The sequence below is a fragment of the Ranitomeya variabilis genome, chromosome 2 (genome assembly GCF_051348905.1).
Source record: "Ranitomeya variabilis isolate aRanVar5 chromosome 2, aRanVar5.hap1, whole genome shotgun sequence".
Taxonomy (NCBI): domain Eukaryota; kingdom Metazoa; phylum Chordata; class Amphibia; order Anura; family Dendrobatidae; genus Ranitomeya; species Ranitomeya variabilis.
In genome coordinates, this window is record NC_135233.1 from 635,906,522 (window position 1) to 636,341,839 (window position 435,318).

The 435,318-nt window shown below is 44.6% G+C and overlaps 1 protein-coding gene and 1 long non-coding RNA gene across 2 annotated transcripts; one reads left to right on the plus strand and one right to left on the minus strand.

The window, feature by feature from the left end:
* Window positions 1–84,944: 84,944 nt before the first annotated feature.
* CAPN9 (calpain 9) lies at window positions 84,945–345,640 on the minus strand. Its single transcript, XM_077289096.1, has 20 exons — window positions 345,203–345,640; window positions 283,285–283,354; window positions 276,336–276,454; window positions 272,336–272,469; window positions 270,959–271,127; window positions 269,220–269,303; window positions 261,866–261,951; window positions 260,144–260,221; window positions 236,706–236,866; window positions 205,903–206,060; window positions 202,527–202,735; window positions 190,049–190,085; window positions 142,548–142,628; window positions 135,915–135,972; window positions 134,043–134,107; window positions 133,687–133,755; window positions 115,727–115,805; window positions 104,106–104,222; window positions 99,547–99,605; window positions 84,945–85,138 (listed from the first exon to the last, which is right to left on the minus strand). The coding sequence occupies exons 1-20, from the start codon at window positions 345,413–345,415 to the stop codon at window positions 85,112–85,114; spliced, it is 2,073 nt and encodes a 690-aa protein (XP_077145211.1). The 5' UTR covers window positions 345,416–345,640; the 3' UTR covers window positions 84,945–85,111.
* Window positions 345,641–345,733: 93 nt separating this feature from the next.
* Window positions 345,734–420,691, plus strand: LOC143807486 (uncharacterized). Its single transcript, XR_013221741.1, has 3 exons — window positions 345,734–345,845; window positions 345,962–346,025; window positions 420,574–420,691. It is a non-coding gene; the product is annotated as an uncharacterized LOC143807486 (long non-coding RNA).
* The last annotated feature ends 14,627 nt before the right edge of the window (window positions 420,692–435,318 follow it).

Below are 435,318 nucleotides of genomic sequence, written 5' to 3' on the forward strand. Positions count from 1 at the left end.
GCGGCCAAATTTTGCACATACACACTACTAACATTAGTAGTGTGGAATATGCAAAAAAATGGGGATATGAGATGGTTTACTGTATGTAACCATGTCTCATATCCTGTCGGGTTTGTGAAGGAGAAATGCAAAGCCGGCAATTGAATTACCGGCTTTTCACAGATATCGCGCTGAATGAAATATAAATACAGAATATATATATATGTGTCTCAATGACATATATATATATATATATACTGTATATATGTTTTCCCGAACATTTGAGCACATAAATCCATTAGATGTCGGTTTTGCAAGCTTGCGAGAAAATCTCGGCATATGGATGCCATACGGATGTCACACGGATGTCACACGGATCATTTGATGTGAGGAAATCGCATCCTCGCACTGCACACGGATCACTGTTTTTGAAACATTTGTGCTATTCTCGGCCGTGAAAAACGGACCGTTTTTTTATACGTTAAGTGTGTCCCCGGCCTAATTATGAATGGGTGTGGTCAGAGGCATGGCCTAAAATTTGCCGCAGCGCGAAGCGCACCGCAAACTTTGTCCCTCTTTCCCATCTTCAAAAGTTGGGAAGTATGCTATTATCACCATAAATGCTGTTATACACTGTATACAATGTACTATAGTGTACTGGTAATACAGTGATCCATGTGACATTGTACACAGGAGCTCTGTATATAGTGTCAGTGTACAGGTAATACAGTGATCACTGGTGATATTGTACACAGGACCGCTGTATATAGTATACAGTGTATAGTGTCATTGTACAGGTAACACTGTCTCACCAGTGACATCTCTAGATGAAGTCCTTCATCATTGCTTTTCATCTTCATCCACATTACTTAATTTTTTCCCAACTTCTAAACTACATCAGATGAAGAAAAAAAGGGACATAGTGTCTTTCTGCACAATAACAGGACCGCCTCCCACATTTAAAACAGTATGCTCAAAAAATAAAATAAATGCATCACTGCAGTAATAATATCCCTTAATTAGCCCTTATGGTAATATCATCCCCCATCCTGGCCCCCGTGTGTCTCATTCCTGGCTCCAGCCAAATGTTCTCCCATCCTGGCCCCATATGTTCTCCCATCCTGCCCTCATCAGTATCCATTCTGCCCCCATGTGATGTCCGATCCTGCCCCATCAGTCCCATGATTCTGCCCCATCTGTCCTGTGATTCTGCCCCATCTGCCCTGTGATCCTGCCCCATCTGTCCTGTGATCCTGCCCCATCTGTCTCCATTGTATCCATCTTGCCCATGATCCTGCATCATGTGTCTCCATTCTGCCCCATCTGTTTTCATCCTGCCCCACCTGTCTCCATCCTGGCCCATGATCCTGCACCATCTGTCTCCATCCTACCCCCTGTGTCTCCCATCCTGCCCCCTGTATCTCCATTCTTCCCTGTGTCTCCATACTTCCCCCTGTGTCTCCATTCTTCCCCGTGTCTCCATACTTCCCCCTGTGTCTCCATTTTTCCCCCTGTGTTTCATACTTCCCCTGTGTCTCCATACTTCCCCCTGTGTCTCCATTCTTACCCCTGTGTCTCCATTCTTCCCCCTGTGTCTCCATACTTCCCCCTGTGTCTCCATTTTTCCCCCTGCATCTCCATACTTCCCCTGTGTCTCCATACTTCCCCTGCGTCTCCATACTTCCCCGTGTCTCCATTCTTCCCGCTGTGTCTCCATACTTCCCCCCTGTGTCTCCATTCTGCCCCCTGTATCTCCATTCTGCCCCGTGTCTCTATATTTCCCCATGTCTCCATATTTCCCCGTGTCTCCATATTTCCCCGTGTCTCCATATTTCCCCATGTCTCCATATTTCCCCGTGTCTCCATATTTCCCCGTGTCTCCATTCTGCCCCCTGTATCTCCATTCTGCCCCGTTCTATATTTCCCCGTGTTTCTATATTTCCCCGTGTCTCCATATTTCCCCGTGTCTCCATACTTCCCCCTGTGTTTCCATACTTCCTCCTGTATCTCTTTTGTTCCCCGTGTCTCCCTTCCTGCCCCGTGTCTCCCATTCTGCCCCCTGTATCTCCATTTTGCCCCCTGTGTCTCCATATTTCCCCCTGTGTCTCCATTCTGCCTCCTATATCTCCATTCTGTCCTGTGTCTCCATATTTCCCCGTGTCTCTATATTTCCCCGTGTCTCCATACTACCCGCTGTATCTCCATTGTTACCCCCGTGTCTCCTATCCTGCCCCCATGTCTCCCATTCGGCCCCCTGTGTCTCCATATTTCCCCGTGTATCCATATTTCCCCATGTATCCATATTTCCCCTTCTGTCTCCATTCTGCCCCCTGTATCTCCATATTTCCCAGTGTCTCCATACTTTCCCTTGTATATCCATTGTTCCCCCATGTCTTCCATCCTGCCCCCTTGTCTCCCATTCTGCCTCCTGTGTCTCCATATTTCCTTGTGTCTCCATATTTCCCTGTGTCTCTATACTTCCCCCAGTGTCTCCATATTTCCCCTGTCTCCATTGTTCCCCCCATGTCTTCCATTCTGCCCCCTGTATCTCCATATTTCCCCGCGTCTCCATTCTGCCCCTGTATCTCCATTCTGCCCCTGTCTCTCCATATTTCCCCATGTCTCCATATTTCCCCGTGTCTCCATTCTGCCTCCTGTATCTCCATTCTGTCCCGTGTCTCCATATTTCCCCATGTCTCCATTCTGCCCCCTGTATCTCCATTCTGCCCTGTTTCCATATTTCCCTGTGTCTCTATATTTCCCCATGTCTCCATACTACCCGCTGTATCTCCATTGTTACCCCCGTGTCTCCCATTCGGCCCCCTGTGTCTCCATATTTTCCCTTCTGTCTCCATTCTGCCCCCTGTATCTCCATATTTCCCAGTGTCTCCATACTTCCCCTTGTATATCCATTGTTCCCCCGTGTCGTCCATCCTGCCCCCACATCTCCCATTCTGCCCCCTGTGTCTCCATATTTCCTCATGTCTCCATATTTCCCCGTGTCTCCATACTTCCCCATCTCCATTGTTCCCCCCTGTCTCCCATTCTGCCCCCTGTATCTCCATTCTGCCCCGTGTCTCCATATTTCCCCATGTCTCCATATTTCCCCGTTTCTCCATATTTCCCCGTGTCTCCATTCTGCCTCCTGTATCTCCATTCTGCCCCGTGTCTCCATATTTCCCTGTGTCTCCATATTTCCCCATGTCTCCACATTTCCATGTCTCTATATATCCCCATGTCTCCATACTACCCGCTGTATCTCCATTGTTACCCCGTGTCTCCCATCCTGCCCCCATGTCTCCCATTCGGCGCCGTGTCTCCATATTTCCCTGTGTATCCATATTTCCCCATGTCTCCATATTTACCCATCTGTCTCCATTCTGCCCCCTGTATCTCCATATTTCCCAGTGTCTCCATACTTTCCCTTGTATATCCATTGTTCCCCCATGTCTTCCATCCTGCCCCCTTGTCTCCCATTCTGCCTCCTGTGTCTCCATATTTCCTTGTGTCTCCATATTTCCCTGTGTCTCTATACTTCCCCCAGTGTCTCCATATTTCCCCTGTCTCCATTGTTCCCCCCATGTCTTCCATTCTGCCCCCTGTATCTCCATATTTCCCCGCGTCTCCATTCTGCCCCTGTATCTCCATTCTGCCCCCGTCTCTCCATATTTCCCCATGTCTCCATATTTCCCCGTGTCTCCATTCTGCCTCCTGTATCTCCATTCTGTCCCGTGTCTCCATATTTCCCCATGTCTCCATTCTGCCCCCTGTATCTCCATTCTGCCCCGTTTCCATATTTCCCTGTGTCTCTATATTTCCCCATGTCTCCATACTACCCGCTGTATCTCCATTGTTACCCCCGTGTCTCCCATTCGGCCCCCTGTGTCTCCATATTTTCCCTTCTGTCTCCATTCTGCCCCCTGTATCTCCATATTTCCCAGTGTCTCCATACTTCCCCTTGTATATCCATTGTTCCCCCGTGTCGTCCATCCTGCCCCCACATCTCCCATTCTGCCCCGTGTCTCCATATTTCCCCATGTCTCCATATTTCCCCGTTTCTCCATATTTCCCCGTGTCTCCATTCTGCCTCCTGTATCTCCATTCTGCCCCGTGTCTCCATATTTCCCTGTGTCTCCATATTTCCCCATGTCTCCACATTTCCATGTCTCTATATATCCCCATGTCTCCATACTACCCGCTGTATCTCCATTGTTACCCCGTGTCTCCCATCCTGCCCCCATGTCTCCCATTCGGCGCCGTGTCTCCATATTTCCCTGTGTATCCATATTTCCCCATGTCTCCATATTTACCCATCTGTCTCCATTCTGCCCCCTGTATCTCCATATTTCCCAGTGTCTCCATACTTTCCCTTGTATATCCATTGTTCCCCCATGTCTTCCATCCTGCCCCCTTGTCTCCCATTCTGCCTCCTGTGTCTCCATATTTCCTTGTGTCTCCATATTTCCCTGTGTCTCTATACTTCCCCCAGTGTCTCCATATTTCCCCTGTCTCCATTGTTCCCCCCATGTCTTCCATTCTGCCCCCTGTATCTCCATATTTCCCCGCGTCTCCATTCTGCCCCTGTATCTCCATTCTGCCCCCGTCTCTCCATATTTCCCCATGTCTCCATATTTCCCCGTGTCTCCATTCTGCCTCCTGTATCTCCATTCTGTCCCGTGTCTCCATATTTCCCCATGTCTCCATTCTGCCCCCTGTATCTCCATTCTGCCCCGTTTCCATATTTCCCTGTGTCTCTATATTTCCCCATGTCTCCATACTACCCGCTGTATCTCCATTGTTACCCCCGTGTCTCCCATTCGGCCCCCTGTGTCTCCATATTTTCCCTTCTGTCTCCATTCTGCCCCCTGTATCTCCATATTTCCCAGTGTCTCCATACTTCCCCTTGTATATCCATTGTTCCCCCGTGTCGTCCATCCTGCCCCCACATCTCCCATTCTGCCCCCTGTGTCTCCATATTTCCTCATGTCTCCATATTTCCCCGTGTCTCCATACTTTCCCATCTCCATTGTTCCCCCCTGTCTCCCATTCTGCCCCCTGTATCTCCATTCTGCCCCCTGTCTCCATATTTCCCCATGTCTCCATATTTCCCCGTTTCTCCATATTTCCCCGTGTCTCCATTCTGCCCCCTGTATCTCCATTCTGCCCCGTGTCTCCATATTTCCCTGTGTCTCCATATTTCCCCATGTCTCCATATTTCCGTGTCTCTATATATCCCCATGTCTCCATACTACCCGCTGTATCTCCATTGTTACCCCGTGTCTCCCATCCTGCCCCCATGTCTCCCATTCGGCGCCGTGTCTCCATATTTCCCTGTGTATCCATATTTCCCCATGTCTCCATATTTACCCATCTGTCTCCATTCTGCCCCCTGTATCTCCATATTTCCCAGTGTCTCCATACTTCCCCTTGTATATCTATTGTTCCCCCGTGTCTTCCATCCAGCCCCCATGTCCCCCATTCTGCCCCGTGTCTCCATATTTCCTCATGTCTCCATATTTCCCCGTGTCTCCATACTTCCCCCAGTATCTCCATACTTCCCCTGTCTCCATTGTTTCCCCCATGTCTCCCATTTTGCCCCCTGTATCTCCATTCTGCCCCGTGTCTCCATATTTCCCCGTGTCTCCATATTTCCCCATGTCTCCATATTTTGCCGTGTCTCCATATTTACCCGTGTCTCCATACTTCCAGTGTCTCCATACTTCCTCCTGTATCTCCATTGTTACCCCATCTCCCATCCTGCCCCCGTGTCTGCGATTCTGCACCTATGTCTCCATATTTCCCTGTGTCTCCATATTTCTTCATGTCTCCATATTTCCCCTTGTCTCCATACTTCCCCATGTCTCCATACATCCTCCTGTATCTCCATTGTTCCCCGTGTCTCCCATTCTGCCCCCTGTGTCTCTATTTCCTCGTGTCTCCATATTTCCCTGTGTCTCCATACTTCCCCCAGTGTCTCCATACTTCCCCCTGTCTCCATTGTTCCCCCCATGTTTCCCATTGTGCCCCCTGTATCTCCATTCTGCCCCGTGTCTCCATATTTCCCCGTGTCTCCATATTTCCCCATGTCTCCATACTTCCCCCGTCTCCATTGTTCCCCCATGTCTTCCATTCTGCCCCATGTATCTCCATTCTGCCCCCTGTGTCTCCATATTTCCCCGCGTCTCCATTCTGCCCCTGTATCTCCATTCTGCCCCCTGTGTCTCCATATTTCCCCGTGTCTCCATATTTTCCCTGTGTCTCCATTCTGCCTCCTGTATCTCCATTCTGCCCCGTGTCTCCATATTTCCCTGTGTCTCCATATTTTGCCGTGTCACCATATTTCCCCGTGTCTCCATACTTCCAGTGTCTCCATACTTCCTCCTGTATCTCCATTGTTACCCCATCTCCCATCATGCCCCCGTGTCTGTGATTCTGCACCTATGTCTCCATATTTCCCTGTGTCTCCATATTTCCCCTTGTCTCCATACTTCCCCATGTCTCCATACATCCTCCTGTATCTCCATTGTTCCCCGTGTCTCCCATTCTGCCCCCTGTGTCTCTATTTCCTCGTGTCTCCATATTTCCCCGTGTCTCCATACTTCCCCCAGTGTCTCCATACTTTCCCCTGTCTCCATTGTTCCCCCCATGTTTCCCATTGTGCCCCTTGTATCTCCATTCTGCCCCGTGTCTCCATATTTCTCCAGTCACCTTCCACTACAGCGGTACTGGAGGATGTCTCCCCGCCCTAATGGGGGATAGGAAACACAAAAGAGGTTAAATACGCTCCCCTTCCTGCAGCCTCCAGTGTTTTTCCTGTCCCCTATGGGGCATGAAGAGGTCCTGCTGTAGTGCTGCCGTGGCCGGCGATCGGAGCACACAGTCTTTGTTACTCTAGCCGGGCAGCCTGGGTCAGGCCCGATGCTCTCCTCCCTGTAGTGCTGCTCCCGTCTCCATACATTGGACTCGGGATCTTTTCTTCCCGCTCCTCCCGTGCCCCTTCTGGGGTAAAGCGGAGCAGTGATGTGCGGCCGGGGTCCCAGTGCGGCTCCCCGGCATCTTCCTCTCCTGTCTGGCACCGGAGTCTGTGTATGCAATGTAACAAAACACTCCGGGATCGCCTTTGCTGGGGTCAAAGGTCACGTGGTTTGTGCATTAAACTCTGAGGCGACAGCAGGTTTCCAGGTAGACTGACCTCAGGTCAGGTTTATTAAAGTGAAAGCAAATACAGAAAACAAATCATAAAAATAAATCCTTGCCTGTCCGGCACTTACTAAACAAACACGTTCCTATCTAACAACTGGGGGGGCTACTCCCACCCAGCAAACATAACACAGGTCATGAGGACAGCTCTTACTCACATATGTCTCACACAGACAGACATTCTGTGTGCCCCAGGCTGACACCTGAAACCTCCAGCTGGTCAGCCTTTATTCCTGCAGTTATTAACCCCTCGGTATCCTGAAGATACTGAGCGGCCTAATTCACATAGGACAAATACCTGGGCGAGATATGCCTGCCCCCGACTACCAGGCCGACATGACTCTTACATATCCTCCCCCCCTGCTCAGACCACTCCGGTCGAGCAAAGACACTCCTGAAACAGTGCACTCGGGACAGGGCATCAGCATTCCCCATCTGTACCCCGGGGCGGTGCTCCACCGTGAACGAGTAAGCCTGCAGGGCAAGGAACCACCGGGTTACCCGACTATTATGGTCCTTGTGGAGGTGCATCCATTTGAGAGGGGCATGGTCCGTGACCAGCCTAAACTTCCTACCTGCCAGGTAATATTTGAGGGAGTCGAGAGCCCATTTGATGGCTAGGCACTCTTTTTCAACCACGGCATACCTCTGCTCATGCACATTCAGTTTCCGACTGAGGTAGAGGACCGGGTGTTCGACTCCGTCCCTGACCTGGGAAAATACAGCTCCAATACCAGTATCAGAAGCATCCGTTTGCACCACAAACTCGCTGCTGAAATCAGGAGTCACTAGTACGGGCTGAGAGCACAAAGCCCGTTTCAGACTGTGGAAGGCCTCTTCAGCCGCTGAGGTCCATTTTACCATGACGGAATCCCTCCCTTTGGCAAGATCCGTCAAGGGGGTAGCCATGGCCGCAAAGTTGGGTATGAACCGGCGATAATAGCCGGCAATGCCCAAGAAAGCTTGAACTTGTTTCTTGTTCACTGGTTGCGGCCAGCCCTTAATTGCCTGTATTTTGTCGATCTGGGGTTTAACCACTCCTCTGCCAATCACGTAGCCCAAGTATCGGGCTTCTTCAAGGCCGATGTGACATTTCTTGGGATTCGCCGTTAAGCCTGCGTCTCTCAGGTCATCAATCACCGCCTGTACCTTCCGGAGGTGAGCTTCCCAGTCCACGCTGTAGATTATGATGTCGTCTAGGTAGGCAGAGGCGTACTGCCTGTGGGGCCTCAAGACTCGATCCATCAATCTCTGGAACGTTGCTGGGGCTCCGTGAAGTCCAAACGGCATGTAGATATACTGGAACAGCCCTTCTGGTGTAGCAAATGCCGTCTTCTCTCTGGCCGCCTCGGCCAGAGGGATTTGCCAGTACCCCTTTGTTAGATCCAGGGTCGTAATATATCGGCTTTACCCAGCCGGTCGATCAACTCATCGACCCGGGGCATAGGGTAGGCATCAAATTTAGAAACCGCATTCAGTTTCCTAAAGTCATTGCAAAATCGTATAGAGCCATCCGGCTTAGGTATCAACACGATTGGACTGGACCAGGCGCTGTGCGACTCTTCAATGACTCCTAAGTCCAACATTGCCTTCACCTCCCGGGAGACGGCTTCACGGCGTGCTTTCGGAATCCGGTATGGCTTCACATGAACTGTGACACCAGGCTCGGTGACAATCTCATGTTTCACTAGCCTAGTCTGGCCAGGTTTTTCCGAGAAAAACTGTTGGTTCTGTAACAAAAACTGCTTAACCTCAGATTTTTGTCGTTCAGAGAGAGTCTCGGCAATCGGCACCTCCGGTATGGTAGGTGAGCAAACCGGACGGGGCAGATCCGCTGTTAGGGCAGTGCGGTCTTTCCAGGGTTTTATCAGATTCACATGATAAATCTGTTCTGGTTTTCTCTTACCAGGCTGGTGCACTTTATAGTTCACTTCTCCAACTCGTTCCATGACCTCAAAGGGGCCCTGCCATTTTGCCAGAAATTTACTATCCACCGTAGGGATTAGGATCAACACCCTATCCCCGGGTGCAAACGTACGGACCTTGGCGCCTCTATCATAACTTTGCCTTTGGGCTCCCTGGGCCTGTAACATATGTTCCCTAACAAGGGGCATGACAGCAGCAATCCGGTCCTGCATTTGCGTTACATGGTCTATCACCGTTTTAAAGGGAGTGACTTGACCTTCCCAGGTTTCTTTTGCGACGTCCAACAGTCCACGGGGACGACGGGCATATAATAGCTCGAAAGGCGAGAATCCTGTGGAAGACTGGGGAACTTCCCTAATGGCAAACAGCAAATAGGGTAACAAGTAATCCCAGTTCTTCCCATCTCTGTCTATCGCCTTCCGGAGCATCTGTTTTAAGGTTTTATTGAACCGCTCAACCAGGCCATCTGTTTGAGGGTGATAGACAGACGTACGCCACTGGTCTATTTGTAAGAGCCTGCAGAGCTCCTTCATCACCCTTGACATAAAGGGAGTCCCCTGGTCTGTGAGTATCTGTTTTGGAATTCCCACCCGACTAAACACTTGTACCAACTCTTTGGCGATCGTTTTGGTAGCAGTGTTACGCAAGGGGATGGCTTCAGGATAACGAGTGGCATAGTCCATGATGACGAGGATATGTTGATGCCCACGTGCGGACCGGGGAAGGGACCCAACCAAATCCATCCCAATTCTCTCAAACGGGACCCCAATAATAGGGAGGGGTACCAAAGGGCTACGGAACCGAGGTTTAGGTGCCGAGATTTGGCACTCTGGACAGGACTCACAATAGTTACGCACATCATTGTGTATTCCGGGCCACACAAAACAATGCAATATCCTTTCTATGGTTTTTTGTACCCCCAGGTGTCCTCCCATTATATGTCCGTGGGCCAGGTCCAGTACCTTCCGCCGATAAGGTTTGGGTACCACTAACTGTTGCACAGTGTCTTACCCTTTTTTCTCTACCTGGTAAAGTAAATCATTCTCAAGAACCATGTACGGGTACGCTAGCCTAGTGTCAGGTTCCACGGGTACGCTATCTATCACTTTTACATTTTTCCTAGCCTGAGTCAGGGTAGGATCTTTCATTTGTTCGCTGTGGAAGTCATCCAACTGAACTCCCAAATCGGGTAGGCAGGGTGCTGGATGACTGTCTGCCTCTGCCTCTCGCTGAGTTTCCTCAGTTTCCTCAGTTTCCCCCGCCATAACTGAGAAGGGGAACTGAAGGTTAGAATCAATAACCTCCCCAGCAACATCTTCCTGTGGGGTCTCGTCTAGGAACTCGGGACCTCCAGATGGCATGGGGGAAGATTCACAGTTACAGCTACCGTGAAGGAGCAACTGATTCTCCCACAACTGCCAGAAATGAGGAAAATCCCTACCCAGGATTATATCATGTAACAATGCGGGAACGAGTCCCACTTTGTGTTGCACAGACCCATAGGGAGTGGAGATACACATGACCGCTGTAGGATATGAGTAGGTGTCACCATGCACACACGTTACAGAGAATTTATCAGACGGACCAGATGGAAGTGCCACCAGACTGGCCTTCACCAGAGTCACCACACTTCCAGAGTCTAGCAATGCCACAACATTTTTCCCATCTACAGACAATTCACGCAGGTGTTTCGCTGTATCATTTTGACCCGCATTCACACCCACTAGCCGTGTAACCAAAGACATGCGTTTCTTAGAGTCCGTAACGTCGCACTGCATGGGTTCAGTGGTGACAGGACAGTTCGCAGAAACATGGCCCTTCTCATGGCAACGGAAACACCTAACAGGCCCCCTATTGAAACCAGAGTCCGACACCCTTGATCTCGGGGTGCGAGCAGTCCAGTGTTCCTCCCCCAAAGTTTTTGGCAATTTTCCTTCCCCCGCAGTCCCTGGAACAGTCTTACCGGTTCCACGAGGAGGAGGCACAGTTCGGGTAGTAGCGGTATCATCAGGAAGTCCTTCCGCCACGGAATAACGCTCCACCAAGTCCACCAATTGATCCGCTGTCGCGGGATTTCCTTGGCTCACCCACTTTTTCAGTGCCGGTGGTAGTACTCTCAGGTACTTGTCCAGAACGATCCGCTGGATTATCTCCGGAGTTGTCAGTACCTCGGGTTGCAGCCATTTCTTTATCAAGTAGATCAGGTCGAACATCTGCGACCGCGGCGGTTTATCTGGCTGATAGGTCCACTGATGTACCCTCTGTGCACGGACAGCCGTCGTCACACCCAGCCAGGCCAGGACCTCAGCTTTCAGCCTCTCAAAGTCCTGAGCGACTTCCGGGTCCAAGTCATGGTAAGCTTTTTGGGCCTCACCGGAGAGAAACGGAGCAATTAGATCGGCCCATCGTTCCTTCGGCCACTTCTCTCTCAACGCTGTCCGCTCAAACGTTGTCAGGTACGCCTCGACGTCATCTTCTGCGGTCAGCTTTTGCCAGTACCGACTCACATGGATTCTCCTGGACTCTGCTTCCGGGTTAGCCTCAGGCATGCTCACCAAGCGCTGCGCCACCTGTTGGAGAAGCTGGCGGTCTGCAGTCGTCACGTCCATTAACTCCTTCAGCTGTGCGGCCATCAAGCGATTAGCTTCATGCTGTGCGGCAGTAGCCTGCTGCTGTACGGCAGTGGACTGTACCAGGGCTTTCACCACGTCTTCCATACTGTCGCCTGTGCCACGCGATGCCCGCATTCTCCACCACAATGTAACAAAACACTCCGGGATTGCCTTTGCTGGGGTCAAAGGTCACGTGGTTTGTGCATTAAACTCTGAGGCGACAGCAGGTTTCCAGGTAGACTGACCTCAGGTCAGGTTTATTAAAGTGAAAGCAAATACAGAAAACAAATCATAAAAATAAATCCTTGCCTGTCCGGCACTTACTAAACAAACACGTTCCTATCTAACAACTGGGGGGGCTACTCCCACCCAGCAAACATAACACAGGTCATGAGGACAGCTCTTACTCACATGTGTCTCACACAGACAGACATTCTGTGTGCCCCAGGCTGACACCTGAAACCTCCAGCTGGTCAGCCTTTATTCCTGCAGTTATTAACCCCTCGGTATCCTGAAGATACTGAGCGGCCTAATTCACATAGGACAAATACCTGGGCGAGATATACCTGCCCCCGACTACCAGGCCGACATGACTCTTACAGCGCCAACCGGAAGTGACGTTCCTGAACTTCCGGTTCACTTCTTGTGCGTTCCAGCTTGGAACGCACGCGCGTCCTGCACGCTGCTGCATTCGGCTGCCATGTGGGGCATAGCGGTTTCCTCCTACGCCTGGGACCTGGAGAGGAGGAGCACACAATCTGACGCAGTAACCTCGGTTATTTAACCCTGGTTAGGTCTCCTCCAGGTAAGGCCCCCTGTTGGTCTCTGTGGAATGCAGTTACTGACTATGGATGGTGATAGACCCGTCTCTGCATCTGCCGAGCCCTGTGTCCTCCCTCCTACTGTAAGTAGCGGGCTAAGGTCCTTCTCCCCCTTTATGCTTCTAGGGTGCAACACACTTAGTCCCCTTCTCTCTCTTTTCAGGGAGACAAGGCCTCTGCCCCTAAGAAGGACAAATCTTCCAAGAAATCGGAAGACCGTAAATGTGTATGTGCATCAAAGCTTCCTTCCTCATGCAAGAAGAAGCTTTGCCAGCCCTGCACTGATGAAGTATTGTGCTCCGAACAACCATCTTTGTTCGAAAGCATTAAATTCCTCATCAAACAAGAAGTTCTGTCCTCAGTATCGGCCCTTTCCCAGTCTCTGTCTGCCACCTCGCAGCCACCTCCTCCCAATGATTTGTGGGAGAATGAGGGCTCCACTTCTACCCCCAAAGAGAAAAATAAGAAATATTATTTTTCCTCTGAAGACATACGGGAGCTAATTAGTATGGTCAGGGGGACAATGGGCGTTGAAGAGGAGGAGGAGAAGCAGTCAGTGCAGGATGAGATGTTTGGTGGCCTAAAACCTAAAAAATTGAAGGGATTTCCGATACACGAAAATGTGCAGTCTCATTCTCCATGAATGGGAGTCCCCTGAGAAAGGGCTTAGTGTTCCATCTGAACTAAAAAAACGCTTCCCTCTGGATGGAGACGTCTCTCTGTGGGATACCTCGAAGGTAGACGTACAGGTCTCTAGAGTGTCAAAAAAGACAGGCCTCCCATTTGAGGACTCATCCCAACTCAGAGTCCCCATGGACGTTAAAATGGAAAGTCTACTAAGGAGATCTTGGGATACCTCCACGAACCTCCTTAGAACAAATATAGCGTCCACTTGTGTGGCTAGGTCTCTATTTCTTTGGCTCCGCACTCTAGAGGATCACCTTACCCAGGGAACATCTAGAAAAGTAATCCTGGATTCCCTTCTCCAGAGAGCTACGGGCTTCCTCGCCGCTGCTTCGGCAGAGTCAGTCAGAGTGGCTGCAAAGTCGGCAGTCCTTTCTAACTCAGCCAGAAGAGCTCTGTGGTTGAAATCCTGGAGTGGCGACATCACTTCTAAAACAAAGCTTTGTGCCATTCCTTTTCAAGGTCGCTATTTGTTTGGGCAGGCTCTTGATGATATATTAGACAAGGCCACAAACAAAAAGAAAGCGCTTCCTGAGCAGAGGAATCCAAAAAAAAAAATTTTTCGCCCCTCAACAGATCAGTCCTTTAAAAGGGAATTCAAGGGGAAAGGCAAGTCGGGCCGCTGGAGCTATCCAAAAGGGGGGAAGGGTAGGAATATCCTGGTTCCCCAGTCCCAGCAGACACCTGACAAGCAGTGACTACGCCCAGGGTGTCGTGGGACGGCTCTCGGACTTTATCAGCCAGTGGAGTTCCATCTCCTTGAACCGGTGGGTACTCGATACTATCCAGAATGGGTTAAAACTGGAATTCGAAAGCCCTCCCCCTTGCCGCCTAAGGATAACCCCATTACAGAGTCTCAACCCTCAGGATGCATTTCTTTCTGGACTACAAGAGTTACTCCAGGCAGGAGTGATTTCCCCAGTACCTCAACAGGAGATAGGCAGAGGACACTATTCTCGCCTATTTCTAATAAAAAAAACCTTCAGGGAAGCACCGAATAATCATCAACCCGAAACCCCTAAATCGGGTAATTACTTACAGAAGGCTCAAGATGGAATCAGTCAGGACTGCGATTCCCTTGATAGGTCAAGGCTGGGTGATGGCTACAGTGGATCTGAGGGACGTATATTATCACGTCCCAATCCATCCAAAATTCCGGAAGTGCCTAAGATTTTCAATATCTCAGAGCCAGCAGATAATACACTATCAGTTCAACTCCCTCCCCTTTGGAATCGCTTCGGCACCTCGGGTCTTCACAAAGATAATGACAGAGGCAGTAATATTCATAGGTCTTCAAGGAATTTGCATAGTACCCTATCTAGACGATCTGCTCATTGTCGCTCCTTCTGTCTCCCGTCTGAATGCGGACATAGCAAAGTCTCTAGAAATCCTGGAGTCTTTGGGATGGATCCCGAATCGGGAGAAATCAGACCTACTTCCTTCCAAAAGGAAAAAAACCTCTGGTACAGAGGTTAATGGAATTCAGAACCCTGAAAGCCCCACTCTGCGACACTCCATGTCCATTCTGGGGTCCCTAACATCCTGTATCCAGATGGTATCATGGGCCCAAGCCCACACGAGAGTCCTTCAGTCCCACGTTCTATCATCCTGGGACAGACAGCAGAGCTCTCTATCCAAGAGAGTTCACCTCCCCAATCATGTCAAAGCATCCCTAGCATGGTGGCTACGTCTCCGAAACCTCCAACAGGGGGTCAGCTGGGACCAGGTCCCACTAAAAATACTCACATCGGACGCCAGTCAAAGGGGATGGGGAGCCATAGTCGAGGGAACACACTTCCAGGGCACATGGTCTCCAGTCATCAGAGCAAGCTCTTCAAACTTCAGAGAGCTGAAGGCGGTCTAAGAGGCCTTAAAAGCTGCGTCCTCTCTTGTTCAGAGTCACCATGTCAGGATATACTCCAACAACATGACCACTGTAGCATACCTTCGTCATCAGGGAAGCGCGAAATTCAAAAAACTAAAATCCCTAACTTCGAAAAAAAATTTCTGGGCAGAGAGACACCTCCTCTCTATTTTGGCGGTCCACCTAAAAGGGTATGCCAATACCCAAGCAGACTTTCTCAGCAGAACGGATGTACCTCCGGGAGAATGGTGCCTAGATCAGGAAGTCTTCCTCTCCCTAGTATCCAGATGGGGGATCCCAGAAGTGGACCTATTTGCCAAGAGCCAGAATACCAAGCTACGGGCATATTTTTCTCTAAATATGACAGACAGAGTGCTGGGCATGGATGCTTTCTCACACCCCTGGGAATTCAACCTCGCCTATGCTTTTCCTCCAATCCCAATGCTGTCGAAAACTCTACAGAAGATCCGATCCGAACAGGTCACTACAATTCTGATCGCCCCCATGTGGCCGGGGAGGAGTTGGTACAGTGCCCTGTTAGACATGGCCCAGGAGGGACCAATATGTTTACCTCAGAAGAGCGACCTACTTCGTCAGGGGCCATTATTACATCCAAACCTACACAGGTTGAATCTTGCAGCATGGGTACTGAGGCCAAGATACTAAGAGCAAGAGGCCTCTCCTATGAAGTGATTCACACTCTTCAGAGAAGTAGGAAACCTATAACCAACGCTATTTATGCCAAAGTCTGGAAGAAATTCTCATCTTGGTGTCTGCCGAGCATTCCAGAACCATTCCATTGGAATATTGCCCAAATTCTAAACTTCCTGCAGAAAGGTCTAGATTTAGGGCTGAGGCCTAGTACCTTAAAGGTCCAGGTTTCAGCTCTTAGCTCATATTTTGACCAGAACCTAGCCAACCTCCGGTGGACAAAACGCTTCATAACATCAGCGAGTAGGATCTATCCCAGAGTTCATAACCGTGCTCCTCCTTGGGACCTAAACCTGGTCCTTAAAAGTCTAACTCAGGATCCATTCGAACCTTTATCAGAGGCTTCTTTAAAGGGAACCTGTCACCTGAATTTGGCGGGACCAGTTTTGGGTCATATAGCAATATTGCCTTACGCTGGCGTGTACTCTGGAGGACAGAGAATGAACTTCAATCCAATATTGCGGCCAGCATGCAGCCAGCAGGTAAGGAAAGGGTGAATCAAACACCCGAAAACCCCGCCCATATGACCCAAAACTGGTCCCGCCAAATTCAGGTGACAGGTTTCCTTTAAAGGTTCTTACCCTAAAAGCTGTCTTTTTAGTGGCTATTACCTCCGCCAGATGGATAGGAGAGCTACAAGCCCTATCCATGCAAGAACCCTATTTGAGGGTAACATCTGATAGTATAATCCTCCGTCTAGACCCTACCTTTTTACCTAAAGTAACATCAGATTTTCATAGAGGTCAGGATATAGAGCTGCCCTCATTCTGCCCAGATCCCTCTAACAGGAGGGAAGAGTCGTTCCACACTCTGGATGCAGTGTGGTTCTATATTACCTTTCACAAACAGAGAGTTGGAGGATTGATCGAAATCTCTTTATCCAACACTCACAAAGGTAGAAAGGCGACAAAAAGCACAATAGCCAATTGGATTGGAAACATTTTGAGAATGAGACAAATATCAATTTGTCCAAAGTCTACTGCTTTATTTTTTCTAATGGCAATTTGCATATACTCCTGAATGTCAGAGTGATCAGCTTAACAGCAATTACTGTACTTGCAAAGTCAATATTTGCCCAGAAAATGAACTTTAACCCCCAAAACACATTTCAACATCATTGCAGTCCTGCCTTAAAAGGAGCAGCTAACATCGTTTTAGTGATTGATCCATTAACACAGGTGTGGGTGTTGATGAGGACAGGGCTGGCGATCAATCAGTCATGATTAAGTAAGAATGACATCACTGGACACTTTAAAAGGAGGCTTTCTCTTGGTTATCTCTAAAGAAACACGTGCAGCCATCATTGCACTGCACAAAAATGGCCTAACAGGGAAGAGTATCGCAGCTACAAAGATTGCACCTCAGTCAACAATCTATCGCATCATCAAGAACTTCAAGGAGAGAGCTTCCATTGTTGTCAAAAAGGCTCCAGGGCGCCCAAGAAAGACCAGCAAGTGCCAGGACCGTATCTTAAAACTGTTTCAGCTGCGGGATCGGACTACCAGCAGTGCCGAGCTTGCTCAGGAATGGCAGCAGGCTGGTGTGAGTGCTTCTGCACGCACTGTGAGGCGGAGACACTTTAAGCAAGGCCTGGTTTCAAGGAGGGCAGCAAAGAAGCCACTTCTCTCCAGAAAAAACATCAGGGACCGACTGATATTCTGCAAAAGGTACAGGGAGTGGACTGCTGAGGACTGGGGCAAAGTCATTTTCTCTGATGAATCCCCTTTTCGATTGTTTGGGACATCTGGAAAACAGCTTATTCGGAGAAGAAGAGGTAAGCGCTACCACCAGTCTTGTCTCATGCCAACTGTAAAGCATCCTGAAACCATTCATGTGTGGGGTTGCTTCTCAGCCAGGGGAATCGGCTCACTCACAGTCTTGCCTAAAAACCCAGCCATGAATAAAGAATGGTACCAGAAGGTCCTCCAAGAGCAACTTCTCCCAACCGTCCAAGAGCAGTTTGGCGCCCAACAATGCCTTTTCCAGCATGATGGAGCACCTTGCCATAAAGCAAAGGTGATAACTAAATGGCTCATGGAACAAAACAGAGATTTTGGGTCCATGGCCTGGAAACTCCCCAGATCTTAATCCCATTGAGAACTTGTGGTCAATCATCAAGAGACGGGTGGACAAACAAAAACCAACAAATTCTGGCAAAATGCAAGCATTGATTATGCAAGAATGGACTGCTATCAGTCAGGATTTGGTCCAGAAGTTGATTGAGAGCATGCCAGAGAGAATTACAGAGGTCTTGAAGAAGAAGGGTCAACAATGCAAATATTGACTTGCTTCATTAACTCATTCTAACTGTCAATATAACCTATTGGTACTCATAATATGATTGCAATTATATTTCTGTATGTGATATAAACATCAGACAAACACTGATAAAAACCAGAGGGCAGCAGATCATGTGAAAATATAATTTTGGTGTCATTCTCAAAACTTTTGGCCATGACTGTATTTTCCTCGTGTCTCCATATTTCCCCGTGTCTCCATACTTCCCCCAGCGTCTCCATACTTCCCCCTGTCTCTATTGTTCCCCCCATGTCTTCCATTCTGCCCCCTGTGTCTCCATATTTCCCCGCGTCTCCATTCTGCCCCTGTATCTCCATTCTGCCCCGTGTCTCCATATTTACCCGTGTCTCCATTCTGCCTCCTGTATCTCCATTCTGCCCCGTGTCTCCATATTTCCCCATGTCTCTATATTTCCCCGTGTCTCCATACTACCCTCTGTATCTCCATTGTTATCCCCGTGTCTCCCATTCTGCCCCCATGTCTCCCATTCGGCCCCCTGTGTCTCCATATTTCCCCGTGTATCCATATTTCCCAATGTCTCCATATTTCCCCTTCTGTCTCCATTCTGCCCCCTGTATCTCCATATTTCCCCGTGTCTCCATATTTCGCCGTGTCTCCATACTTCCCCTGTGTCTCCATACTTCCTCCTGTATCTCCATTGTTACCCTGTCTCCCATCCTGCCCCCGTGTCTCCCATTCTGCCCCCTATGTCTCCATATTTCCCCATGTCTCCATATTTCTCCGTGTCTCCATAATTCCCCCTGTGTCTCCATACTTCCTCCTGTATCTCCATTGTTCTCCGTGTCTCCCATCCTGCCCCTATGTCTCCCATTCTGCCCCCTGTGTCTCCATATTTCCCCGTGTCTCCATATTTCCCCGTGTCTCAATACTTTCCCCTGTATCTCCATTGTTCCCTGTGTCTCCCATTCTGCCCCTTGTGTCTCCATATTTCCCCTTGTCTCCATATTTCCCCGTGTTTCCATATTTCCCCCTGTGTCTCCATACTTCCCCTGTGTCTCCATACTTCCCCATGTCTCCATACTTCCCCCTGTGTCTCCATACTTCCCCCTGTATGTCCATTGTTCCCAGGTGTCTCCCATCCTGCCCCCGCCTTGCCACTTTCATTAAAAATAAAAAAAATCTTTCTTCTTACCAGGTCGCTCTCCTGCAGCAAAGTTCCCTCAGTGCAGTCCAGGCGCGCAATCGCATGGGAAAGGCAATGACGTCGTACGCCGGCGACGTGCGCGCTGACGTCAGCTGCCAGCCTCCGATTGGCTGGCAGCTTTTAACTATTGCCTTGCAGGCCCTGGCTAGCACGGCAATAGAGTTTAGCTGAACCTGCGGTCGCAGGTTCAGTTACTGCACCGACAGAATCCTGCCGCTGGGGCCCGATGACCAGAAGAGAGAAATTCATGAACTGCTGGTTTTTGTTCATTCTGCCTCCCAAAAATCGGAATACAAAGCGATCAAAAATGTCATGTGTATGAAAATGACACCAATAAAAACGTCAACTCGTCCCGCAAAAAAACAAGACCTCACATGACTCTGGGGGCCAAACTATGGAAAAATTATAGCTCTCAAAATGTGGTGATGCAAAAACTATTTTTTTTCTATAAAAAGCGTCTTTTAGTGTGTGACAGCAGCCAAATATAAAAATCCGATATAAGATCTCTTTCACACGTCCTGATATTTCCGGTACAGGAGATGTCAGTGTTTGTGTTTGTAATACTTGTGGCATGCGTGTGCGGCATCAGTACCACACGGACAGACGCCAGGGTAAAAGTGTAAGGCTATGTGCACACGTTGCAGAATGGGGTGCAGAATTTTCTGCACAAAATCTGCATCTCCTGGCAGAATCCGCAGCTGCGGATTTGCCGCGGCTTTTATGCGGATTTGCCGCGGAAGTGATGCCAATTTTGTGCGGTTTTTCTGCAGTTTTCCCCACTGCGGATTTCTATTATGGAATGGTGCAGAAACGCTGCAGATCCACACAAAAGAAGTGACATGCACTTCTTTTAAATTCGCAGCATTTCCGCACCATGTGCACAGCTTTTTTTTTCCCTATTGATTTACATTTTACTGTAAATCACAGTGCGGATCTGCAGAGTTTCTGCGCGGAAAAATCCGCTGCGGATCCGCACTAAATCAGCATCATGTGCACATAGCCTTACAGTAAGCGCTGTTCTCCAGTGCCGGGTTCTGAACACGGCTGTCATCATTCTCCCCTGCTCTGCCAGCAATCGGCACGAGCGGGGGAGAATGATGAGTTATATTTAAGTTATAAAAGAGAGAGCAGGCAGCGGCTGATGGACTATTACTCCCATCAGCCTACCCCTGCTGCTGCTAATAACAGTGACAGCAGAAGCGGATGATGGGGGTATTCCTCAGCCGCCACCTGCGCTATAAATAAATGAAAACACTCACAGCTGGGGGCTGCAACCCTCAGCTTCAGCAAGGCTGGTTATCAAGAATAGAGGGGTCCCCATGCTGTTTTTGCAAATTATTTAAATAATTTAACAAAACGGTGTGGAGTTCCCCCATTTTTGTCAACCAGAACCAGCCTGGCTAAAGCTCATATCTGGGGCTGGTATTCTCAGGCTGGTAAGGGACCATGGATATTGACCCCCCAGCCTAAAAATAGCAGCCCGCAGCTGCCTAGAAAAGGCACATCTATTAGATGCGCCAATTCTAGCGCTTTGCCCGGCTCTTTCCACTTGCCCTGTAGCGGTGGCAATTGAGGTTCATATTTGTGGGGTTGATGTCACCTTTGTATTGTCAGGTGACATCAAGCCCCGAGGTTAGTACTGGAGAGGCGTCAATAAGATGCCCCCATTACTAACCCCATAGTCACATTGTATAAAAACACACACACACCAAGAATAAAGTCCTTTAATTGAAAAAATTACACAGACTCCTTTAATAATCTTAATTAAACCATACTTACATCCACACCTACTTCCACCGAAGCCCTCGTTCTCGTGTAATAAAACTAAAATTAAAAAACAACAATATACTATACCTGCTTGTTGTTCTGTCCCATGCTGTAATCCATGTCTGGGGAATAATTAGTTTTCAACCTGGACGGTGCTAAGATGCGATCGTCCATGCTGAGAACTACTGGTGAATGAGATGCTGCAAGCGCGGCGTCAGTGACTGGGGGTGACATCATAGAGGTTATCTCCGACCACTGAGACTCCGTTCCTGTTAAATATGCTCATTTCGTATATTTAATCAGGACGCTTTACCAGATACGATACTCTAAAGAAAATGTCATGTCAAATCATGATATTTCTCAAAAAAAAATGTAGTGGTTTATTGGATTGTCCACCAAAAAGCATCATTGCAGCAAAACATAAAATAGATGAAATAGTTACAAAGATATTGTCCTTTTGTCCATATCAAAGTTTGTTCCCCATCTTTCCTGAGATTCTGAATGGTAAATGGCGTTTGTCTCTGTCAGGCCTGTCCCACACGTCCAGATAATTCCGGTACCGGAAAAAATCGGTACCGGAGTTATCCGTGTCCGTGTGTCCATGAGCTCACGTAGGCCATCCGTGTGGCACATGTGCGGCAGCCGTGTGCCGCCTGGGTACCACACGGACCGTGCAGGAGAGACAGCGCTACAGTAAGCGCTGTCCCCCCAGCATGGTGCTGAAGCCGCCATTCATCCGTTCTCTCCAGCGCTCGCTGGGGAGAAGGGATGAAAAATCTTTTTTTTTGTTGTTGTTTTTTTGTGTTTAAAATAAACTTTCGGGCATCCTCCCCCCTCCCACCCCCTATGCGCCTGGCCGCCGGCATTAAAATACTCACCCGCCTCCCTCGACGCTTGCTCTCCGCCCCGCAGCTTCTCCTGTATGAGCGGTCACGTGGTGCCGCCCATTACAGTTAATGAATATGCGGCTCCACCTCCCATAGGGGTGGAGCCGCATATTCATTTCTGTAATAGGCGGCCCCACGTGACCGCATACAGTAGAAGCTGCGGCCAGGACAGGACACTGTGAGGGAGGCGGGTGAGTATTTTAATAACAGCGGGCGGGCGCACAGGGGGTGGGAGGGGGGTGGGGACATGGGTCTTTTATGTTAAACACGAGAAACACACAAAAAAAGGATTATTCATATCTTTTCTACAGCAAACGCTGCTGCAGAGAAGATATGAATGGCGGCTTCAGCACCATGTGGGGGGGACAGCACTTACTGTAGCGCTGTCTCCTGCACGGCACACTGACAGCACACGGAAAACATCCGTGTGCGGTACGTGTTTTACACGGACCCATTGACTTTAATGGGTCCGTGTAATACGTGCGCTCCCACGAACACTGACATGTCTCCGTGTTTGGCACACGGAGACACGGTCCGCAAAAAATTAATGACATCTGCACAGATGCATTGATTTCAATGTGTCTACGTGTGTCAGTGGCTCCTGTACGTGAGGAAACTGTCACCTTACGTACCGGAGCCACTGACGTGTGAAACTGGCCTCATGGAGTATGGTAGAAGTCATCATGGCTAACTCACATACCAGCTGTTCATTCCATTTGAAGTCTGTGTGGAGTCTGAAGTCCGTAGAGAGTGAAGGAGAAGCCCCCAAGTGACAGCCCCTAAGTGAAGTCCCCTCCATCCTATGAGCCGTGATTATATATGTTCCATAGAGCATGTGTTCTCTATATGATGTTAACTTTTACTCTGAGATAAATATACAGGAATGGCAAATGTAATGTCAGCCAAACCTTCCATGAGGCTCAGTACAGAATTGAGTGAAATAAGTCAATAATTAATAATTAACAGTTCCCAGCCTCAGTGGTCGGAGGTACACTGCCTTATTTATCTTGTAGCCTTATTTATAGCACAGACGGCGGCTGATTATTACCTCCATCAGCTGCTTCTGCTGTTACTGTTATTAGCAGCAGCAGGGGTAGGCTGATAGGAGTAATAGTCCCATCAGTCGCCGCCAGTTGTCTCTTTTATCACTTAAATGTAGCCCTTGTCATTCTCCCCCGCTTGTGCCGATCGCTGGCAGAGCAGGGGAGAATGATGAGAGCTGTGTTCAGCACCCGGCGCTGGGGAACAGTGCTTACTGTAACGCTTCTTCCCCGGCACCGATGCATGTCACATGGATGACATCCATGTGTGTTATGCGTATGCATGTGTGCATATTTCTGAGAATAGCCTTTAGCTACGAGTCTTGCTCAGTATCGATCAGCTGTGCCGTCTGCTTGGTATTTTAATTTAAAAACCAATTTACATTCTATAGCCTTTTTTTCTTTTGGTAGTTCTGTCAGTGTCCATGTCTTTGAATCATGCGTGGATTTTATTTCTGTTTCTGCAGCCTTTATCCATTTGTTGGCCTCTTCTTCTGAAAGTTGAGATATGTTTTACCAAGATGTAGGTTCATAAATTTTATTTGTACCTGTCTTGTATGAAAGATGTTGCGATGGTCTTCCTTTGTTTTCTCTTATTGAGCGTCTTGGTTCTGTGTCTGTATGGAGCTGTATCTCTTGACTTTCAGTTTTTTTGATTTTCATCGATTTCCACTTCTTTCTCATCAGATGTCCCTGCACTTATATCACTGTCGTTTCTCTCATGTTTTGTTTCCAGTGATGTCATTATGTCATCATTTAGATCTTCAATGAATGTTACACTGTTACTCACTGTGATTCTGTCTGTCTTGGGATCTAGGATTCTGTATCCTTTGCAATTGTCACTATATCCGACAAATATTCCTTCAATAGCTCTGTTTTGAAGTTTGGAGCGTTTTTCTTCTGGAATAAGCACAAAAACTTTGCAACCAAAAACTCTTAAATGATTCACATTTGGTTTCTTACCTTGCCACAGTTCATATGGTTTTTTTTTTCAGTTTTCTTGAAAAATGTCTATTTTGCAGATAAGTAGCTGTCATTGCTGCTTCACCCCAGTATTTGTCTGGTAGTTTGGAGTCTGTTAACATACGTTAGGAGTCGAGTTTCCTCTGCCGCACAGGGGGAATCTCGATCCGTCTCTGCTGCGGTCTCCCATTCTCCATTGGCCGCAGTGGAGCCTGCTCAGCGGAGACATCGGTCCCAGCGTCTCACTGAGTCTGATTCAGTGCAAAGGGTTTTTGCTGCCTCTCCAGGCCCTGCTATTGTACCCTGCACTGATCTACGGCGAACAGGCTTTTCTGGGACTAAGTCCTGCTTTGCACACACTGAGCATGCCCAGGGTAAGATCTCTCAGTGGAGATCAAGGGTCTCATGTTCAGGTACTGCAGCCAAATCTATTGGTCTTTCTAGGAAGGTCCTGTAGGTACGCAGGCTCAGTAGCAGTCTCTCATTGGTCCTCTTTTTTAAGGTCCTGTACGTGCTGCAGCTATTTAAGGCTCGCATGGCCGCACGGCCATGTGCTAGTATCTTCTAAAGTTACGTGCTTTGCGCCACTGTGGTCATATGCGTGAATGTGTTCAGGGACCCGGCTGAAATAAGCCCCTAGAATGCTGGCACCTCCGGCGAGGAGATTGTGTATGAGTGTATTCAGGGACCCGGCTGAAATAAGCCCCTAGAATGCTGGCACCTCCGGCGAGGAGTGTTCTGTGCATGCATGACCACTGACTGCTCTCTTCTGGGTAGTTAGCCTGTGTCTCTGTGAGAGTTAACAGGGCACAGCGCTTTGCTTTCTCGGCCGCTCTGTGAAGCTAACAGAGCTGGTTAATACCGCCATATTGTGCCGCCATTTACTTAGCGGCAGGATATTTACTGCACGGTGGATCCCAGGTTGCAAACGCACCAATCACATCAATAAATATATTCGGTGCGTTCCGCAACCCCTAACAGCATACATCTTATCACTTCAGTCAGAGTTCTGTTTTTCCTTTCTGCTACCCCGTTCTGTTCAGGTGTGTATGGAAGTCTTTTTGTGCTCTACTTCATTCTGTCTTAAGTAGTTTTCTATTTGGTGTTCTGTAAATTCACCTCCATTATCACTTCTGCTGATGATTGGCTTCCTCTGAAACTTATTTGACTTTCAACAGGAACAGAATAGCCAGTCTCAGGAGTGCAAAAGGAGAACACAGACACCAGTTAGGGTAAAGCCACAATGCGTTTCAACGGCGTACGCTGTCTTCTTCAGATGGATATTCCACCTGAAGAAGACGGTGTACGCCGTTGAAACACGTTGTGGTTTTACCCTAACTGTTGTCTGTGTTCTCCTTTTGTGCTCCTGAGACCGGCTATTCTGTTCCTGTTGTTTTTCTCCCCCGTTGTGGGGTATCCGGCTGGAGCTGCAGGGATCTGCGCACTTATTTCCTCGTCATTTGGACGGCCGCTAGCGCTCCTTCTACAAACCGCCATTTGTTGTTCTACACTTATTTGACTTTGTCACAGTCTTCTAATTTTCCAAAAACTTCACTTTTGTTTTTTATCAAGTATGTGACTGTGTATCTTGAGTAGTCATCAATGAAGGTCACCATATATCTATTACTTCCTGATGTGGTCACTTTCATGGGTCCACATTAGTGATGAGCGAATATACTCGTTACTCGAGATTTCTCAAGCATGCTCGGGGGTCCTCCGAGTATTTTTCAGTGCTTAGAGATTTAGTTTTTCTTGCCGCAGCTGAATGATTTACATCTGTTAGCCAGCATAAGTAAATGTGGGGATTCCCTAGCAACCAGGCAATCCCCACATGTACTTATGCTGGCTAACAGATGTAAATCATTCAGCTGCGGCAAGAAAAACTAAATCTCCGAGCACTAAAAAATACTCGGAGGACCCCCGAGCATGCTCGAGAAATCTTGAGAAATTAGTATATTCTCATCACTAGTCCACACACATCAATGTGTACCAAGTCAAGTGGTCTTGTGCTTTTATCTCTCACTCTCTTTAGATATAGATACTATTGTAGCTTTGGATTTTATACAACATTCAAATTTTACGGTAATTGAACAATCAGATATCAATAGGTCTTTTGTCAAATTCTTCTTTTGTAACACCATTATACTCTCAAGATGTCTATGTCCTAGATGTCTATGCCACATGTGAATACAATTCTTGTGATCATGTGTATATAACTTCATCTGTTCCTTTAATGTGTCTAGATGATATAATTGTTTACCTGCTTTTACATTAATTATTACCTTATCTTCCGCTAGGATTATACAATTAGCATCTTTGAATTTTACAGTAAGCCCTTTGGCTGTCGGACACTTTACGGATAACAATCTTCCTTCTAGTCCTGGAACACATAACACATCCTTTACTAGTAATTTTTAATTATGCCCAAATCTATCAGGACAGATTAGCATTCCTTGTCCAATACCTTCTGTGGTTATTTTACTCCCATATGCAAGATAAATTGCTTCCTTCTTATTTTCATCAAGTTCAGTAAAGAAGCTTTTATCACTAATCACGTGACTTGTTGCTCCTGAGTCAATAAACCAGCCTGACGATGACTCTTTATTAGTTACTTTAAATGTACTAATCCAGTGATCTCCATGTGGGTTAGAAATTGTGCTTTTTACTTTGTTTATTCTCCTTTTGGTGTAATTTCTGTTGTTCTGCTTTCCATATAGTACAGACTTTAAATGTCCCTTTTTCTTACATCTGAAACATTCTCTTGTCTCTGTATTATGGGGCTTCTTGTCTGTCGCTCTAAGAGCATTTTCACTATCCTTTTCAGTTGAATCGTTTGTTTGCTGTTTCCTTCTTTGATATTCATCTATAAGTCTGGTCTTTACAAACTCTAGTGTAATGTCTGCTTCAGGTCTTGTCTCTAGTGCATTTATCAGAGCAGTGTATGAATCTGGTAAACTGTACAATAATATTGCTGCTATATAGCTTTCCTTAATGACTTCACCGACTGATCTCAGCTGTGTTACCACCTCCATCATGGAGTTTATATGCTCCTGCATGTCTTTCCTTGCACTTAATCTCATCTTGAAAAGTTTTCTTAGCAGGAATAGTTTGTGATTTACAGTAAGCTGGATCTTTCATATAGCTTTCTCAATGCTTCCCACATTCTCTTTGCTGTATTCTCATTCCTTATGTGGATTAACTGATCATCCTCCACTAATAAGCTGATAGTAGCTCTTGCTTGTCTGTTTTACTTATCCCATGTCTGATTATTATCATTGGGTCTGTCTGTAGTGATTACCTTGCATAAATCATCTTTAGACAATAACATCACTTTGAACTTCCATAACTGATAGTTCTCATTGTTCAGCTTAGCCACAGTGAGTCTCAGCTCTGAACTGCTGCTCATCTTTAACTTATTTGTCTTACTTGTTTGGAGAGAATTGCTCTGAAGTATTCTTTTGCATTCACCAAGTCCTTTTTGTCTTCTATGGGCCCATAACCTGTTGCATAGTTTGGTCACAGAATAAACTTGTGAGAGTAGATTATATGGGGTAATTCAACTTTTATCTACAAAGAACATGAGGTACATACATCAGCCTCTTAATACAGCATAACAGGAAGTCTGAAGGACCTTTTACCAGAGAGAAAGTGAAACCAAAGTACAACAAGTATATGCACTACATTCAACTAAGCATATAACAGTAACAACATCACCATCTACTGTCAGAAAAGTGTAACCATCTACTGTCAGAAAAGTGTAAACTGTCATGAATCCCCAATGGCTAGGGATAGCACAGGACAAGCAAAGTATAACAAAATATCGGACGAGCTCTAGGGTGATGGAACCTGGGCTGACCGCTGCCCTACGCCTGACAAACGCAACTAGAGATAGCCAGGGAGCATGCCTACGTTGGTTCTAGACGCCACGCACCAGCCTAAGAGCTAACTAGTACTGCAGAGAAAACAAGACCTCACTTGCCTCCAGAGGAATTAACCCCAAAGGTATAGTTGCCCCCCACATGTATTGACGGTGAAATGAGAGGAAGGCACACACATAGAGATGATGTATATAGCTTTAGCAAATAGAGGCCCGCTAAAAACTAGAAAGCAGAATGATACAAAAGGGGACTGAGCGGTCAGCAAAAAACCCTAATCAAAAAAACCATCCTGAGATTACAAGAACCCATGTGCCAACTCATGGCACATGGGGAGAACCTCAGTCCACTAGAGCAACCAGCTAGCATAGAGACATTCTAAGCAAGCTGGACCAAAAACCAAACAACTGAAAATTAGCACTTAGCTTATCCTGAAAGATCTGGGAGCAGGTAGGCAGGAACCAAACAGAGCACATCTGAACACATTGATAGCCGGCAAGGGAAATGACAGAAAGGCCAGGTAAAATAGGAAACACCCAGCCTCTGATGGACAGGTGGAAACCAAAGGCCGCAACCCACCAAAGTCACCCAGTACCAGCAGTAACCACCAGAGGGAGCCCACCAACAGAATCCACAACAGTACCCCCCCCTTGAGGAGGGGTCACCGAACCCTCACGAGAACCCCCAGGGCGATCAGGGTGAGCTCTATGGAAGGCGCGGACCAAATCAGTCGCGTGAACATCGGAGGCGACCACCCAGGAATTATCCTCCTGACCATAACCCTTCCACTTAACCAAATACTGGAGTTTGCGTCTGGAAACACGAGAATCCAAGATCTTTTCAACAACATACTCCAATTCTCCCTCCACCAGCACCGGAGCAGGAGGCTCGACCGAAGGAACAACGGGCACCTCATACCTCCGCAACAACGACCGATGGAACACATTATGAATAGCAAACGATGCTGGGAGATCCAAACGAAAAGATACAGGGTTAAGAATCTCCGAGATCCTATAAGGACCGATGAACCGAGGCTTGAACTTAGGAGAAGAGACTTTCATAGGGACAAAACGAGAAGACAACCACACCAAGTCCCCAACAAGAAGTCGGGGACCCACGCGGCGACGGCGATTAGCAAACTGCTGAGTCTTCTCCTGAGATAACTTCAAATTGTCCACCACCTGATTCCAAATCTGATGTAGCCTGTCCACCACCACGTCTACTCCAGGACAATCCGAAGATTCCCCCTGACCAGAGGAAAAACGAGGATGAAACCCCGAATTACAAAAAAAAGGAGAGACCAACGTGGCAGAACTAGCCCGATTATTAAGAGCAAATTCAGCCAGTGGCAAAAAAGCAACCCAGTCATCCTGATCAGCAGAAACAAAACACCTCAAATAAGTTTCCAAGGTCTGATTAGTTCGCTCCATCTGGCCATTCGTCTGAGGATGGAATGCAGACGAGAAAGACAAATCAATGCCCATCTTGGCACAAAACGTCCGCCAAAATCTAGACACAAACTGGGATCCCCTGTCAGAAACGATATTCTCCGGAATCCCATGCAAACGAACCACGTTCTGAAAAAACAAAGGAATCAACTCAGAGGAGGAGGGTAACTTAGGCAAGGGCACCAAATGAACCATCTTAGAAAAGCGGTCACACACAACCCAGATAACGGACATTTTCTGTGAAACCGGGAGATCAGAAATAAAATCCATGGAAATGTGCGTCCAAGGCCTCTTCGGGATGGGCAAAGATAACAACAACCCACTAGCCCGTGAACAGCAAGGCTTAGCTCGAGCACACACTTCACAAGACTGCACAAAGGTACGCACATCCCTAGACAGGGAAGGCCACCAAAAAGACCTGGCCACCAAATCTCTTGTACCAAATATTCCAGGATGACCAGCCAACACAGAAGAATGGACCTCGGAGATGACTCTACTGGTCCAATCATCCGGAACAAACAGTCTTTCTGGTGGACATCGATCCGGTTTATCCACCTGAAACTCCTGCAATGCGCGTCGCAAATCTGGGGATACGGCGGACAATATTACCCCATCCCTAAGGATACCAGCAGGCCCAGTGTCTCCAGGAGAATCAGGCACAAAACTCCTGGAAAGAGCATCTGCCTTCACATTCTTTGAACCTGGCAGGTATGAAACCACGAAATTGAAACGAGAAAAAAATAATGACCAACGAGCCTGTCTAGGATTCAAACGCCTGGCAGACTCAAGGTAAATGAGATTCTTGTGATCAGTCAAGACCACCACGCGATGTTTAGCACCCTCAAGCCAATGACGCCACTCCTCAAATGCCCACTTCATGGCCAAAAGCTCCCGATTACCCACATCATAATTGCGCTCGGCGGGCGAGAATTTTCTAGAGAAGAAAGCACATGGCTTCGTCACCGAGCCATTAGAACTTCTCTGTGACAAAACCGCCCCCGCTCCAATCTCGGAAGCATCAACCTCCACCTGAAAAGGAAGTGACACATCTGGTTGACACAACACAGGAGCAGAAGAAAACCGGCGCTTAAGTTCCCGAAAGGCCTCCACGGCCGCAGGAGACCAATCAGCAACATCAGCACCCTTTTTAGTCAAATCAGTCAAAGGTTTAACAATACTGGAAAAATTAGCAATGAACCGACGATAAAAATTAGCAAACCCCAAGAACTTCTGAAGGCTCTTAACAGATGTAGGTTGTGTCCAGTCACAAATAGCCTGAACCTTAACGGGATCCATCTCAATAGTAGAAGGAGAAAAAATGTACCCCAAAAAAGAAATCTTCTGGACTCCGAAGAGACACTTTGAGCCCTTCACAAACAGAGAATTGGCCCGCAAAACCTGAAACACCTTCCTGACCTGTAGAACATGAGACTCCCAGTCATCAGAAAACACCAAAATTTCATCCAAATACACAATCATAAACTTATCCAGATATTCACGGAAAATATTGTGCATAAAGGACTGAAAGACTGACGGAGCATTGGAGAGTCCAAAAGGCATTACCAAATACTCAAAATGGCCCTCAGGCGTATTAAATGCGGTTTTCCACTCATCACCCTGTTTTATCCGCACCAGATTATACGCACCACGAAGATCTATTTTAGTGAACCACCTAGCCCCCTTAATGCGAGCAAACAAATCAGTAAATAATGGCAATGGATACTGGTATTTGACTGTAATCTTATTCAGAAGGCGATAATCTATACAAGGCCTCAGGGAACCATCTTTTTTTGCCACGAAAAAAAAACCTGCTCCCAGAGGGGACGAAGATGGACGAATATGTCCCTTTTCCAAGGACTCCTTAATATAATTCCGCATAGCAGTATGCTCTGGCAGTGACAGATTAAATAAACGACCCTTAGGGAACTTACTGCCAGGAATCAATTCTATAGCACAGTCACACTCTCTATGAGGAGGGAGCGAATTGAGCTTAAGCTCCTCAAAAACATCCTTATAATCTGACAAAAACGCAGGGATCTCCGAAGGAGTCGATGAAGCGATTAAAATCGGAGGTGCATCATCATGAACCCCCTGACATCCCCAGCTTAGCACAGACATTGTTTTCCAGTCCAGGACAGGATTATGAGTTTGTAACCATGGCAGACCAAGCACTAGTACATCATGTAAATTATACAGTACAAGGAAGCGAATCACCTCCTGATGAACGGGAGTCATGCGCATGGTCACTTGTGTCCAATACTGCGGTTTATTCATAGCCAATGGTGTAGAATCAATTCCCTTCAGAGGAATAGGAATTTCCAGAGGCTCTAGACTAAAACCGCAGCGTTTAGCAAATGACCAATCCATAAGACTCAGGGCAGCGCCTGAATCCACATAGGCATCGACGGAAATGGAAGACAGTGAAAAAATCAGAGTCACAGACAAAATGAACTTAGACTGCAGAGTATCAATGGCAAAAGATTTATCAACCCTTTTTGTGCGTTTAGAGCATGCTGATATAACATGAGCTGAATCACCACAATAAAAACACAAACCATTTTTCCGCCTATAATTTTGCCGTTCAATTCTGGACTGAATTCTATCACATTGCATAGTCTCAGGTGCCTGTTCAGAAGACACCGCCAACTGGTGCACGGGTTTCCGCTCCCGTAAACGCCGATCAATCTGAATGGCCATAGCCATAGACTCATTCAGACCTGTAGGCGCAGGGAACCCCACCATAATATCCTTAATGGCCTCAGAAAGACCATTTCTGAAGTTTGCAGCCAGGGCGCACTCATTCCACTGAGTAAGCACCGACCATTTCCGAAATTTCTGACAATATATTTCCGCTTCATCATGCCCCTGAGAGAGGGCTAATAAAGCCTTTTCAGCCTGAATCTCTAGGTTAGGTTCCTCATAGAGCAATCCCAATACCAGAAAAAACGCGTCCACACTGAGCAACGCAGGATCCCCTGGTGCCAATGCAAATGCCCAATTCTGAGGGTCGCCCCGTAGGAACGATATAACAATCTTGACCTGTTGAGCAGGGTCTCCAGAGGAGCGAGATTTAAAAGAGAGAAACAATTTACAATTGTTCCTGAAATTCAGGAAGGTAGATCTATCTCCAGAAAAAAACTCTGGAATAGGAATTCTAGGTTCAGACATGGGAGTGTGAACAACGAAATCCTGTATGTTTTGAACCTTTGCCGCGAGATTACTCAGGCTGGAAGCCAAACTCTGGACATCCATGATAAACAGCTAAGATCAGAGCCATTCAAGGGTTAAGAGGAGGTAAGAAGCAGCTAGACAGCAATTAAGGGCTAGGCAGCAAAACTCTGAAGGAAAAAAAAAAAAAAAAATTTTCCTTGAACACTTCTTTTCCTCCTGCTTCAGCCCAAACAATTAACACTTTGTGGGCCGGCTATACTGTCATGAATCCCCAATGGCTAGGGATAGCACAGGACAAGCAAAGTATAACAAAATATCGGACGAGCTCTAGGGTGATGGAACCTGGGCTGACCGCTGCCCTACGCCTGACAAACGCAACTAGAGATAGCCAGGGAGCGTGCCTACGTTGGTTCTAGACGCCACGCACCAGCCTAAGAGCTAACTAGTACTGCAGAGAAAACAAGACCTCACTTGCCTCCAGAGGAATTAACCCCAAAGGTATAGTTGCCCCCCACATGTATTGACGGTGAAATGAGAGGAAGGCACACACATAGAGATGATGTATATAGCTTTAGCAAATAGAGGCCCGCTAAAAACTAGAAAGCAGAATGATACAAAAGGGGACTGAGCGGTCAGCAAAAAACCCTAATCAAAAAAACCATCCTGAGATTACAAGAACCCATGTGCCAACTCATGGCACATGGGGAGAACCTCAGTCCACTAGAGCAACCAGCTAGCATAGAGACATTCTAAGCAAGCTGGACCAAAAACCAAACAACTGAAAATCAGCACTTAGCTTATCCTGAAAGATCTGGGAGCAGGTAGGCAGGAACCAAACAGAGCACATCTGAACACATTGATAGCCGGCAAGGGAAATGACAGAAAGGCCAGGTAAAATAGGAAACACCCAGCCTCTGATGGACAGGTGGAAACCAAAGGCCGCAACCCACCAAAGTCACCCAGTACCAGCAGTAACCACCAGAGGGAGCCCACCAACAGAATCCACAACAGTAAACGCCTCCTGCACACAAATAAGTCTGCATCTGTTGCATATCTGCCTACAGCAATATGATCACTGCACCCCTAGATGAATTCATTGAGAGGTGTAGTTTCGTAAAATGGGGTCACTTATGGGTGGGTTCTGCTCTTCTGGCACCTCCTGGGCTTTCCCAGTTGGTTATGGCACCGCAAACAATAGCAGTAAAATCTGCACTATAGTATGTCGCTCCTTGCCTTTGGAGGTTTGCACCATGCCTGAAAAATATTTCCCGATTACATGTAGGGTATTGGCGCACTCAGGAAAAAATGGTCCTCAGTTTGTTGTAAAAAAAAAATCCTATTAGCCCTTAAAAATATTGAAAACTAGGGGCTAAAACAACATTTTAGTGGTAAAAATGTAATTTATTCTTTCTTCACCGCTCAGTGGTATAAAACTCTGTGAGGCACGTGTGGTGTTAATATGGTCACTGAACCCCTAGATGAATTCTTTGGGGAGTGCAGTTTGTAAAATGAGTTCACCTATAGGGCACATTGGCACCTCAGGGGCTCTGCCAATGTGACATGACACCCTCAAACCATTCCCGCAAAAGCTGAACTCCTATATGTCGCCTCTTCCCATCTGAGCTTTGCACTGTGCCTCAAAAGTAGTATTCCCCACATATGGAGTATCGGTGTACTCAGGAGAAATTGCACAACAACCTTTGGGGTCCAATTTCTCCTGTTACCCTTGGGAAAATGAAAAATTGGGGGTGAAAGGATTACTTGTGTGCAAAAAACTATGATTTTTTTATTTTCACGGCTCTACGTTATAAACTTCTGTGAAGCAGTTTGGGGTTCAAAATGCTCACCACACATCTAGATAAGTTCCCTGGGGTAGCCAGTGGTATAATCCAACCAGTAATTTGTTATCAGCGTTTTGGATTAAAATTAACTTTTAATGTAAATTAACAAGATAAAAAGGTATCAGAACCAGTATTCACCACAAAGTGCAAGGTGCATAAGACATACAACACGTAAAAAATGTGGAGTGCATACAGCCAATTGGGGTACTCCTCATGTTCACCCCTTATATGCAAGAAAACTGACCCTTAAATCCACTCCTATACAGCATGTGGTATGTTCAATAGCTTTCCTTTATACAGTCAGATTTATATGGACAACCATACACCAGCTTGTATTGCCCTTACTTTGCCATTGTATGACCCTAAAAATCTGCTATACATTAGTCCTAATGGACATTTTAGTTATAGGAGAGGGTCCCATATATGACAAACAGATAGACCTGACAAATGTTGGTAAAGGATCTATGCTGTATGAATAATTTAGTGATGCTGCAATAGCTGTGATATGTGGAGTAGAGAAAATGCATCAGCATCCACTGACCTGGCTAGCCTAGCTAGACTTCATTAGTACCCCCCTGTACCTAATGCTTAGCTTATGGCATGCGGCAGCCTTCTCCCATCCCAACAGAAGCTTCTAGGCGCTACCTATTCAGCTATATGATCGCTACCTCGGATTAGATCAGATGAGAGTTTGTTCAGCTATCTTCGAGGAAGGAGGCGGAGCCACGATGTTGGTGCGAGAAGAGGATTCTCCACCGCGGAGAGCAGCAGGACTTCACTCTGGATCTTCAGTCACTGAAGATCCAGAGGTGAAGTGGTTCAGTCTTCACAGTGTCGTGGGGGGTGAGTATGATCTCTGTGTGTCTGTCTGTCTGTTTATCTTTCTTGCAGCTCCTGTCCTACACAGTACCATACTCTATATACAGGTCCACACTATATCCTGCATTACAGTGTGTCTGTGTATACTGTATGTATATAGTGTGGACCTTTTTACAGTATAGTGCTGTGTATACACTTTATACAGCCCCCCAGCCTCTATTCTATATACAGCCAGCACAGCAACAGCCTCTGATATATACAAGTAAACAGCCCCTGATATACAGGTAAACAGCCTCTGATATATACAGCAAATATTGAGATAGCTCTAAGGATATATCTAATTTTGATGGTAACAAACTGCAGTGGTGAGCGTTCCTTCTCAAAACTTAAATTAGTTGAAAACCGATTAAGGACATCCATGAAGCAGGAACGACTTGTAAATTTGGCTATCATGAGCATCGAGTCAGATATACTGCATGAATTGGACTTTAGTGACATCATTAGTGATTTTGCAGCACGAAAATCAAGGAAAGTGCCTGGATTGTAAAAAATGAATGCTTTTACCTGAATTACTCTGCGTAAATGATTTTTGTAAATAAACTTGCGTTCGTTTCATTTTGTGTCTTTGCATTACATATTGCAACACCTTGAAAAATCCCTTCAAAATGGGCCCCGGGCCACCCACCTCTTAAATCCGGCCCTGAGGGGCTCTCCAAACGCGACATGGCGTCCAATCTTAATTCCAGCCAATTTAGCATTGAAAAAGTCAAATGGCGCTCCTTCGCTTCTGAGCTCTGCCGTGCCCCCAAACAGTGGTTTACCCCACATATGGGGTATCAGTGTACTCAGAACAAATTGCACAATAACTTTTGGGGTCCAATTTCTCCTGTTACCCTTGGGAAAATAAAAAATTGAGGGCAAAAAGATGATTTTTGTGGAAAAAATATGATTTTTTATTTTTACCGCTCTACGTTATAAACTTCTGTGAAGCACTTGGGGGTTCAAATCCAAACTCCCAACTCCCGTCTCCAAGACTTCTCACATACTGTGCCAATTCTTTGGAATGCACTACCCAGGACAATTCAATTAATCCCCAATACCCACAGTTTTAACTTACCATAAAAACATATTTCTTCATATTGGCCTACCGCCTCAACATATTTATCTAACTCCCTGCTTTGCCCATATATTTTTTTTTTTCAAAACCACACCCTTCTCACATCATTAATACATTTAATAGCCCTCTGTGTCTGTACTCTTACCCATACTGGTTGGTTATCGATTCATGTAGCATTACATGAACACCCTATTTATAACATTGATGGCTGGACCGTACAATGCAAGCAATTGTTACTATCCACCTTTCGTGTCCCCCCTATTTTCTCATAGATTGTAAGCTTACGAGCAGTGCCCTTGAAATAGGGTGCAGGGTTGCGTATGTCACCACGGAACAGACAGACCAACTGCCGAGGGGGATTTATTAACAGGAGTAGATTCTCCTCGCAGGGAGTAAACAGGGGGTTAATAGAGGTAAAACAATAGTATACAGCTAAACGGAAACGAAAGGGTTAACAAGTGTTCTTGTAACTTATCAGTCCATGGAGATCCTGACTGGAGGGTCCTTTTACCAACATGGATACAGTCACCAGCAGGGCTTGAGATTCTGGTCTTTTCTGTGTCTCCTGGAAAGTCCGGGGTTAAGTCTCTGCAGCCTGTTCTTCTCAAAGTGGAACTGGAACCAGGAAATAGCACAGTCTTTCCTTCACTGCTGCAGGAGTCTCCGTAAGTCTGGCAGCTTCTCTGTAATAACGATGTCACACACACTGGACAGTTACTAATCTCACTCAGGGATCTTTGCTTGTCACTGCCGTCACCAGGGCTGCACTGAGTCACTGTCTTGCACTGTCAGGGGAAGAGTCTTCTCAGATTATGGAGGCTTCCAAGTCCCCACTCTCACCCCAGCCTTAGTGCCCTCACGGGGAGCACTCTGTCATGGGGAGCGCGGCGCTGCAGCCTGCTTTCTCTCTAGCATGCTGTCCCCTCTCTGGCGCGCTCCCTCTCCCGCACTTTTCTGACCACTCCCCTCTCTTTTCCCAGCAGTCACCACGTCCCCTCTGTCCAGGGCAGAAAGTCTTCCCCCCAACAACCCAGCTGTCTGACTAAGTGGTTCCAGGCAAGGAGCAGGGAAAGCAACCTCCTTACATTCCCCCTCTCTTAAAGCTCGCCATTCCACGGGCGAGGACTCTTCGTGCTTCTCTTTGTTCTTTGGAGGGGAGTCAGATACCTGCGATTCTCGCATCTCCTTCTGCCTTTCTTCTTGTACATACTCCCAGACTAAATGGTTTAGGAGCTGCTCATCAGTCAGGTTGAGATATGCTTTCTCTGTTTCATCAACACCTGCTGTCTTCTTCTTTTTCTTCTTCTTCTTCTTAGCTTTGCCGCTAGCAGATGTCTGCGTAGAGGATTCATCCTCCTCCTTGTCGTTATCGGAAACTTTAGGGACTTCTTGTTCAGGCTCCTCAGTTTGGGGGCTTAGTACAAGCAATTCTTCTCCATAGCTCCCCCTCTCTATGACAGGAGCATTCTCGTCAAAGCTTGAGTCAGATGAATTAAGACCATGCAGGCCGGACTCTTTGTCATCTGCGCCGGGCTCTGCGGACATCACTTCCCAGGGCTTCTCAACCACACGCCCTGTCTCACACAGCTGCTCCATTTCCCTTGTCTGATCAGGAACTGGTGAGCTGACAGCCAGCACATTCTTCACCTCAGGGGACGACATCAGTGGTTCCTCCTTCTCATCGGCTCGGACCTTGAAAACGAGTGTCGCAGGAACACTTGGCACTTTCTCTCCTTCAGGATCTCGTGCTGGGCAGGGTAGTAAAGCACTTTGGTGGTCCTCTCGAGTGAACGTCACTTTCTTCCTGCCGGACTGAGTCTCACCAACAAAACCTTCAGACCCAGGCTATAGATCCACCAGGTTCGCCTTTACGTGTTGGGACAGCGCAGTCATTTCACCAGAGATGCTTGACACCTTCTCCACCTCTCCTTGGCCTCCGACATTGTGGTACTGTCTTGTCCTAGGTGGAACTCTTCTCTTCCTGCCATACCATTCCCTCCAGGGGCGACGTTCCCTCCAGTTAGCAGGACCCTCAGAGGGGTGAGCGGATCTCTGCCACCGCTCTTCTCGGGTAGGGCAATTTCTGGACATGTGTCCCACCTTTCTGCACGTCCAGCACTCACATCTGCGTCTGTCTGGAGGGCGCTTCAGTTTGGATCGTCGACCTCGGCAGGGGACATCTCTCATCTGCGGTTGCTCTTCATCCCAGGATACGTAGTTACACTCTGGGGCCGCCACCGAAGCCTTCTTTATGTGGCGCACCTCTCCTATATCTCTTTCTGGTGGCTTCCGCACGTTACCTCGGGATATGCCGCTGGTCCCCAAAACAGCAGTAAGGGCTTTCCCCAGACTCTCAATCTCCTCCCAGATTCTTCTTATCTTCAGCTGGGAATCTCGGGTCCACATCGCCTCCTCTTCATTTTGACTGGGTGCTCCGCAGTTGTAGCATCTAGGCAGTCTTCTTCGCCGAGCGGCACTAGTCTCACTTTGGAGGGCGGTCTCTGCAGCACAACGTCAATTGACCCCACACCTATGCCGTCCTTCCGTATAATGGCAGTATGAAGCTCCTGCAGTGCATTCATATATTGCGTCACGGTCTCCTCCTCTCTTTGTACCCGGCGGAACAGTCGCATGCGCAGCTCCCCTACGTCAGTGGGGTCCCCATGCGTCTCCTCAAGTATACGTAATACTTTGTCCAGGGTATCTCTCGCCTGGGGGGGTCTGAGCATAACAGAGTCCCGTGCATCCCCCTCTAGGGCCATCACAGCTATTTCCGCCTGCAGAGCCAGTGTCATAGGATGCATCCGCATCATCCCTCGGATGCGCTCCGTCCAACCCCACAACATGACATTACTCCCTGAAAATCTTGGCAGGTTAGCTAACATAGCTCCCAGGGAGATGCTAGACCTGGGACCTCCCTCAACTGCTTGGTCTGCCCCTTCCGCGCTACCGTGTGACATCCTGCCGACTACGCCAAGTAAAATAGGTTGCAGGGTTGCGTATGTCACCACGGAACAGACAGACCAACCTCCGAGGGGGATTTATTAACAGGAGTAGATTCTCCTCGCAGGGAGTAAACAGGGGGCTATTAGAGGTAAAACAATAGTAAACAGCTAAACGGAAATGAAAGGGTTAACGAGTGTTCTTGTAACTTATCAGTCCATGGAGATCCTGACTGGAGGGTCCTTTTACCAACGTGGATACAGTCACCAGCAGGGCTTGAGATTCTGGTCTTTTCTGTGTCTCCTGGAAAGTCCGGGGTTAAGTCTCTGCAGCCTGTTCTTCTCAAAGTGGAACTGGAACCAGGAAATAGCACAGTCTTTCCTTCACTGCTGCAGGAGTCTCCGTAAGTCTGGCAGCTTCTCTGTAATAACGATGTCTCACACACTGGACAGTTACTAATCTCACTCAGGGATCTTTGCTTGTCACTGCCGTCACCAGGGCTGCACTGAGTCACTGTCTTGCACTGTCAGGGGAAGAGTCTTCTCAGATTATGGAGGCTTCCAAGTCCTCACTCTCACCCCAGCCTTAGTGCCCTCATGGGGAGCATTCTGTCATGGGGAGCGCGGCGCTGCAGCCTGCTTTCTCTCTAGCACGCTGTCCCCTCTCGGGCGCGCTCTCTCTCCCGCACTTTTCTGACCACTCCCCTCTCTTTTCCCAGCAGTCACCACGTCCCCTCTGTCCAGGGCAGAAAGTCTTCCCCCCAACAACCCAGCTGTCTGACTAAGTGGTTCCAGGCAAGGAGCAGGGAAAGCAACCTCCTTACATTACTCCTCTTGGTATCTGTTGATTTATGTGATTCATGTTATTCTGTAATGTTTTTTATTGTCTGTACAAGTCCCCTCTAAAATGTAAAGTGCTCTGGAATATGTTCCCGTTATAAAAAAAAAATTATTATTTATTATTAATCTTACAACAGAGATATAGGAACAGAACAGGATGTCAGAATAAAAAGTCTGTGATTGGAAACTGCATGTTATTCTCTAAGTTTTTCTAATTCATCAAATAGCAAGTTGTGTTGGCAAAAGCTTAAAACTATAACATTTATTTAGTGAGGCTCTTCAATACCACCTATAAAGGGAACCTGTCAGCAGGATTTTGCACAGTAACCTACAAACAATGTCAGGTAGGCGCCATTATACTGATGGAAATGATATCTCGGTTGATGAAATCCATATTGTAAGAGGCGTAGCTAGGTTTCAGTTTTTTTTTTGGGGGGTGAAACTTCTGAGTGGGCCCCTAACCAGGTAACCTTGATTACAACTGGATGACGCACCCTAATAGTGGATGTAGGAGAACCTCAGCAGATGACCGCGATGTTGCTAAAAGTAATCTCTATATAAAGACTAGCATTGATATTACCGCCACTCCACATAGGCAGACTCAATATTGCATATAATGCATTCCCCATAGGCAGACTCTATATTGTATAACGCACCCCCATAGGCAGACTATATAGTATAAAGCAACCCCCATAGGCAGACTCTGTATAGTATAAGGCTGCCCCCATAGGCAGACTATAGTATAAGGCAGCCCCATGGACAGACTCTATAATATAATGCAGCCCCCCATAGGCAGACTCTAGTATAAGGCAGCCCCCATAGGCAGACTGTATAGTATAAGGCTGCCCCCACAGGCAGACTCTATAGTATAAAGCAGCCCCATAGGCAGACTCTAGATTGATTCTCCCTGCTCTGTCGCAAAATGTAATTGTATCAGCACGCTGTGAACGCCGATATAGCTACAGTAGCGTAGCTCTGGGTGGGCCTCCTCAGAGCGTAGGGCCTGGGGCTACTGCCCCCTCTGCCCCCCATCTCCCGGTAGCTACGCTACTGCATATTGTGGTGGTTGTTCAATCTTTACTTGTAGCTTTTAGTTAATGATATGCCCGTGCCCCGGGGAGGCCTGTGGGGGGTCTTCATGTGGTGCTCTGCTTAGGTATTCATAATGCAGACTGCTGACAGTTCACTGATCCCTCACTCACCTGCCCCCTAGTTTACATAATGAATACCTGTACATACTGAATAAAAGAAACAAACTCTTCTGCAGGCTGGTGCCAGCCGTGGCACCTGCACGTCAGCATAATCACATGTACAGTGGGTACAGAAAGTATTCAGACCCCTTCACATTTTCCACTCTTTGTGTCATTGCAACCATTTAGTAAATTCAAAAAAGTTAATTTTTTCACATTAATGTATACTCTGCCCCCATCTTGACTGAAAAAAACAGAAATGTAGAAATAAAAAAGAAAAACTGAAATATCACATGGTCATAAGTATCAGACCCTTTGCTCAGACTCTAATATTTAAGTCACATACTGTCAATTTTCTTGTGATCCTTCTTGATATGGTTCTCCTTCATTGGAGTCCAGCTGTGTTTAATTAAACTGGTAGGACTTGATTTGGAAAGGCACATACCTGTCTATATACAGTACAGACCAAAAGTTTGGACACACCTTCTCATTCAAAGATTTTTCTGTATTTTCATGACTATGAAAATTGTACATTCACACTGAAGGCATCAAAACTATGAATTAACACATATGGAATTATATACTTAACAAAAAAGTGTGAAACAACTGAAAATATGTCTTATATTCTAGGTTCTTCAAAGTAGCCACCTTTTGCTTTGATGACTGCTTTGCACACTCTTGGCATTCTCTTGATGAGCTTCAAGAGGTAGTCACCGGGAATGGTTTTCACTTCACAGGTGTGCCCTGTCAAGTTTAATAAGTGGGATTTCATGCCTTATAAATGGGGTTGGGACCATCAGTTGTGTTGTGCAGAAGTCTGGTGGATACACGGCTGATAGTCCTACTGAATAAACTGTTAGAATTTGTATTATGGCAAGAAAAAAGAAGTTAAGTAAAGAAAAACGAGTGGCCATCATTACTTTAAGAAATGAAGGTCAGACTGTCCAAAAATTGGGAAATCTTTGAAAGTGTCCCCAAGTGCAGTGGCAAAAACCATCAAGCGCCACAAAGAAACTGGCTCACATGAGGACCGCCCCAGGAAAGGAAGACCAAGAGTCACCTCTGCTTCTGAGGATAAGTTTATCTGAGTCACCAGCCTCAGAAATCGCAGGTTAACAGCAGCTCAGATTAGAGACCAGGTCAATGCCACACAGAGTTATAGCAGTAGACACATCTCTACAACAACTGTTAGGAGGAGACTTTGTGCAGCAGGCCTTCATGGTAAAATAGCTGCTAGGAGACCACTGCTAAGGACAGGAAACAAGCAGAAGAGACTTGTTTGGGCTAAAGAACACAAGGAATGGACATTAGACCAGTGGAAATCTGTGCTTTGGTCTGATGAGTCATAATTTGAGATCTTTGGTTCCAACCACCGTGTCTTTGTGCGACGCAGAAAAGGTGAACAAATGGACTCTACATGCCTGGTTCCCACCGTGAAGCATGGAGGAGGAGGTGTGATGGTGTGGGGTTGCTTTGCTGGTGACACTTGGGGATTTATTCAAAATTGAAGGCATACTGAACCAGCATGGCTACCACAGCATCTTGCAGCGGCATGCTATTCCATCCGGTTTGTGTTTAGGTGGACCATCATTTATTTTTCAACAGGACAATGACCCCAAACACACCTCCAGGCAGTGTAAGAGCTATTTGACCAAGAAAGAGAGTGATGGGGTGCTACGCCAGATGACCTGGCCTCCACAGTCACCAGACCTGAACCCAATCGAGATGGTTTGGGGTGAGCTGGTCCGCAGAGTGAAGGCAAAAGAGCCAACAAATGCTAAGCATCTCTGGGAACTCCTTCAAGATTGTTGGAAGACCGTTTCCGGTGACTACCTCTTGAAGCTCATCAAGAGAATGCCAAGAGTGTGCAAAGCAGTCATCAAAGCAAAAGGTGGCTACTTTGAAGAACCTAGAATATAAGACATATTTTCAGTTGTTTCACACTTTTTTGTTAAGTATATAATTCCATATGTGTTAATTCATAGTTTTGATGCCTTCAGTGTGAAAGTACACTTTTCAAAGTCATGAAAATACAGACAAATCTTTGAATGAGAAGGTGTGTTCAAACTTTTGGTCTGTACTATAAGAGCTCACAGTGCATGTCAGACCAAAGGAGAATCATGAGGTCAAAGGAACTGGCCAAGGAGCTCAGAGACAGAATTGTGGCAAGGCACAGATCTGCCCAAGGTTACAACAGAATTTCTGCAGTAGTTCCTAAAAGCACAGTGGCATCCATAATCCTTAAATGGAAGATGTTTGGGACCACCAGAAGTCTTCCTAGACCTTGCCGTCTAGACAAACTTAGCAATCGTGGGAGAAGAGCCTCGGTGAGAGAGGTAAAGAAGAACCCCAAGATCACTGTGGCTGAGCTCCAGAGATGCAGTAGGGAGATGGCCCGACTGCAGTGACCCGACGGAAGCCTCTCCTCCATGCAAGACATATGAAAGCCCGCATAGAGTTTGCTAAAAAAACACATGAAGGACTCCCAGACTGAGAAATAAGATTCTCTGTTCTGATGTGACGAAGATAGATCATTTTGGTGATAATTCTAAGCGGTATGTGTGGCGAAAACCAGGCACTGCTCATCACCTGCCCAATACAATCCCAACAGTGAAACATGGTGGTGGCAGTATCATGCTATGGGGGTGTTTTTCAGCTGCAGAGAAATGCCAACTGGTTGTTATTGAAGGAAACATGAATGCGGTCAAGTACAGAGATATCCTGGATGAAAACCTTTTCCAGAGTGCTCTGGACCTCAGACTTGGCCAAAGGTTCACCTTCCAACAAGACAATGACCCTAAGCACACAGCTAAAATAGCAGTGGAGTGGCTTCAGAACAACTCTGTGACCATTCTTGACTGGCCCAGCCAGAGCCCTGACCTGAACCCCATTGAGCATCTCTGGTGAGACCTGAAAATGGCTGTCCACCAACGTTCACAATCCAACCTGACGGAACTGGAGAGGATCTGCAAGGAAGAATGGCAGAGGATCCGCAAATCCAGATGTGAAAAACTTTTTGCATCATTCCCAAGAAGTCTTATGGCTAGCTCAGAAGGGTGCCTCTACTCAATATTGAGCAAAGGGTCTGAATACTTATGACCTTGTGATATTTTAGCTTAGTCTTTTTTAATAAATTTGCAAAATTACTGCATTTCTGTTTTTTTCAGTCAAGATGGGGTGCAGAATGTACATTAGTGAGAAAAAAAGGAACTTTTTTTGACTTTACCAAATGGCTACAATGAAACAAAGAATGAAAAATTTAAAGGGGTATGAATACCCACTGTACTACTGTGCATTTTAACAGGTGACTATCATTTTTTGAGTGATATATTTATCTAGCAGCTGATCATACTATGATTGTATTCAAATATTTGATATTATTATAGCACATTCCAATTTGGACATGCACCTTATTAGGACTTAATGCTTGTGTCTGTAAACATGAAGAAGGAAAGTGCCCCAAAATGTACATCTTTACATAGAGATGTGTATATACCTATGTATAATTCCCTCACATGTGCTCAGTAGGCCCCTCCTCCACCTTGCTCATTCAGGATTGAGGGGATGTACCTTTGCCAGTGGACAATAGACTTGTGACCTCATCCCCACACACCTGGGGCTGAACACACCTCTTCTTGGCTGGATATAAAAGGGACAACACATGCTTGGAGGCCTTCTTTTGCTCTCCCTGCATCCTGGAATGATCATGGAACCCAGGGACGGACTGGGGCTCTAATTCAGTTCTGGCATTTGAAAGTACACAGACCCATGCTGTTCTTGCCCCACAGCACCAGATGGGGATATCTATTACTAATATTACCTTGCCTAGAGGAAATCAATATTCACTACTTTCATAATACCAATAATACAGCTATATAAGATTTATTCATATTAATAATACCGCAATAATAATATTGCAATATAACAGACAAATGCCAACAAACCATAACCAAATATTGGAAAACAAAAAAACGGAGTATAAAATTCCCACGGAACATAGTAGCAAATAAGAAGATTTATTGAGACAAAACACATGTAAATCAATTAATAAAACACTAATGTAGCACATACAGAGGGGAAATATGGAGGAGACATGAAGTTAAACTGGGTTAAGAAGGAAAAGCTAAGTACATCCTGAGTAAGCTAAATAGGAATGACAATCATTTAACCATGATGACCTAATGGCTTAGGAAAGCTGAAAACATATATAGGTGCAAAATAGCAGTACCGCATAATAGCTCCTAATCAAGTGGTCATTTATACGTGCTTACCCATAAATAAACGGATGGCTCCCCCAACTTGCCCAGTAGCCCCTTCAAGTTGGGGGAGCCATCCGTTTACTTAAGAATCGCTCAATCTATCATTAAAAAAAATGATTAACCTGATCGCTAAACGGCGTAGCGAGAAAAAAATTAAAAACGCCAGAATTACTTTTTTTGGCTGTCGCAACATTGCATTAAAATGCAATAACGGGCGATCAAAAGAACGTATCTGCACCGAAATGGGATCATTAAAAACGTCAGCTCGGCATGCAAAAAATAAGCCTTCATCCAACCCGAGATCACGAAAACTGAAGATGCTACGGGTGTCAGAACATTACGCAATTTTTTTTAGTTGCAAACCTTGTAATTTTTTTTCACCACTGAGATAAAACGTAACCTAGAAATGTTTGGAGTTTATGAACTCGTAATAACCTGGAGAATCATAATGGCGGGTCAGTTTTAGCATTTAGTGAACCTAGCAAAAAAGCCAAACAAAAACTAAGTGTGGGATTGCACTTTTTTTTTGCAATTTCACAGCACTTGGAATTTGTTTCCTGTTTTCTAGTACACGACATGGTAAAACCAATGATGTCGTTCAAAATTAAAACTTGGCCCGCAAAAAATAAGCCCTCACATGGCAATATTGACGGAAAAATAAAGTTATGGCTCTGGGAAGGAGAGGAGCGAAAAACGAAAATGCATAAGCAAAACAGCTCCAGGGGTTAAGGGTGCAGCAAAAACGTGTCTGTACAAGATTTTTGGCCAATGTTTCGGTCCTCAGATCTTGCTCACAGCCTACAAAATAGACATACATACACACACACGAAAAAACAGGATACATGTAGATTGTGAAAAAATTATTGAATAAAAAACATTAAAAATAAAACATAAATAATACATACTGCATATGAAAAAAGTTTATAAACGCATGAGAAGTATCAATAACAATGCAAATTAATAATAGTTATATATCAGTAAATACATGCAGTAAAAAAATAGAAGACAAGGAAAAGAAAATGGAAAAAAAAAGGGAATATGACCTGGAGATGGGAACAAATAAGATAAGGACTAAAATGAACATGGAATAGCAGTAAAGGTGAAGAGAAGAGTAATTTATAAGGCATATAAGGATTAAAGTAGGTGAGAAATTCAAGGGAATGGACTAGTTATAGAAAGTGAGGAAAAAAAGAGAAAAAATAAATAATAATTACCGTATATACTCGAGTATAAGCCCCTCTCGGCTTATACTCGAAAAAGTGCCCCTCTCGGCTTATACTCGAGTCATGGTCGGCAGTGGGGTCGGCGGGTGAGGGGGAGAGAGCAGTGTCGCATACTCACCTGGTCCCGGCGCTCCTAACGCTGTCCCAGCCTGTCCCATGGTCTCCCGCGGCTGCAGCTCTTCCTCTATTCAGCGGTCACGTGGTACCGCTCATTAAAGTAATGAATATGGACTCCACTCCCATAGGGGCGGAGCCGCATATTCATTACTGTAATCAGCGGTACCGGTGACCGCTCATTACAGTTAGAAGCTGCGGTACCATGGGATAGGCAGGGACAGCGTCAGGAGCGCCGGGACCAGGTGAGTATTTCATATTCACCTGTCTGCGTTCCATTCGCCGGGCGCCGCTCCGTCTTCCCGTCCTCTTGCTGTGACTGTGCAGGTCAGAGGGCGCAGTGACGTATTAGTGTGCGCGCCGCCCTCTGCCTGAACAGTCAGTGCGGAGAGACGGGACGCTGAGGAGCAGCGGGTAGCGACGAGAGGTGAGTATGTGAATTTTTTTTATTGCAGCAGCAGCATTACATGTGGCACGATGCTATATGGAGCGTCTATGGGGCCATAAAAAACTGCATGGAGCATTATATGGGGCCATAACTGCAAGGAGCATTATATGGGGCATTATATGGGGCCATAACTGTATGGAGCATTATATGGGGCATTATATGGGGCCATAACTGTATGGAGTATTATATGGGGCCATAACTGCAAGGAGCATTATATGGGGCATTATATGGGGCATAACTGTATGGAGCATTATATGGGGCCATAACTGTATGGAGCATTATATGGGGCCATAACTGCAAGGAGCATTATATGGGGCATTATATGGGGCCATAACTGTATGGAGCATTATATGGGGCCATAACTGTATGGAGCATTATATGGGGCCATAACTGTATGGAGCATTATATGGGGCATTATATGGGGCCATAACTGTATGGAGCATTATATGGGGCATTATATGGGGCCATAACTGCATGGAGCATTATATGGGGCATTATATGGGGCCATAACTGTATGGAGCATTATATGGGGCCATAACTGTATGGAGCATTATATGGGGCATTATATGGGGCCATAACTGTATGGAGCATTATATGGGGCCATAACTGTATGGAGCATTATATGGGGCAGTATATGGGGCCATAACTGTATGGAGCATTATATGGGGCCATAACTGTATGGAGCATTATATGGGGCATTATATGGGGCCATAACTGTATGGAACCATATATGGGGCATTATATGGGGCCATAACTGCATGGAGCATTATATGGAGCATCTATGGGGTCATAATTGCATGGAGCATTATATGGGGCATCTATGGGGCCATAACTGCATGGAGCATTATATGGGGCATCTATGGGGCCATAACTGCATGGAGCATTATATGGGGCATTATATGGGGCCATAACTGTACGGAGTATTATATGGGGCATCTATGGGGCCATAACTGCATGGAGCATTATATGGGGCCATAACTGCATGGAGCATTATATGGGCCATCTATGGGGCCATAACTGCATGGAGCATTATATGGGGCATCTATGGGGCCATAACTGCATGGAGCATTATATGGGGCATCTATGGGGCCATAACTGCATGGAGCATTATATGAGGCTCCTGATTCAATATGGATATTCAAAAACACTTAACCTACTGATGTCTCAATTAATTTTACTTTTATTGGTATCTATTTTTATTTTTGACATATACCGGTAGCTGCTGCATTTTCCACCCTAGGCTTATACTCGAGTCAATAAGTTTTCCCAGTTTTTTGTTGCAAAATTAGGGGGGACGGCTTATACTCGAGTATATACGGTATATAACAGGAGGGGTAAATAAAGGTAAGGATGAAAAAAAGAGAAGAATAAATGAAATATGTAATGCAGCAAACGATTATGATTGAAAATGAAGGCAAACAGGAGGGAGCCAGGAGAGAGGAGAAATGAGGACTGCAATGCAATGAATATAAATACTTTGAAAAAATTGTCTGCATGACAGATAACTGGGAAAGGAGCATGGGGAGTAGGTGTCACAAGCAATCACAGGTCAGGGGAGATAGTCGTCCATCTGCTGCTGCTAAAGATGCAGGAGGTTATGAACATAAGGATGAATGACCTCGGGGAGATCAAAACATCCAACACCGCGGAGACACCATCACGTGTTTCTCAACGCAGTGATCCAGAACACTGCCCCCATCCCTTATGGAAAATATGCAAATGCATGTTGAAAAGCCACGGAGACACCATCACGTGTTTCTCATTGCTTGCGTTGAGAAACAAGTGATGGTGTCTCCGTGGCTTTTCTACATGCATTTGCATATTTCCCATAAGGGATGGGGGCAGTGTTCTGGATCACTGCGTTGAGAAACAAGTGATGGTGTCTCCGCGGTGTTGGATGTTTTGATCTCCCCGAGGTCATTCATCCTTATGTTCATAGCCTTTTCACTAGGCACTGCTCCTAATAGCCAGTTTCCTACTCCACACTGATAAGGGGCAAATACCCCGAAACAGCTGTCTGTGGATGGATACCATGTTTTGGCATAGGTGGTTTTCCTTTATTGGACGCTGCCCTTCCCGTGGTTGTTCCTTCCCGGTGAAAGACCTGGCTATTCATTGCTTGCGTTGAGAAACACGTGATGGTGTCTCCGTGCCTTTTCTACATGCATTTGCATATTTCTCATAAGGGGTGGGGGCAGTGTTCTGGATCACTGCGTTGAGAAACACGTGATGGTGTCTCCGCGGTGTTGGATGTTTTGATCTCCCCGAGGTCATTCATCCTTATGTTCATAACCTCCTGCATCTTTAGCAGCAGCAGATGGACGACTATCTCCCCTGACCTGTGAGTGCTTGTGACACCTACTCTTTCGGTGGGTCATTTGGTTCTGTCTCTTTTTGGTTTTGCCATTGTAGAATTAAGCATTGCTTATATTGTTCCCAGGTGAGCGCAGCAATGCTGAGGCCCTCCTACCTGGCCCCCTCCGGCCCAATCCGTGGAGTGTCCCATTGGAAGATCACCCCCTCTGGGCTCACATCTAGCGGTTTCCCCATTGTTGTTGGTAACGGAGGCACCAGCTTCTCCATAGTGCCTGGGGTTATCACTACCAGCTCATAGGTGAGGACTCGGTCATTGTCGGGCTGGGGAGCGGTCACGGGAGCAGGATCGGTCAGGGGAGCAGGGACGCTTTCCATACCTGCGTCTGATGTGGTTCAACCGATGCCGATCTGTTCCGTTGACGAGGACACTGGAATCGGCTGCAGACCGCACTGCGGTTCCTCCAATGCGACCCTCTCGCTCGGCTCCGACTTCCGTGGCTTCACAGCTGCTGGCTCCGCGTTCAGGATAGGCTGGCTTGGCTCCACTGCCTGTAGCTCCGAGAGGTCCGGATCCTCCAGCTGCGGTGGGTTCGGGTCCATCTCCGGTGGACGAGGGCAGGCCGGGATCACTTCGCCATCGCTCTGGGACTCGCTGGTCGCCATCCCTGCTCCGGGATCTTCGGTGGCACGTGCACGTTGCTCCTCCATTTTCTGAGGGCGTAGCTTCTTCTTCCTCTCGTTCCCGCCATTGCAAATCAGGGGGCGGTTCTCCTCTGCTTCGGGGCAGGTCGTCATCTCGCAACAGTAGTCCGAGGGGGCGGCCGCTGCTTCTGGCACCATTTTGATAGTCTCCTCCCATGGCACACCCTTCTTCTTCTGCGCTCCCCGTGGCGCTGCAATGGCGGCGGTTTTGGCGGGAACTTTTGGCGGCAAGTGGCAATCCACAGTCTTTACAATAAATCACAGTTCAAGCACAATTCAGACACAGTTCCAAGGCACACATGACCTGATTCTTCAGGCTTAAGTAGATCCTGTTCGTGACGCCAAGTTGGAGCACCCCCAGACGCAGGCCCGCGGGGTACTCGATACCGGGCCTCTCAGTCTCGGTCCTGGGGTTGTCACGGTGGCTAGACCTGGTCCGTGACCCTGCTAAGGGGCGTCCAATGAAAGGTGATGGTGTGTGGTGCGAGGCGCGATGAATAACGAGGACACAGGGTTGCAGTCACTTTACCTCTTTACTGTAGGCTTCGGGATCCACAATCCAGAGTACTGCTAACAGGGCTGGCTGAGACCGGCCGGTCCGAAGGCACATCCAGAGTTCCCTTTGCAGGTGGAAATCAGTGCCTACCTTCTAGCGCCTGTGTGTTGTAGTACCTCCCTGCTGAGCACCACGGGATAGTCCTCACAACTATTGTGTCTGTTTCTGATGTTCTTTCTCACAACTCGTATCTGTTCTGATGTTCTTCTCCGTCCCCCAGATGATATGGCTAGGACACACCCGTATGATGGGTAGGCCTGGAGTTCTTCCGGGACCCTAGCGTCGCCCCTCTCCCACAATTGCCCCCTATGTTTGCTTAGGTGTTTTAGGTGAGACAGCCAACCTATAATCAACTGTCCTGCCGCTGTTTGAAGTAATGCTTGGAGCTCAATACTTCATCGGCGTTCCGGCCACCGGCTACGCGCCTCAGTAGGATGTTGCCGATCTCGGGGCATGACTCCTACTGGCTTTATCTCCTTTTTGCTGTGATCTCGTTTCTCACTTCACCACAATATATCTCGCTTCGTATCCTCTCAAGATGCCGCCGCATTCGAGTGCAGGCGCGGCTCCGTAACGATCTGTCCTGTTCGCTAGGTCACTGCCAGGGTCCCACCCCTGACAGAGACCGCCCTGAATCTTCTCCCGCAACACCCTCTGCCACAGGATGTTGCCTGGATCGAACCCAGTCAGCTTCTGTCTAACTTCCTATCCAGCCCCCAGTTTTACCAGATTGTGAGGAGTGGCCTAATACATAGAACCCTTTGCTCCCCCTGGTGGCTGAAGTGTGAAATGTAGTGTGTGACTGTGATACCTGGTCAGGTGAACTCCTTTTGTGCAATCAGATGTAACATCACTCCCCTTAGTGGCAGAGCAACATTACTGCAACAAACAGATCTCTGAGGCGCTGCATCTCCGTGGCTTTTCTACATGAAGATGCAGGAGGTGTCAGCAAGCCTGGTTTGAATAAACCGCTCATGCAGAAGAAGATGAAGTCATGCTGTGATTGCAGACCAGAAATGTGGAGAGAGAGTACACTTTGCAGGACGGAAGTGGGGCAGGGGGGAGGGGCGGAAGTGAATCACTAAAATAACACACACTGAGAAGAGGGGGATGTAGATAAGATGGAAGTGAGGCAAAAGAATAATGAAAAGGCAGGTATACAGGCTTTAGCACAGTGTGGGCGTCCCAATGACACTGGCACTGTTAACAACGCAGCTGACAATGCAGCCCACTACAGGCACCAGCCCTTCTGGCATTTGCCAGAAGTGCCCAATGCTCAGTCCGGCCCTGATGGAGCCACATGGTGGATAAATATAGTCTGTATCCACTTTTCTTACTAGGCCCTGTAACCTCTTAGGCCTTAGGATTAGTAACCTATAGATTGGGAGGGCTGATATTGTATGTGTGATTTGGGTAATCAGGCAGTTTATTGTGTGTTTTTATATTGTGGTGATATTGTTGTGATATTACTGGACATTGTGGGTTATTACTGTGTGATACTGTTGGGATATCACTAATACTCTAGTGATATTACTGTATTAGAGTTGTAGATCCGTATATTTGTATATATATATATATATATATATATATATATATATACTGTATATATTTATAGTCGCCAGCTTGGATATAAATATATATGTATGTTATAGACTGTAGACGTGTGTGTGTAATGAATACCCGTTATTGTTACACTGTTTTGTCTCAGTTAGTATAAGGATAAGATAACGGTGAGGCATATTGAGTGAATATTAATTATTAATAGCCAAGTTCGGCGATAATAGTTAATATCAGACCTCAATAGCGGTGTAAGGAGAGTTCCTCTTTTGGTAACTTTAAGTTTAGTAATTTGTGGAGAAAAACCCGTCGTTTTACAATGGCGAGCTACAGGCACACTGTTTAGATTTTGTTTAACATGTTTTGCTGTATGAATTTCTGGTTATTGTCTGTGAACTGATTAGGACGGAGGGACGTGTACAGATTACATTGATACAGGGTGAACTGTTGTGTAATTCTGTGCGTTCAGAGCACTGATAGTTCAGACGGGTGATGCAGATTTTCAATACAAGCTGTACATGGAACAAAATCAATGGCAGAAAACCCAGTCTTCTGATTTTTAATGTTTTTCTTTTTCCTCTGCTTGATATTCTTTGAGAGTTTGGGGAGATCTTTGCCAGTCCATTCTTCCAAAGAGTCATAGTCGTTCTCAAGGTAAAACTCCAGCTGGTCAGGAAAAGGCGTTCCAGAGATAAAAGGACCTTTTCAAGCAGCAGAGAAGGGACAAGGAGGACGACCAAGATGGCTTCAGGAAGAGTGAGTATGGACTTATCGACCCTTAAAAGATTAGCAAAGCACAGTAAATTTCATCCATTAACCCCCACAGTACCCAAATCTGCAGAATTGCTGTGGTCTGCCTTATTGGAACAAGCATGTGGGCATGACAGCATGTGCATAGAGAGACGGTCGGTCTTGAATAAATCAAGTAAACGACTACAAATGTTAGCCAAACTGATCTGTGTGTATGAGGAATCCCTGTGTAATGCAGATTCCCCAAATTTCCACTGCCAGTGTTGTGTGACTAATGTGCAGAGAGTGTGTGCCTTACAGACACAACTGGCAGAGAACAATCAGTATAATGTGGACAGAGAAAAGCAGATTGCCAGTCTTGAATCACAACTGCTGAAAATGAAAAATCATTGTGTTGATATGGATGCACAGCTTCTGGGGCTGAGATCAAAGCTGTGAAGGAAATGGCAGCAGCTAGTGATGCCATTATTAATCAGTGCAGTGTGGAGCAGGATAATAGTTCCCAACTGATTACTAGTCTGAAAAATATCATCAATGATTTTTTCAAATGTGGTGCCGGCCTTCTCTTTGTCTCTGAAAACAAGGTCAGATCCCCGACCAGTTGTGCCCTATGCAGGGCAAAAAGGGGGGGTGATGGAACAGGTGAGGGATCAAATATTTTATCAAATTTTGATCCAATAAAGAAATGTAATAACAGGTATGTGCTGTCCAAATTACAAAGAAAATGCAAGCGTAATATTGTTAAGAGTGCATCCTTAGTAATGGAAGAGTTTAAAAGTTCCAGACAGAAGAAAGTATGTTCTGTCCGGGCCCCTAAATCAGGCATGGCATGTGTTAGATTTTATGCCTGTGCTGGCTCCGGCCATACTGCCAGGTACTGGGGCCATAACTGTATGGAGCATTATATGGGGCCATAACTGTATGGAGCATTATATGGGGCAGTATATGGGGCCATAACTGTATGGAGCATTATATGGGGCCATAACTGTATGGAGCATTATATGGGGCATTATATGGGGCCATAACTGTATGGAACCATATATGGGGCATTATATGGGGCCATAACTGCATGGAGCATTATATGGAGCATCTATGGGGTCATAATTGCATGGAGCATTATATGGGGCATCTATGGGGCCATAACTGCATGGAGCATTATATGGGGCATCTATGGGGCCATAACTGCATGGAGCATTATATGGGGCATTATATGGGGCCATAACTGTATGGAGTATTATATGGGGCATCTATGGGGCCATAACTGCATGGAGCATTATATGGGGCCATAACTGCATGGAGCATTATATGGGCCATCTATGGGGCCATAACTGCATGGAGCATTATATGGGGCATCTATGGGGCCATAACTGCATGGAGCATTATATGGGGCATCTATGGGGCCATAACTGCATGGAGCATTATATGAGGCTCCTGATTCAATATGGATATTCAAAAACACTTAACCTACTGATGTCTCAATTAATTTTACTTTTATTGGTATCTATTTTTATTTTTGACATATACCGGTAGCTGCTGCATTTTCCACCCTAGGCTTATACTCGAGTCAATAAGTTTTCCCAGTTTTTTGTTGCAAAATTAGGGGGGACGGCTTATACTCGAGTATATACGGTATATAACAGGAGGGGTAAATAAAGGTAAGGATGAAAAAAAGAGAAGAATAAATGAAATATGTAATGCAGCAAACGATTATGATTGAAAATGAAGGCAAACAGGAGGGAGCCAGGAGAGAGGAGAAATGAGGACTGCAATGCAATGAATATAAATACTTTGAAAAAATTGTCTGCATGACAGATAACTGGGAAAGGAGCATGGGGAGTAGGTGTCACAAGCAATCACAGGTCAGGGGAGATAGTCGTCCATCTGCTGCTGCTAAAGATGCAGGAGGTTATGAACATAAGGATGAATGACCTCGGGGAGATCAAAACATCCAACACCGTGGAGACACCATCACGTGTTTCTCAACGCAGTGATCCAGAACACTGCCCCCATCCCTTATGGAAAATATGCAAATGCATGTTGAAAAGCCACGGAGACACCATCACGTGTTTCTCATTGCTTGCGTTGAGAAACAAGTGATGGTGTCTCCGTGGCTTTTCTACATGCATTTGCATATTTCCCATAAGGGATGGGGGCAGTGTTCTGGATCACTGCGTTGAGAAACAAGTGATGGTGTCTCCGCGGTGTTGGATGTTTTGATCTCCCCGAGGTCATTCATCCTTATGTTCATAGCCTTTTCACTAGGCACTGCTCCTAATAGCCAGTTTCCTACTCCACACTGATAAGGGGCAAATACCCCGAAACAGCTGTCTGTGGATGGATACCATGTTTTGGCATAGGTGGTTTTCCTTTATTGGACGCTGCCCTTCCCGTGGTTGTTCCTTCCCGGTGAAAGACCTGGCTATTCATTGCTTGCGTTGAGAAACACGTGATGGTGTCTCCGTGCCTTTTCTACATGCATTTGCATATTTCTCATAAGGGGTGGGGGCAGTGTTCTGGATCACTGCGTTGAGAAACACGTGATGGTGTCTCCGCGGTGTTGGATGTTTTGATCTCCCCGAGGTCATTCATCCTTATGTTCATAACCTCCTGCATCTTTAGCAGCAGCAGATGGACGACTATCTCCCCTGACCTGTGAGTGCTTGTGACACCTACTCTTTCGGTGGGTCATTTGGTTCTGTCTCTTTTTGGTTTTGCCATTGTAGAATTAAGCATTGCTTATATTGTTCCCAGGTGAGCGCAGCAATGCTGAGGCCCTCCTACCTGGCCCCCTCCGGCCCAATCCGTGGAGTGTCCCATTGGAAGATCACCCCCTCTGGGCTCACATCTAGCGGTTTCCCCATTGTTGTTGGTAACGGAGGCACCAGCTTCTCCATAGTGCCTGGGGTTATCACTACCAGCTCATAGGTGAGGACTCGGTCATTGTCGGGCTGGGGAGCGGTCACGGGAGCAGGATCGGTCAGGGGAGCAGGGACGCTTTCCATACCTGCGTCTGATGTGGTTCAACCGATGCCGATCTGTTCCGTTGACGAGGACACTGGAATCGGCTGCAGACCGCACTGCGGTTCCTCCAATGCGACCCTCTCGCTCGGCTCCGACTTCCGTGGCTTCACAGCTGCTGGCTCCGCGTTCAGGATAGGCTGGCTTGGCTCCACTGCCTGTAGCTCCGAGAGGTCCGGATCCTCCAGCTGCGGTGGGTTCGGGTCCATCTCCGGTGGACGAGGGCAGGCCGGGATCACTTCGCCATCGCTCTGGGACTCGCTGGTCGCCATCCCTGCTCCGGGATCTTCGGTGGCACGTGCACGTTGCTCCTCCATTTTCTGAGGGCGTAGCTTCTTCTTCCTCTCGTTCCCGCCATTGCAAATCAGGGGGCGGTTCTCCTCTGCTTCGGGGCAGGTCGTCATCTCGCAACAGTAGTCCGAGGGGGCGGCCGCTGCTTCTGGCACCATTTTGATAGTCTCCTCCCATGGCACACCCTTCTTCTTCTGCGCTCCCCGTGGCGCTGCAATGGCGGCGGTTTTGGCGGGAACTTTTGGCGGCAAGTGGCAATCCACAGTCTTTACAATAAATCACAGTTCAAGCACAATTCAGACACAGTTCCAAGGCACACATGACCTGATTCTTCAGGCTTAAGTAGATCCTGTTCGTGACGCCAAGTTGGAGCACCCCCAGACGCAGGCCCGCGGGGTACTCGATACCGGGCCTCTCAGTCTCGGTCCTGGGGTTGTCACGGTGGCTAGACCTGGTCCGTGACCCTGCTAAGGGGCGTCCAATGAAAGGTGATGGTGTGTGGTGCGAGGCGCGATGAATAACGAGGACACAGGGTTGCAGTCACTTTACCTCTTTACTGTAGGCTTCGGGATCCACAATCCAGAGTACTGCTAACAGGGCTGGCTGAGACCGGCCGGTCCGAAGGCACATCCAGAGTTCCCTTTGCAGGTGGAAATCAGTGCCTACCTTCTAGCGCCTGTGTGTTGTAGTACCTCCCTGCTGAGCACCACGGGATAGTCCTCACAACTATTGTGTCTGTTTCTGATGTTCTTTCTCACAACTCGTATCTGTTCTGATGTTCTTCTCCGTCCCCCAGATGATATGGCTAGGACGCACCCGTATGATGGGTAGGCCTGGAGTTCTTCCGGGACCCTAGCGTCGCCCCTCTCCCACAATTGCCCCCTATGTTTGCTTAGGTGTTTTAGGTGAGACAGCCAACCTATAATCAACTGTCCTGCCGCTGTTTGAAGTAATGCTTGGAGCTCAATACTTCATCGGCGTTCCGGCCACCGGCTACGCGCCTCAGTAGGATGTTGCCGATCTCGGGGCATGACTCCTACTGGCTTTATCTCCTTTTTGCTGTGATCTCGTTTCTCACTTCTCCACAATATATCTCGCTTCGTATCCTCTCAAGATGCCGCCGCATTCGAGTGCAGGCGCGGCTCCGTAACGATCTGTCCTGTTCGCTAGGTCACTGCCAGGGTCCCACCCCTGACAGAGACCGCCCTGAATCTTCTCCCGCAACACCCTCTGCCACAGGATGTTGCCTGGATCGAACCCAGTCAGCTTCTGTCTAACTTCCTATCCAGCCCCCAGTTTTACCAGATTGTGAGGAGTGGCCTAATACATAGAACCCTTTGCTCCCCCTGGTGGCTGAAGTGTGAAATGTAGTGTGTGACTGTGATACCTGGTCAGGTGAACTCCTTTTGTGCAATCAGATGTAACATCACTCCCCTTAGTGGCAGAGCAACATTACTGCAACAACCAGATCTCTGAGGCGCTGCATCTCCGTGGCTTTTCTACATGAAGATGCAGGAGGTGTCAGCAAGCCTGGTTTGAATAAACCGCTCATGCAGAAGAAGATGAAGTCATGCTGTGATTGCAGACCAGAAATGTGGAGAGAGAGTACACTTTGCAGGACGGAAGTGGGGCAGGGGGGAGGGGCGGAAGTGAATCACTAAAATAACACACACTGAGAAGAGGGGGATGTAGATAAGATGGAAGTGAGGCAAAAGAATAATGAAAAGGCAGGTATACAGGCTTTAGCACAGTGTGGGCGTCCCAATGACACTGGCACTGTTAACAACGCAGCTGACAATGCAGCCCACTACAGGCACCAGCCCTTCTGGCATTTGCCAGAAGTGCCCAATGCTCAGTCCGGCCCTGATGGAGCCACATGGTGGATAAATATAGTCTGTATCCACTTTTCTTACTAGGCCCTGTAACCTCTTAGGCCTTAGGATTAGTAACCTATAGATTGGGAGGGCTGATATTGTATGTGTGATTTGGGTAATCAGGCAGTTTATTGTGTGTTTTTATATTGTGGTGATATTGTTGTGATATTACTGGACATTGTGGGTTATTACTGTGTGATACTGTTGGGATATCACTAATACTCTAGTGATATTACTGTATTAGAGTTGTAGATCCGTATATTTGTATATATATATATATATATATATATATATATATATATACTGTATATATTTATAGTCGCCAGCTTGGATATAAATATATATGTATGTTATAGACTGTAGACGTGTGTGTGTAATGAATACCCGTTATTGTTACACTGTTTTGTCTCAGTTAGTATAAGGATAAGATAACGGTGAGGCATATTGAGTGAATATTAATTATTAATAGCCAAGTTCGGCGATAATAGTTAATATCAGACCTCAATAGCGGTGTAAGGAGAGTTCCTCTTTTGGTAACTTTAAGTTTAGTAATTTGTGGAGAAAAACCCGTCGTTTTACAATGGCGAGCTACAGGCACACTGTTTAGATTTTGTTTAACATGTTTTGCTGTATGAATTTCTGGTTATTGTCTGTGAACTGATTAGGACGGAGGGACGTGTACAGATTACATTGATACAGGGTGAACTGTTGTGTAATTCTGTGCGTTCAGAGCGCTGATAGTTCAGACGGGTGATGCAGATTTTCAATACAAGCTGTACATGGAACAAAATCAATGGCAGAAAACCCAGTCTTCTGATTTTTAATGTTTTTCTTTTTCCTCTGCTTGATATTCTTTGAGAGTTTGGGGTGATCTTTGCCAGTCCATTCTTCCAAAGAGTCATAGTCGTTCTCAAGGTAAAACTCCAGCTGGTCAGGAAAAGGCGTTCCAGAGATAAAAGGACCTTTTCAAGCAGCAGAGAAGGGACAAGGAGGACGACCAAGATGGCTTCAGGAAGAGTGAGTATGGACTTATCGACCCTTAAAAGATTAGCAAAGCACAGTAAATTTCATCCATTAACCCCCACAGTACCCAAATCTGCAGAATTGCTGTGGTCTGCCTTATTGGAACAAGCATGTGGGCATGACAGCATGTGCATAGAGAGACGGTCGGTCTTGAATAAATCAAGTAAACGACTACAAATGTTAGCCAAACTGATCTGTGTGTATGAGGAATCCCTGTGTAATGCAGATTCCCCAAATTTCCACTGCCAGTGTTGTGTGACTAATGTGCAGAGAGTGTGTGCCTTACAGACACAACTGGCAGAGAACAATCAGTATAATGTGGACAGAGAAAAGCAGATTGCCAGTCTTGAATCACAACTGCTGAAAATGAAAAATCATTGTGTTGATATGGATGCACAGCTTCTGGGGCTGAGATCAAAGCTGTGAAGGAAATGGCAGCAGCTAGTGATGCCATTATTAATCAGTGCAGTGTGGAGCAGGATAATAGTTCCCAACTGATTACTAGTCTGAAAAATATCATCAATGATTTTTTCAAATGTGGTGCCGGCCTTCTCTTTGTCTCTGAAAACAAGGTCAGATCCCCGACCAGTTGTGCCCTGTGCAGGGCAAAAAGGGGGGGTGATGGAACAGGTGAGGGATCAAATATTTTATCAAATTTTGATCCAATAAAGAAATGTAATAACAGGTATGTGCTGTCCAAATTACAAAGAAAATGCAAGCGTAATATTGTTAAGAGTGCATCCTTAGTAATGGAAGAGTTTAAAAGTTCCAGACAGAAGAAAGTATGTTCTGTCCGGGCCCCTAAATCAGGCATGGCATGTGTTAGATGTTATGCCTGTGCTGGCTCCGGCCATACTGCCAGGTACTGCAAATGGCCGGGTACAGTGATGGAGAGGAAATATAATTCTGTGAAATGTTTTACATGTGGTCACTTTGGACATATTGCAAGGAATTGTTATTGCACAAGTAATTGTGAGGGGCCTAGCAATATTGTCAAGGAGCACAGGCATTTAAAAAGACATAATGGCATTTTCTCTCAGTCTCTTGAGCCCCACCATGGGCAGACTCCTCAAAATGGCCGATTACAACCAGGGAGGCTAGTGAGACCTTGATGTAAATGCAGCTTATAAGAGTGTCTATCTGGCCTCTAGTCTTTCTGATTGTTTGTTTTAGTTCTTTTACCCTTCTTCAAATTGCTAAGTTTGCTCTTTTATAATTGAAATGTATTGTTAGACCAGTGAGGAGGCAGAAAGGCTTTATCTGAGGTTCATTGTGATTGCAATGATAACAGGATTTGTTAAGGCCCCGTCTCACATAGCGAGATCGCTAGCGAGATCGCTGCTGAGTCACTAGTTTTGTGACGCAACAGCGACCTCAGTAGCGATCTCGCTATGTGTGACACGTACCAGCGATCAGGCCCCTGCTGTGAGATCGCTGGTCGTGTCGGAATGGCCTGGACCTTTTTTTGGTCGTTGAGGTCCCGCTGACATCGCTGAATCGGTGTGTGTGACACCGATCCAGCGATGTCTTCACTGGTAACCAGGGTAAACATCGGGTTACTAAGCGCAGGGCCGCGCTTAGTAACCCGATGTTTACCCTGGTTACCAGCGTAAATGTAAAAAAAAACAAACAGTACATACTCACCATCTGATGTCCGTCAGGTCCCTTGCCGTCTGCTTCCTGCTCTGACTGAGTGCCGCCGTACAGTGAGAGCGCAGCACAGCAGTGACGTCACCGCTGCGCTCTGCTCTCACTGTACGGCGGCTCAGTCAGAGCAGGAAGCAGACAGCAAGGGACCTGACGGACACCGAAAGGCGAGTATGTACTGTTTGTTTTTTTTGGTAACCAGGGTAAACATCGGGTTACTAAGCGCGGCCCTGCGCTTAGTAACCCGATGTTTACCCTGGTTACCCGGGTGCTGCAGGGGGACTTCGGCATCGTTGAAGACAGTTTCAACGATGCCGAAGTCGTTCCCCTGATCGTTGGTCGCTGGAGAGAGCTGTCTGTGTGACAGCTCCCCAGCGACCACACAGCGACTTACCAACGATCACGGCCAGGTCGTATCGCTGGTCGTGATCGTTGGTAAATCGCTATGTGAGACGGGGCCTTTAGTTGTTGGTTGTTTGCTGTTCTCTATCAGACCCCCTGTGAAGTAAATGAGGTTTATTTACTGGTACTTGTATTTTTAGCTCCAGTTTTCAATAGAATTCATAATGATAAGAGTAACACAGATTGCAGGATAATAGAGTCACATCCATGGATGCTCTGATTTGTTGCTTGAACTAAGATAGGTAGGGAGGTGTGTGTTCACCTAGGCCTTGAAGTTCAGCTGTAAAATTGACTTTGCTTGTTTTACTGTGCATCTTAGATTGGATAAAGGTTGTTGTTACGTGAACTAAGACAGGCGAAGAAGCATGGACAGATAACGGACGTACACGATGTAGTGTCGTGTTATACTGTGTGCTAAAACCTTGATGTTTGGACGGAGAGCATGGTTTTGTTTAAGACCTGATGCAGGATACAACTAAAGTCAGTGTACCTTAGTTATATGTTTAGTTTTCCTAGGGCGTTTAGTAGCTGTGAGGGTTGTATGTCACTCTTTTGAATTGTGGAAAACTGGAAGGGGTGTCTCTATAGGAAACCGAAGCAATTGACTAGCATAGTAGTAAAGGAAAATTGCATTCTTTTTGTGGGGTTCAGGAGAGTTGAGGAGTTTAGCTAATTACTGGGCAGCTCTAGAAAGGTTAACAGGGGGTGGTCACCCTGAAGGAAAAGTATAAAGAGTGAGTGAGTTTGGTGGGACAGGGTAGCATCAAATAAGGATGTTTATTAACTGCACTGGAAAATCTCCCAGAGCGTATTGTTCCTTTTGTCCCATTTTAGGTGTCTATGTAGAAGAGCACCTATCACTCCAGAGAAGGTCTAGACCTTTGTCCAGATGCCCCTGAGAGACTCCAGAACACCCCTCTTACGTTTGGTGCCGAGCTGAAACATCTCCTCTCAGATTTCAGCCATGAGGAGGAGAATGTAATAAAACCCAACGCCACTTCGTCCTGTCATTTTCCTCCTGGTCATTATTTTATATATATTGGACTGTTATTATCTGCAGGAGGACCAAAAGACTGGACACCCAACTGCACGGAAGTCAGGCTGAGCACCATTAACTCAGCCAGTGAAGGGGGTTAAGGACATAAGAAAAATCCAGTCCTTTACCCCGAATCTAATATATATATATAGTATATAATAATGATGTTTTCTCCATTGTCGTGTTACTGTGTAGTAAATTCCATATGTCAAAAGAAAAGAGATTTATAAAACGGCACTGCTTTTGGGCTAGACCTCAACATGCACGGTTGTTACCCTCTTCGTTGGATTTCTGTTATACCGCACTTCTAGACTCCGGGTGCTCATCCAGAAAAGCAAGACATTCCATGTGCAAAAAAGAAAAGATTTAGATAGCACTCACCGGTCCTTAAAACTTCATGCTTTATTCAGATACTTAAAACATCATGGCTTGGAGAAAGGGTTAACAAGGTGTGCGGGCCAGTGCTGACAATGGCCGTTTTGCGCTGCACGGCGCTTCAATGGGTCAGTGTGTCAAAGGATCTGACAGACGTCAGCCATCGTCAGCACTGGCTCGCACATCTTGTTAACCCATTCTCCAAGCCATGATGTTTTAAGTATCTGAATAAAACATGAAGTTTTAAGAACCGGTGAGTGCTAAATTCCATATGTGTGCATATAGACACTTTAGGTGTAAGTGGAGGACTACCTGTACATGGACATACTCAGTAAGTGTGTTCATGTGACGGTGTCCATGCATTTACAGCCAGTATAGCTTAAGTCTCTATTTGCATTATGGAATATGTGTTTTGTGTGAATGGGGAAAAAGAGTAAGGTTCTCTAGGGACAGATCCCCTCAACTAAGGTATTTGCCACTTTAACCCTAGCAATGGTGAAGTTTTTAAGGGATGGATTGAATGTTGGTTAGAATTAGACGGTGTGATTTCCCGCAGTCAACTTAGGTATTGTGACATCACTCCCTACTTAACCCCTTCACCCCCAAGGGTGGTTTGCACGTTAATGACCGGGCCAATTTTTACAATTCTGACCACTGTCCCTTTATGAGGTTATAACTCTGGAACGCTTCAACGGATCTTGGCGATTCTGACATTGTTTTCTCGTGACATATTGTACTTCATGATAGTGGTAAAATTTCTTTGATATTACCTGCGTTTATTTGCAGAAAAAATGGAAATTTGGCGAAAATTTTGAAAATTTTGCAATTTTCCAACTTTGAATTTTTATGCCCTTAAATCACAGAGATATGTCATGCAAAATACTTAATAAGTAACATTTCCCACATGCCTACTTTACATCAGCACAATTTTGGAACCAAAATTTTTTTTTGTTAGGGAGTTATAAGGGTTAAAAGTTGACCAGCAATTTCTCATTTTTACAACACCATTTTTTTTTAGGGACCACATCTCATTTGAAGTCATTTTGAGGGGTCTATATGATAGAAAATACCCATGTGTGACAACATTCTAAAAACTGCACCCCTCAAGGTGCTCAAAACCATATTCAAGAAGTTTATTAACCCTTCTGGTGCTTCACAGGAATTTTTGGAATGTTTAAATAAAAATGAACATTTAACTTTTTTTCACAAAAAATTTACTTCAGCTCCAATTTGTTTTATTTTACCAAGGGTAAGAGGAGAAAATGGACCCCAAAATTTGTTGTACAATTTGTCCTGAGTACGCCGATACCCCATATGTGGGGGTAAACCACTGTTTGGGCGCATGACAGAGCTCGGAAGCGAAGGAGCGCCATTTGACTTTTCAATGCAAAATTGACTGGAATTGAGATGGGACGCCATGTTGCGTTTGGGGAGCCCCTGATGTGCCTAAACATTGAAACCCCCCACAAGTGACACGATTTTGGAAAGTAGACCCCCTAAGGAACTTATCTAGAGGTGTGGTGAGCACTTTGACCCACCAAGTACTTCACAGAAGTTTATAATGCAGAACCGTAAAAATAAAAAATCATATTTTTTCACAAAAATTATTTTTCGCCCCCAATTTTTTATTTTCCCAAGGGTAAGAGAAGAAATTGGACCCCAACAGTTGTTGCACAATTTGTCCTGAGTACACTGATACCCCATATGTGGCGATAAACCACTGTTTGGGCGCATGGGAGAGCTCGGAAGGGAAGTAGCACCGTTTGACTTTTCAATGCAAAATTGACAGGAATTGAGATGGGACGCCATGTTGCGTTTGGAGAGCCACTAATGTGCCTAAACATTGAAACCCCCCACAAGTGACACCATTTTGGAAAGTAGACCCCCTAAGGAACTTATCTAGATGTGTTTTGAGCGCTTTGACCCACCAAGGGCTTCACAGAAGTTAATAATGCAGAGCCATAAAAATAAAACAAAAATTTTTTCCCACAAAAATTATTTTTTTAGCCCCCAGTTTTGTATTTTCCCGAGGGTAGCAGGAGAAATTGGACCCCAAAATCTGTTGTCCAAGTTGTCCTGAATGCGATGATATACCATATGTGGGGAGAACCACTGTTTGGGCGCATGGGAGGGCTCGGAAAGGAAGGAGCGCCATTTGGAATGCAGACTTAGATGGAATGGTCTGCAGGCGTCACATTGCGTTTGCAGAGCCCCTAATGTACCTAAACAGTAGAAACCCCCCACAAGTGACACCATGTTGGAAAGTAGACCCCCTAAGGAACTTATCTAGATGTGTGATGAGCGCTTTGACCCACCAAGGGCTTCACAGAAGTTTATAATGCAGAGCCGTAAAAATAAAACAAAAATTTTTTCCCACAAAAATTATTTTTCAGCCCCCAGTTTTGTATTTTCCCGAGGGTAACAGGAGAAATTGGACCCCAAAAGTTGTTGTCCAATTTGTCCTGAGTGCGCTGATACCCCATATGTGGGGGGAAACCACCGTTTGGACGCATGGAAGGGCTCGGAAGTGAAGGAGCGCCATTTGGAATGCAGACTTAGATGGAATGGTCTGCAGGCGTCACATTGCGTTTGCAGAGCCCCTAATGTACCTAAACAGTAGAAACCCCCCACAAGTGACACCATGTTGGAAAGTAGACCCCCTAAGGAACTTATCTAGATGTGTGGTGAGCGCTTTGACCCACCAAGGGCTTCACAGAAGTTTATAATGCAGAGCCGTAAAAATAAAACAAAAATTTTTTCCCACAAAAATTATTTTTCAGCCCCCAGTTTTGTATTTTCCCGAGGGTAACAGGAGAAATTGGACCCCAAAAGTTGTTGTCCAATTTGTCCTGAGTGCGCTGATACCCCATATGTGGGGGGAAACCACCGTTTGGACGCATGGAAGGGCTCGGAAGTGAAGGAGCGCCATTTGGAATGCAGACTTAGATGGAATGGTCTGCAGGCGTCACATTGCGTTTGCAGAGCCCCTAATGTACCTAAACAGTAGAAACCCCCCACAAGTGACACCATGTTGGAAAGTAGACCCCCTAAGGAACTTATCTAGATGTGTGGTGAGCGCTTTGACCCACCAAGGGCTTCACAGAAGTTTATAATGCAGAGCCGTAAAAATAAAACAAAAATTTTTTCCCACAAAAATTATTTTTCAGCCCCCAGTTTTGTATTTTCCCGAGGGTAACAGGAGAAATTGGACCCCAAAAGTTGTTGTCCAATTTGTCCTGAGTGCGCTGATACCCCATATGTGGGGGGAACCACCGTTTGGATGCATGGGAGGGCTCGGAAGGGAAGGAGCGCCATTTGGAATGCAGACTTAGATGGAATGGTCTGCAGGCGTCACATTGCGTTTGCAGAGCCCCTAATGTACCTAAACAGTAGAAGCCCCGCACAAGTGACCCCATTTTGGAAACTAGACCCCCCAAGGAACTTATCTAGATGTGTTGTAAGAACTTTGAACCCCCAAGTGTTTCACTACAGTTTATAACGCAGAGCCGTGAAAATAAAAAATCCTTTTTTTTCCCACAAAAATTATTTTTTAGCCCCCAGTTTTGTATTTTCCTAGGGGTAACAGGAGAAATTGGACCCCAAAGGTTGTTGTTCTATTTGTCCTGAGTACGCTGATACCCCATATGTTGGGGTAAACCCCTGTTTGGGCACACGGGAGAGCTCGGAAGGGAAGGAGCACTGTTTTACTTTTTCAACGCAGAATTGGCTGGAATTGAGATCGGACGCCATGTCGCGTTTGGAGAGCCCCTGATGTGCCGAAACAGTGGAAACCCCCCAATTATAACTGAAACCCTAATCCAAACACACCCCTAACCCTAATCCCAACAGTAACCCTAACCACACCTCTAACCCTGACACACCCCTAACCCTAATCCCAACCCTATTCCCAACCGTAAATGTAATCTAAACCCTAACCGTAACTTTAGCCCCAACCCTAACCCTAACTTTAGCCCCAACCCTAACTGTAGCCTTAACCCTAGCCCCAACCCTAGCCCTAACCCTAGCCCTAATGGGAAAATGGAAATAAATACTTTTTTTTAATTTTTCCCTAACTAAGGGGGTGATGAAGGGGGGTTTGATTTACTTTTATAGCGGGTTTTTTAGCGGATTTTTATGATTGGCAGCCATCACACACTGAAAGACGCTTTTTATTGCAAAAAATATTTTTTGCGTTACCACATTTTGAGAGCTATAAATTTTCCATATTTTGGTCCACAGAGTCATGTGAGGTCTTGTTTTTTGCGGGACGAGTTGACGTTTTTATTGGTAACATTTTTGGGCACGTCACATTTTTTGATCGCTTTTTATTCCGATTTTTGTGAGGCAGAATGACCAAAAACCAGCTATTCATGAATTTCTTTTGGGGGAGGCGTTTATACCGTTCCGCGTTTGGTAAAATTGATAAAGCAGTTTTATTCTTCGGGTCAGTACGATTACAGCGATATCTCATTTATATTATTTTTTTTGTTTTGGCGCTTTTATACGATAAAAACTATTTTATGGAAAAAATAATTATTTTTGCATCGCTTTATTCTCAGGACTATAACTTTTTTATTTTTCTGCTGATGATGCTGTATGGCGGCTCGTTTTTTGCGGGACAAGATGACGCTTTCAGCGGTACCATGTTTATTTATATCTGTCTTTTTGATCGCGTGTTATTCCACTTTTTGTTCGGCGGTATGATAATAAAGCGTTGTTTTTTGCCTCGTTTTTTTTTTTTTTTTTCTTACGGTGTTTACTGAAGGGGTTAACGAGTGGGCCAGTTTTATAGGTCGGGTCGTTACGGACGCGGCGATACTAAATATGTGTACTTTTATTGTTTTTTTTTTTTATATTTAGGTAAAGAAATGTATTTATGGGAATAATATATATATTTTTTTTTCATTATTTTGGAATATTTTTTTTTATTTTTTTTTACACATTTGAAATTTTTTTTTTTACTTTTTTACTTTGCCCCAGGGGGGGACAATACAGATCGGTGATCTGCCAGTTTGCATAGCACTCTGACAGCTTACCGATCTGATTGAAGTGCAGGCTGCTTCACAGTGCCTGCTCTGAGCAGGCTTCTGTGAAGCCACCTCCCTCCCTGCAGGACCCGGATCCGCGGCCATCTTGGATCCGGGTCTGGAGCAGGCAGGGAGGGAGGTAAGACCCTCGCAGCAACGCGATCACATAGCGTTGCTGCGGGGGGCTCAGGGAAGCCCGCAGGGAGCCCTCTCCCTGCGAGATGCTTCCCTGCATCGCCGGCACATCGCGATCATGTTTGATCGCGGTGTGCCGGGGGTTAATGTGCCGGGGGCGGTCCGTGACCGCTCCTGGCACATAGTGCCGGATGTCAGCTGCGATATGCAGCTGACACCCGGCCGCGATCGGCCGCGCTCCCCCCGTGAGCGCGGCCGATCGGCTATGACGTACTATCCCGTCAAGGGTCAGATAGGCCCAGGTCACCTCGACGGGATAGTACGTCAAAGGTCACAGAGGGGTTAAGGAACTCTGACCTGCCTAATAAAGATCTGCGTATCTGTCCATGGAGGAACCTCATCAACAATCTTCATTCAAGATTACAGAAGAGCCTTATGGAAGTCGTGTGTGATGCATGTCTGATGAAAGTCGTTTCAAGTGCTTGAGTCCAGTCATTTCCAGTGTCTGAGTCCCTGAGGCAAAAAAAAAAAAACCTGTGACATCCAGCAGTCTCATCTTGCCAGACATACTCAAAATCCTGCTGAATCAAGCTATAGGAGAGTATTGTGAAGTCTGGTAGGGTGACGGGTGCACACAGGATGATGTTGACTGACCTATGGACTGTGAGGGTGAAGCCGTTCCAGAGTCACACTGGTCACAACTGGAGAAAGATGACATTAGGATAGGCCGACACCTGAAGACTGGTAGCAACATGACCACAGAGAAAAGACATAGCAAAAATACTTTGATAACAAAAGACTTTGATTTGACAATAAGACTTTGATTAAGATCCAAGAAAGAAGAAGAAGGTGTACTCTGTGGATAGAGATGTGGGTTATGGTGAACGGCAGGGAAGAGTTGATGGCAATGTGGATGATGTCTAGGTACCTAAGTGCAGAATTATACTTCATTCCATCCTGAATTGTCACAATTTATAGTTGGGGTTAAATAGGCAAATAAATCCCAGCACAACACTTCCCTCAAATGTCATTGTCGTGTTCTCGACAACAGGGGGATTGTAGAAGGAAAGTGCCCCAAAATGTACATCTTTACCTAGAGAAGTGTATACACCTATGTATAATTCCCTCACATGTGCTCAGTAGGCCCCCTCCTCCACCTTGCTCATTCAGGATTGAGGGGATGTACCTTTGCCAGTGGACAATAGACTTGTGACCTCATCCCCACACACCTGGGGCTGAACACACCTCTTCTTGGCTGGACATAAAAGGGACAACACATGTGCTTGGAGGCCCTCTTTTGCTTTGTCTGCATCCTGGAATGATCATGGAACCACATGGTGGATAAGTGTACTCTGTATCCCCTTTTCTTACTAGGCACTGTAACCACTTAGGCCTTAGGATTAGTAAGCTATAGATTGGGATGACTGATATTGTATGTGTGATTTGGGTAACCGGGCAGTTAATTGTGGTGATATTGTTGTGATATTACTGTACATTGTGGGTTATTACTGTGTAATACTGTTGGGATATCACTAATACTGTAGTGATATTACTGTATTAGAGTTGTAGATCTGTATATTTGTATATATATATATATATATTTATAGTCCCCAGCTTGGGTATAAATATATATGTATGTGTTAGGGGTCGAGTTCCCGCCACTGCACAGGGGGAATCTCGAGCCAGGTCTGCTGCAGTCTCCCATTCTGCATCAGCCGCAGTGAAGCCTGCTCAGTGGAGACGTCGATCCCAGCGTCTTGCTCAGCCTGATACAAAGCAAAGGGTTACTGCTGCCTTTCCAGGCTCTGCTTTTGTAGCCAGCACTGGTCAGCGGCGAGCAGGCTTTTCTGGGACTAAGTCCTGCTTTGCACACTCTGAGCATGCCCATGGGAGGACTTCTCATTGGAGGTCGGGGGTCACATGCTCAGGTCCTGTAGTAGCTCCAATTGGACCACTAGGAAGGTCCTTGTCTGCTGCAGCTATATAAGGTTCGCATGGCCGCACGGCTATGCACTAGTATCAACCTATATTATGAGCTTTGCTACTTGGTGGTCATGTCTGCATGTGGTCAGGTTGGCTGAAATAAGCCCCTAGAATACTGGCACCTCCGGTGAGGAGTTTTGTATGCTTGGATTCAGAAATGTAGCAATCCTTAACTTGTTAGATGGCACAATACTTTATGGACAAAGTCATATATCACATCTGACAAGTTACATGTGTACAGGATAAGAGCCAATACCAGTACAGCAAAACAGCATCAGAACCATTATTAGTATAGATATACACCATCAAAAACATCACCAGAACAGAAATACATCATAGGTTGTAAGCTTACAAGCATGTGCTACTCTGAAATGTCTTTATTGTTTGTACAAATCCCCTCTAAAATGTAAAGTGGGCTGAATATGTTGTCACTGTATAAATAAAAATAATAATTATTATTTCATCACTAGAAGCACCATCAATACAGGAATATATCACCAGAACCACCATCAGTACAGGATTACATTGTCAAAAGCACCATTAGTACAAAAATACATCACCAGAACAATTAAGAGTATATGAACACAGCAGTAGAATCAGCCTAAATACATAAATACAAGACTAGAACTACTATCAGTACAGGAATACTACACCAAAAATAGTACAGTGATCAACTGCAATATTATATCAGCTCCATATACAATTGTATTGCATAAACCTATAGCTCAGAGTATGTCCTTAACAATGGTAAATAAATACTGGGAGTTTTTTTTTATTAGCCACCATCAAACTGTGGACCATACATGAACTATAGTACTGATGAGATTTACTCAGTATCACAAATAAACATTTACATCTAAGTACCGTATATACTCGAGTATAAGCCGACCTGAGTATAAGCCGAGCCCCCTAATTTTGCCACAAAAAATTGGGAACACTTAATGACTCGGGTATAAGCCTAGGGTGGAAAATGCAGTAGCTACCGGTAAATGTCAAAAATAAAAATAGATACCAATAAAAGTAAAATTAATTGAGACATCAGTAGGTTAAGTGTTTTTGAATATCCATATTGAATCAGGAAACCCATATAATGCTCCATACAGTTCATGATGGGCCCCATAAGATGCTCTGTATTAAAATATGCTCCATATAATGCTGCACAAATGCTGATTATGGCCTCATAAGAGGCTCCATAGAGACATTTGCCCGGTATAATGCTGCACAAATGCTGATTATGGCCCCATAAGATGCTCCATAGACACATTTCCCTCATATAATGCTCCAGAAATGCTGATTATGGCCCCCATAAGATGCTCCATAGAGATATTTGCCCCATATAATGCTGCACATGGCCCCATAAGATGCTCCATAGAAATATTTGCCCCGTCTAATGCTGCACAAATGCTGCTTATGGCCCCATAAGATGCTCCATAGAGATATTTGCCCCATATAATGCTGCACATGGCCCCATAAGATGCTCCATAGAAATATTTGCCCCATATAATGCTGCACAAATGCTGATTATGGCCCCATAAGATGCTCCATAGACACATTTGCCCCGTATAATGCTCCACAAATGCTGATTATGGCCCCATAAGATGCCCCATAGAGATGTTTGCCCCATATAATGCTGCACATGGCCCCATAAGATGCTCCATAGAAATATTTGCCCTGTATAATGCTGCACAAATGCTGATTATGGCCCCACAAGATGCTCCATAGACTATTATGCCCCATATGCTGTTGCTGCGATTAAGAAAAAAAATCACATACTCACCCCTCGTCGCTCAGGCCCCCGACACTTGCTATATTCACCTGTCCCCCGTTCCACTGCCCGGCACAGCTGCGTCTTCCCTGTTCTCCGCACTGACTGTTCAGGCAGAGGGTGGCGCGCACACTAATCGCGTCATGACGCCCCCTGACCTGAGCGTCACTGCAGAGGACGCGGAAGACGGAGCGGCGCCGACAGTGGAACGGGGACAGGAGAATAACACGCCCTGCCCCCTTCATACTCACCTGCTCCTGGCGCGTTCCTGCACATCCCTAGTTGTCCGGGCGCCGGCAGCTTCTTCCTGTATTGAGCGGTCACATGGTACCGCTCATTACAATAATAAATATGCGGCTCCACCCCTATGGGTGTGGAGTCGGGTCCATATTCATTACTGTAATGAGCCGCACCATGTGACCGCTCAATACAGGAGGAAGCTGTCAGCGCCCGGAGAACGAGGGATGTGCAGGGACCGCGCCAGGAGCAGGTGAGTATTATTAGACAGCTGCCGCTCCCCCTCCCCTGCCGACCCCTGGGAATGATTCGAGTATAAGCCGAGAGGGGCAATTTCAGCCTAAAAAAATGGGCTGAAATTCTCGGCTTATACTCGAGTATATACGGTAACTTATAGGAGACTTCTTCTCTGATTGCCGAGTTCTGGTTAGGGCAGAAGCACACAATAGGGCAATATCACAAGAGAAATTATGGAGGGTGTGAGTAAAGATAGTGCTCATATAGTGTGATTGTGTAAGGACACAGCACCAATAAGAGCATTAGAATCTTCAGCTTCAGCCCCGTGGCTGGAGGAAAAATTCTTCTGGATAGCAATTCACATTAGTGGAGCGATCACGGTACCAGGGCTGCGCTTACGGAAATGAAGAATCATCAATGGTATAAATTAAAGTTTATTATTAACCAATGTGTTTTGGCACTGGACTGGCACTTTTTTCAAGGTGAAAAAAAAACAAATGTCAAATCTTCTCTGATTGGCATCCTCCTCTTTTTTACTCTTCTCCGTTTTATCGAAACATGATAACTTTTCATTTAAACAGGTTGCCTCCCTAGACTTCATTTTCTCCGGTCTTCTGCAAGACACCCCAATAGTGTACCATTAAAAATAACAGTGTTATTATAATATTCCTGAATAAAATTATCCTCCCTATGCTGTGTCCTTGAATAAACAGTTGTCCCATCACTGTGCTCCCAACGCAAACTATGAACTCCATGCTATTCATGTTACATGGCATCCACACTGTCCTTTTGCTATTAAATATCACATCCACACCATTCCCCCTTATGAACTATAACTGTCACTGTTTACTCTTCTGAATTATAGCTGCCAAACTCACTGCCCTTATTAGCGATAACTGCTACACGGTCTGCTCTTATTACCTATAACTGCCACATTGTCAGCCGGAATTACCTATACATTTGCTTCTCACAAAATTAGAATATCATCAAAAAGTTAATTTATTTCAGTTCTTCAATACAAAAAGTGAATTATTACATTACATGTAATGTAACACTATTACTCTATTACATAGAGTCATTACAAACAGAGCGATCAATTTCAAGTGTTTATTTCTGTTAATGTTGATTATGAAAATCAATGAAAACCCAAAAGTCATTATCTCAATAAATCAGAAAACTTAATAAAAAAAACACCTGCATAAGCTTTCTAAGCATTTAAAAAGGTCCCTTAGTCTGTTTCAGTAGGCTCCACAATCATGGGGACGACTGCTGACTTGACAGATGTCCAGAAGGCAGTTATTGACACACTCCAAATGGAAAGTAAATTGCATTTCATTTGGAAATCAAGGTCCCAAAGTCTGGAGGAAGAGTGCAGAGGCACACAATCCAAGCTATTTGAGGTCTAGTGTGAAGTTTCCACAATCAGTGATGGTTTGGGGAGCCATGTCATCTTCTGGTGTCAGCACAGCCGTCTACCAGGACTAGTGTTGAGCGATACCTTCCAATATGCAAAGGTATCAGTATCGGATTGGATCGGCCGATACCCAAAAAATATCGGATATCGCCGATACCCGATACCAATGCATATCAATGGGACACAAAATATCGGAATGGTTCCCAGGGTCTGAAGGAGAGGAAACTCTCCTTCAGGCCCTGGGATCCATATTCATGTATAAAATAAAGAATAAAAATAAAAAATATTGATATACTCACCCCTCGGACGGCCCCTGGCTCTCACCGGTCCAAGCGTCTGCCTCCGTTCATAAGAATGCAGAGTGAAGGACCTTCGATGACGTCGCGGCTTGTGATTGGTCGCATGACCGCCCATGTGACCGCTCACGCGACCAATCACAAGCCGCGACGTCATCGCAGGCCCTACACTCACTGCATTCTTAGGAACGGAGGCTGCCGGTTACATCGCTAAGGTCCAGGGTCCGCCGGAGGGGTGAGTATATCCATATTTTTTATTTTTATTCTTTATTTTTTACATAAATATGGATCCCAGGGCCTGAAGGAGAGTCTCCTCTCCTCCAGACCCTGGGAACCATACACTGGGAACTTCCGATTCCGATTTCCGATATCACAAAAATATCGGAACTCGGTATCGGAATTCCGATATAGCAAATATCGGCCGATACCTGATACTTGCGGTATCGGAATGCTCAACACTAACCAGGACATTTTAGAGCACTTCTTGCTTCCCTCTGCTAAAAAGCTTTTTGGAGATAGAAATTTCATTCTCCAGCAGGACTTGGCACCTGTCCACACTGCCAAAAGTACCAATACCTGGTTTAATATAAGGTTAGGCACCTGTCCACACTGCCAAAAGTACCAATACCTGGTTTAATATAAGGTTATATATTTTTCTATATATGATGGGCACGTATCCATCAGTTTAGACAAGACCCCTACTGTCTTTCAAAAGTCTGTGTTTCCTCTGGTGATTTGACTAATGAAACGCGTCAGAAGCAAACTTGGGGTTACAGTGTGATGGATCCTATGTGAAGTCCTCTGGTGGGGTAATATATGGACAGAATTGTGTGCCTGCCCCTCTCTAAATGGAAATTGGGATCCTATTAAGGTCAATGGCACATGATCTGGTGGAGCAACACTAGGTGAGATTGTTCCTTTTCTTATATATTGCATATTCATACCAGGGCGCTGATCTAACTGTTGTAAGGAAGAGACATTTGCTTAGAGCTTGCTCTTTGGATCGATCTAAGGGTTTGAACTACAAAATTGAGTGCAATTATACCCTGGTATATATATTTACATTATTCTTCACTGTGGCTAAGTGATGATTTTTATGTGTGTGTTTTGTGTGGTATGTGCACTGTATTGTCTTTGGTTTTCTATTTAAAGGGATCCATATATTTTATTAAAATGTATTAAGCGTTATATTTTAATCAGTACTTCTACCTTGCTTGTTCATATATAAGCTATCATTGGCGAAGAAAGAAGCAAGGGGAGTAACAAACTCCGAACAGCTGATACAATAAGACAGAGAACTCCAGGAGTCCCAATAAGCAGTTTAACCCTTGCGGAAACAGAGCAAAGAAAGCCAGAACTGCTAGTAAGATGGTGAATTCATTCTAACAACCGCAGGCATATGTATCACCAGACACTGCAATTTTCTGATCCCACTCTGTTGTGGTATCCCCATGACATGACCTCTCCATGCTGCCTGCTTTCCATACTTGGCCTCTCTTTACACTGTCACTTCACACTATTCCCAACACTGTCCAGTCTCTATACTTCCCCCTCTACATACTGTCCCAAGTGTTGCCCCTTCTCTATACTATGCCAATACTATCCCCCATACTGCCCGATCTCTACACTGTCCCCTTCTCATACTTTTTGCCTTTCTTCATACTGTTCCCTCCATTCCTTGACCTCACATTGTCCCTCCATGCTGCCCCCCGTATACTGCCAAGTTTCTATACTGTGCCCCTTTCAATTTTATCCAATGCTATCCCCTTATACTGTGCCCCCATACTGCCAGATCTCTATACTGTCCCTTTTCCGCTGCCCAGTCTCTAGATTGGGCTCTTTCACACTTTTCCCCCATACTGCCCTCACACTATTTCTCCCCCATAGTCTTCCCATCTCTTTGCCTCCATTCTAGCACTTACCTTATCTTCTCTTCCTCAGTCATGCAGGAGTGACATCAGTGTGAACAGGTGCCTTCATTACATTGCTGTATATTGCATTGACCCCAAAATTGCCATTGGTCTGCGCTTTAATTGTACTGAAAGACAAGCTCTCTAAGCTGTCAGTTTAAGAGCTGGCAGCCGTGTATGAGGGGGAATTGTTGCTTTTCTTATGTTGTGGTTTGTGGGGAGTTTTTAGGTTTCCAAAATGCCTTGTGGAGATTTCAGGCCATTTATTTGTGTATTGGTTAATTTTGAGAGTGGTGGTTAGGTCTAATGGAAAGCAGAAAGGCTATTAGAAAAAGGAGGCAGTAATATGATGGATGGAACAAGGAAGTACAGTACATCTTCAAATTGAGTGCTTCCCAAATTCCAATTTTTTGCATAGTTTGACAGACATTCAGATGTTTTGTTCCTGCACGTATGAGCAGATGATTTGGTGGTTCAGCCATTTAGACAGCTAATTAGAGATTGAATTTGATCTATTGTACTAATGGCTGGTATTTCTACTGTTTACAATGCCTGGTTGTACATAATCCGTAGAAACACTTGGAGACAGATTTGTTCAGTGGAAAAGTGTAGACAGCTGTAGACATTCCATATTTTTTCTATACGGATATATACTTGCCAGACAGGCCCATCTGTCTGACTAAAAGTACCCTAAAAATAAGTTTGGGAGTTTTTATTGCATACAGTACCATTCAAAAGTTTGGATACACCTGTTCATGAAATAGGTTTCCTTGTTTTTATTAGAATGTGTTCATTGTAGGTTCAGGCAGAAGGCAGCAAAACCACACAGGAGAACACATATGAAAGAAAAGAGTAAATAAATATATGTGAAACAAACCAGAAACGTTAAACTTTAGATTCCTCAAACTACCTCTTTTACACTAATCACAGCTTTACATGCCATTATATTTTTGTCTTCTAGCTACATCAGGTAGTCACCTGGAATGGCTTTCTAAAAGTCTTGAAGGAAATACTAGAAGTGCTGAGCATTTGCTCTCATTTGGTGGTCCAACGCATGTCAAACCATGGGGGGAAGATATAATCCGGTAACGATCACTACGCTTTTGCACTTTAACAACCGTGAGTAGTTGCTGCTAAGAAGATAAAAATGAGAGTGATGGATTATCCTTAATAATTTCTACAGCATCACCTGCCGTTTCCTTTGTTGGCCTTCATTAATATTTGTTCTGGTTTTGAGGCACTGGTTTTAATTGTCTGTATTTTTATGTGAATAAAGGTTATTTTTCAATGGCAAAACACTTCATGACTGAGTATGGTTTAATAATCTTCATGGTCAGTATGTTTATATATATTTTTGGGTGTTGCCTATCCTGAGTTTAAAGGAAATGGGCTGGTGCGTTGTGTTTATCATATTTTAAATTTTTGTGGAAATTCAAAAACTGAAAAGTGGGGCGTGCAATAGTATTTGGCCCCTTTAACTTAATACTTTGTTGTGCCACCTTTTGCTGCGATTACAGCTGCAAGTCGCTTGAGGTATGTCTCTATCAGTTTTGTATCCATCTTCCCATCAATTTTAACCATTTTCCCTGTCCCTGCTGAAAAAAAGCAAGCCCAAACCATGATGCTGCCACCACCATGTTTGACAGTGGGGATGGTGTGTTCAAGGTGATGAGCTGTGTTGCCTTTACACCAAACATATTGTTTGGCATTGTTGCCAAAAAGTTCGATTTTGGTTTCATCTGACCAGAGCATCTTCTTCAACATGTTTGGTGTGTCTCCCAGGTGGCTTGTTGCAAACTTTAAACAACACTTTTTATGGATATCTTTGAGAAATGGCTTTCTTCTTGCCACTCTTCCATAAAGGCCAGATTTGTGCAGTGTACTGCTGATTGTTGTCCTATGGATAGACTGTCCCACCTCAGCTGTAGATCTCTGCAGTTCATCCAGAGTGATCATGGGCCTCTTGGCTGCATCTCTGATCAGTCTTCTCCTTGTTTGAGATGAAAGTTTAGAGGGACGGCCTGGTCTTGGTATATTTGCAGCAGTATGATACTCCTTCCATTTCAATATGATCGCTTGCACAGTGCTCCTTGGGATGTTTAAAGTTTTGGAAATCATTTTGTATCCAAATCCGGCTTTAAACGTCTCCACAACAGTATCACGGACCTGCTTGTTGTGTTCCTTGGTCTTCATGATGCTCTCTGTGCTTCAAACAGAACCCTGAGACTATCACAGAGCAGGTGCATTTATACGGAGACTTTATTACACACAGATGGATTATATTTATCATCATTAGGCATTTAGGACAACATTGGATAATTCAGAGATCCACAATGAACTTCTGGAGTGAGTTTGCTGCACTGAAAGTAAAGGGGCCGAATAATATTGCATGCCCCACTTTCAGTTTTTGAATTTCCACAAAAATTTAAAATAACCAATAAATTTTGTTCAACTTCACAATTGTGTTCCACTTGTTGATTCTTCATCAAAAATTTACATTTGGTATCTTTATGTTTGAAGCATGATATGTGGGAAAAGGTTGAAAAGTTCCAGGGGGCCGAATACTTTCGCAAGGCAGTGTATCTGTCCCAGGCCTCCTGGGAGAGAGGGAGAGGACTGCTTAGGACGTTAACAGGAGCATAGTAAGGTCAGAGACTCAGGCCTATGTTTAAGAGTACCCCCGGGACAGGGATAGTTTGCGTCCCAGTTCAAAGGACAGTTTGAAGCCTCCCTTCCTTACCAAAAACAATCATAGCATGACATGTGCATCAATTATAAGCACTTATCTGAGGTGCTGTCAATTCGCACTTTTGGAGGGTGGTAATTCTGACAAACATATTCTCTGCAGAAATGATACTTCTTGGGCTTCCTTTCCAGGGTCAGTCCTCATGAGAGTACCAAATGTATAGGAATCAAAAAACTCTAATGTGTGTACATATAATCCCTTAAAACTTTACTTTTAATTCTATTAAACATAAAACCCAGACCCAATAAAAAAGGAGAAAATGATGCCAGAATATAAGTCACAAAATACAATAACCTATTATGGTCCTAGATATGCCTACTGCTCACACCTGCCTTACTGTGGGGGTTGGCACCCTAAGAAACGATTTTTTGGCGCCCCCACTCAACGTAGGCTATCCCTCTCTCCCCTGCAATATCCCTCTCAATGCAGGTGGGAAAACAATATAGAAAAAGAGCAGTAGTGAAAAATAAACAAATAAATAAATCAACCGTCATATGGACCTATATAGGTACCTCCATATAGTCAGCACAACGCAAATAATGCATAGATAATCCCCTATAGTATCCAAAAGCATTGCACTCAAATAGCAACTGTCATGGTCCTTTATCCATCAATAATACATAATGGATTTACTCAAATCAATAACCAACAAATGGCGATGAAAAGATACCTCTTAGTGGATAGTTAAAGTAACTTAACATACGTCAGTATCTCCCCCGCATAATGCATATCCAATTATTTGTAGTATCAAAAAGCCATGTACTCAGATAATTAATATCATAGTCCTCTACCCCTCAATCATACATGGTAGACTTAATCAGATCAATCACCAGGCAGTAGCAATAGAAAAAAGATCTCTTAGTAGATAGTTAGGGTGACTTAGCGTGTGCCGTTATCTCCCCGACGCGTTTCCCCGCTCTCACGGTTCATCAGGAGGAAGCGATATTCATGATGCCGGATGCTGAAGAGATGTAAGGCAAGATAACGGCACACGCCAAGTCACCCTATCTATCTATCTACTAAGAGATCTTTTTTCTATTGCTACTGTCTGGTGATTGATCTGATTAAGTCTACCATGTATGATTGAGGGGTAGAGGACTATGATATTAATTATCTGAGTACATGGCTTTTTGATACTACAAATAATTGGATATGCATTATGCGGGGGAGATACCGACGTATGTTAAGTTACTCTAACTATCCACTAAGAGGTATCTTTTCATCGCAATTTGTTGGTTATTGATTTGAGTAAATCCATTATGTATTATTGGTGGATAAAGGACCATGACAGTTGCTATTTGAGTGCAATGCTTTTGGATACTATAGGGGATTATCTATGCATTATTTGCGTTGTGCTGACTATATGGAGGTACCTATATAGGTCCATATCACGGTTGATTTATTTGTTTATTTTTCACTACTGCTCTTTTTCTATATTGTTTTCCCACCTGCATTGAGAGGGATATTGCAGGGGAGAGAGGGATAGCCTACGTTGAGTGGGGGTGCCAAAAAATCATTTCTTAGGGTGCCATCCCCCACAAGTAAGGCAGGTGTGAGCAGTAGGCATATCTAGGACCATAATAGGTTATTGTATTTTGTGACGTACAGCTAGGTCCATATATATTTGGACAGAGACAACATTTTTCTCATTTTGGTTATAGACATTACCACAATGAATTTTAAACAAAACAATTCAGATGCTGTTGAAGTTCAGACTTTCAGCTTTCATTTGAGGGTATCCACATTAAAATTGGATGAAGGGTTTAGGAGTTTCAGCTCCTTAACATGTGCCACCCTGTTTTTAAAGGGACCAAAAGTAATTGGACAGATTCAATAATTTTAAATAAAATGTTCATTTCTAGTACTTGGTTGAAAACCCTTTGTTGGCAATGACTGCCTGAAGTCTTGAACTCATGGACATCACCAGATGCTGTGTTTCCTCCTTTTTGATGCTCTGCCAGGCCTTCACTGCAGTGGTTTTCAGTTGCTGTTTGTTTGTGGGCCTTTCTGTCTGAAGTTTAGTCTTTAACAAGTGAAATGCATGCTCAATTGGGTTGAGATCAGGTGACTGACTTGGCCATTCAAGAATATTCCACTTCTTTGCTTTAATAGACTCCTGGGTTGCTTTGGCTTCATGTTTTGGGTCATTGTCCATCTGTAGTATGAAACGACGACCAATCAGTTTGGCTGCATTTGGCTGGATCTGAGCACACAGTATGGCTCTGAATACCTCAGAATTCATTTGGCTGCTTCTGTCCTGTGTCACATCATCAATAAACACTAGTGACCCAGTGCCACTGCCAGCCATGCATGCCCAAGCCATCACACTGCCTCCGCCGTGTTTTACAGATGATGTGGTATGCTTTGGATCATGAGCTGTACCAAGCCTTCGCCATACTTTTCTCTTTCCATCATTCTGGTAGAGGTTAATCTTGGTTTCATCTGTCCAAAGAATGTTCTTCCTGAACTGTGCTGGCTTTTTTAGATGATTTTTAGCAAAGTCCAGTCTAGCCTTTTTCTTCTTGATGCTTATGAGTGGCTTGCACCGTGCAGTGAACCCTCTGTATTTACTTTCATGCAGTCTTCTCTTTATGATAGATTTGGATATTGATACGCCGACCTCCGGGAGAGTGTTGGTCACTTGGTTGGCTGCTGTGAAGGGGTTTCGCTTCACCATGGAGATTATTCTGCGATCACCCACCACTGTTGTCTTCCGTGGGCGCCCAGGTCTTTTTGCATTGATGAGATCACCAGTACTTTCTTTCCTTCTCAGGATGTACCAAACTGTACATTTTGCCACTCCTAATATTGTAGCAATTTCTCGGATGGGTTTTTTCTCTGTTTTCACAGCTTAAGAATGGCTTGTTTCACCTTCATGGAGAGCACTTTTGACCGCATGTTTACTTCATAGGAAAACCTTCCAAATGCAAGCACCACACCTCAAATCAACTCCAGGCCTTTTATCTGCTTAGTTGAGAATGACATAATGAAGGGATTGCCCACACCTGTCCATGAAATAGCCTTGGAGTCAATTGTCCAATTACTTTTGGTCCCTTTAAAAAACAGGGTGGCACAGGTTAAGGAGCTGAAACTCCTAAACTCTTCATCCAATTTTAATATGGATACCCTCAAATGAAAGCTAAAAGTCTGAACTTCAACTGCATCTGAATTGTTTTGTTTAAAATTAAATTGTGGTAATGTCTATAAACAAAATGAGAAAAATGTTGTCTCTGTCCAAATATATATGGACCTAACTGTATATTCTGGCATCGTTTTCTCAGTCCTCATGTGAGGTAGGGATTAATCATTTTCATTACTGCACTTGTTCTAGCAAGTTTCTCAACAGAGTGACCTTCTTGTCTTAAAGTAATGTTGGCTGCTTCTCTTCATTTAGTTGAGTGGTTCTTGCCATATTCTGGCTTAGGACAGATGTGGAACAGGGCTCAGCATGGTATGGAACAGTGAACCAACACTGCGTTGGCAAAACACACCTGTGGTCTCAAACACTTTCTGAAGGCAGGGGATTCCACAATTGAACACTTGACATGCCTATTCATTGGAAGCTATTCCAGGTGATTAACTGATAGAGTTGCTGAAAGAATGCAAAGAGGGTATAAAGCTGTCATCAGGGTAAAGCAGAGTTACATTGAAAAATCTAAACTTACACACATATTCTGGTTTGTTTGACACATATTTCTTTACTTCTTGTTTCCATGGGTGTTGTTTCACTTTTTTGGTGGCTTTAGACTAAATCTACAGTCTACACGTTCAAAATAGAAAAAACATTATATGAACAGGTGTGTTCAAACTTTTGACTGGCATGGTACCTAAAAAAAAAAATGTGCAGTTTTGCTGAAAAGCGATATTGTCTATGTATTTTAATATAGTTAAACTCTCTCTATACCAACCATTACTGGCCAAAGGTGTATATGCAATAGTAGGCTGAGGTTATGTTGGCACATATTCTTAGCTTAGAGCAAAAAGATTAGATTTGATCCTTACGCCTCAGTCGGAGTTTAATTTTTGTGTATGAGATAAAATTGTTGTTTCATAAGTGTGCTGGGTCAGGTTTTTATCTATTTTGGTTTCTTTGTCCATTTTAACCATCAATGTTTTTTCTTGTACGTAAAAAAAAAGTATTTGTAGCTATAAATGTACTAATTACACAGTAAAAAAAAAACAGATCACCAACAGATTGGTAAGTTTGATCACCAAGTCTGACATATCTCCTTGTGAACATGCCCATAGACTATAGGTTTCTATTCTGTGAAAAACAAAAATAGAACACATAGGATAAAATTGGACATCTTATGTTGTTGCTCATTGCAACTTCCAAGTTGTATGGAGCAAAGTAGGCTAGCCCACAGGTATTCTGCACTACAGAGAATACTTCTAATAAAGACTATAATTAAAGCAAACCTGTCAGCAGGATTTTGCTCAGTAAACTACAGGCATTGTCAGGTTGGCGCTGTTATACGGATTAAAATGATACCTGGGGTAAAAGAAATACATCTTGTGGTTCTTGTGTAATCAGTGACAAAAGTTTTCAGTTAATGATATACCCATGATCCGATGCGGGACTGTAGGCCAGAGAAACCAAGGAAAGACCTGCCCATAGGCAGCCCTGAAGCACAAACAGTTTGTCTCTCTCTCTCTCTATGATGAGGAACATGTTTGTGCTTCGAGGCGGCCTGTTGGCAGATCTTTCCTTGGTTTATCTGGCCTAGAGCAGGAATAAAAGAGTTTATCTACAGTCGCACCCCGGAGCACGGGCATATCATTAACTGAAAACTTCTAACACCTATTACACAAGGACCACAAGACTGATTTCTTCACCCCAGGTATTAGTTTAACCCCTTACTGACCTCGGACGGGATAGTACGTCCGAGGTCAGCTCCCCTGCTTTGATGCAGGGCTCCGCGGTGAGCCCGCATCAAAGCCGGGACATGTCAGCTGTTTTGAACAGCTGACATGTGCCCGCAATAGCGGCGGGTGAAATCGCGATTCACTCGCCGCTATTAACTAGTTAAATGCCGCTGTCAAACGTAGACAGCGACATTTAACTACCGCATCCGGCCGGGCGGCCGGATATGAGCACATCGCCGACCCCCGTCACATGATCGGAGGTCGGCGATGCTTCAGAATAGTAACCATAGAGGTCCTTGAGACCTCTATGGTTACTGATCCCCGGCAACTGTGAGCGCCACCCTGTGGGCGGCGCTCACAGCACACCTGCAATTTTGCTGCATAGCAGCGAACATGAGATCGCTGCTATGTAGCAGAGGCGATCGGGTTGTGCCTGCTTCTAGCCTCCTATGGAGGCTATAGAAGCATGGCAAAAGTAAAAAAAAAAGTAAAAAAAAATGTGAAAAAAATAAAAAAAATATAAAAGTTTAAATCACCCCCCTTTCGCCCCATTCAAAATAAATCAATAAAAAAAAAAATCAAATCTACACATATTTGGTATCGCCGCATTCAGAATTGCCAGATCTATCAATAAAAAAAAAGCATTAACCTGATCGCTAAACGGCGTAGCGGGAAAAAAATTCGAAATGCCAGAATTACGTTTTTTTGGTCGCCGTGACATTGCATTAAAATGCAATAACGGGCGATCAAAAGAATGTATCTGCACCAAAATGCTATCATTAAAAACGCCAGCTCGGCACGCAAAAAATAAGCCCTCAACCGACCCCAGGTCATGAAAAATGGAGATGCTACGAGTATCGGAAAATGGCGCAATTTTTTTTTTTTTTAGCAAAGTTTGGAATTTTTAAAAAATAACCTAGTCATGTTAGGTGTCTATGAACTCGTAGTGACCTGGAGAATCATAATAGCAGGTCAGTTTTAGCATTTAGTGAACCTAGCAAAAAAGCCAAGCAAAAAACCAGTGTGGGATTGCACTTTTTTTGCAATTTCACCGCACTTGGAATTTTTTCCCCGTTTTCTAGTACACGACATGGAAAAACCAATGATGTCGTTCAAAAGTACAACTCGTCCCGCAAAAAATAAGCCCTCACATGGCCAAATTGACAGAAAAATAAAAAAAGTTATGGCTCTGGGAAGGAGGGGAGTGAAAAACGAACACGGAAAAATGAAAAATCCCAAGGTCATGAAGGGGTTAATCAGCATAACAGCAGCAACATGACAGTGTCTGTAGGTTACTCAGCAAAATCCTGGTGACAGGTTGACTTTAAAATAAAACACCAGACAGAGCATAATATGGCGGTACACGGAATCCAGCAACTGTGCAGCTTGGCAAGAGTAATAATTTTGAAGTATGCATAAAATCCTAAAGGATAGAGAGGAACCTGCATGGTATAATGACATTCAGTGTCATCATCTTACATTTTAATGACAACATCTTGAAAATGAGTATTGCAGACACATTTACTCTCTAAGAGATATATGTTTTTAGATTTACTGTAGAAATTCACAAAAAAATCAAATATAATTTCTTAATTTTATTGTTACAAAGAAAAGTAATTATAAGTGTTTAAAGAACCCTATGTCCTGCAAAATCAATACAATTTTAGACAAATACCAAAATGTCATTAGAAGTCAAAAATACAAAGATGTTTATTCCAATAATTGGCTGTTCTCCATGTTTCCTTTAGATGTTCATTGTAAGCGAGATAAACTAAAAAAAAAAAAATAAAAAATAAGAACATTATGATTTCCATCAGTACTGAAGAAAATAAATACATGCAAAGTACAATTTTCTAGATATTAATCCTTGTTCTAGAAAATAATGTGTTCAAGGATAAGTCTACATGAGCCTGAAATGCTGTGAATTGTTTAAGAGGATTTGCTCACTGAGAATTCAGATTTTGCTAAATCTCATCCACATGCAATAGAAACTGTCAGCTTGGATATTGATTTGCACTTTGGATTGTTATCACACATTTATTGCAGATTTTCTTCTTTGATTTCAATAAAGAAGGGAAAATCTACAAGCAAATTCTATTGTTGTGGATTTTGCTGCTGATTACCTTCAGCAAAATCTGACATGTAACCTTCCATAGAGATACAACTTGGAGAAAGCTTGGGAAAGCAGAAGTACATCTGTTAAGTGGGTGTTTGCCACCTTTACCATCCTTAAGACGTCTGATACGGTTAAAGGGTGTGAAAAAAACAATACCTTTATTTACCAGTAATAAGTACAACTTATTTCCTGTATTTTATAACTAACTTAATTGTAAAAATCCAGAAAAATTGGAGGCAGCACACCATTTTGTAGTGAAAAGGAGCTATTTAATCAACCCAGAAAGCGACGTTTCAGACCCAACAGGAACCTTTCTCAAGCAGTGAACATGTGAAAGTGCCAGGTACAGTAGCGTAGCTAACGGGGGGGGGGGGGGGGGGGAGCAGAGGGGGCCATCGCCCCGGGGCCCCGCGCTCTGAGGGAGCCCACCCGGAGCTACGCTATTGTAACTGCAGTACAGATACAGTTACATTCTGCGGCAGAGCAGGGAGAATCGGTCTCCCTGCTCTGCCGCTATGGGGCCTGTGATATATGTGATGCAGTAACCCCTGTAACAGGTAGGGGGCGCTGCATGATCTCGCCAGCATGCGCTTGGATACGTGATGGTATAGATAGAAAGTTTGGCAGGATTGTAAATGGCCAATATGTGTGTTGCAGAGGAGGTTACTCTGCACTGTCAATCTGATTGTAAGTTGGTCTGCTGGGACCTGTAGTCCCTCAAGAGTTTGTGTTATGTGTATAGTTCTCATGGGAGATTGGCAGGGCTAGTCATGAGAGATGGGAGGGTCAGACTAGCCACACACACACACTCCCACCCAGGGGAGTGGTTACCAGTATGTAACGTGACCAGGGTGTGGGTCAGTGTTCGTTGTGAGCTCCCTGTGTGTGGAGCTGAGAGGTGTCCGGTAGGTCCTGTGTGGTTCCTGTGTATGGACCTGACCGGTGAAGGTGCTGGATCGTCCTAGGAGTGACTAGGGTCCTGTGAGCACCTGGAACCGAGGAACCTGATGTATGGATGGTGCTGGATTGTCCTAGGAATGACTAGGGTCCTGCAAGCACCTGAGACGGTCGGTGCTGGATTGTCCTAGGAATGACTAGGGTCCTGCAAGCACCTGAGACCGTGAGACTTGGCTTCGGGTGGCCTGGGTATTGGACGTTCCCGGCTGGGGAAGGACGTCCTGAAGAGTACCCGGACTAGGCCACCAGGCGGGGTCCCGGCTACCTGGGTGTTGGGAGGTCCTGCGAGGTGGACCGGATCCCTGAATAGCACGAGGTGAGGACCGGGATCTGCGGAGCCAGGGACAGTTACTGTGTGGGGAAGCTGGAGTCCTTCGGTGAGGTCTGGACTGACTACTGTGTATTGACCAGGCAAGTTGGTGATCCCCGTTAGGCAGCTTACCCAGAAGAGGTTAACGGAGTCGGCAGGTGGAGCAGGAGCTCCCGTCAGGTACCAAAGAGACTGTTGGTGCCTGTTGTGTTTTATGTGATATAAGTAATGAACTTTGCATAACCCGGTTTATGGCATATTTAATAAACCGCCCGGACTGTTTTGTTAGAAAATTGTGCCTGGCTACATTAATCCCGCGCCAAGTGAGTGTCCCCCAATACACTCAGTAAGAGAAATCTTACATTGTCTTACATGTGGTGGAGAATTTTGGCAACGATCCAGGTGGCACACGTGGAGTTAATTGCTGTGGCAGAGCCACGAAGGTGACAAGCGTCTAGCTGTAACTCGGCGGGGTTACGAAGGTGACAAGCGTCTGCTGTGACTCGGCGGGGTCACGAAGGTGACAAGCAGCAGCGGTGGAGCCGTGCAGAGCCATGTGGAGAGTAGCCGCGGTTGCAGCGAGAGGTTCCGTAGCAGCCAGAGCTGCAGTGGCAGCAGCGGTGACTTGTGGTTTGCTGCCGGTTATGTGTGACTGCAGCGTGAGCTGTGGCAGTGCCAGCAGGTGCTGGTGAAGAGTCGGGAAAAAAAAAAAGGGACATTTTTTTTTCTGTTTGCAGACTCTTAAAGGGCCAGAGTCACATTAGTGTATTGTGTGAACTGGGGTCTGAGTACCGTGGGGAAGTCCACAGGGTGTATCCCAGGGAAGGAACTATCCCTAATTGTGAGCGGTGACCCAAACGGAGATGGTTGTCCAAAAGGGGGCGGAGTCCCAAAAAGGGGCGGTAACCCGAACAGGGGTAGTGGCCCAAGAAGGGATGGAATCCCGAAGGGGGGCTGAATCCCGAACAGGGGTGGTGTAAAAAAGCAGAGCACTTGTCCAAAAAGGGGGCGGAGCCAAAAAAGGGGTGGCAATGAGTGAGGAGCCACGTCTGTGTCCTTTTTGGCTGAATGGAGAGCGTGTGCAGGGGTTGTTAGACCCGGGGAGAGAAGCGTCTTTTCTGAGAACCCTGCCAGGAAGTTCTGTATCACCTGGGGACACTAAATGTCTTCAGGCAGCCACTCTCTCCGTTACTGCAGCTGATGTTTCCACATACCATGAGGTGGTTGTAGTATCGAGCTGGCCGTGTCCTGTGGTTATAGGACAAGATTTGGTGACACTGTGGGACTGGTGGAAAACGGGTGAAGTGTTTGTGGATGTTATGTGGAAGGGTGGTAGTATTAGTGAGAATGCGCCCCCTAGAGTTGACAGTCCTAAGGTGGGCGGGACCAAAGAAAATGATAAACGTGCCCAACTTACGGACATGCCACCTAAAGTGTGCCACAATGCGACTGGTAGTGGTCTGGTGGAAAAAATAAGTGGAGCTGACACCCAGACAGAGAGGGACTTGCGGGATCTTCGTACTCTGGGTGGTGACTATGACAGGTCATGGCCAGTAATAGGCGCTGGAGCGGAGTATGACCCTGTGCTAACACACGTACTGACACAGAGAAACGACAGGGCTCCACAGACTGAAGTCATGGTAGCGGGGGCAGCCATTCCAGAAGTTGTGACCTGTTTAGGAAGGGACGGCTGGTTCCTGGATGACAGATCGGGTGGTGGTGACTCCCAATCAGACGGTGACGAAAGAGGCAAAGGGGCTGAACCAGTTGCACCTTGTGAAGATTTGATGGGAGATACGGAAGACCTGGAGTGTGTGAAGTACTCTGAAGTCCCTGTGAATCAGGACGAAGCTAGGGTTGTCACTACTGAAGCCCTAGAGAGGGTTGAACCGGTTAGTGAAGAGATAGGAAGATCTCTGAAGAGGCAGAGTGTGGGTGAGCAAACTGGCCCATCTGAAATAGAGCTGATTAAAGAGACAGTGAAAGAACATGTCGAGCGAGAAAGGGTCCTGAGACAAGAGGCTGAGCACAGGGTGAATGAGCTGGAGAAGGAAGTCTCGGAGCTCAGAGGTCACCTGTTAACCTGGCAAGGTGTGAACAAAGCCTTAAGGGAAGATGTGAAAGGGCTCAGAGAAGCATTAAGTGGTCTTCTACAAGAGAAGAAGATGCTGGTCGAAGACTCACATCTGCTAATGCCCATCTTGACCAGGGGTCTGGAAGAGGGTAAAGCTGAAGAAGAGTGGGCGTTAAGAGCCGAACGAGATAGTCACCCGGTTGTGGCAGATGTCTTGTCGGAAAGGTCAATGGCAAAACAGGGGCCATCCGTTCCTGAAGAAAGTGAGAATCCACTCGTCAAGTGTGTGATAGATGTACCCGAAGAGGCGCAAGATGCATGTACCGGTGAGGGTGTGCATGAAGCCTTCAAAAGGCAGTAGAAGCGTGTAGTGTGCATTGGGCACTAGAGACGAAACAGTGGTGAGTGACTTAGGTGAGAGACCTGGTAGAAAAAATGTGGTGACTAAAGATTTGGTGACACAGACAGACTGTGACTTAAGGGCCAAAGCTCAAGGCCTACGTGTTGACCGCTGGGAGCGGGGTAAACCCAACATGGGTATGATTATGAGTGTTGTTCAAAACCGACTGAGACGGTCTTCTCGACTGGTAGGGCGAGGGAGTGTGTGTGACCTGTCTCGAGGTTTCTGGTGTTTGACAGGTGTTCAACCCTACAGGTGTGAACAGAGGGGGGGGATATGTGATATGTGTGATGCAGTAACCCCTGTAACAGGTAGGGGGCGCTGCATGATCTCCCCAGTATGCGCTTGGATACGTGATGGTATAGAGAGAAAGTTTGGCAGGATTGTAAATGGCCAATATGTGTGTTGCAGAGGAGGTTACTCTGCACTGTCAATCTGATTGTAAGTTGGTCTGCTGGGACCTGTAGTCCCTCAAGAGTTTGTGTTATGTGTATAGTTCTCATGGGAGATTGGCAGGGCTAGTCATGAGAGATGGGAGGGTCAGACTAGCCACACACACACACTCCCACCCAGGGGAGTGGTTACCAGTATGTAACGTGACCAGGGTGTGGGTCAGTGTTCGTTGTGAGCTCCCTGTGTGTGGAGCTGAGAGGTGTGTCCGGTAGGTCCTGTGTGGTTCCTGTGTATGGACCTGACCGGTGAAGGTGCTGGATCGTCCTAGGAATGACTAGGGTCCTGTGAGCACCTGGAACCGAGGAACCTGATGTATGGATGGTGCTGGATTGTCCTAGGAATGACTAGGGTCCTGCAAGCACCTGAGACGGTCGGTGCTGGATTGTCCTAGGAATGACTAGGGTCCTGCAAGCACCTGAGACCGTGAGACTTGGCTTCGGGTGGCCTGGGTATTGGACGTTCCCGGCTGGGGAAGGACGTCCTGAAGAGTGCCCGGACTAGGCCACCAGGCGGGGTCCCGGCTACCTGGGTGTTGGGAGGTCCTGCGAGGTGGACCGTATCCCTGAATAGCACGAGGTGAGGACCAGGATCTGCGGAGCCAGGGACAGTTACTGTGTGGGGAAGCTGGAGTCCTTCGGTGAGGTCTGGACTGACTACTGTGTATTGACCAGGCAAGTTGGTGATCCCCGTTAGGCAGCTTACCCAGAAGAGGTTAACGGAGTCGGCATGAGGAGCAGGTACCAAAGAGACTGTTGGTGCCTGTTGTGTTTTATGTGATATAAGTAATGAACTTTGCATAACCCGGTTTATGGCATATTCAATAAACCGCCCGGACTGTTTTGTTAGAAAATTGTGCCTGGCTACATTAATCCCGCGCCAAGTGAGTGTCCCCCAATACACTCAGTAAGAGAAATCTTACATTGTCTTACAGGCCCCTGAGAAGGCGGGGGGAGACCCGATGCCAGCAGTGGGCCCCCCCGCCGTCATCGCAAGGTCAGCTGTATCGGCATCTAGCCGATACAGCTGTTCGCGGTGATGAGGGAAGGAGTGCTGCGCTGCGCTCCTTCTCCCAACATCCCCCACATCGTCTGACCGTGGGCGCGATGATGTCACCACCCAGCGCCCGCTGTCAGGAGATGGGCGGGAGCAGGGAGCACCGCTGGAACAAGGAGGAAGAGAGGTGAGTATTTATTGTGCTTTTTTATGGGGGTGCTGTCTTATATACAGGATCTGCCTATGGGGGGGTGTACTGCCTTATATACAGGATCTGCCTATGGGGGTGCTGCCTTACATATAGGATCTGCCTGTGGGGGGTGCTGCCTTATATACAGGATCTGCCTATGGGGGGTGCTGCCTTATATACAGGATCTGCCTATGGGGGGTGTGCTGCCTTGCATACAGGATCTGCCTATGGGGAGCTGCCTTATATACAGGATCTGCCTATGGGGGGTGCTGCCTTATATACAGGTTCTGCCTATGGGGGTGTGTGCTGCCTTACATACAGGATCTGCCTATGGGGGGCTGCCTTATATACAGGATCTGCCTATGGGGGGTGCTGCCTTATACACAGGATCTGCCAATGGGGGGTGCTACCAGAATGGGGTTTCTCCACCAAACTGCCAGTTTCCTTCAACTGCTTATCCCACCGAGTAATGTTATTCCTATGTGGTAATGCTTCGTTATAAACGCACCAATATTCACGTAGCACTTTGGTCACAGATTCGAATTTAGCAAGCTACAGAACACACTGAACTTTCCTCTGTACCATCCACATCTCGACTGGCATGGAAAACCACACAGCTGGCATAAGCTTGTGGTTGTATGATGTCACAGACCTCGCAGTGTATTAATCAAAGTTCAGTTTATCAGTGGTTAATCTGACTGGGGGCTCAGCAACAGATTAAATGAATTTGTGTTGTTTGATTGGTTCTTGTTATCTCTCCTCATGAACAGGTCTGATATGATTGGGCCAGAGAAAGGGCGCCAAAATGTAAACTATAAATAGATCCTGCAGATAAAAAATACAGGTGACTGACAGCACTCACTCATTAGGGCGCTCGTTCCATATCCAGGGGAATCCTCCTGGGTAAAACGTCAATCTCTGCACAGAAGAACAGCGCTCCACCGGGTGTAATGGTCCAAAGAAATCTTTATTTAGCCATATAGTATAAGCAACGTTTCGACCATATGCTGGTCTTTTTCAAGCTTGAAAAAGACCAGCATTGTTATGACCCCAATGGCAGAGGGTCTCAGGAATAAATACCAAGTCTGCAAACACAAAAAACCAGCTCATAGGGCAGTGGTAACTGGGCTGACCATATATCTAATCCTAGCACCACAAATAGAAGTAGCCGGGGAACGTGCCTACGTTGGTTCTAGACGTCTCGCGCCAGCCGGAGAACTAACTAACCCTAGAAGGGAAAAGAAAGACCTTTCTTGCCTCCAGAGAAAAGACCCCAAAAGTTGGATACAAGCCCCCAACAAATAATAACGGTGAGGTAAGAGGAAACGACAAACATAAGAATGAGCTAGGTATTTAGCAAAGAGAGGCCCACTAGCTAATAGCAGAATATAGTAAGATGACTTATATGGTCAGCAAAAACCCTATTAAAATATCCACGCTGGATATTCAAGAACCCCCGAACCGTCTAACGGCCGGGGGGAGAACACCAGCCCCCTAGAGCTTCCAGCAAGGTCAGAAATCACATTTAGTACAAGCTGGACAAAAATAGTAGCAAAGCAAGTAACTCAAAAAACAAAGAAGCAAGACTTAGCTTAATTTTGCAAGAGCCAGGACCAGCAGACAGGAGCAACAGAAGGATCTGATTACAACGATGCCAGGCACTGGACTAAGGATCCAGGAAGTTAATATAGCGACACCCCTGGACTAACGACCCAGGTGAGTGCCAAACAGAAAAAAGACAATCCCAGAGTCATACCACTAGTGACCACAAGAGGGAGCCAAAAAGTCTAATTCACAACACAGCATATGGTTGAAACGTTGCTTATGCTATATGGCTAAATACAGATTTCTTTGGACCATTACACCCGGTGGAGCGCTGTTCTTCTGTGCAGAGATTGACTATAAATAGATCCTGTGACTGGTCAAAAGTGCACAATGACTTTATGGACACACTATATATACTGTACTTGTTGTGTGTGTGGCTATATATATTATATAATGTATAGCTTTGTTGCCATTAAAGGAGGGGGGCTCAGATATATTTCTTGCACACGGGCCCCAGCTGTCAGTGTCCGTCTCTGCAATATCCCAAAAGTGAATTGGCTCACAAAATTTGCCTCCATGTGCATAGGATGATACTCCCACAGTATCCCTAGCAAAAAATGATAACCTACATTCACGCCAACACAGTATGATGTTCCACAGTGCCCACAATGTAGTATAATGCTCCCACAGAGCTCCTAATACAGAATGATGCTTCCACAGTGCCCTTGACACAGTATGAGGCTCTGAGTGCCCCAATATAGTATAATGTGCCCCATCACAATATGATGACTCCACATGCATTACAAGACACGCACAGTCACCTACCCCCACAGAATGATGCCCCCACAGTTCCTTCACACACAAATTATGAGGCCCTCTTAACTGACCAAATAAAAAACAAAAAAACAAACCAGGCACCTAGCCATGGTCCCCCAGTGCTCCAATCTCTGCTATGTGCAGAATGAGCTCCACACAGTAAGAGCAATTTGGTGAGCTGAAACTCTGATGCACAGGCTAAATGGTGGAGCAGACAGCTGACGGCTTTTTGTTCCACCATTGGATTAAACTCTATCTGCATGCTATGGGAAGGGATACCATTGAAATAGAGACTCCAGGCAGGGAGGAAGTGATACCATTCAGCATGGAGTCCTCCCAACTCACAGGCTCCATATAAAACACTGCGTCTGCAGTTATTAACAGTACAACACTGTTTTACCCTTCGCCATGACAGCACCCACTGGAGAGATAGGGATCCGCCCCAAGGAACAGGAAACCTACAGAGACATAAAAGGGGGCGGTCCCCCTCTCCTCCTCCTCAGTTTAGGTTTCCTGTTCCCAGGGGACAGGATCTCTGGATTCTTCGAACTACAGGCATACCTGGGCTAGACGCATCCGCCTGTGCGGTGTCCGCGAGAACGGCAGGGGATGCAGTCCAGAAGCAGCGTCGGGGGAGATTCCGCTAGACGGCTCCCCCCTCGTCTGGTCGGCATATGGAACGCATGGTCCGGGAGGCTGCTCGGTTCCACAAGGCATTGCGGCAGATGTGCGGCCCTAAAAGGAGCTCCAAACGCGGACCGCCAGGTATGAGGTCCGAGTTCTGAGGCACAGCTGCAGCGGCAGCCGGCACACCGCTCCATAGCGCAGGCCGGACAAAGATGGCGGCCGCGCGTGCGTGGTAGCGGTGGGGAAAACATCCCCATACTGCCCCGGGGCCGGTGAGCACTTCCGGGTCACCCACACAGCGGTGAGGGAAAGCGCGGTTTCGCGCATGCGCAGTACACCGCTGTGGGGAAAGAAAGAGAAAAAAAAAAAAAAGAGACCGGATCTTGGCCTATAAAAAGGGGGAAGTTGCAAACGCACAGGCGATGCAACATGTCGTCCCCAGGCAAGACTGTGGACCCAGCAGGTGAGCCAGCCAGCAGAAGGTCCTCAGATGCCAGCCACAGGAGTGAGACCAAGGATTCAAGATCCAGAAAGTCGCAGCCTCCTATTTCGGTACCGTACAGCTTCACTGGGTGAGTGTGATTTCCCCTCTGCCTATAAAGCTGACACCCTTTTCCACAAATGTCTTCTTCTCCCAGGCCAAAAAGAGACAGAAATCTAAGCACAAGCAATGTGCGTTATGTGACGAGCCTCTCCCAGATTCCCACCCCAAAAAACTCTGCAATCAGTGTATGGCGGAAACAATGCAGAGTCCATCAATGTCGGTCACAGATATACGGGCCATAATTAGAGAGGAATTACAGGCCATCTCACAAGCCAGTACCCCCCCTAAAAAATCCGGGAAAGAAAAGGCTATATCCAGCTCTGAGTCTGAGGAGGAAGGCGTCATCCACTCAGACTCCTCGCAGGCGTCATCCTCTTCCTCAACACATTCCGACATTGAGGGTCGAGCTTGTTTTCCCCTTGATGGGGTGGACAACCTAGTAAAGTCCATCAGGAATACTATAGGTTGTGAGGATACAAAAGACGACCAAACTGCACAAGACATCATGTTTGCAGGGTTGGCGGAGAGGAAGAGAAGAGCATTCCCAGTAATTCCTGCGGTTAAGGCTCTGATAAAGAGGGAGTGGGAGAAACAGGACCAGAGAGGTTTTCTCCCGTCAGCCTCCAAAAGGAAGTACCCCTTTAATGATGAGGAGTTAATTTCATGGACTAAAATCCCTAAGGTGGACGCTGCAGTCGCCTCCACCTCAAAACAGTCAGCTCTACCAGTCGAGGATGCGGGCCTACTTTCTGATCCTCTAGATCGGAAGGCAGAATCGTCACTGAAACGATCATGGGAGGCTTCCACGGGCATATTTAAGCCATCAATTGCCAGCACGTGCACAGCTAGATCCATGCTTGTTTGGATTGATCAGCTGGATCAACAGATCGAACAGGGGGTCTCCAGACAAAAATTGCGGGATGCGATACCACTAATTAGAGGTGCAGCAGCATTCATGGCCGATGCTTCAGCTGACTCTCTTCGCCTTGCAGCAAGGTCAGCCGGTCTAATTAATAATGCCAGACGTGCGTTATGGATGAAGAGCTGGAAGGGGGATACGCAGTCAAAGGCTAAGATCTGCGCTATTCCGTGTGAGGGTGAGTTTTTGTTTGGGAAAGCATTAGACGAGATCCTCAAAAAAGCAAAAGAGAGGAAAAAAGCCTTCCCTGACCCCTCAATTCCTTTCTATAGGAAGACCTTTAGGAAGAGGCCGTTCGGGAAAAGAACACAAAATGAAAGATCGTCACGATGGGCCACAAGAGAGGGAAAACAGGGTGGCACTATGTTCAAAGGCCCCCCCTTCCGTAGAGACAACAAATTCTGAAACACCAGACACCCCAGTAGGGGGCAGGTTAAAATTTTTCTTTCCCCAATGGCGAAAAATCACGTCAAGTTCCTGGGTGCTAAATATTATTAAGGAAGGAATGAAAATAGAATTCCTCCAAATTCCCCATGATTCCTTTATTTTAACAGCCCTTTCCTCACCAGTGCAACAGAAGGCCCTTGAACTGGAAATTAGAAGTCTTATAGTTAAAAATGTTTTAGTTAGGGTGCCAAAGGGACAAGAGGGTAAAGGGTTCTACTCTCCGTTATTTTTAATCCCTAAACCCGATGGTTCATTTCGAACAATTATAAATCTTAAAAAACTCAATACGTTTATTAAAAATTATACGTTTAAAATGGAGTCTATTAGATCGGCCATTAAGCTCCTTTTTCCAAATTGTAGAATGGGCGGCATTGATTTAAAAGATGCCTACTACCATCTCCCTATCCATAGTAGGTATCAAAAATACTTAAGAGTGGCAGTAACTCTTGAGGGGGAGATTCATCATTTCCAGTATACAGCCATGCCCTTCGGTCTCTCCACGGCACCCAGGATCTTCACGAAGGTAATGTTAGAAGTAATGGCCTACCTTCGCCAGAGAGACACATTAATCATTCCCTACTTAGATGATTTTTTAGTTGTAGGAAATTCATCCCTTCAGTGTGCGGAACGATTAGCTGACACTGTCTCGTCCTTAGAAAGCCTGGGCTGGATCGTCAACTATAAAAAATCCAGACTCACCCCACTTTCTCTTCAGACATTTTTGGGATTTAGTCTAGATTCCACAAAGCAAAAATGTCTACTTCCCCAAGAAAAAATATCTCTTATAGAGGGTAAAGTTGTGGCGGCCATTCAAAAACCTCAAATGTCCCTAAGAGCAGGAATGTCCTTGCTAGGATCCCTCTCCTCCTGTACTCCAGCCGTTCAGTGGGCACAACTTCATACCCGAACATTACAACATCAGATACTTCGGGAACAGAGAAAATTTCTGGGGCACCTTGAATCGAAAATAACTTTATCCGAGAAAGTCTTATCCTCCTTAGAATGGTGGCTAAATAAAGACAACCTAGCGGGGGGTGTCCCTTGGGTAATATCACCATCCCACACGATAACTACGGACGCTAGTCCCCACGGGTGGGGCGCACACATGGGAGATAGATTCTGCCAGGGAACCTGGGATAAGAATGAGGATTTATATTCATCAAACCTGAAAGAATTGAATGCGGTAAACTATGCACTGCGTCAATTTCTCCCACAGCTACGAGGAAGCCACGTCAGAATCTGTTCAGACAACACTACGACAGTGGCGTATTTAAACAAACAAGGCGGCACAAGATCAGACGCTCTAATGTCTTCCGCAAACAGTACCTTAATCCTGGCCGAAAAGCATCTGTTGTCCCTCTCGGCAGTCCACATCAAAGGAGAGGACAATCAACAAGCGGACTTCCTAAGTCGACACACTCTTCATCAAGGAGAATGGTGTCTCAATCCTCACATTTTCCACAAGATAACATTGTTATGGGGCAGACCCCAAATAGACCTGTTCGCTACAAAACAAAACAAACAAGTCCACAAATTCGCATCTCGGTCCCGTGCAGATCACCCGGACATTCTAGATGCTCTTCAAACACCATGGCAATTCAAGCTGGCGTATGCTTTCCCTCCGATAATTCTGCTTCCACAAGTAATACGGAAAATCAGGGAAGAGCAGGCCAGGATAATACTAATAGCACCATTCTGGCCCAAGAGACCATGGTTCTCGTGCCTGCGGTCGATGTCGGTGACGGATCCTTGGGTCCTTCCCTCAATCCCAAACCTTCTCTCCCAGGGACCTTTCTTCCACCCTCAGGTGGACAGCCTCCACCTGACGGCCTGGAATTTGAAAGGCAGATATTAAATTCCAGGGGGTTTTCAAAGGGCCTAATTGATACACTCCTGCTTAGCAGGAAACCATCTACAACAAAAATTTACACCAAAGTATGGAAGAAGTTTCTTCAGTTCCATTCTAGTTCAAACCCCTCTGAAGTCCCAATAAAATCTATACTAGAATTTCTACAGAAAGGGAAAGAGTTAGGTCTGTCAGTTAACACACTAAAGGTCCAGGTGTCCGCTCTGGGTGCCCTCTATGGCCATAATATTGCTGGTAATAAATGGGTATCCCGCTTCATCACGGCCTGTGAACGAGTTACTCCTGTCCACATACCTAGAGTAGCTCCGTGGGATCTAAATCTAGTCTTAGACTCTCTAACAGAATCTCCGTTTGAGCCTATAGACACAGCATCTTTAAAACACTTGTCGTTAAAAACAGCCTTCTTAGTAGCCTTAACATCGGCTAGAAGAGTCAGCGACATTCAGGCCTTGTCGATAGATCAACCTTACCTTCTCACATTTCATGACAGACTAATCTTAAAACCGGACCCCCTATACCTTCCTAAGGTAGCAGGGAAGTTCCACAGGTCACAGGAGATACATCTTCCTACTTTCTTTAAAGACCCCTCTACTCCTGAAGAACAAAAATTCCATACTCTAGACGTCAGGAGAGTAGTTTTGCAATATATTGAGAAAACTAGTAGTTGGAGGCAGAGTAGGGCTCTGTTCATATCCTTCCAGGGCAAAAAGAAAGGATATGGAGTCACAAGAGCAACATTATCCAGGTGGATAAGAGACGCTATCCGGTTGGCCTATTCCATGAAAAATGAAGAACCTCCGGAGGGCATCAAAGCACATTCCACCAGAGCCATGGCTTCTTCCTGGGCCGAAAAAGGGAACGTGCCAATTGAAGATATATGTAAGGCTGCAACTTGGTTGGCTCCTTCCACTTTCTATAATCACTACAGGCTCGACCTGTCTTCCGACTCTGACCTACACTTTGGCAGGACTATCCTCAGCACGGTGGTCCCCCCCTAGGTGTTGGTCTCTGGAAATCTCTCCAGTGGGTGCTGTCATGGCGAAGGGTAAATAGCCGGATTACTTACGGTAATGCTCTTTTAATGAGTCCATGACAGCACCCAGTCACATCCCTCCCTAATAAAAGCCAATGTAATTACTTCTATGAAGTTTATATTCTGATGATACATTGTGATGATTGACTAACACTGGCGGTCCTCCGGGTACTCTGAAATTAAACTGAGGAGGAGAGGGGGACCGCCCCCTTTTATGTCTCTGTAGGTTTCCTGTTCCTTGGGGCGGATCCCTATCTCTCCAGTGGGTGCTGTCATGGACTCATTAAAAGAGCATTACCGTAAGTAATCCGGCTATTTCTGACCAAAGGGTCCAAGTCTGGTTGGAGACAGGAAGGGAATGCCCTGAAACCATGCACAGATGAGCAAAGGCCACGGGAAGATGGTCGTAAATTAACAATGTTTACAAAGTGTTTTACAGTTGTTGAAATTTGCAATGTTTCAATAATCGTCCAAGTTGGAAGATCTGTAAAGAAATCAATACGTTTTAAAGACTCCTTCATTTGTTGGTTGAGTTGTTGAGGAAATCGGTTACTCTGTCATATACGCGAGGGTCAGTTATCCACCCTTCTGCCTTCCTTACAACTGCAGTATCATCAGTAAGAGTTTTAGTTAAAATACATAACTGTACTGTGTAAACCTGACCTGGCCAGCCTGTCTTCCATATTAGACACTACATGCGATTATTGTGACTGCATTAGGATATTCGAACGTGCAGGGTTTCTGAGCTGGTCATTGAGGACCTCATGGTTTTACCATTAATTGACACGGCTTTACTAAGCTGTTTTCAGCTATGTGACAAGTACAGGTCAAGCACATAAAAACCATGGGTTTCAGTTCTTTTAAATTGAAATTCACTTTTGTCCTCACCTCAATGGGGTTCACAGTGATGGTGTCTGTTTTGCCTTTGTCTAATGCTTTGAATGTTCCTAAAAATAAAAAGATGAAAAATAATTATGGAAGTACGTTCTTAAGAGAGGGGAGTAAAAATGAATACAATTTGCATAATAATGTATGTGTACATCACATTAATGTTAATCATAATCTGTATTTTATAATTATTTCAGAGTTCTGAAACATCCAATTAATGTCACTGATTTTTGGTACATGTTGTAATGAAGAGAGGGACATGATTTTATTACCACTCTATATTCATATCCCTTCTGTGTCACAGGTGACGGTACATCTCACACCTAGTGGCATCACTTTGGGTCCATAAAAAGATGTACTTATAAACTAGGTATATTCATCTGATGATAATTCATCAATCCTTATAATAATGAAAAATAACCAAAACATCAGAAACATAAATAGACACAATTGCATTGATTACAATACACAAATCATTTATTTATACTTAATTGTTTTCTTTAAATTTCTTCTATAACATAACTGTCATCATTTTATATAATTTAACAACATATTTTAACCTTTTTATGTTGTATGGATATTATTCAGCTGCTAGATGACATTAGAGTTCCCTGGAACCTTTATTTTATTTAATAATAATGTTAAAGGGACTCTGTCACCTGAATTTGGAGGGAACAATTTTCAGCCATAGGGGCGGGGTTTTCGGGTGTTTGATTCACCCTTTCCTTACCCGCTGGCTGCATGCTGGCTGCAATATTGGATTGAAGTTCATTCTCTGTCCTCCGTAGTACATGCCTGCCAGTTTTGGTTAACAAATATTCACCTGATGAGTCTATGGTTATATGAAATTGCAGTCTGATTTTGCAATTCTGGATCTGATTTTCATTAGAATTTGGTCAATGTGACAGTTTTTACCACCAGTTTAATCAGTTATTTTTGTGTAAGAAAAAATATCTAAAAAAATCACAAAGCTTCTCACCCTACCTCACCTTGCAAGAAAAACAAACATTTCAGTGAGGCATAAGAATTAGACAGTTTTCATAAATTCACTGTTTATTTTTATTTAAGCTCATGACAATGTACTACTTTGAGCGTAAAGGGGTTTTCCAGGCTTGGAACAAAAGTCAGCAGTCACTTTATGTCACGATTCCCAGGTATTGAACATGCCAGTGGGTGGTTGCGTGACTGTATATATGTGATTTGCATACACACGATCATGTGCAAACTTGATGTGTTCGGCTATAGAAGAAGAATTGCAAGAAGGCGGTCAAATCTAGACAGTATGTGACCATAAGTATGCAAAAGGTATATATGCAGTCACATGATTTTCTGTATGCAGTGGGAATACAAGGGAATCATGACAGCCTCCAAACTGCACACTGTCACGATTTAGCAGTCTGTAGTCATATAAAATGTCTGCAGACTTTTGTGCCAAACTTGGATGTGACGACACAGTGCCAATCTGGTCACTGGTGTGGGGGTGAATTATTGTTGATTATGCCAGACGTACTGTTCCTTTGTTCAGTAAGTCAAAGGACATGAGTCATTATTTCATTGTTTCATATGAGTCTGTCTGATGACCTTGTTGTGTACTGTTTATTTGTTCAGTAGGTCAAGCAACATGAGCCATTGTTTCTTGTGTGTCTTTCCGTTTACTCTTGTACATTAATTTGTGGAATGCCTGCTGATTATGTAATGCATCAGCCCCTGCAGTGTATCCGTCTGCACAACCTGGAGGATAAATATGCAGGCTAATTGAACAATGTGGGGTTACCTCCCACCACCTTCCCACGATCTTCCCATGATCCTGTGGGAGAATGCCCTAAATGAGAACTGTGGAATATAAAAGGGGGCTGCCCCTGTCTCTTCTACAGGACATGAGCTGAGGAACCACAGCTGCAGCACTCCACTACAGGGGTTCCACTGTCCATCACTGAACCCACAAACACATTTGGAAAACTCAGGTTGGAACAATCTGGTCACCTGGCCACACATCTCACTGTGCTCAGTCAGCTTCCTAAGCTTGCCACTACTTCCTCTGTAAGTGCTCACCAAAAGCGGGGTGCTACTGGTTGGGGTAGTTGGGCCTGGATGCCTTGAAGTTGAAGAGGTTCTAATCCCCAGTGAACCAGCAGAATGGTGACACTTGGTTATTTGCACCATCTTGTGTACTTGATGGGAATGTACTATATGTTGTTGACGGTTAGTGATCCAATAAAGTATTACTGTGATGTGTTAACCTCACCCTGTGTTGTTTGTAGTATTCTGCCCACAGGGAAAGAGTACTGGAATTCAGTGGAATGAGCACTGAGCCATGTGGTCTTTCTAAAGATAGCCAGGCCAGAAAATGAGAACACCCACCGACCCTTGTGTCTCCACACTGGATAACCCCAATATTTCTACTATGCTGCAATATATATCACATAGTGGAACAAATGTAATTGTCACATTCCCAGACTATCCTCTAGCTTGGTTGCTCCAGACTTTATGCACTAGGCCAAACATGAAAATCTTGCGGCCAGATTGACTGAACGGGCCATGGGCCACATCGATTACAGAGCTGTTAACAGTGTTGGCATCTTCAGGATGCCGGAACTGTTAGTAGTTGTGCCTCCATGATCCAATCCATCACTTACTCTAGCAGGACGCAAACAACTTCTGTCTTTTGGCCATCTAGAAGCCAGCACCATCCAAGGAATGTCATTAGGTGCAATTATATCACTGCATCTTGCCACTCGCTGTGGGGTTACTATCATACTGTATAGAGTCTATGGTGATACCATCATACTGTATTGGGGGCCCATCATACTATATGTGGTGGGTGCTGTGTAGGGACCATCATCCTGAGTGGGGGTGGTCTGGGAGAGCCATTATACTGCATGTGGTGGGTTGCGGGAGACTATAAGAGGACCATTATACTGTGTGGGGGAGCTATGAGGGGACCATCATACTATGTGAGGAAGAATGTGAAGGAACCATCATATTAAGTGTGGGGAGCCATCATACTCTGTGTGGGCAGGATGTGGGGGACCATTATACTGTGTGGGGGTCTGTGGAGACCATCATACTGTGTGTGGGTCTGTGGAGACCATCTTCCTGTGTGAGGTTTGTGGGGCCATGTCACTGCATAGATGAAGGAATGTGGGAACAACATTCTATATAGGGGCATTTTTTCATGTAAAACACCCTATGGGACCCATGGAAGGGGTATCATAGTGGGTAAATTTACTAAAAGGCTTCAACAGGAGCAAAATAATGGTAAGTGCCGCAACACCTATTCCTGTCCATGTCTTAAAAGGGAATCTGTCAGTAGCATCAGCCCTCCTAAGCTGTTTATATGGGCATACAGGTTATAGAACGTTGATTAATATGATATCTGCTATCTGATGTTTTATTCCAGGGAAATCAACATCTTTCTTAATATGTAAATTAACTGTTAATGTGAATGTGCCATCATTCTTACAATAAAGAGGCACCAAGGGTAAACATTATAGCATGCACACTGAGTGATCATCATTATGGGGGAAGCACAGGAAGCCTTTTTTATCATTATTCTTATTATTATTATAAAAAGTACAGAGGTGTGTTTGTTTTATTATAACACGGTACAGGATCATTATTATTTTTAAAAGTCAAGGGAAATTATTATTAGGAGATACAGGGGGACATTATTGTTCTAGGCTGCTGTATAACTACTGCAAGGAGGGACAGGAATGAAGTTCAGAAACAGCGTTACTACTGTGCAGGGCACAGAGGGGACATTAGTACTGTCTAGGATATTGGTTATAGCACTATATATTTTGTGAAGAAGCGGGAGATTGTGAACAGGGTCCTAGAAAAACAGTAAGTCAAAGATGTCCCTGGATTACATTTTGAAGGGATGAGTTAGGAATGGAAAAAGAAGTCATGGCGGTCTGGGCCAAATGAAAAGGAAAAGAGAAAATGAATGAACAATCAGAGAGGCATCACTGGTGAGAATCTGCCCAGTACACTCATATATGGTCTGCAAAAGACTGGTGTAAAACTGACATTACCATTATATGGTCACTGTGTGGTGGTAATATCAGTTGTAGTACAGTAGCCTTAGTTTATGATAAGTACGCTGGCATTATCACTTCTGCTTATTCAGGTAATATTTGGTCATGGCCTATGTTGGTATGTGTCAGTTAAGCTACGGTCCCACAATGAGTATTTGGTGCGTTTCTAATGTTGCAGGCTTTCTGCAGCATTTCTGCACCTAATAGGTAACTTAGGTTACTTGCGTTTTTATCGCATTTTTTTACGCTGTAGTTTGGTCTCTTTTTGCAACGTCAGGTTTTGTATAAAGCTACGGTAGTTTGTTTTGGATACTTCATGGTATTTAGATTTGGAAAAACTTTGATAGTCATGTGTGGATTTCATACGTTTTTCCCTGCACATTTTACTCATACAATGCAAATCTATGGGGAAGATCTGCACATAATACTCAGAAATTGACATATCACGGATTTCATTTCAAATATGCACAAGTCAGTTATTGCAGTGTTAAAAATAAACATATTAAGCCATTTTGTACTTACTGAAAGCATTTTCCAGTCGGACTAAACAGTTCAAAAAATCGTCAAATTCGATTTGATAGTCGTCATCTGCGTACCTCAGGACAATCAGCTGCAGAACGATATTATTAAGTTGAATACCTAAATAAATCAAAGGAAACATTATAAAATATCAGTGTATTGTTTGTTGGCATTACCACATTTATATTGTTGCAGTAATAACATATTTGTAATAAAACTGGAAACGGTTTCACAAAATGCCCCAGAACCATGCTATCCGTTACGGTCAGACATATACTAACAAATACTGAACACACAGATCCTGGCACATTGAAATGGATGTGCCATGAGAGTGATATATAATGTAACATGGCTAAGGCCGGCGTCACACTAGAGAGTTTTACGGACATATGAGAGGCGCAAAAACAACACATTGCACACAGACCAATGATTCTCTATGGGGCAGCTCCTATCTGCCGTATATTTCGCAGCCGTATTTTACGGGCTGAGAAAATCGCAGCATGCTGCGTTTGTCAGCGTATTGCACAAAAAATCCGCCAATTAAAGTCTATGGGGGCGAGAAAAATACGGATTACACATGGACCATCAATGTGACCTGCGAGAAATACGCACCGGTGTTCTATAGAAAAGCCGGCAATTCAGTGCGGTGTACAGTAAAATCACACTGACAGGTTAGAATAGAATAGATAGAATAAATGTCCACACATTATATATATATATATATATATATATATATATATATATATATATATATATATATACTTATAGATTTATATTTAATACAGAGCTAGATAGCTTAAAAGCCGGTAATTCAATTGCTGGATTTGCCATCACCTTATCAAACCCGATACAGTAAACCATTTCATATCCCTTATTTTGTTTACATATTCCTCACTAATAATGTTAGAAGTGTCTGTGTGCAAAATTCAGGTGGATTAAGCATAAAACCCCATGTGTGTTTTTATTTCATTAAAATACTTTATTCATAATGTGTGTGTGTATTATTAACCCTTTACTACTATTGGATTAATAATGGATAGGTGTCTTATTGACATCGCTCCATTATTAACCAGGCTTAATGTCACCTTACATTAGCAAGGTGACATTAACCTTTTATTATCCCATATCCCACCACTATAGGGGAGTGGGAAGAAAGAGGCTAAGTGTCAGAATAGGCGCATCTTACAGATGCGCCTTTTCTGGGGTGGCTGGGGGCAGATGTTTTTAGCCGGGGGGGGGGCAATATCCATGGTCCCTCTCTAGGCTATTAATATCTGCCCTCAGTCACTGGCTTTCCCACTCTGGCAGAGAAAATTGCACGGGAGCCCACGCCAGTTTTTTCCGTGATTTAACCCTTTATTTTAGCACCTAGAGCCCCAAAATTTGGCACACAGACACTTCTAACATTAGTAGTGAGGAATATGTAAAAAAAAATAAGGATATGAAATGGTTTACTGTATGTAATCATGTCTCATATCATGTCGGGTTTGATAATGAGAAAGCAAAAGCCGGCAATTGAATTACCGGCTTTTAAGCTATCTAGCACTGTATTAAATATAAATATATATATATGTGTCTCACTGATATATATATATATATATATATATATATATATATATATATATATATATATATATATATATATATATATATATATATATAACACCAAAATAATATCCCTAATAAAGCCATGAAGGTACAACCATAATGACACACCAAAACAAAATACCCTCACATCAAGGCCAGATACTAGAAGTAAGTATATACTTTATTGATATAAAAACAACATATATAACATATAACATAGTTGGGGGTAGTGACCACCAGTGCAGAAGCAATGGTGGGTCACACACAGGAAACAACCTCAGTAGACACAAAGGTAAAGCAGCAGAGAGTAGTCATTAAAGAAGCATATATGACAACAAATATGTGACAGATGTATGGTAACTCCATCAACATACAGCATAGTAAATATATACACATGTGGAGTATAACACAATGCCCATACGTAGCATTAAACAGCTGAAATAGCTTAGCAGAAGTACTCACATACTACATAAATATAGCGTCTAAATATGGGTATAGTTACCAGGAGGAAGAACCCGGGGACCCACCACACCCGACGCGCGTTTCGCACCGAAATGCTTCGTCCGGGGTACACTGTATATATACTATATATATATATATATATATATATATATATATATATATATACATACATATATACACTGTATACATGTTTAGCCGGCGAGAAAATCTCGCTGTGCGGATGCCATACGGATTACATACGGAGGTTTATATGCGCAAAATATGCAGCCACACATTGCCTACGGATGACATACGGATCACTGTCTGTTCAGGGAACATTTCTGCGTATTTGGTCTGTAAAAAACAGACCGTATTTCCCTATGCTAAGTGTGACGCCGGCTTTATACCATGTCACGACACCTTGTGCTTCAAACATCTGTTGGTCATTGTCTTTCTTACCATGAGTCGCTATGGCATTTAAAGTAGCTAGGTGTCCTCCTCTTTAACAAAAGCAGCCTTTCAGTTTTTTACAGCAAATTTTTTGACCCACGATGAGTTTTTGGTGAGATTTGACTCTGCGTATTTCGCGGTGTCAAAAACTCAGTGTCCACAGTTCCAGCAAAGTCGATGGGATTTATAGAATCTTATTTCCACTGTGCTTCTTTCTACAGGGTCAAAAGAGACCTGCGGTCCACACTTCAAATCCACAAAGTCAATTTCTGTTGCGGGTACATGGAGTTTTTTCCATAGACTTGCATTAGATGTGGGAAATCTGCAGGTAAAAAATACACATGCGTTTCTGTGTCAAAAACACATTATAATCACATGTAATCTGCACGAGTCTGTCAGTAAAATTTTGTCAAAGCCAAATAACAGGAAATGTTAAACACAAAGCAGCTTTGTTTAAAACATGACAGACCAGCAAGAGACATAAAAACTGAGTCAAAAACGCAGTAAAAACCCCTGTAAGAAATGCACTCAAAAAGGCAATGTGCAAAACCCAAGTGACCTAATTTACATAATGGGTGCAGAAATGGTGCAAAAATTTGCAACATCTAAAACTCAGCAACAGCTCATCATGGGAACGTAGCCTTAGATTTCTATAAATCCCATCCACATTGCTGCGTTTTCGAAGCAGCAAAAATACACAGCATCAAAAACTCATCGTAGGCACACAGCCTAGGACTACAATCCCACGATGAGCTTTTGGTAAGTTTTTCATGTTTCAATTTCTTGCACCATTTGTGCACCTATTATATAAATTAGGTTACTTGTGTTTTTCATCACGTGTTTAAGTGCATTTGTTTACATGCTTATTTATTGCATTTTTTGAAGCGATTTTTTGTCTCGTGTCGGTGGGCAATGTTTTAAATAAAGCTGCTTTATTTTTTATAAAGTAGAAACAGAAGGTGCTCCAGCTCCAATAAAAGAGATTCTTTATTAATGGTTAAAATCCAGAAACAGTGATTATTTTATAAAATAATGAACCAATACAATGCTGAGTTCAGATCACTTATACCACAGATTTGCCAAATCTGTGGTATAAGTCATGTGATCTGAACTCAGCATTGTATTGGTTCATTATTTTATAAAATAATCACTGTTTCTTTGTTGAAGCATGCATTGATTAAGATCGGCAGCGATCGAAACGCGTTGCATGGGCTCTGTACCCCCACATTTGTACTACAGCAAGGATCTATTATGTCACTGGATTTTAACCATTAATAAAGAATCTCTTTTATTGGAGCTGGACCACCTTCTGTTTCTACTTTGTAATTATCCCTCGTCTGGATCCGAGACGAAGCTCCGTGCGCCTGCAAGGATCGGTGAGCTGGCCATGGCTTTTTAGCCATCATCTTATTTTATTTTTTATGCTTACCGATGTTTGGCTTCAACAAAACTTTTTTGATACAGTCATGTGCAGATTACGGTACATGCATTTCTGATGCAGTTCCACCAAAATAAACACTAAAAACGCATGTGCATATTTTACTAGCTTATTTTCCGCATCTAATGCAAGTCTATGGGAAAAACCTGAACGTAAAACTCTGTGCACCCCCAAGACAGATTGACATGTTGTGGATTTGAAACACGCACCGCAGGTCAGTTTATGCTGAGTGAAATAGAAGCACAGTGGGCATGAGCTGTCTATAAATCCCATCCACTTTGCCAGAACTGTAAGACGCTGGTTATAAAGTAGCGAAAATACACAGCATTAAAAGCTCGCCAAAAACTGACCACGGGAACATAGACTTACACAAGTTTTTAGCTACCAGATCTTGGTTTCCAGTATTTCCTTTTAGTGATGACCTACTATTGTGCCTACCCTCATGACCGGCCCCAGGTTTTCATGGGCCCCGGGTGAAAGAGTCACAGTGGGTCCCTTTAACACATACCACGATTCATGATGGACAGATAAGAAATGTAGGTATAGTACAATGCCAAAGATTTCACTTCTTACATTACATGAGTGACATATATTGTAAATTCTACAATAGCTCAGAAACTGGACAGTATAGTCTTCCATACAGTATTATAGGCACTGCATAAAGCTCCATTCAGTATATTATGGGTACTGTTATGGACCTGGTGGTTAGGAGCACCCGGAATGACCTGATGAGTAAACTTGAAATCGGGACTAGCTCTAGCTGGGGAAGTGGGAACTCTGCTGACCGCAAACCCTACTCCTATCACACACACTAGAAATAGCCGTGGAGCGTACCTAACTCTCCCTAGACGCCTCTTCACAGCCTAAGAGCTAACTACCCCTAAAGATAGAAATAGAAGCCTTACCTTGCCTCAGAGAGATTCCCCAAAGATAAAGGCAGCCCCCCACATATATTGACTGTGAGTTAAGAGGAAAGTCACAAACGCAGGAATGAAACAGATTTTAGCAAAGGAGGCCAGACTTCACTAAATAGTCAGAGGATAGAAAAGAGAGCTATGCGGTCAGCACAAAAAACTACAAAAAACCACACAGAGTATGCAAAAAGTCCCCCACACCGACTCACGGTGAGGAGGTGCCACTCTGCACCCCCAGAGCTTCCAGCTAGCAAGGGAATATCATGATAGCAGGCTGGACTAGAAATTAGCAGTACTAAGAAATATTTTCAAGAAGCAGTAACAACAATTGAACAAGCAAGGACTTGGACTTCTCTGAGGACCTGTCTACTCCAGCAGAAGCTAAGAGAGATCTGAACCAGTACTAAGACATTGACAGCTGGCAAGAAGTAACGATCTGAGTGGAGTTAAATAGGGAAGCCAGCATAGCAATAAACGAGAGCAGCTGATAAAGCCAACCTCAGTGACCAGCAGTTCCGCTCGAAGCCACCAGAGGGAGTCCAAGAGCAGAACTAACCAAAGTACCATTCATGACCACAGGAGGGAGTCCGAGAACGGAATTCACAACAGTACCCCCCCCCTTGAGGAGGGGTCACCGAACCCTCACCAGGGCCCCCAGGCCGATCAGGACGAGCCAAATGAAAGGCACGAACTAAATTGGCAGCATGGACATCGGAGGCAACAACCCAGGAATTATCCTCCTGACCATAGCCCTTCCACTTAACCAGGTACTGAAGCTTCCGTCTCGAAATACGAGAATCCAAAATTTTTTCCACCACATACTCAAACTCCCCCTCAACCAACACCGGAGCCGGAGGATCAACGGAGGGAACCATAGGCGCCACGTACCTCCGCAACAACGACCTATGGAACACATTATGGATGGCAAAAGAAGCTGGAAGGACCAAACGAAATGACACATGGTTGAGAATTTCAGAAATCTTATAAGGACCAATGAAACGAGGCTTAAACTTAGGAGAAGAAACCTTCATAGGAACAAAACGAGAAGACAACCAAACCAAATCCCCAACACGAAGTCGGGGACCAACACAACGACGGCGGTTAGCGAAACGTTGAGCCTTCTCCTGGGACAACGTCAGATTGTCCACTACGTGGGTCCAAATTTGCTGCAACCTGTCCACCACAGAATCCACACCAGGACAGTCAGAAGGCTCAACCTGCCCCGAAGAAAAACGAGAATGAAAACCAGAATTGCAGAAAAAAGGTGAAACCAAAGTAGCAGAACTAGCCCGATTATTAAGGGCGAACTCAGCCAATGGCAAGAAGGTCACCCAATCATCCTGATCAGCAGAAACAAAGCATCTCAGATAGGTTTCCAAAGTCTGGTTGGTTCGTTCGGTTTGGCCATTTGTTTGAGGATGGAAAGCCGAAGAAAAAGACAAATCAATGCCCATCTTAGCACAAAAGGACCGCCAAAACCTAGAGACAAACTGGGAACCTCTGTCCGACACAATGTTCTCCGGAATGCCATGCAAACGAACCACATGTTGAAAAAATAATGGCACCAAATCAGAGGAGGAAGGCAATTTAGGCAAGGGTACCAAATGGACCATCTTAGAAAAGCGATCACAAACCACCCAGATGACAGACATCCTTTGAGAGACAGGAAGATCTGAAATAAAATCCATGGACACATGCGTCCAAGGCCTTTTCGGGACTGGCAAGGGCAAAAGCAACCCACTGGCACGAGAACAGCAGGGCTTAGCCCGAGCACAAGTCTCACAGGACTGCACAAAAGAACGCACATCCCGTGACAAGGAAGGCCACCAAAAGGACCTAGCCACCAAATCTCTGGTACCAAAAATCCCAGGATGACCGGCCAACACTGAGCAATGAACCTCAGAAATAACTCTGCTAGTCCACCTATCAGGGACAAACAGTTTCTCCGCTGGGCAATGGTCAGGTCTATCAGCCTGAAACTCCTGCAGCACCCGCCGCAAATCAGGGGTGATGGCAGACAGAATTACCCCCTCTTTGAGAATACCAGCCGGCTCTGGGACTCCCGGAGAATCAGGCACAAAACTCCTAGAAAGGGCACCCGCCTTCACATTCTTAGAACCTGGAAGGTATGAGACCACAAAATCGAAACGGGAGAAAAACAGCGACCATCGAGCCTGTCTAGGATTCAACCGCTTGGCAGACTCGAGATAAATCAGATTTTTGTGATCCGTCAAGACCACCACGCGGTGCTTGGCTCCCTCAAGCCAATGTCGCCACTCCTCGAATGCCCACTTCATAGCCAGCAGCTCCCGATTGCCAACATCATAATTACGCTCAGCAGGCGAAAACTTTCTAGAAAAGAAGGCACATGGCTTCATCACAGAGCCATCAGAACTTCTTTGAGACAAAACAGCCCCTGCTCCAATCTCAGAAGCATCAACCTCAACCTGAAAAGGGAGCGAAACATCTGGCTGACGCAACACAGGGGCCGAAGAAAAACGACGTTTCAGCTCCTGAAAAGCCTCAACGGCCACAGAGGACCAATTCACCACATCAGCACCTTTCTTTGTCAAATCAGTCAAAGGTTTAACCACACTAGAAAAATTAGCGATGAAGCGATGGTAAAAATTAGCAAAGCCCAGGAATTTCTGGAGGCTCTTCACAGATGTAGGTTGAGTCCAATCATAAATGGCCTGAACTTTAACAGGATCCATCTCGATAGTAGAAGGGGAAAAAATGAAGCCCAAAAAGGAAACCTTCTGAACTCCGAAGAGACATTTAGACCCCTTCACAAACAAGGAATTAGCACGAAGGACCTGGAATACCATTCTGACCTGTTTCACATGAGACTCCCAATCATCCGAAAAGACCAAAATATCATCCAAATATACAATCATGAATCTATCCAGATACTTTCGGAAGATGTCATGCATAAAGGACTGAAACACAGATGGAGCATTTGAAAGCCCGAATGGCATTACCAGGTACTCAAAATGGCCCTCGGGCATATTAAATGCTGTTTTCCATTCATCGCCCTGTTTAATACGCACAAGGTTATACGCCCCTCGAAGATCTATCTTGGTGAACCAATTAGCCCCCTTAATCCGAGCAAACAAATCAGACAGCAGAGGCAAAGGGTACTGAAATTTGACCGTGATTTTATTGAGAAGGCGGTAATCTATACAGGGTCTCAGAGAACCATCCTTCTTGGCCACAAAAAAGAACCCTGCTCCCAACGGTGATGAAGACGGGCGAATATGCCCTTTCTCCAAGGACTCCTTTATATAACTCCGCATAGCGGCGTGCTCTGGCACAGATAAATTGAAAAGTCGGCCCTTAGGAAACTTACTACCAGGAATCAAATTTATAGCACAATCACAATCCCTATGAGGGGGTAGGACACTGGATTTGGGCTCATCAAATACATCCTGGTAATCCGACAGAAACTCAGGGACTTCAGAAGGAGTGGAAGAAGAAATTGACACCAACGGAACATCGCCATGTACCCCTTGGCAACCCCAACTAGACACAGACATTGATTTCCAGTCCAATACTGGATTATGAACCTGTAGTTATGGCAAACCTAACACGACCACATCATGCAATTTATGCAACAACAGAAAGCGAATATCTTCCTGATGTGCAGGAGCCATGCACATGGTCAACCGAGTCCAGTACTGAGGCTTATTCTTGGCCAACGGCGTGGCATCAATTCCCCTTAATGGAATAGGATACTGCAAAGGCTCCAAGAAAAAACCACAGCGCCTTGCAAACTCCAAGTCCATTAAATTCAGGGCAGCGCCTGAATCCACAAATGCCATAACCGAGTAGGATGACAAAGAGCAAATCAGAGTAACAGACAAAAGAAATTTAGGCTGTACAGTACCAATGGTGACAGACCTAGCGAACCGCTTAGTGCGCTTAGGACAATCAGAGATAGCATGAGTGGGGTCACCACAGTAAAAACACAGCCCATTCTGATGTCTGTGTTCTTGCCGTTCAGTTCTGGTCAAAGTTCTATCACATTGCATAAGCTCAGGCCTCTGCTCAGAGGACACTGCCAAATGGTGCACAATCTTGCGCTCGCGCAAACGCCGATCAATTTGAATGGCCAAGGACATTGATTCATTCAGACCAGCAGGCGTGGGGAACCCCACCATAACATCCTTAAGGGCTTCAGAAAGACCCTTTCTAAAAATTGCTGCCAGGGCACACTCATTCCATTGAGTAAGCACAGACCATTTTCTAAACTTCTGACAATATACCTCCGCTTCATCCTGACCCTGACACAAAGCCAGCAAGATTTTCTCTGCCTGATCCACTGAATTCGGTTCGTCATAAAGCAATCCAAGCGCCAGAAAAAACGCATCTACATTAAGCAGTGCAGGATCTCCTGGCGCAAGGGAGAATGCCCAGTCTTGCGGATCGCCACGCAATAAAGAAATAACAATTTTCACTTGCTGAATGGGGTCACCAGAGGAGCGGGGTTTCAAAGCAAGAAACAGTCTGCAATTATTTTTGAAATTCAGAAACTTAGATCTATCCCCAGAAAACAAATCAGGAATTGGAATTCTAGGCTCTAACATAGGATTCTGAACTACAAAATCTTGAATGCTTTGTACCCTTGCAGCGAGTTGATCAACACAAGAGGACAGACCTTGAATATCCATATCTACACCTGAGTCCTGAACCACCCAGAGGTTAAGGGGAACACAGAGACAAAACACACTGCAAAGAAAAAAAAATGGGTTCAGAACTTCTCTTATCCCTCTTTTGAGATGCATTAACACTTTGTGGGACAGCTGTACTGTTATGGACCTGGTGGTTAGGAGCACTCGGAATGACCTGATGAGTAAACTTGAAATCGGGACTAGCTCTGGGGAAGTGGGAACTCTGCTGACCGCAAACCCTACTCCTATCACACACACTAGAAATAGCCGTGGAGCGTACCTAACTCTCCCTAGACGCCTCTTCACAGCCTAAGAGCTAACTACCCCTAAATACAGAAATAGAAGCCTTACCTTGCCTCAGAGAGATTCCCCAAACGTAAAGGCAGCCCCCCACATATATTGACTGTGAGTTAAGAGGAAAGTCACAAACACAGGAATGAAACAGATTTTAGCAAAGGAGGCCAGACTTCACTAAATAGTCAGAGGATAGAAAAGAGAGCTATGCGGTCAGCACAAAAAACTACAAAAAACCACGCAGAGTATGCAAAAAGTCCCCCACACCGACTCACGGTGAGGAGGTGCCACTCTGCACCCCCAGAGCTTCCAGCTAGCAAGGGAATATCATGATAGCAGGCTGGACTAGAAATTAGCAGTACTAAGAAATATTTTCAAGAAGCAGTAACAACAATTGAACAAGCAAGGACTTAGCTTCTGCTGGAGTAGACAGGTCCTCAGAGAAGTCCAAGAGAGATCTGAACCAGTACTAAGACATTGACAGCTGGCAAGAAGTAACGATCTGAGTGGAGTTAAATAGGGAAGCCAGCATAGCAATAAACGAGAGCAGCTGATAAAGCCAACCTCAGTGACCAGCAGTTCCGCTCAAAGCCACCAGAGGGAGTCCAAGAGCAGAACTAACCAAAGTACCATTCATGACCACAGGAGGGAGTCCGAGAACGGAATTCACAACAGGGTACCACATAGTGCTCCATACATAATAATGTCCCATGTAATGCTCCATACAGTGTAATAGACCCCATATAATGCTCCATACAGAATAATGGACCCTATATAATGCGCCATAAAGTATAATGAGCCCCATATATTGTTCCATACAGTATAATGAGCCCCATATGTTGCTGCATTTATTATAATGGACCCCATATATTGCTCTATGCAGAATAATGAACCCTATCTATTACTCTATACAGAATTATGAGGTCCATATATAGCTCCTTACAGTATAGTGAGCTCCATATATTGGTCCATACAGAATAATGGACCCCATATATTGCTCCATACAGAATAATGGACTCCGTATATTGCTCCATACAGTATAATGGGCCCCATATATAGCTCCATTCAGTATAATGACCCCCATATAATGCTCCATAAATAATAAATAGCCCCATATATTGCTCCATACAGTACAATGAGCCCCCATAAATTCCTCGATACAGTATATTGGGCCAAATATATTGCTCCATACATAATGAGCCCAATATAGTATATGATGGGCCCATATATTGCTACAAATATAATGGGCCCCATACAATGCCCCAGTGTATAATGGGCCCTATATAATGCTTCAGTGTATGATGGCCCCCATATAATGCTACATACATAATGGGCCCCATATATTTCTCCAAACATTAAAAAAAATGAAATACTCATCTCTCCTCGCTGGTCGCTGCTCTCCTCCAGACTCCTCAGTGTCACTATCTTCCAGCTCTTTGCACTGTGACTGTTCAGAGCAGAGAGCATGCTATAGTGACATCATCGTGCCCTCTGACCTGAAACGTCACAGAGTCAGGAGACTTGGAAGATGCTGCTGTAGAGAATCAGGGAGAAGTAAGTATTGCAAGTACTGGGGCCCTAAGCAAGTGGGGGGGACCCACGCATGGGCACTGGGTTCCCTCAACGTCCTGATGTCCCCGATGGTGAGTGGGCCCCCTCACCTGCGCTAGGCCCCGGCACTTGCCCAGGTGCTGACGCCGGCCCTGCCTACCCTTATCACAGCCTGGCCAGATAACGCTGCTCCATTAGTCATTGCTGTATTTACTGCTGACAGTTACTACTTCACGTAATAATCTTTTTCTGTTGGAAAATGTGGAAGACTATTATTACCTGCAGCCTTCAGAGCTAGGCGAAGTTCATATGAAGACATGGTTCCTGATCTATCGGTGTCAAACTGCATAAATAGACTCTAAAACATAAAGGTTACCACAAGTTACTTTTACGTTTTTTTCAAGACAATTTGAGAAAATGAATTTGTCAGACTTTTAGTACTTTACTTATTTAAAGTATACTGTAGCTGAGTAAGTTTCGGAATATTTAGAGACCTGGTAAGCAAGGAAAGGGGAACTTTTATTCAATAAGATATCACACAGAGTTTTATACACGTATTTGTTGCTAATGCACAATAATTACTGGTACACAAAGCATCATTTATGTAACTTTCTCCCCCGTTAACAGACATTATTCTCCTAAATCGAGCTTGCCCGCACTAGATGGTATAGGTGGATAGGCAAACAAACCTACTGTACCACTCCACTCTGTTTTCGAAGTATTAAAGGTAACCTGCCATGTCAAGAAATGCTGTTTACCTGCAGATATTTCAAGAGGAGCACACAGTGGAATCAACCGTCATTATTTCATTAACCTCATTTTTAAGCTATTAAAAATATTGACATACTACAAAAAAATCATTAATAAATAACATGTACCATATGACTACATTCTATCAACATCATTCTTGAAATTACTTGTTAGGATGTTAAAATGGTTACAATTTTGTCAGAATTTTTTTCAATTAAATTTACAAATCCTATATTTTTAGATACCACTTCACTTTTCAGATGACTTTGAGGGGCCTATATGTCAGAAAGCCAGCAAACTAGAGCCCATTTTCGACTGTAGTCAGAAAGCTTGTGTACTCTTTAGGTGCTAATTACAGTAAACTCATAACTACAAATGAAAATGTATATTTAATTTTTACTAAAACAAATAAAATAAAAATTACAGTACATTTTGTCTCACCACAAAATTGATTCAGCCTCAAATTTCTCATTTTCACAGGCGTGACAAGTAAAATTGCACAATAGAATGCAGTGTCCATTTCTTCTGAGTATGATACTCCACATGTTCTTTCCGATACCCCACATATGGTTGGAAACTACTGTTTGGACATACAGCAGCGCTTGGAATGGAAGGAGCCCCATTTGACTTTTGGCGCATAATTTTTGCTAGAATAGATTGTGGATGTCATGTTGTATTTGGTGAGCCTTTGAGATGCCAAAACAGCAGAAACTTCTCAAAAGTTACCTCATTTTGAAAAATGCAAAACACATCGTCAAGGAATTTATCTACTGCTGTAGTAAGCATTTTGAGCCAATAGTTGATTCACAGAATTGTATAACATTTGGCTGTGGAAATGATAACATCATTTTTTACCACAAAATTTTTGTTTTAGTTCCAAATATCTCATTTTTACAATGCTAACATGATAAATTGGAAAAATCAATTTATTTGGCAATTACTCCTGAGTACACTGGTACCCAAGATCTGGTCAGAATCTACTGTTTGGACACAGGTTCAGAAGTGAACAAGAGATATTTTATTTTTGGAGTACAAATTTGGTTGGAATAAATTGCAGACAGCATGTTGCATTTTCGGAGTCCCCTTTGGAAACTATACATCTTAAAGAATTTATTTAGAAATCTGATGAACATCTTGAACCCACTGGTGCTTCACTGAATTTTATAATATTGGGCCGTTAAAATGAAATACGTTTTACACCAATGAAACTGATGCTTTAGCCCGAAATTTCTAATTTTTACAAGGGTAACAAGAGAAAATGAACATCAAAATTTGTTTTGAAATTTCTCCTAAGTACGCCAATAGTCCCTTAGTGGTCAGAAACAAATAATTGTTTCTAGAATAGATTGCTTATGCCATTTCACATTAACCCCTTCTCGAAATGCGCCATACATGTACGGGGCATGTCGGGTCTCCACTTTGATGTTGGCTCAGGTGTTGAGCCCACATCTTTTCTGGCACATGCCAGCTGATTTCAACAGCCGATATGTGCCCCTAAGAGCCACGGGAGGAATCCACCCGTGGCTGTTCACCTGTTAAATGCCACTGTCAATCTCTGACAGCAGCATTTAATATTCTCGCGCCTGAAGCGTGTCACTAATCCCACGGGTCGCTGATGGGTTGGCATGACAACCAGGGGTCTGTAGGACACCTCTGTAGTTGTTATTGCCAGATAGCTGTAAGTGCTGCCCAGTGGTTGGCGCTCATAGCAAGTGAGCAAATTTTTACAGTTTCTCTCTTCCTTAAAGTGGTACACACCTTATTCTTCAATCAGTGATATACACTTCTTTAATTTAGATATTTCACATATTTTTCTCCACAATCAGAGTGTTTGTCCGCATGGGAGCAGTAACTTCATGGGCACTGGCACTTTTTGAGACCTGCTGCTATTTTTTGGTCTTCTCATCCACTATATTAATTGTGGACCCTTTGCTTTACACCTGTGTATTTCAACTATCCATTAGGTGTTTGAATGTGATTTGTGTTACCTTTTTCTGTATTGTATAATATTTTTTGAATAAACTTTGTAATATTTTATGTTTGATCATTTTTGCTCTTTTTCCTTTGTGTGTTTTGACCAAATACAATGAAATACATTAGCGCTTTTTTGTGTACAAAATGTAATCCAAAAAATGGGAATTTAAAACATAACATTTAATTTAAATAGTCAAAATATTGGTGTTAAAGTAACAACACTCAAACAAACCACGCCTCACTAATAACCACAAGTGGGCAAGTGGGATTGTTACAGAAGCCAAAAAGGTGTTGTATTTACAAAGGTTAAAATCCGTCAACACTGGTCATAGGCAGGAGGGAAGTTTGTAGGACCTTGGCATTTATGGAAGGAAAAAACGCATCAGGAGGTGGTCATAATGATTAAGGCACCCTAATCTCCTCTCAGTATAGGATGATGGTATTGCACTTGTTGTTCCCATTCCTTGGATTTAAGGAGGAATGTTGTCTGATGCCTTAGTAAAGCCTGCTACTATTGGGTGAGATCACTCCTTTTGCAATCTCATCAAAAGTATATGTGGACATGTGGAACATGTTATGTGTTAATATAGGAGTTTTAAGATATGTTTCTGGCTCAATCATTCTACCCATTCATGCTTAAGAGTGTTGTCAGATTCTAATCTTTGTACATACAATACCTTTATGGCTCTGTAACATTCCCACTTACCCGCTTGTGGTTACTAGTGAGGCGTGGTGTTGTGAAATTGGATTTTGGGCTCCCCCGGTGGCCACTGGTGGAATTGATCTGGTGTGCATCATCCCCTCTGTTCACCTGTTCCCATCAGGATGTGGGAGTCGCTATTTAACCTTGCTCCTCTGTCACTTCCATGCCGGTCAACATTGTAATCAGAAGCCTTTCTGTGCATGTTCCTGCTGCTAGACAACTTCCAGCTAAGTTGGACTTTAGTCCTTGTTTGTTTTTGCATTTTGTTCCAGTTCACAGCTGTAGTTTCGTTTCTGTGTCTGGAAAGCTCTTGTGATCTGAAATTGCCACTCTGATGTTATGAGTTAATACTAGAGTCTTAAAGTAATTTCAGGATGGTGTTTTGATAGTGTTTTTAGCTGACCATGAAAGTGTCCTTTCTGTCTTCCTGCTATTTAGTAAGCGGACCTCAATTTTGCTAGACCTATTTTCATACTACGTTTGTCATTTCATCTAAAATCACCGCCAATATTTGTGGGGGCCTCTGTCTGCCTTTCGGGGAATTTTCTCTAGAGGTGAGCCAGGACTATATTTTCCTCTGCCAGGATTAGTTAGTCCTCCGGCCGGCGCTGGGCGTCTAGGGATAAAACGCAGGCTACGCTACCCGGCTACTGTTAGTGGTGCGGCAGGTTTAGTTCATGGTCAGTTTAGTTTCCATCCTTCCAAGAGCTAGTTCTTATGTTTGCTGGGGCTATGTTCTCTTGCCATTGAGAACCATAACAGTTTGACCGGCCCTAAAAGGGTTAAATTAATTAACAGAGAAAGGAGAGAAGAGAGAAGTCTGCTGAAGATTTTTTTTTTTTTTTTTTTCCCCTCAGTTCTGAGTGTGCTTGTAATTGAATCTCTTGCAAGTCTGCCTATGTTGCAGCCTTTCTCTCTCTCCTTCTAATCCTGGAATGGCTCTGTGTTCACCTGTTTAAAATGGATATTCAGAGTTTAGCTGCAGGTTTGAATAATCTTACCACGAAAGTTCAAAATTTACAAGATTTTGTTGTTCATGTTCCTATATCTGAACCTAGAATTCCTTTGCCTGAATTTTTCTCGGGGAATAGATCTTGCTTTCAAAATTTCAAAAATAATTGCAAGTTGTTTTTGTCCCTGAAATCTCGCTCTGCTGGAGATCCTGCTCAGCAGGTCAGGATTGTGATTTCCTTGCTCCGGGGCGACCCTCAGGATTGGGCTTTTGCATTGGCTCCAGGGGATCCTGCGTTGCTCAATGTGGATGCGTTTTTTCTGGCCTTGGGGTTGCTTTATGAGGAACCTCAGTTAGAACTTCAGGCGGAAAAGGCCTTGATGTCCCTATCTCAGGGGCAAGACGAAGCTGAAATATACTGCCAGAAATTCCGTAAATGGGCTGTGCTTACTCAGTGGAATGAGTGCGCCCTGGCGGCGAATTTCAGAGAGGGTCTCTCTGATGCCATTAAAGATGTTATGGTGGGGTTCCCTGTGCCTGCGGGTCTGAATGAGTCCATGACAATGGCTATCCAGATCGATAGGCGTCTGCGGGAGCGCAAACCTGTGCACCATTTGGCGGTGTCTACTGAGAAGACGCCAGAGAATATGCAATGTGATAGAATTCTGTCCAGAAGTGAACGGCAGAATTTTAGACGAAAAAATGGGTTGTGCTTCTATTGCGGTGATTCAACTCATGTTATATCAGCATGCTCTAAGCGTACTAAGAAGCTTGATAAGTCTGTTTCATTTGGCACTTTACAGTCTAAGTTTATTCTATCTGTGACCCTGATTTGTTCTTTATCATCTATTACCGCGGATGCCTATGTCGACTCTGGCGCCGCTTTGAGTCTTATGGATTGGTCCTTTGCCAAACGCTGTGGGTATGATTTGGAGCCTCTTGAAACTCCTATACCCCTGAAGGGGATTGACTCCACCCCATTGGCTAGCAATAAACCACAATACTGGACACAAGTAACTATGCGGATTAATCCGGATCACCAGGAGATTATTCGCTTTCTTGTGCTGTATAACCTACATGATGTGTTGGTGCTTGGATTGCCATGGCTGCAATCTCATAACCCAGTCCTTGACTGGAAAGCTATGTCTGTGTTAAGCTGGGGATGTAAGGGGACGCATGGGGACGTACCTGTGGTTTCCATTTCATCATCTATTCCCTCTGAGATTCCTGAATTCTTGACTGAATATCGTGACGTTTTTGAAGAACCTAAGCTTGGTTCATTACCTCCGCACCGGGAGTGCGATTGTGCCATAGATTTGATTCCGGGTAGTAAATACCCTAAGGGTCGTTTATTTAATCTGTCTGTGCCTGAACATGCTGCTATGCGAGAATATATAAAGGAGTCCTTGGAAAAGGGACATATTCGTCCTTCGTCATCTCCCTTAGGAGCCGGTTTTTTCTTTGTGGCTAAGAAAGATGGCTCTTTGAGGCCGTGCATTGATTATCGGCTTTTGAATAAGATCACGGTTAAATATCAATATCCGTTGCCACTGCTGACTGATTTGTTTGCTCGCATAAAGGGGGCCAAGTGGTTCTCTAAGATAGATCTCCGTGGGGCGTATAATTTGGTGCGAATTAAGCAGGGGGATGAGTGGAAAACCGCATTTAATACGCCCGAGGGCCACTTTGAGTATTTGGTGATGCCTTTTGGTCTTTCAGTCCTTTATGCATGACATTTTCCGTGATTATTTGGATAAATTTATGATTGTGTATCTGGATGATATTTTGATTTTTTCGGATGACTGGGACTCTCATGTCCAGCAGGTCAGGAGGGTCTTTCAGGTTTTGCGGTCTAATTCCTTGTGTGTGAAGGGTTCTAAGTGCGTTTTTGGGGTTCAAAAGATTTCCTTTTTGGGATATATTTTTTCCCCCTCTTCCATCGAGATGGATCCTGTCAAGGTTCAGGCTATTTGTGATTGGACGCAACCCTCTTCTCTTAAGAGTCTTCAGAAATTTTTGGGCTTTGCTAACTTTTATCGTCGATTTATTGCTGGTTTTTCTGATGTTGTTAGACCATTGACTGATTTGACTAAGAAGGGTGCTGATGTTGCTGATTGGTCCCCTGCTGCTGTGGAGGCCTTTCGGGAGCTTAAGCGCCGCTTTTCTTCCGCCCCTGTGCTGCGTCAGCCGGATGTTGCTCTTCCTTTTCAGGTTGAGGTCGACGCTTCTGAAATCGGAGCTGGGGCGGTTTTGTCGCAGAGAAGTTCCGATTGCTCCGTGATGAGACCTTGTGCTTTTTTCTCACGTAAATTTTCGCCCGCCGAGCGGAATTATGATGTTGGGAATCGGGAGCTTTTGGCCATGAAGTGGGCTTTTGAGGAGTGGCGTCATTGGCTTGAGGGGGCTAGACATCAGGTGGTGGTATTGACTGACCACAAAAATCTAATTTATCTTGAGTCTGCCAGACGCCTGAATCCTAGACAGGCGCGCTGGTCGTTGTTTTTCTCTCGGTTTAATTTTGTGGTGTCCTACCTGCCGGGTTCTAAGAATGTTAAGGCGGATGCCCTTTCTAGGAGTTTTGAGCCTGACTCCCCTGGTAATTCTGAACCTACAGGTATCCTTAAGGATGGAGTGATATTGTCTGCCGTTTCTCCAGACCTGCGGCGGGCCTTGCAGGAGTTTCAGGCGGATAGACCTGATCGTTGCCCACCTGGTAGACTGTTTGTTCCTGATGATTGGACCAGTAAAGTCATTTCTGAGGTTCATTCTTCTGCGTTGGCAGGTCATCCTGGAATCTTTGGTACCAGGGATTTGGTGGCAAGGTCCTTCTGGTGGCCTTCCCTGTCTCGAGATGTGCGAGGCTTCGTGCAGTCTTGTGACGTTTGTGCTCGGGCCAAGCCTTGTTGTTCTCGGGCTAGTGGATTGTTGTTGCCCTTGCCTATCCCGAAGAGGCCCTGGACGCACATCTCGATGGATTTTATTTCGGATCTTCCTGTTTCTCAGAAGATGTCTGTCATCTGGGTGGTGTGTGATCGTTTCTCTAAGATGGTCCATTTGGTTCCCCTGCCTAAGTTGCCTTCTTCTTCCGAGTTGGTTCCTCTGTTTTTTCAAAATGTGGTCCGTTTGCATGGTATTCCGGAGAATATCGTTTCTGACAGAGGTACCCAATTCGTGTCTAGATTTTGGCGAGCATTCTGTGCTAGGATGGGCATAGATTTGTCTTTCTCGTCTGCTTTCCATCCTCAGACTAATGGCCAGACCGAGCGGACGAATCAGACCTTGGAGACATATTTGAGGTGTTTTGTGTCTGCAGATCAGGATGATTGGGTTGCTTTTTTGCCTTTAGCGGAGTTTGCCCTCAATAATCGGGCCAGCTCTGCCACCTTGGTGTCTCCCTTTTTCTGTAATTCGGGGTTTCATCCTCGATTTTCTTCTGGTCAGGTGGAATCTTCGGATTGTCCTGGAGTGGATGCTGTGGTGGAGAGGTTGCATCAGATTTGGGGGCAGGTAGTGGACAATTTGAAGTTGTCCCAGGAGAAGACTCAGCTTTTTGCCAACCGCCGGCGTCGGGTTGGTCCTCGGCTTTGTGTTGGGGACTTGGTGTGGTTGTCTTCTCGTTTTGTCCCTATGAGGGTTTCTTCTCCCAAGTTTAAGCCTCGGTTCATCGGCCCGTACAAGATATTGGAGATTCTTAACCCTGTGTCCTTCCGTTTGGACCTCCCTGCATCTTTTTCTATTCATAATGTTTTTCATCGGTCATTATTGCGCAGGTATGAGGTACCGGTTGTGCCTTCCGTTGAGCCTCCTGCTCCGGTGTTGGTTGAGGGCAAGTTGGAGTACGTTGTGGAAAAAATCTTGGACTCCCGTGTTTCCAGACGGAAACTCCAGTATCTGGTCAAATGGAAGGGATACGGTCAGGAGGATAATTCTTGGGTGACTGCCTCTGATGTTCATGCCTCCGATTTGGTCCGTGCCTTTCATAGGGCTCATCCTGATCGCCCTGGTGGTTCTGGTGAGGGTTCGGTGCCCCCTCCTTGAGGGGGGGGTACTGTTGTGAAATTGGATTTTGGGCTCCCCCGGTGGCCACTGGTGGAATTGATCTGGTGTGCATCATCCCCTCTGTTCACCTGTTCCCATCAGGATGTGGGAGTCGCTATTTAACCTTGCTCCTCTGTCACTTCCATGCCGGTCAACATTGTAATCAGAAGCCTTTCTGTGCATGTTCCTGCTGCTAGACAACTTCCAGCTAAGTTGGACTTTAGTCCTTGTTTGTTTTTGCATTTTGTTCCAGTTCACAGCTGTAGTTTCGTTTCTGTGTCTGGAAAGCTCTTGTGATCTGAAATTGCCACTCTGATGTTATGAGTTAATACTAGAGTCTTAAAGTAATTTCAGGATGGTGTTTTGATAGTGTTTTTAGCTGACCATGAAAGTGTCCTTTCTGTCTTCCTGCTATTTAGTAAGCGGACCTCAATTTTGCTAGACCTATTTTCATACTACGTTTGTCATTTCATCTAAAATCACCGCCAATATTTGTGGGGGCCTCTGTCTGCCTTTCGGGGAATTTTCTCTAGAGGTGAGCCAGGACTATATTTTCCTCTGCCAGGATTAGTTAGTCCTCCGGCCGGCGCTGGGCGTCTAGGGATAAAACGCAGGCTACGCTACCCGGCTACTGTTAGTGGTGCGGCAGGTTTAGTTCATCGTCAGTTTAGTTTCCATCCTTCCAAGAGCTAGTTCTTATGTTTGCTGGGGCTATGTTCTCTTGCCATTGAGAACCATAACAGCGTGGTTTCTCTTTGTGTGTCTTTATTTTAATACCAATATTTTAACTAATTTACTTAAATGTTATGTTTTAAATCCCCATTTTTTGCTTTACCTATGATTAATTTCTTTGGGAAAGTGTCCTTTACCTTTTTCTTCTATTGAAAATTGATTCCACGATTCCTTTACAAAATTGAATCCAACTAATGAATATTTTATAATTACTTTTGGAACTACGATTATCTCTGAAATTCAGAAAAGGTACAGTACCAAATTTAAATATTTCAAGTACAACCTCTCTCAAAAGGAGAGAATTGCTATTATACATTTACAAGAAAGTCATAAAATCATTATTCGTTATGGAAGATAAAGAAGGAGGTATTGTAGTGATGAATACTAATTTCTATGATGCCGAAAGACTGCATCTTCTCCAGGATGCAAAAACAAATAGAAAATTGAATGTTGAGCCCAAAAATAAACACATAGAAGAGCAGTCTTTACTGTCCAGTAAAAGAAGTATAGGTATACATGATAAAAAAAAGAATATGAATGCATCCTGAATAAGATTCCACAAGTATTCATTTATTATAATATTCAAAAAATGCAAAAAAATCCAGGACAACTTGCTGGCAGATCAAATAATATATGCATTTGATAGCTTCATTGCCACTCTTTCTAGACATACAGATATATTTCACAAACTCTACGCTACTCAATTATTAAAGTAGAAAAAGGATGCAATGTAGAATCCAAAGTCAATTTTTATTATTGAATGTATTCAATTTATTTTTAAAACAATTATTTTCTATATGACTAAGATTTTTTTCTACAAACATGGGGTACAGATATGTTCACCAGGTTTACCCCCAGCTATGCTAACTTATATGTTGGTACTTGGGAACACTCCACCATATGGGTGGAGGGCGAACTTTGTTTCTGTCTGGTTTAATGTCACAGATTTATAGCTCATATCCTTCTTGTTTACAGTACATGAATTCCAAGAATCAATATTGCAATTTTTAAAGGATATCAATGTTATTAGTTTTTGTGTAGAGTTCACTCTCACATAAAATAGGACAAGTGTAAATTTTCTCGATCTTACTATTTTTGTGGACCACTAAGAGCTTCTTAAAGAGTGTGACTGTTAGAATCTGTTTTGTTTTTGACCATCCGCCATCTTGTTGTGGTTTCTGGCTGCTGGTCTTTTTTCCCGGTTCTGGGTTGTCTTATGTCAGGTCATTGTGTCACCCTTTATTACCCAGCACCTGAATCTAAGTCCTTGCTGGACAACAGTGTTAATTCGCTAGAGTTCTGGCTAGGTGCTTTGATAGCTTTATGTGTTTGATATTGTGCAGTTCTGCTATCCTTAGTTTCTGTTTTTGTTTGGTTTCTGCAGCCTTCTCTGTATTTTCTATTAGGAGGTGACCTGTTTTTATACTCAGTCCTTAGATCTTTTAGGGATCTCCTTCCCCCTATCTATAGGTGCTCGCTTGAGAATAACCTAGGATCGTCGGTGGGTCTATTCGCAAGAAATGGGTCACCCACTCCATCGTAGGGTATCAGCCTAGTCTCAGTGCAGGGCCAGTTTTCCCCCTTCTATTCTAGTTCTGTGTTGCAGTTCGGTAACAGTGACAAAAACAATGACAAGATGCTGGAGGGGAGAAATGTTTCACTGAGTTTAATGGCTTCAGTGATGTTGAACCCAGGAATTTTTCCTTCAGCACATTAAGTGTTGCAAGGGGTTAACAGTGGAGTTGAGCGAACTTTTCAAAATTCAGTTCCGATTATGATCAGCAGCAAATTTTCTTTTTGCAATATTCGCCGAACACAGCCAAACATCATTGGAGTCAATGGGTGTAGAAATGAACAAATATGTTTAAAACCGATCATCAAACATAAATTCAGCATGAATAGAGCACTAATATGGTATGAATATGGCAAATTCAGATTCGGTGAATGATTCCAAACATATTCGCTCAATTCTAGTTAACAGCCAAGTTTTATAAGGGCTGGGTTTTTTTGCAGAAAACTATAGAGCGGGTGAGAGGTTGTCCACCTTATCTGCACTCCAGGGTGTGGTCTGGGGCTTAAATAGCTGGCCTTCAGGTTACCTTGCCCAGACATCCTGGGTTTACCTTGGTTAAAAATGTACAATCCTTTGCTGGACTGGTCATCTAGTACAATAAAGTCCTGGGGTCAGGGGTGTTATGGTAATTGTTGTAATGTTCATATTGCTGCTGTTGTGAAGAAGGAGCTACCTAAAGACATTCAGGATTTCTGGAGGGTATTTTCGGAAGTTGAGTCGCAAGCTTTACCACCCCATAGAGATTACGACTGCGCTATTGAGTTCGTCACTGTTGCCACACTTCCTAAGAGTCGTTTATTTAATCTGACGATTCCCGAGAGGGAGGCCTTAAAGGAATACCTACAGACTAGTTTGGCTGCAGGTCATATAAGACCCTCTAAGTCCCTGTGGCTGTAGGATTCTTTTGTCAAAAAGAAGGATGGGGGCCTTAGGCCGTGTCTGGATTTTCGGGAGATTAATAAGATCACTGTGCGAATCCTTACCCATTGCCGCTAATTCATTTGTTTAACAAACTAACTGGAGCAAAGTGGTTCTCTAAGATTGACCTTCGTGGGGCATATAATTTGCTGCGGGTGAAGGGGGCGATGAATGGAAGACAGCCTTTAATATCCCGGAAGGTCATTTTGAGTGTCTGGTGATGCCTTTTGGCCTTACCAATGCGCCTGCGTTTTTTCAAAATTTCATTAATGACATTCTGAGGTCGTTGATCGGTAAGAGTGTTATTGTTTATTTGGATGATATTTAGATCTATTCATCTGATCTGGAGTTGCATTGGCAGAGAGTCCGCAAAGTTCTACAGATTTTGAGCGAAAACTCTCTCTTTGCTAAATTGAAGAAGTGCGAGTTTGCAGTACAGAAAATGAGTTTTTTGGGGTACCTTATCTCCAGTGATGGGTTTGAGATGGATCTGGTGAAGGTTCAGGCAGTGCTGGAGTGGCCTGGGCCTGAATGTTTGAAGTCGGTTCAGAGATTTTTAGGGTTTGCTAATTATTACGGAAAATTCATAAATAATTTTTCTGTGATCGCTAAACCTATAACTGATCTCACCAAGAAGGGTTCTAATACTGTAAAATGGTCCTCTGAGGCTGTTAAGGCTTTTGAGCATCTCAAGGAGAGGTTTAGCCCTGCTCCTGTTTTGATCCAGACAGTTGAGACCAAGCCATTTCTTGTACAGTAGAGGTTGATGCCTCTTCAGTAGGGGTGGGGGCAGTTCTGTCTCAGCAAGGAGAGGATGGGGTGCATCCCTGTGCTTTCTTTTCTAAAACATTTTTGGAGACTGAGCTCAACTATGATGTTGGGAACAGAGAGTTGCTGGCTATTAAACTCGCATTTGAGCATTGGCGACATTTTTTGGAGACGACAAGACATCCGATACAGGTTTTTACTGATCATAAGAATCTGATATATGTGGATGCTGCTAAACGTTTGAATGCCCGTCAAGCTAGGTGGGCACTGTTTTTTGCCCCGTTTCATTTCTCTGTAACATATATCCCTGGGACAAAGAATGTTAAAGCGGATGCTTTGTCTCATAGTTTCTCTCCAGCAGTTAACACTGAGAAGGAGGAATGCATTTTGCAGAAAGGGGTGGTGGTGGCAGCATTGGGTTCTGAGTTGGAGAGTAGCATCCTAGAGGCCCAGAATGCTGCACCAACTAACACTCCGTATGGTAAATTATTTGTGCCTAGAACCTTGTGGAGAGCTTTGTTTGCTGAATGTCATGAGTCGCAGTTGGCTGGTCATCCAGGGATTTCAGAAACTAGAAAGTCGATCGGTCGAAGTTTCTGGTGGCCAGGGTGGCAAAGAGAAATCATCAAGTGGGTGTGTCAGTGTACTGTGTACGCTAGGTCGAAGGCCTCATATGCCCCGGCGGCAGGGTTGCTGTGTCCTTTGGAGGTTCCTAGTTCGCTATGGTCACATCTTGCAATGGATTTTATCACCGATCTGCTGGTCTCTGAGGGTTTTTCTGTCATATGGGTTGTTGTGGACCGATTTAGTAAGATGTGTCATCTGGTCCCATTCAATAAATTACCTTGCACCAAGTCTCTAGCTAAGGCATTTGTGAAAGAGATTGTCAGGCTCCATGGGATTCCCACGGACATTGTTTCCGATAGAGGACCACAGTTTGTGGCTCGCTTTTGGCGTGCTTTTTGTGACAGATTAAAGGTTCATTTGTCATTTTCGTCAGGTTATCATCCGGAGTTCAATGGACAGACCGAAAGGAAGAACCAGGACGTTGAGCAGTTTTTGAGATGTTTTGTAGCAGACAATCAGGAGATGTGGTCGGAATATCTACCACTAGCTGAGTTTGTAGAAATAAACAAATATGTTTAAAACCGATCATCAAACATAAATTCAGCATGAATAGAGCACTAATATGGCAAATTCAGATTCAGTGACTGATTCCGAACATATTCACTCAATTCTAGTTAACAGCCAAGTTTTATAAGGACTGGGTTTTTTTGTGGAAAACTATAGAGTGGATGAGAGGTTGTCCACCTTATCTGCACTCCAGGGTGTGGTCTGGGGCTTAAATAGCTGGCCTTCAGAGGCAGTCAGGGTTCAGTGTCTAGAGAGGAACACTCCAGAGAAGTGGTTGTGCTGGAACCAACCTGAACCACGTGTGTTCTGCTAACTGTGAGTAGGAGGAACCCCACTACCCGAAGGACTGTGCTTTGTGATACCATTTTGTTTTGTTTTCCTGTTTTGCCCAGAAGGCCATGTTTGCTTTACTTCACCTTGGTTTATGTTGTCTATAATAAACCAAAGGAAGTTCTTAAAGAGACAGTGTTCCCATGTTTACCTTTGTGTAAAGCTGAGTGAGCTGATCTTCCACAGATGGTATTAGAAGGGCAGGCAGCGTTCCCAGCGAACATGTGTGATGGCTACAATAGGTAATGCATGTCCTGGGTGAAGACTGCCACAAGCCAGCATACGTCAGGCAAAATGGATGACCTGTGATGCATCAGCAGTTACAGCAGCAACAGATGGCGCAACAGGAGACAAGTAAGCTGCTTATACAACAAATGCAACATCAGAGCCAGCAGCAGATTGACTTTCTCACAGAGGCTGTTCATGGAAGGCCAGCAACCCCTCCCCCAAGTCCAGGTGAGAACACATATGCATTTTTGACTGTGTTTGACCCGGTAACAGAGTGTGGAAAACTTCCGCCAGAGCAGTGGACGGAGGTGCAGAACACAAAGGGTTTACCACTGGGCATATTATGGTGACAATCTTTCTCTATCCCAAATGTTTGATTTACTGCATCGTGTAATAAACCAAAAGGAAGTTCTTAAAGAGACAGTGTTCCTGTGTCCACCTTCATGTACAGCTGAGTGAGCCGATCTACCACAACAGTTATATCTTTACTTCAAGTTGTCACCTTCCAGTATGTCTGGAATATCTCCAAGGGTCAATTCACCATGGCACATTGCAATTGCACACATGTGATGGACTACATTACGGAGGCTCATTTTTTGAAAAAAAAAAAAAACATCTTGGATGTGACCCTTCCAGTTTAAGTAGAACATTAGAGGAATTAGATCATATCCTCATCAGAATCCAATGAACAAAACTCAGAAACAACACATACTTCCAGAGTTTATATAAAGTTGGGCCAGATATCTACCATTACTAAATATAACTTTCAGATCAATTATTTTAAGCATATCATTGGAAAATAATGGCCAATTCTTAAACAAGATAAGATTATCAGGAAATACCAACCCTTTCACCCTAAATTTGTATTCAGAAAAGTAAAATCATTAGGTAACTTACCACCAGTATAGGTACCTTCACATTAAGCGACGCTGCAGCGATACAGACAACGATGCCGATCGCTGCAGCGTCGCTGTTTGGTCGCTGGAGAGCTGTCACACAGACCGCTCTCCAGCGACCAACGATGCCGAGGTCCCCGGGTAACCATCGGGTTGCTAAGCGCAGGGCCGCGCTTAGTAACCCGATGTTTACCCTGGTTACCAGTGTAAAATGTAAAAAAAACAAACACTACATACTCACCTTCGCGTCCCCCGGCGTCCGCTTCCTGCACTGACTGTGAGCGCCGGCCCTAACAGCAGAGCGGTGACGTCACCGCTGTGCTGTACTTTCACTTTACGGCCGGCGCTCAGTCAGTGCAGGAAGTTATAGAGGTAAAATTATGTTCTCCTCATCAGCATCTATTCCTCTTTTAATGCATCCCATTATTTTATTTGCCTTTGTAGCAGCTGCCTGACACTGGCCACTGAATATGAGTTTGTCATCCACCCATACACCCAGGTTTTTTTCATTGACGGTTTTGCCCAGAGTTTTAGAATTAAGCACATAGTTATACATCTTATTACAATGTGCTCACATCTCGCACAGCAGTGTGCACCAGACAGAAAAGCTAAATAAAAATAAATACAAAGTATTAATAAAATACAGACAGCAATTCAGTAATTCCTCCCTTGGAAACTCCCTGAATCCAAAGTCAATGAATCACAAGTCACACACTTACCGCCGTTCGCACTTACACTCAGGTTACACTTCCTGCCGCCTCCAACTCAAAAATATTTCACGGATCCGTACATTCCTAAACCAAGAATCTGCAAAAACCCTAGTCCATGCCCTCATCATCTCCCGACTCGACTACTGTAACCTCCTGCTCTGTGGCCTCCCCTCTAACACTCTTGCACCCCTCCAATCTATTCTAAACTCTGCTGCCTGACTAATCCACCTGTCCCCCCGCTATTCCCCGGCCTCTCCCCTCTGTCAATCCCTTCACTGGCTCCCCATTACCCAGAGACTCCAGTACAAAAGCCTAACCATGACATACAAAGCCATCCACACCCTGTCTCCTCCATACATCTGTGACCTCGTCTCCCGGTACTTTCCTGCACGCAACCTCCGATCCTCACAAGATCTCCTTCTCTACTCCCCTCTTGTCTCCTCTTCCCACAATCGTATACAAGATTTCTCTCGTGCATCCCCCCTACTCTGGAACTCTCTACCACAACATATCAGACTCTCGCCTACCATCGAAACCTTCAAAAAGAACCTGAAGACCCACCTCTTCCGACAAGCCTACAACCTGCAGTAACCACCAATCGACCAAACCGCTGCACGACCAGCTCTATCCTCACCTACTGTATCCTCACCCATCCCTTGTAGATTGTGAGCCCTCGCGGGCAGGGTCCTCTCTCCTCCTGTACTAGTTATGACTTGTATTGTTCAAGATTATTGTACTTGTTTTTATTATGTACACCCCTCCTCACATGTAAAGCGCCATGGAAAAAATGGCGCTATAATATTATATAATAATAATAATAATATAATAATAGTTACACTGCAGATGAAGTGCGACTGCAGACTTTTGAATCCCCACAGCGTATGCACTGTGCGCTGCAAGGATTTTCAGGTTTCTGAGCCGGGACTACGGGGTATGTATGAACTATACATACTGCCAGCCAGTGGCCTCACCCGTGTCTGTGGATGGATACCATGCTTGGCATAGGTGGTTTTCCTGTATTGGATGTTTCCTTTACTGGATGCTGCCCTTCCCGTGGTTGTTCCTTCCCGGGGAAAGGTCTGGCTATTCACTGCTTGCGTTGAGAAACACGTGATGGTGTCTCCGCAGCTATCCTACATGCATTTGCATATTTTCCATAAGGGATGGGGGCAGTGTTCTGGAACACTGCGTTGAGAAACACGTGATGGTGTCTCCGCGGTGTTGGATGTTTTGGTCTCCCCAAGGCCAATCATCTGTTCCTTCACAGCCTTTTACTAGGCACTGCTCCTAATAGCCAGATTCCTACTCCACACTGATGAGGGGCAAACACCCCGAAACAGCTGTCTGTGGATGGATACCATGCTTGGCATAGGTGGTTTTCCTGTATTGGATGTTTCCTTTACTGGATGCTGCCCTTCCCGTGGTTGTTCCTTCCCGGGGAAAGGTCTGGCTATTCACTGCTTGCGTTGAGAAACACGTGATGGTGTCTCCGCAGCTATCCTACATGCATTTGCATATTTCCCATAAGGGATGGGGGCAGTGTTCTGGATCACTGTGTTGAGAAACACGTGATGGTGTGTCCGCGGTGTTGGATGTTTTAGTCTCCCCGAGGCCAATCATCTGTTCCTTCACTAGATGGCACCGTCATTAGTCAGTGACCTGTCTCGCTCTATATAAATGTATGGAACAAGGCGACACCCACTAGATTTCACTGTCTCTAGTCAGTGACCAGCCTTGCTCTATATAAATGTATGGAGTGAGAGCATGCCCACTAGAGGGCACCATCACTAGTCAGGAACCGGCCTCTCTCAATACAAGTGTATGCAGCGAGGCCGCGCCCACTAGATTGCACCGTCACTAGTCAGGGACCGGCCTCGCTCAATACAAGTGTAAGGAGCGAGGCCGCGCCCACTAGATGGCACCGTCATTAGTCAGTGACCTGTCTCGCTCTATTTAAATGTATGGAACAAGGCCACACCCACCAGATTTTACCGTCTCTAGTCAGTGACCGGCCTTGCTCTATATAAATGTATGGAGTGAGAGCACGCCCACTAGATGGCACCGTCACTAGTCAGGAACCGGCCTCTCTCAATTCAAGTGTATGCAGCAAGGCCGCGCCCACTAGATTGCACTGTCACTAGTCAGGGACCGGCCTCGCTCAATACAAGTGTAAGGAGTGAGGCCGCGCCCACTAGATGGGCTCAGTCACACAGTGACTGCAGACTTATGGATTTGGACTGGACAACCCCTTTAAGTTACTTAGAAGACTATTCCTGTCTCAGACATTGGTAGAATGTCCACAGAATAGTTGCGCATCCATCTAATAAATGCAAGTCTAACTAAAGAGCAGGGCCAAATCTCATGTTGCTGCAAATCTAGTGACTGCGTGACTGCACGACTCCGGATTTACTTTTATGGGATCTTCATCTTTCAGATAATTATTTTTTGCATCATATATTTCTGAAATCGGAAAATCCCTATAAATCAAGCAGCTATATTTGTTTGGGCCCTAAAACACCTGATGCAAACTCACAATCCAGCTTTTCAGCTTGTCCCAAAAGATTTTGAAATCTTCAAATCCAAGTGTTCCATTTCCTCTGCTCTAGTGTATTGTTTGTTAAGGTTCAATAGGAAGTTTAGCTTTATACTCAATAACAATGTTTTGCAACGTAAAAATGGTTTGTTTCTTTATCAATCTATCAGATTTAACCTTTCATTCTCAAAGATCCTTTAGATAATGAAAACAGCAAGCTGGTTTGTTACACAATTCTCCATTACACGCCTCGATTTTAAAGTTTAGCCAGAAGAGAGATGACAGCAGATTTAATGAAGAATTATATGAGACATTTAGAGAAAGAATACTTACGATAAAATAACTATAAAGGATACATCCATAAGAGAAATTATGTTGTGACATGACAGAAGGCTGATCTCTTTAAATTTGATATTCTTTGCTGTAAAAAAACACACAAGTAAAATTGAACACACACATGTAATAGGTCAGGGGTATATAAAAGTGAAGTGACATAAAAACAGAATAGTTTAACTCCTTACAGCCGCAGGGAGTGTTGGTGTTTCTGACCAAGTCCAATATTTTCAAATCTTACCTGAGTCACTGTGTGTGGTAATAACTTTGAAATTCCTCCACATATCCCAGGAAATCTATATAGCTTTGTGCCGTGTTAGCCAGTAGATAGTACATGAAGACTCACAAATCCACATATCCCGGTGATTCTAATATTTATTTTTTGTGACAAATTATGCTTTATTTTCCGGGAATTAAAGGGGTGGTCAGAAGGCAAATAATCTTTCCCTATTTATTTAGTCCCATAATACTTACTTGAAAAATACCTTACCATTTCTGTAATACGCTATCTAACTACTTTAATATCTTTTTAATCTACTTCCTGTCTGAAGACTATCCATTCTCACATTCTCATATCCCCAGTATATACTGGCAGGTACGGACTGGGGCTGAAATTCAGTCCTGGCATTTGAAATCACACAGGCCCATGTTGTCCTCGTCCCCAAGCACCAGATGGGATATATTGCTAATATTACCCTGGATGGAGGAAAGGAAGCTTTTCTACAAGACCAATATTTCTAATGATTCCCGTGGCTGCTGGGCTAAGTGACAGAGTCAGCGACTTTGTGCTCCATCATAACTCTTAACAGTATTGTATCTTGAGAACACCGATTCTGTTAACAACATAGCAGACAAGGCAGCCCATGACTAGACAGGCCCTTCTGGCATTTGCTGGAATTGCCAGATGGCCAGTCCGGCCCTGCCTACTGGGATACTCAAAGCATCATCAGAGCATCGGTCATTGTCACAGCCCTTACCCCCTCCCTCAAATTAAACATCATCAGTGACGCTCATTTCAGGGCCTTTGCTGTCCCTGTGCGCTACTTGAGTGTCTCCTCCTTTGTGCAGTGTCTCCTCCAGCGCCCTGTGCGATCAGTGCGGCTTCTGATCTGCTGTGACATCACCTGCAGGGGTAGCGCTAATCTTCCTGCACGCTGGGTATAGCGACACCACTCTGCTGCCGGCTTATTAGCAATTAAGTCTAGCATATGAAATAAATATTGTTTTATGCTAACTAAACCACTAAATTCAAAACTATAAGTATGATTTTTATAACAGATAAGACACCTCCATACCTGTATACATGGTTTAGTTAGTACTTTGGGACATACAAAATCCCTTTACCACTGACACATGACCTGTTAAATATTGGTTATGGCAGGATCTATTAGAAAATAATTAGATTATAGAAAATTCACGCCCACTGAAGAAATGTGCTCGAAACGCACGTTGGGGTAGAGGGAAGTCCTAAATGATGGAATCGATTTGTCTGTATTTTTCTAATGTTTTTATGTATTCTTACTATACTAGAAAAAATGTTCTTGAAATGTACTATGATACCACCCGTAAAGGAAGTAGTTTCACGTCATCTTTCACCTGGACACCTAGAAGCACAAAACACAAAACGGACATCGTCCTGGACTTCCTGCAAATCCCCCCTGCATACAGCGTGAATAACCTGTGATTTGGAATAGGTCTTAAACAAGGATATGGTGAATGACACATTTCATTTGCGCACTCAGACAAACACTAGTTGTGTTAACAGCCCTATATCCTGGGGCAAACTTTTAGATTGGGGGGAATATATGAAATAGCTCTGGCAATGCTACCCACTTGCCTGTGCTATGAACCTACCAAAGTATTTTGAATTTAACAAGTAACATGTTAGAACTTACTTCTTCTCAGAACTGAATTCAAAACATGCTGCAGTTCTTGTGGACTGACTTCCATGTCCTGTAATTAAAAAAAATTAAATTATAATTTGAATATCCCCCAAAAAATGCATTTAAGCTTGAATATACTTTTCTCTAAAGCAATAAATTGTCCATCTTGAGTTACATGAGGAGATGTTTACAGCTTAGCATTGCAAATAGTGTAGTAGTTTTTGGTGATTTGTTTTAATGGCAGAGCAAAAAAAATGCAGCATCTTACAGTCCCAGCAAAGTGGATGGGATTTATAGAAATCACACGCCAACTGAACTTTATATTTACTCAGCATAAACGGACCAGCTGAGTTTAGTGCGTGGATTTTCCACATAGACTTGCATTAGATATAGAAACTCCACAGGTAAAAATACAAATTCATTGTTAGTGTGTTTCCACTGCAGGAATGTACTAAAAACGCATCTAATCCACTCATAACGGTATCATCAAAGTTTTGTCAAAGCCAAATACTAGAAAATGTAAAAGAAAGCAGCTTTATTGAAACATGACATTACCAAAAAGAGAAAAAAAAACAAACAAAAGAATAACCCAGTGTCAAAAAGTAATAAAAATGCATGCAAAAAATGCACTTAAAAACACAATGAATAAAAATGGAAGTAACCTAGTAACCTAATTTACCTACACAAATGTTGCAGAACAAAAACTCCCCAAGTACTGATGAAGGAAACGTAGCTTATTTTCAGGTGGTTATAAGTTGGCACAATAAATGGAGTACCTGGGATACTTTTACTAAGCAAAACTCTTTAGAATGGTTTCCTAAAATAATCCCTGAAATGACTATCTGAATATGGCCTAAGGGTGTGTTCACACTAAAACCTCGATCAAATTTATTATGATGCCAGTTTGGCATAAAATACTTTGAAAAGTTAAAATTTTTTGCACAACACCAAGTTCTGCGCAAGTCAAGTACACATTATAGTCTATAGTGCTGTTCACATGCCCGTGTGTCCGTGCACACCACACAGAGACACATCCGTTTTTTCTGGCACCATGGATGACAAGGGCCAATACAAATCCAAAAAATAGGTTAAACCGCACCCTATGTCCCTTACAGCCTTCCTAGGCCTGTGGACGCAAGTCCTTGCCAGGGGGTCAGCCCAGCTAAAAAGTCCAATCCATAATGTAAAAAAGAGGACAGCGCCACAACGGTCAGTGATGAGAAAAAACTTACAGCTTTAATCTGCCAACTGCGGCGACGTTTCGGTATAAACCTTTATCAAGCACAGTGTGACACATGTTCCAACCACCATTATATATCCCAAGCACCACCCCTCATTAGAACAAAACACCAATAGGAGTATAGTACTACAATGACACAATACATCAATACATCAAAATACATATAAATATACAAAAAATACTTGTACAAATACATAAACATTGACAATACAGCATCAGAAAAAGGCATACTAGTCCTGATCTCTAAAATTCAACGAACTCACCCACAAAAGTGCAAAAAAGATCGCCCTCAAACAGATGTAAACAAACGACATTCCTCCAATAGAACTATAGCATTCCCCGTAGTCAAGATACAAACCACCCCCCCAGGATGATGTCATAACGGCCGTAGTCCAATCAGATACTCCTCCACAAATCATGTGATCATGGTGATAGAAAAGATTGCTGCACAGATCCAGTCCATACATGGGAGAAGTCTCCATTGCGCATAGCAGGATTAGTATCCAGGATATCGATCAGCTCCCAAACAAAATAACAGTAGTCCAATGCAAAATAACAGTAGTCCAATGCAAAATAACAGTAGTCCAATGCAAAATAACAGTAGTCCAATGGGATCCTTGTTTACATCAGTGTGGTCACAGGGGTAAGATGAATCCCTGCGCATGTTCAGTTAGTTCACAGCAAGCATACCCACTATATATGCCACAGGCAGCGTCCATAACGATCCAGATAAATAGCGATATCCTGCAGACTCATCATATTCCGATAGCGTTCACCTATGCAGGAAAATGGGGGCAGCAGTCCATATGTGGCAGTTGTAGGTATGCTGCAGCTTGTCCATAGTGCACATTATCCCGGCCATATATAAATATATCAAATTCAGAACTAACAGTCTATGAAAATAAAAGTAAAACATCTCTACATTATTAGACTCAAATACTGTCACCCAGGCCTGATTCAGAACACACCCTCAATGACAATATATCAAAGACCGCCCACAAGTGTACCTCCCCCATTGGAATCTACTTCAAAACATCAACATCATATATAGAAAAAAACTTTAAGCTGATAACCTTTAATAGTGCAACAAACATGATCTATCATGATAGCCGCACCGATATGTGCAAATAGCCCTCCTGGGGAGGAAATAAAAAGTCAGTAAACAAAAAATGCTTAACATTAAGGGAATCATTCATCATTAATATCCCCACACATAAAAATAGCTAGTTCAATGGGACAAACCCTCAATATTCTACCAGGGATTCCCAGCTAGTCTCCCATGCTGGTACTTGCCTAGCCTCAAGCTGCTTAGCATTTACAATCTGGCGAGGGCAGGCACATTCAGCCTAAAGTGGCCATATATACCATAAAGAAAATAAAAAAAGAAGAAAGAAAAACAGGAAAACAATAATGGTTAAAAACATTATACCAGAAGATTATTGTCAGAAATATTTAGCAGATACTAAAGGCAACAGCTCTGTTGGTACTCCAAATTTAACCCCCTAGGTGACAGGGTGTCGAGCTCAAAAATCCATCTTAATTCCCTCTTTTTTAAAAGGGCAACACGATCTCCCCCACGTCGCATCACTGGTACATCATCAATCACCCTGTACCTTAGTTGATTGACCGAATGTCCCTTATCGTGAAAGTGTCTCGGTACGGGCAGATCCAATAATTTGGTCCTAATCGTACTTTTGTGTTTGCTGATTCTTGCCTTGACCTCCATAGTGGTCTCCCCCACATAGAAGAGACCACACGGACAGGTCAAGACATACACCACAAAACTGCTCTTACATGTATACCGCCTCCTAATGTCGTATTTTTTACCAGTATAGGGGTGACAGAATGAAGCCCCCTTGAGCATGTTACCACAGCAAGCACATCCCAAACATGGAAAATTGCCAAGGCTCGGCTGACTCAATGTCATTTGTAAATCCCGCTGTTTATATTTCTGGTATGGGATGGGGATAGAGTTGAGTTGGAATCTTTTCTTGTCTATCTGAATAACATCCATCCTGGTCTTGGTTTTACGATGGAATGTTCTCAGGATAGGATCCAGTTTCTGGATACCTGTGTCTACAAACTTGGTGGTTGCTTACATACTGATTTGTATGTGAAAGAAACGGATAGAAACAATCTTCTCTACTTTTCCAGTGAACATCCACGCAGGATGGTTGAGTCCCTGCCTTGGAGTCAGCTGTTGAGAGTGAGGAGGATTGTTTCCTGTGAAACTTCTGTTGATGATAGACTGGAAGATATGTGCCATAAATTTCTAACAAGGGGTTATCCCAGGGGTGACCTTGTAAAATATAAACAGCGGGCCTTGGATACCAGACGCGAGGATCTTTTGGTCCCAAAGGATAGGGTAGAGACTAACAAAAGAATTCCATTTGTGAGTACATATAATGGTATGAGTTCAAAGGTCTCGGGTATCATACGTAAATATTGGTCTTTGCTGAATAAGGGTCACTCCAATGTTGTTGAGTTTCAGGCACCTCCCTTATTCTCATACAGAAGGAACAAAAATTTAAGGGATGAATTGGTCCTTTCGGATATTGGAAGTTCTAAAAGGGATTTACAAATGACATTGAGTCAGCCGAGCCTTGGCAATTTTCCATGTTTGGGATGTGCTTGCTGTGGTAACATGCTCAAGGGGGCTTCATTCTGTCACCCCTATACTGGTAAAAAATACGACATTAGGAGGCGGTATACATGTAAGAGCAGTTTTGTGGTGTATGTCTTGACCTGTCCGTGTGGTCTCTTCTATGTGGGGGAGACCACTATGGAGGTCAAGGCAAGAATCAGCAAACACAAAAGTACGATTAGGACCAAATTATTGGATCTGCCCGTACCGAGACACTTTCACGATAAGGGACATTCGGTCAATCAACTAAGGTACAGGGTGATTGATGATGTACCAGTGATGCGACGTGGGGGAGATCGTGTTGCCCTTTTAAAAAAGAGGGAATTAAGATGGATTTTTGAGCTCGACACCCTGTCACCTAGGGGGTTAAATTTGGAGTACCAACAGAGCTGTTGCCTTTAGTATCTGCTAAATATTTCTGACAGTAATCTTCTGGTATAATGTTTTTAACCATTATTGTTTTCCTATTTTTCTTTCTTCTTTCTTTATTTTCTTTATGGTATATATGGCCACTTTAGGCTGAATGTGCCTGCCCTCGCCAGATTGTAAATGCTAAGCAGCTTGAGGCTAGGCAAGTACCAGCATGGGAGACTAGCTGGGAATCCCTGGTAGAATATTGAGGGTTTGTCCCATTGAACTAGCTATTTTTATGTGTGGGGATATTAATGATGAATGATTCCCTTAATGTTAAGCATTTTTTGTTTACTGACTTTTTATTTCCTCCCCAGGAGGGCTATTTGCACATATCGGTGCGGCTATCATGATAGATCTCTTCGGTCCTTCATGTTTGTTGCACTATTAAAGGTTATCAGCTTAAAGTTTTTTTCTATATATGATGTTGATGTTTTGAAGTAGATTCCAATGGGGGAGGTACACTTGTGGGCGGTCTTTGATATATTGTCATTGAGGGTGTGTTCTGAATCAGGCCTGGGTGACAGTATTTGAGTCTAATAATGTAGAGATGTTTTACTTTTATTTTCATAGACTGTTAGTTCTGAATTTGATATATTTATATATGGCCGGGATAATGTGCACTATGGACAAGCTGCAGCATACCTACAACTGCCACATATGGACTGCTGCCCCCATTTTCCTGCATAGGTGAACGCTATCGGAATATGATGAGTCTGCAGGATATCGCTACTTATCTGGATCGTTATGGACGCTGCCTGTGGCATATATAGTGGGTATGCTTGCTGTGAACTAACTGAACATGCGCAGGGATTCATCTTACCCCTGTGACCAGCTGATCGATATCCTGGATACTAATCCTGCTATGCGCAATGGAGACTTCTCCCATGTATGGACTGGATCTGTGCAGCAATCTTTTCTATCACCATGATCACATGATTTGTGGAGGAGTATTTGATTGGACTACGGCCGTTATGACATCATCCTGGGGGGGTGGTTTGTATCTTGACTACGGGGAATGCTATAGTTCTATTGGAGGAATGTCGTTTGTTTACATCTGTTTGAGGGCGATCTTTTTTGCATTTTTGTAGGTTAGTTCGTTGGATTTTTAGAGATCAGGACTAGTATGCCTTTTTCTGATGCTGTATTGTCAATGTTTATGTATTTGTACAAGTATTTTTTGTATATTTATATGTATTTTGATGTATTGATGTATTGTGTCATTGTAGTACTATACTCCTATTGGTGTTTTGTTCTAATGAGGGGTGGTGCTTGGGATATATAATGGTGGTTGGAACATGTGTCACACTGTGCTTGATAAAGGTTTATACCGAAATGTCGCCGCAGTTGGCAGATTAAAGCTGTAAGTTTTTTCTCATCACTGACCGTTGTGGCGCTGTCCTCTTTTTTACATTATGGAAGGGCCAATACAAGTCTATGGGTCCATGTGGGTGCACACAGATGGCATGTACATGTTTAACATTACAAAGTATAGGAGGGTTTGGAACTGATTTTTCTTAAGCCATACCGGAAAAACCATATGGCACACTAATAGCACATGGATGGCACACTGATGGGAAACACTCATGAGACTGCTGACATTTTTTTTCGATTCTGGTTTTATACGGACATGTGAATGGGGGCCTAAGAGATGAAAGCTGTCAATTCAGGAGAATGACAGCAGATGGAAACGGCAAACTTGTTCATGCTAACTAATTGAAGCAACTTAAGAATGTAAGAAAATCTCTTTAATGAATTGAAGGCCTGAGTCTTATTGATGAGTTTTTTAGGAGTGGAATCAGAGCTGGAACTCTTAAGTTTTTGAGGAGGATTTGTAGAATGTATGAACAGACCATTCGATGGATTTTGAGGAAATCCTGGCAAAAAGATCTTGTTTGTCCCTATTAGAGTGAAAATGTGAAATGTTTTTGCTGTTTTAGGCCACACTTTTTTAGAAGGCTGCCACCCACTGGAACATGTTTCCTAACCTGGGGAAGAAGTTTGTCATACTGATGAGCATTGTGTGGGGCAGTTCAAATCTGAATCATTTGCAGCAATGACATTTCCAGACTGAATGCTTGGCCAGTATTGAGGAAACATTTTTTACAAATGTGCCCCGATATGTTTAATGTGTGTGGTGCTGTAATGTGTTTTTTAGAGCTTTGTCGCTTGCTTTATGTAATATTGCATCACATTTTATAGGATATATTTCTCATCTTTATTGGTAGCTAGTGTGACTTGGATTGTGACGGTGTTTGTCTGCAGATGAGGCACATATCACATGTTATGGTTTTTATGGCCATTTTAAAATGCTCACCATTATTCTTTATTAGAGGACGACTATACTTACGTCTCCAGCAATTTGCTGAAACAAGCTGCGGAACTGCTTTTCTTCTTCTGTCTCTTTATGTGGAGGATTTGGTTTTGGAGGCTGCGAATAATAACATATAAATGGCACAGTTTCATTACACAGCTATTATAGATTTTATAGGCCAAAAGACACAGCTTCATCACACAAGTCTGCTTATTCTGCCGTGAGAGCAATGATAAAGGAAACTCGCTGATTCTTGCTTCCTGAACAATAGGCAGCGTAAATCAAAGACCGACTCCAGCATTATAAACATCTCTGTTTTGCAATCACAATGCTGTTTAGAAAAAATACATGGTCCAGGATGATGAGGCTCACCTGACATGTCTCTCCTTACACTCACCCACAGGTCACCTGAGTCCGATCATACTGGACTTTGCAACTGTGTCAACCTGTGTTTTTTGTCACTTTTTCTTTTGGTGGCATAAAATCCTATTTCTTGTGGTCAAATACTGCCCTCTTCTGGCAAATGATTATATTCCAGGGTCTCGCCCATCCCCTTTATCTGAGTTCCTGCAGACCTGCCCTCTTGTCATATGATCACGGGACGCTGATGGGTTGGCATGACAACACGGGGTCTGTGGTTGTCATAGCTGATGTGCTATGAGTACCACCCAGTGGCCGTCGTTCATAGCGCATGCTCATTTTTGTTACACAGAGCAGGGCTGAAGCGCTGTAATGTAAGAAAAGCAATCAGATGATCGCAGCTTCAAGTCTCCTATGGAGACTACTGAAGCATGTAAAAAACAGAAAAAAAAAGCTTTAAAAAATAAAAAGGTATTAAACAATATAAAAAAGTTTAAATCACCCCTCTTTTTCCCATTTAAAATAATAGAATACAAAAAAATACACACATTTGGTATTGAGAAATGCCTGATTAAAGTATAAAAATGATTAATCTGATTGGTAATAAAAACATTTTTAAAAAATCCAGAAATACTTTTTTTGGTTGCCGCAACATTGCAATAAAATGCAATAACAGGCGATCAAAAAATTGCATCTACTCCAAATTGATATCAATAAAAATGTCAGCTCGGCGCAAAACATAAGCCCTGACCAGTCCCAGATAACAAAATGTGGAGATGCTACAGGTCTCAGAAACCGGCGTTTTTTATTTATTTATTTTACAAACTTTGAAATTTTTTTTCATCACTTAAATAAAAAAAGAACCTAGACATGTTTGTTGTCTGTGAACTCGTAATGACCTGGGTGATCATAATGGTAGGTCAGTTTTAGCACTTTTTGTGGCATTTTCACCGCACTTGGAATTTTTTCCAATTTTCCAGTAGATTATATGGTTAAACCAATGGTGTCTTTCAAAAGTACATCTTGTCCCGCAAAAAACAAGCTCTTACAGGGCCATATTGACGGAAAAATAAAAAAAAGATGGCTCTAGGAAGAAGAGGAGCGAAAAACGGGAAAACAGAAAAGGGCCCAGGGGTGAAATGATTAAATGACTACAATACCAAGACAGGTTATCAAACTTGGGAATATTAAGTTTGGAAAAACAAAGGCTACGTGACCACGATCAGGAAGAGCAGCGGTTTTGATGTAGCGCATCTGCACTGTATCCAAAACGCTGCGTTCTATATTACAAGCACAGTGGGTGGGATTTATTGACTGTGCGTCTATTTACCGTTGCGTAAACTTCTCCACTGTGCTGGTTTACAAGCTGCAGCATGTTAATTTCTGCAGCTACAGAAATTTCCACAATACAATATCAATAGATGCATTAAATACTCATAGTTCAAGGGCATGTGTACTTCCCGACCGCATAATAAGCAACCACTGGAAAACTAGATTGCCCGGGATGCGGGAAGGTTAGCAACCTGGGTGTACTTATCACCTCTGTGGGTAGGACACAGTTTTTTCTACCAGCCATAATTCACATGAGTGGAATTAAGGTGGACGTGTCTTCATTTTTGGACAGTGGTGCAGGGTTTAATTTGATCGACTCTAGGTTCGTTCAGGTCCAAAGTCTTATCCCACATGCTCTGTCCAGACCCAAACCCATAATTGCCATCGACTCCACCCCCTTGAGACAGGGGCACTTTACTCAAGTCATCCGAGACTTGCGACTTCAGGTTAATATGGCGCCCCAGGGTCCTGGTCGTCACAGTGGTATTGCTTTCCTCCCAGGGAGAGTGATGCTATGTTTGGAGGCAAGGAAGGATAACTGCATCCAGGTACTACAAACATACAACACTTCACACTCCAGGCCACCAGGGGGAGCTTCTGATCCTATTTACTAGGTGACATCCCATATATATATATATAACTGGTAGTCTGTAGGGAAAGTGAGTTCAGTTCCTGTCAGAGAAACATAGAGGAAGGAAACAGAAAGATGTGCTAGAGAGAGAGATTGCCAGAAGGGAGCTTGTCGTAGCACATCAGCTGAGGTGAAGCTGGTACGATAGGAGAATAGCTGAGCAGACGTGGGGGTCTGCAGCTCCTGGCAGCAAGAGGAAACTGAGAAGGAAAAAACATCAGCTCAGAAAAGTTCCAGACAGTAGTCTGAGGAGGACAGAGGGTCAACGGAGCTGTGCATGCCCACAGAGCTGCAGCTCATAGAAAGAGACATTGAAGGCTGAATTGTTTGCAGCGAGCATGCAGGAGAGGAAGCACAGGAGAGGATATCAGAAGGGGACCAGCCCCGAGCAGGATGCCTCCTTCTGAGGCGCAGTGACCGGTAGCCGGAACACCGAGGTTGTAAGGACCTCTATGACTTACATCAGAGACCGGCAGGACAGCTGAACTCTACGTTACCTGTCCGACCTAACACCCAGGAGGCACGGTGACAACCTTAGAGACTGGGGCGTGCTAGAGTCCCTATAAACCGCCTCAAGTCACCAGTCATACGAGTATGTCCTATCCATTCTGGGGACAGAGAGAGATAACATCTGTGAGGACCTTATGAGAAGCTTAGCAGTAAGAGACTACACCACCACGGCACTAGAGGGAAGGCTTTTATTTTCCACCTGGACAAGGGGACTCTGGACTTGCCTCTAAACCGGCAGGACTCTGCCTGCCCTGTGATCTGGTGCTCTGGACTGTGGATGCTGAAGTCTTCAGTAAAGGTAAAGAGACTGCAACCCTGTGTCCTCTTTCTTCTCTGCGCCACTCACCATTCACCATCTATTCTCCGGGAAGCCCTGGGGATACACTTTACCTGTGGGAAGGTATACCATCTAGCTGCCATAACATCACCCCAGCGGACCCCTTAAAGCAGCGTCGGTCACTCTGACCGAATACCACAGGTGGCATCAAGAACATAAACTTTATCCCTTTAAAGACCTTTCCCTTTTACACGGACGTCCCAGGGCCACGGATCGGGTCAGCCACCGTGACATCCCCATTTGAGACAACCGGACCCGGTTCCGGGTACCCCCTTGCCCTGACGGGGCACTCCATTAACACTGAGGTGTTGGACTGTTATGTGCTAGAGGGTCTGCCCTCATCTGTGGTACTGGAACTTCCTTGGCTCGCTCTGCACAATCCTGTAGTAGATTAGAAGACTCAGGAAGTAGTAAAATGAACTGTGTATTGTCAAGGACACTGCTTGGGTACCCGGTTGGCTAGGGTGGATACCCAGTCTGTGCCTACTTACCTGACGGATTTTGGGGATGTGTTCTCAGAGCAGGGGTGCCTAGAACTCCCTCCCCATCATACTTATGATTGTGCCATTAATTTCGTTCCTGGTGCCAAGCTGCCCAAGAGCAGACTCCATAATATCTCGGGTCCAGAGAGACAGGCCATGATGGACTACATCGTGGAAACCCTTGCAAGGGTCATATCAGACCATCCTCATCCCCCATTACTGCGGGGTACTTTTTGTAAAGAAAAAAGATGGGGGTTATGCCCTCGTGAACTCAATACGATCACTGTCAGTGATCCTTATCGGCTCCCTCTCATTCCAGACCTGTTTAATCAAATTGTAGGGGCAAAATGGTTCTCTAAGATGGACCTCAGTGAGGCATATAATCTCATCTGCATTAAAGAGGGGATGAGTGGAAAACAGCGTTCAATTCACCTGAGAGACATGGCGATGCCATTTGGATTGACAAATGCGCCCGCCGTCTTTCAACACTTTATAAATTACATATTTAGTCACCTGGTAGGCATATTCATGGTTATCTATCTGGATGACATACTAATTTATTCACCTGACCTTGAGTCACGCTAGGTACATGTCAGGCAGATCTTACATATACTCCGAGACAATAAATTATATGTCAAACCCATATGTCTGTTGTCTTCCACCGGTTTTCACATGGATCCAGCATAAGTTCGGGCGGTATTGTATTGGGATCGTCTGTAGGATTTGAAGAAGTTACAAAGGTTTTTAGGTTTCGCCAACCATTACCGTAAGTTCATAAAGAACTTTTCGGTAGTAGCCAAACCTCTTACGGATATGACCAGGAAGGGGACGGACTTTTCCAAGTGGTCCAGTCCTGCCAGGGAGGCATTTGATACATTGAAAAGGTTTTTGCTTCTGTGCCAATTCTTATACAGTCTGACGTTTCTCAGCCTTTTATCGTTGAGGTCAATGCAAGTGAGGTGGGAGTGGGGGCTGTATTGTATTGCACAGTGCATCTCCTGTTATGATCCGGTGACTTTGGAGCCGCATGAACTTTCTCTGGAGTAGGTGGAAACTGTACTGACCGCAAAACCTGAACTAACACCGCAACTAGAAGTAGCCGTGGGGTGTGCCTAACAAACCCTAGACACCTCAACACAGCCGGAGGACTAAATACCCCTATAGATGGAAATAGGAATACTACCTTGCCTCAGAGCAGAACCCCAAAGGATAGGCAGCCCCCCACGAATATTGACTGTGAGTAGGAGAGGAAAGACACACGCAGGCAGAAAACAGGATTCAGCAAAAGAGGCCACTCTAGCTAAATAGGGAAAGATAGGACAGAATACTAAGCGGTCAGTATTAAAACCCTTCCAAAAATATCCACAGCAGATAATACAAAAAGTTCCACAATCTAACTAAAGACATGGAATGTATATCTGCCACTCCAGAGAATCCAACAAGACTAAGAAAATACTGACACAATCTAAGCTGGACAAAAAAAACCCACTGAATAGCACTGAATTATTAAGCACACAGCATGTGTGCCACAGAAACCAAAACCAGACACTTATCTTTGCTGATTTGGCAGAAGGCAGGAGGAACCAAACCAGGACCAAAACCTCCCAACAACCATGGACAACTGGCAAGGACTAATGAATCCTGCACGCCTAAATACCCCAGTCAGAACTGCAATCAGCAGATACACCTGAGCAGGACTGCAACTGTTGTGAAATTGGATTCTGGGCTCCCCCGGTGGCCACTTGTGGAATTGAACTTGTGTGCATCATCCCCTCTGTTCACCTGCTCCTATCAGGATGTGGGAGTCGCTATATAACCTTGCTCCTCTGTCAGTTTCTTGCCGGTCAACAATGTAATCAGAAGCCTTCTGTGCTTGTTCCTGCTACTAGACAACTCCCAGCTAAGTTGGACTTTTGTCCTTGTGTGTTTTTGCATTTTGTTCCTGTTCACAGCTGCTGTTTCGTTACTGTGTCTGGAAAGCTCTTGTGATCGGAAATTGCCACTCTGGTGTTATGAGTTAATGCTAGAGTCTTAAAGGAATTTCTGGATGGTGTTTTGTTAGGGTTTTCTGCTGACCATGAAAGTGTCCTTTCTGTCTTCCTGCTATCTAGAAAGCGGACCTCGATTTTGCTAAACCTATTTTCATACTACGTTTGTCATTTCATCTAAAATCACCGCCAATATATGTGGGGCCTCTGTCTGCCTTTTGGGAAAATTTCTCTAGAGGTGAGCCAGGACTGTCTTTTCCTCTGCTAGGATTAGGTAGTTCTCCGGCTGGCGCTGGGCATCTAGGGTTAAAAAACGTAGGCATGCTACCCGGCCACTTCTAGTTGTGCGGCAGGTTTAGTTCATGGTCAGTATAGTTTCCATCTTCCAAGAGCTAGTTCTCATATATGCTGGGCTATGTTCTCTCGCCATTGAGAATCATGACAGTTTGACCGGCCCAAAAAAGGGTTAAATTACTGGCTGAGAAAGGAGAGAAAAAAGAAGTCTGCTACAATTTTTTTTTTTTTTTTTTTTTTTCCTCTAGTTCTGAGTGTGCTCTTAATTGAATCACTTGCTAGTCTGCCTATACTGCAGCCTTCCTCTCTTTCTCTCCTTCTAATCCTTGAATGGCTCTGTGTTCACCTGTTTCAAATGGATCTTCAGAGTGTAGCTACAGGTTTGAATAATCTCGCCACAAAGGTACAAAATTTGCAAGATTTTGTTGTTCATGCACCTATGTCTGAGCCTAGAATTCCTTTGCCTGAATTCTTCTCGGGGAATAGATCTCACTTTCAAAATTTTAAAAATAATTGCAAATTGTTTTTGTCCCTGAAGTCTCGCTCTGCCGGAGACCCTGCACAGCAGGTCAGGATTGTAAGTTCCTTGCTCCAGGGCGACCCTCAAGACTGGGCTTTTGCATTGGCACCAGGGGATCCTGCGTTGCTCAATGTGGATGCGTTTTTTCTGGCCTTGGGGTTGCTTTATGAGGAACCTCATTTAGAGCTTCAGGCGGAAAAGGCCTTGATGTCCTTGTCTCAGGGGCAAGATGAAGCTGAAATATACTGCCAAAAATTCCGCAAATGGTCTATGCTTACTCAGTGGAATGAGTGCGCCCTGGCGGCGATTTTCAGAGAAGGTCTCTCTGATGCCATTAAGGATGTTATGGTGGGGTTCCCTGTGCCTGCGAGTCTGAATGAGTCCATGACGATGGCTATTCAGATCGATAGGCGTCTGCGGGAGCGCAAACCTGTGCACCATTTGGCGGTGTCTACTGAGAAAACGCCAGAAAATATGCAATGTGATAGAATTCTTTCCAGAAGCGAGCGGCAGAATTTTAGACGAAAAAATGGGTTGTGCTTCTATTGTGGTGATTCAACTCATGTTATATCAGCATGCTTTAAGCGTACTAAGAAGCCTGACAAGTCTGTTTCAATTAGCACTTTACAGTCTAAGTTTATTCTATCTGTGACCCTGATTTGTTCTTTGTCATCTATTACCGCGGACGCCTATGTCGACTCTGGCGCTGCTTTGAGTCTTATGGATTGGTCCTTTGCCAAACGCTGTGGGTATGATTTGGAGCCACTGGAGGCTCCGATACCTCTGAAAGGGATTGACTCCACCCCATTGGCTAGTAATAAACCACAATACTGGACACAAGTGACTATGCGTGTTAATCCGGATCACCAGGAGGTTATTCGCTTTCTGGTGCTGTATAATCTACATGATGTTTTGGTGCTGGGATTGCCATGGCTGCAATCTCATAACCCAGTCCTCGACTGGAGAGCTATGTCTGTGTTAAGCTGGGGATGTAAAGGAACTCATGGGGACGTACCTTTGGTTTCCATTTCATCATCTATTCCCTCTGAGATTCCTGAATTCTTGTCTGACTTTCGTGACGTTTTTGAAGAACCCAAGGTTGGTTCACTACCTCCGCACCGGGAGTGCGATTGTGCCATAGACTTGATTCCGGGTAGTAAATACCCTAAGGGTCGTTTATTTAATCTGTCTGTGCCTGAACACGCTGCTATGCGAGAATATATAAAGGAGTCCTTGGAAAAGGGACATATTCGTCCTTCGTCATCTCCCTTAGGAGCCGGTTTTTTCTTTGTGTCTAAGAAAGACGGCTCTTTGAGGCCGTGTATTGATTATCGACTTTTGAATAAAATCACGGTTAAATATCAATATCCGTTACCACTGCTTACTGATTTGTTTGCTCGTATAAAGGGGGCCAAGTGGTTCTCTAAGATTGATCTCCGTGGTGCGTATAATTTGGTGCGAATCAAGCAGGGGGATGAGTGGAAAACCGCATTTAATACGCCCGAGGGCCATTTTGAGTATTTGGTGATGCCTTTTGGTCTTTCTAATGCCCCTTCAGTCTTCCAGTCCTTTATGCATGACATTTTCCGCGATTATTTGGATAAATTTGTGATTGTGTATCTGGATGATATTCTGATTTTTTCGGATGACTGGGACTCTCATGTCCAGCAGGTCAGGAGGGTTTTTCAGGTTTTGCGGTCTAATTCCTTGTGTGTGAAGGGTTCTAAGTGTGTTTTTGGGGTTCAAAAGATTTCTTTCTTGGGATACATTTTTTCCCCCTCTTCCATCGAGATGGATCCTGTCAAGGTTCAGGCTATTGGTGATTGGACGCAACCCTCTTCTCTTAAGAGTCTTCAGAAATTTTTGGGCTTTGCTAACTTTTATCGTCGATTTATTGCTGGTTTTTCTGATGTTGTAAAACCATTGACTGATTTGACTAAGAAGGGTGCTGATGTTGCTGATTGGTCCCCTGATGCTGTGGAGGCCTTTCGGGAGCTCAAGCGCCGCTTTTCTTCCGCCCCAGTGTTGCGTCAGCCTGATGTTGCTCTTCCTTTTCAGGTTGAGGTCGACGCTTCTGAAATCGGAGCTGGGGCGGTGTTGTCGCAGAGAAGTTCCGACTGCTCCGTGATGAGACCTTGTGCTTTTTTTTCCCGTAAATTTTCGCCCGCCGAGCGGAATTATGATATTGGGAATCGGGAGCTTTTGGCCATGAAGTGGGCTTTTGAGGAGTGGCGTCACTGGCTTGAGGGGGCCAGACATCAGGTGGTGGTATTGACTGACCACAAAAATTTAATTTACCTTGAGTCTGCCAGGCGCCTGAATCCTAGACAGGCGCGCTGGTCGTTGTTTTTCTCTCGGTTTAATTTTGTGGTGTCGTACCTACCGGGTTCTAAGAATGTTAAGGCGGATGCCCTTTCTAGGAGTTTTGAGCCTGACTCCCCTGGTAATTCTGAGCCCACAGGTATCCTTAAAGATGGAGTGATATTGTCTGCCGTTTCTCCAGACCTGCGGCGGGCCTTGCAGGAGTTTCAGGCGGATAGACCTGATCGTTGCCCACCTGGTAGACTGTTTGTTCCTGATGATTGGACCAGTAGAGTCATCTCTGAGGTTCATTCTTCTGCGTTGGCAGGTCATCCTGGAATCTTTGGTACCAGGGATTTGGTGGCAAGGTCCTTCTGGTGGCCTTCCCTGTCACGAGATGTGCGAGGCTTTGTGCAGTCTTGTGACGTTTGTGCTCGGGCCAAGCCTTGTTGTTCTCGGGCTAGTGGATTGTTGTTGCCCTTGACTATCCCGAAGAGGCCTTGGACGCACATCTCGATGGATTTTATTTCGGATCTGCCTGTTTCTCAGAAGATGTCTGTCATCTGGGTGGTGTGTGACCGTTTCTCTAAGATGGTCCATCTGGTTCCCTTGCCTAAGTTGCCTTCTTCTTCCGAGTTGGTTCCTCTGTTTTTTCAAAATGTTGTTCGTTTGCATGGTATTCCTGAGAATATCGTTTCTGACAGAGGGACCCAATTCGTGTCTAGATTTTGGCGGGCATTCTGTGCTAGGATGGGCATAGATTTGTCTTTTTCGTCTGCTTTCCATCCTCAGACTAATGGCCAGACCGAGCGGACTAATCAGACCTTGGAGACATATTTGAGGTGTTTTGTGTCTGCGGATCAGGATGATTGGGTTGCTTTTTTGCCTTTGGCGGAGTTCGCCCTCAATAATCGGGCCAGCTCTGCCACCTTGGTGTCCCCGTTTTTCTGTAATTTGGGGTTTCATCCTCGATTTTCCTCCGGTCAAGTGGAATCTTCGGATTGTCCTGGAGTGGATGCTGTGGTGGAGAGGTTGCATCAGATTTGGGGGCAGGTGGTGGACAATTTGAAGTTGTCCCAGGAGAAGACTCAGCTTTTTGCCAACCGCCGTCGTCGTGTTGGTCCTCGGCTTTGTGTTGGGGACTTGGTGTGGTTGTCTTCTCGTTTTGTCCCTATGAGGGTTTCTTCTCCTAAGTTTAAGCCTCGGTTCATCGGCCCGTACAAGATATTGGAGATTCTTAACCCTGTGTCCTTCCGTTTGGACCTCCCTGCATCCTTTTCGATTCATAATGTTTTTCATCGGTCATTGTTGCGCAGGTATGAGGTACCGGTTGTGCCTTCCGTTGAGCCTCCTGCTCCGGTGTTGGTTGAGGGTGAGTTGGAGTACGTTGTGGAAAAGATCTTAGACTCTCGTGTTTCCAGACGGAGACTCCAGTATCTGGTCAAATGGAAGGGATACGGTCAGGAGGATAATTCTTGGGTCACTGCCTCTGATGTTCATGCCTCCGATCTTGTCCGTGCCTTTCATAGGGCTCATCCTGATCGCCCTGGTGGTTCTGGTGAGGGTTCGGTGCCCCCTCCTTGAGGGGGGGGTACTGTTGTGAAATTGGATTCTGGGCTCCCCCGGTGGCCACTTGTGGAATTGAACTTGTGTGCATCATCCCCTCTGTTCACCTGCTCCTATCAGGATGTGGGAGTCGCTATATAACCTTGCTCCTCTGTCAGTTTCTTGCCGGTCAACAATGTAATCAGAAGCCTTCTGTGCTTGTTCCTGCTACTAGACAACTCCCAGCTAAGTTGGACTTTTGTCCTTGTGTGTTTTTGCATTTTGTTCCTGTTCACAGCTGCTGTTTCGTTACTGTGTCTGGAAAGCTCTTGTGATCGGAAATTGCCACTCTGGTGTTATGAGTTAATGCTAGAGTCTTAAAGGAATTTCTGGATGGTGTTTTGTTAGGGTTTTCTGCTGACCATGAAAGTGTCCTTTCTGTCTTCCTGCTATCTAGAAAGCGGACCTCGATTTTGCTAAACCTATTTTCATACTACGTTTGTCATTTCATCTAAAATCACCGCCAATATATGTGGGGCCTCTGTCTGCCTTTTGGGAAAATTTCTCTAGAGGTGAGCCAGGACTGTCTTTTCCTCTGCTAGGATTAGGTAGTTCTCCGGCTGGCGCTGGGCATCTAGGGTTAAAAAACGTAGGCATGCTACCCGGCCACTTCTAGTTGTGCGGCAGGTTTAGTTCATGGTCAGTATAGTTTCCATCTTCCAAGAGCTAGTTCTCATATATGCTGGGCTATGTTCTCTCGCCATTGAGAATCATGACATGCAACCCAGGGACAACTGCATTACCACCTACAACCACCGGAGGGAGGCCAAAAGCAGAATTCACAACAGTACCCCCCCCTTGAGGAGGGGTCACCGAACCCTCACCAGAGCCCCCAGGCTGATCAGGACGAGCCAGATGAAAAGCATGAACCAAATCAGCAGCATGGACATCAGAGGCAAAAACTCAAGAATTATCCTCCTAGCCATAACCCTTCCATTTGACAAGATACTGAAGCCTCCGCCTCGAAAAACGAGAATCCAAAATCTTCTCAACCACATACTTCAACTCCCCATCAACCAACACAGGGGCCGGAGGATCAACAGAGGGAACAACGGGTACCACATATTTCCGCAATAAAGATCTATGGAAGACATTATGGACAGCAAAAGAGGCCGGAAGCGCCAATCGAAAAGACACCGGATTAATAATCCCAGAAATCCTATAAGGACCAATAAACCGAGGCTTAAACTTAGGAGAAGAAACCTTCATAGGAACATGACGGGAAGTGTTATGACCCCAGTGGACAGGGTCTCAGAGGAACGTGTAAGTCTGCAAGATACAAAAATCCAGCTCATAGGGCTGTGGTAACTGGGTTGACCAAATAGCTACTCCTAACGCCAACACTAGAAGTAGCCGGGGATCATGCCTATGGTGATCGCTAGATGACTCGCGCCAGCCGGAGAATCTAACTACCCCTAGGAGAAGAAAACAAAAACCTCTCTTGCCTCCAGAGAAAGGGACCCCAAAGCAAGATACAAGCCCCCCACAAATAATAACGGTGAGGTAAGAGGAAATGACAAACACAGAAATGAACCAGGTACAGCAAAGAGAGGCCAGCTTACTAATAGCAGAATATAGCAAGATAACTTATCTGGTCAACAAAAACCCTATAAAAATCCACGCTGGAGATTCAAGAACCCCCGAACCGTCTAACGGTCCGGGGGGAGAACACCAGCCCCCTAGAGCTTCCAGCAAAGGTCAGGATACAGATAGGAACAAGCTGGACAAAAATACCAAACAAAACAAAAGCAAAAAGCAAGGAAGCAGACTTAGCTTGAAAAACAGGAACCAGGATCAGAGGACAAGAGCACAACAGATTAGCTCTGATTTCAACGATGCCAGGCAATGAACTGAAGGTCCAGGGAGCTTATATAGCAACGCCCCTGAACTAACGGCCCAGGTGAGGATATAGGAAAAGACAGACGCTCCAGAGTCAAATCACTAATGACCACTAGAGGGAGCAAAAAGCAAAATCACAACAGTACCCCCCCCCTTAGTGAGGGGTCACCGAACCCTCACCACGACCACCAGGGCGATCAGGATGAGCGGCGTGAAAGGCACGAACTAAATCGGCCGCATGAACATCAGAGGCGACCACCCAGGAATTATCTTCCTGACCATAGCCCTTCCACTTGACCAGGTACTGAAGCCTCCGCCTGGAGAGATGAGAATCCAAGATCTTCTCCACCACGTACTCCAACTCGCCCTCAACCAACACCGGAGCAGGAGGCTCAGCAGAAGGAACCACAGGCACAACGTACCGCCGCAACAAGGACCTATGAAACACGTTGTGGATAGCAAACGACACAGGAAGATCCAGGCGAAAGGATACAGGATTAAGAATTTCCAATATCTTGTAAGGACCAATAAAACGAGGTTTAAATTTGGGAGAGGAAACCTTCATAGGAACAAAGCGGGAAGAAAGCCACACCAAATCCCCAACACGTAGTCGGGGACCCACACCGCGGCGGCGGTTGGCAAAGCGCTGAGCCCTCTCCTGTGACAACTTCAAGTTGTCCACCACAAGATTCCAGATCCGCTGCAACCTATCCACCACAGAATCCACCCCAGGGCAGTCAGAAGGTTCCACATGACCCGAAGAAAAACGAGGGTGGAAACCAGAGTTGCAGAAAAACGGCGAAACCAAGGTGGCGGAACTAGCCCGATTATTAAGGGCAAACTCAGCTAACGGCAAGAAGGTCACCCAATCGTCCTGATCAGCAGAGACAAAACACCTCAAATAAGCCTCCAAAGTCTGATTAGTTCGCTCCGTCTGTCCATTAGTCTGAGGATGGAAAGCAGACGAAAACGACAAGTCAATGCCCATCCTACTACAAAAGGATCGCCAGAATCTGGAAACGAACTGGGATCCTCTGTCTGACACAATATTCTCAGGGATGCCGTGCAAACGAACCACGTTCTGGAAAAACACAGGAACCAGATCGGAAGAGGAAGGCAGTTTAGGCAAAGGAACCAAATGGACCATCTTGGAGAAGCGATCACATATCACCCAGATAACAGACATGCCCTGAGACACCGGAAGATCAGAAATGAAATCCATGGAGATATATGTCCAAGGTCTCTTAGGGACAGGCAAGGGCAAGAGCAACCCGCTGGCACGAGAACAGCAAGGCTTAGCTCGAGCACAAGTCCCACAGGACTGTACAAATGACCGCACATCCCTAGACAAGGAAGGCCACCAAAAGGATCTGGCCACCAGATCTCTGGTGCCAAAAATTCCTGGGTGACCTGCCAACACCGAGGAATGAACCTCGGAAATGACTCTGCTGGTCCACTTATCAGGCACAAACAGTCTGTCAGGTGGACAAGAATCAGGCCTATCAGCCTGAAATCTCTGCAACACACGTCGCAGATCTGGAGAAATAGCTGACAAGATAATACCATCCTTAAGAATACCAACAGGTTCAGCGACTCCAGGAGCATCAGGCACAAAGCTCCTGGAAAGAGCATCGGCCTTCACATTCTTTGAACCTGGTAAATACGAGACAACAAAGTCAAAACGGAGAAAAACAATGACCAGCGGGCCTGTCTAGGATTCAGGCGTTTAGCAGACACGAGATACATCAGATTTTTGTGATCAGTCAAGACCACCACACGATGCTTAGCACCCTCGAGCCAATGACGCCACTCCTCAAATGCCCATTTCATGGCCAACAACTCCCGATTACCCACATCATAATTTCGCTCCGCAGGCGAAAACTTCCTAGAGAAAAAGGCGCAAGGTCTCATAACAGAGCAACCAGGGCCTCTCTGCGACAAAACGGCCCCTGCTCCAATCTCTGAAGCATCCACCTCAACTTGAAAGGGAAGCGAGACATCAGGCTGGCACAAAACAGGCGCCGAAGTAAACCGACGTTTCAACTCCTGGAAAGCCTCCACGGCAGCAGGAGCCCAATTAACCACATCGGAGCCCTTCTTGGTCATATCCGTCAAAGGTTTCACAATGCTAGAAAAGTTAGCGATAAAACGACGGTAGAAGTTAGCGAAACCCAAGAACTTCTGAAGACTCTTAACTGACGAGGGCTGAGTCCAATCAAGAATAGCTCGGACCTTGACTGGGTCCATCTCCACAGCAGAAGGGGTAAAAATGAACCCCAAAAAGGGAACCTTCTGTACACCAAAAAGACACTTTGAGCCCTTGACAAACAAAGAATTTTCACGCAAAATTTTAAAGACCATCCTGACCTGCTCCACATGCGAGTCCCAATTATCAGAAAAAAACAGAATATCATCCAGATAAACGATCAGAAATTTATCCAGATAGTTCCGGAAAATGTCATGCATAAAGGACTGAAAAACTGAAGGGGCATTAGAGAGCCCAAAAGGCATCACCAAGTACTCAAAATGACCTTCGGGCGTATTGAATGCGGTTTTCCATTCATCCCCTTGCTTAATGCGCACAAGGTTGTACGCACCACGAAGGTCTATCTTGGTAAACCACTTGGCACCTTTAATCCGGGCAAACAAGTCAGACAACAGCGGCAAAGGATACTGAAATTTGACAGTGATCTTATTTAAAAGCCGATAGTCAATACAAGGCCTCAAAGATCCGTCCTTTTTAGCCACAAAAAAGAATCCCGCACCAAGAGGGGAAGAAGACGGACGGATGTGTCCTTTCTCCAGAGACTCCTTGATATATGAACGCATAGCGGTATGTTCAGGTATCGACAGATTAAACAGTCTTCCCTTAGGAAATTTACTGCCTGGAATCAAATCTATTGCACAGTCACATTCCCTATGAGGAGGCAATGCACTGGACCTGGACTCGCTAAAGACATCCTGATAATCAGACAAGTACTCCGGAACTTCCGAAGGCGTAGAAGAAGCAATAGACACAGGCAGGGAATCCTCATGAATACCACGACAGCCCCAACTAGACACTGACATAGCCTTCCAGTCAAGGACTGGATTATGGGTCTGTAACCATGGCAGCCCCAAAACAACCAAATCATGCATTTTATGTAGAACGAGAAAACGTATCACCTCGCGGTGTTCAGGAGTCATGCACATGGTAACCTGTGTCCAATACTGCGGCTTATTTTCTGCCAATGGCGTAGCATCAATACCCCTAAGAGGGATAGGATTTTCTAATGGTTCAAGAATAAAACCACAGCGCTTAGCAAATGAGAGATCCATAAGACTCAGGGCAGCACCTGAATCTACAAACGCCATGACAGGATAAGATGACAGTGAGCAAATCAAAGTTACAGACAGAATAAACTTAGGATGCAAATTACCAACGGTGACAGGACTAACAACCTTAGATATACGTTTAGAGCATGCTGAGATAACATGTGTAGAATCACCACAATAGTAGCACAAGCCATTCCGGCGTCTATGAATTTTCCTCTCATTTCTAGTCAGGATTCTATCACATTGCATCAAATCAGGTGTCCGTTCAGACAACACCATGAGGGAATTTGTGGTTTTTCTATCACATTGCATCACATCAGGTGTCTGTTCAGACAACAACATGAGGGAATTTGCGGTTTTGCGCTCCCGCAACCGCCGGTCAATTTGAATAGCCAGGGACATGGTATCATTCAGACCTGTGGGAATGGGAAAACCCACCATAACATTCTTAATGGCCTCAGAAAGGCCATTTCTAAAATTAGCGGCCAGTGCACACTCGTTCCAATGTGTCAGCACGGACCATTTCCGAAATTTTTGGCAATACACCTCAGCCTCGTCCTGGCCCTGAGACATAGCCAGCAAGGCTTTCTCTGCCTGAATCTCAAGATTGGGTTCCTCATAAAGTAAACCGAGCGCCAGAAAAAACGCATCAATATCAGCCAATGCCGGATCTCCTGGCGACAACGAAAAAGCCCAATCCTGAGGGTCACCCCGTAAGAATGAAATAACAATTTTTACTTGTTGAGCAGAGTCTCCAGACGAACAAGGTTTCAGGGACAAAAATAATTTACAATTATTCCTGAAATTCCTAAACTTAAATCGGTCTCCTGAAAACAGTTCAGGAATCGGAATCTTGGGTTCAGACCTAGGATTTCTGGTAACATAATCTTGTATACCCTGCACACGAGCGGCAAGCTGGTCCACACTTGTAATCAAGGTCTGGACATTCATGTCTGCAGCAAGCTTAAGCCACTCTGAGGTAAAGGGGAAAAGAAAAAAAAAAAAAAATGAGAGAGGGAAAAAAAAACTCAAAATTTTCTTTCTTATAATCCCACTTCTGCAATGCATTAAACATTTAATACCGGCCTGGCATACTGTTATGACCCCAGTGGACAGGGTCTCAGAGGAACGTGTAAGTCTGCAAGATACAAAAATCCAGCTCATAGGGCTGTGGTAACTGGGTTGACCAAATAGCTACTCCTAACGCCAACACTAGAAGTAGCCGGGGATCATGCCTACGGTGATCGCTAGATGACTTGCGCCAGCCGGAGAATCTAACTACCCCTAGGAGAAGAAAACAAAGACCTCTCTTGCCTCCAGAGAAAGGGACCCCAAAGCAAGATACAAGCCCCCCACAAATAATAACGGTGAGGTAAGAGGAAATGACAAACACAGAAATGAACCAGGTACAGCAAAGAGAGGCCAGCTTACTAATAGCAGAATATAGCAAGATAACTTATCTGGTCAACAAAAACCCTATAAAAATCCACGCTGGAGATTCAAGAACCCCCGAACCGTCTAACGGTCCGGGGGGAGAACACCAGCCCCCTAGAGCTTCCAGCAAAGGTCAGGATACAGATAGGAACAAGCTGGACAAAAATACCAAACAAAACAAAAGCAAAAAGCAAGGAAGCAGACTTAGCTTGAAAAACAGGAACCAGGATCAGAGGACAAGAGCACAACAGATTAGCTCTGATTTCAACAATGCCAGGCAATGAACTGAAGGTCCAGGGAGCTTATATAGCAACGCCCCTGAACTAACGGCCCAGGTGAGGATATAGGAAAAGACAGACGCTCCAGAGTCAAATCACTAATGACCACTAGAGGGAGCAAAAAGCAAAATCACAACAGGGAAGACAACCAGACCAGATCCCCAACCTGAAGCCGGGAACCAACACACTGACGACGGTTAGCAAAACATTGAGCCTCCCCCTGAGACAGTACCAAATTGTCCACCACATGAGCCAAAATCTGATGCAACCTGTCAACCACCGAATACACACCAGGACAGTCAGAAGGCTCAACCTGCCCAGAAGAAAAACGAGGATGAAAACCAAAATTACAAAAAAAGCGAAACCAAAGTAGCCGAACTAGCTCGATTATTAAGGGGAAACTCGGCCAATGGCAAAAAGGCCACCCAATCTTCCTGATCAGCAGACACAAAGCATCTCAAATAAGTCTCCAAGGTCTGATTAGTTCGCTCGGTTTGGCCATTTGTCTGAAGATGAAATGCAGAGGAAAAAGATAAATCAATGCCCAGCCTAGCACAAAAGGCCCGCCAAAACCTAGAAACAAACTTGGAACCTCTGTCAGACACAATATTCTCCGGAATACCATGCAAACGAACCACATGCTGAAAAAACAACGAAACTAAATCTGAAGAGGAAGGCAATTTAGGCAAAGGCACCAAATGAACCATCTTAGAAAACCGGTCACAAACAACCCAGATAACCGACATCCTCTGGGAAACCGGAAGATCAGAAATAAAATCCATAGAAATATGCGTCCAGGGCCTCTCAGGGACCGGCAATGGCAAAAGCAACCCACTAGCATGGGAACAACAAGGCTTGGCCCGTGCACAAGTCCCACAGGACTGCACAAAAGAACGCACATCACGTGATAAAGAAGGCCACCAAAAGGACCTACCAACCAAGACTCTGGTACCAAAAATACCAGGATGACCAGCCAACACAGAACAGTGAACCTCAGAAATCACTGTACTAATCCATCTGTCAGGAACAAACAGTTTCCCCACTGGACAACGATCAGGTCTGTCAGCCTGAAATTCCTGAAGAACCCGTCGTAAATCAGGGGAAATAGCAGAAAGAATCACCCCTTCTTTCAGAATGCCGACCGGTTCAAGGACCTCAGGAGAATCAGGCAAAAAACTCCTAGAAAGGGCATCAGCCTTAATATTCTTGGAACCCGGAAGATACGAGACCACAAAATCAAAACGGGAAAAAAACAAGGACCATCAAGCCTGTCTAGGATTCAGCCACTTGGCAGACTCGAGGTAAATCAAATTCTTATGATCGGTCAAGACCACAATACGGTGCTTAGCTCCCTCAAGCCAATGTCGCCACTCCTCAAATGCCCACTTCATAGCCAACAACTCCCGATTGCCGACATCATAATTGCGTTCAGCAGGTGAAAATTTACGGGAAAAGAATGCACACGGTTTCGTCAAGGAACCAACATGATTCCTCTGGGACAAAACAGCCCCTGCGCCAATCTCAGAAGCGTCAATCTCAAACTGAAACGGAAGGGAAACATCCGGTTGGCGCAACACCGGAGCAGAAGTAAATCGACGTTTAAGCTCCTGAAAGGCAGAAACAGCCGCAGAGGACCAATTCGCCACATCAGCGCCTTTTTTTGTCAAATTGGTCAAGGGTTTAACCACGCTGGAAAAGTTAACAATGAAACGGCGATAAAAATTTGCAAAACCCAAAAATTTCTGAAGGCTCTTTACGGACGTGGGTTGAATCCAATCATGAATGGCCTGAATCTTAACCGCATCCATCTCAATAGATGAAGGAGAAAAAATAAAACCCAAAAAAGAAACCTTCTGCACCCCAAAGAGACACTTAGACTCCTTCACAAACAAAGCATTGTCACGAAGGATCTGAAATACCATCCTGACCTGTTCCACATGAGACTCCCAATCATCAGAAAAAATCAAAATATCGTCCAAATATACAAACAAGAATTTATCAATATAAGTCCGGAAGATATCATGCATGAAAGATTGAAAAACAGATGGAGCATTAGTGAGCCCGAACGGCATCACAAGGTATTCAAAATGGCCTTCGGGCGTATTGAACGCAGTTTTCCATTCATCACCCTGCTTAATACGAACAAGATTATACGCCCCCCGAAGGTCAATCTTCGTAAACCAACTAGCCCCCTTAATCCTAGCAAACAAATCGGAAAGCAAAGGTAAAGGGTATTGAAACTTGACCGTGATCTTATTCAAGAGGCGATAATCAATACAGGGTCTCAAGGAGCCATCCTTCTTAGCAACAAAAAAAAATCCCGCTCCCATCGGTGAAGAAGTTGGCCGAATATGCCCTTTCTCCAAAGACTCCTTAACATAACTCCGCATAGTGGTATGTTCCGGCACAGACAGGTTGAAGAGTCGGCCCTTAGGAAACTTACAGCCTGGAATCAAATCAATAGCACAATCACAGTCCCTGTGTGGTGGAAGAGAACTGGACTTGGGCTCATTGAATACATCCTGAAAATCAGACAAAAACTCTGGAATTTCGGAAGAGGAAGAAGAGGAGATGGACTTCCAATCCAACACAGGATTATGTACCTGCAACCACGGAAAACCCAACACGATAGCATCATGTAAATTATGCAATACCAGAAATCGACAATCTTCCTGATGGGCTGGCGCCATGCGCATGGTCACCTGTGTCCAAAACTGGGGCTTATTTTTAGCCAAAGGTGTAGCATCAATGCCCCTTAAAGGAATAAGGTTCTGCAAGGGCTGCAAGGGGAAACCACAACACCTGGCAAACTCAAGGTCCATTAAATTCAAAGCGGCGCCTGAATCCACAAACGCCAAGACAGAAAATGATGACAATGAGCAGATCAGGGACACCGATAACAGAAATTTAGGTTGTACAGTACTGATGGTAAATGAACTAGCGATCCTCTTTGTCCGTTTAGGGCAGACTGAAATGACATGAGAAGCGTCGCCACAATAATAACACAACCTATTCTGATGTCTGAGTCCTTGTCGTTCTGTCCTAGACAGAATCCTATCACACTGCATTGGCTCAGGACTCTGCTCTGAGGACAACGCCACAGCGCGCACAGTTCTGCGCTCCCGCAAGCGCCGATCAATCTGAATGGCCAAAGACATAGAATCACTCAGACCGACGGGCGTGGGAAACCCCACCATAACATCTTTAACGGATTCAGAAAGACCCTTTCTGAAAATTGCAGGCAAAGCATCATCATTCCATTTAGTCAACACAGACCATTTTCTAAATTTCTGACAATACAATTCTGCCGCCTCTTGACCCGGAGATAGGGCCAACAAGGTCTTCTCCGCTTGATCCACAGAATTATGTTCATCATATAATAGTCCTAAAGCCTGAAAAAAGGAATCTACATTAAGCAAAGCCGGATTCCCAGATTCCAGGGAAAATGCCCAATCCTGTGGATCACCACGCAGCAGGGAAATGACAATTTTAACCTGCTGAATAGAATCCCCAGAGGATAGAGGTCTCAAAGCAAAAAAACAGTTTACAGTTGTTTTTAAAACTCAAAAATTTGGACCTGTCACCAAAAAACAAATCAGGAGTAGGAATCTTCGGCTCTAAAACAGGAGTCTGAACAATATAATCAGAAATTCCCTGTACCCTAGCAGCAAGCTGGTCTACACGAGAAGCTAATTCCTGAACATCCATGCTAACACAAGACTCCTTAGCCACCCAGAGAAAAAGAGGGAAGAAAAGGCAAAGCAAACTGCAGAAAAAAAAATGACTCAACACCTTTCTTCCCTTCTTCTGAGATGCATTTAACTCATAGTGGGCCAGTTGTACTGTTATGATCCGGTGACTTTGGAGCCGCATGAACTTTCTCTGGAGTAGGTGGAAACTGTACTGACCGCAAAACCTGAACTAACACCGCAACTAGAAGTAGCCGTGGGGTGTGCCTAACAAACCCTAGACACCTCGACACAGCCGGAGGACTAAATACCCCTATAGATGGAAATAGGAATACTACCTTGCCTCAGAGCAGAACCCCAAAGGATAGGCAGCTGTTGTGAATTCCGTTCTCGAACTCCCTCCTGTGGTCATGAATGGTACTTCGGTGAGTTCTGTCCGTGGACTCCCTCTGGTGGCTGTGAGTGGAGCTGCTGGTTCTGAGATTCCTTCTCCAGCTGCCCTCGTTTGGGTCTAGGCTGATTCTCTATTTAACTCCACTCAGATCGTTACTCCATGCCAGCTGTCAATGTTCTAGTACTGGTTCAGATCTCTCCTGGATCTTTCTGAGGACCTGTCTACTCCAGCACAAGCTAAGTTCCTGCTTGTTCATTTGTTACATATGGTTTTTCTTGCTAAGTTCTAGTCCAGCTTGCTATCATGAAACTACCTGGCTAGCTGGAAGCTCTGGGGGTGCAGAGTGGCACCACCGCATCGTGAGTCGGTGCGGGGGTATTTTTTGCACACTCTGCATGGTTTTTGTATCTTTTTGTGTTGACCGCAAAGATCCCTTTTCTATCCTCAATCTGTTTAGTTAGACTGGCCTCTCTTTGCTAAAACCTATTTCATCCTGTGTTTGTGATTTCCTCTTATCTCACAGTCAATACTTGTGGGGGGGCTGCTTTTACCTTTGGGGAAATTTCTCTGAGGCAAGTAAGGCTTTGTTTCCCTTCATTAGGGGTAGTTAGCTCTTAGGCTGTGAAGAGGCATCTAGGCAGAGTCAGGCACGCTCCACGGCTATTTCTAGTTGTGTTGATAGGAGTAGGGTTTGCGGTCAGCAGAGTTCCCATTTCCCCAGAGCTCGTCCTGATTCCGTGTTTAACTATCAGGTCATTCCTGGTGCACCTAACCACCAGGTCCATAACAGTACAGCTGGCCATCAAAGTGTTAATGCATCTCAATAGAGGGAAAAGAGAAGTTCTGAGACCATTTTTTTTTCTCTGCAGTGTGTTTTGCCTTTCTTTTCCCCTTAAACTCTGGGTGGTTCAGAATTTAGGTGTGGATATGGATATTCAAGGTTTGTCCTCTAGTGTAGATCAACTCGCTGCAAGGGTACAAGACATTCAAGATTATGTAGTTCAGAATCCTATGTTGGAGCCTAGAATTCCAATTCCTGATTTGTTTTCTGGGGATAGATCTAAATTTCAGAATTTCAAAAACAATTGTAAACTGTTTCTTGCTCTGAAACCCCGCTCTTCTGGTGACCCTATTCAGCAAGTAAGAATCATTATTTCTTTGTTGTGTGGCGACCCTCAAGACTGGGCATTCGCCCTGGCGCCAGGTGATCCTGCATTGCGTAATGTAGATGCGTTTTTTCTGGCGCTGGGTTTGCTTTATGATGAACCGAATTCTGTGGATCAGGCAGAGAAAATTTTGCTGGCTTTGTGTCAGGGTCAGGATGAAGCGGAGGTATATTGCCAGAAGTTCAGAAAGTGGTCTGTGCTTACTCAGTGGAATGAGTGTGCCCTGGCAGCAATTTTCAGAAAGGGTCTTTCTGAAGCCCTTAAGGATGTTATGGTGGGGTTCCCCACGCCTGCTGGTCTGAATGAATCAATGTCCTTGGCCATACAGATCGATCGGCGCTTACGTGAGCGCAAAACTGTGCACCATTTGGCGGTATCCTCTGAGCAGAGGCCTGAGCCTATGCAATGTGATAGGACTTTGACCAGAGCTGAACGGCAAGAACATAGACATCAGAAGGGGCTGTGTTTTTACTGTGGTGACTCCACTCATGCTATCTCTGATTGTCCAAAGCGCGCTAAGCGGTTCGCTAGGTCCGTCACCATGGGTACTGTACAGCCTAAATTTCTTCTGTCCGTTACTCTGATTTGCTCTTTGTCATCCTATTCTGTTATGGCATTTGTGGATTCAGGCGCTGCCCTGAATTTGATGGACTTGGAGTTTGCCAGGCGCTGTGGTTTTTTCTTGGAGCCCTTGCAGCATCCCATTCCTTTGAGGGGAATTGATGCTACGCCTTTGGCCAAGAATAAGCCTCAGTACTGGACCCAGTTGACTATGTGCATGGCTCCTGCGCATCAGGAGGATATTCGCTTTTTGGTGTTGCATAATCTGCATGATGTGGTCGTGTTGGGTTTGCCATGGCTGCAGGTCCATAATCCAGTATTGGATTGGAAATCAATGTCGGTGTCCAGTTTGGGGTGTCAAGGGGTACATGGGGATGTTTCATTATTGTCAATTTCTTCCTCCACTCCTTCTGAAGTCCCTGAGTTTTTGTCGGATTACCGGGATGTATTTGATGAGCCCAAGTCTAGTACCCTACCTCCTCATAGGGATTGTGATTGTGCTATTAATTTGATTCCTGGTAGCAAGTTCCCTAAGGGACGACTTTTCAATTTGTGCCAGAACACGCCGCTATGCGGAGTTATATAAAGGAGTCCCTGGACAAAGGGCATATTCGCCCGTCGTCGTCACCATTGGGAGCAGGGTTCTTTTTTGTGGCCAAGAAGGATGGTTCTCTGAGACCTTGTATAGATTACCGCCTTCTTAATAAAATCACGGTCAAATTTCAGTACCCTTTGCCTCTACTGTCTGATTTATTTGCTCAGATTAAGGGGGCTAGTTGGTTCACCAAGATAGACCTTCGAGGGGCGTAAAATCTCGTGCGTATTAAACAGGGCGATGAATGGAAAACAGCATTTAATACGCCCGAGGGCCATTTTGAGTACCTGGTGATGCCATTCGGCCTTTCTAATGCTCCCTCTGTGTTTCAGTTCTTTATGCATGACATCTTCCGAAAGTATCTGGATAGATTCATGATCGTATATTTGGATGATATTTTGGTCTTTTCGGATGATTGGGAGTCCCATGTGAAGCAGGTCAGAATGGTGTTCCAGGTCCTTCGTGCTAGTTCCTTGTTTGTGAAGGGATCTAAGTGTCTCTTTGGAGTTCAGAAGGTTTCCTTTTTGGGCTTCATTTTTTCCCCTTCTACTATCGAGATGGATCCTGTTAAAGTCCAAGCTATTTATGATTGGACTCGGCCTACATCTGTGAAGAGCCTTCAGAAATTTCTGGGCTTTGCCAATTTTTACCGTCGATTCATCGCTAATTTTTCTAGTGTTGTTAAACCATTGACTGATTTGACCAAGAAGGATGCTGATGTGGTGAATTGGTCCTCTGCGGCCATTGAGGCTTTTCAGGAGTTGAAACGTCGTTTCTCTTTGGCTCCTGTGTTGTGTCAGCCAGATGTTTCGCTCCCTTTTCAGGTCGAGGTTGATGCTTCTGAAATTGGAGCAGGGGCTGTTTTGTCTCAGAGAAGTTCTGATTGCTCTGTAATGAAGCCATGCGCTTTCTTTTCAAGAAAGTTTTCGCCTGCTGAGCGTAATTATGATGTTGGCAGTCGGGAGTTGTTGGCTATGAAGTGGGCATTCGAGGAGTGGCGACATTGGCTTGAAGGAGCCAAGCATCGCGTGGTGGTCTTGACAGATCACAAGAATCTGACTTATCTCGAGTCTGCCAAGCGGTTGAATCCTAGACAGGCTCGTTGGTCGCTGTTTTTCTCCCGTTTCAATTTTGTGGTTTCGTACCTTCCGGGTTCTAAGAATGTGAAGGCTGATGCCCTTTCAAGGAGTTTTGTGCCTGATTCTCCTGGGGTTCCTGAGCCGGCTGGTATTCTCAGAGAGGGGGTAGTTCTGTCTGCCATCTCCCCTGATTTGCGGCGGGTGCTGCAGGAGTTTCAGGCTGATAGACCTGACCGTTGTCCAGCGGAGAAACTGTTTGTCCCTGATAGATGGACTAATAGAGTTATCTCTGAGGTTCATTGTTCGGTGTTGGCTGGTCATCCTGGGATTTTTGGTACCAGAGATTTGGTGGCTAGGTCCTTTTGGTGGCCTTCCTTGTCACGGGATGTGCGTTCTTTTGTGCAGTCTTGTGGGACTTGTGCTCGGGCTAAGCCCTGCTGTTCTCGTGCCAGTGGGTTACTTTTGCCCTTGCCGGTCCCGAAAAGGCCTTGGACGCATGTTTCCATGGATTTTATTTCAGATCTTCCTGTTTCTCAAAGGATGTCGGTCATCTGGGTGGTTTGCGATCGCTTCTCTAAAATGGTCCCTTTGGTACCCTTGCCTAAATTGCCTTCTTCCTCTGATTTGGTTCCATTATTTTTCCAACATGTGGTTCGTTTGCATGGCATTCCGGAGAACATCGTGTCTGACAGAGGTTCCCAGTTTGTTTCAAGGTTTTGGCGGTCCTTTTGTGCTAAGATGGGCATTGATTTGTCTTTTTCTTCGGCTTTCCATCCTCAGACAAATGGCCAAACCGAACGAACCAATCAGACTTTGGAAACTTATCTGAGATGCTTTGTTTCTTAAGATCAGGATGATTGGGTGACCTTCTTGCCATTAGCTGAGTTCGCCCTTAATAATCGGGCCAGTTCAGCTACTTTGGTTTCGCCTTTTTTTTGTAATTTTGGTTTTCATCCTCGTTTTTCTTCAGGGCAGGTTGAGCCTTCGGACTGTCCTGGTGTGGATTCTGTGGTGGACAGGTTGCAACAAATTTGGACTCATGTGGTGGACAATTTGACCTTGTCCCAAGAGAAGGCTCAACGTTTCGCTAACCGCCATCGCCGTGTTGGTCCCCGACTTCGTGTTGGGGATTTGGTTTGGTTATCATCTCGTTATGTTCCTATGAAGGTTTCTTCTCCTAAGTTTAAGCCTCGTTTCATTGGTCCTTATAAGATTTCTGAAATTCTTAATCCTGTATCATTTCGTTTGGCCCTTCCTGCTTCTTTTGCCATCCATAATGTGTTCCCTAGGTCGTTGCTGCAGAGATATGTGGCGCCTATGGTTCCCTCTGTTGATCCTCCTGCTCCGGTGTTGGTCGAGGGGGAGTTGGAGTATGTGGTGGAGAAGATTTTGGATTCTCGTATTTCGAGACGAAAACTTCAGTACTTGGTCAAATGGAAGGGCTATGGTCAGGAGGATAATTCCTGGGTTGTTGCCTCTGATGTCCATGCTGCCGATTTAGTTCGTGCCTTTCATTTGGCTGGTCCTGATCGGCCTGGGGGCTCTGGTGAGGGTTCGGTGACCCCTCCTCAAGGGGGGGGTACTGTTGTGAATTCCGTTCTCGAACTCCCTCCTGTGGTCATGAATGGTACTTCGGTGAGTTCTGTCCGTGGACTCCCTCTGGTGGCTGTGAGTGGAGCTGCTGGTTCTGATATTCCTTCTCCAGCTGCCCTCGTTTGGGTCTAGGCTGATTCTCTATTTAACTCCACTCAGATCGTTACTCCATGCCAGCTGTCAATGTTCTAGTACTGGTTCAGATCTCTCCTGGATCTTTCTGAGGACCTGTCTACTCCAGCACAAGCTAAGTTCCTGCTTGTTCATTTGTTACATATGGTTTTTCTTGCTAAGTTCTAGTCCAGCTTGCTATCATGAAACTACCTGGCTAGCTGGAAGCTCTGGGGGTGCAGAGTGGCACCACCGCATCGTGAGTCGGTGCGGGGGTATTTTTTGCACACTCTGCGTGGTTTTTGTATCTTTTTGTGTTGACCGCAAAGATCCCTTTTCTATCCTCAATCTGTTTAGTTAGACTGGCCTCTCTTTGCTAAAACCTATTTCTGCTTTTACCTTTGGGGAAATTTCTCTGAGGCAAGTAAGGCTTTGTTTCCCTTCTTTAGGGGTAGTTAGCTCTTAGGCTGTGAAGAGGCGTCTAGGCAGAGTCAGGCACGCTCCACGGCTGTTTCTAGTTGTGTTGATAGGAGTAGGGTTTGCGGTCAGCAGAGTTCCCATTTCCCCAGAGCTCGTCCTGATTCCGTGTTTAACTATCAGGTCATTCCTGGTGCACCTAACCACCAGGTCCATAACAGGCAGCCCCCCACGAATATTGACTGTGAGTAGGAAAGGAAAGACACACGCAGGCAGAAAACAGGATTCAGCAAAAGAGGCCACTCTAGCTAAATAGGGAAAGATAGGACAGAATACTAAGCGGTCAGTATTAAAACCCTTCCAAAAATATCCACAGCAGATAATACAAAAAGTTCCACAATCTAACTAAAGACATGGAATGTATATCTGCCACTCCAGAGAATCCAACAAGACTGAGAAAATGCTGACACAATCTAAGCTGGACAAAAAAAAACACTGAATAGCACAGAATTATTAAGCACACAGCATGTGTGCCACAGAAACCAAAACCAGACACTTATCTTTGCTGATTTGGCAGAAGGCAGAAGGAACCAAACCAGGACCAAAACCTCCCAACAACCATGGACAACTGGCAAGGACTAATGAATCCTGCACGCCTAAATACCCCAGTCAGAACTGCAATCAGCAGATACACCTGACCAGGACTGCAACTCAGGGAAAACTGCATTACCACCTACAACCACCGGAGGGAGCCCAAAAGCAGAATTCACAACAGTCTCCTGGTAATTGGCAACCACCTGCTAATTTTTCTAAAAAACGGTCACCGGCTGAGAAAAATTGTGACATTGGCAACAGGGAACTCTTAGCAATCAAATGGGCTTTTGTAGAGTGGTGTCATTTTTTGGTACGGAGCGGTTCAACCAGTTATGGTAATCACGGATCATAAGACTATGGTATACTTGGAATCGGCAAAACGTCTAACACATCGACAGGCAAGATGGGCATTGTTCTTTACCAGGTTTAACTTTTCTGTCACATATAGGCCAGGGAACAAAAACATTAAGGCAGATGCCTTATCCCATTGCTTTCCTGGGGGAGGAAATAAGTGTGAACTTGTACCTATTTTTCAAAAAGGGGTGGTAATGGCGTCTATATGCTCCGATCTGGAAAGACAGGGTGTTGATGCTCAGGGGGACGCCCCTGCTGCCTGTCCACTTGGTAAACTGTTTGTTCCTGTTAATTTCCGTCTTAAAATCCTTAGTGAACATCATGATTTAGTGTTGGCCAGACAGCCTGGTAATAAAGCCACCACTCATCTGCTTACTCTGTGTTTTTGGTGGCCAGGTGCTCATCAGGATGTTTGGGAGTATGTAGCCTCCTGCAGTGTCTGTGCGCATGCTAAGACTTCTCACACTCGTCCGTTGGGGGCTCTCCAACCATTGGAGATTCCCAGCAGACCTTGAACTCTCTTGTCAGTTGATTTTATCACGAATCTACCCATGTCGGTGTAGAATACTGTAATTCTTGTGGTGGCAAAAAGATTCAGTAAAATGTCTCCTTTTATCGCTTTACCAGCTTTACCGAACGCCAAATTCTTGGCGCAAGTTTTCATTAGGGAAATAATTAGATTACATGGGATCCCGACCAATATTGTTTCTGATTGGGGGGTGCAGTTTGTCTCCAAGTTTTGGAGGGCATTTTGCACTCATCTGGGGATCAATTTGTCATTTTTTTCCGCTTTTCACCCGCAGTCTAATTGGCAGATGGAACAGGTTAACCAGAATCTAGTATCTCAGTTGTTTTGTATCTGAAAATCAGAATGACTGGATTATCTATTTACAGTTAGCCAAATTCGCTGTAAATAATCATTGTCAGGAATTGACCGGTAAGTCCCCATATTTCAGGGCATATGTGTTCTTTCCTCAGTTTAGTTCATTTAATGGATTACCGGAGGAAGAACAGTTTTCATCTTCCATTTCTACAATATGGCAGGGGATTACAAATAATTTGAGAAAGCTGGGATCCAAATATGAGTGTGTGGCTGATCGGAGGCGTTTGGTGGGTCCAGACCTGTGTGTTTGCAACTTGGTGTGGCTGTCCTCTAGGAACATTAAGCTGAAGGTTCCGTCTTGGAAACTGGGTCCAAGGTTTATTGGTCCTTATAAGATTGCAGCCATCATCAATCCTGTAGCATTTCGTCTTGCTTTACCGCCTACCTTTAGGATCCATAATGTATTTAATCGTTGTCATGTTATTGTTGATGGAAACCTGGCATTTCAGATTGCGAAGATCTTGGATTCTCATCTTGTTCGTCGGTCGCTTCAGTATCTGGTACATTGAAGGGGTTACAGTCCTGAGAAGAGGATGTGGTCCGGGCTTTTCACGTTTTCACCCCAATAGGCCTGGTCCTGAGATTACAGAGGTCCCTCGTAAAAGAGGGGGAGTATGGATCCAGACGACCGCAGCATCTGATTTCTCCTACTCCGGTGCTGAAAATAAGCACTTCACTTTCATTTTAAATGTTTTTATTTCTTCTGGCAGAACAGGGGTTAATCAGCCATGCTGAAAATCCCTATGCTCACAGCTGAGCTCGGATAGCCACTCCTTTTGCTTTTATAATCTGGGATCTAATACACATCCTTGTCAGAGCTAGCGTTATTGCTGCATGGCTAATGGAGGGAGAGGAGTTCTTATGAGGAGAGTTGGAGGAGTTATTAGTGTTGCTTTGTTTGTATGTGTGGTAATTCCTTATCCTGTTCTATTTTGGTTTGTTTCCCTACCTTCACACCATTCCTCTGTTATATGGTAGTGAATATTTTCTACACCTGATGTTTTTTGTTAACTCTTATTTGTGTTGCCTTGTTTGTCCAGTTGGTGTACTACGGCGCACAGTAGCGCCCCTCTTCTCTGGGTGGGCAGGAAGAGAACAGACGGAGGGGTAACTCAGGAGATAAGGCAAGGGTGGATGTTATGGTTCTCAATGGCAAGAGAACATAGCCCCAGCAAACATAAGAACTAGCTCTTGGAAGGATGGAAACTAAACTGACCATGAACTAAACCTGCCGCACAACTAACAGTAGCCGGGTAGCGTAGCCTGCGTTTTATCCCTAGACGCCCAGCGCCGGCCGGAGGACTAACTAATCCTGGCAGAGGAAAATATAGTCCTGGCTCACCTCTAGAGAAATTTCCCCGAAAGGCAGACAGAGGCCCCCACAAATATTGGCGGTGATTTTAGATGAAATGACAAACGTAGTATGAAAATAGGTTTAGCAAAATTGAGGTCCGCTTACTAGATAGCAGGAAGACAGAAAGGGCACTTTCATGGTCAGCTGAAAACCCTATCAAAACACCATCCTGAAATTACTTTAAGACTCTAGTATTAACTCATAACATCAGAGTGGCAATTTCAGATCACAAGAGCTTTCCAGACACAGAAACAAAACTACAGCTGTGAACTGGAACAAAATGCAAAAACAAACAAAGACTAAAGTCCAACTTAACTGGGAGTTGTCTAGCAGCAGGAACATGCACAGAAAGGCTTCTGATTACAATGTTGACCGGCATGGAAGTGACAGAGGAGCAAGGCTAAATAGCGACTCCCACATCCTGATGGAAACAGGTGAACAGAGAGGATGATGCACACCAGTTCAATTCCACCAGTGGCCACAGGGGGAGCCCAAAATCCAATTTCACAACAGTACCCCCCCCTCAAGGAGGGGTCACCGAACCCTCACCAGAACCACCAGGGCGATCAGGACGAGCCCTATGAAAGGCACGGACCAAATCGGAGGCATGAACATCAGAGGCAGTCACCCAAGAATTATCCTCCTGACCGTATCCCTTCCATTTGACCAGATACTGGAGTCTCCGTCTGGAAACACGGGAGTCCAAGATTTTTTCCACAACGTACTCCAACTCGCCCTCAACCAACACCGGAGCAGGAGGCTCAACGGAAGGCACAACCGGTACCTCATACCTGCGCAATAATGACCGATGAAAAACATTATGAATAGAAAAAGATGCAGGGAGGTCCAAACGGAAGGACACAGGGTTAAGAATCTCCAATATCTTGTACGGGCCGATGAACCGAGGCTTAAACTTGGGAGAAGAAACCCTCATAGGGACAAAACGAGAAGACAACCACACCAAGTCCCCAACACAAAGCCGAGGACCAACCCGACGCCGGCGGTTGGCAAAAAGCTGAGTCTTCTCCTGGGACAACTTCAAATTGTCCACTACCTGCCCCCAAATCTGATGCAACCTCTCCACCACAGCATCCACTCCAGGACAATCCGAAGATTCCACCTGACCAGAAGAAAATCGAGGATGAAACCCCGAATTACAGAAAAAGGGAGACACCAAGGTGGCAGAGCTGGCCCGATTATTGAGGGCAAACTCCGCTAAAGGCAAAAAAGCAACCCAATCATCCTGATCTGCAGACACAAAACACCTCAAATATGTCTCCAAGGTCTGATTCGTCCGCTCGGTCTGGCCATTTGTCTGAGGATGGAAAGCAGACGAGAAAGACAAATCTATGCCCATCCTAGCACAGAATGCTCGCCAAAATCTAGACACGAATTGGGTACCTCTGTCAGAAACGATATTCTCCGGAATACCATGCAAACGGACCACATTTTGAAAAAACAGAGGAACCAACTCGGAAGAAGAAGGCAACTTAGGCAGGGGAACCAAATGGACCATCTTAGAGAAACGATCACACACCACCCAGATGACAGACATCTTCTGAGAAACAGGAAGATCCGAAATAAAATCCATCGAGATGTGCGTCCAGGGCCTCTTCGGGATAGGCAAGGGCAACAACAATCCACTAGCCCGAGAACAACAAGGCTTGGCCCGAGCGCAAACGTCACAAGACTGCACGAAGCCTCGCACATCTCGAGACAGGGAAGGCCACCAGAAGGACCTTGCCACCAAATCCCTGGTACCAAAGATTCCAGGATGACCTGCCAACGCAGAAGAATGAACCTCAGAAATGACTTTACTGGTCTAATCATCAGGAACAAACAGTCTACCAGGTGGGCAACGATCAGGTCTATCCGCCTGAAACTCCTGCAAGGCCCGCCGCAGGTCTGGAGAAACGGCAGACAATATCACTCCATCCTTAAGGATACCTGTAGGTTCAGAATTACCAGGGGAGTCAGGCTCAAAACTCCTAGAAAGGGCATCCGCCTTAACATTCTTAGAACCCGGCAGGTAGGACACCACAAAATTAAACCGAGAGAAAAACAACGACCAGCGCGCCTGTCTAGGATTCAGGCGTCTGGCGGACTCAAGATAAATTAGATTTTTGTGGTCAGTCAATACCACCACCTGATGTCTAGCCCCCTCAAGCCAATGACGCCACTCCTCAAAAGCCCACTTCATGGCCAAAAGCTCCCGATTCCCAACATCACAATTCCGCTCGGCGGGCGAAAATTTACGCGAGAAAAAAGCACAAGGTCTCATCACGGAGCAATCGGAACTTCTCTGCGACAAAACCGCCCCAGCTCCGATTTCAGAAGCGTCGACCTCAACCTGAAAAGGAAGAGCAACATCAGGCTGACGCAACACAGGGGCGGAAGAAAAGCGGCGCTTAAGCTCCCGAAAGGCCTCCACAGCAGCAGGGGACCAATCAGCAACATCAGCACCCTTCTTAGTCAAATCAGTCAATGGCTTAACAACATCAGAAAAACCAGCAATAAATCGACGATAAAAGTTAGCAAAGCCCAAAAATTTCTGAAGACTCTTAAGAGAAGAGGGTTGCGTCCAATCACAAATAGCCTGAACCTTGACAGGATCCATCTCGATGGAAGAGGGGGAAAAAATATATCCCAAAAAGGAAATCTTTTGAACCCCAAAAACACACTTAGAACCCTTCACACACAAGGAATTAGACCGCAAAACCTGAAAAACCCTCCTGACCTGCTGGACATGAGAGTCCCAGTCATCCGAAAAAATCAAAATATCATCCAGATACACAATCATAAATTTATCCAAATAATCACGGAAAATGTCATGCATAAAGGACTGAAAGACTGAAGGGGCATTTGAAAGACCAAAAGGCATCACCAAATACTCAAAGTGGCCCTCGGGCGTATTAAATGCGGTTTTCCACTCATCCCCCTGCTTAATTCGCACCAAATTATACGCCCCACGGAGATCTATCTTAGAGAACCACTTGGCCCCCTTTATGCGAGCAAACAAATCAGTCAGCAGTGGCAACGGATATTGATATTTAACCGTGATTTTATTCAAAAGCCGATAATCAATGCACGGCCTCAAAGAGCCATCTTTCTTAGCCACAAAGAAAAAACCGGCTCCTAAGGGAGATGACGAAGGACGAATATGTCCCCTTTCCAAGGACTCCTTTATATATTCTCGCATAGCAGCATGCTCAGGCACAGACAGATTAAATAAACGACCCTTAGGGTATTTACTACCCGGAATCAAATCTATGGCACAATCGCACTCCCGGTGCGGAGGTAATGAACCAAGCTTAGGTTCTTCAAAAACGTCACGATATTCAGTCAAGAATTCAGGAATCTCAGAGGGAATAGATGATGAAATGGAAACCACAGGTACGTCCCCATGCGTCCCCTTACATCCCCAGCTTAACACAGACATAGCTTTCCAGTCAAGGACTGGGTTATGAGATTGCAGCCATGGCAATCCAAGCACCAACACATCATGTAGGTTATACAGCACAAGAAAGCGAATAATCTCCTGGTGATCCGGATTAATCCGCATAGTTACTTGTGTCCAGTATTGTGGTTTATTGCTAGCCAATGGGGTGGAGTCAATCCCCTTCAGGGGTATAGGAGTTTCAAGAGGCTCCAAATCATACCCACAGCGTTTGGCAAAGGACCAATCCATAAGACTCAAAGCGGCGCCAGAGTCGACATAGGCATCCGCGGTAATAGATGATAAAGAACAAATCAGGGTCACAGAAAGAATAAACTTAGACTGTAAAGTGCCAATTGAAACAGACTTATCAAGCTTCTTAGTACGCTTAGAGCATGCTGATATAACATGAGTTGAATCACCGCAATAGAAGCACAACCCATTTTTTCGTCTAAAATTCTGCCGTTCACTTCTGGACAGAATTCTATCACATTGCATATTCTCTGGCGTCTTCTCAGTAGATACCGCCAAATGGTGCACAGGTTTGCGCTCCCGCAGACGCCTATCGATCTGGATAGCCATTGTCATGGACTCATTCAGACCCGCAGGCACAGGGAACCCCACCATAACATCCTTAATGGCATCAGAGAGACCCTCTCTGAAATTCGCCGCCAGGGCGCACTCATTCCACTGAGTAAGCACAGCCCATTTACGGAATTTCTGGCAGTATACTTCAGCTTCGTCTTGCCCCTGAGATAGGGACATCAAGGCCTTTTCCGCCTGAAGTTCTAACTGAGGTTCCTCATAAAGCAACCCCAAGGCCAGAAAAAACGCATCCACATTGAGCAACGCAGGATCCCCTGGAGCCAATGCAAAAGCCCAATCCTGAGGGTCGCCCCGGAGCAAGGAAATCACAATCCTGACCTGCTGAGCAGGATCTCCAGCAGAGCGAGATTTCAGGGACAAAAACAACTTGCAATTATTTTTGAAATTTTGAAAACAAGATCTATTCCCCGAGAAAAATTCAGGCAAAGGAATTCTAGGTTCAGATATAGGAACATGAACAACAAAATCTTGTAAATTTTGAACTTTCGTGGTGAGATTATTCAAACCTGCAGCTAAACTCTGAATATCCATTTTAAACAGGTGAACACAGAGCCATTCCAGGATTAGAAGGAGAGAGGGAGAGAAAGGCTGCAATATAGGCAGACTTGCAAGAGATTCAATTACAAGCACACTCAGAACTGAGGAAAAAAAAAAAAAAAAAATCTTCAGCAGACTTCTCTTTTCTCTCCTTTCTCTGTTAATTAATTTAACCCTTTTGTGGCCGGTCAAACTGTTATGGTTCTCAATGGCAAGAGAACATAGCCCCAGCAAACATAAGAACTAGCTCTTGGAAGGATGGAAACTAAACTGACCATGAACTAAACCTGCCGCACAACTAACAGTAGCCGGGTAGCGTAGCCTGCGTTTTATCCCTAGACGCCCAGCGCCGGCCGGAGGACTAACTAATCCTGGCAGAGGAAAATATAGTCCTGGCTCACCTCTAGAGAAATTTCCCCGAAAGGCAGACAGAGGCCCCCACAAATATTGGCGGTGATTTTAGATGAAATGACAAACGTAGTATGAAAATAGGTTTAGCAAAATTGAGGTCCGCTTACTAGATAGCAGGAAGACAGAAAGGGCACTTTCATGGTCAGCTGAAAACCCTATCAAAACACCATCCTGAAATTACTTTAAGACTCTAGTATTAACTCATAACATCAGAGTGGCAATTTAGGAAAGGAGCCCTTGGTCCCAGGTCACCTGACAGCTGTGCCATGACACAGACACCATGAAAAGTGGCATCAATTGACCCACAGTAGAAATTTGCAAAAGGCACAGTAGCAATCAGCCATGGGCCATACATGAGGTATCAGGGTCTGAGTCAGCATTTACAGCTTTGAATTGAAGTTTCAATTAAGACCTAGTGGCTAAGGGAGCGGTGTAAGCTTTCCTTGCTAGGAACCCTGATACCACATGCAACAGCTCCAATTTATTTTTCCAGTCAATTCAGATGGCACACACATCAGTTTCATACAGTACTAATTATTGTCACCAAAAGAGTCTAAATAGTATAATAGGCTTCTAACACACTTTCTACTCCACCATATGGAGACCCAACTTGGGAGTCTCCACATTTCAAAATATTGTTTGTAACATCAGCAGCAACAGCAGGCACAGGAGACATGACAAAGGTGTCACAGACTGCAATTATGCAAAATCAAAGCATGACACTAAAAACGACACTGTCACCTAGTCTGCCCACTGTGTCTGTGACTGGGGTACAAAAGTAGATCCATGACTTGTTTATTTTGATGAATGTTAGACAGTCTACTGTAAAATTTCAGGGGACAGCCAGATGCGCCTATCCGTCAAGACCCACAAGCAGCGGTGACAAAACCTCAAATGCATGACAGGCAAGCTCAGGCCACTCCATTTTTGAAGACCAAAATGCGAAAGGGTCCAACCTCCCCGATGGCATTTATTTTCTGCTTCAAATACTCCTGCACCATCCTCTCGAGTTGTTCACAACATGTCCGACTTGTACTCTTTTCTGCTGGTGCATTGGCTGGTCTAAAAAAATGAGTGAAACGACTCACAGAAATCGCTTATGCCACTTACACTGCTGCTGCTGCTAATGTTTTTGTGATGACGCCTTGATTTCCCCGGGGTTGGATGTCTGGGACTGCAATGCACACTGTATGCGTCATTGCTGTCTTGGGGAAAACCACTCTTAAGATTGTCTACAAGCATGTTTTAATACTCCAGCATGAGGTGTCCCTTTCCAGGGGGGTAAGCATCTGGCAAAATTTACTCTTGTACTGTGGATCTAACAGAATGGTAACTCAGTAGTCAGCACTAGTTTTAACCCTAAGAGTACAGGCATCACATTGAAGATAGTGCATCAAGAAGGCGCTCATGTGTCGGGTGCATCATTGAGGAACAAGTCCTTGTTGTGTTGGTGGCACGGTAATGTGACACTCCAGCAATCTGGTTGCCACAGTGGTATTGTCTGCCTCCCGGGAGGGTGATGCCATGCCTGGAAGCGAAAAGGAATTCTCTTAGCAGGTAACACTAGCATACAACACTTTCCTGACTCCAGGCCAGAAGGGGGAGCTCTAGACCTGGTTTCAGGGTAGCTTCCCTATAAGTTCTGGTCTGGAGGAGGAGTTAGTGGTCAGTCTGTGTGAGACAGTGGAGGGAGAGGAGGGATGTGAGGAGAGGGAAACTAGGAGTGGAGCTGCGATTGAGTTCAGGATTAAGCGCAAGGAACCAGACACCGGGCTCCGAGGTTGTGTGGGAACTGTATGCCCCACAGCAGAAACCGGAGGGTAGGTATTCTAGTCACAACTGACACCCGAAGGCACAGCAGCAGATTAGAGCCTGGAGTAACCTAACCACGAGAAAAGGACACATGTAAAAAGGCTCAAGCTGCCTGCCATGTGGGTAGAGTTCCACCTAAAGTACAGATTGAGCGAGAAACTTGAGGAAAGCTAATGCATCAAGAACCTAGAATTCAGAGCAAAAAGGAAGGCTTCCAACCCCACCTGGCTAGGGGGATTCCGAACCGCTTCCAGGCTGCCCGGATTTCAAGATCACCTGTAATCTGTGTTCCTGAACTTCACCTGTAAAAGGTAAAGCGATTGCAACCCTGTGTCTTCCAATTATTTCCTGCACCTCAACATCTACAACCCCTCTTAGACTGTCCTGGTAGCCCTGGGGCCTCTGCTCCACCTGTGGGGAGCCAAACCAACTAAGCTGCAGTACCATTAGCCCCAGCGGATCCCTTTAAGCAGCGTCGGCCATCCCTGGCCGAGTACCACAGGTGGCCCTCCAGTAATGCTCAACATTGCTTCCTTTTCCCCTCCCACCAACCATAGACAACAGAGAGGGGATCATTATCTTCTTCATCTCCTGACTGTTGTGCGTCCATCACCTCTTCCTCCTCGTCCTCCTCTATTTGTTCCTCGGCTCCTGCACCTTCACTAAACAGTTTGTATGGTACCATGAGCCCCCTTCTATCACTGTAATCCACCCTCCCATGGCACCCACCTGTGCGATGACAGTCCGGAAATTTGAGATATTATTATCCATTTTGCATCCTCCTCTACTTCCACATCTTCCTCTGGGACCACCACCTCCTCACGCAGTCCATTCAAAGTATACTCCAGCTTGTAGATGACCAGAATAACGATGCTGATGATGGCATCGTCAGCACTAACCATCTTAGCCATCTTAGTAGACATTTCAAAACTTTGCAGAAGGGTGCAGAGGTCCTTCCTCTGTGCCCACTGTGCAAGTGTGATTTGCACCACGTCCATACTGTGTTGGCCCACGTTATAAAAAATTACAACTGCACAAGGGCTTTTTGCTGCTGCTGCATCGCACATCAAACGGTTAACCGTTAGGCCGAAAGACTTCTGTAGCAGAAAACGTCGATGACCTGCGGGGTGCTAAAGTCAGAAGTGAGCACACAGTGACCATGCTTTCTACAGCAGTGCATCCAGGCCAGGATAGTGACAGAGAAATTGCTGTACCACCAGGTTGAGGATGTGAGCCATGCAAGGCATGTGAGTAAGGTTGCCCTGGTGTAACGCTTTCACCAGGTTTGCACAGTTATCACACATGGCTTTCCCTGGCTCCTGGTTCAGTGGAGACAGCCATTGCTCTAACTCAGCCTAGATAGCACTCCACAACTTTTGAGCTGTGCGTTTGCGATCTCTAAGGCATATTAATTTTAACACTGCCTGATTGAGGTAAGCCATGTATGGATTTGGGGGGATTCTATCTGCACTGTTGGAACATGTATTTGATTATGGGAGAGGTTGAGGGCACAGGTGGAAGCCCTAGAGGAGGTGGAGGAGCCAGAAAGAGGAAGTGTTATATAGACAGGTTTGTCCCGCAAGCCTTGGGAATTCAAAGACTTATGGAGCAGCCCCTTGACCGCTGGCCCCCACAGCCATCAGTGTCAGCCAGTGCTCAATCAGTGAGATGTAATGTCCCTGCTCATGTTTGCTCATCCAGGTGTCAGTGGTGAAATGCACCCTGGCAGACATAGATTTTTTCAGTGAACACATGATGTTGTCTGTGACATGCAATCAAAGCTTTCTTAGAGAAGTGTTGTGAATCCGCTTTTGGGCTCCCCTGGTGGTTGCTGGTGGTACTGGTGACTTGTGTGTCTTTTCTGTCTCAGTTCACCTGCTCCCATCAGTGTTTGGGAGTTTCCTATTTAGCCTTGCTCTCCAGTCATTTCCTTGCCGGTCATCATTGTAACCAGAGCCTTCGGTTGCATGTTCCTGCTACTAGTCTGCTGATCAGCTAAGTGGACTTTGTCCTTTTGTTTTGTATCTTTTGTCCAGTTTGCAGTTTTGTTATTCTCTGTAGCTGGAAGCTCTTGTGGGCTGAAATTGCCACTCCTGTGTCATGAGTTGACACAGGAGTCTTAAAGTAATTTCAGGATGGTTTTTTGATAGGGTTTTCAGTTGACCGTGAAGTCCTCTTTTGTATCCTTCTGCTATCTAGTAAGTGGACCTCTCTTTGCTAAATCTACCTTCATACTGTGTATGTCTTTTCCTCTAAACTCACCGTCATTACATGTGGGGGGCTGCTATCATCTTTTGGGGTATTTCCCTAGAGGTAAGCCAGGTCTGTTCCTTCCTCTACCAGGGGTAGTTAGTCCTCCGGCTGGCGCGTGGCATCTAGGGTTAATCAGGTATGCTCCCTGGCTACTATTAGTTGTGTGGTAGATTTAGCTCACGGTCAGCTCGATATTCCATCACCCAGAGCTCGTCCGTTATCTCTGTGTTTTGATGTTTCCCTGCCATTGGGAATCATGACAGTATGACCGGCCCGTGTTAAAGTTACTGGCAGAAGAAAGGAGAGAAAAAGAAGTCTGTAGAGTTTTTTTTTTTTTCCTATGTTTTCTCCATAGTTGGATCAGTTGTATTTCAGCTCTAATTACAGCCTTTGCCTTTCTCTCCTTCTAATCCTTGAATGGCTCTGATCTCACCTGTTTAAAGATGGATCCTCAGAGCTTGGCTGCAGGTTTAAATAATCTTGCTACTAAGGTTCAAAATTTACAAGAATTTGTTATACATACTCCGATGTCTGAACCTAAGATTCCTACACCAGAGGTGTTTTCCGGAGATAGATCTCGGTTTCTGAATTTCAAATATAATTGTAAATTATTCCTTTCTCTCAGACCTCACTCCTCTGGAGATCCTGTCCAGCAGGTTAAGATTGTGATTTCTTTGCTGCGAGGTGACCCTCAAAACTGGGCATTTTCATTGACACCAGGGGATCCTGCGTTGCTCAATGTGGATGCCTTTTTTCTGGCTTTAGGCTTGCTTTATGAGGAACCTAATTTGGAGATTCAAGCTGAAAAAGCTTTGATAGCCCTATCTCAAGGGCAAGATGAAGCTGAGATATACTGCCAGAAATTTCGTAAATGGTCTGTGCTTACTCAGTGGAATGAGTGCGCCCTAGCGGCAAATTTCAGAGAGGGCCTCTCTGATGCCGTTAAGGATGTTATGGTCGGGTTCCCTGCGCCTACAGGTCTGAATGAGTCCATGACAATGGCTATTCAGATTGATCGGCGTTTGCGGGAGCGCAAGCCTGTGCACCATTTGGCGGTATCTTCTGAAAAGTCGCCAGAGAATATGCAATGTGACAGAACTCTGTCCAGAAGCGAGCGGCAGAATTACAGGCGTAAAAATGGGTTATGTTTCTATTGTGGTGATTCTGCTCATGTTATATCGGCATGCTCTAAACGCACAAAGAAGGCTGACAAGTCTATTTGCACTTTACAGTCTAAATTTATTCTGTCTGTAACCTTGATTTGTTCATTATCAGTTATTACTGTGGATGCCTATGTGGACTCTGGCGCCGCCCTGAGTCTTATGGATTGGTCCTTTGCCAGGCGCTGTGGGTTTGATTTAGAGCCACTGGAAGTCCCTATACCTCTGAAGGGTATTGATTCTACCCCTTTGGCTAGTAATAAACCACAATTCTGGACGCAAGTGACTATGCGTATGACTCCAGACCATCAGGAGGTGATTCGCTTCCTTGTGTTGTACAATTTACATGATGTTTTAGTGCTTGGATTACCATGGTTACAATCTCATAACCCAGTCCTTGACTGGAAAACAATGTCTGTGATAAGCTGGGGATGTCGGGGGGCTCATGGGGATGTACCTTTGGTTTCCATTTCGTCATCTACTCCCTCTGAGATTCCAGCATTTTTGTCTGATTATCGTGATGTTTTTGAAGAGCCTAAGATTGGTTCTCTCCCTCCCCACAGAGATTGTGATTGCGCCATAGATCTGATTCCTGGCAGTAAATTTCCAAAGGGTCGTTTGTTTAATTTATCTGTGCCTGAACATGCTGCTATGCGAGAGTATATTAAGGAGTCCTTGGAAAAGGGACATATTCGTCCTTCTTCATCTCCTTTAGGAGCTGTTTTTTTCTTTGTGTCTAAGAAGGATGGCTCTCTGAGGCCTTGTATTGATTATCGACTCCTGAATAAAATTACAGTCAAATATCAGTATCCGTTGCCTTTGTTGACTGATTTGTTTGCTCGCATAAGAGGGGCTAAGTGGTTCTCTAAGATTGATCTTCGTGGGGCGTATAATTTGGTGCGAATTAAGCAGGGGGATGAGTGGAAAACCGCATTTAATATGCCTGAGGGCCATTTTGAGTATTTAGTAATGCCTTTCGGCCTTTCAAATGCACCTTCGGTCTTTCAGTCCTTTATGCATGATATTTTCCGTGAATATTTGGATAAATTTATGATTGTGTATTTGGACGATATTTTGATTTTTTCTGATGACTGGGAGTCTCATGTTCAACAGGTCAGGAGGGTTTTTCAGGTTTTGCGGACTAGTTCTTTGTGTGTAAAGGGTTCAAAGTGTGTTTTTGGGGTTCAAAAGATTTCTTTTTTGGGGTACATTTTTTCCCCTTCTTCTGTTGAGATGGACCCTGTTAAGGTTCGGGCTATTTGTGACTGGACGCAGCCTACTTCTCTTAAGAGTCTTCAGAAATTCTTGGGCTTTGCTAATTTCTATCGTCGATTTATAACTGGGTTTTCTGGCGTTGCTAAACCTTTGACTGATTTGACTAGAAAGGGTGCTGATGTTGCCGATTGGTCCCCTGCTGCTGTGGAGGCCTTTCGGGAGCTTAAGCGCCGCTTTTCGTCTGCTCCTGTGTTGCGCCAGCCTGATGTTTCTCTTCCCTTTCAGGTTGAGGTCGATGCTTCCGAGATCGGAGCAGGGGCGGTTTTGTCGCAGAAAAGTTCCGATTGCTCAGTGATGAGACCTTGTGCGTTCTTTTCTCGTAAATTTTCGGCCGCCGAGCGAAACTATGATGTTGGTAATCGGGAGCTTTTGGCCATGAAGTGGGCGTTTGAGGAGTGGCGTCATTGGCTTGAGGGTGCCAGACATCAGGTGGTGGTTTTGACTGATCACAAGAATCTGATTTATCTGGAGTCTGCCAGGCGCCTGAATCCTAGACAGGCACGCTGGTCGTTGTTTTTTTCTCGGTTTAATTTTGTGGTCTCATACTTACCGGGTTCTAAAAATGTGAAGGCAGATGCTCTTTCTAGGAGTTTTGAGCCTGACTCTCCTGGGGATTCTGAACCTGCTGGTATCCTTAAGGATGGGGTGGTTTTGTCTGCTGTCTCCCCAGACTTGCGACGTGCTTTGCAAGAATTTCAGGCAGATAGACCTGATCGTTGTCCACCTGGTAGACTGTTTGTTCCTGATGATTGGACCAGTAGAGTCATCTCGGAAGTTCATTCTTCTACTCTGGCAGGTCATCCTGGAATTTTTGGTACTAGAGATTTGGTGGCTAGGTCCTTCTGGTGGCCTTCCCTGTCTCGAGATGTGCGTGTTTTTGTGCAGTCTTGTGATGTTTGTGCTCGGGCCAAGCCTTGTTGTTCTAGGGCTAGTGGGTTATTGTTGCCCTTGCCTATTCCGAAGAGGCCTTGGACGCACATCTCTATGGACTTTATTTCTGATCTCCCTGTTTCTCAGAAGATGTCTGTCATCTGGGTGGTGTGTGACCGTTTTTCTAAAATGGTCCATTTGGTGCCATTGCCTAAGTTGCCTTCCTCATCTGAATTGGTCCCTCTGTTTTTTCAAAATGTGGTTCGCCTGCATGGGATTCCGGAAAACATCGTTTCTGACAGGGGAACCCAGTTCGTGTCTAGATTTTGGCGGACATTCTGTTCCAGGTTGGGAATTGATTTGTCTTTTTCGTCTGCATTCCATCCTCAGACTAATGGCCAGACGGAGCGAGCTAATCAAACTTTGGAGACTTATTTGAGGTGTTTTGTGTCTGCGGATCAGGATGACTGGGTTGCCTTTTTGCCGTTGGCAGAGTTTGCTCTTAATAATCGGGCTAGTTCTGCCACTTTGGTTTCCCCTTTCTTTTGCAATTCAGGGTTTCACCCTCGTTTTTCATCTGGTCAGGTGGAATCTTCGGATTGTCCGGGAGTTGATGCTGTGGTGGATCGGTTGCATCGGATTTGGGGACAAGTGGTGGACAATTTGAAGTTGTCCCAGGAGAGGACTCAGCAGTTTGCTAATCGCCGGCGTCGTGTTGGTCCTCGCCTTCGTGTTGGGGACTTGGTGTGGTTGTCTTCCCGTTTTGTCCCTATGAGGGTTTCTTCTCCTAAGTTTAAGCCCCGGTTCATCGGTCCTTATAGGATTTTGGAGATTCTTAACCCTGTGTCCTTTCGCTTGGACCTCCCGGCATCTTTCGCTATCCATAATGTATTCCATCGGTCGTTGTTGCGGAGGTATGAGGTACCGGTGGTTCCTTCTACTGAACCTCCTGCTCCTGTGCTGGTAGGGGGTGAATTGGAGTACGTTGTGGAGAAGATCCTGGACTCCCGTATTTCCAGACGGAGACTTCAGTATCTGGTTAAATGGAAGGGCTATGGTCAAGAATATAATTCTTGGGTAACTGCCTCTGATGTTCATGCCTCGGATTTAGTTCGTGCCTTTCATAGGGCTCATCCAGATCGTCCTGGTGGTTCTCGTGAGGGTTCGGTGCCTCCTCCTTAAGGGGGGGGTACTGTTGTGAATCCGCTTTTGGGCTCCCCTGGTGGTTGCTGGTGGTACTGGTGACTTGTGTGTCTTTTCTGTCTCAGTTCACCTGCTCCCATCAGTGTTTGGGAGTTTCCTATTTAGCCTTGCTCTCCAGTCATTTCCTTGCCGGTCATCATTGTAACCAGAGCCTTCGGTTGCATGTTCCTGCTACTAGTCTGCTGATCAGCTAAGTGGACTTTGTCCTTTTGTTTTGTATCTTTTGTCCAGTTTGCAGTTTTGTTATTCTCTGTAGCTGGAAGCTCTTGTGGGCTGAAATTGCCACTCCTGTGTCATGAGTTGACACAGGAGTCTTAAAGTAATTTCAGGATGGTTTTTTGATAGGGTTTTCAGTTGACTGTGAAGTCCTCTTTTGTATCCTTCTGCTATCTAGTAAGTGGACCTCTCTTTGCTAAATCTACCTTCATACTGTGTATGTCTTTTCCTCTAAACTCACCGTCATTACATGTGGGGGGCTGCTATCATCTTTTGGGGTATTTCCCTAGAGGTAAGCCAGGTCTGTTCCTTCCTCTACCAGGGGTAGTTAGTCCTCCGGCTGGCGCGTGGCATCTAGGGTTAATCAGGTATGCTCCCTGGCTACTATTAGTTGTGTGGTAGATTTAGCTCACGGTCAGCTCGAGATTCCATCACCCAGAGCTCGTCCGTTATCTTTGTGTTTTGATGTTTCCCTGCCATTGGGAATCATGACAGAGAAGTAATGGAAAATGGGCATCTGGTACTGGGGGACTGCAATGGCCATCAACTTTAGGAAACTATCTGTATCCACCAGGCGGTAAGGCAGCATTTCCGTGGCCAACAGATTGGAGATGCTTGAGTTCAAGCTCTTAGTTTTGGCAAGTGTAGGAGAAAGCATTCTTTTACGTGACAAGTGCAGGACCAAGGATTGGCTGCTGTGCTGAAAGAGGGTGGAGTGGGCAGTAGGGTGAACAGGACAAACTGTTAGACTGTGATTGAGGTGCAGGCAGAGATGTTATGGTGGATTGAGAAAGATGTGTTGTGCTAGGTGACACAAAAAAAACAGTCATGTCCACTTTCTTAACAGCTCATGGGCTGTCACTCACCCTTACTGTAGGGGGTAAACTAGAGGATTTTCTGCGGCTGGAGATCTGTGAGAGAACACTTGGCATGGTGACGGAAGAAGAAGCAGATGTGGTTGATGGGCCGGTCATTGGCGAGGCCCATTAGTCGGCATTTTAGCACAGTGAGATTCCCAGACTAAAGCATGTTGATCGCACATGTGGAGGTTCATGCATATAGTTGTCAAATTATTGCAATTATTGCCTCTACTGAGCTTTTTCTTGGAAATTTGGCAGATAATTGCACACTCGCGACCGATGCTGGCCACAGCCAGAGTTGTGGCTGAGGATGCAGTGAGGATGCAGTGCTTGTCGTGGTTGCATTAATTCGTGTCTGTGCAGGAAGCCACAGCATAGCCTCATCTTCCTCCTCCTCCACCTCCTCTGCTGAGCTACTCAGATGCATACCTCTGGGTTCACACCAAGTGGGATCTACAACCTCTTTATCATCCGCTCTTTTCTCACATTCTCACTCAGAGTCACCCTCTTTCTCTTCCGCCCTTGAAATCACAGTACAGTCCGTGTGCGCCGAGTCTCATCAGGATCACCTCCACCCCCAGGGGTTTATGTCTGGTAACGAGGGTCTGGATTCTGCTCTGACCCTACTTCGTCCTACCCCGGATCCTACGTGAAAAGATTTTGGGCATCAGTGCAGATGCTTTCCTCCTCTGAATTCTGTTAATCTTTGGAGCAGACTTCTGATGCCTATGTAATAGAATGTGTGAACAGCTCTGCAGAATGGACTATCTGTGGTTCCCCAGAGTCAGTTGGGTGTTTGGAAATTTGTGACATGGGGGAAACATGGATGATTGGGGTGCTACCTCTGAGGATTGCGCTATGTGTGATGTTAAGGTGGAAGAAGAGGAGGATAGGCCCCTTGATGCATCACTTGCCATCCATTGGAGCAAATGCTCTTTCTGTCCTTCATCTACAAGGTGTAGTACTGCTGTGCGGCTGCCATAAAAAGGAAGTCAAATAGTCCATCCAGTTACAGATGCTGTCAGTAGTCTTTAGATAGGACGAGACTGTGTTTGCTCAGTTGAGCTTTTATTAACACCTAACCCATATACACATTGAACACCAAGCCTATTCCCCCTTCCACCACTTCACTTTGTTCTCACTCTTGTTGTACATACTCTTTCCCTCTTGTAATCTGCCATTTCACATCCTTATGCTCACAGCTGTCAGTCACCTGTCACTAAGGGTACCGTTACACAAAACGATTTACCAACGATCACGACCAGCGATACGACCTGGCCGTGATTGTTGGTAAGTCGTTGTGTGGTCGCTGGGGAGCTGTCACACAGACAGCTCTCCAGCGACCAACGATGCCAAAGTCCCCGGGTAACCAGGGTAAACATCGGGTTACTAAGCGCAGGGCCGCGCTTAGTAACCCGATGTTTACCCTGGTTACCATCGTAAATGTAAAAAAAACAAAAAACGTACATACTCACATTCCGGTGTCCGTCAGGTCCCTAGCCGTCTGTTTCCCGCACTGACTGACTGCCAGCCGGAAAGTAAAAGCACAGCACAGCGGCCATGCGCTTAGTAACCCGATGTTTACCGTGGTTACAAGCGAACGCATCGCTGGATCGGTGTCACACACACCGATCCAGCGATGACAGCGGGAGATCCAGCGACGAAATAAAGTTCCAAACGATCTGCTACGACGTACGATTCTCAGCAGGGTCCCTGATCGCTGCTGCATGTCAGACACAGCGATATCGTATGGATAACGCTGGAACGTCACGGATCGTACCGTCGTAGCGACAAAAGTGCCACTGTGAGACGGTACCCTAAATGAACAATCACTATTTATTTTCTTAGATAGTGTGCTTGAATAACACCATTATACCTAACGATTTTTAAGAAGAAATGTGGCCTTCTGATTTCTCACTGCAACACAGTTTTATCACAAACAATTTGGCTTAGCTAATTGGGCTTCTTTCCTGAACCCCAATATTAGGCCTAACAATTTTTAAGTGGAAATGTAGCCTCTCAATTGATCACAGCAACACAGTTTTATCCCAAACTATTTAGATTAGCAAATACGGCCTCCTGTCCGAACCCCTATATTAGGCCTAACTATTTTTAAGTGGAAATGTGGCCTTCTTATTTCTCACTCCAACACAGTTTTTGCCCAAACAATTTCAGTTAGCATATGGGGCCTCCTGAGACTGCAACACAGTTTAAAAACAATCTAGTTAGATGCTGGAAGATCTATTTCACACAGGACAGCATCCTGTCTAGGTAGCTGACAAGTTCATTTTCAGCACCAGCACCAGCAGGAGCGCCTTCTCTGCACTGTGACACTGAAAAGATGGCGCCAGTAAAACAAAATGTCCACTTCTTATATGGCCAGAGACATGTGATTTCGACAGCCAATCACAGTACACCTTGTGTCATGACGTTGTGCATGATTTCTGTGTCATGATTTTCTACCGGAATGAACACATATTAAGTTATTAAAGAAAAAAAAAATCACCGGTCATAGAGGGAAGCTGCCAGTCCAAGCAATGTGGTCCGATCTTGGTCTGATTTATACAGACATATGACTTTGCCCTAACTATCTAGAGTTAATGTAAAAGGGCACTATAAAAAGTGAAGCCGCAAACTTTGTGACAACAGTAGTTCAATGTAATGTTTTCTGGTGATAAATTCACTTTACACACTGTAGGATCAAAATAATATTGATAATAAAAACTAATAATGAATTCAGCAACAGGTGCTTCTCCTGTAGGTGGATTCACCTTTAGCAACTAATACAAATGTTAATACATCTTTAGGTTTTACATTTATTGAAGACGATGTCGTCATATAACAAACATATACATAATATAACATAATATTAGAACACTTACATCGGGAATATCCACATTTATGTCTCCTTCAATCTCTCTGTAAAAGATAAAAGATTTTGGTTTATACTGTGAAATTATAAGTTATTCCTTCTTTATGAAGCTACTCTTGAGTCTCTGTTGACAATTGTCTGGTTTGTCAGCAAGACTAGCCCAGTTGTAGCACTATTCCTAGTGAAAATGACAATAAGGATGTTTCAGGGCGCTTCTTTCAGAGGATCCTTAACCCAATTTGGAATAAGAGGGTTATAGTCAAAATGACAGAAACCTTTGGGATCTGTCATACAAGGCACAAAGCTTATGAACAAAAGCCACAACATATGTCAATAGTCTAAGATGCGAACAATATAATTACATAGCAACAGAATGCTGAAAGTCAGTCATTTGCAGAGTCCTTTGCACTGCTCTTGCACCAGCTAATGCAACATAAATCCCACTCACTCAGCGTGCATGCGCCGATTTAGGCCGGTTTCACGCGTCCATTTATTACCGGTACCAGAAAAAAATGGTACTGGAGATATTTGTGTCCGTGTGTCAGTGTGTAATACGTGCGGCACACGTGTGGCAACCATGTTCCGCCCGTGTGCAGCATCAGTACCACACGGATGACAGTGTGGGAAGAAGCACTACAGTAAGCGCTGTACCCCGGCGGCAGGTGCTGAAGACGGTTCTCATCATTCTCCCCTGCTCTGCTGGCGATCGGCGCAAGCAGAGGAGAACGATGAGAGTTATATTAAAGTTCGAACGACAGCAGGTGGGGGCTTTTGGGACTCTTACTCCCATGTTCCGACACCTGCTGCCGCTAATAACAGTGACAGTAGGTGCAAATTGATAACCAACCTTGCAGAAGCTGACTGCTGAGGGTTGCAGCCCCCAGCTGTGAGTTTTGTCTGGTTGGTTCAAGAAAATAGGGGGGAACCCAAGTCTGGTTTTTCATTCATTTATTTTCTTAGATCACACCCAGCGGCTGTGGAACACCCCGATCATCCGCACCTACTGTCACTGTTAATAGCGGCAGCAGGTGTCGGATGATGGGAGTAAGAGTCCCAAAAGCCCCCACCTGCTGTTGTTCGGAGTTTAATATAATGCTCATCATTCTCCTCTGCTCACTGACAGAGCAGGAGAGAATGATGACAGCCAGCTTCAGCACCTGCCACCTCCCCCGGTGGCCGTCCGTGTGGTACTGATGCAGCACACGGGTGGCACGTGGTTGCCACACATGGACACGGATATCTTCTGCACCATTTTTTTCCGGTACCAGAAATAAACAGACGTGTGAAACCGGCCTAGATTGAAACCCCGATGTAGGTGTTCAGAGTAGAGCGCCAGATAAATGTTATCCAAAATCTTATGTAAAATGTTCCTATTAAAAGTTCCAACTCAATTCACAAAAAAAGCAAGTCACCACTCAAGTCCGTCATCTGTTAATGCAAATTATTATTATTACTAGATGGCAGCCCGATTCTAAAGAATCGGGAGTCTAGAATCCATATATACTTTATTTATTCAAATGTAAGAATAATACAATTAATAAATAATAGTAAGAAAGAACAAAAAATGGCTGCACTCACCAGCTCTTGACAATTCTTGTTATTTAAGGTACAGTTACACAGGATCCATGAACATGCTTATGAGGGGAGTGATGAAAGACATCAGACAACAACTTTGCGTGTTGTGGCAAATGCCACAACAACGGTTCTTTGCTTAAGAACAATAATGTAAATAATAAATAATATGTATCAATAACTATGTATATTGGTATGTTCTATGACATTTTAAAATATTTCATTATTATGTGGAAAAGCTCTTAGTACCCATACTGGCGCATACTTGTGTGCCCATCAGGTATTTTCACAGTAAAATTTTCACAGGTGGGGCCCCTCGTCCTCCGATTTGGTGGGCGGGGACCCTCAGCCTCCAATTTGGTGGGCGGGGACCCTCGGCCTCCGATTTGGTGGGCGGGGACCCTCGGCCTCCGATTTGGTGGGTGGGGACCCTCGGCCTCCGATTTGGTGGGCGGGGCCCCTCGGCCTCCGATGTGGTGGGCGGGGCCCCTCGGCCTCTGCTTTGGTGGGCGGGGCCGGGCCCCTCGGCCTCCGCTTTGGTGGGCGGGGCCGCTCGGCCTTCGATTTGGTGGGCGGGGACCCTCGGCCTCTGATTTGGTGGGCGGGGACCCTCGGCCTCCGATTTGGTGGGCGGGGACCCTCGGCCTCCGATTTGGTGGGCGGGGACCCTCGGCCTCCGATTTGGTGGTCGGGGACCCTCGGCCTCCGATGTGGTGGGCGGGGCCCCTCGGCCTCCGATTTGGTGGGCGGGGACCCTCGGCCTCCGATTTGGTGGGCGGGGACCCTCGGCCTCTGATTTGGTGGGCGGGGACCCTCGGCCTCCGATTTGGTAGGCGGGGCCCCTCGGCCTCCGATTTGGTGGGCGGGGACCCTCGGCTTCCAAGTTGGTAGGCGGGGACCCTCGGCCTCCGATTTGGTGGGCGGGGCCCCTCGGCCTCCGATTTGGTGTGTGCTCTGCCTGGGGCCACTGTGCTCTGCCTGGGGCCCCATATGCTGCCTGGGGCCCCTGTGCTCTACCTGGGGCCCCATATGCTGCCTGGGGCCCTTGTGCTCTGCCTGGGGCCCCTGTGCTCTGCCTGGGGACCCATGTTCTGCCTGGGGCCCCTGTGCTCTGCCTGGGGCCACTGTGCTCTGCCTGGGGCCCCATGTTCTGCCTGGGGCCACTGTGCTCTGCCTGGGGCCCCATAAGCTGCCTGGGGCCCCTGTGCTCTGCCTGGGGCCCCTGTGCTCTGCCTGGGACCACTGTGCTCTGCCTGGGGCCCCATATGCTGCCTGGGGCCCCTGTGCTCTGCCTGGGGCCACTGTGCTCTGCCTGGGGCCCCATATGCTGCATGGGGCCCCTGTGCTCTGCCTGGGGCCCCATATGCTGCCTGGGGCCCCTGTGCTCTGCCTGGGGCCCCATGTTCTGCCTGGGGCCCCTGTGCTCTGCCTGGGGCCACTGTGCTCTGCCTGGGGCCCCATATGCTGCCTGGGGCCCCTGTGCTCTGCCTGGGGTCCCATATGCTGCCTGGGGCCCCTGTGCTCTGCCTGGGGCCCCTGTGCTCTGCCTGGGGCCCCATATTCTGCCTGGGGCCCCTGTGCTCTGCCTGGGGCCCCATATTCTGCCTGGGGCCCCTGTGCTCGGCCTGGGGCCACTGTGCTCTGCCTGGGGCCCCATATGCTGCCTGGGGCCCCTGTGCTCTGCCTGGGGCCCCATATGCTGCCTGGGGCCCCTGTGCTCTGCCTGGGGCCACTGTGCTGTGCCTGGGGCCCCATATGCTGCCTGGGGCCCCTGTGCTCTGCCTGGGTGTAGGACACTGGTGACGTCACTTATCTCGGGACAATACCTCCGGACATTAGCTCCGGACATTAACTCCGGACAAAGCCACGGAAGTTGGCACAAATTGCAGGAAGTAGTATTCTAGGCAATTATGTATTAGATTATTATTATTATTATTTATTGTTATAGCGCCATTTATTCCATGGCGCTTTACATGTGAGGAGGGGTATCTAATATATAATTGCCTAGAATACTACTTCCTGCAATTTGTGCCAACTTCCGTGGCTTTGTCCGGAGCTAATGTCCGGAGCTAATGTCCGGAGCTAATGTCCGGAGCTAATGTCCGGAGATAAGTGACGTCACCAGTGTCCTACACCCAGGCAGAGCACAGGGGCACCAGGCAGCATATGGGGCCCCAGGCAGAGCACAGTGGCCCCAGGCAGAGCACAGGGGCCCCAGGCAGCATATGGGGCCCCAGGCAGAGCACAGTGGTCCCAGGCAGAGCACAGGGGCCCCAGGCAGCCTATGGGGCCCCAGGCAGAGCACAGTGGCCCCAGGCAGAGCACAGGGGCCCCAGGCAGCATATGGGGCCCCAGGCAGAGCACAGGGGCCCCAGGCAGCATATGGGGCCCCAGGCAGAGCACAGTGGCCCCAGGCAGAGCACAGGGGCCCCAGGCAGAACATGGGGCCCCAGGCAGAGCACAGGGGCCCCAGGCAGAGCACAGGGGCCCCAGGCAGCATATGGGGCCCCAGGCAGCGCACAGGGGCCCCAGGCAGAACACAGGGGCCCCAGGCAGCATATGGGGCCCCAGGCAGAGCACAGTGGCCCCAGGCAGAGCACAGGGGCCCCAGGCAGAACATGGGGCCCCAGGCAGAGCACAGGGGCCCCAGGCAGAGCACAGGGGCCCCAGGCAGCATATGGGGCCCCAGGCAGAGCACAGGGGCCCCAGGTAGCATATGGGGCCCCAGGCAGAGCACAGTGGCCCCAGGCAGCATATGGGGCCCCAGGCAGAGCACAGTGGCCCCAGGCAGAGCACAGGGGCCCCAGGCAGCATATGGGGCCCCAGGCAGAGCACAGTGGTCCCAGGCAGAGCACAGGGGCCCCAGGCAGCTTATGGGGCCCCAGGCAGAGCACAGTGGCCCCAGGCAGAGCACAGGGGCCCCAGGCAGAACATGGGGCCCCAGGCAGAGCACAGGGGCCCCAGGCAGAGCACAGGGGCCCCAGGCAGAGCACAGGGGCCCCAGGCAGCATATGGGGCCCCAGGCAGAGCACAGGGGCCCCAGGCAGCATATGGGGCCCCAGGCAGAACACAGGGGCCCCAGGCAGCATATGGGGCCCCAGGCAGAGCACAGTGGCCCCAGGCAGCATATGGGGCCCCAGGCAGAACACAGGGGCCCCAGGCAGCATATGGGGCCCCAGGCAGAGCACAGTGGCCCCAGGCAGAGCATACACCAAATCGGAGGCCGAGGGGCCCCGCCAACCAAATCGGAGGCCGAGGGGCCCCGCCAACCAAATCGGAGGCCGAGGAGCCCTGCCCACCAAATCGAAGGCCAAGCGGCCCCGCCCACCAAAGCGGAGGCCGAGGGGCCCCACCCACCAAATCGGAGGATAAGGGGCCCCGCCAACCAAATCGGAGGCCGAGGGGCCCCGCCAACCAAATCGGAGGCCGAGGAGCCCCGCCCAACAAATCGAAGGCCGAGCGGCCCCGCCCACCAAAGCGGAGGCCGAGGGGCCCGGCCCCCCCCCACCAAAGCGGAGGCCGAGGGGCCCCGACCACCACATCGGAGGCCGAGGGGCCCCACCCACCACATCGGAGGCCGAGGAGCCCCGCCCACCAAATCGAAGGCCGAGCGGCCCCGCCCACCAAAGCGGAGGCAGAGGGACCCCGCCCACCAAATCGGAGGCCGTGGGGCCCCGCCAACCAAATCGGAGGCCGAGGGTCCCCGCCCACCAAATTATTCTTACATTTGAATAAATAAAGTATATATGGATTCTAGACTCCCGATTCTTTAGAATCGGGCTGCCATCTAGTACATAATAAAAACAAGTACAATATTCTTAAACAATACAAGTCACGACTAGTGTTGAGCGATACCGTCCGATACTTGAAAGTATCGGTATCGGAAAGTATCGGCCGATACCGGCAAAGTATCGGATCTAATCCGATACCGATACCCGATACCAATACAAGTCAATGGGACTCAAGTATCGGACGGTATTCCTGATGGTTCCCAGGGTCTGAAGGAGAGGAAACTCTCCTTCAGGCCCTGGGAACCATATTAATGTGTAAAATAAAGAATTAAAATAAAAAATATTGCTATACTCACCTCACCGAGGGAACCGGCAGCGTTGTTTGCTTAAAATGCGCGCTTTTCCTTCCTTCCGTGACGTCACGGCTTCTGATTGGACGCGTCCCGCCCATGTGGCCGCGACGCGACCAATCACAGCAAGCCGTGACGTAATTTTCAGGTCCTTCTAGGCATTCAGTATTTTAAAATTACGTTCCGGCTTTGTGATTGGTCGCGTCGCGGTCACATGGGCGACGCGACCAATCACAAGCCGTGACGTCACGGGAGGCAGGAGACGCGCGCATTTTAAAATGCGTGCGTGTCCAGCCTCCCGTGACGTCGTGGCTTGTGATTGGTCGCGTCGCCCATGTGGCCGCGACGCAACCAATCACAGCAAGCCGTGACGTAATTTCAGGTCCTTCAGGATTTTAAAATTACGTTCTGGCTTGTGATTGGTCGCGTCGCGGTCACATGGGCGACGCGACCAATCACAAGCTGTGACGTCACGGGAGGCTGGACACGCACGCATTTTAAAATGCGCGCGTCTCCTGCCTCCCGTGACGTCATGGCTTGTGATTGGTCGCGTCGCCCATGTGACCGCGACGCGACCAATCACAAAGCCGGGACGTAATTTTAAAATACTGAATGCCTAGAAGGACCTGAAAATTACGTCACGGCTTGCTGTGATTGGTCGCGTCGCGGCCACATGGGCGGCACGTGACCAATCAGAAGCCGTGACGTCACGGAAGGAAGGAAAAGCGCGCATTTTAAGCAAACAACGCTGCCGGTTCCCTCGGTGAGGTCCAGGCTGCGTCGAAGAGGTGAGTATAGCAATATTTTTTATTTTAATTCTTTCTTTTACACATTAATGTTGTTTCGATACCGATACCCGATACCACAAAAGTATCGGATCTCGGTATCGGAATTCCGATACAGCAAATATCGGCCGATACCCGATACTTGCGGTATCGGAATGCTCAACACTAGTCACGACTGGTACAGGAGGAGAGAGGACCCTGCCCGCGAAGGCTCACAATCTACAAGGGATGGGTGAGGATACAGTAGGTGAGGATAGAGCTGGTCATGCAGCGGTTTGGTTGATCGGTGGTTACTGCAGGTTGTAGGCTATATATGGCAAATATATGGGTTTCCATGTTACTGGTAGTACAAAGGCTCTGGAACAGCAAAATGACCTTGCCCACCCCCAAAAAATCTGTAAATTCTGCACTGCTAAATGCAAATGCCCCTCTTTCTTCTGAGCCCCAGTGTGCTTAAACCACATTTAGAGTCCACATGTTTGGCATTTGTGTAACGGTGAGAGCAAGCCTAATTTATGGGTGCATGTCTCTAGAGGCAGGAGCTGGACATAATGTACTGGTCACTACAACATACTTGGGACTACAACATACTGGGGACTACAGTGTACTAGTCACTATAACGTACTAGTCATTACAACTTGCAATTTTCACTCGGCAACAACCACTGCTGCTTGTTTCTAGAAAACACTCATATAGTCACAGTCGTCACTACACCTGCAGATAAATTCCCAAAGGGGTATAATTTCCAAAATGGGGTCACTTGAAGGGGTATTCTGCTGCTCTAGCACTTAGGGGCTCTGTATATGAAGTTCGCCAACTATTCTAGGAAAATTTGCTCTCCAGGAGGAAAATAGCACTCCGTCCCTCCCGAGTCTTACCGTGTGGCTAAGCAAAACTGTTCATTGTACATTGTTTGACAAAATTTGGTGCCATTTTTACCCATTTCCGAGTGTGAAAATGTAAAATCTGTGGCTAAAACAATTTTAGTGGTAAAATTTTAGTTATTCTTTCTTTATCGTCCAATGGTATAAAACTTTGTGACCTACCTGTGGTGTCAATAAGATCACTGCACCCCTATAGGAGTTCATTGTCATGTGTTGTTTGTAATATGAGGTATCTTATGGGGGGGTTCTTCTACATTAGGGGCTCTGTCAATGTGACATGGCATCGCTAAACCAGTTCAGCAAAATCTGAATGCTAATATGGTGCTCCTTCCCTTCTGGACTTTCCCCTGTGCCTCCCAAAGTAGTTTTCAACCACATATGGGGTATCAGCATACTCAGGAGGAATTGCACAACAAATTTTAATTCCATTGTCTTCTGCTATCCTTATGAAAATGCGAAAAGTTGGAGCTAATACAACATTGTTTGGGGGAAAAATATATATTTTTTCATTTTCACAGATCAACGATGTAAAATTCTGTGAAGAACCTATGAGTTCAAGGTGCTCACCACACATCTAGATAAGTTCCCTGAGGGGTCTAGTTTCCAAAATGTTGGCACTTTTGGGGGGTTTTCACTGTTTAGATGCATCAGGTGCTCTCCAAATGTTAAATGGCATCCACTAATTATTCCAGCAAATTTTGCATTCTAAAAGTCAAAAGGCTCTCCTTTCCTTCCAAGCCCTGCTGTGCACCTAAACAGTAGTTTTCCTAAACATATTTGGTATCGGAGTACTCAGAAGAAATTGCACAACAAATTGTATGATGCAATTTCCCCTGTTACCTTTATGAAAATGCAAAATTTAGGGCTAAAACACAATTTTTGTGGAAAAACTGTGGTTATTATTGTTGTTTTGGGTTTTTTTTTCGTGGCTCAACATTATAAACTTCTGTGAAGCACCTGGGGGTTCAAAGTGCTCAGCACACATCCAGATGAGTTTCCTGATGAGTCTACTTTCCAAAATGGTGTAACTTGTGGGCAGTTTTCAGTGTGTAGGCATATCAGGGGCTCTCCAAACGAGACATGGCATTCGCTAATGATTCCAGCAAATTTTATATTCAAAATGTCCAATGGCGCTTCTTTCCTTCCAAATAGGCTTGTGGGGTAAAGGGTTTAAATCAAGGACCCTGAAGGTAGTATTTTCTGAAACACTGCCTGTACCACATGCCACACCAGAGAGGCAGTGAGGGATTAGAGAGGTGAATAAGTGGCTCAGGAATTGGTGTAGGAAGGAGGGTTTTGGGTAGAGGTTCTAAAGCTCTAGCAAAAATTAAGAGACCACTGCAAAATGTTCAGTTTGTCTGATTTTTCTCTTTATAGGTATATTTTTGAGTAAAATGTAAATTGTTCTTTTATTATATAAACTTCTGACAACATGTCTCTGTCTTTCCAAGCAATACATTTTGTATGTTTTTTCTGAAAAAGAAAATGATCAAAAAAAAAAACTGTGCTTTCAGACCTCAAATAATGCAAAGAAAACAAGTCCATAATCATTTAGAACCAGCAATACTAATGTTTTAACTCATGAAAATTTCAGAAATCAATATTTTGGGGAATATCCATTATTTTTAATCACAGCTTTCATGCGTCTTGGTATGCTTTCCACCAGTCTTTCACACTGCTTCTGGCACAAAAATGTAAGCAGTTCTTCTTTGGTTCATGACTTGTGACTATCCATCATCCTCTTGATTACATTCCAGAGGTTCTCAATTGGGTTCTGGAGATTGGGCTGCCCATGACAGGGTTTTGATGTGGTGGTCTCTTAATTTTTGCCAGACTGTATGCTAGGGATGGGTTGCACCTCAATGTGGAGGGTGCAGCTGTTCTGGGAGAAAAAAATACCTAGAAGGTTGGAGGAGTGTTTAATCTAAGTACTGGGTAGGAGAGCAAATACTGTACAGGAGGGAAAGATAGTGTATATAGTGACCTGGGTATAAGTGATGAAATTGGGAGAGGCATGGGGGAGGGGTTAGGACAGTCAATACAGCAAGCAGGAATACAGGTACAGAAAAATACATAAAGTGCATATACATTAATGGCAGAAGCCTCACCAACAACATAGAGGAATTAGAATTAATATTGTTGGAAGAAAAATATGACATGGTGGGGATAACAGACATGGGTTGATGAGATCTATGACTGGACTGTTAATTTACAGGGCTACAGTCTGTTCAGAAATGACCGTACCAATAAGTGTGGGGAAGGGGTTTGTTTATATGTAAAATCATCTCTATAACTCATCCTACTCTATAATATATGTGATGCTAATCAACTCTGAAATGTAAAGTCTCTGTGGTTGGAGATAAGAGGAGGGAGAGAAAATATTAAAATATTGATATGGGTTTGTTATAGTCTCCAAGTTTAATGGAACTGGCAGAAAATATCCTAAAGCAAAAAGACAAGGCAGTGAATCAGGGAGTATTAATTATTATGAGGGACTTCAAGTACCGTGATACAAAGTGGGGAGCGGAAACATGCAGGTGCAGCAAAAGAAACAATGAGAGACAATTACCTTTCACAACCGGTTCAGGATCCAACTAGATGGGGGGCACTTCTAGCCCTCTTAGCCAGTAGGCCGGATAACATATCAAATATACAAGTTGAGAGAGTCACTTGAGTAACAGTGATCACAAAATAATAAGTTTTCATATGTATCCTTTAATTAGACATTTAGTAAAGGGGCTACATGCAAGAAGAGATGATCTCAGTGCCTTAAACAGGGACAATTTCCTGAGAAATAAAAGTGCGTAAAGTAAATGGGGCACTTTCATAAGCATCCTGAATAGGACCTGTGGACAACATATACCCTATGGGAATAAGCAAGGTAGAAATAGGAGGAACACTATGGTTTAATAGAGCTGTAAAAGTCGCAATAAATGACAAAAAGAAAGCGTTTAGAGAATAGGAAATTTTTCCTATTGGTTCATTTTGATCATTGTGATAGACCCTATCACAGTGACCAAAATAAGAAAAATCATAAATTAAACCCCCCTTTATCACCCCCTTAGTTAGGTAAAAATAATAAAATTAAAAAGGTATTTATTTCCATTTTTCCATTAGGGTTGGAGCGAGGGTTAGAGTTAAGGCTAGAGTTAGGGTTCGGCTAGGGTTAGAGTTGGACTAGGGTTAGGGTTGGGTCTAGAGCTAGGGTTACGTTTGGGTTAAGGTTAGGGTTGAGGTTAGTGTTGTGGTGAGGGTTATGGTTGTCGTTAAGGTTGGGATTACAGTTAGGGTTGGGATTAGGGTTAGGGGTGTGTTGGGGTTAGTGTTAGAGTTAGAATTGGGGGTTCCACTGTTTAGGTACATCAGGGGGCCCACTACTGATTCTAGCCAATGTTGCGTTCAAAAAGTCAAATGGTGCTCCCTCCCTTTCTGAGCTCTGCCATGCGCCCAAACAGTGGCTTTTCCCCACACACAGGGTATCGGCGTACTCAGGAGAAATTGCACAACAAATTTTGTGGTCCATTTTCTCCTGATACCCTCGCTCCAACCCTAATGGAAAAATGGAAATAAATACCTTTTTAATTTTATTATTTTTACCTAACTAAGGGGGTGATAAAGGGGGGTTTAATTTATGATTTTTCTTATTTTGGTCACTGTGATAGGGTCTATCACAATGATCAAAATGAACCAATAGGAAAAATTTCCTATTGTTGCTGGCCGGCAGATCTCGGCGGGCGCACTACGAATGCGCCTGCCATTTTCTTCACTGAAGAAAATGCCGATGGCTGGGAGACAGGACCGGAGGATGCAGGAGGGTCCAGGGACACCAGATGTACCGGGGTGGCTTGGGGACCCCATTTCTCTCTACCCTTATGTGCTAGATCATATCAGAGGAGAGAGAAATTAAATGGGTTTAAAAGTGGCACTGAGGAATAAGTACCCTTAACTGCCACTGTTAAAAGCGCATCGGCGGTCGTTATAGGGTTAATGTTGATAAATGACAGGCACAACGCCTATGAAGGCATGAAGAAAAACAGCTACTGCTGCTCTGGCAGGAGACATTCGATCCAGTTGGATGAACACGTGGATGGGCGATGGATTAAATAAATTCTTCAGAAATGATGATGAGAAAAAATGTTTTTTTTTTCATGAAAAACAAGCAAACATATGTGACATTTATTCACTTGATAAAGAAGCCGGTACAGCGTTGAAACATGCTATGAATAAAAAAACTTGCTCTCATCATCATTTCTAAAGAATCCATTTACTCCAGCAGCTCACCTTATGTGTTCATCCAACTGGATCCAGGTTACGCACATGGGCAGAGGAAATGAAATGTATAATTATGGCCATAATTGTAGAACACTGGGTAAAACTGTCACTGAAAAAGATTTAGCTGTATGGGTGGATGGCAAACTCTACTTTATTGACCAGCGTCAGGCATCTTCTGCAGATGCATTAAAAGAGGCATACATGTTCATGGCGAGAACATAGTTTTGCCTCTGTACAACTCACTAGAATGGCCACACAAGGAATACTCTGCAATTTTGGTCTCCGGTGTATAAGAAGGACAAAGCTGAACTAGAGCGGGAGTAGAGCAACGAAGGTTATTAAGGGAATGAATGGACTACAATACCAACATAGGTTATTACACTTGGGGGTATTCAGTTTGGAAAAACGAAGGCTCAGAGGTGATCTTATTTCAATGTACAAATATATGAGGGGACAGTACATAGATCGTTGTAATGATTTTTTTACACCTAGGCTTGCAACGGGTACAAGGGCATCCTTTATGTCTAGAAGAAAGAAAATTTGATCATAATCACAGACACAGATTCTTTACTGTAAGAGCAGTGAGACTACGGAAATCTTTGCCTCATAATGATGACTACATCACTTCTAAAATGCAAGAAGACCCTGGATGCCTTTCTTGAAAAATATATTATTACAGGTTATGGGCACTGGATTCTGTGATGGGCGTTGATCCAGGGAACTTGTCTGATTGCCGTATGTGGAACTGGGAAGGAATTTTTCCCCTAATAAGAAGCCATTAATGTCTGCTCTATGGGGTTTTTGCCTTCCTCTAGATCAACATATTAGGCTATAGGTTGAACTCAATGGATTTACTTTAACCTTAAATGCGATGAAACTATATAGCTTTCTTACTTGATGTCGGCTTTCTTTTCTGAAAATACTCTCAGACAAAAGTCAGCTTCTTGGTGAGGTTCAAATGTGGTCGGTACGATCATGTAATCCCCGGGGGGGAGCTTGAATCTTTGCGACACTTCTCTCAAATTAATGTAAGTTTTGCTTCGCGCTTTAGATGGATTGAATTTGAAAAAATCTTTTGTCATTTGAGAGTCAGCTCCAGGACACTGCAAACATAAGACATATTAGTATTAGCAAAAGAGCAGAAGTATATTCCTAAAACATGGCTACTATTTTCCTTGCTGAAGAAGTCAACTGATACAACTTAAGCCGCGTGATGAAGAAATTTATGTTTTTAGCCATATAGATTTATACAGTCTTTAGGAAATGAATGCTGTAATTTTAAAATAATGTATACGTTTCACATTGTTTCAGAATCTCTGCTTGCTGTCATTTAAAGGGAATGGGTCAGCAGGTTTTTGCTATGTAATCTGAGGACAGCAGGTGTTAGGGGTTAAAACACATTTCAAGGATGTGTCACATGTCAGGATCTGTGCTGTTAATTACTTACACTTAATGTATTTCCACTTGGTGATTAGCAGTACTCTCAGATGAGTTGGCAAAAACCTGCTGACAGACACCCTTTAATAAAGCCTTACACCATTTCCTTTGAATAGATAAAAATTATGTACTATTCATACAATGGACACCTGGGAGTAAGCTTGTAACAAGATATGAGCGGTTCTGACAAGATTCTAATTGGCCAAATCATGCTGGTTTTATCGGGAAATTCAATTCACATTGGATTCATTTTCCGTGAATTGAATGTCGTTTATTATACTCTGGAGTGTGGAGAGACCCCAAGGCATTATAATAAATAAGGTGTATAAAATAAAAAAACAAAACACAAAAAAATCTAACAACAGTATTGACAGCACAGTGGCTCAGTGGTTAGCACTGTTGCTTTGTAGCTCTGGGGGCGTGGGTTTAAAGCCCTCAATAACATCTGCAAGGAGTTTTGTACGTTCTCCGAGTGATTTTGTGGGTTTTCTCCCACACTCCAAAGCCACACTGATAGGGAATTTAGATTGTGAGACCTGACAGTGCTGAAAATGTATGCCCAGGTCTTAGAACAAATGCACTGCAGGGTGCAGCCAGCCCATATAGCAAGATGTTGGCAACACAGGTGCAAAATACTAAATGAACAGCCACTCACCACATACCCATTCATGGAGGGGGTGACTGCTTACTATTCATTTGCACAATAGAGGCCCATATAGGGTACTGTTCATATGTAGATAATGCATAATGTCTGGTTCTCAGCCTATTAGTCACGCCCCTACTATTCGATTAGGTGGGTTGGCCAGCACTCTCTCAATGCATCCCAATGTGAACACACCCGTACACAAGACCAAATGTGTTGGGCTTGACTGCACCCTGAAAAATATAGTGCACAAAATACATATAAAAAGTGAGGTATTGGTCCGTGTGGTATCCTGATGAAGGAGCCTTGCTGCTCTGAAATGCGTTGAATAAAGCCACTCTTTCATTGAATTACCTATTTTTGGATTTTCTATCTATTAAGCGGTGCAAAGAAGAATCTACCCTTTCATCCCATTTTTTTCACTTTGGTTGTTCACGAGGAGACTGGTGGATCGGCAGCAGCTTACGTTTCTATGAGCCTATGTAAGGGCTCGATCTGGTGAGTAAATTTGAATAGAATTTATATCCTCACACCCAGATAAGACACTATTGCGCTTTTATTTTCTTCCAGTTTTTTACTGAGGTAATCATTTACGACATATCCTTTTCATATTATACAGCTGCTTCTCGTAAAGTTAGAATATCATCAAAAAGTTAATTTATTTCAGTTCTTCAATACAAAAAGTATTATATAGAGTCATTACAAACAGAGTGATTGGTTTTAAATGTTTATTTTTGTTTATGTTGATGATTATGGCATACAGCCAATGTAAACTCAAAAGTCATTATCTCTGTAAATTAGAATAATTAACAAAAGACACCTGCAATGGCTTCCTAAGCATTTAAAAAGGTCCCTCAGTCTGTTTCACTAGGCTAAACAATCATGGGGAAGACTGCTGACTTCACAAATGTCCAGAAAGCAGTCATTGACACACTCCACAAGGAGGGGTAAGCCACAAAAGGTCATTGCTAAAGAAGCTGGCTGTGCACAGCATGCTGTATCCAAGCATATTAATGGAAAGTTGAGTGGAAGATAAATTTTGTGGTAGAAAAAGGTGCACAAGCAACCTGGATAACTGCAGCCTTGAAAGGATTGTTAAGAAAAGGCCATTCAAAAATTTTGGGGAGATTCACAAGGAGTGGACTGCTGCTGGAGTCATTGCTTCAAGAGCCACCACACACAGACATATCCAGGACATGGGCTACAAGTATCGCATTCCTTGTGCCAAGCCACTCATGACCAATAGACAACGCCAGAAGCTTCTTACCTGGGCCAAGGAGAAAAATAACTGGACTGTTGCTCAGTAGTAAAGGTTGTATTCAGATAAAAGTAAATTTTGCATTTAATTTGGAAATCAAGATCCCAGAGTCTGGAGGAAGAGTGGAGAGGCACACAATCCAAGCTGCTTGAGGTCTAGTGTGAAGTTTCCACAATCAGTGATGATTTGGGGAACCATGTCATCTGCTGGTGTAGGTCCACTGTGTTTATCAAGACCAAAGTCAGCACAGTCGTCTACCAGGAAATTTTAGAGCACTTCATGCTTCCCTCTGCCAAAAAGCTTTTTGAAGATGGAAATTTCATTCTCTAACAGGACTTGGCACCTGCCCACACTGCCAAAAGTACCAATACCTGGTTTAAAAACAGCAGTATCACTGTGCTTGATTGGCCAGCAAACTCGCCTCACCTTAACTCCATAGAGAATCTATGGGGTATTGTCAAGAGGGAGATGAGAGACACCAGACCCAACAATGCAGACAAGCTGAAGGCTGCTATCAAAGCAACCTGGGCTCCCATAACACCTCAGCAGTGCCACAGGCTGGTCGCCTCCATGCCACGGCACATTCATACAGTAATTGATGCAAAAGGAGTCCCGACCAAGTTTTGAGTGCATTTACTAAACATACATTTCAGTAGACCAACATTTTGGATTTTAAAATCATTTTTCAAGCTGTTGTTATAAAGTATTCTAATTTACTGAGATAATGACTTTTGGGTTTTCATTGGCTGTATGCCATAATCAACATTAACTGAAATGCACACTTGAAATACATCACTCGGTTTGCAATGACTCTATATAATATATGAGTTTCACTTTTTGCATTGAAGAACTGAAATAAATTAACTTTTTGATGATATTCTAATTTAGTGAGAACCACCTGTATTTAAAACAAGTAATACATGAATACTAACCTGGTAAATTGCGTATCCTATTGTCAACATATCAGCTCCAATTTTTTTTAACTTGCGTCTATCTTTTTGCAGCAAAGCAGCAATAAAGGTGCATTCATTTTGGCCATCATCCTTTTCTGTAAGGCTCAGCTTTATCTGTGGATTTGTCCAGAAAGTGTCTTGTGGGGGGTAAAAAATGAACATTTATTTATCAAAAATAAATCGAAATATTCATCTTAGGGCTCACTTACACTTTAGTAATTGTTGTACCAGTGCTTTCAGTGTTTTTCACTAAGAGCAAACTGACACATACACATATTTTAGGGGCTATTCACATGGAAATTATTTTTTTCTGGCCAGTGATTTGCATAATGCCAAGTTTACACTATCAGTATTTGGTCAGTTTTTTTTTACCTCAGTATTTCTATGCCAAAACCAGGAGTGTGAGGTCACACTAAGGGCTCATATCCATCTGCGAGAAAAAAAAAAACGGTCTGATTTCCGGACCGAACAAACGGATGAGTGCAATGCGAGTGTCATATGAGTGTCATGCGATTTCTGTTTTCCACGGAACATCCATATGACATGCGTATGCAATCAGTATGCAATGCGATTTTAACATGAAGTTTTACATACAGCAGCTCTCTGTATGTAAAAGCTCATGTTAAAATCACATTGTAAAATACAATTGTACACATTGTTTTAAAACCAAATAATCTTCACACATACCGTATATACTCGAGTATAAGCCGACCCAAGTATGAGCTGAACCCCCTAATTTTGCCACAAAAAACTGGGAAAACGTAATGACTCGAGTATAAGCCTAGGGTGGAAAATGCAGCAGCTACTGGTAAATTTCAAAAATAAAAATAGGTACCAATAAAAGTAAAATTAATTGAGACATCAGTAGGTTAAGTGTTTTTGAATATCCATATTGAATCAGGAGCCCCATATAATGCTCCATACAGTTCATGATGGGCCCCATAAGATGCTCCACATTAAAATATGCCCCATATAATGCTGCACAAATGTTAATAATGGCCCCATAAGATGCTCCATACAGACTTTTGCCCCATATAATGCTGCACAAATGCTGATTATGGCCCCATAAGATGCTCCATACAGACATTTGCCCCATATAATGCTGCACATGGCCCCATAGAGATATTTGCCCCATATAACGCTGCACATGGCCCCATAAGATGCTCCATACAGACATTTGCCCCATATAATGCTGCTGCGATTAAAAAAAAAAAAAAAAAAAATGACTTACTCACCTCTCAGGCCCCCGGCACTTGCTATAGTCACCGGTCCGCACTCAACTGACGGCCGCCGCTGTGTCTTCCCCATCCTCTGCACTGACTGTAAAGGCAGAGGGCGGCGCGCACACTAATTGCATCACCACGCCCTCTGATCTGAGCGTCAATACAGAGGAAGGGGAAGACACAGCGGCAGCCGTCGGTGGAACGGGGAGCAGGTGAATATCGTTGACTTACATTGGCGAGTCTCATCTGAGATATTAAGCCATACACAGCATGCTGCAATTTTTTTCTCAGTACGATTTCAGCTGATGAGATGTAACTCATTGAATAACATTGGTCCAAGTGCAATCCGATTTTTTTATTGGATTGCACTCGTCCGTATTTCTCGCAAGTGAATATGAGCCCTAACAGAAACATGTCACCACTTCTGCATTTATCTCACACTCTTGGTTTTGGCTCACAGATACTGATGTGAAAAACTGACCAAATACTCAACATGTGAACATGGCCTAAGACAGGGTACAAATGAAAAAATTTACGGATTTATTTCAGAAAAAATATAATCTGTATGCAATTAGTATCTCATCCGCATATCTGTCTTTTACATCCATATGACATTCTTTTGACATCCATTTTACACATTAATAATCTAAAATATATAGTTAGAGGTCAAACACAGTTTTCTATGTTAAAGCTGCTTTCCAAAGTTAAGGCTACATTACCACGATGAGTATTCTGTGCGTTTTGATGTTGCAGATTTTCTGCAGCATTTCTGAAGCTATTAGGTGAATTAGATTACTTATGGTTTTTTCCCCTTTGCATTTTGAGGGCATTTTTTTCACGTTTTTGAAGCAGAGGCTTTCGTCATTTTTTAGGGAAGTCATGTTTCAACTGCCGAAGCTTGTTTTTACTTTCCTGACTAGGCCAAATTTTAAAATTCTGACCACTGTCACTTTACGTGGTAATACCTCTGGAACGCTCCAATGGATCCCACTGATTCGGAGATTATTTTTTTGTGACACATTATATTTCACATTAGTGGGAAATGTCGATATAATTTGCACTTATTTCTGAAAAAGTTGGAAATTTGATGATTTTCAAAAATTCGCAATTTTCAAACTGAATTTTTATGCCCTTAAAAGAGATAGTTATACTACTAAGAATAATTTCTAAATAACATTTTCCATGTGTCTACTTCACATCAGCATCACTTCACATTTTTCACATAAAAGTTTCAACACACAGACTGATGGCCTATATCCCCCCCCGAGGAAGCCCACAGCATGAGACGTGCGTTGGGGCTAAGGTGTACATTCTCAACAATCACTCCCCATGGGCAAGCACTATCTTCGGCACTTTATACTTGTGCAGGCCCCTTTTTGAATGGTCTGTGTGCAAACAATGGATGGAGTATCTGGGAGCAATATGTGGGACACCATTACATATGAAACCAGCCACTTGCTGACATGTATCCCTATTTGCTAGGTTGTACAGTTTTTGCCCCACTCCCTACCACCCATATTGCAACATACTTAAAGGACACAGAGTGTCATAAAATCTACCTAAGGCCATGTGCACACGTTCAGTATTTTTCGCGTTTTTTCGCTATAAAAACGTGATAAAAACGCTAACATATGCCTCCCATTATTTTCAGTGTATTCCGCATTTTTTGTGCAAATGTAGCCTTTTTTTCCGCGAAAAAATCGCATTGCGGAAAAAAAAGCAACATGTTCATTAAAATGCGGAATTGCAGGGGATTCCGCACACCTAGGAGTCCATTGATCTGCTTACTTCCCGAACAGGGCTGTGCACACCATGCGGGAAGTAAGCAGATTATGTGCGGTTGGTACCCAGGGTGGAGGAGAGGAGACTCTCCTCCACGGACTGGGCACCATATAATTGGTCAAAAAAAAAGAATTAAAATAAAAAATAGTCCTATACTCACCTTCGATGTCTTCCCGCCTCTTCACTGCACGCTGCCGCTTCGGTTCCTGTAGCTGGTGTGCGGTGAAGAACCTGCAATGACGTCACGGTCCTGTGATTGGTCGAGACCGGTCATGTGACCGCTCACGTGACCGCGACGTCATGGAAGGTCCTGCGCGCACACACCAGCTATACTGAACGGACGCCGGTGAGGAGATCAGCTGTCTGCGGGTGAGTATAAGCATTTTTTTTATTTTTTTATTATTTTTAAACATTCTATCTTTTACTATAGATGCGGCATAAGCAGCATCTATAGTAAAAAGTTGGTCACACTTGTCAAACGCTATGTTTGACAAGTGTGACCAACCTGTCAGTCAGTTTTTCAAGCGATGCTACAGATCGCTTGGAAAACTTTAGCATTCTGCAAGCTAATTACGCTTGCAGAATGCTAAAAAAACGTGAAAAAAACGGAAAAAAAACGCAAAAAAAAAAATGCGGATTTCTTGCAGAAAATTTCCGGTTTTCTTCAGGAAATTTCTGCAAGAAATCCGGACGTGTGCACATACCCTAAATCTTAATTATTGGTTATATAGTGTGCCATACTAAATTGCTGGGGTCGCCCACCCTTGTCATTTGCCATTACTCAGCTTATATATATTTTTTGTTAAATCATGGTATTAATCTGTAATAATACAATTTTGTATTTTTAATATATTTTTGATCTCTTGCTCTCATTAATATTATGGTGCATCATACTCCAGGGTTTTTGTAGGATTTGTATTTTTTTCCAAAACTGCACTTTTTTGCTCCCGCCGTGTACTAACCTCCCTAAATCTGACAACTCCCTCTCTGTGGGTGGCACCATAGTAATGCCTAAGCAGCAGGCGTGCTGTCTGGGTGTTATATTTGACACCAATCTTTCCTTCACCCCCATACACAGTACAATCTCTTGCCCGCTGTTGCTGCTTACACCTAAAGAACATCTCTAGAATCCGCCCTTTTCTCATCATGGAAACAACAAAAACCCTCACTGTCAGCCTGATCCACTCCCGCCTGGACTACTGCAATGCTCTATTAATTGGCCTCCCCCTCACTCGACTTTCCCCTCTCCAGTCCACTCTTAATGCAGCAGTCAGGGTCGTCCATCTGGCTAATTTGTACTCAGATGCGTCTGCTCTTTGCCAGTCATTGCACTGGCTGCCCAATCACTATAAGATCCAATTCAAACTGCTTGTTCTGAACCACAAAAGCTCTCCACAGTGCAGCACCCCAATACATCTCCTTCTTTATTAATGTTTACTGGCCTACCCGCTCGTTATGCTCTGCAAGCGACTTTTGACTAACCTCTGCACTAATCCGTACCTCCCACTTCCGGCTCCAAGACTTCTCCCATGTTGCATCAATCCTCAATCGGAATGCTCTACCCCAAGATATTAGGACTATCCACAACTTGTTTTAGGTGCTACCTCAAAACACATTTGTTCAGAGTGTCCTATCATGTTCCCTTATCAAAGTCATTTTATGTGTAAGTGTGTGTGTAGCCCATTCACTATCTGAGAATAACTCTCCATCAAACTCCACCATACCCAAAAGCACCACAAATACTGGCTGGCGACCAGCTCATGTGGCCTTTATCTGTCCCCCACTCCCTCAAGATGGATGGACCATCATTGTAAATACACACCTGTACTTTGTCACCCTCACCTCATTGTAGATTGTAAGCTCTCACGAGCAGGGTATTCTTATTTTGCTTTAATTACTGTATTACTGTTAACGTTGTTACTTATGACTGTTGTGTATGAAACTGTTAAAATGTAAAACACTGTGGAATAGGTTGGCGCTATATAAATAAAGATTATTATTATTATTCTAAGTCTCTGTATATCACTGCATCCAAGACAAAAGTGGGGCTCGTCACTGAATATGATAGACCTTCATTCCAGCTTCCATGGCAGTTTGTCTCTGCACTATTTTAGCCTTTGGGATCATTTGCCTGAGGACAAAGGAAAACTTAGTTGGATGTCTAGCTCGAAGCCCAATGCCATCTAAACACCTTCTGATGGTTTGTGTAGACACTCTTTTATAACTTAGAGATGGTAAGCTTTGTTCAATTTCACTAACAGTATAGGATGGATTAATGCTGGAACCAGTGGAATGGACATTTTTCCCAGTTGTCCCAAGAGCTGTTTTTCATATTACTTGTGCTACTGTGAGCAGCCTACATGGTTTAAACATGCAACAATGGCCTGTATCAACTCTGAACTTGACCTCTATTAAGCACATGTGGAACATCATTGGTGAACAATTACACAGGGAGCTGCCAGCAGCAGATCTTGATTTGCATGCCCAAGTGCAATCGACGTTGTTGATTGTGGCGCCCCTAGAGGTATTTGCCACAAAAATAGTTATTGACACCAAATACAAATATTAAAATAGCAAGACTGCACTACCATCTCCGGCCAGAAGGGGGAGCTCCAGAGACTCCACTTGATCTATTCTGGTCTGAGAAAAGGACTGGCAGTTGGGTTGAGGAGCTGAAAGTGAGAGGTCGTATAACTGAACTCCTAACAGCCCTATGACGGATTATAGGCCTGTAATATCCATAGTAGGAAAAGAGGAATAGAGAAAAAGGACATTGTGAGAACCGGATAGCAATAACCTCTACCCAGAATAGGCGCAGAGATGGATACCGGATCCGTGGCTATATTCATTATACATAATACAGCAACCGGAAGGAAGTGAGGTGATATCAGCTTCACTAGGGTAAGACGCAGCAACAGACACAGAGTTCAGCGGTACTCCCAGAGGGGGTAAGCTGACAAAAAAGGACTCGGGTTGTCCGTCGGACCAGAGCACAGAAGGGACAGATTGGGTCGGCAGCCAGTTCACATACAGCAGCAGGGCCATACAGAAACTGCGCATAATAAGAGGTGGAAATCCTGACAGGGTCAAAGTAATTCAGAGTTCTTAAACAGACTCCGGTGACAGTATTGGTTGCAAATCCCTTTTTTGTTGAAGCAAACTGGTTAAACGTTTCAGCGCCTCAGTCTTTCATTTGGACAATAGCCATCGATCCAGGATCGGGTTCATCACAGCTGAGAGGACCTGCTGCTGATCAAGTAAGTGTCTGTTCCTTCATGATATCCCTTACATTGTGCATCGCCTGAGGCCACAGCACCGGGTCAAGCCACTAGTGACATCCCCCTCAAGAGACGGACCTCATTGATCTGGTGCTGGGTACCTCGGTCTCCCGGGCATCACAACTGGCGTCACGAACAGGATTGGGCCAGCCCGTACACCGGGTATTGTGTGCCGTAATTGCAGTCTGAAACTGTGAAAATTTGGATGAAAAATCTTGGAAATTGACTTTGTTAAAGAAAATCCCGTTCCCCATTGAAAACTATTGAAAGTGACTTTTCTCCATTGGTTATAATGGGGTAAAAATGGCCACCATCCCCTGATGTAATCATCTCATAACCGTTAGGCACAAAACTGTTAATCGAGCTACGTCATTACCCAAGCCCCAGTCTAACTGAAAAACTTCAAAATCCACCATCACAGAGCGTGCGGCAGTTAGAGGCAGCAGGGGGCGTGTCATTGTCATCCTGCTGCATAGAGGAACGAATCTACATTATCTAGACGGAAGCTGGGACCGGAGGGGCCTGGATTAACTAAGGGGGTACAGTATGTCGCAACACGGAGACGCCGCAGCACCCGGCGACGCTAATGCAGCTGAAAGACAGAGTGTCAATAGAGAGCCTGGCAGCGCAAGGAGTGGCGCCCATCATGCCGGTGTTGATTACATATACCCCGGGTGGCCCGTGGCTTCCAATGTACGAAGGTGAACCTAATACCCTTGATGGTTTCAGGGAACAGATGCTGGCTCATTTTGATATGTTCCCCGTGGGTGAAGCTCAGCGTGTTAGTCTCCTGATGATGCAGTTAAGTGGCCATGCTAAGCGAGAAGTCACGGCATGGGCAACTGATCTAAAAGGTACTGTTAAACGCATATTTGCTGGATTAAAAGCTACATTTGAAACCACTACCAGCAGCAAAGCTAAAGTACGATTCTTTAATTGCAAATAAAAAGCTAATGAGGGTGTGAGAGATTTTGCCTTAAACCTGCAGGAAGCCCTTAAATCACTTACACTGGCTGAACCCATTTTTAACACAGGAGCCGATAAACTGCTAAGAGATCAATTTATTGAGGGACTCTACACCCCTTCTCACCGGGGGCATGTGAGCATGCTTGTTTTTAAGAACCCTGAATTGACATTTGCCCAATTAAAGGAGAGCGCTATACGTCTCCAGCTGGCAGAGGCACCTCGGGATCAGGATCTCACACAACCCACGGCAGATGCACTTCAGCAACGGGGAATGCCAGTGACATTAGCTACGTCCGGTGCCAGTGCTAAGTCCCTGGGGCCCATTACTAATGAAGCCCTTCAGCAAAAGCTTGACTCTTTAACTGATGTTGTTGCTTCAATGGCTAAAACCATGCAGGAGATGAGAGAACCCAAGATGGAGTTGGCAAACCGTAGAGAGGATGTTCCATGGATGAGGTCCCGGAGATACCCGACATGGAGAGGACGACCCCGTGACCGCTACCAACCGGATGGACAGCCCATTTGCCGCCGTTGCCAGCAGCCAGGCCACTTTGCATGAAATTGTGATTTAAACGGGAATCCCCTGGGAATGCGGGCCGCTTTGCAGGAATAAATTTTCAAGGCCCAACACCCTGGCATGACAGGTACATCGGAGGACGACCCATCATCCCTATCGTGCGGGACGGAATTCCCCTCAACGCTTTGCTGGATACAGGTTACCAGATTTCATCTATACCATATATCCTTTATAAGAGGTACTGGGCTGAGGTAGATATTGATAAAGGGCCCTCTGATGTTGAACTAGATATATGGGCCAGTAATGGTAAGTTGGTACCAAAACTAGGATTCAGGGAGATGACCATAAAGATTGGTAGAGCAGAATTGAAGAAACAGGGTATAATTGTCGTTGATGTTGACCGACAGAACTGTGAACCAACTGTATTGATAGGAATGAATGTGTTAGAGAACTGCTTTTCCGAAGTTATTTCTGTCTTACAACAAATTGCTGAAACTGCCCGATCCTGCCAGCAGAGAGTTCTCCAGAGGGAAATAAAAGTATTAATGTTAAGGCAACAGATAGAAGTTGCAGGTGGAGAAATCGGCAGTGTGAGGGTGAGTGATCCAACGTCTATTGTAATCCCACCAAAAACAGAAATGCTGGTATGGTGTAGAGCAGCCATTGGTACTAAAGGATGAGACTATCAAGCCTTAATAGAACCAGCGTACACCGACAGCAGGCCCACTATACTCACGGCACGAGGGGTGGTCGAGGTACACCGGGGACAGGTGCCGGTACGACTTTTGAACTGTGGAGAGGAAGAGGTCACTTTGCCAAGGTACACTACAGTGGCAAAGTTATATACTGTTGACAACAATGCCATCACAACCGTTGAGCCCTTAGAATCGACCTGTCAGGTGGAAAATAACGGCTCAGATGGAGGATCGGAGGATTGGTGCCAACAGCTAGACGTGGGTGTAGATTCAACACCTACCCATCAAAGACAAGGGGTGTATAGATTAGTGACGGAATATGAACAGGTCTTCAGTAAACACCCATTGGACTTCGGACGGATAGAAGGGGTGGAACATACAATCCCCACCGGTGACCATCCCCCGATAAAAGAAAGATATAGACCCATACCGCCCGCTCACTATCAATGCGCGAAGGACATGCTGAGAGAGATGAAACAGGCTGGGGTAATAAGAGATAGTTGTAGCCCTTGGGCGGCCCCTCTGGTGATTGTCTAAAAAAAAAGGCCGGAACCATGAGAATGTGCGTAGACTACCAGCGGATTAATAACATCACCCATAAAGACGCCTATCCCTTGCCTAGGATAGAAGAGTCCTTGACTGCTTTGAAATCTGCTAATTATTTTTCCACCTTAGATTTAACAAGCGGGTATTGGCAAGTCCCTGTGGCTGAGAGAGATAAAGAAAAAACGGCATTCACCACACCAATGGGTCTAAGCGAATTTAATCGCATGCCGTTCGGACTCTGCAATGCATCCGGTACTTTCCAGCGACTGATGGAATGTTGCCTCGGACACAAGAACTTCGAGACCGTCCTCCTGTACCTAGATGATGTGATCGTCTACTCAAAGACTTACGAACAGCACTTAACAGACCTGGCAGAAGTGTTCGAAGCCTTATCCAAGTATGGTATGAAAATCAAACCATCCAAATGTCACCTTCTCAAGCCAAAGGAACAATACTTGGGGCACATCGTGAATTCGGAGGGAGTAGCACCGGATCCCGAGAAAATAACTGCCATAAGGGATTGGCCAAGACCTACCAACGCAAAAGAAGTGAGGCAATTCTTGGGATTAGTGGGTTACTATCATAGATTTATAAAAGGATTTACCAAATTGGCAGCACCCTTGCAAGATGCTTTGATAGGGCAGACGAAGAAACCTTCTAACCAAAACCCTCCTTTTCAGTGGAACGACGAAAGAGAAGACTCCTTTGAACAACTAAAGAAGGCACTAACCGGAGAAGAAGTTCTGGCGTACCCGGATTACCATCAACCTTTCATCCTCTACACCGATGCCAGTAATGTGGGATTGGGAGCGGTGCTGTCACAAAAGCAAGAAGGTCGGGAGAAAATCATTGCCTTTGCAAGTAGAAAACTCCGGCCTACTGAAAGAAATTCTGAAAATTATAGCTCCTTCAAATTGGAGCTACTGGCAGTAGTTTGGGCTGTGACTGAACGTTTCAAACACTATTTGACCGGTGCAGAATTTATTGTCTATACTGACAACAATCCGTTGACCCACCTAGACATGGCTAAATTAGGTGCGTTAGAACAGCGATGGATAGCCCGGTTATCTAATTACAACTTCGTGATCAAGTATCGAGCAGGTCGCAAGAATGGAAATGCCGATGCCCTATCCCGGATGCCACACTTGAGAGATGTAGAAGAAGAAACGGGGGAGCTTGAAGAAATTGAACTACCAGCCTTTCATCAGCCCAAGGTAAAACATCGTCAGTCAAATACCTATCAGAAACAACAAGAAGTGAATTTTAATCCGTTAGCACACCATAGATTGGCTGACACCCAAGATAGCAATCCGGCTGTGAAGATAGTGAAGGAACTATTGACTGAGCAAAGTGCATATCCCGATGAGGATGCCCCAGAAGAGACGCATCAACTCTGGAAAGAGAGAGGCAAAATGTTCCTGTATCAAGGGAAACTCTGTAGAAGATACACCAATCCGAAAACACATGAATTGGTTTGGGAGATTATCGTGCCTAAACAAGATGTGAGGATGGTCCTCAAAGCTTACCACAATGGTGCTGGTCACTTTGGTTGGAAAAAGCTAGAAGTACTTCTGAGAGAAAGATTTTATTGGGTCGGGATGAGAAAATCAATCGAACAGTGGTGTAGAAACTGTCGCCCGTGCAACCTCAGAAGGAACGATCAAAAGAGCCAAAGGGCACCACTGCAGCCCATAATCACCAAACAACTACTTGAACTGGTAGCCATGGACCACGTGAAGTTGACACCGAGCCGGTCCGGTTACGTCTATGCCTTGACCATCGTGGATCATTATTCGTGCTTCTTGGTAGTAGTACCTGTAAAAGATCTGACTGCAAAAACAGCAGCCAAAGCGTTCCAAACATACTTTTGTAGACCACATGGATTTCCGGAACAGGTTCTCACTGACCAGGGTTTCAGCTTTTGAATCAGAGATCTTCAGAGAATTCTGTAATATGTATGGTTGCAAAAAGATCCGGACGACGGCCTATCATCCGCAAACAAACGGCTTATGTGAGAAGATGAACCATATTGTGATAGACCTACTAAAGACCTTACCTGAAACGGAAAAGAATCAATGGCCAGAGAAATTGCCTGACTTGGTGGATCTGTATAATCATGACCCGGTGAGCTCTACCAACTGCACCCCAGCTTATCTTATGCGTGCAAGACCCGGCCAATTGCCAATCGATCTAGAAATGGGAATTCTGAAACCAGACGCAGAAGTTCAAGACTCCAATTGGGATGTCGTATGGCAAAAGCAGTATCGCCAAGTGCAAGAGAGTGTGGAAAGAAGCCTCCAGCAAACCAGAGAAAGACAAGAGCGAACTTTCAACCAGAATGCTCTAGCAACTCCATTAAGACCGGGTGACCAAGTACTCAAGAGGAATCGTCGAACCAATAAACTGGATAATCAATGGGAAGCCGTACCCTACACAGTTTTACCAACAAGAATGGATAATCCTAAAATGTGTCTCATTAGCAAAAACGGAGGTTTAACATCTGTACTAGTGTCAAGAGACAATCTTAAATTATGTCCGGAAACGTTGAAAGAGCCAGAAGTTGTCCAGCCAGAATCAGAAGTTATTCAACCTATACAGGTTCAACCAGTAAAGGAAAAAGAGGAGGAAATGTATCACACCTGTATAGGGGACTTTCCCAAAACCCTACTAACATACCATGGTGCAGTAGTGGTTCCCATGGTGGCCTTTTATCCAACACCGAATCCAATATTAGAGGTCCCAAGACAGGAAGAGGCTGACCCCATACTACAAGAGGTTCCAGGTCAGGAAGAACAGATTCCTGATCAGAGTGATCCCATTCATGGTGGACTTGCCAACCCCATAGTGGTGGAATTATCTTTAGCAGAGAGGGCAGATACTATATCCGCAGTAGACAGTAGTACACCACATAAAGAGACACCGCTATTACGTAGATCCCAGCGTAGTACCCAGGGTCAATTACCGGCCAGGTATGCGGATTACCAACTACAAGACTATAGTCATTGTTATCGTTCTGTAATGTTTAAGCCCAGTACCTACAGAGATTTACCTGTATGAACTTCTTGCATATTCTTGAACTTTTTATCAGCCCGGAAACACTAAATCAAAGCTCCGGAAAGACTGCTTTGTGAACTTTGCTTCCTAGTACCTTCAAGGATAGAACTGTATTAATGGACGCTATTTGAAGTGACTTTTTACAGAATTCCATTTTTTTTTGTTTCTTTGAGTGGTTTTTGTAACTTTTCATTTTTAAGACTCTGTACATATCAATTGTTATTTCAAAATGTTATCGTCCCACAGTCCCGGAGTACTGTTCTTAACTAAGGGGGAATGTGGCGCCCCTAGGGGTATTTGCCACAAAAATAGTTATTGACACCAAATACAAATATTAAAATAGCAAGACTGCACTACCATCTCCGGCCAGAAGGGGGAGCTCCAGAGACTCCCCTTGATCTATTCTGGTCTGAGAAAAGGACTGGCAGTTGGGTTGAGGAGCTGAAAGTGAGAGGTCGTATAACTGAACTCCTAACAGCCCTATGACGGATTATAGGCCCGTAATATCCATAGTAGGAAAAGAGGAATAGAGAAAAAGGACATTGTGTGAACCGGATAGCAATAACCTCTACCCAGAATAGGCGCAGAGACGGATACCGGATCCGTGGCTATATTCATTATACATAATACAGCAACCGGAAGGAAGTGAGGTGATATCAGCTTCACTAGGGTAAGACGCAGCAACAGACACAGAGTTCAGCGGTACTCCCAGAGGGGGTAAGCCGACAAAAAAGGACTCGGGTTGTCCGTCGGAGCAGAGCACAGAAGAGACAGATTGGGTCGGCAGCCAGTTCACATACAGTAACAGGGCCATACAGAAACTGCGCATAATAAGAGGTGGAAATCCTGACAGGGTCAAAGTAATTGAGAGTTCTTAAACAGACTCCGGTGACAGTATTGGTTGCAAATCCCTTTTTTGTTGAAGTAAACTGGTTAAACGTTTCAGCGCCTCAGTCTCTCATTTGGACAATAGCCATCGATCCAGGATCGGGGTCATCACAGCTGAGAGGACCTGCTGCTGATCAAGTAAGTGTCTGTTCCTTCATGATATCCCTTACATTGTGCATCGCCTGAGGCCACAGCACCGGGTCAAGCCACTAGTGACATCCCCCTCAAGAGACGGACCTCATTGATCTGGTGCTGGGTACCTCGGTCTCCCGGGCGTCACATGATCATTCCTCAGACAACAATTAATAATCTCATTGATAGCAGCCAAGGTAATGGAGTTTAATTCTGCATGTGGTGCTCATACTTGATACTGAATAACAGAGATATTTTGAAAATGTTATTTCCATTTTTTTTATAATGTTTATATGATTAATGGGAGTCTGTTGGCTAATTAATTCCACCCAAAGGACTCTCAGTATTAAACAGAGCCTTGCTAAATGATCGTTCAGGGGTTTTAGAGAAAGATTTGAAGATCTTAAGACTAGTAGTTTTTAGTTTGAACAAATGAGACTAGTCCTGTGCTGCCAGCTTCTATCCACACTTTTCTAATTGATTCATAGGTGTCTCCCATATGTGCAGATAGGGAGAGACCTGCCAACTATGTGGAGCAGGGATATATACAAAGAGAGACAGAATATGAATCTATGATCTGAACTATCAATCTTCAAAAACGCCGAGAGGCAGTGGTGGGGTGCGCTTCTGAAGAAAGTGGACCAAATAAAAGTTATGTTAAATAATATTAATTTGGTAAAGATGATAGGAATCCTTATTTCTTCTTATCTAATAGTTACTAACGTCAGCATCCTTGTTAACTATGGTCTCTCCAGATATATCAGGAAACTATTTTAGTTTGCGTTTGAATGAGTATATGAAAGTAAGCATCATTCAAAATGGAAACCCTTCCCTTCATCAAAATTTATTACATTAGTTCATTAGTGCGCACGTTTAACAATTGAAAGAGACACTATTGTTGCCGTAAGTGGAGATGGAAAGAAATTTTGTTCCCCAATGTGGAGCTTACTGTTTGCCACATGCCCAGATGCATGTTAGGGCAAGTTAGGTTAGGGTACGGGTTGAACTAGATGGACTTAGTCTTCCTTCAACATTAATAACGATGCTACTATGTATTTGCTAATGTTATTATTACACCTACTACATACTTGGATAGGATCTTGGAGATGAGAATACTCCTTTAATGGGGCTGGTTTACTTACTGTGAAAATGCATGACAGATTGGCTGCATAATCTTTTTTAATACTTTAAACTCAATCTTTTCCCACCTAGACTGATTGGCAAACCTCTCAGTGCCCTTCCTTCTTATTGCTGAGATCTTACACTTCCCCTAATGGCTAAGTCTATGCCAGTCTACTGATGCATAGCTATGTTCACATTGAGGGTTTTTTAGGTGGATTTTGTAGCATGTTTTGCTCTCAAGTCCACATGGAGAAAAAAAACATTTAAATAATGTACTCTTCAAATAAACTTCCTAATCATTTCTATGGAAAAACACATGTACAGCGCTTACAGATCTGTTTTGCCAAGTGATTTTTTTCCTTATTTAGGAAAAAGAAACATGTCCATTTTTTATTCATTTTGCCTGAAAAAGAAATTCCAGAATTTGACTTGTAAATCAACTGGAACAGGAAAAATTGCCAAAATTCACAAACCATGCATAAAAAGAAGCCTACATGAAAACCTATAACAAAAAAGCCATCATTTTCTAAAGCTTTTTAGTTTTAATGTAGATCAAAAAATTTCATGTGAACATACCCTAAATATGACTTTGTTAGCATTAACATTATGTTAGAACATTCTCTTGGAGCAGGCAGCAGTATGGTAAAATGGTGACAATTTATGCAATAAAGTTACAAGTATATAATTGTCTAGAATAACAATGTAAACCCTGCTACTACATTATAATAAAGAAATAATCTAGGAAATATGTTCATTTATGACCATAATATCAATATATATAAAATAAATAAATTTTTATTGAAAATTTATTAAGAGAATTTGAAACACACAGTTAAGCCATTTTATAAAAAATGGCATCACACTCCAACACGGAGGATAAATATAATAAGATATATAAGCATGAAACTAAATGAATATTAACCCCTTAGCCCCCAAGGGTGGTTTGCACGTTAATGACCGGGCCAATTTTTAAAATTCTGACCACTGTCCTTTTATGAGGTTATTACTCTGGAACCAGGGCCGGCTCCAGGTTTTCATGGGCCCTGGGCGAAAGAGTCCCGGTGGGCCCCTTTAACACATACCACAATTCATAATGCACCGATACGGCAGAGAAATATAGGTATAGTACATTGCCAAAGATTTCACTTACTTCTTACAATACATGAGTGATATCTATTGTACATTCTACATTAGCTCAGAAACCAGACAGTATAGTCCTCTATACAGAATAATGAGCCCCATATATTGCTCCAAACAGAATAATGAGCCCAATATTATGCTCCATACAGAATAATGAGCCTCATATAATGCTCCATACAGTATAATGGGCACCACAGAGTGCTCCATACAGAATGAGCCGCATATATTGCTCCATACGGAATTGACCCCATATAATGCTCCATACAGTATAGTGAGCCACATATAATTCTCCATACAGTATATGATGGGCCCCATCTATTGCTCCATATACTGTATAATGGGCCTCATATAATGCTCCATACAGTATATGATTGGCCCCATACAGTATACTGGGCCTCATATGATGCTCCATACAGAATGGGCCCCATATGATACTCCATACAGAATGGGCCCCATATAATGCTCCTTACAGAATGGGCCCCATATAATACTCCTTACAGAATAGGCCTCATATAATGCTCCTTACAGAATGGGCCCCATATAATACTCCTTACAGAATGGGCCTCATATAATGCTCCATACAGTATATGATTGGCCCCATGCAGTATACGGAGTCCCATATATTGCTCCATACAGAATGGGCCCCATATGATGCTCCATACAGAATGGGCCCCATATAATGCTCCATACAGAATGGGTCCCATATAATGCTCCAAAAATAATTGGCCCCATAAGATGCTCCATGTATAATGGGCCCCATATAATGCTCCATATATAATTGGCCATATACAGTTAGGTCCATATGTATTTGGACAGAGACAACATTTTTCTAATTTTGGTTACAGACATTACCACAATGAATTTTAAACAAAACAATTCAGATGCAGTTGAAGTTCAGACTTTCAGCTTTCATTTGAGGGTATCCACATTAAAATTGGATGAAGGGTTTAGGAGTTTCAGCTCCTTAACATGTGCCACCCTGTTTTTAAAGGGACCAAAAGTAATTGGACAGATTCAATAATTTTAAATAAAATGTTCATTTTTAGTACTTGGTTGAAAACCCTTTGTTGGCAATGACTTCCTGAAGTCTTGAACTCATGGACATCACCAGACGCTGTGTTTCCTCCTTTTTGATGCTACTCCAGGTCTTCACTGCGGTGGTTTTCAGTTGCTGTTTGTTTGTGGGCCTTTCTGTCTGAAGTTTAGCCTTTAACAAGTGAAATGCATGCTCAATTGGGCTGAGATCAGGTGACTGACTTGGCCATTCAAGAATATTCCACTTCTTTGCTTTAATAAACTCCTGGGTTGCTTTGGCTTTATGTTTTGGGTCATTGTCCATCTGTAGTATGAAACGACGACCAATCAGTTTGGCGGCATTTGGCTGGATCTGAGCACACAGTATGGCTCTGAATACCTCAGAATTCATTCGGCTGCTTCTGTCCTGTGTCACATCATCAATAAACACTAGTGACCCAGTGCCACTGGCAGCCATGCATGCCCAAGCCATCACACTGCCTCCGCCATGTCTTACAGATAATGTGGTATGCTTTGGTTCATGAGCTGTACCACGCCTTCGCCATACTTTTCTCTTTCCATCATTCTGGTAGAGGTTGATCTTGGTTTCATCTGTCCAAAGAATGTTCTTCCAGAACTGTGCTGGCTTTTTTAGATGTTTTTTAGCAAAGTCCAGTCTAGCCTTTTTATTCTTGATGCTTATGAGTGGCTTGCACCGTGCAGTGAACCCTCTGTAGTTACTTTCATGCAGTCTTCTCTTTATGGTAGATTTGGATATTGATACGCCGACCTCCTGGAGAGTGTTCTTCACTTGGTTGGCTGTTGTGAAGGGGTTTCTCTTCACCATGGAGATTATTCTGCGATCATCCACCACTGTTGTCTTCCGTGGGCGCCCAGGTCTTTTTGCATTGATGAGTTCACCAGTGCTTTCTTTCTTTCTCAGGATTTACCAAACTGTAGATTTTGCCACTCCTAATATTGTAGCAATTTCTCGGATGGGTTTTTTCTGTTTTCGCAGCTTAAGGATGGCTTGTTTCACCTACATGGAGAGCTCCTTTGACCGCATGTTTACTTCACAGCAAAACCTTCCAAATGCAAACACCACACTTCAAATCAACTCCAGGCCTTTTATCTGCTTAATTGAGAATTACATATTGAAGGGATTGCCCACACCTGTCCATGAAATAGCCTTGGAGTCAATTGTCCAATTACTTTTGGTCCCTTTAAAAACAGGGTGGCACATGTTAAGGAGCTGAAACTCCTAAACCCTTCATCCAATTTTAATGTGGATACCCTCAAATGAAAGCTGAAAGTCTAAACTTCAACTGCATCTGAATTGTTTTGTTTAAAATTCATTGTGGTAATGTCTATAACTAAAATTAGAAAAATGTTGTCTCTGTCCAAATATATATGGACCTAACTGTAAAATGCTCCATATATAATTAGTCCCATAAGATGCTTCATATATTATTGGCCCCATATACTGCTCCATATGTAATTGTCCACATATACTGCTCCATATTGAATTGGCCCCATAAGATGCTCCATATTAAATTGGCCCCTTATAATGCTCCCTATAGAATTGGCCCCATAAGATGCATTATATGGGGCTAATTCTATATGGTGCTCCATATATGGGCCCCTTCTGATGGTCCCCATATATTGCTCCAAATATTTAAAAAAAATGAAATACTCACCTCTCATTGCTTGATGCTGCTCTGCTCTGAACTCCTCACCGTCGGCGTCTTCCTGCTCTCTGTGCTGCGACTGCTCAGGCAGAGGGCATGCACTAGTGACGTCATCGCGCACTCTGACTAAAACGTCACAGTCAGAGGATGGAAGACGCTGCAGCGCTGGAACCGGGAGAGGTAAGTATCGCAAGTGCCAGGGCCCGAAGCACGTGGGGGTCCACTCGCGGGGGCCGGCACTATAGCGCACCAGTGTCCCTGATGGTGAGTGGGCCCCCTGCCTGCTCAGGGCCCCGGCACTTGCCCGGGTGCTGACGCCGGCCCTGTCTGGAACGCTTCAACAGATCCTGATGATTCTGACACTGTTTTCTCATGACATATTGTACTTCATGATAGTGGTAACATTTCTTTGATATTACAAGCGTAATTTTGTAATTTTCCAACTTTGAATTTTTATGCCCTTAAATCACAGAGATGTGTCACACAAAATTCTTAATAAGCAACATTTCCACATGTCTACTTTACACCAGCACAATTTTGGAACCAAAATTTTTTTTTTTTTGTTAGGGAGTAGTGATGAGCGAGCACTAAAATGGTCGGGTGCTCATTGCTCGGGTCGAGCAGATTGGTATACTCGGGTACTCGGCCAGAACAATGAGCCCAATGTAAATCTATTGGAGACCTGAGTATTTTTACCACGATCCCCCCGGGGGTCCTTTTAAGGTCTAAAAACGCCTGAAAATCATGGAAACACTGCTCAAATGACACAGGAACATCATGGGGACACACTAAAATGAAACCAAAAAAGATTTGGCTGGGAAATATTTTAAGGTACAAACTTTGCAGGTTAATGACTTGCCTGTGAGGCCAAACAATTTACCCCAGACCGAAAATTTCCTCCCCCACTTAGGCTTAGTTCAGACACAGTGTTTTTGAAGCGTTTTTCAACTTTAACATTACTTTCAACCACTACAAATGCATTCACTGGGAAATATAATTGTAACATGTAACAACCCTAGCTGGCCATGTGGTGTTTTACACATAAGCAGACCCATCTTGTTTCATTTATGAAGGAGGGACTCTTAAAGTCAGAGAGCTTATTTTTACTGGTGCATCAGGCGGCATTAAACTTCTTAAAGGGCCATTATTAAACAGTGGGTCTCCTAAACTGTTGTAGCCTATGCTGTGAGTGGATGGGCTGCCAAGAATTACGATGCACCACAATACCCCTTTCATATGTTCAGGAGGGCCTCCTGAAAAAATGTTGCATTGAATGCAAGGCCTGCCCTGCTACCAATTCTTATGCACCCCAATAAGCCTTTGAACCCACATACTGGATGGGCCCATGAAAATCCACTTCAAAATATGCATTTTATACTCCCATACTCCTTTGTTTTACACATTGGCAGCAAGGTCAGCCCTGCTGCATAGTCATATGCACCCCATTACATCTTGGAACCCACATACTGGATGGGCACATGAAAATCCACTCGTATTTTATAATGGTATGATGGTTCCCTCTTTGCAGAATTATTTACAGAAGAATTTGGCATTTTATTTGCCATGTTTTTAACAATAAGGTTCAGATAGGCTTTAAATAAGGCTAATACATGCAATACAATGCAATTTTATTGCAAACTACAAAATTCAAGGATTAGTATGATTGAATAGTGTGAGTGCGTACACTTTTGTATATGTTAACATGCAAAGGTTAAAAAGTACATATAATGATTAAATACATATAGTGATTAGTGTTGAGCATTCCGATACTGCAAATATCGGGTATCGGCCGATGTTCGCTGTATCGGAATTCCGATACCGAGTTCCGATATTTTTGTGATATCGGAAATCGGAATCAGAAGTTCCTATAAGTTCCCAGGCGTGTGAGGTGCGTATGGTTCCCAGGGTCTGGAGGAGAGGAGACTCTCCTTCAGGCCCTGGGATCCATATTCATGTAAAAAATAAAGAATAAAAATAAAAAATATGGATATACTCACCCCTCCGACAGATCCTGGACCTCAGCGGTGCAACCGGCAGCCTCCATTCCTAAGAATGCAGTGAGTGCAGGACCCGCGATGACGTTGCGGCTTTTGATTGGTCGCGTGAGCGGTCACATGAGCGGTCACGTGACCAATCACAAGCCGTGACGTCATCGAAGGTCCTTCACTCTGCATTCTTAGGAACAGAGGCAGACGCTTGCAGCGGCGACAGCCAGGGCTCGTCCGAGGGTGAGTATATCCATATTTTTTATTTTTATCCTTTATTTTTTTACATGAATATGGATCCCAGGGCCTGAAGGAGAGTTTCCTCTCCTTCAGACCCTGGGAACCATCCAGGATCACTTCCGATATTTGTGTCCCATTGACTTGTATTGGTATCAAGTATCGGTATCGGCGATATCCGATATTTTTTGGATATCGGCCGATCCAATCCGATACTTTCAAATATCGGAAGGTATCGCTCAACACTAATAGTGATTACGTATATATAAAGTCCATAACAAACAAGAAAAAAGCTGAATGGCACTAAGAAACAGGTGAGTACTCACTGTTTGAGCAGTCTTAGCAGAGTCCAGTAGGATGAGCTGAGTCGACAACCCCACCAAACGGTAATCCACTGGAATAAGGCATGCTTGCTTGAAAAAACATGAGTGGAAATCCAAACAGGAAGAAAATAGCAGCACCACACAAGTCTTCCAGTAAAAAAAACTTTTGTCCTTTATTTTAACAACGTGCTGTGGACATGGTTACAGAGGGCAGGATAATTGCAAGACGAACTGGTTAGGTTAATGGACTATGGCCATTTCGCGTGGTATACGCTTCAACGGGTCCAGATCTGGCGCAACATAAAGTTAGCCATGCGTGCCAGACTGCTAACAGGCAAGACTTCTGTGTCCTCACCAACAGGACGGCTGACCATGCTGTCCTCCTCCTCATCCTCCCTGTCCTCAGGCCATCCATGCTGAACAGAAGGTATGACAGCTGTGCTTGTAGTACCGTCTATAGTGCATGAAAGTAGCTCCTGTTCTTCTTCCTCCTCCTCCTCATTGCCTACCAATCCACGTTGAGAAGACATGAGGCTGGGCTGAGTGTAATCCCCTTATAGTTCCTTGCTCCATGTCCTCGTGCTCTGCCTGCAATACATCCTCTTTAATTGTGTGCAGAGAGGTTTTCAGAATGCTGAGAAGCAGAATGGTGATGCTAATTACAGCTTCATCGCTGCTCACCATCTTGGTGCAGTCCTCAAAGTTTTGGAGGATGGTACATATGTCTGACATCCATGTCCACTCCTGAGGTCTTATGTGTGGAGTCTGAACTGAATATCGACGGCCTTGTTGATGTTGGTAGTCAAAAACTGCCCTCTTCTGCTCACAAATCCTTTCCAACATAGGCAGCGTAGAGTTTCAGAGCATGGGGACAGCACACGCCAGTCGGTGAGCTGCAAACACTGCTGAAGCACAGCGTGGTCGGCTGAAGCTGTAGCTGACTTTCTAAAATGGGCAGACAGACGGCGTACTTTCACTAGCAGATCCAGCAGCTCCGGGTAGCTTTTCAGAAAACGTTGAACTACGAGGTTAAGCACATGGGCCAAGCAACGTACGTGTGTGAGTTCACCTTGGTTATGGCCATTGTCACACACGACCATGCCTGGCTGTAGGTTCATCGGTGTCATCCAAATATCTGACTGCTCTTTCAGCGCTGTCCATGACTATTCTGCATTGTGCGGTTTGTCACCTATGCAGATTAGCTTCAGCACAGCCTGTTGCCGCTTGGCTGAGGCAGTGCTGCAGTGCTTCCAGCTTCTGACTGATGTGTTGATTTCAGAGATGGAGGATGAAGAGGAGGAGGTGCAGGAGCTGTAGACTGTGGGGGAAACCTTGATTGACGTAGGGCAGCAATCTTCGGCGTGGGGAGGATGTGTTCCATCGCAAGGTCTGACTGGGTCCCGACTTCCACTATGTTAACCCAGTGTGCCATCAGTGAGATGTACCGTCCCTGCCCACAAGCACTTGTCCACGTATCCGTGGTTAGGTGGACTTTCCCTGTAACAGCATTGCTGAGGGCACGGGTAATGTTGTGGGACACATGCTGGTTCTGCCGGTACGGTACACCAGAAGAAATAGTGTCGACTGGGGACCGAGTACCTTGGGACGGCCTCCGTCATCAGGTTGCAGAAAGCTTCTGTCTCAACGAGCCTAAAAGGCAACATTTTGAGTGCAAGAAGAAGAGAAATGTTAGAATTTAGGACTGTGGCCTGTGGGGCATTGGCTGGGTATTTACGCTTGTGTTCCCAAGACTGGGGTATAGACAACTGAAGGCTGTGCTGGGATAAAGATGTGAACGGGCTTGATGATGGTGCTGCTTAACTGTGGGCAACAACAGGTGCAGGGCTAGAGGCATCTTCACATGCATGGTGGACTGGGGATTGGCTTCACCTTCTACGCAAAACAGTGGAAGAAGCAGTGGTGTCACCTGCAGGCAGTGTTCCTGGAGCCTGGGCCCACAAAGTCGGGTGTTTTGCTGCCATGTACCTGATCATGCTGGTGGTGGTCAGGCTGGTTGTTTTGCTACCCCTTCTGATGTGGGCTTGGCAGGTGCTGTTTGAGGTTATCGACAGAGTCTTTAAAAAATAACCAGACTTGGGAAATCTAACAGTTGGAATGGCAACTTCACTGATGTTGGTGTTACGGGGAACAGATGCAAGCCTTCTGTCTGTGGCCACCACACTGCTTCTTCCTGCATGTTGGGGGCATATGCCTCCTTCCCCATTTGTGCTGCTGTCCTCGTTATGCATGTCCTCCTGCCAGGTTGGGTCAGTCACTATGTCATCCACCACCTCGTCTTCCACATACAAACCCTGCTCCTCCTCCTGACTTTCTGGCAATTGTGTCTCATCATCGTCCACCTCTTGTGACACTTTCCCACCATCGCCTTCCTGTGATCGGGGCTGGTCAAAGCTTTGGGCAGCTCTACATGCAATCTCATCTGTCCCCACTTCAAGTTGACTGGCCAATAGCTCTGAATCTTGAAATGGAAAATTGAACAGCTCTTCAGAGTGTCCAAGTGTGGGGTCAGTTGTCTCAGGGCACTCGGTGGGAGGAAGGAGGATCGGGGTGAGGAATATCTGGGCCACACTCACGGCTACTCAGACTTGACCGTGTGGAAGACATGATGGTGGTCGTTAAGTGACTGGAAGCATTATCCGCTATCCAACCAACAACAGTTTCACACTGCTGTGGCTTCAATAGTGGTGTGCTGTGGTCCCCTAGAAACTGGGACAGGAAGGTCGAGCGAGAAGATGTGGGTCTTTGTTGTGGCCCACTTGCACCTTGGCCACGGCCTCATCCTCTGCATGCACCATCAGCATCACATCCAGTTCCCCACCCCTTGCCTTGCCCATTTTAAATGGACTACTGCACTATTTCAAAAGCTCAACACAAATGTATTTATTTGGAGCTAAATTATATCTGATCAGTATGCCTGCAAAGCCACGATTTTTCAAACACAAACACCAAGCCTCAGCCTGACATAGCCTGTATTACATTTTTTGAGGCTTTTTGCTGAATTTAAAACCCCCCAAAAAAAGAGTGGCACAAGGCTAGCACACAGAACTATTCTACGTATGCCTGCTGAAATACGATTTTTCTAAACCAGAACTCAGCCTGACATAACAGACCATATTAACTTTTTTTTAGTGTTTTGTATAATTTAAAAAAAAAAAAGAAGAAAAAAAGAACAAGGCTAGCAGACAGAACAATGAAATTTATGCCTGTCAAGCTACGATTTTTCAACCACAGATACAACAGGCCTCAGTCTGACACAATAGACTGTCTTAAATGTTTGGGGGGTGTTTTCTTAAATGCAAAATAGTGCTGTGTATATCTAGAGTAAGAGACAGCAAAAACAATGGAAAACAGACCTAAAATGCCCAAACTTGGAGCACGCAGATATATGAGGGCTGTCACGGAAATAACACACTGTCAAATATGTGTCCTGTATTTTTTTAAATGCAAAATAGTGCTGTATATAACTAGAGTAAGAGACAGCAAAAACAGTGGAAAACCGGCCTAAAAGGAGCATGCAGATTTATGAGGCCTTTTTTGTTTTTTGGAGAGCTTAAAACCAAAAAAAAAAAAAAAAAAAAAGAGTGGCACAAGGCTACCACACAGAACTATGCTACAGGGGAAATTTGATTTTTCAAAAACAGATACACCAGGATTCAGTCTGACTTTACAGACTGTATTTATGTGTTTTTTTTCTTTTTGGTTAATGTAAACAAAAAAAAAATGACCAATGCTAGCAGACGGAACTATGAAACTTATGCCTGTCAAGCTACGATTTTTCCACCACAGATACAACAGGCGCTACAGTCTGACATAACAGACTGTCTTAATTTTTTGGGGGGTTTTGTAGAATTTTTTTTAATGCAAAATAGTGCTGTATATAAGTAGAGTCACAGACAGGAAAAAAATGGACTGATGGCCTAAAATGGCCAAACTTGGAGCACGCAGATATATGAGGCCTGTCACGGAAATATTACAGGCCAAATATGTGGCCTGTATTTTTTTGGGGGGGTTCTGCAAAATAGTACTGTATATAAGTAGAGTCACAGACAGCAAAAACAGTGGAAAACCAGCCTAAAATGCCCAAACTTGGAAAACGACGATATATGAGGCCTTTTTTGTTTTTTGGCACAAGGCTACCACACAGAACTATGCTACTGCGGAAATACAATTAAAAAAAAAAAACACAAGGACTCAGCCTGACATAACAGACTCTATTAATTTTTTGGGGGAGAGCTTTTGGGTGAATTTATTATAAAAAAAACATAAAAAAAATTGTAGAACAAGGCTAGCACACACAACTATGCTACGTATGCCTGACAAACTATGATTTTTCTACAGATGCGCCAGGACTCAGTCTGACATAACAGACTGTATTTTTTTTTCTGGGGTGAATTTTTGGAAGAAAAAAAAAAATGAAAACTGCAACTAGGTATATAGTAAATAAGCAGCAGCAGACAGTTATGGAGCTTTGGGAGGGATGCAGTGAGAGCTATGGACGCACATACAGTGCCTGCAGGTCTTGCAATGATATGGATATGCTGTGCGCTGCCTACCTAGTGCTGCAACCTTGGGACCCAAGAATTAGCCCTAAAAAGGACTGTTGGTTTCTCAGGAGTTGTGGAATTGACAGTTGCAGACCTACACTAACCATTAAAAGCACGATTATGACCCTATCTCTGCAGCAGCTGTCTCTACTCTCGCTGGTTCCGGAGATGTATGACGCAAGAAGGGCGGCGTCGGGTCTCTTATACTTGGGATGATGCTGTGCGGCCAAGCCATTCACTGCACGACCACAACAAAGATGGCTGCGAGCATAGTGATTCTCGGGCGAGTAACGAGTAGAGGCGAGCACGTTCGCTCATCACTATTAGGGACTTATAAGGGTTAAAAGTTGACCAGCAATTTCTCATTTTTACAACACTTTTTTTTAGGGACCACATCGCATTGGAAGTCGCTTTGAGGGGTCTGTATGATAGAAAATACCCAATGTGTGACACCATTCTAAAAACTGCACCCCTCAAGGTGCTGAAAACCACAATCAAGAAGTTTATTAACCCTTCAGGTGTTTCACAGGAATTTTTGGAATGTTTAAAAAAAAAAAGAAAAAAAATGAACATTTAACTTTTTTCACAAAAAACTTACTTCAGCTCCAATTTGTTTTATTTTACCAAGGGTAACAGGAGAAATTGGACTCCAAAAGTTGTTGTACAATTTGTCCTGAGTACGCTGTGGGGGTAAACCACTGTTTGGGCGCATGGCAGAGTTCGGAAGGGATGGGGCGCCGTTTGACTTTTCAATGCAAAATTGACTGGAATTGAAATAAGAAGCCATGTCGCGTTTGGGGAGCCCCTGATGTGCCTAAACATTGAAACCCCCAGAAGTGACACCATTTTGGAAAGCAGACCCCCTAAGGAACTTATCTAGATGTGTGGTGAGCATTTTGTCCCACCAAATGCTTCACAGAAGTTTATAATGCAGAGCCGTAAAAATAAAAAATCATATTTTTCACAAAATGATCTTTTCGCCCCCCCAATTTTTTCCCCCAAAGGTAACAGATGAAATTGGACCCCAAAAGTTGTTGTGAAATTTGTCCTGAGAACGCTGATACCCCATATGTGGGGGTAAACCACTGTTTGGGCACATGGCAGAGCTAGGAAGGGAAGGAGCGCAATTTGACTTTTCATTGCAAAATTGACTGGAATTGAGAGAGGACGCCATGTCGCGTTTGGAGAGCCCCTGATGTGCCTAAACAGTAGAAACCCCCCACAAGTGACCCCATATTGAAAACTACACCCCCCAGGGAACTTATCTAGATGTGTTGTGAGAACTTTGAACTCCCAAGTGTTTCACTACAGTTTAGAACGCAGAACCATGAAAATAAAAAATATATTTTTTTCCCACAAAAATTATATTTTAGCCCCCAAATGTTTATTTTCCCAATGGTAGCAAGAGAAATTGGACCCCAAAAGTTGTTGTCCAATTTGTCCTGAGTATGCTGATACCCCATATGTTGGCGTAAACCCCTGTTTGGGCGCACGGGAGAGCTTGGAAGGGAAGGAGCACTGTTTTACTTTTTCAGCGCAGAATTGGCTGGAATTGAGATCGAACGCAATGTCGCATATGGAGAGCCCCTGATGTGCCTAAACAGTGGAAACCCCCAAATTCTAACTGAAACCCTAACCCAAACACACCCCTAACCCTAATCCCAACCGTAAATGTAATCCAAACCTTAACCCTAACTTTAGCCCCAACACTAACTTTAGCCCCAACCCTAACTGTAGCCCTAACCCTAACCCTAATGGGAAAATGGAAATAAATATTTATTTTTTTCCCTAACTAAGGGGGTGATGAAGGGGTTTGATTTACTATTAATAGCGGGGGTTTTAGCGGATTTTTATGATTGGCAGCTGTCACTCACTAAAAGACGCTTTTTATTGGAAAAAATTGTTTTTGCATCTCCACATTTTGAGAGCTATAATTTTTCCATATTTTGGTCCACAGAGTCATGTGAGGTCTTGTTTTTTGCGTGACAAGTTAACATTTTTATTGGTACCATTTTTGGGCACGTGACATTTTTTGATCGCTTTTTATTCTGATTTTCGTGAGGCAGAATGACCAAAAACCAGCTATTCATATATTTCTTTTGGGGGGGCGTTTATACCGTTCCACTTTTGGTAAAATTCATAAAGCAGTTTTATTCTTTGGGTCAGTTCGATCACAGCGATACCTCATTTATAAAATATTTTTATGTTTTGGCGCTTTTATAAGATAAAAACTATTTTATATAAAAAATAATTATTTTTGCATCGCTTTATTCTGAGGACTATAACTTTTTTATTTGTTTGCTGATGACACTGTATGGTGGCTCGTTTTTTTGCGGGACAAGATGACGTTTTCAGCGGTACCATGTTTATTTATATCTGTCTTTTTGATCGCGTGTTATTCCATTTTTTGTTCGGCGGTATGATAATAAAGCGTTTTTTTATGGTGTTCACTGAAGGGGTTAACTAGCGGGACAGTTTTATAGGTCGGGTCGTTACGGACGCGGTGATACTAAATATGTGTATTTTTATTGTTTTTTTTATTTAGATAAAGAAATGTATTTATTGGAACAATATTTTTTTTTCTTTATGTAGGATGGGGAGGGGGGATATGAATATATAGTGTCAGATCGCTGATCTGAGCACTGTGTCAGATCAGCGATCTGACAGGCAGTGCTGCAGGCTTGCTGGCGCCTGTTCTCAGCAGACGCTTGCAAGCCACCTCCCTGCAGGGCCCGGAAGGAGCCCCGCAGCCATTTTGGATCCAGGGCCTGCAGGGAGGAGACGCTTGGAACAACGCAACCATATTGCACGCAGGGAGCTCCCTATGCCGCCGGAACGCTGCGATCATGTTTGATCGCAGTGTTCCGAGGGTGATTGTGCTGGGAGCAGTCCGTGACCACTCCTGGCAAAAAGTGCCGGATGTCAGCTGACACCCGGCAGCAATTGGCCGTGCTCCCCTCCTGAGTGCGGCTGATCGCCCATGACATACTATCCCATCCCTGGGAATTAAGTCCCAGGTCACCTCGACGGGATAGTACGTCATATGGCAGAAAGGGGTTAATATGGTAATAAAAAATGTCAGAATGCATATATAAAGTAACAATTTACTGATAGTGGAGATGACAGCCAAGTCCCTGACGCGCGTTTCAGCGCTAATGCCTTCTTCTGATATTTTTCATTGCCATGTCACAGTATGTTATTAAGGATTGTTAGACTGACTTCTTATCTTGTCCAGACTTAACTATTGTGACATTTACATTGCCTCTTTGGACTATTTTACTTTGTCTCTCTAATGCTGCATATTGAAATTCATTTAGTGTCATTTTTATATATCTTGTTATATTTACCCTCTGTGTTGGAGTGTGATGCCATTTTATATGATGGCTTAACTGTGTTTCTCATGTTCACTTAATACATTTTCAATAAAGATGTATTTCTTTTATATATATACAGTACAGACCAAAAGTTTGGACACACCATCTCATTTAAAGATTTTTCTGTATTTTCATGACTATGAAAATTGTACATTCACACTGAAGGCAACAAAACTATGAATTAACACATGTGGAATTATATACTTAACAAAAAAGTGTGAAATAACTGAAAGTTATGTCTTATATTCTAGGTTCTTCAAAGTAGCCACCTTTTGCTTTGATGACTGCATTGCACACTCTTGGCATTCTCTTGATGAGCTTCAAGAGGTAGTCACAGGGAATGGTCTTCCAACAATCTTGAAGGAGATCCCAGAGATGCTTAGCACTTGTTGGCCCTTTTGCCTTCACTCTGCAGTTCACCTCACCCCAAACCATCTCGATTGGGTCCAGGTCTGGTGACTGTGGAGGCCAGGTCATCTGACGTAGCACCCCATCACTCTCCTTCTTGGTCAAATAACCTTACACAGCCTGGAGGAGTGTTTGGGGTCATTGTCCTGTTAAAAAATAAATGATGGTCCAACTAAACGCAAATCGGATGGAATAGCATGCCGCTGCAAGATGTTGAGGTAGCCATGCTGGTTCAGTATGCCTTCAATTTTGAATAAATCCCCAACAGTGTCACCAGCAAAGCACCCCAACACCATCACACCTCCTCCTCCATGCTTCACGGTGGGAACCAGGCATATAGAGTCCGTCTGTTCACCTTTCCTGCGCCCCACGAAGACACGGTGGTTGGAACCAAAGATCTCAAATTTGGATTCATCAGACCATAGCACAGGTTTCCACTGGTCTAATGTCCATTCCTTGTGTTCTTTAGCCCAAACAAGTCTCTTCTGCTTGTTGCCTGTCCTTAGCAGTGGCTTCCTAGCAGCTATTTTACCATGAAGGCGTGCTACACAAAGTCTCCTCTTAACAGTTGTTGTAGAGATGTGTCTGCTGCTAGAACTCTGTGTGGCATTGACCTGGTCTCTAATCTGAGCTGCTGTTAACCTGCGATTTCTGAGGTTGGTGACTCAGACAAACTTATCCTCAGAAGCAGAGGTGACTTTTGGTCTTCCTTTCCTGGGGCGGTCCTCATGTGAGCCAGTTTCTTTGGAGCGCTTGATGGTTTTTGCCACTGCACTTGGGGACACTTTCAAAGTTTGCCCAATTTTTCGGACTGACTGACCTTCATTTCTTAAAGTAATGATGGCCACTCGTTTTTCTTTACTTAGCTGCTTTTTTCTTGCCATAATACAAATTCTAACAGTCTATTCAGTAGGGCTATCAGCTGTGTATCTACCAGTCTTCTGCACAACACAACTGATGGCACCAACCCCATTTATAAGGCAAGAAATCCCACTTATTAAACCTGACAGGGCACTCCTGTGAAGTGAAAACCATTCCCGGTGACTACCTCTTGAAGCTCATCAAGAGAATAGCAAGAGTGTGCAAAGCAGTCATCAAAGCAAAAGGTGACTACTTTGAAGAACCTAGAATATAATACATAATTTCAGTTGTTTCACACTTTTTGGTTAAGTATATATTTCCACATGTGTTAATTTATAGTTTTGATGCCTTCAGTGTGAATGTACAATTTTCATAGTCATGAAAATACAGAAAAATCTTTAAATGAGAAGGTGTGTCCAAACTTTTGGTCTGTGCTATATATATATATATATATATATATATATATATATATATATATATATATATATATATATATATATATATATATTTATTATGATCAAACTTGCACATATTTCCGATATGATTTCCTAAGTAATTCCGGTGCATTACCAGATCTACCAAGTCCTACTGGCTAAGTACTCATGAGTCTAATTATTACATATATCATTTTTACTCACTGACTCTTCATGTACTTATACAAATTACCTATATTTGGTTGATTGTACATTGTAATAACCAGCAGTATTATAGATAAAAGGGCTTTCTGGGATTTTACAAAACTTGGCCAAGAGGAAGGATAATTATGCAATAAATAACTACTGGTATTACTTAGCCACAGCATTCTCCACTGGTAGTTTTGTGTGTCTCACACTATTGCAGGCACTCACTTGGCTCAGTTGTGATGCTTGCATGTGTGGTATGTGAATTCTGAGGCCAGTAAATAGTTGCAGTAGCCACGTACACGGGTTATTACTCAACAAACTAATAATATGCATTTTTTTAGAATGACAACTTGTGAAATACCTAGAAAGTTTCGGCATCCGCCAGCAGTAGATCCCCGAACCCAGCTTCCTTGGTGAACTGTCACTTCCCACTTATGTTCTGTGTCATCATCTAGAGCATCAGGTGTAAGGTTACAAATTTCAACTTTATCAAAGTATCTCTTGAAGTCCTCAAATTTCATCCTATATATAAGTAAAAAATGTTAGGGGATCAAAGTGTTTAGCAAATTGAAGTATACATTAAACAAGCATACTGGTCAGGATGGAGAGCATGGAGGTCATGATGGGGGTCATTATTACAGGATGGGGCACATTATTAAAGAAAGGGACCAGGATGGGGGGACAATATTACTTGATGGGGAGTAGTAGAGAAGAGGTATGATTCGTCAAACTCAATTTGACAAGTGGACCCGCCCCTATCAAAGTGTATCAAAGTGTGTAACCCCTCCCCTCCCTGTCAGCCAGCTGTCCCTCCGTCTGGTTGGTTTTCTCTTTTGATACAGTTTGATATTGTTATCACAGTATTTGATACAGTGATTATTATCACAGTATTTGATTGTTTTTATATTACATTTTCATATTATATGTAGCTGCTGTGAGCTTGCCGCTGTAATCAGGCCAGTGTGTTTTATTACCAATGAGCACATATAGTGCAAAATTGTGTTTTATAACACACTGCCAGTTATATAATTATATCCTATTAGATTTTCATATTATATGTAGTTGTTTGTGAGCCTGCTTTTGTAATATGTATTTTAGAACCAGTGTTTCTGCCGGCAGTCCATAATGCTCAGCATATGGTCATCTCATTTACACAGAGTCGTTGTCTATACCTTACTTAACTACACACAGATGTGTCTCTGCAAGACATACATTCACAAACTCATTTACTAGTTGTCTATTCCCACCGACGAAGCAAAAACAGAAAAAGATATTCTCATTTTACACAAACAGATGTGTCTCTGCAAGACATACACTCACCGGCCACTTTATTAGGTACACCATGCTAGTAACGGGTTGGACCCCTTTTGCCTTCAGAACTGCCTCAATTCTTCGTGGCATAGATTCAACAAGGTGCTGGAAGCATTCCTCAGAGATTTTGGTCCATATTGACATGATGGCATCACACAGTTGCCGCAGATTTGTCGGCTGCACATCCCAAAGATGCTCCATACAAGGCAGGATGGATCCATGCTTTCATGTTGTTTACGCCAAATTCTGACCCTACCATCCGAATGTCGCAGCAGAAATTGAGACTCATCAGACCAAGCAACGTTTTTCCAATCTTCTACTGTCCAATTTCGATGAGCTTGTACAAATTGTAGCCTCAGTTTCCTGTTCTTAGCTGAAAGGAGTGGTACCCGGTGTGGTCTTCTGCTGCTGTAGCCCATCTGCCTCAAAGTTCGACGCACTGTGCGTTCAGAGATGCTCTTAGGCCTACCTTGGTTGTAACGGGTGGCGATTTGAGTCACTGTTGCCTTTCTATCAGCTCGAACTAGTCTGCCCATTCTCCTCTGACCTCTGGCATCAACAAGGCATTTCCACCCACAGAACTGCCGCTCACTGGATTTTTTTTCTTTTTCGGACCATTCTCTGTAAACCCTAGAGATGGTTGTGCGTGAAAATCCCAGTAGATCAGCAGTTTCTGAAATACTCAGACCAGCCCTTCTGGCACCAACAACCATGCCACATTCAAAGGCACTCAAATCACCTTTCTTCCCCATACTGATGCTCGGTTTGAACTGCAGGAGATTGTCTTGACCATGTCTACATGCCTAAATGCACTGAGTTGCCGCCATGTGATTGGCTGATTAGAAATTAAGTGTTAACAAGAAGTTGGACAGGTGTACCTAATAAAGTGGCCAGTGAGTGTACATTCACATGTTATTCAACACCATCAGAATTTCTGCTGTCACCAAACAGATCCATACAAACAGAAAGGGCAATACACAAATACACAACCGTGACCGAAGCAACAAAAAACAGATGCATTATGTAAACACAGAGTGGCTTAAAATATTTATTGTCACATACCACAACTACAGGAAAAACACATTATAAGATAGCTTTAACTAATTGCTAGCAGATGCTAGCTAACAATGGGGGCTATGTCCTGGTCAGACATTTAGATCAACGAAGGTGGCTAAGGCAAGTACAGTTTTGATTAAATTGGTAATTTCTGACAGAACAATGGGTTAAACTTGAAAATTTTGATGACACAAAATCTGATACGATTCTATCATTACTCTGCAAGTCAGAAGTGAAATACTGTAAAAGCTTCTTGAATGGTAACCCGCACACTAAATGGTGTAATACATATATGCAATAATGGCCGCATACACTGCTATACAAATCCTGGATTTGCGCGTTTTGATAACAATAAGATTCACAATTCTTGTTCAGGAATGTCACAAATTCACGTGGAAAGATCATATTGGCCGGGCAAAACCCGTAACTATCAAAAAATATGCCCGTCTTATCATCGCAGAGTACGATCAATACCCAGTGGCGTCCAGCTTGATTTGCCGGGTCTGTATTCACGATATATGCCGCTGGTCTCTGAGTCACTCTTTCTTCCGGAAGCAAATCACACGGAAACACACCGGCGAATATGCGCGCTGTATAATTATCGGCCCTCAATACCGCTGTAAGCTGCAGACTGTCCATCGTTACTTAATTAAAATCGTACAAGATCTCTCACCTATTATTAATTTCCAGAATGGTGTGGTTGACTGCAAAAACAATCATATTTATCGTGTGGGGTGTCGCTAGCGCAACGCGGACTTCGGCACGTAGGTTACCTGTTTTAATGAGCGAGAAATGGCCTCCAGGCTCTTGATCAGGCGATAAATCAAAAGCAAATAGAGTGAACCCAGCCATAAACTCTTCACGATCTATCGCCATGGCACAATCAGCCTTCTGCTTGCCAGATATATGGGCAAGCGCCATATACTCTCTGATGGCTAAATCAACATTAAAATTAGGATTATAAGGTCTCGCGGGTATCTGTTGGCCGTCCAGATATAAAGCCGCGTGGCTAACGTGGTAGTGGTGGAATTGTAAGGGGTTTTTCGAGTAAGAACCGCTGAATACCTCATTATCTACAAACCCCAATATAACAGTTTTTGGTATCTGGCCTAGGAAGAGGTTCTCGTGGTTCATGATCCATGTCCCTGCGGCGATGCTGTACACTTTCATGCATGTTCGGTCAATAGCGTACTTGGCGGTTGCGGATAGGAGGGCCTGGCTGTGACCGATTCGGACAGCCGGAGATACCTGCACTCTTTTCACATAGAGAGCCGCTTGCGAGATTTGCACCTTCAGCGGCTCGGCTTCTGCGGACATGAGGCAGAAAGCATCCTTATTTCTTGTTAACTTAACCTTAAGGTCAAGTCCATTCAATATTAACTTTGGTTGATTAAATATATCCCCAAAAATGGGCCTTAAGAGGTCGATGGGCTTTGAGTGGGAAGCTGCATTGGCTCTTTTGATAAACCCTGCATTTGCGCCATCCAAGCTCCGGTCATTATGATGGCCCGCAGTGTCTTTATAGAACAAACCGGCTGTAAATTGTGATGACAGCGTCTGCGAGCTGTAATTTAAAAGGGTCTCTATGTAGGCTCTATAGCTGTAGAGATTGTCCAATTGTGAGATAAGTCGATCTCCCAGAGTAATATCGACCTGGTTAAACAGAGTGGCTAGAGGGTAGTTTATGAGCACCACGCGCGCACCATCGGCGATAGCCGTATTATCTTGCTTGACGATGCGACAATTTATGTACAGCAGCGTGTTCAGATTATAATAACAATCGCCGCTCCCAGATATGAAAAATTCCAACGGCCCATTGTCTGACAGCGCCGCAACCGCTTGTACTTCTACAAATAGAGATTTCTCTATACTTGTTTGTGTCGGCGGTATGTCAAAAATATCCAGTTCAGATTTTGTGCACTCTACAGAAGCGTCATGCAGGAAAGCCATGATAACTGATTAGAAGATGTCGTCCACAGAGCGTCTTACTCGTTTCTGACGGGTACATCTCTTGGTTGTAGCTTTATTCATGAGCATCGGTGGTAAAGGCGGACAAGTGCGTATCTTTGTTTTTTGTGCTTTTTTAGAGACATAAATTATCCCAGAACCATCTTGCTGAGGTTGTGTATTTATCCTATTCATAAGGGCCGTTGAGGCGGTGGTGACAGCGTCAGATGCAATGTTTCTGACAGCCGTCGTCAAGTGTGGTTTTACTAATTCTAAGCCTTTTCTGAAAAGGGGTACGGCGCGGCGAAATAAGCCTTTAAATATTTCGGCCAGGCCAGAACCATACATGTACTCACTCCCGCTGAACCCCTATAGCCCGTTCCCCGACTGGGCAGTATAGTAGCAGGCATAAACAGCGGGATCTCCATACACTCTTTGAGACACCATTTTATCGTGTCAATACTGTCGCGGTCTAAAATGTAATCACACAATACTTTTTCCGTACTTGAATTTAACCGGTGTGCCCTGGTCTGATAAGATAGAGATTGTCACAGAATCAAAATGCTGCTTGCATAAGGGCACATAATCGGGTCTTGTGTACTGAAGGGTGATAATCTCACCGCTCTTGCCGGTTACCTGAGCGGTTCTCAGAAGTTGGACATAGCTGTCCCCCACAAGCTGATGCTGTATTATGTCTGAGTACACAAACAATGTATAAAATCCATCTTTTATATCTGCATAAATCTTCTTCCATTCAACCGGGTTATGATCTACAGAAGCCTCGCTGTATGGTTGGAGGCCTAAAATGTGCGCCAATTTGTGACCGGGGGCAAAATGTATTGACAGCGAATCTGATAGGGTGACGCTCCTCTTCACATCATCATAACGCAACTTAAAACCCTCACTGGATATCTTCAAAATATCATTTCTCACATTAATCACGCGTGAGGGCCGCGATTGTTGAATAGAACCCCGACTTTAGCACATCGCCACGTTTTCCTATATAGAAATTCCCATCATTCTATTCAAATGTGTACCATGTATGCGGATATTGAATTTCCGTTAGCGCAACTTCGTACGGGCATCCAAGATGAACCGGCTTAGATAATTTATTGGTATACTCTGCAATTCTATTGTCCGGAAAAATATTGGTAGACGCGTTTGTAGCGAGTGTGATAAAAAACGAACCAGCTTCCATGGTTATATATCTGTCAACTCCGAAGCCGGGATCCAACTATTGAATTTTTCGGGGTACCTCAGCCATTTGACAAAGCACTGACTCACACCCCCGACACGTTTTTTTCTCAAAATCTTTTCTACTCTGTAGACACGGTTCTCATCCATAGGTATTTTTTGCAGCTCATCCTTATAAAATTACCCCTCTACAGCGTCGCCGGCTATATCACTAATTTTATAAAGAGGTTTATGAAATTTATTGGAGACGGTGGTAATTAAAAAAATCTCTTCACTGTACGTTTTCTCATAGCCCTTACAGAATGTCCCCTTATAGCGGGAAATTCTGACATGATTACCAACTTTTAAAGACGGTTTAATCGGTTTATTAGTAATAGTAGAACTGTAAATATTGCGCCAGATTTGCATCGCGTTTTTCTCTGTCACAGCAGCGGGACTACAACGTATGGTAGAATGATAAGTATGATTGTAGCTATGCACCAAATCCGGTAAAATATCAATGTACCTAAAGGTGTTATGCTTCGTAAGATAGCGCCACATTCGAGTTTTTAATGTGCGATTAAAGCGCTCTACCATAGCGGCCTTAACGTCATTGTTGGTAAAAGAAGTGGTGAATATTATGCACATTACATAGTAGCTTGAGTGATGAATTTATAAATTCTTTGCCGCGATCCGTCTGCAATTTCCTCGGTATGCGCTTATCATTTTTAAATATTAATTTGAATGATCTGGCTACACTCTCACTGGTCTTGTTTGATAAGGCCACGCACCATGCGTATCTCGATAGAGTATCAATCACCATCAGTATGTATTTGACATTATCATTTTCCCTTGAATAGTCAATTAAACTTACGAGATCCGCCTGCCACTGCGCATCAATGTCCGAGACGTAAATTTTATTTGTCAAAAAGCGTTTTCTAGCAGGTTTGTGTAGCGTGTATGTGTCTTGTTTATTCAACCAGTCACTCACATCAGATTTCTTTATTCCGCGGTCTCTTGTCTCTCTAAATAATTTGTCAATTCCACAGAATGATCCGGGGGCCTTAGGTGTAAAATATTGTTTCTCTAATATTTCCTGATACGAATTAGACGTCATGATTGAATAAAATGATTGTGTGTCGATAATCAACAACCGCCTGCTTCTTTCAGAAATTCAACTGTATAAAATTTCAAGTTTTAATCCGGCTATATCATGATTGAGTTAATATAAGCAATAATTGTCTGTATGGGTGTGTTCTGGGTGTTAACAGAAGGCGTATGGAGGGGCGTAACTGGGCGTGTTTCTGGGTGTTAACAGAAGGGTTGTTTTCTGACAGTCAGAATAAATTCAGCTGTCTGTACCACTGCAGTACAACACACACAGCCCCCAAAGGCAGGCCAGACTAATCTCAGAGCTATTCTAAATGTAAGTATATACAGAGCGCCGCATTATTCTATTTTGCCTTATTATTCACAAATGCTTAATTATATTTAACTATGCATCTCTAAAACCATAACTAAAATTGTTATTTGGTTTAATAATTTAGTATTATATTGATGGTTAGCTGCATTATTTGTTTTAATAATTTAACCGTATATTTATTATGACATAATTTGTGTAATACAGTAGTTAATAGCGGTTAATACATCCTAACTAGCGTATTCAGCGCTTGAGGTATTTAACAGTGTATAGACTTATTACATATGTTTTGCATGACAGACATATTTATACAGTAGGTACAAATTTAGTTGCGCTGTATAATATAGTTTACTGTATAACCCGTATTTATGGTGTAAAATTAATATAGAAAGACTTATCCTTGTTACCTATGTTTTGCTTAGTATAAACATATTTATACAGTAGGCGCAAATTTGGTTGCGCTGTATAATATAGTTTATTGTATAACCCGTATTTATGGCTTAAAATTAATATAGAAAGACTTATCCGTATTACATATGTTTTGCTTAGTATAACCATATTTATGCAGTAGGCGCAAATTTATTTGTTGAGGTATATAAAATGAGTTTGTCTGTGGTGTAAAATTAATATAGATAGCACAAAAAATTTACAACAGTTAATTTATTTTAGATGGAATCCCAAAATTTTTCGGCTTTTTCCGACCTAGTTGAGGATTCGCTATTAGGTATGTTTCAAGCTTTATATAAATGCATCAGTTAGTGTGCCATTCTAAGTAAGGGCTGTTTTGTATATTATTTTTATATTGTTTTATTCTTTCTTGTTTAAGATTAACTTATGAGGGACATCCATGATGATTTTTTAAACGCCTTCAGCTTGCCTGCTCTGGAGTGTGAAACACCTGGAGCTGAGTATAGTAACACTAATGAAGCTGACACAGCGGTATGGGATTTGGCGCAAGAAATCATAGGTGCGTTGTGTGTCTGTGTGTGTGTGTGTGTATATGTGTGTATATATCTTTTAAGTATTTAGACGTGTAAATATATGTTAATTCTTTACAGATGTCGACCTGATTCCAGAGCCAATTACCTTGGAACACAATCAGATGACCGCTGAAGACCTGTTGTACCAGACCCCCACACCGAGAAACAGCCCTGTTTCTAGAGTCCCCAAAAACCCGCGAGGGACTGCGAGCAAGAAAGGAAAAGGTAGCAATCGTATGAAAACGTGTTTTTGCACAAACGCTCTGAGAAAATCCCACTCACCTCTACTAAGCCCTATATCTTTATTTATAGCTTGTAAAGTGAAGCCTAGGAGAATTGTATTCGCAAAAGAGAATATACCACTGCTAATGGAGAACCTCACAGAAGCTCCCGAAGCCGCCACGGCAATCGTCCACCCCACATCGCAAGCCCATAAGTGTATATTTTGATATACATGCATAGCCTCTGTACAATCAATGATACACATGCTTCTCCAATGAGTTCCTGGTCTCGCACATATCTGGCACATGTATAATCTTTCCACAAGCTGAGCGCAGAGACACGCGGCGGTCTCGCACATATCTGACACATGTATAATCTTTCCTGCAGCTAAGCGCAGAGACACGCGGCGGTCTCGCACATATCTGACACATGTATAATCTTTCCTGCAGCTAAACGCAAAGTCATGAGAAAAACACCTCCAGCACCTCTACAGCCGCTACAACTCTCCGAGAATGGCGCGTCACCAGTGTGGTCTGCAATACAGTCGTCTAATGGACCTGTTAGAACAGCCCCGGTATCACCAATCTGTGTGGTGCACGGCCTGGGAAACCTTGTGTCGGCGGACCAGCGTGAAATACTCCATTCAAGTAGTGACCAGCCATCGACCAGCCGTTTGAATGACCCAGCGCTACTATATCCAGAAGTGGTAGAGGCACCCCGAAAACATAAGCGAAAAACAAAGCATATTACAGAGCCAGCAAGCACATCCAGTGCCGTGGGTGCCACAGCCACGATGACTGGTGAAGAGCTTGATCGCGCGATTGATCAGCTCACTGATGGTAAGCAATCAGCCGTAGAACCGCTCATTATACGTATGGCCCACACTATGCAGCCGCCAGCAGCATATCTAACTGTACCTGCTAATTCCTCTGGTGCCGGCCCCTCAGGAGCCTTTAATTTGGGTGGCATATCTCATGTCTGTGTATCTAACCCTGTTAATGTTAAGAAACGGTTAAATAGGTCGCTACCAAGGGATGTTAAGGTGTGTAAAAAGCCAAGGATTCAAGCGGCATCTACAAATCTGCTGCATGAATCCATCGGCTGGGGCCCCGCTGAAATGCCTGTGTTTCAGGAACAGTTCAGCCGCTACTTACGCTACAAACTCTGGGTCCCCAAAATAATGTTTTTTTGTGATACTTTTGAAAAATTATTATCAACACTAACCCCAACACATGCTAATAAGGCCGAACTATATGCACTCCAGAATCTGCAGCTGGATGGTGAGACAACATCTGCAGATAGCCCATTATGACTGCATAGGGTCGGCTACGGCATGCATAAACCACCTAAACCAACACTACCCAGGTATAATAGGGCTAGATTTATAAAGAGGGCTCTAAAATTGTTGGTCAGCACTAAACACGCGCTATGCGCTAGGAGGCGTCGTGGTGGCATGTGTCCTACAATAGCTCTACAGATGCCACAGTTGTCGCCACAAGAGTCAGACCACCATTCACATAGCCATGATAACTCTGCAAATGTCCTGCATGCATCTACACAAAATTCACAAGCCTCAGACGCTGACTTTGTCGCTGGTGGTGATGTGTTGTACTCCGATCATACAGTATTTTTACAACGCATCTATCATCATCAAAGGGCTCTCCGCAATTTCAACGGTCATATACATACAAATCATTATAGAGTTGTTGTTCAGTCATGTACACATGACTTTCTACAGTTCTTTAGGAGCGGTAAATTTTCAGATCATACATTTATTGCCCACAATGGTGGTAGATACGACTCATACTTTATTGTTAAGGAACGGATTTCTGAAAAACTACAGGTAAAGTTGATAACCCAAGGTGGCCGCCTCTTGTGTGTGACACTACCCGATTTGTCTATAAGGTTCATAGACTCTCTAAATTTTATCCTCATGAAACTCAGTAAATTACCACAGGCCATGGGGTTTTCAGGAGGCAAAGGACATTTTCCACACTTTTTTAATACCAGAGAAAACCAAAATTATGTAGGCCCCATACCTGATGTAAAATATTATGGGGTGGAGTACATGTCACCTGGTGAGAAGTCAGAGTTCCTGGAGTGGTATGAGGCCCAGGTAAATACAACTTTTTACTTCAAGGCTGAGTTAAAATCTTATAGCAAACAAGATGTTGAAATTCTGAGACACGCCTGCGAGATCTATAGAGAGCGTATTATGCAAATGACACCGAAAAATGTAAAAAAATACTGTAAGCGTCAAAAGCAAACGATTGTAGTGAGCAGATGTGTTAATCCTTTTCAGCTCATCACCCTGGCCTCGGTGTGTATGGCAATGTACAGGTTTAAATTTCTTCCAAAAAAGACCATCGCCATTTTGCCAGGTGATAATTATCACAAGGCAAAAAAGCGCTACTCGTCACCCGCTATACAATGGCTCATGTATGTAGCCCACTCCGAGAACATCGACATCCGACACGCTTTGAGAGGCGGTGAAAAACAAGTTGGGAAATATTTTCTAGATGGCTATGCCTATGTTAGCGGTCAACACATAGCCTTTGAATTTCAGGGGTGTTTTTACCACGGATGTCCCGTGTGCTATAATGAAAATGACACGAATAAGGTCACAAACACGTCCTAAGGCCAATTATATTACACCTTTCTATCTAAAAAGCGCTACTTACAGGGCTGCGGGTACACAATAAGAGTGATGTGGGAGCATGAGAGGAATGAAATGGTTGAAAATGATTCTAACCTTCAAACATTTCTCCACCAGATGGAATTTCCCCTTCCTTTAGACCCCCGTGATGCGCTTTATGGCGGCCGAACTAACGCCATTAAGCTCTATCACCAGCTGGAAGATGGGGAGACTTTACATTACTACGATTTCACCAGTCTGTACCCCTTTGTAAACAAAACTAAAACATACCCTGTAGGCCATCCAGACATCATCTATGACAATTTTGGATTCATTAAAAAATACTTTGGCATTGCTAATGTCAAGGTCTACCCGCTGAGAGATTTATTTTTTCCAGTTCTACCGGTAAAACTCAGCAAAAAATTAATGTTTCCCCTTTGCTACACATGCGCTGTAAATTCCCAGGCAGATATTTGTGCTCATAGTGATGAAGAACGTGCACTGACAGGCACCTGGTGCACTATAGAGCTCGAGATGGTGATAGAAAAAGGGTATCGGATCGCGCACATCTATGAAATATGGCATTTTCCTAAAACCACTGATGATCTGTTTGCTCCCTATATTAAATTACATCTTAGGGAAAAGCAGGAAGCCTCTGGTTACCCTAGCTGGTGCACTGATGAAGACAAGAAAAGGCAGTACATTGACTCCTTTCTTGAAAAAGAAGGTGTCCAATTACGGCCTGAAAATATAGCTGTCAATCCTGCTAAGAGACAGATCTCCAAGCTTTTCTTAAATTCTTTATGGGGTAAGTTTGCTCAGAGATCTAATCTATCATGTACCAGCATTGTCAGGGACCCAGATGAGCTTTTTAAGTATTTGTTCCTGCCTTACTATGACATCTCGATGTTACATTTCCTTGATGATGACACCGCAACCATTAACTGGAAATATGCAAAAGGCCACCACACCGTCAACAAAAACACAAACATTTTTATAGCGTGTTTTACAACAGCGTATGCCCGGCTCTATTCGCTGCTGGACCGGCTGCAGGAGAGGTGCCTTTATCAAGACACAGATTCTGTTATTTTTGTACAGAGAGATGGTGAGTGGCAGCCGCCTTTAGGCGATTACCTGGGGGAACTGACCAGTGAAATACCCGATGGTACACACATCACAGATATGTATCCGCGGGGCCCAAAACTTACGGATACAAACTCAACACCGGTAAAACTGTCTTAAAAGTTAAGGGGATAACACTAAATGTCGGTAACTCTCAATCTATTAATTTCAACAGTCTAAAAGATCTAGTTCTGGACTACCCGCGCAATTCTGACACAGATACACAGAAACGTATCGTCGTACAGCAGCCGTCCATTGTGAGAAATAAAAAGTACTGGGAGATTGAAACAAGGCCATTACGCAAAACACAAAAGTGCGTTTACACAAAGCAGTGACTAATTGACGATTTCACTACCTTGCCTTTTGGGTATTAGTCGAGTATTGTGATGGATACACGCCTGCAACACGCATTCTCATGCATTCTAGCAGGCCCGTCTAATTCTGGAAAGAGCTATTTGGTAAAACAACTGCTATATAATATTGAAACTAATTTTTCTCAGAAACCTGATAATATTGTTTGGTTTTATTCGTGTTGGCAAAAACTATATGATGAAATCTCTCTCTCTTTTCCCCACGCCAGATTTGTGGAGGGTCTGCCGAATACGTTCGTAGATGACAAATTATTCCCGCCGGAGAAGGTGAATTTGGCTATTGTTGATGATCTCATGGAGAGTGCTAGTGAAAATTGTGAGATAGAAAAAGCCTTTACCAAGTATGTGCACCACAGAAATCTCAGCATTTTCTACCTGGTACAAAACATATTTTGTCAGGGTAAGAAAAGCCGCACGATAAATTTAAACACAAAATACATGGTGCTTTTTAATAACCCCCGAGATAAATTACAAATTTTAACTCTAGCTCGCCAGATGTATCCCGGAAAAACACGTTTTTTCCTAGAAGCTTTTGAGGATGCCACGCAGGAGCCTTATGGGTATTTGCTTGTAGATTTGAGAGCTAATACCCCTGAGGATCTTCGCTTAAGGACCGGATTGTTTCCACCAGCGTTGCCTGCAGTCTATGTTCAAAATAAAAACACTTCTAAAAAGTGAATTTTACCCGGTATCAGACATTCTACGCTGTGTGCATTGTGATTTAAAGATGTCTGAGAGACTCCGCCGTAACTGGGCTCTCTTAAAAACTCTGGTGAAAGCAACCCCCGCTGTCAGAAAGTCTATTTTGCACAATGCAAGCAACGATTTAATTACAGCCATAGGCGAGATAGCTTTAAACATCTTAAAAGGCAGGATTCCGCTGAAAGAGCGTCAAAAAGGCATATTAACCCCTTCACCCCCAAGGGTGGTTTGCACGTTAATGACCGGGCCAATTTTTACAATTCTGACCACTGTCCCTTTATGAGGTTATAACTCTGGAATGCTTCAACGGATCTTGGCGATTCTGACATTGTTTTCTCGTGACATATTGTACTTCATGATAGTGGTAAAATTTCTTTGATATTACCTGCGTTTATTTGCAAAAAAAATGGAAATTTGGTGAAAATTTTGAAAATTTTGCAATTTTCCAACTTTGAATTTTTATGCCCTTAAATCACAGAGATATGTCACACAAAATACTTAATAAATAACATTTCTCACATGTCTACTTTACATCAGCACAATTTTGGAACCAAAATTTTTTTTTGTTAGGGAGTTATAAGGGTTAAAAGTTGACCAGTAATTTCTCATTTTTACAACACCATTTTTTTTTAGGGACCACATCTCATTTGAAGTCATTTTGAGGGGTCTATATGATAGAAAATACCCAAGTGTGACACCATTCTAAAAACTGCACCCCTCAAGGTGCTCAAAACCATATTCAAGAAGTTTATTAACCCTTCTGGTGCTTCACAGGAATTTTTGGAATGTTTAAATAAAAATGAACATTTAACTTTTTTTCACAAAAAATTTACTTCAGCTCCAATTTGTTTTATTTTACCAAGGGTAACAGGAGAAAATGGACCCCAAAAGTTGTTGTACAATTTGTCCTGAGTACGCCGATACCCCATATGTGGGGGTAAACCACTGTTTGGGCGCATGACAGAGCTCGGAAGCGAAGGAGCGCCATTTGACTTTTCAATACAAAATTGACTGGAATTGAGATGGGACGCCATGTTGCGTTTGGGGAGCCCCTGATGTGCCTAAACATTGAAACCCCTCACAAGTGACACCATTTTGGAAAGTAGACCCCCTAAGGAACTTATCTAGAGGTGTGGTGAGCACTTTGACCCACCAAGTGCTTCACAGAAGTTTATAATGCAGAACCGTAAAAATAAAAAATCATATTTTTTCACAAAAATTATTTTTCGCCCCCAATTTTTTATTTTCCCAAGGGTAAGAGAAGAAATTGGACCCCAAAAGTTGTTGTACAATTTGTCCTGAGTACGCTGATACCCCATATGTGGGGATAAACCACTGTTTGGGCGCATGGGAGACCTCGGAAGGGAAGGAGCGCCGTTTGACTTTTCAATGCAAAATTGACAGGAATTGAGATGGGACGTCATGTTGCGTTTGGAGAGCCCCTGATGTGCGTAAACATTGAAACCCCCCACAAGTGACACCATTTTGGAAAGTAGACTCCCTAAGGAACTTATCTAGAGGTGTGGTGAGCACTTTGACCCACCAAGTGCTTCACAGAAGTTTATAATGCAGAACCGTAAAAATAAAAAATCATATTTTTTCACAAAAATTATTTTTCGCCCCCAATTTTTTATTTTCCCAAGGGTAAGAGAAGAAATTGGACCCCAAAAGTTGTTGTACAATTTGTCCTGAGTACGCTGATACCCCATATGTGGGGATAAACCACTGTTTGGGCGCATGGGAGACCTCGGAAGGGAAGGAGCGCCGTTTGACTTTTCAATGCAAAATTGACAGGAATTGAGATGGGACGTCATGTTGCATTTGGAGAGCCCCTGATGTGCGTAAACATTGAAACCCCCCACAAGTGACACCATTTTGGAAAGTAGACCCCCTAAGGAACTTATCTAGAGGTGTGGTGAGCACTTTGACCCACCAAGTGCTTCACAGAAGTTTATAATGCAGAGCCGTAAAAATAAAACAAAAATTTTTTCCCACAAAAATTATTTTTTTAGCCCCCAGTTTTGTATTTTCCCGAGGGTAGCAGGAGAAATTGGACCCCAAAATTTGTTGTACAATTTGTCCTGAGTGCGCTGATACCCCATATGTGGGGGGAACCACCGTTTGGACGCATGGAAGGGCTCGGAAGTGAAGGAGCGCCATTTGGAATGCAGACTTTGATGGAATGGTCTGCAGGCGTCACATTGCGTTTGCAGAGCCCCTAATGTACCTAAACAGTAGAAACCCCCCACAAGTGACACCATGTTGGAAAGTAGACCCCCTAAGGAACTTATCTAGATGTGTGGTGAGTGCTTTGACCCACCAAGGGCTTCACAGAAGTTTATAATGCAGAGCCGTAAAAACAAAACAAAAATTTTTTCCCACAAAAATTATTTTTCAGCCCCCAGTTTTGTATTTTCCCGAGGGTAACAGGAGAAATTGGACCCCAAAAGTTGTTGTCCAATTTGTCCTGAGTGCGCTGATACCCCATATGTGGGGGGAACCACCGTTTGGATGCATGGGAGGGCTCGGAAGGGAAGGAGCGCCATTTGGAATGCAGACTTAGATGGAATGGTCTGCAGGCATCACATTGCGTTTGCAGAGCCCCTAATGTACCTAAACAGTAGAAGCCCCGCACAAGTGACCCCATTTTGAAAACTAGACCCCCCAAGGAACTTATCTAGAGCCGTGAAAATAAAAAATCCTTTTTTTTCCCACAAAAATTATTTTTTAGCCCCCAGTTTTGTATTTTCCCAGGGGTAACAGGAGAAATTGGACCCCAAAGGTTGTTGTCCTATTTGTCCTGAGTACGCTGATACCCCATATGTTAGGGTAAACCCCTGTTTGGGCACACGGGAGAGCTCAGAAGGGAAGGAGCACTGTTTTACTTTTTCAACGCAGAATTGGCTGGAATTGAGATCGGACGCCATGTCGCGTTTGGAGAGCCCCTGATGTGCCGAAACAGTGGAAACCCCCCAATTATAACTGAAACCCTAATCCAAACACACCCCTAACCCTAATCCCAACAGTAACCCTAACCATACCTCTAACCCTGACACACCCCTAACCCTAATCCCAACCCTATTCCCAACCGTAAATGTAATCTAAACCCTAACCGTAACTTTATTCCCAACCCTAACCCTAACTTTAGCCCCAACCCTAACTGTAGCCTTAACCCTAGCCCCAACCCTAGCCCTAACCCTAACGGGAAAATGGAAATAAATACATTTTTTTTATTTTTCCCTAACTAAGGGGGTGATGAAGGGGGGTTTGATTTACTTTTATAGCGAGTTTTTTAGCGGATTTTTATGATTGGCAGCCGTCACACACTGAAAGACGCTTTTTATTGCAAAAAATATTTTTTGCGTTACCACATTTTGAGAGCTATAAATTTTCCATATTTTGGTCCACAGAGTCATGTGAGGTCTTGTTTTTTGCGGGACGAGTTGACGTTTTTATTGGTAACTTTTTGGGCACGTCACATTTATTGATCGCTTTTTATTCCGATTTTTGTGAGGCAGAATGACCAAAAACCAGCTATTCATGAATTTCTTTTGGGAGAGGCGTTTATACTGTTCCGCGTTTGGTAAAATTGATAAAGCAGTTTTATTCTTCGGGTCAGTACGATTACAGCGATACCTCATTTATATTATTTTTTTATGTTTTGGCGCTTTTATACGATAAAAACTATTTTATGGAAAAAATAATTATTTTTGCATCGCTTTATTCTCAGGACTAACTTTTTTATTTTTTTGCTGATCATGCTGTATGGCAGCTCGTTATTTGCGGGACAAGATGATGCTTTCAGCGGTATCATGGTTATTTATATCTGTCTTTTTGATCGCGTGTTATTCCACTTTTTGTTCGGCGGTATGATAATAAAGCGTTGTTTTTTGCCTCGTTTTTTTTTTTTTTTCTTACGGTGTTTACTGAAGGGGTTAACTAGTGGGCCAGTTTTATAGGTCGGGTCGTTACGGACGCGGCGATACTAAATATGTGTACTTTTATTGTTTTTTTTATTTAGATAAAGAAATGTATTTATGGGAATAATATATATATTTTTTTTCATTATTTTGGAATATTTTTTTTAATTCTTTTTTACACATTTGGAAAAAATTTTTTTTACTTTTTTACTTTGCCCCGGGGGGACAATACAGATCGGTGATCTGCCAGTTTGCACAGCACTCTGACAGATCACCGATCTGAGAGAAGTGCAGGCTGCTTCACAGTGCCTGCTCTGAGCAGGCTTCTGTGAAGCCACCTCCCTCCCTGCAGGACCCGGATCCGCGGCCATCTTGGATCCGGGTCTAGAGCAGGCAGGGAGGGAGGTAAGACCCTCGCAGCAACGCGATCACATCGCGTTGCTGCGGGGGGCTCAGGGAAGCCCGCAGGGAGCCCCCTCCCTGCGCGATGCTTCCCTGCACCGCCGGCACATCGCGATCATGTTTGATCGCGGTGTGCCGGGGGTTAATGTGCCGGGAGCGGTCCGTGACCGCTCCTGGCACATAGTGCCGGATGTCAGCTGCGATAGGCAGCTGTCACCCGGCCGCGATCGGCCGCGCTCCCCCCGTGAGCGCCGCCGATCTCGCTGGACGTACTATCCCGTCGGTGGTCATACGGGCCCACCCCACCTCAACGGGATAGTACGTCCGATGTCAGAAAGGGGTTAAAGAAGAGGCGTAAAGCTATAAGAACCCTGAGCGACAGATCTCAGCCCATAAAGAAAAAGAAGCGGCTACTAAAGCAGGCCAGCGGATTTATCAGCCCTCTTTTAGCTTTTGCAATTCCAATAATAACAAGCCTGCTCGCAGGAAAATAATGGAGCATACAGAGAAAATGTATCTAGTGCCCAAACAGGAGCTAGACAAACTAAGGCCCTGTTCTACAGATAACATACGCGACAGTGTTATTCGGCAGCTTGATGGTGAAATTAGCGCCATTTTACATGACATTCCCGATGATGTGAAAATTAAAATGTATAGCACCGTGCTACAGCGCTACTTGGTATATACGCGACACAGCTCAAAAGAAGTAACGGCTTTAAATCTCGTTAGCACTCCTGATCCTGATCAGCAACAATTGTCAAATACCGACTCTGATAAAAATCAAGAGGTTGCTGAAATTGTCAGCCATATAAACCAAAGATATAAAAAGAATGCTGAATTTTTACTAAACAGGTTACTGCAGAATAAAAATGTTACAGCCTGGAATAATAAAGCTGAATTTATTTTCAAAGGATCCGTAATACCCTGGTCTAACTTACTGGATTTGGTACGTAGTACAACGCAGAGTCATGCTCTGACCGGCAGAAATTTACCTCCGGGTTGGGATTCATTTATGCAGGCTATGGCCGAGCTAAATATACCGTCTACAGTTGTGGGTAACCCCACTACTAGGAAGCTTTAAGATGGATTAAAATTTTCCAGCAGTGAGACACGCTGTATCTACACCACAGAAGCTAGCCCCAACGCCACGTACAATTCAATCTTTACATTCCCCGTCATTAGGTACCACACGCGGAACTCTGCTACCTAAAAAAAGGCCTCTACCGATGCTACAAACCATGTGGCTCACGATGTAAAGAATGTACTGGATAAATGTTGTACTTGGCTTGTAACACTATATTATTTATTTTGTAAGAAGTGTAATGATATATGTTCATTGTATTTGTGATACTATTTATTTATTTTGTTAAGAAGTGTGTTGATGCATGATCATTGTACTATTTAATGTTTGCTTTTTTATATTCTGTAAGAATTTTATATTATTGAAATGTCTTTGAGATGTATTTATTTTACAACAATAAAATCTTTTAAACTTTTACAATATCGTGTCTTTGGTTTTTATAATCGTATAAAACACACCGCTTCATACTTGCGGGTGTTGTAATATGGCCATATACATAATGTGCCCATATAATGACCCTGGTGTTATAAACCACGTGTAAAATGAGAATCCTAGGATATAAAATTATATAATTGGCACGGTGTGTTATAAAACACAATTTTGCACTATATGTGCTCATTGGTAATAAAACACACTGGTCTGATTACAGCGGCAAGCTCACAGTAGCTACATATAATATGAAAATCTAATATAAAAACAATCAAATACTGTGATAATAATCACTGTATCAAATACTGTGATAACAATATCAAACTGTATCAAAAGGGAAAACCAACCAGACGGAGGGACAGCTGGCTGAGAGGGAGGGGAGGGGTTACACACTTTGATACACTTTGATAGGGGCGGGTCCACCTGTCAAATTGAGTTTGACGAATCATACCTCTTCTCTTCTACTATGGGGTTAAGAAGGGGAGTCATTATTAAAGTATGGGGGTCCATTATTACAAGATGGGTGCCAGAATTACTGTTTGGTGTCCAGAAAGAGAAACATACATTATTAGTTTTTAGCAGAAATTAAGGGACATAATTTTTGCATAGTGCCAACTGAGCGACATTATTACTGTTTAGGGCCATTTGGGTACAATGTTACTGTATGGAGCCAATTGGACATTATTACTTTGAGGAGGTCAGAATAGTGGACACTATTTTTACACAATGGTGGACATTAATAATATATCCCTTTGTGACCTACATATTATTAATTATTAATTTATGGAGCCCAATATGTGATGTTCCAACTATATCGGGTATAAAAGGTGGATGTTACTATTGGAATGCTGTAGAAATGGTGTACGTTAATACTGTTCTGTTGCCACTGCAAAGATATTACAACTGTATAAGTGCACAAAAAAGAATTTGAGTATTGTATGGAGGCTATAAAAGGAGACATATGCATTAATATTGTATGGGAGCCACAAAGGGGCACATTTCTACTGTCATGGGGCCACTAAGGATGACATTACTAGCATGGGGACTAAAAGGGATGTATTGCTAATATGCAGGGCACCGCAGCAGTGCTATTGCACTTTTCTTTTTCATTTTGCACAATATAGCAGTGTGGGAAAAAGCGTGGAGGGTGCTGTAGAAGTGATCAGTCATATACAGTGCCTTGCTAAAGTATTCGGCCCCCTGGAACTTTACAACCTTTTCCCACATATCATGCTTCAAACATAAAGATACCAAATGTACATTTTTGGTGAAGAATCAAGAACAAGTGGAACACAATTGTGAAGTTGAATGAAATTTATTGGTTATTTTACATTTTTGTGGAAATTCAAAAACTGTAAAGTGGGGTGTGCAATATTATTCGGCCCCTTTACTTTCAGTGCAGCAAACTCACTCCAGAAGTTCATTGTGGATCTCTGAATGATCCAATGTTATCCTAAATGCCTAATGATGATAAATATAATCCCACCTGTGTGTAATCAAGTCTCCGTATAAATGTACCTGCTCTGTGATAGTCTCAAGGTTCTGTTTGAAGCACAGAGAGCATCATGAACACCAAGGAACACAACAGGCAGGTCTGTGCTACTGATTTGGATACAAAACGATTTCCAAAACTTTAAACATCTCAAGGAGCACTGTGCAAGCGATCATATTGAAATGGAAGGAGTATCATACCACTGCAAATCTACCAAGACCCGGCCGTCCCTCTAAACTTTCATCTCAAACAAGGAGTAGTCTGATGAGAGATGCAGCCAAGAGGCCCATGATCACTATGGATGAACTGCAGAGATTTACAGCTGAGGTGGGACAGTCTGTCCATAGGACAACAATCAGTTGTATACTGCACAAATCTGGCCTTTATGGAAGAGTGGCAAGAAGACAGCCATTTCTCAAAGATATCCATAAAAAGGGTTGTTTAAAATTTGCAACAAGCCACCTGGGAGACACACGAAACATGTGGAAGAAGGTGCTCTGGTCTGATGAAACCAAAATCAAACTTTTTAGCAACAATGCCAAACGATTTGTTTGGCGTAAAGGCAACACAGCTCATCACCCTGAACACATCATCCCCACTGTCAAACATGGTGGTGGCAGCATCATGGTTTGGGCCTGCTTTTCTTCAGCAGGGACAGGGAAGATGGTTAAAATTGATGGGAAGATGAATGCAGCCAATTACAGGACTATTCTTGAAGAAAACCTGTTGGAATCTGCAAAAGACCTGAGACTGGGACAGAGATTTGTCTTCCAACAAGACAATGATCCCAAACATAAAGCAAAATCTACAATGGAATGGTTCACAAATAAACATATCCAGGTGTTAGAATGGCCAAGTCAAAGTCCACAACTCAATCCAATCAAGAATCTGTGGAAAGAGCTGAAAACTGCTGTTTACAATCAATCTCCACCAAACCTCACTGAGCTCGAGCTGTTTCCCAAGGAAGAAAGCGCAAGAATTTCAGTCTCTCGATGTACAAAACTGATAGAGACATACCCCAAGCGACTTGCAGCTGTAATCACAGCAAAAGATGGTGCAACAAAGTATTAAGTTAAAGGGGCCGAATAATATTGCACGCCCCACTTTTCAATTTTTGAATTTCCCAAAAAATTTAAAATAATCAATAAATCTCATTCAACTTCACAATTGTGTTCCACTTGTTGTTGATTTTTCACCAAAAATTTACATTTGGTATCATTATGTTTGAAGCATGGTATGTGGGAAAAGGTTGAAAAGTTCCAGGGGCTGAATAGTTTCACAAAGGCACTGTATTTATGTGTGTTACTTTCTGCAGAGACAAGTCCTGGCTGGAAGAATTCATGGCAGTCTGCACAAGATGAAGAAGAAAAGCGAAAATGAATGACGTCATTTGGATGTATCAATGGATTTACCAGCACTATGTACATTTATGCGATCTACAGTACATACAGTAGCTCCAGTGGTTAATTTCACTGGTGGCAATATTAGTGTTAGTACTGTGAATTTGACAATGTTCAGTATAATAGTATTCAATTACTATGTGGTAATATGTGGTCCGGTAATTGTGTGGAGGTATTTATCACTATTATGTGATATTATTGGTATATTAGTCTTGGTATAGTGGATTTTTTTCAGTAACAGTTGGTTATACTCAGACACTATGTGGCCAATATGCTGGTGGGGAGCCAGTACCAAATTTTGTACCATGGGCCAAAGGACTTTAGTTACACCACTGTATTTATCAATAACCATTTGTCATTGATAAATAGTATTGATTTTTTTTTTTTTTCAGACACCTTTAGGATAAGATCACATATGGCGTTTAAGCAGCGTTTTTTGTGTGTGTTTTTTGAGGGTGGAAAAGAAACTGTGTTTAATATTATCAGCTTACTTTTCCCTTACTGACTTTGATCACGGCAGGGTTTTTCAAAATCTGCATTATGTCCATTTTTTTGCAATGCTATATACACTCTGAAAGTAATGAGAAACTGCAAAAACAATATAAAAATGTGACTTTTTTTGTGCAAAAAACTAACATGTTTAATTTGCCAGAAAAATGTAGAAAAAAAGCAAAAAAAAAAAAAATGCAGCAAAAGCATGGCAAATAGCTGTGCTTTATATGCATATTTTTTTTACTGCCAATAGTGAAGGTATTGGCTGCAGTCAAAAACACTGCCAAAATGTGTGATCACACCCTTAGACTGGATTCACACAGTGAAGCATAATTATCAACACTGTCAAACACTGGCTGATTTCAAGACAGGCAGACTTAAAATACCCCTAAAGTATCACTATGACTCATGTTGTTTGAGAAATTTGGTGCATGTTTAGACTGTACGATCTATGTTTATACTTTGTATTAATTGGCTTATTGGGGGGCACAATGTCATATTTTAGAACCTGAAGACCTACCTCTTCCGACAAGCCAACAACCTGCAGTAATCACCGATCGACCAAGCCTCTGCACGACCAGCTCTATCCTCACCTACAGTATCCTCACCCAACCCTTGTAGATTGTGATCCCTCATGGGCAGGGTCCTCTCTCCTCCTGTACCAGTCGTGACTTGTATTGTTTGAGATTACTTTACTCTTTTTTTTTTTATATGTATACCCCTTTTACACATGTAAAGTGCCATGGAACAAATGGCGCTATAATAATAAATAATAATAATAATAACTTTAGAGCTTAAAGAAGTTGTCCACTACTTGGATAACCCCTTCTCATACCCAACACTTGGCCCCGATAAGATAAAAAAAGCTTATACTCTTCTCCCCTGTCAATGCCATTCCAGCAGTGTTGTAAAGTGCACTCCCAGTGCTTTCGTGCAGTTGTAATGACACATGAGCCTGGCACCCAATTCAGCATTGGCATCACTGGCTTTCCCTTCCAAGAAATCACACATCCAGAGGAAATCAGGGCTGCAGTTGCGGCTCACTTCCTCTGGATGTTCGATTTGTCCAAAGGTGGTGCCAGTGATGCCAGCACTGATTGGGTGCTAGGCTAATGTGTCATTACAACTGCTTGAAAGCCCTGGAATGTGAGAACTGACACCGCTGAAACGGCGCCGGCACGGGAGATGAGTATAAGTTTTTTTATCTTATCGGCACCAAACATTTAGATTAAGAAGGAGTTGTCCTCTTTAATTTCATCAGGCATGTGGAACTTTAGCTCTTGTTTTTATTTTTATTGACATTTTACAGCAATTAAACATAATAAAAACATTATCTTTATGCCATTTTAAAGATACATCATAGCATTTCCATAACTCCATAATGATACCTAATTTTTCAAATTCAGCTATTCGCCACTTGAACAGCCATTAATATTGACTTACAGTTTAGTTAGTTTTGTACTGTATTTTAGACTCCTAGTCTGTGATCAAGAAACCAGCTGACATTTTACATTTTGCTTTAGATATGAATGGAGACAAAATAATATCCTATTACTCAAAATCTATTAGTTGCAGTTACAGAGCAAGTCTTGGATATAAAGAAGAATTCAGTGAAGATGGGGTCAATGAATAAAATTGATGTACCAGAATTCACCGTCATCCAAAGATGTTTGACAAAGGCGTTTTCTTTCTGCTGGGTCAACAGAGTTCCATTCAGAAGAGCTGTAAGAAAGTTATGAAAGGTAAAATTTCCAATATTCTGTACTCAGTTATTTAAGAAACAGCTGTAACATGAAAGATCGAAGGGAAAAGTAGGTAAATGCTAGTGTTTCCTTCTAGCCTTCAACCCATCAATCACTGGTGAGAGAGGTAGGAGATTGCTTTCCTCATGACATTGAACTCATAATGGAGTCCAATGTATATCTTGATAAATGGCACAATATTTTTGTAGAGCAGACTTGTTCCCATACTATTCCTACATAGAGCAGCATTGTATGGTGATTTTTCTTAAATCCTCCATGACATATAGAGCACATTTACAGTGCAAGTATTATGTAGTTCCACAGGAAGAGTAACATCCAGGAATGAAGATTGAGCTCTTTTGTCCCTCATATGCCACAGTCAATAGCAAAATCAGTGTCTAAGCAGTTAAACAGAGGGATAGGAGAAAGATGTTTTTCCGTACATTAAAAGTACTTTAATAAACTATGAAAAATGCCACTCGTATGAAAAAAGTCATAACAGTAAGTTGGGGATAAAACTGAAGTGGTGGATAGTGGAATACATCGAGGGTATGCAATTATCGCTGGGGATCACAGTCTTTCCTGTGGTAGTTCAGCTCACTAAGCAGTACATAGAGCTAGAAAAGAGGAACACTGTCTTTTTAAATCTTCTGTTGGTTTATTATACAGACGGCATAAACCAACATGAAGAGAAAAATAAACTCAGCCCTTTGGGCAAAACAGGAACGCAAAAAAACAAAATGGTGTAACACAGTCCATACATTTGCGGGGAGCTGCCCTCTCAGGAGCAATGCAGGTTCAGGTTTCCTCCTCAGGACACAAACTGGAGATGCTCTTTCCAGTCCTACTGTACAACTACTGCCTCTGGAGGCCAGCTACTTAAGCCACAGACCACACTCTGGGGTGGAGATAAGGTGGGCATCCTCCCACCAGCTCTATGAATATCCACATAAAACTGAGCCTATTATGGAAAGTAGCTGTTAACCCCTCACCACACTTAGTGCTGGGGGAAAATCTCTGAGTTTTATATACGCCATTAAGCACAGTGAAACATATCTTCCCTCCAGCACTTTATCAGTGACTTTGTCACATTCCCTACACATACATCCCACAGCCAGTTGCTCTGGAGAATAACTGCAGCACTGATCCATTTACGTTAATAGGATGGCATATTTTGCCTATATAGGCAAGTAACCAGGAAAATTGTTGTGAAGGTGTAAAAAGTGCATGGGCCATAACTTTCAAATCAGCAAGTTAGTCTCAGAATTAGTGTGGGCACACTCTCATTACTAATAAAATAAGAGATATGCCAGGGAATAACAAGATGGGAATTCCTTTTTAGTAAGTTAATGCTCTATCTCTGCTTCTTTAACTATGCACAAGATTATTGGGTACAGCCAGACTGTGCAATTGGAATGTGGTGGCAGAACGCCACTCACCTGCTGTAGGCCAATGACTGCACAATACAAAATAGTGTAGCAATTGAACATTATACAATCTAACCACACTCTCAGAATGTGAGCAGCAGATTGATGGGAAGCGAATGTTGTTAATTTTTATTGACACTAGAATAGAATAATAAAGTGCTAAACTAAAAACAACCAGTGAGAAAGTTCCTACTCACTTGTCACTCCATGGTCCATTCCATTCAACTTGCCCCCAAGGGTTCCTCACTCTAATCAGCTGTATCATTTGTCCTCTATAATTCACCTATAGTATATGAGTAATAAATTAATGCACTGAAAAGAAAAACATCAACTACTTGATTACATAAAGCGGAAAAAGGCAGATTTTTTTTTTTAATGATGACAGCTATATAACTACATGTAAGTAAAGGATAATTAGGGTTCTTAGTTTTATTTTTTAATAAATATTATAGCAAAACAAAAGTTGTTGGACAAATGAAGTCAAAGTAAAACCATGGACTGAAGATGATTTAGAGAAGTTGTCCGGATTGGTGGGTGTCTGACACCCAGAACCTCCACCGATCAGCTATTAAAATTTACAGCAGCGGCTGGACATGAATGTGGCACCCCAGGAATTCTGGTACCACAGTGGTACTGCCTTCCTCTTGGGGAGGATGGTGCCATGCCTAGAAACGGGGAGGATCCCTTTGGCAGGCCAAAAGGGGGGAGCTCTAAACCTGGTTTTAGGGGAGCTTCCCTAGATAGATATACATTCTGGTCTGGAGGAGGAGTTAGGTAGTCTGTAGCAGACAAGGAACAGTGAAGGAGCACAGGAAAAGTCAGGAGCTGGAGGAGAACTGTGACTGGGCTTGTTATGATCCGGTGGTAGGATCACCAAACTGACTTGATAGGTAAACCTGAATATTAGGACAAGCTCCGGGGATGTGGGAACTATACCGACCGCAATCCTGATCCTATCCACACACACTAAAGGCAGCCGTGGAGCGTTACCTAAAAACCTAGACGCCTCTTCACAGCCTGAGAAACTAGCTACCCCTAGAGAGAAAGCAAAGCCTCACTTGCCTCAGAGAAATAACCCCAAAGTTTAGACAGCCCCCCACAAATAATAATGGTGAGTTAAGGGGAAAATACAAACGTAGGAATGAAAAACAGGTTTAAGCAAATGAGGCCCGCTAACGCTAAATAGACAGAAGATAGCAAGGAATCTGTGCGGTCGGTACAAAAACTATCAAAAACTATCCACGCAGAAAGTACAAGAACCCCCACACCGACAAAGTAGCAGAACTAGCCCGATTATTGAGGGCGAACTCAGCCAATGGCAAAAAAGTCACACAATCATCCTGATCAGCAGAAACAAAACATCTCAGATAAGTCTCCAAGGTCTGATTAGTTCGTTCGGTTTGGCCATTCGTCTGAGGATGGAAGGCCGATGAAAAAGATAGTTCAATACCCATCTTAGCACAAAAGGACCGCCAAAATCTGGACACAAACTGGGATCCTCTGTCAGACACAATGTTCTCAGGAATACCATGCAAATGAACCACATTCTGAAAAAACAGTGGAACCAAATCGGAGGAGGAAGGCAGCTTAGGCCCCAAATGGACCATTTTAGAAAAACGATCACAAACCACCCAGATAACAGGCATCCTCTGAGAGACTGGAAGATCCAAAATAAAATCCATGGAAATATGCGTCCAGGGCCTCTTCGGGACAGGCAAAGGCAAAAGCAATCCACTGGCATGAGAACAGCAAGGCTTGGCCCGAGCACAAATCCCACAGGACTGCACAAAGGAACGCACATCCCGCGACAAGGAAGGCCACCAAAAGGACCTAGCCACCAAATCCCTGGTACCAAAAATCCCAGGATGACCCGCCAACACCGAAGAATGAACCTCGGAAATGACTCTACTGGTCCATCTATCCGGGACAAACAGTCTCTCAGGTGGACAACGGTCAGGTCTATTGGCCTGAAATTCCTGCAGCACCCGTCGCAAATCAGGGGAGATGGCAGACAAAATCACCCCCTCTCTGAGGATACCAGCCGGTTCAGAAACTCCCGGAGAGTCAGGCACAAAGCTCCTAGAAAGGGCATCAGCCTTCACGTTCTTCGAACCCGGAAGGTATGAAACCACGAAATTAAAACAGGAGAAAAGCAGCGACCATCGAGCCTGTCTAGGATTTAGCCGTTTAGCAGACTCAAGATAAGTCAAATTCTTGTGATCCGTCAAGACCACCACACAATGTTTGGCTCCCTCAAGCCAATGTCACCACTCCTCAAATGCCCACTTCATTGCCAACAACTCCCGATTACCGACATCATAATTCCGCTCGGCAGGCGAAAACTTTCTTGAAAAGAAAGCACATGGCCTCATCACAGAGCCATCAGAGCTTCTCTGTGACAAAACCGCCCCTGCTCCAATCTCAGAAGCATCAACCTCGACCTGGAAGGGAAGAGAGACATCCGGCTGACACAAGACAGGAGCCGAAGAAAACCGTTGTTTCAGCTCCTGTAAGGCCTCCACGGCCGCAGGAGACCAATTCGTCACATCAGAACCCTTCTTGATCAAATCCGTCAAAGGCTTAACCACACCAGAAAAATTAGTGATGAAGCGACGGTAAAAGTTAGCAAAACCCAAGAACTTCTGAAGACTCTTTACCGATGTAGGTTGAGTCCAGTCATAAATAGCCTGGACCTTGACTGGATCCATCTCAATGGTAGAAGGAGAAAAAATAAAGCCCAAAAAGGAAACCTTCTGGACTCCGAAAAGACACTTAGAGCCCTTCACAAACAAGGCATTGGCTCGCAGTGCCTGAAATACCATCCAGACCTGCTTCACATGAGATTCCCAATCATCAGAAAAGACCAAAATATCATCCAGGTACACAATCATAAATCTATCCAGATACTCTCGGAAGATGTCGTGCATGAAGGACTGGAACACAGAAGGGGCATTAGAAAGCCCAAAAGGCATCACCAAGTACTCAAAATGGCCTTCGGGCGTATTAAATGCTGTTTTCCATTCATCGCCCTGCTTTATACGCACAAGATTATACGCTCCACGAAGATTTATCTTGGTGAACCAACTGGCCCCCCTAATCCGAGCAAACAGATCGGACAACAGTGGCAAAGGAAACTGAAATTTGACCGTGATGTTATTTAGAAGGCGATAATCTATACAGAGTCTCAGAGAACCATCCTTCTTGGCCACAAAAAAGAACCCCGCACCCAAAGGGGATGAGGACGGGCGAATATGCCCCTTCTCCAAAGACTCCTTTATATAACTCCGCATAGCGGCATGTTCTGGTACAGATAAATTAAAAAGTCGTCCCTTAGGGAACTTACTACCAGGAATCAAATTTATAGCGCAATCACAATCCCTATGAGGAGGTAGGGCACTGGATTTGGGCTCATCAAATACATCCTGGTAGTCCGACAAAAATTCAGGAACTTCAGAAGGAGTAGAAGAAGCAATTGACACCAAAGGAGCATCGCCATGAATCCCCTGGCAACCTCAACTTGACACAGACATTGCTTTCCAATCCAGGACTGGATTATGAGCCTGCAGCCATGGCAGACCCAACACGACAACATCATGCAAATTATGTAACACAAGAAAGCGAATCACCTCCTGATGTGCAGGAGTCATGCACATGGTCACTTGAGCCCAGTACTGAGGTTTATTCTTGGCCAATGGCGTGGCATCAATTCCCTTTAGTGGAATAGGGAATTGCAAAGGCTCCAAGATAAAACCACAGTGCCTGGCAAAGGACAAATCCATCAAATTCAGGGCAGCACCTGAATCCACAAAAGCCATAACTGAGTAGGATGACAGAGAGCAAATCAAAGTAACAGACAAAATGAATTTAGGCTGTACAGTACCAATGGTGACAGACTTAGCGAAGTTTTTTGTGCGCTTAGAACAATCTGAGATAACATGAGCAGAATCACCACAGTAAAAGCACAACCCATTCTGACATCTGTGATTTTGCCGTTCGATTCTGGTCAGAATCCTGTCACATTGCATAGACTCAGGCTTCTGCTCAGAAAATACCGCCAGATGGTGCACAGGTTTGCACTCCCGCAAACACCGATCAATCTGAATGGCCAAAGACATTGACTCATTCAGACCCGCAGGCGTGGGGAACCCCACCATAACATCCTTAAGGGCTTCAGAAAGACCCTTTCTGAAAATCGCTGCCAGGGCACACTCATTCCATTGAGTGAGCACAGACCATTTCCTAAACTTCTGACAGTAAACCTCTGCTTCATCCTGACCCTGGGAGAGAGCCAGCAAAACCCTTTCTGCTTGGTCTACCTGATTTGGTTCCTCATAAAGCACTCCAAGCGCCAGAAAAAACGCATCCACATTTAGCAATGCAGGATCTCCTGGCGCCAGAGAGAATGCCCAATCTTGAGGGTCACCACGCAACAAAGAAACAATAATTTTGGACAGGATCACCAGAGGAACGAGGTCTCAGAGAAAGGAATAATTTGCAATTATTTTTAAAGTTCAAAAACCTAGATCTGTCTCCGGAGAACAGCTCTGGAATAGGTATCTTAGGCTCTGACATAGGACTGTGGATTACATAATCCTGAATGCCTTGTACCCTTGCAGTGAGATGATCCACACTAGAAGACAGACTCTGAATGTCCATAGCTGCAGCTGAATTCTGAACCACCCAGAGATTAAGGGGAGGAGAGAGGCTAGACACACTGCAGAGGAAAAAAAAAAATGAACTCAGGATTTCTCTTATCCCTCTTTTGCGATGCATTAACTCTTTGCTGGCCTGCTGTACTGTTATGATCCGGTGGTAGGATCACCAAACTGACCTGATAGGTAAACCTGAATATTAGGACAAGCTCCGGGGATGTGGGAACTATACCGACCGCAATCCTGATCCTATCCACACACACTAAAGGCAGCTGTGGAGCGTTACCTAAAAACCTAGACGCCTCTTCACAGCCTGAGAAACTAGCTACCCCTAGAGAGAAAGCAAAACCTCACTTGCCTCAGAGAAATAACCCCAAAGTTTAGACAGCCCCCCACAAATAATAACGGTGAGTTAAGGGGAAAATACAAACGTAGGAATGAAAAACAGGTTTAAGCAAATGAGGCCCGCTACGCTAAATAGACAGAAGATAGCAAGGAATCTGTGTGGTCGGTACAAAAACTATCAAAAACTATCCACGCAGAAAGTACAAGAACCCCCACACTGACTCACGATGTGAGGGGCGCACTCTGCACCCCAGAGCTACCAGCAAGCGAAAAATCACATATAAGCAAGCTGGACTGAACTCATCATATACTGAGAAACATTTTCAAGGAAACAATGAGCAAAAGAACTAGCAAGACTTAGCTTCTCCAGCAGGAGACAGGTCACAAGGGAAATCCAGGAGAGGTCAGAACCAGTACTGAATACAACGACAGCAGGCAACAAGTAAAGGTCCAGGTGAAGTTAAATAGGGACCAGCATAGCAGGAAATGAGGAGCTGAGCCCTGCTACAGACCCACAGTATCGCTAAAGGCCACCAGAGGGAGCCCAGACGGAATTCACAACATGGGCTCCCTCCAAGCTGAAGCTCAAAAACCGGGCACCGGGAGCCCGAGGCCGTGTGTCCCATAGCAGAACTGGAGGGCAGGAAATTGAAAGTGACTTGCCCACATTACACCCTGAGGTACAGCAACATCCAGAGCCTGGAGTCACCGTGGATAGAGACCCCAATGAAATGGCTCACATTGCCTACCATGCAGGAACTGTCCCAGGACAAAGAGTAAGGGAAGACCTTGAAGGAAGCCATAGGCAGCAAGGGATTATTATTCAGCGCATAGTGGAAGTCTCCCAATCTAACCTGGCAAAGGGAATTCTACTCATTCTCAGGCTTCCTGGACTCCACCGTCACCTGTTGCTAGTACTCTGGACTGTGGCTGTCTTTCATCAGTAAACTAGGTAAAGAGACTGTAATCCTGTTTCCTCCCCCTCCGTTTATTTTCTGGCACCACACCATCCTTGCCAACCACACTGGGAGCCCTGGGGACCCAGCTTCACCTGTGGGAAGCCATACCATTCCTGCTGCCATAACATCACCCCAGGGGACCCCCTTAAGCAGTGTCAGTCACCCCTGACCGAGTACCACAAGTGGCGTCACAAACTTTTATTATTTCACAAACCCCTTTAAAGACCGTCCCTTTTACTTGGGTGCCCAGGGCCATGGACTGGGTCACCGCTGCCATGACACATCCCTTTAAGTACCGGACCCAGTACCGAGCACCCCACGGCCCTGGCACGCGTTCCATAAAGACACTGAAGGAAGTTGCAATGCACTGCTCCATTCAATGTATAATGTCTGCTGCTTGGTACTACTGAACAGTTTAACACTAGTGATGAGCAAGCGTGATGATGAGCATGCTCGAGTAACATGTTGGAGTCCTCGTGGCTGCATGATTTGCCTAATAAACAGGCAATCCCTCCGTGTGTGGCAGCTGTCTAACAGTCACGTATCAGGCAGCCACGAGGACTCCAACATATTACTTGAGCACATCTGAGATATGTGGATACCACCCAAGCATGCTCGGATTACAAGATATCCAAGCACGCTCGCTCATCATTACCCACTGAACGGAGCTGCAAAATGCAGCTCTGTTCAATATATACACATCCGTCCAGCATCAGAGCTTATCCATGGGGCTGCCAGGAATCAGATTCCCACAATCTGAAATCAAGGACCTATCCTGAGGACTGTACTACTCCTGTAATGAAAACAAAGCAAATGGCCGGAAGCACTTGATCTATGGTGCAGATTTTTGTAGACTCTCAGGGCCCAATACAGCAAAGTGTTTCTGCCAGAATAAAAACACATTACATAGCAAAATTTAGGGCCTTTTTTTTGTATTTTCACGCCTGCTTCAAACAGTTCTTGAGAGGGGGTTGTATAGGGGCATGGCTACTCCCGCCTGTCAGATCTTTTGAAAGTGGTGGCACGCCACTAATAAGATGCATTGAATTCACTAAGTGGTGAGCGCCTCTTAATGAATTTGATGAATCTTATTCCTACACATGCATCTATAAAAGTGTATGAAACACTAGTCTTAGCGAATCACGAAATTTATCTGTTTCTACTGGGGCAAGAACATAGTAGCATCAGTAGTGGTTGAAATCCAAGCCAAAATTAAAATAATTTCCGTACTTTAATCTTCCATATCTTCTGAATAAATTATAACATTAAAACAATCACAAATGAAATCCGTTATTTTACATTACTAGAGTGAAGAACAGACACAAAAGGTCTGATATGATCTCTCCAGGCAGATCTACCTCCATGGCTGCGCCTCTCGTAATATTTCATTCAGCACAAGAAATAATTATAAAGTGATCTTCATCCTTAACAATACAAAATTATTCAGAGCAATATAAAACAGATGAAGACCCAACACTTAGAATATCACTCTACCTACAAGCTGTAGCCAGTGAATGTGTGTACAGCTATAAGGATAAAATAATTTAATATAACATAAGCTACGATATTAGCAAATAAGATTGAAAGCAGCGTACCGTATCCATTCCAGTTATGGAGTAGGCATGACCTTTCACAAGTCCCTGAGGAGTTTTAGCTTCTGTTTCAGCAGAACTTGTAGTCTGTAAGACATTTTCAACATTACACCACTACTTAACAAGAACAGGGAAGCATGCATTGTGCTAGAGACCTTGGGAGAAACACAGGAGACCTTGTTACATTAAACGGGTTGTCTGTGACGTAGACATAAAAGTAGGCTAAGAGTTGGAAAAAAAATTAAATAACTTCCACTTGCCTACTCAACCCCCTGCCCAGGTGATTTTTCCTGGTGTGGAAGTGATAATAGCATGTCTACCATTCCCCCTCCTTGCAGACAATACCTGGAGATTTGTACATGCGGCACATGGGCACTAAGGCCAGTGATTGTTAGCAGTATTCGAGGGAAATAATGGCTATGATGGTGGGACTGTAACGGACTTCTGGAGCGGCGGAGGATTGAGTTAGGCAATGGTTAGGATATTACTTTATATATTTCTCTGTAAAGATGACCGGCCATCTCTTCTGATTTTCATGCTTTAGTAAATTGATATAACAAATATGGGGCATGTATTCTTAATACATAGTTTTGTTTCTTTGTTTTTCTCCTAGAAATGTATGAAATAAATGGGCAATTTGGGCATTTTGTGAAAAATAGGTATGTCCCTGCTGGACTGATTGGACAATTGTAGTGCAGTGGGGTTGGTGCAGTTTGACAGACAGGCAGGGACCACAGAAAATTCAATATAATTGAGTCTTTATTTTCAGAACTCACACTTATGTCTGTCCTCCAGATCGCAGCCGGGTTTCCATAAACACAGTCCAATTGTCATTGACATCTCTGTGCCTTTTGGTTGTGTCAGCTGCCTGGAAGTCCCTGGCTCTGTGTTAGCTCTACACAGTCCTGGGGTTGCACAGAGACAACTGCTCTGCAACTTGGAAACTCCAACACTGACGCACCCAAACCAAAACTGACAGATTTAAATAGAATCATGGCCATAGAGCCACTTCCAAAACCCGGAGTGGAGAGAGGGATTTGCCCTACTACCAAACCTGCAAATCCCTCTAAAAATAAAAGCCCTTAACGGCTTTTCCTAAGAATCTGACTGGGTCACTACTTGGACCCAATCCACTCTTTCTTTTATTTTGCCTTGTGACTCACATGCATCCTGCTGTGAACATAAGGCACTCCAGTGTGTTTAATAGGACTCTGTCCGCATCCTGGGGGACACATTGACCATCACATATGATCCCCCTCACTGCCTTGCAACAATGTATAGAAAAATTCTCATCAATTAGTTGCCATTGATGTTTCCAGGAGGAATAACCAAGGACTCATACAATGATCAGTTCTAGAATGGTTTTTATGTTTTCATGTTTAAATATCCACTTAATGTTAGGAGAGGTGACGGGTCTATAACTGGAGGTGAGCAAATAGATTGCAGGACCTTGGTTCAGAATTGGCTCACTGAATTGATTCACTCACCTCGTGGTGACAGTAGCTTGTGGCCTGTGGATGGGAGCCCTGCGAACCGCCTCCTAGTTGTTGGAAATCTGGCACCTCTTTTGAATGATAGTCCTTGCGGAATGTCATGCATGCCTCAATCAGAAGAGGTGCCAGGGATTCAGGCATATAGGATGCGGTTTGCAGAGCTCACGTTCAGCAGCCAGGTTACTACTAACCGATTAGCTCATTTCTAATATTTTTGTATAAAAATGATTTGATGAAAAATCTACTTACATCAATGGAGCAACCTAACATTGATCCTCTTTTCAGAGCTTTATCCATTATTTCAAAAAAGTTTTTGGGTGCATTTTTGTTTTCATAAGCTTCGGAAACTCCCCCAGTGAAATCTTCCATGGCTTCTATGGTACTGCCACCTTTTAGTGCTTCATAACTACCATTGAGCCTAGAACAAAACATAGATTACACGCAGTGGGCAATCACGCTTGTGCCAGTTGTTAGATTTTAAAGTAGAAAGAAATGAAAAGTGGATAATGGTTTTAGGGATATTTTAGATTCTAAATCCTGCTGAGAAAATAAATATCATGATGCCAGTTTTCTAGCATATATAATTTTTGCAAACAATTTCTGCTTGTGGCAATGTATTAGAGTCTGTTCATATTATGTTCAACAATATGTTAAAGGGGTATTCTAAAGTTTTCTCTAGAGCAGATCACAGCTCTGCAGTCTCTTACTTCCTGGATGCTCAAGTGGCTGGTGCTTTTTCTTGAGTGAAGGTTCTGGTGAGCGGTTTTGTCCTACTACAACATATTAACTGTCTGTCATAGTTCTGAAGTCTACAACTGTTATCAGTATATTTGATTATAGATAGAGCAGGACATTTGAACAAGCTCACAACTCAGGAAAGTGAGAGCCATGATTAGAAGAACTGCGTAGGAGCTGAGTAGGAGGGAGGAAGGGAGGGTGAGCACCTAACTGCTGGATAGAAATCAATGGGCTGGACGGAGCTGACTGGAATGTTAGGAGTTAACTGTTCTCATAAAATATAACTACTGCACACACTCAGCCAGGTTCTTTTGGTCTATCTCCTTGGAATTAAGCTATACGCTATGTAAGAGTTAGGCTGCCGTCACACTATCAGGATTTCGTCAGCATTTTACATCAGTATTTGTAAGCCAAAACCAGGAGTGGAACAAATAGAGGAAAAGTATAACAGAAACATATGCACCACTTCTGTATTTATCACCCACTCCTGGTTTTGGCTTACAAATACTGATGTAAGATACTGACCAAATACTGATAGTGTGACGGCAGCCTAAAACTTCGCAACAGGAGAATAAAAGATAGAAAAAACAAGTCAGTTACAAACTTGCTTAATTTCATGCGGTCTAACAAACAAAATTAATGTGATACCATGAGAATACCCCTTCAAAGATGTGCTATCACATTTCACTCCAGAAAAGTGCAGCTGAGTAGCTATAAAATTCAAGTGTATGCTAAAAGACAGATTTTCTTCGGTACCATTAGAGATTGCAGACCTATAGATAATTTAACAGACGCAATGTAAACAGAAACTTACAGGTTTTAGGTCATTAAAAAATATACATTTTTATTGTTGAAATTCATAGGATTTTCGGCAAGATTTGAACTCACTTTGCGTAAGCTTTTTCCAGTAGTGCACTCCAGAACTCATTGAGATCAGCGGAGTGAAGAAATACCAGACGATTTTTAAAGGTAGGTAGTCGATCATCAATAACAACATCAATCCACTCATTATGTTGCCAAAACTATAAGAAAAGACGCAAATGTAATTATGATAATATGTAAATGCCACCGATCTTTGAACTAGAAATATAGAGATAGGAAAAGAAGGCAAATGATATCATTGAAAAACATGACAAATGCCTATCCTCTCACTGACCATGCATTTTAACAAATTTTGTGCATCCTGCAATTGACCGTTACTTAAAGCACTATGGCCACGATTCAACAAAACTTTTATACCAAATAAGTGGCGACAAAAGCTTCAAAAAGTTGCAATTTTTTTAGCCAAAATTTTTTAACTTTTTTGTTTTTACACCAGTTTTTTCCATCTCAGCCAAAAAAACTCTTTATTTTTAAACAAAGAAAACGATTGATTAGAATTTTATGTTTTTTATATTTTAAAAAACTTTTTTACTTTACTTTACACTGTATTTTCTAGTCCACACAGGGAACTTAATCCTTCAGTCACTTGATCGGTTGTACCATACTTGGCAATACTTCAATATTGCAGTCAATATATAGTGAAAACTATGGTCCCTTATGAAACCCTGCACATGGCTGTGCTTCACAGGAAGCCCAAGATGGCGGCTCTTCAACAGGCCTGTGGCTGCAATGGAAATCTTCAACACCATTACAGTTCCAATATAGTATATGAGATTTATAGAAATTTCATGCCCACTGTAGTTTATTTTTTTTTAACACAGCAGGCAATGACAGAGATGATAATTTTGTAATCAGCAACATATCAATTTTTGTTGCCTTAAATATGCATTTTATTTGCAGATTTTCCCAAGAGACTTGAATGAGATGAAGAAGATCTGCAGATAAAGAAGCACATGCATTTGAAAATGTTTTTCACAGAGGAAATGCACTAAAGTTATTTACAGATTACATTAGTTTTTATCCAAAAAGTTTTGTCATAGCCAAGTAAGATCAAGTTTCCAAAAAACAATTACATTCAATATATGACATAGGAGACAAAAACCGCATGCATAAAGTGCACTAAAACATGCAAATATGAAAAAACACCAGTAAGCTAAGTTAGCTAATTGGATCAGAAATTCTGTAGAAAATCTGCAGCATCTAAAGCTCAGAAATGCAAGAAATGCTCATTGTGAAAATGTAGCCGAACACAGCAGTGTTTGCAGTGTGCTCTGGTCCTTGGCCTGCCCAGTACACTCACACTCAGTATATAATGTTATATCATGAAGCTGGGGGGGTTACACAGAACAGACAGGGCACTTCTGGGTCCTAAGCAGAAAAAAAGCATAAGGAGAGTCTCAGAATGGATTCATAGACTGGCACTTACTGCCATTTTTAACCATTTGGTGCTTGGTAGCTAAAAACACACAAACTGCATTTTGCTTCTAGACTTTTTTCTGCGTTTTTATTCGCCGATGAGGTTCTTCAAAATGTAGTATGCTAAACTATAAATTAACATAAAGTGATATTTCTAGAAAAAAATGCATGGAATAAATGCCACTAAAAACTTGTCATTTAACAAAAACAAAACCTCCATGTGTGAAACCATCCATTTTGTAGAAAAAGATGAATGCAGAGCAAGTTGTGAATGAGCCTTAACATACCAAAAGATATACCAAAATGATTCCTCCTTTTCAGAACATTTAGCCAAATCTCATCTAAAAATTGTCAGTATTTGAGAAGAGATTAGAAGCACAAGAGAAAAAGGATTGTATATGATTTATCACATCTTTTCTTTATAATACACTAGCTGATGAGCCCGGCGTTGCCCGGACATAGTAACTAATTGTGATTAGTTATAGCACCTCACTTCTCTCATTTTCCCCCTCACATCTCACATTTTCCCCTTCACTCCTCTCATTTCCCCCCCTAACACCTGTCATTTTGACCTCACACCTGCCCTCAGTATATACCTGTATGTCATCTCCTCCTGTATATAGTATATACCGGTGTATCATCTCCCCTTTTTATAGTATAGACCTGTGTGTCATCTCCTCCTGTATATAGTATACACCTGTGTGACATCTCCTCCTGTATATACACTGCTCAAAAAAGTAAAGGGAACACTCAAGTAACACATCCTAGATATGAATGAATTAAATGTTCTCATTGAATACTTTATTCTGTACAAAGTTGAATGTGCAGACAACAAAATCACACAAAAATCATCAATGGAAATCACATTTATTAACCAATGGAGGTCTGGATTTGGAATCCCACTCAAAATCAAAGTGGAAAATCCAATTACAGGCTGATCAATCTTCAATAGAAATGCCTCAAGACAAGGAAAGGATGCTCAGTAGTGTGTGAGTGGCCTCCATGTGCCTATATGACCTCCCAACAATGTGCGGGCATGCTCCTGATGAGGTGGCGGATGGTCTCCTGAGGGATCTCCTCCCAGACCTAGACTAAAGCATCTGCCAACTCCTGGACAATCTGTGGGGCAATGTGACGTTGGTGGATGGTGCGAGACACGATGTCCCAGATGTGTTCAATCGGATTCAGGTCTCAGGATCAGACAGGCCAGTCCACAGCTTCAATGCCTTCATCTTGCAGGAACTGCTGACACACCCCAGCCACATGAGGTCTGGCATTGTCCTACATTAGGAGGAACTAAGGGCCAACCGCACCAGCATATGTTCTCACAAGGGGTCTAAGGATCTCGTCTCGGTTCCTATTGGCAGTCAGGCTACCACTGGTGAGCACATGGAGGGCCCTGTAGCCCTCCAAAGAAATGCCACCCCACACCATTACTGACCCACTGCCAAAGCGGTCATGCTGAAGGATGTTGCAGGCAGCAGATCTCTCTCCACGGCGTCTCCAGACTCTGTCACATCTGTCACATGTGCTCAGTGTGAACTTGCTTTCATCTTTGAAGAGCACAGGGTGCCAGTGGCGAATTTGCCAACTCTGGTGTTCTGTGGCAAATGCCAAGCGTCCTGCGGCAAATGCCAAGCGTCCTGCATGGTGTTGGGCTGTGAGCACAACCCCATCTGTGGACGTTGGGCACTCAGACCATCCTCATGGAGCCGGTTTCTAATCGTTTGTGCAGACACATGCACATTTGTGGCCTGCTGGAGGTCATTTTGCAGGGCTCTGGCAGTGCTCCTCCTGTTCCTCATTGCACAAAGGCTGAGGTAGCAGTCCTGCTGCTGGGTTGTTGCCCTCCTCCGGCCCTTCCACATCTCCTGGTGTACTGGCCTTTCTCCTGGTGGCGTCACCAGCCTCTGGACACTACGCTGACAGACACAGCAAACCTTCTTGCCACAGCTCGCATCGATGTGCCATCCTGGATGAGCTGCACTTCCTGAGCCACTTGTGTGGGTTGTAGAGTCCGTCTCATGCTACCACGAGTGTGAAAGCACAACCAACATTCAAAAGTGTCGTGCTTTGATAAGCCAGCAGGTGTTTGTTTGACCCAATAAGCGTTCCTGTGTCTCTACCTCTGAAAGCAGCCGAGTGAGTCAACTTACCAAAACATAAAAACAAGGCCAAGTACACAGGGCTATCCTTGTTAACATAGCAAAACAATTGATGTGAAGCATATGTGGTCCTTTAGCTTGGTTCGATCATGCGCTCATCATGCCTAGCTTTTTTTTCTCATACCGAAGTAGCTTTTTTTCCTTTCTGTGTGGTGAAGTTGTACTATAAAATATGTATTACTAGCATGTCCAATACTACTGATAAAATTATTAACATTTTGATGACTTAATACTTCTTACATATAAAAAGATAATCTATGCTTTATCATGTGCTTCTTTAAAATACAAACTAAAGAAAATTGTAATTTATATTAAGTGATATATATCCTTTTACCAGCATAATAATACTAACAAGAAAATATACTACTACTACTACTACTACTACTAATAATAATAATAATGTAATCTAATGTATGCAATGTTACCTGAAAATGAAAAATGCCAGCATAGCCAGTGCCGAAAGACTGATCAGGTGGAACCACTCTGTGCAGCACCTTCTCATTGAGAGTAAGAGAAGCAATAGCAGCCAGAAACCAGCAGTCGCCTATAAAACAAAAACAGGTTCTGAGAATTTTTTTGTCAACTATATATATTATATATATATTGTAAATCACTAAAGCTCACCAACTCTTACGTGCACCCATCCTTCTTTTCAGTATGTGTGTCATCTATATTTTACGGGTCTCACACGTACCCAATATAACCTATGGTGCCGCTCACATGACCATGTTTTTACAGAGACCGTGTGTCCGTGCAAACTTCAATTTTTACCCTTACAATGTCCCTTCTATATGCTGCCACTCTTCCACATTGTAGCTTCACACTCTCCCTTATTTTTTACACTGCACCCCATACTGTGTCTTCACACTATCCTTCCTTCTGTATACTTCCTCCCCTTGCTGTGTCCATTCACTTTCCCTCCTTCTGTATAATGCTCCCACTTGTCTTCTAACTCTCCTGTTGTATACTATTCCCTCATACTCTGTCCTTACAATTTCCCTTTCTGCAATCACTCTGTATAATGCCCCCTCCATATTGTTTATTCACACAATATCCATCCTTCTATACACTGCCACATACTACACCCACACACTGACCCTCCTCCTGTATACTATCCTCCATAGTATACTCACACCATACATCCTTCTTTATATTGTCCCCTGTCAATACTGTGCTGTCTGATTATCAATTCTTCTGTACACTGTCACCACATACTGCCTCACACTATCTCTCCTTCTGTATTCTGGACCTCCGTCCCCATACATACACGCACCCACACACTGTGCTCTCACATTTTTCTTAGCATCTATACCCCACATTTCAATTCTACAGGAAAATTGCCATAAATCTTTGACTCCATTAGGGAACACGTAATTTCTCCCTTACCTTCGCCACCTGCGCTGCACTGTAGCGACATTAGCAGTGTGACCAGGTGACCTCATCTCGCTAAAGCACGATCAGCAGTGTGCACTCTACTGCAAGTCGGGGTTTGCTAGTTTGTATGGCAGAGAGTATGTGGGATAAAAAAATCTGACGCTGTCACTGCACACCAAAACTTTTAGTGCCTTGTAGCAAATACACCCTTAGTCTTTAGTCACATTTACTTGTAGAGGTGACAAGGTTTCCTATTATTAGTACAGTTATAGCAGAAGTGGTCGAAGACCATTCAGTAGACACTACCCTACACAGGAGATGGTCTAAAACCACTCCCCCAGAAAACATTTAGTCTCTGCAATTGGTCTGAAACCACTTAGCCTACTAGCACATGCCTTGAGGATTTGTAGTGCACCCACAGACAATTACAGACCACAATCTTTCAGTTTTAATGCATAGTTCATCAAACACGGCTCACTATCTAAACTTATACAGCCCAAGGATGCTCGATGTTGCGCTCCATGGCCAGATCTACTACATCACTATAGGGGAAAATAAATATATCTATTCTTTATACATTCTATATGTAAAAAAAATAAAGACATTGAGGTACAGTGCTGTGCAAAAGTTTCACGCAGGTGTGGAAAAAACATGGCATCAGTAAAAATACTATAAAAAATAAAAGTGTTTGCATTTTGTTAATTGATAAACATAAACTAAGTGAATGAACATAAAAGAAATAAATATCAAGTCAATATTTGGTGTGGCCACCCTTTTCCTTCAAAACAGTAACAAAGTATCATTTCCTCTAGATATACAGTGGTGGAAAAAAGTGTTTGCCCCCTTCCTGATTTCCTATTCTGTTGCATGTTTGCCATACTTAAATGTTTCAGATCCCCAAATAAATGTAAATATTAGACAAAGATAACACAAGTAAACACAAAATGGAGTGTGAAATGACGGTCTTTATTAGTAAGGAAAAAAGAAATTCAAACTTACAGGGTCCGGTGTGAAAAAGGATTGCAACCCCCCCCCCCCCCCCCTCCTTTAAAACATAAATTAACTGTGGTTTTTCACATCTTTGAGAATAATATTCAGACAGCCCAATGTGGTGGTGAATGCACAAGTTATGGGTACCGGAGTCCCATATGTAGGCCTGATTACTGCCACACCTGTTCTCAATCAAGAAATCACTTAACTGGGACCTGCCTGACAAAGTGAAGCAGACCAAAAGATCCTCAAAAGCCAGACATCATGCCGCCATCCAAAGAAATTCTGGAACAAATGAGATACAAAGTAATTGAGATCCATCAGTCTGGAAAAGGTTATAAAGCCATTTATAAAGCTTTGGAACTCCAGCAAACCACAGTGAGAGCCATTATCCACAAATGGCAAAAACATGGAACAGTGGTGAACCTTCCCAGGAGTGGCTGGCTGACATAAATTATCTCAAGAGCGCAGTGATGACTCATCCAAGAGGTCATAAAAGACCCTACAGCAACAGTCAAAGAACTGCAGGCCTCACTTACCACAGTTAAGGTCAGTGTTCATGACTCCACCATATGAAAGAGACTGGGCAAAAATGGCCTGCATTGCAGAGTTCCAAAACGAAAACCACTGCTGAGCAATAAGAACATAAAGTCTTGTTTCAGTTTTACAAGAAAACATCTTGATGTTTGTGAGAATAGTCTGTGGACTGACGAGACAAAAGTTTAACTTTTTGAAAGGTGTATGTCCTATTACATCTAGCGTAGAAGTAACACGGCATTTCAGACAAGGAACATCATACCAACAGTAAAATATGTTGGTAATAGTGTGATGGTCTGGGGCTGTGAAAACACTTATGGAGTCAAACCCATCACTACATCTGTAGATAAATTCCTAAAAGAGTATATTTTCCAAAATAGGGTCACTTGAAGGGGAACTCTGCACTTCTAGAAATTAGGGGTTATATATATGAAGTCCGAATACAATTCTAGGAAAATCTGTGCTCCAGGAGGCAAATAGCGCTCCGTCCCTCCCGAGTCTCGCTCTGTGGCTAAGCAGTACTGTACAGCTACATACAGGGTATCTCTCCATTCAGCAGAAATTGTGGGACAAATTTTCGTGTCACTTTTTACCCATTTCCCAGTGTGAAAATGTAAAATCTGGGGCTAAAACAAAATTTTGGTGGTAAAAATGTAATTATTTTTTCTTCACAGCCCAGTGGTATAAAATTCTGTGACACACCTGTGTTGTAAATATGATCTCTGCACACCTAGGTGTCACTTAGAGGTCACTTAAGGGGTGGGTTCTGCTACCTCAGGGGCTCTACCATTATGACATGGCACCCTCAAATCAGTCCAGCAAAATCTTCTAAGCTTTTCACTGAGCCTCAAAAGTAGTTTTAGACCACATATGGGGTATCAGTGTACTCAAGAGAAATTGAAAAACTAATTTTGTGGCCTGTTTTCTCCTGTAATCCCTGTGAAAATAAAAAAATTTTAGGCTAAAAAATATTTTTGAGGGATCATGTGATTTTTTATTTTCACGGCTCAACGCTATAAACTTTTGTGAAGCACCTGGTGTATCAAGGTGCTCACCATACATCTGGACATCTAGATAAGTTCCTTGAGGAGTCTAGATTCCAAAATGGGGTCACATGTGGGGGATTTCCACTCCTATGGCACATCAGGGGCTCTCCAAAATGCAACATGGCGCCCTCTAATGATTCCAACAAATTTTGCATTCAAAAAGTCAAATGGCGCCCCTTCCCTTCCGCACTCTGCTATGCGCCCAAACAATAGTTTTCTGCCACATATGGGGTATTGGTGTTCTCAGGAGAAATTGCAAAACAATTTTTGGGGTCCATTTTCTTATGTTACACTTGTGAAAATAAAAAAAAATGGATCTAAAGTAAAATTTGTATGAAAAAAAATTAAATGTTAATTTTTTCCTTTCACATTCCACTAATTCCTATGAAGCACCTGAAGGGTTAATAAGATTCTTGAATGTGATTTTGAGCACCTTAATGGCTGCAGATTTTAGAATGGTGTCACTTTTGGGTATTTCCTGTCACATAGGCCCCTCAAAGTAACTTCAAATGTGATGTGGTCCCTTAAAAAATGGTATGTAAATTTTGTTGGAAAAATTAGAAATCGCTGATCAACTTTTAACCCTTATAACTTCGTAAGAAAAAAAATCTGTTTCAAAAATTGTGCTGATGTAAAGTAGACAAGTGGGAAATGTTATCTATTAACTATATTACATGACAAAACTCTCTGATTCAAGGGTCTAACAGTTAAAAGTTTGAAAATTGACAAATTTCTGATATTTTCACAAATAAACGCAACTCCTATCAAACAAATTTTACCAGTGTCATGAAGTACAATATGTCACAAGAAAACAGTCTCAGAATCACTAGGATCCATTGAAGCTTTCCAGAGTTATAACCACATAAAGTGACACTGGTCAGAATTGAAAAAAATGGCCTGGTCAGGAAATTGAAAACAGGCTTGGGGATGAAGGGGTTAATATACGGATATTCAAATTTAAAGGATGGCAATGTGCAATGTAGTGTATTTTTCGGACTATAAGACTCCAAAAATTGAGGAAAATGGGGGTGAGTCTTATAGTCCGGGTGTATCTGCTGTGGATGGATTGTCAAATTTAAAGGATGACAATGTGCAATGTAGCGTATTTTTTGGACTATAAGACTCCAAAAATTTGGAAGAAAATGGGGGTGCGTCTTATAGTCCAGATGTATCAGTGGGTCATAAGTGTCAGGAGCCAGCTGCTGTGGCTAACCCTGTGCCCACTGCTAAAGAGAAATGAATATTCACTGCTCCCCATGCCTATAGTCAGCACAGAAGCCCGCACCAAGAGGTAGGAGGGACTATGGGCCTGCGGAGCAATGAATATTCATTTCTTATTTCTCTTTAATAGCGGCACAGTGTTAGCAGCAGCCCCCGGCTTGTACAGCTGCTGGGCTATAAAGTGTGACGTCTATTAAAGATCAATGAATATTCATTGCTCTCCACAGTTCTTCATGCCTACGGGAGTGGAGAACAGTGAACATTCCTTCCCTTTAGTAGCGGACACACATGATCGCCAGGCAGCTGCAGGAAGCTACTAACACTGTGCCTGCTATTAAAGAAGATGAATATTCACTGGCCCACAAGCCTAGTGTCCCAGGTATGGGGACCAATAACCATTCCGGCAGCTGTCCTCTGCTTGTAAGCAGCGCATGAGTCACTGCCCTGTGCTGCTTACAAACATAAATCAGCTGCTGGCATCAGAACAGGATGCTTCAAGGGAGCGCAGGGAAGGTAAGTAGTATGGTTTGTTTTTTTCTGATGGGGGCCATGCATACCAGGATGGGTATGAGGGGGCCAGGCATATCATGATGGGGATGGGGACCATGTTTATCAGGATAGGGATGAGGGGACCATGCCTAGCAAGATAAGGATGAGGGGGCTGTGCCTAACCAGGATAGGGATGAGGGGACCATGCAAACCAGGATGGGGATGAGGGGACCATGCATACCAGGATGGAGATGAAAGGACCATGCATACCAGGATGGGGATGAGGGGACCATTTAGAACTGGATTGGGGACATATACTGTGGAGCGGCCCCCAGACGCAGGGCAGCGGGGTACTCCGTACCGGGTCTCTCGGTTCTAGGAATGTCACGGTGGCCTGACCCGGTCTGTGGCCCTGCTAAGGGGCGCCCAATAAAAGGTGTAGGTGATGGTGTTGGTAGCAGTAAATGACGAGGACACAGGGATGCAGTCTCTTTACCTCTTTACTGAAGGCTTCGGCATCCACAATCCAGAGCACTGCTAACAGGGCTGGCTGAGACCGGCCGGTCCAAAGGCACATCCAGAGTTCCCTTTGCAGGTGGAAATCAGTAGCCTTCCTACTAGCGCCTGGGTCTTGTAGTACCTCCCTGCTGAGCACCACAGGATAGTCCTCACAACTGTCATGTATGTTTTTGTTCTCTCTCTCCGTCCCCCAGATGGTTTGGATAGGACGCACCCGTATGACGGGGTAGGCCTGGAGTTATTTTATAGGGACCCTAGAGACGCCCCTCTCCCACAATTGCCTCTGTTGTCTTCATTAGGTGTAAAAGGTGAGACAGCCAACCTAAAGTTAACTGCCCTGCCGTAGTTCAAAGTAATGCATAGAGCCTATTACTTCCTCGGCATTCCGGCCGCGGGCTACGCGCCTCAGAAGGATGTTGCTGATCTTCGAGCACGACTCCTTCTGGTTTTATCTCCTTTGTGCTGTGATCTCGTTTCTCACTTCTCCACAATATACCTCGCTTCGTGTCCTTTCTTAGGATGCCGCTGCAAAGAGGTGCAGGCGCGGCTCCGTAACGATCTGTCCTTTTGCTAGGCCACTGTCAGGATCCCACCCCTGACAGGGACCCCCCTGAATCTTCCCAAGTAACGCTCTCCTCTCACTAGATGTTACCTGGGCAAAACCCAGTCAGCTTCTCCCTAACTTCCTATCCAACCCCCAGTTTTACCAGAGTGTGAGGAGTGGCCTAATACATAGAACCTTTTGCTCCCCCTGGTGGCCGGAGTGTGAAGTGTAATGTGTGACTGTGATACCTGGTCAGGTGACCTCTTTTAGTGCAATCAGACGTACCATCACTCCCCTTAGCAGCAGAGCGACGTTACTGCAACGATCAGGACTCTGGAGCGCTGCAACTGTATATACCAGGATGGGGGATATTAGTACAGAATTGACCACATTTTTTGCTTAATTTTTTTTTATATTTTCCTCCTCTAAAAGTTTGGTCCATCTTATGGTCCAGTGCGTCTTATAGTCCTGAGACATAAAAGTACACAAAGAATGGGAGACGTTTATTAGCATCCTGGATAGGACCTGTGCACAATATATACCCTATAGAAATAAACAAACATACTAGAAATAGGAGGAAACTAATATGGCTAAATAGAGCTGTAAGGGGCGCAATAAGTGACAAAAAGAAAGCTTTTAGAGAATTAAACTTACCAAGGTCTCCTTGACAGACATCTGTTCTTGAAGCGTCACCTAAAATAAACTCAGGATCTTTAACAATTTCCTGGAAAACAAGAAAAAAAAAAACTGTCAAAATATTTTAAATACGGTCTGTGGCTTTATGCTCTCTTTGGATAAAGGACTTAATATTACTAATGTAATGTATTAAGAATGAAAGGTTTTGCTGAAAAAAAATAGAAAAATAAAACTTTGACAACTAACCTTTGCCAGAAAAAATAGTTGGCAATGTATACACATTTAAAATCAATACTTAATCATCACATTAAACTTATATACAGGGAGCACACATCACTGTAGCCTTGCAGCTCTGGGGTTATGGGTTAAAATCCACCAAGGACAACATCTACAAGGAGTTTGTATGTTCTCCCCATGGATACTTCAGTTTCCTCCCACACGCCAAAGACCTAACTATTGGTAATTTAGATTGTGAGCCCCAATGGCCACAGTGATAACATTATCTGCAAAGCGCTGTGAAATGGGATGGAGCTACATTAGTAAGCATAATAAAGTTTATATGTCATTGTTTACATACACAGATCAGCCAAGACAGTAAAAGCAAATGGAACAATTATGAGAGTCCCTCTTGTTTCTCAAAAATAGCTCTAATATCTTTTGAGGCATTAACTCAACAAGAATTCTGAAGTTATAATATGGTATCTAGAATGAAGATATTAGGAACTAATCCATTAACCCCTTAAGAACAGGGGTATTTCCATTTTTACGTGTCCATTTTTTACTCCTCTTCTTCCCATGGCCATAACTTTTTTTTTTTTTTAGAAAAATAAAAAACACTGAATAATATCCCTTACAGCAATGTTCCCCAAGTCCGGTCCTCAAGAGCCACCAACAGGTCATGTTTTCAGTATTTCCTTATTATTGCACAGGTGATAATTCCATCACCTGCACAGGCAATAATTCCATCACCTGTGCAATACTAAGGAAATCCTGAAAACATGACCTGTTGGTGGCTCTTGAGGACCGGAGTTGGGAAACACTGCCTTACAGGGTCATGAAGGAACCCATATGAAAAATACCAAAAAAACACCTTCACACTAAGACCAAAAAGTAATGAAAATATAAATTTTATTAAGACAAACATACAAAAACATAAAACCAGGGCAGTAACCACCAGTGCAGCAGCAACAGTGGGACACACACAGGAACAACCTCAATGTAAAGGTATATACAGCAGTAACAAAAAAGTGATATCCAGCTTAGTATAACATGAGTATAGTTAAGGTGCAAAAAATGCATATGGAGCAAATAACAAAGCAAATTAAATACTAGTGTAGATCATAGCATATACATGTCTATACAAATCTCCACAGCGCACCTATAAAAACAATGAAGTAAGCTAAGCCATATATAGATACTGCAAAGAAAAAGTTTAGATATAGTTACCAGGAGGAAGAACCCGGGGACCCACCACACCCGACGCGCGTTTCGCACTGAAATGCTTCGTCCAGGGGTGGACGAAGCATTTTTTTTTTCTGTCAATATGGCCATATGAGGGCTTGTTTTTTGCGAGACGAGTTGTACTTTTCAATGGCACCAATTGTTTTTGAAATTTTTTTTACCATGTTGACTAAATGTAAAAACTGACATGCCATTATGAATCTCCATATTATGAGTTCACAGACACAAACATGTCTAGGCTCTTTTTTATTTAACCCCTTAACGACCGCAGATATGCCTTTTAATGGCAGCAATTAAGGGTACTTACTGTATGCAGTGCTGCTTTTTTACGGTGCTGAGAAATAAGTGTATAGCGCCCCCTGAGTGAGAATTTCTCCAGTGTTTTGGCTACCGAGGGTAGCCGAGACCCCAGAGAACATGATTTGGGTCGGTTTTTACCGGGGCGGGGTTAATGACACGCTTCCTGCTCGTGCATGTTAAATGCCACAGTCAGAGTTTGACAGCGGCATTTAACATGTTAACAGCCACGGGTAGATCGTGATTCCACCCGTGGCTGTTAGGGGCACATGACAGGTGATCAGATCAGCTGTCATGTGCCAGAAAAGGTGCGGGTTCCACTGATAAGGGGAGGCATCCAATGTCAGATATATCAGTCATTGGACGTTAAGGGGTTAAAGAGAATCTGTCACCAATATTTTTCTACCTCATCTGACAGGAGCATGATATGAGAGCAGAGACCCTGATTCCAGTAATGTATCACTTACTGGGCTGTCATTTGTTAAAACCACTTTTTATCTGTCATGATTTTTATGCCATGATTTTCAACTTTGTATTAATAGTTATTGATTATAAAATCAGTTAATACAAAATTAAATGTAACACTTTATTATTAGTTTTTATTTATTCATTCTTACTTTAGCCACCGAGGGCTGCCATTTTCATTTGGGGGTATGCAAGAGTCTGAGCAGGATAGTTACATACCTCACTTATGGCAGCCCCTTGGCATAAGAGCGTGCAGTCAGATGGTGACAGCGTCTCTTGTATTGAGACTGCACCTCCTGCCTGTAGCTGGGACCTGGGCACTGACCCTGGGATGTCCAGATCACAGCCATGGGAGGAGATCGCAGCCATAATTGTGGATCCTGCAGTGTATGCTTTGAGCTGCACTTTTCCCTAACATTGCATGCATTTTTAAGTCAGTGCATGTCATGACAGGAGCCTGCACAGGGAGGAAGTGCCGCCTGGAAGGTAAGTAGAAGCTTTTTTAAAATTTTTCCTTTGCATTGAATATATAGAGGCCATATACCAGGATGGGGCATATACCAGAATAGGTAATGCGTGATCTCACTCTATTCACTTCTATGGGAGCAGTGGTGTAATGGGTTACTCCGCTCTGACAAATGCTATTATACCAAGATTATCAATGCTCTCTACTTCACCTGTCAATGTAGTCATCAACTGGTTGATCAAGAGAAATGCGAAAAATGCGATGCCATAGGTTTAGATTTAAAAAAAAAAAAATCAAGTTCAAGCTATTATTTCTACACTGAAGAGAAATATAAAAGCACAACACTTTTGTTCCCATTTTTCATGAGCTGAACTCAAAGATCTAAGACTTTTTCTATGCACACAAAAGGCCTTTTTCTCTCAAACATCGTTCACAAATTTGACTAAATCTGTGTTAGTGAGACCTTCTCCTTTGTAGAGATAATTCATCCACCTCACAGAAGTGGCATATCAAGATGCTGATTAGACAGCGTGATTATTGCACAGGTGTGCTGTAACGATTCCACCCCTCAGTGTATTTTAGGACACAGTGATTGACAGCTCAGTATTCCAGTCTAGTGCTGGGCATGTTGAGTGGTCTGTGTTTTGATTGACAGCTCGACAACCCAGTCTGAGACTGGAAGGTGCTGAGATCTCATCTGATGCTCCCTGTTCCCTTGATTCCTCAGCTATCTAACTGGGCTTGCAGTCCCAGATCCCCTCACAGTCCCAGATCCCCTCACAGTAGATTTTTTTGTTTTCTAAGTTATGATAAAATGTTTAGACTACTGGGCATTGCTTGGAGGCCTAGACGATTAGCCCGTTACCCATAAACTGCAATATACACTGCTCAAAAAAATAAAGGGAACACTTAAACAGAATATAACTTCAAGTAAATCAAACTTCTGTGAAATCAAACTGTCCACTTAGGAAGCAACACTGTTTGACTATCAATTTCACATGCTGTTGTGCAAATGGAATAGACAACAGATGGAAATTATTGGCAATTATCAAGACACACTCAATAAAGGAGTGGTTCTGCAGGTGGGGACCACAGACCACATCTCAGTACCAATGCTTTCTGGCTGGCAAGAAGGTTTGCTATGTCTGTTAGCGTAGTGTCCAGAGGCTGGAGGCGCTACCAGGAGACAGGAGGCCAGTACACCAGGAGACATGGAGGGGGCCATAGGAGGGCAACAACCCAGCAGCAGGACCGCTGCCAGAGCCCTGCAAAATGACCTCCAGCAGGCCACAAATGTGCATGTGTCTGCACAAACGGTTAGAAACCAACTCCATGAGGATGGTCCGAGTGCCTGACTTCCACAGATGGGGGTTGTGCTCACAGCCCAACACCATGCAGGATGCTTGGCATTTGCTACTGAACACCAGGATTGGCAAATTTGCCACTGGCATCCTGTACTCTTCACAGATGAAAGCAGGTTCACACTGAGCACATGTGACTGACGTGACTAAGTCTGGAGATGCCATGGAGAGTGATCTGCTGCCTGCAATATCCTTCAGCATGACCAGTTTGGTAGTGGGTTAATAATGGCGTGGGGTGGCAGTTATTTGGAGGGCCACACAGCCCTCCATGTGCTTGCCAGAGGTAGCCTGACTGCCATTAGGTCCCGAGATGAGATCCTCAGACCCCTTGTGAGACCATATGCTGGTATGGTTGGCCCTGGGTTCCTTCTAATGCAGGACAATGCCAGACCTCATGTGGCTGGAGTGTGTTAGCAGTTCCTGCAAGATGAAGGCATTGAAGCTATGGACTGGCCCGCCCGTTCCCCAGACCTGAATCTAATTGAACACATCTGGAACTTCATGTCTCACACCATCCACCAACGTCACGTTGCACCACAGACTGTCCAGGAGTTGGCGGATGCTTCAGTCCAGGTCTGGGAGGAGATCCCTCAGACGAACTGCCGCCTCATCAGGAGCATGCCCAGGCATTGTAGGGAGGTCATACAGGCACGTGGAGGCCACACAAACTACTGAGCATCATTTCCTTGTCTTGAGGCATTTCCACTGTAGTTGGATCAGCCTGTAACTTCATTTTCCACTTTGATTTTGAGCATCATTCCAACTCCAGACCTCCATGGGATATTAATTGTGATTTATGTTGATGATTTTTAGGTTTTATTGTTCTCAACACATTCCACTATGTAATGAATAAAGATTTACAACTGGAATATTTCATTCAGTGATATCTAGAATGTGGGATTTTAGTGTTCCCTTTATTATTTTGAGCAGTGTATATTTGCATAGGCGTTGGAGCTGAGTTTCTATATTATGGAGATTATGCAACAGAGTTAAGGTGTTACTTTCATTTTCCAGAGAGGATATTTCTAGTATGATTGGTAAGCATCTGACATTTGGAACTATCCCAATATGTAGTACGTGAAACAATAATATTCGCAAATACCTCCAATTAGAAATGTAGTATAGTTCTTCTGATTCGCTATGTCCTTACTCCATGAGCAGGGCATTGCAGTAGCTCAGGTATCCATGGTTACAACCACTCATATAGTGACAGTTAGTTAGTTGTTAGTGGTTGAAAGCATGGATATGCAAGTTACTGCAATATTCTACACATGGGGTAAGTGACATAGTGAATTAGAAGAACTGTAATAGATTTCTAATTGGAAGAATTTTCTAATATTATTATTACACGTACAACATACTGGGATAGTCTCTTGGAGATGGGAATACCCCTATAAATAGCCAAAGTAATTATTTAGTGTTGGTTTGCCAGCAATGTTTTTCCTACACAAAGCCACTTTTGTCCATTAGTAGTGTTGAGCGATACCTTCCGATATTTGAAAGTATCGGTATCGGATTGGATCGGCCGATATCCAAAAAATATCGGATATCGCCGATACCAATACCCGATATCAATACAAGTCAATGGGACACAAATATCAGAAGTGATCCTGGATGGTTCCCAGGGTCTGAAGGAGAGGAAACTCTCCCTTCAGGCCCTGGGATCCATATTCATGTAAAAAATAAAGAATAAAAATAAAAAATATGGATATACTCACCCACGGACGAGCCCTGGCTGTCACCGCTGCAAGCGTCTGCCTCCGTTCCTAAGAATGCAGAGTGAAGGACCTTCGATGACGTCGCGGTCACGTGAGCGGTCACGCGACCAATCACAAGCCACGACGTCATCGCAGGTCCTACACTCACTGCATTCTTAGGAACGGAGGGTGCCGGTTGCACCGCTGAGGTCCAGGGTCCGTCGGAGGGGTGAGTATATCCATATTTTTTATTTTTATTCTTTATTTTTTACATGAATATGGATCCCAGGGCCTGAAGGAGAGTCTACTCTCCTCCAGACCCTGGGAACCATACGCACACGCCTGGGAACTTATAGGAACTTCCGATTCCGATATCACAAAAATATCGGAACTCGGTATCGGAATTCCGATACAGCGAATATCGGCCGATACCCGATATTTGCAGTATCGGAATGCTCAACACTATCCATTAGTCAATGTTCTTTAAAAACTGGGGTGTGGTGAATGCAGCAGTAATTTAACATTTTAACTAGTTTTTCCGAATAGCTTAGGTTCCCAGAGGGGAGACCTCCATTGACCATAAAGTAGTGGTATAATCTAATCTAATGACATGCCATGAGAGGATGAGACTAACCCTTATAAAATGATTTTTGTTGGCTTTAGCTGATACTAGAGATCGGGTTGCAACAAAAATGCATACGTAAATATGGCTTAAAACCTTAGGAAATGAGTGGAGATGTCTTCATTTTTAAACATGTCTCAAAAATATTTCAAAAGATCACACTTGGATGAATTTTACTGTTTAGCTATATCTAGGTTTGCTTTAGAAAGTGACTTGACAGTGTTTAGGCTTTGGGTGTGTTAGACTTTACGCTCCTGTAATTTTGTTTGCTTTTATGATCTACTTTGGGTGGAGATGTGCCTTGAAAGTAAACATGTAGAGAATCCCATGCATCTAAAAAATGGTGAAATGGAATGTTTAGCATTTTATAGACAGTTGCTACCTTAACAAGGATTTGTTCTACAACAACATGACTGACAGATTTTAACCCCTTCATGACCAGGGGTATTTTCGTTTTTTTTTTATTTTTTCATTTTTCGCTCCCCTCCTTCCCAGAGCCATAACTTTTTTATTTTTCCATCAAAATGGCCATGTAAGGGCTTATTTTTTGTGGGACGTGCTGTACTTATGAACGACATCATTGGTTTTAGCATGTCATGTACTAGAAAACGGAAATAAAATTCCAAGTGTGGTGAAATTGCAAAAAAAGTGCAATCCCACACTTGTTTTTTGTTTGGTGAATCGCGATTTCACCCGCCGCTATTGCAGGCACATGTCAGCTGTTCAAAACAGTTGACATGCCCCGGCTTTGATGTGGGCTCACCGCCGGAGCCTGCATCAAAGCAGGGGATCTGACCTCGAACGTACTATCCCATCTGAGGTCAGAATGGGGTTAAAGTAAAGGCTATGGGATCACTGCTTTACAACATATAGAAATGACAAGGAATTAGGAATTAAAATACTGATTGAAAAACTTAGTTCTTACTTAGTATGACAGATATAGAGAATGTATGGAGCCTTTTGCTACAACAGTGCAATAAAAAAAATTGCAGTAATGTCAAGCAAGAAAGTCAAAGAAATTTCAAATTTCCTACTATATTCTTGAGACTCTCACATATCTACCTTAGGACAATAAAGTAGCACCTGCATCCAATAGATTGTGCCTGGCTCCAGTGTGTCTTTCCAGGATCCTGGCAGGATTTACTGTCCTTGTAATTTTTTAACTGGTGAATGAAGCAAAACTGAGAGACCATGAATCCCTCCGTGGTATTGTCTACCATTAGCAGGTCGCTCACCAAGGGGCAACAGACTTCAGAGGCTGATATTCTCATGTCTGGGGTGAAACAGACTAAGGAAGGTCTAACCATAGCAGAGCTGAACTGGGAGGAAGCTGAGGAACCATGTGGTACGGTTCGACCTGGGTACGTGCTGTGTGACAGAAAGGGAAGTTCAGGGACAGAGGAGGAAATGTGCAATGTGAAACCTGTTGTAAATGCTGTGAAGAATATGATGTGCTGCATAAAAGAAAATAGTAAAGTTGTTCATTTGAAAGTTGAAATGGACTGTATCTCAATCTGTGCAAAACCATCTAAAGGAAGCCTACAGCCGAGCAGAGGAGACCCTGATGGCGCAGAAAGTGGAGTCACAGGTATGCTGAGTAATGGACATTATTTTCATGTGATGGGAGGCAAGGGCACCAGTGCTTTGGTGTCTTCGGCTGTGACTACGGCCCTGGCTCTCCCTCACACTCCGACCAATGATTTTCTACTGGGTTCAGGTTTGGAGACTGGCTAAACCACTCCAGGACTTTGGAATGCTTCATATGGAGACATTGTCATACTTGAAAATTCAGCGATGTCCCATCTTTAATGTTGTGTAAGATGGCTGCCGGACAAGTACTTAAGGGGAGATATGTACAACCATAAAAAGAGAAAAGCGTATGCAAAAGAACAAATGGGATCACCACAACAATATCAAAATACAAAAACAGCTTCTATTGAGAACACCACACAGAAACTTTAAAAACAATTTAAAAAGCCCCCCCCCCCACACACACATGGGTAGAGAGGTCACGGGTCTACAATAATTGGTTAAATGCCAGAAAGAAGTACACTGACAAACCGACCATAATTTATAATGTGATCACATATCAATTTCCCTTTAACCAGGTATATACAGGTTGTTAATTCACAAAGGTATAACCATAATGCAAAACAATGGTATAAATGTCCATGAAAAACAGAATCCTGATAGAATAGTATAACCTCATATATTTAATATGCCCGACAGAGTCAGTCTGTTCAACCCAATCAGTATTTCAAATCAATGTTTATAGGTGAACATCAGAAAATTAACTAACATGCCAATTATAATGCACAATACGAACACATCACGATTTTCCTTTGTCAGATATAAGCATGCTGTTATTTTATAATGGTATACCCATAGCATTTTTAACAATGGTGTACATGCCCACCAGAAAACACAGTATATTACCCAACAGAGGCTGTCACGGTTAAGCGAGCGGTTAAGAATTGGCTGGCAACAAATTTTCAACAGGATTTCCACCTTCAATATGAGCGATCTTACCCAGCCCAACTGGACAATAACCCCTCACATATCGGCAAACTGGGAAAAAATGATAACTCTGGCCGGCTGAAGTCAGTGTACCAGACCCACGCGTATCGACGCAAAAAACGTCTTCCTCAGGGTCAAAAAGATACCAAACTGGTGTGTTCCCAGTGTTTAAATAAGCTGAAAATTTTTTAATTCACCTACCAGGTGTGAGCAGCAATGGCGACACATCAATAACAGTCCGGCGTGTTGAGATATCCACTGCGCATGCGCGAAAACATGTAGTGTCCGAAAAGAACCCAGTCCTACACAGCGCCTGCGCAAATGGCGGTATTCCACTAGAAACATTTAAGGATCAGACTGTATGACCACTATACCTATAAGCTGACGGCGCAAAAATCTGCCACTGTCTATTGCGGTTCAATTCCTTGTTTACAGGTAAGGCGCATGATATAACCGGGTTGTCATGGCAACAACCATGAACCAACTTGACGCATGCACAGATACAAACGGCGCAAACGGCGATATTCCACTGGAAACACTTAAGAATCCAACTGTATGACCACTATACCTATAGGCTGACAGCGCATAAAACTGCCACTGTCTATTGCAGTTAAAATACTCATTTATACATAAAGCGCATAGTATAACCGGGTTGGCATGGCAACACCCTTGAACCAACTCTACGCATGCGCAGATGCAAGAGTAAAGGTACCCAGCCACAGCAGCTTTATGCCCCCGGATACTACATACAGAGCTAGCGGCCATAATAAGGAAGCCGATATCATGCAGCGCAAACGCCAATGGCGGTGAGTCGGTGACTAATAGACGGATGCTTCACAGATAATGTTTCAACAATAACACACTTAAACGGGTATCAACGCATATATTTGTTTGTTTACTTAAAGGGAACCTGTCACCTGAATTTGGCGGGACAGGTTTGCGGTCATATGGGCGGGGTTTTCGGGTGTTTGATTCACCCTTTCCTTACCCGCTGGCTGCATACTGGCCGCAATATTGGATTGAAGTTCATGCTGTGTCCTCCGTAGCACATGCCTGCGCAAGGGAAGATTGCCTTGCGCAGGCATGTACTACGGAGGTCAAAGCATGAACTTCAATCCAATATTGCGGCCAGTATGCAGCCAGCGGGTAAGGAAAGGGTGAATCAAACACCCGAAAACCCCGCCTATATGACCGCAAACCTGTCCCGCCAAATTCAGGTGACAGGTTCCCTTTAATGTTATTTATAATATGCGAATTAACCCCTTAACGACCGCCGATACGCCTTTTAACGGCGGCCGCTAAGGGTACTTAAACCACAGCGCCGTTAGTTAACGGCGCTGTGGAAAAAGTGAATAGCGCCCCCCAGAGTCGGATTTTCTCTGTGGTCTCGGTTGCCGAGGGTAGCAGAGACCCCAGAGAACATGATTCGGGGGGTTTGTACCGACCCCCGAGTTGCGATCGCCGGTAATTAACCGTTTACCGGCGATCGCAACAAAAAAAAAACGCGACTTGCCATTTAATTTCTCTGTTCTCCGATGTGATTGCACATCGGAGGACAGAGAAATGTGGTCACCGATAGCCCCCGATAGCCCCCCAATACTCACCTACCTCCCCCGGTGCTCCTCGTGGCTCCCGATGGGCGCCGCCATCTTTTTCCGGGGAAATAATGGCGGGCGCACTGCGCCCGGCACCCGGATGTTCTTTGGGGTCTCGGCTGCCGGGGGTAGCCGAGACCCCAAAGAACATGATCGGGGTCGGTTTTTACCGACCCCTATTTTGCGATCGCCGGTAATTAACTGTTTACCGGCGACCGCAAAAAAAAAAAAAAAGCGATGTCATTCTCTGTCCTCTGATGTGATCGCACATCAGAGGACAGAGAAATAGGGGGATTCGGGGACCCTGTTATACTTACCGGTGTCCCTGGGTCCTCCTGCTTCTTCTGCTGGCCGCCGACCTCTTGCTCCGGTAAGAAAATGGCGGGCGCTGTTATGATCCTTAGTGGTTGAGGATCACAAATTACTCCAGCTAAGTAACAAACATAGGACAAGCTCTAGGGAGGTGGAAAACTGGACTGACTGCAAATCTGAACCTATCCAAACACACTAGAAGTAGCCGGTGAACGTGCCTAAAAATCCTAGACATCTCGAGCCAGCCTGAGGAACTAACTACCCCTAGAGAGAAAGAAAGACCTCTCTTGCCTCCAGAGAAATAATCCCCAAAGATATAGAAGCCCCCAACAAATAATAACGGTGAGGTAAGAGGAAGGCACATACACAGGGGTGAAAGCAGATTCAGCAAATGAGGCCCACTAATACTAGATAGCAGAAAATAGAAAAGGGAATCTATGCGGTCAGTAAAAAACCCTTACAAAATATCCACTCTGAGATTTCAAGAACCCCCACACCAACTAACGGTGTGGGGGGAGAAACTCAGTCCCCTAGAGCAACCAGCAAGCGAGGAAATCACATTTTAGCGAGCTGGACTATAAACATAATGAACGCTGATAATCAAAAAATGATCAAACAAAAACTTAGCTTGTCTTGGAGAGACTGGGAGCAAGGTAGACACAAGGAATCTGAAGAGCACTGAATACATTGATAGCAGGCAAGGAACTGAGTATCCAGGTGGGCTAAATAGGAAACCAACCAGGATAACGAACCAGCTGATGCTGCAACCTGCAGAAAGACAACACTACACAGTACCGCTTGTGACCACTAGAGGGAGCCCAAAAATAGAGTTCACAACAGTACCCCCCCCTTGAGGAGGGGTCACCGAACCCTCATCAAGACCCCCAGGGTGATCAGGATGAGCCACGTGGAAGGCACGAACCAAATCGGCCGCATGAACATCAGAGGCGACAACCCAGGAATTATTCTCCTGACCATAGCCCTTCCACTTAACCAAATACTGAAGCCTCCGTCTAGAGATACGAGAATCCAAAATCTTCTCCACCACGTACTCCAATTCGCCCTCGACCAGCACCGGAGCAGGAGGCTCAACAGAAGGAACCACAGGTACCACATACCTCCGCAACAAAGACCTATGGAACACATTATGAATGGCAAACAATGCTGGGAGATCCAAACGAAAAGACACCGGGTTAAGGATTTCCAAGATCTTATAAGGACCGATGAAGCGAGGCTTGAATTTAGGAGAGGAGACCTTCATAGGAACATACCGAGAAGACAGCCACACCAAATCCCCAACACGAAGTCGGGGACCCACACCGCGGCGGCGGTTGGCAAAGCGCTGAGCCTTCTCCTGTGACAACCTCAAATTGTCCACCACATGGTTCCAAATCTGCTGCAACCTATCCAAAACAGAATCCACCCCAGGACAGTCAGATGGCTCAACCTGACCCGAGGAAAAACGAGGGTGGAAACCAGAATTGCAGAAAAAAGGCGAAACCAAAGTAGCAGAACTAGCCCGATTATTAAGGGCAAACTCGGCCAAAGGCAAAAAAGTCACCCAATCATCCTGATCAGCAGAAACAAAACATCTCAAATAAGTTTCCAACGTCTGATTAGTTCGCTCGGTTTGGCCATTAGTCTGAGGATGGAAGGCCGATGAAAAAGACAAATCAATGCCCATCTTAGCACAAAAAGTCCGCCAAAACCTGGACACAAACTGGGATCCTCTATCAGACACAATATTTTCAGGAATGCCGTGCAAGCGAACCACATTCTGAAAAAATAGAGGAACCAAATCGGAGGAAGAAGGCAACTTAGGCAAGGGCACCATCTTGGAAAAACGATCACACACCACCCAGATGACAGACATTTTCTGAGATACTGGAAGATCCAAAATAAAATCCATGGAAATGCGCGTCCAAGGCCTTTTCGGAACAGGCAAAGGCAAAAGCAAACCGCTGGCACGAGAACAGCAAGGCTTAGCCTGAGCACAAATCCCACAAGACTGCACAAAGGAACGCACATCCCGCGACAAGGAAGGCCACCAGAAGGACCTAGCCACCAAATCTCTGGTACCAAAAATCCCAGGATGACCCGTCAACACCGAAGAATGAACCTCGGAAATAACTCTGCTGGTCCATCTATCCGGGACAAACAGTCTCTCTGGTGGACAACGGTCAGGTCTATCCGCCTGAAATATCTGCAGCACCCGTCGCAAATCTGGTGAAATGGCAGACAAAATCACTCCCTCTCTGAGAATACCAGCCGGCTCAGAAACTCCCAGAGAGTCAGGCACAAAACTCCTAGAAAGTGCATCAGCTTTCACGTTCTTCGAACCAGGCAGGTATGAGACCACGAAGTTGAAACGGGAGAAAAACAATGACCAACGAGCCTGTCTAGGATTCAGGCGCTTGGCAGATTCAAGGTAAATCAGATTTTTGTGATCAGTCAAGACCACCGCACGATGTTTAGCTCCTTCGAGCCAATGTCGCCACTCCTCAAATGCCCACTTCATAGCCAACAACTCCCGATTACCAACATCATAATTCCGCTCGGCAGGCGAAAACTTTCTTGAAAAGAAAGCACATGGCTTCATCACAGAGCCCTCAGAGCTTCTCTGCGACAAAACAGCCCCTGCTCCAATCTCAGAAGCATCAACCTCGACCTGGAAGGGGAGAGAGACATCTGGCTGACATAAGACTGGAGCTGAAGAAAACCGGTGCTTCAGCTCCCGAAAGGCCTCCACGGCCGCAGGAGACCAATTAGTCACATCAGAACCCTTCTTGGTCAAATCCGTCAAAGGTTTAACCACGCTAGAAAAATTAGCGATGAAACGACGGTAAAAATTAGCAAAACCCAAGAACTTCTGAAGACTCTTAACAGACGTGGGCTGAGTCCAGTCATGAATAGCCTGGACCTTGACTGGGTCCATCTCCACAGCAGAAGGAGAAAAAATAAAACCCAAAAAGGAGACCTTCTGTACTCCGAAGAGGCATTTTGAGCCCTTCACAAATAAAGCATTAGCACGCAGGACCTGAAACACCATCCTGACCTGCTTCACATGGGACTCCCAATGATCAGAAAAGACCAAAATGTCATCCAGATAAACAATCATAAATTTATCCAGATATTCTCGGAAGATGTCATGCATGAAGGACTGAAACACAGAAGGAGCATTAGAGAGTCCAAAAGGCATCACTAAGTACTCAAAATGGCCTTCGGGCGTATTAAATGCTGTTTTCCATTCATCTCCCTGCTTAATGCGCACAAGGTTATACGCACCACGGAGATCTATCTTGGTGAACCAACTGGCACCCTTAATCCGAGCAAACAAATCAGACAATAGTGGCAAAGGATACTGAAATTTGACTGTGATTTTATTCAGAAGACGATAATCTATACAAGGTCTCAAAGAACCGTCCTTCTTGGCCACAAAAAAAAAATCCTGCACCAAGAGGGGAAGAGGATGGGCGAATATGTCCCTTCTCCAAAGACTCCTTTATATAACTCCGCATCGCGGCATGCTCTGGTATAGACAGATTAAAAAGTCGTCCCTTAGGGAATTTACTACCAGGAATTAAATTTATAGCACAGTCACAATCCCTATGAGGGGGCAGGGCACTGGACCTGGGCTCATCAAATACATCCTGGTAGTCAGACAAAAACTCAGGGACCTCAGAAGGAGTGGAAGAAGCAATAGACACCAACGGAGTATCGCCATGAATTCCCTGACAACCCCAACTTGACACAGACATAGCTTTCCAATCTAAAACTGGATTATGAGGTTGCAGCCATGGCAGACCCAAAACGACAACATCATGCAAATTATGCAGAACAAGAAAGCGAATCACCTCCTGATGTATGGGAGTCATGCACATGGTCATTTGCGTCCAATACTGAGGCTTATTCTCAGCCAATGGCGTAGCATCAATTCCCCTCAGAGGAATAGGAAATTCCAAAGGCTCCAGGACAAAACCACAGCGCCTGGCAAACGACAAATCCATCAGATTCAGGGCAGCACCCGAATCCACAAAAGCCATAACCGGGTAGGACGACAAAGAACAAATCAAAGTAACAGACAAAATAAATTTAGGCTGTATAGTACCAATGGTGACAGGTTTAGCGATTTTTTTTAAGCGTTTAGAGCATGCTGAGATAACATGAGTAGAATCACCACAGTAAAAGCACAACCCATTTTGACGTCTATGACTTTGTCGCTCAATTCTGGTCAGAGTTCGGTCACATTGCATAGACTCAGGTCTCTGTTCAGAAAATACCGCCAAAGGATGAGCAGATTTGCGCTCCCGCAAACGCCGATCAACCTGAATGGCTAAAGCCTTAGAATCACTCAGACTTGTAGGGGTGGGAAACCCCACCATAACATTCTTAATGGCTTCAGAAAGACCTTCTCTGAAATTTGCAGCCAGGGCACACTCATTCCATTGAGTAAGCACCGACCATTTCTGAAATTTTTGACAATACACCTCTGCTTCATCCTGGCCTTGAGAGATAGCCAGCAACGCTTTTTCTGCCTGATTCTCAAGATTAGGCTCCTCATAAAGCAGTCCAAGAGCCAGAAAAAATGCATCTACATTAAGCAATGCAGGATCTCCTGGCGCCAGAGAGAAGGCCCAATCTTGAGGGTCGCCACGCAACAAGGAGATAACAATTTTAACTTGCTGAGCGGAATCACCAGAGGAACGAGGTCTCAGAGATAGAAATAACTTACAATTATTCTTAAAATTCAAGAACCTAGATCTATCTCCAGAAAACAACTCAGGAATGGGTATCTTTGGTTCTGACATAGGGCTATGAATAACAAAATCCTAAATACTTTGCACCCGTGCAGTAAGATGATCCACACTAGAAGTCAGAGTCTGAACATTCATGTCTGCAGCTGAGCTCAAAACCACCCAGAGTTCAAGGGGATGAAAGAAGCTAAACAGACTGCAGCAAAGGAAAAGCGGGAGGAAAAAAAAAATGTACTCAGGTCTTCTTTTTATCCCACTTCTGCGATGCATTAAACACTTTTTGGCCTGCTATACTGTTATGATCCTTAGTGGTTGAGGATCACAAATTACTCCAGCTAAGTAACAAACATAGGACAAGCTCTAGGGAGGTGGCAAACTGGACTGACCGCAAATCTGAACCTATCCAAACACACTAGAAGTAGCCGGTGAACGTGCCTAAAAATCCTAGACGTCTCGAGCCAGCCTGAGGAACTAACTACCCCTAGAGAGAAAGAAAGACCTCTCTTGCCTCCAGAGAAATAATCCCCAAAGATATAGAAGCCCCCAACAAATAATAACGGTGAGGTAAGAGGAAGGCACATACACAGGGGTGAAAGCAGATTCAGCAAATGAGGCCCACTAATACTAGATAGCAGAAAATAGAAAAGGGAATCTATGAGGTCAGTAAAAAACCCTTACAAAATATCCACTCTGAGATTTCAAGAACCCCCACACCAACTAACGGTGTGGGGGGAGAAACTCAGTCCCCTAGAGCAACCAGCAAGCGAGGAAATCACATTTTAGCGAGCTGGACTAAAAACATAATGAACGCTGATAATCAAAAAATGATCAAACAAAAACTTAGCTTGTCTTGGAGAGACTGGGAGCAAGGTAGACACAAGGAATCTGAAGAGCACTGAATACATTGATAGCAGGCAAGGAACTGAGTATCCAGGTGGGCTAAATAGGAAACCAACCAGGATAACGAACCAGCTGATGCTGCAACCTGCAGAAAGACAACACTACACAGTACCGCTTGTGACCACTAGAGGGAGCCCAAAAATAGAGTTCACAACAGGGCGCATGCGCAGTACGCCCGCCATGATCTGCCGGCCGGCAGAAGAAAATTCTTCCTCTTTTTTTATTTTGGTCACTGTGAGATCCTATCACAGTGATCAAAATAAAAAAAATAGTAAATAACCCCCCCCCTTTATCAGCCCCTTAGTAAGAAAAAAATAATAAAATAAAAAAAAATGTATGAATTTCTATTTTCCAAATAGGGTTAGGGTTAGGGGTAGGGTTAGGGTTAGGGTTAGGGGTAGGGGTAGGGTTAGGGTTAGGGGTAGGGTTAGGATATGTGCACACATAGAATGGTTCTCTGTGGATTTTTCCGCAGCGGATTTGATAAATCCGCAGGACCAAATGCTGCGTTTTTCCTGCGGATTTATCGCGGATGTACCGCGGTTTTTGTGCGGATTCCACTGCGGTTTTACACCTGCGGTTTTCTATTATGGAGCAGGTGTAAAACCGCTGCGGAATCAGCAGAAAGAATTGACATGCTGCGGAATGTAAACCGCTGCATTTCCGTGTGGTTTTTTCCACAGCATGGGCACAGCGTTTTATGTTTCCCATAGGTTTACATTGTACTGTAAACTCATGGTGAAACTGCTGCGGACCCACAGCTGCGGAAACGCTGTGGATCCGCAGCAAAATCCGCAACATGTGCACATAGCCTTAGGGTTAGGGTTAGGGCTTGGGTTAGGGTTAGAGCTAGGATTAGGGTTAGAGCTATGGTTAGGGCTAGGGTTGGGGCTAAAGTTAGGGTTAGGGTTGGGGCTAGGTTTAGGGCTAAAGTTAGGGTTTGGGCTAAAGTTAGGGTTAGAGTTGGGATTAGGATTTGGATTAGGGTTGGCATTAGGGTTACATTTGGGATTAGGGTTAGGTTTGGGATTAGGGTTAAGGCTAGGGTTGGGATTAAGGATAGGGGTGTATTGGGATTAGGGTTAGGTTTTGAGGTTAGGGTTGAGATTAGGATTAGGGGGGTGTTGGGTTTAGGGTTTTGATTAGGGTTATGGTTAGCTTTGGGATTAGGGTTGTGATTAGGATTATGGATCGGGATTAGGGTTAGGGGTGTGTTGGGGTTAGGGTTGGAGTTAGAATTGGGGGGTTTCCACTGTTTAGGTACATCAGGGGGTCTCTAAACGCCACAGCCAATTTTGTGCTCAAAAAGTAAAATGGTGCTCCCTACCTTCTGAGCTCTGCCGTGCGCCCAAACAGTGGTTTACCCCCACATATGGGGCATCAGCGTACTCGGGATAAATTGGACAACAACTTTTGGGGTCCAATTTCTCCTGATACCCTTGTGAAAATAAAAACTTGGGGGCTAAAAAATCTTTTTTTGTGGAAAAAAAAAATATTTTTTATTTTCACGACTCTGCATTATAAACTTCTGTGAAGCACTTGGGCATTCAAAGTTCTCACAACACATCTAGATAAGTTCCTTCGGGGGTCTAGTTTCCAAAATGAGGTCACTTGTGGGGGGTTTCTACTGTTTAGGTACATCGGGGGCTCTGCAAACGCAACATAATGCCTGCAGACCATTCTATCAAAGTCTGCATTCCAAAACGGCACCCCTTCCCTTCCGAGCTCAGCCATGCGCCCAAACAGTGGTCCCCCCCACACATGGGGTATCAGTGTACTCAGGACAAATTGTACAACAACTTTTGGGGTCCAATTTCTCTTGTTACCCTTGTGAAAATAAAAATTGGGGGGCTAAAAAAATCTTTTTTGTGAAAAAAATATTTTTTTTTGTTTTCACGACTCTGCATTATAAACTTCTGTGAAGCACTTGGGCATTCAAAGTTCTCACAACACATCTAGATAAGTTCCTTCGGGGGTCTAGTTTCCAAAATGAGGTCACTTGTGGGGGGTTTCTACTGTTTAGGTACATCGGGGGCTCTGCAAACGCAACATAATGCCTGCAGACCATTCTATCAAAGTCTGCATTCCAAAACGGCACTCCTTCCCTTCCGAGCTCAGCCATGCGCCCAAACAGTGGTCCCTCCCACACATGGGGTATCAGTGTACTCAGGACAAATTGTACAACAACTTTTGGGGTCCAATTTCTCTTGTTACCCTTGTGAAAATAAAAATTGGGGGGCTAAAAAAATCTTTTTTGTGAAAAAAATATTTTTTTTTGTTTTCACGACTCTGCATTATAAACTTCTGTGAAGCACTTGGGCATTCAAAGTTCTCACAACACATCTAGATAAGTTCCTTCGGGGGTCTAGTTTCCAAAATGAGGTCACTTGTGGGGGGTTTCTACTGTTTAGGTACATCGGGGGCTCTGCAAACGCAACATAATGCCTGCAGACCATTCTATCAAAGTCTGCATTCCAAAACGGCGCTCCTTCCCTTCCAAGCTCTGCCATGCGCCCAAACAGTGGTTTATCCCCCACATATGGGGTATCAGCCTACTCAGCATAAATTGCACAATAAATTTTGGGGTCCAATTTCTCCTGTTACCCTTGTGAAAGTAAAAATTTGGGGGTGAAAAGATCATTTTTGTGGAAAAATCATGATTTTTTTTATTTTCATGGCTCTACATTATAAACTTCTGTGAAGCAGTTGGGGGTTCCTAGTGCTCACCACTAGGGTTGAGCGAAACGGGTCGGCAATTTTCAGAAGTCGCCGACTTTTGGCAAAGTCGGGTTTCATGAAACCCGATCCGACCCCTGTGTGGGGTCGGCCATGAAGTCGGCGATCTTCTGAATCTGGAATCGGAATTCCGATACCGATTCCCGATATGTTTAAGATATCGGGAATTGGTATCGGAATTCAGATTTAAGTGTAAAATAAAGAATTAAAATAAAAAATATCGCTATACTTACACTCTGATGCGCCCTGGTACTAAGCGGGAACCTTCCTTCCTTAGAATCAGCCTTCCAGGACCTTGCGGTGACGTCGCGGGGACGTCGCGGCTTGTGATTGGTCGCGCGAGCGGTCACATGGGCGGCCGCGCGACCAATCACAAGCCGCGACGTCACCGTGACGTCACCGAAGGTCCTGGAAGGGCTGATTCTTAGGAAGGAAGGCTGCGGGAAAGAAGCAGGGCATGTCCGAGGGTGAGTATATACCTATTAGGTATATACTCACCCTCGGACGCGCCCTGCTTCTTTCCGGCAGCCTTCCTTCCTAAGAATCAGCCCTTCCAGGACCTTCGGTGACGTCACGGTGACGTCGCGGCTTGTGATTGGTCGCGCGAGCGGTCACAATCCGCGACGTCCCCGCGACGTCACCGCAAGATCCTGGAAGGCTGATTCTAAGGAAGGAAGGTTCCCGCTTAGTACCAGGGCCCGTCAGAGGGTAAGTATAGCGATATTTTTTATTTTAATTCTTTATTTTACACTTAAATATGGATCCCAGGGCCTGAAGGAGAGTTTCCGCTCCTTCAGACCCTGGGAACCATTGGAAACCCAATGCACTGCATTGGGTTTCGAGTTTCGGCCGACCCCCGACTTTTTTATAGGATCGGCCGATTTCAATCGACCCGACTTTTGAAAAAGTCGGGTTTCGTGAAACCCGACCCGATCCTATAAAAGTAAAGGTCGCTCAACCCTACTCACCACACATCTAGATAAGCTCTTTGGGGGGTCTAGTTTCCAAAATGGAGTCACTTGTGGGGGGTTTCTACTGTTTAGGTACATCAGGATCTCTGCAAATGCAACATGACACCTGCAGACCATCCCATCAAAGTCTGCATTCCAAGCGGAGCTCCTTCCCTTCCGAGCCCTGATGGGTGCCCAAACAGTGCCCTCCCCCCACATATGGGGTATCAGCGTACTCAGGACAAACTGGTCAACAGATTTTGTGGTCCAATGTCTCCTGTTACCCTTGATAAAATAAAAAATTGCAGGCTAAAAAATCATTTTTGAGTGAAAAAAAAGGATTTTTTATTTTCACGGCTCTACGTTATAAACTTCTGTGAAGCACTTGGGGGCTCAAAGTGCTCATCACACATCTAGTTAAGTTCCTTAAGGGGTCTAGTTTCCAAAATGGTGTCACTTGTGGGGGGTTTCCACTGTTTAGGCACATCAGGGGCTCTCCAAACGTGACATGGCATCCGATCTCAATTCCAGCCAATTCTGCATTGAAAAAGTCAAACGGCGCTCCTTCTCTTCCAAGCTCTGCGGTGCGCCCAAACAGAGGTTTACCCCCACATATGGGGTATCAGCGTATTCAGGAGAAATTTCACAACAAAATGTATTGTTAAATTTCTGTTTTTACACTTGTGAAAATAAAAAAATATGGTTCTGAATTAAAGTGTTTGCAAAAAAAGTTAAATGTTCATTTTTTCCTTCCACATTGTTTGAGTTCCTGTGAAGCACGTAAAGGGTTAATAAACTTCTTGAATGTGGTTTTAAGTACTTTGAGGGGTGCAGTTTTTAGAATGGTGTCACACTTGGTTATTTTCTATCATATAGACCCCTCAAAATGACTTCAAATGTGATGTGGTCCCTAAAAAAAAAATGGTGTTGTAAAAATGAGAAATTGCTGGTCAAATTTTAACCCTTATAACTCCCTAACCAAAAAAAATTTTGTTTCCAAAATTGTGCTGATGTAAAGTAGACATATCTGAAATGTTATTTATTAACTATTTTGTGTGACATATCTCTCTGATTTAAGGGCATAAAAATACAAAATTTGAAAACTGCAAAATTTTAAAAATGTTCACCATATTTCCATTTTTTTCATAAATAATCGCAAGTAATATCGAAGAAATGTTACCACTAGCATGAAGTACAACATGTCACGAAAAAACAATCTCAGAATCAGCAGGATCCGTTAAAGCGTTCCAGAGTTATAACCTCATAAAGTGACAGTGGTCAGAATTGTAAAAATTGGTTCGGTCATTAAGTACCAAATTGGCTCTGTCACTAAGGGGTTAATCTTGTTTATAAACTACAAAAGAAGCACACAGGTAATCTCAATACCCAACCCTACTGCATTAAGCGTATGTTGTAAAGACAAAAGTATCACCACCCCAATGCAACAGTCTAGAGGAGAAAAAAAAAAAAAAAAGGAATACAGAGCATATGGACCCTAATACTATGATCCTAAGGAATACGACAGGCATAAGCCTGCAGACGTGTAGTCAAACACCTTCATTAAATAAAGCGCAAATATAGTTCCAATAGCACATTACGCGCACTCAATTCCACATTATAAAGATAACAGCATGAATATATATTTAAAAAAAAACAAAAAAAAACACAACATAATTTACCAAATAATATATTTGATAATAATATATGCATATACATAATAGCATAATTCTGTTCTGTTGCTTGGAGGGTCCATATTCTTGATTCTCTCTACTGTCCAAACGATGTGTAAGAAACAGATGGCGAAACCTAAAGAAACGGGTCTGTAATGGACAAAGGGACATAAATGTAACCGTAAGTCACTGCAACAGGCACTTTGGTATATAACTGTACTCATGACCATCCACAAATTAAACATAGGACAAAGTCACTATAGTTTTTTGTAGAAACCTGTATACAGTAACTCCTCATTTAGGCCCCCCGGTGTTAGGCTTTTAAGATCATAAATCCAACGGGATTCCTTTCTTAATAGTTCATCAGTTAGTTTCCCCCATCTAATACTGGGGGTAACTCCTTCCAATCCCATAACTCGGAGGGTCCTCATGCTGCCATTATGTTGTTCCAAAAAATGGGTAAAATTGAGTTTTGGTAAGGGGAGATATGTGTCATCGCGGCTATTAGCTGCAGTGATGTGAGCTCGGAGGTATGCTCCAGCACATATAGTGTTGAGAGGATTGTTTTGAGCCGCTCCAGGGCCGGGTTTTACTAGCGGTCATAAGAGATGGGTGGGAATGACCATTCACATATCCCACCCCATGGGCATGTTTTGGTGAATAAAATGGAGGCCAATTGCCTCATTCATTGTCTGTGGCTGGAGGTGTGGAGACCTCCATTGTTTGTGCTATAAAAGACACTGACCTGTGCGGGTGGACCCGCTGTGCTACAAGGACTGTGTACCTTTTTTCCCTGTTTGTTACTTTGTGCCAGAAAGGCTGTTCATTTGTTTTTTTTCTAACTGGAGCAGTTTATGCCTTTTGAATAAACTTGCTTGGACACTTCAGTGATTCCGCTTCATGTGCCTACCTCAACAACAGCTGAGTGAGTACAGATCCCTACAGTTGTTATTGAGGGAAGGAGGTTGTTGGCCAAAATCTCACAATTCCCTTTAATATGGTGCAGTCGTCCTGTCCCCTTTGCAAAAAAGCACCCCCAAGTATAATGTTTCCCCCACCATGCTTCACGGTTGGGATGCTGTTCTTGGTATTGTACTCATCCTTCTTCCTCCAAACACTACCAGTGGAGCCGATACCAAAAAGTTCTATTTTGGTCTTATCTGACCACATGACCTATCCAATGCCTCCTCTGGATCGTCTACATGGTCATTGGGGAACTTCAAATGGACCTGGACATGTGCTAGCGTAAGCAGGGGGACGTTGTGTAACCCTGCAGGATTTGGTCATTAGTCTTTTAGGATCTCTGTGTGTCCACAACATGTCCTTTTAATGCATCAAGAATAAATGTGAAGTTTTATCTTACCAGGCTTGGGAACACTTTCTACATTTATTGCCATTGCATGCCTAGAGGCTCCGTGCGAGGGGCGTACTTCCCTGAGGAGGCTGAAAATTGTGAACTGACTCTCCCACTCCCCTGTTATGATCTGGTGGCCTAGGAGCAGCATGGACAAGCTCTGGAGTAGGTGGCCTCTATACTGACCGCAGACCCTGAACTTAACACCGCAACTATAAGTAGCCGTGGGATGTTCCTGTCACTCCCTCGACACCTCGTCACAGCCGGAGGACTAATTACCCCTAAAGAAAGAAACAGGAAAACTATCTTGCCTCAGAGAAAATCCCCAAAGGAAAGACAGCCCCCCACAAATATTGACTGTGAGAGGAGAGGGAAACTACAAATGCAGACTGAAAACAGAATTTATCAAAGGAGGCCACGCTACCTAGAAAGAAAAGTCAGGACAGAGTACTGTGCGGTCAGTATTAAAATACTACAAAAATCCACCACAGAGAATACAAAAATCTCCACACCTAACTAAAGGCATGGAGGGTAACTCTGCAACTCCAGAGCTTCCAGCTTGGCTGAATAAATCCTTACACAGACAAAGCTGGACAAGAAAAAACATAGCAATTCACTGAACTATAAAGTCCACCACATGTGGACTGCAAAAACAAAGCCAGGACTTATCTTTGATGATTTGGACAATCCAGCAGGAGAAACCAAGCAGAGATGTGAATCCTCCAGAAAAACAATGGACAACTGGCACTCACTAAAGGGTGAAGCCAGACTAAATAGCCCCGTCCAAAGTGGAAGCACCTGATGACTGCTGTGAAGGACAAACAGCAGCACTACCACTTATAACCACCGGAGGGAGCCCAAGAGCAGAACCCACAGCAGAATTCACAACAGTGCCCCCCCCCTTGAGGAGTGGTCACCGAACCCTCACCAGAGCCCCCAGGCCCATCCGGACGAGCCAAATGGAAGGCACGAACCAAATCGTCAGCATGAACATCGGAGGCAACAACCCAAGAATTATCCTCCTGGCCATAACCCTTCCACTTGACAAGATACTGAAGCCTCCGTCTTGAAAAACGAGAATCCAAGATCTTCTCCACAACATATTCCAACTCCCCATCAATCAACACCGGGGCAGGAGGATCAACAGAGGGAACCATGGGCACCACATATTTCCGCAACAAAGATCTATGAAAAACATTATGGATGGAAAAAGAGGCTGGAAGGGCCAAACGAAAAGACACTGGATTGATAATCTCAGAAATCCTATAAGGACCAATAAACCGAGGCTTGAACTTTGGGGAAGAAACCTTCATAGGAACATGACGAGAAGACAACCAGACCAAATCCCCAACCCGAAGCCGGGAACCCACACGCCGACGACGGTTGGCAAAACGCTGAGCCTCCTCCTGAGACAACCACAAATTGTCCACAACATGAGCCCAAATCTGCTGCAACCTGTCAACCACAGAGTCCACCCCAGGACAATCAGAAGACTCAACCTGCCCTGAAGAAAAACGAGGATGAAACCCAGAATTACAAAAGAATGGTGAAACCAAGGTAGCCGAACTAGCCCGATTATTAAGGGCAAACTCGGCCAATGGCAAGAAAGCCACCCAATCATCCTGATCGGCAGACACAAAGCATCTCAAATAAGTTTCCAAAGTCTGGTTAGTTCGCTCGGTTTGGCCGTTTGTCTGAGGATGAAATGCGGAAGAAAAAGACAAATCAATGCCCAGCTTAGCACAGGACCGCCAAAACCTAGAAACAAACTGGGAACCTCTATCGGACACAATATTCTCCGGAATGCCATGCAAACGAACCACATGCTGAAAAAACAACGGAACCAACTCAGAAGAGGAAGGCAATTTAGGCAAAGGTACCAAATGAACCATCTTAGAAAACCGGTCACAGACCACCCAGATAACAGACATCCTCTGGGAAACAGGAAGATCCGAAATAAAATCCATAGAAATATGCGTCCAAGGCCTCTCAGGGACCGGCAAAGGCAAAAGCAACCCACTGGCGTGGGAGCAGCAAGGTTTGGCCCGCGCACAAGTCCCACAGGACTGCACAAAAGAACGCACATCCCGTGACAAAGAAGGCCACCAAAAGGACCTACTAACCAAATCTCTGGTACCAAAAATCCCAGGATGGCCAGCCAACACAGAACAGTGAACCTCAGAAATCACTTTACTAGTCCATCTGTCAGGAACAAACAGTTTCCCCGCTGGACAGCGATCAGATTTATCAGCCTGAAACTCCTGAAGAACCCGTCGCAAATCAGGGGAGATGGCAGAAAGAATCACCCCCTCCTTCAGAATAGCAACCGGCTCAAGAATCCCAGGGGAATCAGGCAAAAAACTCCTAGAGAGGGCATCAGCCTTAACATTCTTAGAACCCGGAAGATACGAGACAACAAAATCAAAACGGGAGAAAAACAGGGACCATCGGGCCTGTCTAGGATTCAGCCGTTTGGCAGACTCGAGGTAAATCAGATTCTTATGATCGGTCAAGACCACAATACGGTGCTTGGCCCCCTCAAGCCAATGTCGCCACTCCTCAAATGCCCACTTCATAGCCAACAACTCACGATTAGTGTTGAGCATTCCGATACTGCAAGTATCGGGTATCGGCCGATACTTGCTGTATCGGAATTTCCGATACCGAGATCCGATACTTTTGTGGTATCGGGTATCGGGTATCGCAACAACATTAATGTAATAATGTGTAAAAAAGAGAATTAAAATAAAAAATATCGCTATACTCACCTGTCCGACGCAGCCGGGACCTCAGCGAGGGAACCGGCAGCGTTGTTTGTTTAAATTTCGCGCTTTTACTTGGTTACGTGAAGTCCCGGCTTGTGATTGGTCAGGGCGGCCATGTTGCCGGGACGCGGACCAATCACAGCAAGCCGTGACGAAATTACGTCACGGCTTGCTGTGATTGGTCCGCGTCCCGGCAACATGGCCGCCATTAACCAATCACAAGCCGTGACGTCACGGGAGGCTGGACATGCGCGTATTTTGAAAAGCGCGCGTGTCCAGCCTCCAGTGACGTCCCGGCAACATGGCCGCCATTAACCAATCACAAGCCGGGACGTCACTGGAGGCTGGACATGCGCGCTTTTCAAAATACGCGCATGTCCAGCCTCCCGTGACGTCACGGCTTGTGATTGGTTAATGGCGGCCATGTTGCCGGGACGCGGACCAATCACAGCAAGCCGTGACGCAATTTCGTCACGGCTTGCTGTGATTGGTCTGCGTCCCGGCAACATGGCCGCCCTGACCAATCACAAGCCGGGACCTCACGTAACCAAGTTAAAGCGCGAATTTTAAACAAACAACGCTGCCGGTTCCCTCGCTGAGGTCCCGGCTGCGTCGGACAGGTGAGTATAGCGATATTTTTTATTTTAATTCTTTCTTTTACACATTAATATGGTTCCCAGGGCCTGAAGGAGAGTTTCCTCTCCTTCAGACCCTGGGAACCATCAGGAATACCGTCCGATACCTGAGTCCCATTGACTTGTATTGGTATCGGGTATCGGTATCGGATTGGATCCGATACTTTGCCGGTATCGGACGATACTTTCCGATACCGATACTTTCAAGTATCGGACGGTATCGCTCAACACTACTCACGATTGCCGACATCATAATTGCGTTCCGCAGGCGAAAACATTCGAGAAAAGAAGGCACACGGTTTCATCAAGGAACCATCAGAATTCCTCTGAGACAAAACGGCCCCTGCCCCAATCTCAGAAGCGTCAACCTCAACCTGAAAAGGAAGAGAAACATCCGGCTGACGCAACACAGGGGCAGAAGTAAATCGGCGCTTAAGCTCCTGAAAGGCAGAAACAGCCTCAGAGGACCAATTAGCTACATCAGCACCTTTCTTCGTCAAATCGGTCAGGGGTTTAACCACACTGGAGAAGTAGGCAATGAAACGGTGATAAAAATTAGCAAAGCCCAAAAATTTCTGAAGGCTCTTCACGGATGTGGGCTGGATCCAATCATGAATGGCCTGAACCTTAACCGGATCCATTTCTATAGATGATGGAGAAAAAATGAAGCCCAAAAAAGAAACCTTCTGTATTCCAAAAAAGGCACTTAGACCCCTTCACAAACAAGGCATTATCACGAAGGACCTGAAATACCATCCTGACTTGTTTCACATGAGACTCCCAATCATCTGAAAAAATCAAAATATCATCCAAAATATACAATCATGAATTTATCAAGATAATTCCGAAAAATATCATGCATGAAGGACTGAAACACAGATGGGGCATTAGAGAGTCCGAATGGCATCACAAGATATTTAAAATGGCCCTCGGGTGTATTAAACGCAGTTTTCCATTTGTCACCCTGCTTAATACGAACAAGATTATATGCCCCTCGAAGGTCAATCTTAGTAAACCAACTAGCCCCCTTAATCCTGGCAAACAAATCAGAAAGCAAAGGCAAAGGGTATTGGAATTTGACCGTGATCTTATTCAAGAGGCGATAATCAATACAGGGTCTCAAGGAGCCATCCTTCTTGGCAACAAAAAAAAAACCTGCTCCCAATGGAGAAGAAGATGGCCGAATATGCCCCTTCTCCAAAGACTCCTTTACATAGCTCTGCATGGCGGCATGTTCAGGCACAGACAGGTTGAAAAGTCGGCCCTTCGGAAACTTAGAGCCCGGAATCAAGTCAATAGCACAATCACAGTCCCTATGCGGTGGAAGGGCACTGGACTTGGGCTCATCGAAAACATCCTGGAAATCTGACAGAAACTCAGGAATTTCAGAAGAGGGGGAGGAGGAAATTGACATCAGAGGAACGTCATCATGAACCCCCTGACAACCCCAACTAGTCACAGACATAGATTTCCAATCCAACACCGGATTATGTACCTGTAACCATGGAAACCCCAGCACAATAGCATCATGCAAATTATGCAACACCAGGAAACGACAATCTTCCTGATGGGCTGGCGCCATGCACATGATTAACTGTGTCCAAAACTGAGGTTTATTTTTAGCCAATGGTGTAGCATCAATACCCCTCAAAGGGATAGGACTCCGCAAAGGCTGTAAGGGAAAACCACAACGTCTGGCAAATTCTAAGTCCATCAAATTTAAAGCGGCGCCTGAATCCACAAATGCCATGACAGAGAATGACGATAATGAGCAGATCAGGGTCACAGATAACAGAAATTTAGGTTGTACAGTACTGATGGTAACGGAATTAGCGATTCTCTTGGCACGCTTAGGGCAATCAGAAATAACATGAGCAGAATCGCCGCAGTAAAAACACAACCTATTCTGACGTCTGAATCTTTGGCGTTCAGCTCTAGACACAATCCTATCACACTGCATTGGCTCAGGACTCCGCTCGGAAGACAACGCCATAGTGTGCACAACTCTGCGCTCATGCAAACGCCGATCAACTTGAATGGCCAGAGACATAGAATCACTCAGACCTGCAGGCGTGGGGAAGCCCACCATAACATCTTTAACAGATTCAGAAAGACCCTTTCTGAAAATTGCTGCCAAAGCATCCTCATTCCACTTAGTAAGCACAGACCATTTTCTAAATTTCTGGCAATATGATTCTGCCGCTTCTTGACCCTGACGCAGGGCCAACAAGGTTTTCTCAGCATGATCCACAGAATTAGGTTCATCATACAATAACCCAAGCGCCTGAAAAAAGGTGTCTACGTTAAGCAATGCCGGATTCCCAGATTCCAGGGAAAATGCCCAATCCTGCGGGTCGCCACGCAACAGAGAAATGGCAATTTTTACCTGCTGGATGGGATCACCAGAGGAACGGGGCTTCAGAGCAAAAAACAGTTTACAGTTATTTTTAAAGCTCAAAAATTTGGACCTGTCCCCAAAAAACAGATCGGGTTTAGGAATTCTAGGCTCTAAAACAGGAGTCTGCACGATATAATCAGAAATACCCTGTACTCTAGCAGCAAGTTGATCCACCCGAGAAGCAAGTCCCTGAACATCCATGTCAGCGCCTAACTCTTGAGCCACCCAGAGGTGAAGAGGGAAAAAAACACAACAGAGTACAGAAAAAAAAATGGCTCAGCACTTTCTTTCCCTTCTTTTGAGATGCGGTTAACTCAGTGTTGGCCAGTTGTACTGTTATGATCTGGTTGCCTAGGAGCAGCATGGACGAGTTCTGGGGTAGGTGGCCTCTATACTGACCGCAGACCCTGAACTTAACACCGCAACTATAAGTAGCCATGGGATGTTCCTGTCACTCCCTCGACACCTCGTCACAGCCGGAGGACTAATTACCCCTAAAGAAAGAAACAGGAAAACTATCTTGCCTCAGAGAAAATCCCCAAAGGAAAGACAGCCCCCCACAAATATTGACTGTGAGAGGAGAGGGAAATTACAAATGCAGACTGAAAACAGAATTTAGCAAAGGAGGCCACGCTACCTAGAAAGAAAAGACAGGACAGAGTACTGTGCGGTCAGTATTAAAATACTACAAAAATCCACCGCAGAGAATACAAAAATCTCCACACCTAACTAAAGGCATGGAGGGTAACTCTGCAACTCCAGAGCTTCCAGCTTGGCTGAATAAATCCTTACACAGACAAAGCTGGACAAGAAAAAACATAGCAATTCACTGAACTATAAAGTCCACCGCATGTGGACTGCAAAAACAAAGCCAGGACTTATCTTTGATGATTTGGACAATCCAGCAGGAGAAACCAAGCAGAGATGTGAATCCTCCAGAAAAACAATGGACAACTGGCACTCACTAAAGGGTGAAGCCAGACTAAAAAGCCCCGTCCAAAGTGGAAGCACCTGATGACTGCTGTGAAGGACAAACAGCAGCACTACCACTTATAACCACCGGAGGGAGCCCAAGAGCAGAATCCACAACAGAATTCACAACACTCCCCCTTCCTTTGTAGGATTTTAATCCTTAATGGCACAGTGTGTTACTAATGGTAATGTTTGAGACTATGGATCCAGGTCTCTTCAGGTCATTGACCAGGTCCTCCCATGTAGTCCTGGGCTGATTCCTGACCTTTCTCAGAATTATCCTTACCCCAAGAGGCGAGATCTTGCATGGATCCCCAGACTGAGAAAACATGACAGTCATCTTGTATTCCTTCCATTTTCTAATAATTGTGCCAACAGTTGTTGCCTTCTCACTAGTGATGAGCGAGTGTACTCATTGCTCGGGTTTTCCCTAGCACGCTCGGGTGATCTCCGAGTATTTGTTAGTGTTCGGAAATTACGTTTTCATCGCCTCAGCTGAAATATTTACAGCTACTACCCAGTAGTACATGTGGGGGGGTTGCCTGGTTGCTAGGGAATCCTCACATGTAATCAAGCTGTCTAATAGCTGTAAATCATTCAGCTGCGGCAATGAAAACGTAATCTCAGAACACTAACAAATACTCGGAGGTCACCTGAGCGTGCTAGGGAAAACCCGAGCAATGAGTACACTCGCTCATCACTACTTCTCACCAAGCTGCTTGCCTATTGCCTGTAGCCCTTCCCAGCCTTGTGCAAGTCTATAATTTTATCCCTGGTGTCCTTAGACAGCTCTTTGGTCTTGGCCATGGTGGAGAGGTTGGAGTGTGATTGATTGAGTGCTTGGTCAGGTGTATATTATACAGGTAATGAGTGCAGAGCAGGAGGGCTTCTTAAAGAAAAGATAATGGGTCCATGAGAGCCACAATTCTTGCTGGTTGGTAGGTGATCAAAAATACTTATATCATGCAATAAAAGCCAATTTAATTATTTAAAAATTATACAATGTGCATAGACCCCACTCCTTAATACCGTGTATTGCCCTCTCTAACATCAATGACAGATTGAAGTCTTTTGTTGTAGTTGTGGATGAGTTTTTTTTTCTCAGATGGTAAAGGAGACTGAGATGGCCACTCCAGAACCTTCACTTTGTTGGGCTGTAGCCAATGACAGGTCGACTTGGCCTTGTGTTTTGGATCATTGTCATGTTGGAATGTCCAAGTATGTCCCATGTGCAGCTTGCGGGCTGATGAGTGCAAATTTGCCTCCAGTACCAGCATTTGCTGATAACGTGCTGCATTAATCTTTCCTTCAATTTTGACCAAGTTTCCTGTGCCTTTGTAGCTCACATAATCCCAAAACCGTAAGCGATCCACATCCATGCTTTACAGTAGGAATGGTGTTCCTTTCATTATAGGCTTTGTTGACCTTTCTCCAAATGTAACAAATAGTAATAATTTTATTTATATAGCGCCAACATATTCCGCAGCGCTTTACAAATTATAGAGGGGGTTTGTACAGACAATAGACATTACAGCATAACAGAAATCACAGTTCAAAATAGATACCAAGAGGAGTGAGGGCCCTGCTCGCAAGCTTACAATCTATGAGGAAAAGGGGAGACACGAGAGGTGGAGGTGGATGCTAACAATTGCTTTCGTTGTTCGGACCAGCCATAGTGTAAGGATTTGGTGTTCATGTAAAGCTGCACGAACCAGTTAACAGCCTAAATATGTAGCAGTACAGACAACGAGGGCTATTAACTGCATGAAGTGTATGAGAGCATGATGTGAGGAACCTGATTATGTTTTTTTTTTTTTAATGGGCCACACAGAGATAGCTAGGTTAATGTGTTGAGGTGGTAGGCCAGTCTGAACAAATGCGTTTTTAGGCCACGCTTAAAACTGTGGGGATTGGGGATTAATCATATTAACCTGGGTAGTGCATTCCAAAGAATTGGCGAAGCACGTGAAAAGTCTTGGAGATGGGAGTGGGAGGTTCCGATTATTGAGGATGCTAACCTGAGGTCATTTGCAGAGCGGAGGGCACGGTAGGTTGGTAGACTGAGACCAGGGAGGAGATGTAGGGTGGTGCAGAGCCATGGAGTGCTTTGTGGATGAGGGTAATAGTTTTGTACTGGATTCTGGAGTGGATGGGTAGCCAGTGTAATGACTGGCACAAGGTAGAGGCATCAGTGTAACGGTTGGTGAGGAATATTATCCTGGCAGCAGCATTCAGGACAGATTGGAGCGGGGAGAGTTTGGTAAGAAGGAGGCCAATTAAGAGAGAGTTACAATAGTCAAGACAAGAATGAATGCGTGAAACATTAAGAGTTTTTCCAGTGTCAAAAGTAAAAAAAAAGGGCGAACATTTATGGTTGTGGCCAAAAAGTTCAGTTTCGGTCTCATCACTCCAAGTTACCTTGTTCCAGAAGTTTTGAGGCTTGTCTCTGTGCTGTTTTGCATATTGTAGGCAAGATACTTTGCTGCATTTGCTTTCTACTGGTGTCTCGACCCTGCAACCCATTTTTCTTCAAGTGCCTCCTTATTTTGCATCTTGAAACAGCCACACCGCTAGTTTTCAGAGAGTCCTGTATTTCAGCTGATGTTATTTGTGGATTTTTCTTTGCATCCCGAACAATTTTCCTGGCAGTTGTGGACGACATTTTTTGTTGGTCTACCCTGATGGTGGTTTTGTCTTTACAGATCCCCTGATTTTCCATTTGTTAATCACAGTTTGAACGCTGCTGACTGGCATTATCAATTCCTTGGATATCTTTTTGTATCCCTTTCCTGTTTTATACAGTTCAAATACCTTTTCCCGTAGATCCGTTGACAATTCTTTTGCTTTCCCCATGACTCACAATTCAGAAATGTCAGTGGCTGGATGACTGTAATATGTAATATATAATGTAATATGTGGGCACACTATGGTTTCAGATGCAGGAATTAAGTGTATTCACAAGTGGTATCTCTAATTTTTATTAAAGAAGTTGTCCACTTCTAGGAGAACTTCTTCTCATACCCCTTGCTTGGCACCGATAACATAATAAAGCTTATACTCACCTCCTGTGATGGCCCCAAAACCATGGTGTTGGCTCTCGCTCTCCCTGGGGCCCTTGTGCACCCAATCAGCATTGGCATCAATGTCTCCACCTTCGAACATGAAGAGGAAGCCAGGGATCATCTGCAGCCCGGACTTCCTCTTCATGTTCGATTTGTCCAAAGGTGGAGACAGTGACACCAGTGCTGATTGGGCGCCGGCATCACGTGTCACAACACTGTACAATAGCCCCAGGGAGAGCGAGTGCCAACACTGTGGGAACGGCGCTGGCACGAGAAGTGAATACAAGCTTTATTATTTTATGGGGGCCAAACATTTTGAATAAGAAGGGGTTGTCCTAGTAGTGAAGAACCCTTTTAATGTTGTAGTTTTACCACAATAAATGACACTATCGATAGGGAATGTATAACTGGTGATGTATAACTGGTGAAGAAAGGTTTAACTTGATGGACCTGGGTCTTTATTAAACCTATATAGCTATGCAACTACTGTAAATTTATTCTGCATAAATCACAACAAAACAGCACTAAAAGTGGCTCATAAAAATATAGCCTAATTAAAAATTGCTAAAAAAAAAGGGTGTTTTTTTTTTTTTTTAAAATAAACGTATCTTTTGCTAAATATTAATGAAAGAGTTGGACATTTTTCGAAAAGGCTACGATCACAAGTAGTTTTTGATGGAATCTTTTTAAGCCAAAAAAGAATTGATCCAATAAGTAGGGGGGCAGTAGTAGTCTTGCAGCACTGTGCTACTCTGTTTACATCCTACCAAAGAAAACATCTGCAAGCAGTTCCCCCCCATGATTGCTTGGCTTAATTCTGGGTTCTCTGGTTTCCTCCCACACTCCAAAAGACATAATGATAGGGAATTTAGATTGTAAGTCCCCATTTTCTTTTCTTTTTGGATCGACTCCTGGGTTTGGCTTAAAAAAAATAGCAGTAGGAACTACATGTTTGATTCCAGTGTAAAATATTTAACTAGCATACTCATCTTAATACAGTATATGTATGAAAATTGTTTTAAAGCTATTTCAGACAAATATCTGTACATACATGGATCTCAGCCATAAACCGAGTCATACCAGAGAGATAAAACAGGTCAAACAAGACTTGTTGACAGTGTCACCACCTGCTAGGCAAATATTTCTGGTCATCTGATAAATGACAGACTTTCTGCAAATCTCCTCTGTCTGGTTTCTCTGAGAGTCAACATTAGCTTTCGGGCATATTTTAGTATTAACAATGTAGTACAACCCTTCATTCAAGTATTGGTGGATAGTATTCTAGAAGAAAAAGAAGAATTACTGGAAGCGCTCCATTAAAAAGGTCACATAAAAAACATTCTGCACAATATGGCTCGTGCGCCCCCATTTATGGCTCTCTCTCCAGTATATACACTGGCTCTATAATATCTATAGGTAACTAATTACCTTGTTAGTTCTATTATGGCGCTATATGCACTTTGTCTTTCTGCGGGACATGATACTATATTGTGTAGTACATTTCTTGTGTGACCTTTTGATGGCTGGTTTGGTTCACCTGCATATAATTGAACACGTGTCACTACCTTGTGTCTACTATGTACTTTATCTAATCTGTACATATATGATATGCATACTATCTATATTAGACGACTACATTATATGAAAATCTTGTCTTAATACCTTAGAGTGTATACAGGCCCACAGTGACCTGACATCAACTGAATTATGTTACTAGAGGTTCTTGACCATACAGCTCTGGCAAAAATTAAGAGACCACTGCAAAATGTTCAGTTTGTATGATTTTTCTCTTTATAGGTACATTTTTTGAGTAAAATATAAATATTTATTTTATTCTATAAACTAGTGACAACATGTCTCCGAATTTCCAAGCAATAACTTTTGTATTTTTTTCTGAAAAGGAGAAATTGTCAAAATTACAAAAAAGCCCAGTGCTTTCAGACCTCAAATAATTCAATGAAAACAAGTTCATAACCATTTAGAAAAAAACAATACTAGTGTTTTAACTCAGGAAGAGTTCAGAAATCAATATTTTGCGGAATAACCATGATTTTTGATCACAGCTTTCATGCGTCTTGGCATGCTTTCCTCCAGTCTTTCACACTGCTCCTGGCGCAAAAATTTAAGCAGTTCTTCTTTCTTTGATGGCTTGTGACTATCCATCATCCTCTTGATTACATTCCAGAGGTTTTCAATGGAATTCAGGTCTGGAGATTGGGCTGCCTGTAACATCCCTGCCAGCATCGCTACATGGCTTCCCTTCTCCCCTCTTACTCACCACTCCGAGCAATGCTGTGAGTTCTGTCCTCTGCTGGCTCCATGCTCTGTTTAAGAAGAAATTGGCGCGCACTCGTTATACTATGGGAGCGAGGTGCAGGTGTAAAGGACTGTAAAAGTCCCAATACAGTAGGAGATATAGAATACACCGCACACTCTAGGCATATATGATGCAATGGTAGTGTAAATTTATTAAGGACATAAACAAGGAGTAATAAATGTTGAAAGCGATCAGAAGCAAATGACGTTTTGGCTCGGCCAGAGCCTTAATCATACAATCGCTAGAATAAAACAAAAAAATAAAATCCAATAAATACAACATAACATATAAATTGCAAAAATAAAGCAAATGGAGGAGAATAGTCCCAGAGAAAAAAATCAAGATAAGCATTTAGGACAACAAAGTGAATCAAAGAAAATATATACAATGATACTGTATGACATAATATAACACATAAATTACTGCAAACACCAGTTTTATCCCTAAGAGGGGAAAAGATACTTAGAGAAGTAGAGAGGCTTAGTAAGCTAGACCATATGGTTACACTGCAGCAGAGTGAAAAAAAAGGGTATTTTACCTTGGTGCAGATTGAGGAAGGGATAGGAAAGAATCCTGGGGTAACTTGGAGCAAACTGAAAGAAACGGTAACTGTCATTAAACCGATAAAAGAGTAGATACAACTATCGGTGTTGCAGAAAGGATTATCTTTCTGCCCAACACCCCACTGGGACCCATTCCAACTGGAGAAGGACTTGCACCGCTTCTACAGGACGATCAGACTTAAAACCCACTTCGGTATTTCGCCCGTTATTACGACAACAACGGGACCCTCCACTAATACTGATGTTGTTTCAGAGTTATCTATTTCTTCTTTGGGGCTTTGCAATACTAGTACCTTCTCACCTCCTCATTCTTATCACGCTACGGAGACCTTTATTTCTCTTGTGGATCGCGACATAAAATCTCTGTCACATCAACAGAAATTAGGATTTTTCCCAACACATACTAATCTGTCAATAGAGGAGAAGCAAGCACTTACATCACTTCGGTCCAACAATACCATTACAGTCAAACCGGCCGACAAAGGGGGTACTACTGTTGTAATGGACCGGATAAAATATCGTGGCGAGGTCTTAAGACAACTCTCGGACACCAACACCTACAGGATTATTCCCAGGGATCCATTCCCACCTCAATAATCACTAAAAAAATCAAGGACCTCATTAATCTGTACCTAGATAGTGGAACTATTGACAGCAAAACAGCTACCTTCTTACAGAATCCTCACCCTGTTACTCCTGTTTTTTATGGTTTACCCAAGATCCATAAATCCCTCCATAATCCTCCAGGAAGGCCAATTGTGGCTTCCATGGATTCACCTCTTTCTATCTTTCTCGAAAAAGTCTTGACACCTCTGACCAAAACTACCAGGTCCTTTATACTGGACACTAGCCAATTCTTAGAGACAATTAAACAGATCCATCAAGTACCTACCCATAGTCTCCTCGTTACATTTGATGTTAATAGCTTATACACATCAATTACCCATGAGAAAGGCATTCTTGCCACCAAGAACCTTCTGGAACAGTCCGATATGCCCCAGACTGCCATCTCTTTTTGTCTTGACCTCCTGAGAGTTGTCCTCTATGAGAATTTTTTCCTTTATGAGGACACGTTTTATGTCCAAGCGTGCGGGACCTCGATGGGCTCAAATGTAGCCCCGGCCTACGCAAACGCATACATAAAACGCATTCGAGATACAGTATGTCTATAACAATGAGCTCCTCACACAATATGCTACTAATTATTGCCGGTACATAGATGATATTTTCCTTTTCTGGACCGGGACGCTGAGTACATTGGAATTATTTTTTTCCACACTTAATTCAATTTTTCAGGAGCTACAGTTCACCATCCACTACAATGAGACACAAATTGCTTTTCTAGACACGACGGTGTTGAAGGATACTAATGGATACCTCACAACTGACCTCTACACAAAACCCACAGATTGCAATAGCCTATTGCTTTATTCCAGCTGCCATCCCAACACCACAAAGAACAGCTTACCCCGTTCTCAATTCAAGAGGGTTTCCCATATTGTTGCAAACCCAGAAATACGTCAAAACAGACTACAATCTATGGCACAGAAATTTAAAGACAGGGACCATCCCTCTCCCCTTTAAGAACAGGAGCTAGTAAAGTCCTTGAATCCACCTGCTACCCCGGTCTCGCGTCAGCCACTTGAAAGGATTCCATTTGTTCACAAACATCATCCGTTCATGACTAAGGTATATGTAGCGCCCCCACCGCCGCAGGGCCGAGGGGTACCCGGTACCGGGCCTCTGAGTCTCTGCTCTGGGGTTGTCACGGTGGCTAGGCCCGGTCCGTGACCCTGCCGAGGGGCGCACAGTGAATGATAGATGTGGATAGTGGTGGTGGTGCGGTGCAGTAAATAACGAGGACACCAGGTTGCAGCCTCTTTACCTCTTTACTGAAGATCTCTAGGTCCTCAGTCCGGAATCCGGATAACCAGGCTGCGCAAGTCCGGCCGGTCCAATGGCACCTCCAGGGTTCTCTTTACAGGTGGAAATCTGTGCCTTCCTTCTAGCGCTATGTGTTGCGGTCCTTCCCTGCTGTGCTTACGGAAAGTCCCCACAACTGTTGTGTCTGTTTCTTAAGTTCCCTCACAACACGATTAGTTGATGTTCTGCTAATCTTCCGTCCCTCCCTGTTGTTACGGTTAGGACGGCACCCGTTTGACGGGTAGGCTCGGAGCTCTTCCGGGACCCTAGAGTTGCCCCTCTCCACAAGTTGCCCCCCAAGACTGCATAGGTGATTTAGGTGAGACAGCCCGCCTAAGACTGACTGTCCTGCCGTAGGTTCGAAGTATTGCCTGAAGCTGTATATAGAAATACTTCCTTCGGCGTTCCGGCCACCGGTTGTTTGCGCCTCAGTAGGATGTTGCCTCGGTCTTACAGCACGACCCCTACTGGTATTCTCCTTCTTGCTTTGATCTCGTTTCTCACTCAGCACAATCTATCTCGCTTCTAATCCTTCCTTGGGCACCGCCGCTATACTGTGCAGGCACGGTCCCGTTACGTTCGCTCAGGTTGCCAAGCCTCTGTCAGGATCCCACCCCTGACAGGGACCCTACCGAATCTTCCCCTGCAACACCCTCTGCCACAAGGTGTTGCCTGGTTCCAACCCAGTCAGCTTTCTGTCTAACTTCCTGCCTGACCCCCAGTTTTACCAGTGTGTGGAGAGTGGCCTAGTAAATAGAACCCTTAGCTCCCCCTGGAGGCCCGGCGGTGAAATGTATTGGTGTCTGTGATACCTGATCAGATGAACCCCTTCAGTGCCATCAGACGTACCATAGCTCCCCTTAGTGGCGGAGCCACAGTACTGCAACGACCAGGACTCTGGGGCGCTGCATATATTCCGTCATCAAGAAACATTGGCCACTCTTGGGTAGGGCCTATCCAGAGATTGCATCCTTTAGAGTACCTGCACTCATGAGCACCAGGAGACCCCCTAACATTAAAGACCGGGTGGTCAGAGCCGACATAGGCAGTACACGCATAGGACCCAGCCAAAGATTTCTCGGCTCACCCCGTCACGGCACTTTTCCGTGTCTTAATTGTGCCGCATTGTCCAACGTAATTAAGTCAGATAATGTCACTCACCCTAGGACTGGGAAATCCTTTCCCATCCGCAATTTTTACACATGTGAAACAAACTTTGCAATATATGTAATCAAGTGTCCTTGTGGTCTCCTCTATGTGGGGGAGACCACCCAACACGTCAGAGATCGGATAGCAAGCCACAAATTGATTATATGTTGTGGGAAGACGTGGCTTCCTCTTCCTGACCATTTCTCTAGGGCAAGACACTCCGTAGAACAACTAAAATTTCAGGTCATTGAACAGGTGCCTCGCCCTAGACGGGGGGGGGGGGGGGTAATCACATTAGGCACCTCAAGTCGAGGGAAACATACTGGATCTATACTCTGGATACCCTCTTTCCCAGAGGGCTTAATAGGGAAATTGACTGGTTATTGTAGAGCATGCATTAATTATTATTCTTTTTGTCCCCCTTGCTTTCCAGACACGCTGAGTACCCTGGTGAGTGCTACCTTACATCCAGTTACCCCTCCCACCTATTACAGCATGTAAATCCCCTGTATTATACCAGACAACGTTCTCATTTTATCCTCCCTATTATTACCAAGTGACCGCTCTCTTAGGGTCCAGTATTCATTTACACTTCTCATTCTAGAAACTAGCATCAGGTCCCCCTACAAATTCTCATTTTATTTCTATGTGCTCGGTTCTGTTCCAGCTACTTGCTTCATCAGCCTCCCTCTCCCCGGTCACATACACATTACATGGCGCTAGCTTTAGTCCTCCTATCGCAGCGTCAGCCAGGATATTACATCATGTCACCCTGGTAACTAGGGACGCACACAGACGCTGGCCGCGCAAGCGCAGACACCGCTCCCAAAACTCAAAGCGTCACTTCCAGGTTGGAGGTGGCGTTTCCGGTCTGACGAGCATCAGCGTGCATATAACTCCCCACATTACCTGTCACGCTACACTGGCACAGCAGGGCGCGGGAGCGCCGCTCATCCAGCAGCTTAAGCAGGTATTTATGCCTTCATATGGGCCCGTACGAGACACATTAGCAGACAAGGTCTAATTATTCCTCTGGCGTTAACTCACGTCCCACTTATTTACAGACCCCACACCAGGGAGTATTTACAGCTTCTTATAGTGACATCACACCATAACGGAGGTACATTTTATGTCACTTACCCTTTCTATGTATCTACTCTTTTATCGGTTTAATGACAGTTACCGTTTCTTTCAGTTTGCTCCAAGTTACCCCAGGATTCTTTCCTATCCCTTCCTCAATCTGCACCAAGGTAAAATACCCTTTTTTTTCACTCTGCTGGAGTGTAACCATATGGTCTAGCTTACTAAGCCTCTCTACTTCTCTAAGTATCTTTTCCCCTCTTAGGGATAAAACTGGTGTTTGCAGTAATTTATGTGTTATATTATGTCATACAGTATCATTGTATATATTTTCTTTGATTCACTTTGTTGTCCTAAATGCTTATCTTGATTTTTTTCTCTGGGACTATTCTCCTCCATTTGCTTTATTTTTGCAATTTATATGTTATGTTGTATTTATTGGATTTTATTTTTTTGTTTTATTCTAGCGATTGTATGATTAAGGCTCTGGCAGAGCCGAAACGTCATTTGCTTCTGGTCGCTTTCAACATTTATTACTCCTTGTTTATGTCCTTAATAAATTTACACTACCATTGCATCATATATGCCTACAGTGTGCGGTGTATTCTATATCTCCGGCTCCATGCTCTGGGCCTCATGTCCTTGCTTGATGCATACTTCCTGACTGTATGCTTAGGGTGGCGGCCCCGGCACTTCCTGTTTCTTATACAGACTGTGTGCACCTTCCTAAAGTTTCTCCTGCCAATTGCCAAGAGGCATCAGGTACTTAAGATATTCCCACCCTTAGGGGGATGCCTGAGCAACTAACTTCCTCAGTTAGTGTCTTGCTGCTGAGGTGCCAGGTCCTGTTTTGCTTTTCCCAGAGGGGCTTTGTACCCTTGCCTGTTCGTGTGTCGCTTGTTCCAGCCACCCAGGGGGCTTTGAGCCTGGCCTGAGTCCTTGTTTCTGTGCTTTGTCCCATTCCTAACCCTGTCTGAACTTAGTCCTATACCTGTGTCCATTTGTATCTCTGTCTGTAGCCTTTCCTATTCCACTGTGTGTTTCCTTGTGTTCACTCCTTCTGGTCTTTGCTCTGCCTCCTGCGGTTCTGGTCTTTACTCCGCCTCTTGCAGTTCTGGTCTTTGCTCCGCCTCCTGCGGTTCTGGTCTTTGCTCCGCCTCCTGAGGTTCTGCTCCACGCCCGTGTCATCTCTTGCAGCTCTGTCCTGCTCTCCGCATCGTGTGGCTTTGCTCTGCTCCCACTCTGCGCCCTGTGTGTCCTTGTCCCTCCTGTCTAGTTCTCTGATCCTTTATGCCTCTAGTCTGAACTGGTCTCTTCCTGTTCCCTTATCCCACACGTACCTGCCTATGTTCCCATCCTACCCAAACCAGTTCCAGTCCTGCTAGCCGTGCCCGCCTGCCTAGAGTGCCAGCCGTGCCCACCTGCCTGCCAGAGTGCCAGCCATGCCTGCCTGCTAGAGTGCCAGGCATGCCCGCTAGAGTGCCAGGCATGCCCGCCTGCCTTCCAGAGTGCCATCCGTGCCCGCCAGAGTACCAGTTATGCTCGTCCATACCTGCTTCCACCTGTTAATAGTGTTCAGTCCCTCAGAGGGATCAGATGCCACAGTCAGACACCGTTCTGGAGTCATACCTGGCAGCTACCAGCCGCACAAGCCTGACCTCACCATCAAAGGCTCTAGTGAACACCAAGTTAGCTGCTTAGTCATGCCCCTTCCAGGGTAGTCTGTTTGTGGCACAGCGGGGCCACAATCCCCTCGCTCATGCCACCCAGTTAGGGCATGATCATGACACTGCCTTTGACAGAGATTTGATGTGGTCTCTTAATTTTTGCCAGAGCTGTACAGTCATGGACAAAAATTTTGAGAATGAGACAAATATTAATTTTTCCAAAGTCTACTGCTTCATTTTTTCTAATGGCAATTTGCATATACTCCTGAATGTCAGAGTGATCATCTTAACAGCAATTACTGTACTTGCAAAGTCAATATTTGCCCAGAAAATGAACTTTAACCCCCAAAACACATTTCAACATCATTGCAGTCCTGCCTTAAAAGGAGCAGCTAACATCGTTTTAGTGATTGATCCATTAACACAGGTGTGGGTGTTGATGAGGACAGGGCTGGCGATCAATCAGTCATGATTAAGTAAGAATGACATCACTGGACACTTTAAAAGGAGGCTGGTGCTTGGTATCATTGTTTCTCTTCAGTTAACCATGGTTATCTCTAAAGAAACATGTGCAGCCATCATTGCACTGCAAAAAAATGGCCTAACAGGGAAGATTATCGCAGCTACAAAGATTGCACCTCAGTCAACAATCTATCGCATCATCAAGAACTTCAAGGAGAGAGCTTCCATTGTTGTCAAAAAGGCTCCAGGGCGTCCAAGAAAGACCAGCAAGCGCCAGGACCGTATCTTAAAACTGTTTCAGCTGCGGGATCGGACTACCAGCAGTGTCGAGCTTGCTCAGGTATGGCAGCAGGCTGGTGTGAGTGCTTCTGCATGCACTGTGAGGCGGAGACTCTTTGAGCAAGGCCTGGTTTCAAGGAGGGCAGCAAAGAAGCCACTTCTCTCCAGAAAAAACATCAGGGACCGACTGATATTCTGCAAATGGTACAGGGAGTGGACTGCTGAGGACTGGGGCAAAGTCATTTTCTCGGATGAATCCCCTTTTCGATTGTTTGGGACATCTGGAAAACAACTTATTCGGAGAAGAAGAGGTGAGCGCTACCACCAGTCTTGTCTCATGCCAACTGTAAAGCATCCTGAAACCATTCATGTGTGGGGTTGCTTCTCAGCCAACGGAATTGGCTCACTCACAGTCTTGCCTAAAAACACAGCCATGAATAAAGAATGGTACCAGAAGGTCCTCCAAGAGCAACTTCTCCCAACCGTCGAAGAGCAGTTTTGCGCCCAACAATGCCTTTTCCAGCATGATGGAGCACCTTGCCATAAAGCAAAGGTGATAACTAAATGGCTCATGGAACAAAACAGAGATTTTGGGTCCATGGCCTGGAAACTCCCCAGATCTTAATCCCATTGAGAACTTGTGGTCAATCATCAAGAGACGGGTGGACAAACAAAAACCAACAAATTCTGGCAAAATGCAAGCATTGATTATGCAAGAATGGACTGCTATCAGTCAGGATTTGGTCCAGAAGTTGATTGAGAGCATGCCAGGGAGAATTGCAGAGGTCTTGAAGAAGAAGGGTCAACGATGCAAATATTGACTTGCTGCATTAACTCATTCTAACTGTCAATATAACCTATTGGTACTCATAATATGATTGGAATTATATTTCTGTATGTGATATAAACATCAGACAAACACTAATAAAAACCAGAGGGCAGCAGATCATGTGAAAATATAATTTTGGTGTCATTCTCAAAACTTTTGGCCATGACTGTATATATTTACAGAGCTGTATATATTTAATTTGATAATTCTGGTCTATAAGCCAAAGTTAAAAATTCCTAATAGCTATATATATTAGAACTACTGGGTGAGTATCCTTTGGGGGACCAATGGTCTCTTTAGTTCTCTTTTAAACAGACTTTTCACTATACATATAAATGGTTATTATTATTTCATAAAGTGTTTATTATGCTATTTCGCCTATTCCCTTTATGGTATTCTCCATTTCATTACATTTGTAGTTTTCATAATACTGTTACTATGAGACAAACATTTCTTTTTGGTCACATACTGTATGTGACTGCAGACTTGTGAATCCTAACAGCGCGCACACTACGCACTGAGAGGATTGGCCAATGTCAGTGTCGGAAATGGGAGTCACAGGAATGCAGCTATGTAATATGCATATTTCCAGCCAGAACCTGACTAGACTGTTTGACACACCTAATACAAGGGCATTTTGCGGGGCAGAAACAGTCTAGTCTGTTTCTGGTTGGAAGTATGCATATCACATACATGCGCACTATATGAGGATTCACAAGGCTGCACGTAGAGTGACTGCAAAATTCTCATTTTAGATCGAACAACCTCTTAAACATAGCTAATGTACTACAGAAAAAAAAAAAATACAGAAAAATCTTTAAATGAGAAGGTGTCTCCAAACTTTTGGTCTGTACTGTATGTTAAGGTACATCCTTTCCAGGGTAATGACTTGTATATAAGGGAAAATTATTAACCCCAAACAAAAATGTTCATCCACCACTTGGGCTATGTTCACACGCAGCGTTTTTGATGCGTTTTTCAACTTTAGCATTGATTTCAACCAATACAAATGCATTCATTGGGTAATGTCATTCTAACATTTAACAACCCTAGCTGGCCATGTGGTGTGTGACACATAAGCAGACACATCTTGTTTCATTTATGAAGGAGAGACTCTTAAAGTCACAGAGTATTTTTGGAGGGGCATCAGGCGACATTAATCTTCTTAAAGAGCCATTAAACAGTGGGTCTCCAATACTGTTTTTGCCTATGCAGTGAGTGGCTGAGCTGCCAAAAATTAGGACACACCTCAATACCCCTTTCTTGAGACGTACAGGAGGGCCTCCTGAAAAATTGTTACATTGAATGCAAGGCCTGTCCTGTTACATGCACCCCAATAACCCTTTCAGCAGACGTACTTGAGGGTATCATAACAAAATTGTTCCCATTAGAACAAAGTGTCTCCCATACTGTTTGCTTATGCATTGAATGCAAGGCCTGCCCTGCACCAAAGTTACATGCACCCCAATAACTGTTTCAGCAGACGTACTTGCCTCATGACAAAATTGTTCCCATTAGAAGAAAGTCTCTCTCTCAGACTGTTTGCTTATGCACTGAATGCAAGGCCTGGCCTGCTCCAATGTTACATGCACCCCAATAACCTTTTGAAACCACGTACTGGATGGCTACATGAAACAAAAATTTCCATTATTATTTTTTTTTTTATTACCATAAAGTTTGTCCATGAAGTGAATGCAAGACCTGCCCCTAATTTGCACGCACCACAACCCCCCTTGGAAGAAACGAGGATGAGTATTTCATAAAAAAACTTTCACATTACAAAGGAGCGGTTCACCTATACTTGGAATGCCCATACACTAAGTGTATGGGATGACAAACATTTCCCCCACATATATCAACATAGTGTGTAAATTTTTTTTTTTTAGTCGCATTATAAACACCTTGGAAAACAGTAACGTGGTTTCCGACACAGTTGCTGCTGGGAAGGTGCAGGTTTTTATTAAAAATATGCCTGACGAATTGTTGGATGAATTGATCAAGAAAAGGGGCATGGTGACGGCTATGGCAGATATGACATGTAGGATACAGCCTACAATGATTAGTTGTTTAGCCGGCCCACCACCAATTATCCGAATGTGTTTCATGGCCGTCAGAAGATCGGTGTAACAGATGTGCATGTGAAGCTCGGCATAAAAAATGCACGTAAAAAATATGTTGCCAAAGACTCACTTGTCCGTATAAAGGGCAAAGTGCAACATCTTAGTGAGATTAGAGAAAGCAGATCAGTGTTGGAGGAAAACCAAAGTGATGGATGCTCATGAAAAACTAAGTTTAAAGAGGAGTGCACCATCCGTAACTATCAACACACCCATGGCACAAGGTTCTTCATCTTCACCCATACATATTACCAATAATATCCAAATGTCACAGCCGAAAATTATTTGTTCAAGTGTAACGAACAGTGTTAAAGGAATGCCACTAAATGTAGATAACCAAGAACCTGGGAAACACCAGATATGCTCTTTACAAGATATGGACAATGATGGTATTGATGATGATTTTGAACTTTACCACATCCTCACCAAGAAGATGAAGATCACAGCTGCAAACAATGTTCAAAAAAGGCCGTGAATGTCTGGAAATTCATTTTCTCTTGGGCAAACTTTCCCTCTTACTAAAGTGGTACCAAATGATGCATACACAGCTCTCATGTCTACTCAGCCCGAGATGGTTGAAAGACGATGCATTCCGTTTTGTCCATGTACACTTTTTGAAAGTGAGCAGAAAAGAAGAATGAAATAGTGGGAAGACGTGTGATTTGGGTCAGCAAGGAGGTGATGTCGGGTACAGATAGGTAGATCTTTGTGTCATCAGCGTACTGATGATATTACAAACCGTGCCATTACATGAGCTGTCTCAGGATGAAGGTGTAGAAGGAGAAGAGTAGGGGTCCTAGAACTTAGCCTTGGGGAACACCAAAAGACAGGGGTCGAGGTGAGGAGGTGGTGTGGGAGATGAAGACACTGAATGTCCCCATAACAGTCTGGTTGTTTTTTAAAGACTCTGCTGATAACCCCAAAAAGGACATTTGCACCACTGGCCATGTCCGCATCAGCACGGGTAGCAACACTACAAGCATAACCACCACCAGCATGATCAGGCACATGGCAGGAAAGCACCCGACTTTGTTGGCCCAACACTAGGCTCCATGAACAGTGTCTGCGGGTGATACCACTGCTTCTTCCGCTGTTGTGCGTGGAAGCCAATCCCCTGTCTATGGTGCATGCAAAGATGCCTCCTGCCCTGAATCTGTAGTTGCACACAAACTCAACTAGCACCATCAAGAAGCTCGTCCACGTCCTTGTCCCAGTGCAGCGTTCAGTTGTCCATATCCCAGTCCTTGGAACACAAGCGGAAATATGCAGCCAATGCCACACAGGGCACGGTACTAAATTCACACATTTCTCATCTGCTTGTGCTCGAAATCTTGCATTTTAGGCTCGTGTGAGACGGAAGCTTTCCGCAACCTGATGGCAACAACCGTCACAAGGTACTCAGTGCCCAGCCACCACAATTTCTCCTGGCCTGCCTGCACGGCATTACACAAGTGAGCATGTGTCCCACAACAGTACCCGGGCCCTCAAAAATGCCGTTACTGGGAAAGTGCACCTAACCATGGATATGTGGACAAGTGCTTGTGGGCAGGTACAGTACATCTCGCTGACGGCACAGTGAGTTAGCGTAGAGGAAGCCATGACCCAGTCAGATATTGCGAGACCATGTCACAGATGTATGGAGGAGACAGGTTGTGGAATGCTTTGCATGTCATAGTTAGGGTTTAGAACTGTGGGCAACAAGAAGGCAGTGAACGGACTGGCAGAGAGGAGAGGCTGGGGAATAATGGAGGGACAGTTGGATTACTCAGGCAGCTGAGTTTAGGAGAGATTGGAGTGGTGCAAGAGTGCTAGAGGGGAGGCCAAAGAGTAGAAGGTTGTAATAGTTGAGCCGGGAGATGATGAGGGCATGCACAAACGTTTTTACATTTTCTTGGAATGTACGGACCTGGAAAATGTTTTAGAGTTGTACTGAGCAGGAGGAGGCAAGGGCTTGGATATGCAACTTGAAAGAGAGGGCAGAGTCGAGGATCACCTCGAGGCCCCGAACATGCGGGACTATTTGTCCCGGTGTGCCATCCCAGCAATACACAGGCCTACAACATTACCCATGCCCTTCACAATGCTGTTACTGGGAAAGTCCACCTAACCACAGACACTTGGACAAGTGGGTTAACATAGTGGAAGCCGGGACCCAGTATGACCTTGGGATGGTGCACATCCTCCCAACCCCGAGTATTGTGGGCCCTACATCAATCTGGGTTGCCCCCACAGTCTACAGCTCCTGCACCTCCTCCTCCTCTTGAGCCTCCATCTCGGAAAGTAGCACATCAGTCACAAGATGGAAGCACTGCAGCACTGCCTCATCCAAGCGGCAACAGGTTGTGCTGAAGCTAATATGCTTAGGTGACAAACCACACAATGCTGAAGACTTGTGGACAGCTCTGAAAGAGCAGTCAGATCTGTGGCAGACACCACTGAACCTACAGCCAGGTATGGTCGTGTGTGACAATGGCTGGAACCTGGTGGCTGCTCTGAGGCGAGCTCACACACGTGCCATGCCTGGCTCATGTGCTTAACTTCATTGTTCAACGATTTATGAAAAGCGACATGGAGCTGCCGGATCTGCTAGGGAAAGTACGACACTCTGTGTACCCATTTTAGAAAGTCAGCCAGAGCTTCATCCGCCCTTGCCATGCTTCAGGAGCGTTTGCAGCTTCTGGTTCACCAATTGGTTTGTGATGTGATGATGGAACTCTATACTGCAGATGTTGGAAAGGATTTGTGAGCAGAAAAGGGCAGTTGATGACTACCATCATCAACAAGGCCATCGGTATTCAGTTCTGACTTTACACATAGCATCTCTGTAGTAGACATGGATGTCAGACATATGTACCATCCTCCAAAACTTTGAGTAATCCACCAAGATGGTGAGCGGCAATGATGCCACAATTAACGTCTTCATCCTGCTTCTCTGTGTTCTAATGATAATATTTTTATATTTTTTTATATAGCGCCAACATATTTACAGTTTAACAGTTTCAAACACAACAGTCCTAAGTAACAACGATAACAATAATGCAATAATTAAACCAAAATAAAATGACCCTGCTCGTGACAGCTTACAATCTACACTAAGTAACAATGATAAGAATTAAAAAAAGAAAAGATCCTGCTCCTGACAACTTACAATCTACAATAATGTTGGGGGTGATAAAAACTACAGGGGTGTATTTACAATGATGTATTTACAATGATAGTACTGAGGTTAGTCGAAAGTTGTGGAGGCCTGAGGACAAGGAGGAGGAGGAGAGCATGGTCACTCATCCTCTTGGTGAGGACACAGAAGTATTGACTGTTAACAGTCTTGCACACATGGCTGAGTTTATGTTTCGCTGCCTTTCCGTCACCCTTGCGTTCTCAACATTTTGGGTGATAGCCAATACTGATTGGTGACACTTCTAGACCCACGCTACAAGGAGAATTTTATATCTCTTATTCCAGAGGGTAGACAGGTGTACTAAAATGTTGGAGGACCAGAGGGCTCTTCTTCTGGATTTAAAAAATTTCCATGTGAAAACGCTGTCAGCAGAGGTCAGAGACACAGTTTGTTGGCAAAGCAAGGAGTACAGGTGAGAGGGACACAACTCCAATCCAACAGAGGCAGTGGAACACTGGCAAAGTTCTCAGAGTTTTCTCAGACCCTCCCATCGCCCTGGCCCTGAGGTGCGGGGGACTCTCACAAGGAGGGCAAAGTTTGGGAAGATGATGAGGAAGTACCTTGCTGACCATACCAACATCCTCTGTCATTCCTCTGTGCCTTATAATTATTGGTTAGCAAAGCTGAACACGTGGCATGAACTGGCTCTCTCCACTGCACACGTGCGCTGTACTCACGGTCATGGAGTCACGGCGCCTCGCTCTCTGGCAGTCACTGGGCACACGGTGCCTTGCTCTCTGGCAGTACCGCTTTTAGTGGTGGAGCCAATGGGAACAGCCCTTTGTGGCGCCAGTGCTCTAAGGATGGAGCATGCTGCTCAGCCTCCTATGCGATGCTTGTCCACACCAAAAATATCTGCTTTCATACCCGCTTTCTCTTAAGCAGGCCCCCCTGCTTCTAGATCACCGGGTCAGAGCTTCAGGTGCATAGTGCACTGCCCCCCTTGCTGCTCACACGCTGACAGCTGGGGACTCACTTCTGCTTTACCTGTTTTTTCCCCTCAGCATCCGGCTAGGTTCCTGACTAAACATGCCCCCTCTTCCTGGGTAATGGGGCCTGTCCGTTCCCCTATTCCTTCCCCTGAGAAACAGAGGACGCAGCCTTGACAATTCCGGACCCGGCGCAGCACAGGTACCCACAGCCCGGTCATCCTGAGTTCGTACATATCTAGCCTATCAGTTCTTTAATGCAAGCATCATAGAAGACATGTTCTAATTTTCAAGAGCAAATTGTACATTACATCCAGAACAGCTTCACTTTGAAGGACTTTGTGGCTCATATCAATCCACAAGATGACACTCGTCTCATACTTCAAAATTTTGGTGGTAAATCATTTCCCCACAGATAGGTTGTATATGTTCTGACTTCTGTAACATCATTTGGGTGATAATTATTCATACCTATTTTTTTTCCAATATATTCATCATCTTCTTCAAGGCTTCGGAATATAATGTTGTAAAAGTGAAAGCAAGTTGGTGAAGTGTGTGTTAACTGAAATGTGTAAGTAATTGTCATTTTTACTATTTCTCCATTGGGTGTGCGGCTAACCACCTCATTGATCATATTTTGTTTCTTTGGCAAGAAAATAACAGCTCCATCAATACCACGTGCTTTTCCTATTAATTCATCATGCTGGTAAAGTAGAGGTGAGATTACGGATCTACATAACATCTGTGGACTGTAGTTAACATGTCACTGTGACAAGACCCACTGGGGTCTAGCTACCAATTTGTTTATAGTTTGTACACAGATGAACAGAGTTGCAAGAAAAAAAAGATTTTGATTCAATAACATGTTGGATGGATTGTCTAGTGGAAACACCCATATAGTAGAAGTCACATCTACGACCACCACGCTCTCCAATTGACACCTCCTGAAATACAGCCAAAATGTAAAAATCTCTAGCTTCTGTTCTAGAAACTGCAGGGGCTCCTTTTTTTATGTTCTCGTCCAACAAGTTCAGAATTAGTAGGTTATGGATTGTCAAAATCTGGCCCAGGAAGACAAGGCTTCAGTAGTTGCGAGTCCTGGCCCCGTGCTCTTTCATGTGCTCTTCCTCTGGCTCTTCCAGTCATGATTTAATCTAGAAGATTTCGCCTTCATAATCCAGAGACAGACTACAACACCGCCCAAGCATTCACCCTCTGTTCCTCAGACTTTCTATCTGCGCAGGGACTGCCTCTAGGCAGAAGATAAAGATGGTAGTAGTTGGTGCATTTAAGACACAGTCCTGATGCAGCCATAACAACTTGAAGCAGAAGTATTTTTACCAAGTTACCACACTGTAAAATATGCGGCCTGTGTTTTTATTTTGTCCCAAAAATAGTGTATAGAAATAGGGGTACAGACAGCAAATACAGTGGAATGTAGCCCTGAAATGACACAATTTGTAGGCCACAGATACATCTGGCGTTTGACGGAGCTACCAGACATTTCAATATATATTTTTAAAATTTTTACCCCAAAATAGTATACAGAACTAGGGTAACAGACAGCAAATACAGTGGAATGTAGACGCCTGAATTGCCTCAATTTGTAGGCCACAAATAGCTCAGCCATCTGACAGCAATACCAGACTGTTCAATATGTGGCCTGTGTTTTTTTATTTCTTTCCCTAAAATAGTTTTTTGAGCTATGGTAACACACATCAAAAAAAGTGAATGGAAGCCTCAAAGGCACACTTTGTAGCCCACAGATAGATGAGGCGTGTCACAGACATACCTGACTGCTCAATATGTGGCTGGTATTTTTTTTATTTTATACCCAAAAATAGTATACAGAACTAGGGTAAGAGACAGCAAATACAGTGGAATGTAGGCCTGAATTGCCACAATTTGTAGGCAACAATTAGATCAGGCGTCTGACAGCGATACCAGACTGTTCAATACGTGGCCTGTGTTTTTTTATTTTTTACCCCAAAATAGTGTACAGACCTACGGTAGCAGACAGCCCAAAAAGTGGAATGTAGGCCTGAAAAGCAACTATTTGGAGAGCACAGATAGACCAGGAGTCTCATGGAGATACCAGACTGTTCAATACGTGGCCTGTATTTTTTATCCCAAAATAGTGTATAGGCCTAGGGTAGCAGACAGGCCAAAAAGTGCAATGTAGGCCTGAAAAGCAACTATTTGTTGAGCACAGATAGATCTGGTGTCTGACGGAGAAATAACACTGTTAAATATGTGGCCTGGATTTTTTTGGGCCCACCAAAATTGTGTCTATAAGTAGGCTATGACACTAAAAATAAAAAAAATGTTGTAGCACGAAAATTGTAAAATATTTAGCACAATGATATGCGATGCTTGTGGCGTAGAAAACACGTGATAACTATAAGAACTGTAGCTAAATATATTTTGGTCAGCAAAATGGTGTCCAAAAATGTTGTAAGACACTCCAAAAAATACTAGAGTCCCAAAAAAAAAAAAGGCCCGAATTTTCTGCACACTCACATCTGATGCCTGGTACAAAAAGGTCATTGTAAATTTCACGCTGTTGCATTAAAATGACCTGGCTGTAGACTGCAGTGTGACCAAGCTACTAAATGTAGAAAAAAAAAGGGGGCTCAGAATTGCTTAGTAATAAAATTAGCAGGATTCAGGTGCAAAAAAATTAATCCTAGCCACAGATACCTGCAGCTAAGGTGTATATAAAATAGGAAGCAGCAGACAGTAATGGACTCTCTTGATGTATGCAGTGAGATGTATATACTCACATACAGTGCCTGCATGTCTTGCACTGATGTGGATATGCGCACAGACTCCCCTGCCTACCTAGCGCTGCAATCTCAGGACCCCCGAATTAGTCCTAAAAAGGACTGTTGGTTTATCAGAATTTGTTGATTCTGTGATGGTAGACCCACACTAACTAATAAAAGAACGTATCTGACCCTATCTCGGCAGCAGCTCTCCCTACTCTAGCCGAGTCCGGAGCTGAATGCGCCGAGCAGGGCGGCATCAGGTCTGTTATAGACCTGATGACGCTGTGTGGCCAGCCAATCACTGTAATACCACAACTGAAATATCACATGGTCATAAGTATTCAGACCCTGAGGGTCATTTCAAGAGTCTGGTCATGCCTTTCGGTCTCACCAACGAACCTGCGGCATGTCAGCATTTCATCAATAATATTTTCCATCATTTGGTGGGTAGGTTTGTGGTGGTCTATCTAGATGATATTTTAGTTTACTCTCCTAATTTGAAGACACATAGGGAACATGTTAAACAGGTGCTGCAAATATTAAGAGATAAATTATTTGCTAGAAAAATGTGTTTTCGCCATCCAGGAGCTGCAGTTTTTGGGGTATCTGTTGTCATCTTCAGGTTTTCGGATGGATCCGGAGAAGATCTGTGCTGTCCTTGATTGGAAACATCCAGGGAACTTGAAGGCCCTACGTTTTTTGAGCGTTACTAATTTTTACCGGAAATTCATCCGGAATTATTCAGTAATTGTGAAATCCCTTACTGACATGAGAAGGAAGGGGTTAGACTTTTACAAATGGTCAGACGATGCACTGCGGGCTTTTTCCTCCCTTAAGAGCTGTTTTGCCATGGCTCCTATACTTAGTCAACCCGGTGTTTCCCAGTCCTTTGTTGTGGAGGTTGATGTGTTGGAGGTGTGGGTTGGGGCTGTGTTGTCTCAGGGTCCATTCCCTGGCATCTGTGTGCATTCTTTTCTAAAAAAAATTATTTGACTGAAAGAAATTATGACATGGGTAATAGGGAGCTTTTGGCAATCAAATTGGCATTTGAAGAATGGTGACATTGGTTGGAGGGGGCTGTCCATCCTATTACTGTTATCACTGACCATTAGAACTTGTCATATCTTCAATCGGCTAAACATCTCAACCATACCATGGTTTTGGTAGATGTAGATAGGTTCAGTAAAACGGTTTATTTCGCTGCAATACCAGTACATTTGAATGTTAGGACTCTTGCTCGGGTGTTTATAAATGAGATCGTGAAGCTTCATGGGGTCCCCTCAGATGTGGTGTCAGAGCGGGGGACCCAGTTTGTTTCCAAGTTCTGGAGGGCATTCTTTTCTCGACTGGGGGTGAAGCTGTTCTTTCACTCTGCCTTCCATCCCCAGTCGAATGGACAGACCGAGCGCGTTAACTAGAATTTGGAGACCTACCTCAGGTGTTATGTCTCCAAAAATCAGGAGGATTGGGCATCCTACTTACCGCTGGCAGAATTTGCTATCAATAGTAACCGTCAAGAAACTACCAACAGGTCACCAGTCTTTAGTGCATACGGTTACTATCCACAGTTTGGTACCTTCAGGAGCTCTGGAAGATGAACGTTTTGCTTTGTCGCTCTCTTCAGTGTGTCAGGGGGTTCTGAGTAATTTGAAGATTATGGGGAGACAGGTATAAACGTACGGCTGACAGAAAACGCTTGCCAGGTCCGGACCTGAGTGTGAATGACTTTCTGTGGTTGTCTACCAGGAATATCAGGTTGAAGGTTGCTTCATGGAAGATTTATTGGTCCCTATGAAATAACCGCCGTAAATAATCCAGCAGCGATTCGTCTTGAGCTACCTCAGGCTCTTATGATCCACAATGTCTTCCGTAGGTCTTTGCTCAAGAAATATGCAGAACCTCTTGAGCCCTCACCCCTAACACTGCCCCCAATGATGGAAATGTATAGTTTTAGATTTCAAGGATTGTAGATTCTCGCCTCCAAAGTAGTTCCCTGCAATGCTTGGTGCACTGGAAGGGTTATGGCCCAGAGGTAAGGATGTGGGTCTTGGCATCAGAGGTGAATGCCCCCAGGCTGGTTTGTTCATTTCACACCTCTTGTTCCTGTAAGCCTGGTCTTGAGTGTCCTGAAGCCACTTGTAGAAAGGGGTGTACTGTCCGGGTGTGTCAGAGGCTGCAGACAGTTGCACTGCATCTGACTGCAGAAGGTCTCTGCGGTTGGCTTTACAGACACCTTACTAATCTTTCTGACTCTTGGATCCAAGAGTGCTAATAGAGACTGTTGATCTGTGCCCAACATTGCTCCAGGAGATAAAAGTATGGCTTTCCCTTTCCACAAAAAAACATCTGATTGAAGGTTTATTGCAAAAAATGGCACCCAAGTTCATTGGCCCATTCCAAACTATTGAGCATGTCAACCCGGTTACCTTCCATCTGAAACTACCATACCTCCCACTCTGAGAATCCCTAATGCCTTTCATGTCTCTCATCTATGCTCTCTGGTCTTCAATAGGTTCACTCCTACAGTCAAGACTGTCCCTGCTCCCGCACCTGATTCCAACACAGAGTATGAGATCATTCAGATTTTAGACTGTAAGAAGGTTTGCTGTAAACTCCTCTAATTGATCAACTGGAAGGGATTCAGTCCAGAAGAGAGATACTGGGTGCCAATAAGGGCTTAAAGCTTTAACCCATTATCTACCAATGTCCTTTTTTTGGGACGCCTAGTCTTTAGCTTCTAGCAACTAAGATTTTACAATTTTTATAATTAGGTCTAATTTTGTGTGTTGTGTTTGTATGATGATGATGATGATGATGATGATGATGATGAATGAAGGACAGTGATGTACCGTAACTGGTCCTTAAAGCAAGTTGTGCTTGTTGCAGGTGTGAAAAAAAAATTCTGGCACTGTTCCACGTCCCTGAGGGCAGAAGCCCTGTAATGCTGTGAGGGACTGCTCTGTGTCCCGTGGGCAGGAGCCCAGAAGTCAGTGTGGTGAGAATGAACCGCAGTTAAAGAATTGTGTTGAACCGTTTTCCCCCTCCTAGTTTTGCTGGATTGCAGGACTCAGACCTCAGGAAGAGATGGTGCCCTATAGACTGCTGGTGAACTGTGTGTGGCTGCTCTGGAGACTGTGATAAAATCTATGAAATGTCCTTGCTTAACCTGAATTTTGTTTGCAGGAGTTAAACTGAGCAGTACACATGTTTTAAAGGGACCATGGTCCGGAAATAGGAGGGGGGGGGGGGAAGATATGCAGAATGACCTGATGAGTGAGCCGGGTCAGAAGAGAATGGACTGGATACTCCTAGACAGTTGGAGCTGTGGAAATTTGGCCATGTGGGCCATGAAGAATAGTGTGGACATTCAAGTCAGTTAAGGACTGGTCAGTGGACCTGGAGAGTCTTATGGAGAACTGTCTGCCTGGGTCTCAGGAAGTGGAGACCAGGGTCAAATCGACCCATATTGATGTCTGGACAACCCGACGGTCATGCCGGGTTACGCCAAGGTTGTGCTCATGTGATGGTGAGCTGGTGTGAAAAGAACTGAACAGTTTGCTCTGCGCGGTACCAGTTCTGACCAAAGACAGGTCAAACGTAGTGGAGTGGAACAATGGACTCTAATGGGAAGAGTAATATTTGTTATGGTTTAAACATGTTTTAATAGACTGCGTTTACATGTTTTTGCAGTTCATGTGTACCAGTGCAGCGTGGTCGGGGACGACCATGGTTTTAGGAAGGAGGTATGCAAGGGGGTGTGCAGGTGGTTGGTTTGGGCCCTGCATTCCTGTACATGCCTACCTAATAAAACCGGGTACATTTAGTGTTTACAGTGTGACCTGTGTAATATATGATAGCTGACACTGTATAATATAATAATGTCTGACACTGTTCTGATATTTGTGTGTAAGGGACAAAAATAGGGACAGTCAGTGGCAGTAAGCATTGGTAAAGGTTATGGCAGTGCAGTTGCGGGTTAGATACACTTTGCAGATGGCCCGATGTGATGCCATTTGAGCATCTGCCCAGGCATATATAAGGCTCACCAAGACACATACCTGTGTCTTGGTATTAAGACTTTAGTGTTGCTAGAATATGAGTTAGTTTGTACACTTTGACCTGCTCAGCTGCTGCCTGTAGCCTCCTGCACATCTCTCGACTGTCTGTGGTTTTCAGCATCCCATCTGCCTGCAGTCATTGGAACGTCTTCCTCCTACCTGTGGTTCCCAGGAACCCACCTGCTTGCGGTCTAATGGACATCTCCTGCCTGTCTGTTGTTTCCAGCATCCACCTGCCAGCCTGCGGCCTCCTGGATTTATTCCACCTGCCTGTGGTTTCCAGGAATCCGCATGTTTGCCTGCAATTTCCTGAACAGTTCCAACCTAACTGTGGTTTTCAGCATTCTGGCTGCCTGTCAGCAGTTCTCTGGATATCTAACTACAGTTTCCAGTCCCTCAGCGGTCCGTGTCCCGCATGTCTCATCTATCTGCTGCATGCCCATGTTCCCACCCGGTACCTTGGGCTTGGAGGATCCACCTCACCTGGTGAGTCCGACACCATCTCGGATCCCCTTGTGATGCATACTCTCAATCCTCACATTCATTTTAATGGCAGTTTTCCGAAGCAAGTAGTATGGTCTAGAGATGAGCAAATATGATCGGGTCAGGGCTTATTCGGCAAGCTATAGTACTTACCGAATAAGCTGCAGAGGGATCCCTGGATTGCTGTGGGTGATCTTCTGTTTGGCTCCGCAACTACAACAAACAGGCTCTCCATGCATGTGTCGTGACTGTCACACAGCCGCAACACATGTAGCTGCCCAGCCGAACAGCTGATCAGCCAGAGAGATCCAAGAAGCCGGGTTCCCTCTGCAGCTTATTCGGTAAGCACTGTAGCTTGCCGAATAAGCCCTGACCTGATCAAATTCTCTCATCTCTAGTCTGGTCTCCTTCCCCTGGAACAAAATACACAGACTGCAGTTCATGCTGCATCTTTCTTCATACCATTTGTAGCTGTCATGAAGCTACAGCATAGCGTACCTCAATTATGAGTGCTACAAACCTCAACATGCAAACTATCTATGCCATATGTGTTTCTTAAAGACACAGCGCAAAACCATTAGTATTATTGAACTGAACCACAGACTCCCCATCATAAGGAGGAACATTTCTCCTTTGGGGGACTGCAAAGCAGTCATTTTATGGCAATAAAGAGACTTACAGGCTATGCAATGCTCCTCTGAAGAGGCTATTTACATATTGCTCCTCAGTGACACACTGGGCTGTGTATATTTAGTCACATTATATACTTAATGGATTTGACTTTACTCATGTAGTGAGCAAATCTGTTGCAGCATCCAAACAATTAATGGCAATAATAAAAACTGACATTACAGTGATTACTTAACAGGACATAATACTACTTATATAGCACATTGTTGGTAGTATACAGCAAAATACAACATAACCTAAAATAACCCATCACATTGCATACACAAGGAATAAGTGGACCTGTGCATGTTCGGGTCCAACAGAACTTTAAAAAAAAAAAAAAGTTCAGTATGGGTGCTAGAATGTTACTCGAACAAGACCCTATTCAAATGAATGGGGGGCCCGAACATCCGGCGGTTCCCACGCTGTCATCTGTGTGACAGTGTGGGAATCACTGGTTCTGATATGTGGTAACCTTACATGTTACCGCCAGTCACAGCACTGTGGTTCCCGCTGTGTCACACAGATGACAGTCTGTGAGCCAGCAGCTGTGACCAGCAGTGAAAAGGTTATGGCTGTTCAGGCATCGGCTGATGAGTACAACTCATCAGCATACACTTGGTCTCACTGATAGCAGCGAGAGCAGGCATACGCTGATGAGAATATTCACCAGCTGGCACCTGTCCATAGTAATAAATATGGCAGTGAGAAAATTAGTGAAGTGTGTGTCTATTTTGCTAATAAATTGAATATAAGAAAAAAATGGCATGGGGTCCTCCTTAATTTTACTAACCAGCTGAGGGAAAGCGGACAGCTGGGGACTAGTGCTATTATTCTGGGAAGGGGCCAATATCCATAAAGTTTCCTAGCCTATTAATATGAGGTCACAGCTGTCTGCGTAGCCGTTACTGGTTATTAAAATAGGGGGACCCCCAATAAAATCATCATGTGGGGTTCCCCTATGTTCAATAACCAGCAAAGGCTAAATAGACAGCTATGGGCAGATTATTAACAGGCTGAGAAGGGGCCGCCTCCTAGACTAATAACATCAGTCCTCACCCACCCCAGAAAATGTGCCTTCATTAGATGCGCCAATTCTGGGACTTAGACTCGGCTCTTCCCACTTGGCCTGGTGCGTTGGAAGTGGGGTTATAGTTTTGAGGTTGATGTCAGCTGTTTTATGTCCGCTGACAACAAGCCCAGGGGTTAGTAATGGAGAGGCGTCTGTCAGACATCCCCATAACTAACCCCGTAGTGAAAAATAATAAAGACACACACAGAAAAGAGTACATAAATTGAACAAAACACTCCCTGTTAAATCCCCTCTTTCACCCATTTATTAACATAAAAATAAAAAATCAAGGTAAGAATCATCGGTCTGCCGATAATCCATAATGCTGATGTACCATGATGATCCCCAACTGTGCTACATCTGGTTGCATTGCTGAGCGGTTAAATCAGTAATGTTACTGCTCACCAAGACAACCAGATCGCACTAAGCTGAGCATGAGAATGCAGCTGTGTGTGACCAGCGGTAACCTTAAAGATGTCACCGCAGGTGTGCTCTCTCGATCAGTTCAATGTGAGCTGGTTGCCGGGTTGAGTGGCAACACTTGTTACCGCTCAACAATGCAACCAGATGTAGCAGAGTTGGTGCTCATCGTGGTACATCAGCATTATGGTTTATCTGCAAACAGGTGAGTATATATTTGATTTATTTTTAACATTAATAAATGGGTAAACAAATAGTTATTGTGGGAGTGTTTTGTTCAATTAAATGTGCGTGTGTGTGTGTGTGTCTTTCTTAATTTTAAATACGGGGCTATTTTATAGACGCCTCTCCATTACTAACCCCTAGGCTTGATAACAGACATAAAACCTCAAAACTATTACCCCACTTGCCAACACACCAGGGCAAGTGGGAAGAGCTGGGAAAAGCACCAGGATCTAATGGATGTGCCTTTTCTGAGGGCTGCTATTATAAGGCTGGGGAGGGCCAATATCCATGTCCCTTCCCAGTTTGAGAATACTAGCCCCCAGGTGTCTGCTTTACTTTGGATGGTTATCAAAAATGGGGTGGATCCCACACCATTTTTAAAAATTATTTAAATACGTTTAAAAAACGGAGTAAGACCCATCTATTTTTGCTAACCAGTCAAGATAAAGCTGCAGCCCGCAGCTATTAGCTTTACCTGTGCTAGTTATCAAGAATAGTGGAGACCCCATGTCATGATTTTTTATATATACACATGTATTCAAGGTGTCTAGCAGCAGCATATCATGCAGCTGCGTCAACATAAACAAAATCTCCAAGCACGCTGAAATACTCGGAGACCACCCGAGCATGCTCAGAGAAACTCTAGTAACGAGTACTCTCACTCATCACTACTTTTAACCCTTGTAATTTCCGAACAAAAAAAAATTGTTTATAAAATTGTGCTGATATAAAGTAGACATGTGGTAAATGTTATTTATTAAGTATTTTGTGTGACATAACTCTTTGAGTTAAAGGGATAAAAATTCAAAGTTTGAAAACTGCAAAATTTTCTAAATTGTCATCATACTTCCATTTTTTTCATAAGTAAACGTATGTAATATAGAAGAAATTTTACCACTAACATGAAGTACAATATATCACGAAAAAATCTCAGAATCAATGGGATCCGTTGAAGCGTTCCAGAGTTATAATCTTCTAAAGTGAGAGTGGTCAGAATGATAAAAATTGGCTTGATCAATAAGCAGCAAATTGGCTCTGTCACTAAGGGGTTAAAGCTACATCCCTACGATCAGGAATAGCAACATTTTTGAAGCAGAGTATTTTCGCTGTGTTCTAATTGCCACACTTGTTTGTCAGTACACGCGGATTGACTGGCGTCTAAACTCAGAAATTGACATGCTGCGGCTCATAAACCCGTGCCGTGGGTGAGTTTACAGCGATAAATAGAAGCACATCAAGCATGAAATCTCTATAAATCCCATCCACTGTGCTTCTAATGTAGAAAGCAGCATTATGGATTAAGTGCAAATGTGCTGAGTCCAAAACGCTGCTATTCCTGATCGTGCTGGCTTACTAAATAAAAATGTACACTGTCATCCATATAAAGATTTCTACTCATGAAAATGGGTGTATCTGATCGTTTTTACTGTTCTCATGAGAAGCCTTAATGCTGAACAAAGGTTATGATGAAAAAATGTTTTATGGTTTCACATATGTCTTGCATTAGTGGCCTAACACCTTGCATTGTTCATGCTTGTATGGTGGAAGCAAAGCTGAAAGTTGGGATTCTGAAAAATGCAGCAAGAAAAGCAGCAAAACCTGCTTTTTGTCTGCGGCTTTTTTTTTTTTTTTTTTACTGCCAAGAGATTAGATTTCAGCTGCTGAAAAAGCAATGTGCGAACATAGACATGGGTGCAGAAATTTCTGCATTTCTTGGCAGGAAAAATGCAGAGTTTAATATGCGCGTTTTGGTGCGGATTTTTCCACGCTAGTATGAGTGAAATCTGAAGCAAAAATGCTGAAAGAATTGACAAGCTGCAGATTTCTGTCTACACCAAACCTGCAATCACAAATAAGCAACATGTGCATGAGAAGTCAGGATTCTCATTCACTTTGCTGGCATCAGGAAACTTTTCAGGTTTTGTGACAGATCTGTACCAAAAAAAGCGACAAGTCTGTGACAAATCTACGACAAATCTGCAACAATGGTAGGATAGGAAAAACATTGATGCCTTAGAACAGTTTGGAACTTTAATGGGCAGTACAGTGGCTCAGTGATTAGAACTGTTTTTTGCAGTGCTGGCATTTCAGAGCTCCATTTTTGGGACCGGTGGGGGACCTGCTATAATGTGTTTGTAGTATATTATGTATAATCCTTGGATGCTGATTATAAAATATATTATCCTGAATGTGGTACCGCTTACTAATTAATATGTATGTGCTACCATTTACTACTGTAGTGTCAGGATTATTAAGATTAAGGCGACACAAGATGGTTACATGGCTCCAAGTCGTTTTAATGGGGTGGGAGACAATATTTGTAGTTGTAGTAAATTCAACAATAGAAACATACAAAGTAAAGGTCCCCCATAAAGTTTAGACTAACACTGGCCAGACCCACCAATATTTGTTCCCTCAGAAAAGCTGTCATCAGAAAAGTCTCGGTAGAGTGAGCCCTCCTGTGTATGGGAGAGTCGTTTGACAAAGCTGATATTAATCAATCGAAAGTTATCTAATGTGTATGGGAAACTTAAAATCCTTGATCCCCATGGTGGAAACCATTAGTTACCTAATTAATATACGCTTGAAATGAAGAGATTAGATTGCAGCACTGAACATAATGTGATCAAGACCACGAGGAAACCTTTTTACAAATATTCTTATTGGAAACAATGATAAAACCAATGATTAGCAGCTTGTGGCAATACCAAATTACCGGTACATAATATACATTTTTACACACTATTTCCGTTTCTCACCTTAGGCCGTTTCCATACAAATGGGATATTGGGTTTCTGACTGTAGAACAGAGAGGAATCGTTTGCTTTGAAGTCTTCATCTTCAAACAGAATCCCTTTCCTATTACACTCCTGTCGGAGCTCCTCATAAGTTTTTCCAGATGAGTGAATACATTTAGCTGTATTGGGAAGACTAGGTTCTTTGTCTCTTGGGTCTTGATAGATGTATGGCATTCTTAAAGCTGATAATTGGTGTCAAATTGGCACAGTTTACAGAATGTAATAACTGAGCAGTGACGAACAAATGAAACAGATCACACAGCCGCACGCATACAGGTATTGCACACTGACAGCTCACAGGCAGTGAAGTAGAGTGGACAACCTGAATTATTCACTGAAGGGTGAATAAAACAAACATTCAAGAAATGTTTGCTCCTCCTTACTCTCCACCTGTTAGACAAGGGAAAAGGTGCCTTCTGCCAAAGATAAGGCTCTGCAGGAAACACCCAGTTGTACCAGCAGGGTAAACTTTCACTTTTTTCATTCACAGGATGAAAATTGTATTAGAGGACACACAAGTTTTCTTCAAGGAATAAAAGCAGCTTACTATTTCGAACTGCCCTGTGAAATATTGCCAGTAAAGGACGGAGCCTTCTCTAACAAAGTAAGTAGTTTGGACAACAATCACCTGAAATTATGTGTCCCCCCCCCCCAATAAAATGCAATTCAATTATTTACAAATCATACAATGTGATTTTCTGGTTTTTTTTTTATTTTTAGATTCTGTCTCTCAAAGTTGAAGTGTACCTACGATAAAAATTACAGACCTCTCCATTCTTTGTAGGTAGGAAAATTGGCAAAGTGGGACTGTATCAAATACTTATTTTCCCCTCTATATAATGTTCTTGCACGGAGGGCTTTTCTGGTGCAAACACTGAGGGTATGTGCACACGTTGCAGATTTGCTGCGGATCCGCAGCATTTTTTGAGGTGCAGAAATGCTGCAGATCCGCAATTGATTTACAGTACAATGTAAATCAATGAAAAAAAAAAAAGCTGTGCACACTTTGCGGAAAATCTGCTGTGGTTTAAGGCTATGTGCACACGTTGCGGATTCGGCTTAGGAATTTCTGGTGCGTATTCTGTCTCTCCTGGCAGAAAACGCACCTGCGGTTTTTTGTGCGGTTCCGCAGCGGTTTTTTTGTGTGTTTTTGCTGCGGTTTTCTTGCGGATTTGCTGCGTTTTTTACCCCTCTATAATGGAATGGGTACAAAAACGCTGCAGATTCACAAAAAAGAAGTGACATGCTACTTCTTTTAAACCACAGCGTTTCCGCAGTGGATTTTCCACGAAGTGTGCAAAGCATTTTTTTTTCTCATTGATTTACATTGTACTGTAAATCAATTGCGGATCTGCAGCATTTCTGCATTGCAAAAAACGCTGCGGATCCGCAGAGAATCTGCAACGTGTGCACATAGCCTAAAAGAAATAGCATGTCAATTATTTTTTGTGAATCTGCAGCGTTTTTGTATCCACTCCATTATGGAAAACCGCAGGGGTAAAAACCGCAGCAAATCCGCAAGAAAACCGCAGCAAAAACGCACAAAAAAACGCTGCGGAACCGCACAAAAAACCGCAGGTGCGTTTTCTGCCAGGAGAGACAGAATCCGAACCAGAAATTCCTAAGCCTAATCCGCAATAAGTGCACATAGCCTGAATGTGTTCACATACCTTAACGGGAAAATATTGCATCATAAAATACAGATTTTACCTATAAATTAAGAGAAGAAAATCAACTTAGGAAGAGAAAGAAGCGGAATTGTCTGATAAGATATATTACATACCGGTAGTTCCTTATCTTCATGTGTACTAATAATGTATGAAACAAAAGTGAAAATAACGGTTACTCTTTAACCCCTTTCCGACATCTGGCATGAATGAATGCCCATGTTGGACTCCCTCCCTTTGATGTGGGCTCTGGAGGTGAGCCCACATCTTTTCAGGCACATGTCAGCTGTTTTGAACAGCTGACATGTGCCCGTAACAGCTGCAGGTGGAATCATGAACCACCCGCGGCTGTTCACCCATTAAATGGCACTGTCAAACTCTGACAGCGGCACTTAGGGCTTGTTTCCATTTGCGAGAATCACATCCGTATCTCGCATGTGGATACCAAGCTGTGGCGCCGGCACTTTGGAGCGGAGCATGCGGCCGCATAGGAACACATGGAGCTGCACGCTCCGCTCCAAAGTGCCGGCGCCAAAGCTTGGTTTCCACATGCGAGACACGGACGTGTTTCTCGCAAGTGGAAACAAGCCCTTAACTCACGCTTCTGGCAAGCGCGCCAGAAATACCGACCCTGTCACATGGTCGTGGGTTACCAATGGGTTGGCATGACAACCAGAGGTCTCAAGCAGACCTCTATGGTTGTCACTGTCGGATTGGCGCTCATAGCAAGTGAGTAATTCTGCTACATACAGGCGATCTGATCATCGCCTGTATGTAGCAGAGCTGATTATGGCAGCTTCTAGTCTCCCATGGAGACTATTGAAACATGCAAAAAGTAAAAAAAAAATGTTTTAAAAAATATATAAAAGTTCAAATCACCCCCTTTTGCCCCATTCAAAATAAAACAATAAAAAATAAAACATACACATATTTGGTATCGCCGCGTTCAAAATCGCCCGATCTATCAATATAAAAAAAGAATTAACCCAGTCGCTAAATGGCGTAACGAGAAAAAAACTTAAAGAGCCAGAATTACCTTTTTATTGCTTCCCGCAACATTGAATTAAAATGCAATAATGGCGATCAAAAGATCGTATCTGCACTAAAATGGCATTATTCAAAACGTCAGCTTGGCACACAAAAAATAATTCCTCACCCATCCCGAGATCACGAATAATGGAGACACTACAGGTATCTTTGGATTTTTTTTTCACCACTTAAATAAAAAAGAACCTAGACATTAGGGTTGAGCAAAACAGATCGGCACTTTTCAAAAGTCGCCGACTTTTAGCAAAGTCGGGTTTCGTGAAACCCGACCCGATCCCACTCTGGGATCGGGTCGGCGATACACGATCTGTAATCCAAAGTCGGGTTTCGTATATATATATATATATCATGGAGAGACATATATATATATATATATATATATATATATATATATATATATATATATATATATATATATATATATATATATATATTTACTTCAGCGCGATAATGTTGAAAAGCCGGTAATTCAATTGCCGGCTTTTCATTTCTCCTGCCTAAACCCGACATGATATGAGACATGGTTTACATACAGTAAACCATCTCATATCCCCCTTTTTTTTGCATATTCCACACTACTAATGTTAGTAGTGTGTATGTGCAAAATTTCGGCGCTGTAGCTATTAAATTTAAGGGTTAAATCGCGGAAAAAATTGGCGTGGGCTCCCGCGCAATTTTCTCCGCCAGAGCGGTAAAGCCAGTGACTGAGGGCAGATATTAATAGCCAGGAGAGGGTCTATGGTTATTGGCCCCCCCCGTGGCTAAAAACATCTGCCCCCAGCCACCCCAGAAAAGGCACATCTGGAAGATGCGCCTATTCTGGCACTTGGCCACTCTCTTCCCACTCCCGTGTAGTGGTGGGATATGGGGTAATGAAGGGTTAATGCCACCTTGCTATTGTAAGGTGACATTAAGCCAGATTAATAATGGAGAGAGGTCAATTATGACACCTATCCATTATTAATCCAATTGTTTGAAAGGGTTAAAAAACACACACGCACATGATTAAAAAGTATTTTAATGAAATAAACACACCGGTTGTTTTAATATTTTATTGCTCTCTCAATCCATTTGAAGAAACTCGCTTGGAAAAATAATAAACCCACAATATACATACCCTCTGATGAACTGTCACGTTCCACGAAGTAAATCCATCTGAAGGGGTTAAAATATTTTACAGGCAGGAGCCCTGCTAATGCAGCTGTGCTCATGCAGCTGTGCTCGTGCCTGTAAGCCCCGGCGAATGAAGGAAATGTAGGTCAATGACCTGTAGTTACCTTCAGTCGTGGTGATGCGCCCCCTGGTGGATGTCCTCATGAACTGCTGCCTGGGAACTTTTTCCCACGCTCCAGGTCATATGAGGACATCCACCAGGGGGCGCATCACCGCGACTGAAGGTAACTATAGGTCATTGACCTACATTTCCTTCATTCGCCAGGGCTTACAGGCACGAGCACAGCTGCATACTTTTGTGGTATCGGGAATCGGTATCGGGATTAATATCAATGTGTAAAAGAAAGAATTAAAATAAAAAATAGGGATATACTCACCTCTCCGGCGGCCCCTGGACTTTACCGCCGTAACCGGGAGCCGTTGTACCTAAAAATGCACGCTTGAAGGGCCTTAGATGACGTCACGGCGCGCTGATTGGTCCGTAGCGGTCGCGTGACCGCTACGCGACCAATCACAAAGCAGTGACGTCACTTAAGGTCTTTCAAGCGCTTTAAAGACCTTAGGTGACGTCACTGCTTTGTGATTGGTCGCGTAGTGGTCACGCGACCGCTACGCGACCAATCAGAAGCTGCGGACGTCTTCTAAGGTATTTCAAGCGCTTGAAAGACCTTAGGTGACGTCACTGCTTTGTGATTGGTCGCGTAGCGGTCACGCGACCGCTACGGACCAATCAGAGTGCCGTGACGTCATCTAAGGCCCTTCAAGCGCGCATTCTTAGGTACAACGGCTCCCGGTTACGGCGGTAAAGTCCAGGCTGCGTCGGACAGGTGAGTATATCCCTATTTTTTATTTTAATTCTTTCTTTTACACATTGATATGGATCCCAGGGCCTGAAGGAGAGTTTCCTCTCCGTCAGACCCTGGGAACCATACAGGATACCGTCCGATACTTGGTGTCCCATTGACTTGTATTGGTATCGGTATCGGATTAGATCCGATACTTTGCCGGTATCGGCCGATACTTTCCGATACCGATACTTTCAAGTATCGGACGGTATCGCTCAACACTATTAAGGATAGTAACACAGGTAGTTGAGGGAAAGTAAATGCAGGCCTACCGGCTTGGGAGCCCTAATGCAACAGGTAACACACATGAAGGAGACCAAACTTGAAGTCCAAACATTTCCAAAAATTAAGAACAAGTGGCATCAATTAAACCACTGTAGAAATAGTATAATAAGTGTGAGGCAGTGACCGGTGTCACATGTAGGGGTCGCTGTGTGTTCCCCCCAGGATGCACATGGAGGCGTATTGAGGCCATGATAGTGCATTGCAGTCACAGGCGTAGCTGTGGTTGCAATGTAGACTAAAGTGAGTATAGGTCTTGGACATGCTGGTTGTCCAAGGCAGATTTAGGGAAAACCTGCTCTGGAATTTTGTGTTTTGAAACAGACTGCAGATGTAGTGGTGCAGTCCCTTTCATTCCGGGCCGGGTTTTTCCAGGTGGCTGAAGGCCACAGGTTGCTAGTTAAAAACCCTGCAGTATAGTGTTTGGGTGTGTCAGGTTCAGTGTCAGTGTCAGTCTAGTGTTTGGAGGAGTACAGAGCAGAAGGCACTGCAGAGCTATACCTGTGTGAGACAACAAAGGCCTGTGGAGCCAAACAAGGCAGCTGAGAAGCCTGGCACCCGAAGCATACACAGTGGTGCAGTCATCCACGGTAACTGGTCAGAGGCGGACTAGCATTTTTAGTGACTGTAAACTGGAGGATATGGTTAACGGCTTTGATCCGGAGGATATCGTGTACTGTGTAATGCTGTGAGTAGAACATTAACACGGTGGTGCAGTCGCCCATGGAAACTGGTCTCAGGAGATGGACTGGCATGTTTAGTGACTGTAATCCAGAAGATATGTGCTCGGCTGCGATCCGGAGGATATCATGTGCTGTGTTTTTTTGAGTTGAACATTAAAGAGACGTTTTGCTTTGGACTTTGCTGGGTCACTGCCTCATCAATGCACAGGGTGCTACCGCTGCACTACATGGGGCTTTGACACACTTTCCACTACAGGCAATCTACCAGATGGAGACCCAACTTGGTGTCACCACATTTAAAAAATCGTTAGCAACATCAGCAGCAGTAGCCACAGCAGGCACATAAGCCACAACAAAGGTGTCACAGAAAGCAAAAACTCGGATTCAATGCGGCACACTAAAAACTACACCATAGCCTCGTTTGAGGTCTATTACTTGTTCATCTTGATGGAAGTTAGACGGGCTAACCTACGAAGGGAGGCGCTTATGCGTTAGGACACCAGCAGCAGCGCTGAAGCTAAGTTATGAGAGAACGGGCATGACAAAACCTCCAAACCGTGACAGACAAGCTCATGCCACTCTTCCATTTTTGAAGACCAAAATGGTCCAAACCACCCAATGATGGCATTGATATTGAGCTTGAGATACTCTTGCACCATCCTCATCAGTTGTTCACTCTGTGTGAGACTTTTACTCTGTTCTGCTGGTGCATGGGCAGGTCTACAAAATGTGTGAAATTGCTTCTGCCATTAACACTACTGCTGCTACTAATATTTTTGCATGGATGACTCAACATTCCTGGGGTTGGAAGTCTAGAACTGTGCTGCACACTGTGTGACTCACTTCTGCCTTAGGGAAAACCGCTCTTAAGATTGTCTACAAGTGTGTTTTGATACTCATGCATATGTCTGTCACGGTTCACACCAATTTGTCATGAACCGTGGTTGATTGGTTGCCCTGGTTCTTGCTGAAAAGGATTTATCTATATCCCACTTCCCAGTTCTGGTTTGGAACTTGCAGCTCTCTGGCACCCCCTTTACCCTCAGGTCAGACAGGGTACTGCACCTAGGATAATTAGTCACCAGAAAGGCTGCCTTACTTTGTTCTGGCTAATGAGCACACTGCAGCGAGCATGATATAACTACTCCCACTCAGGCGGGAACAATAATTATCAACACCGTCCGTCGCTGCAAAGCCTCCCAAACACACAGGACAAATCCGCTGCTACCAGCTCTGATTTCTTAATTAATAGCGGGTCCGGAGCCAATCCAGATTAGTAGCGTAATTCACTTCAGAGGATGTGACAGTACGTTATAGAGCAAGGAGAAACAAAACTAGTAATTTTATATATTTTACTGCAAAAAGGTAGGCAGTGTTTACAGAAGTATAAAAAGATATTATGAAAGTAGACGCGTATCGTATGTACAGTACAATTACAAATAAAATGGGATTAAAGTTGAAATACACTTGCAGTTCGTTCATATCATTTCATCTCGTGGCAGACCATGTGCTGTGGGGGATGAGCGAACATCAAAATGCGCTACAGATCTGTCTCGCAGTCAGACCTAAGACAAAAGACTAGTGAAGACTGATGTCCCACTCACTTATTTCCGTGCCTAAAACCAAGGCACTCCCCCTGTGGTGACCTTACTCAGAGGCTGAATAATCCCCTTTCTTAGAGTTATGACAAGCCATTTCTATACATTTCTATTCGACTCTATAACTCGCTGTATGAACCTCTTAGAAGAATGACACAATGCTCATGATGCTCACCACATCATGGGCTTTCTTTTAAGTATAAACACAGCGTAGATATATGACCCGCTTATGGAGAAATCCATTTGTTGCATTTCGTGGGTTTAGATCCTAGCGATTTCAGTGAGTTATAGATCTCTCGGTGGACATTCGGAATATGTAACCCTTATATCTCTAGCCCTGATCGGTGCCATTATACATCACTTTTCAAAAACAAAAGAGTCCCATGCCATTGACAGTTGCTGTACCAGTTATGGCTGGTATCCAGCTGGAGGGAGGATGAGGGGTTTAGGGAGAAGACTGGCTCTCATATTGCAAAGCCATAAAAATTCCTCAGCGATTTCAGTGAGTGTTGCTGGCACTCTGGTCTCACATTACGGCTATATAGCAGGGGGGAGGGAGGGAGAGTGGCTTAGAATTCCTTCCTTGTGCTGGCAGGCAGAGGTAACTGCAGCTGAGAGCTCTGTATGTGTAATTGAAGTAATCAGAACTTTTTCCTACTTCCTGACAGTGTCACTTTCCAGGGGGGAAGTATCTGGGAAAATCTACTCCTATGGAGGATCTAACAGGCATCATGTTGCAGATAGGGCAGCAAGAAGGTGCTCATGTGTCATGCGCTTACAAGTCCATCGTGTGTTGGTGGTAAGTGTTATGATCCGGTGACCTTGGAGCCGCATGAGACTTTCTCAGGAGTAGGTGGAACCTGTACTGACCGCAAATCCTAAACTTTCACCGCAACTAGAAGTAGCCGTGGGGTGTACCTAACACATCCTAGACACCTCGACACAGCCGGAGGACTAAATACCCCTATAGATGGAAATGGGAATTCTATCTTGCCTCAGAGCAGAACCCCAAAGGATAGGCAGCCCCCCACAAATATTGACTGTGAGTATTAGAGGAAAGACACACGCAGGCAGAAATCAGGATTTAGCAAAAGAGGCCACGCTAGCTAAATAGGAAAGGATAGGACAGAATACTAAGCGGTCAGTATTAAAACCCTAAAAATATCCACAGCAGATAATACAAAAATTCCACCATCTAACTAAAGACATGGAACGTATATCTGCATCTCCTGAGAATCTAACTTGACTGAAATAACCAAACACAGTCTAAGCTGGACAAGAAAAAACATTGAATAGTACTGAATTGTAAAGCACACAGCATGTGTGCTGTAGAAACAAAACCAGACACTTATCTTTGCTGATTTGGAAGCAGGGCAGGAGGAACCAGACAGAGATGCAAAACCTCCAAGAACAATGGACAACTGGCAAGGGCTAAAGAATCCTGCACACCTAAATATCCCAGTCAGAGCTGCAATCAGCAGGGACACCTGCCCAGGATTGCAACCCAGGGACAACTGCATTACTACCAACAACCACCGGAGGGAACCTGTTGTGAATTTGGATTCTGGGCTCCCCCGGTGGCTACTGGTGGAATTGAACTGGTGTCTTCATCTTCTCTGTTCACCTGTTCCCATCAAGATGTGGGAGTCGCTATATAACCTTGCTGCTCTGTTAGTTGCTTGCCGGTCAACAATGTTATCAGAAGCCTCTCTGTGCTTGTTCCTGCTCCTAGACAACTACTAGATAAGTTGGACTCTTGTCCATGTTTGTTTTTGCATTTTTGTTCCAGTTCACAGCTGTAGTTTCGTTACTGTGTCTGGAAAGCTCTTGTGAACAGGAATTGCCACTCTGGTGTTATGAGTTAATGCCAGAGTTTTAAAGTAATTTCTGGATGGTGTTTTGATAGGGTTTTCAGCTGGCCATGAAAGTGTCCTTTCTGTCTTCTGCTATGTAGTAAGTGGACCTCAAATTTGCTAAACCTATTTTCATACTACGTTTGTTATTTCATCTTGATTCACCGCCAATACATGTGGGGGGCCTCTGTCTCCTTTCGGGGTATTTCTCTAGAGGTGAGCTAGGACTAATATTTTCCTCTGCTAGCTTTATTTAGTCCTCCGGCTGGTGCTGGGCATCTAGAATCAACGTAGGCATGCTACCCGGCCACTGCTAGTTGTGCGTTAGGTTTAGTTCATGGTCAGCTCAGTTTCCATCTTCCAAGAGCTAGTTCCTATATATGCTGATGCTATGATCTCTTGCCATTGAGATCATGACAGTTTGACCGGCCCATAAAGGGTTAAAATCCTTGGCTGAGAAAGGAGAGAAATAAGTAGTCTGCTGAAATTTTTTTTTTTTTTTTTTCTCTCCTCTTTGAATGGCTCTGTATTCACCTGTTTGTAATGGATCTTCAGAGTGTAACTGCAGGTTTGAATAATCTCGCCACGAAGGTGCAAAGTTTGCAAGATTTTGTTTGTCATGCACCTGTATCTGAGCCGAGAATTCCTTTGCCGGAATTTTTCTCGGGGAATAGATCTGGGTTTCAGAATTTTCGAAATAATTGCAAATTATTTTTGTCCCTGAAATCTCGCTCTGCCGGAGATCCTGCACAGCAGGTCAGGATTGTGATTTCCTTGCTCCGGGGCGACCCTCAAGACTGGGCTTTTTCATTGACACCAGGGGATCCTGCGTTGCTCAATGTGGATGCGTTTTTTCTGGCCTTGGGGTTGCTTTATGACGAACCTCATTTGGAGCTTCAGGCAGAAAAAACTTTGATGTCCCTATCTCAGGGGCAAGATGAAGCGGAAATTTACTGCCAAAGATTCCGTAAATGGTCTGTGCTTACTCAGTGGAATGAGTGCGCCCTGGCGGCGACTTTCAGAGAGGGTCTCTCTGATGCCATTAAGGATGTTATGGTGGGGTTCCCTGTGCCTGCGGGTCTGAATGAGTCCATGACAATGGCTATTCAGATCGATAGGCGTTTGCGGGAGCGCAAACCAGTGCACCATCTGGCGGTGTCCACTGAGAAATCGCCAGAGAGTATGCAGTGTGATAGAATTCTGTCCCGAAGCGAGCGGCAGAATTTTAGACGGAAAAATGGGTTGTGTTTCTATTGTGGTGATTCTACTCATGTTATATCAGCATGCTCTAAGCGCACTAAAAAGCTTGGTAAATCTGTTTCCATTTGCACCTTACCGTCTAAGTTTATTCTATCTGTGACCCTGATTTGCTCTTTGTCATCTATTACCACGGACGCCTATGTCGACTCTGGCGCCGCTTTGAGTCTTATGGATTGGTCCTTTGCCAAACGCTGTGGGTATGATTTAGAGCCTTTGGAGACTCCTATTCCTCTGAAGGGGATTGACTCCACCCCATTGGCTAATAATAAACCACAATACTGGACACAAGTAACTATGCGTATTAATCCGGATCACCAGGAGATTATTCGCTTTCTGGTGCTGTATAATCTACATGATGATTTGGTGCTAGGATTGCCTTGGCTGCAATCTCACAACCCAGTCCTCGACTGGAAAGCTATGTCTGTGTTGAGCTGGGGATGTAAGGGGGCTCATGGGGATGTACCTGTGGTTTCCATTTCATCATCTATTCCCTCTGAAATTCCTGAGTTCCTGTCTGACTATCGTGACGTCTTTGAAGAATCCAAGCTTGGTTCGTTACCTCCGCACCGAGAGTGCGATTGTGCCATAGATTTAATCCCGGGTAGTAAATACCCAAAGGGTCGTTTATTTAATCTGTCTGTGCCTGAACATGCTGCTATGCGTGAATATATAAAGGAGTCCTTGGAAAAGGGACATATTCGTCCATCGTCATCTCCCTTAGGAGCCGGTTTTTTCTTTGTGTCAAAAAAAGACGGCTCTTTGAGACCATGTATTGATTATCGGCTTTTGAATAAAATCACTGTTAAATATCAATACCCATTGCCGTTGCTGACTGATTTGTTTGCTCGCATAAAGGGGGCCAAGTGGTTCTCTAAGATTGACCTTCGTGGGGCGTATAATTTGGTGCGAATCAGGCAGGGGGATGAGTGGAAAACCGCATTTAATACGCCCGAGGGCCACTTTGAGTATTTAGTGATGCCTTTTGGTCTTTCAAATGCTCCGTCAGTTTTCCAGTCCTTTATGCATGATATTTTTCGCGATTATTTGGATAAATTTATGATTGTGTATCTGGATGATATTCTGATTTTTTCGGATGACTGGGACTCTCATGTCCAGCAAGTCAGGAGGGTTTTTCAGGTTTTGCGGTCTAATTCTTTGTGTGTGAAGGGTTCTAAGTGTGTTTTTGGGGTACAGAGGATTTCCTTTTTGGGATATATTTTTTCCCCCTCTTCCATTGAAATGGATCCTGTCAAGGTTCAAGCTATTTGTGATTGGACGCAGCCCTCTTCTCTTAAGAGTCTTCAGAAATTTTTGGGCTTTGCTAACTTTTATCGTCGATTTATTGCTGGTTTTTCGGATATTGCTAAGCCATTGACCGATTTGACTAAGAAGGGTGCTGATGTTGCTGATTGGTCCCCTGATGCTGTGGAGGCCTTTCGGGAGCTTAAGCGCCGTTTTTCCTCTGCCCCTGTGTTGCGTCAGCCTGATGTTGCTCTACCTTTTCAGGTTGAGGTCGACGCTTCTGAGATCGGAGCTGGGGCAGTGTTGTCGCAGAAAAGTTCTGACTGCTCCGTGATGAGGCCTTGTGCCTTCTTTTCCCGTAAATTTTCGCCCGCTGAGCGGAATTATGATGTTGGGAATCGGGAGCTTTTGGCCATGAAGTGGGCTTTTGAGGAGTGGCGCCATTGGCTTGAGGGGGCCAGACATCAGGTGGTGGTATTGACTGACCACAAAAATTTGATTTATCTTGAGACCGCCAGGCGCCTGAATCCTAGACAGGCGCGCTGGTCATTATTTTTCTCTCGGTTTAATTTTGTGGTGTCATACCTACCGGGTTCTAAGAATGTTAAGGCGGATGCCCTTTCTAGGAGTTTTGAGCCTGACTCGCCTGGTAACTCTGAGCCCACAGGTATCCTTAAGGATGGAGTGGTATTGTCAGCCGTTTCTCCAGACCTGCGGCGGGCCTTGCAGGAGTTTCAGGCGGATAGACCTGATCGTTGCCCACCTGATAAACTGTTTGTTCCTGATGATTGGACCAGTAGAGTCATCTCTGAGGTTCATTCTTCTGCGTTGGCAGGTCATCCTGGCATTTTTGGTACCAGGGATTTGGTGGCAAGGTCCTTCTGGTGGCCTTCCCTGTCACGAGATGTGCGAGGCTTTGTGCAGTCTTGTGACGTTTGTGCTCGGGCCAAGCCTTGTTGTTCTCGGGCTAGTGGATTGTTGTTGCCCTTGCCTATTCCTAAGAGGCCTTGGACGCACATCTCGATGGATTTTATTTCAGATCTGCCTGTTTCTCAGAAGATGTCTGTCATCTGGGTGGTGTGTGACCGTTTCTCTAAGATGGTCCATTTGGTTCCTCTGCCCAAGTTGCCTTCTTCTTCCGAGTTGGTTCCTCTGTTTTTTCAAAATGTTGTTCGTTTGCATGGTATTCCTGAGAATATCGTTTCTGACAGAGGGACCCAGTTCGTGTCTAGATTTTGGCGGGCATTCTGTGCTAGGATGGGCATAGATTTGTCTTTTTCGTCCGCTTTCCATCCTCAGACGAATGGCCAGACCGAGCGGATTAATCAGACCCTGGAGACATATCTGAGGTGTTTTGTGTCTGCTGACCAGGATGATTGGGTTGCTTTTTTGCCATTGGCGGAGTTCGCTCTCAATAATCGGGCCAGCTCTGCCACTTTGGTGTCCCCGTTTTTCTGTAATTCGGGGTTTCATCCTCGATTTTCCTCTGGTCAGGTGGAATCTTCGGATTGTCCTGGAGTGGATGCTGTGGTGGAGAGATTGCATCAGATCTGGGGGCAGGTGGTGGACAATTTGAGGTTGTCCCAGGAGAAGACTCAGCTTTTTGCTAACCGCCGTCGTCGTGTTGGTCCTCGTCTTCGTGTTGGGGACTTGGTGTGGTTGTCTTCTCGTTTTGTCCCTATGAGGGTCTCTTCTCCTAAGTTTAAGCCTCGGTTCATCGGCCCGTATAAGATATTGGAGATTCTTAACCCTGTTTCCTTCCGTTTGGACCTCCCTGCATCCTTTTCTATTCATAACGTTTTTCATCGGTCATTATTGCGCAGGTATGAGGTACCGGTTGTGCCTTCCGTTGAGCCTCCTGCTCCGGTGTTGGTTGAGGGTGAGTTGGAGTACGTTGTGGAGAAAATCTTAGACTCTCGTGTTTCCAGACGGAGACTCCAGTATCTGGTCAAGTGGAAGGGATACGGCCAGGAGGATAATTCTTGGGTGAATGCATCTGATGTTCATGCCTCTGATCTGGTTCGTGCCTTTCATAGGGCCCATCCTGATCGCCCTGGTGGATCTGGTGAGGGTTCGGTGCCCCCTCCTTGAGGGGGGGGGTACTGTTGTGAATTTGGATTCTGGGCTCCCCCGGTGGCTACTGGTGGAATTGAACTGGTGTCTTCATCTTCTCTGTTCACCTGTTCCCATCAAGATGTGGGAGTCGCTATATAACCTTGCTGCTCTGTTAGTTGCTTGCCGGTCAACAATGTTATCAGAAGCCTCTCTGTGCTTGTTCCTGCTCCTAGACAACTACTAGATAAGTTGGACTCTTGTCCATGTTTGTTTTTGCATTTTTGTTCCAGTTCACAGCTGTAGTTTCGTTACTGTGTCTGGAAAGCTCTTGTGAACAGGAATTGCCACTCTGGTGTTATGAGTTAATGCCAGAGTTTTAAAGTAATTTCTGGATGGTGTTTTGATAGGGTTTTCAGCTGGCCATGAAAGTGTCCTTTCTGTCTTCTGCTATGTAGTAAGTGGACCTCAAATTTGCTAAACCTATTTTCATACTACGTTTGTTATTTCATCTTGATTCACCGCCAATACATGTGGGGGGCCTCTGTCTCCTTTCGGGGTATTTCTCTAGAGGTGAGCTAGGACTAATATTTTCCTCTGCTAGCTTTATTTAGTCCTCCGGCTGGTGCTGGGCATCTAGAATCAACGTAGGCATGCTACCCGGCCACTGCTAGTTGTGCGTTAGGTTTAGTTCATGGTCAGCTCAGTTTCCATCTTCCAAGAGCTAGTTCCTATATATGCTGATGCTATGATCTCTTGCCATTGAGATCATGACAGGAACCCAAGAGCAGAATTCACAACAGTACCCCCCCCCCTTGAAGAGGGGTCACCGAACCCTCACCAGAGCCCCCAGGCCGATCAGGACGAGCCAGATGAAAGGCACGGACCAAATCAGCACCATGGACATCAGAGGCAAAAACCCAAGAATTATCCTCCTGGCCATAACCCTTCCATTTAACAAGGTACTGAAGCCTCGCCTCGAAAAGCGAGAATCCCAAATCTTCTCAACCACATACTCCAACTCCCCATCAACCAACACAGGGGCCGGAGGATCAACAGAAGGAACAACGGGCACCACATATTTCCGCAATAAAGATCTATGGAAGACATTATGGATGGCAAAAGAAGCCGGAAGGGCCAATCGAAAAGACACCGGATTAATAATCTCAGAAATCCTATAAGGACCAATAAAGCGAGGCTTAAACTTAGGGGAAGAAACCTTCATAGGAACATGACGGGAAGACAACCAGACCAGATCCCCAACCCGAAGCCGGGAACCAACACACCGACGACGGTTAGCAAAACGTTGAGCCTCCTCCTGAGACAATACCAAATTGTCCACCACATGAGCCCAAATCTGCTGCAGCCTGTCAACCACAGAATCCACACCAGGACAGTCAGAAGGCTCAACCTGCCCCGAAGAAAAACGAGGATGAAAACCAAAATTACAAAAGAAGGGCGAAACCAAGGTAGCCGAACTAGCCCGATTATTAAGGGCAAACTCGGCCAATGGCAAGAAAGCCACCCAATCATCCTGATCAGCAGACACAAAGCATCTCAGATAAGTTTCCAAAGTCTGATTAGTTCGCTCGGTCTGGCCATTTGTCTGAGGATGAAATGCGGAAGAAAAAGACAAATCAATGTCCAGCTTAGCACAAAAGGCCCGCCAAAACCGAGAAACAAACTGGGAACCTCTGTCGGACACAATATTCTCCGGAATACCATGCAAACGAACCACATGCTGAAAAAACAACGGAACCAAATCAGAAGAGGAAGGCAATTTAGGTAAAGGCACCAAATGGACCATCTTAGAGAACCGGTCACAAACAACCCAGATGACAGACATCTTCTGTTAAACCGGAAGATCAGAAATAAAATCCATAGAAATATGCGTCCAAGGCCTCTCAGGGACAGGCAAAGGCAAAAGCAACCCACTAGCATGGGAACAACAAGGCTTGGCCCGCGCACAAGTCCCACAGGACTGCACAAAAGAACGCACATCACATGACAAAGAAGGCCACCATAAGGACCTACCAACCAAATCTCTGGTACCAAAAATACCAGGATGGCCAGCCAACACAGAACAATGAACCTCAGAAATCACTCTACTAGTCCATCTATCAGGAACAAACAGTTTCCCCACTGGACAGCGGTCAGGGTTTGTCAGCCTGAAATTCCTGAAGAACCCGTCGTAAATGAGGGGAAATGGCAGAAAGGACCACCCCTTCTTTCAGAATGCCGACCGGTTCAAGGACCTCAGGAGAATCAGGCAAAAAACTCCTAGAAAGGGCATCAGCCTTAACATTCTTAGAACCCGGAAGATACGAGACCACGAAATCAAAACGGGAAAAAAACAAGGACCATCGAGCCTGTCTAGGATTCAGCCGCCTGGCAGACTCGAGGTAAATCAGATTTTTATGATCGGTCAAGACCACAATACGGTGCTTAGCTCCCTCGAGCCAATGTCGCCACTCCTCAAACGCCCACTTCATTAGCCAACAACTCCCGATTGCCGACATCATAATTGCGTTCAGCAGGCAAAAACTTACGGGAAAAGAAGGCACACGGTTTCATCAGGGAACCAACAGGATCCCTCTGAGACAAAACGGCCCCTGCCCCAATCTCAGAAGCGTCAACCTCAACCTGAAACGGAAGAGAAACATCTGGTTGACGCAACACCGGGGCAGAAGTAAATCGGCGTTTAAGCTCCTGAAAGGCAAAGACAGCTGCAGAGGACCAATTCGTCACATCAGCGCCTTTCTTCGTCAAATCGGGCAAGGGTTTAACCACACTGGAGAAGTTAGCAATGAAACGACGATAAAAATTAGCAAAGCCCAAAAATTTCTGAAGGCTCTTCACAGATGTGGGTTGAATCCAATCATGAATGGCCTGAACCTTAACCGGATCCATCTCTAGAGATGAGGGAGAAAAAATAAAGCCCAAAAAAGAAACCTTCTGCACTCCAAAGAGACACTTAGACCCCTTCACAAACAAAGCATTATCACGAAGGATCTGAAATACCATCCTGACCTGTTTCACATGAGACTCCCAATCATCGGAAAAAATTAAGATGTCATCCAAATATACAATCATGAATTTATCAAGATAAGTCCGGAAGATATCGTGCATGAAGGACTGAAAAACAGATGGAGCATTAGAGAGCCCGAATGGCATCACAAGGTATTCAAAATGGCCTTCGGGCATATTAAACGCAGTTTTCCATTCATCACCCTGCTTAATACGAACAAGATTATATGCCCCCCGAAGGTCAATCTTAGTAAACCAACTAGCCCCCCTTAATCCTAGCAAACAAATCGGAAAGCAGAGGTAAAGGGTATTGAAACTTGACCGTGATCTTATTCAAGAGGCGATAATCAATACAGGGTCTCAAGGAGCCATCCTTCTTAGCAACAAAAAAAAACCTGCTCCCAACGGTGAAGGATGGCCAAATATGTCCTTTCTCCAAAGACTCCTTAACATAACTCCGCATGGCGGTATGTTCAGGCACAGACAGGTTAAAAAGTCGGCCCTTAGGAAACTTACAGCCTGGAATCAAGTCAATCTCACAATCACAGTCCCTATGCGGCGGAAGGGAACTGGACTTGGGCTCATCAAATACATCCTGAAAATCAGACAAAAACTCTGGAATTTCAGAAGTGGAAGAAGAGGAGATTGACATCAAAGGAACATCATTATGAACCCCCTGACATCCCCAACTAGTCACAGACATAGACTTCCAATCCAACACAGGATTATGTGCCTGCAACCACGGAAAACTCAGCACGATAGCATCATGTAAATTATGCAACACCAGAAATCGACAATCTTCCTGATCGGCTGGCGCCATGCACATGGTCACCTGCGTCCAGAACTGGGGCTTATTTTTAGCCAAAGGTGTAGCATCAATGCCCCTTAAAGGAATAGGGTTCTGCAAAGACTGCAAGGGAAAACCACAACGCCTGGCAAACTCAAAGTCCATTAAGTTCAAGGCGGTGCCTGAATCCACAAACGCCATGACAGAAAATGATGATAATGAGCAGATCAAGGACACAGATAATAAAAATTTAGGTTGTACAGTACTGATGGTAATTGAACTAGCGATCCTCTTTGTACGCCTAGGACAGACTAAAATGACATGAGAAGCATCGCCACAATAAAAACACAACCTATTCTGACATCTGAATCCCTGTTGTTCCGTTCTAGACAGAATCCTATCACACTGCATTGACTCAGGCATCTGCTCTGAGGACAACTTCTCTGCTGAGCACCACGGAATAGTCCTCACAACTGTTGTGTCTCTTTCTGATGTTCTTTCCCAACTTAAATCTGTTCTGATGTTCTTCTCCGTCCCCCAGATGATATGGCTAGGACGCACCCGTATGACGGGTAGGCCTGGAGTTCTTCCGGGACCCTAGTGACGCCCCTCTCCCACAGTTGCCCCCTATGTCTGCTTAGGTGATTTAGGTGAGACAGCCAACCTATAATTAACTGTCCTGCCGTTGGTTTGAAGTAATGCTTGGAGCCCAATACTTCCTCGGCGTTCCGGCCACCGGCTATGCGCCTCAGTAGGATGTTGCCTCGATCTTACAGCACGACTCCTACTGGTGTTATCTCCTTTTTGCTATGATCTCGTTTCTCACTCTTCACAATAAACCTCGCTTCTTGTCCTTTCTTGAGATACCGCCATGATGTAGTGTAGGCGCGGTTCCTTAACGTTCTGTCTTGTTCGCTAGGCCTCTGTCAGGATCCCACCCCTGACAGGGACCCCCCTGAATCTTCCCCCGCAACACCCTCTGCCACAGGATGTTGCCTGGTTCCAGCCCAGTCAGCTTCTGTCTAACTTTCTGTCCAACCCCCAGTTTTACCAGATTGCGAGGAGTGGCCTAATACATAGTGTCCTTTGCTCCCCCTGGAGGCCAGACTGTGAAGTGTATTGGTGTCTGTGATACCTGGTCAGGTGAACTCCTTAAGTGCCATCAGACGTACCATCACTCCCCTTAGCGGCGGAGCGTCAGTACTGCAACGACCAGGACTCTGGGGCGCTGCACTCCCCCCCGGTTCAATCCAGTACTCCCGGACTGGGAAGAAAACAACAATACATGTCAGCAAAAAGACATACAAATTTTGAAATGCAATAAACAAGTAATAAGTAATAATAACAGTGCTTCCCTTTATGGGAGGTGAGGACTCTTAAACGTTACAAACAAAACATGGTTAAATATTTTAAATAACATACTATAAATAACTTCTATTACCCAGCCGGGTATTCTACTAAGTGCAAATTCTGAACAATAATTTAACTTTGCCTCTAAGGACGTATAAGCTGGATCCACTAAAGGCTTACTATAAAACTCCTAAAATATAAATTAACTTTTCTTCATTTTTCTCTTCTAAGTGCAACATTTTCTACTTACTCTCTGATTGGTCTTATGCAGGACCGCCTGTCTATCTGCCCAGGCCTACTGCCTCTTTTCTTAGTACAGGATCACTGAGCCATCTCTCTATGGCTTCTAGGAGGACTCACCCACTAACCCCTACAGGTTCACTTCCTGTCCTCAATCTCTAGCAACATTATCAAACATTTTCTATAACTAACTAGCTGGCTACATATAACTTGCTATGTAAAACATTATTACTGTTCACTTTCTTTTAAGGCAACATTGTACATTAAGTGCAACTGGTGAACTTCCCCTTTAAGAGGGAACCAAGTCTCTCTGAGGTAGTGCAACTGCTCAAGTTGCAAGTCCGTGTAAGGCAGGAACTCCTGTACTGTTTCCAGGAACAGTTTCTTCGCAAATAGTTCTTTTTCTTGTAAAACCAGTAGGGGGCACCCTTAATAGGGTGCGAACTATTTACATTTCAGTTTGTGAACCATTCACCATCCATGATTCGGCAGTCTTTTCAAAATAGGGGGTGTAAAAGGAGCAAAAAGGAAAACAAAAGCAAAAATAAAAAGCAATAGGGATCCCGGGTAAACAAAGGGATCCCTTTAAGAACAACCCTGGTCGGGTACTAGCAGCAAAAAGCAAGGAAATAAACAGTTAACTATTTACATACTCGCGGTTCCGAGGTTTATCCTCACAGAAGTTTACACTGCATCAATTGATGACGGACACTCGCCGGCCGGGAAGGCTGCGGTCCTCTGTCCTCGGCGGATGCAGAATCAGTATCATTGGTTGGTCTCCCAGGCGCAGTCAGATCACCTGGTGTCTGGATTCGAATGTCAGCTGTGGTTGCAAGTTCATTAGCGGCGATAATACACACCGTGGCGACAGTAGTGGCGTTGGTCAAATCCGGGTTAGTCGTAGTCGGGACAACAGGTGGCGCTACTGTCGGCTCGCATCGTTGGACGTCTCGAGCGCACCACCCCTGCGCACTCCGGTGGCGAGTGTAGGTCACCTGGTCCCCTTTACATGGTAGCTGATTGTCATATCAATTGCGGGACGGGGTTTTCACATTGTAGCTGGTAAAGAAGATTTCAGTCGGCAGTCCCGGTTCCTGTATAGAGCCCCAACCCCGCTTCGGGTGAAAGGCCAGTACAGTCCCCTGCCTTACCGAGTTTCTCTTATTGTGTTCAGTCCTTGGTTTCTGTACTCTTGGTGGGTCATTTGGTTCTGTCCCTTTTTGGTTTTGCCATTGTTGAATTAAGCATTGCTTATACTGTTCCCAGGTGAGCGCAGCAATGCTGAGGCCCTCCTGCCTGGCCCCATCCGGCCCGATCCGTGGGGTATCCCACTGGAAGCGAATGTAAAGTAAGCTGCGGAGACACCATCACGTGTTTCTCAACGCAAGCAATGAATAGCCAGGCCTTTCTCCGGGAAGGAACAACCACGGGAAGGGCAGCATCCAATAAAGGAGAATATCCAATAAAGGAAGACCACCTATGCCAAGCATGGTATCCATCCACAAACAGCTGTTTCGGGGTTTTTGCCCCTCATCAGTGTGGAGTAGGAAACTGGCTATTAGGAGCAGTGCCTGGTGAAAGGCTATGAAGGAACAGATGAATGACCTCGGGGAGACCAAAACATCCAACACTGCGGAGACACCATCACGTGTTTCTCAACGCAGTGATCCAGAACACTGCCCCCATCCCTTATGGGAAATATGCAAACGCATGTAAAGTAAGCTGTGGAGGCACCATCACGTGTTTCTCAACGCAAGCAATGAATAGCCAGGCCTTTCTCCGGGAAGGAACAACCACGGGAAGGGCAGCATCCAATAAAGGAAGACCACCTATGCCAAGCATGGTATCCATCCACAAACAGCTGTTTCGGGGTTTTTGCCCCTCATCAGTGTGGAGTACGTGCCTCAGTAGGATGTTGCCTCGGTCTTACGGCACGACTCCTACTGGTGTTATTTCCTTTTTGCTATGATCTCGTTTCTCACTCTTCACAATAAACGTCGCTTCTTGTCCTTTCTTGAGATACCGCCGCGATGTAGTGCAGGCGCGGTTCCTTAACGTTCTGGAGGATCCCACCCCTGACGGGGACCCCCCTGAATCTTCCCCTGCAACACCCTCTGCCACAGGATGTTGCCTGGTTCCAACCCAGTCAGCTTCTGTCTAACTTTCTATCCAACCCCCAGTTTTACCAGATTGTGAGGAGTGGCCTAATACATAGTGCCCTTTGCTCCCCCTGGAGGCCAGACTGTGAAGTGTATTGGTGTCTGTGATACCTGGTCAGGTGAACTCCTTAAGTGCCATCAGACGTACCATCACTCCCCTTAGCGGTGGAGCGTCAGTACTGCAACGACCAGGACTCTGGGGCGCTGCAGATCCACAGCCTTCTCTTCCGCCGCTGCCGCAGGATGCGCAGTCTTTCTTCCTCCTTGTCTCGAACAATGACTGCCAACCGATTAACCTCAAAAGTGAAACCCGCACATATCTTCACAATATTCGCCAGCACCCCTTCCATCTTTGCCACTTTCTCTACAACCTTTCAAAGATGTGGTGTAAATACACAGTATATATAGTTTTCCAGTAGTTTCCAGTAGCCAATGACATTGAGATCCTCCCTTTTTAAAAAACGGATCCGTCAAAAAACGGTTACAACGGATGGAAAAATGGTCGCAACAGTTCTAACGGATTCGTTTTTGTGATGGATCAGTGTAACTGATCCGTCACAAAAATGGATCCGTTAGAACCGTTTTCTCAACAATTTTGACGGATCCGTCGATCCGTCACGATGTCGGAGCTAACTGACGCCAAACAACTGAAGTGTGAAAGAAGCCTAAGCCAAAAGACCTCTGCAGTGATGCAAGTCAATAACCCGCGGGGTGTGAAAGATGGAAGTGAGCACACATCGGCCGTTTTTTCTGCAGCAGCACACCCAGGCCAGGATGGTGGTGGATAAATTGCTGTACCACCAGGTTGAGAATGTCAGCCATGAAAGGCATGTGTATGAGATTGCCCCAACGTGGGGCCGCCACCAGGTTAGCACCATTATTGCACACAGCCTTCCCTGGCTCCAGGTTTAGTGGAAACGGCCATTACTCAAACTCGGCCTGGATAGCTTTCCACAACTCTTGAGATGTGTGACTGTGATCTCCAAGGCATATTAATTTAACCCCTTTGCGACCATGGGTTTCTCTGTTTTTTAGTTTCTGTTTTTTGCTCCCCTTCTTCCCAGAGCCATAACGTTCTTATTTTTCTGTCAATATGGCCAAGTGAGAGCTTGTCTTTTTAAGTGTGACGAATTCTACTTTTGAATGACACCATTGGTTTTGCCATATAGTGTACTGGAAAACAGGAAAAAAATTGTGCGGTGACTAGTGTTGAGCGATACCGTCCGATACTTGAAAGTATCGGTATTGGATAGTATCGGCCGATACCCGAAAAGTATCGGATATCGCCGATACCGATACCCGATACCAATACAAGTCAATGGCACACCAAGTATTGGAAGGTATCCTGTATGGTTCCCAGGGTCTGAAGGAGAGGAAACTCTCCTTCAGGCCCTGGGATCCATATTAATGTGTAAAATAAAGAATAAAAATAAAAAATATTGATATACTCACCTCTCGAACGCAGCCTGGACCTTACCGATGTAACCGGCAGCTTCCGTTCCTAAGAATGAGCTCTTGAAAGACCTTAGATGACGTCGCGGCTTGTGATTGGTCGCGTGAGCACAAGTTCAAATCAGCTGACATGTGCTGGAAAAGTTTGCTGCGGGCTCCGGCGATGAGTCTACAGCAAACAGGGGTAGGGGCCACCTTGGACATATCCGTCCAAGGTGGTAAAGGGGTTAAACACTGCCTGATTGTGATGAGCCCTTGCTGCACAGTATGGAGGCGGGGGATTATCTCTGCACTTCTGGAATCTGTTTAATTAAGGGAGAGGCTGAGGCCACAGGTGGAGGCCCTAGAGAAGGTGGAGGAGGCAGAAGCAGTGGAGGAGGTGTTAGATACAGAGCTTTGTCCCGCAAACCTTGGGGATTCCAAGACTTGTTGAGCAACCCCTTCCCCACCTGCCCCCCAGAGCCAAAAGAATCATCCAGTGCCCAGCCAGCGAGATGTAATGTCCCTGGCCATGCTTGCTAGTCTACTTTCAGTGGTGAAATGCACCCTGTCAGACATTTTTCAAGGAACGAGTGATGCTGTCTGCTACATGGTGGTACAGTGCAGGTATAAGCTTTCTTAGAAAAGTAATGGCAATTGGGCAACTGGTACTGGGGGACTGCAACGGGCATCAGCTTTCAGAAATCATCTGTATCCACCAGGCAGAAAGGCAGCATTTCCATGGCCAACAGATTAGAAATGACGAAGTTCAAGCTCCTAGCTTTGGCATGTGTGGGAGGAAACAATCTATTATGTAACCACAATTGTGGGACCGAGGGCTTGCTGCTTTGATGGGAGATGGTGGAGTAGGGTGAACAGGAGAAACTGCTGAACTGTGAGTAAGGTGCAGGCAGAGATCTTATGATGGATTGAGAAAGATGGGGTGTACTCAGAAACAGCACTTCCACTTTTGCAGCTGCTGACAGGCTCTCACTCACCCTGACTGTAGAGGGTAAAAAAGTGGAGGTTCTATGGCCGTAGGCCTGTGTGAGAATACTTGCCATAGTGACAGAGGAGGAAAAGCAACAGATGCAGTTGATGGGGCGGCCATTGGTTGGCGAGGTCTGCTAGGCCGCATTTTAGCACAGTGAGATTCCCAGACTAATGCATATTGAACGCGAATGTGATGATTCATGCATGTAGTAGTCAAATTATTGGAAATTCTGCCTATACTGAGTAATTTTTACAAATTTGGCAAATATCTTGAATTGGGTGATCCTTTGCAGTCTCAAAAAAGGGGCGTTCTACCAACAGCTAAGTGTCCTGTTTTGGGGACAACATCTTTAGCTTTCTTGGCTGTTTTATGTATCAATCATTCTTTTGGTCCACTGTATTATGTCTAAACGTATATGCTGACTACCTGTTAAATATCGTCTATTGGCACCTTGTTGCCGTTTTCTTATGCAAGTGCCGTTTTTGATATTATGTATGTATCTTTACATGTAATTATTATGAGGGCTATTATTTAATATTTGTCAAGCTAGCGTGGGCAGACACAGTCCTTTATCTGGACCCAACCAGGTCATTTAAACTATATATCTATCATCCTTCGATTTTCCCACTATTTTTTTGCACACCAGCCTATCTATGTGTATGTGGTTGTGCGGGGGACTAATATTTAATATATTTTTTAGCCAGATTGGCCATACATTTATAGTATGCTCTGTCCTTAGTGGGGACTAACAAGATGGAGGATTGATAGTTTTTTCCTCCTAGTGTGCACCTCATCATTTTCTCTACTCCTGCTTTCTTCACTACTTTTATCTGCTCATTGTTTTCTCACCTTTAGCTGGCTAGATATTTATTAGGGCCAGCAGGTTACAGCCGCCGCGGAGTGGGGGCGCCAAATAATCTATCAGGGTGCCAACCTCCACTGCCAGGCAGGGATAGTAGGAGAGTGCAGGGTCATTTACTAGGTTAGGTGCACCTAGGAGTAGCTTTTTTGAGTCATCTTTTTACAATTTTTCCTTTTTTCTGTTTCACACTGGGAAGTGGTATTTTTATAATATATTCTAATAAAGATTTAAGACTTTTAAGGGGAATTTATGTTACATGGTTTTTGGATTTCCCTTGTGTTTTAAAAACTGTTTTTTATGATTTACTAGTCTCAAAAAAGGCCCAGGCTAGGCAACCCTTGCCACCCCTGGAAAATGCAGTCCTGAGAATTCTGATGGTCAAAGCCAGAGTTGTGACTGAGGATGCAGTGCTTGTTGTGGTTGCATCACTTCGTGTCTGTGAGGGAACCCAAAACTTAACCTTGTTGTCTTCCTCCTCCACTTCATCGGCTGAGCTACTCACCTGCTTAGCTCTGGATGAACACCAAGTGAGATCTACAACCTCATCATGATCCTCTCTGTTCTCTCACTCCTTGCCCTGAGAGTCACCCTCCTCCTCTTCCTGCCCTGAAAGAACAGTACAGTCCTCATGCGCCTCAGGTATCTGAGTCTCTTTAGGATCACCTTCACCCTCTGGGGGTTAACATTTGGTAATGAGGGTCTGGATTCTACTTGGACCCTACTTTGTCCGGTCCTAGACCCAAATGAAAAAAAAAATTGAACATTGGTGCAGATGCTTTCATCCTCTTGAGTCTGTGAATCTTTGGAGCAGACCTCTGATGCTCATAGAATAGAATGTGTAAACAGTTCTGCAGGCTCGCCCATCTGTGATTCCCCACAGTCAGTTGGGTGGTTGGAGAGTTATGACATTGGGGGAACAAGGGTAATTGGGGTGCCACCTATGAGGACTGTATTGCGTGTGATGTTAAGATGGAGGAAGACGAGAAGCCACTTGATGCAGTGCTTGCCATCAACTGGACTCATGCAATTTCTGACCCTCAACTACAAAGCGTACCGCTGTGCGGCTGCCAAAGAAAGGGAGTCGAGTAGCCCATTCAGAAGCAGAAGTTATCAGTTGGTTTGGATAGGATGAGCCGGTGTTTGTTTAGCAGAGCTTTGAATAACATTACCACCTGCTCCACGTACACCTTGAACACTAAGTCTAATCCCCCTTTCACCATGACCTCGCTTTTTCCCACTCATGTTGTATGTACCTTTCCCCTCTTTTAACCAGCTGTTTCACAACCCTAGGCCAGACCTGTCAGTCAGCTGTCACTAAATTAAAAATCAGTATTTATGTGATGAGAAAGTGTGGCTGGATCACAAAATTAGCACAAAGAATTTAGATGCTGAAATGTAGACTGCTGGCTGGACCACACAATTAGCACAAAGGATTTAGATGCTGAAATGTGGACTGGTGTCTGGAATACACAATTAGCACAAAGGATTTAGATGCCAAAATTTGGATTGGTGTTTGGACCACACAATTAGCACAAAAAATTTAGATGCTGAAATGTGGATCGGTGTCTGGAACACACAATTAGCACAAAGGAATTTGATGCTGAAATGTGGACTGGTGTCTGGAACTCACAATTAGCTCAAAGGATTTAGATGGTGGAAGGTCGATTTGACACAAGATCCTATCTATGTAAACTAGATAACAATAAACCATTTAGCTACAGTATCTGACTACTTGCAGGAGCTTCTTTACGCTGTTACACTCACAAAATGGTGGTGAAGCCACATGTCCACTTTTAGTATGGAGAGGGAGGGACAAGTGACTTCAGAAGCCAATGACACAAACTCTTGTGTCTGGACATTGTGGATGGTTTCTGCTCCCTGATTGGCTGCCGGAATCTTCACACGTTAAGTTAATAAAAAAAGAGTAACAGTCTGTCACTCCTCCCCCCCCCCAAACATGTCCTCCCCCTTGCTCATCATACAGCACTACAATCCTAGCCAAAGTTCTAACAAAAACTGGAAACTCCATGATTTACCAAACTTTGGCCAAATTTTGCTGATTTTGAAGAAAATGCCCAGGAATCTGAACACGGATCCGAATGTGCAACGTTCGTGCTGAATTTGAGATTGGCAAACGTTTTCTGAACAAGTTTGTTCATCTCTACTCTTTATTCTCTTCATGGCATCCGTCATACATGTACGGCAATGCAAGAGGTGCGTTCTCACAAACCACTGTACACGTACAGCGCGACGATTGCCCGGGCTCACTCTGAGCACCATTGCAAATGAAAGCATTTGTGAGTGCTATATGAGAGCTGACACCCTGCAGCAATGCCCATGATCAGCACTAACACGGTTCGCAAGCATTTAACTCTTGTCTTATAACATTTACCACACAGGAAATGGCATAAAAAATAATTCATGCATTGCTGGTTTTTGTTTGTGTGTGATAGCAGCCAAACTTAAAAAAAAATATAAATCTGGTATCGCTGTAATCGCAACGACCCGAAGAATAAAGTCGTCTAATTACATATGCCTCATGAGGAATGGCGTAAAAAATAATTAAAACCAATTCTTCGCCTGCTGTTGATTTGATGATTTGGTCTCCCAAAGGACGCAGTAAGGCTTGACTCACATTTATCCTGCGCTCTATACTGAGAGCTTAAACCGAGGTTTCAATGTAAATTTTTGAAATACGTAATTCAGGCAGAACCCCCAGTAGAAGATTAACTATAATGAGGCAGATGGAGACACTGGATGCCGTCTGGCCTATGATCCAACAGTGCACTACAATATGGCGCCCCTTCCTTTTAGAGCTTTGTTCTGTGCCTCAAAAGTAGTTTTCAACCACATATGAGCCATGGGTGCTCTCAGAAGAAATTGTGGAACATATTTTGTGGTCCATTTTCTCCTGTTACCCTTTTGAAAGTTGAAAACATGGAGCCATAGTAATATTTTAGTGGAAAAAATGGTAATTCTCCATTGACTTAGTCAATGTTATACAATTCTGTGAGTCAACTGAGGGTTAAAAATGCTCACTTCACCACTAGATGAATTCCACAAGAGGTGTCGATTCCAACATTGGGTAATTTGTGGGGGCTTCTGCTGTTTTCGCATGTCAGGGGCTTTTCAAATGTGACATGGCATCTGCAATCTATTTCAGCTAAAATTGTGCTCCAGAATTCAATTGGTGCTTCTTCCCTTCTGAGCTCTGCTGGGCGGCCAAACAGTAGTTTTTCTCCACACATGGGATACTGTTATACTCAGGACAAATTGCACATCAAATTGTCTGGTCCATTTTCTCCTGGTACCCTTGTGAAAATGAAAAATTTGGGGCTGTAGCAACATTTTGCGCAAAAAAAAAGTATTTTCATGGCTCAATTTTACAAAACTATGTGAAGCATCTGTGGGTTCAAGGTGCTCACAGTGCCTCTAGATGAATTCATTCAGGGGTATAAGTTGAAAAAGGGGGTCACTTGTGGGGGATTCCACTGTTTAGGCACATCAGAGGCTCTGCAAATGCGACAAGGCTTCTGCTATCTATTCCAGCCAATTTTATGCTCCAAAAGTCAAATGGTGCTCTTTCCCTTCCAAGCCCTGCCATGTCCTCAAACAATAGTTTTCTCTCTCCCCCCATGATGGCACCATGGAGAGAGGGGATCCGCCTCATTGGGACAGGAAACCTACAGGCGGTACCCCTTTTCCGCATCAGTTGATTTCCTATCCCGAGGAAACCATATAGCTCCAGCGTACCTTGTCTCCAGAGATTCCGGGACCGGTCAGTTCAGTGCAGGCAGGGGGGTCCCCTGCCTCAGCTGGCGTGGTTACCAAAGTGCCACCGCCGGGGTCAGCAGGCCCTTGAGTGTGTGCGGGGAGAGGTGGCAGAAGATGGAACACAAGACCACCTCTCCCGTGTGTGTGCGGCGTCCCTCATGGCTGCGTGTTCCGGAGCTCTGGAACCAGAGGGCGCACGTGCGAGATGTTGACCGCAATGCATCCCTTGGAGCCATTACTGCGCATGCACGGGATCCCGATGACATCAGGCACGCAATGCATTACTGGGAACTCTGTAATGGTAGGCAAACAGCATTCCCTTAGTGAAACAGAGGCTGAAGGAGGTCCGGGAGCAGCTTTATAAGTTGTTCTGGTGTGAAGGAAGAAATTAAGAAAGATTCTCCATTTTGTGCTTTTCGACTCCATTTTCTTGTTGCTTAAAGATAAATTCTGTTATTTAATTAGGTAAAAGGTTATAGCTGCCATGACGTAACTTTATCTTGTTGCTCACAAGCCTGTTATTCAACTAGGCTATGGTTCATAATTGGTATAAAGAACTTGAGTCTTCTGACTCGAGCCAGGGAAGGGACTCGGGGGTGTATCGCTATACAAGACTGAGGCACCTGTTAGTATGTGTTTTTCTATGCCAAGTAGATATGACCATATATGTAGTTTCCGGTTTTTCTGTATCCTTATGGGTTAAGTTTTTCCTGCATTCTTATAGGTTAAGAACTGTGAGCATGTTCTTATGCTGATTGGTTGAAGTATAATTTCTATGATTATGAAAAGCGATATGCAATAAAACGGGGGCCAGAGATCTGCTCGATCCCCCATACAGAGACACACATCTCCGTCTGGTCATTTTCAGTTGCTGGCAACACCCTGTAGATTAATTTGGAAATCACTGAGTTAACCGTGAAGGATCAATTTAGATCCTCCCTCAACAGTTGGCGCCCGAAAACGTGGGGCCCCAAACAGGAATGCCTCTGCCCCCTGGAGGACAACAAGACAAAGGACCCTCGGACCGGACACAGGCACTGGAAAATTGGGACTGATCATCCCCCACAACAACCACGGTAAGTTGGCAGTTATACTGTCCAGACTGACCATTTGGTGTGGTTTTCCTGTGTTTGTGCTGCAAAGAGGATCTGAGGTTTGTCCCCGATGGTGGGGTGATTTTTGGGTGGAATCATATAGAGGTGTAGTTCCGTTGGGAGCCCAGTGCTCGAACCGTACCTTATAAGGGATGGACACCCCGGATTGACCAGTGATGTAATTCTCTTTGTAGTCAAAATATCCTGAAATCCTGATCACTGTTAGAATCAGGCGCGGTGAAGTGATCGAAGATTGGGTAGGATGCGTAACTCAGGAATTATATATTTATATGTGTCCGGAGGGAAAGTCTAAGATGCCCTCCTCCTTTCACTGAGTACCGCGTTTTTGGGTTGTCCCAGCGGGGGACAGAGAGACCCAGTGGAACAAACCGTAAAGGCCGCTCGGTATTGTGCACAACTAAAGTAAGGATATTTAGCTCTAAAGGAGAATCAGTTTCCGTGGAAGATATAGAAGACTTTGAATTTGTGTGATGAATCTGATATTGTTAGCCCAAAGATGGGGAAAATATTCTCAATCATTGGTTTTTCTAAGGTGGTCTGGCACATGAATTGCGTGATGAAGGTTTTGTAGAAATTTATTAAGTCTGAGAACTGCTGTATTCTGTTTCTGTGTGAAATTTCTAAGAAACCCGATGGGAGGGGGGAGTCAAACAGCTGCGTTATTGCTTTCTCTGTGTTGAGGAATGCTGTGATTTTCTTATCTCTGCTATGTCTCTCGTATGGAGTGGGCACGTAGCTGCGTTCTAAGTTTCTCTATATTTTCTGTCGCGCTGGGAGATTTGTGTTTAAACAATAGTACAATATTGTATTGAAGTAGAAAGAAATATTGTAAGTTGGAAGTTGAAAGTGAAATATGGTACCTAGTTTTAGAAGGAAACGTGTAAGAGATTGTTTGATTATCAGTGTAATTGAAAGATTGGTAAAAGATTCACCTGCTTCAAGTTGAGTGGTTGATATATAGGAAATTGAGGATCAACAGAGGAAGTGAATTACGTTGAAAAAGGAAAGTTGTCTATTACTGTGACAAAAAACTGAATGTTTTGTGGTGCAAGAAGGAACTGAGAAAGTGACTGAGAGTAATGTGTTGGGAAAGCAAACAATCAAAAATTTGAGACAGGGGGTCTCCCTGCTAGACAATATGGTCCCTCCCCAGGAAATTAAGCCTCTACTCCCGACTGTAAGCCCTATGCCCCTTAACCCCAAGGCACCAATATATCCTGGGCTGCCGAGAAGTTTTATGGGCGTCTTATGGTAGTATTTAAAGATCTGGGATTCTCATTGGAAAATAAAGCCCATTCACACCTTTTTGTGACAGCTTTAATGTCCGGCCTTAAATCTGAATTGAAAGAGGCAATAATGTCAGTTAGACCTGATATCGAGACTTCCACTCCGGATGATGCATTGAAAATATTAAAGAGTTTTCAAAAGAACTTAGCCCGTTCTGCATCAGCAGGGAAATTAAAGGTTAAATCAGTAGCCGCAGCGATTCCTGCTCCAACCTTAGCCCCCACCCTAGCTAGCTACAAGGACGCAGCTCCCTTTTTTATCAGTGGCTCACGTAACAGACTCCAGCTCCTGCCCTCCCACCTTACACAAATCCAGTGCCATAATCCAATATCCCTTTTAACTCTATGTCTGGGAATCTCTCTCCCCAGCCCCGTCATGTCAATTCTCAGATCAAGAGTTTGTTTTAATTGGAGTAGATGGCAGACCCAATAAATATACTCTTACAAAACCTATCCCTGTGGGACCCTTTCCCTGAGGTTACTGCTCAGTTCCTAATCTCTCCCGCATGTCCGGTAAATTTACTGGGGGCAGATTTATTATCACAGTTCCGCTCCAGAATACAATTCCAAGATGATGGTCAGATGGTACTTACGTTATATAACCCCTATGCAGATGAACATAATGAGGAGATCTGTATCCTACACGCCCTTCCCACGGTTATGATGGTCCTGATAGGCCCAGATTTTCCCCCAATAATGCCTGTAGAACCAGTAAAAGTGTTTCTTAAACCTGGTGCCCCCTTTTCCCAAAGTCCATCAATACCCTTTGAAACATGATCAGGAGCAGGGCCTCAAGGGGCAAATACAAATGTTACTCGATAATGGTGCCCTGGTACCCTGTGTTTCCCCATGTAACACGCCCTTGTGTCCCATTAAGAAAAAGACCCCACCCGGCCAACCCCGTGTACCGGCTGGTACAAGATCCACCGGCTGGTACAAGATCCACCGGCAGTTAATGCAGTTACTGTTCTGGAAACTCCAGAGGTGCCTAAGCCACATACTCTTTTGTCCCAGATACCTCAGGATGCTGCTTGGTTCACAGTTATCGACCTTGCCAATGCCTTCTTCAGCATTCTATTACACCCAGATTGCCAGTTCTATTTGCATTCACTTATCAGGGATGACAATTGACGTGGACAGTTATGCCACAAGGGGCCCAAAATAGTCCCAATCAGTTTGCAAAAAATATGGGCGAGTGTCTTTTACCCTGGCAGTTAGATCACCGCTATGTCACGCTGCTTCAGTATGTGGCTGATCTTTTGTTGTGTGAACGAACAGAGCAGGAAGCCATTGTTGCCACTGTTAGCCTCCTCAAGTATCTGGCAGATCTGAACTGTCGGGTTTCAGCCTTGAAACTTCAGTTCTGCCTTGGTCAAGTGATATTTTTGGGTCACTGTCTCCTTCAGGGTGTCAGACACCTCACAAAAGAAAGAAAAATAGCCATCAGCTCCCTTCCTTTTCCAAAAGATGAGACTGAACTCTAGCGTTTTCTTGGACTATGTACTTATTGTCGTCAGTGGATACCGAACGCGTCCCGCATAATGCAACCTCTCTACAATGCCCTGAAAGACGGTTCAAGATATGCTGATTTTGGCAGATTCCACACCGGATACGCTGTTACTACAGAAGACACTGTAGTGCATGCAGCTGCACTCCCTCCCTCACTGTCAGCACAAGAAGTAGAACTTCAGGCTCTGTCTACTGCATGTGTTCTGGTCAAAGACAGGCGGGCTAACATATACACGGACTCACAGTATGAATATGGTATTGCTTATGATTTCAGAACCCTATGGGCCAATCGAGGGTTTATTACCACCGCCGGGACTCCAGTGAAGAATGCTGAAGCTGTTAAGACCCTTATTGGCTCAATCAAATTACCTACGCAGGTGGCCATTATCAAAGTTAAGGCGCACGGTTCTAGGAACAGTCCACAGACTGTTGGTAACGCCTTTGCGGATATGTAAGCAAAAGCTGCTGCTCTCCTACCCGTTGAACAGACTATACCAACTATGGTGACCATACGCTCTCAGCGTAAACAGTTACAAGAAACAATGACTCTACACAAACCTGATGGTCCACGACAGACTGAGGTTTTCTGTCGGACCCCACGAGACAGCTTAATGAGGATGCAGAGAATGTCCCCAAAGGAAGAAGTGAAGCAGTGGAAGGCTGATGGAGCATGTATAGACAATGGTCTCTGGAAAAAGGACCAACTTGTGTGTCTCCCAAAGCGGATGTACCCTGCTATTGCCACGTGGGCACATGGGCCCACACATCGAGGAAAAAACCAGGCCCTTGCCCTGGTACAAAAATTCTACTGGGCTCCAGGTATTTCTACAGTCGCGACAACACTAAACCGTGCATGTAACATCTGTCAGACCTGCAATCCCGGTCAACTTTAATGTGTACCCCCGAAGCACCTTGCTAAGCCCGACTATCCTTTCCAAAGGCTCCAGGTGGACCATATCACGTTGCCTAAGTCTGGAAGGTATGAATATTGTCTGGTGGTTGTCGGCATGTTCTCCAGTTGGCCTGAAGCATTCCCCGTTACCAACATGACTGCAAAGACCACCGCAAAGAAACAGGTGATGGAAGTCATATGCAGATATAGTGTTCCAGAAGTCGTCGAAAGTGACCAAGGCCCGGCCTTTTCTTCTCATGTGTATCAGGAGGTTCTGACAATGCTTGGATCCACTGTAGCTCTCCATACTCCGTACCATCCACAATCCAGTGGGAAAGTTGAGAGGCTGAACGGCTCACTGAAGGGACAATTGACCAAAATGATGCAGGAGACTACGGCTCCATGGCCAGAGCTCCTACCCATTGTACTGTACCACATTCGTACTACCCCTAAGGCAAAACATGGCCTGTCCCCATATGAGATATTGTTTGGTACCAGGCCCCCAATTGCAAATTTCCAGCCTCAGTAGTTGTCAGAAGAAACTGACCGTGCTGTTCAATATGTTATTCAGCTTAGTAAAAATCTTGCTAATATCTATGTTTTAGTTTTTTCTTCCCTTTCAGATTCAGCAGAAACCGACACTTGTCACAACTTGGAAGCCTGGTGGTTTTGTGGTTGTGAAAAGCCATGTCAGAAAACACGGACTAGAACCCTTGTATGACGGTCCCTACCGAGTCCTTCTTATCACTCCTACGTCAGTAAAGCTGGAAGGAAGGCCGACGTGGATCCACGCATTGCACTGCAAGCTGGTCAAACAGACTAGTAGCAAATAAGGGGACATAATGTTTTGGTTCTTCGTATTTCCATATAATAATATTGGTAACCGTATGGGACAGCCTAAATTCCCCAATATCCTTGAATAATAAGTTTGTACAATATCATGAAAGATTAGTAGTACAGATGGGTATAGCCAATAAAATTGTTAGTTCTATTTTCATTTACCCTATGATTACACAAATGTGGGATAAATTGGTTAGGGCCACAGAGTAGATGATCAAATTTGGGATATATTGGATATACTTAATACTACTGTTGCTGTCCAAAACCAACTTATCATAGTCACTAATCAATATACTATAGTACTGGATTACTTAACAGCAGCACAGGGAGGTACGTGTCTGGTTATTGGACCCGCATGCTGTCATTATATAGATCCCAATAGCACTATGAAGTTAAAGTTAGAGGACATTAAAAGACTCAGAGATCAATATGATAAAGACAATGACCGTAATAAGGACAGTTGGTGGGCAGACACCTTCTCCTTTTTTTAATCCAGCCAATTGGTTTGAGGGATATGGGGGCTGGATAGCTGGAATCTTGCAAAGTTTGTTACACATCGCTGCCTTTATCCTTGTCATGTATGTAATACCAAAACTTGCTCTTTGGTGTATTGCTGTATGTATTAGGAAACTCTGCACTAAGACAACTAATGATGAAACCAAAAGCGTTGCCACCCCTGCTCTTCTCTACACCGAGTTCACAAAGTTACCTGATGAAGATGTTGAAGCCAAGAGCATGGCTATCTTCAAAAGATCCCCACTACTGTTATCAATAATTGTTATTCGTAAAAAATTCTAGCATACAGGGGGGATGGGTACGCCACAACAGCCATGGCTGGTAACATGGCACCAGTCTTGGGAAGACCAGTACCCCTCGAGCTTAGAGCTTGGGATAGTACCTCTGATGCTGGACATTAATTAACACAATTTATCTAGGGGGGAATGTGAAGGAAGAAATTAAGAAAGATTCTCCATTTTGTGCTTTTCGACTCAATTTTCTTGTTGCTTAAAGATAAATTCTGTTATTTAATTAGGTAAAAGGTTATAGCTGCCATGACGTAACTTTATCTTGTTGCTCACAAGCCTGTTATTCAACTAGGCTATGGTTCATAATTGGTATAAAGAACTTGAGTCTTCTGACTCGAGCCAGGGAAGGGACTCGGGGGTGTATCGCTATACAAGACTGAGGCACCTGTTAGTATGTGTTTTTCTATGCCAAGTAGATATGACCATATATGTAGTTTCCGGTTTTTCTGTATCCTTATGGGTTAAGTTTTTCCTGCATTCTTATAGGTTAAGAACTGTGAGCGTGTTCTTATGCTGATTGGTTGAAGTATAATTTCTATGATTATGAAAAGCGATACACAATAAAACGGGGGCCAGAGATCTGCTCGATCCCCCATACAGAGACACACGTCTCCGTCTGGTCATTTTCAGTTGCCTGTAGATTACTTTGGAAATCACTGAGTTAACCGTGAAGGATCAATTTAGATCCTCCCTCAACACTGGGCATCATGAAGGTGCTTCCTAGTGAGTTGTCATCTCTACCAGGCATGAGAGACCAGAAGCTCCCGGATGAGCAGGCCCCTTTGGGTCACTCTCCCAGCCAGGATTTCTCTCGGCCAGGCCTTCAGCAGTAGCCACGGCAGCAGCAGCCACGACAGCAGAAGAGACGGACGGTGAAGGATCCTTCCCATAGACGCAGCAGCAACAACCACTCAGGCTCTCAATGTAGTAAGAGTCCTAGCATGGTCGTCAGCAGGAAAGAAAATCTGTATAAAGAGCCATCGCATCCGATATCCTTCCGTTCTCTGCTGGGTGGTAAGTGGACTTCGTGAAAGTCACTTTATAATTAGGGCCTATTCCTCTTGTTTTATAGGGCAACAAATGTGTCAGCAAAACCAAACACAGTATATGTGCACTATGTGCAGAGGATCTACCCCCTACTTGGATGAAGAGACTGTGTAAATCTTGTATTCAGCAAACAGTTTAAGAGGAAGTGCCAAACTTCGCGGAAAGTCTTAGGTCCCTAATCAAAAACCAGGTGGAATATTCACTTAAGTCCTTAAAAAAGAAGGGGAAAAAACATTGCAAAACTAAGTACATTTCCCGTTTCTGAGTCCAGTAGTTCAAAGATCAGGAGTGAGTCAGATTCTCATAATTCTCAATCTTCTGCTTGCTCATCCTCTTCCGAGGATGGTCGGTGCTGTTTTCCAATAGCGGAAACAGATAATTTAATCAAAATAGTTAGATCCACTATGGGCCTCGTAGATTCCTGACCAAATAAAACTATTGAAGACATAATGTTTAGCGGGCTTGAACAAAAATGCAGAAGATCTTTTCCATTGAACGATAAAGTTCAGAATGGAAAAAGCCAGTGAAAAATGGCCTTTTATCCCCAAAAAGAAAATACCCCTTTGAGGATCCTATGTGTTGTGATTTTGTTTTTTGCTCCCTCTAGTGGTCATTAGTGATTTGACTCTGGAGCGTCTGTCTTTTCCTATATTCTCACCTGGGCCGTTAGTTCAGGGGCGTTGCTATATAAGCTCCCTGGACCTTCAGTTCTATGCCTGGCATCGTTGAAATCAGAGCTAATCTGTTGTGCTCTTGTCCTCTGATCCTGGTTCCTGTTTTTCAAGCTAAGTCTGCTTCTTTGCTTTTTGCTTTTGTTTTGTTTGGTATTTTTGTCCAGCTTGTTCCTATCTGTATCCTGACCTTTGCTGGAAGCTCTAGGGGGCTGGTGTTCTCCCCCCGGACCGTTAGACGGTTCGGGGGTTCTTGAATCTCCAGCGTGGATTTTTATAGGGATTTTGTTGACCAGATAAGTTATCTTGCTATATTCTGCTATTAGTAAGCTGGCCTCTCTTTGCTGAACCTGGTTCATTTCTGTGTTTGTCATTTCCTCTTACCTCACCGTTATTATTTGTGGGGGGCTTGTATCTTGCTTTGGGGTCCCTTTCTCTGGAGGCAAGAGAGGTCTTTGTTTTCTTCTCCTAGGGGTAGTTAGATTCTCCGGCTGGCGCGAGTCATCTAGCGATCACCGTAGGCATGATCCCCGGCTACTTCTAGTGTTGGCGTTAGGAGTAGCTATTTGGTCAACCCAGTTACCACAGCCCTATGAGCTGGATTTTTGTATCTTGCAGACTTACACGTTCCTCTGAGACCCTGTCCACTGGGGTCATAACACCTATGTGCTCATTCTGGGGGAAAGCCCCAAAATTAGATATGGCTATCGCTTAAACCTCCAAAAATTTTTCACTCCCATTTGAAGACATGGGAATGTTAAAAGACCCCATGGACAAAAAAGCAGACTTTTTCTTAAAAGGTGCCTGGGAGGCTGCGGGGGGTGGGGGGGTGGGGGGTGGAATGAAACCTGCTGTCACGGCCACTTTTACGGCTAGGGCTTTAATGATATGGCTGGATCAACTGGAAAAACAATTGAAGGAAAAGACCACCTAGAGATACAATTTTAAACACGGTCCCTATAATGAGGGGGGTGTCAGCCTTTTTGGCAGACGCCTCTGCAGATTCAGTATGACTGGCCACTAGGGCATGTTCTTTCTCAAATGCAGCCAGACGGGCCTTATGGCCTAAAACTTGGTTGAGGGACCTCCAAACTAAATCAAAATTGTGTTCTATCCCCTGCAAAGGTGAATTCCTGTTTGGGCCCACCCTGGACGACATATTAGATAAAGCAGGAGATAAAAAGAAATTGTTTCTTAACCTATTGGGGTACTCCTACAAATGGCCCTTTCGAGGTAGAAAGTTCGGGAACAGGAAGCCCCCCCAAAAATGGGGGGAAGGTTCCCGGGAACGTTGGGGGGATAAAAGGAACAAAACCAAGGGGTTCATATTTAGTAAACCCAACACCCCCAAAACGCAATCCCAATGAGGGTGTTCCCCAGGTGGGGGGAAGGTTAGTTTTCTTCCTCCCGACCTGGGAAAAGATATCCAACAGCACATGGATTATAAACATAATAAGATCTGGACTAAAACTAAAATTCATCTACCATCCTCTCCCATGTCTCATAGTGACCCTTCAACAGACCCTTCAACAGAAAATTCTAGGGCTAGTCGAAAAGAATGTCCTCCAGGAGGTTCCTCGTCAAGAAGAAGGTGAAGGATTTTACTCTGCTTTTTCTAAGGAAAAAGCCAGATGGGACTTCAGAACGATTATAAACCTCAAAAAATTAAATAAATGTTTACATATAGAGTCCTTCAAGATGGAGACAATAAAATCTGCAGTAAAATGCTGTTTCCCTCCTGTTTTATGACAGTATTACGCCTAAAGGATGCTTATTATCATGTCCCCATCCACAGGGATTACCAGAAATTCCTCAGGGTAGCAGTCATGATTCAGGGGGAGATAAGGCACTTTCAATTTGCGACCCTTCCAAATGGGTTAGCTATCTCCCCGAGAGTCTTCACCAAAATAATGGCTCACCTAAGGGAACAGAATATTTTGATAGTCCCGTACCTGGACGACCTTCTCATAATAGGCAATTCCCTACGCCACTGCAAAGACCAACTAAACAAAGTTATGATGGGTCTGACAAGCCTAGGTTGGATGCTAAACTTGCCAAAATCCAAGATCATCCCAAGCCAAGTACAGGAGTATTTGGGCATACTGCTGGACTCAAACAGTCAGGAATGCTGTCTTCCAGATCGCAAGGTCCAAAATATGGCGGAACTGGCATCTCGAGCGATAGCCTTTCCCTCCACTACCCTGTGAAAGGCTATGTCGCTACTAGGTACTATGACTTCTTGTATCGCAGCTGTCCAGTGGGCTCAGGCCCATTCCAGGAAACTACAGTGAGAAATATTGGCAGCAGAAGATTAAAGGGAATTTAGAAGTTAGACATTTCACCAGAAACAGCTCTCGCTACAATGGTGGATAAATACAGACAATCTAATTCAGGGGGTTCCCTGGACTCTACCAGTTTCAAAAATCTTAATGACAGAGGGTGGGGGCTCACCTATCCAGACAGTTAGCCCAAGGGGTTTGGGAAGGAGAAGTGAGTTCAAATATGAAGGAACTCCTAGCCGTAAAATTCACCCTGATTCATTTCCTGAGTTCTCTCCAATCCCACAATGTGAGAATATTTTCGGACAATCAAGCAGTGGTGGCATATTTAAACCACCAGGGAGGCACCAGATCCTACTCCCTGATGGAGGTACCAGGGTCAATTTTTCAGATTGCCGAAAACCGCTTGAGTTCCCTGTCAGCACTACACATAAAGGGGTCAGAAAATCAAACAGCAGGTAACCTGAGTGTAACCCAGCAAAGACAGGGCGAATGGGAACTGAAACAGTCGGTGTTCGACCAAATCGCGAGGGCATGGAGTTATCCAGCCATAGACCTGTTCGCAAACAACAAGAACCGGAAAGTCAACACCTTCTGCTCCATAGATTCCCAGGGGAACCCGGTTGCTCTCGACTCCCTCATGATACCTTGGGATTACCACCTAGCCTACGCCTTTCTGCCCATAGTCCTGATACCAGCAGTCCTAAGGAAGATTCGGGAGGAAAGGGCGAGGGTAATCTTAATAGCCCCCCTTCTGGCTGAGGAGGCCATGATTTTCATGGCTAAAGATGCTGTCCATCTCAGACCCTTGGGTCCTTCTTAAGCAATAAAGGTTTTTCCTCAAATTTAATTAATGATAAGAATAATCTTTATTTTTATATAGCGCTAACATATTCCGCAGCGCTTTACAGTTTTGCACACACTGTCCCCAATGGGGCTCACAATCTAAATTCCCTATCAGTATGTCTTTGGAATGTGGGAGGAAACCGGCGTACCCGGAGGAAACCCACGCAAGCACGGGGAGAACATACAAACTCCTTGCAGATGTTGTCCTTGGTGGGATTAGAACCCAGGACTCCAGCGCTGAAAGGCTGCAGTGCTATCCACTGAGCCACCGTGCTGCCCTTTAATTGCCACCTTCTAAAAAAGCAGAAAACCGGTAACTACCAAAACATATGGTAGAATCTGGAAAAAATTCATCCAGTGTCAGGTGCTTCCTGGGATGAGCAGGTTCCACTGGCATCTATTTTAGAGTTTTTACAGAAGGGCCTAGAACAGGTGCTGGCCACAAATACCTTAAAAGTTCAGGTTGCAGCACTAGGTGCCCTGTATAATTATAACTTGGAAGGCAACCAGATTTATCAAAGCTCCAAGTAGATCCGAACCCATCTTATCTCGAGGGGGTCCCCCCGGGATCTGAATTTGGTCTTCTCAGCTTTAACAAAGCACCCTTTTGAACCACTATCAGAGGCCTCGCTGAAACTATTGTCCCTTAAAACCTCCTTACTAGTGGCATTAACTTCAGCCCCAGGTCAGCGATATTTAGGCCCTATCAGCATATCCACCCTTCACCCAGGTTTTGGAGGATAGAGTGGTCCTTAAGATAGACCCGGCTTACATTCCAAAAGTGGCATCTCATTTTCACAGGGCCCAGGAGATAACTCTCCCTGCTTTCTGTCCTAACCCCAAAAATAATAGGGAGGAAGCTTTACACACCCTAGACGTGAGGAGATGCATAGTCTAGTATCTAGCAGCAACGCGGGATTGTAGGAAGGACAGGTCTCTTTTTGTCTGCTTTCAGGGACCACGAAAAGGGCAGACAGCATCAAAGAGTACACTCGCAAGGTGGATAAGGGATGCTATTACACTGTCTTACTCCTCTCACGGAGCAGCCGTTTGGGAGAAAATAAAGGCTCACTCAACAAGATCAGTGGCCACTTCCTGGGCGGAAAGAACCGGAGCCTCAATAGAACAGATATGTAGAGCCGCTACTTGGTCCTCTCCTCTACATTCTTTAACCACTATCGGCTGGATCTAGCCTCCTCTTCAGATCTTACTTTTGGCAAAAGGATTCTGGAGGCGGTGATCCCACCCTAGTCTGCATATCTCTGCAATTCTCTCCGTGGTGCCGTCATGGGGGAGGGAGAAAAATATAGTTACTTACTGATAACGGTATTTCTCGTTCATTCCTTCCCTTCACACGTGGGTGTGCACATCCAATGTTATTGTTTTAGTTACCTAGTTAGTAAAATTGTCACACTGTGCTTCCGTTCAGTAATAATTGAGTATTTAATATAATTAATGATGTCTTTAACCTGATAGTTACTTTAGTGCTCTGTAAACAACTGATGCGGAAGAGGGGTACGCCTTTTTATCTGTAGGTTTCCTGTCCCGACGGGGCGGATCCCCTCTCTCTGTGGTGCCATCATGGGGTCAGAGAAATACCGTTATCGGTAAGTAACTATATTTTCCTCCACAAAAGGGGTATCCGCAAACTCAGGATATATTGCACAACAAATTTTAAAGTTCATTTTCTCCTGTTACCCTTGTAAAAATGCAAAATTTGGGGCTAAACCAACATTTTTGTGGCAAAAATTAAATTGATAATTTCTTCCTATGACATTGTTTTAATTCCAGTGAAGCACCTATAAATTTAATACACTTGTGTGTGGTTTTGAGCACTTTAAGGGGTGCAGTGTTTGAAATGGTTTAACTTTTGGGTATTTTCTGTCCCTCAAAGTCACTTCAAACGTGATATGGTCTTTAAAAAAAAGTTTTATAAATTTTGTTCGAAAACATTAGAAATTGCTGATAGAATGTTAACCCTTTTAACTTCCTAACAAAAAAAAAGTTTTAAAAAATTATGCAAATGATCCTGATATAAAGTAGACATGTGGTAAATGTCATTTTTTAACTATGTTGTACATTATAACTGTCTGGTTTAAGGGCATGAAAATTGAAATTTTTAAAATTGCGAAATTTTCAAAATTTTTGCCAAAGTTCTGATACTTTCACAAATAAACGCAAAACATTTTGACCATAATTTACCACTTAAAGTACAATGTGTCAAACAATCTCAGAATCACTGGGCTTCATTTACCCCTTCCCGACCTGTGACACAGCGTATGCATCATGAAATTCGGTGCCAATCCGACCTGTGATGCATATGCTGTGTCACAGAATGATCGCCCTCCTGCAGGTTCGGTGAAAGGGTTAACTGTAATTTCACCGGACCTGCAGGGACAGGTGGAGTGGTACTTCAGCCCAGGGGGGTGGCTTCGCCTCCCCATGGCTACAATCACTCTGATTGGCTGCTGAAAGTGACTGTTTCACTTTCAATCAGAGCAATCGTAATATTTCACCAATGAAAATTGGGGAAATATTTCAATCCAGCCATGGCCAATGTTGCAATATCATTGGCCATGGCTGGAGACCATGATCTGCCCCCGCCACTCCCACCGATCTCCTCCCCTCCGTCCTCCATCCTGTCCTCTGCTCCCCTCCATCCTCCTGTCCGCTCCCCATTGCTCCGATCCCACCCCCTCGTGCTACAATTCCACCCCCCCATACTTACCGACCTCCGGTGCCCCTCCCGGTGTCCGTCCGTCTTCTGCATGGGCACCGCCATCTTCCAAAATGGCGGGTGCATGCGCAGCGCGCCCGCCGAATCTGCCGCCCGGCAGATTCATTACAGGTACATTTTGATAACTGTGATAGAACATATCACAGTGATCAAAATGAAAAAAAAAATAGTAAATAAACCCCCCCTTTATCACCCCCATAGGTGAAGACAATAATAAAATAAAGAAAATATATTTACTTTTATTTTTCCACTAGGGTTAGGGTTAGAACTAGGGTTAGGGTTAGAACTAGGGTTAGGGTTAGAACTAGGGTTAGGGGTGCAATTAAGGTTAGGGTTGCAATTAGGGTTAGGGTTAGAATTAGGGTTAGGGTTGCAATTAGGGTCAGAGTTAGCATTAGGGTTACGGTTAGAATTAGGCTATGTGCACACGGTGTGGATTTGGCTGCGGATCCGCTGCAGATTGGCTGCTGCAGACTCGTAGCAGTTTTCCTTCTCATTTATAGTACCATGTAAACCTATGGAAAACCAAATCTGCTGTGCCCATGGTTTGAAAAATACAGCGCGGAAACGCTGCGTTGTATTTTCCGCAGCATGTCAATTCTTTGTGCGGATTCCGCAGCGTTTTACACCTATTCCTCAATAGGAATCCACAGGTGAAATCCGCACAAAAAACACCGGGAATCCGTGGTAAATCTGCAGGTAAAATGCAGTGTTTTTTACCTGCGGAAAAATCCTCACACGAATCCGCAACGTGGGCACATAGCCTTAGGGTTAGGGTTGGAATTAGAGTTATGGTTGGAATTAGGGTTAGCGTTGAAAATAGGGTTAGGGGTGTGTTGGGGTTAGGGTTAGGGTTGTGGTTAAGGTTATAGTTAGGGTTGGGATTAGGGTTAGGGGTGTGTTGGGGTTAGGGTTGTGGTTAGGGTTAGGGTTGGGATTAGGGTTAGGGGTGTGTTGGGGTTAGGGTTGTGATTGGGTTATGTCTAGAGTTGTAATTAGGGTTAGGGGTGTGTTGGGGTTAGTGTTGGAGTTAGAATTGAGGGGTTTCCACTGTTTAGGCACATCAGGAGTCTCCAAACGTGACATGGCGCCACCATTGATTCCAGCCAATCTTGCGTTCAAAAAGTCAAATGGTGCTCCCTCCCTTCCAAGCCCCGACGTGCGCCCAAACAGTGGTTTACCCAAACATATGGGCATAAGCGTACTCAGGAAAAATTACACAACAACTTTGGGGGTCTAATTTCTAATGTTACCCTTGAGAAAATAAAAAAATGGGGGCTAAAAAATTATTTTTGTGGGGAAAAAAATGTTTTTTTTTTATTTTCATGGCTCTGCGTTATAAACTTCTGTGAAGCACTTGGAGGTTCAATGTGCTCACCACACATATATACATAAGCTCCTTGGGGGGTCTAGTTTTCAAAATGGGGTCACTTGTGGGGGAGCTCTAATGTTTAGGCACACAGGGGCTCTCCAAACGCGAAATGGTGTCCGTTAACGATTGGAGCTAATTTTCCATTCAAAAGTCAAATGGCGCTCCTTCCCTTCCAAGCCCTGTCATGCGCCCAAACAGTGGTTCCCCCCCCACATATGGGGTATCGGTGTACTCAGGACAAATTGTATAATAACTTTCAGGGTCCAGTTTCTCTTTTTACCCTTGGGAAAATAAAAAAAAATGTTGCTAAAAGATCATTTTGTGACTAAAAAAATAAATGTTCCTGTTTTCCTTCCATGTTGCTTCTGCTGCTGTGAAGCACCTGAAGGGTTAATAAACTTCTTGAATGTGGTTTTGAGCACCTTGAGGGGTGCAGTTTTTAGAATGGTGTAACTTTTGGGTATTTTCAGCCATATAGACCCCTCAAACTGACTTCAAATGTGAGGTGGTCCCTAAAAAAAATGGTTTTGTAAATTTTGTTGTAAAAATGAGAAATCGCTTGTCAAATTTTAACCCATATAACTTCCTAGCAAAAAAAAATTTAGTTTCCAAAATTGTGCTGATGTAAGGTAGACATGTGGGTAAGGTTATTTATTAACTATTTTGTGTCACATAACTCTGGTTTAACAGAATAAAAATTCAAAATTTGAAAATTGCAAAATGTTCAAAATTTTCACCAAATTTCCTTTTTTTTCACAAATAAACACAAAAATTATCGACCTAAATTTACCACTAACATGAAGCCCAATATGTCACGAAAAAAACAATCTCAGAACCGCTAGGATCCGTTGAAGCGTTCCTGAGTTATTACCTCATAAAGGGACACTGGTCAGAATTGCAAAAAATGGCCAGGTCATTAAGCTCAAAATAGGCTGGGTCATGAAGGGGTTAAAGCTTTGCAGAGTTATTACTACATAAACTGACACTGGTCAGAATTGGAAAATTTGGCCTGGTCAGGAAGGTGAAAACAGGCTTTGGGGTGTAGGGGTTAAATATGCCTTAAAAACATATCTTTTATAACAGGCAAGAATTTATTCAGAAATATAACCCCCCAATCAGAGAAGTCATGCATGTAAATCAGATCATTCACTTTGCCAAACACATTTTTCCAAATAAGTCCCCTCTCAATGCTTTAAGCTTTGAACAAAAATGTCTAAATGATCCCCTGGGAAGGGGAACAATATCATTAGTCTACTCAACCCTCCACATGATAAGAAAAAACTAAAATATATGGTACAATGGGAGGAAGATTTTGGCTTCACTATGTCTGTGGAGAGCTGGCAGGCATGTTGTTATACACTATCAAGAGGTAGCCACCAGACGTCTCTTGTAGAGACTTCATTGAAAGTTCTCCACAGAACATACCATGTCCCGGCAAAACTTCATAGCATTTACCCAAATGTTTCAGACAAATGTTTCAGGGGATGCAATTTACTAGGCGATATGAAACATATTTGGTGGACTTGCCCAACGGTATCAGACCTGTGGCATGATGTGAAACTTCTCATTGAACAAATGTTTGGTGGGACAGTCCAATTAGACCCCTTTATCTTTCTCCTGGGGACAAAACACCCGGGATTCACTAATAACTTACACAGACTGGTAAATTTTCTATTTATGGCCACCAAAATCCACATAGCAGCAAAGTGGAAGTCCCCTTCACTCTCTATCTCTCTGGTAAGAGAGAGGATGAATGCTATCATGCTATATGAGCGTATTGAAGCCACCAGAACTGACATGTGGGACCCCTTCTTTAAGATATGGAACCAGTGGATAGATCTAGATCCGAACTCGCAACTAAATCAGGCACTACGTATCTCACTATAATGAGGCACAATCTGAAGGACTTAAGGAAGATGTCCAAACAAAATATTAGGAGTTTAGTTACATGTCTCCGCTTGAGTAGACCTTATCATAAATTATATTCTTTCTTTCCCTACCTTAAGTTAACACTTCTTGTATGATCCAATCTGAATCTGAAATTCTGACTATTTTATGTTGATGGCATTGCGTGCAATAGTCGATAATATACTCGTGTAAAACACACTGTGGATTACCTGCTTGTCTTCCCTTTATACTGTCCCCCCCATCTTTTTCTTGTCTCCCCCTATGTTAATATTTGTATTGTTTCATTATTATTGAAATTTACACCTCCCCTGTGTGGGAGAACCTACCCAAACTGTTGTATACTTTCAATTTTCTTATTTCTAAATAAAACCTTATACAGCACATGTCAGCTGTATAAATAATTTGTCATGTGCCCTGAAAGCGCCGGAGCCTGCACCAAATAGGGGGAGTCTGACAATGGCGTACTATTACGCCCGATGTCAGAAAGGTGTTAAAGGTTTATACCGGACTTTTTTTTCCCAACGGGGCTAAAAATTTATAGGCAGGTATTTGCTAACGATTTGCCTGTTCTGCCCGGTGATGATCTCTCTTGGTTCTGGCGGTGATACTTTCTCTTCCAGCCTGCTCTACTGCCAGGACATCATATTCAGCTCTTCGTAGATAGGCAGCAGGTTGCTGGCATTCAATCAGCATGACATCAGCAGTGATGCCCCATCAACAGAGCAGAATGGAAGAGAAGATACAGCAGTATCAATGTAACATCATAGAAAGCAGGACAATCGCTAGCAGGTGCGGGATATGACCACTCTGAGCTGTCACTGGGCAGAACACCAGCCAATAAGTACTCCGGTCATAGGAAAAAAGTCCTGGATAACTCCTTTAGATTAAGAAGTTGTGTATCCCTTCCTATCGTTTGCATGCATAGATTACTCATTAGAAAATCCATACTGTAATAATCTTGTTCTAAGGACATATGTAATATATGAGTTATATAATGATTTATAATGCTTTGTCACAGACATACCACTTCACTACTCTTTTTACTGAAACACTGCTGGCTGCAAATTGATGGAGGTCAGAGCAGGCTAGCACTGCTGCAAGTGTGTGATGAGCAGGAGACGTGTGTTTGCGTGCATGCATGTGTATTTCACCTGACAACTCACAGCATTACTTTAAGCAAAAAGTAAACTTGTAAAATAAATTGTACTGTGCAAAGAAAGGAGGGTTAGTTCACTGATTACCCTTCAAAGCCTGAAGAATTTCTTTGTTTTTGTCTTCCTACTTACAGTTTCTTTCTTTAATTTTTTTTCTGGTAAAAGTGATTTTCCTAATTAATTTTTAACTTGTAATATGTGTGCTGTAGGAAATCCAGGTACGACAAGATTAAGACCTAGCACTTAAGGTCCTGATTACCTTCCGGCTAGCAATGTGTAAAGTCAGCCCTGTGTTCATTGCTAGTCGGGTAGCTGAGCAGTGTGGGTTGTGTGTTGGAGCATGAGATGCTAAAGCCGAAATCTCTCTCAGAGGAGACTGCACAGGGCGTGTCCACAAACTGCAAGTATTTCTGGATACTGTAGACCAGTGGTCCCCAACCTTTCTGACCTTGAGAGCCACATTCAGGTCTGCAAGAGGGTCGAGAGCCACATCCAGCTACTGCTCCCCCTCACAGTAGTGGTAACCAAAGCCCCCATAATGGGTATAATGATAACTAAAGCTTTTCCACACAAATCACCCAAAAGCAGTATACCAAGATCCAGGGGTTCCCACCACATCCCCATTCAGCATTCTTCCATCACGCACTCCCAACCGTCACATCCAGCTTCAAGCATCTCCTCTGACCGATAGTATCATCCTGTCTCCAGCGTACCATACTTAAATTATCTCTAAACCCCCAAGACCAATGGAAGTGTACCCAAATCTGCTCTTCTGTGCAGGGCTACTCACAAAGTTCACCATTTTGAGATGTGCTCTTCATACCAGTATACCAGTATACTAAATCTGGAGCTAATGCACCAAGCTGGCAAGCAGCCGCGAGCCACAATTCATGGGACTGCAAGCCACATGTGGCTCCCGAGCTACAGGTTGGGGGACCCCTGCTGTAGACAGTAGCCATATTGTGTGACCGAACTGGGACTAGCTCAGCCACGTCTGAGTCACCAGTGAATGTGAGCCCACAAAGCCTAAAGCTGGACCTGAATTACTCTCTGTGTGAGAACCTGGTATTGCTTTGTCTTCATTGGAAAAGGACTGTGATTTTAGTTATTACGTGTATGTGGAAAATGCTGTTTTCTTTTAAATAGCCGTGGAAGTTTATGAACTTCGATAAACCTCACACTGCTTTGACCTGTGCCTGTGAGAACTGTAGCGCCTACCTAAAAGCGTGATTCCCTACAATGTTATCTAGAGAGTGAGATATCTGCAGTGCATGATGGGGAAACATGCTGTCATGTCGGATGCTGTTCAGACCAGGTCGTTCGACAGACAGCGGTAATTCCGCTTTTGTCCACTATGCGCTCATTGGCGTCGGCTAGATTTTATCTAGCTGTTCCGGGGTTAATTTACCTGGTGCTCGGATTGGAAGCTGGGCCATGCCCACTGCCTTTAAATAGTTCTCCTGAACATTGGGCATCGCCGATTATAGCTTCTGTCTTGTGCGTGGTTATCTCGGTCTGGAGTGGTGAGCTAGTAGTTGGAGTATCGTAGCTGGTGGTGTATTTCTCTTTGTCTTATTTTCTCCTTCCCATATACTGGATTTGTTCAACCAGGTGGCAGGTGCTAAGTGGTTTACCAAGCTTGACCTCAGGGGGGCGTACAACCTTATAAGAGTCCGTCAACGTGATGAGTGGAAGACGGCTTTTAATACCCCTGAGGGTCATTTTGAAAATTTGGTGATGCCATTTGGGTTGACAAACGCACCTGCAGTGTTTCAACATTTCATAAATGATGTGTTCTCGCATGTTTTGGGGAAATTCGTTATTGTGTACCTAGATGACATCCTCATATATTCTTGCGACCGTGATACTCATTTAGATCATGTCAGGCAGGTGTTACAGCTTCTCAGAGAGAATAAGCTATATGCAAAACTGGAGAAATGTGTATTTTCGGTACAAGAGTTGCCTTTCTTGGGCTATAATGTGTCTGCTTCTGGGTTTAAAATGGACGCCGCTAAGGTGCAAGCGGTGTTGCATTGGGAACGGCCTGATAACCTAAAAGCACTTCAGCGGTTCCTTGGGTTTTTTAACTATTATAGGAAGTTTATCAGGGATTTTTCTATCATTGCTAAACCGCTAACTGACATGACTAAAAAGGGTACCAATTTCTCCGTTTGGCCTGAGTCTGCGGTGTGCGCATTTGAATCTCTTAAGAACAGGTTTGTTTCTGCTCCCATTCTTGTGCAGCCAGATGTATCGAAACCTTTTGTTGTGGAAGTCGATGCGTCTGAGGTTGGTGTGGGGGCGGTGCTGTCACAAGGCTCATCCTTGAGCGGTTTGCGTCCATGCGCCTATTTTTCCAAGAAACTGTCGCCCGCCGAACGTAACTACGATATCGAAACAGAGAGTTGTCGGCAATCAAATTGGCCTTTGAGAAATGGCGACACTTCTTGGAGGGGTCGGTTCATCAGGTTACTGTTATTACTGACCATAAGAATTTGCTTTATTTGGAGTCTGCCAAGCGTCTGTCTCCCAGGCAGGCTCGCTGGGCATTGTTTTTCACGCGGTTCAACTTTGTTGTCACTTACAGACCTGGTTCTAAAAACACTAAGGCGGATGCTTTGTCCAGGTGTTTTCCTGGGGGAAAGCCTCGGGAAGATCCAGTACCTATCCTCCAAAAGGGTGTTGTGGTTTCGGCTCTCACTACCGAGGTTGAGGCTGAGATTGCCAAGGCTCAGGAGGAGGTACCATCTGAGCTTCCCATCAACAAAACGTTTGTACCGCTTCATCTCCGCTTAAAGGTTTTGGCGGAGCATCATGATGCTGTCCTGGCTGGTCACCCAGGGGTTAGAGGTACCTTGGAGTTGGTGTCACGTCGGTTTTGGTGGCCCAAGATCCGACAGGACGTGGTCTCATACGTGTCAGCGTGCACCACTTGCGCTAGGACTAAGACGCCCCGCTCCCGTCCTGTTGGCACACTACTTCCTCTCAAGGTACCTAGTAAGCCATGGACGGAAATCTCCATGGATTTTATCACTGACTTGCCCTCCTCAGCTGGGAACACGGTCATCTTGGTGATTGTTGATCGGTTCTCAAAAATGTCGCACTTTGTGTCTTTGCCTTCATTGCCTAACGCTAAGACTCTGGCTCAGGTATTTGTGCAGGAGGTGGTCAGACTTCATGGGGTTCCGTCTGACATCGTTTCTGATAGGGGGTCTCAGTTTGTGGCAAAATTTTGGAAAGGATTTTGTTCACGGCTGGGGATCAAGTTGTCTCATTCTTCGGCGTTTCATCCTCAGTCAAATGGTCAGACCGAGCGTATGAACCAAAATTTGGAACAGTAGTTACGCTGCTTTGTTTCGGATAACCAGGAGGAGTGGTCGAAGTTTCTTCCTTTGGCTGAGTTTGCCATCAATAATCACCGCCAGGAGTCTTCTGGGGAGTCTCCATTTTTTTGTGTTTACGGGCTTCATCCTCAATTTTGTACTTTTGAGTCAGGGGGGCTCTTCCGGCATCCCGGAGGAAGACCAGTTAGGAGCACAATTATCATCAGTCTGGAGGAGAGTTAAACAGCGCCTGTTGAGTGTGGGTGCTAGGTACAAACATGTGGCTGACAGTAGGCGTGTGCCAGGTCCAGACCTGAGTGTGGATGACTGGGTGTGGTTATCCACAAAAAACATAAGACTCAAAATACCATCCCTTAAATTGGGTCCACGGTTTATTGGTCCATTTAGGGTCACCGCCGTCATTAACCCAGTAGCGTACCGATTGGAGCTTCCTACGGTGTATAAGATACACAACGTGTTCCACAGGTCTCTTTTAAAGAAGGTGGTGGGTTCCGTGGACGCGGTGCCTATGCCACCTCCAGTCTTGGTGGATGGTAATTTGGAATTTGAAGTCTCCAAGGTGGTTGACTCTCGGGTAGTGCACCGCACTTTACAGTACTTGGTACACTGGCGTGGTTATGGGCCTGAGGAGAGGTCCTGGGTACCAGCCTCGGACGTTCATGTGGATCGGCTGGTCAGGTTTTTTCACCGCCGCCATCCGGACAAGCCAGGTCCTATAAGCCGTGAGGGCCCTGGGGTCCCTCGTAGAAGGTGGGGTACTGTCATGTCAGACGCTGTTCAGACCAGGTCATTCGTCAGACAGCGGTAATTCCGCTTTTGTCCACTATGCGCTCATTGGCGTCGGCTAGATTTTATCTAGCTGGTCCGGGGTTAATTTACCTGGTGCTCAGATTGGAAGCTGGGCCATGCCCACTGCCTTTAAATAGTTCTCCTGAACATTGGGCGTCGCCGACTATAGCTTCTGTCTTGTGCGTGGTTATCTCGGTCTGAAGTGGTGAGCTAGTAGTTGGAGTATCGTAGCTGGTGGTGTATTTCCCTTTGTCTTATTTTCTCCTTCCCATATTTGTATTTGTTTTGCCATTTGCACTTATAGTGTATTCCTGAGTGACTGCGGCGTGGTGCTTATTTTTCCGTTATCCTTGTCTGTGCTAACTGTGGGTATTGGAGTGTGGTCTTCACTGGGTGGTGGGAGGTAGTTTCAGCCTAGGGTTGAAACAGGAGATAGGGCGAGGGTGGAGGCCCAGACATGCACACCATCAGTGTAAACTTTGGGAGAGGGTCAGTCAGGCTTTCCCTAGTCTGAGGGAAATCGCAGGGGCCCGGGTTATTAGCTCTTTCCTACCTAGGTCTCCCATGACACATGCACAGCCACACAAAATGTCGTTAGCCCGCTCTCTGATGCTTCAGCCCTGTGGCGATCCCTCTCACAAGACACCTTCCTCCATTTACTTATTTACTTTTTTTTTTCCATATTGTTGTCATAGTTGATGTAGTGCCATAATAGAACTGCACTGCCGGGAATTTCTAAACCTGCTCCTTATCTCTAAAATTGGTATGAGGCTGAATTTGCAAACAAATCACTAATACTGTAACATCAAAAATTCTCTGAATAAGACATTAAATACCCATAAGCCATGTGAAAAATATTTGAACACACATCAAAACTTCACTTGCATACACCTGTAATTCATATCCCCTTCACTTTCTTTGTAGGATATGACTAATCTCTATTTATAAAATACATCTAAACTATCATAAAAAATACTCTTGGTCACACCTCGCCAGTCACAGGTGAATAACTACATTATACACTTATTAAACTTGTTGCCGTCTTTTGATGAACTGTTAACTACGCCATTCACTGAACAGCTTACATCCTCCTATAATTACGTTTTTGGTCTCTTCATTGCAATGCTTTTCATCACTCCTGCAACAAGGAAACTCATCAGGAAACAAATATTATTGGATATAGATATTAATGGTAAATATCCCTTTGCACCATAGCAAGATACAGGAACAATTATAAAGAAATATTGACATTTCCCACTCAATTTATATTACAAGCTACTAGAGGTTTATTCAATTTGCCGCGAATCACAATACTACAAAGCCTGTAATTGCCCAGAATGACACATGAAACTCTGAGCTCTTCTAGGACTGTACTGAATCCCTTTTGAGATTATTATTATTATTATTATTATTATTATTAATAATTATTATTATAATTTTATTTATATAGTGATAGCATCATATTCCGCAGCACTTTACAATTAAGCAGTGACACGTACAGACAATAAAGACATTACCAAGTAACACATAGTTCAACAGTTACAGGAGTGGGAACCCTTCTTGCAAGCTTACAATCTATAAGAATATAGGGAGGACACAATAGTTGACAAGTTCTTGTGATGCATGATCCAGCCATCAGTATAATGTGTCACGCTCACGCCCTGACTGGTAGGCGTGAGCTCGGAGGGTTTGTGGCCCCACTGTGCCACAAACCAGACTACCCTGGAAGGGGCGTGACTATGACAGCTGCCTGGGTTTTCACTGGAGCCTCTGATGGTGAGGTCAGGCTTGTGCAGCAGGCAGCTGCCAGGTGCTACTCCAGGGTGGTGTCTGGCTGTGGCTGCTGATCCCACTTGAGAGACAGGGACACCAGGATTGGTGCGGGCATCAGGCAGGACTGCAGGGCCGGACTGGCCATAGGGCACTTCTGGCAAATGCCAGAAGGGCCGGTGCCAGTGGTGGGCCGCTCAATCCGCCGCCCCCGCCGTCGCATTCAACTATACCGGCGTATAGACGCCGGTACAGTTGAATGCAATGATGGAGGAGAGAGCGTCTACAGACGCTCCTCTCCCATCATTCCCCGCTCTGCCTCTGACACTGCGGGTGCGCGATGATGTCATATCATCGCGCACCTGCTGTGTCCCGGGCAGACTGCAGCTGCTGAGACAGGAGCAGGAACCAGGAAGCAACGCTGGGCACGAGGAGAGGTGAGGAGAGTTTTTTTTTTTTTCTGGACTGTGGGGCCATTCTCGGAGGAGGTGAGGGGAGGAAGAGAAGAGATGTGGGCTGTATATAGTTCTCTGTGGGCTGTGCTCTGTGCTGTATACTGCTGTGGGCTGTATATAGCTCTCTGTGGGCTGTGCTCTGTGCTGTATACTACTGTGTGCTCTGTGCTATATATAGTTCTCTGTGGGCTGTGCTCTGTGCTGTATACTGCTGTGGGCTGTATATAGTTCTCTGTGGGCTGTGCTCTGTGCTGTATACTACTGTGGGCTGTATATAGTTCTCTGGGCTGTGCTCTGTGCTGTATACTGCTGTGGGCTGTATATAGTTCTCTGTGGGCTGTGCTCTGTGCTGTATATAGTTCTCTGTGGGCTGTGCTCTGTGCTGTATACTACTGTGGGCTGTATATAGTACTCTGTGGGCTGTGCTCTGTGCTGTATACTGCTGTGGGCTGTATATAGTTCTCTGTGGGCTGTGCTCTGTGCTGTATACTGCTGTGGGCTGTATATAGTACTCTGTGGGCTGTGCTCTGTGCTCTGTGCTGTATACTGCTGTGGGCTGTATATAGTTCTCTGTGGGCTGTGCTGTATACTGCTGTGTGCTCTGTGCTATATATAGTACTCTGTGGGCTGTGCTCTGTGCTGTATACTACTGTGTGCTATATATAGTTCTCTGGGCTGTGCTCTGTGCTGTATACTACTGTGTGCTCTGTGCTATATATAGTACTCTGTGGGCTGTGCTCTGTGCTGTATACTGCTGTGGGCTGTATATAGTTCTCTGTGGGCTGTGCTCTGTGCTGTATACTGCTGTGGGCTGTATATAGTACTCTGTGGGCTGTGCTCTGTGCTCTGTGCTGTATACTGCTGTGGGCTGTATATAGTTCTCTGTGGGCTGTGCTCTGTGCTGTATACTGCTGTGTGCTGTATATAGTTCTCTGTGGGCTGTGCTCTGTGCTGTATACTGCTGTGGGCTGTATATAGTTCTCTGTGGGCTGTGCTCTGTGCTGTATACTACTGTGGGCTGTATATAGTACTCTGTGGGCTGTGCTCTGTGCTGTATACTGCTGTGGGCTGTATATAGTTCTCTGTGGGCTGTGCTCTGTGCTGTATACTGCTGTGGGCTGTATATAGTACTCTGTGGGCTGTGCTCTGTGCTGTATACTGCTGTGGGCTGTATATAGTTCTCTGTGGGCTGTGCTCTGTGCTGTATACTGCTGTGGGCTGTATATAGCTCTCTGTGGGCTGTGCTCTGTGCTGTATACTGCTGTGGGCTGTATATAGTTCTCTGTGGGCTGTGCTCTGTGCTGTATACTACTGTGGGCTGTATATAGTACTCTGTGGGCTGTGCTCTGTGCTGTATACTGCTGTGGGCTGTATATAGCTCTCTGTGGGCTGTGCTCTGTGCTGTATACTGCTGTGGGCTGTATATAGTTCTCTGTGGGCTGTGCTCTGTGCTGTATACTACTGTGGGCTGTATATAGTACTCTGTGGGCTGTGCTCTGTGCTGTATACTGCTGTGGGCTGTATATAGCTCTCTGTGGGCTGTGCTCTGTGCTGTATACTGCTGTGGGCTGTATATAGTTCTCTGTGGGCTGTGCTCTGTGCTGTATACTACTGTGGGCTGTATATAGTACTCTGTGGGCTGTGCTCTGTGCTGTATACTGCTGTGGGCTGTATATAGCTCTCTGTGGGCTGTGCTCTGTGCTGTATACTGCTGTGGGCTGTATATAGTTCTCTGTGGGCTGTGCTCTGTGCTGTATACTACTGTGGGCTGTATATAGTACTCTGTGGGCTGTGCTCTGTGCTGTATACTGCTGTGGGCTGTATATAGCTCTCTGTGGGCTGTGCTCTGTGCTGTATACTACTGTGGGCTGTATATAGTACTCTGTGGGCTGTGCTCTGTGCTGTATACTGCTGTGGGCTGTATATAGCTCTCTGTGGGCTGTGCTGTATACTACTGTGGGCTGTATATAGCTCTCTGTGGGCTGTGCTCTGTGCTGTATACTGCTGTGGGCTGTATATAGCTCTCTGTGGGCTGTGCTCTGTGCTGTATACTACTGTGGGCTGTATATAGCTCTCTGTGGGCTGTGCTCTGTGCTGTATACTACTGTGGGCTGTATATAGCTCTCTGTGGGCTGTGCTCTGTGCTGTATACTACTGTGGGCTGTATATAGCTCTCTGTGGTCTGTGCTCTGTGCTGTATACTGCTGTGTGCTCTGTGCTATATATAGTACTCTGTGGGCTGTGCTCTGTGCTGTATACTACTGTGTGCTATATATAGTTCTCTGGGCTGTGCTCTGTGCTGTATACTACTGTGTGCTCTGTGCTATATATAGTACTCTGTGGGCTGTGCTCTGTGCTGTATACTACTGTGTGCTATATATAGTTCTCTGGGCTGTGCTCTGTGCTGTATACTACTGTGGGCTGTATATAGTACTCTGTGGGCTGTGCTCTGTGCTGTATACTACTGTGGGCTGTATATAGTACTCTGTGGGCTGTGCTCTGTGCTGTATACTACTGTGGGCTGTATATAGTACTCTGTGGGCTGTGCTCTGTGCTGTATACTACTGTGGGCTGTATATAGCTCTCTGTGGGCTGTGCTCTGTGCTGTATACTGTTGTGGGCTGTATATAGTTCTCTGTGGGCTGTGCTCTGTGCTGTATACTACTGTGGGCTGTATATAGTACTCTGTGGGCTGTGCTCTGTGCTGTATACTGCTGTGGGCTGTATATAGCTCTCTGTGGGCTGTGCTCTGTGCTGTATACTGCTGTGGGCTGTATATAGCTCTCTGTGGGCTGTGCTCTGTGCTGTATACTACTGTGTGCTCTGTGCTATATATAGTTCTCTGTGGGCTGTGCTCTGTGCTGTATACTGCTGTGGGCTGTATATAGTTCTCTGTGGGCTGTGCTCTGTGCTGTATACTACTGTGGGCTGTATATAGTACTCTGTGGGCTGTGCTCTGTGCTGTATACTGCTGTGGGCTGTATATAGTTCTCTGTGGGCTGTGCTCTGTGCTGTATACTGCTGTGTGCTGTATATAGTTCTCTGTGGGCTGTGCTCTGTGCTGTATACTGCTGTGGGCTGTATATAGTTCTCTGTGGGCTGTGCTCTGTGCTGTATACTACTGTGGGCTGTATATAGTACTCTGGGCTGTGCTCTGTGCTGTATACTGCTGTGGGCTGTATATAGCTCTCTGTGGGCTGTGCTCTGTGCTGTATACTGCTGTGGGCTGTATATAGTTCTCTGTGGGCTGTGCTCTGTGCTGTATACTACTGTGGGCTGTATATAGCTCTCTGTGGGCTGTGCTGTATACTGCTGTGTGCTCTGTGCTATATATAGTACTCTGTGGGCTGTGCTCTGTGCTGTATACTACTGTGTGCTATATATAGTTCTCTGGGCTGTGCTCTGTGCTGTATACTACTGTGTGCTCTGTGCTATATATAGTACTCTGTGGGCTGTGCTCTGTGCTGTATACTGCTGTGGGCTGTATATAGTTCTCTGTGGGCTGTGCTCTGTGCTGTATACTGCTGTGGGCTGTATATAGTACTCTGTGGGCTGTGCTCTGTGCTCTGTGCTGTATACTGCTGTGGGCTGTATATAGTTCTCTGTGGGCTGTGCTCTGTGCTGTATACTGCTGTGTGCTGTATATAGTTCTCTGTGGGCTGTGCTCTGTGCTGTATACTGCTGTGGGCTGTATATAGTTCTCTGTGGGCTGTGCTCTGTGCTGTATACTACTGTGGGCTGTATATAGTACTCTGTGGGCTGTGCTCTGTGCTGTATACTGCTGTGGGCTGTATATAGTTCTCTGTGGGCTGTGCTCTGTGCTGTATACTGCTGTGGGCTGTATATAGTACTCTGTGGGCTGTGCTCTGTGCTGTATACTGCTGTGGGCTGTATATAGTTCTCTGTGGGCTGTGCTCTGTGCTGTATACTGCTGTGGGCTGTATATAGCTCTCTGTGGGCTGTGCTCTGTGCTGTATACTGCTGTGGGCTGTATATAGTTCTCTGTGGGCTGTGCTCTGTGCTGTATACTACTGTGGGCTGTATATAGTACTCTGTGGGCTGTGCTCTGTGCTGTATACTGCTGTGGGCTGTATATAGTTCTCTGTGGGCTGTGCTCTGTGCTGTATACTGCTGTGGGCTGTATATAGTTCTCTGTGGGCTGTGCTCTGTGCTGTATACTACTGTGGGCTGTATATAGTACTCTGTGGGCTGTGCTCTGTGCTGTATACTGCTGTGGGCTGTATATAGCTCTCTGTGGGCTGTGCTCTGTGCTGTATACTGCTGTGGGCTGTATATAGTTCTCTGTGGGCTGTGCTCTGTGCTGTATACTACTGTGGGCTGTATATAGTACTCTGTGGGCTGTGCTCTGTGCTGTATACTGCTGTGGGCTGTATATAGCTCTCTGTGGGCTGTGCTCTGTGCTGTATACTGCTGTGGGCTGTATATAGTTCTCTGTGGGCTGTGCTCTGTGCTGTATACTACTGTGGGCTGTATATAGTACTCTGTGGGCTGTGCTCTGTGCTGTATACTGCTGTGGGCTGTATATAGCTCTCTGTGGGCTGTGCTCTGTGCTGTATACTACTGTGGGCTGTATATAGTACTCTGTGGGCTGTGCTCTGTGCTGTATACTGCTGTGGGCTGTATATAGCTCTCTGTGGGCTGTGCTGTATACTACTGTGGGCTGTATATAGCTCTCTGTGGGCTGTGCTCTGTGCTGTATACTGCTGTGGGCTGTATATAGCTCTCTGTGGGCTGTGCTCTGTGCTGTATACTACTGTGGGCTGTATATAGCTCTCTGTGGGCTGTGCTCTGTGCTGTATACTACTGTGGGCTGTATATAGCTCTCTGTGGGCTGTGCTCTGTGCTGTATACTACTGTGGGCTGTATATAGCTCTCTGTGGTCTGTGCTCTGTGCTGTATACTGCTGTGTGCTCTGTGCTATATATAGTACTCTGTGGGCTGTGCTCTGTGCTGTATACTACTGTGTGCTATATATAGTTCTCTGGGCTGTGCTCTGTGCTGTATACTACTGTGTGCTCTGTGCTATATATAGTACTCTGTGGGCTGTGCTCTGTGCTGTATACTACTGTGTGCTATATATAGTTCTCTGGGCTGTGCTCTGTGCTGTATACTACTGTGGGCTGTATATAGTACTCTGTGGGCTGTGCTCTGTGCTGTATACTACTGTGGGCTGTATATAGTACTCTGTGGGCTGTGCTCTGTGCTGTATACTACTGTGGGCTGTATATAGTACTCTGTGGGCTGTGCTCTGTGCTGTATACTACTGTGGGCTGTATATAGCTCTCTGTGGGCTGTGCTCTGTGCTGTATACTGCTGTGGGCTGTATATAGTTCTCTGTGGGCTGTGCTCTGTGCTGTATACTACTGTGGGCTGTATATAGTACTCTGTGGGCTGTGCTCTGTGCTGTATACTGCTGTGGGCTGTATATAGCTCTCTGTGGGCTGTGCTCTGTGCTGTATACTGCTGTGGGCTGTATATAGTTCTCTGTGGGCTGTGCTCTGTGCTGTATACTACTGTGGGCTGTATATAGTACTCTGTGGGCTGTGCTCTGTGCTGTATACTGCTGTGGGCTGTATATAGCTCTCTGTGGGCTGTGCTCTGTGCTGTATACTACTGTGGGCTGTATATAGTACTCTGTGGGCTGTGCTCTGTGCTGTATACTGCTGTGGGCTGTATATAGCTCTCTGTGGGCTGTGCTGTATACTACTGTGGGCTGTATATAGCTCTCTGTGGGCTGTGCTCTGTGCTGTATACTGCTGTGGGCTGTATATAGCTCTCTGTGGGCTGTGCTCTGTGCTGTATACTACTGTGGGCTGTATATAGCTCTCTGTGGGCTGTGCTCTGTGCTGTATACTACTGTGGGCTGTATATAGCTCTCTGTGGGCTGTGCTCTGTGCTGTATACTACTGTGGGCTGTATATAGCTCTCTGTGGGCTGTGCTCTGTGCTGTATACTGCTGTGTGCTCTGTGCTATATATAGTACTCTGTGGGCTGTGCTCTGTGCTGTATACTACTGTGTGCTATATATAGTTCTCTGGGCTGTGCTCTGTGCTGTATACTACTGTGTGCTCTGTGCTATATATAGTACTCTGTGGGCTGTGCTCTGTGCTGTATACTACTGTGTGCTATATATAGTTCTCTGGGCTGTGCTCTGTGCTGTATACTACTGTGGGCTGTATATAGTACTCTGTGGGCTGTGCTCTGTGCTGTATACTACTGTGGGCTGTATATAGTACTCTGTGGGCTGTGCTCTGTGCTGTATACTACTGTGGGCTGTATATAGTACTCTGTGGGCTGTGCTCTGTGCTGTATACTACTGTGGGCTGTATATAGTACTCTGTGGGCTGTATATAGTTCTCTGTGGGCTGTGCTCTGTGCTGTATACTGCTGTGGGCTGTATATAGCTCTCTGTGGGCTGTGCTCTGTGCTGTATACTGCTGTGGGCTGTATATAGTACTCTGTGGGCTGTGCTGTATACTACTGTGGGCTGTATATAGTACTCTGTGGGCTGTGCTCTGTGCTGTATACTACTGTGTGCTCTTTGCTATATATAGTACTCTGTGGGCTGTGCTCTGTGCTGTATACTACTGTGTGCTATATATAGTTCTCTGGGCTGTGTTCTGTGCTGTATACTACTGTGGGCTGTATATAGTACTCTGTGGGCTGTGCTCTGTGTTGTATACTACTGTGGGCTGTATATAGTACTCTGTGGGCTGTGCTCTGTGCTGTATGCTACTGTGGGCTGTATATAGTTCTCTGTGGGCTGTGCTCTGTGCTGTATATAGTTCTCTGTGGGCTGTGCTCTGTGCTGTATACTACTGTGGGCTGTATATAGTTCTCTGTGGGCTGTGCTCTGTGCTGTATACTACTGTGTGCTGTATATAGTTCTCTGTGGGCTGTGCTGTATATAGTACTCTGTGGGCTGTGCTGTATATAGTACTCTGTGGGCTGTGCTGTATATAGTACTCTGTGGGCTGTGCTGTATATAGTACTCTGGGCTGTGCTGTATATAGTACTCTGTGGGCTGTGCTGTGTATAGTACTCTGTGGGCTGTGCTGTATATAGTACTCTGTGGGCTGTGCTGTATATAGTACTCTGCGGGCTGTGCTGTATATAGTACTCTCTGGGCTGTGCTGTATATAGTACTCTCTGGGCTGTGCTTTATATAGTACTCTGGGCTGTGCTGTATATAGTACTCTGGGCTGTGCTTTATATAGTTCTCTGTGGGCTGTGCTGTATATAGTTCTCTGTGGGCTGTGCTGTATATATTACTTTGTGGGCTGTGCTGTATATATTACTTTGTGGGCTGTGCTGTATATATAACTCTGTGGGCTGTGCTGTATACTACTGTGTGGACTGTGCTGTATACTTCTACGTGGGCTGTGCTGTATACTACTGTGTGGTCTGTGCTGAATACTGCTGTGTGGGCTGTGTTATCTACTACGCGAGCTGTGCTATAGTATGCAGGCTGTGCTGTATACTATGCGGTTTGTGCTATATAATATGCGGGCTTTGCTATATACTATGGGGAGTATATTATATTCTATGGGGGAGGCCATGTTATGTACTATGTGGCTGTGTTATATACTATTGTGGGGGTATATTATATTCTATGGGGGAGGCTGCGTTATATACTATGGGGGGCTGCATTATATTCTATGGGGGGCTACATTATATATTATGGGGAGGTGGGCTGTATTATATTCTATGGGGGTTACATACTCTGGGGTGGCTGCATTATACTCTGTGGGGTGGCTGCATTATACTCTGGGGTGGCTGCATTATACTCTGGGGTGGCTGCATTATACTCTGGGGTGGCTGCATTATACTATATGTGGGCTGCATTATACTGTATCGAGGACTATGGGGAATACGTTATACTATATGAAGAACTATGGGGTGCATTATACTATGGGAAGTGAATTGTACTACATGGATGACTGTGGCGGTGCATTATACTATATGGAGCACTATGAGGATTGTATTATGCTATATGGAGGACTATGAGGATTGTATTATGCTATATGGAGGACTATGAGGAGTGTATTATACTATGTGGAGGACTGAGCAGTGTATTTTAATATATGGAGGACTATAGGGAGTGTATTATACTATATGGAGGACTATGGAGCACATTATAATATATGGAGGACTATGGGGTGTATTTTACTAAACAAGTAAAATGCTGCATATTCGGATTATTTTTGCTGGAACAAAAAGCCTTGTTGTCAGCAGCACATTGCCAGTGTAAACTGTAGATGTGCTGCTGAAAACATGATACTGTATGGTGATCTGTTAGTGATCTATTAGTGATCGTTCTGTCCCATCATTATTCCTCAGCTGGTGGAAAGAGGCCGGGAAACAAGTGTTGAACAACTTCAGTATTGTCGATCAAACTCGTTTAGCGGCCTGAACTCAGCGCACGTAAATACAACAGAAAGGCTTCTGTGTGATGTGCAATATGTTAGCATTTGGGGACCCATTTTAAACTTTGCCTAGGGCCCCACTTTGCCTAAAACCGGCCCTGCCTACAAGTGTACAAAGATATTATACAGTCACCATGTGACAAGTGGGCCTGTGTCACTTCAAATGCCAGGGCTGAATTTTAGTCCCAGTCCGGCCCTGCAGGACTGGCAGAAGAGCACGGCTGAGACACAGTAGGCTGGCACGGCTGAGACACAGGGCTGGCAGAGACACAGCAGAGAACACCGGGCTGGCAGAGACACGGCAGAGAACACAGGACTGGCAGGAACACAGGACCGGCAGGGATGGCAGGAAACACAGGACTGGCAGGGACGGCAGGAAACACAGGACTGGAAGGTACGGCAGGACTGGCAGGAACACTGGATTGGAAGGCACGGCAGAGAACACTGGACAGGTTGATGTGGTGTATGAAGGAACAGGTAGGGACCTGTTCACACTGGAGGTGCAGGAACGGATATGTAGTATGGAGAAACAGGTTGGGGCCTGTTCACACTGGAAGAGAACCGCAAGGCTGCGGATAGGAGCGGTAGAGCAGCAAGAGATAGCGCAGCAATAAAAGCAAAGCAGAGCAGAACCACAAGGAATGTGGAGAAGAGCTGCAGCAAGAGATTCTTACAGCAACGGGAGCGGAGCAGAGATGAACGGAGCAGAACCGCAAGGAATGCGGAGAGGAGGTGCAGAAAGAGATTCTTACAGCAACGGGAGCGGAGCAGAGATGAACTGAGCAGAACCGCAGGAGTGCGGATCAGAGGTAAAAGCCACAAAGGTACAGAGCAGGCAGAGCTGCAAGAGTGCAGAGCATAAGCAGACTGAGAACACAAGGAAAGACACAGCAGGGAAGGAAGCCACAGACAAGGAGACGGAGATAAGACTAAGTACAGACAAGGCCATGGAACAAGACACAAGGACAAAGACACAGGGACCAGGATATTCTGCCTCCTGGAGGGCGGACAACAAGAACAAGGCAAGAATACAGAGTTGAGCCTCCAGCGAGGGAGTAACATAGAGCAAGGCCTGGCAAACTCAGCAGCTAGACACTAACTGAGCAAACACATTGCACAGGCCCAGACCACTGGGTGGAGCTGCACTAAATACTGGAGGTCACCTGATTCCTATAAGAACCAGAGAGTTCAGGCACCGCCCCTCTATACACAGAGCCATGAAGCATGCAGAGAGCAGAGACACAGAACATGGAGCTGGCATGAAACAGAAACCACATCATGACCTGGAGCAGTTGGTAAGATAGTGTGAGAGATGCGAGGCCATGCCGTGATGCCAGCAGAGTTCTTACATAATGGATAGGAGTATTCAGATAAAGCTGCATGATCCAGACATCAGTCAGAATCTAAGGAACAAAATGTAGAAAGGGGGAACAGGGAAGCGTTAGATTAGTGAAGAAAGGTGATAGGCCTGTTTAAAGGACTAAATTGATGTGTTTTAGAGCATGATTAAAAAAGTGGGGACTAGGTATTAATTGTATTCTTTATAGTAGTTCATTACAAAAAACTTGCGCAGCACAAGAGATGTCTTAGAGACAGAAATGGAAGGTTCAGATTATAATAATTTGAATAATTTTATTTCTATTGCGCCAACATATTCTGCAGAACTTAACAATTAATCGGGGACATGTACAGACAATAAAGATATCACAAATTAACACATAGTTCAACAGTTACAGGAGGTGTGAGGGTCCTGCTCGCAAGCTTACAATCTATAAAAATAGAGGATGTTAGTCTTAGAGCAGCTGCAGAAAAGAGAGCATGGGTAGAGTGATGGACACAGATGAGGGAGGAGATATATAGCGGTATAGAATGGTGAAGTTCTTTGTATGTAAGAGTGGTACGTTTATATTGTATCCAGCAGATGGGTAACCAGCGCAATGACTGGCACAGGGTGGCTAGTGAGAAAAATTACCCTGGCTGCTGCATTCAGGAAGGACTGGATAGCAGAAAGCTTAGTAAGAGGGAGACCAAATAGTAGAGAGTTGCAGTAGTCCAGAAAATGATGAATAAGTGTGACAGCAAGATTTTTTGAAATTTTAAAGGTGAGAAAACTTCGGATTCTGAAGATGTTTTTAAGGTGCAGCTAACAAGTGCGAGTGAGTGATTGACTATAGGAAATAAAGGAAAGTTATGTGTCAAATTTCACCCCAAAAGAGAATATAATGGGCACACTGTAAAGTTCAATGAAGGTGCTGGCTAAACATCCAACGTCAAATATACAAAAAGTAGCCGCACTCAAGTCTTGATTTCAAATGTGGAGAGTTTTCTTTGTTTTTATTCTTTTAATTCAAGTGCACAGGCACCACCAAATAATTTTACAGAGAAAGCAAGTGATTGCGGACAATACGGTGACGTTTCGACCTCATACGGTCTTTTTCAAAATCTCACTTAAGTAAGAGGAGTGGTTTAGGAAGAAGGGGGATAGGAAGAGAGTCCCCAAGGACAGCTCAAGGTAGACTTCAGGACTAAGGTGTCCGTCTCATTGGTGGTGCAGCACCACCAATGAGACGGACACCTTACTCCTGAAGTCTACCTTGAGCTGTCCTTGGGGACTCTCTTCCTATCTCCCTTCTTCCTAAACCACTCCTCTTACTTAAGTGAGATTTTGAAAAAGACCGTATCAGGTCAAAACGTCACCGTATTGTCCGCAATCACTTGCTTTCTCTGTAAAATTTCACCCCAAGACAGCGAGTGCGCTGCTTGGGAGTTACAGTTGAACCATCCAGGAAAATTGCATATATATGTAGGATAGTAGAATGTCACAACTCTGTTGCCAGTTGTCAGAGGACCAGGGGCTCCTTCCCTGTCTCTAACGCTAGGGGCGCCCTAGCTCGCCCTCTTCCCTGAATTACTTCTGATGGTGAAGATGCCAGGGCACGTACCTTGCTTTAGCATCTGAATCTGCCCTCAGTCTGTAACTCTCCCCCACCCAGGGAAGAGGGGAGTAATAGTGTACCATAATATACCAATCAGACTAACAAGGTAATACTAACAGGGATAAAAGAAAATACCAATCACACATAAACAGCAGAGGTAAACACTTAGAAGTGGAGGATGAGGTTAAACCAAAGTAGGAGAAGAAAGGGAATTATCACACACTCAAAACCTAGCTACAGTCACAGATAAATCCACCAAACACTTTCTCGAATAACAACCACCAACAACCTCCACCAATGCAGCATTAGCTAGCTCTGTGTCATGTCAGACGCTGTTCATTCTAGGGCGTTCGACAGACAGCGGTAATTCCACTTTTGTCCACTATGCGCTCAGTGGCGTCGGCTAGATTTTGTCTAGCTGGTCCGGGGTTAATTTAGCTGGTGCTCGGATTGGAAGCTGGGCCAAGCCCACTGCCTTTAAATAGTTCTTCTGAACATTGGGCATCACCGATTATAGCTTCTGTCTAGTGCTTGGTTATCTCGGTCTGGAGTGGTGAGCTAGGAGTTGGAGTATCGTATCTGGTGGTGTATTTCCCTTTGTCTTATTTACTCCTTCCTATATTTGTATTTGTTTTGCCCTGTGCACTTATTGTGTATTCCTGAGTGACTGCGGCTTGGTTCATATTTTCAGTTATCCTTGTCTGTGCTAACTGTGGGTATTGGTGTATTATCTCTTCACTGGGTGGTGGGTTGTTGGTTTCAGCCTAGGGTTGAAACAGGAGATAGGGTGAGGGTGGAGGCCTAGACATGCACACCATCAGTGTAAACTCTAGGAAGAGGGTCAGTCAGGATTTCCCTAGTCTTAGGGAAATTGCAGGGGCCCGGGTTATTAGCTCTTGCCCACCTAGGCTTCCCGTGACCCTCTGACAATGAGTGATAGCCAGGACCCAGTTTATATAGCAGATGGGAGTGGCTAACAGTGAACAACTGAGAGCCTTAATGCAGGAAAGCTTCCAGGAGCTCTCAACTGAGCAGATTAACCCCTTCACTGCAAAAAGAAATGTACACTGTTTCATATAAAGGTGTAGTGCTTCTCCAATCAGTGCAGGAGTAGGAGAAATCATTTCTTCTGGCTTCTCTCTGTCGTGGTAAACCCATGAAATAGAGTGAGGAAAAACAAGAAGTTGAGTTTCAGATAAAGGGACGACATGATGTTGAAGACAGCAGACAGACAATCCCTGGTATTTTGTATTAGGGTAAGTTCACACAGGGCGTTTTTTTGCTGCGTTTTTTATGCTAATTTTCAGCTGCTTTTTACAATACCAGCAAAGTTTATGAGATTTCAGAAATATCATGCACACACATTGGTTTTTTGTTTGATCAGTATTTCGTGCTTTGCTGCATTTTTTGGACATAGAGCATGTCACTTCTTTCAGCATTTTTGCTGCATTTTTTCACCCATTGACTTGAATGGGTGTCGAAAAAAAACGCAGCAAATACGCAGGTATCATTATTTTCTGCGTTTTTGCTGCTGAAAATCCAAGGACATTAGTATGGACAAAGAGAAAAAAAACGCACCAAATACGCACCTAAACCTGCGTTTTTGACGCAGCTTCTTTCCTGCCAAGGAGATCAGGTTTTGCTGCAGAAAAAAAAAAGTTACGAAAACGCCCTGTGTGAACTTACCCTTTAGGTGTGGGTGACATCAGGAGATGAGGAGTATATGTGGGTGGCATCAACAAATAGATGAGTAAACAGTGACTGTGAAGTGAGAAGCGCACATTAGGGTAAAACCCTAATATAAGAGACAGCAAAAAAAATAGGTTTGCTCACCTTGGGTGGTAGTGTTAAGACACAAATGCTATAAAGGTTTGGATAGCCAGCTGCCATTGCACAGTGGATGGCGGAAAGATCCACCAGATGAAAAAGACCAAGTCTCTTGCTGCGATATTTTTATTAGGTTCTTTATTGTCCACTACACATTTCAATGCCATACTGGCATTTTTCTCAAGTATAAAAGAAAAAAAAAAGGTTACACACACTGGTACATGGAGGTATTTCTAGACCAAAATGGGTGCCAAAAACCTTAGGATACCACCCATTGAGGGGTTGAGGTTCAAACTTAAAGGGAACCTGTCACCCCGTTTTTTGAAGATGAGATAAAAATAGCGTTAAATAGGGGCAGAGCTGGGCGTTACATTAGTGACGAATCCACTGCATTTGGTGATGAAAAAGAGCGCGATCTGCGCTATTCATCGGTGTATCGGTGGGCACGGCCATTTTCCTGAAGCCGTGCGCAGATGGAGATCGCGGCGGCCATTTTCCTGAAACCGAGATGCAAACTCGGCTTCAGGAAAATGGCCGCCGTGATCTCCATCTGTGCACGCGCGGCATCCCGCGGCCATTTTCCTGAAGCCCTGGGAAGCCGAGCAATACCATCTGCGCACGCGCGGCCACAGGAAGATGGCCGCGCCCACCGATACACCGATGAATAGCGCAGAGCGCGCTCTTTTTCATCACCAAATGCAATGGATTCTCGAGTTGGGCATGCGCACACCACTACGCCACCAACGGAATGATGACCAGGATCTGGGGGAGAAAAAGCGTTGTCACCATGCCCATATGACCAGACCAGCGTGAGTGACAGCCCAAAACGGCGACTTTACAAAGGTATTTCGGCAGCATAGGTGGGTAATAAAGGCACACAAAAGACACTAATGTAACGCCCAGCTCTGCCCCTATTTAACGCTATTTTTATCTCATCTTCAAAAAACGGGGTGACAGGTTCCCTTTAAAAGCAGGCTTGGAAGCAGGAAGATGGAGACAGAGGAAAAATAAAGTTTGTGCGAAATACTAAGGTCTGTGACAGCTGTGTGATACCTGTTTTAGATACGTGATTTTAGATACACCAGCAGAGAGAAGGGGAAGTACCGTATTTTTCGGACTATAGGACGCACCGGACTATAAGGCGCACCCAGGTTTTAGAGGTGGAAAATAGGGGAAAAAAAATATTTAAAGCAAAAAAATGTGGTAATATATTTAATAACATAAATAACATACTATTATATGTGGTGTTATTATATATAATAGTATGTTATTATGTTGGAAGCTGCATGACCAGTGTGGTGTCTGTACAGTACTATATGAAGATGCTGGAGGGTGAGTATAAGAATGGGGGCACAGGGCTTATAGTGAAAGCACCACTCCAGCACTGCAAAATAAAACTGGAGTGCTGCTTTAAAATCCCATGGGAGAACTATAACTCCCAGCATGTCCTGCAGATCCTATGACATGCTGGGAGTTATAGTTCACCACAGGAGTGGCAGAGTGCTTTATTGTGTTTTGTAAAGACTAACATCTTAATTGTGGCAGCCAGCCACACTGTGGTGAGGTAAAAGCATCCCATGACTGCACACACAGAGCCCTCCCTCTTGTTGCCTCTCCACAGCACAGGTAATGGAAGCCTGCAGATTCTAGTGGAGAGCCTGAAGGACCTGTGATGATGTCAAGAAGAGGGAGGGCTCTGTGCTGCCATGTGATGATCCAGCCCGCCCACTCCTGACATCACACAGGTCCTCCTGCACAGCACTCCTCCAGCCCAGGCAGGTATGCAGCGATCTCCTGGCCCCTGCTGCTGCTGCCTCCTCCTCCTCCCCCAGACACACAAATCTCCCCAGCAGTTGCAGGGATCAGCTGGGGAAGCTATGTGTGTCCCTGCTTAAGTGCAGTATTCATTTGCTGCTCCTGGCTCACCGCTCAGCTGATTGGTGGGCGGGGAGCCGCTAATGAATATTCACTGCACTTAATCATCGGGACCACATGGCTTCCCCAGCTCTGATTCCGGGCAGTGGGGACATCCTGAAGTGGGATAACAGTGCCATCCCACTCACTGCTGCCCCCCTCCCCACATGCTACATCCGTACCATAAGACGCACCCACACTTTCCTCCCAAATTTGGAGGAAAAAAAGTGCGTCTTATGGTCGGAAAAATACGGTAAGTCCAGTAGACAAAAGGGGAAGAGTCTTCAGTGCGTCCAAGCACAGACAAGGTGTTGGAAGCTGTATCAACTTTTTGAAGTTTTTGGAATGGGGAATAAAGTGGGCAAACGGGTCTTTTACTTCCTCATGAGAAAACTGCCCCCCCCAGATAGTAGCTGAAGAAGAAGGTGTTAAGTATGTGAAGAAGTTTAGAAGGCTCATGAAAGTATGTGGGATTCTCAAGGAAGGCAGACTTCAGGCTGCGGAATGGCATGACGTATTGAAAAGGGAAAAAAGGAAAGTTAGTTGATGTTAAGTTCCTCTGAAGCATGCAAATGCATGGTATAAAGTAGCAGCAAACTTACATCATTTAGGAGGTACAGAAAGATATGTGAACAAACCAGGAAATTATTTTTATATGTATAAGATGTAGAAACATGTTAAGCCATCAGCACCTCCCCATATGGGGACAGGAGATATTGGACATATGCAGTCTGCTCCCAACAGAATCCATGGTATAGGGAAAATTGAGCAGTGTGTGATGCTCCCCGCCCCTCCCTACAGGAAGAATGCATCATTGTTCCAACCATGCCCTCTCAAGCTGCACAAAAGGGGGAGGAATTCTCTCCTCTCCCCCCTCCTGTCATTCCACTCTCCTCTTTCTTCATTTCTATCTCCTTCTCTGCCACACCTATCTCCTCCTCCTTCTCTGCCACAGCCCTCTCCTCCTCCTCCTTCTCTGCCACACCTCTCTCTTTCTTCTCCACACCTCTCTTCTCCTCCTTCTTCTCCTTCGTTACCAGCTGTGTCTCTATATCCAGTGCTGACAGCCAGGGGCGTAACTACCGCGGTCGCAGCGGTCGCCATTGCGACCGGGCCCCGCAGGTCAGGGGCCCCGGGCCGGCAGGTCTGAGCAGGGCCAGGCTGGCCATCGGGCACTTCTGGCAAATGCCAGAAGAGCCGATGCCAGTAGTGGGCCGCTGCACTGTTCCTCCCCCGGAACCCCCCCCAGTGCCGCCGCCGCCGCATTTAACTATACCGGCGTCTATGACACCGGTAGAGTTCAATGCAATGATGGGAGGAGAGAGCGTCATCTGACGCTTCCTCTCCCATCATTCCCCGCTCTGCCTCTGACAGTACACTGCGGGTGCGCGATGACGTCATATCATCGCGCACCTGCAGTGTCCTGGGCAGACTGCAGCCGCCAGGAGCAGCGCGGGCAAAAGGAAAGGTGAGGAGAGTTTTTTTTTTTTTTTTTTCTTTTTAACCGGACTGTGGGGCCATTATCGGGGGGGGGGGGGGGGATGAGATGTGGGCTGTGCTCTATATATCCCTGTGCGGGCTCTGCTGTATATACCCCTGTGGGGGCTGTGCTGTATATATCCCTGTGCGGGCTCTGCTGTATATATCCCTGTGCGGGCTGTGCTGTATATACCACTGTGCGGGCTCTGCTGTATATACCACTGTGCGGGCTCTGCTGTATATACCACTGTGCGGGCTGTGCTCTATATAACACTGTGCGGGCTCTGCTGTATATAACACTGTGCGGGCTGTGCTGTATATACCACTGTGCGGGCTCTGCTGTATATACCACTGTGCGGGCTGTGCTCTATATACCACTGTGCGGGCTGTGCTCTATATACCACTGTGCGGGCTGTGCTCTATATACCACTGTGCGGGCTGTGCTCTATATACCACTGCGGGCTGTTCTGTATATACCACTGTGCGGGCTGTGCTGTATATACCACTGTGCGGGCTGTGCTGTATATACCACTGTGCGGGCTGTGCTGTATATATCCCTGTGCGGGCTGTGCTGTATATACCACTGTGCGGGCTGTGCTGTATATACCACTGTGCGGACTGTGCTCTATATACCACTGTGCGGACTCTGCTGTATATACCACTGTGCGGGCTCTGCTGTATATACCACTGTGCGGGCTCTGCTGTATATACCACTGTGCGGGCTCTGCTGTATATACCACTGTGCGGGCTGTGCTGGATATACCACTGTGCGGGCTGTGCTGGATATACCCCTGTGCGGGCTGTGCTGTATATACCCCTGTGCGGGCTGTGCTGTATATACCCCTGTGCGGGCTGTGCTGTATATACCCCTGTGCGGGCTGTGCTGTATATACCCCTGTGCGGGCTGTGCTGTATATACCCCTGTGCGGGCTGTGCTGTATATACCCCTGTGCGGGCTGTGCTGTATATACCCCTGTGCGGGCTGTGCTGTATATACCCCTGTGCGGGCTGTGCTGTATATACCACTGTGAGGGCTGTGCTGGATATACCACTGTGCGGGCTGTGCTGGATATACCACTGTGCGGTCTGTGCTGGATATACCACTGTGCGGTCTGTGCTGGATATACCACTGTGCGGTCTGTGCTGGATATACCACTGTGCGGGCTCTGCTGTATATACCACTGTGCGGGCTGTGCTCTATATACCACTGTGCGGGCTCTGCTGTATATAACACTGTGCGGGCTGTGCTGGATATACCACTGTGCGGGCTGTGCTCTATATACCACTGTGCGGGCTGTGCTGGATATACCACTGTGCGGGCTGTGCTCTATATACCACTGTGCGGGCTGTGCTGGCACCCAACACCATGTTGCAGTGCAGGAGATTCCTGCAACAGTCCGAGGCGTATCTAGGGGAAGCGGGGCGGGGGAAGGTGGGGGGGTTGCGGAGGCGGGGGAAGGTGGGGGGGGTATGGGGGGTAGGGGGGGGTAGGGGGGGGGCCCCATTTGGAAGTTCGCACCGGGGCCCATAACTTTGTAGTTACGCCACTGCTGACAGCACAATGCACTTTCTATATCCCAAGTACAGCACTGCCATTGCCAGTTATTATATCAGAAGAAGAGTGTGACCTCCCTGCCCACAGTACTGCAGGCAGCCCCCAGACACATCAGACAGCAGACAGCTCAGCCCGGGGTGCAGAGGGGAGAGGACAGACATCACCATCTGCTGATAATGTACAACTTCAGCATCGGTCAGAGCTGCCAACATTCACACCAACATGGAACTATAATCCACCGCAGCTCCAGTCAGCGGAGGGGACATCCTCACATAAAAAAGAAACTCCTAAGTCCAAATATCCAAATATCAGCCCGTGCATGACCCCAGCACACAGTATCGCAACTATCCTCTGATGCGGATGAAGAGGGAACATCATACATACTCCCCAGTACTAGGAAAAGAAACCCACAGGCACCAAGAAGGCAAGGACAGATAGAGGCACCACCATTACACTATGTGCACTTCACCCCAAGTCAAGTGACCAGTATTCTGAATAAGCTGCCACACCCAGAGATGCATCCTATGCCATTCTACCAAAGAATGCAGCAGAACCAGCAAACATATGCAGCAACCTGGAATGATCTCTGGGCCGTAATGAAAATAAAAGCGGGTGATGCATTCTGGCCTATCATGAAGGAACACTTCAAACTTCCAGCAGAATTAGATGTGCATGCTTGGTAGTCAGGGCCACAGCTAATTGAACAGCTCAGAGAGAGGGCCAAAGGTGGATTGGCAGGTCAAGCCCTCTGCTTACATGACATGAGCCAAGACAGGATAGAGTCTGTGGAGAAGTTTCATGGCAGAGTAATGCAAGTTTTCCAAGACTTGAGCTTCACCATTCATAACCAAATACACAGGCAAATGTTGGCACCGGCCTTTGTGCATGGACTAAGGGAGCCAATCAGGAAACCACTGATAGTGGCCAGACCCGAGTACAGGTCAATAGCAATGGACAACCTGCTCACAGTAGCCAAAGAGATTAAGTCCCAACCAGGAGTGTGGAAGACAGCCCCTCTTATGGTGACCACTGACCTGGAAGAGCAACCACCCTACAAAGACAGAAGAAGTGTCAAGTGTTACAGCTGTGGCAAGTTTGGCCATTTCCGGAACCAGTGCAGTGCACCCACACAACCCAAGAGTTGGCCCAGAGGAACAGGTCAAGGAAGAAGAACAGAAAGCAGTGAAGAGCTCCACCCATAGGACAGGGGCAAGCCAGGTTCACAAGACACCACGCTCCTAACATGTAAAACCCCACCGGTGGGACCAATACCTCAAATTACCCTGAAAGTGGATGAGGTTGTAAGATCTTTTCTAGTGGACACTGGTGCAGCCAGAAGTGTGATGAGACATGTGGAACTCCCCGACCCCACCTACCTATCAGAATCCTCTGTGTTTTGCGGATTGATGGTCAAGTCAGACATTGTTGTGAATTCTGCTCTTGGGCTCCCTCCGGTGGTTATAAGTAGCATTTTTGTGAGTTCTGCTCTTGGGCTCCCTCCTGTGGTTTTGAGTGGTATGGCTGCTTCTTGGAGTTAGCATCAGCAGCTGTTTTCACTGATCGTCTTTCTGGCTCTGCTATATTAGTCTGGCCTTTTCCCTAATTCAATGCCAGTTGTCAATTGTTGAGCTTGGAGTCATGGCTCTCTGAGGATTTCCCTGTCACTCTGACCATTTCAGCAAAGCTAAGTCCTTGCTTGTCTTTTTGCAGTTCACTTGTTGTGGACTTTGTTGTTTAGCACTTTCTATGTTTTGCTCATTTGTCCAGCTTATCAGTATGTATCTAGTCAGCTAAGCTGGAAGCTCTGGGCAGCAGAGTTTGCCCTCCACACCTTTAGTCAGGTGTGAAGATTTTTGCATTTCTCTGCGGTGGACTTTTTCTAGTTTTTATTACTGACCGCATAGTGTTCTGTCCTGTACTAATTCTTTCTAGCTAGTAGTGGCCTCCTTTGCTAAATCTTGTTTCATACTATGTATGTCATTTCCTTCTTCTCTCACAGTCATTATTTGTGGGGGGCTGTCCTATCCTTTGGGGATTTTCTCTGAGGCAAGATAGCTTTCCTGCTTCTACCTTTAGGGGTAGCTAGATCTCCGGCTGTGACGAGGTGTCCAGGGAGTGACAGGAACATCCCACGGCTACTGCTAGTGTCTGTGTTAAGATCAGGAACTGCGGTCGGTATAGTTACCACCTGCCCAGAGCTAGTCATATGTCGCTCCTTAATCACCAGACCATAACAGACATTCCCAGCTTACAAAGCCCCTGAGCGTGTGGACTTAGCCAGGACACTATATTCTGTCCCAGTTCATGGTGTCAAGGACCTGTCCACTCAACCTGCTGGGAGCGGACCTACTGCTGAATATGAAGGCGACCATAGTGTTCCAGGAAGATGGGACCGTAACACTTTCTTCACCCCTGACCCAGGAAAATCAATCATGCTGGCGGCCCTACAAGAACCTCACACAACCAATGCATGCCTACTCAAGGAGGTACTGGACGTAGTACCAGAAAGTCTATGGTCTAAGGGACCCCAAGACGTGCAAAAACTTCAAGTTGCCCCAGTACGGGTGTCACTCAAGCCAGGTACCCCATACCCTCGTAAAGCCCAGTATCCCCTGTCCATCGCCCAGAGTCAAGCTGTCTCTGACCAACTTAAGGTCTACCTGGAAATAGGAATCATTATTCCTTGCACATCGCCTTGCAATACCCCACTTTTCCCGGTCAAGTAATAGACTGTAAAAGGAGATCCAGCCAAGTTCAGAATGGTCCATGACCTGAGGGCCATGAATGAGGCTATGGTATTTGAAACCCACTATTGTGCCAAATCCGCACACTCTGCTCTCAAATGTGCCAGCCACAGCAACAGTGTTCACAGTGGTCGATCTGGCCAATGCTTTCTTCAGTGTTCCCCTTCACCTGGACAACCAGTACCTGTTTGCCTTGATGCACCAGAGGTCACAGTACACATGGACAGTGATGCCCCAGGGGGCCCAGAACAGCCCTTCACAGTTCACCAAAGCAATGTCCTCCATCCTCGCCAACTGGATTACAGAACATGCAGAGGTCACTCTCTACAATACGTGGATGATCTTATCCTTTGTGCAGCTGATATCGATACCTGTATAGCCCATTCCTTCTTTCGTATGCGGCCTTCAACTCGTTCAGGATACTGAAAAACTCCATAGTCTCAGCGCCAGCACTAGGCCTACCTGACTACGAGAAGCCATTTTGTCTACTGTATACCCGATGGAAAAAGAAGGCCATGCCACCAGAGTCCTGACGCAGATTCACGGGGGAAAGCAGAGACCTCTAGGCTACTTTTCAGCATGAGGGCAGTTTTTGCAGCGCATGCCCTCCTGAACAAGACTGCTGACATCTTTCTTTCTTAACCTGTCAGTGTGATTTTACTGTACGCCAGACATGAATTGCCTGCTCTTCAAAGGACACCGGTGCATAAAAATCGGACAGCACTCGCGAGTGCTGTGCGATTTTTTTTTTTTTTTTTTTTTTTTCTTGCACCCACTGACTTGCCTTGTCAAGTCTCATTCAAGATATGCAGCAAATCGTAGCATGCTTCAATTTTTTTTTCTCAGTCCGATTTCGGCTGAGAAAAAAATCGCAAATGAGATGTCGCTCATTGAATACCATTGGTCCGAGTGCAATCCGATTTTTCTATCGGATTTCACTTGTCCGTTTTTCTCACAAGTTAGCCCTTAGGCCTACCATCCCCAAAGTAGCGGGAAAATTTAAAGACTAAACGAAACACTTAAGAACAGGATGTTGAAAGTTGCCCAAGAGACAAACAATCCATGGCATGAGACAATCCCAATCGCACTATTTAGTGTAAGGCACACTCCCAGAGGCCCAGAAAAGCTGTCACCATATGAAATTTTGTTTGGGTCTAGTCCCAGGTTAGGGATATTCTTCCCTCAGCAGCTGACTAAGCAATATGATTCTTTGTCTGCTTATGTAATTGAACTCACCAAGAAACTTGCTAATATCCATTTTCAAGTTTTCTCTTCTTTTGCCAGATCCAGATTCAGTATCCGGTATGCACTCTTTGTAGCCAGGAGACTGGGTGTTGATGAAAAAGTTTGTAAAGAGAACACCACTCGATCAAAGATTCGATGGTCCTTTCCAAGTGCTGCTTGTTGTGATCCGCTTTTTGGCTCCCCTGGTGGTGGCTGGTGGTACTGGAGACTTGTGTGTGCTTTTCTGCCTCAGCTCACCTGCTTCCATCAGTTTTGGGAGTTCCCTATTTAGCCTTGCTCTCCAGTCACTTCCTTGCCGGTCATCATTGTAACCTGAGTCTTTCAGTTGCATGTTCCTGCTACTAGTCTGCTGATCAGCTAAGTGGACTCTTGTCCTTATTGTTTTGTTTTTCTTGTCCAGTTTACAGTTTTGTCATTTCCTGTTACTGGAAGCTCTTGTGGACTGAAATTGCCACTCCTGTGTCATGAGTTGACACAGGAGTCTTAAAGTAATTTCAGGATGGGTTTTTGAAAGGGTTTTTCAGCTGACCGTGAAGTCCTCTTTTGTATCCTTCCTCTATCTAGTAAGTGGACCTCGCTTTGCTAAATCTACCTTCATACTGTGTATGTCTTTTCCTCTGAACTCACTGTTAATATACGTGGGGGCTACTATCATCTTTGGGGAATTTCTCTAGAGGTAAGCCAGGTCTGTTCCTTCCTCTTCCAGGCGTAGTTAGTTCTCCGGCTGGCGCATGGCATCTAGGCAGCCGTAGGTATGCTTCCTGGCTACTGTTAGTTGTGTGGTAGATTTAGGTCACGGTCAGCTTGAGTTTCCATCACCCGAGAGCTAGTCTGTTATTTTTGTGTTTCTGATGTTCCCATGCCATTGGGGAATCATGACAGCTGCTGTTGACACCTACCTCTGTGAAACTGGAGGCAAGACCCACTTGAATCCACACATCACATTGCAAGAAAGCTCCCATACAGAAGATACACCCAAGCCAGAATGATGTTGTGGATGCCCTGCGTGACCAGATAGATGACCTACCTGATAAAGAATACACACCGCTCACTACACATGCTGTTGATTAAGAGACTATGATTACAATGTCATGAACCCCCTTTAAGGACAGATCTCCTGACCGCCCATTTGCGAAAAGTCTGTATGGAGGGGGGTGTATGCACTAGGCATGCATCAGTTCACCGGCAACATAAGAGTTCCAGCGCTTTGGGGCAGGAGGTTAGGATTAGGGCAAGTGATATCTAAGAGGGGATTGTGATGGAAATATATATATTTCATATAGATCTCACTTGTATATATACTCATATATACTCACAGCTAATATATACACTATAATCAATTGCTTAAAATGGCTGACATAAACTGATATAAGCCAGACAGACTGTTTGGGGTTTTCCAGGCAAAAAGAGGAACAACACCAGATGTGCTAAAGTGATGAGTAGACGTCTCAACTTTGTCCTAATTGCAGAAAAGGCGACAGTTACACTTTAGCTGCTTAATCAGCATTCATATGTGCATTAATCACAATATTCTATATACAGGGTGGTCCAAAAGTAGGTGGACAGAAAATAATAACATTTATTTTGATTTATATATAAAATTATATTTACTAACACAAGCATAACATTGACAATTATATTTAATTCTGAACAATAATACAAAAGCCTTTATATTTTATCAATGCAGGTGCTCAAACTGTTTTTCATCACAATTTGCACGGCTTTAAAGTCTGCCTCTTACGCTTCGACAAACATTTTTGCGCAAGATTCTTTGGGTATTAATTTCTTGAAATGCATCTCTTATGTAATTTTTCAAATCACTGACACTTTTTGGTTTTCGACTATAAACTTTGTCCTTGAGTACTCCCCAAAAGAAAAATCCATTGGGGTCAAGTCTGGTGAATGCGTCGGCCAATCAAGTGGGCCTCTTCGGCCAATCCATTTATTAGGAAATGTTTCATCAAGATACTCACGGACTACTCTTGAATAATGTGGAGGGGCCCTATCTTGTTGGAAATAAAGGTAATTTGAATTAGGCTGTTGCTGTAACTGGGGAACAACTTGATTCATTAGAATTTTGAGATACTTATCTCCTGTGACTGTTCCATAAAAAAAGATAAATCTCCCCCTTCATAACCCTATTACACATACTGTCCACCTACTTTTGGACCACCCTGTATATTTAGATAACCAATAACATTGAAGCCCAACAATATGGTAATTAACTAACCACCCCTAACCACCCCCTTTCTATATGCAATTATAAAACCATGTATGTACAATAAACCATCAGTATTGCTGGAATGTTATTCTGTCACTTAGGTGTACAGTGTTGTTCTTGAGCGCTCAAAATACTCAGTCTAATTTGGGAACGGCCACAGCACGCACAGGGATTGATTTATCCAAAATAAATTTCCATAACACACATAGGATAGGACACAATTTACAGTAAATAATTAAAACTATTAACAAGTATATACAATTCTAAGGAATAAATAGTGCAAATTAATTTATATCAAATACATACAGTATAAGGATAAACAAAAAAAGTTTGACCTAGGTTATAAGTGTTAAAACTATTGATGTCAAATTATATAAAATATGATGATTATTGCTGAGTTCTCTATTGTACAGTGATTGATATTGATACTGATGAAAGGGTGGAAATATGCTATTAGGCTCTCCAACTATGTACAACATGATGAATAAAGAGAAGAGGAAGGAAAGGAAAGAAAAATTAAAAACTATTTGTTATTACATGAAAATCTCAGTAATGGTAGGCACGGTACTGTATAAGGTGCGTGCCTCTGACTGCAGAGCCCCAAGGGATAGCTAGATGAAAAAAACTGTGCAGTGCCTAATTCCCCCCTCCCACTACTCCCCAGGTGATGTCATAATTTGGGACGCCCAGCGGACCAGCTGAGGAAAAGAGGGGAGTCTGGCCACACCCTCAGGGGTTAAATTCTAGTGCCCGGGACCAGTGCCTCCCTCTTTCTCCCCGGCTGACCCTTGGAAGCTGTTGTCTCACCCTCCCTCCCTTATAAACTTGTGAACGTGCTGTGCTATTATTGTTAAAATGTTTTTAATAGTTTAAAAAAAAAAAATTTAAAAAATTTAACGTTCTTTTTTATATACGTCACAGCGGTAGGTAGAGGGGAGCAAAGGTTCTTAACCTCTCATCGGCTTCCTGGCCCAGCGGTCGTCGGCGGGACCTTCAGCAATGAGTCCGTTGTGAATTGTAATTGCCCTTCTCTACTTTTCAAGTAATAAACTGTGACTGACCTGTTTAACCCATCCAGGCTTGTCAGTATTTCTTATTATGGATTGGTGGGACGGGGGAAGGCACTGTTTACGACACACGGGTCTCTGCAGTCTTTTGTTTAACCCAAAGTGTCTCAGGTGATTAATTTTATATATACAGTAGAATTCTTTCTTTTTCAGAATCTCCAGTTTATTGAGAAGTTCAAGGGACACTGTTTCAGTTGGAGTCATTGAAATACAGGTTTCATCCTTATTATGTATTAGTGTCTAGACAAACAGTGCTTCATAAATCCTTTGGTAATATTACTACGATGCGAATTAAAGCAGCAGTGTAGGGCTTGTGGCGTTCTACCAACATACTGTTGATTACAAGCACATCGTATGAGGTATATCACATAACAGGTTTAGCAATCCATATGCATTTTAATTGGAAAAACTTCCCCTGTGTGAACAGACTGGAAGGTTTGTACCTAATATGTGATATATTTACAACACAGACTGTAAATCAATTCAAAAGTGGTGCACAGCACCTCAATGTACTATAGGGCCAACTTTACCCATTCAGGAGGTGCACGTTCTATCCAAGTAGTCCCTCTTGGAAAAGAATTCAGGATCCAAAAACACAAAGGAACAGCGCCTCATAAGTCGGTGAAAAAAATCTCACATTTACTCTGCCTTCTGTGGCGACATTTCGATCCAATGATCTTTATCAAGCATTTGATCCTATATTTACAACACAGACATTTTTTACCATACATTTGTAACTCCCTTCCTTTGGTGGCTCATGGCACATTGTGCTGTGTTAATAAATGGATTTTTGAGGTGGCTGGGAGCCAGAATATTCCTAAGAGTTGGTGCTCGTCGGAAAGTAAGTTTGGGCTGTTTGGGAATGATTGTACTGAGCACAGGGCCCTTTAGTAATATGAGCCAGTGCTTACATAGAGATTTACAGATAAGATGATATTAAGACAGAAGTCCATGAACAAAGCATCATTATATACTGTACATGTAGTGTATCCCATAATGTGTGTGAAGAAGGGGGGGATTTATTACAAGGACACTGTATAAGGTTCAGTACATGAAGGACTGCAATCATGTAGATAGAATTGCACCAAAGAACGAGAAGATACAAGAGATTCTACAATTGTATTAATCTTTATTAGTCAACAATACAAAAATTGAATAAAAACACACACAAAAATGTAAAAAGTCGGAAACCATATAGTGGTGCCACTGGCAATCTTAAATGATGCATATGAGATAAATATCATCTCCAAAGAACTGTGAAATGCATTGATAGTTCCAGAAATCAAGATCTCAACCACATATTTACTCCCTAAAATGCACAAGAATAGCTCAGTACCCCCTGGAAGGCCAAATGTGTCGCGGTGTGGAACTTCCTGAAAAATATATATAAATATTGTGATGCCACAACCACTAACGGTTTGGGGAATACTCGCTTGGCAGCAAGATTTAAGTCACACAGGAACACTTTCTACTTTAAACAGTCTATGTGGTTTATTATACAGTCATAAGCCGTACCACGAACAGTCCATTGCACACTGTATCGGAACATGACATTAAGTTGTGGTCACTAAACGTGCTGGACTTCACTCTGTCCAGGTACCATGGGTGACCGGACAGTTCATTTACTGACCCTTGTCAGTACACACAGTCCCCCAACTCCAGGTTACCTTCCTTGAGCTCCTGCTCCACACGCTGACCTCCTGTCAGTCCTCTCTCCTGGGAAAGCTGCCGAACTGGGATCACCGTCCCTGTGACCAGTGCACTCCTGTCAGTCCAGATCCTCAGAAGGGCGATAGCTCCCCCAAACGCAGTTCCATGACCGACTCTGCAAACACGGCCTCTCTGTGTGCTGTTCAGGATGTCCGTCCCCACTTAGAACTGTCCAACACACAGGCCACTAGGTCAAAAGGCCTCAGCATGTGGTCTTCAGGAAGTTAGCACCTCCAACACATAGGCCTTCCAGGATCTTACACACGGACCAATCAGGTCCATACCCTCTCTCTCATGTGATCACACCATGGTCACATTATATATCTGTAACCACTCCCACAGGTGGGAGGTGTGTGTGGTTAGTTAGACCCACCCAGCACTCCGACTAACCATGTAGACCTCCCTTTAAAGTAAACAAACACTTGTGGAACTACAGGTCCCAGAACAACATTACTTTAGGCTTACAGCGCAGAATATCCCCTCCATGACACATACCGACCATTTAAAATAATGCCAGACGTTGTTTCACCATCATAGATATGCCTGCAACTGTCATTCATTCCCATGGCCTCAATACGCCTCAGTGTGTATTCTGAAGAGACCATGCAGCACACTTACCTGTAACAGGGGTCACTGTATCACAATATCTAGATACCATTCTGAAACCTAGTGGAGAGTGTGCCCTCTTATGCTCGTGATATGACAGATTTTCTGCAGAAAATCGATTTCTTCATGTGGATAAAGGCACAGTTCCTGTGACGTGCGATGTTGAGTCACTTGATACGAGCATTCATCACCAGGACGAATTAAGGGCAGTCTCGTACTATCTATCTATGACCAATATGACAACAGGAGAAACTACTTTTATCCTCCATCTGTTAGAGTTCACTCTAACACTGTTGTGAATTTGCTTTTTGCTCCCTCTAGTGGTTACTAGTTTTTTGACTCTGGTTTTTCTGTCATTCCTTTTATCCGCACCTGGGTCGTTAGTTAGGGGTGTTGCTATATAAGCTCCCTGGACCTTCAGTTCAATGCCTGGCAACGTAGTTATCAGAGCTAGTCTGCTGTGCTCTTGTCTACTGATCCTGGTTCCAGTTATATCAGCTAAGTCTGCCTTTTGTTTTTTGCTATTTGTTTTGGTTTTGTATTTTTGTCCAGCTTGTTCCAAATCTATATCCTGACCTTTGCTGGTAGCTCTAGGGGGCTGGTGTTCTCCCCCCGGACCGTTAGACGGTTCGGGGGTTCTTGAATTTCCAGTGTGGATTTTGATAGGGTTTTTGTTGACCATATAAGTTACCTTTCTTTATTCTGCTATCAGTAAGCGGGCCTCTCTGTGCTAAACCTGGTTCATTTCTGTGTTTGTCATTTCCTCTTACCTCACCGTCATTATTTGTGGGGGGCTTCTATCCAGCTTTGGGGTCCCCTTCTCTGGAGGCAAGAAAGGTCTTTGTTTTCCTCTACTAGGGGTAGCTAGATTCTCCGGCTGGCGCGTGTCATCTAGAATCAACGTAGGAATGATCCCCGGCTACTTCTAGTGTTGGCGTTAGGAGTAGATATATGGTCAACCCAGTTACCAATGCCCTATGAGCTGGATTTTTGTATTCTGCAGACTTCCACGTTCCTCTGAGACCCTCGCCATTGGGGTCATAACAGTTTGCCAGGCCAGTATTGAATGTTTAATGCATTGCAGAAGAGGGATTATAAGAAAGAAGATTCTGAGTTTTTTTTTTTTTTTCTTCTTCCCCTTTACCTCAGAGTGGCTATGCTTGCTGCAGACATGAATGTCCAGACCTTGATTACAAGTGTGGACCAGCTGGCTACTCGTGTGCAGGGCATACAAGACTATGTTATCAGAAATCCTAGGTCAGAACCTAAAATACCGATTCCTGAACTGTTTTCCGGAGACAGGTTTAAGTTTAGGAATTTCGTGAATAATTGTAAATTGTTTTTGTCCCTGAGACCCTGTTCATCTGGAGATTCTGCTCAGCAAGTAAAAATTGTGATTTCGTTCTTACGGGGCGACCCTCAGGATTGGGCTTTTTCGCTGGCGCCAGGAGATCCGGCATTGGCTGATCTTGATGCGTTTTTTCTGGCGCTCGGTTTACTTTATGAGGAACCCAATCTTGAGATTCAGGCAGAAAAGGCCTTGCTGGCTATGTCTCAGGGGCAGGACAAGGCTGAAGTGTATTGCCAAAAATTTCGGAAATGGTCCGTGCTGACACATTGGAACGAGTGTGCACTGGCCGCTAATTTTAGAAATGGCCTTTCTGAAGCCATTAAGAATGTTATGGTGGGTTTTCCCATTCCCACAGGTCTAAATGACACTATGGCACTGGCTATTCAAATTGACCGGCGGTTGCGGGAGCGCAAAACCGCAAATTCCCTCATGGTGTTGTCTGAACAGACACCTGATTTAATGCAATGTGATAGAATCCTGACTAGAAATGAGCGGAAAATTCATAGACGCCGGAATGGCTTGTGCTACTACTGTGGTGATTCTACACATGTTATCTCAGCATGCTCTAAACGTATAGCTAAGGTTGTTAGTCCTGTCACCGTTGGTAATTTGCAACCTAAATTTATTCTGTCTGTAACTTTGATTTGCTCACTGTCATCTTATCCTGTCATGGCGTTTGTAGATTCAGGTGCTGCCCTGAGTCTCATGGATCTCTCATTTGCTAAGCGCTGTGGTTTTACTCTTGAACCATTAGAAAATCCTATTCCTCTTAGGGGTATTGATGCTACACCATTGGCAGCAAATAAACCGCAGTATTGGACACAGGTTACCATGTGCATGACTCCTGAACACCGCGAGGTGATACGTTTCCTGGTTTTACATAAAATGCATGATTTGGTTGTTTTAGGGCTGCCATGGTTACAGACCCATAATCCAGTCCTGGACTGGAAGGCTATGTCAGTCTCAAGTTGGGGCTGTCGTGGTATTCATGGGGATTCCCTGCCTGTGTCTATTGCTTCTTCTACGCCTTCGGAAGTTCCGGAGTATTTGTCTGATTATCAGGATGTCTTCAGTGAGTCTGAGTCCAGTGCACTGCCTCCTCATAGGGACTGTGACTGTGCTATAGATTTGATCCCAGGCAGTAAATTTCCTAAGGGAAGACTGTTTAATCTGTCGGTACCTGAACATACCGCTATGCGTTCATATATCAAGGAGTCTCTGGAGAAAGGGCATATTCGTCCGTCTTCTTCCCCTCTTGGTGCGGGATTCTTTTTTGTGGCAAAAAAGGACGGATCTTTGAGACCTTGTATTGATTATCGGCTTTTAAATAAGATCACTGTCAAATTTCAGTATCCTTTACTGCTGTTGTCTGACTTGTTTGCCCGGATTAAGGGTGCCAAGTGGCTCATGACAAACAAAATCTTGCAATTTTTGTACCTTCGTGGCGAGATTATTCAAACCTGCAGTTACACTCTGAAGATCCATTACAAACAGGTGGACACAGAGCCATTCAAGGGTTAAGAGGAGGTAAGAAGCAGCTAGACAGCAATTAAGGGCTAGGCAGCAAAACTCTGAAGGGAGAAAAAAAAAAAAAAAAAAAAATTTCCCTTAAACACTTCTCTATCTCCTGCTTCAGCCCAAACAATTAACACTTTGTGGGCCGGTCAAACTGTCATGATCTCAATGGCAAGAGAACATAGCATCAGCATATATAGGAACTAGCTCTTGGAAGATGGAAACTGAGCTGACCATGAACTAAACCTAACGCACAACTAGCAGTGGCCGGGTAGCATGCCTACGTTGATTCTAGATGCCCAGCACCAGCCGGAGGACTAAATAAAGCTAGCAGAGGAAAATATTAGTCCTAGCTCACCTCTAGAGAAATACCCCGAAAGGAGACAGAGGCCCCCCACATGTATTGGCGGTGAGTTAAGATGAAATAACAAACGTAGTATGAAAATAGGTTTAGCAAATTTGAGGTCCACTTACTACATAGCAGAAGACAGAAAGGACACTTTCATGGTCAGCTGAAAACCCTATCAAAATACCATCCAGAAATTACTTTAAAACTCTGGCATTAACTCATAACACCAGAGTGGCAATTCCTGTTCACAAGAGCTTTCCAGACACAGTAACGAAACTACAGCTGTGAACTGGAACAAAAATGCAAAAACAAACATGGACAAGAGTCCAACTTATCTAGTAGTTGTCTAGGAGCAGGAACAAGCACAGAGAGGCTTCTGATAACATTGTTGACCGGCAAGCAACTAACAGAACAGCAAGGTTATATAGCGACTCCCACATCTTGATGGGAACAGGTGAACAGAGAAGATGAAGACACCAGTTCAATTCCACCAGTAGCCACCGGGGGAGCCCAGAATCCAAATTCACAACAGATATGTGTCCAAGGTCTCTTCGGGACAGGCAAGGGCAAGAGCAAACCGCTGGCACGAGAACAGCAAGGCTTAGCTCGAGCACAAGTCCCACAGGACTGCACAAATGACCGCACATCCCTTGACAAGGAAGGCCACCAAAAGGACCTGGCCACCAGATCTCTGGTGCCAAAAATTCCCGGGTGACCTGCCAACACCGAGGAATGAACCTCGGAAATGACTCTGCTGGTCCACTTATCCGGGACAAACAGTCTGTCAGGTGGACAAGACTCAGGCCTATCAGCCTGAAATCTCTGCAACACACGTCGCAGATCCGGAGAAATAGCTGACAAGATAACTCCATCTTTAAGAATACCAACAGGATCAGCGACTCCAGGAGCATCAGGCACAAAGCTCCTAGAAAGAGCATCGGCCTTCACATTCTTTGAACCTGGTAAATACGAGACAACAAAATCAAAGCGGGAGAAAAACAATGACCAGCGGGCCTGTCTCGGATTAAGGCGTTTAGCAGACTCGAGATACATCAGATTTTTGTGATCAGTCAAGACCACCACACGATGCTTAGCACCCTCGAGCCAATGACGCCACTCCTCAAATGCCCATTTCATGGCCAACAACTCCCGATTGCCCACATCATAATTTCGCTCGGCAGGCGAAAACTTCCTAGAGAAAAAGGCACAAGGTTTCATAACAGAGCAACCAGGGCCTCTCTGCGACAAAACGGCCCCTGCCCCAATCTCCGAAGCATCCACCTCAACCTGAAAGGGAAGTGAGACGTCAGGCTGGCACAAAACAGGCGCCGAAGTAAACCGGCGTTTCAACTCCTGGAAAGCCTCCACGGCAGCAGGAGCCCAGTTAGCTACATCAGAGCCCTTCTTGGTCATATCCGTCAGAGGTTTCACAATGCTAGAAAACCTAGCCGAGAATTCCTTTGCCGGAATTTTTCTCGGGGAATAGATCCGGGTTTCAGAATTTTCGAAATAATTGCAAATTATTTTTGTCCCTGAAATCTCGCTCTGCCGGAGACCCTGCACAGCAGGTCAGGATTGTGATTTCCTTGCTCCGGGGCGACCCTCAAGACTGGGCTTTTTCATTGACACCAGGGGATCCTGCGTTGCTCAATGTGGATGCGTTTTTTCTGGCCTTGGGGTTGCTTTATGACGAACCTCATTTGGAGCTTCAGGCAGAAAAAACTTTGATGTCCCTATCTCAGGGGCAAGATGAAGCGGAAATTTACTGCCAAAGATTCCGTAAATGGTCTGTGCTTACTCAGTGGAATGAGTGCGCCCTGGCGGCGACTTTCAGAGAGGGTCTCTCTGATGCCATTAAGGATGTTATGGTGGGGTTCCCTGTGCCTGCGGGTCTGAATGAGTCCATGACAATGGCTATTCAGATCGATAGGCGTCTGCGGGAGCGCAAACCAGTGCACCATCTGGCGGTTTCCACTGAGAGGTCGCCAGAGAGTATGCAGTGTGATAGAATTCTGTCCCGAAGTGAGCGGCAGAATTTTAGACGGAAAAATGGGTTGTGTTTCTATTGTGGTGATTCTACTCATGTTATATCAGCATGCTCTAAGCGCACTAAAAAGCTTGGTAAATCTGTTTCCATTTGCACCTTACCGTCTAAGTTTATTCTATCTGTGACCCTGATTTGCTCTTTGTCATCTATTACCACGGACGCCTATGTCGACTCTGGCGCCGCTTTGAGTCTTATGGATTGGTCCTTTGCCAAACGCTGTGGGTATGATTTAGAGCCTTTGGAGACTCCTATTCCTCTGAAGGGGATTGACTCCACCCCATTGGCTAATAATAAACCACAATACTGGACACAAGTAACTATGCGTATTAATCCGGATCACCAGGAGATTATTCGCTTTCTGGTGCTGTATAATCTACATGATGATTTGGTGTTAGGATTGCCTTGGCTGCAATCTCACAACCCAGTCCTCGACTGGAGAGCTATGTCTGTGTTGAGCTGGGGATGTAAGGGGGCTCATGGGGATGTACCTGTGGTTTCCATTTCATCATCTATTCCCTCTGAAATTCCTGAGTTCCTGTCTGACTATCGTGACGTCTTTGAAGAATCCAAGCTTGGTTCGTTACCTCCGCACCGAGAGTGCGATTGTGCCATAGATTTAATCCCGGGTAGTAAATACCCAAAGGGTCGTTTATTTAATCTGTCTGTGCCTGAACATGCTGCTATGCGAGAATATATAAAGGAGTCCTTGGAAAAGGGACATATTCGTCCATCGTCATCTCCCTTAGGAGCCGGTTTTTTCTTTGTGTCAAAAAAAGACGGCTCTTTGAGACCATGTATTGATTATCGGCTTTTGAATAAAATCACTGTTAAATATCAATACCCATTGCCGTTGCTGACTGATTTGTTTGCTCGCATAAAGGGGGCCAAGTGGTTCTCTAAGATTGACCTTCGGGGGGCGTATAATTTGGTGCGAATCAGGCAGGGGGATGAGTGGAAAACCGCATTTAATACGCCCGAGGGCCACTTTGAGTATTTAGTGATGCCTTTTGGTCTTTCAAATGCTCCGTCAGTTTTCCAGTCCTTTATGCATGATATTTTTCGCGATTATTTGGATAAATTTATGATTGTGTATCTGGATGATATTCTGATTTTTTCGGATGACTGGGACTCTCATGTCCAGCAAGTCAGGAGGGTTTTTCAGGTTTTGCGGTCTAATTCTTTGTGTGTGAAGGGTTCTAAGTGTGTTTTTGGGGTACAGAGGATTTCCTTTTTGGGATATATTTTTTCCCCCTCTTCCATTGAAATGGATCCTGTCAAGGTTCAAGCCATTTGTGATTGGACGCAGCCCTCTTCTCTTAAGAGTCTTCAGAAATTTTTGGGCTTTGCTAACTTTTATCGTCGATTTATTGCTGGTTTTTCGGATATTGCTAAGCCATTGACCGATTTGACTAAGAAGGGTGCTGATGTTGCTGATTGGTCCCCTGATGCTGTGGAGGCCTTTCGGGAGCTTAAGCGCCGTTTTTCCTCTGCCCCTGTGTTGCGTCAGCCTGATGTTGCTCTACCTTTTCAGGTTGAGGTCGACGCTTCTGAGATCGGAGCTGGGGCAGTGTTGTCGCAGAAAAGTTCTGACTGCTCCGTGATGAGGCCTTGTGCCTTCTTTTCCCGTAAATTTTCGCCCGCTGAGCGGAATTATGATGTTGGGAATCGGGAGCTTTTGGCCATGAAGTGGGCTTTTGAGGAGTGGCGCCATTGGCTTGAGGGGGCCAGACATCAGGTGGTGGTATTGACTGACCACAAAAATTTGATTTATCTTGAGACCGCCAGGCGCCTGAATCCTAGACAGGCGCGCTGGTCATTATTTTTCTCTCGGTTTAATTTTGTGGTGTCATACCTACCGGGTTCTAAGAATGTTAAGGCGGATGCCCTTTCTAGGAGTTTTGAGCCTGACTCGCCTGGTAACTCTGAGCCCACAGGTATCCTTAAGGATGGAGTGGTATTGTCAGCCGTTTCTCCAGACCTGCGGCGGGCCTTGCAGGAGTTTCAGGCGGATAGACCTGATCGTTGCCCACCTGATAAACTGTTTGTTCCTGATGATTGGACCAGTAGAGTCATCTCTGAGGTTCATTCTTCTGCGTTGGCAGGTCATCCTGGCATTTTTGGTACCAGGGATTTGGTGGCAAGGTCCTTCTGGTGGCCTTCCCTGTCACGAGATGTGCGAGGCTTTGTGCAGTCTTGTGACGTTTGTGCTCGGGCCAAGCCTTGTTGTTCTCGGGCTAGTGGATTATTGTTGCCCTTGCCTATTCCTAAGAGGCCTTGGACGCACATCTCGATGGATTTTATTTCAGATCTGCCGGTTTCTCAGAAGATGTCTGTCATCTGGGTGGTGTGTGACCGTTTTTCTAAGATGGTCCATTTGGTTCCTCTGCCCAAGTTGCCTTCTTCTTCCGAGTTGGTTCCTCTGTTTTTTCAAAATGTTGTTCGTTTGCATGGTATTCCTGAGAATATCGTTTCTGACAGAGGGACCCAATTCGTGTCTAGATTTTGGCGGGCATTCTGTGCTAGGATGGGCATAGATTTATCTTTTTCGTCCGCTTTCCATCCTCAGACGAATGGCCAGACCGAGCGGATTAATCAGACCCTGGAGACATATCTGAGGTGTTTTGTGTCTGCTGACCAGGATGATTGGGTTGCTTTTTTGCCATTGGCGGAGTTCGCTCTCAATAATCGGGCCAGCTCTGCCACTTTGGTGTCCCCGTTTTTCTGTAATTCGGGGTTTCATCCTCGATTTTCCTCTGGTCAGGTGGAATCTTCGGATTGTCCTGGAGTGGATGCTGTGGTGGAGAGATTGCATCAGATCTGGGGGCAGGTGGTGGACAATTTGAGGTTGTCCCAGGAGAAGACTCAGCTTTTTGCCAACCGCCACCGTCGTGTTGGTCCTCGGCTTTGTGTTGGGGATTTGGTGTGGTTGTCTTCTCGTTTTGTCCCTATGAGGGTCTCTTCTCCTAAGTTTAAGCCTCGGTTTATCGGCCCGTATAAGATATTGGAGATTCTTAACCCTGTTTCCTTCCGTTTGGACCTCCCTGCATCCTTTTCTATTCATAACGTTTTTCATCGGTCATTATTGCGCAGGTATGAGGTACCGGTTGTGCCTTCCGTTGAGCCTCCTGCTCCGGTGTTGGTTGAGGGTGAGTTGGAGTACGTTGTGGAGAAAATCTTAGACTCTCGTGTTTCCAGACGGAGACTCCAGTATCTGGTCAAGTGGAAGGGATACGGCCAGGAGGATAATTCTTGGGTTAATGCATCTGATGTTCATGCCTCTGATCTGGTTCGTGCCTTTCATAGGGCCCATCCTGATCGCCCTGGTGGTTCTGTTGAGGGTTCGGTGCCCCCTCCTTGAGGGGGGGGTACTGTTGTGAATTTGGATTCTGGGCTCCCCCGGTGGCTACTGGTGGAATTGAACTGGTGTCTTCATCTTCTCTGTTCACCTGTTCCCATCAAGATGTGGGAGTCGCTATATAACCTTGCTGTTCTGTTAGTTGCTTGCCGGTCAACAATGTTATCAGAAGCCTCTCTGTGCTTGTTCCTGCTCCTAGACAACTACTAGATAAGTTGGACTCTTGTCCATGTTTGTTTTTGCATTTTTGTTCCAGTTCACAGCTGTAGTTTCGTTACTGTGTCTGGAAAGCTCTTGTGAACAGGAATTGCCACTCTGGTGTTATGAGTTAATGCCAGAGTTTTAAAGTAATTTCTGGATGGTATTTTGATAGGGTTTTCAGCTGACCATGAAAGTGTCCTTTCTGTCTTCTGCTATGTAGTAAGTGGACCTCAAATTTGCTAAACCTATTTTCATACTACGTTTGTTATTTCATCTTAACTCACCGCCAATACATGTGGGGGGCCTCTGTCTCCTTTCGGGGTATTTCTCTAGAGGTGAGCTAGGACTAATATTTTCCTCTG

Bases quoted from the DNA above. Each gene is read 5' to 3' on its own strand.
- CAPN9 (XM_077289096.1), bottom strand. From the start codon at position 345,415: ATGCCATACATCTATCAAGACCCAAGAGACAAAGAACCTAGTCTTCCC. The intron at 276,455-283,284 runs GTAAGTTTAATT...TTTGTTTTATAG, and splicing joins TGTCTGTCAAGGAGACCTTG to GCGACTGCTGGTTTCTGGCT. The intron at 260,222-261,865 runs GTGAGTAGGAAC...ACTTTCTTACAG, and splicing joins AATGGACCATGGAGTGACAA to CTCTTCTGAATGGAACTCTG.